General features: G+C 39.8%; 7 protein-coding genes and 1 long non-coding RNA gene across 28 annotated transcripts; 5 read left to right on the top strand and 3 right to left on the bottom strand.

The window, feature by feature from the left end:
- Positions 1-6,415: 6,415 nt before the first annotated feature.
- Positions 6,416-9,941, bottom strand: LOC146438702 (uncharacterized). 3 transcript variants are annotated; one of them, XR_014851899.1, is made up of 3 exons: positions 9,696-9,941; positions 9,185-9,250; positions 6,416-8,348 (listed from the first exon to the last, which is right to left on the bottom strand). It is a non-coding gene; the product is annotated as an uncharacterized LOC146438702 (long non-coding RNA). The 3 variants fall into 3 exon arrangements; XR_014851898.1 differs by having other exon boundaries at positions 9,735-9,941; XR_014851897.1 differs by having other exon boundaries at positions 9,738-9,941.
- Positions 9,942-17,590: 7,649 nt separating this feature from the next.
- On the top strand, positions 17,591-23,465 carry NKX1-1 (NK1 homeobox 1). Its single transcript, XM_085059907.1, has 2 exons — positions 17,591-18,071; positions 21,886-23,465. Exons 1-2 carry the CDS (start codon positions 17,606-17,608, stop codon positions 22,665-22,667), a joined length of 1,248 nt encoding a protein of 415 aa, XP_084916033.1. The 5' UTR covers positions 17,591-17,605; the 3' UTR covers positions 22,668-23,465.
- Positions 23,466-33,876: 10,411 nt separating this feature from the next.
- On the bottom strand, positions 33,877-82,923 carry UVSSA (UV stimulated scaffold protein A). 2 transcript variants are annotated; one of them, XM_085059573.1, is made up of 13 exons: positions 82,675-82,923; positions 82,100-82,430; positions 79,182-79,302; positions 77,117-77,542; positions 75,894-76,003; positions 75,338-75,470; positions 60,093-60,197; positions 50,178-50,355; positions 49,130-49,279; positions 44,273-44,456; positions 43,308-43,419; positions 38,650-38,833; positions 33,877-35,489 (listed from the first exon to the last, which is right to left on the bottom strand). In XM_085059573.1, the coding sequence occupies exons 1-13, from the start codon at positions 82,770-82,772 to the stop codon at positions 35,396-35,398; spliced, it is 2,226 nt and encodes a 741-aa protein (XP_084915699.1). In that variant the 5' UTR covers positions 82,773-82,923; the 3' UTR covers positions 33,877-35,395. The 2 variants fall into 2 exon arrangements, with proteins under 2 accessions (XP_084915699.1, XP_084915698.1); XM_085059572.1 differs by having other exon boundaries at positions 60,093-60,210; positions 75,342-75,470.
- A 15,481-nt stretch (positions 82,924-98,404) lies between these two features.
- MAEA (macrophage erythroblast attacher, E3 ubiquitin ligase) lies at positions 98,405-147,856 on the bottom strand. Of its 6 annotated transcripts, none has more exons than XM_085059592.1 (10): positions 147,838-147,856; positions 129,912-130,094; positions 126,168-126,371; positions 112,921-113,043; positions 111,904-112,017; positions 109,903-109,979; positions 103,626-103,734; positions 101,011-101,144; positions 100,077-100,272; positions 98,405-99,675 (listed from the first exon to the last, which is right to left on the bottom strand). In XM_085059592.1, exons 2-10 carry the CDS (start codon positions 130,017-130,019, stop codon positions 99,580-99,582), a joined length of 1,161 nt encoding a protein of 386 aa, XP_084915718.1. In that variant the 5' UTR covers positions 130,020-130,094; positions 147,838-147,856; the 3' UTR covers positions 98,405-99,579. The 6 variants fall into 6 exon arrangements, with proteins under 6 accessions (XP_084915718.1, XP_084915716.1, XP_084915713.1 ...); XM_085059590.1 differs by having other exon boundaries at positions 147,834-147,853; XM_085059587.1 differs by lacking the exon at positions 147,838-147,856 and adding an exon at positions 147,688-147,820.
- A 637-nt stretch (positions 147,857-148,493) lies between these two features.
- CTBP1 (C-terminal binding protein 1) lies at positions 148,494-384,652 on the top strand. 12 transcript variants are annotated; one of them, XM_085059576.1, is made up of 10 exons: positions 148,494-148,621; positions 202,685-202,843; positions 347,845-347,999; positions 357,722-357,866; positions 361,691-361,897; positions 367,721-367,935; positions 371,828-371,958; positions 374,075-374,202; positions 377,424-377,541; positions 383,183-384,652. In XM_085059576.1, exons 2-10 carry the CDS (start codon positions 202,786-202,788, stop codon positions 383,364-383,366), a joined length of 1,341 nt encoding a protein of 446 aa, XP_084915702.1. In that variant the 5' UTR covers positions 148,494-148,621; positions 202,685-202,785; the 3' UTR covers positions 383,367-384,652. The 12 variants fall into 12 exon arrangements, with proteins under 12 accessions (XP_084915702.1, XP_084915700.1, XP_084915701.1 ...); XM_085059574.1 differs by having other exon boundaries at positions 383,180-384,652; XM_085059575.1 differs by lacking the exon at positions 148,494-148,621 and adding an exon at positions 153,402-153,498 and having other exon boundaries at positions 383,180-384,652.
- Positions 384,653-516,852: 132,200 nt separating this feature from the next.
- On the top strand, positions 516,853-524,121 carry SPON2 (spondin 2). Of its 2 annotated transcripts, XM_085059569.1 has the most exons (7): positions 516,853-517,326; positions 517,996-518,003; positions 518,127-518,352; positions 518,702-518,925; positions 519,194-519,385; positions 520,395-520,569; positions 522,616-524,121. In XM_085059569.1, the coding sequence occupies exons 1-7, from the start codon at positions 517,167-517,169 to the stop codon at positions 522,792-522,794; spliced, it is 1,164 nt and encodes a 387-aa protein (XP_084915695.1). In that variant the 5' UTR covers positions 516,853-517,166; the 3' UTR covers positions 522,795-524,121. The 2 variants fall into 2 exon arrangements, with proteins under 2 accessions (XP_084915695.1, XP_084915694.1); XM_085059568.1 differs by lacking the exon at positions 517,996-518,003 and having other exon boundaries at positions 517,202-517,333.
- Positions 524,122-524,246: 125 nt separating this feature from the next.
- Positions 524,247-534,371, top strand: LOC146438696 (transmembrane emp24 domain-containing protein 11-like). Its single transcript, XM_085059571.1, has 5 exons — positions 524,247-527,849; positions 528,740-528,840; positions 529,586-529,711; positions 531,801-531,947; positions 532,803-534,371. The coding sequence occupies exons 1-5, from the start codon at positions 527,720-527,722 to the stop codon at positions 532,950-532,952; spliced, it is 654 nt and encodes a 217-aa protein (XP_084915697.1). The 5' UTR covers positions 524,247-527,719; the 3' UTR covers positions 532,953-534,371.
- Positions 534,372-534,984: 613 nt separating this feature from the next.
- RNF212 (ring finger protein 212) lies at positions 534,985-554,673 on the top strand. Its single transcript, XM_085059567.1, has 12 exons — positions 534,985-535,803; positions 537,348-537,409; positions 541,142-541,216; positions 543,952-544,008; positions 546,604-546,662; positions 548,055-548,119; positions 548,209-548,278; positions 549,105-549,150; positions 549,895-549,958; positions 551,516-551,588; positions 552,356-552,546; positions 553,805-554,673. The coding sequence occupies exons 1-12, from the start codon at positions 535,692-535,694 to the stop codon at positions 553,840-553,842; spliced, it is 912 nt and encodes a 303-aa protein (XP_084915693.1). The 5' UTR covers positions 534,985-535,691; the 3' UTR covers positions 553,843-554,673.
- Positions 554,674-576,716: the final 22,043 nt, after the last annotated feature.

Here is a 576,716-nt window from a genome sequence, read left to right as displayed (position 1 = left end):
ATGCAGGTTTTGGCTTAAAGTGGATACTTCAACCTATGCCTACCCTGCAAAGCAGTTTGGAGCATCTTAAAGGCTTTGCTAAGCTGAGACCTCCATCCCCAAGTTCTCACTCCATTTTCAGCTGGGGAAGATCATGTCAAAATCTCCCAGAATTTTGTGTTTAGGACACTTAGATTAGCCCAAATATGCCTAAAAGGCACCTTAGAGGAGAAGCATATATAGGAAAACTGGAAATATCCCTTCTGGAGTTTCACAGTCCCTCTTGGAAGCAGCTCTCCACCTCCACAGGAGCTCTGCCTGACCTTCGACAGGACTTGCAGAAAGGAATCGCTGGGAAATGGAGAAGGTAGGGGAGAGGGGAACTTGCTAGCTTGAAACAGCTTGCAAAAGGAGATTAACACATTTAAATGGCCATTAAATTGCCCAGGCTGGAAGCAACTTTGAAGGATCTTGTGGTTCAAGTCCAAACTTTTGTGGGAAAAGAAGCACCAATGTGACCCACAGCTGTCCTTTGGGATTGCTGTGAATTATAGGCTTTCCAGTACCATGAGGAGGTCTCCAACCCGATGGAGACAGATGCATCATCATTTCATGCTGGGGGGATGAGAGGAAAGAGGCACAAGATGACAAAAGATAGACTGGAAACAACCAGAGACTTTTTCACAGGGACAGTCAAGCAGGGGAATAGTTCCCCAGGGAGAATGTACCTCCATCCTTGGAGGTTTTCAAACCAGGACTGGATAAAGCTGTGAACAAACTGTCCAGACATGACCTTGCTCTGATCAGGAGGTAGGACTAGAGACTTCACCAGGTCCCTCCTAACCTGAATTATCCTACAAGCCTGCATTTTGGATGCACAGTTCTACTCCACAGGGCACAATTCCCACGACTGTTCCCCAAATAAGACCTGACAGTGTGTTTTTAAAATCTGAGTTTACTTGGAGCTGAATGGCAAAACTCTGCTCTGGAAACCAGAAAGCAAAGCCATCTGTCCTAGCAGAGCTGCCCAGGTGTAACTGAGAAGAGAGGCTGGCCCAGAGTGTATTTCTTAAACCCAATTAAATGTCCACGATGCTGTTAATAACGTCAGGGCTTTGATTTCAGTTACACCACCGCTATATATAGATGCAGCCAGCAGTTCAGCGGCTCGCCAAAAAATAACAGTGGGCTATTAATGACATTCCAGTTCTTCAGGGCTGGGAGAGCTCTGGGAATAGGACACCATCACCTCCAGCTACTCTCTCTGTGCACTGCAAGCCTGTGTTTTTGATGGGCCTTGAGAAGTCAGCAGCTCTTGGCTGTGTAAGGCTTCCCAAAAAGAGAGTTAAAACCTTTCTTGAACTCTTTAGTGGTATCTGTAGGGGAACATATTCTCACCCAGGCATGAGGGTGAGGTAAGAGAGCCTGGAACAAACACAGGACTCAAAGGGTCTGTAGAAGTGAAGAAAGCTTGTGAAGCCAAGGTCACCTATACAGCTGATCCATCACCACAGCCATGGCTCTCTGTGCCCCTCTTCAAATTCTCCATGTCCAATCCCAGGAGAGTCTGATTGAATTTGGCCCTGAGTAGTTCAAGAAAACATATTTGCAAATGCATGACATAGAACTGTGGGGAAAAAAAATAATTTCCTACCCAACAAGCCAAATTGCTGCTTTGATGCCTTTATTCTGTGAATGTGAGCGTGAGGAGATCAGTACTTTTAATAGGCTTAATTAGTGTCCGAAAAAATGACTGTTGTCTTAGAAATACAGTTCAGCACTTCAGTTCTGCCATATGCATGCAGTAATGAGTATAAATGCAAATGATTAAACACAGAAGACTGCAAAATTACCTTTGTTGCTACTTGTATATAACATAAAAGCAGCTTTCAGTCTCTGAGATATCAGTTTATAATTACATTCTTAAAAATAAATTTAAAACATCAATTAATTCTACAATAGTTGCATAAAGGAAACCAGACTTGCTTTTCACAATCACATTCTCCACTTTTTAGCCTGTACTCACACAGTGGAAGTTATAATTTTGTACATGAGCTTTTCTAACAGCAAACTTTCAGCCTGACCCTTTGCAAGGAAGTAAATGAGAAAATTCTCTAGTTCTGTGTGAGGTCAAGGCTGAAATGTGGGAAGTGAAGGTGGGAACTGTGTATTATTAACTTATTAACACACATATTGTGAGTCACACCTCACAAGTGCTTCGGCTCAAATTGAACATTTCATTGTATTTTCCCCTGTTCTATTGCATATAAGATGATACCAGCTTCTCAAAATGAAAAATCATTGCAAAAGTAAACTTATGAATTAAAAAGTTCTGAACAGGGATGGTACATTTCACCATTGCCAAGACATGGCTATCAGGAGATAACTCATGTTGATACTGTTTTGAAAGCAGTTCAGTGTCAGTCAGCAATCTCCACCAACAGAAATATTGATGTTTCCCTTACCTGTGCAATATTTGCCCTTCAACACACCCATTAGCCCACAGATCAGTCTACTCCCAGCTGAATAATGTGGTGCTCAGCTGGGTTTTTTAAGCATTATATCTAAGATGTTCTGCAGTTCTTGAGCATCCTTCCAGCACAGACCCAGGCACCACTGACAGCCCAGGGTGTTTGCTTCAAGGGCAGGAGAGATGTGAAGAGTCCACACTGAGCCAAGGCACAGAACAGCCCAGGATGCAATCCCTGTGATGGGATCCTGTCATGGATCACCCAGCAAGGCTCACTGGCCACAGTCTATTCAGGTTGCAGAAAGGCAGATCCTGATCCCAAACCATGGCACTAAATAAGATCAAAAATCTTCCTTTCTAATCCAAAGCCATGCCTGAGCATCAGTTGTGTGCAACTGTGTGATGCTGGGCAATTGAGTCACATCAGTATTCACCCAAGAGGGCAGCCCTGTGTGCTGTGGGTGCTGCTGGGGAAGCACAGCATGCACTGCCCTGGGCTGTCCAGGGAGGACATGTGCCTTCACTTCATTCCCAAAGGAAATGAGAGACTCTCCTACATGTGCACACACAGTCCAAGCAGCCTTTTTGATTCCAACATTGAGATTTAGTCACAACTTTAGGTACCTGGGGCAGATAGGAGAAATTGGTCTTAATTAGCTAAACACACTATATGTGCTATTGCTCCACATTTATGTGGTTAAGGGAACATATGTCCAAAGAAACAATTTTGTTGTCGCTTCCTTAGTATGTTGGTTCCTAAACAAGTGAATTATTGTTTTATTTAGGCAGCGAATTCCCTGACTGATGGCTGCATTCACTGGATGACCTTGTCATTGTTTTCTCAAGTACTTGTAATTGTTAGACTGGAGAACACTGGGCTTTAATTATCTGTGCAAAAAAATTCATACACTCTGGTTACACTCTGCTGATTGTATTGGATGCACTAAGATATTTATTTGCCAAAGAGGGAAAAATGGCAACGGCAAGTCAGTCTAAGGACTCTCACAAGAGAAAGTAATGGTGGATATTACAGGTTCCTAAAATACTGTAATAGCATATAGTAATTCAGGCAAGCCTGGTAATCAGTTGATGCTCAGGTTCAGTACAGATTACCTGCTATTATATCAGGCAGTCTCTCAGTCTTGAGGAAATATCTGTTAAGGTATAAACATTTAAGTGAAAGAGGCGCAGAATGTAAATACTGTGGATTGGCAAATGGTGCCTTCTGCACAAACATCACCACTTCTTCCCCTCATGTGAATATAATGTATTCGTTTCACACCCCCAGCCAGTGGTTAGCATTACCTAATTGCCAGGCCTGCTCATTACAGATAATTTAATTCAGATAGCCTTTCAACAAAGTTCAGTCCCCTTGAGGGTTTCCCACCAGCAGCCTGAGCCCAAACTTCTGAACCAAAGTCTGCCAGCAGCTACAGTGGAGGCAAGACAAAGAGTAGGGCTATGAATCTGGGCTCAAAGACACTAAAAGCTTAGAAATAGACATGAAAAAATATATCATATTGTCACAGAAAGACATTGAAGAAAAAAGAGTGTATATGTATGGGTGTAGATTGGAGAGGTCTATGCCATGTCATATCCCCATTGTAATAACAATACTAAAGCATCAGGATTTCTGTCATCAACTTACTGTAGAAAATAGCCACACAGTGTACAGAAACAATAATTCTGTATAAAATATGCCGTGAAAGTAAAGTTCAAGGAAAACTGTCAGATGCCAAAGATCCGTTTAGTCTCATGGAGAAGAACAAAACCTGGGCCACTAGCTGGGAAAAAAAAAAAAAAAAAAAAAAAAAAAAGTCAGAAATAAAGTTGACATTCCCTGCTGTTCTTCTGACAGAAGGCTGGAAACTCTTGGAAGGATCTGGCACTTTAAGGAGGAACTCAGAAACTCAGACGCCATTCTCAGAGACAGGATTTAATCAAGCTCTAAGTTTGTTCAGGGACCATTTTTCACAGAAAGTGGCATACAAAAGACTGAAAAAAAAGGTGGTCTAATAACTCTGTCTTGCTTTCATGACTCTGAATTAATAAAGGGGATGAGTTTCTTAGGAGTAGCGGGCTGTGGCTGAGAGCTGTTGGCTATCTTTTAGAAAACCTATATTTACAACACCAGAATATAGCTTTTTTCTGTAAATCCAAAGCAATATAGTCCATAAATCCAAAGAAATATAATAGCCAGAACCCACCAAGAAACACGGAGTTGTTATTACTGAATTGGGGTGGAGGGAAGTACAGAAATGTTTCCACACAGAGATACAGAATATGGAAAGATATGGAGCGTATTAAAGAATACACCAGCTCACAGTCAAGCTCTGAAGAAGCTACAGTAAAACATATCTCATGAAGGTTAGTCTCTACATAAAAAGACAAATGCTATGGGTGCATTTTCCCTCCCTGATGACTCATTATAGGAATAGCCTCTACCATAACTGATATAATAACCATAATATAACTGATCCTCTTCTTTGCTATTTTAACATAAATTTGAAGTCCATTTTTTCCATTTTCTGCTGCTTTTCATTACAGTTGGTAGTGTTTTGAGCCATAGAATGGTTTGGAAGGAGCATTTAATGATCACCTAGTTCCAATCCCCTGCCATGGGCAGGGTCACTTTCCACTAGACCAAGTTGATCCAAGCCCCATCCAGCCTGGCCTTGAACATTTCCAGGGATGGGGCATCCACAATTTCTCTGACCAACCAGTTCCTGCCCTTCACCACCCTCAAGGTAAGAATTTTTTCCTAATATCTAATCAAAACCTACTCTCTTGCTGTGGCTAGCACAGGTTTTTCCCATGAGAAATTTTCTTGTGTTTTATAAATAAAGTTTGGATGTTGTTGGAACAGTGTCCCAGAACTTGGGCAGTGCAGGCCTGGCCAATCAGGCCTGGGGGAAGGCTTCTGACTGACCAATCTGGGTGACTTTTGAGAACTCTATATATGTGATGAAATCAAAACAATAAAGGTCATTCCTTCTTGCCACTGAGAACTGGTGCTTTCATTACTCTGCTAGCTGCTCAACAGCGACATCTTTCCACTGGAAGCCATTCCCCCTTGTCCTGTCCCTACATGCTCATGTGAAAAACTCCTCTCCATCTTCATTGTAGGCTCCCTCCAGGTACTGGAAGGCCACAGTTAGGTCGCCCTGAAGCTTCCCTTCTCCAGACTGAACAATCCCAATAATTTTCTCAGCCTTTCCTCACAGGAGAGGTGCTCCATCCCTCTGATCCCCTGGTGGTCTCCAACAGGTTGATATCATTGCTGTGTTGAGGAGCCCAGAGCTGGATGCAGCTCTGCAGTTGGGATCTCACAAAAGGTGAGAAGAGGGGCAGAATCCCTGCTTGCCCTGCTGCCCACAGTGGTTTGGATGCAGCCCTGGGGCTTTCAGGGCTGCCAGTGCACCTGGCTAGTTTAACAGCAAGTGCTGCTGGGGTGTCATCTGTGAGCAGGAAGCATGTACCATGCTTTCAAGGAACCTGACTCCTGCTTGGTTTTTATTATTTAGTTCATTTCTATCCTAATTCCTACATGTCTCCTATGGCTAGAAGACCTTTTTCAAGTTCATCTCCTAAATGCATGTATTAAATAAAAGCTTATTATTGATTATGGTGTAAATATGGTATTTGTTATAAACAAATAATTTCACAAGCCCATTTTAAAGTTGCTTCAGTCCTCAACTAATCCAGCTATACTTGCTCATATCTACTAGGAATTACTTATAAGCCATCATTTCAACATTGTGGTAGAGAGAGAGAAATGTTTGACATACAAAAACACTGATGCAAAGTGACTTCATAGTTAATTCATTTCAGTTCACAAGACACGCATTCAAATTGAAAAGTGATTTGGAAGAATTTTGTTTGTTATTAGGTTTAACATATTGTGGCAGTATTAAATAAAGCACATATATTCAAGTTAATTCTTTTCATTTTAATTCTTTCAATTAAACTGAGAATGTATTACAGTGGAAACGGAGCAAAGCCACTTGTGCCAAATTCTAACCCAAAGCCCACAAAAGGCTGCTGCTTTCATTTTGCAGCCTTACCTGTACCAGCCTGCACCCTCCAACTGTGGAAAGGAAAGAATAGCTGAAAGTTATTTAAAATGAAAAATGGGCATAGTCACTGCCAGTGTACACACTTCAGAGTGATCTGTATTTTTCTACTAATGTGACAGACACTTAAATGAAAGAAGTGAATTCACGGCTACAATAAAACAGTAGCCAAGTCTCCCTTACCCTTATTTTATTTCTAGCAACAGTAATAAAATGGCTGTTTATTGAGCTTTTCTTCCCTCTTTCTTTTCTCTCTGCTTCACCATCAAACAAAAATGCTATTTTTTGAGAAAATAAAGTAACTTATTTTATTAAATTATTTTTCTTGTGGCTCCACAGTAAATGATAGCAAGATTTTATATATTAACTGGTGCTGATAACATTTTCTGCTTTGAGAAATGCTTGGATTCACCTAAAGGGGTGATGCTTTGCTCAAGCATTAAGGAAGAAAAGTAACACTGTAGAAGCACCATAATCACTGAGCACATGTTAATGATGACAAGGCTATGCTATTTAGTTTAAAATACCCATGAAATCTGAAACGCTTACCAAATAAATACAGCATGTGCCTGTGCATGGGATATGTGTTTAGCAGTGTTTCTCCATCCTTGTGGATGGAGTTTCAAATGCAAGATGAGTATAGGTGCACACAGAATGTATTTGTACACTTCTAATTCCCCAGGGGCTGCCACAACCTGTGTGTCACTGAGAGCCCACAATCCCTCCCCGAAGTCAGTGATGGGAACAGAGGATCAACACTTTGCCTTGAAAGCCAGCCCAGAGCAGGCAGTGCCCCTCAGAGCTCCCAGCTTGGTGCAGCTGAGGGCAGAAAAGGAGGATTATTGGCACTGTCATTCCAGCAGGTACATCCTAGTCCCTCTGTGTGTGTCCTTTGGCTGGACCACACAGCCTTGCTGAGCCCAGCCCACCCTGACACTGCATCAAATGCTGCTTCTCTGCTTCTCTCCCTCACAAGTGAATTCCCATTAACCTGACTGAATTCCTACATGCATCAGCCATGTACAATTTGACCCATTTCCACAACAGCCCTCTTCGTTTAATCCGTCCGCAGAAAGTGTCGGCTCGGATATTTGTTTCAATAAAGTTATTGATTTCATATCTTCACCACTTTTGCTACAGTATTTTAGGTCAGTAGGCCATGTGGCCCTGCCTCATCCAATAGGTGTCTGGTCGATAACTTAAAAAACCTCAGTATTGACTCCTGGAAGAATGATCATGCAAAGAAACAGACCTGACATCAGTCAAACAGATTGTGTTTGGCAACCCAAGGGGGTACAAAGTGAACCTATACTGATAACTGGGTCAGTCTAATAAAGATACATGTGTCATCAGCTTTACAGCAATTGATTCACTTAAAAATTAAATGAAGATGTGACTGAAACAGTCTTTGAACTGAGCCTAACACCCAGATTCCCCTTGGTTTCAGAGAGGCTTAATATCAGGGTGTAGGACACAATTGATGGCTCAGCTAAGAGGCACATGTACCTGGTACAAACTCATCATCTTTGCAGCTTGGAAATAAAAGTAGGATTAAGGCATAAAGAAAATGTAAGAAACATCAATTTCAGAAAGACTTCTGCCCTTCACTCAGTCTCTCAAAACACTTGGGAAATGGTTATGTGCATTTGTGTGTTTAAAGAGGTTGTAACCAGAACCCTGGGTAGGTTTCTCTCCTGAAAAGGCAGGAGGAATGGTGCTTGTTATCACCTGCATGATTTTTCTGTGTGGTTTGGATCCAGGAATCCAAGACAGGTGGAATGAAATGCCCCATGCCAACATTTGCTTCTATGAAATAATTAAGGTGCCTGCCTAGAAAACAAATGTAGAATAGACAATTAAATTTTGGACAGCAGAATTAAAAAATAAACTTGTAATTCGGGGAATCTTTCCCATCCTCATCTATTCTGATCTACTTTCCACGCTAAGTTTGTTACCAGAATCTGACAGTTGGGAATTTTGTCCCCATTCCTGGTCCAGCTGCAGATGCAGATTATTCTTCTTGCCTGTATCTGCAGTTGCTTCAATAGCCAGAAAATGGGAGTTGCATCATATATGAGAAAGAACCATTGTTACACACAAACTTATATATCTATTTATGATTTCTTCCCCTTCAATTTATGATATGCTTATCAAAGCAATGCTATATATACAGCTGTAGTTATATTCCCATCATCCAGTGATAAAAACACATGAGTAAATGCTGCTCTCCCTGAACAGATGTTAAGCTGGAGCAAGGACTCCAGGTTTGACACACAGCTCTGCTTAGTGGAGAATGATATCATTTACAGAATGATATTATTTTCAAAGCAAAGCCCAGTACAGTTTAGTAATAAATAGCTGAGTGTATACCTCTGTTTGTTTTTTCTGTAACTGCAATTACTGTACTGGCTGACACTCATTTTTAGCTTTCTGGGTATTGTTAAATCCCTACAAAGTACAATAAATATTACCCTTTTAACTACTCTTTTTTTTTTAATGTAGGGACGGGACAGGATTCTTTGCTACTTTGGGCTTCAAGGTGTTAGTTTACATCTTATCTGCAAATCTTTTCCCTAGTTTTCCCTCATCTTCACAAACTGATATCCCACTGACATCAAAAAGGGTACACTTTCAAATGTCACATTACCACACACTGACTTACCACACTTTATGATGTTTTCCCTCACATTTAGGATTTCTGGCCAATGGAGTCCACAAACTTTTCATCCTGTAGGATTGACCATGCAGATACTATATGTCAGCTGTCCAGGAGCTTTCGCAGCACATACATATCAACCAACATTGTTTGGATCTTCTCCAGCAATCAGTCCAACTGCTTGATGATTATTATCACTTTTCATTTAAGAAATTAATAATTTATAAATCAATGTGATTCAGAATCCAAGGTACCTGGCTGAGAGTTCAGGTCCAAATTTTCAGTTGGAATATACAGCTAAAATGGGAGTCCTAACTTGGATTTGGCATCCAAATGCCTAAATTAAGAAACATTTCTGTGTAGCACAGCAATTCTATTGCTTCTTACCTATACAGTTTTTTGCATCTGTTCTAAATGTGGAGAAAATGGCTGCAAAATGCTTCAGTACACCCACTTGGTTTGGCTCTAAATAAGAGGACATGCTTTCAATCTGCATTTAGGCAGCCTAAGAAATTACCTTCCCTCCTCCCCAGTATGGAACTGAATAGCGAATTACCACCTCTCAGCTGGGACCATGGTGTTAAGAGAGGAGTAACTGCATGCCAGGCATGCTTTAAACCACTCCAACCCAGGTACAAAAGCACTTTGGGCAGGGCCTTCAACACTCTTCCTTGAATATGCAGGAAGTTTCTCAGTACTGACAGGAGCAGGCCTTCAAATATCAACGAGGTCTCACAATAAAGTATCAGGCAATTTCACATTCAATCCCCTCCTGTGAAAATCAGCTGACAGAGCCTGCCTAATTTGCACCAGTTTGTAGAGCTGCCCCTTGACTTAACCCTCTAGATTAGATCTGAAAGGGTGATCTTTTTATTCTCAGTGTGTCTCATGTCTTTATCACCCATGTTTCTAAATGTTTTAATAACAAAATCACAAGAGATGAGCGCTGCTCACCCATCTGAGGCTGTCTTTGACAAGAGGGATTCATAACTACATGCACAATCTCTGTGCCTGCTGTGTCCCTTCCAAAACAAACTTCACCACAAGTAGTGCTGTGGGGACACCAGTGAAGTTCTGCAGCAGATGGCAGAGCCCTGGAACGTTGCAGAACTTGGTCAGAAAACTGGGATGTGGCTGTGGAAAGGCCTTGGCACCATTTTCTTTAGCTCAGAGTATCGGCAACAAAAGCAACTTGTCAATATGGGCAAATTAGGGATGTGGCAGCTGTCATTGAATTCACCAGGTTTATCCTGCTGAGCAATTAAGCTTATAGGGCTGCTGTTTTTCCTTCTGGCTCTGCTCCTGACCTGAAACACCTGGAGACTCAGTTCCAGCTCCCTCCAACTGCCCCATGCTCACTCACACTCCCCGAGCTCTGGCAGTGCTTGAAAATCACACACATCACAACTGCTAAGTCCTGGCAGCACTGCTAACCTCTTGTATAAATATTAGGAGTAAACCACTTAGGTCTTTTTGTTAATTTACTCCTTTACATATGAAATAATGAAAGAAACAGAAGGATTTCTTTTCCTCCCTTCCTCCTCATCTGCTGGGTTAGGACCTTCATTTGCTCTCAGGGCTGTTTCTGCCTGAGAAAGTGCTGTGAGCAGTGCCTGCAGAAGTTGTTTCTCATGTCCATCTAGCAGCTTCTCAGTTATGCCTTTGACTGGGTCCTCATCACCTCAAAACAGCCTTGGTTAGGCACTGGCTGGGGAAGAAGAGAGAAATATCCATGTTGGATGCAAGGGAGATTTGAGGCAGGGCATCTTCTGCAGGCTTGGCTTTGGGTTTCAATTAACAAGAGAGATAATTGGAGAAGGACTGAATCCTGTGGGACTTTACCAAACAGTTGTCCCAGAAAGATGTCTGCCATTGCAAGAGGTTTTTCTAACACTTCTATGGTTTCCAGTTCTCAGCAAGGACTATCTTATAAACAGAGTGCTGAGAAAAGAATGACCAAGAGAGGCTTATTGAAAATTATGGAATTAAGATGTTACTTGGAAAAAGACAGGATTAGTACCTTGGCTAATCTAAGCATAACTAGAAAATGTGGTTTTCATCATTCTGTACAAAAGGATGTTGTTAAACACACCCTCCTGTAACTAATAAGGGTAGAACTAATATGAAAAATAATGCAGCCCTAGAAAAAGGATTATTGTAGCAGTAGAAGGAGCGATTTTTATAATCGATGTAAAATAGGTAAAGCCCTGAGTGTCACACCTAGAATATTGGTTAGTAACGCTGAGAAAGGAGTGAGTTTTGAATGCAGAGGGTTTGGCTTGAAATTCATTTGCAGAGAGGCGAATAAAGCCATTTTATGTTCCCAATACATGCAACACACATAAACACTTTGAGACAGATAAATAGATGTTTTTAGATACGTGCATTACAATCAGTCCATTTTTATCCTTTCTCTTGTTTATTCTGTGTGCTTTCCTTATATAAACTTATGTATTTACAGAAAAGGCATCCATATCTTATACATCCCTATATTATATATTCATAGACATCAATGTTCACACACACATGCATGTGCCATTAGTGCCTTTGGGATGTAGAGATACATCTGAAGCTGCTTGAAGGCTGTTTAGATGCCTGGGACAACGTCAGACACAACCTGTGAGCAAGGGCTGAGCAGTATTTGGAAGGAGGGTTGAACTTCATGAACCACCTGAAGTGTCCCCACATCCCAATAATAAGATAAATTCGCTGCTAGGGACAGGATGGATACAGATGACTCGTTGAGGTTTATTTGGGTTTTTTTTTTTCCTTTTTTCTAGCATTAATTCCTTAATACTCATCCAATCTTTTTCCCTTCACGAGCTTCCCAGGGACTGCAGCATCCCAGGCCTCTTCCCCAGCAGTGGGTACCTGCATAAAGGGAGAGATGCTATCACAGGCAGCACCTCTGGCTGGGAGATGAGCAGAGCAGAGGTGTGTGCACTGAGTCTGCAATAGCCCTTCTCCTTCCCTCTCGCTCTATCTGAAGTCTGTTGTATATTTGTTCCTTCACGGCTCCTCGTCCTTAGATTAGATTTCTCCTTTCTCATTACCAACCTTAATAGACCCTTCAGACCTCATTCCAGCCCCAGATATTATCTGACCCGTATAATTAATTAATTATAGCCCAAATATTATAGATTATTAAAAATAGCATAACTAATAGTGTAATATCTCAAGCTGTCGACTTTAATAGTCAACATTGTCTTGGTCTCTCTTATCAGGCTGGGACACCCGGTGAGAATATTGATTTCTGGTAATTTTAACCATCATCTGCCATCCTGATGGGTAATTGTCAGATTTTCACCAGAGTCAGAGCTCATTTGAAATCGTTAAACCGTCGGCAAGGCTCACAGTTGATCTTAATGTTTCCTTTTTCTCCCCCTTCAATATGTTTCAGCAACAGAGAGGAAAATAAATAGAAAGAGAAAGAGAGAGCAAGAGAGAGCTGCGTGCCAGCCATCTGATTTCTCTTTTATTTTGTTTTTCCCTTTACACGTACAGCCCCTCCGCCTCTGCTTTCCCTCCTCTTTCAACCTTTCCTTAGAAATACTAGTAGTAATAATAATAATAATGGTAATTCAGCCGCTTGTCCTTGCGGCACTGGTGGGTCCCCGGCGCTGCAGCACCCTGCTCGGGAGATGGGGAGCAGGATCGGGGTGCTCCCCCAGCCAGGAAGGACACTCCTTTCCGCCGCTGCTTCCCACGCGTGTCGCAGCCGTGCCGGAGGCTGAAGCCGCGGGAACAGGAGGTGGGGTTGGTACCCGGAGAAAGCGGGGGGATCTCCCCGCTCCCTGCCCCGCATCCCGGGGATGCTCTTGGCGGCACCTGCAGCCTCCCGCCAGTAAAACGGATCGGCTTTCGCGCGGTGTGTGAAAAAGCCCCTGCAGAGCCGATCCCAGCCGCGATAAGTGACAACAAGGCACTTTATTAGGATTTTATATAAACTCCCGGGTGCTGGGAGATAAGCCCCCAAATTAGGAGGCGGGGGCGGGGAGGAGCGGCTGGTTAACCGGGGATCCACCCGGCTGAGGCTTGAAGGGCGAGGAGGGACCGTGCTTGCGCTGTCCCTCTCTCTGTCCCCGCGGTGACACTCGGGGACATGTCTCCCTCCGCCCCCCTCCAGCAGCGCCCATCCTCAGCCGCCCCCGGGGCTGCCCTCGGGCTGCTGCGGAGCAGGGAGGGAGCCGGAGAGAGGGAAGGGAACTGTTTAATAGATCCTCCGAGGATTCCCCTAGAGCATTATTTAAACTTCTAATTATGATTCATGTGTGTGATAATATTAATTTAATAATCAAGGAGCTGTGCAGGAAGCATTAACCTCAATTAAGCTCATTACTACTCTAACCTGGAATCCCCAGGGCTTTTAAATCTTCTACTATGAGGACCTGACACCGCATTGATAGAGGGCGAGATCTGCTTCAGAATCTTTTTTTTCTTCCTAAATCATTTGCCTTGGTGGGTAGAGTTAATTAATTCCCTGATTTTAGCAGCGGGGGTGTGGATGGATCCCCGCTTTCCCTAGGAGAGATGGGTAACCCGGGGTGACCACTGGTCCTCAGATCTGCCCTGTACGGGGAGACACAAAATCAGGATGGCACAAAATCGGGGCACAAATCGGGGGGGGCACAAAATCAGGATGAGACCAAGAGCCACGTGCGAGGCTCAGGGGCTGATCCCGCGCCTGCTTGTGGCCTCAGGAGCCAGGGCTGTAGTAGTAGTAATAATAATGATAGTGTTAATAATAGTAATAATAATAATAATACGAGAGTAACCCGTTCAGAGCAAGATGAATTTTGGAGCCCGATTGCATCTGGAAAAAATATACGGAAGACCAGAAGTCCAAGGGAGGTCCTGGCCCCTCCAGCCGGGCAGAAACGGCCATGGAAAGCCCCCCGCCCGCTGTGCTGGGGCTGCGGAAGGACGCGGAGCCTCCGCGCCTGGTGCGTCCACCAGAGTGACCTTCCCGGCGCACTGAGGGCTGCTAAATTGTTTTAGCGCGGAGATAAATGCCCTTAATTACCCGAAGCTCCAGACCCCCAGGGACGGGGAGAGGGATGGCTGGAGACCAGTTAAAAAAAAAAAAAAAAAAAAAAAAAAAAAAAAAAAAAAAAAAAAGGTTGTTCGTTGATCTGGAGGTCGCTAAAAATATAATTTGAAAATCGGTATTAATTAATTAGGTTAAAACTCGCTCATAGCCGTGGGAACGAGCGGGAACCCCTCCCTCCTTGAAGGCCAGCACCCCCGGACCGCAGGAGCTCCGGCCTGGCTCCCTGTTGGGGTGAAGGGTGGCCGGGCACCGAGAGCAGCCGGGACACAGCCCTCTGCGGGGTTCTGCCCTGCCCTGCCCTGGCAGAAGCAAGGCATCCGACCCGTCCCCAAACGCGACACCCCGGGAGCACACGGGGCTCGGGCTGGCCGAGGGCCCGGAGGCTCCCGGGAGATGCTGTGGCCATCGGTGCCTCCAGGCTCTGGAAATATCACCTCCCCGCAGGTATAATTCAGCCTAACTACGGAGATAAGCATCGCTGCGGCGGGGAGGCTCGTAAAAACGCGAGGGTGTTCCGTGTGATTCCCTATTTATTTCGGAGAGGGAAAGGTTTCCGTGGGAGCTGTTCTCGGCAGGGCGAGGGATCCGGGCCCAAAATAAGGGCATTCTGCCTCCTTCCCGGGGGTGCCCTGCCAGCATCCTTCCAGGTGCTCCCGCAGGACAGCGTCTCCCGGACGAGTGAGCCAGGAGAGGCTGTTGCTCGTCCATCCTGCGAGGAAAATGGAAAGAGAGGAAGACGGGACCGGTCACCCGGCCGGACCACTGGCGAGATATTACATGTCACAACTCATCTAGGGCCCCATAATCAGCGCTAACTTTCTGGTGAACAGATAACCAGAGATGGCAGATGGATGGAGATTGCACAAATGAGGCTCTAATTGACAATCAATTGTGATTAGGAGCAATAGAACATCTTTATAACACTCGCTTTAAGCCGCCAACAAACAAAAGCGCCGTGCGGGCTGCGGGTCCCGGCGGGACGGGCAGAGCCTGCCCGGCATCCCTGCGCACCCCCAGCCTCCCGGCGAGGGGGGCTGTGCTCTGTCTGTCCGTGTCCGGTGGGGCCTGAGAGCACGTCGGGGCCAACAGGAGGTGCCTCTGGTCCGGGGTGCTCCCCAGGGTTGGAGGTCCTTCTGCTCCCAACACGCCGTGAATTTGTGATGTCGCCGCTCCGGGCTCGGCACGCCTGGGAATGGTGCTGCCCGGGCACGAGAGTCAATTACAATTAGGAGAATTTTTTTTCTAAGATGCGCTGACCCAGGGAATAAAAAAAATATTCCTGCCACCGCTACCCCCAAATAAACCGCGTTCTCTCCGAAGGAAAAAAAAAAAAAAGGTACAAATAGTACAAATACAGGCGATTACGACAGCGAATCTGATACAGCCGAGTCACTGGCATTTACCTAAACCACCATCTATTTTTCATAAATAACATCCCAGCGCTGCGGGCAGGAGTAATGGGAGGAAAATTTATCCGAAAGAAAAGATGGGATCAGAGGCACGGCCGGACGAGGAGGAGGAGGAAGGAAAGAGGAGCTGTTAACAAACAAACAAACCAACAAACAAACCAACCCCTGGGTGTGTGTTCGTGTGACTGTGTGCACACAGAGATTAGAACTTCGCTCTCGCTGTGTGATCGTGGCAGCCCCGCCGGTGAGGTCAGGACAAGGGGGAGAGGTAATTACCTACACATGATCAGAGATTATACATACCATTTCAACCCAGGAGGTGATTTATAATTTAAAGATAAAGCATAATAAAGTCATAAAAGAGAAAGGACACTGTTGTGGTGTCTGATTAAAATCTAAGGGCTGGTGTATAATATATGAGCGGGGGCTGTTGTGGGCTCTGGCTCAGCGGGACTCCCCTGGGCCCAGCCCGCTGATGGACTAATCATGTCCAAGACCTACCAAAATTACAAGCTGATTGTTTTACCCATTATTTCTCCCAACTTTTAATTTCTGCTTTCTAAAGGATCATTGCCCGCGGTAATTGCAAAGGACCTGTCCTTGTATGTGTCACCAGCCTCAAAGACAAAAAAAAATCTAATTTTCCTTTTATGCTTTCTCTATTTTCCAACCGCCCCCCCTCCTTTTTTTTTTTTTTTTTTTCCTGGCAGCTAATTCAAACTGAGTAGCGACTGGAGCGTCCAAAACAAGAATGAAATTGATAAGATCAAAGAACACACGACTATACACGAAAGGGAAGGAAATTAGCGGGGGGGGGGGGGGGGCACAGGTTATATAATTCACAGACAAATTTATTCCTATGTCCTAATTTTCTACAATTAACACCACTTATAATAAGAGAGTATTTTTTCGAAAGTGGAAGTTAGGTCTGGTTATACCTTTAGTCCTGCATGGGAGAGAATAGACCTTTTCTCCCAGTTACTCAGGATTTATTGATCGTCGTGTTTTGTCTTGTGCCGTTTAAACGTATTAATTTTCTTCTGGCACTTTCCTGGCACTTACATTTGAGATTTAATTTTAATTAATTAGCTAAGGGGGAGAAAGAAGCGTGTGAGGGTGTGTGTGTGTCCGCTGACACAAGCTTCTCTCCAACCGCTAAACCTCCGTCCATAATTTTCTCCTTTTGTTCTAATTTAATAAACCCAGCAGGGAAGGGAAACAGGTGCTGGGGGCTGACACCTCTGAGGCCACACACACACATTCACATAATCCCCTTTTGAGCATCTAACTCCACTATTAGGGATGGAAGACCTTAAGTTCCCATTTTCTGTGTATAATATCTTCTTTATATTGATCCCGCAATTATTTAAAAGAAAGCGTCATCTCCTCCCACTTCTCCAAATAAGGCTATTTAGATGCTTTCCAGATGAGTGGAGGTGTGCTGAAACAGAGCTGACAGCCAAGTATATCACAGCCAACGCCATCCTTCATTCGCTCTCTCCCTCTCTGCCCCCCTCCCCCCGGCACACACTTTCACCGTGTCTCTCTTCCAGTGATGAAGATTACAGACTATTATGGGCAAGGGATTAATTTGTAGCCAATTACAATCCAGTGCTAAATATGAATGCATAAATAAGATACAGCCTTGCCTCCGTGTGTGTGTGCGAGAGAGGAGGGGAGGGGGGGCAGGAGCGCCTGGGCAGCCTGGCGAGGATGATGAGAAGGAAGAAGGAGCAGCTGAGTGGAGGCTCTGAGCCGAGCATCACCTTGTGACTCCCTGCCTCCCCCGGAGGCTCCCGGCGGCTGGACCCAGCGCAGCCCCGGGGAGCTGAAGGCAGCGGCTCGTCCTGAGCCGGAGCGGAGCCGGGGAGGAGTTTCCAGATCAACTTCGCCGGAGGAAGGAGGGGGAGAGCAAGAGGGGAGGGTAGGGGGGAGAAGTTGCAACCGAGAGGGGCTCTGCAAAGAGTCATGAATGTGAGCAGAGACAAGGTCGGTGACATCTCCATCCCGGCAGCGGCAGCCGCGGCGGTGACAGCCCCGGCGGCCGGCATCGGCGGGGAGCCCCGCGGCTGCCACGGGGAAGGGATGGACAGCCGCGGGGAGCAGCGGCTCTCGGCCGGCGGCGAGCTGCCGCTCTACTGCCCTGCCAACCGGGACAGGCAAGGGGACAGCCAGAGCAACACCCCCGGACAAGAGGGGGCAGTGGCCGCGCTGCCCATGGTGCACAGAACCACCTCCTTCTCCGTGCTCGACATCCTGGACCCTAACAAGTTCAACAGCAAGCGGCGGCACTGCGCGGGCTTGTACAAATCGGCGGGCACCGAGTTCACGCTGGGGGCGGAGGATAAGCCCGAGGACTCAGGGACGGAGCTGGCCGAGCAAAAGGCTCTCGCCGAAGATTTCGACGCGTGCAAGAAGTCGGCAGAGCTGATCAGTAAGTAGGTCTGGGGGCTCGGAGCCTCTCCGAGCCGGAGGCTGCCCTGAGTTCCCCCAGCAAGGGTCTCGCATGCTTTGACATCTCATCCTTCCCCGCTGGCAGCCTCGGGAGCAGCCGGCTCGGGGGAAGGACAAATGCGCCCTGCACTGCTGCTGCTGGATGTAGCGATGTGGAATTCTGTGCTAGGCGGAGGGATGGCTGGCGGGGAGCTGGGCGCATCCTCCCGGGACAGGCCGGAGCTGGCGGCGGGTCCCCGGGGCTCGGCACTGCCAGGCTCCGCTCCCCGCAGCTCGGCGGGACAGCCGGGGCTGTTGGTGCCATGAGCCCCCGGGACAGCAGGATCAGCCCCAGGGATGCCGGCCTGCCTGGGGTGGGGACGAACCCCGCCATCCTCCTCCTCCTCCTGCCAGGGAGGGTCAGCGCTGCCTGAGCTCAGGCAAACTTGGGAGCGGCTCCTCCGGCTTTAGAGGACCGGAGCCCCGGCCCTGAGGGTGCCAAAGCCCTCCCTTGGTACCCCCACCTCGTCTGGGCCCCCCAGGCGTTTATGACTTTGTGTCTCTCCCCAGCCCCGGACCCCTCTCCCGTCCTCCCCCCGCCGCTGCCGCCCGTTGCTCTGGGCGACAGATTCAATTTTCTCTCTCCCCTTGGCTTTTTTAGGACAAATCAGACTAATTGTGACAAAATGCTGGTTATCTCTGGAAAAACAATTAAATTCCTTCGATTACATTTAAGGTAAAATGTGCTTAGCAGCGTAAAGAGGCTGGATAATGGGGAAAATCGCCCCAGAGTGGCATGTAGGACTGCTTGGATCGATATCCTATTATCGAATTGTGCATATCTCTTTCAAGCACCTTGCAAACTCTTCCCTAACATCTAAATTATAGGGTCAAAATTCGGATAATTACTCGATTAAAACCTATTACACTTATTAGGGCTCGCTATTGATCGGGAATTGCATTCGACCCAAGCTCTAGATTGCTTTTTCTTTCTGGGTCCAAACATCCCAACTTTCTCACCTCTAAACACCGCGACTCTAGAGATCGTGGAGGGTTTCCGGGAAAAGACGGTGGTTGTGGAAAATAACTATAGTTATTCCATGTCCTGAGAGGGGAAATAAGAGGCAGCGAGCGGCAAGGGATAAACTTCTCCGTTTAGGAAAAATAATTTCTCTGGGTCTGGGCAGAGAGGGGAGGACTCGGCGGTTTGCAACCCCGCCATAGGCAGGACTCTGTCAATTAAAATAAGGCAGAGAAAGAGGTCTGGGATCTGCTCCAGCCCGAGCCTTGACGTATTTTTCATCTGTGAAGCAAAAGCAGGAACGGGGCACTAATAGAATTCAAAAGACATTTTTAAAAGCTGTGCGGAGCTGGGGTAATTATTCCTCTAAACTCATCTGACTTTTGTCATATTAAATAGATCTGGGCGATCAGAAAGACTGACGAGGTTAACCTATCGCTAATCTCACACTTTTATCTCCAGACAAGGAGAGAAATGCAACTCCATCTCTTCTCTCAAAATAAATATGTTTGGAGGCATCACGCCGCCGTGCTCTTTGCCTGCTGCTAAGTTTCCCGGACACTCCACACATGAACTCCTTCGGTCACATCGCTTTAATGTTATAGCAGTGGCCAGGAATAGATCTGGGACTACTCGAAAATCACGAAATTTAATTCTTCTCTTTGTCCATCATAATTAATATTAATTCAAGTGGTGGCTTAATCTAGGAGAAGTGTTCCGAAAAGTAGCTCTCTCCAGAAAAGTACTAACCCCTCCGAAAAATGCAAAGGCTTTCTGGCCAAAGGAGAGTGAAAACAGCGCTCGCCACTTGCCGATCGTAAAACTATTTTAATGTTAAAAATAACTGTTAAAACTCCCTATTCAATTACCATTTAACTTATTCCAGAAACAAAATTACAACTCCAGCGTCCATCTCCCTTGCCAGTTCTATTCGCGCGGTAATTTTTTGTCTTTTGAAAAATTTTAGCTGAGCAAAGGCTGGGATTCCCCAGACGGAAAATTAAACTCCAAAACTGCCAGCGGCAGGTTCGCGGTCCGCTCCGTGTGTGGGTGCTGGGGCTGCGCTCAGCCCCCGGGGCTGCCCTGCAGGTGCAGATATTCTCACCTTTTATAAATTGTTGCTGAAAAGAAAATACGCCCCGCAAATTCTAACAGGTCCTACAGGTTGCAGGAGGCTTTTCTGCACTCGCTGGGTCGGGCTGGAGGAAAAGTGACCAGGTTCTTGTTAGTTCCGCAGCGATCGCCCGCGTTTTCCGTGTTCCGACCGGAATAGAGAGCTGGAAAAGGTTCTTAATGAACCCTCAGTTATTAAGGGATATTTTCGGGGAGAAAAGGATTACAAGGCTCTGCCCTTTTTTCCTCTTACTGAACCAGCCATACCTGAAATCAGCGCGTTGAACAAAACACACTTTTAAAACCACCCCTAATTTTACACACGGGAGTTAGGAAGTCCGGCGTGAGGAGAGGGAGCAAATTTGAGGTGCGTTCAGGTTTTCTGAGAATTAAAACCAACAAAACTACAGACGGGATAAGGGTGACAGACCAGCGACTCACTTCCTAATTGCGTATCTCGGTTAACCAACTTAAGGGAGTCCTTGATTAGGTGTTCCCGGAGCTACAGCTCCTTTGCAGAATTGAGAGGAGGGAAGTTTAGGAGTGTCTGAAAGCACCGGCCAAAAAGGACTGGACTCACGGGCCTCTGCCCTCGGGGTCTCCCCCATCCCCGTCCCGTGGAGAGGATTCGCCTCCCGCCGCCCCGAAGGAGCCCAGGCCCGGCCAGGGTGAGGAGGAGCCGTTCTCCGGAAAAAGCGTTTTGCTTTCAAGGCTTCATAATGACAGAACCGTCAGCAGAAGTCCAATAGCCTTAAATATCGGATAATTACCCTGTTCTCCGATGGAGACCCGTTAATTGGAGCGTAATATAAACCCAAATAAATTAAATGACCGTTAACTAGTTTGTACATTGCACAAAATGAGTTTAATTAAGTTTGTATCTGCTCTGCTAATCAATACAAGTATTTACTCCACTTTAATACTTCCATCTCGGGAAGTGACAAGAGGTCAAACCAGACGCAGGAAGGGTTAAAAATGCCAGAGCAAAACCCAACAAATCGCCCATCGATTCGGAGATTTCCGTCACTAAAATTGTTAGAGGCGCTTTGACATCCCTGCTGCCCGCTCCCCAGGCACGGCTGCCTCGGCCCGGGCGGGGGATTCTCCCCGGCTCTCCTCGCCCCTGCCAGCGCCCCGCTGCCCCTCCGGGCACCCCGGGGACAGCGCCCTGCTGCCTTCCCACAGGCTTTTCCAGCCGGCGGGTGCTCTGTGGGAGCGCTGGCGGCGGTGGGAAGGGGTGCATCCCCTGTCCCAGCCACCAGCCCTTGCCGAAGGTGGGTGGCTCGGAAGGAGCAGCGCTGGCCAAGCCTCCCCGGGCTGGACAGCCCCTTCCCGGCCCCAGGGCTGCAGTTTCCAGCCCCATCCCCACCCTTTCTGCCCAGCTGCTCGCCATGTCCCCTCAGCGCACCCCTGGCTCAGGGCGGCCGGAGGAGCCGCGCTCCCGAGGGGATCGGAGCGCCGCGTTCCCGCGGTGACCGGGAGGGCCGGGAGGGCAGGGGCTGCCTCACTCCCGGGGAATTCTGTCCCAACAGCAGCGGGGACAGCGGGTTGGGCGAAGAACCGGGGCGGACGGGTTCTGCTGGCCGCCCTCGCCCCGGGGGCCCAGCGGCGGGGCTGGGGGCGGGCGGGGAGGGGCCGGGCCGGGCGGCGAGCCCTAACAGCGGCTGTGGCTTGTCCGCAGAGGACGGGGAGCTCTACAAGGCCGAGGAGTGCGACCTGGACTACAGCAGCCGGCCGAGCCGCAGCCCCGACAGCGAGCTGCCGGACGACGAGGAGCTGTGCAGCGAGGAGAGCGGCAGCACCAGCGGCAGCTCCGGCCCGGCGGCGCCCGGAGAGCCCGAGCCGGGCCCGCTCCGAGCCGAGGCGGCCGAGCCCGGGGCCGTGCAGCCCCCGCCGCCCCCGCCGCCGCCCCCGCCGCCGGCGCCCGTCGGGGCGCAGCCCGGCCCGCAGGCCAAGCCCAAGAGGAAGCGGACGGGCTCGGACTCCAAGTCGGGCAAGCCCCGGCGGGCGCGGACAGCCTTCACCTACGAGCAGCTGGTGGCGCTGGAAAACAAGTTCAAATCCACGCGGTACCTGTCGGTCTGCGAGCGCCTCAACCTGGCGCTGTCGCTCAGCCTCACCGAGACGCAGGTGAAGATCTGGTTCCAGAACCGGCGCACCAAGTGGAAGAAGCAGAACCCCGGCGCCGACACCAGCGCGCCCACGGGCGGGGGCGGCGGCGGCGGGGCGGGGGCCGCGCTGGGCAGCGGGGCTCTGCCGGGGGGGCTCAGCCCTCTCAGCCACTCGCCGCCCATGGGCACCCCGCTCTCCATCCACGGCCCCGGCAGCTACGCTGGCCACCCGGCCGGAGGGCTGGTCTGCGCTGCCCAGCTGCCCTTCCTGCCCAGCCCCGCCGTCCTCTCGCCCTTCGTCCTGGGCTCCCAGACTTACGGCGCTCCGGCTTTCTACACCCCGCACCTATAAGCCCGACGCTCTTTCCACCTCCTCCTCCTCCTCACTCCCGGCTCCCTCCCGCCGTCCCTCCGAGGACCGGCCGGGCTCTGGGCTCCGCTCTCCGCACGGCTGTTCCCCCGCACCCCGCAGCCGAGAGGTGAAACCAAGAGCCGAGCGGCAGTGACACCGGGACAAGGGGCAGCCCCGTGTTCCTGCCGCCGAAAGGAGCGGCCAGAGGCTCCCGGGACCCCGCGGGAAGCTCCTCCGCCTTCGGTCCTTTCTACGACCCTTTTTGTACGCGATGTGTCCGGACTGCGCTGCTGAGGGAAGGAGGAGGAGAAGCCTCCCTCCCCCTTGTACATACAAGTAGATGTAAATCATCGTTACCTGTATTTTTATTTTCACAGTCCCTCGTTGCTATGTGGGTTTGGTTAATTTAATAATTATTATTTAATATTATTTGGCTTTGTTTTTATTCCGGTCTGGCCACTCGCAAGAGACTTGAAAAGGAAAAAAAAAAAAAAAGATTATGTACCCATTTGACTCTCAGGGTAAAACAGAGAACTATCGGTCCTGTGCCTCGACATCGCAGAGGCGAAGATGTGCAGCTCCCTGCCGTGACCTCACGGTGACGAGGATATTTTTTACAAACGTCACTGTCCATCGACCCCCGAGGCGCTGCGGACCCGCGGGCTGGCAGGGGGGCTCCTGGGGCGCAGGGCTGGTTTTTTTACGTTAATCATTTCTGTATATTTCTGGTTGTTACGGGAAAAAAAAAAAAAGTTTTAACTTTATAATTAATGTATAAGATGAGGGAGTAATGAGCAAGAGGTGATAAAGAGAGCACTTTGTTTGCTAAACACTTTAAATCAATCAATAAACTCTGAAGAAACGGCGCTTTCCGTGGTGACGAGTCCCTGGTTTTCGGGAGAATCTTTGTAACTCAAGTTTCCTCTGGAAAACGCCTGGCTCATGAGACGCTCGGAGGGATGTCTTGCATCATCCTTTTTTTTTTTTTTTCCGTTTACTCTGAGAGGGTATTTCTTATACTCAAATAAACTTTATTCTTCTTGTACGAGAGAGGATATCTCCCTTCTTAATTTCCTTGTTTGCATTTTCTTAATTGGCTTTGCCGATTTGTGCAATAAGAACTAAAAAAAAAAAAAAAATTATATATAGAGGGAATCCGACATCTCTGACATGTTCTGCTGACATGTTCCGCTGACGTGGAGTCCGATATTTTGGATTTATGTAAATTTAATAAATCGACCCTTTCATTCAGATTCCACAACTTTAAAAAAATAAAATAATCTTTTCATCGCCGTTCCGCTGATTACTTTTAAACTCGTACCAAAGTCGATCTTTGATAGTCCGTACCTTTTTTCTTTCTTTCTTTCTTTTTTTTTTTTTTTTTTTAATTTATAAGAAAAAGACTATAATCACCGTGAGCACCCCGAGGTGGCTCCCGCTGGCCCAGCAGCTCCCAGCCCGCAGCCGCAGGGACACTGTTCACCTGTTTTCCCACTCCCTGCGTGATTCCAAAGCTCACGCCGGGGAACACCTTTCATTTTCCACTAGTTTTTTGTTTGGGTTTTTTTCCTTCTCTTTTTTTTTCCCCCTCGGGAGCAATTCTAAGAAACCGGTATTTTCCGGATCGATTTTTGGGTGGCAGAGGGACGAGCGCTGTGCATCCCCTGCCCCGCGGGACCGGCTGCGGCCCCCGCTCCCCATCGCTGCCCGGCCGGGGTTCCCGGGGTTCCCGGGGTGTCCGGGCTTCGCTCCCCGCTCAGCTCCTTTCCCCTGCTCCCTCCCGGTCCCCCAGCCTGGCTCCGATCTGGGATTGTGCATAGCTAGGCGCTCCACAGCCGCATCCCACTCCAGCACACCTGCTCTCGAAAGAAATCAAATATTTGTCTCAGCCCTGCCGTGGAAATCAAATCTGCCGCGACAGCCGGAGTGAGAGACAAGGGGGGAGTGGGGCCAGCTCCACGCTGCAGACCCCTCGAGGTCGGTGGTTTCCACCATGCTGTGGGTCCAGCAGCCCGCGGGAGCCGCAGGGAGGATGCGGGATGCTCCAGGAAGTGCGGGATGCTCCAGGAAGTGCGGGATGCTCCAGGTAATGCAGGATGCTCCAGGTAATGCAGGATGCTCCAGGCAATGCAGGATGCTCCAGGCAATGCAGGATGCTCCGGGTTCTCACTTCCCCGCCTGCAGCAGCGTGCGAGCACCACAAGTGTCTGACCACACTCATTTGCATTTGTGAAAATAAGAACTTTTACGATGAAAGGTGTTCTGAAGTAAATTTGCAGGGAAAACATGACATCCAGTAATGCTCGGAGCACTGCTCTGCACAGCTCTTACTGGCAGGAGAAAACCAGCTGAACTGGGAAACAGACACTGAGGAGATTCTCTCTCCCATGCTGCACAACTATGCCTCTGTGCATCGGGTTTGAGTAAGTGCCTCTAGCAGCCAAACTGTTAGCTCAGGTGAGGCATGACACAGCTAAATAAAGAGATAATTCAACCTCTGTCTGCACTCCGGGGGCTCCAAGCAGTTCCCTGCCAGTGGGAAATAATTTGGCTCCAGCAGGAGCTGCCCAGAGCTTCAGAGTGCATGATTTCCCTACTCCAGGCCAGTTAGCGTCCTGCCAGTGAAACCTGTTCATGTGAGTATTATTACTCACAGCTGCTGGGTGAAGGAGTCAGTTAGGCTGAGATTCCCAGTCATTAAATGCGATTTAACAAGGCTTCTCACATTTTATGGCACTGCTGAAAACAGAGCCGCGGGTATCTTTCTCAGCATAGTTTAGGAAGTTATTGATAACCCTTGCTCCAATGCCTCACCCAGAGGTCTGAGCTCATAAAACTGAAGAGCAGAAACGGCAGAGCCTCAGCTCTAGTGCATGTCTTCCCCAGCAGGCAGCACCTGCAGTGGTGTAGGGCATTTTACACTCTGCTCACAGGTACTGTGCTTATGCAGAGGGTATTTAGAGCACCAAAACCAAAGAGCCAACTCAAATAATTCTCCCTGGACCACAGCTCTGCAGTTGGCTTGTGGTGCTGGATCAGTTTGGTTACAGACTTGACCGTGAGAAGTGTGATGGTATGGACACAGGGCAGCTGCTGAGGAACATCCCTGCTGTGAATGCTCAGCCCCTGCTGTGCTAAAGCAAAATGATCTCACCTGCCTGAACCTCCCAGTTCCATTTCCTGTGCTCCTGCCCGCTGGCACTCTGGCTCTGCAGGAGAGCCAAACACGGCTTGATGCAGCATTTGAGGCTGTCCCACTAGAGAGTCACAGAAAGCCCCCAAAGCTCCCACAGTGACCCCCCAGCAAGGCCCCACAGCCAGCTCCCACATGGTGTCTGTCTGATGTCCCTGCTGCCCTGCACACAACACTCGGTGCTCCCTCACTGAGTTCTTGGAGCTTTTTTGCTGTGGGTAATCAACAAGCTACACACACCCTGGACAGTGCAAGCAGAACATACTGACTCAGGGATTCTGGTTATGACACAAGCAGGGGGTGTTTTGTTCATTAGCTCAGTTATTCTTTTTAATTATTTTATTATTTATTAAAAAAATATAGTGTTAGGGGATTCAGAACAGAGAACACATCCATGAGGACATTTAGCAAAGCATTTGCCAGAGGACAAAGTCTCAGCTCTGACAGACTGAGCTGCACATTCAAAGTCTGATTCAGTGTGTTCAAGTGATGTCTTTGGCACATACCAAAGATGATCTGGGGCATCAGCATATTTTTGAACTAATTCCCATGAAGTCAATGTTAAATCCAAGGGAGCAAACTTGTATTAGTAAGAAAAGATTCAGATATTAATTGCATCTTACTATTGTTCACTACATGAATGAATGAGATTTAAAAAAGGAAACTGCACCTATTTTACTTCATATATTTCAGCTTATGCTGAACAAGCTTCTGTTGTTCAGTAAAATGTCTTATAATCAAAACAACAGGAAAAAAGCACATAAATACAGACAAATATATTCCATGCAATTGAGAGAGAATTGAAAATATTTTGTGTCATTGATTACACTCAGCAGTCAACAATGTTTCACCAAGTCATTGGAAACCAGTTCTGTACTATCACCTGCAATAATTCCTTGTGTTATCTTCACTTGAGCAGGGAATGTAGGTGCAGTGAGTTACTCTTTTTAATTCTTAAAAGTTTTTGACATGCATCTCAGACCTTCTGTTTCAGACTGAACTCAGAGCCATGTATTTCTAGTCTTATACTACACAAGCAAAACGCTAAAAATAAAGCTTTGTCTGTATGAACTTCAATCCATTTCCCAAAAATACACCATGATGTCTGCTTGTAGTCTGCTATATGAACAAATATCCATTAAGTTCTGTATTACATGATAAAGTAATTCTGCTTGAACACAGTCGAATTTAAATATTCAAAGAAACATAATCTTACAATGTCTGGGAGTTCTGGTCTTCAAGTTCTGTCTCAAAGATAGACAAGAAAATATGGTTGTTTTAGAGCCTTTCTTAAGAGCAAATAATTTTTTTTTCCTGATACTGGAAGATTTGCCAGACTCTTGGAGGCAAACCAGGGCAAAGAACAGAGTGGACACTGAGGATGAAGGGGACAGGCAAGTAAACAAAGAGGATCCTAATCAGTTTGTCTCCCAAAGTGGGTTTGCATAAACCACATCCTTCTCTATCTGGTGTTGTTTTTTTACTTCTTTCCCTCCTGGCCACACTCATGTTCTGTGCCACATGTTCATGTTAAACAGACACCTCAGGTGGACACAATGGGGGCTGTCACAGTGAAAATAACCCTGACACTAAGAGCTCTTTCCCCTTTCCTGATGCTGCCTGGCAGAGATGTGAATTCACCATAGAGAATAAGCTTTACAACAGGTAATCACAGCCTTGGAAACCTAGAGCTGCTATGTGCCCATTCAGAAGAAATCCTGTTGATGCAGGAAATCTTGTGGATGCACCCTGTATCAATAGAGAACCCAGAACACAAAAGTCTGGACATGCAGGGTCAGGCAATATCTGCATATAATTTACTAATTTATTCTTATGATGTGACACATGTTCAGGTACCTAAAATCAGCCAGGTCCACCCAAAGTGATAGACTTTATTTTAGAATACATATTTTAGATTTTCTTCTCTGCAATGACACAAACCAGAAACATTTTACAGTGACAATGCAGGAGTGATGATACCACAGCAATGAACTGAAATGTTGTCACAGAAACATTTATGTGGGGTGATGGTTTACACAGTAAATACTCACTCCCTTCGGTAAAGAGCTGCTTTCTCAATAAAAGGAAAATAATTCTACTTAGTACAAATAAATCAATTATTGCTCTTATTCTTTCTTCTTCTTCTTTTTTTTCCCCCCCCATAATCACACATACATTACAGGATCTCATCCTGCATATACAGGGACCCTTTCTTGTCTTTTCACTGTAACACAGGTAGGGTGACAAGCTTTATTTCCCATTCCTTGGCCCCCAGAATCTGCAGGAGAGGAGGATAAGTGCAGGGAGAGAGCATTTGAATGAGCTGCTGGTCGGGTTCCTCCAGCTCCTTGTGCTGACTGAGAGTTCGTAGCACCAAGCTGCACTCTCTGTGACCTGTTAAATGTTGTGAGAGTTGATTAAGGACTCTCTTTGGGACTTCAAGCACCAGCACCGTGCCTTGTAGTGGTGATTTGGAATGAAATACTGTGCTTGCCTTGAGCACGCTCTGCAGCACACCTGATCACACTCACCTTTGCTGCTTCTGCTTCAGCACTGGGGAAAATAAACACTCCTGCACATGTGGAAGCAGCATGTAATTTCTGCCCTAGTGAAACCATGTGGCAGACTCTCCTCGTGGTGCTGCTAGCCTTCAGCTGCCAAAAATACTACTACAAAAATCCAAAGATATCCAAAAGCAATTTCCAAACAAGCAGGATCATATATTATATTTCCATATACCTTCTACAGTGCACGAGGGTAAGAGTGGCTCCATAATGGCATTATAAATACAGCAAATTAATGGTGGATGCAATGCCAACACCTTGTCATTATGCAAATTGGAATGTCGGCAGAAATGGTTATTCAACAACCCCTTTCAAAGCAACCAGAAGCCTAATGCTGCTCATTACATCCAGACTAATTAGCACCACATTTGAAAAATTTTAATAAGATTTTCCTTAACCCCTCAACAGAGGGGATTCCTGATGCTAATGCAAAAGCATATTGAGCACCTGGCATGGGAAAGCTGGGGTTTTGCTCAGGGCACTGACAGGCAGAAAAGCAAGGGGAAGTCTACCCAAAAGGCTAAATGACAATATTTAAGTCACAGACATTTAGAGATGAAGAAACAGATCGTGCTGCCATAGTCCAGCTCAGTTTGCCCAGGCTCTGGTGCAGCCTGTCACTAGAACAAACATCCTGTGCCCTCCTCCCAGCACCCAGAGCCTGCTCCCACACCACTCTCCTATGTTGGCACCACATGTAACTCTACAGCCCAGACCTAGCTGGTAGGAAAGGCTCAGCAAGGACATGAATCCATTCTTTCTCCATTCAATCAGCTTTGAAGAAGAGCAGGGAAAGCATCAACTCAGAAACTTGAGTAATCAATAGATTTTTCTTCTTCCTTCCTATGGGCAGCATCCAACTCCTACACCTGGAAAAAAAACCTTTGTCTCATGGGTCATAATTAGTCCAGCTGCCAGGCAGACCCAGCTCTCATCCACATGTATTTTCCTAGGAGATGTGCTAGGTTTTGGGATCCTTAGCTTCTCTCCCAGCTGAAGGGGTGAGGAGGTGCTGCTGGATGGGGAGGGTCCTGACTGGTCTGATCTAGGCTGCTGCTTTGAGGCCTTTCCAACCCTTTCTTAATTCCTCCAGTTTCTGTAGAGGATTTTTAGGACCACTACCACATCCAGTAAGAGGGAAGCTCCTAGGGCTCTGAATGCACCACCAGGATCTAATTTCTCTCATTAGCCTCTCACCACCTTTGTCTGTAATCCTCCTCAGCCTCCCCATCCCACACCCCAGCAGGTGCCCAAGCTCTGCACTGAAGTGGCACAGCTGCAGCTCCTTGGCTCAGGCTGCCACGAAACCAACTAAGCTGGGAGAGATCTACCAGGAGCCTCCACCCTGAACCCTCTAGCTGGTTGTAAGGGAGCTGTATTTCAGTAGGGTCTCTTGCCTGGGCTGTGATGTGGGTGCTATGCTTGGTTTTGTAGCTCTCATGCTGATCTCTCCTTGCAGACTTGGCTCCAAACCTGCCTTTTATCTTGGTCAACCTTCAGGTAACTGATGGGTGACTCTGTTCTTATTACCAAGATAATTTTGTTTGCTTGTTTGTTTGCTTGTTTGGGGGCATGTGATGGTGCCCTTGTCAGGAAGGACACTGCCCCTGCCAGTTCTGTTGAATGGGTCCTGAGGGCTGATCTAGCTGGTGACAATATCTATGAGGAAGCTCTCTGCTGAATCCATGAAGTTCAGGGGTGCTTTTCCTGGCAGGTGTCTAGGGAATAAGGATTCAGATCCAGTTCTGTCTTGCCCCAGTCTGGGGACAGTAATCTGCAAGGATCTCAGATCTCTTTTTACTCTCTGTCTAGTTTCCTCCATGAATCCTTTTTAGCTCCACTGTGGTTCAGTTCCAGTTCCCACAGGAAAACAGGTCACATGAGCTGTTTTCTACCACCTCCCTAGCATTTAAGTTGCCATGGCTTGGGCAGTCCTGAGGCACGACATGGGACTGTCACCTCTGAGGCTGAGAAGGGATCTGGACCCCACCTCCTGACCAGTGTGAGAGCTGGTAAGGGCATCATGATTGCTACTGTGTATTTAAAACAGTAGCTTGTTAAAGGTGTGTTTGGGGGGTGAGGCATTCTGAAAGACATGGCTTTAAATGCCTGATTTTCATCACTAAAGTACATCCAGATGTCCTTACCTTTTCTGGTGCATAACCTATGGAGATATTTACATCAGCTCCACGATTAAAAGCAATAACGTGTTTCACAGCACTGGATAAGTCTCACACACAGCTGAACGACAGCCAAGTATTTGCAGAGTGTGGGAGACCACCAGGTGGCCATCTGCCTCTGCTGAGCTACTGTGACACCTGAACTGGGTTTTTGCTGGCTGGGCTCCTGAGATTCAACACCTCTTGCTTCTGGCTAGAGGCTCCTTATAACTAGTAACACCCTTATCATCCATTCCCACAGCCACATTAAATGGAAAAGGTTTATTTTTTTGTTTTCCACAAAACAAAGTTTGTTTGCTGTTTGGGGTTTTTTTTCAATACTGTCCACTTATAATTAACTGAAACCTTTCCCCAAGGTGCAAACTGTTCTGTGTGGCATGACCTACTGTCCATGCAGAAGTGCTTACAAATCCCAGGTGTATGTTTTGCTTACCAATAAAAAAAATGACATATTTTAACCATGATTTCTTGGAATGTTTTAGTTTTCTGATAGAAACTGTCAGCCATACCCAGGCTGATAAAGCCAAGCCTCAATTAAGTTTAGAGAAAATGAAATCACAAGGTATTGTGCAAAGGAGGAGTATGGGCTATCATCCTGCCCCAGGAACCTCAGGGGGATGTGCTGAAGGATTACTTGTATTCAGAAGCTCTGCTCAGGAGCTCCATATCAAGCTCCATTTATGTCACTAAATGGTTGGTTTGTATTCCAGACCATAATGCTGCAGGCTTTTTTCCTTCCAGGCTTCTACTCCCCAGATGTAACCGTGTGCTCAGGTAAGAATAACCATGGGGAGAAGTCTTTGCTTTCAGAAAGTTCTTGTTTTATCACTGAAACAGCCCTGGTTAAAAAAGGATCATTTGGATGTACCAGCACAGCTCACTTCAGCTCAGAGTCCCTTCAGACATGTAATATTCAACCTGTACTACAACTATTCACCTTAACAACACTCTTAAGAGACAAATCATCTCAAGGTGTTCAGGTACCTGGAAATTATATATACAGCCTCCCCATTAAGCAGAAGTACAACTGCAAAGGTGTTGGAGGGAGTTATAAAGACAAAACCACATGCAGAGGTTATGTGAAAGATATTTGTGTTTATTTTTTTCCCCCAGAAACGCTGAGGACAGGAATAGAAAAGTTCCAGTAGAAATGCCAGAGGGACAGTTGAGCAACATTTGAACTGGTGAGCCCAGAGATCTCAAATTTGTAAACTGCTGTAGTAAACTGATGTTGGAAAACATAGTTTTCCAGCAAAACTCATGCTAACTAAATAAGCCTGAGCAAGGCTTCAGTGTTCCCAGGCCTCAGTAAAATTCTAACAAGCTGCAGTGGTTGTTTGCCTGAGAATGTTTTGTGGGAAGAATGCCATGAGAAAGATTAGGAGTCAGGAGTGTTATGAGAAAAGAATAAGGGAGTTAGCAGGAGGATCCCTGAATGTGTGAGAACAGCTGCAGGTGTGTGTATGTATCTATGAATAGAAACTTCGGTAACGGGATATAAGTCTCTCGTTTGGTGAAATAAAATTGGAGCTTACTTTATATCTCATATTGAGAGTGCTGTGAGTTTTCCCTCGCGCCGCATCTCGTTAAACTGACACACAAAAAGTGTGATGTATCTAAAAGGTAGCTTGATGTATTTTGAGTTTTTGAACTTACAAGGATTTCCATTTAGCAAAGGTATATTGGACCGTTGGAGAGAGATGCCCTTTTAAGTTTTTTTCATCCAGCAGAGCTACAGATAAACTCTGGAAAAGCAGGAACCTCCCCCAAACCCTCTGAATTATGTCTGACCAGGTCAAATGAGAATGCTTAAGTGACAAAATTCAAGACCTGTTCCACTTATATGTGCTGAGTTGCTCTTGTAGAGAAATAATTGGATAAAAAGAGGCAATAATTAATATGGGAGTGGAAGTGTTTGTCCAACACTGGACCAGGAGAACATGAAGGCAGTGCTACAGGGGATGTGCTGTCTACACATTCTCCTATGAAAGATCAATGGTTTGCCTTGCCTCAAGGCAGAAAAATGAAGAAAAAAAATGTAGAAGAAAAACAGTAGAAGAGCTTTTAAAAAGGTCATCACTGGCCATCAACCTGGCCCAAAGTCCAGGTCTGAGTTGGCCACCTCTAAGTCAACTGCCAGGAAACAACTCTGAAAATTCTCTTTTTGCATGAAAAATGTATGTGTGTTTTTAATAAAGGAAGGGGGGAAGCACAGAAGTGATATCAAGTGATAGGATCAGCTTTAACTGGTGGATTGGACAATTGGGTTCAGATAGGAAACTTTAGCTGGTAATTCTGGAACTGATGTGACTGAGTGGCATCATTAGAATCACAGCATGGTTTGGGTTAGAAAGGACCTTAAGGATCATCTCATTCCAGCCCCCACACCAGGGGCAGGGAAACCTTTCACTAGACCAGTGTGGCTAGCACAAGTTTTTCCCATGAGAAATTTTCTTGTGTTTTATAAATAAAGATAAAGTTTGGATGTTGTTGGAACAGTGTCCCAGAACTTGGGCAGTGCAGGCCTGGCCAATCAGGCCTGGGGGAAGGCTTCTGACTGACCAATCTGGGTGACTTTTGAGAATTCTATATATGTGATGAAATCAAAACAATAAAGGTCATTCCTTCTTGCCACTGAGAACTGGTGCCTTCATTACTCTGCTAGCTGCTCAACAGCGACAGACCAGGTTGCTCACAGTGGAGCATTACTGACTAATCACTTTTTTTCTTTTCCCCCTCAGATTTCTACCATGTCCATTCCCAGTCTTGGTCACTGGGGTCTTTATTAAAAGCCCACAATGGGAACTCCACGAGGTAAAGTGCAATGACTGTTTTCTGAGGAATTTCTAGTGCTGATGTTTCATGTTCCCAGCAAAGAAGGGCTAAGCATCACAGCAGAATATAAATTCCCTATTCTTGCAGGGAGAAAACATGTTTTATAAATGAACACCTTCATCAATAATCTCTGGGATAGTGGCACAATGACCTTTGTGGCTCTTTGAATGTTAATCACAGAGTGTCAGCTAAGTTTGACTGTTTGGGGATCCCAGCATCCAATGATCACTATCACATTCTTATATGTGAGGTGGTAGAGTTGTTGGTTTTGTGTTTTCTACTTTTTTTTGTGTGTGTGTGACCTTGTCTTTATTAAGAAATCAAGTCAGTTTAGCAGTTGATTCAACTGACTTGGTGATCAACTTTGATTATCCTTATCTAGGTTTTCACCTGAAATCTTCACTGTGATGTTTAGCAGGACTGATAGTAGATGTGGCTTTGCTTTCCAGTGCAGTCAGTGAAATTTTGGCTCTTTGTTGTTTTATTTCCAGTATTTCAGAAGTACATGAACCTGTGAAGAACAAAATGTCTTCCAAATAACAGAGCCCTTGCAAGATAAATTATCAAAAGTCATCATTAATTGCTTTCAATGCAGTACTTGTGCAAGTCAGAAGGTATTTGGCAGAACTGAAAATCAGCTTTTGTCTGAGGTGATCAGAAGCTACACTGAACTCTTAAAATTTCCCCCATTTTTAATTATTAGAGTCTCCTTACACATGAAGAAACACCTCCAACAGGCGAGCTATAGAGAATCCATTCTAATTTGTAATGAGTATTTTACTGAAGACTTTTGCAGGTCACTTTGAAATTGATTTTCAAATACCATCCTCCTGATTCTCTGGATTTTCTTTACCCATAAAGCTGCATGAAATGTTGCAAGAGTACAAGAGATTGTTTCATTCACTCTCCTTAAGCTTAGATATAACCAGCGAACAAGTCTGGGAGATTTGTTTAAGTACCCAGCCAAGAACTACAACCCACACTGTATCCAACTGCACATTAACTCTCTGGAGTTAGAGAAGTCCAGATCCTTGTGTTTATATCTGGGTCCCTAGATACACTTTCAGACTGTAGCCTGATGTAATTTCATCTGATCCAAGCCAGGCAGTTCACTACTGCCAGTAGCTCAGTGTGCCATTTGAATGATTTTTTTTAAACCTCTTATTTTCACTTCATACTGGAGCTTTTCTGACAGTGTTAAACTGGAGCACATTCTGTTTATGTCTACAGACTTTCACAATGTGCTTTCCAGGAGTAGTTCTGAAAGATACTGGGATACCATTTTGGGAATACAAGAAGCAGGCCAGGGTGATCTATGCCATTTCAGCTTTTCCATCTGTGCCACAGCTACCAAGACTGACCTAGCTCCCAGAATTCAGTTTGCAGAAATCAAAGCTACTCCATTCCTCCTCTGAAGGCATCATAACATTTGGATTTTTTCACCGTGTCAAGAAGTTTGTGGAGGTGCTGCAGGAGCTGCTGTGCTTGATGTGGCTCACTTTATACAGCAGTAGGCTGAGTGAATGTTCTGTGCACTGCCATCCCTGGCACCACTCAAATTGCTTTTAAGGTATCTTTTTTTCTGAAGGCATGAAAGTGGAAAATTTAACACACATGTTGGCAAAGGAGGTATCAATTACACGAGTCCCTTGGAAAGAAAAAAGAATCAAGCCCCAAAACCTGAACAGTTTACCCAGATTATGTACAAGTCATAAAACATCTCTATTTCATGTATACTTCAAATAATTATCAGGTTTTTTAATGCATTCCATTCTATACTACATCTTTTCCAAAAATTAGTATTCATTATCAAATAAGTTAAAACTGAAACAATTTCAAAATGACACCTGTAAAAATGTGCCTAGCTCAGTGTTACAACGTAAATACAAATATCTTTGATTAAGGGTTTTGCAGTTCCACTTTTGTAATAAAAGAAGGGCAGAGGTGATTAACAGTCTAATTCAGTGCATAGTTAAACTGGTTGGCAAACTTCTCGTGCTTCCTTTGGTCCACTCGGTTCATGGCTTTCACGACCCGTTTGATGGCACCTCTGAAAGAGAAGCAAAACAATAGCAACAGTGATGTTGAGTCTTCTCAATCTCAGAGAATGTTTATGAATGTTGGGGGGAATGATTAATCACTACCAGGCTTCTGAGGATGGCATTGATGAGGCTGAACAAATTTGTCTTGTTAACTAAATTAGCTGCAGCAATATAAATAGTTTAATTCAGCAGTGATTTTATTAACAGGAGTAAACAAATTCAAGTCTTTCAGTTTAATGGCTGTGTATTGCATCCTCACAGCAGTATTTCTTAGACCCACACAGAGCAAGTGTGATTTTCAAAAGCACCTAACTCTTCTCAGGGAAAAAATAACTAGAAATATCTAACAAGATCTTAAAAAAATAATACTCAGAAACCCTTATGAAATCTAACCCTCAATCTAGAATGTTTTTGTGAAGGAAGGGTTTGCTGTTCACTTCATGTAAACTCATTTAGCACTTTCACAGGTTACTAAAATCCCATTTCATCCAACGTGGGCTGAGTTAGACTCTTTTGCTCACACCAGCAGCATTTAATCCACAAGGACTCTAGTTTAGGAAGACACCAGAGATTACTGTGTATCTCTCTACAGAGACACAGCCTACTGCTGCAGAAGTGCTTAGAGTTTAGCACAGGACAGTGTGTCCAATTCCTCATTCCCATATAAAGTGGAAATGGGATCTCTGCTGCCTTGGGATGGGCAAGCACTTGAGCCCTCTGCATCTCCTGCTGTGCCTGAAGAAGGCTCTGGAACGTTCTTCAGATTCAAAAAGGAAGTGAGGGAATGAACTGCAGAGCTGTTGATCTTTCTGGTGCTCCCAAATCCAGTGAAGGTCTGTCTGTTTCCCTCTTGCTGCTCTGTTGGCTGCCATTGTTTCCCCCCAGTAACAATGGGCCCAGAGATTTTTTTTTGGGAGGGACTGCAATGCTTCTGAGCTGGGTAAGTGGGGACACCTGCACTATTCTCCCCTCCACAAACTTCTGAGTGAAGATCACACAGCTGAGATTTTGACGGTGAGGAAAATGATGCCTAGGCAGCATGAACAGGAGTAGGAGATTGTCCTAAAAGGCAGAGAGAGAGCAAGCCCCTAAATCCTCTTATTGGTAAGGCAGAGGAGTGGGTTCACAAATCCAGAGGGGTAAGAAAGCAAAAAAGAAAAAAAGGCAGCAGTAGCAGTCAGGAAAATGTTCTGTTGTGGATGTCTCTGCCATCAGAAACTTAGAGCAGCTGCTGCACAGAGCCGAAGGCACCTTGCCTCAGGAATTTGGCCCCTCACTGGATTCTGAAGTTCCCATTTTTGCTGGTTATTTTAGATGCCTCTGGCACAAAAGCTCAGCTATCTGAGGCTGAGGTTTGCAGGTGTTCTCAGCTGTCACCCTGCCTATGAAGGGTGTTACCTCCTAACACATCTCCAGGTAAAGACCTGGCTGCTCTGCTGACATGGGGGCTAGAGCAGCTACAGGCTTGCTTTGAGGGACTGTGTCCCATTTGAGAACAGGGCACTGACTGATGTCTTCTTTGATTTCTGCAAGTTTGCCAAGTTCCACCACACAAAGTGGATGCTTTCAAGTCCAGTGCTCTTAAGACTCTATGTTGTCACAGTCTGCCTTTATCACTTCTGAGGATGTTGCAAACTGTGCAGGAAAATGAAGATAAGACATGCACCTGGGTAGTGTTCCCCTGCCTTTTTCAGGATCAGCCCCTACACACTATTCCAGCTCTGCTCCTGGGGTTATCTCTGAGAAGCAAGCTGACTTCTGGTTTGGTAACTGCACTCTGTAATGGCTTCATTTCCAAAGCCATTTTGAAACATCTGAAAACAGAGGTTTCTTCTTAATAATGCTCTAAATGGTGGGATTAAAGATTTTCTCAGCAGCAACTGCAATGAAAACCAACATTCTGAAAAAACACCCTGGAAGAGGTATACTTCTAACAAAACTCTGCCAATAAAGTTACCAGAGTAAGGAAAATGTGGTCATGGTTTTGCACTTCAAATATTACTTAATTGGTAGGAGAAAAGTGAGCCTTTAGCAGTGCAGAGTGGCCTTGACACTTTCATGTCATGTAGGTTTTACATTAGCACCACTGCATTGTGTGATACTGTAAATGAAATGAGATCCCACTTTGATGATCTGTGTGCAATTTCACTTAGCTTTATTGGCAGACTAGAGCCTGGGTTTATCACCTATACATTTCAAGTAATTTGGGGTTGTTATAAGGAGCCAAGGTTATCATCTTGTTTAGTGCTGCAAAGCATGAAACCTATTAAAAACATGACAGGTTTGATTCCCTGTGCCTGGCACTAACACACACTCAAAATCATTAGCACAAACCACAGCAAACCATGATATGAAATTCTAATCATTAGAACTGAATGTCTGACTTCTAACTAAGTCCAGGTGACATGAGAATTTCACAGAAAACTTCCTATTTCCGTAACTAAAAGCAACGTGGATTTGGCTTTGTTATTACAACCACTACATCAGAGAAGGGAAAATTGAGTTTAAACAAATACTGTGTCCTGGGTGCTGTTCAACTCAGTATGTTTAGAGAATAACCCACCATTAATGATTTTACAATAATAATTTTGCTTTTTTGATTTGACAGCTTTACACTTTTCACTTTCCTCTGACTACTTCATTTTTAACATGTGAAACTCTTTAAATAGCTGCAGCTGTTTCCCATTTGATAAAGGCCAGAACATACTTAGGCAAATTTATGTTGTAGCCACATCTGAGCAAGAACAGACATCAGAAATGGTGTTAATAGTGGACATATGGAGCTACTGTATGTTCTAAAGGCCATTTGAGAATGGCTGGTAGGCTCCCACATCCACCTGAGCTGCTGTACCTGACTAATAAATGATCATGCAGAGAAGCCAACCCAGCAATTGAAGGGTTTAAAAAAAAAAACAACCTGAGGAAGAATGAAAAAAGTCTTTCATAGAGAAATTCTGTGAATGAGTTGAAAATCATTCTCGAAGAAATACCCTTGGTTGCCTATTTTTTACCCTCCAGACATAGGGAAGACATTCCTGCTCTGCAGTTAGCCAAGAAAGCTGTTTAGGAAGTGCATGTCAATACAGAAACATGCTGTTGAATATATTCATTCTGTTGAATCAAACCGAAACAGTAATTTAACAGGCTGTAGAGAATGGAAGTTCTTACTTATTGAAGACTTTCTTCTCAAGCCGGGAACGAGAAGTGTCAGCCTGTTGCTTCAGGTCTGTCAGATTTGGGTATTTTTGCTTCTTCCCTTTCTTCTTCTGTCCTTTTCCATTACATTTAGAGGAACCAAGATCCAGTCCTGTAGCAGCTTCAACTTCTCTCATGAATTCTGGATCTCGCCACTCTGTTTAGAAGACAAAACATGAACTTTGAAACTCCAGACCCAGGGAGGATTTGCAGTCTCCTAAGGAACAGGTTCTTGTCATCAGTGGGCAAAGGCAGAGTCACTGAGCTCTAAGTTGCACACACAAAGGAATGAGAGGATAAAGCAGTTTCCCAAAATGACAGATTTTGATGAAAAAGCCCTGCCAGCCTGGGGTTAGTATCTATTAGTACCTGCTGCGGATAAAACTTCGGCAGGAAGTTCGGTAGGAAGACTTAAGTTTTTGCAGCAGCATAGTAACAAAGTTCCAAGGAAACTATTCCATGTAGGAGAGGTGACATAAACACAGTGATTATTATTTAGAAATTGAAAGGAACTTATCTGCAGAAATAAGTTTAAGCTGAATAAGCTTAAAAATCAACCTAAGAAAATGGACTGTATCACCTTTTGAGCAGAGTAGGGGTGACAACACAGTGAGTTTTTCACCAATACTATTTACTTTAAAACATGAACTGGTACCTGACATCTACATAAAATTCTTGAGTAGGACATCATGATCCTCTTGCCATGAGCCCCATTTTGAATCTGAAAATGATACTACTTTTTAAGTAACCCACCTTGCCTCAGTTTAATAATCAGTTTCTTCTCTTGACAATGGCACAAGTTAATTTATCCAAACAAAAACTTGTTTCACATTTTATAAAAACCTTATGGCTTCAGAATCCAGCCATACACTGTAAGTGGATTCTGATCCTAGATGCCACCAGAGGAATAAGCATGAACAGTTTAAACTCTGGAGTGTTTGAGGAAGCTGTAGTATTTCACCTTTAATGTAGAGTCTTGTGTATCAGATCAAGGTACCATAGTACAAAGCAAAAATGTGGCAGGAGGATGGACATCTGCCAGGGGAAATTTAGAAAAACAGCATTGCATTGTAAAGACTTTGAGCACATGGGTTGGAAAAAAATGTAGGAAGTACTGCTTCAATAAAAGCATGGTCCAAACTCAGCGTAAATGCCAGAATTCTGTAGTTTAACAACAGTAATTGCCAGTCATTTGTCATAGTTTCCCTTATGTCAGTCAGCCTTTCTTGCCTGCAGAAATTGTAACACCAAATGTCTACTACTCTTACTTAACATCTTTGTAGATATAGAAAAACAAACAGTCCTGAAGGATTATATAACTTCATTTATACCCCAAGATGGTCACTGAGTGTGACAAACATTGCTAACAACATTTCAGGAAGGTCAGAGCCAATGTCCTCACTTAAGAACATGGTGTTAAGGAATACCAGAGCAATTTTCCAAGGAAAGGTTAGATCTAAACTACCATCCTACATGAAAGCAAGAACTGATTAAAATCCAACACACCAAAAAACACGAGAAAAACGAAGCTGTGCAAGAGCTGCACAGGAGAGTTAGAAAGGGAGAAAATAGAACACATATACTTGATAAATCATAAGACCTCACAGACTTTATTTTTTTTTTTTTTTTAAGTGAGGGAATACAGGACAGCACAATTCAGATACAGGAACGATTAATCCAAGATTAAGGAAAACTGTCTAAACAGTTTATCTCCCAGTAATAAGAAGGCGTCACAGTTTAGGAGCCCCGTGAATGGAGCAATTGTTTAAACACAACGAAGAAATGCCGGCATCCAGTAGAGATGAAATGAGCATTTGAGTAAAATGAAGGAGCAATTTAAAAGCTTTTGAGAAAAATCAATAGGATGCCAGGGAAGAGCAGGCTTTTTGAGCATTGATGGGCCCCTAAAGCTCTTCATACATTGTTACTGAGTTTAGCAGCAGGGAAAAGAAAATTACACAGTTTGCAAGGGTAGGCGGGAATCAATACCGTAGTTAGTAAAGAGATGCTATTTCACATCTGAGTGGCCAGCGGCCTGCCTTCACCAGCCTGTCCTGATACCTGTTTGTTAACAAGTCACTAAGGGCTGAAAAACCAGATACTCTTCAGGGTTGACACAAAAAATAGGCACTTAATTTGCTCCTGTGTGCGAACTATTGGAAAAGGATGAACGCTGCAGATTAGCGGGTCAGGGTAATCCCACCTGATTCACTGTTTCAGGACTGCAGAGCCCAAAGCACCTTTTTGTGGACATTAGCCAGAGTTTAAAGTTTTGTATTAAGATAATAAATGCTCCATAATAACGACAGTGTTGTCAAAACAGTCATGAGCAAACAAACCATATTATTTTTATATAATTGTTTCCCCTTTACATCACACAAAGATAGAAATAAACCTAATAGTAGGAAGGAGATGCAAGAAGAATTTTGGTGCAATTTAGCCATACTACTGATCACCAAATTTTAGTGGTTTTTTCAAAATTTTTCAAACTGCCATCATTAATGATGTGTCAATCAAAGCACTAACTGTGCAGTGGGGTTCCCAGTTGGGTATTTTTCATAGCAGCACTGCTCAGATTTGCTTCAAGATGTTTCTAAGCAAAAAAACTCCAAAACCAAACACCACTGAAAACCAACCAAACACACCCCTCCAAACCACAAACCTCAAAACAAGCAAAAAAAAAAATTAAAGTTGATAAAAATACTGTAAAGCAAATATTAAAAAAGTGAGGCACAGGAAAAAAGAAAACAACAAAAAAACAGGGGATAGAAGTATTTAGTAACATCTGGTATACGTATGGCTTTAGAAGCATGGAAGGTTTTGTCCAATAAATTAAGTGCCACAGCCTGTGCAGTACATCCCCAGCCAGATGGGATGGACCTTTGTGTGACATCTCAGCTTAACAACCACACTCAATAACACAAGGAGCAATGCCAACACTGGTTTGGGACTAACATACACATCCTTGTGGACCAGAGGTGAGAAGCCTCTAACAACACCGAGCTGACACTGTAATAAAAATAAATACTATGTCTAGCCTCAAGCAATGGCAATTTCACAGGAAAAAAAAAATCAATATTTTTCAGTGCAAGTGATTTTTATACCAGAATATTAGTTTCTAGTTTGAGATTTCAAGAACATTTATCAGTTTAATTTGCTAGTTTGTCATAACTAAGATGGGAACTTTCCTTTTTAACACAGCATGCACACCCCTGTCCTGATTTCCCTGTGACAGTCCAATAGTGTCTGTGCTGTTGGCTGGATGCCAGTTTAGAGCATTTACTGTACCAGAACAGGGATGGAAACTACCTGCAAATGTAGCACTTTGACACCTGCAAATACCAGAAGGTGTTCAGTAATTGCTGCTCTGCTGTGGTGCTGTAATCACCAAGCCCAGTCACTCAAAGATGGTCAAGCAAGTATTAAAGGACAGTGGGTGGGTCAATTGTATGTTTAAATGCACATTCATTCCACACAGACCCTTCTGAATGCAGATGCCTGTTCTGAATACAGGTAATTGTTCCATAGGCTCTCAAGAGGTTTCCTGGAAGGTTCAGTAGCTTCTTAATAATATGCATAACTGAAACACCAAGTCAAGTCAGACTTTAAGGGAGAACTCCTTCAAGGGAGTATAGTACAGGATATCAAAATGCTAATGCCTATGGGTGAGTTTAATTGGAATGCACAATAGTCATCTAGAATAAGTTGCTCAAACCAGAGAAAACTGAGACCTGTTGGAGGAAGGTAGATTTAAAAAATGCTTTGAAAACAAATCTGTCCCCTCCATTTATACACTGTGTCTTTTTTTGGATAGATCCCTCTCTCCCATCTTCCTTTGCAGTCCATCAACTTCCAGTAGCTTCCTGGCTGCAGGAAGATACCCCCAGGTATCTTCTGTCCATCATCAGTGAGGTTTAGCTGTACTATTGCAAGAAAGTCTCTTACTCCCCTTGGAAGTCCTCCTGCCTGTGCACTCACTGCCTACTGTTTTTCTCATTGCCTGCACTCCTCACCTACCAGTCCAGAGCTGCACCCAGTCTAAAAATGCCCAGATAATCTTGGGGAAGAAGGAGCTTTCCCCTCCACACCTGAAAGCTGCAGCCAGGATGCAAGGAGAAGGCCAATAGTTTTGTTGCCTGTTTCCAACTGTTTAAAAACAAAATCCAGCACACCCTCCCAATATGGTGGTAACACAATGATCCTAATAATATTATCATTATATTGCATAAATCACAACTGTTAGGGACCAGCAAATTAGATAACTTCTTTGCAGAAATACAGGAACAGTTACTATCAAGCATTTCCCAGGAAAAAGGTCTAATCATCCTTGATAAACATGTTCCTTAAGACAAAGGCTATAACTTGTCTGTCTGAGCAGTGCTGGGAACATTACAAAAGCCACTGGAAATAAAGCACAAATGCAATGTTAACCTTATTCTGTCTACACATGTATCCACATTTATCATATAAGCAAGAACCACTGCAAATGAGCTGCAAATTAAAATCAATAGGAATGCAAATGGGAGAATGTGCTTAGGAGCAAAGCAGGTAACAGGTATCTCCCACTGCTGCCTGGTATTTTTTTTAATTTTGTTTTTTTTTTTTTTTTAAGATGTTAGGCAGACACAGACCTGGCTGGGCTGCTTGCTTCTCAAACTTCATCTTTTCTTCTCTGGCTCTGTCCTCTGCATTTACAGGAATCCCAGAGTCATCCCGAGGTATTATCTTTCCATGGAAAGGGCACTTGAGAAAGAAAGTGGGGAAAAGAAACTCTCAATTTTTAAATGAAAAGAAAATGTTTACATTTTATTCAACACAGCTGAAAGCCAGACACTGGAATTGAGCAACAAAACCACATTTAATTCCCAGACCTCTTTAGAAAGCAGGATCTCATAAACATCATGAGTTTAATATATTCAGAATCTCAAAGAAATAAGCTCTTTTTGGTACAAATATCCAATTTCAAGAGACCAGGTAGCACATCCTGTCAAGTCTGGAACTTGACACAATGCTGCACTGTGTATTGTTGTTTATGCTATATCCCTATCCTGTAACTATCCCATTTAAAGTACTGAAGTGCATTCAGATCCTTCAATCTCAGATTACACAGGAAGAACAAGGATCCTAGAACAAAGTATTTAGGCAAAGTAGTTCTGCTCAATAGAGCTCATAATTTGAGGCTGGGTAGAATTTAGCTTTCATTAAAACTTGATTTGTAAACAAAATTTCTTTGCCCCTCATACATACAAGTTTCTAGAAACAGTTAATATCAAATATACCTCTCAATGAGGAAAAACTTTCAGCAGAGAACTATCTCTGCCTTACTGCCAGGTACTCACACATCACAGTAATAAATAAAATCCAAACAACCTACAATGAAAGCCAAAAATATTTGAGAGCTCTTTAAATGTTTACAGCTTCTTTACCAAAAAGATGTTTCCTATATGAAGCACATATTAACACTGAACTTCTCCAACACAATGTTCTTCTACTCCCTTGAGCTATACTTCCAATACAAAATAAATATTCATGGATGTTTTAAGGAGATCTTCTCCCTACAGCCCAGATCTTGGAAGTTCTGTCAGTTGATGCCTACCTTAATCCGATCCTGTCTTTCACACAGACTTCCATCAGGCATTGGTGCTCGACATTTATGTTTTACTGGTTCAAACTTGCCAGCAAATGTTATATACCTAGTTTTTAACATTTCAGTTATTTCTTTATTTTCCACCTCTTCCTCTACTTCACAGGGTGCCCAAAATCGATGCTCAGAGGTGAATCTGGGAAAACAAGAAATGAAAATTATTCACAGACAAAACTGTAAGAAAACATATAAAGATGTCATTATCAGCCAACGCTAAACTCACAAATCAAGGGAAGGGAAGCTTTATTAGTGAATTTAAAAAACCCTAGGAATCTACCAGTCTTTGTTATGGCTCCTGCAGTACGAAGATGTTTTTAAAATATCACCAAAGCCTGTCGAGTATTGATTTCCTGTTTAACCTGCTAAGCTATTACAAGTCTTAGCTTTAGTTCATGATCTGACATCCAGAGTCAGTTATCCAATTTCCAGATTCAGTGAATAACTCTGTAATTCTGTACTTAACATTCTTCATAACAAAATACTTCTATGACTAAGCACAGAAGACAGATCAAGGAGGAAACAGTTTGATCTTAACTTGTTTGATTTTATTCCTGATAGCTGGACCTCTGCAGCAGCAGAGAAGCAGAAGCTGAAATCAGAGGATGTTGCAATATGCTGAGACCAAGGGAAAGAGCAAGCAATCCTATGAGCTTTATACAGATTTATTCCAGCTTCTCCTATACAGTGTCCATAACTCTGAGAAATTATCAGGTGTTCCTCTAGGAATTTGAGCTAATCCACTGAAAATCTATTTTAAAATCAGAGACCTTATCTACACTTACAGACACATATAGGCAAAGATTTTCTCAACAGCATTCATATAATTTCATTTTAACCACCCTAAGATGCCAACAGTCTGCAGTGAAAAACAGGCAACCCCAGAAAGCCACTACCTGACTCACTTTAGATGCTAATCTTAGGATGCAATGACTGTCCCTCTGATGGTAAATGTTTCTTTCTCCTAAACATGAAAAAAATTTAGGGTGACCAGTTTAAGTTTAGGTATCTGATTTTAAGATATCTGAAGTTAACAACAACTATCCCATCCCAAACTTAAGGAAATATGAAGTTAAAGGGGGAAAAAAATACAGCAAAACTAAGGAAAAAACCTGCAGCCTGCATGTCTGCTGCTCATTACAAGCAAGATGGAGATACCTAGATGACAGATATCTTGATAAGGTCATAAAATTCCTAAAGGACACTTTACAATCCATTTCTTCCACAAAGTTCTTCGACCCAATCAGTTCCAGAGTTATTTGAGAGGATTTTCTCTATCCATATCCAATTCCTCTCACTAATATCCTCGGATGTCATTCCTACTTGTGAAACTTTGCCTTCTGTAGACTGCAGAGCCATATGTACATGACCACTGGTTTCACTCATCTCACCAGTCTCAATTCAGCAATGCAGATAAGCCAATACCTGAAAGAATTACTGTAGAGAGCCTGAAGAGTTTTGATTAATTTTATCTAACCAAGTTTTCAGCAGATGACAAGCTAAAAAAAGAGGTAGAGGAAAATATCTGACCTTAGCAACTACAACATATATAGCTGCTGGTTTTAATGCAATAGTTGAGCATTCAAAATTATGTAAAGAGGGTAGAGATAGGTTAAAAAAGGATTAAGGAAATTTTGAAGCATCTCTATGATTTGCCAAGTCATCAGAAAAATGTTCAACAAAATTCTTATTAAACAGATTGATTCTATCCAGTAATTTCTCCATCAAACACACCTCATTAATGCCAGATAAATGCTAACCTGCCATAAAGTACAAATATTTTTCTTCTGGTAAATTAGGGGATAAAGGCAAAAGAGTTCCAGTGGAGGCTAGTTCAACAATAAACACAGTAATATGTTTCCACAGTTTTTGGTTAAACAATATGTTTTTAATTACACACTTCTGCAAACGGTAGCATAAAAACCCAAAAGCCCTAAGAGTCTTTCTAAAATATCAGCATGACTTTAGCTCAATATTTGAATTTATTCAATTTATTCATTTTTTTGGCTTCAGAAATTATGTGGCAAGACTGTACAACAGACAGTAAATAAAAGAATGACATAAATTTCTTATTTGCTTAGTTTAATGCAATGCTGAAAGCAATACTGACTGCCAGCTCTGTGTTAGTAACTCTGAAGCCACACAAAGGGGAAAGAATTCCTAAAAAGACACCACACAGGATTTTTTACATGGATGGTAATCTTACAGAATCTCTTAGTAAAATTCTGTGTCTTTTGGTGGTCTGAACTCCCCTCCCCCTCTAAATTATCAAATTACAGCTACATGAGAATGAAGAAGCATTTAAGAGCTGTGCATGTCAACCCTTCCCATTAGGAAATAGTTCTACCTAATAATTTCTCTCTCCCCCTTTCCCTAAATACACATTCAACAAATGTCGAGAAAATTAAAATCATGTTTTTCCCTATGTATCATTGATCAGTATTTGGAAACTGAACTCAAAATAGCCTGCTTCCTACAAATACATTAATACATATTATTGTTTATTACAAGCATATAACTGATTTTCTCCCAACATGACTTGCAAGCAGGTGAGAGAAGAGCAAATGCAATGGCAATTCCTAAAGTTTTCTGACTTCTTGTAAGTTCAGCAACATTTAAATGGGCAGATACTTGTTTGAAAAAATCATGCATGTGACAAATAAAACCTGCTTGTAAGATGGATCATAAGGGAAACAGATAATCAACTAAAATATGAAAAAAGATCAGCACCTCACACACTCAGAGTGCTCCTGATCCAGACAAATAACAGAGGCTTTAATGGAAATGACACAGCAATACAGGAGGAGGAGGAAGAGAAATAAAAGACAAGTAATGCTGAACTGAAATTTAGGAGAAAGACCAGCTCCTGGAGACCTGCCACGCTCTTTCCATGAATTTTTATAATCTTCATTCCTAATCTAAGGGGAAGCTTATAAAAACATTGAATAAATATAAATTCTAATCCCAGATGATTACAGGGATCTCGCAGCAAGTGCAAAATGGGCTAATTCAAACATCCTAGTCACAGTCAGTACTGCACCAGCTATTTTACTCTGCTCTGAAAAGTTAATTTAATCCTAGAAGGAGAGTAGATGAGTTTGGCAGGTCCATGCTGTCCAAAGTAAGTCTGTTAAGTTGACATAGCAAACTCTACACAATACAACACTGTGCAGCATAAACTACCTTGTGCCCCCTCTTGAAATACCCAACAAAACTTCTTCAGAAAACCGTCTTCCTGGTAGCTACATTCTCACTGTCAAGATCTTAATTTATTGTAAATGCTGTGATTAAGTAAGTGCACTGCTAAATAGATGAAATGGAAAGACTTTTCCCCTTCAGATTTTAAAAATTCAAATTCCATACACATCCCATATGCGTTGTCTATTTTTCAGCTGGCTTTTTCTCCTTAAGAATCTTACAGAGCCAGTATAGGTGCATATAGAAAAGTTAAAGGACTTGGCCAATAACTACCTTAATTTTTCAATAAGTCTATTTTATGCCTGGGGTCAATGGTACTGTGTGTGCAGAGTTACTTAAATTATCTTTAGTTAGATTGGCATATCTGTAGTTATAGACTATATGGTTCAGAAGTGTGCCCTCTATTTTATTGGGAAGCATAAAAATAAAACAGTACAGCACAAGGCAGACAGGCAGTGAAATATGCTTCTGATTTCACTTATGACTTGAATAACTCATTTGCATTGTAAAATAAGGCCTTACTACCTTTTTGGCATTATCACAGACAAATGCTTCTCAGGGCCCTGCTGAAAACCTTTTCATAGGCTTTGAAGAGCCAACACCTCATGAGATGGAATCCAAAGCTTGGTGTGAATGTGGTAAAGCACTTTTATGTATCAAATTGCACCAGGTTTTGGTAATTTAAAAAATATTCAGCATTTAATGCAATTAGGTACAGAGGCAAAGACTTCCTCTTGCTCCTTTCTGCCAACACTGTTTCAGCACTGTGATTACTGGTTGGGGGTTGTTTGTTTTGGTAAGAAAAAAAACTAAGTTAAAGTAATATTGCTAAGAATATAACAGCTTAATTTGCAACCCAGTCAGTCAATGATTTTTGCCTTTTTCAAGCCAAGTATGGTACACATTCATACCAAAGTTCTGGTGGAATTAAATGAAATTTATACACAGAGGGAAGATTTTGCAATCCAACTTCCAGTTAAAAATACTAAAAGGGGTTTTAAGAACTGACTGCTAGAAATAAATTCTGATATGTACCCAAACCTCTTCTCCCTAGCAGTGCTAAAGCCTTCCCTAAGTCAGCAGTGCTTCATGAAACACAATACCTCCAGGACAGCAAAGGAAAGTGAAAGATCTGAATCCTGTAACTGCCACCTTTTTCTTGTGTGACTGAATAAGCATATCAATCTCCTCAGTTACCACTCTGTGAAGTCTGGAAAAACACCCCTGATACTTCCCCAGCCTTTCTCCTACCTTGCCTGCTACTTATTTAGACCTTAAAGTCTCCAGCTGAGGGAATTTCTATCACACACTTGGCAGAGCCCTTTGCATAATGAGGTACCAACTTAAACTGGAGTAACTGATGCCATGCTGCAAACATAAAAAGAGCAGAAAAAAATGTGCTTTGAAGCATCAAAGGATATTTAATTAGTATCACATCTTCTCAAAACAAACATTTAAAGGTAGAATTTCTGACTTTGTTTATGGGTCCTGCAACACAAGGTAAAGAAGAAAAGTAATTACCAAAAGAAGCAGCAGTCACCCCACTGCATGACCTCTGAGTACAAGTAAATCTATTTATTTGTTTAATTTGTCTTAAAAGAAAAAGAGCATTACTTGAGAATCTTCCCAGCACTTGGCTGATCCTCTCCCCAGTAGTGAAGATCTAATCCAAAAGGCATGAGGGGAGCTTTAGCTCTTTCTTCTAGTTTTCTTCTTTTACTGTCAGGATCTTCCAGGTTTGCTGCGTCAGCAGTTTCAGATTCACTGGAGAAAATTGATGAGAAGTCAATACAGAACAGCAATGATCAAACAACTTTTTCTCTGTTTTCACTAGATTTTTTAGACCAAGACTAATATTACCTTAGATGTAGGACTACAACTCCTTTTACAAGGTTGTCCTTTTTTTTTTTTTCTTTTAATGGAAATACTACAGGCCTCAACACCACCCACACTATATGCAGCTCACTGCATGTTCAGCTGGTGCTGGATAACACATTTCACACTGTGGGGGCAAACCCCAGAGATCTGATGGGAGCAGCACTGGATTATGCATGTTGTACTCCCACAGGAGTTACAGATGTGCTACTGGAAATCTCAGATTAATTCCAGTTTGCTAGGTTTTTGGGGCCTTTCCTGGCCAATGCAGGAATATGCCACTAAGCAGATGACTCCAGTCTTATCCTCAAATCCCAACTAAATGCTAGTCAAGGCTGGAGTTCCACCAAACTTCGAACAGGATTGATAACAAATAAGTCTTTGGAAGCAATATAACACATCTCCAGGCAGCACTGACAGCTTGAGTCACTGGGAATTAAGAGATGGTTGATACTACTTGCTAACTGAACATTAGGAGACACCCTGTTTAGCTGCAAACAAAAGTCACCCAAATAAATAGACAGGGTTGTTAGTAAAGAAGGGAACAGTGTTTTTTTTTTACAAAGGCCATTTACACCAAATAAGATTTGTATTAACTGAGCAGTAAAAGATTCCTTAAGATCATGGTACAATTGCCAACAAAATGCCAAAGGTTAAGCAATTAATATAACTTCAAAATGAAACCAAGTCAGCCTTAGCAGCTTGGCTGGCTTGTGAATGCTTTTCTGTGTGCTGTCATGAGTGATAAAAACAAGAGCAAGAGGTTTGTACAAGAATTAAAGATAACCTGGTTTGAGGAGGTGGTAACTTTGGTAGTTTGTCTCTAATAAGTTTCAGTGTGGCAGCTGCACAGGTTGGATCAAGTTCATCCTCATTCCCTTTGAGCTGAGCGTGGGAGCTCAGTGGAGCTGCTCCTGATGATGCCTTCACCACTGGGGCTTTGGGAGGTGACTGGGGTTCAAGCCCTGCAAAAAAAAACCTTGATGTTTAGGAGTGATCCACTACTCCCACCCTCTCAGTGGGGCCAAACAGCTCAGGGTGCTGACCACATCTTCCTGCTTGCAGTTTGCTTTAGACATCAATCCCACTCAGAGCGAAACAGAATTATTTAGAGAACATTTGTCTTTCGCAGATAATTTGCCAGCAGAAAATATCTAAAATGTTGGCAGAAGTGAGATGGGCACCCAGAGAATCTGCTCAAGAGACAGAAAATAGCTGAGTTACACCTGAGGAACAAGCCCTCTGCAAGGCAGTACCAGGCAGCAATGTTCAGCACCAGCAGCTCAGTGGTGGGGTAACTGATTACTTTGTACAGCCAGATTAGAGAGTCAGCACAGACTGTGAGGATGCAGTCAGAGAGGCTCAGCAGGCAGACAGCACCTGCCTCTACTTGCTGAGCTGGAGGAGCAACTCTACTAGCCAGTAGTAGTAACAGGAACTTTTCAGCCAATGACAGCTAAAATTGGAAAGACACGATCCCTCACACTAATGTGATTTGTCCCCTCAGAAAGCCTTTTTACAAAACAATTTACTGAAAAGCAAGGTCTAATCCCTTGACAAAGATCCCTAAATTTTATACAAAAAAGTCATAGTTTCTCTAACTTAAAATTTTCAGCAAATTATCTGAACCTTCTTATGAAAAGTAACTGAAGTTTACCTAACATGTTTTAGCTGCTATTTAATTGTGACTTTTAATCTCTTGCCTAATTCTAGCCAGCCCTGAAGCTGCATCTAGAAGCATTCTTGCTTGGTTAACCATTAAATGTATCACCATATATTAAGTAAAAAATGAAAAGCTAATATTATATTCATGACCTGCCCTCTAAGTAGGAACTTGCAAAACCCATAGTAGCAGGTAGGTTTGGTACACAAGATATCTTCACTTCAGAGAAAAATGTATTTTCCACAAACAAAATTAGAACAATTTGTCCTGACCCATCATTCCACCTTATAAGGTCTTCCAGTAATTCATCCTGACCTTGCTTCATTGTTATCACTCATTCCCTTTACAGGGTGCAACTGCACAGATGGCATTGCCTGACTTGAGCCACAGGCCATGATGCTGAGCTGGAAACCCTTGAGATCCACACCCTAGGCACACATTTTCCAACTACCCAGACCAGGAGCTGAGTCCTTGTGCAGGGAATGACATCCATCCTTGTTTTCCGAAGCTCCAAGCTCAGGGCACTGAGAAAGACACCTGTTTAACTTAGCTCCTGGACATTCTCTCCCCAGACACAATTGGCAACCCTAATTCAAAACCCAGAGCTACTTCCTCACATTCTCCAAAGCCAACAAGGTTTTAAAGAACATTATTTTTAAAAAAAAAAAATTTTATATATATATATATATATACACCATTTAAAGGACTAATCTGTGCATTGGAAAACAGTCTCAAAATTAGCAGAAGGACCAGGAATAAGGGAAAAGATAATTCAATATAACAGGATGGATGTAAGCAGAGAAATATCTAGTTTAAATAGCAAAAGAAATTAACTCATTACACTTATTAGGCTGCGGACTTGCTGTTCAAGAGGGATAATAGTGCCTCCAAAAATGTTCTTTTAAGCAGCACTTCTGTGAAATAATAATGCAGGAATTTTGAATTTATGTCTCTGGAAAGGAGGCAAGACAGGGCTCCATCCCAGCTCATGTCATAGGCTAGAAAGAGAAAATGCCCTTCACAGGTTCTTTTACCAAAGTGAAGCAGAATTAGCCCAAAACATTGTTATAACCACACTTCAGAATCATCAGTATTTGGAGAAGTAAGCTTCCTTTAATGACAGAAACAGTTACAAACAGGGCCTTTGCCATGAATAAGGTTAACTCAGAATATGTCATAGACTCTACCTGTAATGTAGAATTGCTTAGACTGTATTTAGCTTTTAAACTGCTTTTTTTTCTTTTTCTTTAAGGACCCTTTCTGAAAAGCACTGTTTAAAGCAAACATTTTGAGGGCATTTGTATGTGTACTATTTATAAATAGTAAAAAAAAAAAGTCAGAAGACAGCAGGTTTGTGTCACTCACCACACCTCTTCCATCATTTTCAGAGAAAATATGTGCGTATGCATTAAAAGTTCTCTGAAAACCCTATTTTTCCCCATTTTTTTCCCTATGATGTTTACAGGAAGCATGATTGCTTGTTCACCATGCCAGTTTTGCTGAGGAGGAGGGGAACAGCAGAGACAAGCAGTCAGCAGCAACACACAGAAAAGGCAAGAGAGATAAATGGACAATGTGACATTTAGACAGATAAAAATCACATCCGGAAGATCAATACAGGAATTCTTAAGAGTTACAAGAACAAAATATTTTCTCATTGATTTCTTATTTTAAACCATTAACAGAAAAATAGCTAAGAGTAAATACACTAGGACGTCAGTAACACCACCTCCACTGTGGAGTTTTTTAAAAAAAGTGTGTATGTATGAAAGCAGTTTTAGCTAACAAGATAAAGACAAGAGTCACCAGGCAGACAGCCCCAGCTGAATGGTGTCCAGTGCTGCTTTGTTTTGCTTTTAAAACATAGATGGGATCAAGTACAGTTTTAAAAGTAAAATTCCTCTTCAGAATTCTGCTGCTCTGTGTGGTTTATTTAACAAGTACAGTACCTGGCTTCAAATTGTTCCAATAGCAGCTTTGAGAAAGAATCATAAAAGTGTTTAAATCCCCCTTTTTGTTTAAATTGACCAAATGGCACCTATTGCCTGAAGCAATAAAGTAGCCCATGTTCACAAGATAAATCGATAGAAGGAAAGAGAGAGGCTGAGGTTTCAGCTGAAGTTAGGCTGCTGAATGCTGACATTATTGATTTTAGCTAGTTCAGCTGGCCTTGTAATTAAAATGTAAATTTGAGAAAGAGATTATGTCCTGACAGAAATGGTGGGATTAGGGGGAGATAAAAGCCCCTCAGTGAAAATTCAGAGAAAAAGCAAGCACAGGTTTCTTCAGCTGTGTGGATTTAGACGAAATCAAGCTACTTCAGATTCACTGAAGTTTAATTGAAAAAATGGACATAGAATATAGACAAGTATTATGGACTTCACCTTTCCTGAAAAAAAGAAAAAATTCTGTTTCCCATTTGTTGAATCTTAGTCAAGCCAAGCATATGTGATTTATATTAGTATGGACACTGTCCCACATTGTCAGGAAAATCCAGTAGTTCAGGTACAGCATTTCCCTGCTTACTCTATTGTGCTCACAATGAAAATGCCTGCTGGTATTTGACTCAGGAAGTACAATAAGCTTTGGACTTTGCAAAGCTTCCCAGTGCCTTTGAATGTAGCTATGCTCATTTTATGTGAAATCCTGGAATTCTACTTTGGAAATTCAAATTAAAGAAAAAAGGTAACTATGGTAGTTACCAAGAACAGTTCACTAACATTACATAAACACTTTACTTGGCTTACTGGAATTACAGAATATGTCAATTTGTTATAATGTCATCTCTCATTAATTAACTCTGCTTATTACTGTTTCACAATCACAGTTAAGAACCAGAAAAAATCAAATACACAGACTTTGTATTAGGTCTTTTCTATACCTTCCATTCTGATCTTTTAAATTTCATCTTTATGATTTTGCAGCCCTTGACCTTAGATCCTCTGAGGGACACTGCTGTGGCAAACTACTCCAAAGTGTGCCAACATCTTGTGCAGTGAGTATTCATTTCCAAGAACTTTAGTACAAATCAAGTATATCCCATGTCCTGTTAGACTTTCTGGGAACCTTATTTACATTGAAGGACCTCTCCTGAGAATGAGGAGAGTTTCCATGATCAGCTGATCAGGGTGAATCAGAAGCAGTAGCTACAGTCAATGCTTTTACATGGATGTTGAAGTATTTTGTAGGACGTGATAATCATGTTTTTTCATAAATGTGAAAAGTTATCTTCATTCCAAATACTGTATTACAGTACATTTTACTCATTTATTGTTCTAAGTGCAATTTGGCCTCTGTAGGCTCAAGCTGCGCCAAAGGAGGTTCAGGTTGGATATTAGGAAATATTTCTTCACTGAAAGAGCAGTGAAGCATTGGAAGAGACTCCCTGTGGAAGTGGTGGAATCACCATCCCTGGAAGTGCTCAGAAAATGAATAGATGTGGCACTTGGTGATATGGTTTACTGGGCATGGTGGTACTCAGTCAAAGGCTGGACTTCATGGTTTTAGAGGCCTTTTCCAATCTTAATGATGATTCTGTGATTCCATGTAGGACTTGTGTTTGTCCACATACAGGTACATTCAAAACACATTAATATAATGAGGCAAACTCATTTGTAAACTTATAATTAAATACTTCCAAAGTTTTATATGCTAAGAGAAATGGAGACCACACACGCATTTGATTACAGAAATTCTAGACTGGGATTTTAACTTCAGTGCCAAATATCTGTTTTCAATACACTTATGATAAATCAACACATGCTATTTACATCATGTAACAACACCAGATTTTTTTTAAGAATTAATAATAATATAATAGAAATCTTATTCTAGACTATTGTCCAGGCTGAAAAACACAATTGTTTGTTTCTCATTTGGAACATGCACAACCTGCATGTTCTAAATTGAGGAAAATGGAACCCAAATTTCAAAGAGGTAAATAAGTAATTCTGTCTATCTTTTCCCCTGAAAAATGTGATATTTTCCCCTAAAAGATGACAGGTAATAGCCTTATTTAGCTTAGACAGTGTCATTCTAAGTCCCAAATTCAGCCCCTGGCAATGGTGCTTCACATACTCTGAAGTGTTCAGGTTTGTTGCTGCTGTGGTCTCCAATGAGCTGTTTCTCTACATAAAACTGCTCTCCATGTCCCTCACACACAGGAAGAATTCCCTCAGGAAGCTCCTGAAGTATGAAGACCAGAAAAATCAAACCTGACTGCAAAGCTAGACCCAGACAAACTGAGAAATCACTGCAGTAAGGAAGGAAACAGCTTAGGTATAATTTTTAATTTCCATTTAGCCAGTACATGTGTGTCTGTTAAAGGATTCAACAGTCAGCAGAACCTCAGCAACTTAATTCCCAAATAATAATGTCATCAGAAACATTTGTTTTCATTACAACTAAGCAGGGCAGCATTATTTGGTTAACCATGGTGAGGCACATTTTTATGGCCCTGATGAAAGCAATTGGCCAGACTGCTCTACAGACCTACATTTCTCCCCAAATAACCCATGTTATTACCTTATGTATGAAATACAGGGACCTGATAGAAGCTGCTCTACTGACCCCATGCTTGTGTCCTCTTATGTGCAGAGTCAGCCTCGAGTCAAATCTGTTTCATGATCACTGCCATGACCATCACTCTCTCCCCTGTGGAAACTTAGACTCCCTCCCATTTTAAAACCTATTACAAAATGGATTTTAGAAAGTTTTTCAAATACACCTGCCTCTGGAAAATCCTAATAAATCCTAGTAACAGAAAACTGAAGTATTTCCATACAGGACTAATAAGTACTGAAAACAAGTCTTTCACTGAGTATTGTCAGAGATGCCTAGATGTGACAGAAAAAGTAACATTTGTGCTTTTTCCTTGGGATTTCCAGAAGATGTTAATGAGTACTATTAAAATTTAAAAAAAAAACACCAAAAACCACAATAACAACCAAAACAAAAACAAAAAAACCCAAAAAGTCACCATGGCATAGAGGAAAACATAATGGTAAAATCAAGAGATCATAATTCTGTATTAATCTGTTAGATGCTTCTATGAAGAAAAAAAGACCAGTTTAAAAGCTACCAATTATTCACAGGCCAAAACAAGATCTGTTTTGCTTTATCAACACTTTAATTAGTATTCCTTTTGCCATGTGCAGATTTAAATCCACTATATAAAACAGCAAAACTTTTTTTTTTTTCAATGGGAGAAATGTCATTTAGATGGAGGATAAAAGAGCACATTATTATTGTATGGAATAACTATTTCATCAAAAATGAAGGAAAAAAAAATTGAGCTAAGAGGGAGCCAGCACAGTGCAGCTCACAGCAATATATGTGTATGTTAGATAACATGCCTGGCTTCAAATTCAGTGTCCTTGTCCTCAGCATGACACAAACAAAATATTTGTACTTGACCACACAAAAACATTTAAAAGCATTAATCTGGTCTGTAGGAAATAAAAGAACCAGATGCAAAAAAATTTGCAATTATTTTTCTTATTTATTTTTAATTTGTAATGATATTTCTCCACTATTTCCCATTTCTGAGGCTGTTTTGCTTTAACCACTGTGTCCTCTGCACACCTTGGGGGATGTCTGTCAAGAATCTGAAGCACTCCCAATTCTATGTAAAGAACCAGGTGGCAACTTCTCTAGTAAGGAAATAATGGTTTTGTACACCTTATTTGCTCAATTTGGGTATAAGCTTTCACATTGTTTTGACTTCTCATAGCAACAACAACAAAAATCAGCTACTTAAGACACAGAAAAGTATGACTCAGATACCATCAGATTAGGAAAGGCAGTCTGGAGACATCTAACCCAAAAATCCCACATCACACTGTGATAAAAAGAGAGAAGAATTTCTGAAATGGATAGAACAAACCTTTGGGATTTTAGAACTATAGCTTTTATCCTCATATGAAAGAAATCTCAAGCAGACTTTAGGATGCAATGTGAACCACTAAAGTAGCTATCAGGGACCTAAAAAAATTCTGTCTTAAGGCTGAAATACAAGAGAAATAATAATTTCAACCAGAGTTGAAATAATGGTTTGTGACTGCACAGTCATTCCTAATGTAATTCTGGATAAAGATGACACTTGGTAACCAATAGACTGCTGCCATGCTAATATTCCCAAGTCAGATGGTTTCCTTGTGTCACCACTCATAAAACAGCAATAGCACTTCCCTGTCCTCAAAGCCTATTTACTTGTGTAAGGAAGTAATGGCTGTGCTGAGACACAGACAAGAACTACCAACTGGAGTGGGTGCTTTACACTAGAGCTGAGAATTGTTCCATTTTATTGTGAAAAACCACATCTCCAAACAGATCACTTCCCATGTGGATCAGAGCTCAGCTGCAAGCCAGGCCCAGACCACCAAGGGCAGGAAGGAAACTCTCACCCTTTGGCATCAGCCAAAAATTCTGTTCTATGGCACAAGAACAATGTCAGAGGCTGCACAGTTCCATCCCTTTTGTTGTCCACCCTAATGCTTTATGCCAATGGAACCAACAGCTGACCAGAAAAAGCTGGAAAGTGGAAAATTTCAAGTGGAAAGAAGATTTTATTCCTCCTTACAATTTTCCTTTAAATGAATAATGGCTCCATTTTCCAGGGCTTAGCAATACCAGCCCTACAAGGGCAGGTCACTCTTCAGTGGATATCAGCAACATCAGTGCTGACAACCACAGCAACAATATGAAAATTATTTTCAGTGTTGTTTCTTTTTCAGTCCAATATTCTTCTTTAGCAACACAGTGTATATAAAACGAGCCTGTGGTCCCACAGGAGGGCTGGCCTCTTGTCAGCTGCAGACATCAGATGGAAGTGTAAATAAGGATTATACAAATGGGAGGTCATTAAAATTCTGGTAATGCTAATTTGGCATGACACCTCTAATGGGTTATATCTTCACACTTCAATTATCTAATCACCTAAATTCTTTTAACAAATTTACATTTCATTTTATACATCAAGATTCAAATTGACTTGTTCAATTCTACCTCCACCCAAACTGCACCCATGCTGAATTCAATTTCTGTATTTAACATCATCACCAATTTTGAGATCGTAATCATTAACCACATATAGACAGATAATACAACTGCACGTGTCTATAAACTTATAAAAATGAAAATGTATTTAGAGAGAAAGACAAGTTCTATGCATAAGTATATAGACACATTTTTCAGCTCTCAGGAGAACCACAGAATTTACCTTAGCAGGATACGTTTTCGTGAGAGAAGTGAAAGGAAATAAAGTGACTTTTAAATCAATAATTTACATGTCACGTTTCAATCCGTTTCCACAGTCATGTTTTACAACTTTGTTTTCCTGTTAAATATAAAAGGTTAATCTGGCTTCTTCAGGAAAAGTAATAACAAAAGGAAGAAAGCTTGTAACTGTTCACACCTTCCACATAATGCTGGGATTTTATTTTACATTAAAGGTTTAATGTTCCAGTTAGAACATTCCACTTATGCAGACTTTCATTTTCTAAGCTGTGATTTTCAGGAATTGTGAGTTATTTGCAGACTGTTTCCTAAACTGGGAACTCACATAGTAACTTTAAATGGCAGCAAGTAAAGCTGAATGTCTTCAGAAGCATCAGGAATGATTAATTTCTTTCAAAATGTTATTTTTAACAAACACCTCAGATGAAGAACAGCCAAGTCTGACCATTAGCAACTACATGTATACAAAATGAGAGAGAGGTTTTATTTTCTGATTGATTGACTTCTTTACTATAATGTATTTCCCTATCAGCAATACTTTAAATACAAATTGGGAATTTCTTAATCCATTTCATATAGATTTTTAAAATATCCCTGAGTAGATAGTGGGCTTGTTCTTTCATCCTTCCCTATAAGAAGACAAATAGCAGCCAAGTATTGTGTTAGCGTGATACAAAAGGTGATGTTTTCTGGTTTTGTTTTTTTTTAAATGTGTGTCCATGAGAAAGATGGGATAAAAGTGAGGAGGTGAATACATTTCACTTCCAGTGGAACCTGGCAAGTATAAACACAACTTTTGCATGTTAGGATTACTTAGGCTGCTGCTAAAGATATGGAAAACGAGTTCCAGGGTGTAGCTGCAGCCTGACTTTTATGAGGTAAACTGCAGAAAAGAGAAAAATAAGCATCAACAGGACTGAAAAAGGCACAGCACAGCACCAGTCTTACACAAATACTCACGGACAAATGTGGGAGCAAGACACTTCTTAGTGGTTTTTAACTTAAAGCTTTGTGACAGCAGCTACCCTTCTCTACAATGTACTGAAATCTTGGGAGTCCTCAAATACATCAACTTACACAGAGGTAAAGCTGCAGACTTACTAAGCAAGATGTACAGAGGACAGGGAGCAATGCACTGACATTGAATTAAGATGACCTTTCCTCAGTAACACCCCTGTCAATTTCACAAAAACACATAGTAAGTATAACTTTATTTAAAAATTAGCTACTTTTAATAAGAAGGCAAAATTATAGATTGTCATCTGGTATGTGCTCAGTGGCTATAATTCTGCACTTGAAGGCTGAGCTGCATTTAACATCTTCTGACAGCAATACCCAAACAAAAAGAGCCACTTTGCAGAGCTCCAAGTCAGCCATGCTATGGGAGGAAGTGGCCTGCATCTCCAGCTGCTATTAATGCAGGTGATGAAAGAGCACCTTATCCCATCTCACAAGGTTGTCACTAATATTTCCAATATTCAGTCTCATTGCCAACTTTACTCTGCAATCCCTTCAGTCCCAGTTTTGCCCACTTAGAAGCACACAGGGTGCTGCTCCTGGCTCTAAACTCCAGTGGAAGATGATGGAATGAAATAAGCTGCTCGTCTCAGTTGCTCTTGCTCCTAGAAAGTATTTGTTTATCTAGAGCCAATCGCTGCTCCAGTGTCCATGTAATGACTTCCTCAGAGCAGGCAGAGATTACCCACACCGCTGATCACTTTATTACTTCAGAATGGCTGTTTATTTACTTTAGTGCAGCAGTAACATGCAGGGATAAAGCTTGTCACAGCTGGGCAAACTCACCATATTCCTTACGCAGGTGGTCTGGAATGTGGGGCTCATAACCTTCCTTCTCAGGGACCTCCACAAATTCATCTTCATCCTCATCCTCATCGTCATCATCATCATCTGAGGCTTTCATCTACAGAGATATTTTTGTTGGGGTTATTTTCTCTTTATTTTAATGTGAAGACTGTTTTTCATTTCCCTTCACATTGAAAATATTTTGCAGGCATCCTGATAGCCCTACTGAGACTTCTCTATGTCAAAAGTATTTCCCTAATTATGTATTTAATCTTTACCTAAGATTAGGCCTTTTGCTTAACATTTTATCTCTAAAGCCATACTCTATCCTTAGGGCTTCTTTAAAGCCCATTTTATCCATTAGAACACATGCAGTTGGTGAAGTCTGAGAAAGCGTGAAGCTATAAAATAAGACCAAAAAATCTTAAAATAACATCAAGATTTTGACTTAATGAGCAAATTACAGTCTTACCTGTTCTCATTTGGATTATTTTACTCATTTAGCAGCACCCAAATAGTCTATGGCATGTTAAATGGTATCACAAATTGTTTAAGAGCTCAAAACCAGAGCAGGCAAACAGGAGGGGAAGCTGATGAATGGGCAAGCTAATAGTGACCCAAAAAAGAATATTCAAATCTGTGTACTACAGTGGTTCACTGTGTTTCTTCACAACAGCATTAAGAATAACTTGATACATTCTTTTCTTAACTAATTTGGTACATCCCAACCATTCATAGCCCTAGAGAGCACACACTACTCTGGTTAAGACCAATAAAACAGGATTTTCTTAAATGTGCACTTGGTCTGTCTTGCAGTCTGAAACTGAGGATCTATGAGTGGATGAAAAAAACCAAAAAAATCCAAAAAAACCCAAAGAGTTCCAACTAACCAGTGAAATTCGTCCACATAAGTGGCTTCCTGTATATAATTTCAGATAGCAACTACTGTATATGTGCCATCAAATCTGTACTTTTCCTAAGCTTGTTCCACACCCGAAAATTATTTTTATTTCTAAATTACAAGTAAGATAAAAGCCTATATGTCACCAGACACGGCCTGTACTATTGGAGCTTTAAAGTAGCAAATGCAAACTACCCTAAAAAGGCAACAACAATGGAGACTTTAAGCTTTATTTCTTTTGCCCACGTTCAGAATCACCTAATTCCCAACAACATAATTAACACTTTAATGTATGTTTGCCATGTGCTTTTACAAGGAAATAGTAAGGGGTAGCCACTAAATCCAACCTTACCACAGGCTATCACTTTTTTCCACTTCATTGCAGCAAACCAAAGCAACAGATAAAGAATAGCATAATATTCAGTACTTTCAGTTGTGTGCTTTACTTCTCTTAGTGCACCTGGCTTATGTTAATATTCATACCAACTACTCATTTTTACAAGCACTAGAGGATACTGCAGGTTTTGCCTGCAGCAGAATTTTCCCAATTTAATTCACTACTCTAATCTTGTGTCACAGCTGAGTTCCTTTAAATCACACATATACTCTGAAGCCAAAAATCTAGCAGCTAATCTGGTTTATTAAATGTAGTTAAAAAATTAAATAACTTTCTTTGGCCGGTATTAATTGCAAGCTGGACTGAATTAATTTCTAATAAAGAATGTTAATTGATATTAATACACAGATACACATTAACACAGGAGCAATGGGTGGTACAAGTTAGAAGTAAGTCTTCCCTTTGTTTCAAAAGTTATTTTGATTTAAGAAAGCTGCAGTTCCAGTGAAAAAGAAGAAAAAGACCAGATTTACCATCCTGATGATGAGAGCTGATTCACTATTGCATTTTTACCAGAGAACAATTAATTAGTCTTCATTTTAAAATGAAGTCTGAGCATAATCATGTTTGAGAGCAGCCTGCTGCCAAAGACAGGTAAGAATCCCAATGCAGTCTCAACCCAATTATTCCTACTTCAAGAGCTGCCAACATTCAGGCCCTGCTGGTAGATCCTGAATCCATTTACTTTTTGTTTCCCACTGCAATAATTTTTCCTGATCTAAAGGAAAGCAACAATTCAGGCCATACCTGGCCTGGCCAAGACAGATGCACACTGAGCCTGACCTCTTCAGCAGAAACCAAAACAGAGCTCTGATCAAAGAAAAGATTAAATGTTCCACCACTGATCTCGAACTCCCAAAGCCACTAGATTTGAAAGCAGAACATCTGTCTTAAAGGACAACTTTTAGAAGACATTCCCAATGGCCTTTAGAAAGAAAAAACATCATGTTTTGCCCTGCACATCTGAAGAGGGCTATAGATTGAAGAGAAATTAGTTGGTTTGTATTTTGGTTTTGAAATTCTGTTGTCATCCCCTCTTCATCTGTTAGGGACAATTTGACTAAATGTGGAAGCAACCTCCAGCAAATAACCTCCAGTATTTCTCCAGCCACAAAAAGGGCAACATCATAATTTTCATGCTCAGGTTCCATTTCTTATCTATTAAAAAAGACTTCACCAAGATGAAACTTGTCACAGATGATCTTAGTCTACAACTTTGTGCCATAAAGCTGAATAACTTTCACATCCAAAAAAAGAGAAAGTAAATTTAGTGTATTTCCTTTAGTTTTTACTCAGACTAAACAAATAAACAGCAACAGGTTTAAGGAACAGAGAAAAAGTGTCAAACTAGTAAGAGGAAAAAAACTCAGTTCAGCCTGATCATTTAACTTAAATTGCCAGATTATACCTAAAATAGCAGGGATTTAATACCAGTACTTCCTTGCCTGTCATATCTGAGAGGACTAGAGGGAAAGTAGAGTACTATCTTTAATTGAAATTTCACCTAATTTGTTCATATCACTGGAGGCACATATCTCTCTGTATGGTAATATACTAAAATTCAGTGGACTTCACTAATGCTCCTCTTGAAAACTGCACTGGAAGCAACTTTCCTGTATTACCTGCATGATCTAAAACTTTAAAGCATGTGAAAAGCCTGACAGAGAGAAGGCATAATCAGATGCAAATCCACTTTGTTTAGGTACAATCCACGAACTGTGCATTCAAGTACTATAGAAAACATTAATCATAGGAAACTGTAATTTTTGTTATCAGTCTAACACTAATCAAAAGGGAAACCTGTCACTACCGCTGACCTGTGAAACGTCCCAATTATACTCTTCAGAAATGACAGGAGCACTTAACTTCCTCACTGAGTAAATGACGACGATCAATCAAGTTTGAATAACAATGAGCCACGGAGCTGAAAATTATTTTTTGTATAGAATCTACCCAGGAATTTATGAAAGGTGAAAAGCAACCCAAGGTTTTAGGGGCATTATGGCTTTCAGCTAGTGCAGCACATATCAAACACTAAACAGAATTTATGTGTTTTAATTTTCTAAAAGGTAGATGTGGACTTGGTGCTACAATGCATAACATATAATGCCAGATTTTAAATATGGGGGTCATTTTCATAAAATATTATGCGTTCTGTTCACACCCTTGAATTTCCCTGGGGTCTTCTATTAAATTTAGATTTCCTGTAAAAAAAATTTAACTGCTTAGCTAACTATCAGGAATTAAGCCCTCTTTTCCCTTCAAACAGGCATAAAGTCTTCATCTTGATAAAATCCCTAAGAAGGTAAATAAGTTATCTTTTTATTTTAAAATATTAAAGTTGTCACCGTTGGAAATTCAAGAAGTTGCACAGTAATAGTAGGTACTTATAAATCCATTTACTTTGTTCCAGTGGTACTTTATCAGAACCATCCCATTTAAGATGGTTTGCTCCATTTCCTTTCTTGAGAAAGCAGGAGAGCTCATGGGCAACATTATTAGTTAGAAAAATATCTTCTTTTCCTTTGTTTTAAGTTCCACTTTTCAAGCATGAAGCGAGCTCCAAAAGCAACTCCTACAGATGCAGTAGGAAAGCTCAACCACCTCCTATCTATGTTTCCACTATAGGTAAACTTTTCCAGTCAATTAAAAAAAACAAAAATAAACAATCCACCATTAAATCAGAAGAAACAAATATTTAAGACAATCGTTTAAGTGGCCAAATTAGTAAAGTATGGTCCTTTTAGGAGTGGGTGGTTAGAGTACTTGCAAACATGAAAAAGGAGACAAAGCTAAAAACAAGCAATATGACATTTCTAGTGTGGCATGTCTGAAGGGAAGTAAAGTATAAGAGCAAGTGATAAATACCACAACGTAAAGCTTTTCTTGTAGTGTACAAGATTAAATACCTCGAAGATAGGTAGTCACACAACTGCTTGTTTCTCAATCACCTGTCAAAGAACATGAGAAAAAAGGTCCTGGTTTCAAATCCATTCTAATTATCAGGTGATATGAGGAAGCTCACTAACACAGGCCACCAGTCTTAGCAGAGATGGAGGATGACCTACCTCCTCTCTGTCACTAGAGAATGGTCCACCTGAACAGAGATCAGATTTCCAGACATCAGAGGCTGCTTGCACCACCACTGCTCTTCAAGTTCCATGGAGAAGGGGATTTTTATCCTGTTAATCTGCTCTAAAATATTGGCATTTATTTATTTATTTATCTAAGTCACAGTAGTAGTTTGTGCATTTGCAAAACTATATGTTGGTTGGGTTTTGTTTTTTTTAACATGGTAGTATCACTGACTAGATATCTATATTTCCGTGAGAAGAAATGGGATTTTTCTAGGCAATTTCCAGATTCTTGAGCTAGACTTATTTACATATGAGAATATGGTTTAAAAAAGACAGAAAATGTACATGCATTATTTTCACTGTAATCACTTAGAACATCTTCTCAATTCTCCTGATTTTCACAAAAAAATTCAAAATAGTGCTGACTACTCCAACTAGACAAGTGCAACCAAACAATTTCCTCCCTAACCCATTAAGAGAACTTGAAAAAACAGATGTTTCCTTATTACTCTGCTTTATTAAAAATACTGGAAACACTGCCTGCCAGTAGAAATGCAATCATTTCTTTTACTTTGGAGTCAACACTCCAACAGCCTCCATCTGTTAGTGCAGCTCAGTGCCACCAGAGCCCCAGTTAAAGGCCTTGTTCATCCATCCCAACCAGTAATAAATGCAAAAAAAGCCTCCACCCACCCTATAACACTTGGAAAGATGTGGAGAAAAGCCTTTGATCCTTTTCTCACTTTTATACAAATTGACTGCTACATTCTGTTAAGAGGATTTAAAAACCCGAGTCTCTGCAATCATAATTAAAGCAAGTAATAAAATTACTGAAATATACAATGCAATCAGTTTATAGGACTAGATGTACAGCCTCTACTAATTATTTTAGGGAAAAAAAAGGAGGAGAAAAGATAGCACATGAAGAAGTCATATCTACTCACTAAAACATCACTTGCAAACTACAGCTGGGACCATTAAATAAATTTTGCATGGTCTAATTAACTTGGTTTGCAATCTCAATTACTTTTCACCCAAGAAATCACTTTTGTTCAGTTTTATGCGTGCCTGTTTCCCTTTTCTAAAAAAAAATGATGTAAGGCATCCTCAGACAAGTGAACTCTAAACTTCATTTGTCTTTCAGCAGGCTTGATGGCTATGCATTTAAAAACCCATTCTATCTTATAAACTAAAAATTAAATGTACTCAGCTGTGATGGTCGTCATTGCATCTGCTATTTATATGCTAATACCCTCACTGAAAGATCTTGCAAATTATTCCACCATGCCAATATCTCATGTGCATCTACTCAAAGCCAACTAAATATTTTTTCTAGAAGATTTTGGTTAGGGAACCAGAATATTTATTGCTGTAGAACCTAGTTAGAGGGGCAACCTTAAGCACGTGCATTTTTTATTCAACCGCAACACAAAACATGCTTCAGTCACGTTAAATGAAATTTGGGGATATTCTATGTAAGAAAACAGTGACTGGGGTAAAAATAATTTCTTCAGTGCCAGTAACAGTAGTCAGACAGTGTATCTTCCATGTAAAAGACAAGTTCCTCTTTTTTCATTCTTTTATATCATCCAACACAGGATGATGTGGAAATAAATGCTGGCATTTTAATAGATTTTAGAACCATGCTTGTGTTTTCCCATGTGCAACACAAGGAAAACACAAACTACTAACAGAGCTGTATTTATAAGGACCTCCCACACACACTCCCTCCCCTGCACTCTGTGATATGAACATAAATTCAAACCTCGATGACTGCAAATTAGATATGTGGTCCAGGCAAAGCACATTTTATGTTCACCCGTAAAAGTATCACCATTCATTCTATGTGTAGTTGCTCAACAGCACATAAGCATCTTGGCCAGGCTCACTTTTATTTAGGAATGCACTTTTCACATTATTTTCTGATTTCCAGGAGTTAGTAAAAATCCTTAAAGAGTTCTAGCCCAACACTTAGCCAAAGTACAACACTGGAGAACAAGCACACCTTGCTCCAAATTGCTAAGCAATGTAACAACTACCTGATCAACCAGTTTTTGTCTAAAGCCAGAGCATGTGAGGATTCTCCCAGTCCTGGAGTGGCAAGCTCAAAAAACAGTCCAAAAGACCATGGATCTTCATGAATCCTTTCAGGAAAAAACTGTATGTCCAGTAGAGCTAGTGGACCAGCATGTGCCTTCACAGTTTCAGAGGACAGTAAATAAAGGCAGTCTAGAATACTGGTACATTGAACAAAATTATTAGCTCAGGAAGATATTGCAAGGCAAGTTTAGTATTTCTTTAGCAATAACCACTGAAGATGTGTCCTCAGGTCTATTTTCATACCTCACTACTTGAGCTCCTACCATCCACCAGAATCAACAGTATGTGGTTGCAAAAATCATCTAAATCCTTATGTAGGTACATCAAAAAGGCCAAGTTCTCTTGCATAATCCACATTTTTCATAAAATAAGTACCACATTCAGGGGAGATGTGGCAGTTTCATTTAGTGAAGCTTTCCAAGTCTAACAATGCTGTTCCATTCCATGCATCTCAGGGAGCTAAAACGTCAGCCTGCTACCCTTCATTATTCAAGTTAATGAAGTCCTCCAATATAAAAGAGAATTGGTTCCCAAAAAATTTATGCTGGCCATCTATGTTTTATATTTATATTTAATTTGTTTTATCCAAAGTGACAACAGTGTCAATCTCTTAAAATATTATTGTGTAGTATTTGTACAAAAATTAAGGCTACACCTTACTTTTAGAAGTACAGCAATGTACTTGTCCCATGCAGTTGCTGTACATACTTTAGGCACTGCAGTTTATTACACAGTAAAAAAAGAATATCTTTAACAGTAGTATTTGATATGTTATTTTCATCCAGCTTTTCATTCACACTGGGAGATTAGCTAATCATGAATCACTTCATCAGTCTGGATTCTCTGATTAAATAAAGATTGACTTTCGTAATCAGATCTGCATTACCCAAGTTTATGCAGCTTCTGAAAAGGACAGCTCTACTATCTGAGCTTAATGCTGCTACAGAAATCTTCTCTGGATTCCAGCCAGTTCAGGTCCCTGCAAGAACAGGAGCTCAACTTTGGGTACAAGGGAGGCACTGGGAATCATCAGGGGAGGAAACACAGCAGGACTATCACTTTTCATTTCTGCTCATGTTTAGATCATATTTAAGCCAATCATAAAATCTTTACCAAGATACATAAGCTGCTGTTCCTTGTACAACAGCAACCTGTATAAAAAACTCCACCTAGCTAAGAAGCAGATCTTCTGTAGCTACATAACACACTAAGAAATGCCCAGTAGAGCCTAATTTTAACATTTCAGGAATTGTAGAATGGATTAAACAGTTTTAAAAAAAGAAGAGGCAAGGATAAAACAGCATTGCACATATTGTCTGTGTCTTGAAAACCAGACTCCTTTTCTTAACTCACGGATAACTGTGAGTAAGGAAACTTTGTAAAGTCCTCCTCGGTTTTTCTTTCATCTTAACACAAAAGGAAAGGTCTCTAGGTTCCAAGACTGTGGTGTGATGAAGACAGCAAAGCTAGAAGCCAAGTGACATGAACTCATATTTAGAGTCCATGCTCAGCCTGTACCCAGAGCAGAGCTCAAAAGATGCTTCCCCTATGTACAAGCAGTAAGAAAGCTCTCATTTCATCACCAAAGAAAGCAGCTCTTGGGTAGCCAACATGGAGATTACAAGTGCTACCCTGAACAACAAATGAACTACCCTTTCCTTCCACTCTTCCTTCCAGACTACCCCTTTTCCTGCACACCCACCCAGATAAAATTGTTGAAAGCCACTGATAAGGCTATAGTAAGGTCCAGGACTGGCTACATTAATTTCTGGACCAAAAAATTGGTTTATGGTCTGATAATGCAAAGGTCAACCAAAAATGGCTTTTCCTTTGCACCTCCCCAGAGAAGTCTTTAGGTTTTCCTGTGCTTTTCAGCTAATCCAAATCATCTCTAAGATGATGAACTGTACTCCTACGATCCCTTGAAATATTTTAGGAAACAATGAGCTATTTAATTTCTTGATGACGCAGAGGCCTATCCATGATAAAAGCTAAATTTTAGAGCTGAGGAGGGGAAAAATTTAATTACTAGTCCTTTTGCTTATGAAATTTTAGGAAATGTCATCTTCATCTAAACGTGGTATAACAAGATTCCTATTAGCACCCATCCATGAGGAAAAAAAAAAAGTCCTACTGCATTTGATGGATTACCACCTATCACTCAGACCACAGCAAACTGATGCTGCTGAAACTTTTTATCCACCACAAATGCACACATGCCCCTGTCTCATGAGTCAGTCTGCCCACACACACTCTAAAACCAAACTGCAGCTGACTTCAAGGATCACTTTTATAAATTCACCTGAACTGCACATTCAGATGCTGTATTTTTAACAGGTGAATACACATCTCAGTTAAATAAATGTAATTTATTACAGACAGGTTAACAAATTATTCTATGCAAGATACACATAACCTTACATATATTCCTGATTGTGGATTTCAGGTACAAAGATACTTTACATGTGAATGTATTTAATATTCCCACATCAGCTAAATTAAAATGCATTAGTATGTGTTTCAAGCCTAAAATTTTGCTTCCATTTTTATAAACACACATTAAGCAATGTACCTCTATGAACCTCACAAATAAATTCACTTCAATATAATGTTTCCCCTTGTAAGGCAGGATGGATAAAAAGCAGGAAGCAAATTTGTATCTCCTACTTACAGAGTACACACTGCTCAGTATTCATAGATGAATCAAGGGAGATGACCCTTTGGTCTGAAAAACTTAAATACTTAACATAAGGGTTAACTTGATGAGGGAGACACTCTACTTTGTTTTTACACTCTATTAGAAGAGCTCCAAATTGCATTGTGCGACCTGCGAATCAGATAGGGATCAGAGGTCGTCACAGTGGCAACCCTAAGAATTCATGGCTAGATCTGCATAACAAGATATTTTTAATAACTTCATAGCAGTCAGGCTGCATGGCCAGGGCAAAGCATAAAACATACCACAGCAACACTCAGCTCTAGAGAAGAAACAGAACCAACCAAACCCATCACCCAGCTGATCAGACCCTTTAACAAGGGAGTGCTGCTCTGAGGGCTAATTTTACAGTGTTTTGTTTTATATCAGCCCTACATCCTAATAAAACTTACAAAAATAGAAAGCTCTTTTAGCTGAAAAGTGATTACAAAAGAGATGTTTAACAGAAATAATAACATGACAATTAAAATAGGGAGGAGGAAAGAGGGAGCATTAAGTATCTGTATGACCTATTTTAATAGTCTGTATTTACTTTTACTGTTATGGTTGACCTGGCTTTTTTGATAAATATTACCCAGACAAAAAAAATTTAAATGTTGCCTGGGTTACCAATTTGACCATACAAACATTAATGAATTTTATTTATTCCAAACACATTACATACTAACGAAGTATAGAATCTGGTAAAGAAAATCTTTAGGTGTAATGCTGTTGTAGTTATCAAATATTCCTATATTTCTCTTATGTTTTAGAACAATTAACATCAAATTACCATTCAAATATTAACATGAAATGCTTCCAGTTTTCAAAGAGCAACTTTTTGTTAAGAGTTCAGGTTTTTGTTTAAAAGCAGCACCTGGGAAAAAGACTTCTCTACAAAGGTATCTTTCTTGCTCTGTGGTCTGAGCATGTTTCAGCAAATGTGGTTTCAGGGCACTGTGAGGGATCACTGAGGACAATTACTTTACCCCCAGAAACAACTTCTCCAGAATGAACAAGAGGAAAAAACTGTAAGGATGTGAGTACAGGAAGCTGTTACAGAGAGCTGTCAGCAGGACTGGATTCTCTCTGGCTACAGAAGCAGAAAAAGAAAGCTAAAATTCAAGTGCAGAGGGTTTTTTCCTAAAGCAGGCACTAACAACGGAAAGATAGACTTGAAAAGAGCTGGTTATAAAGCTACAAAATGGATAGGTAGAAATAACTTGTTAGAATTGCTGAAATGCCAGACTGTAGTTGAAGACATGGGGAAAAAAAATCAGCAATAGTCTTGTAGCCAAGTAACTGGTAGAACTCTTAGCTTAATTTAATAACATATTAAAATTTTAACCTTTTAATGTATTTTAGGGCTAAATAATGAGCAGCAAATATTTAATCTGTAACAATTTTCTGACATTTTCTGAAAAAATCTGACTTGTATTATAGTTAGGTTTGAGTATCAGGTTCTGGACAACACAAGGACAGGCTACCCCAAATCTAATTATTAATGGCATTATTGAGTTCAACCAGATGTTTCACATGGATAAAATTAAGTACACGAATAAATCAAGATCCAAGCGCATGCTTAGATTTGACAGAAGATAAGAAAAGGTGAAACAAAAAGTAATGAATACAGTTAATGAAAAACTATATATCCTTGGTTGTTAATGTAATTTGAAATTTAAAATTCGAAGTGTAGCTGGCCTGTTAAATTATCCCTCTGCTGACAGACATATGAATGGGATGTTCCTCACGTCATCTTTTCTCCTGGATTCTGCCTGTCCAAGTTTTAGCCAGCCTGAGTACCAAACCTTCCACGGCTCCCCAAAGTAATTCCATAAGATAGAAGCATACTTTGAGTGTACAAAATACAGCTAATGAGCTACATTTCTATTAACAATGTCAGGATTTAAAGAATCCTAATGGGTAATCCTTTATGGAAAGGATGCAAGTGAAAGGTAGTGTGCATGATTTAAAATACAATATATAGTTGTCCTCTCCAAAACTGCAAAATCATTTGCATCTAATCAGCTGCAAATCAGACATTAAACAAGAAAAAAATTAAAATCCAGTATCATAAGAAACAGGAACAAATTAAGAAACAAATCTATTTCTAACCAGCAAAAGATATTATACAGAATAATTTAGTCATAAGTTATTTATGCAATGAATCAAACATCTGGAAACAATACTTTCTATTTAAGCACCAATCTAAGCCAATAATTACAACTGTGCTTCTATAATAATTCATAGAGTCAAGAATTAACTCGAAGTGTCTCTGGTGTATTGCTGTTGCAGCAAGTTTACCTGAAAACACAGACTGAGCAGATGGCTGGCTTTGGATCAAGGTGGCCGAGAGAAAAATGTGGAGCATGCAGTTTGCACTCCCTCTACTGGGCACTGGAATTATCCCGAGCAGGCACTCAGGGAAGAGAGATCAATGTCCGAGCATCCCGGTACTGAGAAATAAGAGCCCTTTTACAGCTCCCACTCTCTTCACCTGGACTCAGCTAAAACCCAGATTCACAAAAAAAATTCATTTCAAAACTCACAAAATGTGTATACCCTCAAAATGCATTTCCTGTCAGAAACTTGACTGACACCCCAAACGATTTAACCACAGTGAATGTAACTTGTGTAAGCACACAAAAACTCATTTGCCTTTGACCAATACAGGAAGTCTGACATTTTTTTGTCCACCCTCCACCCATCTGAAAAAGTGACAGCTCAGAAGAAATGCCTTGATGACTTCTGATCTGCTGGGGGCACAGCAATGGGAAGGGAAAATGTGTAGCCTGGGCAACTGGGAGGTATTAACAATTATAAAGTCTGCTGTAAGAGATTTGTTTCTAGACAATCAAAGGATAATCCTTGTTTTTATTTTCGCTCTCCTCCCACAGCTGCTGAGAGGCAAGCACAAAACACAGGCTACTTGTGCTGGCAGGGTGTAAGTGTCACATAGAAATGATAGCTCTCCTTGTAATTAAGGCTCTCTGATGGTTTGTGTTCCTCACTCTCATGGAGGAGAAAAGGAAGAAGTGGTTATAGCTCATGTCACTATAAAACATTTTAAGTCAAAGTGTCTCACTGTATAAAGCTCTGTGCTTTCCTTCAAATGACTTTGTATAAGGTAAGTTCCCTAAACTTACAGAAAGTTCTCCGGTAGTTTGCAAAGCAGTGTGACTTTTTCATTTTTCTGTAAAGGTAAAAAAAAACTTCAGAGAAAGTAATTTGTGCTAATTGTGTAACAGGCTCTGATTGCCAAAGGCTCCTCTGCCTTGGAGGCTTGTGCTCTGTGATATGGAAAATGAAACAAGAAACAATGGAAAACATGGACATAATAATAAAGATTGCCAAAAGCACACACCTTGTGAACCAAGCAAGTATTTCTTCTGTGAAATCAGGCCAGGTAACCACCAATTTCTTGCTCTCAGTACATCCAGCTACACTGCTGGTATATTCATATTGAACTGCAGCATCAAGAACTACTCCAGATATATAAAATTATTTGCATTTCAGCCACATCCACGTATAACTGGCCAGCGAAAAAAAGAGTAGCAATGACACATGGCAATGGTAAGGGACCCCAGGACCTTTCCTCTTTAAAGTGGCAATTTAAATCTCTGGGGAATTGAGAGTTATAGTAGAGTTCACAGTAATAAATCTCCAGTTTCACTGCCTCTCACTAAACCCTTCCCTTTATCAACTTTCTTGATCTCAATTTGAGGTTAGGTAAAGCCTTCACTCCCTGTGTTACCAGACAGAACAGGAACAAAGCACAGACTAGAACAGATGAGAAGGGCGAAAATCAGTGACCACAGAAGCATGGAGATTGAGCACAAAGAAAATGTAAGAAGTCCAAGGAGAACGGGCAAGTCCAAGTCCCCAGCCAAGTTGCCAAGTCCTTATCATTCTGTTTCATATTTGCTAAGTAAATAAAACCACTCTCTCCCTGAAAGAATGGCTTGCTGTGGTGCTGGACCATAACTGCACTTGAAATGAGCAAGTTCACAAACAATTCACCTTTATGTTTTCCAGTGAAGGACACAGCTACCTAAGAGTGCACCACCAGAACTGCTCTCCTATCCCAACAGAGAGATGGCACAGACCAGCTACAAACCAAGTTACATGGCTAAATCACTCAACCACTTCATTCACATTCTCCCTCCCTGCTTACCCAACACTCCCCTTCATGTCCAGGTGTGCTCATCTCCCCAGGTGAGCAGGGACAGCCCTTGCTGATCCCATGTGCCACCAAATCACATCCCTAAAGCACCACGCTGCCAGGACAGGGTGGCTGAGAGTCAGGGCTTTGAAGGACAGGCAGGCTCTCCCTATTTCTTCTCTTGGCTTTAGAGATATAGAAGACAGCAAAACTTTGGCATGTCAAGAGCTGTAGCTCCAAGGACACGAGGACATCCAGACAAAGCCACAATACATAACACAGGCAGCAATGCTCAGTTGAAGAGGAGATGTGTGTAGTGTTTCACATGCTGACATGTAGATATTTGACAGATGGGGATTTAATAACCATGAGCTAAGAGATTCTGTTTATTTTGTTCTACCAGACTCTCAATTTGCCCTGTTTTTACGTTTCAATAAAGTCACCTGACACATGAATAAAATATAATTTATACAGTTTCCTTCTGCAGTACAAAGCTCTCTATGTTCAGGCTATAAATTTCAAATAACTCAGCACTAACACTAAATTTGTTGATTTTACACTGGAGAAAAACCCTAGGAATAGTTATACATTGTTTTCAATGCTTAAGTTAAGTCAGTCTGCATGGCTTCATTTTGAAAATATTCTTTGTAAGCACTATGTATTTTCCCCTTTTTTCCCCTTTTAAAAATGGAATTCATTAGCTTTCAAACTAATACAGACATTAGTTATAAACATATAGATAGCATTGGTCACTCTCTGTAAGTGGTAACAATACCACTTTATAAACACACACACATGCACCTTCACACACACACAAAAATCAAGGCTTGAATGTCTTTTATATCTTGCAAGAAATATAGCAACCAATATTCCATGCAGAGGTGCAGCAAATGAAGTCCTGTCAAGCAAATGGCAGGAATGACAGCAGATGTCTGGATTCCTTCATAGCTGGTTGCATAAAGGTAGCACACATATTTCACTGGAGACAAAAGCCTCTGACAAGACAGGCTTTCAGTACTTTTCATTCAGAGTTGGCATTTTTGACTGGTGTGGCACATCACTAGGTGTTAAGATGATGAACCAGATTAATCTTGATTTAGCCTCATTTGTACAATGAAAGCAAAAGGTCTAAAACACTCAGTCATGGCTAAATAAGGCTGCACAATTTAGCTCAAGGTGTAATGTCCAGATCAAATTCTTACAACTCAGTAAATCCAAACCACACCCTAGTCTGGACCCTGACCCAAACCACTTATTTTCATGTCAAGCTACACAGTTACTTCATTTGATCACAGCCAACAGAAATGAGTATCATGCAGCTCTGCTTTTTATCTACATGAACAGGCCACAGACTCCTTTTTGGATCTGAATAATGTATTTGATCTTTCAGCCTGTTTATTCACAAGTTCTACCTATTTCACAAGAATTGTTATAGGTAGCTAATCTCTGTACAACAGTTTGATGCTGTTAATTCACTTATGCTAACCTCCATCACATGACACACTTCCTAGAGAGTGTAAATGCAAAGCAGAGAAACTACTTTCCTGAACTGACAGACTCTCATCGTTTGGCATGTTGTAAAAGAACACGAGTAGTACAGTGTCTACTGAGGAATATGCACAAAAGAAGCTGAGAACATAACAGTGTGACACATGAAGCAACTAAGAGTAAATAAAATTTGCACTTATCCACTTCAACAATAGTTTTGGTCTAATGATCAGGCATCTGGAATATTACACAGGTGTTTACTGCTCCTTGAGTGAAGCTACAACCAGATGAAGTAATGTACTTTACAATAAAACTTGTGTTTAAAAGTTTGCCAGGTTAGAGCTTAAGAGAAAGAGCATTTTTCTGTATAGAAAGAAGCTAAGCATTATTAATGAGCCTCTCTAGCAAAAGTAGTTTTAAGAAACTCACCACTTTTCTTTTTCTTGCTTTAAAGGAAATATTCATTTCCTTGTATTTCTTCATAGCAGTCTCCAACTTATTCTTGAGTTCAATGGCACATCTTAGCCGATCATCATTGATTCCTGCTCTGGTAAGCAGCTGTAAACCAAGAAAACAACATTCTTATTCTCTTCTTCTAGAAATCTGAGCCAAAAAAAAAAATAATTCAAGTTTTCCTCTATAATTGATGAAACAACATTGTCACAAATTCCTTTATTTTACAAGTAACAATTAGTGAAGCCAATTCTTTTCCTATCTAGAATATAAAACTAAGAACAACTAGTGAAGCCAAAGAATGAACAGCTACTATAAACATCTTCTGAGAGTGTCCTTCTATAGGCCAAATTCCATGCAGGGGGCTCCATGATATACTGCTAATCTGATAGAAAGATGTCTAACAAAACCAAGCTGTGTTTCACTTTAACACTTTGCAGAGAAGCCAAATTTTACCTATCTTAAAATAACAATCCTTGTTTCACCATCTTTTTATTAAAAAATAGAAAAAAAATCTCTTTATCCCACCTGAATCCAGGACTGCACAGAAGGCCAGAACTTGTTTCTGAGAAGTTTGTGAGCATCCATGACACTGTTTATGATGGCAGTATTATCTTCATTCTCTTGCACTTTTATATCTGCTCAGAACAGGGGAAAAGTGTTAGTGCATGACATTTATAGTATCTTCACCACAGGAGCTAAAGGAGGCAAATTAATCTTTCTAAAATATTTGATCATTTCAGGGAAAGTTACAAACATCAGAATGCTTCTCTGTTCAGTACTAATTATTCTACTACTATCCACACATTAAAAAAATGTGAGGAAACGATGGAAAGTGTTCAGTCCAGCACACCAGAAAGAGTTGTTAATCCACCACTAGTAAGGAATCCCAAATAACCCACGGACAAGATCAGTCTGTATTGGCATTACACCTTGTCTCAAGTTCAAATGAACTGGGCCTTATAGCACCAATTTCTTCATATTCAATACAAAATAATCCCTACCCTGGTGGTAACAGGGACTTGACTGTCAGAGAAGCCAAGTATGCCATTTTCCAAGTAAAAATTATACTTTTCACCCACTGCTGTCAGCAAACAGAGAAGCAGACAGCCCCCCTTAGTGTCTGCACATGAAATTCCCTTAGGACAGGATTTGTAAGAGACTTCCAAAACACAAATCACCCTGATTTTTCTACAGGTAACTCAAATTAGCAAAGTTATGCAAAAAAACCAAAAAAGTGTAACCACTTCCTAGCAAAACTATTTACTTCCTTGCAAGGAAAAAGTTTCAGAAACACTCAATTGTAAGATTTTTAAACTAGCAGCTTCTTCCCCAGCTACAGACAGAAAGAGGTGAATAGCAAAGAGTATAAAAAAGAAAATTGTATATGATAAACAGATTTTTTTTTTTAACACAAGAGACTCCTTAAAGATACTATGAAGTGCTGTAATGGGCTTGCAACAACTAATACAAAAGTTCAGTCTTAGAAGGTAATTAATGAAATCTCCTAATCACACACAATGGACACCCAAAACTAAGAACAGTTACTAGAGGAACCAGAAATAGAAAAATAAAATTAAAAAATAATTTAAAAAAAAGAAAATCAAAGTGGTGTCCAGAAATCCCAAAGCAAAATGGTGCCCAGGTGACTTAAATACCCCAGCATTTAAGTAACAGAAACAAAACCACAAGCACAAAACACTTCAGAGAAAGGCTGCCTCCAGCTATATGTCAAAAGTTTTTGCAGGTACCTGTGGAGATTTCAAGGTCTAGGGTATACTTATGTGAAATAAGCCCATGGTTCCTCACAAAAGTCTGGTAATCATCATCATCGAGAGCAGGGCCACAGGACTGAGCATCAGAGCATGTGTCTCCATCCAGCTCTTTTTGTTCAAGCTTCTCATCTGCTGCCTTGTTTCCTTCAGTTCTAACACACTGAGACACAGGGAGAATGTCCTTGCTGCAGCATGGCTGTTCATCATCCATGAACCCCAAATAGGATGGGTTAACTTCCCCCTGGGAGGACAAGGGAGATGCAAGTCCAGCCTCATTAGCAGGTGTTTGTTTGCCAAGTTCTGGTTCCATGTCATTCACAGCAAAATTGAAAGGATCTGGCATCAGAAGCTGGAAACAATTTTCCATCTCTGTCAGTGTATCAACAATTTCTTGGGACATTTCTATTAAGACACAATTGTTTTAGAATATTGTTAGATACTGTAAAATGTTAATGTCTCTAGAGCAGACTCAGAGTTACAAAACAAACATGACTGCCAAAGAGGGAATCCATTTATCTAGTGACAACTGAGATCCTCCTCTTCTGCAGACATTGTCCTCATAAAAGTGAAAATACCTAACCAGGAAAACTAGAATTTCCTGAGGCAGGCATGTAGAATCAGGGCTCCTCCTTTCCTGATCCTTTCTAAAATTTCAGTGTGCAAAGATGACCCAAGTACTTCATAGAATTTGAAGGAAAACAAGGTTCAATGAGGATAATCTTAGTGATGTTGGTGAGTATTCATCCAACAACCATCAGTTTTATAGCTGTGTGTAGGAATAGCCATGAATGCATGTTATTGCTCAAAGAGATGCTACCCATACAAATCACTTTAAGAAAGTCAAATCTCTTCAAAATTCCACTCTTGGGCATGAAAACATTTCCAGCATGCAGAGTAAATGTAGACACAATGGGATGTATTACATATACCAAAATAATTGGTTGCTATATAGATGTATTTACTCTATTACCACCTCCACAAGCTGCTAAAGCAGGTGGGTCAGTGGTTGTTATCTCCTGCTGTGACTCTCCCCTGATAACTGTTAATGAGCTATCAAGAACCAACTGCATGACTCGTGGAATTATCTCATCCTATTGTGAGATGCTCCACCCAGGAGGGAGGAGCCAAGCATTCCCACCTGGATATAACCTGGCTTGGAAGTGCCCAAGGAGCCCCTGCCTACTGCATTCCCAGAGGATAAGAGCTACCACTGGACCTTCAGGAGGTGATCAGCCCTTCACAGGATCACTGCTTTAACTGAACTACTTCACTTGGACTGCTACCACCACCCTAACCGGGTATCAGGTTGTATCTGATTTTGTCAGTGTTTCTTCTTGTTTTATTGCACCTATTTTTAATTTTCCTATTGAATTATAATTCTGACTTGTGATCTCCCAATGGTTTGTTTTCAAACTAATACAGTAATTTAATTAAATAACCCTTTGTAACTGCAACATAATGTACTTACTATTTCTCTTCTTCTCTGGGGTGTGTCTGCTGTGTACATATCACTCAGAGACTCAGGCCCCAGTTACATTTTCTAGCTGCACTATGACACTTTTCACAGATATCCTACACTGCATCCAGGATTCCTGTGCAGACCATTGGCCATATTTCTAGAACACAATGATTGTATATATAAATAATGCCATTGGCCAGCAAGCTATTGGGAAGTCTGTGCCTTGTCAATGACACAGAAATTAAGTCACTAGCTCCAAAAAGTCTCGTGATATGTTTACTTGGGATGATGTACTCATACTTTAGTGAATTAGAGACCAGACCTTTACTTGATAACATTTTCTTTCTTTTTCATCTCTTCTACTGAGCTCACAGGACAGTCACTTCTTTCCCCTGATATTTGTCAGGTGAGAGAGAGGGAGGGTCAAGTTCTAACAAATGCAGCATTCTTGATTTCTGTGGTCAGCTATTATCTGGATAGCTATTCTCTCAGAATTTATTTTATATAACCTTAAAAAAAGTTGCTTTAAAAACAAACAAAAAACCAAACCAAAAGCCCACTGAAAGAATCAAAGCAACCAACCTTCCATTTCTTTTTCAGTTCTTTTGACCTTTTCTTTGTAAATGTTCTCCAGTCGTTTTTGCTTTTCCTCTTCCCTCCTCCTTTCAGCCACAGTTCTGGCATGCACATCTTGAAAATCCACCTAAGGAGGAAATTAAGAAAAAAGTGTAACATTCCTTGTACGAAATATATAGAAAATCCATTTCCTAAGATCCTTATCTGTGGTGAAAAATCCTGTAACATCAGCGATCAGCCAGAAGCTCAGCAGCATTTCCTTTTATCTCTTCTCCTCCTTGAATCAATAACTACAGCAATTGTGAATGGAGTTTTTACTCCTACTAATAAAGGACTGTTGAGAATCAATGGCTTTCAGAAGGAAATCATAAGGTAGAAAAACAAAACCCTTAGATTTTCACATCTAAGAGTGCAGGACTAAACTAGGCTTTAGGAGACTTCTGTCACAGCACTGGAGACAAGGAGTTAGGCAGAATGAGCAGGAAGAGTATGCAGGGTAGATACAAAGATTACATGAAAATATCACACCTTGTCCAGCAGGAAATTTAGGAAAATTTGTAAGCACTATTACCACTAGTATATACATCACTTACAAAAGAACTTTGTAAGAAAGGAAAGTAGAAGAGAAGATCTTCAAATGTATTTAAAAAGACCAAATTTGTGATTTTACAATGACATTTGCTGGATTTCGGTATTGAGGGGAAAGTTAACATTCAGTCTCACTTCCTTATGGCTGAATTATAAACATAACTCTGAATGACTCAAAATGCTGTTTCATAAGATATTAGCAGTATTTTGGGGTTTTTAAGTTTGGTCTTAGAAGGGATTGAAAATGCAAAACATTTTCACTCCTGTTTTAAAGAAGAGAGTCTTGATTGTGTTAATGCATAAGGAAAGCCTTTTGAAAACCACAGTGTTTCCTTTGATTGCTACCACATAACTTTTATGAACTGCAGACAGGCACTGCTGAGTACTAAGCAAGCCTGCATTTTCTGATTCTGAAGCCTACAGACTCCTGCCTCGTGCTAGAGTACCTACAGTGGAGTTATCTGCCCATTCTTTCCCATTCTCTGTACCAAAAGGACCATGAAGCCTTTAACTGCTGGTCTGTAATTATGGAACTAAGTGTTTGAGGAGCAAAAGATTGCTCTTGACTGAAAGGATGTTAAGCAGTAGGCTGAGACAGCTACTGCAGCTTTTGTGAAATTACTGGAATGCAGCAGTACTATATTCTATGTGGATCTGTCTGAAATCCTGTTCCATAATTCCATCCATGCATGCCTCAGATACAAAGATACTACAACATGAGTCACATGGCCAAATATGCAAACATTTGGAAATATGTGAAATACTTTTTTCCCTTTCTTCTTTTTTTCAACTTTCAGACAGGAGTTTGTAAACAATTCTTTTCCTGTATACATGAAGCATTTTTTGCTCTTGAAGTCAAACATTTATAGAGTACTTGGTACCTACAACTACTGACCTAGTAACATTGAAGGAGTGGGGTGCTCTCTACCCCCAAAAAGGGCAGCAGCTATAATTTTCTGACTATTTATAGTGATTTTGGTGATCATTAAGAAAAAGACAACCAAAAGCCAACAACAGACCACACACAGAGCTAATACTCCTCCGAAGCTGCCCTATACTACTGTGGCAAACCTGTAAAACTCAACAGCTGATGTATTTTACTACTAAAAAGTAGCAAATGCCTCCTTAAAACTTTTGGTTGCTTCTCACACTTCAACTATTAAGCTGGGAAAGGCCAGTTGGCTCATATGAAGACTTTAACTACAAGTTACCAAACTACCTGAAATTGCTTCTGTTGATACTGTTTGTAGAGGAGATCCAATTAAGCTGTTAAAGAAAACAGCACAGCTTGTATCACAAACATGGAGAGAGATACCCCAGTTGTTACTGGGCAGCAACCATGACCACAGGAGCACAGACAGACCTGCCAAACAGCAGTTATTGTGCACTTGTGTTCAACTGGGTAAAACTATGTGTTAGAGGCCCTTTGCCTCAGTCTTGCACTTCTCCTTGCCACTGTCATTTAGTTTTATTTCTTTCTTAAACAAGACAAAAAAAGAGAATTCAGACCATCTTTTGTGAGGAGATGCCAAAAACTGTATAAAGAAGTAGCACAGTATAGTAAGTAGGGAAGACCTTTAGCTCAGTATGGAACCAGAACAACTGAAATACATCATGTATCATAAAGGGCTTTTATCTACTGTTAGGAATGCTGAATCTGTCTTTCTGGAGAGAAAGAAAATCAGTATGTTCATTGAAAGCCTGTTATTATCATTGTAGATAGTGTGAATGCTAGAATAGTGTTCCAAATTTCACTGTTGCACCTCAGAAGACATACTAAGGCAGCAGAATGCTCCAAACACAGTAACTTTAAGTGACATCTAAAAGGTAAGGTTTACATACAGGAAATTTCTCTTTCATAAAACCTCTTGTATGGCACAGTAGCACTGCAGCTGAGGGTGGCAGGCACATACACTTGCAAAGTTGTACAGCAAAGGGGAGCTAGAAGTGGACAGCTCAGTACAGAACTCAGGCTAGTTTAAACTGGCATGGAAAGACTTAATAACTGTTTATCCTCAGTTTAAGGTCTAGCCCTTGGGGCTCCACGTAGGAATCAGTGGGTGAAAGACAGCTGGTGTGCAATACTTACACACCCTGAAAAAGGCAGAGCCCAGCTCTGAGCACAAGACAGGGGTTCCTAAAGCTTACAGTACTGCAAGACAAACAGAAAGTATGGGGTTTGTTTTCCAAAGACCATGCTCAACAGAAGGTCTCCTACAGGCAATGTCATTTCCTACAGCTTTTTTTTTTTTTTCATATTTATTGGTTTCCTTGCTTTGAACACGTCCTGGTGATCATCACCTAAAAACACCCCGTGGAGTAAAAGCGCAGAGTACCTTCTTGTTCTGCTTTAGGAAGTGGTATCCCAGGGAAAGCTGCTTGTATGCCTCCCCGTACTTCTCGTGCCAGTCCTGCACTGCCCTGATGGCTGCTTTCCTCAGCTTCTGCGCCACCTCCTTGGGCGGGGGAAGGGGCTGCTCGTGGTCTATCCCCACCGTGAGCTCCAGGAACTCCTGGAAGTTGGAGATGAGCAGCGTCCTGAACTGGTGGGACCTGGCGAAGAGCTCCTGCACCACCTGGAAGGCGGAGAAGCGCATCTCGGCGTGCTCCTCCTGCAGCCGCGTCACCAGCAGGTGGTACGCGTGGCTGATGTGCTCCTCCGACGACCTGGGAGCGGAGAGAAGGAAGAGAAAGGAGGGGGAGTTGTTTAAAAAGAGGTTCAGCACGTAAAAACGTGAGTTGGGGGGTGGGGGTGTAATTTATTTGAATTTCAAGAGAGCAGCTTCTGTCCTGGCAGCACCCAGTCCCCACAGCAGGCCCAGGCGCTTGGGGCGGCTCTGCTCGGGGCTGCCAGCCCGGGCACAACCAGCGGGGCCCGGCTCTGTCCCTCCCTCCCTCCCTCCGGCCGTACTTGCAGATCTTCTTCAGCTCCTTCATCCTGCCGGGCTCCAGCCGCGGCTCCCCCGAGGTGGTGAGCTCCTCCACCAGCTCGGCCAGGCGCTGGTCCATCTCCGCCGGCACCGGAGCTGCCGGGACACCCGACCCGAGGATCCCTCAAGCCGGCGGAGCCCCGGCCGGGAGCCACCAGCGCCGACGGGCCCGGCCGCGTCTGGGCGGCGCCATTTTCCGGCCTGGGCTAAAGCCACACCCCTCGGCGCGGCCACGCCCAGCATGTGACCGCGCCCTCGGGTAGCCACGCCCACCAGGCGCTCCCGCCCCTCGCGGGGAGACCACGCCCTTTGAGTAAGCCCCGCCCCTTGGGATGCTGCTCCCCCTCCCTCCCCGCGGCGGGTGGTACCTTCCTCATCCCCCCTCCCCCGGCACCTACCATCCCTCCCCGCTGTCCGCGCGGCGCTGCCCACGTGACGCGCCGGCAGCCGGAAGCGCGGCTGGGGCAGGGCGGGGAAGCCTTAAAGGAGCCGCGCCCCGGTTTAGTGTGAGGGGCGTGTAATGCTTCGCTGTCCGCAGGGCTGAGCGTGCCCGGAGGGGCGAGCTGCGGGCACTCGGTATGCCTGCCCATTGGAGAATCAGTTACACCTCTGAGAGCATCACAGTCCGACCTGAGACCGAGCACCACCACACCAGTCTTTCCTTAAACACCTCCAGGGACGGTGACTCCGCCAGCTCCCTGGCAGCCCATTCAATGTCCAATCACCCGTTCTGTGAAGAAATTCCTCCTATGTCCGACCCAAACCTCCCCCGGCACACCCTAACGCTGTCCCCTCATCCTGTCGCTGTTGCCTGGGAGCAGAGCCCGATCCCTTCCACACAGGGAGTTGTGGGGAGCGACAAGGTGCTCCCTGAGCCTCCTCCAGGCTGAGCCTCACCCGCTCCCTCAGCTGCTCCTCACAGCGCTGGTGCTCCACACCCTTCCACAGCTCCGCTCCCATCTCTGGACGGGCTGCAGCACCTCAGTGTCCTCCTTGTCCTGAGGGGCCTCACCTTTCATGAGGGGTCTCACCTTGCCACGAGGGGCTTCACCTCATCATGAGGGGCCTCACCTTTCATGAGGGACCTCACCTTGTCATGAGGGGCCCAACACTGGTCTCTGTTTCCCCACCACAGAACTGTCCCCTTTTGCTGCCCACACAGGTCTGGCTCAGTTGTGGGACATCATGAGGCTGCCCTGCATTCACTGGTGAGCACTTTCAGTTCTGGGTGCTCCATTAGAAGTGCTCTGCAGACCCCCATCTCTGGAAATGCTGCTTAACCACTGGGAATAAACAAGCCCTTGCAGATTCCTCCTTCCTCATCCTGAAGAAGAAAGACATCTAAGATATCTGTTCCCATTTGAAGATGTTGTCAGCTAATTGAAAGGTATTTCCGTTAATCCGTGGTTAAGGCATGTGTTGGAAGCAGTGTATGTGGGTTGGTGTTGCAGCTGTGTCTGCTGGCTCCTGTCATCAGGAACGATGGCATTGAACACTTTTCACTAGAAATTAACTCATATCGTCGACCAGATTTACTGCAGTAAGTAAATACATACATCTTGCAGTGGTTCTGCTGTTTCTGATTCAATAAGTGAAACCAATGACACCCTGCTTTTTAATAATGTTTCTCCTTTCTTCCTTGCCTTCCATCAAGTAGAGTGGATTTCCATGTGAAAGTCACACAGAATGGCACAGCTCATTTTAAAGTTTAGATCAGTTTCCTCTTTCGCTGTTTATTATTTTTCTTCTTCTCTTCTTTATTTGATTGAAAGTGCCTGAACAACTGCTTTCTGTTAGGGTATTGCTTGCAAAAGGAGCATTGCTGTGCTATTTGGAAACGGAATTTCAAAATGAGCCTCAAGCAACAGACTTACCATCTACAAAGGCACTGATTTCGTACTCTTGCATAATGTTTAAAGAAATCCCTGCAAGCAGCCATATGGTTTTGCAAAGAATCAGTTGATGAATGAATGAATGCTGAGTTGTGTAACTCATTCATGATAGTCCCTTAGGCAAATCCCAGCAAGAGCTAGACTATTTATTTATTTATTTATTAATTAAAATAAAAGACAATTACATAAGCCAACACAATTTTAAGTTGCTGAGTCTCCTTTTCCCTTCTACTTTGTAATGAACATGGCAAATATCCACCATTCAATCATTTCCATACTCTCTTCATCTGGCCCAGCCTGATAAAAGGCTGAAGAGAACCAGAACACTGAAGAATTCATTCAGCTGCAAAAGTCACAAAGCTCTGCACCTGCATTGATTGTCCCCAACATGCCTGGTCTGGGCTGTTCCATGGAGGTGAATGCAGGACACTCTGTGGTACAGAGGCAGAGCTGAACACCACCTGATACCCCTTCAGATCCTCAGAGTCCAATGTTTTGGTTGTTTACACCTGTTTTCAGTAAAACCTGCCTCTGCAGCTTCATGTTATGTGAATTGTGTCAGGTTGTGGATTCAAAGATTTCTTACATCTGTGCTGAGAGAGCAGCAAGAGCAGTTACACTTTGTGAGTTCTCCAAAGTGAGTGACGCCTTGCAGCAGCACAGACACTTCCAGAAAAACTGTCCTGTCTATCACCTCTCCAGGATAGCCAAGCTGTCATCGTTGGCAGGAGGCATTTGCAGTGGGAATGTTCTCCTACAAGGTATCCCCAGACAGGACCAGTTGGTTCATCCAGAGGTCTTCAGTTAGTCCAGTGTGTTTGGCCAAACATATAGGCAAAGAAAACTCCAGAATTTTGTCCACTTACAATAATTTGGGTCTGGGTGTTCTTACATTGAAGACAAACCATTTGTTCTGTAACAAATTTTAAAGGTCTAACTGATGGCTCTAGGAAGGATTACTTCAGACTTTGTGCAATAGTAAATTACCTGATATAGTCTTTTTATAAAATAAACATCTCAGTAGGAGACAGTTCCACCATTTTACTAGATGATTCTTTGCCAAGGGTTGTTTTCCAGCTTTGCAATAAAGGAGAATGTCAGTCAAAAAGACACCCCTCTGAACTTCAAAGATAGCTGTATTCAGCTTAATGGCATGAAATTAAAAAGAGGATTTCTTTTCCTGCCAAAATGGAACTTAGGCAAAACACACTTCCCTACAAATAATTTGGAGTTAAAATAACTTCGGTTTCAGTTCTGAAGATACAAAAACACGATAAACACTGATATTAAATTGTCACAGGGTTTTGCCAATTGGGTTGTAAAGAAAACGACCTTCACTGTGAGCTGAATAGGTGCTGAACCACCAGTTTGAGTCGAGCAAAGGGTGACAGATATTTCAAAGCTCTAAACTACCTTGTGAGGGGCAAAGACTGTATTTGAACAGATGTTATCAAAGGGGAAATAGCCTATTCATTAAACCATCAATAATGCAAGGCCAAAGGTGCTTGGTGACCTCCTCTGATTATATGAAATAGTGACTGTGACAACACTTCTGCCTACTGTAACATTTTATAATTCTGTCATAGGAGGAGATGAATGAACCTGCTCTGTGTGGCCTAGATCACTAATTAAATATCCACTTGTGAATTGGAAGGAGCAGCAATAGCTGTAGGAGAACTATCACAAATCAAGGAGCACCTTTCTACATGTAGCTTATACTTGTTTCTAGAGTAATTAAAAAAAATGATCCTACAGCAGTGTCTGATACTGCACACCAAAGTGGACTCACTTAATTAGTATCAATGAGGGTAAATTGTTTGGGGTTTTTTTTTTACTGAAATATCTCTGCAGACTCAAACTGGAGCTTAATGAGCATTTTTCGGTGTTAGACAATATAGATCCACAGCAGGAGTTAACGTTTCTACAGGAAAGCACCCAAAGAAGCCCAAGGCACACCCCACTGCACTGCACAGGGATGTCTGTGGGGTTTGGGAGGATACCAGCCTTTCAGGCAGCACTCAGGTCAGATGGTGCAGAAAAGGAGGAGCTTGCTGGTTGTTAACATGTAGGAAAGGAGACTGCAGCAGAAAAGAGGATCCCCAAGGCTACCAAAAGAGGAAATCCAGCCCAAATTCTGCATTAAGACCCTCTGATGCTAAATCATACAGAGACAGAAATTACACTTTCCTGCATGTGTAAATACTGCTTTCAAACATCTGACGTTAGCAGAAATTTCTCAAACAACTGACAGAGACTGGTTTGGGTGTCACATTGACTCACTGACAGTACTGTTTTGAAGCTCCTTCTGCCTGATGGATGCCTGAGCTGTCCCATCCTTGGGAAGCCACAGGCTGTAATAGAACCACAGTCACTCAAGCTGGTTTCTCCAATGAGAGACTGCACGGAGCTGTGTCTTCAGATACCCAAATGAATTGCTTTTTTTCTTCTTTTCCCAAGGATGTGAAAAGGAGAACACTGCTCTGAAGCTTCTAAAAGCTGCAGTGCTGCCTCCAGTTAAAAGGGAGTGAAGTGCATTCCCAATCTGCAGTCACCCATTCAGACACAGATGTGTGACAGGTCTGTGTGTGTCTCACAGGCTTTGCACACCACTGCACAAGCACTGCCTGCTCTGAGGTTTTCCATTGCAGATTCCTCTGTCCTGTTCACCCACCAAGCAGCTTGAACCCATAGTGCTACTGCAATCACTCACTCACAGGAGACCTTAGTCATCCATCTAACTCCACTGCATTCCCTCAGCACCAGGATGGTGCCCAAAGTAGCCTGATTTCAGCCCTCAGCCTTGTTTGACATTTCCATCATCTTTTATTTGCAGTGAACAAGAAAGCCTCATGGATCAAAACAAGCTTTTCCAGGGATTTTCTTTTACTGTTATGATAAAAGAATACATTGTCTCTATGAAGAGATAATTTATACAGGTCAGCTTTTGCAAGCAGGAGGAAAGTCCCTGGCTTGAGGAGATTACGAGGTAGTTGGGACAAAAATAGAGTGCAAAGACCACAGTTGGAGAGGGAAGGAAATATTGAAGTATAACTAAAAGGAGGAAGAAAGTGTCTTGAAAAGAAGGAGGTAGCAAGTCTTGTGAAGTGTCTGTAGCTATTTATTTATGTTTTTAAGGAGGTGTGTTGCACTTCTGTGGCTCAATATCTAAGCTGGAGCAGAATGGGAAAATGTTTATTGATGTTTCATGTATTTGGACTCTTTTTCATGGTCTCAGTTTCTGCAACAAGCACATCACGACAGTTCTTCTGGCCAACATCCTTTTATACTTTGCACTACTAGGATTCCTAAATGTTTCACAAATTTTTAGGCAATTGAGCCTCAGTTCAGCTTGGATTAAGACTTGTAGGTACAGTCAACACATGGGAAAAATAGGTGAATTTTAAGAAGACCATGAGACAGCCTGCCAGGGGAGCTGAGTGCAGATTTTGGGGCACTGATCCCATCCTCTGAGCAGCAGCAGCTCCAACACCTCCCTGCCCCAGTGTGACCTCAGCAGTGTTACTCATGCAGCCACCCCATTCTGTGTTTCAGCTTGTTCCATGTGAGTGCCAAAAGGCCTCTTAAATGAATCATTGCTACTTCTCCTCTTTGCACAAGTCATAGTGGTAAGATTATATCTAATACTGAAAAAGCAGTATTTGTGGTGAACATTCCTCGGTAAACTCAATACACAAAATTCTCTTGATATCCTTGACATCCAGTTCTGCTCCAGGTCATGGAACTTGAATTCTAGTGAGATATGTGTTTGGGGTTTTTTTAATGCAAACAAAACTGGCAGTCAGTAGTTTCAAGTGGACAGGCTGTATTTATAGGCATAGTAGAGGAAACTGCCCTGCCAGCAGTGGTCTGAGCTGGGTGACTGTGACAGCCTTCATTCAGCTGAAATCACAGAAAATACACTGTCATTGCCTTTGTCACTGCATTCCTGCATGGCTGCAGGAGGCACAGCCCCTGAGAGACACAGCTTCCTGATTGCTTTGGGTAAAAGGTTTCTAAATCTATTTAGAAAGTGTTTTATTTAATCTAAAAAAAAACCAAACAAAACCAAACAAAATGCCAAAAAGAGCCAAACAAAAAACTCCCTAAAGGTCTGTTTTCTTTGAGCAAAAAAAAAAATTAGTTAAGCTTACTGAGCTATAGAAATACACTTTTCAGATAAGTACATTTTCAGATGAGAGTAAAAATTAACAATGTAAAGAAGTATAAACTACTTCTAAGATGAGTTTATTTGCAGATAAGAGTGAAAATGGACATGATAAAGCTCTGAAGTTCATCCCCGGTGTCCCCGGTGTCCCCTTGTCCTGCCGGGCTGGGCTCAGGCTCTGCCCTGGGCGCAGCCCCCAGCAGGTGGCAATGCAGGAGCACCTGTAGCCCTTCCAGCCAGGCAAAGGCTGGGCTGAGATCGCTGTTCCCTGGGAAAAGCCGCGCCTTGGAAATCCTGCTCGGTGTTTTTAGCGTTCATTGCAAAGCGTTTTCACTGTCAGCGACATTTGCTTTTGTGTTGTTTATAAAGTGTACGATTTCAGCTTGCGGACTTTGTAGCAGCAACCGGTGGCAATGGGGTGGATGTGCCAAATCCAAAACCTTAGGGATCTCCTGTGAAAGTCATGGAATCATTTATGTTGGAAAACATTCCCAAGACCATCAAGTCCAACCATTAATCCAGCACTGTCAAAGCCACGTGTTACAGAAATTGAAATGTGGCACGTTATATTTATTTTTATAAATATGTATACACACGCACACATACATATAGATAGTATCTCTTGAGAACTCCACTCACAACCCTTTCTCCCATATTCTCTAGTTGCATCTTCCATCTCTGTGCAAGACCACACTGTTTCCAAGCCGGGAATAAATCTTGAAACAGATCAGAACCTTTAAATGTAATCACAAGTCTCACAATAAAATAAGCAAAGAAGAGATTTTATTTGAACAAAGCATTCCTAAGTATCACACCAGAGGAGTGAATTTTAATGGCAATTTAAAGAGAACACATGTCTGAGACAGCACTGAAGGTGGGGGAAATTTCCGAGAAGAATGACTGTGCTTGTAGAGGGAAATGGTTGGAGTAAACAAAAATATACAAAAATACAGAAACATTAGAAGTGTCTAGTGGCACACTTTGCCTTTTTCCTGCACACACACACACACACACACACACACACACACACAACCTACCTAAAACAAATAAAACCAACTGCAATCTCCCCCCAAAAAAATTAACAAAAACACATCCTCCTCCCAAAACTCTGAAGCCAATAAAAAAATCAATATGGAAGATATCTGAGCTTGTTAAGAAATCAATGAAAATAGTTTGATTGCACCAAAAAGCTGGTGAAAAACTTCTTTTCCCTTCTTATAACTGTAAAGCTTGCTCCTGGCATAGAAATGGCTCTTCCTTGAAAGACTAGTGCTGTTGAACTGAAATCACAGCTGAGCTGCCAAAACACTGCCCTGAGCACCATGACCACAGGTTGGTTAAAGTGGCTCCAGAGGAAATGATGGGGGCATGGAGAGGTTCCCTTAGATGTGTGTGGACACAGTAACTTTTCTTACTACAAACAAGGAATCCAAATTATCTGCAATCAGTTTTGTTTCTGTCATCTCCATATGCTTATATCACTGCTTGGACTCTGTTTTAAATGGTGCAATAAAAACTTTAGGGAACAAAATGCAAAAATACACTGCATTGTCTCTTCAAAAGTGTGACAGATCTTGAACTGCACAGGAATATTTTAACATCAATCCACATTCTGCATTTGCTGTTTAGAAAAGCAGCAGTTCTTGCTATTTCAGAACCACCAGCAAATTTCAAATATGTCTCTATTATATGGAATCACACTGTGGGAACAGCAGGGCTAAACAGTTTCAGAGCAATAACAAAAAGCACTAAGTGGTTTAAGCTCTGTAAAATGTATAAACAGCACAGCAAATACTAAAATAATATGCATTTTATAAAGTTCTCTTAAAAATTCCATGACATATAGGAAGGATACAAGAACAAACAACAGAAAATAAATAGTTGCAATAGTGCCTATTAGTAAAGATTTAAATCAGTTTTGATTATTATGAGGTAACTTGTTCATAAAATAAAAACATCTCCAGGGAAAAGCATCACATATTAAATGATTCTGAGTGTAGCAGTGAAAAACACAAGAAACAAAAGATGAATTCAAACTGGAAACCAGGCACATATTTTACCAGTGAGGAAACAGATTCTCTGTGTCATTATGATGTTTTTCTGACAGATGTGCTCGAACCAAAAAGCCCTGGATTGTAAATAGTCTTGAGACTTGACATCTAAAATCAGGACACTGGAGATCTGGCTCTTTTGGAAGGCATTGAGTTACAGAGAAGACTTTTTACACAAAACAGAGATGGCAGGACATGAAAATCCTGCCTGGTGACTCAGATGGTAACTGTTAAGCAGGACCCTGGCTGCTCGAGCTGTGGAGTTGTCAGTGGATCCTGGAGAGGGGACAGCACAAAGGGAGAGTGTTTTGCAAATAGAGTGCAAGAAAAAGGATTTTGTGTCTCTTTGAAGTGTCCTTGAGTTAAAAGTGACTGCTGGAAGTTTTCAAGAATGTTCCAAATTTCAAGATGCAATTACGTAAGGAGGGAGAAGGGTGGTAGGAAGGTTCCTCCAATGGTGGGAGCAGCCCCTCTAACTGCTTGGAGCAGATGAAGCTGTGAGGTTGCATTTCTAATCTTTGGTATTTTAACAGAACAGGTTCAGGTATATTTAATGGGATTTGCACTAAGTTTTAGAACATTCAAGGAACTTTTCTATGACACTTCATGTTTTAGCCCAGGCCTTTTAGTATATCTTCATCTGAACATGATCTTCACCTACACCTTGAGGTGTTATTTTGCAATAATAATTTTTAAATAGTTACCCAAAGGTTCAGTGCTAGGCTCATTGGCCCAAAGGCTCATTTTTGGCTTCTCCAGCCAACACAAAACTGGCAGCAGCACTCTGATTTCTTTTCATGGTGTTCCTGGAATTACAAGATGTGGAGGGAAAGAATTAAGACAAATACTTTATTCAGATAAAAATTTACTCCAGCATCTCACACCCTTGAACACAGAGATCACAGGTGAGGTTATTTATGGTTTCCCAATGCAAAGAAACCAGTCATTATCCTTGCTAATTGGTTTAGAATAAGGGAGGTATTTCTGGAGGCAGCAGCTGCTAATCTTACTTCAGTGAGGAATTGTTAATTTTACCTCCTCAGAAGAAGGTTCCAGAGACACAGGGAATATGTTTTGGCCAAGGGTAGGATAATTTCTCTCTTAATAGGGCAGGTGACATTCTTTCAAATTATTATAAAAGTTAGGTGTGTCAAAGAAGGTCTGTTACTCACTGTAGAAGCAAAACAGCAATTCAGCTGCAGCCTCTGGGCTTTTCTCTGGACGTGGTAGTTAAACTGAATCATTAGCTCTCCTATAAAACCAGCACCCTGTTTATTCACTGTTTTTTGAAGTAGGATAATGCAGCACTGAAGCTGGTGAGCTGGCCATGGATGTGACAGTGACATTCAAAGAAAACAGATGCCACAAAGCCTGGATCATCAGAGGGTATGTATATCTGAGATCAACATTTGCTGGAAAAGAAAAGCCAACAGATTTGCATCAGCAACATCAATTCTCATCTACTCTTCACTGTCTGACCATCTAACTAGATAGGATCACACACTCATCCCATTCCAGGGTTGTTCCTCCTGCAGCTGGCGCTGTCTCAGCTCCCACACACAGCTTGGCAGCTTTTGTGCCCAGAGGATGGGCAAGTTGCAAATGCCCTGAGGGCAAGATCTATTTACAGACTGAAGAGACTCCACTCTTTGGCTCAAGCCTCATGCTGACTCCAGGAAAGAGTCAGGCAGCAGGCTGTAATACTCCTGAAATGGGAATGTGACACTGGACTCAGCTCACCAGAGTTGGGGATCACCCTCCCCTCCATATCAGACCGTACTGCTCAGGTGTCTGCAGCTGGCACAAGACAAGCTGCCCATAGAGATGCTCTCCTGGTGCATCCCCCACCATCCAGCCTGAATTCTTCTCCATTTCCTGTGGTGGAAGCCAGCCCTGTAAACTGATGTTCCTTATGGCCAAAACCAGGATCAAATAATTTCATGAGCTCCTGCGCACAGACGAGCAGGACAATGAGACAGCAACTTGAGCATGCACAGTTTTAAAATAGAAAATCATGTCACAATCCTCATGGAGAAACAGCCTCTTCCCCCACAGCACTGATCAAAACAGCTTCTGCTGAGGAGTCACCTCAAAAGGAGGGAGGCCAGCAACAAGCAGCCAAGGGTTCAAACCCTGCCTGTTGGGTTTTTCTCCTCCCAGAGCAGTTCTGCCAGCAGGGCACAGAGCTAGTTCCAGTGGAGGTGTTAGCTGGGCATTACAGCACAGCACCAGGATGCATAATTCCTGGCAGCAATTAATACAGGGTTTTCCTTAATGCCTGCATCCAGGGTGACTTGAGCTTTTCTAAGATCAATTTCTCCCTGACACCTCCAGTATTTAATAAAATATTTTTCTGGTTTGAGTCCCTAAAGCTGCTACTTGAAAGAGGAAACATCTCCATATGGGGCACGCATGGGCACCCTGAAGAACTTCCCACAGCTCTGCTCCTGGCTCTTCTGAGCAATTTGTCTGGCTGTGTTTGCAAAGAAAGAAAAGGAAATTGTCTACTGGTTTATTATCTGTTTATTTCCTCTTGGGAAATTTGTCTATATGATCCTGCTTAATCTCTGTGGGTGGGGAACAAAATATTTAAGTTAAAGATATTTTTGTCCTGAAGTGAATAGACCTTATAATCTTTTCCTCTTCATTCTTCGTTCTGGCTCTGTTGGGAAAACGTCCTGGCTGGGAATGCAGATGACCTCCCTGGGAAAATTTGCTCCTCTGCTCTGTGGGGTAGGTAAACTATTTACTTAAGAAATGTACAACATAAAAATTAATCTTATGGGATGGGAAATAGGGTCAAAGGAGTAGGTACAGATGTTATCCCCCACTTAACCAGCTTTCATTTTCCACTTTAGTTTGTGAAACTGCTCAATGCTTCCTCTGCTCCAGCTGCAGTGTGAGATACAACCTGAACAAGCAGGACTGTGCTCCACCTTCCAGCACAGCAGCACCAAGCCCCTCTACAGCCCCAAATATGAGAAGAAGGTAGACCTGCTGGAGAGTTCAGAGGAGGCCACAGAGGTGAACAGAGGGCTGGAGCACCTCTGCTGCAGAGACAGGCTGAGAGCTGGGAGTGTTCAGCTTGCAGAAGGCTACAGGGAGAACTTCCAGCACCTTCTAGAACCTAAAGGTCCTACAAGAAAGCTGGAGAGGGACTTTTGACAAGAGCATGGAGTGACAGGACAAGGGGGAATGGCTTCAAACAGGCAGAGGGCAGGGCTAGACTGGATATTGGGAAGAAATTGTTTACTGTGAGGGTGGTGAGGCCCTGGCATAGGCTGCCCAGAGAAGTGTGGCTGCCCCATCCCTACAAGTGTTCCAGGCCAGGCTGGATAGGGCTCTGAACAGCCTGGGATAGAGGAAAGTATCCCTGCCCATGGCAGGGGGGTTGGAACTGGATGATCTGCAAGGCTGCTTCCAACCCAAACCATTCTGATTCTACGTGATACAATTCCCAGACTGCATACTAGAGCAGCTCCTTTCCATTCGATCTGAACAATTAACAATCCCAGGAGCCTGATCACTTGGTTTCTATAACTAGGCACAATTTTTTTCACTTCCATGTTGCTAAGTTATTTCTGGTTTTCTCAGTGCATCTCCCTCTCCACGCCGCCCACCAATGTCGCACATTCCCATCTTCATTAGGAGCAAGCAGCAAGGTGCCGGCTGCAGTTTTGTAATCAAGTCTGGATCTCTATCACACAGTACTTCCATGTTAACTCTTTCTTCTTACTTACACTTTTAAGAGCTTCAGTTATTTTAATCTCTTTGAAAGGTAACTGGCTGATAACATTTCTTAGCTATACCCTGATGCTTGATCTCATTTTTAATGAGTCAAACCAAACAGCTTTTCTTGTTAAGCAGCCCTTTCTCTTTCTTGTTCTGCTCTTTCCTATTGTTCTTGTGGTGCTACTTATCCTACAGCTGATTTCCTCCAGCTTAGGATACAGATCTCTGATAATTTAACATGATCAAATAGCAGGATTTTATGGTGTTGTCAAAAATATCTGATTCATGACTGTGAGCTCCTCAGTGAAATCAACTTGTTGCCAGCTAGCAATGAGGACTAATTTAATTTTTGATGTTAAGAACTCCCATGTACCAAAGACTAGACCTCTTAGGATGGCTTTTTTTTAGTGCCTAGCTCAGATACAGACTGAACTTCTATTTTGTGTTGGCTCTACAGCTGCTGTGCCAAAAACATCATCAGCCTTCACATGCAACAGTAACTGAGCTGTAGCTCCCTACTACCTCTTGCTGGCCTTGGTGGCAATTTTTTCCCCATGTGCCAGAGATACTTAATTCTGTGTACAGAACCTACCTGGGTATAAGAGGATGTGTTAGTAAAGAGGTAAGAAGAAATTCTGCTGTCCTGCTCTGCTCATCCTACATGTCTTCCTAAAACACAGCTGAGCTGCAGAAAAATTCTCAGAGCTTAGCTAACAGGGCCAAGTCTTTAAAATAAATGACCGAATTAAGAAAATGCTGCCTGTCAATGTGTGTGTTGGTTTTGCTTAGCCCAGAACATCAGCAAGGTAGTTTTAGCATTTAAGGAAATTTAAACCCTTCAAAAGCTGTTGTAGAAGGCCTGAAGAAGTGTCTGAGGGGTGGGGAGAGGCACAAAGATGGCTCCTGTGTGTCCTGAGTGAAAGTTCTGGAAGTTTTTCACCAAGTCCAGCAGAGCCAATCTCTGATGGCTCTGAAGGTGATGGACATGCTGCTGGCCAAGGCAGGGCCAATTAGAGATGTTAGTTACTGCCCTGTGAAAACATATTTAAGAAGAAACCAAAACAATGTGAGCACACACATCTTTTCAGCCAAAGGAGGAGGATGAGGAGAAGGTGAGAATATGTGAGGGGAAAACAACATGGAGACACCAAGGTCAGTGAAGGTGGGGGAGGAGGTGCTCCAGGCAGTGGTGAATATCTGATTCCTCTCATCATCAAACAAGGAATTGCTCTAGATTCAGTGCCCAGAGCAAACTACTGGCAATTTATCTGTTCAAGGATCAGATGAAGATCAGACTTGATCAACTATTATGTGGATCTGGGCTGGCCTTTATTTGGTGCACTAGTTCAGAATGCCTCATTATGGAACATGAAAAAGCAGGAAGAAAAGTTTTAAATACTCATTTGGTTATACCAAGTGACCTCTACTGTGCAACAGGACACCCAGTGCACAATGTCACAGTGTGAGTCTCAAAGCATCCTTGATGAAAGTGTTTGTTGTGTTTCCCAGCACACTCTGCTCAGGCTACCTGAAGCTGAAAAAAAACCGAGTATTCTTTTTTTTTTTTTTTCCTGAACAGTGGTCCATTAAGCATGGTCAAAGGCTTCCTTTTGGCAGATTTCCAGCTGTAATTTTCTCATTCTTCCTGTCCCAAATAATGTGATTTTTTCACAAGGAGTAATTTTATTACTGAGTAGGAAAGGCCATGCTTGCATTAAAAAAACAAAAAAAAAACCCCAAACCCATACCAGTCCATCAGTCTTTAAAGCTTCTGGTAAAATGTTTTGCCTGAGTTTGGTATCCGCTTTGCTACTTCTACCTACAAAGTTGTTGTGACCTCAGCATCCTGAACCCTTCTCAGGATGGAAGATAATGGAAGCTGAAACAGGTGCAAAAAACCCCCACTTACCAGTATCTCTTTTTTTTTGCAATGCTGGAAAATCTTCATCATTCAAAGCAGAGCTTTGAAACACAACAGAAGGAAAAGTTAAGGCAATTCTCATCCTTGATGTCATAGTGGAAATCAGAGGAACCTGTCCTGACCACAACTGGGACAATCTGTTGCCTTCAAAGAGGAACACTGCAACCAAAATCTAGAGCCTCGAGTCTCATTTTGTTAAGTTGCCTGGCAAGACTGAAAAACCATCACAGTGAAGGATATTGTTCATTTTCAGCTCAGCCAGACCTCGAGAGGAAACAGTCTTTGCTTTACTGGAGAGCTTCTACCATTCCAAATAACTTTATACTGAGTCACCTGCTGCTCTTGGTTTGATGTCTGGGGCACCCTGTGAGATGAGCTGTGAACTAACACCTCTGTTGGATCGAGAGCTCAAGGCTGCACTGAGCAGGCAGGGAATACAAACCAGAGCTCCAAGCTGCACCAAAGCAATCCATGCCTGCCACCATTTCTGACCCTCATACAGCTGAAGGCTTCCAAAGCCACAGCAGAGCAAGGCTGAGTGCAGCCCAGCAGCTCAGAAGGGCCAGCAGGCTACAGCTGCCTGTGTCACACAGGCCCTGCTGCAGTCAGAATGGGTCGTGTGACTGCAGATTTCCAAAGTGAGCAATCAGAGCTAACAAACAGCCCAAGCTCCCCTACGCTCCTTCTGGAATACCTCCCTTGGAACAAACACACCAGCAGGGACTGAGTCCTCATGTTGGCACCTGGCCCTCTGCAATCACACCTCCCATAAACAGAGGCTCTCCTTGTGAGACAGCTGTTCTCCCATCCCAAACTAATTTGGTTTTTTTTTTTTGGTGTGGGTTTCTCCCCCATTCTGCTCAGGTCACAGAAATCAAAAAAGGCTGAAATCTCAGGAAACCACAGCTCTAACTAGTACTTAAGAGAAGCAAAAGCAACAATTTCCATGCCCTACAATTGTTGTGCAGTTACCACACATTCCCTCAGGTCCAACAGAAATCCACTGCTTCTTTCCTGCTTTGGCCTCTTATGAATTTCTGTTAACAGTGCTCCAAAGAGACAGAGGTGCTGTTCCACTTGTGTTTGTTATACCAAGTGACCTATACATTGCTCCTCAGGGTGACATCCTCCCCCCCTCTGGGTTGAGGATGCTCCAGCTCTGGCCCCAGGAGAAAGGAAGAGACCAGTTAATGCATAACTGATAGCAAATTACTCCAGTTAATGATACAAGTCCTCTCAGTATCTGTCTCCACCTACTCTTGGCACACTGCTTTTGTTCTACAGAATCATTAAATCTGCCACTTCAGAAAAAGCCCAGAGAAGAGACCCAGCAGTCAGTGCAGAACACTGGCCTGTGCCAAGCTGGCAGCACTGCAGTGGTCCAGACAGAGCTGTTCTGAAGCATCAGTAATGATGGCTACTGAAAATGGAACCTTTTCAGACACACCTCCCTGGAAATCCCACTGTATTTACAGTCTCACAGTGGCTAGCACAATCAGTTTAGAAATATCTGTGACCTTTAAGTGAAGAACATGAAAAGAAGTTGTGCTCCTTTGATTATGCTTTGTTAGCATTCTTTAAAGCATGAAAACCCCACACCTAACATTGCCCACAACATTTTATTAACAGAAAGGCTCTAGGACATGAGGCTGTCTTCTAAGAAGAGACAGAAGAAACCCTCAAGTATACTGTTCATTATATGAAAAGTTTAAACCAAAAATACTTTTTTGCCTGAAATGCTCTGAAGGATAATGTTTATGGTGGTTGTGTGACATTCTTTTGGTTTGCTGGGGGATTTTTTGGTTTGGTTTTTTGTGTGTGTGTTGTTAGTTTTCTTTTTTTTTTTTTTATCTTGCAGAACACTGAAAACCAACACTTGGAAGTTATACTCCTCTTAAGAGAGGCCACTGTAAGAGAGTTAGGGTTTTTTACATTTAAACACAAAACAGCTTTCTAATTTTATATAATCAAGAAATGGAAAACAATTTTTATTAACATGTCTTACATTTACAATCTTTTATTAGCTAATCAACATCAACATGCAAAAATAAGCGCTAAATACAAACCTCTACAATATGGTTCTGTTTAAACTACAATGGTTTAATTCTTTTGAAAAGTCATAAGGATGTGTTCTGCAGTTGTTAAAATTGAACTATTAGTTTCAGTAATGAATACTATTTAGACCCTAAAATTATGTAATCATCCTGCAAGGCATCTTCAGAAACTTCGCCCAACACTTAAGAATACCAGCTCATTGTCATGTGAGTACATTCTCAAAGCAAGAAATAAGGCAGTAGCACTAATGATTTCATATTGAACCCTATGCACATAACTAATAACTTTAGAAGGACTTTAACACTATGGTAGACTGGAAAAAGAACATTTAAACAAGCATTGGATTTTGCCTGAAATGTTCTCAGTTCCTCTTGATACTTATGCAACCTCCTTAAAATATTTGGGTTTGGAAAAAGACTTCATACTCCTTCAAACCAGTCCCTGTTTGATCCTCCAGAGAAGTCACCTTGTGTCAAAGACAGCAAAAATATCTTCCCATGGAAATAAGTTACATCATTCATGTTCAGGATTACTTCACCAGAGGATCATAAAGAAGGCAAAGAGGAGCTTAAAGGAGAACATGTTGGTAGTACTGAGATCTTTGATAACAAAAGGGTCTTGGACAATTGTGAAAAAGAGGGAAGGAAAATGGATTTAATTTCAAATCTGTTGTAACTTTTCCCCCAGTGCAAGTGTCCATCTTTAAAGAAAGCTATCCTTTAGAAGATGAAAGTACTTTTCTTTGAGAAGAGTCCAATTTTTGACCTTATGTTACAAAACCTTAACAATCAAAATTCGTTTTTGTGTTTTTTATTCAAGTACAAACTTAAGTCATAATTCCTCTCTTCTTTTTTTTTTTTTTCCTTTTTTTTTTTTTTCTTACTTTCAAGAGTGTTTATTGTTGCTCATTGATCTTTGGTCGCAAGAAACAATAATGCCACCGACAGGTCTGCTCCCCAAGGTGGCAGGTTTTGCTTCTTTGCCACACATTAAGGCCTCCCCCTTTACAGGGTATGCCAAGATACACTGTGTCAAAATTCCAGCGGCACTTCATCATGTGTTTTACGGACCTACATGATGTAGACTTTCTCAGCTTGTGAGAAGTTGAAGACTTCTTTGGTTCTTGGGCAAATTACTTTGTCATCTTGACGAATAGAAAGCAGAGACTGAAAAAGAGTGAAAGCAAAAGATAATATTCGTAACAGTAACTCACAGCATTATTGAACTGTTTAGGAAATGAACTTTTAATTTAAAAAAATGTTGTGGTCTGAGGTCAAAACTTCTTTGCCCCCAGAAGTTACTTATTCTACATTATTGCTCTCTGGAGGGAAAAATTTCCAATGCCACTTGATCTCATGTTATAAATTCACATTGTTAGGAATGTGACCATTAATATGTCTTCATTAAGACCAATTTAAGCAGCTAAACATACAGTCCTTAAAAAACATTACTGCAAGAAGTATTTTTCTAGCTTCTGACTGAGTTTATAAGCTCTTATTTTGATCTAGCAAGTTGTTCTAACCACTGCTATTTTAGCCCTCAGTAAGTCATCGATTCCAACACTTACATTGTATCCATAGACATATCCATTTGGTAACATCATAGGAGGATTATTTTCGTTCATTACATCCCCCGAAATCTTGCAGACTAGTCGGGAGTTGGCACAATGTGCCATCGGCAGAGGCTGAGCCAGCTTGTTCAGGGATTTGCTACACACAGGGCAGTCGGGGTTTTTTGAGCTCCCATCCTCTTTGTAACACTGTCTGTTAGCAGCAAGTTAGGGAACAATCACCACAATGAAACCAGAATTCGTTTCCCATTGTAGGGGAAACCTTAAAATTTTAAAGATTGTCAGCTGTTCCAGACAATCTTTTGACAGAGCCCAGGTCACAGAATGCATAGGAACATTTAATTTGAGTTTAATGTGTACATTAAACCTAATCAAATAAAGGATTTGCTTTGTTTCAAGGAACAAGAGTGAGCAAGACACGTGTCTGGCAGCCTGCACAGGTAAAATTTTGGTCTGAGGTGCTGCATTCCAGCAGCACCAGTCCCTCTCCAGCACAACACAATGTGCAGCAAACCCAACTATAAAAAGATGAATGATATTTTTGATTATTCACATAAAACTTGGCAGGTAAAATTTTTTTTAAAGACTGTGTTTCAGTCCTTAAAAAACAGTAATTGTGACCCAGCTCATTAACCCTTGCAGGCATATTCACTAATTTAAGACACATGAAAAGACAGCCAACCCAAACATGATGTTACATTTCACCTTAACATTTCTGTTTGGGCATGCTTTTTTTAAAACCATAATGCTATTTATTATAATCTTGCCTTAATTTAATAGTGACCAATTTATACTCCATCTGAACAACTTATAAGTAAAAATACTGAAGTGTCACATTTTTTATTTGAGCTCTCTGAAAAGCATCCATAAGCAAAAAAAACCCCAATGGGCTTTTTTTCCACTTGCCAATAATATCTGCATTAAAGGATACGGTGTTTTTATAGCTGAAAGGCCTGCCTGGAGTGTTATAGTAAAAACAGAATTGTTTCCCAGCTGATGTAGTCTGTAGTTATCATATCTAAACTGTTGGATCAGCATTCTCCATCGAGCAGGGTCCAAGAGATCCTGTTAAAAAACAACACAACTGTAAGTTGCTTTCAATCTAATTGTCCCAGGGGGCAAAAGCCTGGGAGTGGCAAATTGTGCAAAATTCACTTGAGCAAACCCATCACAAAACAGAAAAGGACACCCTAATGCATAGTGTGGAGGTACTTGTTTAAAAAATACCTTTTAACATCAGTTTATTAAATCAGGTATTACTTAAAATAGCTGGAGCAATACTCAATCTCCATCATCTACCAAATGTTCTAATCAAGGTAGGTGAGGTTATTTCTTCCATTTAGCTTCCTAGAATGCTGGACTACTTAGGAAACAACATTAGTACTGTGAAATGCTTCCTGTACAGCCTCTGAATCATTAACATCAAAAAGTCAGAAGTGTTTTTAACTCAAGTCAGGCTAATTCTGCTGATCATCATTTGCAGTATTTAATATTTACAGAATTTTGTAAAAATACTTCAATTTGGAGAAGCTGGCACAACCCCAGGTGAGAGAAAGCTTACATAAGTTACTAATTTAGATACAAAATTCTCTAATGCTGTGTGTTACCTAAAAGTCAGGGAATAATAGTTAAAGACAAGATTTTTTTCAAGGAAATGAGAACTAAACCTCCAGGTCATGGATATATTGAACCCTAAAAGGAATGCTGTGAAAGAGTCATGCAAGAGATGAAGTTCCTTTGAAAATATCATTCATGTTATCTATACAGGCAGAGACCTAATCCTTTCTTCTTATGCTCTGTATTCATAACCTGCATTTTGGTCATGAGGAGTGACAACATTTATTTACCTTTATATAATATTTATCATATAGATATTGTATATATTGTAATGTATTATATTGATCATATTGTCAACTGTGCATGCTACACTTTGAGGGAACTAGGAAAAACAATGTGGGGACACCTTACAGCACCTTCCAGTACCTAAAGGAGATCTGGAGAGGGACTTTTGACAAGGGCATGGAGTGACAGGACAAGGGGAATGGCTTCAAAAGAAGAGAAAGCAGGGTTAGATTGGGTACTAGGAAGAAGTTCTTTGCTGTCAGGGTGGTAAATGCACAGTGACATAAAATTGTTTCAAGGAATATCAAAAGAAAATAGCTTGTTTTGCCACAATGTTAAACATTTTCCTTGAACTCCTGAAAGAGGAAAAGCCAGTGAAAGTTCTATTTATTGGTTATAGAAGATGCTTCTTTCCTTGAATTAATAAAAATCAATCGATTAGTGATACAATCTCACAAACTTTGTCACAGATTTAAAAAGAATTTATTTAAAGGCATTTTAAGAAGCCATTCATGCACAGAACAGTCAACATACTAAAGGTGACTCCAAACAAGCATGCACTGTGATTGTGTTGAACTAGGTAATTATTAGGGAATCCAAAACATAATTTCCATAAACTAGAATGTTTTAAGTCATATCCCAAAGTATTAGGAAATTTGTTCTAATTGTATGGAACAAAATACAGGATTTTTATTTCCTGCCTATTTCTTTTTAACTACTAAAATAATGATAAGCTCTATCTTACACCCAGTCTTCTAACACTATCATTAACACCATCATTATCTAAATCTATCATTTATGCTCATAACTTAGATCAAATCTAGCATGTAAAATTCTAGAATCCTTCTAGGACTCTGGGGTGAACAAAGAAACTCTCATTAATTCTGTGGGTTGTTGGTTTCAGAGGTTTTCTCTGTGTGTTTGTTTTGTTAAACCATGATTTCATCACCATGTTTAAAAAACATGTTTATACTGGCACTGCCACATATTGGCTTGGCATTTCATGGAATTCTTGTCTTGCTTTGACAACTCAACTCTTCTCCACCTTCTGCTTCCAAAGCCAAATTAAAAATAAGTGAATTAGCACATGACCACAGAACTCAGTCTGTAAAAACAGCAGTAATCTACGAATTTTGCTTGATTCAAATTTAGATGCAGACATTACCACTAATACCTAAATTAATTTGCATAATCCAAATAAATGAACACTTATTTTAAGGATCAAAAATACTGCTTCCAGATCATTCAAATCATCTTTCTTTTCTTCATCCCAACCACTGCAACAACAGTAATGTGAGAAGTAGAATTAAGAACTGCTGCTGGTATATAAAGGCCACAGTTTTGTATATTGAACAAGACTATCTTTTTTTTTTCTTTGTACTTCCCCATCTTCTTTCTCTTGTTGTATATTTACATCTTGTGTTTCCAGCCCCACAGATCTCTAGTGCTGGGTTTATGGTAAGCCTAGCTCAATGTGAATCCATGTTACTATCACAATCCACTGAAACAATACAAATACTATCTATTAATGTACAAGGACTGGTTACTAAAATTAAGAACTCTTACAAAGGTGGAATTTAGGAAGTAAAATTAAAAAAAAACATTTATCTTGATATTATCAAGGCATTTTCCTGTAGTGAAAAAAGAACTGCAACATCTGTTTTATTAATGTGTTGTACCACTGAATTTCAAGCAGGTTGTTACCTTATAGGGAGAGATATGAGTATCTGAAGGAAAGGCCAACATTCCCATCACCTGTCGAACCTCATCCAGCTGGCTTCCCTCAGCCTGACTGAAGTGCTTTCTTGCATGTCTGAAATGTAGAATTGATACTTTATCAGACAGTCTTGTTTCCAAATCAAGTAAAATTAGATAATTACGGAAACAATCGGAGAAAACCTCTAGATTCTGCTCTCAATATATGAATTCCAAGAGTGCTCTATGCATATTTAAAGGACTTGACAAAACACATTCTACAAATGGGAATGCAAGAATGACTCAGAATTAGCATTTTTACACTGTAATCTCTTAGAAAACAGAATTTTTCTACGGTAGCATGAAGCCTTGCCTCACCTATGACTAGACCAACCATGATTATTAAAAGAAATGTCTCTGCTCATGCAGGCTCAGTGTATGACACTCCTCTAGCATACACTCCCAAGTGAGATAAATGCAGTCAGCAGAAAATCAGCTGTTCCAGACCCATTACACATCAAGAGTGTTCAAGTATCTGCCTTGTTTATAGTGATACTTGGGGCAATGTTCTCTTTTGAATAAATGATTTTTTGGGGGACAGGGGTATAGGCTAGAAGGCAGTATCACTTTCTGTACAGACTACAAGAAATTGTAGGGCAATGTAAGAGAAAACAAGTTGTTAAGAGCACTTTTTTTTGGCTAGAAAAATGAAACAATTAAATAGAACTTTAGTATAAATTTTTGTACTTTAACACATAGATAATAAAAGATACACACAAGGCTGAAAACTTGGATATTTGAAAAAAGCGGCAGAATTACCAGAAACATATTTAAAGCCAAAATACAAACTTTAATATTTTTTAGGAAATAGTAAAAACCCACAAAATTATTACCAGATTAGATATTCAACTACTTAAAAACCCCATATGAAAGTTTCCCCAATCTAGTCTTCCCAAGATCAGTAATTCTCAAGTTGGAGTGTAAGTGTGCAGGAAAACCCTGCAGCCTTTGAACTGGATGATTAGTTCAACATTTCTGCTAAAAGCTCCTGTTCTCAGTGGTGCACAGATGTAGTGCAGTAGACTGGGTATGGAACCAGCATTATACTGAATTTCTGGCATTGCAAAAGTGTAGGAAAGTTTTCCCTGTGCTGTGAGTTCAGCGCAGTTTGTATTACAGGGAAGATACCAAGGCATCTCTCAAGTACTCTACTAAGAGTTTGCTATTTTGAAGAGTCTTTTATTAATTCCTAAATTACATTTAGGAATAGACAGTATTTTCAATATGCCCATTTCATGGCTTGAATAATAAAACCTAAGTTTTTTTTTTCCAATTCTGAATTTGGCTACTTCACTGAGGTCATCAATATCATGAGAACAGTCTCTTTAGCAGTGTTTCAGTACTCCCACTTCCTCTCCCACCCAAACCAGGAAGCAATGGAAGTTATGTAGGACAGACTGTTTCCACCCAATTTCCTATGCTGGGTGAGCAATTCAGGAATGTAAACATTGTTCCCCAGGTGATTACTGTTATGAGAGCAGAAGTACAAACCCCCTGGCCTGAGAGAAGAGACAGCCTGGACATGCTGCAAGAAAGCTAAAATAACGGTGGAGAGCTGCAGATGAAATCAAGAGCTTTTGAAAACAAAGATTAGGCAAACTAAAAAATTCAGATCTACCAGTTGAAATAAATTACCGTCTGTGCATGCATGAGAGAAAAGAGGGGAAAAAAGTCATCTCAAAAGTACTGATCAGAGTGCACTGATGTTCTGTGATGGTAAAACAGAAGTGACACTCAACTTGCACCAGCCTGGTTAGTGTTGAGGTTCTCCTCCCTGCCAGACCATCACAATTTGCACTTACAGACAGCAGGTCAGCATGGCTGTAGAAGTCTGGGCTGTGACAGGCAAACACTGGCCACAGATACTGTGTGTGTTCAAGGGGAGCTGGAATTGAGATTTTTAAATGTAGGATAAATATTCTCTGTACAAATTGTCTGTAGAAGTGCTCAGCAATCCAGTACTTCCATCACTTGCAAAGTACTGAACACACAGGGATGTGGTGGCTGGTTTTGGCTCAGCCAGAATGAATTAGGTTTTCCAAAGTGACTTTGTGTTAGTCTTCATTTCCTCATTTTCCTTCCCTCCTGTGTTCTTAAAAAACAAAAAAACAAAACGAAAAAAAAAAACCCCAAGAAAGGTTTTCCACAAGGTCTGCATGCTAATGGCTGAACTTCATCCACTGGAAGCCAACACAGAGAAACTAAAATAGAGCAAGACATCTTTTAAAGGTGAAGCAAGTTCATTAACTCATAGCACTCAATAAGTCATTTTTAGACTGGGAAGCAAGACAAAGTACTATAAGTTACCTGGAAATACACAACATGTAATAACACCTTATTTGCCCTCATGCCATTATTCACCCTTTTCCTTGTCATTCAGCTATTTCCATCTCTGTGGAAGTGTTGTTATGCTCTTGCAGGTCTATGTGAACTTTAAAATGCTTAATTGCAACGTTTTTACCACCATTAGCACTCACTAGTCAGTATAGCTAAGGCAGGGGGCTAAATTTTTCTAGAAAATATTTTTAAAATCCTGACAGTAGACCATCCCTGAAGCCACTAACTAGATTCCTGTGACAGATCAAAGTAATAGGTAGAAAAATTTGGTTTTCGAATCCCAGAATGATTCTGCAAACTCTGTGGGGACAAAGTCCTTCATCTTTTGTGTGTCCATCCAGCCCACACAGGTACAGCTGACATACTGTATTTGACAAATATTTACAAAGACTTGAAGACCTACAGTTCACTAAGGGTACATTAAATTGTTACAAAAGGATACACATTTACAATGTAAAGCCTAATATATCTACATATGTCTATAAAAATGAACATATTTATTGGGCAATAACTGTGGCAATGACTGAACACAAATATAAGGTGTTATCAAGAAAGGACTTGTTTCTACTCTGTTTTTTTGGCCAATGCCTGAATGCCTTTATCTCAGACACTTATGACAACCAGGAGAATTTATACTCAAAATGCTCTAAAGTTTTATTATTTTTACACCCCTGTTCAACCCCACCCCACCAAAAAAGTAGTGTTATTCAACCTTCAGGAGAGAAGTTGACTAAATTGATAGACTGTAGCCATTTTCTCCTAACTTCCCAGTATCAGCTATTCTTATTCACTCCTTTTTGTACTTAGCATCCCCAGAACAAGAAGTGCACATGATGTTTTGTTAAGCTTTTAGCTGAGAACTTTGTGTATCTCTGGCATTCCATAAGAGCAAAATATCAGAATGCTGTCAGATTTCCCAGAATGGAATTAGTGAGAGCTCCTAAAGTGTGAAACTGGTGTCATTCTCTGTTACTGTAGTAGGTACAAATTTGACAAAAAGAACTTAAAAGACTGAGAGTTAAAGGCTAATGATACTAGGCAAAAAGCTTTGTGTTATTTTTAAGCTTAAGAGATTTACTTCTGTATTCAAGAACAGTTTTTTTACATTCTTGGAAGTTGCACTTTCAAGGCTAATCTGATCAGGTACCTTAGAGGAAAGTCTGTTTGTACTCATATTCTAAAAAGCTACACAAATTCAAACACTTCTTTAATAAGATGTATAAATGTAAAGTTCCCATCAATTTTAATGTAAAAGCAATGTCACTTCAGAGGTTCTCAGCAGGCAGCAAAAGCTTTCAAACTTATTTAAACACCAGCTGCGTTTCAACAAAATGTCAGTTCCCCCAGTTCCACTCATACAGGAAACTCCTTGGTAAACAGCCTCTTTCTCTGCTTTCTAATGGATGCCTGACCTATTTATTGCACCATGGACACAATACTGAAAGAATCCTGCTGCAGGCACTTAACAGAAGCAAGCTAATAAAAACACAAGTTGCAAGGGTTTGCTAGAAGCAATGAGATTTATGCCTCCCCAAAACGTATTCCTTTATTCATTACTTATTTACTTTGAAACAAAGTAGAATAAAAAACTTACTTTTTTTAAAGCCACGTTACTGAAAGGAAGCATTGAGATGTTGCAGTCTGAATATATAAAATAATCAAACCTCATCCTGCTAAAAAGGAGTAAATTAAGATATAGAAAGACTTCCATAGCTCCTTTTCTTTTTAGAGTTGGTTGTGAAGTTAAAGCAGCATTGCCATGACTGGCAAGTTATAATTGCCACATATAAAATGTATGGCAACCCTGAATTTCAGCAGGTGTATGGAATAAAAATGCTTCACCCTTAACACTCAATATGGATGCCTTATTTGCCATATAGACAGAAGCTCTAAGTTGTTAACCTCAGAGACTATGGTAATACAGGTTATTCCACACCAAGTGTGCTGTGTCCTCTTGAGGGCTGGCAACTTGCAAATTTTATCATTTCTGATGTGGAAAAAAGATGAGAGCAAAACAAATATCCAGTAACAATAAAATACTGAATGACCTTATCTGCTTTGTCCCATTTCTCAGCCTACTTCCTAATTTCAGCTCTGTGGCTGCCCTCTGGTTTCCAAGCTACATAAGGAAGCTGCAGCTCAAAGAAAATAGTTTTTAGAGCATGGACTACTCACTGTTAAGATGCATGACTGCACACTTGGCAAAGAAACAAACTGAGAATAAAGCTAAAGGCACAGTATTCATTTGGTAAAAAGAGCACCATGGGTTTCAGAAGACAGATAATGGAGTTGAGTCTCTTTCATCCTTTTCTTAAGTACTTGACAATTCCTTAGGATTTGGTAATTCTATCAAAGGGTAAGTGCACATATCTAAATGCTAGCTTGTAGGTTTTGTTTTTCATTATTATGTTTGGTTTTAATTATTAACATTAAAATTAGCTGGAGTTTATCAGATTGCACATTTGCATTGGCTGGAACCAAAGCAAAGATGATTTAAGTGCAAGTAGGGCAAAGTAGGAATGATATTAGTTAGCTCAAAGCAAGCCACAGATTTGAATGAAATTAGAAGTAAAACCTGAAAATAATGCTAAAACTTTGCCCTGCAGGAGAGCTTCTCCATCTAGACTTGGGAATATGCTAGAATGTTTTCAGTCTGTGCATACATTATGATACTTTTCTGTACCTCTGTGCTCCTCTGACCAAAAATCAGCTCTGCCACAAATACAGGTTTCCATTTCTGAAGTACCTTGTTTGGGTTTAAAGGCAGCAGAACTTGCAACCTCCCTAACAGAAATATCACAGAGCACCAGTATTCTCATCAGGATGTATCAGCAAAGCTTCAAGTTGGGCCATGAACTTCTCACCTCTCTTTAGGTTTAAATATTCTTTCAAAACAGAACCTGCTGTGAGTTCTCCCTCACTTGTGCACATGTAAGCTCCGGTAGCTCTGCCAGCTGCACTGTACTTTGGTGCTGGCAAGGTCACTGCATATCAAATCAACACATTTCTTTGTCCCAGAATCAAAATCTTACTTATTTCAGCAAGACTAGTTTCCTGTGTTATCCTGGAACATTATTCCAACACCTTAAATCAGGACCATTAGCTCAGATGTATAAATTGCTTCATGTGCTGGTACTGTCCTGCAGTTGAAGTCAGGCAGTGCTGAGCTGTGACTCCACATCTGTTACTGATTCACAACCCCACTGGGCAGCATTACTTTCTCTCTGTAGCTCCCACTGAACTAGTTCAGAGAGGTGAAAATGGATATTGAGTTGGTTCCTTCATCTGGAGCCAGAGGAAGGGAGTGAGGAAAACCTAACACAGCTCATCCCTCTCCCCACCCATGACCATACAGAACTCTAAATTAGGCATCAATACAAGGGGTGAACCCAGCCTTGCAGGTAACTTGCAGAACAAAAAGTTTAATGAAGATTGCAAAGCAGAAGAGAATTCAGTCAAAAATGAAATTGTAAAGCTTTAGATGAAGGTTTCATTAATCTTTTATTATTTTTGGTAATTAAAACGGTAATGAATTGCCATGAGAAGCCAGCTGTACCTCCTGAAAATTAGTTTAGGGTAAATAAATATTTCTATATTACACTGTATGCCACCAGAAAATCCATTTGCTTTTTAAAACAGATTAATTTTCTAAACCTTGATTTTGAAGAATAAGAAGATGCAGCATTTCAGTGACATCATAAATTCTTTAAAAAGGTGCATCTGTGGAATGACACTTTGAAACAAAGTGAACCCCAGCTTAAATCCAAAGCCTGATGACAAGGCAAGACCCTTTGCAGGCTTCTGTGTTGCAACAACAGTCACGTGTTTCTAAAGAACCATAATACCATCTTGTTAAGAAAACTGTTTGGAAAGCATCCTAATTTCATACCTCACAGCATCCAGTCTCTTGTTCTGTCGAATGAGTTCAATGAACTCCTGAATCCTTAGGCTGAACTCCAGACAGCTCTGAGATTAAAGACAAGACAGGGTCTTAGATGGTGCTGAACTTGCACTGCATGGTTTGTTAACGACTACATGTGCACAACAAAAAGGAAAAGTGTTAATAACATGCAACCTTGTTTGCTTGCTTTTAGGCATTCATGCAAAAAAAGTTGAAATGCTGACTCTACAGACAAGATCAACACAGAATTCCCTAAAAGCAAACAAAATTCTCCTCCTCTTGCCTCCTTGAAAACTTCAGCAGGGATGAACTTTTTCCTAATGACTGAAAGCATTGTTACCTGACACAAAAATGAGAGTAATAGATGGTTTCTTTGTACTTTCTTACAATTTAAAGTAGTAGACTCAACAATGGGGTCTATGTGATAATTTAGACAGGAGAGGTCTACCCAGAAGACTGCAAGGAAGAAACAAACCATTGAAGATTTTTTGAAAAACCCCAATATTAACAAAAACCAGCCCAAAGTTTAAGTTGCTGCAATACCCTCCCTCCCTTTCTTCAAGCTTCTATCCCACTTCTCTTGTCAAACATCTAAAAGCCATGCTGGAAACAAGTCTCAAACAAGAAAACCAAGTGGCATTTACCTGTTTTTGGAAAAAGGTAAAATTTGAAGCCTAATGAAGTTGACAGTGTCCCTTTAAATCAAATTCCATCACCAGTTCACAAAATCTATAAAAAAACTTTGAATATGTGGAATTAAAAAGAAAAAATTCTCCACCCCCCATAAAAGAACAAATCACTATGCTTCTTTACAGGGACACAGTCAACTATTTTATTACCTTAAGAAAATAATGAAAACCCAAAGTCCTCTGAATCATGTAAAGAATTCTATTCCCCGAGTTCCTCTGCTCCACTTGCTGAGTGTTTTTTTCTTTACCAATGCTTCTAATGAATAGTTGCCTTTTGTTTATTGTCCATCAGCATAGTCATATCAGAATTCCTCAGTGATTTCAGCAGGAATTTGAGCAACTCAAAATTTCTATCCGTTAGCTCCCTGGGGTGACTAATGTACATATTGCAACAATTGCTTATTTAAGATTTAAAACATAAGCCATTTGAACATAAAAATGATGCATTCTGTCATGTTAAAAATTACTTGTTTGAGGAACAGAAAATAAAAATTTCTTGTCTTCTTTGAGATTTTCGATAGGACTATTTTAAAATACCTTGTTATCCAAACCTACACAAACCCCTCATTTAGAATTTTAAATGAGATTGTTTCTACTAAAAATCTGATGAAGATTTTTAATTGTTAATGATACTAAATCCTAGGGCTTCCTGTTTTGTTAAGACATTTCAACAGCAAAACCCACATGCCAAACAAATGAATTTTCAAGTAAGGTGCAAGCCAAAGGCCCTGTGGGTTCTGCAGACAAGTGTAACTAGAAGCAGAGAGTCCTAGACAGTCAGATGATGCACATTCCAACTCTGTGTACCTTCAAACAATCCCATAGCAGCTCTTCACGAGATTTCAGATTGCTCATATCTGTAAAGATCACATGACTGCTTTCCCAGGCCACCAAACTGTTTAGATTTTAGATAAGGCTTGCATTCAGGTAGGTGGTGGCCAGGATTTTAGAACATTAACACTGATGAATAGCTGAGCAATTAGCAGAAGAAATGTTTGTGTTTCAAAAAGCAGCATAGTTATTTCTCTTCTTCTTATTCTAATCTCTCACAGCCTTAGCTTTGGTTTTTGTTTGATTAAAAAAGGAAAAAAAAAAAAGTGTAGGGCTTGCAGAAATAGATTTTTGTTGTAGTTTGTTTTCCAAAAGGAGGATAGGGAAGATTTTTCCTTATTCATTGTTTGTTGAAAATCAGTGATGAAAAAGTAAAACGTTCAGATTATATTTCTTATATCACTTAACATTTTAAGATTACACAAGGGGGATTTTTTAGCAGTATAATTATGCAATATGATTTACATACCAATTCTGGTTTTCCTTTAATGGTTTCCATAACAAGACCATCATTTTCTCTAGAGTAATCACTGGCCGATTTACCTTTGCATCCCATCTTCGGCTCGTTCTCAGTTTGGCGCCCCTGAGTGACAGAGAATGTCACTCTTTGCTTATTGTTAAGTGCACTCAAACATTTTTGGTTAAAGAAAGCTCTTAGTTTAAAAAAAAAAAGACACAAACATCTTTGAGGGAGGCAGGAATTTTGGTTAATATCAGTTAAAAACAGATTTCTGCAAGCCCTATAAAAGATTACAGTATGTTTTGAAATGCATAATTTAAGAGACAAGGAAAGTTAAAAGTGGCTGCATAGCAACAAGTACACAGCATGTTCAGCTCATGGTACTCCGTGCCTTGAGGAAGACTTTTGGTGTTTATTACTTGATTAGATTTCAGCTTTTGTTTTCGAAAAAACATGTTTCACTAGTATTTTCTCACAGCAAGTTAGTTCTTTATTCTAGAATTTTGTCTTCTTATATCTAATAGTTAAAAATTACTAAGACGAAAATCTGTATGAAATTTCTCTCAGAAATTTTAAGCCTGAGGGTAGAGATTAACAATTAATCTCATTCTTAAGAAAGAGACCGTCATGAGAATGAAGAACTTTCTCATATAAATTGAGTTACAGTCTCACCAGGATGCAGTTATAAAGGTAAGTTTTCATGCATCAAGACACTATGTATTTCTGCATTTAGTTGTTTACAAATTACACTAAACCCAACTGAGTACTGTATTTTATTTGAGCATAATTTGTTGAGACAATACTGAATCCAGAGGATGACCTATCACTCAGTTCCAGGTTTGACATCTGTGAGCCTGTTTGGCTCCAACTACCTATGCCTTTTAAGAAGATTTTTATACTTACTGTCCTTACTTTTATACAGGACATTATTCAAGACCTGTAATTTAAAATAAATTGCCCATATCCAACATCCAAGTAGTTTAGAAAACAGTTTAAGCAAAATGTGAAAATGTTACATTTTCATACCTTCATTTTTCTGAGTCTGGATTTGTTGTCATGACACCAAGCCAAGCAAGTCATAGTCTCTTGTCTTTCCAATGACTCTTCCACTTCTTTAGCAGTCAAAAACATCTCAATATTTACCAAGTCCTTCAAAAAACAAAAAAAGGAAAGAAGATCTTGTTAAATTATACTCACTTTACACAGGAATTCTTCAGTGGAGCTGGAATACAGAGATATAAAAGACTTTGTTCTCAAGATCTCTGGTTTTCAGAATCATACTTTGCAAAAAGACATTACAGGATATTTCCACAGACTGAAATGTTCTGATACTGACAACAGCTCTCTGAGTCTGGTTACATAACAGAACTAGAACATAAAAATGAACAAAAATATCAAAGATTACACCTATAATCTTGCAGACTTTTGTACAACTGACATGCTTAATATCACAAATATTACCACAGCTTTAGTGAACAAAACCATTGGCAGAAACAGATGGCATTTTCAGCTGTCAGAACAGCTGAATATAGTAAGTCTTAGAAGTTCTACCTTCCATTAGACAAAGCTGAAAACTAGAACTAGCATCAGCTGTATCACATTCACATCTTGCATTTAATTAGCCAGTTTTTCCTTACAAATACAGGAAATCTAATATTATTGGGAAAGTGGACAAGATCATGTTAGGGTTATCAAAATAGTTATTTACAGAAACTTAAGCCACATGTATTTCTAAAGTGCAGCAGAAGTTGCAGCTTTTACTAAATCTTTCTCTCATTACTTGAATTGTAAAACCAAAACATTAAGATACAGCTATATTTTATAGGTTGTATGACCACAGCAACAAAACCATTTACCATCAAAAGAATAAAGGGCCTCATGCAGCTCTAGTGGTATCAAATCCAGGTAAGTCAGACTGAGGTCAGAATTCAGACAACTACAAGTTTACAGAACACTGAGACTGGACTTTAACTCTTCCTATCCTCTTAGAGATAAAAATCTATTTTATCAATGTGTTGGCAAATGGACTGAAAGAATGTCAACCTGTTCCACAACAGTATTTTTAAGGTATTCCTACAAGAATATCAAAATAATCTTTTTGCTGAAGTTTTTCTGATGATATGTTCAAGTGGGAGAAAAGTGCATTACTCCCCTGTGCATGATGAGGTGACCCTATAAAAACCTCTTGCCCATTAACTCATCTGTGTAAGTAGCTTGATGTCTAACACAGTCATATTAATTATCTTGCTTGCATTCCATACAGCTGCTGAGTGGAAAGACAATTCCATTTAAGTTAAAAACAGTAACATCTCCATATATCTCCTCAAGCTTTTTTGAGCTATGTGCCCTCTTAATGAACAGCATTTGCTTATACACTAAATTAAAACAAAAGCATTTTCTTTTGCATCAAAAAAAAGAACTGGATCTGCTAAGCAGAAACAAATCACTGGTTTAATCTCATTTGTTAGCTTTTTATAGTTTAAGCTTCATTACAAAAAAAAGCAAAAAAAAGCAAAAAAAAAAAAAAAAAGCAGCACAAGGGCAGCATTTTTAATAAGCCCATGAGCTGGTGAGAGAATCCCAGCTATCTGTATTTATCAACCAAGTATCAGTATAGCAGCCCTCTACTATGAGCAAGAAGACTGCAGTTGCTGCTGAGGCAGACAAAACTCTTAACTAAAAAGAGAATTTCTCCATTCCTTTTGAAAATTTAAAATGAAAAAGGTTCTATTTAACAGAAATGCTAATTAGATTCGTGGTTGCCAAAAGAAGTCAAAGCTTGGCAGCCTTCTCTATTAAATAGACAGTATGTATCCAGAAAACAGAGGAGAAGATTTTAAATTAAAACAGTTTCTTTCAGAACCAACAATTACGTTTAAATTGCACCAATAAATAGGATTTTCTTCTCTGTTGACTCGATAGAAAGTTAAGGAACAATATAAAAAAGGCATTAAGAAATCCTTTTGTAGAGACAGAAATAGCTTTTGCATTTGATTAGAGGTAGTTAGAAGTCTTAATCATGCAGACTGATACCAGAAAAATACTCAGACACAATTGGGCAATAAACCTTTAAAAAAACCCACATGTACTCATTCTACACAGGTTTTATTTTAATCTGATCATACTTTCCTATCCGTTTTGGTGGTGCCACCTACTCTTGGTGCTTCTTCCTTTGCTAGGAGTAAGGAAACAGTAAAAGGGGAGTATCAGAGGCTGAATCAAAACCAGCACAGCTCTTCTACACAGACCATTCAGGAGTACTCCTTGTCTGCCTCATCTTGGATGGACAGGAACTACTTTGGTATTTGTAACAAATATCTCATGTTTCAGTCGAAAAAATCCCCATTAAGACCCCAATCCTGAATAGCTTTGTGGAAGTATTCTGCAATTCAGAGTAGTACAGGCTGCAGACCACACAGAAACATTGTCTTTCTCAGCTCCCAAAACAAGATTAAGATTTAACAAGCTGCTACGAAGCACACCTCTTATATAATTAATTTACATATAAAATTGAGTAAATGTAAATACACAATTTTAGAGAAATATAACCACTTGATTTTGCAGGTGCAGAAAAAGCAGAAGCAAGAAATCTGCTGCCACACACTCCCCCTCGAAATGACACAGTATTCAGCACCATGGCAAACGTTTTCTGACTTGTATATAAACTAGAAAGGAATTCTAAACTCTTTAATTACCCCCTTTGCAACTCTAACGTCTCCCTTCATTTCACACTTTCAGCTTTCACACTGGAACAGGGGTTGCAGTACCTTCCTGCCAGAACTGCAGAACTAAGGAGAACCTACCCTGCACACAGATTATTTCAGTGCTGTGATCAAACCATAACTCTTAGCACAGACTTTCCAGCCTCCTGTGCATTGTCACAACTTTGCCTAAATCGCTTGATTATGAGCACACAATACCTGAGGTGAGCAGAAAGACCAATTTTCATGAAACTTTCATTAATTTCTACAGTACTGAAAAACAGTCTCAAATGTCTCAAGGATGAGAACTTGCTCCATTAAGTATTAGCAACAATTATCCAAACACTCAAGAGGAGGAGCACAGTACAAACCAGGAAGCACCCCTGGATTTTATAATTTCTGCTTTAAAAAACCACTGTTGGCTAAATGAACTAACTTTCCTTTCTATAGAACAGTCACTAACCAGGTATCAGAAGGGTAACTATTTCAACACTGGGTGAACTTTATAATAAAAGAACTATTTAACTCCATTACAACTGTGAAAACTCCAGAGAAAGACATTTATTATTAGAGAAAACTGCACATGAAGGCTGAAGACACTTCAGTGAAAGCAAAGATACTTTATTTAAACAAGAATACAGCTATCCATCACCCTGTGCTCTGCCTGATTTACATATATATAGCTTTTAAAATATCACTGCTGCTTTTTAAGCTGCAAGTGCCTCCAGGGAGGGAGGTTACCAACCCTATGATTCTGCACAGAACTCCAATTATTAGGTATAAAATACTGTGAAGAATGAGGATTCCTTGATGATGATGATGATTACTAGATACATACTCGTGGCTAACATAAAAGCTGTACCCTATTTGCTCAGATGGGTTCTTAGTAAGAACATCCCAAGCATGTTTATGCACATCCCCTCCTCTGAGCAGCTTTGGGACTCTGGTCAGTGTGAGCAGTTGATGGGCTGAACTCCCAGGGCATCTCAGCCCATGCCAGGGTGCTCTCCTTAGCTGTGCCTTGTTTTCAGAGACTCCAGCACCTGCCCACACTGGAGGGCAAGACTGCAGCAAAAAAGGAGCACTTGTCTGAAACACCAGAACTAAGAGAACAATGAAAATGGGACCAGGACTTAATGAATTTATGTGGTTGTGCTACAGAAAAGAAAAAGTGATTCACAAAAATCCAGTGAAGGTTATGAAGAATAATAGCTGTGAAATAATGAGAAGGTACGTAGAAAGGCAGTAGGGTAATTTGGTTTAACTGGCAGATATATAAGCTTCACATGAATTTACTATTAAACACAGTTACGTCTATTCTAAAGCTGTGAACCAAACTGGCAAATATATATCAAAATGTGAATTTAAACTGAATTTAAAGCCAAACAAAGGCTGTAACTTTAGATTGCGCGGAGTTAAGAGAATTCAGCAGTGAATTGGGAAAAAACCAGATCTACATATGTGGCTCTAAATTCACCAAGAAAACTGTTCAGAATTTTCAGCACCAGATGCAACAAAAAAAACAACTTTGCATTAGATCGCATGTCAAATGGCTTAGAAAGAACAAAAACATCTTTTCTGCAGCAGCAAAATAACTACAGAAATTTATGTAGTGTTTATGTGAGGCTTTTTATGTAACATTTTAAAATTCAGAGCAATCAGGTCAAGTCATTCCTCTCCCTCGGTCTCCACTCTGCACAAAAGCGGAAATACTTTTACTTTATGAGATCTCCAGTCACAAGTCTGGAAAGCTGTCAGAAGGAATGAGTGATAAAATCCCTTATAATTCACATTAACTTTTATTTATTAATATAAACCCCAGAATGTTTCACATATGAAATGTGAATCTTTAACAGGGCCCAAAACCAACCAGAAGCGAGTAGTAAAACATGTAATACTTGATATTTTCAAATCTCCCATAAGCTCTTCTCAAAACAAGATTAATTCATCAGAAAAGAAACATAAGGCTTAAACATGATAAAAGAAAAGATTTGATTCAGTGAGAAAAGGTAGCATTTTGTAGAAAAGAAAGTTTCTTCAGTGGAAAAAAGCATCTCATAAAATAGGCTATTCGTTGTATGAAATAAGCAATTTATATCATAAGATGCTGTTTATGTATTTTTTAAAAAATGTAAATTGCTTATTTTTAATTGCTTACTAGCATCAATATGAAATTGAAAATAGGCCAGTATGCCTCAAGCTATCAGTGGCTCATTGCCAAGAGTATGTACCAATAACAATTTTAATAAGATTGACTATCTATCTATACACATTACATGCATAAGAGCACTACCCTCATAAAAAAGCCTTTGCTGATGCACTTCAGCGTTCAGCAGCACGGTAAACTACTTGTCTATGAAATACAATAAACACTTAGATCACTCAAACAGCAACTTTAGAAAAAGCTGTGTTAAGCTTTTAATGACTACTCACTCACATACCCTCCACTTGCAACACAACCTTCAGTATAATTCAGTTCTATGGAAGTGAAATAGAAATGCAGTAATGAAGAGTTACAAACAAAGAGGTCAATTTAGTCTTCTATATTAATATATTCATTTGTTACAATTTCCCCTGTGATGAGCACACAGCAGATCCAGGCATCATCTCAATGCTGTGATCATTGTTACACAGCTCAGGGAGAAGGCAAACGCAAGGAGCTACAAGGTAAGAAGAGAGGAGCAGCTGGGGAAGAAGAGGTCAGAGGATTCCCACAGAGAAAAGAGGAATCACCTGGCAGGAGCAGGAAGCCTGGAACACACCACAGTCACACTGCCTACTTGAAAACATGTGCAGAAAGGAAAAGTGAGGTGCAGGTGAAGAGGGGGACAGTGCAGGTGGTTTTGGATGGCAGTAACATGAATTGGGAATTCCTCCACCCCTATACAAGGGCAGGAATGAAAGGCCACTGGAGTAACAGTTTCTTCAAAGTCAACACAAGGTATGTATGAAGTGCATTGACGTTAAAGGGAGACACAAATTAAGAAAATAATGGCATAGGTGGTGACAATACAGCAACACCACAATTACTGAAGATCAGTTAAAGTGGGGCACAAATTAACATTAAGAGGCCTCCTTACTCTCTGCTCATAAAATAACATTGTCTGTAGTTCATTAAGCTACTATTAAGTGTTATAATGCTACACACATTAACAGGATTAGAGAGAAACTAAACAGTAACTGACAGAATGTCCTACTCAAAGCCAGCTGCAGAGCTAGTTATCGGGGAAAAAAGCAAAGACAGACAGCCAAACCACAGATTCATCAACAGAAGAGCCAGAAATGTTTTTGTCTACAAAGTAAACACAGTACCCATGGTGTACAGTCCAGCTTTCACATGAGAGCATCTTCCGTGCCCTCAGCATAGCACAGACCTTTTAGTTCTGCCTGGTTATTTTTGAAAGATCCCAGCATCTTAACCAAGTGTCTGTCAGAAAACATGGTCTTTATATAACATCAGAAGATACTGGTACTTTTGTAAATTGGGTCTAGTGATTAATTCATGTCTTAACCTTGTGTCCAAGTCCAATTTTTCTGACTTTTGGTTCTGTTTACTGTTTCCTCCCTAAGCCTTTCTGCACTAGATTACAAAACTCCTTGGTATTTGACCTCTGCTCTCACACCTACCAAAAGCACTCACCCATAACATTTTCCAGTCATCCTTTCCCTCCAGCTTTGCCAACAGCTTTCCTAAAGTGTGGTCACCAAAAACTATACATATTCTGGTACTGACTGCTCCAGAGCCAAGCAAAAGCAGTGTTTCATCCACCTCCTTTTGCTCAAGGACATAAGCTGCTTGGAAGAGCCTCAAAGTTGGAGCGAGCACTGAGGTTGGTTATTAGCAATCTGTTTTCTCAATGCATCCTCTGCTCCTGCCTCAGCAATTTTTGTAGCTCAGCAAATGGCTGCACCTTTACCCATCAGCACATTATACCACACTAAGTACAGTAATAAATGACTACATTACAGTGCTGTGACAAAACCTCTAGAGCTTAAGATGCATCACTGGGCAGAAAAAAAGAGCCTCATTTTCTGTCATAGCCTCTTCTAGCAGAGGAAAGGCACCCAATCCTTTTTCAGGGGAGCACAAGCCCTGCAGCTTTTGTCCATGCAGGATCAGTCTGTTTTAGCAGCTACACATTCTCTAACAAAACACTATCCTGTCATCCAATGTAGTAGTAAGAGAAAGCATTAAATGTAAGGCAAGATTTACACTCTGAAAGACAATCTGGCAGGAAGAGACGTAACTGAACCCAAACCTCTTCTACTCCTGAGCAATCTCCAGGTGATAACACCATTCCCCATTTAGGTAAAATATCAATTCAAAAATTTTTCTTGCATCACGAGCCTTCCAGACTAAGTATTTTGTAATAAATTAGCTCAGTTATGATACACTACAGGTAACCCACTTAGTCTAAACAGACTGAAAAAAATAAGGTGTTCAACATCACAGCACACTTCATGTTGTTGGCTTTTGAAGTGTCAAATGATTTGTAACGAGAAAGTTTGTTATTCTGCTTCGATCTTGACTATTTCACATTTACATAATTCTAATTCCTCAAGATGCTTGAGACAAACTGCAGATGTAAGGCTGTGCAGGAATTGCAGCACTTTGAAATTCAGATGAACACACCCAGACACTCATTATACCAATCTACTCAAAGTTGCCATGCCTACGCTAGGTACAGCCAAAACACATTTAAAGGAGTTTCCGAGTAGCTCTCTATACTTGGCACTGCAGGGGAAGTCCAAGCAGCACCAGCTAGAATCCTGGCACCTTTAAATCAGTTATGCCACCTTAGGAGCTCCTTCATACTTAGTTTTTCTATAACATCTCTAGTGTGGGAACAGCAAGTCACAAGAGAGGGACACAAATAGCTCCTGGCAAAAAACACCTTTTACCATTCAGCCTGCATTTGGAAAGTGAGCTTGGCTGTGTTCTGCATGACAGTGAAGTAAATAATACATTCAAGCATCATGCTGAATATTATTTACCTATTTAAAATTGAATTGTTATGAATATAGACTTGTTTTGATTAATTACTTTAATACATATGTGTGTGTTTGCCTACAAGCAATTCTTAGACTATGCATCTTAACAAGGAGGATTTCTAAAGGTACATTTGTATAATAGTTAAAAGAAGTATTTATTCAGCTTTTAACTTTTTGAGTGAAGACTTAAAACTGATCCTTTTTGTGATGCTCAAATGTGCAGGTTATTTTCTGATCTCCCATTTTTTGAGGGAGTCATCAAGTAGAAACAGTTATTCAGGGAATGGATTACTTCAAAAAAAGCAGCTTCAGTAAGATTTTGCCCCATAGCAGACAGAAATCCTTCAGCAATATTCTACTGAGGTGTCAGCTGAAGGATCCATATCACAGAGCTGAGGAACACTTTCATAAAGCAAGAAAAGAACATTTAACTTCAGGGTTGAAAAAAGGAACACTGATATAGAATAGGAAAAAAGAGATCAGGTACTTTGTCAAAAGCCATGAAGCTTAAGAATTCAAGTTTCTCTTATGCCACAGGACATAATGCTGAATATTATTTACTTATTTAAAATGCAATTGTTATGAATATATACTTGTTTTGATTAATTACTTTAATACATATGTGTGTAATCAAATAAGATTTCACAGCTTTCTGTAACAAAATTAACATAGAGAAACATACTTGAATCTGTTGCAAGTATCTTTTCTAGTTAGGCTAATCCCTCCAAAACAGTTTCCAATATACAAAAACTGAAGATACAATGATGCAGTAGAAAAGAGTAATTGGACAAAACTGGAGAGAGGGAAGAACGGAAGATAACCAGCTTTTCCAGCGACTACTATTCCTTTCATTGAATCAAAATTAAATTTTTTTAATAAATGTATTTACTACTTTGAAAGACAATTAGGTATTTTTAGAACGGCTTTTCAGTATTTGCCCTGTTGTGATATTCTCCAGGGAACAATCATTACCACAGATTTAGAAGTTCTGCTCAAGAGGGAAACCACTGACAGTAACTGGAGATCAGAACTCCCACTTCAAGGAAATTGTAAACCTTTTGGGACTGTGTCATTGTCAATAGTGCTTGAAGTGTCAAGAAGCCCTTCTAATACAGATCAATATGTCTACACATATGGTCTTATGTCTACACAAAACTTCTGAAGTCAATGGAATACTCAATTTTTTCCCCCCCAGTTCTCAAAAGCAAAAAGCACACTGTGGGATGAATGCAAAGGGCTAGTTAAGTATCTTTGAAGGATGATGCACCTACTTAATTACTGATCTAAGAACATTTATTGCCAGAACTTTAATTGATATGCATAATCCCAGATTTAAGGCCAAATTAACCAGTTTTAAGCTATTTAAGAGTTTTTTCAGCTGAAGCATACAACTGCATTACAGTGTCACTGCCCAGCCTGCCCAGGGGTAGAGTAGGTCTTCTGTTCCTCAGTGAATTATAGATTTTTAAATCATTTGCTCCCTGCCCCAACACACTAAAAATTGGGTGGAATTTATGCTATTCTTCACAGAAAAAAACATTGCCACTTGTACAGCTTTTGTACAGCATGAGCATTAAGGCTAGGAGATATATTCTTTCACTAAAATAAGCTAAGCAAAGATGGAAAGAGGATTTACAGCACATGATAAAGGAGACTGGTAGCTTCAAAATCTGGGTTTGTTTTCAATCCTACAGGCAAAAATCACTACAGCTATGCATATTTAAGCAAAGAATGTAAGGATACTTTATATGTTTATTTTTTCTTCCTAGCCTGTAAAGGAAAGGGCTGGGGAAAAAAAAAATTAAACCCCACCACCTCCAGAAACAACACACTAAGTACTAAATAGACAGTCTAATTTTACAATTTATCTACAAACAGAAACCAACTTCCTACTGGAACACCACACTACCAAAACTAGACTTGCATATCAATTAATGGCACAGAAATGAGATAGCAGTGTAGCAGAACATGGAATAACAAAGTTGAAGTTAAAAGGCAACCTTGCCAGCCAGCTGAAAATATGAATCTGCAGATGAAAACAGGCATTTTTATATTGGTGTGGCATTATAAGGTTGTGATAATGACCTTATTTTGATTCTATTTAGTCTAATAAGCCAATACTGATGAGTTTTATTCGTATGCAACAACAAAAAAAAAAAAAAACCAAAAAAACCTTAACACATAGTTTGTATCTTCAACCCAAAGTGTTTTTCACATAATTAGGGAGCCAGAGGACATAAAGATAAAAACCCACAATAGAATCCCCTCCACCCCATTTACTTTGGCACAAAAATGACATTTCTATCTTTGACTGTCAGCTCTTATTTTAGTATTACTCATATTTTGTTACTTTCACAAGTAGCATCACTTTTCTTTAAAGATGTATAACATATATTTCATCTTTGGCATTTATTTCTTATATTGCCATAACTTTATGCTGTATAAATGCCCTATGCCCCAAGTTATTCCTTACTTGAACTAGTTCATAACTCTGATATTTAAAACTTCCCTATAATTTTTCACATCCAGTATTTCTTTCCATTCTGTTTGCTTCCTAGTTTATACCATGCTTTTTAAACACTTATCTTCTATTACAAGATTTCATAGCCTATCATTCCTATGAAGGTAATTAATTTAGAAAATAGCCTAAAATTTGTCACAGCCCATCAAAAACTATTAGAATTGGACACAATGGCACAGTCAATCTTTGCCAATAGTACACAGCTGACAGTTTGCTCAAACACAGGGATGATTTAATGGTTTTCCTTTGGTCACTGAAGCATTCCTTTCTGACCTGCTTCACCCATGAAGCACCTTTGCAGCTCTGCAGGTCTCTTCACATCCAGGAGCCACACAAGAAACTTAAAACAAGCAGGCTGAGACTTGCTCCCAAGACTGGTGTAACAGCTACTGGAAAGTGTTTAACCTGGGATCCCCAAGCTATGACTGAACTGGAAAGAGCTTCTTCCTTCAGCCTTTCTAACGAACAGCAAAGGGCACCTTGGCCATTTGCCTTGCAATCAGAGGAACAGAATCACAGAATGGTTGAGGTTGGGTCCTCTGGAACTTGTGAAACCTCCCTGCTCAGAGCAGGGTCACATCTAACAGGTTACTTAGGATCTTTCCCTTTCCAGTCTGGTTTTGAGCATCTCCAAGTACAGGGATATTCCACAAGTCCTTGTGTCTGCTGGGGAGCCCAGAACTGGATACAGCACTCCCCATGGCTCTAACCAGTGTTGAGTAGAGAGGCTGGATCACCCCCTTTCTGTGCTGCTGCTGTTATCCCAGTGCAACCCAGAGTGCTGTTGAGTTGTCTTTGCCTGAGAGTGCATTGCTGGCACTTGTCCATCAGCCTCACCTCTGGCTGCTGGACAAGCTGAACAGTAACACCTTTTTTTCGGGTTCTTATTCAGGTTCTTATATAATGTCTACCCAATGGTAACAGTCTCAAGACAAGACTGGCCGTGGGGATATTAATCAAAATTCCAGGTGAAACCACAGTAAACAAAGATTACTTTGAATGAGAGAATACCATGGTGTTTTGTAATCTCAACAGCAAAGTTACATTAGTAAGCATTAGAGAATATTTCAATGCTCACATCCTTCAGCAAGAAAGGAACAAAAAGAAACAGAAATGGTGTCTTATTAAAACAGCAAAACCACAAATTCTGTGTAACAACCAAGTGCCAGTATCATACGCTGTAAAAACTGTTCACAAAGATGATCAACATACAGTAAGAAAGGCCAAGTGCAAAGCAGAGAAACTGAGGGAAGCCTTATCTTCATTAAGCCAAAACAAACTGTAATGCTGACTAAAATGCATAATTTGAGCAAACTAGAAGAAAAATGGCCTCAGTGCATTCAACGTGCAACTGTGTTCTGTGCTATTCCAGTTACTTTGGTGTTATGCAAATAAAAAGAATTAGGCTTGCAGGCAGAAGGTAAATAATCTTAGCTAAAACTTCCTTTCTAACACAAAATTTTCTATTCAACAAACAGAATGAAAAGCTTTAAGGCTTCACAGGTATGATGCTGTGTACCCCAGGGTCTTGCAGTATATGATGACAGACTTCCACACTCATGTCTAAAGCTGAGTATTACTTAATCAGGCATAATAGAACTTGCTATGAAAGTGAAAATATTTCCATAGTGCTTTTTCAGCAGACCTAGTAGGTACAGTAACATGATGATTCAGCAGAGATGAGCTCCTGCTCAAAACAGAGGGAAACATCTACCAGAAGTGGGAGAGCTGCTGACCAGTCAAGATGCAGTTATCCCAGCATAATTGCCTTGGGTATTTTTGACTCACATGCATGGGCTGTATCTCTAGTGAGGCACAACAGCCTCTTAGGTTGATTTTTTCAGGGCTATTTCCTAGTAATACTTTATAACCCCCTTTCCCTCTCACTTCTATTCAGCCTCTACATGCTATTTCCTATTTGGCATTTACTGAAATTGCTGCTAGTTGAACAGGATTAGACCAGTAAAGCAGCCAAGGAATAACATACATATGGCAGATCAGTTCCTGTGACAATACAAAGAACAAGTACATATGCTCTAATTTTACATCAGTAACAAAAATGTATTTTCTCCCAACAAAATGACAGATGTGTTCAACTACACCACCTAAGACAGGCTAAGTATGTAAGACATGTAACAGAACTCAACTTTCAGCATCTGTATTGGAGTAAGATGTTAACTATTAGAGTTGCATATCTTCTAGAATCAGGAATATCAAAAGAGCTTTAGACTGAAGGCTCTCTCAGGATGAAATAGCAAAGGCTACCTAAAATTCGCAAAATCAATTTTCTCTAGACAAACAGAAAATTCTTAAACAATCAGTTTTAATGTCCTTGTGGATGTCAGAGGACCACAGTAAGGACTCATTGCTTTGTATAAAGAAGTTACACCAAAGTACACGAACTCCAAACACTTCATAACCCACTGGGAGCCCAAGCAAAATCAACTTGGTAACCAGTGAAAGGAAAGCAACCATCACAAAATGGTGAAACAAGCAAACCAGCAAAATGTTCTTAGGATTATGCAAGGTATAATGGCTACTAAAACACCCAAATTGTATCAAAATTTCTTTCCCTGAGTAAAAGTCAGCCTTCCTCTCAATGCATTAAACAGTGGGATGACACAATAGAACAGTTGTTCCTGCAATCAGCAAATGCTGTTCTGCTCAGTCTGGTCACCTACACATATCAGCTGAGTGGGGCTAGACAGATGGGAAGCTCCACCACCTGCTTAATCAGCAGCCTAAAGGCCTCTAACAAGAAATTTTGTATAACATTTGAGAATTAATCTGAGTTTTAATGGAGCAAGGTGTTTATCTAAAAGCATTTAATTGGTGACTAAAAATTATGCCTTCAACTTTGACTTATTAAATACATTAAAACACTATTTACTGCAAGTAAGAACATACTCAAGCCTAAAAAGATTAACAGATAAACCTTAGCAATGAAGGCACACCAATACATAAAAATAACTGCCACAAGGCTAAAGCAGCTCATTCTTGTTTTCCAACTTCCTCTTTACTACCATTTTGTTAGCAAGTTCCTTCCCATTGCTACTCACCTCAATACCACTTTGTCTGGCTAGTTTTACAGCTGTGTTGTAGTAGCCACAGCGTAGGAGATGTTCCACCATCATCCGATCCATGCGTTTCTTCTTCCACATGTTTGCAGCAGCTGGTTGGTCACTACTGTGTTCCTTCAGATGTTCAATCCTACGTTTGCAGAGCTTTGCACTTTCATCTTCAGCCTGGATTGACTCAACAGCCTAAAAAGTAAAAACTCAAAGTAAGAGCTATACATTTTCAACCTCCTTTTAAAGGAAAATAAAGCAATTGTTAGTAAGCATTCTTTACATGTTATACAGTTACTCCCAGTAGTGTTTCTTTCATTCAGAAACATTTCCTATGGCAGTGCATAAGATATTCTTACACAGAAGTTGTTTTGATATATTTGACGTTATGAATATATTAATTTTTCTGCTTAACTGCAGTTTATCCAAAACCAGCAACGTATCAGCTATGGCAGCAACTGCTGTATTAGCCTGCAAAGAGCTTTGTGAGGGTTTACAGTCATCTGATCCAAACAGTTGAAAAGCAAAATTTCCACCTCTAACCTATGCATGGCTTCTTCCTCCAGCAGCTGTCCTGCTGGATTAGTTCTGCTGAGGAGTGATGCACAGTAAACCCACATTACTTCTAATACACTGGAGCCATCTTAATCAGTCATGCAATAATGAAAATTATACAAACAGTAGGCCTCTTGGCACCTGTAATTCAAGTACCTAAAAGCAGTTTTTCAAAAATCATCAGTTTTGTTAACCTGGTACTATTTTCTGCTACTGTGGAAATGTGCAACCCTTGTTAAAGAGCCCTACTTAGGAAAACACATTTTTCCAGAGGAAGAAGATCAATCTTATTTAACTAACACACTGCCATACCCAGCACAACAACTCCCACCTCCTCAAGATATTGCCACGATTTTTTTTTTTAATAAAAACCCAAATACTCAGTTCATATTTCCTTAAACCTTTAAGTCAGATGGCTGATCATGCAATTCTATGACAGACATCTCATCATTCCAAGCTGGCTGACTCAGTACACAGAACATGACAACTCTGAGCTCCAGAGCTCCAGAAAGCTGGCAGTACCTTTATGTGCCTGCTGAGGTAAAGGCAAACCAGCAGAGGATGGTTAGTACCTTTCCCATTGGCAATATATACTAATGATGCAATTGCAAGTTAGGCTGCCTTGTGGTGACTTTAAACTTGCTGGCTCGTGTTTGAATGACTGCACAGCTCTGGCAGCTGGAAGGTACAGGCAGGTCTGCCAGCCCAGCCCAAAGAACCTGGAGGCTTTTGGCAGCCCACTCTGCACTCCATGCTGACACAGCGACCTTCCCAGAACTCAAGCCATAGTATCATCCTTGGAGAACAGCTCCAGCTCTGAAAGCACTGATTAGCTCTAATTATGGTTACCATGCCTGTCCGTAGATAGACTTCTTCTGGAAGGATCACTGTTTGAAAAGCAAAGTGTAATAAGAGAAAACTTGCAAGGAAAGCTCAACAAGCTTCTTCCTCACCCCTCCCCATTCCCTCCAATTAAGCCTGACTCCGATCTGGATGCCAAATTCAAGTATCTGAAACACTAGTCACCATACAAGAGTCTCTTACTAAAATTCATGTAAACATCTGTAGCATGAGTTATTTTTATTACTGAAGTCTGAGTTATTTCTGCTGCTGATTTTGGTTTATTTTGTAACATACATTTTAGAGACAAGTATTTTGTTTGTGTTATAACCTGGGTCTCTTCCCATTCAGCAAGCAAACATTAACTCAAGACAAAACACACTCTCACTCTTTAGATGTCTGCAGTATTATCAGATGTGAAGGCAACCTTGAGAAATATTCTGAATACAACTAAGAGAACTCAAGGCAGCCAAGCACAAAGGTCAGACCCATTCTCATTCCAAAGGGCTCTTCTTATATGGCTTTGTATTTGGACTTATACAGCTCTTGCTGATTTTTTGATCCTTCTAGTACATTCAGAAAGGCTACAGATCCTTTTCAAAACCCTCTGAAGCAAGTCTATCTGGACTTGCCCTGCTGGACATTACTAGAACTTGAGGCAACAAGCATATTAAACAAGATACAAAAGGGAAGACACAAAGGCCTAGGTTTCCCCAGGATCATTTTCAGAACCCAAGAAACCTGCTGTGTTTAAAAGCTCTCTTTCAAGAGTGAGTAAGGTGTTAAATAAAGGAACCATCTAATGCTATTATGGCCATCTCAGCAGTTCATGAGATCCTTGTCCAAACACAGGAGGAAACAGAGATGCCACATGGGTCCAAAGGCTCTAAAGAAAACAATCATTTTGCTCGGGGCAGAGATTATAGAGAAGACAGTTGGGAGTCGAGGGTTTGGAGCAGAAACAAGACCTTTGTGTTTCAGAGGACTTTTACTGTTAAACAAAATTTTTTTGCCTTTTGTTCTTTCTGAGCAGCTATAAGATTCCCCACAGTCTTTCAGGCAGTCAAAAACAAATGAGCAATTAAACTAAAAAATGGAGCTTTGCACCCAAAACATTCAGCAATGCCTTCAGACACACCCCCACAGTCAGCAAAGATTTAACAAGTAAATAACTTTTACTCCTCCACATCATTACTACACACCAACAAGCAACATCCAACACCTCTTTCAGAAATAGCTCCTATTTTTCTGTAAGTAACAGAGAAGCGAAGAAAACATAGCCTTTAAAACCTCTTTAAGTTTCACAATCTGAGGATGAAAAGAGCAATTAATTTATGAAGTCTTTTGCAGACCAGCTTTTCAACACCTAGCTAACTTGTTCAAGCAGAAAACCCCAAATCAACACACATGACAGCGTTATTTTCATGTTGCAAACCTCCAAGGTACTTTGACGCTTCACTTAATACCATCTCAAGATTTATATCTGTTGGTTATTTCATTTAAGTTTTAATGAAATGACTCTGCTACTATGTTTCATCTATTTATTTTTGGAGAAGCACTGCTCTCGAGTCAGGAGACAGAGCTATTTTCATTTTTCTGCAAGACTTGTTTCAAGCAAGTGTTCTGATGACTCTAGGGATGAGTAATATTCCCATCCAAAATAAGGATGGCTTATACTTTTTTTTCTGAGATCATATACATCTTTTTCTAAGAAAGATGTGGTAAAGGCATAAAAGGCTGGTCGTTATCTTGCTCAACCTTAACAGCTAGAAGCAGGTCATCCTGCCAAATTTTGTTTAAAAGGCTCTTAATACTCCCTAGGAATCTTTCAAACTGTAAGTGTTTATAAAAAATTTTCAAGTAACAATCCAATCCAGGACAGCTTGCACTTTCTTCTGCAAAGAAGACTCAACACTACATATAGCTATTCCTGCACTGGGGGTTTCACATTTTTCAGCCTGATCTTCTACCTGCTTTGCTATTCCAGGAATCAATTAATGCAATTGCACAAACCCTTCCATTAGACAAGCAGGAATTGATACAAATCAAATTATTGATTTGATACAAATTTGCTAAATTGATACAAATCAATTTATTTTGCTACTATTTATTTTATGTTAGTAGAGAAAATCCTGTTCAGGGCTATAAATATGTATCAATTTTACCTCTCAACAGAGGTATGTTACACTTAGACAAGGACCACCAAATCATGTTTCTTAACCACAGTGAAGCAAAGTTTCACTGTGCATTCCAAGGTCTTTAAAGTGCCAGCAATGCCTGTTACCCTTCAAAAGAAAACCCAAGCAAACAGCATTGCAGCTAAGGTGGAACACCACTCACCTTGCGTTTCAGAACGCTGAGCTTTTCAACAACTCCATCCAGGAGACTGACAACAGAATCCACAGCAGGACAGCTGCTCAGTGTCTTCTCCAGCTCCGCCACCACCATGGTAACGTGGCTGGTCTCTCGATCAATGTTTTTCTGTGCAGCTCGAAATCGTTTGTTTAGTGTTTCATATGGCACCTGAAGGAGAAATAGCAAGTGATTAGAATTTCTGTGTTTAAAAAGTCAGGTTCTCTAGAGTTTAGAGAGACTATGATTTCATCTGATGTAGCCCAAAGAACACCTCAGCTCCAGCGGACTAGAGGTCATTGATTGAACTTGAGCTCCCTTACCAAAACCCTTATTGAAGTTCTCTGAGCAAGGAGCTCATAGTTCAAAGGTTATGAAAAAACAACAGCAAAAATGCTGCAGTTTCTTGTCTGATACCACTTTCACCTATCATGCTCTGGCTGTAGCAGGCAATGATGGACAGAGTCCAGGGACAACAGAATGCAAAGACAACTGTGTACCTACAAAAGGAAAGCTACAAATTAAACTACAACTAAGAGATCACCCTTAGAACATGACTTTCTGAGTTTACATTTCTTCCCTTCAGGAATTCATTAAAAGACAGAAAGTTACCTTTGAGAGAAAGCATGTTTAATGCATATTGGCTACTGAAAAATTTATACATAGTACACCAACAGTTATTCAGGAAATCCAACAAGTCTCCTACATACTTTTACCCACCAAAGACTAATTTTTAATAATACTTGCAACTAGGACTGTAAGGAATGTCAAGAGAAACCCCATGTACATTTTCTTTTAGGGATAAAAGCCTACACTGTATGACTAAATTGGTAAATTCCTCTAATGCTCCACTCCTGAGTTAAGAGATTAACCAGTCTTGGAGGTCTCCTGTCCTGCTTGTCCCACACTTTTATGGAACAGTTCTATCAAAACTGCTACTGAAGGCCATTAGGGACACATATATGGGATTAGTCTACAGCCTGGTGAATGATCTGGGGAAAACTTACAGAAGAGTTAAGCTGCTTCCACTACAGTGGCAACATAAGCAATTTAGACAGGAAGTTCTATTACTTCACAGAAACAGGAATTTTAAAAAACATTCCAGTGTTATGCACGTAATTCATCCATTTCTTTAATCTTTAAAAAGTCCATGAGAAGTTCCTGCAGGTAGTTATGATAATCTTGATTGCTTTTCCATTAATCAAAGGCATAATTAAGCCAGCAATCAGATCATCCACGTTAAAGGTAAAACAGGAAATACAGATCAGTGTTCTGTTTGGTACATATTACGTATATGTTTGATTACAAATCTTTCAAGCATATAACTTCTAATCAATTATATCAAGGTCTCAATTTTCCTCATTCTCATCATTTGCATGGAAGAAAGTATCCCCAGGGGCCACACTCTTTCTGGCTCTATTAGGAAACAGGTTACTATATAACCACTGCAATTTCCCATTAGAGAACAGTTTGGTTCAGAGTAAGGAAGATGAGCCAAAGCATTTGCTTTCCAAGACTCTGCATTACCTAAAATAGGTTGTGCTTATTTGTAGTAGTAATACAACACACGGATAATCCTGATAAGATATGAAAGGGCTTCTCAAGACTGAACTTAGATATTTAATGGTTTTTGGTATCTCAAACTAAGACCAACCAAATAACAGCCATAGACTTGACCACAGGAAGCATCAAGCCAAACCAACTATTTTCCTCATACATTTTTCCCTAAAATCCCAGCACTACACCCACAGAAACTCAAACCACATAATCCATGACAAATAATAAGCTTCAACCTACTTAGGTGCCTATATAACAATCTCCCATCTCCAACCCTCATTTCTCTTCTCCATTTCCACAAAAAAGATGAAATATTTTAAAGACCCAAAGATAAAATTGATATTTTGGGGGGCCATTATTTTGACATCTCATGTTTCTGAACATGGAAATATTTTTCCAACTCTAAGACCTTATGCTAGACAGCATTAAGACAACTTCTTCCCTTTTTTCCTCTGCTGTATTTTACTGTTCACCAAAAAATATTTCTGCAAGTATTTTGCTAATCAGCTTTTTTCCACACTGAAAATCTATATCAATAAAGACTTTCATAAGCTACGACTGATTTGAGGTATCTTTTTCACTACAGAAAGTGCTTTTGTTAAATTTTGAGCAGTCAGTTGGACACAGATCTAGTCAGTTTGAAAAAAAGTCTGTGCTTAATCTCCCTTTTCCCTAGTTCCTTATCTGCACTCAAGAGCAGTAACAGCTCCCATTTCCTGTGCTCTGTCTCCTCAGCATGCAGACTTCTGGCAGAGTTTGTGTTCATATGACATTTAGAACAATTGAACTTTCAATTTCAGCTGGCATCACTATACATCATTTAGAATGTGTCTAGGTGCAATAGGTTTTTGAATCTTCTCTTATCCTTTTTTCCTACCTACTCTAAAAACAATCTGAATATCTTGTGAAGAAGAGACTACAAGTTGAAATGTTTCCACTAGATACTCTGAAAGTAAATAGAAGTGAACATATTGAGAAACAGAGCTTCAGTGTACCGTAACAAGGAAAATTAGAGGTACAATGAAATTATTTGCATAACTGAAGCTGACAGTAAATACTCCTTTACCAGAGGTTTCCATGATTTGCACAGGCACTTGTTTCTTATTATAGAGCCAGCAGTTTTCATGAGTATATTTGTAAATCATCTCCAGATCCAGCTTTTACATTTACTTTACAGGAGCAGAGTCTTTGAATGCCAAAATTTAGAATTGCAACTGCTATATTCCTTATAAAGTAAGCATTTTATCCTCAACTTGCATCTTCATCCACTGATTCTTTTGTTACTCCTACAGCTCCAAAATGCCAAAAGACCCAGCTCCCCAGCACTGGCTTGCTTTACTGCACAACTCTTCAAAAGTTACAGGCACTGTACCAATAGGACCATTTTTTTTCCTCCAATAATGAAAGTAAATGGAAGGAGAACATACAAGAAAGAGTTTTGGACAGTGCAATTCTAAAAACTTTTAATTACAGTTCACTTTGATTTTCAGGTACCACCGTTAGAACACAGTGAACACCAACTTTTTGAACCAAGAGACAGATGCAAGATTTACATCTCATTAATTGCCATAAACCTATTAGAGACTTCCAATCTTTCCTGCCAGTACCATTCTGTGACCAAACCTGGATTACACAGTGATTATTTAAGGACAAGAGTGACCTATAGAACACAGCCTAGGGAAGCATTGCCTTAAGGAAGAAAGAATAAATCAGCTACTAAAAAATTTTAAATCAAGCAGCAAGTACTGACCAGAATGTGTTCTGTATAAGCACAATACCAACATGTCCTACTCTTTAAAGCTTGAAAAACCACACCCAGTTGGCTCATACTATGAACATAAAAGAGGATACAAAGGAGAGCTGTAAAATATTAGTGGGCAGCACATTTAAATCCAGTGGCACCACACAGATTCTGCTCCTTTTGTTCATCAGCTTCCACAGCTGCAGACATTATTCAACCTAAGCATGTACTAAACCAGGTCAAACTTAAATGTAGTGAAAAGGAATTTGACTGAAGTTAAATCAACCTACACAAGGGGTAAAATTACAGTAACACAGGTTTTTCCAAGATCAAAATTTTGCTGTGATGAGAAGGAAAGTTTGCTTGGCTGGAAGCTTCTGCAAGCGTAGCATGACTGTTTCCAGGTGCTAAACACTAACAAAGAGGCAGAGACAACTGATTAACCTGATCCACATATTTTCTTCACCTAAGGAGTTACTTCACTCTGGTCTTAGAAAGCCAAAAAAGTGGCGTGCTCTCCCAGAACATGCTCCAACAACCTCTAGCTGCGGAGACAAGACTTAGGAGAGGATTGTTCTGGGTCGACAAGCTTGAACTGGTGGAAGAAGAGGCAGGACTGTGATGAGAGCTACATGTTGGTTGTTGAGTGCAGGGAGTAGAAAACTGCAGAGCTAAGGATGTTAGAGGGAGTTTTTAATTGTACACTTAGGAACTCAACTGTGATGTTTACTGCCTGGCCTTAAGCCCAAACACAGTTCTCTTTCTGCCCATGAATGCAAATAAGGTACCAAAGCAAGGCAGAGTTCTAAAATCATAAAGCAGCTAAAACTGTTAAAATTGGGTGACTTTTCATAAGCCATATCAAATATAACCTGAAATATCCATAAATATAGTGAATTTAATACTAAATATATCTTCATCAAAATGAATTTTTCAATAAGCCATTCACCTACGAAGTGATTCCATTTTCTTGAGTTTTTTGAAAACATATTAAACATAGAAATAAACTCAGCAAGTATTAAATGTTTGCATATGCTGTAACCTGATGTTTTGCAAACTATGATACACTTCTCAAGTGTTAATTATCAGCCTGCAAATAAATATTTGAAGAAATTTAAACAATATTAAGCCAACTGATACAGGGCTGCAGCAAAACAAGTGTGAGCAACAGGTCAAGGGAGGCAATTCTGCCCCTCTGCTCTGCTCTAGTGAAGCCCCACCTTCAATGCTGCTCTGGAGCCCCCAAATCTAAGGATGTGGACCTGCTGGAGAGAGTCCAGGAGGCCACAGAGGTGATCAGAGGGCTGGAGCACCTCTGCTATGGAGCCAGGCTGAGAGAGCTGGGGTTGTCATGCCTGGAGAACAGAAGACTCTGGGAAGACCTTACTGCACCTTCCAGTGCCCTAAAGGTGCTACAAGAGATCTGGAGTGGGACTTTTCACAAGGGCATGGAGTGACAGGACAAGGGGGAACAGCTTCAAACAGGCAGAGGGCAGGGGTAGATTAGGCATTAGGAAGAAATCCTCTACTGTGAGGATAGTAAGGCCCTGACACAGGTCACCCAGAGAAGCTATGATGTCCCATCCCTGGAAGTGTTCAAGGCCAGGTTGGACATGTCCTTGTCTAATGGACATGGCAATGAGGTTGGAATTAAATTATCTCTAAGTTCCCTTCAAAGCAAACCATTCTGTGATTCTCAACCAGCCAATACTTTACACAGCATCCTACAATGCATATTGCTGTTACATCCGTTATCAAGATTTTCCTGAGATTAATTTTTCTTCTTAAGGTTTTCTGAATGTATCTACATACACACACTTCATTCTCTATTCATAAATCGAGTCTGTAGAAAACAGCTACTGAACACACTTCCACCTCAGCTCTTGCTTATCTCTACAGACCCAGAGAAAAATGGCTTTAGAAAACATGTGATGAGAACATACCATCTATAGCTTTTAACAGTAACAAAAAGGAGAGGAGAATACAGACCATTTTCCCTTCATAGAAGTTCATCAATTATAGTGATCAAAGCTTAAAAAGCTTTGCTACCTCAACGGCATTTATGTTGTTGGAAGTCAGACATCCAGACTGGATTTACGCTCATTTTAGCACCTTGAATTCTATTAAGCAACTTAATGGCATTTTGAGAATGTGGTGAAGTTTTATCCTGTTTGCACACTTGCAGCTTCTGTAACAAACACACTCACTCAATAACTACCTGGGGTTTCCAAACAAATTGAATACACACACTGCTGAAGGGCTCTCTGCTTGGGATAGAGTACAACATAACAAAGCAAACATGAACTGTGGCAAGGTCTTCTTTGCAGAGGTGGTGTAGTTGTCCAGCCACAAAAGCCTTCTGAGTCACAGCTAGAAATTCAGCACTCATAACTATCATGGCCAACATACACATCCACTTTATCCAACTAGATGTCAAATAAGTGATTGTAATTACCAGGGCCTTATAGATACAGGAAGCATAAGGAAGATGAAAAGCATCTACAGCACTGAGTTTGTGACTTAGCTACGAAGGACAACAAAGCCTCACTTCTAAATGCCTTCTTTGTCTTTATTGGGAAAAGTTTCTTTTATCCTAAGCCTTCCTGATCATGTATGAGCAACTGTGTCTGGGGAAAGAGGTACTATTCACACATGTAGGAAGTCCAAAGCAAGCTGAAGAGACACAGGTACCTGGGAGCAGAAGGGAGGAAAGGAGTGAGCTCTTGGATGACACCACAAACCTGCTACCACTACTGGAATGTTACGGTGAAGAAGTAAAGTTGTCTGTGACTGAAAAGGGCATGTTTCATGCCTCTACTCCAAAGGGATAACCTGGATGATCACGAAAACTACAGGCTGGTCTGCCTCATCTCAGTTCTTGTGAAACTTACAGGAAAGAAAAATCATATGGGAACTGTTTCCAAGCTTATAAAGGTGACTAGGAATAACCAGTAGGACTAGGAATAACCAACACTGCTTGCTTTCAGTGATGAATTGACTATCTCTGAATGGCAGGAGCACACTGCCAGCTCTTCATGCCAGTACGAGGTTTCTGACATGGTCTCACTTGTAGCCAAACAGGGGAGACATGGACTGAACGGCTGAATACAGGACAGGTTAGGGACTGACTGGATAGTCAGGCTCTAAGAATACTGGTCAGTGGTTCTGAAGCTTCCTGGTGTTATTAGAAGTACTGCTTGACTCCCCAGGAATGTTATCAGCTCCAAGGTACATGCCATCTTCAACTATCAGCACTACAGAACACACCATCAGAAAGCTCACAGAGGACAAACTGGTGGAGTGCTTGATAAATGGGTGGCAGAGATGCCATTCAGAAAAAATGACCAGCTGGAGAAACACACCAAGAACTTTATGAAATGTAATCAAGGCAAAAACCAGGGTCCTGTATCTGGTACAAAACCACCCCAACCTTTGTTATTATTCCACTGGTTGTGGAATAACTGGCTAGGACCACCACTGTAGAAAAAGATGCAGAGGTTCTGATGGACAGCAGGTTGGACATGAATCAGCAACAAGCTCTTGTGGCAATGAAGGTTAACCCCATCCCAGGCTGCATTAGCAAGACTAAAGGCAGTGGGTTGAGAGGAGTGATTGTTTATGCTCAGCACTCATGCAGACTCATCTGGAATACTGAGTCTGGTTTTCAGGTCACTCCCCCCCTCCCACTAAAAAAGAGATGCTGACAAACTGGAGAGAGTCCAGAAGGCTGCCACCACGACAGTAAGCTGGTTGGAGGATAAAAAAAAAAAAAATCCAAGGGAAGCTGAGAGGGGCAGGCTTGTTTCCGTTGCAGAAGGAAAGGCTACAGGGAGTTGGAAGCTGCACAATCTGATAGAAGCTTTCTACTGCCGAAAAGTGAAGGTCATAGATAAGAGCTAGCCAGGCTTTCCAGAGTTGTGGAGCAAAAAGGAAGGAGGCAGAGTTGACAACTGTCACTAAAGAAAATTCCAGCTGGACATAAAAAAAGTATTTCAATCAGAAGACTTGGTAAGCACTGGAACAGCAGCCCAGGAAGGTGATGGAATCTCTGCCCTCAAAAACTTTCAGAACTTGGCAGGCCTCTGAGCAACTCAGATTAGCTTTGAAGTTAGCCAAGGTTCAAGCAGAAGCCTAAATTTACACTGTCTGCAGAAGTACTCTCCTACCTTAATTTCATTAATTCATCTTTGCTAACTTAGCCACCAAATACATTTCCATATGAAGATCTGAATGACCATACCAGATAATACCAGAAGTCCCCTCTCTGTCATTATTTTTTCTCTGATGACACCCAGAAAGGGGATGGCACTTGAAAAAAGGCAAGAACAAAGTTAGTTATAATGCCAAATAGTCTCTTCGGACTTCTTGAGCCAGAGATGGGAGTTTAATAGTAGAAACACCACAGGCTGTTTCTCACTCATGAACTCTGCTGGTTGCCGTTTACCTGAGTTTTCGCACTGCAATATCCTGTTGTGAGACATTTCACAGGCTCACAACCATGTGAAGAAATACTCTTTCGTTTTGATTTTAAACTATTTTGAAACCCTTTGGTTCTTGTTTTGGAAGCAAAAGAAGGACATACTTCTCACATATCTTGAGATTGAAGAGGCTCTTTCTAAACCATTCCTTGAAGACAGACATTCCAACTCTAATCATTCTTGCCCTTCTGTAGACATTTTCCAGTTCTACTACATCCTTTTCCAGGATGAGAGAAGGGAGAAAATAAGAGTAACTCATATTACTTGAGAGAAGAAGAAACCCTGGATTTCAATTGCTATGTAATGAGTTTCTCCATTCTTCCCTTTCCCAACACCTCTGTCCTGTGTTTGTCAACATTAACCAGACCACTCACAGAAAACATTCACTATTAGCCCTAAGATTGCACTGAGGAATAATGGTAATTTCCAACTCAGGTATTTTATATATAAGACTAGGATTAATTTTCTTTCCACCATATCTAAAAACTGTACCACACTGCACTTGTCTATACTGAATTTAATCTATTTTAACACCCATTCAGTCTCTCACTATTTTTCTCTAATGGTTCACACTTGGGCTATATCTGTAATACCTCAATTATCTTGGTATCATCAAGGAAAACTGCTTCATCTCAGCACTCACTCTTTCTTCCAGGCTGTTCAAACAGCTGAATATCACCAGGATGCCAGCAGAATCCTAACACCAATCTTCCTCCATTACAGAGGCTGGCTACTCAATCTTGATGTTTGTTTTTTGTGTTGCCCAGCTCCTTATCCACATAAGGACTTCAGTCTTTCTCGCAAGAGTTCCTGGTAATGCTTATCTCCAAAAAACATTCAGTAATATGAATAAACTATCAACCAAGTCCATCTCACTGCCTCCTTCAGTTTTTTAAAAACAACTCCAGTATCTTTACATGGCATGCACTTTTTAAAAGTCACATTAACTGATGTATGTTATTCCATATTTGATTAGTCAGGATACTATTTCTGTATCAATAAGCCATTGGTTGGAAGGGAAAAATCAATTACATTCATTAAAAATATCACTAAAATTTTACTTAATAAAGTAGAAGCACAGAAACAGTCTTCTATTTTGTCTTTCTTCCACAGCTATCCAACAAAATTCTCAGACTACTTCAGTGTTCACCAGAGAATTAGGAGGAGGACTGAACACAGGAGAAGAGGATTTCTCCAAACCAAAGAGGTTTTTTATAACAAGTGTTACATGCTGCATTTCTGCTTCTTTAGAGGTGTAGGATGTTAGGTTTAAGCCTAACGGTCACTGTGTGCAATTTCAAACACCATTTTGATGCTGCCCACAAGTTTTCCTAACTGATACAGAGCAAGACTGAAAGAGTGAATTACACATTTCTTTCATGACTGAAGTTTTGCCAAAAATGAAAGCCTTTATTCTCCTCCAAATCTTTAGCCTTACACTAGACCTTTAGCACACCAGTTCTCACACTGATCTCCTCACATACTACAACACTGGCCAAATTCCTTCTTTACTTATGTAGATTCAAACCTAAAGAGCTCCAAATAAAAACACAATCGATCTCTTTCAGATCATAAAATTACTCAAAAAGTTTCTAGCCCACAGTAACTGCATATATGAAACTAGTTCAGATGCAGCAGAAAAAAACTAAAATGAGTTTGTATAGCTATCATTTGGTTGTTGGGAATTATAGAGTAAAAGTGAGACTTCAAAAAAGTCAATAGAAGGAAGAAATACTTGGTTTTACAAGACCATTATCTATTCCCCAGACTCCTGTTAACAGGATTTTTCAAAGGTTTCTTTTCTGAAAACTGATTTCCACAGAAAACAGTACAGACAACAGAAACAACCATCTTTTACACAGGTTTGCAATTCTGTAAAGAGCATTCATTTTCCTTTCTTATTTGGAAGAAAGAAGTTAATTGAGTCTAACTTTGTGCAGGGAACTTTCAACTATATATCCTGATCTCTCTGTGCATCATCCTTCCTCAGTATTACAGTAGCTTGGCTGAAACTAACTCCTTCCTACATAAAATGTGATTTTTTAAAAAACCATAAAAACCTACACTAGGTATCTTTTCAGATAAACTCAGTCATGAGCAGGAGGGAAATAGAGATGGTTTTTTAAAAATCTTATCAGATAGATAAAGTCACTAGGGGGAAGAAAAAAAAGTGTTTCAAGAAATATATAATAAAAAGAGTCCTACCAGATTAGGTGGGGGGAACCATTACAGAACTATGCTCTTCTTTCAAGGGTCAGAAAAATGGTGTGCTTCCTCTCCTCACCTGTGTTAGCTTATAACCCTTGAAAAGCACCAGAGATTTGTATGAAACTACAGGTCTCCAAGACAATTTACTTGAAGACTTTGAGATATAAATAAGCTTTTTTTCAAATGCCCCTACATGAAATTAAGCCCAGCCAGACAGCTAGGGAAAACAAAGAGAGGTGCAGTGATGAAACTGCCTTTCAAAAAAGTAGAAGCAAAGAAGAAGGCAAGAAGAACAAGGAAATATAGGAACATGTAAGAAAAACTAAGCATCTCCTAAGAGTTTTAGTAAACAGTGTCAAGAGAAAAACTAAACCCCACAGGAAACACCTTCAAGCATTAAGCTGTTTTCTTGAGACTAAATTAGTCTCCAGACCATGAGGCACCATGCCCACCCTTTCAACAAAACAGAAAAGTAGAGAGCATCTGTTATATATGATGCCATAGAAAAATGAGGCAGGGTACAACAAACTACTGAAATTTTTCCCTCAAAGCAGTAACAATTAAGCATTTCCAAACAGAGTTACTGAAATTCTGTATTTTTATATACTTCATTTTTTTTTCCTAAAAAATTCTTGGATTACTTCAGATCAGAGTCAGCATCATTATTTGTCACTGGACTTATCAAAAATGTAAATGATACCACCACTTATTCAGTGAACCCTTCTGATGAGTAGTTCTTATCAATTCCTTGAAATAGTAATAGCTTTCTTTGTTCTAGGCAAAACCAGAAAAGGAAAATAAAGTTAAAAGCAAAGAGTAGTAGTATATTTCCAGAATGGATGGCTTAGAATAATATCTAGATTTAGGTTAATTAGGTAAAAAAATTAAAATAAAATCTTGAAGAGGTATAGATCCAAACAATGTAATTTAATAAGCCTAAAAGCAGTTGGAGGTAATTAGGATTTTTAAAAAATAGTTCTTTTAAAAAACAGTTTCAATGTTTTTGAAGTGTAAAGCCTAGGAGCTTGCCTTTGTTAAAAACAAGTCAGTTTTACAGTTCAGGAAGACAGTACTGTGTATTCTAGAGCAGCTGTGTCTAGAAAGAAACCATCATTATATTATTCAAAGCTGCTACTTCAATACAGGAGAGAATTAGCAGCAAAAATTCTTGGATTATCCATCTGCTATACACATACTTAGTCAACAAAAGCAATCACACTCCTTCAAAATATTATCCCTTTACACAAACTGCAAGTAACTTAGTTCTGAATACATGATGAACTTTTGAACAAGGCTTCCTACAAGAAAATTAAGTGCTCCACAAAGCGACTTTACAGTTATAGAAAATTATCTTACATCTTTATGTAAGGAAGTTGACAGCCATTTTAGAGCCCTGTCTAGAGCCACTCTGGGGACATCAGAGGCCATTCCTTTTCAATGTACTTGTTATAGCTGCTACCCCAGACTCATACCTCAAAAGAAGTTTCTCTGCCTTTACTTTTAGTAGGAATATTGGAGTACTAACAAGTAATAAGCATTGCTCCTTGCCCAGAGAAGCAGCTGAGTTGCAAAGCTAAGGTCACTCAGCAGGTCTGTGTCCTGGGCAAGTCCTTCCATTTGTTTTGATCCTTCTTCCTTCTCCAAATATTTGTTCAGTTTAATCACAGCACCACCTCTTTAAATGAAAGAGGTCGTTGTCCTTCTGTGTGTTTGCAGTCCAGACACCATGATACTGGCTAGAGATCCCATTTCCAATCAGATTGCTCCCAAAATAACCCATTCCAGCCAAAGTGACAGCATGTCTTATGACAATTAAGGATTACTGATTGAAATTAGAAGACCCATATCAGAATATAAGAATGACCAAAGTCCTACTCAACGTATTATCTGTTTTACTTTAATTTTCACTAGTTTAAAAGTCAAATTAATCTACAGAGCTCTTAAAAAAGTTGAGGTAAATCAAAAGAAGTTGTGAAGCAGTGAAAGTTACTGGCTATCAAAATGAAAGTATCTTGAAAAAAAAAGTTGCTTTATTGAACTCAAATATCCCGTATTTTAAGTAATCAATTACGGTGGCATATTTCACATTCTGGGTTAGCAAATACTTCCCACATAGTTTATCTTCAGGCTGTGAGTTGTGGGAGGCCAAGTGTACAAAGCAGGCAGCTTTCTGACTTAACAAGGACTGATGGATCCTGTCAGTGTGCCCCTATAGCAAACTCCCATCTGCCAGAACAGCACTGCCCTCAATCTGTGAGCCCAAAAGGCACACTCTTATGTGGATTACACAGGAACTAGTGATTTGAAACACAATGGGAAAATGCTTAGGGAGCACACCAAGTAACGCATTTTTCCTCCTATTACAATTACTAGCAAATGTTTGAAACTCATTTTTACGTTTGTTTCACAGCTCTTGAAAAACACTCACTATGCTAAGACTCAAATATTTCATATTTGTTTTATTCTTGTTTTATGTCAACATTTAAAGACCCCAATGTGCTAGTTACCATACAGACATGTTACTCCTATACCAAAAACATCCACAAAAACCAAACTCTCAAGATCACAGGATAGTGGCCTGTGAAAACACTACAAATCAAGTATGGTGCAACTAGGAATTGCAACATAGGTAAGTATTCACTTTGAAGATACTAACAGGAAGTCTTCTCTGAGGTGTTTGATAATACCTTTCTTTAAGTATTTTCTTACAGGCACAGTGGGGTACTGATAAGCAAGCAACAGCTCTAGCTCATGACCACACTGTTACTGCCTTTTACTGTGTTTTCTTCCTTCATTAATCACTTTAAAATATATGTTATAGTCAGTAGGCAGGGGTGGAAAAGAGACCAATAAGAGCCAATTTCTTAAGCTACTTTACAACGTCAAACTTCTTACAAAGTGCCACAGTATTAGATTTTTCTTAAAACACAGTGTTTCTTAGAACAGAACCTAGTGCAGAAAAACAAGAGCAGTACAAAAGATGTCACACTTGTTTGCTGACACACACAATGTGTCAAAACAGGAAGTGCATTATTCAGCAGCACAGGAATGCTCAGCATGGAGATTCAAGGCACTTGGTGAGTCAGAGCACCCAGGTTGAAGATGGATTTAGTGTGAGGTAAGTGTTCATGATGAGTTAGTGCAGAGCTGACTGTTACCAACATCCAGGTTTCTTATTTTGCCAACCTTCTGCTTGAAAAGCACTTAACAAATCAGATAATCTAAAACGGGGCCTACAAGAGAGCTGGAATGGGACTTTTTACAACAGCAGGCAGTGAGACACGACAAGGGGGAATGGCTTCAAACTCAAAGAAGGCAGGTTTCGATTAGATATGAGGAAGAAATTTTTTTATTGTGAGGATGGTAAAATACTGGAATAGGCTGCCAAGTCTGCCTCCTCCCTGGGAATGTTCAAGGCCAGGTTGGATAAAACTTTGAGCAACTTTGTCTAGTGGAAGGTGTCCCTGACCTCGGCAGGATAGTTGAAACAAGATGATCTTTAAGGTCCCTTCCAACTCAACCCATTCAATGATTCTATCACAACATATATGTTTTTACACTGATGTGCAGACATTGAACTAAGTGTTACAAGTTGTTACTTCCATCTTTCCCAAGTTGTGCTTGAACCACTTTCACTGAAGGACTTTTGCTGCTACATGTTCAAAGTTCTGACAAAAGTACTCTGACTCATGTTCAAAACAAATTACAGTAAAGCTTATAAACATGGGAAAAATAAAGTACTGCAACCAGCTATGCAAAAAATGAATCTTACACCTCTTCTTCCTCAGTGGGTAAAAAAGTTGATCTGAACTGTTTGACATCTTCATGAGTGACCTGGATGATAGGTCAAAGTGCACCTCCCCAGTTTGCAGATGATACAAAGCTGGGAGGAGCTGTCAATATGCCAGGCGGTTGAGGTGCTATTCCTACAGATCTCACCAGGCTGGAGAAATGGGCAAACAAGAGCCTCATAAAATTCAAGAAAGGGAAATTCAAAGTCTTACACTTGAGAAAAAACAACCCTTTGTACCAGAACATGCTGGAGACCAACAACCTGGGAAGCAATTTTGCAGAATAGAGCCTGGGGGTCCCACTGGACAAGTCGCCCATGACTGCAGTGTGCCCCTGCAGCAAAGGCTACCAACAGCACCCTAGGCTGTGTTACAAAAAACACTGCCAGGGGTCAAGGAAGGTGATCCTTCCCCTCTATTCTAACTAGAATTTAGACCCACCCAAAGTGTTGTGTTCAGTTTCGGCTCTCCAGTGCAACAAGCGTAGACATACTGGAGTGATTAAAGAGAAGGCCACAAAGATCACTAACAGATTGGAGAATCTGACATGGGAAGAAGGGCTGAGACAGCTGGGATTGTTCAACCTAGAGAAGAAAAGGCTTAGGGGAAGCCTTATCAAAGTGTATGAATACCCAACAGGGACAACAAAGATGATGGAGCCAGACTCCTCTCAGCAGTGCCCCATAAAAGTACACCAGACAATGGGCACAAACTGAAACACAGAAAATTTCTTGTAACCAAAAGATTGATTTTTTTTCTTTTTTAGTACCACAGCAGCAGTCAAACACTGTAATAGGTTTGCCAAGAGGCTGGAGTCTCGATCTTGGGAGATAATTGAGAACAGTCTGGCCGTGGTGCTAAGCAACCTGCTCTAGCTGACCCTGCTTGGAGGGCAAGCTACTGGACTAGACTGTCTCCAGAGGTCCTTTCTAACCTCAGCTGTTCTGTGGACTCAGGCAAGAAACAATACGCAGTTCATACAATCCCAGTCTCCTCCATGTTTCCCTGTAGCAATCCAGTAAATATTGCATTTCCATGAGAAATCAGTATCTTATTAAATGTGCTGCCAGTACTTTCCCTGACAGAGCTGCCAACAAAAGAAGCCAAGCAGCAGCTCTGAGAAGGTGCTCACATATCCTGTGCTTCTACAACTCTCCTGTTGATCAACTTTTTTATTAAATCAGCAGCAGTGCAGCTAATCCTAAACTGCTTGCCAACAAACAGCCCAGAATATTTTCAGAAGCGATCATTCCTGGTTTTGGGTCTTCCATCTTCCACTTTTGGGGTCGTAGTCCATACAGCTTGCTATCAGTTTAATAATCATACATATTTCTAAAGATATGGAGGAATCATCCAGCTTCCTGTCATCACTTGTTTATTAGTTTCAGCAAAGAACTATGATAACAATGTTCGCATTCATTCATTCTCAGATTGTCAGCTTTCATCTTACATGCTCTCCTCTGAGACTCGCAGAATTCCCTATCAGTAGGATTAAAAAAAAAAAAGATTCCACAGCAGCTTGGTGGAAGAATAGCTGACAACCTTCTTGTCCTTGAGAAGGGACTGGAGGGGGTGGGGGGGAATATTCAAGAATTATTTTGTACACTTAAAGAGCTTCTCTAGATTCAGCTGAAGAACTCTATTTACTTCCCCTGAGCTGAACTGCTGAGGAACGGCTGAAGTATTTCCACTCCAGCAGCAACCACAATTGAGCTATGGAACAGGGATTTCCCTCTGCAGTTTGAAGCACTCTTTCACATGAAAAGCGCTCTATGGAACATACTGTAAATGTAGAACTATTACACAACTATTATCTAGTGATGCTGGCATGAGGAAGCTAGAGGGAGGAAACAGGAAGGATATAAATACAAGTCTGCAAGCTTTTATATTTTACTCACATAAGGGAAAAATCACCAATGTCCAGAACTCCAAGAGAAATATCTGAGCTACAGTGCTGGTGAACAAAAAAAAGAAAGAGATTCACATTCATTTTACACAGCCTTTGAATAAACTGGAAATAAAAATTCAGAGCCACAGTCCCACAGAAACTTGTAGGCACCTGACTCCTAAGAGCAAAATGGAATTTGATATCAACTTACTTTAGTAGACTTCAGCCTTAGTGTTCATTTCTCACTGCTGCTTTTTCACCTTCGCCACTAAAATGTTTTGATATATGACTCACAGCTAAGAACATTTCAGAGGACACATTCAAAAGATTTGAGCAGACACTGTTCTGGCAGGTTTGTTTAAACAATGAAAAATGTTGTTAAAGATTACAGGAACAACGCAGAAGTTGAATGGCTGCTGGGAAGAGTCAATAAACATCACCTTTGCTTGGAAATAAGGAATTTCAGTGCAAGGGTGTCTCACCCGCTTATTATTTAGCTTGCTAACTTAACAAACAACATTCCATTCTGTTATGTATATTTTTGTTGAGATATTTTAGGGAAAAAGAATGCTTGTGGAAATAAAAGAATTAGTCCAAAATATTTTCTACCTTTTAAATGGCTGGCACCTTGACAATTCATCTTAAGTCATAAGCACCAAAACAAAAAAACTCACTGATCTTCACTGCCAGTAATTTTTCAGGAATGTAGGAACCAAAGCTGTGGTAACAACTGGAATACACCTAAAATGCAGTCTTAAAATGATGTTCTTAACATTAAATGCCTTCACATTGTTCTGGCTATGGAAAGTGCTAGAGTGCTCTTTACAGCTATTTTAAAATTTAAGCTTGATGCTGTCAGCTTCAAAGCACTTCTGGGTGACAGAAAGGAGGCTTCATATGTAAAATGGGAAGCAACACTTCGTCCCTTTGCTTCTCAGGACCCCAGCAGAATGGAGCTAGTGGAGGAGAACATGCACAAGAAGAACATGGCCAGGGAGTCAGCAGAACCAACACTGCAAAGAGCACACAATGCTCCGCGTGTGAAGGCACAGCATGACCGCAGTACAACAAAGTTGACTTTGCATAAACATCTTCTATAGACGGCAAAACGTGGATACACTGACACACGAGATGTATAAATAAGGATTTTGCAACAGAGATCCTTCTCCCAGGTCCCCTCCACAGTTACTGCTATTTATGTGGCAGAGCTCCTGTGTGTACAACACGAGACTTCAAACAAAGGTTTCCGTTGATTCCTATGAGCATCATCCTCGCAGCTCAACCATTCTCGGAGGCACTGAGCGCTAAGGTCATCGCTGAGTCCTTCACCTGCCTCACCACACCTGGGGAAAGCCCAAGACCACCTAGGCAGCCCTGGGAGACCTCCGTCCTGCCGGCAGACCCAGTATCTCAAGGAACAGCTTCTACCAAACTGTGTTTTGCTTCCTCGCCTCCACAGCCCTCCAGTACGTCTGTCCCTTTTTATATTTTAAGCTCATCTCCATCTTCGGGGGACCAAGCAGCCAGGGAACCATATTATACTGCCACCTCCACTCCCTCCCCCTTAGCACGTCTCCTAACAACGCCACGTAGATCCCGATAATCATCTGGGATGAGCACTTCGGGCAGCCCTCGGTGCTCCTGAGGGAGCATGTTCCCCTCACACGCCCCAGCCCCTCTCCCCCAGCCCGGCTCCGTCCCAGCCCGCTCCCCGTCACACCGCCCCAAGGACCTCACTTCTCTCCCAGCTCCCTGCCAGCTCTTTTTGTGTGCCCAGCGTGGCCCGGGGGCCTCCCCCGTCCCCTCAGGGCACAGAGACACCCGGGAAGAGCCGCATATTCCAGGCACGTCGCTCTCCCTCCGCGGAGGGGGATGGGAAGAGCAGCGGCGGAGCGGCACCAGCCCAGACGTCAAGCGGAGGAAAAACGGCGACAGGCGGGAACTGCGCGATGGGAATCGCTCCCAACCTCCATCCCACAGCCCCGGGGCTCCCGAAGCGGGGAGAAGGGCGGGGAGAAAGGGCTCCCCCTCAGCGCTGCTCGGGCGGGACGCTGAGGGCGTTAACGCGCCCCCCCCGCGCCGGGGGCGGCCCGGCACCCACCTTGAGAGTGGGGTACTCCTGCACCTTCAGAGTCATTGAGAGCTGAGCGGCTGATTCCTGCACCGCCATCTTGGATCGGGCACCGGCCTCCCCCCTCCCTCCCTTCCCTCCCGCCCTCCTTCCCAGCGCGTCCCGGCGGGAGCTACCTACGGCGCGCGCGGCATGCCGGGAAACAGCCCGCGCCCCGCCCCGGCCCTCATGGGCACGGGCCGAACCAACGCCGCGCGCTCCCTCCCGCCACCCCGCGCCGCCGCGGCTTGGTACGCTCCGCGGGGGCGGCGACGGAGGAAGAGCGACGGCGCGGCGGCCAATGAACGGCTCTCTGTCTCACGTTCCCCTGCCGTGAGTGTTGACACCGCCCCACAGCTTGGGAAGCCGCGCCCGATTGGGCAGCGGTGCGGGAGAGGGCGGGGCCATGCGGATGCGCGGACAAATCAAATGGGATTACGGCATCGGGATAGGCGGGATTTGGGGGTGTTATGGACACCCGGCCACCCAGTGGCGGCAGAGAGCGATTTCCCATCGCCCAATCAGAATGCCCTCTTGGGCTCAGTGGGCGGGGCCTAAAAGTAAATTTTGCTGGTGACTTAAAACGGCCGTTTTAACACCCCCGGGGTGTCCGGGAAGGGGAGGGGCGGGGCGAGGGGCGGGGCGCGCTTTGATGGGCAGAGCCGCCAGCCAATGCTGTCGCGTCTGACCTTGACGGGCAGGCCGCTGAGCCAATGGTCGGCGCGTCTGGGGCGGGCGGGCGGGGCGGCGGGCGGTGTGTGGCTGTGTGTACACCGTGAGGGGCGGGGCCGCCCCCCGTGAGTTCCGCGGGGCGGAGGGAGCGAGTGGGAGCCAGTGAGGCGGAGACGGCGGGAAGAGGTTTAAATAGCGGAGACGGCGGCAGCCCCCTGCCCTCGGCTCCCCGGGCCGGCGCCGAGTTTCCCCGGTGAGCGGAGGCGCGGGGCGGGCGCAGCTCCCGCCGCAGCCGGGCCGGTCCCGCCCGCCCCGCGGGGGACGGGGTGGGGAGGGAGGGTGGCTCCGTGCGGCCGGCGAGATCTCCGGTAGCCCATTCATGGGTCCCGCTGCCCTCGCAGCCGCGGCGGGGAGCGCAGCTGCCGCCCCGCCGCCGGCCGGTGCCGCCGGGCGCTACAGGTGCGGGGCTCGGGGCGCGGGGCTCGGCCGGCCGCGGCTGGCGGTGCGCGGCTGCCCGCGGGATCCCCGGAGCTGCGGATCTCCATGGCTGCGCTCACAGGCTTTGCGTGACCCGCTGACCTCTGGCCGGTCCCTGTAAGGTGACAAGCGCCGCTTTAAGCGAGCAGTAATTCCTCTGCCGGACGTACGTGAGTGTTTCCATGAAAAAAAAAAAAACCCACCCAAAAAAACCTGATCCTGCAGAGTTCTTGTGTGTGTGAGGGAATAAAACCACTTGGAGTACCAGTCCTCTGGCTGTGAATATATATAAGCTGCTTTCTGGGTAATGCGTAGAGGGCAGTGTCTCGGTGTTGGGCTGCTCGCTGTGACACAGGGCATTGGGACAGACCTTCATCAGTCACAGCAGGCTTGCAGCAAAAGGGAAATGTGCCCCTAGGACCTGTACGTGCAGGCGATATAAACTTCATTCCGCTGCTGAAGACGGTGTCAAAAGTTTAGGTTCTTGATGCACTGGCAGCAAATGCACTTCAAGCAGTGTGCTGCTGGAGTTTGAGGTTTTAAAGACACCCAAAACCTGTATCCATCGATAATCGAGATGTTTTTTTAATCTCTTCTCCAAACGTTGTGGTTATGTCTTTTTCTGGTCTGCAGAAGACTGTGGGAAAATGAACACCGATACTTCCAGGAGGAGTAAACACGTTTAACTTTCATGCTTTGAAAGAGCAAGTGTGTTTCTTAGAATACTTGGTGGCATTGTTTCTGATGTGCATAGACCTCCTTGCACTGAAAGCATCTGTTCACCACAAAGGGCTGGGGGTAAATAAATGGACATGTGGGAAGTCCTGTCGTTGAGTGTTAGATTCTCTTCAGCTCTCAACTGTGAACTGTTTACTGATATTTACTCACAGCTGCCCTAGCATTCAGTCTTGTACTGACCATAAGCAGCAAATGTATGTCTAAACTTAATTTACCAAGCCCACACCAGGTGCAAAGCCTTTGTTTGAGAAGTGTATTAGTAAAAACTTTTGTGTTAGTTACACCTGGGATTAGCATTCATGTCTAGACACGATCTTCGGACCAGATCCTGCAAGAAGATTTGTATAAGGGGGATTTTGATTCCATGAAGGTTCTGTGTGGGGAATGGCTCACCCTGAGCTGCCTGGGTGGAGGATCGAAAACTTTGCTCAGTTGTTGCTGTATTTACAAACATAATTACGTGGCATTGTAAAATATTCCTGTTCTTCCTGTCTGTCTTAAATATCCTGTAAGCTAATATTTAGAAGGAAATTTGCTCTTCAGTATTCCCCATGATTAATGTTACTGAAGAGCTTGAACTTGGCATACCTTGACTCTGTCATGTTTATAGGGACTGAAGAAGTGTGACTTGCCATGTAATTGATCAAGTCGTGTATGTATTTGTCCAAGACACTTACTTGCAACAGGTTTTGTTTATATGCAATCTCTTAAACGATCCTTTCTGATAATACAGTAGCTAATTTAATGTAACACAGATACTCTGTGGATACAGGTTGTGTGCTCAGACTGTATCTGTCTTTAAACTTTGGGTTACTGGTGAAGGTTTGTCAGCCATTGGTAGCCAGAGCTAAAGGGGTTGCTAATGGAACAGATGGCCAAGCAACCATCATGTCAGAGAAAACAGCATGTATTCGTGTATTCTTAGTTTAACACAAGAGGGAGCATGTCTAATCTTTAACCTTTAAATACTGCAACTTCAGAGAGGAAGCTTGAAGTGTTGAGTGTCAACTAATTTATGTTCAAGGCTCCATGTGCAAATATTGATACAACCTATGCATATTTCTGGCATGTTTTCAACATTAGGCTGCAGCTGTTGATTTATAGTATAAATGTTGGCATGATAAATGTGAAGATGAGAACTAAGCTAATGATCTTTTGAAGTTGTTAAAATCTGTAGTTTCCTGCTAAATTAAACAAAATAATTATGGTTATTGTTATTCCTGGGTATGGTTATTAATATACACAGGCTGTACTCTTTTCTTTAATATTAGGTTAATATATGTCTTCTGCTTAACCTACCATACAAAGTTATAAAGCCGAGTCTTAATTTAATTAAATTTAGTTTAATTGCCTATATACCTTTGCTTTTAGAATTCTTATAAATCCTCCCAATTCATTCTTCAATAGGAAGAATGAAGTTGGATCTACTAAGTTTTGTACTCTATCTTCTATATATTTCCTTGTTCCCAGGTGGTATAAAAGGAAGGTGAAAAATCAGCTACCATTTTGTATTTCTTGGTATTGTCCAGTTGGATCATAATGTGTGAATGTTTGTCCTCATTTAGTGTCTTGTTAATGTGAATTAGCAGTTAGTTTAACTTAAGCAGTGTGCACAGAATACTCCAAACCTTTAGGAGAACCTTACTCATTTGTTTCCAGTAGCCTTCCGCTTTGCTCCAGATTAATGATCAGAGAAAAACATCTGTCTGCCATTAAACACTGCGTGCAAATTATGTATCTTTCAAGAACATAAACACTCTGTGTGTTACTTGGTGGAGCAGAGCAGAAACCTTAGTGCTCTGCTTTCACATGCTGAAGAAAACTGCTGGGGATTGAGATTTTACTACATTTGCTTCTCTTTCCTCTCTGTTGCCATTAAAACCCTGGTGCCAGGTGGCAGAAGTGGGAGTGTGTCTCCGTCATCTCTTGTATTAGCAGACAAGACTGGCCTAAGCCAGTGATGTGAAATCCTTGTGCTCAGGTCAGGTGGGAATGAGCACAAGTTATCCCACTGTTCACTAGAGTTCTCTTCCTCCGAGCAGGTGGTGGTATTGTCCATTATAATGTGCTCTCCATTACACTGGAGGAGTAGAATCCTTCACTATTCTGGTGAGTTATGATGTTTGTGAAATATTTAGGACCTTACATTTAATCTGTGTTATTTTTTTCTTCTGAATAGTGGGAGAAATTTTGGTGTTTTTTTAACACCTGCTGTGCAAAGCGTTGACAGAACAAGGCGTTAATATCAAGTCAGCTTGTCTTCAAAACATGCCAGGCAGCTGTTCTTGCAAGGCAGGAATCTGAGATGACCTGTACTAATACTGGATACCTGTACTAATATTGGAGACTAATGTGGAATCATGGAATGGTTTGGGTTGGAAGGGACCTTAAAGATCATCCAGTTCCAACCACCATCTATTGTATGAATATTATATATTCATCAAGTGTTAGGATTTTTTAGAAGATATTGAGAATGAGACAGTTGCTGCTGGAGGAAGATGTTGCTTTACTGAGTTATATACAGCAACCAAGCATTTTTAATGGATGGCTCCATTTCAATGGATGCAATTGATTTTAAATCCTAGGTATACAACAGTACTGCAGAGTCAGAAATTCACAGAGCCCAGAGGGATGTCTTTTGATGGAAAAGTTTTGATGGACTTGAGTTTTGTAAGGATTAGATGAACTGCCTGTTGTCTTGGCTATTCCATATCAGTCAAGACTTATGCCTTGGTTTTCTTGCCCAGCAGGCTTAGGCTACTGCACAGTTTTTACAATAAAGGTGTATTTTTACTTTAGAAGAAAGTAGTAATATGACTGTATAGTTCATGGTTTGGGATTTTCTTCTTCTTTTTTTTTATTGTAACTTTAAACATAACTGAACAGTGTCTTAGTGTACCTGGCTTGTGTAAAAAGGCTGGCAAAGTTTTATTTCTGTATCTGAGAGGAAATTGCCAAGAGTGTAAAAACCCAACAAACAAACAAAAGAAAAAGCCCTCATGAACAAAACCTGGTGATTAACAACAGCAGCAGGGATTGCCCTGATGTGCCACAGTTTGTAGCGTAGTTGTAAAGTAGTAAATACTGATCAAATGCTTTGTTTCCTTATTTTAACATGATTATAAGGACCCTTTCCTTAATTGGGGAAAACGCAGATGCTCTCAGCAGTTTGTGTTACCATGTTACCATAATGGATTGGGGTTGAGACCTCAGTAGAGGCTGTGCTGGATTGTCTGTGGGAGCAATTTCACATCTCTGGTACCAATCTGGTACCTTTCAGGCAATGTGTGTGTGGAAGTTATTTATAAATTATTTCATGTTTATGCAAATCGGGTTTCGATGTTAAGGTATTTTTAATATTGTTATTATTTTAAAAAGTGGGGGATTCACAATGTAGGTCAAATTCTTGTGAAACCTCATTTTAAAAAAATACTTGTATTTGCATAAAAAAGGCATGTGGGACTGCCTGACAAACTGCACAGACTCGTGTAACTTTCTGAATGGTCTAAATGGGTGATTTAAAATGCAAAGGGGAGGGGGTTTACCTGCAATATTTTTGGCCCTGAGCAATTTTTTTTCCCCCTTCTGAGTTACAGCCCCTTGAAAATGGGGGGGTTTAGAAAGAAAGTGCTGACACAGCCTTGACTACAGAGCAGTGCCCTGCGTGCTGCTGCAATAATTGTCCAGGCAGTGTTTTCTGCTTCCCTGCCATTGTGCTTTACATTCCTTCAATCCATTCCCATTTTTAACTTTCCCAAAGTTTGGTATTATTGCGAGCCCCCGGCGGGTGTGCAGCCGCCGGAGGAGCGAGGTTGGCAGAGTAGCATGGACTTGTTAATCTCAGCCTGATCTTGTCAGCAACAGCCGAGCAGAGAGGGAGAGGGAGACAACTCCGGCTGGGGCAGCGCTCCAAAGGTTCGTGCCTTGTTTTTTATCGCCGAATCGCGGCTCGGTGGCGCGGTGCAGGGTGTGCGGGGCGCGGAGGCTCCGCGGCGGGCTGTGCGCGGCTGGCCGCGGTGTTGCTGTGCCGGGGGGAGCCTTCGCTTCTCTTCGCTTCCCTTCGCTTCTCTTCTCTTCGCTTCTCTTCGCCTGGCTGTGCGCGGAGACAGCGAGTGTGTGTGTGTGTGTGTGTGTGTTACGGCCGGGGAAACGCTGAGGAAGAAGAAACCCTGTTGGTTCTCCATGCAAATGACCGCTTTGGTTGTAACAAAAGCCTTGATGTTGGGCTTGGAAAAATGATCTGACAGTGTAACAACCCCAGGCCACTTTCGCCATGTTTTTGTTTATTCATGTTTCATTCCGTTTTCCCTAGCTATCTCGCAGATGTTTCCAATTTCACTGTTTGTTGGGGGTTTTTTCCCACCCCCCTCTCTTTTTTTTTTACACCGTCGAGCCTTTTTGGAGTTAGCAAAAAAACGTGTGAAAGAATGTTAACAAAACAGAGAGGTGTTGCAGATGTTTATAGTTTAGTTCTTGCGTTGCGCCTGGCGATTCTGGCAGGGGGATTCAGTGCATATGAAGGAACGTAAGGAGCATCTGTTTTACCTACCGAGCTTGTGGTTTCGAGATGTGCCCATTGTAACTTGAATATTTACATAAACAGATGAAGTGAGCACGTTCCCGGTGCAGTGTGGCAGGTCGAGATCTCATTTGTTTGCTACTGTTTTTGAAGGAAGGAGGGGGGGGGAATCCAAAAGAGCAAGGAAAGGAATATCTGTGACACAACATGTATGCTCCTAGATAAACTCCTGCCATCTCGGAGTGCCTTTTAATATTTGAACAGCTTCCGTTAAGTCAAATAAAATTGGTTACCATGAGAAACAAAAAAGTCTAATGGAATAGTTGAGCACACTAATGAAAATCTGAATGTGAGATTGTTTCAGTATCATTCAAAGAATTGGATTAGACAGACAACCTTGTCAATAACAGTCATAGTAACACGTTTAAACATTTTTGCTTCTGAGATCCTGGAAAACAACACACACAGTGCAGAAACAGCAGACGTGGATGGTTTGTTATCTTACAGTCGCATACATTGAAAGGTAATTGTCTACTAATGATATTAAAATCAGTCTGGTTGTAGAATTTTATGCTTGATGAATGTATTGAGGCATACACAAATAAAATCTGAAATCTTAAAGGACAATGATTCAATGTCCGGAGCCAGTGGTTAAATCAGATGTGGTAACTATGGTGAGAGGTAAAGTTACTTAGCTTCCCACAGACCATGCATATGTGCATTTCTTTTTGTATAATGGAGATTAAGGAGAAAAGGATTAGAAAATCTAAAGAGAAATTTTGAGAAGGAGACCTGTAGCCTTGCTCTGGGAATTAACACTGAGGAGGCTTTTAGAAGAGAGAGGCAGGGTGGAAGTAAACACTGTCTTGTAATATATATTGCTGATAATTCTAGAAAGGAGTCTTTCTGGTTGGGAATATCAACAGCAGCTCATGCATACAGGAACAAAATCAATTCTCTCCATATTAAAGTAATCCTCCTATTCCAACAAAACAAAAGCAGAACCCAGCATAGATTTTTACCAAGTGACAGCATAAAATCAGGTAAAGTCTGCTATTCTGAATGAATGAATTTTAGGTTCTTGCAGAATGAAGCAATATTGATTTATTTGGATTGCATTGCATTCCTATTTTTAAGCATGTGTATGATCTGTATTTAGGATTTTTTTTTAACTTCAAAAATGGTGGTCATATGAAGTAGGAAATAAAATCAGAGCTTAGTGTTCTAGCTGGTAAATATTGGGGGAGTTTGGACTGCAGCCAGAGAGACTTGGACCATATTTCTGATTTTCCTTGAGTTGAGAGGTTTCAGTGTTACCCTGAGCTTTTCAGGGAAGAACTTCAGATTATGCTGATCAGCTCAAAGGGATATGGGATTGTCTTGCTTGCACATAAAACTCTGGTGTTCTGGGAGAGCCACCAGAGATGCTAATTAGTGACCAGCTGTTTGAATGCTTAGGAAACAGAAAGGGGAGAGGTCAGGTTCAATTTCCAGTATAGAGGGACCATTCCTCTGTAGCAGTGAAAAGTAGATTCACTGTGAGAGTGCAGAGACATCTGGGGGATGTGAGGTATGTTCAGCTTTCTAGTAATAGGTGCTAAAGTGTATTGAGGTTTTGGCAATGCTTTAGACACATCTTTAATAAAATATTGTAAAGTTTTGGGTTTCCCCTCCTCTGTGCCCCCAGAATGGTCGTAAAACACTTGTTTTATGAGAAGTTTGCAGGGGAACTGGTAGTTGAGCATAGCCTAGACACGTGGTGTTGCAAGTTTTAAGGTGTTTGTGGATTTGCTAGGAAACACTTTGAGCTTTTTGTGAGTCATAATCCCACACTTTCCCTTATCAGTTGCTCTAAGAGTTTGTTATCAGATACCTGTTCAGGAGAATGAGTTCACTATCGCTGTGCAACGCTGCGGGTGAAACCCATGAATGGAATGTACACTTCTGAATTTCACACCAAATGGTAAATAATAGACCCAACAGCAAAGTCATTCACACTTGTTACCAGTTGTTTTCACTATAGATATGATCAACACATTTTACTGGTTTTTCTTTTTAAATTGTCATTTCTTCGAAGGTATTAGAAGTTCACTAATTGTTTTCTGAGCTAATAAGGAGGAAGAGGAGGAAAAATAATTGACTTGCTGCTGTCAGTGGGCAATATTTCACTTTTTTCCTCATGTTGGAGTTGACATTCATGGAATGGTACATTGTTGTTGCATTAATAATGGATTATTATTTCAGAGCAAAATTTTTATTTATATAGAGATTGCTATTTTAGATTGAAGTAGAAAGCTTCCATATCTAGAGCAAAACTCAGATATAGCTATTGATGCGTAACAATTCATTTCCTTGTTCAGTGTGTTTTGAAATTGTTTTATCATCCTACTTGATTAGGATGTATTATATTTAAGAGCAATCTAACCTGATATTTTAGGCACAGGATGCTGTATAACCTAATGGATAGGAATAGTGGAATTGGAACAAATAGTATTTTTCTTTCTTTGCTATTGGATTAGGGCAAGTCAGTTCACTGTTCTGTTTCTGTTTTCCATCTAGAAAACAGGTGTAATGGTAATTTCTCCAATCTCTACTGATGAAATTATGAGATAAACAATATTTTGTCTTACAGCAGCATACATGGTGGATACTGACATATTTGCATCAAAAGTCCTAAAACATTAAAAAGGATTAAGATACTAGTGATTTGATAATAAAATATTTTTAAAAAGTCAGAATTAGTGCTGGTGAGGTTTTCTCAGACACCTGTGGCTAATGTGGGAGTTTTTTGGGGTAGCTGAATATCAGCGGGCTGGTTAGTACCTTGATTGAGTATTGACAGATTATGCATGTCTGGTTTAAATCCTGAGCAAAAGATGGGCCTTTATTGAGTTGTTCAGGTGTTCTGTTGGGATTCAGCCAGAAGTGTAGTTCTAGCAGCATCTTAGGATGCTGGGAAAAAATACCCAACCAACCCTCCATTTCCCCAGTGAATCTATTTATATTAGTACTGGAGAATCTCTGGCCTTCCTGATTATATTTCCAGATTGCAAACCCAAGAATTGCAAGATTGAGAAGTCCAGTGGAAATGGCTGTGTTTGTGCTCACCCTCAAACAGCTGAGCTTCCACTGAACTCACTGGGTCTGCTGAAGTGAATGAGGGTTTTCAGCACTAAACTTTGCAGTACTTACCTTGTTCCTTTTGAGAACAGTCATGGAAATTCTCCAGTGGGATGTGAAGCCTTCAGTGTTCTCAGGTATTTGAGAGATGATTCTTGCTCCATTTGCACACTGTAGGAAGTTGTGTAAATTGGTTTCGGGTGCAGTATGGAGTAGATGGGGTGGTGTAATATTGAAAATTGTGTGACAGTTTAGAAAGAATTCAAGTAGACTGTCAGCCTGTGCAGGTTATTCATCTCAGGTCACAGTAAGGGTTACCATTTGTGACTTGCCAGGGTCTGATCAGTTTATCAATTGCCAGAGAAGAGCATTTATATATTAAATTTTATGACAAAATTTAGGAAATCATAGTTTGAAGTACAAATTGCACCTTAAGTTTTCACAGCTTCCTCCATGTGTGACCCTGCTTCAGTTATGTACTTGTATCTCTGTCTTTGTAGACAGCAGAGTCAGTATTTTGTTACTGAAAACAATCACTTGCTGTGGTTTGGTTTGGGGTTTTGTGTGTTTTTTTGGTATAATTGAAACAGCCCCTAACACTTAAAAAAAAAAAAAAATTTCTCTTCAAAGGACATAGTTTTATTCTAAAAAGAACTCTAATATTAAAAACCAATTTTTCCAACAGTTTTCCATTTGAAAGGAATATTTTTCTTCATCTGGAGAACAAGCCAATATGGCTTAGTTTGTAAAATTTGTTTATACAATGGTATTTTCTGTCTACACAGTGCCTGGAATATGTCTTAGCACATAAATAATAGAATAAATAAAAGCTTTTGTATCCAAACAGCTTCTGTTTGTATTTCTCAGTAAGAAGTGTGTGTGTGGAGAAGGATTCTTGTAGCTTTGAGAAACTGAATGTATGCTTTGTCTAGTAAATTATGTCATTTGTTATCTTGGTAAATCTTGGAGCATCAACTACATGACAGTTTCCCTTTAGAACAGTAAAGATTAGGTGGTGTTTCTGTGGAAATCATTCTAACTTATGCTATGTTCTTGAGGTATTTCTCTACCTTTCTCAGATATCTGTGCTTGGCTTTTGTAGAGGAAAGTTAGCCAGAGACAATGTTGTGATCTGGTAATTCCTGTGTGAACTGGAATATCTTCCACTGTTTGCAAGGAAATAATGATGGTTTGAAAGCTTTTGCATATTTTTTTTTTTTTAATCTTTCTTAAATTCCCTGCTTTGCTTACTGATACGCCTCCAGAAAGAGTATGGCATGACATTTTCTCATATCTTCTTTTAAACTGTAAAATGTGTGTCTATCTTTTCTGATCCTTTGTTTATGCTGCGTTGTTACAGACAAGTAGAGATAAAAGAATACTATACTTAAAAATACTTAGGATAATATATTCTTTAAATAACAACTTCTAGCATCCTCTCTTTTTTCATCCTTCATCTCTTGCAGTGAGGGAGTGATATCAGGGAGTGATAGTCATTCTGACTTTTTCATATAAGTGTCGTGAATTTGATCTAATGTAGTTACTATATCATTCCACAGGCCCTCTAGTACAAATAAATACAAAAAAAAAGTCCATGGTATCGTTCAAAGTGAGTTGGGAGGTGACCAGTGGAATTCAGACTGTGAGAAACAGGCAAAGAGATGTGTTACATTTACATTGCTGTGCGCAGGTTCATGTGTTTCCTCAAACACTGGCACAAAAATGAAAGAAAATATCCTGTTTACTTTTAAGGTCAAAGTATCTGGGAAGGATTCTCTAGAGAAACAATTGCCATTTCCCATTTTACTCTGTAACTGTGGGACGGGAAATGGATTTTGCACATTTTTGCCTCCTGGGAAGTCAGCTTGAAAAAGGTAAAGATTGTGGTAGAGTCATTGGACCATAAAAGTTAAGCAGATAAAATCGTTTAATCTCTTGAGGATACAGTGTATTACTTTCAGCCCTATGTTGCTAGACTGGTGAAGATGTCAAAACCAAGGTGTGTTCATCCCTGTTGGAGCAATTAAAAAAATTAACTTTTCTGATTCTCGTAAGACTATATCAAAATAAACACACTTGCATCCTGGCTGTGTATCAAGGTTTCTGAACCTTATTGATACTTAATTTGAATAAAACTTAATAAAATCTATGTCACATTGCTTTTAATTTGAGCATCTCTGCCCACCTAATTAAGGGACAGCTTAACCTGGGGAAGTGCTAAAAGCTTGTACAGAAAGGATTGCCTGCTCCTGCTGTGGCTGGGGGAAGAAGTATAAACCTAGAGAGGACAAGAAGTTAGCAGAAGAGTGCACAAGCTGAAGGAATAGATAGTGTCGAGTTTCTAATTAGCATTGCACAGCAAAATTAGTAGAGGCATAGATGAGTATGGCAGATATTCCCAGCAGTCTTTAAAGCCATTCTAAGTTTTGGATGCTTGCATTTGATTTTGTTCTGTATTTGACTACGTCTTTACCTGTGTTCTGTGTCACTTGTTTCAGTATTTCTGGTTGATTGATAGTGTTTTGTCTTGCAGTAACATGTCCTAAATGCATATATATAATTTTCTTTTTCTGATTTAGAGCCCACTGGCAGTTTCTTTGCCTGCTAGTCACAGGTTTATCGGAAATGCCAGTAAGATTTTCTGTTCCTTTGGATGTGTTTCTAGATGGAGCAATGTTGGAATTGGGTAAGGAAAAGCACAGCAGTCTGGTCTTGAGTTGCTTTGTTGATTGTGGTTGTTCAAATCCCTCTTGGGAGACAGGGACAGTCTCTTAGCAAGCCTGAGGATGTAAGCAGGTGTTTTCTGGGTGTAGAGGTCTACAGGATAAAATGCTGAACTGATCCTTCTCCTAACATATGGGCAGCATGTTCTAATGAGAATTATGAGTACAGTCCGGGAAGTTCCTCAGCGTGTTTATGATTGCTTCTGCCTCAATAAACAACTCTTTGCCAGCTCTTTTCTATCCCGGTGCTTTGATTTTGTGGGCAATTTCCGTCTGCATAATATTGATGAGTCAGAGTATTGTCAGCTGGAGTACCTCAAATTATATGAAAGGACATAGAGTACAAAATATTTTCTAGTGTTTTCAGAAGAGATGATGACATTCGGACAACTGGAAGGTAAGGCTGAAATGTGCAAGGCACTGTGCTATGCATTTCTGATGTATGTTTTGGGAGTAATGTTCTCACCTGGACTGGTGTCGTTTTCGGGAAGCCACTTCTCTGGTTCACAGCCATTTCCATAATGCTATTTACAGTGAATTCTGACAGTGCTATAATTGGAAATTAATGTTTGAGAAGAAGTGATCTACACCTGGAACATTAACTTGTTTAATACCTGGTGTCAATTTTTCATCTTTTCCTTAGAGTACCTCTACTTCATGATGCCTTTAATTGCTTTGTGTTATAAAAAGTGAGGGCTTTTGTGTAGAGTCTTAACTGTTACTTTCAGCCTGGGATAACTTTGTATCCTGAAAGACGTTGTCTTAATTTCATCATTTGGCTTTAAACTTGTAATTACTAAAACACTTTACAATTTATCATCCAGTAGTTGCACTTTGATGATCTCTGTGGGTATTTTCCAGCTCAGGATATTGAATGATCTTTTTATCACTAAGGCTCACAATGGGCTTTTTTAGGGGTGCAGGCAGTAGTTTCAAGAGTATGCCTGTTGTAGTTTCTGCCTTCTTTCCTAAATTCAGGAAAAAAAAAAAAGTCACAGCTTGCAGTGACCAACTTTGTATAGTTTTGGAAGAAATTGTGTGTGTGCTGCAGTCCAGGAAACCAGTGTATACCTGAAGTTGCTCTGAGGGCTTTTAATGAGCCTATGGTTATTTATTGTAATTACAGAAAGTCGTTTATGTTAGTAGGCTGTTACCCAATGCTAATTAAAAATGACAGTCACTACTGTTGCAAATAGTAACCATTGACTATGCAGTAAAAACATCTGAAGAAGTCTATTAACTGCAAAATGGCTAAAAATATGCAGTGCAGATAATAATTTATCCCATCATCCTTGCCTACAGGAAACCTATCCAGTGTTTTTCTCTTAAATTAGCTTTTTTTGCTTTAGGAATCTTTGCATGTGTTTTAGAGCATTGAAATAAAAGGCGTGATGTAAACACTAGGCATTAAAAGGATCATATCATTTTCATATGATTTTTAAGAGGTATTTGTAAAGTTCTAGCTTTGACTTGCTGCATTTTGATAGCAAAAATGTTATATATTTAATCAGCTTGGGATTGCAGTAAAATTTTAATTTAGAAATAGTGTTATGCCAAGCTATTCGTTAAAATAATCCTGTGTATTGTTTTCAGTGCCATGAAAGTTTTATGTGGTTTGCAGTGTGATTCAGTATTTTTTCAAATCAGTGTTCACATTGATGTCAAGAGTGACAGTAAAAATGGGTCTCATAAAAAGTAGGATATGGCAGTAGATTGTAATTCAGCATTCCATTTTTTTAGTTGATCAGTAATGATACATACCTCTGGATAGGACAGTTAACTCAAGATTAAATTAAAACTAAATTCAGTTCAAATTTTAAATGAAATAAAATACTGGCACATTAGCTATCGCTATGCAGTAACAAAGAAATTGTCTTTTATTATGTGTATGCTGATTCTCTAAGGAAGAATATTGTTCTTTCATGAAACCATTATGAGTAATGGAACTGGTGTATATACAAAATGAGCCTATATGGGGTTTTAACAAAACAGTGATGTATCAGAGAAGGCAGTTTCCTGCAATATTTTCTTGTCAAATGCAGTGCATCTCTTAAGCTTTATGGGTGCAGCTTGTCAGCAGAATAAACAAACATCCTGTCGCTGTTTAGTTATGCTACCAAAAGAAATAACATGACATTCAACCACAAGTATTTTGCATTGTCCAAGACAAACATCCACAGCAACTGGCAATTGCATGTCCCAAAGCACACTTTGTGATGAAGGTTTCCCTCTTCAACGTTGACTCTTGAGTAATTGGGAAGGTTATGCTAAATAAACCTCAGGGGGAATTCCTGCTGCAGTTCTTGTGTGGGAAAAGAATTTGTCACATTGCCATTTGCAAAACCCAGATCCAACAAGAATCTGAAATTTGAATTGATAAGCCAAAAGCTTCCATTGTTTGAGTTTCCAGAGATTCCTGGTACAATCCAAAAAAAGGGGCTTGAAAGCTTTCTGTTTTCAGAAATGTGTGGTAAAACTCTGTGTGAGATTAGTCCACCCAGTGATTATAGTGCCTTATTAAACCAAGTTATAGGCCAGTTTTCTGTTGGACACTCTGTCAGTATGGAAGGGAAAAAAGTGTACTCTGAGGAGTCTGTCAGAGCATGAAACAGGAAGCAAAAGATGGATTTACACAAGCAGTAGTTAAGGGACTCTGAGAGTGAACAGAAAGTTCTCTGCAAGCCTGACCTGTGGTGCTGATGAACGGTGGTGACACTTGAACAAACAGCAAAATTGCACTGGATGAGCTGAGCTGGTTGTAGTGAAAGGCTTTTGTGGGCTCTGAGGGACTAAGAGACTGCAGGTAAGATGATGATAGGTAGATATTTTTGAGACCACAATCTTTCTTCTTGTCATATTGATAAGAAAGAAGGCTGAGACTCATCGATGTCTCTGTACCCTGTGAGAAAGTGGAAGCTGCAATGAGTTTTTCTGCTCCTTCAGAGCAAAAGGTGTCCTGTAACAAGTTCTATAATCACCTGATGTTCTTTATGATCCTTTCTCTTATCTGGAGGAGATATCTTTTCACAAGCTGCTCTCATTTCTAAAAGTCTAAAATTTTAAGTCTTCCTCTTCTCCCTTCCATGTGGTTTGGGGATGGACTGTTTGCCAAGACCTAATGCCTATTCAAGGAGAGCAGAAAACTCACCGAGCCTGGAAATAAAGTTATGTATTCAAATGGCAAAAGTTGATGCAATATACATCTTCTCCAGTGAGAAGCCTTACCTATGCATTCTTTGCATTGCTTTTGCTTGGCAGTGATGGTTCTTTGATATCTTGTAAATCCCTTACCCGGGGAGGATATGATAGTCACTTAGATTGTAGTGCAAGAGGGAGTGTGAAATTGCCACCTGATTTTTGTGGCTGCTGTTTTGTCAAAGTAGGCATGATTCTATTTTACTGTTCTTTTTGAGTGGGGATTTGCTTTTGCAAAATTTGGAATAAGCTACTAATCGTTTGTATTTGCTTATTTTTGCTCTCCAAACTCAAGGTATTGTGTTTCACAGGGTACTGTTTTTCTAAACACAGAAAGACTTCATGATGTAGACTGTTGGAAGATGCTGGGTTAAGAATTATGCTGTAATAACATTGAAACAACAATTTCATTTAGTCCTAATTTCAGATATTTTTTAGGGAGATGGTTGGTTGGGGGCATGTACTTTAGGCAGAGGTACACTTCAGTGGGGAAGAATGGGTTTTTTGTGAGGAATTGATGCTGGAAAGGCTTAGATTCTTCTTTGGTCACTGAAAAAAATCAGATGAACCGTCGGGTGTTCCAGAAGTTTGTGTTAAAAGAAGACTCTGATATCCCAGGGCTTGTGTCTCCTGGGTGAAGTGGTTGCTGCTTTTGTGAGTTATAGATCTCCATACTTCAAGACAGCAGAAAGAAAACGTGTGATTTAAAGATGACATAGAAGCTTTTATTGCTCTGGATTCAATTTGTCATATAAAACTCTTGTTGTATCTGATGCTGATCAAGTCATAGGTTAATGTGATAGTCACATTTATCTGGTGTTTGTAGCTTTCTGATGGTTTCATGTGGTTTTAATGGATTTGGCTTACGGTCGATGAGCTACAAAGATGACATAGACCTGAAAGGTAAGGCAATAACCACCACCTCTGTCTTATGTCTTAGTCAGCTTTACAGCATGGCAAAACCCTGCCAAGCAGTATAAAACCTTGTTCACATCTGTTTGGTGTTAAAACATTTCACTGGTACCATAATGGCTTATTCCTCTTAAAGCTGAGCCTTGTTTCTTCCTTGTACTTCCACTGGAGTCAGGAGGGGTTAATCTTGGTGATCTAGAAATGTGGTGTAAATAAGTGATTATTAGGACAAAATTAAGATAATGCCTTTAGGATTCCTTTGTATTCCTTTTCAGTTTGTGCATTAGACTTTTTGTTTGTTACTTCTGATTCTTTCTTTGAGTGCTTTGGATTCTGAAATTGCCTGTTAGTGTCCAAAAATATAAGGCTGAATTTTGGGGAGAAATCAACTAAGGTGTTAAGACAAGTTGTTTTTAATAAAAATCTGGTTGACATAAAGTCCTTTTATGAGCTAGAACAGGCAATAATGCTATTTAGATACTGGATTTTCATTGTTGAAGACCTAAAGTTTGCAAATAATCTAAAATAAGAAAGATTTCACTTTCGCTGTAAAGAAACTTTGTGACTTCTTCTATTTCTCTGTGATGGATTGCTGGAAGAATTGTCTTGGAAAAATAACAGCTGCTTTCAGCTTTCATTTGGATCCAGATGTTTCTGTAATATAGCATGTTTAGTATTGTGACAGAAATGAATCTGTAATTATAGAAATGCCTTTCTGTGAAATGGCATAGACTGATCCAGCCAGTGAGAGCAATGTGAGAGCTCCACAGCAGTCATGTATTGTGGAGCTGGAGCAGAAGAGGTGGTGACAAAACTGGCCATAGGTATTTCTTTGCCATCAATAGGAATACTTAGGAAAAGGGAAGGCAAGCAATCCCATAAGAGGGTATTTGCCAGCGTGATATTTGTATGAGAAAAAGCATCTGGTTTGTCAGGATTTTATCAGTGAAAGTTACTGATAAAATTGTGATGTATTACCTCACCTGTAGTGATACTGAGGTTGGCTAAAATATTGAGGCCAAAAACCCCTTTAATTTCTCACATTCAGCTTTTTAAATTGTTTGTTTGATGTGAGGCTGTTCTAGGATTCATTCAAAATTTTATCTTTTGTTTCACAGTATTTAATTTTACTCCATGTTTCATTGCAAGGTATGAAATTCTACTAAATTGCATTAAATTTTAAATTAAATTGTATGAAATTGTCATGTAGAGTGAAGTCTTGGAAAACCTGACTTGGAATGAGGAATAAAAGAACTAATTAAAGTTTAATCTGAAGAGAAAGTTACTAAGGGTCAATGTAACAGCTTTTAGGTGTGCAAGAAGTGTTTGTAGAGACATGGTGGGAGAGTACAAGAAATACTAAACTTGGACCAAAGCAAGAGAGACTCAGGCAGGTTAAACTTCATTACCATCTAAACTGCCTTTTTTTTTGTTTTTAAAGCATAATGATACAGAACCTCTGGGGTCCTCTGCCTGGAAATCCTACACAGTCTCTGTTACTTGAGACCTTAATCTTCTGTTAAGACAAATTCTGTGTGGATTGAGGAAAGATGATCTGGGCTTGGGAAAGGAGCAGGCCAGGTGACCTCTTGAGCTCTTCCTTGCAGTTACTTTTTCTATGAACCTAAGAATAGAACAGGACAACTATGAGACATTTCAGTACCTCTCACTTTTTTTTTAAATTGTGCTTTTTAATGAAGGGATATAACTCAGTCAGCATGTTTTATTTGTTTTTTTGGCATATGTGTTCTGGGGCAGTCAACTCTTGGCAATGACTGCTGTATTTAACCAGTATGAGTGCTATGTGCTATCAGTTTAAGATTCAAGCTGTCCATTTAATTAAAGTGCTCTTTAATATTTCCTAGTGTGTGCAAGGACACGAGTAGGCAGCTCATTGTGAGCATCAATCAAGGAGTTGGTATGATCTGAGTTTTGGTTTTTGTAACTTTTCAAAAAATCTCTCTTTATAAAGCCTGCCAGCTTTCCCTATTCTACAGTTTGGCTTTAGAGATATGAGATGCAGCTCTGGAACGTTTTCATCCTGTGGTTTTATTTTTTTTTAATCTGGTGTGGCCTGCTATTTTATGAACTCTCTAAGTGCATTTGTGTAAATGCTTATTCAGCCCTCATGGGTTTATTCATGACTATACTGCTGAAGCATGTGGGAGTTCATTATGTTCCATACTTCCACATGAATTAAGTTGTTTTTTCAGAAAGTGGAGTTTTTAAAGAATTTTATTCTTGATTTCCAGAGCTGTTTGGCCTACTGTTGTGTTATTGTGCAACTGCTGCTCGGGCAATGAAAGCTCAGTGTTTGCAGACTTTCTCCTTCCACCCAGGCACTGATTTAGATGCTGAATTTCCAGGGCAGGTGGGTGGGAATTGGGCTGCATGGGTCAGGCAAACTCTCACTGTTTGCACCCTTCCATTGAGCCCACTTCTGGATTCCCTTTCTCCCCTCCCATCCCTCCAAAGATGAGAGATTTAAAATCTTAATGTCATCCCAGTATAGGCTTAGTCACCCAATGAGTAAACCTAATGAGCCTCTTGAGGAGAATGATTGTATTTACTGTTCCACCTGAAACCTGTGCCCAGAACTGATGATTTGATTTATGTGTTTGTCCACAAGGACAATTCTGCCCACAATTTTAGGGCTGATGGAATTCTTTTTGCTCTCTCGTGATGTGTCTGGCCAGACAATTCAAAGTTATGCTGGAGAAACAGTAATTTTCTTTTATTCTCATGGCCTGAGTGAGTGTTTTGTGAGATTTAATTAATCTGGATCTTGAGAGGTCCACCTGGAGAAATAGTCTGATGAAATTGGTCAAATGAATTTTTAATTAGAGCACACACCCACTAATGACTGTATCTTTTTTATTTAAGATGTTTTATCTTCTACAAATTTGTACTCAAAGGACCTTATTTTTTTTTTTTAATTTTTCATTATTTTACAGCTGATTTGTTTTAAAAGTGTCTGGATGGAACTGCATACCCCTGCTATTTTAAGGAAAAAAATAAATTGAACTTTTGATGTGGAAATACTCAAATGTTGTTAGACTGTGCAATTTGAACTGTTTATTAATCCAAAGGTTTAGGAAGACTATTTCCCAGACTGTTTTCAATGGCTGATTGACAGGTAAATTCTTGAGCTTTACCATAGGAATTAATTTTTTTTTATACTCTCAAACCTGGTTCTTTTTATCTGCCTCTTTCTCACTGTCAAGTTCTTGAAACTTGCTTTTGGATGATTTAAGAACTGTCTGCTTCGTGTTGCTGAACCAGCCCATGGAAACATGGCACTGCTTCTTGTGGTTCTGAAATCAAGAGCAAGGCTGTTGGAATGTGCCATGCTAGTGTAGCAAGGACTGATTGGTTTGGTTGTTCTTAAAAAAAAAACTGATTTACGTCCACAGAAGCTACTAAAGCTTCTAAGATCTCTCTTTTTTCCCCCTCTTCTTAGTTTCAAACATCTGTAGAAAAAAGTATATTTCTGGATATTGAAACAGGTGGAACCACTTAGCCAAGAATCTATAAAAATAAATTAGTAGAATATCTGGTATCTTCCCCTAGAATCATGTGGGTTTTCCTCGCTGGAAAAGTCTGGTCAAGTTCAGAAGTGAATCTGGGCTCTTAATCTTGTATTCTGTTGAGGGTGAGTGTGTCCTGTTGTTCTCACTTATTACAGAGTGTTCTCTTGATTGACTTTAGTGGTTCTGTTGTTTGAAAACTGAGTTCTCTATACTGTGTTTTATGTTTTTTCTGGCCTGTTCCAGAAGAAGGCTCTGTGTTGTAGAAGTAAATTTGTGCTACTTATTGAAATTAATTAGAAAATAAAACATGTAAATAATACTCTCTCTCTCTTTCTCTCTCTCTCTCTATATATATATATATGCAGAAATTCTTGTGCTACTTTTGAAGTAGTTTGACCCACAAAAAAGTCATGTTCAGCAATCAGAATGACTACTGAAAATCTCCCCTATAGAAAGAATTGATATTAACATTAACCAGTGTATGTAGGTTGTATTACTCTGTTGTTCACTTCACTTTTTCTGTTACTTTTTCTGCTGCAGCTGAACCTCTCTAATATATTAAAATTAACAAAGAATATGTATGTAGTAACCCAATCTTAAATTATAGCTTATATGGTTTTACTTTTATTCTGGAGAAGTTGGAAAGGAGTTTGGAGACTGTTTTGTGCTTACATATTGTAATTTAAAATAATGAGTATATTACTGTGTTACTAGCATTACTCATAAATTTACATTCTCAGTGTATATATATTATTTCTCATTCTCAGTGTATGCATTGATAGAGGAAAATTGCTGGACCAAGTATGCTGATTCTCAGAAAAGTTTATTAAGTTTTTCTTTCTGTGGTTAAAATTTGTCTAATTCGCAAGTGCTTTAAATTCAAATTTGAACATATTTTTTTAATAAATATATTTGTAGTGTGTAAGTATTTGACACTAGGAAGCCTTTAAGAATTAGCTGTTTTTAAAAAGGAGGGGAAAGGAGGAATCTAACAAAATGCTTTCGCTTGTTTTGAACTTTTCTCTCACCCTGAAATATTTAGAATGGTGACACTCTATATGAGGATTATACGTTTTACTAGAAAGTAATTAGGAAAATAAACTTCAAGTTTAGAAATAGAATAGTAGAAGCTCTGATCTTTTGATCTTTCTTTGGGAGAGCTGGTTAGAGTCAGCTCAGCACAATCAGGATGGAGAAGTTAAATAAACCAACTTATGAAACTTTGCAATACACTTGCTGCTTTCTGGAAGTACCTAGAGTATGTGAAAAGCACTTGGATGTTTAGTTCTGCAAAAGCTGGCTAGCATGTTGTGTGTTTCACAATTTATTTTATTTGCCATACTTAAGTTACTATTTGATTGCTCGTTATTTTAATTACAGCCAGTAAAGTGACAACAAACTGCCAAAAATCGTACAGACTTGGCTACTGTTTATTGATTGCCAGGCATGAGCATAGGAGCTGATCTGATTTGCCATACCAAAGGTGGAACAAAGAGATGGAAACAGCAGAATGGAATTCTTTCCAGTATTTCAAATAAACATCTTTTGTTTGCAATATAGCTCGGTCAGGGATTTTGCTATTAAAAAGCAAGTAAATGAAAAAGGCTCAAATTGATTTAAAAAGAAGCTTTGCAGTTTTCTCATTAATGTCACTTTAATATTGTTGGAACATGCAGTTTGTGACTAACAAATCCATCAAATGTATTAGCCAAGTGTTAATTTTATGCTAGTGTGGGATGTTGCAAATTAAAAAGTAAAGATGAAAAATAAAGGCAGCTTAAAATTTGGCATTAGAATGAAATTGCATGAGCATTAAAAATCTCTACAATATTTTCAAGAATTCCATGGAGAAAGTTTTTCTCCATCTCAGAAGGGGGTGAGGAGAATGAAGTGTATCTGCAGCTGAGGAACATCTGACAAAGGAGGACATTTATTCATGCTTTCCACTGCTTGTTGGAAATTTGAGAAGGATTGCACTTGGAATTTTATCTGGTTATTGGTTTATTGGAATTTGCCCCAAGTGTGTTCATCAAAACCTGAAAATAATCACTGCATTCAAACAGAAACCTCAAAAAGTCAGTTAAAGAGGTTCTGGCTATGAACCTGTAGTCCATTAAAATGACATTGCTGTCAAAGTAAGAACAGAGGAGTTGAAAATGAAAATAATTGGACTATTGAATTATTCAGTTCCTTAACCCTTCCCATTCCCAATGAGAAGATCACGCGCTGAATTGAGACCAGGGGAAATGAAACACATGGTGGCAGGAGAAATGAAACACTGTTCTGATGTGTCATACATGAAAATATAGTTTGATGTTTCCTCCTCCCTTATCTGCTACTGAAGTCTAATTCCTTTTGGCTGTATACACTTTACTAACAATGTAAACTGTGCTTAAAAGGTGGTTGGGAGTTTTGTGGTCTTTTGTTTGTTTGTTTTTTCTTTAACTAAAAAAACCAGGAACATTTCAGCATTGTGTTGCACTGTGCATTCCCGTGAACAGTTGCATCAGCATAGCTGGGAGTATTTCTGGAGTGAAGCCCTAAGGCCTGGTCTTGTTGCCCAGAGACAATTTATATCTGTTTGTTTTGTAGTCTCTGTCCATCATTGTCACTGTCCATGTGGCAGAGCTACTACAGCAAATATGAAGCTTTTCGCTATCAGTAATATTCTGTGTGACAGAATTTTTATTCCTTCCATTTAAAAAAGGGTGCTGGAGGGTTTAGTGAATGCGTAGTGCATACTAAAATAAGTTATGAGGTTTCCAGAGTAAAACACTCAGAATTTGCTAAATGGATGTGCTGTTCAGTATGGTGACATCTTTTATTATGTATCTATATATTCTGTTGTCAACGGGATTTCTGCTTTATTCAGTGTGCTGGAGGTGTCATTTCTGGTTTGTGTTGATCTCTGTGCAGCCTGTTTGTGGGAGTCCAGCACTCTGGTGTGTAGATGGGGCAGTGCAAAACTATGGTAAGAGGAGTTATTGCTTATGAGCTCTTTTGCCTTGCATTGCAGAAACAGGGATGTGTCTGGTTTTCAGGAAGGAGGTATTTTTCCTGGGTAGATCTGTTCCTTAGGATACAACAATGGTGGCTATCAGTCAAAACCAGAAAAGCTGTTTTCTGGGGAAACGAGATAGATGTTTCTTCTGTTCTGCCCCTGCCAGAAAGGTTTGTGATGGCTGTTTTTTTTTCTGGGGTAGTTGCCAGCTTTGGCAGTCTGTTCTTGAACCAGTCATTCAGCTGGGCATGATGTGCAACCTGATCCAACAAACAAGTGCCTCTGAGAGGGGAAATCCCACTCCCCACCCTGAAGCTGTCACTTTTCTTCCTTTACATCAAATCTTCTGCTTGCCAAACTAGTTTAGCTGACTAAGTCGGCAGAAGTCAATAATTTTTGTGGTTATTTTAATATTTGGAATATATTGTCTTGCTGGATAGTCTAATACCAAGCTGTACAAGTAAAGAATGAAATCTCTTGTCTGGGAGAATTGAAGTGAGACATTTGAAGATTATCTTCTTTTAGCAACTACGGAGCTACTAGGTCAACTTAGGAGCTGAGACTGACCATGCCTTTGGAATGGCGTGGTTTAAGACAGGGTTTGAATATTTGACTATATGAATCATGCCCTTTGAGAAGTCAGGTCTAACAATTTTATATTGGCTATTTGAATAATTTAGTACCTCTGAACTTAACTGTCTTGTGCCTTAGTTTCATTATTTTGCAGGTTGGAAAATACACTCTCTTCACGATACACAATTCACAATACACATCTATGAAAATGAATGAATGTATGAGTATTCAGGTGTTACAGTTGAAAGTGCCACAGAAAAGCACATTAGGATTTTCCTTTTTGGGAGCATGATTTGAATAGTGTCCAATAAACAAATTCTTGAGGAATCAGGTGGGGTTTCTCTCATAAAGTTTCTTCCTATTTAAAAGATGCAGAGCATGTTACTTTCTAATTTTAGTGTTTCCTAACTTTGACATGCCTGATTTTGCACCCTTAATCATGTTCATTTAATCTGATTTAATTGTGTCAATTAAATTTTCTGTGCACTAGAATGTAATTGATAAGCCACTAAGAACAAGCCTTAAAAAGAGAATTTAGGATGCATGTGCTAACCATGTTTGTTTCCTATTCAGTAAGTTTAACATTGATTTTAATATAAGTTATGCAAAATACTGCTGGGGTTTTTTTGGTTAAATAGGAAGTCTTTATTGATTCTTTAAACACCTTATTCCCTCATTTCCCTAATACATGGCTGCTAAATATGAGAGTTTTAAACAAACAAACCAATATAAAACTAGACTTAAAATAACTAAATATTTTTGCTATCAACAGTGGTAAAGTGATTTTAACTAGAAGTTTCATTATCAGGGAGCTATCTCTTGGTTGCTTACCAAAAGTCAGTGAAAGAAGTTGTTGCAGGATTTTGTAGTTGATGACAAAACTGTGAAACTAAGTAGGAGAGAGAGAGCAAAACCACAATTGTATTTTGGGCTCACTTTCACTCTTTTAGCCCCCATTTCCTGTTCCCTCACTGTAATTTTGATTCTCATGCTCTTAAATCTGGCACTTCTGCCTCTTTTCTGTTTGGGGTGAGCAAAGCTCAAGGCTGTAACAACTGCCTGGGATGTTCATCCCCTGACCTGGCTGAGGTGCAAGTGTCAGGCCTTGGATTTCCAGTAATTTGAAAGTCAGAGATAATCAGAGCTATTGTTGCTAACCAGATGTTTTGCCAGCCTCTAAATGTTCTCTGGACAAAAAGTTTTCAGGAACCAATCCAGCTGCTGCTTTGAAAAGTAACCCTAAGCCACTCTTTTGGGGGATGAGCTGCCTAGAATATTTTGGACCAACTGCAAATCTATCAATAAAAGTTGTAACTTCCTACTTAGAATTGATTAAATGCATTTTCTATTGCAAACAATAAGTAAAAAGAAAAATTAATTTCAGCTCTTGACTCTCCATAGTATGTAACTACTGTAACTGGAGACTACCAAGGGACATAGTAATAAAGAGAGGATTACAGCCAGGGAAAGCAAATGCTCATTCTCAATGCTGTTTTTTCCAAAAGTCTTCTGAAGACAAATCTCTGTTTTCAGAGCCCACATATCTGGGCAGTGGGAGGATGTTTGATCATGCTGAGAGTTTAAATTTAATTTTTACTTTATTCACTGGAGAAATTGTAATTCATGTTTGAGACTTGACAAAGTAAGAAATTTATGTTGCTGGAAAGCATAACAGAGAGACTGATGCAGCAATTCAGGCATAACAGATGGCTGAGTTTCAGGAATGGAATGAAAATTAAAGTGAGATTATAAGATAGGTATAAAGTACATTCAAAGATCTGATGCGAGAGAAAACAGTAAGAACTGCTTCAAGGGTCACTATTTGGCACATTTAAGAGTTTGTTTTTTCAAGTTCTTTATAGTCATATGATGATTATTCTGTAATAGTATTCTGAGAGTTTAAGGTGTATTGCTTTGTGCTCTGATCCTGGCTGTGATAAGACAGATAATTTGGGGGAGATAATTTGGGACAGATAATTTGTTGGGCTCCCCTGCAAAGAGAATAAAGGTTCTCTACCTTCAACTCTTCTCTAATGACATTGAGGAGTTACAATATCATACTGTAAACAGAAATACAATAACGAATTGTAGAGCAGAACAACAAAAAACATGTTTACATGGGGAATACTTTGAAATAGAAGTCCTTGACTAGCAATCCCAATTATTTTCTGCACAGCTGCTCACATTCCAGCAGAAGAATGTCTTGTTTTGAATTAGCCTCATGTACTTCAACAGGGAGTCTTATTTATAGATCAAGAGTATTCACATGTATCTAATCAGGAATGATATAAATTAATGTCTAATCATAAACAAGTGAAGACACTCGTAAAGTTTCCCTAATATTCTCTTGGCCAAGTTAGACAAGTAGTTTACAGCTTCTACACATGGCACAAGCAGATTTGCACTGCACTCTGAACAGTGTGCTGTGAACAGTTGTTTCCCATTTCTAGCAGGTGGCAACATGTATTTGTTTACTGGCTTAGTGGGATACTTTTATGAGAAATATTTCTGTAGCCTGAGAATAAGGCGGTAGGAATGCTGGCTTTACAGTAATTGTCTGTGAGCTGTGAGGCTGGGAAATGAATATTGCCTCCTTACCTTTAACAGTATAATCATCTTGAATAACCTGCTTTGGATGTTGAAAATTTGCTTATTTTTTAATATCTTGAGTTCTCTCTACAAAATGTTGAAATTAATTCAAAAGCAGATAATTGGACCTGAAGTCTCTGTCTCAGCTGGTGCCCTTTTTTTTTTTCCCTCTTACAGAATAGTCTCTCCTACTTTCTCTCCCACCCCTTTCAGCTTTGAATTCTCTCCTGTGCTGTGCCCCATATGTAACCAGATGGGGTGGAAGACAGCCTATCCTAGACTTGCTTTGCCCAAAACACCTTTGGTAGGTGAGAGATGTGGGTTTTAATCCTTCAGGTAAAGTAATGCATTTTGGGATGTTGCATACAAAATGTGGATGGTTCTAAGTCTATCTCTACCTTTTTTCTTGTGGAGCATCTGATTTGATAGTTGATCTCTGAGGGTGCCTGCTTGGGCAGCTGAGGTACTCTAGAGTTTGTTTGAATTGGTACAAGGTTATGAACCACTGTAGCCAAGTGAATTTGCTGATGCTTCAATGGGAGCTTTTGTCAAGTGTGAGGGAGACATCTCAGCAGAAAGCTCAGAGGTGCTTGTTGAAAATGCCACAGGTGTTCTGGTGGAGTCTGGCTTCACAGGTTTGGGAATTTAAGTTAATTCCCTTCTATTGAGTGAGAGGCAGTGGTTGTCATTAGGATGTGTTACAGAAGGCTTCAGAGTGCAGTTTGTGTTCAGTGTAGTGGACAAGTGCAGGGCGTGCAGGAAAAAGGGATGAAATACTCAAAACTTAAGGCAACTTTACAGTAGCATGCTGGAGGCTATAAGAAGGGATTGTCTGTATTTTCAGATGAGAAAAACCCACACAATGAAATTACAGAAGTGTCTGTTCTAGCTGGGACTAGGATTGTAGTTACACAGAATTACAAACCTTGAAATCAGTGTTATTTAGACCTTGCTTAATGTGAGCACCTGAAGAAGACTGAGCCTATAATTGGCTCCAGTGTCACAAATGTGGTGTTGATGGTGTCTGCTATGACCAAGACTTAATTTTGTCTTTCCTACCAGCCAGATGCATACTACTGTTCAGCTAAAATGAAAAAAAAAAAAAACCCACCAACCCTGCAGCCAAGGTTTGTCCTCAAGAGACAGATATTTTCCTGTGCCACGAGCCAATAAATCAATTAGTCTAAGGTCAGCCTTTCAGTTAATGCTGAACGTTTCTCACAGAAGCTTTAGGGGAGGATGAGGAAAATTTGCAGCTCCTTTTTTTTTTTGCTTGGGCATAGCAACTATCACAGACATTCCTTTCACCCAACAGCAATATTGATTTAGATTGGTTAGGCCAGTTACTTAACAGCTGAAGTCTGGAGGCATTTTTCTCAATAACAGTACCTGAAATAGTTAACAAGTTTAGTTTTAGCAGAGCTTGATTGTACTTGCATGAGGAAATCTCTTACACTAGATAAATTGGATGTGAAAGTAGACTTCTCTTGGCTAATACAGAGAACCCTGCTGACAGAAAATGTCTTCAGACATGGAAGAATTTTTGTAAAGGGTTCTTGCAGATTAGAATCCCAAACATGTGGGGTTTAAGGAACTTTTGCAGGATATCTTGTCCTGCTTCCCCATCAGAGCATCAGCATGAGGTTGTGGCAGCTCTGGTTTTGTCTGCCTCATTTTGGGGATCTCCAGAGTACAGCTTCTACCATCTCTTTGAACACCTTATTCCTCTGCTGCACTGCCTGTGCCCTGAGGAAAAGCTCTGAGACCAGTGTGAACCTCCCAAGCTGCAGCTTTGCATTTGAGCTCTGCTGTTCTCTGCTGCTGAGATAAGTTTGGCTCTGTGACAGTTTTTTTTCCCCAAGCTGACTCTTTGAGGACCTTTCCAGCAGGGCTGTAGTCTGTTCCCAGTCTTTGCTGAGGTATGGGGTCACTCTGGCCCAGGTGTGCAATTTTCTACTTCTTATTGGTACCCTTCTGTGGCCTAGCCACTAGTTTCTCAAGGTTCCTTTGAACTGAATCTCTATATTATATCAATCCTCCCCTTTGCAAGCTTGATTATTGTACTTTGCTTTGATTATTTGGATTTGCTGTCGATGTATTCTGTTTCTTCCTCTGGTTTGCTGATAAGGATTGCAGACATTAATAACTGCTTGGCTTATTATGTGCCAGCAGCCAAGCCACTGATGTAATCTCTTTGGGCTGAGTGGAGCAGTTTACAACCTCTGTAACCCCTTGGTGCAGCTCCTGCTCCCCCACCTTCAGCTGAGGCTGCTGTGAGATGGGGGGCTTTGTCCTTCCTACCCATGGTCTTTTGCATTTGGGTTGGTCAAGCATGATGTGTCTGTGGTGAATCCATGTTCATGGTGCATAAATACCTTCTCCTTCATCTGTTGTGCTTCTATGTGAGATTATTGTCATGTTAGGAAATGCTAAAATATCCCTGCCATTATTAAATTCCTTCTTATTAAATTCTTCTATACCAGTTCTCCTTCAGTATAAGTTTTTTGCTTGAGTTTATAGGGGAATTTAGACAAATCAACTAGAACATTTCTTCTTTGTTTCGACAATAAAATATTTCTACATACTAAACTGTAACTGAAATAAGCAGAATTCATATAGCAATTCAAAAATCTCATTTTTCACACAGCAGAAAACTGTGTGTTAGTATTGAGTGGCTTCAGTACTGTAGTGTGGTGCAGTTTGTGATGGTTTGTAAAAGATTTCCCTGAAAAAAACCCCAACTAAAACAGAAGAATTGACTCAAACTTTGCATTCTCTGGAGCTGGAAGAAGATTTGTGTGTATAAAATATGTATTACTATGTGGGGAAACAGTTTTGGAAAACTTAAACTACAGTGCTATCTGGCTTGGCTGCCTATTGTTTTATTCCCACTAAAGCAACCTTGAAAATTAGAGGAAGGCAGGAATTACATGAAAAGGGAAAGAACAGAATTTGCCTCTAGCAAAATATGTTTACAGTAACAGCTGCTCTCAGAGGAGCTGCAGAATGTTCACAAAATAGTTTATTTTTGTGTTTATCTATATAGCTGGTAAAGAATCAAATCAATTGACTTAGATATATAGGAACCTAGTATTAATGTTCTGAAAAAAGCTACATTTTCCCACGTGAGGGTTTTTTGAGTAGTTTATTAATGCTTTTGAAGTATAAAATGTAGCCATAGTAAAGAGAAGTCATCGGGATGGTATTTTCCACATAAAATATACATAAAATTAAAATAAAATACAATAAAAATATAAAATATATAAATAAATATGATTTCTTTTGATGCAAGCACCTGCTTTTGGGGGCATTTGCATGATCCATCTTATTTTGGTGACCTTTTTTTCTGTCTTAGAGGACAAAAGGTGAGGTGTCACTGATTCAAAGTCCTTAAAGTTTACTGATTTTGATTTTTTTTTTTTTTTAAGCCTCTGCTTTCTTTTGCTGCACAATTTGTCTGTTTTACCTGTCTTGTATAAATGCCATCAGCAAAAAGCTCAATCACAGGCAAAGGTCCAGTTTTTTATAAGTCATGGATCTAGAAATGGCTAGTATTGTGCTTCAGAATGAGCAGAGAAAAGTAAAATAAACTGAACTAAGTCCAGTTCTTTGAAATATACAAAATGCTGCAGTTCAGTTAAAAGCATATGTAGTACAAAAACCCCAAAACTAAACAAAAAAATGTTAGTGTGAAGACCTCCTGGATGCAGCAGTTGGTGCATGGGCATCCTTGTGGGTATGTTTGTCTCTTGAATTTCCAGCTCCAGCCCTTACACTGCTGCTGAGTTCATAAAGGCTGCTGTATTGCATTAATCTTTGTCTGCTATTTTAAATTCAATAAAGCTGCACCACTTGGTCATGACACAATCTAATATTGCTGAGAAGACAAGTAAAAAAGCTCTCAAAAATACAATAGTTCAGTGGCAGCTTAAGTAGTGGTTGTTTTTCCCTTTTTTTGCAGTTTGTATGATCTGATTTTGCTTGTATTTGTTCTGTTTCTTTATTGTCAGAGATGAAATTTGTGAATCCCAAGCCTTTTGTCAGCTGTTGAATATGGGAAAAATGAGTGATTGAATATACATTTAAAGTTCTTGCTCATTTTACTCATTTACTTTTTTTATTTCCTTTACTTTCCGGAGGTTTCAGACTAACAGATATTTGGAGGATTTGCACTTTCACTTTTTGGTAACCTTTCATAGTGTGTTTTAGAGTTGCATTTAAAGGTGGCTTCATTTGACCACCAGTGACTGTTAGAGTGCTTAACCCCTTTAGTGGGCAAATAGAATTTATGTCTATTTAGAAGACTGAGGTGCATTCTTCACAAAGAAAATGCAGTACTAAGTTTGTTTTTGGACAGAATTTTCCTAAGGTATGTGAGGTTTTTTTGGGCAAAGTCCCATTCACTCTGTCAGCATTGAACAACTAATTTGGCATTATTTTTTTTTTTTAGTCTCCTGCCATGGACGGAATGTTCCAGGGGTGTGTTTATCCTATCAACTTACAAAAAAGAAACATTTCTCAACATCAGTTTTTTGCTCTTCATACTAAACACTGTATGTCATGCTTTCTGCAAATGTTATTACACTTTGCTATGATATGTTCCAATGATGTGTACTGACTGCTGTCTTAAAGTCTGTATATTTTTAGCTATGTGTACAGAAAAACAACTTAGATATTTCAAGTGCTGTATTTCTTGAATGTGATGTAAAAGCAAATAATGGGTTTAGGAGCAGATTAACAGTTATTTAACAGCTATTTAAATTAAGTTGTGACAAACTGCATATGAAATAGAAATAAGAACATTCTGAAGAGGAGAAATGAGATGGAGCTCTCATGTATCACCTCCAGAGCCCCATGCTGGGAGTAAAATGGCTTAATGTACTGTGGCCTAAAATATTCACAAAATATATAATAAAAGTAAGGTATAGAGGTATTTATTGTGTTTTATGCTGTATTTAATGGTGTATTAGGTTTTGGTGCTGCAATGCTTTCAATTTTCTCTAATAAATCCAGAATGTACATTCAGTGCTACATTGCATATTTGTTGCTTCTGCTTATGACCCTTTTACTATCAGAGTCAATGAAATGTATCACTTGCAGAAGACACCCCAGGGACAAGTTCTCTATTAGGATGACTTAACAGGTCCTTCATGTCTCCGGGTGGTACAATAAGAACAAGTCTAAAGTCATCTTGGATGGAATTTCTGGATGCAAAGGGTGTCTGAAACATCCTTGGTAATTTTTTTCTTTTGAATTTAACGATTTAGTGTGTTCTAACTATGAGAGGGAAAAATACTTGGAATGATTCTAATAAACACTTAAGGAATTGATGCCCAGAACAGAAGTATGTGGATTAAATTACTTTTTACTTCAAAGTGGTAGTAGCTTATTAGGTGCATATACACAACTACATGTCTCCCAAATTGAATTTTTCGTGGTCATCCATCAAAAATTGTGTTTATCTGAAATAGATGCTATTAATCCATTAAGGTTTTTATCAATGATGTACAGCTATAATCAGTTTTTACTAACTGCACTGTTCTATAAATTTTCTAAATACATGAATATCTCACTTTCCCTGAAAAGTGTAATGACTTAATATCTGCAGTGTTCCCTCATGGGAGTAATCCATTCCTACCAAGTGATTTAATTGGAGTTGATTGAACAAGTCACAGAAGTTAAATATTGCTTTTAAAGGCCTTTGCTAGTTTGAGAATAGCCTTGCAATGTCTTGTTTTCTCGCACCACACACCAAATATAAATTATATTTGGACAAGGAGGACACAATAAATGCGCTAGAAATGCTTGAATTAGTAACTCTTATAGCTGGGGTGGGTTTTTTTGGGTTTTTTTTTTAATTAAGAAAAACACATCTGTTAATGTAGAGGTGCAGTTTGCCAAAAAGGAAGTACTGCAGGCACTTCTGGAGTGCAGTGAAGTTGTGAGCAAAATTCAGTGTTATTACACTGTACTTTATAAAGTGAAATAATGAAGAAAATTCCATTTTAGTGTTTCACAGTTACTACTGATGCTTTCAATTGTTTGTAGCTGAGAACGGGACCAAGGGGAAGGAAGATAAAACAAAAGGTAAAAATGAAATGTGGCTAACTTTTCTGCTGAAAGGGAGGGAAAAAACATCACTGAAAATATTGCAAATACATTTCTGAGATCTTTTCTGGGGGAAAAAACGCTATTCTAGGAGGCACAAGTCTGACACGTTTTTCAATAGAAGACAGCTGAGTTAGTATGGCTGTCACTAGAAGAGAAGACAGTCTATATTTTGTCTTCATGAAGAAACATTGTCCTTTGGAGCAACTCTAACAGAATCAATATCAAACTGTAAGGGCCTTTTTTTAATGCTTTACTCACTTTTTTTTTTTTTTTTTGGTACACTGAGACAGTTTATGCTGCAGGGAAGCAATGTTCTAATCATTGCAGAATAATCAAACTGAGATTTTCAAACTGGTGACCTCCAAAGTTTTTCATGCTTTGCAGATTTAGTTTCCCTTGTGGACGGTGTGAGTATTATTGCACTAATAATTGAACATAGCTGCTTCTTTAAGGGTTTTTAATGCATCTTATATAGGCACCTGAAGTTGAAAGTTTCACCATCTTTACAAAATGACTTGAATTCTCTCTCCAGGGATAACTATATACATAAAATGTCTCTACTCTTTAACATAGATACATTTAAACCGAAAAAGTAAAAACTTAGTATTTGACTTTGCTCAGCTCAAATAAGCTTAAATCAATGCTAGTAGATACTGACAGAATGTTTATTTTTTATTATATATTTGAGGTCTTAGGTCTTTACAAAGGGACTAATTTTATTTTCATTTGTATTAGCCTATTGGAGGACTTTAGTGTTGGACTCAAGGACTGGGAAAAAGGCATCATCTTCAGCTTGTTACTTGAAACTGAAGTAAGTGCTTTAGGAGGAGACATCAAGGAATCACAGATCAGAGGACTGGCTGTCACATTCTTCACAGCCCTTTTTGCTGGATGATGTGAAACCAGAGAATCCTGTGGTGCCTGCACTCATGTCTTTTTTGAGTCCTTTTCCCCCTCTGATTTCTTCTTCAGACAAAAAACTTTAAAACAGTTGGATAGTAAATTGACTTTAAATTATTCTGAATCAGAAGCATACAGGCAGAATCACTTGAATCTCATTTTGTTAGGTATGGTGCTTCACTTTAAGTTTGTGTAATAAATGTGAGATCACCTGAAAATCCACTGTACTGAACATTTCTAGAGTGCAATTCTGCCTCATTTCTGGTAGGAAAAAGAGGGGAGGTGCTCTGAATCGTGATTTTTCAAAAAATGAATGAAGTTGTTTTTCCTCTGAGATTATACTTTGTGAAGTTTGATGTAGATTTTAGTCCTGAAAACTAGAAGTGGTGCAAGTAATTTGAGCTCTGTGGTGTTTAGGGTGGGTTTTTTGGTTGGTTTTTGTCCCAAAGGTGGGAATACCTGCTCTTTTGCATTTTGGACTCTATAAAAAGAAGTCTTTGTCATGTTTCTGGAAGGCTCTGCAGTTTGCCCAGTGTTCTGTTCACATTTGCACCTTCATTTTGAGGCTGTAGATGTTCAACTCCATTGTGGCAGGGCATTCTAGGGCAGGCAAGGTGTTGCTGGTTTTGCTGGGCTGCAGGTTGTTTCAGAGCAACCACAGGACATCAGCTACATGCAGAAAAGCACTGTCACATCCTCTTCCTTTGCCTTCCCTCTGATCTCCACCCACGAGCTCTCAGCAGAGCTGTTTCTCCATTGCCTGGCAAAGCTCCATCCTCTCAAGCCTCTGCATTGCACACAAAGGGCTGCCATTGCCCATCCATGCTTTCCTTGCCTATTCCTACAACGACTCTGTCCTTGTTGGCCTTCCTGGGAGCTTTGCATCGAGGTGTACACTATGTTTATAGCCCCTTGCTTTCTTTGAATTTCTTTAAATTTGGCTTTTAGTCCTGTGGAGCCCTCACTTGTTCACTGTCCTCTGGCAAGGCTCTAGTGTAGCTGGCATGAAGCAATTCCTTAAATATTTGGCAGCAAGCTGGCAGAAGACATTACAGAAATTTTCCAGGAAATCATATTACTTGAGTATTGTTAAAGCTGTTTTTTGCTATAAACATAGGACCAGACCTTTATAGGTCTGTACTGGGGGTCCAGAAGGTGGCAGATCCTACCTTTCCCTTAACCTCTTGCCAGGAATGATGTGCAGGTACACAGGCATGTGTGTGGTTGAGATGGCACATGCTAGGAGGAAATGGCCTGAAGTTGTGTCAGGGGAGGTTTAGGTTGGATATTAGAAAGATTCTTCACCCAGAGGGTGGTCAGGCACTGGCACAGATTGCCCAGAGAAGCTCTGGCTGCCCCTTCCTTGGAAGTGTTCAAGGCCAGGTTGGATGGAGCTCTGAACAACCTGCTCTGGTGGAAGGTATCTCTGCCTCCCTGCAGGAGGGTTGGAATGAGATTTTAAAATCCAAATCATCTGTGGTTCTATGACAGTAGACTTGTGAATTTCATTGGGACATTCCCAGAGGAGTAGCCTAAAGAACTTCAGTTAGATTGTATTTGGAGCTGTACAAATGCACTTGAGATTTGAAGATCAAATAAATGTTGCCATAATGTAAAAAATGAAGAATTGCAGGAAGTGTTCCATACTTCTGGGGAAGACAGATCCCATCTGAAGTACTAGTTCACTTTGGGCGTACAAACCACCATAGGTTATTTTATGACATAAAAGCAAATGCTCGGGTTGCTTTCCTGAGTTTTCCCTGGAGCTGCCAGGATGCTCTGGTGTGGTTCTAGAGGTTGCCAAGCTAGCTGTGGGTTCTGTGAAGTTCCATCACTCTGGGCTGTGCAGTGGAGTCCTGCAGCCTCTGCTTGGCCAGCAGACCTTTGGGTTTACCTGTAGCAATAAATGGGCAATTGTTTAGGAGCTGAAAACTTGGTTCTCTTCTGGGGGAAAGATGACAGTGTGTCGCAGAGCAAGGTTTTGAGCCATTTTGCCTTATTAATCTGCTGATTAATTCTTACATTTCCTCCCTGGTTATCTCAGGTGCAGCCTCAGAGCAATAAAGCTGCTCTGCTTCTGATTCTGTTTGCTATAATTTTTATTGTAAGGACTGTAATAAGACTGCTTCAGATACATTGATTGCCAAGCTTAGTTTAGGTTTTAAAACCACGAGAGATGCTCTCTCATACATTTGTCATTATATATGGGAGAATTAAAAGATAAAATGTGTGGAGGAGGGGGAGGCTGCTGGTTTGTAGCTATAGAAAATCCCTTCTGTTTTGTGATACATGTGCTTATTTAGAATCTATACAGTGTGTTTTCTTTATTGCTGTATACAAACATAGATGTTTGTATAACTTTGTTCTACTACTTCAGTAAAAGGATTGGGACAGATGAATTAAATGAATGCCAACATTTTCTTATTGTAATTTTATAAATGGTTATTCCAAGTTATTTTGGAATTGTGAATGGTTCATTTTAATTTAACTTTCAGAGTAAGCAGCAGGTATGATAAATTTAAATACAGTGTACACATCCTTTCATTTTCAGAGGAGAAAAACCTTCTGTGCCTTATATTTCAATATTCACTAATAACCCATATATAATCTTTAAACCATTTTCCCATATTTTGTAGTTTCTTCCTGAAGTTTTTTTAAGCCAGTTGTGTTTATCCTGATTATTTGTTCTTGCTAGGGTGTTCAAAGTTTACTTTAGTTATAAGCTTTTTTTTCTAAATACCAGTTTTGCTGAGTCTTTTCAGATACATTCCATTTTAAAGGTTTTGAGCAGTGATTTCCAAAACCGGTAATAAGAACAGCTGTAGTCTTTAAAGCTTTAAACAAAAAGGGTTTTTTTTAAGGGTCAGAGTTTGGTGAAAAGCCAAGAATAATGCACAAAGTAATACTTGATGTAATACAGATGGTCTAAATTTCTCATCCTTGTAGGGTCTAGATTTCTTGACTTTGTAGTTAATCTATAGTTGTCCACTTTCAGCTGTAAAAACTTCTGAGAAATTAATCTTCTTTATGTCATGGTCCCATTTTTTAACCTTAGTAATCATAAAGTGGCATTAGAGTGAGAACTGTCTAGATGAATTACTGCACATTTCTTTTGATAACATGGGATTTTTACAAGTTACAGTTTTATATGGATGCTTTATTCTTTTGTCCATTTAAAAAGCTTGAAAGCAATTAATGATCTTGCTGTAGGAGAGCCTTTTTCCAAAATTCATTATAAGTTTACCTTTGGTTTAAATTTCAATTTTGCAATGGAACTGGAGAACTTTCCCATTAATTCTGCATGCATTATTTAAGTCTTTCTATTAAGGGATGTGCTACCTTAAATGTTCACTTATTTCCATAATGATTGTCCAGTGTATTTGCATTTGCAATGTCTAGTTTTTAACTATCCCTTCTAGTATTAAAGAGATTAATAGTTGTTACTCATATAATTTCTGGAAGCTATATTTCTGTTCCTGCAAACAAACTTGCTTGAAAAATTAAGCTTCTAAGGGAATTGCTCACTGAAGAAAAATAATAGTGTAAGTAGTACAAATTGAATGTGGACTTGAAAAGCAGGTATTTGTTATGTGCTTTTGGTTTTAGATATTTTTTTTCTGTCCTGTCTCTTGTGAGTAGCAGGTATAACTCTAGAAATATATGAGTCAACTAGTCCAACATCAAAATTAGAATTACTATGGATTGAAATAGCTAGTAAGTTTTTTAAAAGTGCCTATTGCATTAGCGTAGTAGGAAATTTTTAATGAATATATTTGAAGTTTTAGACTGTTTATGCACACACATATACAAAATAAATATAAGACTGAATTATTTTAGACTAGTGTAATAACAGCCTGCTTTTAGGCCATGGTAACATACGGTAAGTCAAGTTAGTGAAGAATCTTACTTCCATTAATTCTTGATTTTTAATTGAGTATTCCATCATTCAGGTCATATTTTGTCAGTTTAACTACGTTTTTATGTGATATTTGATTGATATGTGACAATTATCAATTATCCTTGTTGCTGCCTGGTATCATTCACAAGCAGGATGTGATCTGAGCAAAGACAGTGCAAAATTGTAGTACAAATATTTTATTGCTGAACAGGATTTATAGAGGATATATAGATTTTATATATATTAAAAGTATTACCTCTAAAAATTGTAGAATCATTAAGGTTGTAAAAGACTTTTGAGATCATTGAGTCCAACCATTAACCCAGCACAGCTGTGTTCACCACTAAGGTCCCCAAGTGCCACATCCACATGCCTTTTGAATACTTCCAGGGATGGTGATTCCATCACTTCCCTGGACAGCCTGTTCCAGTGCCTGACCAACCTTTCAGTGAAAAAAAATTCCCTTTGTTTCATAAAGGTAGAGATTGAATATATACCTTTAGTTTAAAAAGGTTCACTTCACAAAACCCTTATTTTGCATGGAGTACTTGTTACATTTGAAGAAACTCAAGTTTGAAACTGATTATATTTTTAAAATATACTTTAAATATTGTAAAATCTGAAGTTTGCAACAGTTTTTTTTAGTTTTCCTGTCCAGCAATAAATTAGTATTGCTATTGATGTTCATTGATCAGGAACTATGGTGGTAGAACAAGGAGTAATGGGATCAAACTGAAAGCAGGGAAATTTAGGTTAGATATTAGGAAGAAATTGTTTACTGTGAGGGTGGTGAGGCCCTGGCACAGGCTGCCCAGAGAAGGTGTGGATTCTCCTTCACTGGAAATGTTCAAGGCCAGGCTGGATGGGGTCCTGAGCAACCTGGTCTGGTGGCAGGTGTCCCTGCCCATGGCAGAGGGTTGGAATGAGATGGACCTCTTTAAAGTCCCTTTCAACTCTTTTCAACCCCATTCCATGATTCACTTAGAAACTATAGCAATAGGTTGCATTTAGAAATATATATTGGTGCAAAACACTTTGATTTTTTTATAATGCAGGATGTTGAGTACTGAAGACTTGCAGATTTTTTTTTTTATAAAATGTTTAAATATCCATAGTTCTTGTTGCTCTTGAGATGCCAGAAAGATGCATTTAGTTCCATATTATGTATTTAATTTTGATGGAATGACAATCGAGAAGAAAATTTCTTTGTAATTGAGAGTAGCAACAATAGTTCTTATAATTGGTTTTAGGCATGGCTTTTAGTGTATAATAGGGGTCAGATATTGATCTCAGTAAAATAAAACTTTCTATGGGGATCATTAAATCATTTATTCTGTGCTGGCACTGGCCTAAGTTATTACTTAACTTGTCATTGTTATAGCCAAAATTTCCTTTGAAATCATTTACTGCTCGATGGGATTTTTAACTGTGCTAATTAATATGATTATTGGTTACTTCCTAGTAATTAAATATCTAGGATGACTTTTGGGATCTCGTGCCTTTGTCCATTAATCTGTCATTTACTGTAATAATATCCAAGATGTCAGTATCAATTCAACCTTTATAGACTCACTATTATTAATTTATAGCATTGTTCTTTCAGTCCTTGGGATATGCAGTAAAAAGCATCCCACCCCCTGCAATCAGAAATTGCTCACTGGATCCATAGGCATCCATTTGTTCTCAGGATTATAGGATATTTTAATGATTCTTCATTTGCTGTTGTTTATTTCAGTGTTGTCAGATTTGCTACTTTTGATAAGCCATAGAGAATTAAGAACTGGAATGGGTCAAGTGATCCACCTTGGGAACAGTGGCAGATGCTTTGCTGCTTGCTGAACCCACTGTGTTTGTGCTTTGCACTTCTCCAGCTGTGCCCTCTGGGGCAAGCAGAGCCCCTTAGAAAAGGCCACCTAACATCAAACAAAAAGCAAAGGAACAGCAATTTTATTCACTGCCAAGTCTGACCAATGTGACTTCCCGAATTGCATCGATATGTTAAACATTAGATAACCGCTTCTACATGGATAGAAACAACAAAAAAAAAGTGTCAAAAAGGATTTATTTCAAAAAGGCACATTTTAAAAAGTTTGTTGTTGTACTTACTGGCCATTCACATAAAACATTTTTGTAAGTGTAACTTCTAATTGAAGTGAAATACTTGTCAAGGCTTAGTTTAAAAGGTCTGAAGTTGCTATGTTTGCCTCATAGAGAAGTCAAAGATATCTCTACTATTGAAAAGCAAAGCAGTGTTTCACAGTATTTCAGAGCAGTGTTTGGGTAGCTGTAAAGTAAAGAAATTATAAAAGTTAGATTTCTAAGCATAATATTTCCATTTCCTTAAAATGCATCTTTTGGCTACTGTTAAATCTGCCATTGCATCGAAATACTTGAAAATCTCATACTCATGCAAAATTTCATTTCTTTATATTAAAAACGTAATTTTATCTTCCATTTAAATCTGTATTGTCAAGGCTGATGACTGCCTAATTGAATTTTTTTTCAGGGTATGTACATCTAATAGAAAGGGAAAGTTTATTTAGTGGTATATCGTTTTTGCTTTCAAACATATGGTAATATTTTTAGAGTTTATAAATACCCAACTGTATAACTGCCAGCCCTTATGTGTTCCTGCATATAGATTTCAAAGCATCAGATAATAAACTGATGCTTCAGCAGGGAAGAAGCTTTAGCTTGAAGCTCTTTGGGAAATTGCTCCCAGTGGAAACTCCTGGCAAGGGTCTCATCACCACTGTGAATCTAGACTTAGAGGAAGTGATTTGGGGGAATGTATTTCCACACAGAGGACGTGCCAGTGGAGAGAAAATACCAAGGAGAGAGGTTGTTGGTGTTGTCATTATTGTTGTGTAGCTACTACTTGCTGTTTGATTTTCCTCATAGGATTTTCCTCATATTCCTTGTAGGATAACTTCAGTATGATTTAGGATTTTCTTGGGCTTAATGAGCAAGTGCACTATGGAATTTTGTCTCTCTCAGGCATTTCACTTTTCTTCCGTCGATTCCAGTGCAAGAATCTGTCTGTGTGTAGCCCATTTAAGAAGTGGCATTGCACTCCTTCACCTCCTTGCTGGGACCATTCCCAAGGCAGGGTGTGGGAGAGTGGGACAGGGACATTTCTCTGGGTGCTAAAGCTGCCCTGAGCATTGGGGCAATTCGTGGTGGACTTGAAAGTTAGACAAGATTAAAAGTTCTTTTTTCAGCTGCAAGAGGGAAGAGAAGATAGGGAGATTCCTACAGTGACACACAGGGAGAAGCAGGTCCTGTCTGAAGGAGAAGACAAGCTCAGCTTTGTGATAAAAATGAGTGAACTCCTGACAAGCTCCAGTTGGTTGTGGAGGAGGACTGACTCTGGATATTATTTTGCAGAGCAGAACTGCCTCTTGTCACCCCTCCTGTGACTTGCTTTCCAAAGCCAGACTGTGCCCTCTGGAAGAAAGAGGCTGAACATTTGCTATCTGAGCATCTGAAACTATAAAATATATCCTCACATGAGGTGAAATGGATAGGGTTGAGGGGTTCTGCACCTGCATACTGCAAGGTTTTCCTAAAAGCAAGAGCTGGGTCTTATTAAAACAACTATGAGTGGAGGTATTTGCCCAAATTGGAATATTTTTAATCAGCCATAATGGAAATTCTTGCACAAACAGAGAGCAATCTTTCTAAAATCTCTGGTCATGCATTTTCTAATTTTTTTTTTTGCCCGATGGGCATTTTATAGCAAAATAATAGTTCAAAATTTAGGTCCTTAATTAACAAGTGAAGAACTGACCCAATGCCAGCAACAACTGAATCACTAATATTTAAGGCCATCTGTTGTAGAATTGTCAGATATTCAGAATTTGACATTTTACTCCCTTTTTACAGATCATTTTCATCTAGATCTTGACACAGAGAAACTAACAATCTCAGTCCAGATATGCAACACTCAGATAAAACAAAAGCACATTTTGTACTTCGGTCTATTTTAAGACTTGATTTTTCAGGGAACAATTTTTTATTTGCTTTTGAACTGTAATATAATTGCAAATATACTCATCTTGGAGTCTTGAACTTCCAATGTTATTTATTCAAGCAAAAGACTTTTATGTTTTCAAATCTAATTATGTACAGGGAGAGCTGTTATTCAAACACTCAAGAAAAGGTTGCAGGGTCTTTATATTCTGGGGCACTCTTTGAACTACTTCTGAAGAAATAACACCAGCAACCAAAGCAAGATGCATCTTATTTGGTCCCTGGTTCTCATGTTTTTCTATATATGCAGATTCCATAAATATTATATTTTACCTGGTTTAAAATTCATTTATGTAGAATAAATAGAAACATTAAAGTTGTGATATTTATACTGAGACCATTTCAGGTGTACTCTGCATTCTTGGTTCTTTACATATGAAAATACTATGGTCATGTTGTAGACCACTGTTTGCTTTTCCTTTAAGCCTACTTGTTTTAAGAGATTTTTTTTGAAAACAAAGACTTCTTTTGTTGCCTACTTGCTTGCTTTTAGAGTCAGGACATCTCTTACAGGATTTTTTTTGCACTGCTGCAGTTCTAACCATACCCCAAATATGGTTTAGTAAAGTTGCTGCAACCTCTCTTCAGACTGTGGAGGAAAATACTTTGTTTCTTAGTAAAGCAAGCATCTCCTAGTATTTGTTTTATAAGGAACACCAGGATTGTCTCTTCTGAAGTTAGTTTTGAATTGGCTATTTAGAAAAGTGGATTTTTTTTGGTTTTGTCTCCTTTGTTTCCTGAAGACAGGACAGTGTCATGTGGCTATTTAGGGTCAAATATTAAGCTTTGAAACAGTTCCAAGTATTTTAGAGGAGATGCTAATGCTATGGAAGGAGAGGATGAGAGGCAATTAGTAATTGAGTTACTTCCATACAGGCTCCCATATTCAAAAGGAAAGCCCAAGTTTCACTCAGTTCTCAGGTATCTGACTGGATAATCCAGGCAGTGTGCTGGGCTTAGGAGCTTTCTTTTCCTCACAGTGTAGCTATGAAGAATCAAGGAGAAATTAGCAATACCATGCAGAGGTCAGGAGTCATACTGAGGAGACAAGCAAGTTGTGATGCAAAGAAGTTGGGACAGCAAGTACTGTGATTTTCCAAAAGTAAGGAAAAATGAAATACTCAGATTTCCCAGCTATGAAAGCACATTCCAAGAGATGCAATTTTGCACAGTGGCTCCTGCAGATTTTCTGATGAAAAGTGGTACTTTTGGACTACTTGGCCAGTGGAAGAGTTACAAACAACTCAGACTACTGATAATTGAAAGTAGCCCAGTGAGGTTTACCTGGAAGTTGTCCATTTTTCTTCCTGGAAGACTGCAGAACTCTCTTTTTCTCCAGGTACTCCGATTCCAGCTAAATATCATTCATTTGACATTACTGGAAGAGCTCACAGTATACCAGAAATCAATGGGAAGTTGATCTAATTTATGTAAATTTTTATCTAGACCTTTTTAAAAGTCAGCATTGTGGCAGAGTGTGCCTTGGCCACTGCCGCGGGACTCACTGATGGGTGGCGAGTGGATGTCCCCTCTCATTCTTGGTGACAGTGTGACATTCTCATAGGCATGAAATGTCATTCTTCTCTCTGACAGGAGATCAATACAGTCAAATGGTTCAAGGGTTTCTTAAAGAAGCATATTCAGTATATACTGACGCAATTTGATGCCACCACATCTCCTCTAGGATGAGTCCCACAAGGAATAATTCTTCATTTGTAGTCATCTGCCTGATAAGGGGTAAAGAGGTTTGAGGATGTGAAGTGGTGGCTTGGGTGCTGCACAGAATGTGCAATGCTACTTCTCGTGTCTCACACCTGCAGCTTTCTGCCAGAATTAAAGAACACAATTCTTGAGGCATGGAAGCTGCATTGTCCATGTCTAACTTCCAGTCTTTTACAAATTTTTTGAAGTCTCTACTTAGATCTTGAAGGAATACTAGATTCACAGCTTCAGCCTTATTTTCAAGATGTTCTGAACCTAAAACAGTTCAGAACTTCTAGATGAAAACTGCCTTCTTCAGTAACGGTGGTGTTCTAAGTAATCAAGAACCAACCTTCAAGTTAACATGGGTTGGAAATTTTATTTTCTAGTGAAGTGTGGGACTGAAATTAATTTCCATTGAATGCTATTATGGTCTTATCACTTTCCAGACCAGCTGCCAAGTGCATTTGCTTGATCTTTCTTCTGTAACAGATACAAACCAGTATATATGTTCAAATAAGGAAACTAAAAATATCTGGCTGCACAGAGAGTTCTCTTCCCAGATATGAGAGAGTATAAACTGTGGTAATTTATAGTTACATCAGTTACATCTCAGAAAGAGACTAAGATGCTGTGATGAATGTAGTTGCACTAAAACCCTTGTAGAATAAAACAAAAGTTTCATGCATTTGGACTGACTTACTATGCCAGGTTATTGGTGTATATTATGTAGGGATCTTGTGTTCTGACATGAGCATGAAGCAGCTTCCCAAGATTTCTCACACCTGCCTAATGATTTCAGTGCCTATTTTCCCCTCTGCAAATGTCAGAATTGTTTTACAGGAAATACCAAGCAGTTTTGCATTGAAGTGGGTCTCAAAACTGAGCAAGCTGCTGCTCTGTGATGTTTGAGAGCTCTTAAACGTAACTTTTGAATGCACAGGTGAAGAACACAGGTGCCACGTTTTTATGGTCCTTTCTCTAGAGAGAGACATCTCAGCACTACATGAACAGAAGAGAGGAAAATCCACTTCAAAAACCTGTGCATCAGAAAGCAAATATTGCAGAACTTCAGCAAAGCAGCCTGCAGGAACTTCACTTCTCTCCTCTGCCTTCCTACTGAAGAAAAGAATGAGTGGATGAGCTTAAATAATGAATATAGACAAAATCAGTTTGGAAAATGAGTAGTGTTGGTTACAATATATTATATCATACCAAACACAGTTGTCAGGCAGTTTCCGATCCGTGAGACTATTTAATTGTACTTTTAATTCTTTGTTTCCCCACATTCAATTGTGTTAAAGGATTCAATATCCCAGGCACTAACATTAATCTTCTACATAAGCAATCCCTGTAATTGCAACGAAGATTGTGTATAGAATTTAGCAAGGTGTGAAAGTGCACTGTATTACTGTGATTGAGATGGGAGTGTAGTTGGCTGGAAATTTCTTAATGAAATGTCATGGCAGGAGATGGAGATTGACACCAAAGTGTGGGGGAAAGAATTGCTAATTAAACAATTTCTCTAGTTGAGTGTGAAAGTTGATTGTGGGAAGATGGTCAGTGATGCCACTGAGGCTGTTTGCAGGAGTCCAAGGGTGAGGGAGCCACAGCTGGAAATAAAGTGGTAATTAAACTTTTACTTTTTTTTGTAGAATTCAGTAGCATTTTCTGCTTTATATATAGGTATTCTAATAGTTGGGGGTTTTATAGCAACAATTTATGGCATTTGCAAACTGGTTTGGATCTATAAAATGCAACATCTTGGCATGGCTGTGGATTCATGGATGCTCCATCCCTGGAAGTGTTGGGTGAGGCTTTGAGTGACCCCATGTAGTGCAAGGTGTCCCTGACCATCACAGAGGGAGAGTGGGTTGGACTAAATGGTCTTTTAAAGGTCCCTTCCAAACCAAACTGTTCTGTGGCTTATGGGTCTGTGGGTGAAGGTGCAAAGCTTGACAAAGATGGCTTAAATTAAAACATAAAGAGTTTAAATGGAACTTGTCACTCGTTTGGTCTCTTGTCTTTTATTGCCTTTATTGCTTAGTAAGGAAGGAAGACATTTTTCCAATATCTAGTGGTACACTTGAAAAATCCTTTTTAATGTAGTTAGGCCTGCTCATACTTAGGTCTTTTGACTCTACAAACTTACAGAGGATTTCTGTACTGGATATCAGTAGAATTACATTTTCAAAATGTCATGGAAATGTAGAAGTGCTATTGCTAAATATTATTAGTGATAATGTATGAATTGCATAATTTATAATACTTTAAATATTGATGTATGGAAAATGCAGAGTAAATCCACTTGATCTTTACCATTTTAGTATGTTTAGGTGATGAATATTGTCTTCTCATTAAACTGGGAGAAAGAAATGGTCCAGCATATTTAATGCATTAAAGAAAACACCAACAAAACAAGACAAACCCAAACACGTGTAATTTATATGGCAATATATAATTTTAAAAAAATACATTTCAAATTTAGGTACTACTAAAAAAGGTGGTTTTGCCAAGACACCTGAGCAAGCAATAGATGAATACCCAGGCCAGGTATCTTTTATTCTGACTGGAATGAGTTTCCGTACTCCTGAAGAGTAGGAGCTATAGTAGCAAAGCTTGATATCCTTGGTATTTTCTTTTTTCAGCCAGAACATACTGGAAACAGTGTCTGGAAGTCTAATCATGCAAAATGATTAGTTTTTTCCTTCCTGTTTTTTTTTCTTTCTTCTTCTAGTAACTGCGCCAAAATTGTATCTGTAGTAATTAATGGGTGAAACAGTTAAACTTCCTTTCTTAAAATTTATAATGAGTATTCTAATTAACACAAAATATGACAAAATTAATTTATACCTACTTGGCTTAAAGATGCCTTATGTGAAGGATATCAGGTGTATCCAATCTGGTGCTGCAGTACTGCATATCTTGAAAAGAAGAGATGTTAGCTTTCCATAGGAATAAAATTTATATTCTAAGGTTTGTGGTGTTGTGATACTGATCCTGCTGTGGTGCTATGTTGCTGCCACAGGGCAGTAATATGGGCAAATGAAAAACGTGACCAAGAATGTTATTTGTCTTATCTGTAGAAAGTTATTTCACTAAAATATTTTCTAGATATAAAAGTAATATTGAAGAAATAATGCACAGTCATAACATTTAAATATTACACCATTTACTTTTCAAGTAGAAAATAAAGTATTCAATCTCAAAAATGTTTTCCGAGTACTTGATGTTCTTTCTTACAGCAGCAAGGGTGCACATATCCATAGAATCATAAAATGCTTTGAGCTGAGATGGACCTCAAAGATCATCCAGTTCCAACCCCTGCCATGGGCAGGGACACCTTTCACCATCCCAGGCTGCTCCAAGCCCATCCAGCCTGGCCTTGGACATTGCCAGGGATCCAGAGGCAGCCACAGCTGCTCTGGACAAGCTGTGCCAGTGCCTCACCATCCTCACAGTAAAGAATTTCATCCCAATATCCAGTCTCACCCTGCCCTCTGCCAGTGTGGAGCCATTCCCCCTTGTCCTGTCACTCCATTCCCTTGGCCAAAGTCCCTCTCCAGCTCTTTTATAGCTCCTTTAGGTACTGAATGGTGTTCCAAGGCCTCCCTGAAGCCTTCTCTTCTCCAGGCAGGTGACTCCCAGCTCTCTCAGCCTCACTCCATAGCTGAGGTGCTCCAAGCCTCTTATCAACTTGGAAGCTTCCTTTGGACTCGTAGTATCCAACATATGAGGCTTTTTAGTGTAGTGAAAAAACACCAGCCCACAGTCCTTTGTCTAAACTTAATTAGCTGTAACTAAGTTTCTTGCTTAAATGTCTTTAGATGTGATTTCTTATTTATTTTCATAAATAGGTCTTTCTTTTGTCCCCACTCTTTCTTTTCCACTGCACATGCACTTTTTTTTTAACCAGTAGTTTTAAGCTGTAAAGCACAGGTTTCTGGACATCCATGGGCTACTTCTAATAGTAGATTTGTGACAGAAGAACCAGTTTCTAGCACGTGGAGTAGGCACGCAGTCCATGTGCCTGGCATTTTGATGTGGGCTTGTGTCTTTCTTGGAGACAAAAAAAAAGGGTCAATAAATCAATAAAAGGTTAAAAGTAATCTTTTCTCCTCGCTGGTTTGAATCCTTTCTAGCAATAGAGATTCATGAAATGCACCAGTAATTGTTTCCTTTCTTAGAGAATTCATTAACCAAGGCATTAGCCTTTTTATTGTCATGAGCACTGACTAATACTTTGCATCCTGTTTTGCTTTCTCAGGTGCATTAAAATATTAAATACATATTATTCAAGTTTCTGATTCAAATAATGACAATCTTCTGTTTTGAATTAGAGGCAGTTCAGTTTCACTGCTGTTGCCTCTCAAAATCCCTAAGATCGTGTTTGATTCATTTACACAGTCAATGTCTCTTCTATCCAAATCTCCACAAAGGAGGAAGGCTTCAGCTCTTCCTCCTGTTCAGAAAAAAAAAAAGAGTGGACATTGATCTTCTTTCAATGTAATTTGCTTTCTTTTCAGACTTTGAAAAAGGCAGAAGTGATTAACACTCATCTAACAACTGACTTATGTGGCATTTTTGGATGGTTTTCACTGGGAGGTTGCAAAGTCCTTGGTGAGGCAGTAGTTGTGACCATCTCTGGGCACTGAGGTGTGGACCTGTGTTGCTTTGCAAACCAAAGCAGAAGTGGTTGAAGTGAAGGATGCACCCATCAGGTTGAATTCCTCAAGTCAGGAGAGTAAAAGGCAAAGCTAGAAATTAAATGTGTGAGTGAATCAGGTTCATGATGTTATACCACATCAATTTTTTCATCTTCCTTCCTTTAAATCTGTTCATGATTAAGACTGAGGCTTGTTACAATGCTGGTCTTCCTGAAGAAGCTTGTGCTGAATACCTGAAATGGAAGTTTTAGACATATTGTTTGATGAGAATCATAGCTCTAATATTGCTCAATGAGGGAGTGTTTTCTGACACTAAAGAAATAATTTCAATTTTATTTAAGATGTACATGTCTTGGGTTGCTAGCCTTTAATAATTCTCTAATAGCTTGAGTTCTTCAATGAAGTTTTATTCATGACCTAGAAATCTGAGATAGCAGAGATGCTTCCCATCTGTCTGTAGTCATACACATCTGCAGTAATTCATTTTCAGCAGTGAGTAATTTTTGGCTTGTAGACAGATGTATAATTGAGAGAGAATGCTGCTAAGGAAAAAAAAAAGCTCTGGGAAAAAATCCTTATGGTGCAGACAAATACCTCATAAAAAGCTTCTAATGACAGAATTACTGCCGCAACATCTTCTACTGTTTTCACCATATTCCCTGTCAGAAAAGCCATTTTACAGTCCTGTGCCATAAAAATAAGGTCTTGTGATTATCAAATTATTACACTAAATTTTGGAAAGCATTTTATTTGGTACTAAAGTGATTAAAAAGAATAGTCCAAACGGGAATTCACAGTATTAAAAAATAGTGGACAATATATCAAAAGCCTGTAAGCCTTGGTTTTAGTGGTGTGCTGACAAAGGGTGTTCTTGGCCTTATTTTGAACATTTTTATCAACAGGAAAAAACACTGTCACTTACAAATAGAGAAAAAAGTGCTGATGGTATTGGAGTTCTCTTCCAACCTGGATGATTCTGTGATCCTGTGAAATAGTATTCAAATTTTGGGTCATAAATACAGAAGGAGAGACTGTTCCCTGGGGCAGAGAACCCCATCCTAAAAAGAACTGGCTATGCACTGGTGATGAAAAAACTGCTGAAGTGAGTGCAAAGGTTTTTCATCTCAGATGTGTTCCCTGAATGTATTCAAGGGCTGTGAAAGAGAGTGGTAAAATTTCTTCTGCTTTGGATGTTGATGTAACTGCTCCTGCAGTTAGTTACAAGGCTTTGTCTTGTTCTAGCACTCACCAAGCAGTATTTTAGTGGCTTGCTCCTGAATTTAAGGATGCACGGGTTTGACACAATTTAGGATCAGATATAGGACTTTCTAGGAGAGTATCAAGCAGCTTGGTATCTTCTGCAAGTAGAGCAAGGGGTTGCTTGGTGATACCTAAGAGGTACCTGTGCAAAGAACATCAGGGAGTTCTCCCATCTGCCAGGCAAAGCTGCAAGAAAATCTAATCACTGGAAGTTTAAGCCACACTGACAAGCAAAATCAGCCAGTAATAAAGGACACTTACTGCAGGAAGAGCTTTCCATGTACTAGGGTGGTGTCTGTGGCACTGGCAATTTTTTAATTACTTTGGATTTCTAGATGGTCTAGAATTCCATATGGTCAGTGTGATGATTTCAGCACTACCTTTCAAGCATGTGTTAGTGCTAACTTGTTAGTAGTACTAGCAGGTACTAACTTGTTTCAGTTTTATTTTGCATTAGGATGTTTTTGTGCATCCCTGTGAGCTGTGGACCTCACTTTCTGTATGGCTGGCTCAATCCATTTTGTAGTGTCCCTACTTTTCCTAGGAATGTGAGAAGTTCCCACGTGTCAGAAGGGGCTGCAGCTCCATCTCTGCCATGTTCTGGCTCCAGAAGTGGCCACTGGTGGGTGCCTGAAGGAAGAATCATGTCTGTTCTGCTCTTGCTCTTTTAATGCAGCACCTCATTTCCTGGCAAGTGCTGGATGCTGAACTAAACAGACATTTGGTCAGTGGAACACAGTGCAGGCATTGCTGTCTATGAGAACAAAGCAAGTGCTGACATTTTCACTGCCTTTGGCATTTACCAGCTTATGGATTTCTGACTTGGGTTGGTGTTGTGGCTCTTATTATGAATGGCCACTGATGTGTTTTCCATAAATTTGTCTTATCCCTTTTAAGAACCACTTAAAGTTTTGGCATCCACCATACCTGTGACACCAGATGTTACAATTTAATTGCATACTCCATGATAAAGCTTCCTGTTGATTTTAATATTCTGGCTTGCTATTTCACTGTGTGCTCCCTAGACATTAAGCTGAGACATGGAGTGTATTTTATATGCCTTTGTTGCATTCTACTCAGTCATTTTCTTCAGGTTGGGAGAGTTTTTCAGCATGCTGTTCCATGGTTTGGACCATGCTTACTGCCTGTTGAGGTACTTTTTCTAGTCCTCCATCTTTTTGAGATAAATTCACCTTAGATTTAGGTTAATGTTATTAGAATGTTTGGGATTTTAGTCCTTTTCTGAGTAGCCAGCATGCTTTTTGGTGTCTAATTCAGTAATGGCTTCATTTTTGTGATTAATTTATTGATCTTGAAGCTCCCTGTGCAGTTTCTCTTAGACTGTACTGACATCTAATGGTAAGGCAAAGTGGCTTAACCATACTTAATGGCAAGATAAATTGTCTGACAGACAAATATAATTATATATTTCCTTCTTAATTCAGTATTAGTTTTCATAAGACAAGATGGAATAACTTCAATTTTTGCACAAAAAGGCTGACATATACTTTTTCTTCTGGCAATTAATCTCTTTTTGTTCTGCTCGATGTGCCATACTTTTTTTAAAGTGTAGCTTAAATCTTTGCAGGAATATTTTTGAGCACAGTGATAGTAATGTGATGCTTTCATACTGCAGAAGTTCTTAGTGTAAGTCGCAGGATCTTCAGGAAAGGATGTAAGATGTGAGAACAAAAACTGTCCTGCAGAACTTCTGAAGAGGATGATCCAGTGTTGTTGTAGGAGTCTCTGCTGCATTTTGAAAAAACACCCAAATAAAAACTTTGTCCTCTTTTACTCATCCTCATATTTGAGGTTCCTCCATGTCTTTAATTGGAAATTTTTCAGGCTTCAGTGGATAAGTACCGTTAAATAATACTTTTATAAATGGAATATAGAAAGAAAAAAAAAGTTCAGATATTAATCCTTTAGTTATATTCCATGTTTAGGTGTAGTACACTGTATAATTTCAAAACATAAGCAGTGCCTAACTTCCATTGTGAAACACCAGTCATCTGATCCAAAATTTCTGGTTTATATGAACCATTAGACATGCTACTGACATTAGAAAGGTTCAACTACAAATTGTAGCTATTTTTCACGTAGACTGTTTCTTTCATACATCATAAACTTTATTTTTCCTTTTCCCAGAGTTAGAGCCCATTTCATGCCATAGCCTCAGAAAGTTGACCGCTTTATTAAGTAAATACATCTTTAAGTTAATGTTCACATAAAAGAAATTTCTCCTAGCATTTTTGCATCATTTTACTTTCTGCTTTTCATCAACACAATTAAATCCTCTCTTTTGCCAAGCATAAGATACTTTGTTTTGTACTACTGAAATATTTTGAAATTTAGATACATTTCCATTTCTCAGTAATAACTTTGAGGTATGGTTGACTTGGACATAAAGAAGAGATTTTTTTATAGTGAGGGTGATGAGACACTGGAACAATTACCTAGAGAAGTGTTGAGACTTCCCTAGTAGAAGTGTTCAAGTCCATGTTGGATGAGATTTGAGCAATCTGGTCTAGTGGAAGGTGCCCCTGCTCATGGTAGAAGGGTTGGACAAAATGATCTGTTTACTAACTGAAACAGTTGCTGCAAAAGGTATAATTATTTAGGAAAATTAAAGTATTTCTAACATGAGGAAAACCACTTTGATTATATTTACTTTTTGGTTCCAGTGCAGGATGGCCATTTCAAGGCTTGTGAGGTGTGATGGAAAATAGAGATGTTACCAGTTTGGATGGGAAGGAAGGAGAAGTAAAGCTTTAGTCTGAATTGTCTTGGAAATTTATCTTATTTTTGCTCATCAAAACTGATGGCACTAGAATTTGGAATGCAAACTTACACCGTTTCTTGTGATAGCCTTATGTTATACTTTTTGATAGTTGTTAGTAGAGAGAAAAAATATTTGAGTGACTCACTGTAGTTTCAGACCAAGGACCACAAGCTAGAATGGCTAAGTGAAGTGAAGGTTGAGATTCCCAAGTGTAACACAAACCTTCATCACCTTATTCTCTAATGATCTGTCAGACTGTTTTGTGAATTTCATTTCTGTTTTGGATTTCTTATGCTTCATCTTGTGATTTGCAGTGGCCTACAAATCTCTGCGTGCAGCTGACAGTGGGGCAAAGGTAGAAGTTCATAGTGCATGGGAGAAAGTCTGTGCTCAGGAGAGTTTATACTGTCTTTGACAGTGGGGTAACTAATCTGAGCTGATGTGGTTTTTCTGTTCAGATCTAGATAGAAAACAGTCTGGTCCATGCCAAACTCTCCCATTAGACTGATGCAAGGGAAATGGTCCAGCACTGCACACTGCAACATTTTGGGTTTGAGGGGAGTTCTTCCCTGATCTTGTGGCATTTGTCACAACCCAAACATAATACTGGGTGTTTATAATTAGCCCACTGGTTTGCTCTCTTAAAAATAATTAATTTCTTAGTTTGCTTCCTTTTCCTTCTCTTTCTCTGGGGAGATCATGGATTTTGAATGGTCCTTCCTGCAAATCTCACTCACAGACAATATTTATCCTTTATTCATTATCAGTATTTTCTGTTTTGAAAACTGAATTCAAAATTGACTTACTTGTTTATCGTTTTTGTTTTGGCCTGTAGGATTTGCTCTCTCTGCTGGAAATATATTGGAGAATCACTTTTCCTTTTATCTTGAAGTCTCAGAGTGAAGCTCTTCCTCTCTTAAGAAAGGGCTAAATGCTCCAGCAATACCCAGAGACATATTCTCTCTAAAAATACACTGGAATCATCTGCTTAACTGAAGGGAAAACTCTTATATTGTTTTCAACAGTGTATATTTTGATCTAAAATGTGTACTGTTCAAAAGGCTTCTGTGCATTGATGGTATTTCAGATGGCTTTATAGAAACTGCTTGACATATGATAAGCACTATATATTCTTAAATCACTTGAATTCTCACCTTATCTTGAAATACTGAAGTGCAGAAGTCTGGTCTTAAATATATTTGGTATTTGGTGTTCAAGATTTTAGATCTTCAGGCACAGTACTTGTATTTTTAGCGAATTTCTCAAATATAATTATTCATGTTGTGGTTTAGTAATTGCAGTAACTAACACTTCCACAATTACAAGGCTTTTGTTTTGCTGGGAAGCACTTCCCATATCATCATCTGCTCTTTCTGTTGCAACATGATGTGTAATAAAACTGTATGAGCGTTCAACTTAGAATGGTGCTAACATCTTAATTCATTTTTCCTCTTTTTTTTTTTTAAACTTATGACAACTTACTACCAATAAAATAATTTTAAAACAATGTTTAAAAGCAAAAAAAAATACTTGATTTATATGGTACACTTTGAAGCTACTGTAGACAGAAAACATCTGGTGACACTTTCAGTGGTAGGTCAATAGTTACAGATGGTCTCTTCTTTACAGCTGTCATCCAGCTTTGTATGCAGAGTGACTACAGTGGAAAAATCTTTTGCTGAATGAATAAACAGAGCAGCACAAGGAGGCCAGCAGGCATGTATGTTTCTACAAGATGGGAAATTAAATAAGCTATAAAAATTTAAACCAAGACTGGTGTTTAAAATGTTCATTATATTCTGGTTTGGATTTTATGCTTTAGATATGTGATAATTGAAGGAAGTAGATTATAAAACTGAAGTGATAAGCAAATAAATTAAAGACTAGTTTAGGGCTGATCCTGTGCACACGTTTGGGGTGTTGGCTGAAGCAAAGGCTGGTGGTGATATAGTTATATAGTTCGCTTTTAAGATTATAAAATGCATGCTAGATTTGATGTAATGCTTGTACAATCTTGTAACAGAGCCATGTACACTACTGAAGAACATTGTATTTTGGAAGAATATCAATGTTGGGAAATGTAAAAGTGAATTTCTAAAATGGCAACATTCTTTGTTTTTTAAAAAGTGAAAAAAAAAGAGATTCTGAATTCCTCATCAATTTTTCTTCTCCCTTTCATGATGGGATGTTATATTCAGCTGGAACCAGACACTTTGCAAAACAGCAGATGAATCTTGAATTTGAGGATAAAGAGGTGTGGAAGAGAGTGAAGAGGAGGATGAGGCTGAACAAAGTGTTAAAAGCATGATGAATGTTGCACATTAACTCCATTTTAAATGAAAAAAAACCCGCAAACACAAAGAAGGAATTTTTTCTAAAGTCCAAATGCACCAAGCAGGGCAGTACTGGTAAAGATACTTAGTTTAAATGCAAGTGTGCAGTTCTTGGTACTCAAAATATTTTTCTTTATCATTTCACTCGGAGTGCATGAATCTTTATCATATGTTAATGAAATGTGCTTGTGTTTGGTTTTAGTGAAGTTCAGCCTGTAGAAAGAAACAAGCAGATTTCTGGGTTCAGTCACTTGTAAGGCCATTTAATCCTATCCACTGATGTTGAAAGCTGTTGGGCAGGAATAAAAAGAAACAGGGAGGTGGATTATTTGGCTCATTTCAGTGTGCACAGTGCTTGTAATACAGTGTGCTCCGAGTTTGCTTCTCAAAGTCTACTCAGACAATTAAAGGTGAATAAAAGTGGTGCTCTAATTCTGCTTTTTAGAGCATCTGTATCCTTAGCTATGCTCCATCCACTTGCTCATGTGTGTTTTATATTCTACTGCTAGGATTAGGTTCTTGTTGAGGGAATTTTCCTCCTCTCTCCCCATCCCCCCTTCCTGCTTCTCAGTGCTTTGGCTTAGAATGCAGCCTGCTTGTTGCAATGCCCTCACGCTGCCTTGCCCAGCCACACGGTATCTGAAAAGTGCCTGGCTGTATTTGCTGCCAAAGAGCTTTGCCTAGTCATGCATAAACCTGCTCCAAATGCCATTTGGTTGATATAGATGTTGGCATTCTCTGCTGTCACCGGGATGCGTTCCCTCGCCTCTGTGCCCCTTGGTTTGGTTTCCTTCGGCTTCCAAGCTGAAACTCTGGATTGCTTTATCATCGAGAGCTTGAAAGTTAGGAATGAAAGGAGTGTTTTCTGTCACTGTGAGCTTTGTGATGCAAAGCTGTGGCTTTCCAGTTTCATCTCAGGTGAATGTGTTTCTGTCATTTTATGGGAATCATGGACCTGTGCCTGTCTAAGATACCTGCATTAGTTTGTGGTTTGTTCAGTGGAAGGGCAGAAAAGTATTTGACAGTCAAAAGGCAGAAAACAGCAGATGTCTTGGAGCATTTCTGTACTGGCTTGTCAGAGTTGTGCTGTGTGCTTTGTATCTGCTTAGAAGACAGTTTGCTGTGAAATACCACTTTGCTTAATACAATTTAAGAACTTTGTGGGTTTTTCAAAAAATTCTTACGATGACATACAGATCACCTTTCTGGGATGCCAAAAACTTATGCATTTTAAAGTTTATTTTTCTATTCACAGGTGGGAAAAAGCTTATAAAAGACTGAGCATTTCTGCCTGGTGGCTAGAGTGAGAAGACCATCACCAAGCTGTGTGGGGACGTTCTTTGAGCTTCCACTCTTATGTCTCTGATGGACAAACACAAAGTGAAGCGGCAACGTCTGGATCGCATATTTGAAGGTTGGACATTTCAATTTCTAGTGTTAACTGTGGTAATTTTGTGGATTACTGATGTTTTTGAAGACTGTAACTCTTCTTTTGGTCGTTCAGTGTATTTTTAATTGAGTTGCAGTTCCTGTTGAGATAATATTGACTGTGCACAAATGCTGGTTTTTGGGTGAAAACAGATCTAGACAAATAAAAGAAACTAGTCTGTGACCTATTCTATAGCTGAGTTGGCTTTCATTTTAGTATTTTACAACATTCTACCTGAAAACTGTAAAAGACTGTGGGTTTATATAAAGCAACAATTGCAAAAGGGCAAGATGACCACATAGTGCTCTCCAAAGTCATTCTCTACAGACTTGTTTCATATAGATTGATTTACCAGTTTGTATCTGATCCTCAAAAGGAAGTAAGAAGTCAAATGAAAACAAAAGAAAACAAAAATTGCAGGAGACCCCTGAACTTTAATGAGTATTAATAAAAATAGCCTGAATTCTGGTGAAAGAAGTTGTAATCATTTGGGTCTGTCGTTTTACCTTAAGTCACAAATGATGAATTGCAGATTGCTGGTGTTCTCTCCAAATGGGCTTTTAGAGCCAGTATGAAAGCAGGTAGAAAGATAAGGTGTACTGTTTTTAAGAATATACATGAATGGTCTGGACTAGATGAATTTTTATATTAAAATGTTAGTTTCTCTCTAAAAGACAAGGAAATAATTAATTTCTTTTTGACATAATGGGAGACAGTGTACAGACTGGTGTGTACATGATCTCTGCATCATGTCTAACGATGTGAACTGCAAGTGAATCCTGCTCCTTTTGCTCCTTTTGCTCCTTTTACTCCTCCACATGTTGATCTTTCCTAGCAATTGTGTTGTGTGAATAGTCCCTGGCAGTGGATTTTCCCCCCTTTCTTTGTGTCAATATAAGTGTAACCCTGCAATGAGCTACATTGAGAAGCTGACTCATACAAAAAAACCTTTTGTTGGCATATTTTCCATTTAGGTAAATTCCTTAGTCTGTTCAGCTGACAGAGTAGTTGCACAGAAGGGGCAGCTGGAAAAGCTCAGTGGGTGTTGCTCCTGTTTGGCCTAATGTAGCCAGAGAAAGAGAAATTTCATCCAATATCAAAGGATGCAGTTCCACATTTGGTTTGGGGGATTAATCTCCTTGTCAGTCTCTTTCAAAACTGGCCAAGCCCACCCATGTTTGCCAGGTCCATACTGTTATTGTGTCCCACCTAGACTGGCTGGCCAAGTTGCCAGTTGAACCTGCACACTGGAGACTAATCCCTGCTCAGAGAAATGGAGAACTGACTGTGGAGGATGAGGAAATTGGGAAGGCTGCCCCCCTTTCTGTGCATCTCTGCAGCTGGGTCAGTGAGAAATGACCAGGAGTGTGCACTGCTCCTCTTCTCTGCTCCCAGTCTCAGTTCCCCATCCTCGAGTTTCTGTATCCAACTCTTCAATAAAAAATTGAGGATATTAATGTTTGGGGTTTTTTTGGCCTGTGTTAGTCAGCTGAGTTGGCAAATTGTGAAGAGGAATGGCAAACCTGTCCCTTTGATGGCAGGCAGCAGTTAGAGCAGCTCAGCCCACTCAGTGCAATTCCAGCCTCCTTACGGGTTTATTCTCTTGAGCAACAGAGCAGCATAAGAAGCAAGAAGTCTGTGATGACGTGGGAAGGGACATTGCCAGGGACAGAGGTGACAGACCAGTGGCCACTGTGACTGAAATAGCAGTGGCTTCCCTCAGGCTTCATGCTCACATCCAGTGATGCTGTTTAATCAGTGCCTTTTGTCTGGCTTGTTTTTCCCAGCCCTGCACCATTCACTGCATCCTGTGGTAAAATCTGTGTGGCCATGCAGTGTAGGGAACTGATACACTTGAAAAGTAATGTGGGAAAAAAGAGGGGTTTTTTAGCCACCTCTGCTTCCTTAATCCCATTTACCAAATAGCCAGGTTGGAAAAATAGAGTGGGAAGGGCAGGCAGAAGATGACCAGGAGGAGAAGGGGTGAAACAATGGATATGGAAACATGCTTGAAATTCTATAGTTATGGGAACCCAATTCAGCTCTTTAAAGTGTTCAGGCTGTTCTGCTCTTGTGTGTCTATATGTTCAAATGTTCTTTGAGGTTTGTAAATATATTTCCCTGGCTGATGATTTCAAATTGTGTAGAAAAGGATAGAACTAGGGGAGTTGGTTTATGACTTTTTTCTACATACGGTCCTGTTCAGGTTTAAAAATTAATTATGCAGAATTGTTCTCTGATATATGTGCCTTTCATAACACAACCTAAATATTTTATATTTTAGAAATATGTGTTATGTTTCACAAAGCTCAGGGAATGTAATGAGCTGTAGAGCTATTAAAGGTGGTCTATCTTCTCAGTCAGCTTTTCTGTTCATCAGTTTGTACATCGCTTTCTTCTCTTGAACTTTCCCTTAGAAGAGAATATTTTTAAGATGCACCTTATTTCTATTGCAAGTTCACTTAAAAATAGGCTGCAATGACTTGGTAACTACTACTAACTACATATTTTTTCATGAATTGTTGAACATAACGTGCGATGGGCAGACATTAACACATTTATTTTGTCCATCAAGTGCCATTCTGGTGGTGCCATACAGCACTTCATCACTGTCCATACCCCTGTTTGAGGAGGGGATGGTAATTAGCTGAAATCCTGAGAAATGAGTGTTGTGGGCCTGATTCTCAAGCTGAGATGCTCTTGTTGGAAACATGTCACAGGGTTGCACACAGCTTCTTCTGTGGCATTCATGGATTACAAGTACTCTTGGAAGTTAAATAACTGGGCATGCACAATGTTATTTGAGCTGCACTGCTTTCCTGTGCCTCTAGGTAACTTGCACACTTGCTTGTAGTAGCAGCTAATCATGCAAATTAAGCAAAGTGATCAGGCATCACTGGATTTACTACTGCCCTGTGAACTAATGACAGTGTGGTAGCAGTTCTGCTAAATACTCAATGAAGGAAAATCCCTGTTTCTATTACTTTGGGAGCAATTAGTTCTCTCTTAATGTAGCTGAGGAAGTGATTTTGTCTCTGAGGTACCTATGATCCCCTCTGATGATTTCCTAAATATGAAACTGAATATTTGCTTTTAATCCCAAAGCTGTTTGCAATTATATTTTTTTGTGCACATCTTAATGCTCTGCTGTTTAAAACTCCCTTTAAAAAGCCAGGTATTAAATTCTGGTGTCTTAACTTCCACCAGTAACTGTGAATTATGCTTAGGCATAAGGACATGATTCGAGGCACTCTGAGATGCTAATATTAAACTCACTCCACAATTTGTAAAATAACATTTAGGATTCTTCCCTTGGAGATAAATGGTATCAAGGCATGTGAAAGATTAATTAGTTACTGATTATATTGTTCTTTGTCCCCCTCTCCGGTGATGCTGGTGATTGCAAAGCATAATTATAGTAGTATACATTTGGCAGAACAGTTGGAAGTGTCACAGTGCAAAAATAAAATGTGTTCATTTTGTGGCTAATTTGAAAAATTCAAAATGTTTTTGGCATTTTGAAAAGTTGTTATCTCTAATTAAGGTATTATTGTGCTTTATATTGTAACAAACTGTAAACAATGCTGTTTATTTGCTTATAGTCTAGAAATCTTTAATGAAACGCATGTATGTTTTACTGACCATTGCTTGGAAGTTACCTTGGGATGTCTGACCTCTGTTGATTTGCTGGGTGCTAATAGATGAAGCAGGAAGGAACAGAAGGTGGCTGCATGCAGAGGGAATGTCTGAATTGTCTCTGAACAGGCTTGATGAACACTGTGAATTATCTCCAAATACATTACTTTGGCTGCCTGAGCACTATATATTTATTATACACTGCTTTCTGTGGGTTTCCAAGCTTTAGGGAACACTGGGAGGAGGAAAGGGTCTTCTCTCATTTCTTCTTGCTTGTTTGCACAGGTATTAGGGATAAAGTGCAGCACAATGCTGGCAATGGAACTGGAAAATTGAGAGTGACTTTCCCAATTAGGTAATTGCTTGAAACCAGGAATTTCTTCCCAGAGCACCTCATGTGATATTTATACAGCAAAGGCTGCACCGTGTGCCAAGTACAAATCTGTGAAAACCCTGTCTGCCCCCAGACAGATGTTCTTTTTATTTTTTTTCCACTGGTTTTGAGGAAGTAAAAAGCAGGTTAGCACTCAGACTGCTCAAACAATCATCTCCTATTTATTTATCCCTTTTTATGCAGCACTAGTATTCATCTTAATGGTATTCTTTATATGCACTTTGCTTCATCCTTTTAAAAGTGCCCAGAAGAAAACTTGGATTGTATTTGAGCTATTTTAACAGTGATGCTTTATTACCTAAGAAATGAAGAGTTGGCCAGGATCATGAATTGGAAAAGAAAGTGCATATTAATGGGATGAGTTTCTGAAATTTCAGATAAAATCTCTCATCTTTGCTTTTATGAAGGGCAGCCTTTCTTTGGGAAAGTTTGCTTACTGGCAAATACCCAACTGTGATGCCTTTGAAGGACAGTAAAAGTGCATGATAAATGAATAGTTTCTGTTCAAGGATATGGCCAGGGTTTGCTTTCCCTATAAGAAAACATCTGTGTTTTTAGAGCTTCTTTTCTCTTATTGAGATTTAATAAGATGAATCTTCAATTCATAGTTGATGTGGAGTATGTTGATGGTTCCAGGAGGAATGCAGAGGAAAAAAAGCAGATATGAATTGAATTTGGTTGTCTTCCCAAACTGATACAGGAATCTTGTAATAAAGGCTGACTTAGTTCAAAGAAAAATGCATTCACTCCCTTTCCTGATTTCTTTTTCTTAAGCATGTAATAGCTTGGCTTCTTAACAAGTGGAAAGTACCAGATTGACAGATACCAAGTGTTTTTCCATGACCACGGATGGATCCTATATAGTTTGTGTAAACTGTGATTTGAGCCCTTGCAGTTGTGAATGAGGCAGTGAAGTTTTCTGCATATTAATAAGAAAGATGGCCTACTTTGGCAAGGTCTAGGCTTTCCCTGCATTTAAAAAAGGGTTTTTATTAAAGTTGGTCTGTACCCTGTAAGTTGATCTGTAAATAAGAGGAAGGAGGAATAAATATTTCCAGGCAGTGAGTGCCCTTAGCTCTCTCTTATGTAAGTGGGAATTGCAGATGTCAAGTTCTTTGGAGAGCAAGAGCTATCAATTTTCTTAACTGGCATCCAAATTTGAACATGTTCTTCATTGTCTCACTTGCTACAGATATTGGAGAAAAAAAGGAAATAATAAAATGCCAGACAATGGTAAATCACATAGTTCTTTATAGAGTTTTTTTCCTGTGTACTTATCTTAGTATTGGGCATCCTAATATGCCCAGGGTTTCTTAAAAAGGGATTAATGGTCTGCCTGGTTGCTTGGTGTCTTTGATAGATTTTAGAAGGCAGCTTAGTGAAGGATTAGGGCAGCAGAGGGAGCTAAAAGATTCCTAATATTTTATCATTTGTTTCCTAAGTCAAAGTAGCTTCTTTATAAAGTACCAATTAACCTTTACAAAAATGTGATTTTCTAACCTTAAGTGCCTTCAGCAAATTCATGAGGATTTGAACTGGAGTAAATTCCTTTTCTCCACAGCAATCCAGTATAAATTAAATTAGGAAGCAGGTAGTAAAAGCTACCAAAATCTTTCTGCAGGAACAGTCATCAAATCTTTCAGCTTTACAAATGACAGTGTTTAAGCAAGCAGAGTTTTCTATGAATAACCTATAGAAGAATATTCTATAAGTAGACCAATTTACATTCAGATACAAGTGTTTTAACAAAAATGCACACTTTTGTGTGTTGCATGTTTTAACAACTCAACGCCATTTTTCTGTGTTTTGCTTGTAAGATATTTGAAAGTATTTCTGAATATTTGGTAATATAGAAAATTAGGTAAAAGTTGCCTTCAAAGAACAGGGAGGCTATTCTAAGGATGAAGGTAAGTTGACTTTGAAATAGTAAAATAATTAATGGTGCTACCAGGAATCTTAATATAACAAGATTGTTTGCCACTTTGTGAAGGAAAATGATCTATTTGGGTTATGTTTACCCTAATGCAAAAGCATCCATTACCTCATTAGAATTATAGTTGAAATGCTTATGCACAGGCTTATGTTTGGTTTTTGGCTTTGTCCTTAATATCAGTATTTGCAGTGCAAGGTGTTTTTTAGCTTTCTTTTGGTTTGCTGCAGTAACCTGCTTTTTCAATCTGAGTCTTCACCTAGACAGCCTTTGGATTTGCATCCACTTTAAGCTACTACAGTGTTGCAGAGGTATTACAGTAACAATGCAAGCTGTATGAAAAAAAAAATGGCTTAGAAGCCCATTTTTCCCTAAATGATACTAAACAGTAGCTTATTTTTCAATAAGAAAATTTGAAGGGAAAAGAAATGTATGGAGAAAAGAATCTCACTGAGATTTTTAAATACTTCTTAAACGTTCCTGCCACTAGTTTTAAGTTGGGAATGTTGTAAAGAAAAACTGCAATTCTGTGGTGTCCAGCATCATGCATTTCATCTGTGTTGTCACATTTTGATTGGTATATTGAAATAAAATACACTGCTTGCTTATGACAGCAGCTATGTTCAACTGTGATCTCTCCAGAACGCTGCATCTTGACACTATAGTAAAGTCAGAATAGTTTCCCTTAATGTTAGTGTCAAAGACAGTTTTAAATACAGAAAATAACATAGCATGACACTGGTTTTATGGGGTTGTAATAATTGTATTTGTAATATCATGGATATTTGAGTCAGAACCCAGTACATAACCACACCTCATCCTCTAATTCCTGAATAATCTCCAGAGAATTTATTCCTCCTATTCTATTAATAAAAACATTTTCAGACTCGATATTTAGCTTTTATACAGTGCAGATGATTGCCTGGTGAAACTTTTAAAAGCTTTAGAAGTCTTAAGTACTTGATGGTAATATGTGCTTCTTTCTGCCCGAGGTCAGGGAAGATGCTCTGATGTTGCTTTACACTATGCTCTGGAAAACTGAACTGTACAAAGATTAAGTGTCTAGGTAAACACACTGAAAAATTTACGTAGTCATCTAATTAAAGCAGTCATGTTCAGCTTTCACAGAGGCAGTTCCCATCCCTAGGGAAGTGCAGTCTGAGATGCAAAAAAGGGTTTTATTTTGTTTCCTCCCTTAGTGCAGTCAGGATGGGAGCGTGATTATGCAAGTGGAAACAAGAAAATAAAAGTGGAGACAGTCTTTTAGTGCTGGAGGCTTCTGCTGCTCCATTCTTGTGTCCTTGTTCCACGAGGTCAATACTGAACTTGAAGGGTGCCTCTCCTTAAACAGGAGAAATTGCATGGAGGCTTTGCCAGGGAAAAAATACCTAGCAGAGATGTCTCTCCTCATTAGAAAACTCATTGTGGTCTGATGGACAGGTCATTTGGAGTTAAGAAACCTGTGCTTTACCTTGTAGCTCTTCTGAAGTCAGGTAGCAGGTTAGAAAAACAAAAGCTGCCTCTGCATCTTCTTTTTCTGTGACAGAAAGCAGTCAGTCAGAGACGTTCTGGGATATAAATAGCCCAGGCTGTTGTAATACTCTTGGAGTGCCTTTAAAATAGGAGGCTTTGCTAATTGTGAAAACACTTGGCCCTTGCTGCAGGTGAAAACATGCCCTTTGGTACCACTGGAGATCCAGAACTTGACAGTGGTTTGTGGCCCTGCTCAGATACCTAAATAAAAAGATTTCTTCTTCCTTTTGTTTCTGTGAGAACTGAATTTAAATTGCTTGTGACTTTGAGCAGATGTATTTGGGATTTTTTTAAAGCCAGAAATTAGCTGTTGAAAATTATTCATGTTTCTCTTTTCCCTGATGCTTATTTTTCAAAGTATCCTCCTATGCACTGAATTTTCAAACCTCTCATTCTGCCAATTAAATGGAGACACAGCAAAAAAACACACCAAAAATTACAGGCAATGGCAGTAGGAGAGCAAAAGATGAAAAGTAAAGGCTCTTTATTCTTTTGATCCTACCTGTATTTTTCACAAAGTTTCCTTGTGTGCTAGATGATGACACTCAAATACAATTAGACTATGACTCCTGCTAATAGGTAATCAAGAATAATTATAAGTGTTAATTAAATACACGATAAATGCCACTTTTTGTCATGGAGTGCACGTTTGAAGAAATAGTTTTATTAAGCGCTAAGAAAACTTTTTCCCAGGCAATTTTATCACTATTTCTTGTTCCCTGCTGTTCCTTTCTGTCTTGAAGATTGCATCAGTCGCACGCATGTGGTTTTTTCCTGGGTATCAAATACCACTCAGGCAGGTGTTACTTAATTTCCACAACATCTGCCAGTCATTTTTGGTTGTTGTTGTTAGTTTAGCTAACCTGCAGATGGTCATGTTTGCCCGTCTGTGCAGTCAGTGCTCCACAGACTCCCATGCTTGCTCCCCGAGTGCTGCCCTGCACTTCCATCCAGGCATCATCAATTTATCAAACTCAAATAATTTAGCAACAGTTACGTCTTCTTGCAATAAACAAAAGCAGCTGCGCTCTGGCTGTCCTTATCTGCATGAATGCATAGATTGTAAAGGGCTCTTCTGACAAACGAGACAGAAGTTTAGGATTTCAAACTGGAATTTAGGGCATGTAAGTCAGAACGAGTCGGCACTGATGTTTAGAAACAATATAATAATGCAGAGAATGAATTAGTTACCATAGTAACTGCTTTGTTTTAATAATTTGGAGGGGCAATGAATAGAAGGAGCTCAGAAAGAAGTAGTAGCACTCTTAATTGCATGTTGTGCAATGTGAGAGGTTTTGTTCATTAATAGTGGAAATTAATTTGATTTTATAACAGATTGGAGAATGAATGTGTAAGTTTTACTTTGGAAAGGCAATAAGAATGATTTACAGGGTTTTTTATTCTTATTTTTCCCACCCCCTGGGAAAAATATAATCACATTTTACATTTTATTATGGCAATGCAGATTATTGATTTCTTAACAATAAAACATGCTCAATATATTGCATTGTAAGCATGGCTTCAATCTCTGTGCTGTGATTTGTTGCCTGGCAGTTGTTGGCAGCCTAGCAACATGCTTCAGTCCAGATCTGCAAAAGGATATAGACACCCAAAGTTAGGAGTTACGGGCAAGGCAGGTTTCTCAGTGCTTCAAAAACCACCTAAAATCATCAGCACCTTAAAATCCCTTTGTACTTTCTGCACGAAATTCAAGTACACTGCACAGTTTCAAGATCACAGAATCACAGAATGGCTTGGAAGGGACCTTAATGATCATATCATTCCAGCCCCTCTGCCATGGGCAGGGACACCTTCCACTGGACCAGGTGGCTCCAAGTCCTGACCTTCCTCATTTTCTCTCCTCTTGCAGGTCTGAGCAGTTTTGTGTGCGTTTTGTGCCTAAGACAAGGCAGGATGCTCACACTGAGGGAGCTCTTTTGGAGGCAGATGCACAGCCAGCAAAAGCCTTCTGTGATCACAGGCAGCACGAGTCAGCTGGAGCCTGTTTAGCAGAAGGATGGAGGCACAGTGGTGCTTTGCTCCAGAAATCCATGTGCACTGCATGTCCCAGCACCTCTCCTAGATGCCTGTGACACACTGGCAAGGGATTACTGCTAGTGTCCTACCCGAGCCTTTCACAGAGCACAGCCTCTAATTTGTGTCTGCCTTCTCGTCTGGTGTCCTTTGTTTTATTTCTCCTTAATGAAACTTGCAGGAGCTTAATTCTCCTTGAGAATACTGGCAGCTTTTGGCTGAAATTTGCTGGTGAGTTAAGGATTTAATTACGGAGGGCTCAGTGGGTGGATGGACAGACACAAGTAGGTGAGCCTGGCTTCCTTTGAAAATCTGTCTGAAAGGTGCTTAGATATTGCAGACAGAAGTAAGAAGTGCCACCTGATTACTCCTTGGCCAAGGAAGTGATGTCCATCACCAGAGTCAAACCATGTTCCCTCCATAAACCAGGGAATCTTCAAAGTTGTTTCTCAAAGCACTGTTCTTAACAGTGGCTCCTCAATAGGTAAAGGTGTCTTCTCAGTTACAGGGAAACTTTCTGTTCCAGGTTATCATCGATCCAAAGCTGGAAGTTTTTTGAAGGGAGGTTTGTTACCCTTTCTGTGTGGTTTGCTGCTGTCTATGTGCTAGGTAATACAAGCTCAACTCATTGTGTCAGGGGGAAAAAAAAAGGGATAACTAAGCTCAGTAATGACTCAGGAAGGGAAATTCAAGCTTCTCTGTTTTTAGTGCTTCAGTGTAGTTAAGTTTTGGATGGAGATTTAAAACTGTGGACTGTTTCTTCTCTTTGAGGTGAGTGCCCCCATCACTGGTATATTCCTGTCCTTGCTGCCTCCTCTCTGGTCCCATTAGAAACTTGCCCTGATAAAATATTTCTAAAAGCAGTGTGTCATACCTCCAGACCATATTCTCTTCATTCTTCCCTTATCTCTTTGCTGTATCTAAATAAAATTAAACTGTGATGTTTTTGAAATGGATGCTAACTTGGTTTGAACTTTCCTTGCTACCTAATCCTTCACTAGAATTCTGAAATATTTGTTAATATAATCTTTAAGTTTACAAAAGCCTTTCCTGTTTAGTTTTTGTGTGTCAGCCTGTGAAACCTCTCAAAATGTCAAATGATTAGATGAGTTTTGCCCCCATCCAAGATGTTGATACAGGGAAGTAAAAGGAAGTTCATTCCAGAACTGCAAACATCCAATGAAGGATTTTTTTAGTTAGTTGCTTCCTTTTATCTGTGTTAACCATAAATCAGTGGTTATTTTACAGTTTCCTTGTGATTACAGTAACCAACAACATGATTGTATCCTGGAATGGTTGGTGAAAGAAACTTCACAGTAACTCCTTAAAGGCATTGGTGTACCAAGGTGACAGCACTGGTGCATCTGATGGTGTGGTCTTGCAGTCAAATATGATCTTTATCTGCCTTTTCCCCTGCAGTTCTGAGTGTCCTTTCCTTTGTTTTTCTGGTTCTCTTTTCTCATGAGGCAATAAAATAATTTTTGTTTCATTCCTTGTTTTCTGATGTTTCTTAAATTATTCTTTGTGATACGGTTTTTTTTCTCTTGTTGATACACAAGTGGGTTTCCACTGTAATTCATTAGCATAAAATGTTAATTTTTAAATTTCATGTTCAACTCCATTCCATTCACTCTGATTTTATTTGCATTAGTCTTTCATGAATGGAAGCACCTGCAAATATGTTCCTAAAATCATAGATTTTTCCACATAGTTTAAAATTATTTAACAGTTTACCGAGTAATCAGTCAAGGAAAACACTCCTGCCCTGCCTGAAGTTGTGGATTCCTCATTTTAAAGAGAAATACCAGTGGGGTTTTCATGTCAGCTCCACTGGTGGTGCCAAAGGCTTGCTGGATACCAGCTGTGGTCTTTCCTGAGCCATGAAGTGCTCTAAAAGGATGATTGTCTTGTACCTCCTGGTACAATCATCCAACTGGAAAACATATTTGCTGAATAAAATTTGTTGGATTATTCTTGATAAAACCCCTGTATTTCATGCAGTTTTAAAAGCTCTCTTTTTAAGTGATTTACAAGGCAGACTTGTAACTTCCCTTAAACTTGCTTTAACTTACAGGCAGGTTTGTCCTTTTGCGTTAGTAAAATTTGACAGAAGATTTTCAGATGGGAAGATGGAGTTCAAAGTTAAAAAATGTATTAGCCTCATTTTATATGTCAATTATGAATGTTCAATTTAACAGGAAAGCTTTGTACTAATAATTGTGATAATTGAGCCCAGTTAGGCACAGACAAGAGAACACTATTTCATTTTGGAGTACTTATTTTTAATAACCTTATACATCCCTTAAAACTCTTTTTATATCTGTACACATACACAATACAGATCACCTGAAAATGTGACCAAATATTTGGTATCCAGAAAGGAGATATTTAATTTTAAAAGTATGTTTAAACAGGTAGTTATGGTATTCCTGCACCCAACTCCTCAGTCTTGGAGTTACTATGACTTCCAATTTGCCCATGTTTGTTTCTATTCATTTTTTTCTGTCCCTTGTATGGTTCTTTAGTCTGGATGTAGTTTGTTCTCCTTTTTTGTTTTTTCTTGATGCCTGAATTTGGCAGAGTTTATTGTCTTTTCAAAGCTTGACTCTGGTTCCTGGAATTCTTTGCCAGAACTGCCACAAAGTACAGAAATGAAGGCTTATCAGCCTTTCTCCATAGGAGCATAGAGGTGTATTTTCTGTTGAAAATCTCCCATTAATTTGGTGTTATAATGGACCTACACTTACAAGCAGCATAAAAGGAGGTTGATTTATTAGTTGCAGTAAATTTAAAAGGCTTCCAGATACCTCCCCCTTGCTTCTGCAGTATGAGTGGGGGTTTAAAATTTTTTTTTAAGTTTTCAAATGTAGCTGAAGCATGGGACAGACCCTGACTTACCAGGTTTACATATGCCACTGTTTTCATCAACTTTAAATTGTCTTTTAAATAAAGACTTCATAAAATAGTAGAAGCAGAGTTTTCATGATTTGCAGGAAGTCCATATATTCATACTTAATTTAGCTGGGCTACTTTATTATTTCAAAGGTTGAGTTGATCTAAAACAGTTTAGCTTGGCAAAACTGCTAGAACCTCATATTTTAAGTAAATGTACTGAAAACTGGAAAGTTCTAGAGAAATGATTCTATGCAGCATTCCTTGGCTGTGAAGGACAGAGCAGGGAGAAGGAGGGAAATCTAAAATTATACATAAAAGCACGTTCAAGCTGTCATCATATCCTTGACATTAGGAATATGATCTGTATTGTAGATTGGCAGTAATGCCTAATGATTTTGCATCCAAAACTAGATGACATTGTTCCCTCCCCACTGATAGGTGCACAATGTTTTTTTGTGGTTTCTATTAATGATGTATTTCCCTTCCAATCAATTACCTTTCAATTACATTATGTCCTTTCAGTAGCATTAAAGGATTATGGGCTGAGAAAATAAAACCTAATTTGGTTTGAAAGTGTAAGTCTGGAAAAGGGAGTTAATTTCTAAAAAAACCCACTCCAATATTCATCTACTGATGACCATTCAAGAAACAAGAAACGCTGACACTATTGCCAATATTTTGTCTTTTATGACTCCTAAAAACAAGGCCTTTGGACCAGGTACTTTCAAGCATCAATTTAGTCTTCAACAGCATCTGCTCCATCATCTGTGGTGCTGATTTTATTGTAAAATGTTGTCCACAACAACAGTCAAGTTGCTACTCGAGTACAAGGAAATATCTTTTAATATTTAGCTCCAATGAGCAACACTGATTTGGTTCTATTTTACTTGCTGAAAGGTTTTGTGTTTGGCCTCTATGGAAAGTAAGGGTAAGCTAAAGCTTTTTCAGTCTAGGTTTATTTAAAAATAATATTGGTCATATGATGTTATCAGCAAGAAGAGAATCAGCATAGCTGCTACTAAGACAAAAATGTATCTAGACTTGAGGTTTCAGCAGTTGGTAAGGTTATTTTAAGATGCACTCACCATTTGAAGATGTTCCATTAATACTTAAGATTAGCATATTTCTTAAATGGCAGCAAATTTGATAGAAACATTTAGATTATGCTGGATGGGATATTTCCAGAAGTCAGTTTCAGTGAAGCTTGGCTATAATCCTCCTCAGTTTTATGTTTTTCAAATGACATGATAGTGTCTTCTCTAAAAACATTTATCTGGTTGAAAATAAAGTGGAAGAAAAGATTGCATGATAAACCAGTGTGTCATTCACTGAATTCACTGTTAGCTCAGAATTGATGTGGGGAAAATGCATTTACAGAAGTTTTAACATGATACCTATATTTACACTGCAAAACAGCATAAAAGCTTTGTGTGGAACTGAGCATAAGCATGGTGAGCTGTCAGCTGAATCAGGTCATTAGGAAACTCCTCATTTCTCATTTTCTCTGTCCACTTGATTTTCTTCTAGTTCTGATTTTTGTAATTTGTACTGTATTTCATAATAAGGGAAAAACCATCCCAACCTCATGTTTCAGGGGGACAGTGATGTCCATGATATCTTAATTAAATCACAAATTGCTGACAGTGTATTGATTATTTATCTTTTAGCTGCAGCCTGCATTGACACTGTTGGGCTATCTGTGCTCTGGCCTCTCCAGGGTTTGCCACCAGTCAAAGGGAAGCAAGAATTCAAACAGCTGGTGTGGTCTAAAGATGAGAACTCTTCACAGAAGTTATGCACTCAGGATTTTTTAGGTTTGCTGATGTGATTTGAAGGTGCCTTCCTCAGGTATCCAAGCTATGAGTGGCATCCTGTAAAGACCTGGGAGGTTGGCAAGGCCTGTTGGAGTTGAAAACACAACTCTCAACAACAACTTCCTTTAGGAAGCAGTTCAGGACTTGCCTGAAGTTTGTGATCTTCTCCACGGGCTGTATGTGGATCCAACGGGCAAGCAGGAGTGGGGAGCACTAAGATTTCTCCTTGCAAAAGTCTTGATGAGCTGTGCTTGAAAAGTACCTGACTCAGCACCTCACTCCATGCTATTGATAGTCAGAACATCAAGTCCCTTTCTGGGAATAAGGAAGAAGATTTTGACCTACTTTAATGGAAGTGTAGCACTTGAAATATTCTCTTCAGCCACAGGACTGAAAACAGTGTCCTACTTCCTGCACATGAGTCCAAACCCCCTCTTCTGTTATCTTTGCAAATCTGTTTTCTTTCTCAAAGCAATAACCAGTGGGCACCAAGTGAAACTGCTGTGTGAAGGTGTAGAAAGCATTTCTTCATACAGCAGGTGAGTTATGAAGCTCCACTGCAGGATATCGTAGGTTACTCAAGTTTCACAGAGGTTGAAAAAGTGAGTTGTTTTGTGGAAGAAAAATCTACTGGGTTTGCTGAAACAATTCTGATTTATGGAGCTCTTGAATGGCAAATTGTTGGTGGCAGAGAGAGGTTCTGAATTACTAGTCTTGCCCTTTTGTCATCTTCTTTTTCTCACCATTCTTTTCCTCAATCTAGCAGCAGGGAAAAAACTCCCACTATTTAGTAAGATGGACCATTGGTCTGAACCCATCACAAGTTTTCTTGCACCCTTGGTTGTGGAAGGCTTCTATCTTCCTTGCCCAAACTTGGTAGAACTTAGGAGAGTCCTTCAGTTCTTTGAGGCTTTTGGCCTCATTGTTAGAGTCAGAAATTAGAGCTGCACTGCCCACCTGTAGTGCACAGTCCATAACCCAGCACAAAAATGTCCACAGCCTCAGCTATGTGCTGCTGTGCATTTCTCTTATCTCCCCATTAGGCTTGGCAGTGCAATAAATAGTGCTTTTACCAACTTTAAATATCCATTTTAAAGGTGTTGCAAAAAAATATTAATTTTAGAGATCATTGTTCAGGGTTTTTTTGGGTTTTTTTTTTCTAGCTCAGAATGGCTTAAGTATTCAAAGAAAGAGGAGCAGGATATAAAAAAATAAAAAGTAGCTCCCCGTACTTGCAGTAATGCACAACATGGGATTGATTCATGTAACACATCTGTGATCAGATCCCTACAAGTGGTGTGACGTGTGATTAAAGATACAGGAGATCAGAACAAGGAGTAGCCAGCTGTGCTTAGAGTCCTTGTGGCAGCAATTTCCCCTGCAGTTGTTTCCTTACGTGTGAAAGGATGATAATACTCATCTGTCTGAGGCTTAACTCAATACAGTTTTTATAGCAAGGTGAAAAGTCTATATATAGTTTAATAAAACCCCCAACAAGCTATTACAGAACAGTGTTACTTAGTATTTAATAATTTGCCTATTCAAGCAACTGTCTGTATTAAGGAATAATTGAAACATATTTACAGAGCAAATTTGAAAGAAAAATAATAACATTATCAAGCCAAAAAGCTACAGCACATAATTATTATATACTTACTTCATGATTCAGCAGCTGAGCTGTTTTTGTGCATGTAAATGATTTTTACTTAATGGATTATTGCAGCAGCTGTGAGTGAGCAGCACAGGACTCTCCAAAGGGCGTACCTTGAGGACACTGCAGCAGCAATATTTTGCTGTGTCACGAGATTTTATCATGCGTAAAGGACAGATTCCTTCAGACTCGGGAGTTTTCAAATGGAAACCACAGTTACATTGCTGCTGCCAGCGTGTACAGCAGTGCAGAATGTTCTTAGAAACAAACTGGTTCTGTTAGTGCAGGGTGTTTTGTCTGTATATTTAAATATTGCCTCATGAAGTGTCTAACTTATAACAGCAGTTATATAAACTACATCAAGAAAATGAAGAAAGTTATGTCTACTTACAAGAATTTTATGAGTGGTATCTTTTATTTCTTATTTTTGAAGCAGGAGCAGTAAAAATATAAGTGGATTTTAGTTTGGTGTTACAGTGCTCTGTATTTGTCAAGTCCTATTACTAAACAAATAGTAAAAATACTCTGTTGATTTTATTGCTTTAGTAATACAGTTACCAGAACCACTTTACTACACTTCCCCAAGATTTCCAGCATGTTTGAGAGTTAGTACATAGAAGTAATTTCTCAGGTTTGGACTGCATCCCAGTACATTATGGAAGTGATCTTTCTACACAGTCAGAGATTTGGGTACTAGATAAGGCAGGTATAGTTTCACTAGGATGAGATTTATCTCCAGAAAAAAAAAATTAAAAATGTAATTAACAATAAATTGCATTAAACTGAGGATCTGCCCTAAAATAAGGGCACTGATGCAAATATTAACTAACAGATATTAACTAACAGGCATATACAAATAAAAGGGGGTGAAGTGTCATTTCTTGAACAGTTTATCAGTCTGGGGATGGTCTCAATTACAACTCTCTGTCTGTGCCAAGCATTCTTTATACCCCAAATGTGTAAAATCTACATGATGTGTCTGTAGGCTGTGCAATACACTGTTATGTTGACTTGTGGTTTTTTTTGAAGAACATCATCTTTCTACTGCACTGATAAAGTCGAGGGAAGAATGGAGAAATATCTGGCAAACTTTGGCATTTTCTGATGGAGCCTTTAATGTCAGTCCAAGAGCTAATAGAGCTACAGAGAGAGGTGAAGATGCATAGAATGAAGCTGGTAGAACTGTTTGCTTTGGCCTTCCCTCAAATATCTACGTGATAACAGAAAACTTTTTGCTGAACTTGAGAGTCAAATAAATGAAAACAAACATTCCTACTTAAAGGAACCTCATCCCCAGCCTAAGTGTAACATTCTGGTTTATTGAAATGTAATCTCTCCAGTTATTAAAATATAACACTAATACAAAATGTTGGGGTTTGCCAAGATGCTGTTTGATGTCTGTACTACCAAAACCATATTGCTTTTTCCACTACCATTGGCAGTGGAGGAGACACCAGTTGAGCACCCATGAACACAGCACCTTTCAACTCTGATCCACAGAAGAAGGTTTAACAAATTCTGTGGAGGTTTGCTGTATGAACTTTTTATTTCTGGCCTGAATTCAGAGTTCTGTCCCTGAGTTTAGTGGTGATGTGATGAGCCACAGTTAAGCCAGTGAATTCGTGAGTGGAAGAAGAAAGGTAGTCTATAAATTGTCTGGGATTTTACTTGAGATGACATGATGTGGAAGTTTCTGTCCTTTCTAGTCAAATGTAAAGGAACTTGTACTTTGAATAATGTACCTCCTTTAGGTTCTTCAGGTGGTAGGAAGGATCTGAGCCTGAAAAGGACTCAGATCACCTTCTTTGGATCTGCGGTTTAAATGGGAGAGCAGTTATTCTTGAAAGCTACCCTGCTGGCTATGTATCTGTACCTTTACAATAAAAGTAACTCCTTCCTGCATCAGAGAGTATTTAGAAGCTGAAATGTATCTTAGGCTGTTGACTGTGCTGTATTTTTAATATTGAGGATATTACTTTCTGGAGCTCTGAATGCAACACTTCTTAAAAGCCATGTGTGTGTGCTTACTTTTTAGAGGGGCAAAGAAAAACATGTGTGTTTATGCCTATACTGAAGTTTTTCAGTCCTGTTAATCTCTGTATCCATGCTGCAAACAGCTTTACAAAATATGGTGTTTAGGCTGAATTGCTTTATATTTTAATTTAAATCCTTGTATGCTGTGATGGTAGATCCTACAATTATTTTGTATATTAATTTTCACTTGGAGCTCAATCTCTTGTCCGAGGTGTCCAATTGCATGTTTCAGTTATGGTTTGTATCCCCATGCCTTCCTAAATCCTAGAATGTCTCCAATTCTGAAGTACTTTCCTTGTGAAGTCAACATGCAGCCATTCTTGCATGTTTGTCTAGCCCTGTTCCTTTTAAAGTAAGTTGTGCATCAGGTATTTTTGTTTCCATTTATGTCTGATATTTTGGTGCCCTTTCTTCCTCCACATATCAGAATCCACTTGCATCATCTCAGCTGATTTTACCAACATCCTCATTACTTATGCTCCTTCACACACTAAATTAGCATTGAATTATGTGTTGCATGAATTTACTTGACAGATAAAAGGAAGAACATTTCTTCTGTCTTGAATGAGGAAATGAGTGCAGTTAAAGCATTGAGAAGGCCTGCCATCTGCAAAGAGGGACAGTATCTGTTTCCATTGAAAAAATGAAAAACAATGCAGTGTGCATTGCCCTGTCAGAGCACTTGCATCCTTTATCCAAGGTGCAAAAGAAGGACTCCCAAGTATTCCTCAGTTGTTCAAACACAGACTTCATTTATTAAACTGGCACAAGCAAAAAAACATTGGTACAAAAAAATGGCATATTTGAAGGTACATGTGAGCAAACACACAGAAACAATTCTCTGATGATTCAGCTTCTCCTTAGGTCCTTATCTGAGAATGCAGAGCTGCGTGTCCCCTGGTCATTACTTCTCTGTGTGTTTGTTATATTTTATATGCCTTTTCATCTGTGTGCTTCAATGAGGCAGAATGCCTGCTCTGAGTAAGCACTTTGGATTCCATCTCCAAACTCTGCTTTAATCAATATTGTTTGCAGTGACAGAGTGCTGTGTAGAGTCTCCTTTCCTTGTCTAACCTCAGACGGGAAATACAACAGATGGGTTTCACCGTGCGTTTTTGGCAAGGAGTAGCATGAAAATAGAAATAAACCTTATTACATATGTGCTTCTCAGCACGATGCTTGTAATCTGCAATAAATATCGCTAAAAAAGTGCAAACTTATTGCCAGTTAACCATTAATCAGGGGGAAGAAGTTTAATAGAATGAACTTGAGAGCAAATGCATCTTAACCTTTACATTAAAAACTGGTGGTAGGGTGGTTTTTTTCATGGTCTCAGATGAGATGACAATGTAACTCACTGTGCTGTCATGAGCAGAAAGAAGATGCAGTGATGTGTTTTTCCAGAAACACCAAATCCATTGTTGTGTGAGCAATATAACAAATATATAAAAATGTAACAGACTAAAGGAAGGAACATAATTAGAAGAAAAAACTGCATCTCTCCTATTTTGTTTTCAAAAGTACCTATTTCCACAAATTACCAACTAACATATTAAATTACCTGAAATCTACTGTTACATGTAAATCACCTAGGTTTGGTAGATACTCAATATTTTCAAGAAAACTAGCATGCTTTCTGAGCTCTATATGATCCATCTTTTGTCAAGACATTTGAGGTAACACAAAGCAGTTAAATCTGTAAAATACTTCCAGCTGGAATGGAGATGATAGAGGTTATCTTTGGTTTCCAGTGTGGGATAAGAGTCCTGGGTACCTCAGTATCCTAGCTGTGCATCCTGCCCATGTTCAGTGATGCAGCTGCCCTGGAGGCTTTTTGGAGGTCATAGATGAGGATGTGTGTTTATCCAGGACTATCAGCAAGATTTGATTTTAATAATGATTCATCCAGCCTGTTGTGCAGCTCAGTTCTTAGACTGGTTTCTGTGTGTTAGTACACTAAGTTAGTTATTTTTTTAAAATCCTATCAGCTAGGATAAATAAAAGCTTAAAATATTTTTAAATTTAGAGATTAATGTTGGTTTGACTTCTTTGGATATGGCTAGATTTCTGGACTCTCTGTGAGATGCTGTGTTCTGTAGGATAATTCACTGTGGTTCTTTCTACTCTGAACTGGACAGTATTTTCCTAACAGAGATTTCTTCTTCACCTTCTTCAAATCTCTCCTCCAAGGAGACACTAATCTCAGTGCCACCTATAGCAGGTCATGAAATTCAAAACCTTTCATGCTTTTCCATCATACATAGTAGGTTATATGAATTTTGGTGGTGATCCTGGTAATTCTGTATTCCCCAATGGCCAATGCAGCCTTCTCTGACCCACCACAGACTCGTCAGTCATCTCAACTCTTCCCTGAAAAAAAAGTAAAATGCTCTCTTTAACTGAAGACTCTGAAGAAAAAATTGATGTCAGCTGTTCATCCTTCCTGTTCAATGCTTCCATCATTTCACTGATGTCAATTGTGTGCTTCTAAAAGCAGTGAAAAACAGTCAAGATTCAACTGCAGCAATTGATGTAATCCAAGCAAATCAACCTTTTACTTCTTCCTGTCAGTTCTATTTAATAGTGGATTTTACATACATATGCAACACCTTCAATTATATATTTTGATACTGGTTGGTTGAGTAACATCAAAAGAAATGTATCTGTTCAAATCCAGAGTAAATCAATAAAAGTGTAGAAGTGTAAGAAAACAGAATTTAACATGTTTTCCGCACATGTGGGATTTCACAGGCCTCAGTAACTCAGATTTCTGGTTTTCCTGAGTGTCTGAAACCCTAAAGCATTTGTGACAAATTTGGCTTCCAGAGAACAGGTTGAATTACACTCTCTGCCTCATCTCCCATCATGTCTGAGGTGAGGTTCCTTTACAGCCACACCTCTCTGCTCCTGTACAGGCTTCCATGACCAGGACAGAGGAGAACTTAAAATATCATTAATAAATTTAATGCCATCTCTGTTTGCTTTAACTTTTCTAATTCAGCAGTAGTGTTTTGTGCAAGTAGTAGGTAATGTGGGACTGTTTTTACTCTTTGGCTTTAATCAGACCAGAACATTTTTGCTAAATGAGTTTCGTTTTTCTTTTTAATCAGTGAGTTTCTTCATGTTATTCTGTTGACAGTCAGTCCCTTGAAGACAATGTTTTGGCATGGCTAGATCACAATGAGCCATAGCAAGTTGGTTTACATATTTTATTGAGACCACAGATGTTATCTTAAAAACCCACGCTCTGCATTCTTACTCTTTTTTGACATACAGTTCTCTCCCCGCTCCTTTTTTAATTTTTTAAAGTGCTTCAACTGCTCTAAACAAAATTTTAAGCCGATATTTCCATCATAACAATATCTGGCTAACTAATAAAAAATCACAAATCAGCATATTAAACATCAAATATTTTCAGGTAACATCCCTATTGCCTCATGCTATGTCTATTTGCTCTTGTTCCCCCATCCCTTTTGGTTGACTCTTCAAATACAGAAAATCTACTCCTCTGTATCCTTGTGAAATCCCATTTCTGCACAACATTACATGCTCTAGTGAGCCATTTAACGTAGACTTCAGTTGTTTTTGTTTATTGATGCTGGAAATTTTAGGTATTTCCCTCTTCCTCACCCCAAAAGCCCAGTGGATGAAAAGGACAGTCTGATCTTTTCAGATACAGTCACTTGTTGAGAATGAGTTTACCCTTTTGGTGATGGGGTTTGGGGGAAATGTTAGATTCAAAATATACTGTACTCAGCAAAGGGAGCAACTGAACAAATTTAAGATGAGAACTTGACTAAAACTAGTTTGAGGAAAATGAGTGGGATAGCTTAACTTCTGACATTTTTAGTATCTCTTGATTTATCTGTTGCTGTATAATCAAATGACATGTCTTAAATATTCTGATATGACAATTTTTTTCTTTTCTAATTGCACCTATTGCACCTTTCTGAAAAAGAAAAGACTTAAGTCCAGTCTTTCTAGACAATTCAGAAATTATTTAGGCACAATACTCATAAAACTTCACAATAGAAATAAAAATCCATTTTTGTATATTAATGTTATCCTGTAATCACTTACAGTAACACTGTTACTGTTTATGGATATTTGAAGTATTTATAGTAGGAAGTATGTTAGTGCTGGATATAAGAGCTTGGATAAGGTACTTACCAAGGCACTGTGGATATCAGTCTGGGAAGACCTTGGTGCTATAAGGTGCTCTGCAGACATTTTGCAAAAAAAAAAAGGAAATAATTTCAATGATGAATAATTATTATTCTTGCATCATCATCATCATCATCCTTGTTATTAAAAAATTCTTTACCTTTTTAATTTTGTGCATGCCTTATGTTAAATCTGGATTTTTTTTTATTACTCCTGCTTTCTTATTCTGGCATATTCAACACTTTATATGACTAAATGACTATTTAAATGGCTGTGTAGGGCAAGTAGTTCTGTATTCTCAGTGAAGTTTGCATGTTTGGAGACTGAATCAAGTTATGTGGAACTTCTCATGGAACTAAAATTTTCTATCAAGATTCTTCACTGGTGCAAAATATGAAATAATACTTCCTAGTGCTACCCAGAAAATTCTGGGTGCCCCAAACATGACAATGCTACAAAATGAAGAAATAACCTTGAAAATATTTGTTTGCTTTCTTACTTTGGTTTCACGTGTTTGGGTTATCGAAAGGATGAGGATGTTTGCTTAGTTGGTGTAGGGAATTTCTACTTCAAACAAGATGAAACTAGTTTCTCCTTAAATGGCTGTAGCTTTTCACCCATTTTTAAGTGCTGTCCATGCCAAGGACTGCTGTGGGGAACTCTGCTACCTTGTTAAATCACTCCCAGTTTTTTCATGTTTTAAATTTTGACTTTTCCTTCTGTGATTCAGTAAAAATCAATCTTGTTCAAATAATCTAAGTGTTGTAATTACCACGTAGGTTTTTAGGATGCAGTGGAAGCTGTTCTCCCTCATTTCAACTGTAGGTTCATCTGGGTGGTGGAGGAGAGATATGTGTCTGGAGCAGGGATTTACAGCCTGGATTAAGTTACACCACTTGTATTTTTCCATTATGTATTATTCAATACATTTCAGCAAAGAACTGGAATAGGATGTGTCAGAGTATCGTGGAGTTCAGCCCTCACTACAGGATCAGTTGCTGCTTTTGGGAGAATTACAGAGGTTTTGTCTTCACAGAAAGAAGCCTCAAGTACAGGCAAACACTCTGCTTTGAAGCCCTAGTATTGCCAGTACTTCTAAAAATGGTTAAGCCTATTTATTATGTTTTTTGGCAGAACCATTTTTTGAGCTTCTGAAGGGTATTAAAACTGTTCAAAAGAGGCATATAGGAACAGACAAAAATAGAAATAAATGTTAAGCTGTTGTTTCTGATTTAACAATCGAAACTGCTCTATTCTTGCTCCTGTTGCAAGAGGGCCTGTGAGAAGAGATCTCACTCTAGCAAGAATGTGGGCACAAAATGCAATGTGTGATGTTAGTGTGTATTTTACCTAGGTTTATACCTTCAGTTAGTGGGTTGTTGTCTGTATTTCAGACAGCTTTGAAAACAAACATATTCTTTTCACTGAAAAATAGGTTCATATCATCCAAATGTATTGTCATTCCAGATAGGCTAAATATGTTTTATTATCTGTGATCCAAAGAGCTTATGAAGGGATAGAGAAGTAAGAAAAAAGTTCATTTTCTTTTGTTAAGCAAGAGCTAATTAATAAGTATGTGTAAAACCTCCCAAAACCTTCCTCATGCATGCAGAGCAGCAATGAGAAGGTGGGCAAGGGAACTGAGGTGTGTTGGTCCCCTTGTGAGCAGGTGAGGAAGCTCAGGAGCATTTGCAATTGAGGCATTCATGCTTCAGATAGTTCAGGTTTTTTAATCAACTGGTAGTTTCTTTCCAAGTCAAAACAAGAGCTGAAACCTAAACAGTGTCAGCTCTGCGGTCAGTTCATTATGGGATTAAACAGATCTGAAATGTTATCTCAAGACTATTATTAACTGTTAATTGACATTTAATTCCAGTTAGTTTTAATATAAACACTTTTCTGTTAGGAGTTTGTCTTGCAGGACAAAGGGAAAAGCATATTTGTGTACACACACAGAGAGAGGCAGGTTTAGTGATGTCTGATCTAACACAGCATCAAGGGGAAACAGCTGTGATTTAATGAGCACCAAGCTGAATGAAGTTCTTAACTAGGTCTGCATTATTGATGTTCTTGGAAGGGTTTGAGAAAACTTCTCACCCGGCACATGGCTTCAGAGTTTAACCACTGAGGTAGGTGGTGCCAGGGAGAAGGGTTGTGTCTGCAAAACTCGAGAGCTGGGTCGTTCAGTTCTGGTTAATTGTGTAATTAAAACGCAGCGTTTTGTTGAACACACCTCACTCAGCAGAGACACAGAGAGAGGTCCTACAGCTGCCTGACACCTCTGCAGAAATCCCACCCTGCTGGACTTCTCAAGCCAAGGAGGATCCCCTTGGGAGAGGCAGCAGGTTCAGTGCCTCCAGGCAGCCCTGGACTGCTGTAAGGATACTGAGTGATTTAACAATATGTTTGATTGTTCTGGGGATAGGGAGACAGGTACAGGCAAAGACTCTGCTTTGACGCCTTGGTATTGGCAGTGCTTCTAAAAATGGTTAAACCTGCTTAAGCAGTAGTAGTTTTTGGCAGAACCGTTTCTTTCAGAGGTTCTGAAGGCTCTGGTGTGCCAAAGGCAGCTGTGTGGTGTGCAGGGCAGCTTCTTTCACCTCTCCAGAGGAGCCTTCACTCTTCATTTCTAAACCACCACAGTGTTTTGAAATTCAGACATTATCTCTTGTTCAAAAAAAAAAAAAAAAAAGCTTCAGCACAGCCCTCAGCACTTGTGTGTTTTATGGGATATTGCGGAGCTTACTGTGAATTAATTCAAGACTCATAAAAATTAGTATTTACCTCTACTAAGAATTATAGGCTTCTACCTTATGAGCTACCAGGAGTGAAGCAACAAGCTGAGGTTTGGGTTTTGGCGGCCTCTTGAAGGTCAGTGAGACCTTGGTGTTGGAGCAAAGCATCCACCAAGCCTGAGCGTGACTCCAACCACAGCGGATCCCGCAGTACGTGCCCAGCGCTGTCCAGGATCTGCAGCCAGGACACGTCACTCACGACCATCTGCTGAATAAGGATGTTGCAGAGTCCAGACACAGCCCTTGTGTAAGCAATGTAGGCTCAGCTTCATTCTGTGGATCTCAACTCTCAGCATAAAGATGGATGGAATGAGAACGGAGGAGTTGCTGCTGGAGAATTTGGCTAAGGAAATATTTCTTCCCTTAGAAATTCATCATCAGGTGTCATTCAAAAAGAGCTAATATTTTTCTAAAAGGTGTGGTGTTGCAGGAGAGGTTACCAGTAGATTATTGAGCTTGGCTTGCTTCATGTGGATTGCCTGGCATGAGTAGAGGGGCTGTGCTAATGGCTAAATTGGAAGGCATCCTAAATACAAAAAAGAATCAGGATATTTTATAGAAATAACTGAGATTACACTGAACATGGGGCTAATAGAAGTGGAATCAAATTCAAAATATAAAATCAAAGGTCATATCTTCTAAGTGAGTAATAGCAGAGTTTTGTCAAATAGAAACTTGCAAACAAGATTCTCATTATAGATAAATAGTACTTGGATGATCAGGGGATATGCTTTAGCAGCCCCTTGTGATATGCAGAAAAACAAGTGAAGAGAATATTCTGCTCTATCAGTATGAGTTAATCATTTCTGAACAGTTTAATGAGTAAGGTGAAGAGGCTGTAATCTCAGAGGGAGACATGAGGAATATATTCATCCTTAGATAGTGCATGGAGCCAAGAGGAAAACAACTGAAAGCCAATGGCTGTAGAAGAAAAAAATGGTACAAACAACTGCTGAATGAATTGAGGTTGAGTGTTGGAAGAGGATTCCTGATGGGCAGAGCACCTGAAGTCCACCACAGCTTTCCAAGGAGAGTGGTGGCAACAGCAAAAAAACACCCCAAAAAACCCACCAAAAAAAACCCCCAAAAAACCCAAAACTACAACAACAACAAAAAAAACCCCACAACCAAAGTCTACCAAAAAAACCCCACAAAACCCCCAAAACTACAAACCAACAACAACAAAAAAACCCAGAGATTTTCGTAATAAAGAAATTTAAGTTCATGAAAGAAATTATTTTACATAGCTCCTATAACATCCCAAGGGAAATCTTCTCAGACCTGTGCTTCTAAGGAATGTGTTATGCCAGTAGTGCTCTTAATGCTTTATTCAAACTATTTTCTTATCTGGGCAAAGTGTGGATGTTTTCAACTATACTCAAGGCAATCTGCTCTGGAAGAAAAAGCCTGTTGGGATAAATGTTGTGATACAATTACCTTGATAAGTAGGCTAAATGTGTAATAGTAAGGGAAGAACATATTTAAGTAATGCATAAAATATGTCACCACAAAAGAATGTACAAATATCCTTCAAAAGGAGCTCAGAAGTTCCAAAACAATACACCAGGGAAGAGAACTTACAAAAAAGTAGATCAGCTACAGATATTCATTTCTGGATGGTTTTCTTAATAGTTGCTGTTTTGAGAAAGCTGATAGATTCTTAAAAGCCAATTTTAGATTTTAATGCAGTATCAACTGTTTTCTTAAATTCCTTATGGTCTCAAAATTGCATCCATGAAACATCAGCTATGTTTACCAAAATATTTTCAAATTTAGATGAGGGTTACAACACAGGGAGATAGTTCAGAGAAAGAAGTGTGTATCTAGTGTTGACAGTTTTGCAAAATGATGTGAATATGCATTCAGAATTTTCACTGTAACTGAAAAAAATAGATTTTTACTCTTCCAAAAAGAAAACTCCACCCCAAACCCCAACCCTATCATTATAACACATTTTGACTTTAAAAATAGCATTTGTTCTAGTGGTTTAAAACAGAAAGTATCAAGGCTTTTTAGTGGAGCAATTTATTCTAATCACCATTGAAAACAAATTTGGAGAAAGGAACCCAACAGAGTTTTCTATCTTTTTGTTAAGTTTCTGTGCAAAAAACAGAACCTGTGGAACTGTGACTTTTAGGCCCTACAAGAGCACAAAGAGTAACAAGAAAAGCTTAATCAAGAAAAAGAATAACCTGAGTTCATTGTTGTATCATGGTAACTGCATAATAAGTGCTGTAAACTCAACAATTTAATAAGTTAGTACAATAAATGTGTAGATCACTGAGAATACAGAGAATGCCCAGCTCCCACCCCAAACCTGCCCATGGTGCTGCTTCCTGCATGATCTCCCTGCCCTCACCCTCCAGGGGCTGCTCTGGGAATGGCTGAAGGTAAAGCCACCACACTCACCTGGAGCTCCTCAGTGCAGCTCTGGGGCCTCAAATAAGAGGTTTGTGGATCTTCCACAGACTTGAAGTCCAGCAAGTCCATGGCTGTGAAGATGCTCAAAGGGCTGGAGCACCTCTGCTATGGAGATGGGCTGAGAGAGCACCTTCCAGAACCTAAAGTGGGTTACATGAGAGCTGGAGAGGGACTTTTCACAAGGGCATGGAGTGACAGGACAAGGGGGAATGGCTTCACGCTAGCAGAGGACAGGGTTGGATCAGATATAAGGAAGAAATTCTTCCCTGTGATGCTGGGGAAGCCCTGGAACAGGCTGTCCACAGAAGCTCTGTGTATTAGTTTGAAAACAAACCAGTGGGAGATCACAAGTCAGGATGAAAATTTAATAGGGAAACTAAAAAATAAGTGCAATAATACAAGGAAAAACATTGACAGAGTCAGATACAACCTGACACCCTGTTGGTCAGGGTGGTGGCAGCAGTCCAAGTGAAGTAGTTCAGTTGAAGCAGTGATCCTGTGAAGGTCTGGTCTCCTCCTGAAGGTCCAGTGGTAGCTCTTGTCCTCTGGGAACCCAGCAGACAGGGCTGACCTGGGCAGTTCCAAACCAGGTTATATCCAGGTGGGAATGCTTGGCTCCTCCCTCCTGGGTGGAGCATCTCACAATAGGATGAGATAATTCCATGAGTCATGCAGTTGGTTCTTGATGCTCATTGTCTGTTATCAGGGGTGAGTCACAGCAGGAGATAACAGCTAATGGCCCACAGCTGGTGGTAATAGAATACTAAATACATCTGTATTGTAACCTAGGACACTCTGGATGCCAAATCCCTGGAAGTGTTCAAGGCCAGGTTGGATGGGGCTTGGGGCAATCTGGGATAGTGGAAGGTGTCCCTGCCTACAGCAGAGGGCTGGAACTGGATGATCCTTAATGTCCCTCCCAACCCAAACCATTCTGTAATTCTATGATAACTGGATGTACAGGCAGGATAAATGCAAGTGTCTGAGAGGCAGCACTTCACAGCATGGTAGAGATTTAGCAGAAATGTTGGTACTTTTGGAGAACCAGTGGTCTATCAAGGCATCTGACAATGTGTGAGGTTCTTGCTTTGAGTCAGACTAGTAGTGCAGGAGTAGACAAATTTTAATTTGCTTTTAATTAACTTAAGATCTTCAATAATTCCACTTTCCAAGAAAAGAACAAGGCAACGTAGTCTTGAAGTACTTCATGAAATGATTATTGAACTCGGTCAGACCATCAAGTGCCCTCTAGCCCAATGTCCTGTATGAAACAGAAAGCAAAACCAGGCCAACTATGTATGGTATTTCTAATACTTCCAGCCTTCAGGTATTTTCAGAGTATGGACTTCCAACCTGACACAGCTTCTGTGTTACACTCAGTGATATACAGATTTTTTTTTTCTATTTTTTATTTTCTCCTGGAAGCCAGGGTGGTGCTCCCTTTGACTCCTGTGGACTTAGGTCCCTGCACTTGTCTGGGAAGGAGGAAGGTGGATTAGAAGAAAATGTACCAGGATTGAGTGACTGGTACCAGATAAAAAAGTAATAATGGGCATTTTTGACCACTGGAATGGCTTGCAGATGTTTAGCATAGAAATGCTGTCATTTGGGTGATAAGATTAAGACGCCATGGTATGTTTGATTATAATACTTAACATTCCACATTTTAGAATAGACTAGGTATACATATCTGCATGTATGCAGTCAATATCAGGGATAAATTAGTGTAATTATAGCTCATAGTTTGTCTTGGTGCAGCTATTTTTGAAAGTTAAATAATTGCTGGTAGAAGGGAGTGGTAATTTATGGCAAGAGAAAACGCTCTCGCCTCATCTTATACGGAGGGTGGTGGGTGTAATTCTGAAACTGGTCCTGTTTGCTGCTTCTCTAAAATATGCACTGCTGCTATCTGTAGGCACGTTTTGGGGACTGAAAAGATTCACAGCCATGTGGGTATCTTCTTAGTAAATGAAATGATCACCATGCAGAATGCTTGTAAAATATTTAGATAAATGGTTGTCTGTAAGTGGGGATATGTGGGTATGTTTTCTAAATGAAGTTATTTAATTTTCAAAGAAAATAATATAATAAATTTCTGGTTGCTAATAATACGCCAGAGAATAGATTTTTTTTTTTTTTAACTGATCTAGGTTGCCACAGTTAGGGAAGGCAGCAGCTTATTTAAGTAGTAAGCTGTTTTTAAAGAACCATATCAGTTTATTAACTTAACGATATTCAACAAATAGTTAGATTGAAATGTGGATATTGTCTTTGAGAAGATGAATGGCCTGAGAAGGAGCTGATGGGATTATAATTTCAAGTATGTTCCTGTTTACGTGCTTAATGTATTATTAAATGTCATTTGTTTAAGAAAGAATTAAGTTAATAACGGATCCAGTATAAACAAATATTGTTTTTGTATCACTTACTCTCTATTTGATTTTTGTTTCATGACAGCAGTTCAGAATTAAGATTCCATTATTTATTAGCTAGAAAAAAAGGATGGGAAACACTACAGGTCATGTGTTTAGCTAGGAAATCCGTGGAAGCTGAGGAAGTAGCTGAACATTATGGATGTAAAATACTCAAAGTATGAAAGTGCACTTCCAGGAAATGCTGGGTATTTTCCTATAAAATAAATATTTGGAAGATCTGACAAGATATCAGTCGTGTGAAGAATCCCAGAAAGCACCACATATCTGGCATTATAGAGGATTAAACCTAATTTTAGGACAGCTTTCTAATATGCTTGGTATGGCACAGTTAGTCTGGAGAGACCAAGTACTAAGCAGTTTCAGGAACTAATAATTGTAAACTTTAATAAACAGGATCTCAGTATTTTCAATTCTTCATTTAGGACATGATTCAAAGTTGTGTAGGAATAACCCAACACAGGCAGTGGACACTTAGGATGTGCCTAAGTGTGTTCTTTGCCCTAAGAGGTGCTCCTTCTCCCTCCCTGAGGAAGGAAGTACTTCTCCAACACCTTTACAGGAGGTTGGAAAAGCTCCTTCTTGCTGCATTTCTCTGCAGGGGAGAATATCCATGCAGGAAAACACTTTATCATGTGTAAAGCGTAAGACCTTCAAATTCAGTGGGATTCATTGTGTTCCTAAGTTCAAGCAAGTTCTTTAAACTTAATCAGCAGGCACAAAATTATGACAAGCAGAGTCAGTCTATCAGGTAAGACACTTGCTTTGTGTATTTAAGCACATTTGCTGTCATCATAAATGTACTAAAAGTCTTTGTGTACTGCAGGAAAAACTGCTGAAATCTGACTATTTAAGGAATTAATTTGGTGTAAATATTCCCCTATGGAGGTACTCTGTTTTTATTACTTTTAACACGAAAATCAGCATCCTATTTGAAGGAATGAATTAAAAACCAAGGAGAATTCTAGAAAGCAATTATTACGGATATGGTAGTGAATTCTCTAGCCACCAGTGTGGGTTGTTTTGTTTTTTTTTGGTTACTTTCGGCAGTGCTTTATAAAACATGTTTATAGACTATGTCAGCAATGTTCTTCCTCAGTTGCTGTTGCAAAGACTATTTTCATAGTTTATCACAAAATGCCAGATTTGCTCAGCATGTAATTTAATCTTATGCTTGGAAGCATCCACATTACTTGGTTATCACGGAATTATTCTTTAATAAAAATGTATGCTTTGTGATCTATATTTTATTAATTTGGTGAGTCAGTTTATCGATTGTTGCAGATGCCATGAATGTATAATTTGTCACAGTTATTGGTTGCCTGTCAGCAGTTCGTAGCGTCACAGTGTTCTTGGCTCTTGGGGCACCTTAGGAAAAAAAGCTCTCTTGATCAGCTAAAGAAAAGCTTTCTCCTGTAAATCATCATCAAGACTTGGGTTGAGATCGGGTTTATCACTTCACAGCATGTATTATCCTGCATCAGCCAAACTCTGTGAATATATTCATAGCGTGGCCTGTTCAGGCAAGGGCTTTGAGCAAATACAATTTAGTGATTTTAAACGCTGGGGGTGAAGGAGAAGGAGCACAGCATCAGAAATGGGAGGCACAGGCTTTGTCACTATTTAAGTTCGCTCTGAACTTTAGAATTTTTGGGGTCACCATACCGGAAAAACAGAAGAAAATTCTGAGGCATTTTTATCCCCCTCTTCTCCAGCAGATAGTTTTCTGCTCTAATAAAGAGCAATCATGGGTTTTGTTGATTGAAAAGTTTATTTTCAAGAAGGAATATTAATGAATTTGAATTTTAAAAAAGGCCATGTATTCTATACATTTTAGTCAAGCAGGTATACATATATATATATTTATACCCACAACTATTTGACTAGAGTATGAAACTTGGCTAAGAATTTCTCAGTGGTGATACAGAGTGGAGTGGATGCACACGCTGGAGCGGAGCTGTGCGGTCCAAACATCTGCTGGTTTCGTTTTGTTATTTTTAAAGGCTGGTTCTGCACGCTGGGAGCTTCTGAAGGCATGCTGAGCTGGTGTGCCATGTCAGCCCCAGCGCTGAGCAGGGCTGAGCTCACTGAGCTCAGCTTTTGCCTCGAAAAGCTAGAGTGGTTTATAGGTTTATATCCCCTCAGCTTTTGGGATTCTCTAAAATACTGTTCTCTGGTGGCTCACATGGATGTTCACATCCCTCGGTGGTGGTTTAGGCAAGGCTCCATCCTTGCACATGGAGCAGGACAAGTTCCCTGGGGGTTCCCCAAGTTTTTGGTCTGTGTCATTAATATACAGTGAGGGGCTACATGAAAATATCTGGAGAAAGGCCCTGCCCAAAATAAGGAGAGCAGAGGGGAGTTAAGAAGGGGGTGCGAGAGGGAGGGAGAGGGGAGAAATAGGGAAAAAACAAGAAAGAGAAAGGGTGGGGGAAAGACGCGGGGTGGGGAAGGAAAAACAGAGGCAAAGGGAGGAAAAGAACGAAGCGCGGGGGGCGGGCGAGGAGCGGGCCGGGCACAGCTCCCGCCCCCGCCGCTCCCGGCCGCCGCCGCCTAATGAGCTGCGCGCTGATTGGCCGGGCGCCGGCGGCGGGCTGCCGCCATTGGCTGCGGCCGCGGCGCTCTCCGCCCCCATTGGTCCGCCCGCCTGCCCCGTATTTGCAGCAGCGGCGGCGGCGGCGGTGGATTCCGGTGTGGAGCCGGCGGGATGCAAGGTGGGCGTGTGGGCGGATGGAGGATGGATGGGTGGGTGGATGGATGGAGGGCGGGATGGATGGATGGATGGATGGATGCGTGCTCGGTGCCCGGCGCCGTGGCCCCGTCCCTGCGCACCGTCCAGAGCCACAATGCTTGATTTCTTTAAAAAAACGCTTTATTTTAAGTCATTATTTTTGCGGCGCACCCCCGTTGGCCGCTGGGCGGGGGCTGCGCCAGCGCCGCGCCGGGGGCATTGCCGGCCGCGTCCTGCCCGCCGCTCGGGGATGCGGCTCTTTGTGCCGGGGCAGCGCGAGTTCCCGGGGCACAGCCGCCGGGAGAGCCAGGGGATGGGTGCCGGGAGGGTGGCGGTGGGTGCCCCGGGAGGGTGGCGGTGCCCGGGAGCGCGCAGCGGTGCGGAGCGGAGCGGAGCGGTGCGGAGTGCCCGCCGCCCGTCCGGCGCTGCGCTGCGCTGCGCTGCCTCAACTTGGCGAGCGCGGAGTTGGCGCTGCGGGTGCCTCCGGGTTGCACCGGGCTTTGCGTGTGCTCAATCGCGGAAAGTAGATGGGATTCGGCTGGGGGGTGTTGGCAGAGCCCGGCGGAAATCCCGGGATGCTTCCCATAACTTACTTCTGTATATTTGCCGAGTATTTGATAACTCCCTGTCGGTGAATTGGCAATCGATGTGGTTATGTGCGGCTGTCTGAACGTACGTTGGTTTGAGTTGAAAACAACAAATACGAAGTTAAATACTGTGCATTGTTGTCTTGCCTTGTAAATCTGTTACATGTTTCAGGGACAAATTTAGCTCCGTTATTTTGCAACATACCTCCTTTATTTTTCATGAGAGCTTTTACAATCAACTGTATTTATTACATTTCTTCTGTATATCTAACATCTTAGGAAAACCGCATCCACCTCTTTAACTTGTGAGTTCTCTGGTGGTTTTCATGACAAAAGTTATTTCTGATGGAGACGTGTTTTCAGATAGAAAGCTGCTGACAGATTTCGCAACTTTCCTCTGTGGCATTTTCTCTGCATAAGGCTGCAGTTAGCATTGGGGTCTGTGCTTTCTGTGCCTCTGGTAGTTAGCTAGGAATTGAAATACACTCTGAGCATCCCCAGCTGGAGAGGGGACTGGAAGCTGGAGTAGATTTCCATGACCATTTCTGTGACGTGTGAAAAGCGGAAATTTTGGGTAGAAATAACCAATTATGGCCACTCAGAAATCAGCACCTGAATGTTTTTTTTGAGTAAAATTGCCACTGAACCTTTATGATGCCTTATAGAGAATTTGGGTTAAAATCAGTGGTTGCTCGGGTGAAGTCAGTGTGATTTACACCTGCGTGTGTGATTAACCCCTTGCTGTGCATTGCAGAGGCAGAAGGATGCTGGTGGGGCCAGGTCTGTTGCTAGGCCGAAAAACTTTTTTTTTTTTTTGTGTTGCTAGCTTGAAGCTGTAAGAATCAATACAGGAGGATTTGTACTTTTACACGGAGAGATGGAAGAATTTCAGTCTGGCCCTACCAAGCAGGGGCAGCCCTGCTCCTCTGGGGTGGGAGAAGCGCCCAGAGGAGCAGCACTGCCCAGGTTTATGTGTTCTCATCTCCTGCCCATACACCCTTGGGTGCACAGACATCCTGACTGCTGACAGGGACTGTGACAGGGGGATCCTTGTTGGGAAAAATGGTGATGAATGGGAACGGCACCTGTTGCACCACCCGTGATTTGTCATCTCCCAGGGAAAAACTGTGCACCTGCAGTTCTGCGATCATCTTCCCAAATCATCTGAAATGGGACATACCTAGGGAGTTTAACTTGAATTTATCAGTGTTTTATAATGAACTGATTGTGATTACTTAAGTGGGTGAGAAATTCAGAGAGTTCTGTATAAATAATCATTATTACTATGATTAAATAAATGCTATTTATACGAGCGATCTGTGCTTTTAAAATGAAGCCAGCTACAGTTCAGCAACTGCTGTTTAAAAGTAGAAATACCCATGTGTACATTTCATGGCACTTTGATTTTGTTACATAATGGCATGCATAATTTTCATACATTATATAAACTTTTTTCAGAACATCCTGAGAAAACAGACAAAATAGGCTCTATGTCTGTTTGATACCTAGTGAGACTTTTTTAGCCCAAAAAGCAAATTCTGGTTTCTAATAGTGTGTAAACAAACTGCAGCCAGGCTGGCAGGCGTTGCCTGCTTGTGGCAGTAACAGAAATATGAAAGATGACGTGAGCACTGCAGAACTGAATTGCCCTCCACGCCTCCTGCTTGTTTTCTCACCCAGGCAGGTGAGGGAGAGCAGATGAAGGCTTTGCTTTCCCTTTGGCACAGTGCTGGATTGCTGCTCTGGTACCAGGCAGAGATCCTGTGACCCCACAGAGATGAAGAGAACCTTGCTGTTTCTGACTCTAAATGTTGCCAACTGTAGACTTAATATCTAAAGGAGATATATCTTTTCCAAGTAGAAATAGATAATAAACTCTTAGTGTGCTAGACATGGATTACTGGAGGTTTGGCATTAGTAACATGGGTAAATCATACATTAATTACAAAACAGTCTCTGAATTTCTTATTTTACCTACTTTTGGGTCTGAAACAATCAAAGTTTTATCCCGTGTTGTCTCGCTGTTTTTTATCTGGTTTTTGTTTGCTTTTTTCCTTTTATCATGACCTTGCTGGGTGGGGAGAGAACATTTCCTTGGTGAAATATGAACAATTTCTGAGTCTTCATGGTGGTTGTTTCTGTCTAATAGCGATGTGACTTATGGTAGCAGTTTTCCCTGATAGCAGCAATGTTTATTTCAAAAGTATAATTTTCATATTTAAACACATGCAGCGCTAGATTGGAAAACTTTTAATGACAATTGCATGGCATGTTTGTTTTGAAATGGTTATGTTGAATGACGGCAGAAAAAATTAATTTGTAGTTTCTAAAGATCTGTGATTTTTGTATCTGTTATTTAACAGAGCTGTAATGTTATCACTGAGCACTGCCAGTTGGGTATAAAGTGCAATGTGTAACATTTCCTGGTAGTAGAGTTGCTCTAAGTGGAGAAATAATTTAAGCGGTACAAGGGTTTTTATAGCCCTCTTGTCACAATTAACTGTTTTTATGAAATATGAATTTACACAACATCTGCCTTTCGAGGCTGGCACTCCCTTTGGAGCCTCCTCGCTTCCCAGAGCAGCAGCATCCTGCCTGGAGCCTCATGGCATGGCAGGATGGGCTGGAGCCTGCCTGCTGGACAGGAAACTGTGGCAGTGCAGAGAGTCACTTGGTGTGTGGTGTTGGGAAACTTGGGCAGGAAATGCTGCTGGTGGTTGTTAGTGTGAAACGTTTCGGTTTCACTTTAGCAGGGGGATTTGCTTGGGCACAGCGAGGTCCCTGACCTGCAGCTGGTTCATTCCTGTGCCTGTGTAGAGGTAAAAAGGGTGGTGTGTGCAGCCCATGGGTGGGGTTTGGGGTTTGGCACACAGTGTTATAATTGATTTTGGGAGGAATAGCACTCTATTTCTTGAAGCTGCAGATGAGGGCTTGCAGTGAGATGGGGGAGTCCAGCTGGATCTTGCAGCATCAGAAGGCTGGGTTGTCTCCTCGAGACCTCTACATCCTCATAGTGGTCACCCTCTCACCAGAGGGCCTCAGGAAGAGGCAAAGAGTTGGCATTTTATGTGGTTACTCTGACCGAATATCTCTCATCATGGACCACTGTGTCTTTTAGTGTTTTATTTTCCTTCACCGTGTGGTGGAGGCTGCCTTTAGCTGCTCCTCACTAAGCTCAGAGATGGTCATTAATGCCCAACTGCTAAAATTTGTGTGTGCATCCCAGGAAAGGCAAGTTCACAGGAGGATAAAGCAGCCTGAGAGACACTGATGCTCCTCCTTGGTGAGGGCTGGCTCGGGAGGAGAGATCAGGAGGTGCTTACAGAAAGATGCAGTTTCCCATCATAGGCCAACCTGGGGCACAAGTAGCATTTTACACCAATGAAAAATGGCAACAGTGATGAGAGACTGTGGAAAAAATGTTTAAAATAATTCTGTACCACTTCTCCCACTTTCCATACACGGCCTATCTTGACTGTTAAACATTTCAGACCCAGTGCTATCCATAAAGAAAGAAACTGCAAGTGTAAGCTCTCAGCCCAGCATGGCAGGATGGGCAATATTCAGTACATGGACATGGTTCTGAAACATTGACACTAAGTGCTCTTGGCACAACATCCTGCGCATTTTGAGGCCCCATATTAAGAAACAAATACTCACACTAGAGGTTGTACAACCTGGAAAGTCTGGCGTGTTGGTTCTCTTGGGCTGTGTGAGTGATCTCAACACTTGCTGCTATTTTTGCCGTCATTCGGGGCAAAATAATTGAGGTCGTTCATCAAGCAAGCTGTGGTGTTGTGAAGGCAGCAGCAGACTGCAGTGTGCTACCTTTGCATCCACAGTTTAGAAGATGAAGTAAAAATAGTACCAAGTGTCATAGCTTGGTGAAACCATCCAACAAAACCTCCTGGTTCTTTCACAGATACTTAGTCCAGCCTTCTGCTGCTGCTACCTGAGGCTTTGCTTCTAATTGATCTCTTACTCAATAATTGCAAATTATTACAATTGCTAGGTCAGAGTGAAAAATTACGTGCAACAGGTTGCTGTTATAGTGAAGATCAATCATGTTGCCTTAGAGCTAGTTCAGTCTGGTGAAGGAAAGAGCCCAGACTAGCTAATTGTCTCTTTTTTTGGGTTATCCTTTTATAAAATTGGGATAATCGTCATTCTAAAAGGTGCTTTAGGACTCACTAAATATTTCTGATGCATTTAGGAATCATAGTTAAAAAAATAATTGCCTACTAAATTGTCTACTTATTAAAATGTAAAAATAAAAGATGTAGAATATATTAGGCTTAATAATCATTTAAATAGATGCATGTAGTTTATTTACCTTCTCAGTGAGAACTAACAACCACTGAAAGCAAATAGGTCTTTAGGAAAACTATATTGGCAAAACGAGATTATTTAAATTAAGGTTTCCAGTTCACTAGTTTAAATTACTTTTACATTTATGATTTAGGCTCTGATTTAAATCATACTTTGTACTGTTAGTGTTCAAAATTTATCATCAACATTGAAGCTGTGAACACAAAAGACGTTCTTGGCAAGACTCGTGGAATGCAATGTCAGTATATTTCTCTGGAATACTAAAAATTTGGAGAACAAAACCTTTCTCTTGGCAATTACAACTTTTGATATATGGGGGGAAAAAGCCCTAACAAGACAAGCTGCAAACAGTTGTATTTCAGTCAGCAGACCAATGGGTAGTTATTCCAATGGCCTGGAAGGGAGCAAGGGCTGAGCAGAGGTACTGCTGGCACGTGGCTCTGTGGTCATTGGTCTTTTTAGAAGGGAAAGAATATTTATAAAGTTTTTCTTGAATAAATAACATAAATCTGTTCATTAAATATAAAAGGACTGGTAATGTTTGCTATTGCTTTTGTTGATTAGGAGTAATACCAAGAAAAAAACTTGTTCTGCATTAGCAGCAGAAATACTGCCGAGTAGAAAGGACTTCCTAGAGCTTTTTATTCATTTATTGTTCTGCTGAGCAATTAGAGAAACAAAATCTCTTTACATCGTTCTTAGGCTTGACAGATTGGCATTTGTTTTTCTCTCTGTTTAAAAAAACCCAAACAACCAACAAGCTGAGGTTTTCTTCAGCAAGGAAGGAAGTTTAGACCAAAGATTTCAGAATTTGTGACTCTTACTCTAGTGTTACCACAGCTGGGAGTATGAAGGGGAATGTGTGGGCTTCATGTGAAAGCTGTGGGTAGCCTTGTGAGCTGTGCAAGGCTGTAAATCCTCAAAACCACTTCTCCCAGCAGTTTTCCATGGATCCTGGAGCAGCCATGGCACAGTGTGGTCCCAGGGCTGGGGCATCCACAGCTGAGAGCATTGAGAAATGGTGCACTTACCTCTCCTGATCCATCTCTTTCAGGTGGGCAGAGGGGATGGACTGCTCACTGTTTTCACAGCACCCATACATGATAAAAGTTTTTCCAAAATTAAGTGCCTGTGAAATCAGGAGCAGAAGAATGGCTCTGGGCATGGACTTAGTTCTCTTGCCTTTAAGAAATGATGTAAACAGGGATCTGATTTGCATTCGTTAAGAAATGTTAATTTCAGCTTTAAAAATGATGCTTTAAATTGTGATTTGCATTTGTATCTTTAAGGAGTAAATACCAGATTGCATATGTAGTTTTGTACCTTCCTTTTCCCATTCAGAATATCTTGGAGTATAATAACCTCTGAGTTGTTACTGTGGCATATTGGCACCACATTTTGAAACCCAAGTTCAATAAGTTTATTTCCTATCTTCCCCCCACCAAAAAAAAAAGAAAAAGAAAAAAAGGGAAAAGGAAAGAAATCCATTATTTGCTGAATTGTTCAGAAATGTTGTTTGGCTCATTCTGTGTGTACCTACTTCAGTGACCAGAATGTCAATGGAGGCTTTGTTTAAATGTTTTTCTTTACTTTTTTCCTTCCAATCCCACCCACACATACACCTGTTCATCTAAGTCTTTTGGGCCAGATATCAGTTTATTTGGTTGGGCTTTATGGCTTTTTTTTTTTTTTCCCCTCCTGCTTCATTCAGTTAACTGCTTGTTGTCAGTTCTGGCACATCCCCTTGTTTTCTGTGAGCTGCCCATGGAAAAAAAGGCTTCTTTCCAAAGGCAAAGGGGTAATCTGGCTCGGAGTTAGATTAACTGTTGCAGTAGCTCATGATAAACATCTGTTGCAATAACTCCCAGATGAGAACATTGCTTTCAAAACTATTTACTGCACATTTTGAACCATGCACTTTACTTGTGGTTTTATTTTTTTCCCCCTCCAATTACTAAATTCTTTTGAAAGGACATAAATCCATAGAGTCCATCTCAGAGGCTGTGTTTATTTTATGATACAGACAAGGAAGTGTGGTTATTGAGTTACTGTTCATTTCTGAATATTTCTGACTGGAGCACAGCAGCGTGTGCATTCCTTAATAAAATCCAACTGCAGAGCACTCCTGGGAGTGCTGCTGTGTGTGTCCATGCTCTGCCTGTGGTGGAATCCTCTGGATATTTTCCTCCTGCTCTGAATTTGGCAGATAAGATAAGGCTGGTGGGGAGTGGAGTTTTACTTGGATCTGAAACTCAAGGGTGGGTGGCTATGTGGTTGGAAGGGTTTGGCCAACTGGGCTTGGGACTTTGCCATTGAGGAAATCTTCTGCTCTTTGTTTGGAATATTTTTAAAATTTTATTTGTTCGTTTTATACATTTTTAAAAAAGTTTTTTAGTTTTAGAGTTAATGGATCAAATAATGACAGTTTCTCCTGCAGCTGGCTTTTGAAGTTAGGTCTGCCAGCAGCCACTTACTGCTGTAGCTGAGGACCAGCAAGCTAACTAAACAAGCTTTGGTAGGTTTTCCCAAAACATCAACAACCTTTTCCCCCACCCCACCCAAACCACAAAACCAAACCATTCTTGGTGTCTCTGGGAAAATAACATTGGAAAACAGTATGGAGCACCTCAAATGGTGAGTGTTTTCCAACAAATCATTTTTCTTTCTTACGTTAATAGGGATGATGCTCTTAACTTAATTGTGTTCAAAGTATTTTCACCCATATTTCCCTGAAGCTGAAAAGTATTTTGTGCTGAATTTCATATCTAAATGGCTCCTATCACAATCAGAGAAATGATCTTGGTACTTTTCATGTGTGTTGATCATCACCAGAACTAGCTCTCTTTGCATAGCAGTTTAACAAACATAGACAAAGAAAGGGGATTTCCAAATACCAAAGCTACTTGTACTAAAATACAAGAGTTTGTAACTTTATTTCTTGCTGATTTTCTTAGGTCTGGCAGAGCCCATATTGTTTTAGCAATAAATCTGTAAGAACAGCTGTTCTGATTCAGAACAAGCACTTATAATTCAATATCCTGTCTCTGGTGGGGATCAGCAGGTATCTAGGGAAGCATACAAGCACAGTGATAAAGTGATAGAATCTCAGGTGAGATTTCTTAGTTTACCAGTTTTATGCTGGTATCAGAATTTTCATATCTGCTTCCCAATCATAATGCAGAAATGACAGGTGTGAGACACTTAACAGCCTTGGCTTTCTCTTAGAGACTGTGGTAGTAATAGGATGATAAAAAAAGAGAAAACCCTGAAAAGTAATGGATAGTATGTAAAAAAGAGAGAAATAATGGGACAGGCTGGGGAAAAGGGGCTATAAATACTGCACAATGTAAAGAATTGGCAGAAAATTTGGCTTGTTACCCAAGAGGTGATACCCTCCTGCACAGGAACTCGCTGAGACCTTGGCCTGGTGGGTTCAGCCATCACCAGCATCACATCATTTGGGTGTGGAGAAGAGACAGGCAAATCCAGGACGTGGAGAAATAGTTGGCCTGAACCTGGTTTGAGGCAATAAACATGGTAGAGGGCAGACAAATGAAGTGTGGGAGAAGAAACGCATGGGAAAGGGGAGCGTGAGTGATGGGAGTGTCCAAGAAACCTGCAGAAACTGAATTATTCTCTCTCTGTAAATAGCTGTCCATTCAAATTGATGAATAAGAAGTGTTGTCTGTGTAGAAAATTTGTTTTGCAGGTTTGTACTGACACCCTTGGAGCATTGCTGTATTTTTCCCAGGCTTCAAGACACCCAGGTTTTATTTTTAGAACCCTGGGTTCTGTTTTGTGGCCAACCTGTTCCAGCTTGCTGCAGTCATTACTACTAAGACCATCTAAATAGCAACTCGAAAAAGCTATTAAAGCAATGTAAATGGTAATAAATTACTTTGGCCTTGTGTGGATTAAAAGGTACACTTAGGATGGACTTGGTTTGGGGTCAGGTTTTTTAATGCTCTGGAGCAAAAGCGTGACAAGCCTTACTTACATCACTGGTGTGCAGAGGTGATGGTGCTGTACTTTAAATAACAGACACGAGGGCGTTGTGACTGGGATATTGTCACTGTAGCAGTCACTTAAAAGTAGATTTTTAGGGAAGCTTTTACAAAGGTGTATAGAAAACTGTTATTGCCTATCTAAAGCGAATTCAAGAATAATACCCAGGAGGTGTTGCAGTGGATGAGGAGGTGTTAAAGTGAGCTGCTCACCAAAATAAGTCATACTGCAAGCTAGGATCAAACCTGACAAATCTAGGGTTTATTGTATGTATCAGGATGAAGAGAAGAGAAGAGAAGAGAATGCATTTGAGTACAAAAGGGCAAAACGCATCTTGAATTTAAACACAGTTTACATAATGCTGTGAGCAAGACAGGGGGGTGGTGCAATCAGGAAAAGTGGCTGCTTTGTGGTACCTTGCAGAAGGGACAGCTTCATCTCTGGGTAAAGACCAGGCAAAGGAGATTTATCAGCTCATAGACAAGGTAGGTACTAGATAAAAAAAATATTCTGGTCTTTAATAAGTTAGTATTTTCATATGTATGCATACAAATAAACATAAGTTAATAGTACTGGAGGTATTGTGTGTATATATGATGTTAGAGCAAAGTTTCCCATAATTAAAGGAAAACAGTGCAGAAGCAGCTTCACAGGTATGGGAACGGGAGGGACTAAGACACTGTGCATTTCAGAATTCAGCTTCATTTACCTTTTTAAGAGGATTGCAGGAAATTGACCTTTTCTCAGTTCCCCAGAAGGCTTTTCCCAGCCTGGCATTCTCAAATCCAAGGAGCCTGGAGTCTGGGTCTGGTTTTCTCCAGTATGTGCTCTGCAAGATGCTTTGATTTACACCCTGTTACTGTGGCAGCTGTGGACAGGAGAGCTAAGTAGTGAATTGTGTTTTCTCTTTTTGCCAGAGAATTTCACCTTTTCCACTGATTATCCATGCTCCTGAAGAACCTGAGTCTGCATATACCTCCTATTAGCAAATAATTTTAAATGCAACTTCCACAGTTACTACTCTCAGTAGGAAAATAGGAGCTCTAACAAAGTGTGTATAAAATAAAATTTGCCAAAATCTAATAATCTGGGTTATGCTTGTTGCCCTTACTATGCAGCTTTTTATGAAAAGGTTTATAAAGGTAACGTGTCAACCCTGACTTTTTCCTCCCATGGCAGTGATGTTTCCTTTGTGTTTTAGATACTATATAACCACCTTAGAATAAACAAACATTTTCCAGCATCAGCCTGGATGCATTTTTACAGCACACTCAGGACATTTTTATGGCTGGTTTTGTGTTTTTCTCTTCTGTTACACATCTCTACGTTTGCCTACCAAATCCTTTCTAAGCATCCCAATGATTTCATTGGCATGCACAAATGAATGTCTCTGTTCTATATTGAACACAAAAGAGAATTTACTCTTGAATTTCAACTTTCACTTAAAAATACTTGTTTTTCCTACATCCTTATAGATTGACTTGACTTTCAAAAGGAGATTCCTCAGAATCAAGGAGGAATCTGATGGCACATTTGCACATCAGTTTACAGAAACTATTTTACACTCAGATTTTATTTAACTTCTACAATTTTGTTGTGGTTTCTTTAGTAAACAGAAGTAGCCCTACACTTCTGTTTCACAAATGCCTCATACTTATGCTGAGCTGTTAATAGTTCTGTTAGTATTGTTAAAGTATTAACAGAAGAATAATAATTGCTCTGCTGTAATTGTATTGAGGCTAAAAAAGCATTCTCATAGAATATTAATGAGAGCCTTTTTCGAGGTATGAATTACTGTTCTTACGACAGAAAATTAAAACACACACACAAAAAAAAAAAAAAGGAAAGTACTATCCTGGAGGAACATAATAATAAAAATCAATAAGGCTTCGATTTAGTGTTGAACTCCCTTGCTCCTCCTCTGCTGACCCCATTTGTGCTTCCTGTAGGAATCCCAGGGATCTGCTCCACACCGTATGTGCTCCGGGGGGCTGGGAGACTTTTAACAATGAATTTTCTTTTTTTTCTGTTTATCTCAGCCTTAAATTACTTTAGCCTTATTTAGTCTTAAAAACTGTGACTATGGAGCTAATATTTTATGCAGCATTGAGAGGAGCTGGAAGTGCTTTTCATTGCTATGCAAAATGCAGCTGGGGAATGGTGCAGAATTAACGACAGGGAGTTGTGCTCTTGAGAGTGTGAGCAGTAGTTTATTTTCATTTCTGTCATTAAATATCTTATTACTATCTATTTGTTTTTTCTTTCCTCTCCCCTGCAGTGCAAAAAAAAAAAAAAAAAAGTGATTACTAGAAGGTGGGAACTGTACAAGTGTTGGGAAGTACCTTAAATCAGTGACCTTCAGTTGACCTCCACCGCTGTGATATTTTTTTTTTTCAGAGCTAACTTAGTACCTCTGCCATCCTTTTCCTTTCATCAAATCTTACTCAATTTTATACCAAAATAATTGCTGATTTGTAAGCAAAATCCAAATATAGGAATAATTAAAAGAATGGTCTCTTGTAAATCTGAAGTGAGTGCATCAGGACATAATGAAGCACAAGTGTTTCCTGCGATTTGCTTGACCATAAAAAATTCGCAGTTTATGTTGCATAATAGGATTTTCTGAATGTTTTTGGGAGCAGTTGTTTCTAAATAGACAAATGAGCTGCCATTGCAACACTTAGCTTCTTTCAGACCCATTGATCTGAGTGAAAACCACGGTGCAAACTTGGGTTTGTTGTTTGTTTTCTGAGATTTCAAAGGAGCTTCGATTTCTATTGTAAAGCATGTAATTTCTTTTTTCACTCCCATGTACCAGTTCCTTGTCATCCTTCATTCTCCCTTGTCTGACATCAGTTTCTCTCTTGTCCATTTAAAACTGAAACTTGAAAAACTGCAGTTTTATACTTTATATTATTCTTCTACCCCGGAGCTGTTTTTAGTGTCTTTATTGCAAGTAGACAGATGGTGATATTTGGTTTCCTGTCAGTTTTAATGAATATAGATAGGAGTGATAAGAACATTTGCTTCGTTTAGCAAACTTCCTTTTCTGGCTTTTAATTAATGAAGTGCTCACTGGTGTGCCGCTGCTTTTGTATGTGCTACAGTAAAATCAACTCGTAGTGTCGGAGCATGAAAAAAGAGGATGAAAATAACTTTTTCTCTCAAGATCCCTTAAAGTTTACTTACACAGCGACTTGGAACGCTGCAGACATCAGACATGGAGCTGTTTGTGTGAGCCACTGTAGCAGCATCCTTTGTTGATACATATTTTGTTAAATTTTTTTTTTTTTTAATGCAAAGAACTCAAAGGAAGTGGTCGGGGTTTGGTGTTCGCTTAACCTTGGGTGAGGTTCAGTTCAACTTTGGAGCAACTTGCTTCTCATGCAGCTTCTTAAATAGAGTAAGGTCCACAGCAGAAATGTGATAAAATGGAACAGAAAAACCCTTGGCTTTTTGGCCTTTTTTCCCCTCCAATTTGTCCTGCCTTGGAGAGAACCAAAACATTAATCTTAACATTGATTTTATTTTTTTTCCCCCAAATAGTTTGATTAATAGTCTGTGTTAGCTAGCACTGACATTATTTTAGATTCTTGTAAACTATTTCAGAGTACATTATTTTTAAGATCTTTCTCCAGTGTTTAACACTAAGGGGTTTTCCTTTCTCTTTGTGTATATTGGGATTTTAATACTGAGGCAGCATCAGTGCTTGTAGGCAAAGTTGTTTAAATAATTTCTGCTTTTGCCATAACAGTTTGAATTCTTGAATGGTAAAAGTAACCATGTCTGTGTGTGTAAAACATTGCAGTGGGTAAAGCTGCAATACTGGCTGTGGATTTAAAATCTCTGTATCAGCTTTGTAGCTCTAATAGTTTAGGATCTCAGTAGATGGAGAGGAATGGAGTGAAGAACAAGAAGGGGAGCTTTGGGAACATTATTTTCTGAAACATCTGCCTATGGCTAATTCTGAAGAAACTGGTTTTAAACCTGTTGTATGTTAATATTCCTGTTTCCTGAGTTAAAAAATGGACTAGATTTTGTACTTTTTTGGGGACTTTTGTTTTGTTGTAGCCTTATAAGGGTAGGATTTGGTTCCCTGGTGGCAAATCTGTTCGGGGGAAAAAAAGTTGGTTTATTTTAGTAAAGCTGTTTTAAAATACTCCACCAAGCCTGGCAGGAGGCAGAAATAGTTGTTATTTTATATTATTTCTTAGGTCTTTCTGAAAACGTCACGAAGTACAAACCCTGTTCCTATGGAAAACTCTTCTCCCGTTGAAAGATACCTCCATTTTAAACGAGTTAAAAACAAACAAATTGTTTTCTCTGATGCATTTGGTTGGTGAAGGCAAATAATCAGGTGCATGTAGTATATTTATTGCATGGATGGTTATCACCTCTGCAAACAAACAGTGGCTGAGGTTTTGAACCATCCTTCCTTCCCAAAGGTCACAAGTAAGAAAACAAAACCACGAAAGGACGTCTCAAGAAGAGCTTGTGTTTAAAGAAATACTCAGTTTCAGTGCTGGTGGGTTTGCAGTGCTCCTGGCTGTGCTGGTTTGTGCAAGGGTGATGAGGAGGGATGTGTGAGCCATTTCAGAGGGAAACATGGATCTCTGTGGGCAGCTGCAGCACGGTGCCTTCTGCTGCAGTACCTGGAAATCAGCTCACATTCTGTGGGAGCAAACCCAGGGATGTTCATGGACTCTGTTTTTATCATGACAGTCCTTTCTTCTGAACCAGAAATTAACCTTGTTCCAGACAGGAGTGCATTGTACCAGGGTCAGTTTTAATCTGTTTTCCTTGCGGAAATCAGTGTAAACAAAAAGTGCATGGTGGTGCCTCTCAGTGCTTAGGGAGGAACATTTTAACATGGTTAGCTGCAATATTAAGGTTGTGCTTTCATTTCTTTCTGGTTCCTTGTCATCCTTCAGGAAACAGGACTGTGTGTCTTCTCCCTTGTAATAAAAGAATGCTTTCTGATGCCTCTGAGCTGGTGTTGCTCACTGTATTTGACATAGGTATTTGTGAATTTTATATGAAATCCACGCTTGAATTGGTGTGAAAAAGAAACACATTTAATTCAGACTGAATAAAACCTTCTCCCTCTGGAAAGAGACCATAGGCTGTATTTGTGGGGTTTATTTTTCTTTAGCATTTGCTTCTTACTCTCTGAATAATTGTAGCTGCATGTTCTCCTTTTCAATATTTGCCAAAATCTCCAGCAGTTCTTATTCTCTCATATCTCGTTCAGTCATGAGCCAGGAGGAAAGAAAGTCATCTGGAAAAGAAAACCCACAGGGCTTCATTCCCTTCCCACGCCCCATCATTTTCTCTCCACATATTTGAAGATGTGAAGCAGTTTAGATCAGCGTTCTCCATCGTTCCTTTTTCCTAACCCGATTCCTCTTCTTGCAGAGAGAAACAAAAGGAAGATACAGAAGAGAAGTTGAAGAAGAAAGAAAAGAAAGAGAATAGTGGAGAAAATCAGAACAGAATTTGCTTTTCTAAAAGGAGTTGTCCAGGAAGCAAAATGAGCGGCTTCCCTCCTCTGTTATTTTTCTCTTTTTAGCCCATTCCAGACCCTGCAATTCCAACATAAGTGGGTCAGGCAAGAGGGCATAATTATTAGAGATTTCCCAGTTGCTGTGGGTGTGGGAGAGCATAGTGGGAAGAGTGGATTCAAGGAACTGTTGGCAGGCTCTCAGTGGAAAGCTCCCAGCTGAGCCCCAGGTTGCCATGCCCATCTCCTGCCATAAGATTCTGGGCCATGCCAGCCAGGTGGGAGCTGGAGGAGAGTGGGAATAGAGCAGATGGATGCTCTACTGGATGCTCTAGTGGATGAAGTGCAGCACATCTTAAGTACACTGAATTTAGTGAGGGACAGGGTCTATTTGTGAGAGCAGCTGGGGAAAGGATGGATCAACCCTTTGGAAAGCATTGTGGGGGAACAAACAGCAAAGTACCCTGACCATGGGGCAAAATGGGGCATAATTTTTTTCTGTCAGATATTCTGAGTTTATTACTAAGGAACATTTCTTCTGGCCCTCCAGTTTGTTTTACCCTGAAGTGCTTTGTTCTCTGGTTGGTGATGCCATAGCATCAGTGAGGCTTGCATGGGATGTGGTGCACATGGTCCAAGGACAGCAATCTGTGCATTTCTGCTGAGAGATCAACTTGATTTTAACATCTGGAGATAAGAAGGAGAGAGCATACTCAGCAAGTTACAGTTTGAAGATGCCACTGCAGAAAAACTTTTTCCAACAAATATAGTGACATTGCTGTCATGGAAGATGGAAGGACAAACCACTTGCATTGTTCAAATCTGTTTTTTGCAAAGTTTGATTTTATTTGCTTTTCTTTTCCTGATGGAGCCAGATTACTATGAAAGAGCTGTGCTGTGTCCTGGTCAGGGGATGATGCCATGTTTTTGGATACTCCTAAAGCCCTGATGGGTCTTTCTGAGTTCTGCTCTTGAGCAGGTAGAGCCCCTTGGATTGATATTCCCAGCAGTCTCTGTGCTTGGATTACACACACCCAACACCACCTGCTTGTGTTGTCAGCAGAGCCTGCAAGAAAAGCTTTTGTCTTGTTGAAGAGGAGATGGGTGAACAGGAGCTTTTTACATCCCTGTGAACATTCAACTTGGCCACTCTGGAAATGCAGTCAGTGGGAGCAGCCTGTCCTGGTTGCTCATAAAGATTCACTTTATCCAGCTGTGGCCTTTCAGGGCCAGCTGTTTGGAGACCACTGACCCGCAGCCCTTGCTGGAGATGGGTTGGCTGTGGGTTGGACATTGTGCCTGCAGAAGAAAGGCAATGTATGGGATGGATGTTCTCTGATGTAGAGTGGGAGTGCAACACCTTGGGAAGATTATCTTATTTTTTTGCCTCCAGAAAAACAGTAAATTCATGCTTTTAGATCTGTAAAAGTGCTTGTGGGTACCAACATCTTGCAGAATAGTTGGCTGTGTACATCTCGTGGCTTAAGCTCGTGAATGCAGAGGATGAAGTAGAAGCATTTGAGGGGTTGGGTTTTTATTTTAGATCAAGTCTATGTTTTAGATTTTAGGACATATTAGTAAACTTCATTCTGCCATTTCTCTGTATAGGTTGAACTTTCTGGTATTGAACCTTTGCCCTTTTCATGAAAATAAAGACTGTTCTGTCTGTGGCTATGCCCGTGTTATTTTGGTTAAATACCTTGAGATCTTTACTCACATGATTTGAAATATTCTGGGATTATTGCTAAAAAAACCAACCCAATTTTCTGAAGGATTTTGAAGGAAAAAATTTTTCTCTGAAAGTAGTTGCTCAGTCACCAGCAGGTCTGTTCTGAGAACAAGAATGTACAGCCCACACAGGGGCACATTTGATTGTCTGGTAGACATCAGTATCTGGTGTTTTTCTCCACAAAAGACCTTTTTGCTTACTACTGAAGACCTATATGGTCCATTCTTTTGAAAAGAGCATCTGAAAAACAGCTTTAGAAATGTTAATTATTATCAAACACAAACTTTGGAACATTTTAATTTTTCTAAATTATAGCATGAGCGCAAAAGACAATAAATTGGAACTGAAGCATGCTTTGCAATTTCTCTGTGCTTTAGACAAAACATTTGTGCATCTGTATCTTTTTTCCATATGTTGGAAGTGCCATATGGAGAGGTCAGTCTGTATCTCAACTTGCAGATGAAATCGGCTAGAAGTAGGAAGCAAATTTCAACCAGAGGGTTTTTTAGCAAAGGAAAAGCCCCAGATTTGCTTTTGTCACGTGGTGAACATTTATACTCTTGGCTAATAATTATGATTTGTTGTATTCTAACAAAGAGACATTGGTGGGGGATTTTTTGTCAAGGGGAGAAAGGATGACATACGTAGGGATAATGCTGTCTATAAAAGCCAGAAAGCTTGAAGGCGAATACAGTGAGCTGGAAAATGGTGATGTGTATCCTTAGTAAACAGAAAATGCAGGTGAGCAGCTGCAATTACATCTTCTACATACAAATGGGCAAAAAAACCCCCTTGAGTTGTGCCTGAGTCGCCAAAGGCAGTTAAATGCAGGGACTTAAAGAGAGAGATGATTGAAAGAGTGAGAGAAGAAAATACCAAGTATTTGACAAAGGCCTGGTGGGGGAACGTGGTTGTCATAAAGGGCATTGGGAAAAAGTATAGTAGATGACTTTAAGATCACAAGAAGATGCTGTTCCTCGTCAGTTTTGTAACTTGCAGAGTAGAAACAGCACAACTTTGTCCAAAAAGGGTCAGAAAGAGTGAGGACCAATTTCTGATGTTGCTCTGCTGTGAAGCAGTGGCCTGATGGCATTATCTGGTGAGAGGAAAAATTAGAGATGGTTGAGCAGGGAGGATGGAGAGCAAAGTGATGGTTCTGCTTTGGTCTTGCTGAATGCATGTTCTGCACCTTTGCAAAATGTAATATTAGTTTCATCTTGGAGAAACACAGAGTGTGAGCGGTCAGCACAAGAGTGATGGAGTTTTCTCTGACCAAGGAGCAGGATGGGCAGAGGAAAGAGCAGGATGTCAGCATTGAACCTGGGTGGATGCTGGAGGAGGAGAACTCATTTCTGGGAAGGAAAGGCAAGTCAGAAAATGGAGTTAGGAAGTCATAGCCTTGGGAAGGTCAAAGCTGGAAAAAACCAGAAGTGGTTAGTACTGTGAAGGACACGAGTTTGAGGATTATTGATGCATTGAGTGAGTGGGAGTTCAGCACTGACCACAGCTTGCCAAGCAGAGGTGGTGAAAACTGGATTACAGGGCTAGAAATTGAAGTCTTTTCTTCCTTAAAAAGGATTTCTCCTTCATGTTTTTAGACCTCTGATGGATTCTTGGTTTGAGAATAATTGTGGTTATTTTCTTGTTCTTTTTCTCCCTCTTGTTCAGGCCAAAAATAGAACTTTATGTAACAATCAAAGACATGAAGTTTATTTCTTAAAGGAGATGTTTAATGCTAACACATCAGGACAGTGTTTTGGTTTTGTTTCTGTTCCATTCCTCCAACCAAGAAAAGTCACATGAAATTTATCATTAAATCAGAGGCACAAAAGGTTTTCTCAGCAGAACATGGTGTCAGTACTTTGACTTAGAAGGAGTTCTGCAATTCCACGCTGTATTTTTCCTCTTGCAATCCACTTGTCACAGTATGTTGTTCCCATTATGAACTCATGCTTGAGGAAATTGTGCCACTTTTTAAAAATTTTAATTTATTTTTTTTTTATCACAGGATTTTCAAATTGAGTGTATCTGCTCCCTATAATTTCAAAGCAGAGAAAGAGACTTCCTAGGGCATGTTCTAGCCTTTCTATTCCTGTAACAAAGATCTGCAACTTGGTGGTGGAAGACAAATGATTCATTTTGTCAGGAAAATACCACTTTTCTAAGTGGTTGTCAGGGCACGTCTAAAGCAAATACAGAAAGATTAAAAGCAATCGTCTTACGTAAATGTTCAGCAGGACTCCAGGAAGCACACACACAATCAACAGTCAAAGAAACTTTGGATGGGTTGCAATAAATATCTTGTCCTATGTATTTCCATAGTGGTGTGGGCTTGTAAATTGTGGGGCCAGTTGCAAGGAAATAATGAATGTTGTTGTATATGGGGATTTGGATACCAATAAACAGATTCTTGCCTGGGTTTTATCTCTTAAAGAAGTGTTGAGCAACTGTAATGTAATTTTTTTAAGCAAACCAGGTTTTAGTGAGAGGAAATATTAGTTAAAACTCCAGGTGATTTCAGGAGTTGTGGAACTGCCATGGAAAGTCACTGCAGATTTATCAGCACTGTATTTTGGTGAATAAAGTATGTGTGTTGCTTTATGCTTTTATCATGAATCAGGAAAACCCCTACAAGAGGCACAGGAAGAGCAACTGTATTTTACATCTTGTCCATTGTTCCCACTTAGTTTGGCTCTGTGCCCTTCTAGTAAAAATATGGCTTTCTATAAATTCACATTGTATATATTTGCATCACATTTATATATATGTAAATTATATCAAGATATCAAATGCTCTTGGAATTGAATGTTCCTCATGCCAAGATGTGTTCACTGATAAGCTGTAGGCAGTTTTTCAGACTTGTATTGGAAATACTTTCATGAGCCTTCTCCCCTCAGTTTTGGTGCTTTTCCAGAAAGAAGCCATTACTCTTTTATTCATGATTTAGTGTGATTATCTCATTGTCCCAGAAGGATTCTGACAGAAGGTTGTCCTAGCTGGTGGTGGCAGGAGTCTTCTGCTGGTCCATCAGGCTGCAGGAGGTCACCAGGGCACTGAATTCCCATGTGCTAACAGTGGAAACAATCTGATGGCAGCCTTTGAACCTTGGGGTTGTCTTGGATGTGGATCTGCTCTTCAGAAATTACTGTTTGAGTTTGCAAACTCCAGTTGACTGCCTTCCCACCTCGCCCATGCTAACCCTTCACACTCATCCAGCAGCCTCAGCATTGCTGGTCCTCTGGTCCATTAGAAAACCTGAATTTTGAGCTTCATTTTAGCTCATGGTACACTGCCTAAGAGAAAAGGAAAACTGAGACAGGCTCTTCATGGCACAATTCTGCCTTTTTAACACCAGGAATGCACAGCTCAAGATAAGTACTGTTAAGTCAACACACTTTTTTTTTTTTTTTTTTTGGGTTAGCTTTTTCACAGCACTGGTTTATTTTTGAGGGATAAGGATGTCAGGCCCTGTGGAGGAATACAGCATTTTTTGCCCAACTCCTCATTTCATTTATTAGGTCTATTTGCAAATCTGTTTTTGTCTCAATCCAACCAAATCTCAGGATGGTCTAGCAGGAGTTTATCACCTTCTTCATCCTGTTTAATGCCAGCACTTCCTGGGTGCCTCAAGGATTCCATACTGGATTATTTAGTCATGGTAAATGGCTTCACATCTCTTGACTATTTTGATCACTAGCTGTTAATAAATCTTGACCTCAGCTAGGATTTGATCTTCTAATTACTTGTGCTGCAGCATCAATACAACACTGGTGGTGTACTGTAGCTTCACTGCATTCCCTGGACTTCTTGACCAGTAAATCCATTTCCCAGATCATTAGGAATTAACAGTGTGCAAATTGCATTTTGGAGCCCTGCTTTGAGAAGGAGGTTGGGCTGGACCAAGTGATCTTGTTCTCCTTTTTAGACAAAGTTGTTGCAAGATTTTATGCTGAGGTTTTCTCTCAATCCCTTGTTGGCTGTTTCTTCTTCCCAGGTTATTGCTGTTCCGCTGGTTGTCATTGGTGGTGTGTGGATCCAGAGCCACTCCTGGATATTCAGCATTGACAATTAGTTTAGTAGACTGCCATTTGTTTATTAATCACTCTTAATATTTACTTTGCCCTATTACCAGCCAGAAATCTTCTCTAGTTGATTTATCATAGACTTGACTGAAATCCAGGTTCACCACTGAGGCTCCATAGATCTGATAATACATGTTTCCTTAGCTCCATGCTGAAGATGGTTTTTTTTGGAGATTCCAGGTCTCCTCCTTGTCAGGTTTCACTTGTCCTTGGTGCTGTCAGTGCCTCTCCCAAGCATCCCAGCTCTTCACTTCCACAGCTCACAGTCAGAGTTGGTGTTTTTCATGCGTTGCAGCAACCCTGCCGCCTTGATTTCTTTGATCTGGATGTAGTGTCTTATCAGAGAGCAGAATTTCAATTTCAAATTTACACTTGTTTAGAGTTTGTCTTGATAAATGTGCTTTTAGTTAGGTAAATCACTTTTCCACTGGAAAGCTGTAATGCAGAGAACCTGTGAGTCATAACCAGCAGCAAGCAGGTTTTTGCAAAGATGATGATGAGTGCTACACTGCAAGGTGAAAATGTGACTTTTAATAAGGGTGGAGGTCCCTGGAGTAATTAGAAAGTACTGTTAGACAGCAGTATTTGAATGGGGATGGAGGAAGGAGTGGCTGCTCAGAGTTTGTTGGAAACTGAATGGGTTGATTCCTTGATTTTCCTGCAGATGTGTCACATCATCTATCTGTGCAGCAGTCTGGGGACAGAGGGTTTGGCTCTCACGGGGGAATGGGAATGGTCAAGCACATTGGGGACATGGGGCACAGACTGCTGAGGGGAACGTAATGCCTCCTGCCCTTAATTTTCTGAATCTCTTTAGAAAAATAAAAGTTGATTTTGGCATCTGTTAGAATTTAGAAAGTGATGAATGCAAGTGAAGAGACTGCTGCTGACAATGTCAGGTTGTTGTGTGTGTCCATTTTAGTCATACGTGTGGCAAAGCAGATTCATGTGTATTTTTATACACATTTTGTCCTAAAATTTGGATACTGGGTTGCTCTTACGTTCCTAGAAATTCTCTGGTTTGCTCAGTGGGTTACTCTTTAGATTACATATAGTTTGAGTGGCTTTACTTGGTAGTATCTGTAATTTCAGAGCAGTAATGCTTTCCAAGGATAGGAGTAAAGCTGTGTTTTAGTAGTTACCTTATTTTTGTGGATTTTTGTTTTTGGGGAGGTAGAGAAATCTGTATTTGTCCTTTTCACAAAGGAAACACAAAATCTTTTTATGGTAAATTTTAAAGGAAGATACTTAAAAAAAATCCAAGAAATTGCAGATCCTTTTACTTTTGTTGAGTGTTATAAGCTTGACCTAGTTTTGAATATCATTGCGGCTTGAAGGAAAAAAAAAATCAAAAAACCCCAAAATGAAAAAAGGAGAAAAAAACTCTTATTGAGAATTTAATTCTGGAGACATTCCAGCATGGGCTACTATTTTGCACATATATTTAATACTCTTAATTCATATTGAGGGCAAAAATTGTTATAAGGTATTATAAAGCATTGTTATAAAGGTACATATGACTTAGATTAAATATGCTATTTAAATGGAGCACTCTAAAGGGTATGAAAGTGTTTATAAGTTTATTTTTATTCTCAGTTGTTACTAAAGCTGGTTAAGGGAGTTGAAAAACGTCTCATTTGCAACTGTTTTTCTTGCTATTGCCAAATACTGTCATTCCCCCTTTTGCTCCCCTTGCCTGCAGGTTTTGAAAGGAACCAAAATTAACATGCCTGTCCTTATTAATTATGTTTTCTATTTACACAGTGCGATATAGTGACAAAATGAGTTTCCTATTGAACCAATATCTCTGTGTCACCACAGCTCTGGGAATATTACTGTTTCTTCCTCTTCCTCCACGGAGTCAAAGCAATTTTTTAAATTTTCAATTACTTAGGTGGAATCTGAGAAATAAAAATGTGAAAATACATTTTTTGAAGATGAGGAATCTTCCTCCTGTTTGGAATGGCAGGAGTGTGAATGGTGCATCAGGGGCCTTACTGGTTGAGGTAGATATTGTTAAAATGATGCTGCTGCTGCAACTCAGGACACTTGCTTTCACTGGTGCCCAGTTTAACTCTCAGCTTTAGCTTCAAAAGACCTTGAGTAATTTTTTTGTGTGGCGTAAATTACTTTCTGCTGATTACAACTTTTTTTGCCTCTACTAATAGCTTGCTTGTATATTTTAAAAAAACAACAGCGTGGGTTGAAACTGTAGAAAATTAAGTTGTCTGCACAGATTTATAGTATATAAATTGTCAAACTGCAGGATCTTTTTATGGGATTATTTTTAATGAGGGTGATAGTGTTGATTTAACAATCTAGGTTTCTCTATGACATTTGACTTGATACCAGGGAATGTATTAAGTAGAAAACCAGAATGATGCAAAATGAACACTCCAAAAAATAAGTGGATTAAAAATGGGCAGTTTGTAGCAGAGTCCTGTAAAGAATAATTTTTCATCCTAATCCTTGCTGACATTTTTATCCATGATATGGAAAAAAATTGTAAAGACATCACTGATGTTTGTAGTTGAGACAAAGATGGAGATTACTGAAGAGAGGAGGTCGTAGGCACAGATAACTCTGGATCAGCTGGTTTAGAGGGGTTATTTTAATATATGATTTAATAAATGGGAGGATGGAGTCAGGTGCACATAAGCAAAAGCTGCATGTCATAGTGCAGTGGTGTGTCAGCTCTGTAGGTGAACATGAACTGCCAGAGCTGCCTTTGCAGAGCCATGGCCAAAATGAGATAATCACTCCTGGTGCAGGCACAGGGAATTGCTGCTCCAGGGGAACTGGGAGGTGAGTCCCTCCATCAGGTGGGGAAAGTTTTGGAGATGCACAAGGATGATTTAAAAAAGGCCATGTCATCTGAGACAGAAAAGAGATACTTTCCTAATCCAAACCAAAAAATTGTCCAAGGTATCACAAATTAAACAAATTTAAGCTAGATATGAGGTGATAATGTTTAATCACAAGAGTAATCCCTCAGTTTATCAGTGTTTGAGGGGTGTGGAGAGGATGACTAACACAGCCTAGAGAAGATGGGATGAGTGTGCAAGGGTTTGGGGATGGAGCCATATGTTTTTTAGCAGTAGAAAGTAAAGGTCCTGTCACCTGCAGCTCCCTGCACAGGAGCTCTCAGTGGCAGGAGCATCATCCAGTGGGTTCTGCATGGGAAGGAGTGGAAATGCTTTAAGCTGAAGTGTATGTTGCAAATAAGAGACAGGAAAGGTAAAAGAGAGTGAGTGAGCTGTGCATTGGCAAACAAGAGAAAAGGGCTGCAGGGAGATTTTCTGCCATTTCCTGACTTTTATTGAAGGAGAACCTTGATGTCTTAAGAAAAAGGAAGCAAGCAAAAGCCTACAAAAATCACTTGCATTTTAAATAGTGTCAATTCTTAGATGGGAGGGAAAAACCCCACTGAGTTTCAGAATTTAACAATTAAAAAAGTGAGCAGCTAAGGTGTTAAATGTTGTTTCTGTTTTCTGCTGTACCTAACTTTGGGAAGCTTAGTGATTATTCCCCAAGAACCTTTAATATTCAGAAATCACATGTAGTTTGGCTGTTCTTTTACACTGAATGGCAGCAGCTGCACACCACCTACTATGCCAGTGCTGGGGTTAATTGTGGAAAGCAACTGAATTCAGCTGCCCAGAGGTTGGGGCAAGGAAATCTGTGTTGCAGCATCTTCAGATCTGCAGAGTTAAGAAAACACAATGGGAACAGATGAGCAGGATTCCCACAGCCAGTCCCTCCCCTGGGGTCCACGGCAGCATGGGTGGTTTGGCATGTGAGTGAGCTTATTATTTTTATTATTGCTTTAAAGCTGATATTAAATCAAAGATTGTACAGGGGCTTCTGCCAACCAAAACAAAAACATTTACAATCCAAGTGGGGCCCTTCGGGGGTGCGTCAGAAATGAAAGTTTCCAAAATTATTCAAGTATACATGAAACAGCTGGAAGTGCTTTGGGTTATGTTCGTGGTGTTTTGAGGTAATGCTATGAAAATCAAATATGTTTATTAGTTTCATAAGCTTTGTGCAAGAGTTTCACCAGGACCAGTTAATAAGCAGTTCACATTTGGAGATCTGTCCTTTTGTAAATGATATCTCTCGCAGTTTTAATGCTTCTGACGTGTATCACTGTAAAAGTCTGAAATTAGAGATGGAATCTTTTCCTGAAAATTAAACCCCAATTAATTTCAATTGGAAGGAAGCAAGTACTTCAGGGAACTGTATTTGGAGAATGAAGTGTTTATTATTGTTTGAAAGCTTGGGGATATCCTGCTTGAAAGAAGTCGGGAGTTCACTGGCACCCACCCACTTTCCATTCCCTCCCTCACTCTGGGGAGTTTGGTCTTGGTTTTTTTTATTTTTTATGCAGTCTTATAAAGGGATTTTTGCACTGCAAAAGGAGTCCTCAGCATTTGTATTTATTAAATGCAGCAGTGATACAAAAAGCAATGTGAGCATTGCAGGTAGGTGTAACCTCTGGATCTTCTGCAGAGAAGAAATGGATTGCATTAGACTTTGCTTCGGACAGCTCTCTGTCTAATTAGGAAAATATAACCCCAAAGTAGAGACAGTAGAAAATCAGCATGAAGGTTTTCAGTGGAAGGGCCATAAAGTTTGAAGTTAACATTTTAGGAGGCTGATCAGGACCCAGCATTCTTTGCAGGTTTATACAGCACAGGATGATTTTCCACTCTGTGCAAGCAAACGCCATCCTCCCGTTTCCTGAAAGCACCTTTCGTAGGTACGTTGGAAATAATTGGAAAGCAAGAAACACAGTTTTGATGGGTTTCCTAAAATACCTCTCGTGAGCTATTTCTTGTTGTCTTGAGGGAGGAGCAGCAGGAGTTGCCATGGTGATGTGATTTCGGTTCCATCCCCATCAATACAGCAGTGCTGTGCTACACGCTTGGCCCATCTGTTCCCCTCGCTGGAGACCCCATTCAGCTGGAGGTTCCTTTTGTGTTCCCAAAGTGGGGTAATAAGTGACCTTTTATTATAGGTGGAATCCCTACGTGGGTGGAAAATAACTTCTTTCAGATGTGGATGCTCTCTTTGGAATGAGGGGAGGAAAATTGTGTTGTTTTAAAATTCAAAATCAAATTACCGAAAGCTTTTTCTGGTAAAGTGTTTTTTCAGGACTAATCTGCAGGTCCAGTTCAGAATTGCAAAGTGCCCATTTGAGCCCAGTGCTTGCATGAGCAAATATGTTCTGTATCACAGCACTGGTTTCACTCCCTTACTTTAACTAAAGCTGTTTTAAAGAATGTCAAGTCATGAGGATGTTTTTTTTTTTACTTGCTGGTGGTACTTGTAACTGAAAACCAAAAAAAAAAAAGAAAAGGGAATAAGGTTTTTCCCACCAATTAAAACCCAAACAGTAGCACCATTCATGGTTCTTGCCATTCCCTGAGGCTTTAGCTGGAGAAGGTGAGCAGCACCACTGGATGGAGGCATTCCGGGCTGGCTGGAGTGCTGAGCCCTGCCTGGCTGGAGGGAAAATCAATCACAGTTTGCTGGGGTTGTGTAACCTTGACCCTTGGTACATCCCTTTATTGCCTTTTGGGGAAAGACTTGTTTTCCTCTCTGCTAAAAGTCCCATGCTCCTTGCCTAATTTCCCAGAAAGGCAATCAATGCATAGTGTTTTGTTTCTTTTTTTCCTCCCTGCATTTGATACCATCATATGGTAAATATTAAGTTTCTTTGTTTTTTTACTTCAGAAAAAAAGAAGTACTTTATTTTCTTAAACTTAGATTAGTAAGAGTCTGCATGGTAGTGGCGCCATGGCAGAAGGCATGCTCCAAACAAGTGGCAAAGTTTGGATTGGAAAAAAATCTGAATATTTAATGTAAATTACAGAAAAGTGTTCTGTGTTTTAGTGTTCTGTGGATTACTATTGACCCACACAGGACTGGGAACATCCTCATCATGATCTATGTGGGGATGGAGACTGAACAGGAATGGCTGTTTTTGTCAGGAATCACAAGCACTATCTCCATTTTTAATTTTCTGATTTCTAATAACAGAATCTGCATGAATGGAGCATTATTGTACAGCATCCTTACTCATCTAATTGAACCTCCTGCTTGTAAAAGGTAATTAAATACAAGCTGTGTGGCTGTAATTAATGAGTAAGGGTGGGATGTCATCGGCAGTGGAGCTGCCCACTGTCCTGCCCTGTGTCCAGTCTATTTTTTAAAACATGTAGTGGACCTAAGTTACCAAAACTCTAATGTATCTGCAAAGGAAAAATGCACTGAGCCATTTGATGCTCTTTTTGTTAATTCATTTGGAAGTCAATAAAACCCCTAGTTCTTTAATTGGATGTGTAGCACTTGCTTTTAGTACCTTCTTGATTTTGTCCCAGGTGAAGTGAGACTTGGCTGGAGAAGTTTGAAGTTGATTCATCTTTTAATTTAATATTTGGTACTTCCTTTCTGTTGGAAAGCTACTTTGTCTGCACCAATCTGAGTTGTCTAAATTCTTCTAACAAACTGGTTAAGTAATGACTGTGTTAATTTTACACTAAGGAACTGTGTTTCATATATTACATTTTTTATATTTTTAAAACACATGAGAGGACAAATGCATCCCCTTATGTTAAGAGAGAAATGAAGCTTGGTTTGTTCACTGCAGTGCTGACCCTGGCAGGACCTTCACTTTCTCTTACTGGTGTAGAATCTCCTCATGAAATGGGTTTAATATTACACTTTCTGAGACAATAACTGACTGTTTGGTCACTGAAGAGAAGAATAGATTTTTTAAAAACTCTCCCAGCCCTGGATGGATGGTGATAACCTCCAGTGATGTCTATTGGTCTTAGAGCTAACTTCCATTCAGTAGCTGAATCCATGCTACAAACCTAAATAATCAAAAGATATGACCTGTTTCCATAGTGCTATCAGACCTGGTTATATGGGGATTATTACTGATTTTTTAATTATGTTGCAGTAAAAATTCCCAGTTACTGAAGAAATTCTCAACAGTCGAGGCATTTTTCTTTTTCTTCTCACAGTTTTTTTTCTATTAAATGAAGTTCTGATTCTCTTAGCTTTTTTTGAAATTGATACTGTTCAGTTTTTCTGTGCTTGTATCCAGGGCCCACCCAGAATAAAACTCTACTGTGCAGTACAGTAGAGTTTGGTTTTTTTGACAGCTTGCCAGGAAAAGATTTTCTGTTTGTTCTCTTACGATTTTCAAGTTACACTTGTCACTCTCTGTGGGCATGGGGAACCAGCAGCAGCTAAATGCCAACCAAAAATACTCCTGCAGGCACTCAGGCACTTGATTTTCTCTCTTTCTTTAAATGCCATTATTTCCTTGTAGTTGCAAGGAGAATGAGGCAGTGCAGAGAGTGGGGGCATTTTCGGGAGGAAGGCAGCTGTGGAGTGACACTACAAAGCCTCAGCCTGTACACCACGCAGTGCTGCAGTGAACTGGACCTCTCAGACAGGATAATTCAGTTGTGGTGATAAAAAGCACAGCAGCCACACAGGGAAATACTGTATTTTTGAAGACAGGCGATTCAGTATGATTAAATGTGGACTGAAATTGCTGAATGAGGATGAACTGTAGGAATGAGCTATTTGGGCATCCTTTGGAGTGGATTTTCCAGCTCCCCTTGCAGTTGGTGTGCAGATGTTACTCATTCCACTCTCGTTGTGGTAGCAATGCCTGTTTGCACTTTGTTGTTCCCAAGAATACTAACATGCTATTTGGCAGTGTTATTTAGTGGCTGAGCAGATAATAATTTATCTTGGAAACTTGCTTAAACCCCATTAATTTTCTAATATTGTCTGTTGCTCTGAGGTGCAGATTGGTCTCTTTTCCCAAGTAACAAGTGATGGTAGAAGAGGAAATGGCCTCAAGTTGTGCCAGGGGAGGTTGGTTGGATATTAGGAAAAATTGCCTCACTTGAAAGGCTGCCGTGGTGGTGGCATTTAGACCACCTTAGCTTGGCAAATATCTTGGACTGGTTGCCACTGTTTGATTTAATACTATTGATTTGCAGCTTGTTTCTCTTTAAGAAACGATAATTTGTTCAAAATATAAATCTGATTTTTCCTTCTTATGCCTGTGGATTCCCAAACATCCCTGACTGCTGCTCAAGAGCTGTTTGCCAATGACTTCTTTGTTTTCTTCGTGGAACAATTCGTAGATGTTAAAATTGCTTCAGCAAAAATCAATTTCAATTAATCTCTGCTTTGTTACCCATTAGCACTTTCAGAGAAGATGTTCAGCATGAGAAACTGGAGGTTTTTAGCTTTGTCACAGGATATTGGTAGAGACATTTTTAATGGCCTCATCCAGAGGCTAGGGAAACAAACAGGACTCTTCATAAACCTGAATTCTCTCCAGAGAATCTTGTCTATTTTATATATATATATATCTGTTTATATAAGAGAGAAATCATCCAGCCTGGGTTCTGTGTGGAGAGAACACATGGACGATATTTTTCAGCTGTTTGTGACATGATAATTAAGCTCAGATGAACTCTGTTGTGAGCAGGACAGTGGAGATCACAAAACTATTTCTGGATGGTAGTGGGGAGTTTGATTCAATTTGAAAATAAGGTTGTTGAATGGCATTACTACAGCACTTACAGAGTTTATAAAAAATGAATTATAGATCAGATGGGGGATTATATTTGGAAAAGTGCACTTAGGTCTTGTGTGCTGTGGCAGTAAATACTTCATGAATGCAAGGATTTAAAATTAAATGTCTGGTAATAGAAATGTGTCTCCATAATGCCAATTCCTGCCATTGAATTCTGAGAGACTTCCAAATGCCTTCTTGTTCTACACACTGTTAAGTAAAAGTAGCCTTTGTTGAGCAAGGAGGTTCTTAAATTAGCCCCTAAGACATTGCAAGTACTTTGTCAACCATGCTCCTTTCCATATTACACATGGATTTTTGTACAGTTAGTTATCCTAGAATTTTACAAATGGCAGGGGTATGTTTATGAATTGCTAGATTTCATAGAACTTACATAAAATTTGTTTTTACAAGGCTCTGGATTTTGTAAACTTCTCTCCAGTTAGAAAACCAACAGCTTTTACTTGCAATTTTGCCAGTTTTTGCAATTTTACTTGAATTTTCTGCCAGCCATTTCACCTGAAAACCTGAAGTGTGAGTTACAGGGTAATAAATCTGTCTGGCTGATGGGGAAGCTGAAGTTTGCAGAAAGTCTGAACGCAGACTAGAGTATTACTTACCTAGCAGGAGATCTCCACAGCCCAGGAAAACACCTTGCCAGGTAACTGGTGCTGGCAGCAGTGCAGCAGAGTTCCTGGGTATCTCCACGTGGTATTTTTATTGGGTATTTCACAGCTCCCACAAACACACCGGGCTGGTTTTAAATTAGCAGCTCAAATGGCTCAGCCTTGCAAGGGCAGCAGGGAACTGAGTCTGAAGGAGCTGTGTCTGCACTAACTCAGCTTCTTGGGAGGTTTGTGCAGCTCTTGCTGCCCTGGCAGGGCTCTTGTACCTCCCCAGGTGTGGCCCATGATGCCAGAATCCTGTTAACATCAGCAGGTCAGCTGCTCCTGTGAATGAGCACCATGGGCAAAAGAAAAAGATACTGAGCTTTTATATGCATATATATTTTATAGGTGCATATAAGTGCACACACACACGTATAAAAATAAATATATATGGGTATATATAACCATGTAATATATATGTATAAATACAGCCAGTTTTAGTATAGGAAACAAATTATTCTGCCCCCAGAGCATAACTTACTACAAGTGAAATAGTCCTCTGGAGCTGAATTGCTGCTCTGATTGTAGCTTGATGTGGAAGATAAACTTTGATTAATCAATGTTTTTATTCAGTCACTTGTAGGGTACGATGAAGTTGTGCCATACCAAATTTTAAAGGTGAGAACTGCAGTTACCTGAGCTACCTCTCCATCATGAGATTTTTTTTCATTATAGTTAAAAGTGCTCTTGTTCCAAGTCACCTAATTTGAAGGAATAGTCATGCAATTAGTCATCTAATTGAAAGAAGTAACAGCTTGGATAATAAGAAAAACCTGCTTTTCATTTTGCAGAGTTTATAGTTAATATTGGCAAGTTTTCCCAACTTCATTGTTTTTTCTGCTGAAATATTAGACCTGAGTGGGGAGTTGATAGCAGCAGAATATCTGAGCAGCCTCGAGGGGCTGAGTGGAGCAGTTCCAGATGCTGAAAAAATTTTTATATTTTTTTTTGTATTTTGTAAGAGACCAGTTGCAGTACTATAATTCTTCCATGGATTTTAGGAAAAACTTGTTTTATAACTAACGTTTGCTCATGTGGAATCTCTTCTTCTGCACCTTGAATAAAGGTGGACTCAAGGTTTCTTTGATCAAAAAAAAAAATTAAAAAATAACAGGAGGAAAAGTCTGGTGTTTAAGACCTTTTTGAATCTTGATAATCTTCAAATGTGAATTTCACATATGTCACCTTGTTATTTCTGAAATTACTCCGTGTCAGATTCAATCCCTGACCAGATTTTTCATACCCATACCTACTGCCTTCCTTCTAAATCCCTGGACAGCAATCTATTTTATATACACCACCCTCTTCACTCATCACAGCTCTTGCAAGTAGAATTAGGATGCCTCAGAAGGATGCAGGAGGAATGAAGAAAAACAGATTTTCCACAGTTGCAGTTGCACCTCTTATTGCCATCAGACCTGTGTGCTCCTCTGATGCTCCACGGCTGAGTTAAGCTGGGCTAAGCTTTTTCTGCTGGTATTCTCCTTTCTTGTGGAGTGCTGGCACCTTTTTCACCATTTGGCTCTGCCAAATACTTGGGCATTCCTGTTTTCCCACAAGTGCTTGCCAGTTCTGTGTGTTGTAGCTAATTTACGCATTATCCTATATTACATGTTATTATAGGTAACTCCTCAAGCATTTGGGTCAATGCAAATATAATTTTTCTTCACTGGCCAAGAACAAATTTTTAAAATTAATTAAAAAAAAAAATTAAATTGGTGTTTGCAAATGCAAACTCAAAGTTAAATTTTAACTCAGGATGACAGCACATTTCTCAGCACCTGGATGATGCCTACTGGGAGGCAAGACAGAGGGCAGTGGTGGTGAAAGTTGTTGCACATTCCCAGCAGAAACCAGCAGGAATAATGCATGCAGCAGTGCTGTGGGAAGCAAGGAAATGCAGGAGGCAGTGGGATGCTCCGTGCTGGGCTGGCTGGTGCCATGGATTTCTCTCTGGTTACAGGACCAGCCCTGTTCACAGGGCTGTAGGTCAGACACACCTCCTTACCTTGTCCCTGCTGAAACCAAGACCTTGACTGCCTCACTGGCTTGCTCACCGAGGTGGAAATCCGGTACAAGCATTTTATAAACCTGTAATTAACATTTTTGACACTTACAACCTCTGAAATCTGGCTAATCAGGATCTCATCTGGTTTATTAGCTGCTTCTTGCCTTTTTATTTAGTTTTCCAGCTCTGGCATGTGAGCTGGAGCCTCTCTGATTAACCATCCTGGATGCTAACTTTGGGGGTTTAATTATCTTCCTAAAAGCCAGCATGTTGTTACCTTTTTAGAAACACATGCTCAGTTCTTACGCAGATGTTGTTCTTAAAATCTATTTCTGTAAACATCTTTTTTTCTGGGCCAAGAGGTTTCTGATAGCTATATATAGCTGTGTGTGATTTCCTGGGGGCACAGCAGCAGTAAATCAAGCCCCATCAGTCAGGTATGCATCCCTCCTGCAGCTCCCAATTCTCACGAGAAAGTTGAAAGAATCATGAATTAAATTACACTTAATTGGTAATGAATTTAAATTCATTCAGTTTACTTCAATTTCTTCTGCTGCTTGGGAAGTAATTTTAAATGAAAGATGCAGATACTTGCAGAGATCATGATGTCTCAGAAAACACTAAAATAGGGATGTTGAATGATGCATTTAACTGATGATTGAAAAATTTGATGTAATCTGTGGAATGGATGGAAGTACTTACACTTTCTCCATCTGTGACTTCCCAAGCCATGATTTTGTTGTTTTTACATCTCAGTGTTTCACACACACAGGTCAGCAGATTATAATTATTCCTACCTGCTTGTGGCTTAATATCTAATATTTTTCTTTTAGAGACGTATTGCTTCTTACCGCTGCTCAAGAAAACTTAGACAAAATATACTAATTTCTGTTTCTTGTTTCCTAAATGTTTTGATAATTGTCTTTGCTATGGTGTTGGTTTTTTCTAATGAATGTGTGAATGTTATCAAGTGATATTATGGGATATTGTAGGTGGTAGCCATCATATATCTATATACCATTCAGGAAACTTAGATACGCATCTGCAAATTCCTGCTGTGTAAGAAGAGCCCGGGGGTGAATCTTACAGGCATAAAAATTTCATATCTGCAGAAATGTTCTTTCCTGCATGGACAGTTGAAGGGAAGCTCCAGAAGGAATAGATTCCACATATAAATCTGAGAAATGGGTTGGGTGTTTTGGGCACTGTGTGTATGTGTTGTAAATTAATCCCTGACTGCTCTTCATGGATCCAGGCAGGTTTTGTGCTCTTCCAAAATACGGGAAGCTTTCTGAAAGTGAAGCTTTAAAAAAGTTATCAGCTGGGTGTCAAGTGCTGCAGTGAAGATGTTCTAGGCTATTTGGAGAGCTGCTCTTGTCACAATCCTGACTGGAGATCCTGAAAGGAAAGGGAATGCATACCAGTCCTGTCTCCTGTTTGAAATGTTGGTTTGTTTTTTGGTTTTTTTTCATTGGTTGCTTTCTACCTGAGGTGGACCTGTGAGCTTTTACAGAGAGGGGAAGCTGATTGAGCACTTGTAACTCACACTTTGCAGTAGTTGGAGATCATACGTAGATGGGTTTATGCTCCTCTTTCTTCTAGAGTTTCAATTTTTAAATCTGTCTTTGTTTTTATTTTCAGTCATGTAGAATTCATTGCTTTATATAGTGAAAGTTGAAAGATTGGAAGCTCTGAATCCTGAGTTACCAAATATATAAGATTTTTTTTTTAAACCAAGCAAAACACAAAGCAGAGCCCAACCCCTTCCCATCAGCTGTGCTCTTTGTTAGCTTCTTTAGGCTCCAACTAAAATGGAACAGGCAAATCAATAATTGCTGTTTAATAATGTGTTAGTAATAATGCAGCTGCTGGACTGTGAAAGCTCATATCAGCCTTTTTGCCTTGCTGGAATTGTCTAGCTTATGTGCCACAGGTAACTACTGAGTGAGTTATCAGTTGAGATCTGCTGCTTATTTTATGTTTGATGGCCAGAATCAAAGAGAAAGCTTTGGATAAAGGATGAGGTGACAGATTCAGGGATGTGCCAAGAGTTCATCACCTCCTGCATTATGTTATTTTATCAAACAGTTCACAAATAGTGGTACAAAGTATTCACATATTTAAGAAAACAAACCATCCAAGTGGCCTTGCAGCTGGATAAATAGTGCAAAGCTCCTGCAGCTACTGAATCAAGTTAATTTGGGCTTTTTAAAATATACCTGGAGACTTTGTGTTGTTCAGCATCAGTGCCTGCGAGCGAGTGGTGCTGAATGGGGGTTTGTGTGCTTTCAGAGCGAGGTTTGGAAGAGGGTTTTGATTTTCTGGGATGTTATTCCTGAAAGTTTTCGATAGAAAAGCTTTTTTAACGATGCTGTGCCAGCAGCCTGTGAGGCAGTGATCAGCCTCCCTGGGAGGAGGTGATTCCAGAGCCTCTTGGCTGTGGTTCTACAAATTGAGATTCTCATTCGCATTCTTGGTTGAACTCTCTAAAATATAGTTTGGACTTCCTCTTGTGAGACTGTTCTTCCAAATGTGCTGTTCCAGGGAAGATCCTCAGGGTCACAGACATCATGTGCACCTTGAGAACTTCCCAGACATTCCTGGTACCTGGATGACATGGCTGGAGAATGGAGGGAATTGGTGAAGCACTCAGGAGTGGGGAAAAGAACAGTTTCTGAGGAAAAATTCCAGATAACTTCCTGAAGGAGAGTAAAGTTTTTCACAGATGTTAACACTGGCTTCACTGGGGATTCCTAGGGATATTCTTTCACCTTGTAGAAAGAACAAACCTGGGTAACACAGTAAACCTGTGTATTTATTAAATGCTGAAAATGAATGTTGGTGGTTGAGAAGTCAAACAGGTAACAACTTGTGACATTTAATGCTACATTACCACGACTAGTTAGTGTTTATTTACAAGTAGATACAGTGGGTTAAATTTAGTGAATGAAAAAAATATTGCTAAAAAATGTAGAAAATATAGCATAAATTAAGTGAGATGGAGTTAATCAATATAGAGGGTTAAAATCTAGTGAATGCAAAAAGCATTGCTGAAAATACAGCCTATGTGAAATGAGATGGAGTTAATCTTGGTGTAAGAATCCACTGCCAGGTGGGGTTTGCATTTCATATATTGCTTTTTGGAAGCATGCCACTGAAAAACTTCTAAATTTTTTTCCAGTTTATTCCTGTTTCTTCTGTAAAGGTGATTCAGAGTGTACAACTGCACATTGGATGTAATTAGAAGAAAATGAGTAATTTTCACAATATTGCCGCAGAGCCATCAGCCCATGCAGCAGTAGGCTGCACTGAAGTACTTGTGACTAGGAATTTTTCATTTCCTCTGCTGTTGCAAAATTTCCCTGCATTTATTTCCGACTTTCAACACTTCTTTCCTGAATGCACTTTAATCTTCAGCGCTGTCTGCATTAAAAGAAGGGAAAATGAAAGTTAGAGGGAAAATAAAGCATGTAAGAAGTGTGAAACAAACCCAGTGTAATTTAACCAAGGAAGGATGGGGCAGAGGCTCCCCTGTGCTGCAGGTGGCTTTTTGTTCAAAGCACTGTGAAATACCAGGCAAAAGCAGTTTTGAACTTCTAAGTGTAATCTGCCAATTGTCTAGAATTCTCAGCAATCCTCCCTTTTTAGCAAGTTTTGTGAAACAAGCCAAGTGCAGTGTTGGTAGTTTGGGTTTTTGTTAAGTTGAGCCATTCTAATTCTGTAAGCACTTTCAATGGCAATGTTGCATTTGCATCTTGGTTACACTCTTCCATGATTTCATCTGGGGTGAGTGAAAATCACTTTTAAAAGTAGTTGGGCTGATTTTACTCGAATTTTCCAGAGTGTTTGCTTCAGGTGAAGCTGCCTGGCCTCATCATCCCCAGCTCATCTTTGCCTGATTGCCAGAAGGGGTTGGATGGGTGATGCAGAGTGCTCCAGCTGATGCTGCAGAGGAAACCACAGCCTTGGGAGCATCCTCTGGAGTGGGAGCACAGGGCAGTGTATTAAGACTATTCCCTTCTTCTGCTCCCAGCAGGATGAAGGACAGTGGAACCAAACCAATATTAGGTGCCACAGATGTTTCAAAAAGGACCATTTTCAAATACTGAAAGAAAAAAAGTTTTCATAAAAAGCAGTTGCAAAATTGCATCCTGTTTAATGCCAGCTTCTGTAAAAAACCAGAATACAGCCTACCTACAGAGGGTAGGTTTAGATGGGATATTGGGAAGAAATGCTTCACAATGAGGGTGGTGAGGCACTGCCACAGGTTGTCCAGAGAAGCTGTGGCTGATCCATCCCTGGAATTGTTCAAGAGCAGCTTGGATGGGGCTTTGAGTGATGTGGTCTGGTGGAACATGTCTCTGCCCATGGCAGGGGGCTTAAAACTAGATCAGGTCCCTTCCAAATCAAACCATTCTGTGATTTATGATACGGTCTGATATTTTCCTAAGCCAATGCCTGTTTCTACCTTCAAGTATGTGAGAAACAGAAGAGGCTGATGGCAAAACTGCTGCCATCCACTGTGACCCCAGCAGTGCAGTTGGAGTGCAATCCATGCTCCTCTTCAGGAGGATTCTGTCTGTGGTAATTCAGACTGGGAGGTGACAGGTGAATTACCAAGAGGAAATCCACAACTGAGGCAAAAACTCTGCAGTCTGTAGCAGCACAGAAGTCCCTTCCTTACCTTTATCATGGAGCTGTTTCCCTAAAAAGTGTTATTATTTGTTTGCAGCTGTGTGAGGCATTGAGCAGGATTGTAGCAAATGAAAGCAGCAGCTTGTCTGTGAAAGGTACATGGCTTAGAGCAGCATGTTGCTGTCATTATCTGTGCTATCAGGTGGCTGCACTTACAGCTGTCATGTAAGTGGTGTGAAAAAAAGGAGAAGCTGCTGTACTTGGGCTCTGCCTGTCACTTGCAGCTGAGGGTTTGGCAAATGAAGATTTTTTTTCCCTTCACTTATAAAGAATTTTCAACTTATTTAAAACAATATCATTGAAAACAAGGGTTGTGGCTCCTGAGGCTCCATGGAGGTACATGGCAGGATTTGGTGCTGCAGCTGCAGCCAGCTGTGCTGTGCAGCTCCACGTCCAAAAATGTTTGCCCTGATTATTTCTTATGATGTTATTGCCTGTTTAAACATGGCAGAGCTTTGGCCTCACAACACCTCCTGTGTCACAGCTGATTTTTTTATTTCCAATGAACGTTAAAATTTTCCGAGCAGAAAGAATTGTTCTTTTTTGTTTGGATTGGTGTTTGTTGGGGGTTTTTAAAGTGTTCACGCTGGAGGAATGATAATATCCTCGAACATCACTCACACAGTCACATCATGAGGCTGACTGACAGTGAAAGGGGCTGGCAGACTGAAGGCACATTCAAGAGCAGTGTCTGAACTGTTGTGTGTCATGTCCCTGCACTTGGTGGAAGTGATGGCTTTTAGGGGCATTGCTGGGCACCCCTGTATCTCTGGATTTGTACAAACACTCTCCTTTTTGGCTGTAGATGAGATGCTTTCATGACCAGCTCATGCAAATAGTCAGCAGTGTAAAAATCAAAGGTAAACGGTCTGGAATGACAAAAAAATGAGAGTTTTCTGTGTACCAGGTGTGACTGTGTGGCTGGAGCTGTTGCAAAGATGTCAGCCTGGGGCTTACAAGTAAACAAGAGAAAATTCTCTGAATTTTATTTTTTGGTTTTGTTACTGTGCAGTGTTCTATGTGTATGTCTTCCTTACTGTTCCCCATGCCAGGCTGCTATTTCTGCAAGTATTTTAGAATTCCATTTGTCTCCAAGCTTAAAAACCAGTTAGAAGTACATAATTTAACCCTGAGAGACAGTTGCATATAATTAATTTTCTTTTGCAAACTTCTGTCAGATCCCAGTGCCCCTAAGAGGAGCAATATAGTTTTCCAAACAAGTGCCTTGCACTATGGCCTGGGGTCATCCAAAAACTGTATCTGATGAAGTTGTCATGGACACTGCCTGACATGGGAGTGATGGCATAAGGAATGTGTTATGTATCACTTTTGCAGTTAGGAAATTATGGAACAGTTTTACTGTGGTGTTGAAATATGGTATTCATCACTTTGCATTACTGGTACAGAATTTATCAGTCAAGTTTTTTAGTTGATTAATAGACAGGGCTTTGGCTTGACTGTTTTTCAACAGTCTGCCCTTGTTTATCTCGACAACAATTGGTTTTTATCACATTGGTGCACATCTGACAAAAAAAAGGCACTCCAGATCATTGGTGGCATTAGTCTGGCATTGTCTTGCAGTGCCTTTATTAAAACCCCCTTTGTCCTATTGTTGCTAAGTGATCTATCCATCTTAATATTTTCCTGATGTCTAAGCTACTGTCTGTTAATGGCATCCTAATGCATTCTGAATTGACATATTTCACATCATTTAAACTCTGCTTACCTATTTATCATGCAGAGGTCGTAACTTAGTAAGTGAAAGTCACTCAGAGGATTTTTCTTTGCTATTTCTCTAATTTTCTGTCGCTATAAGGAAATTGCAGCTCTTCCACTCACTTATTGTACCGTTGTGATAAAGGCTCTTCCTCACTCTGCCATCCAGTACACAGAGCAGCTTTGTACATTTGATTTCCTTCTCTCCCATTTGTGTCAGCCTGATGTGATATTAAAAACTGGAAGCAGGGATGTTTTGTGCAGCCGTTCCTGGCCCTGGGAGGAACAAAGATGACCTGGCTGGTGTGGCATCCATCCTTGCACAGGGAGACTATCAACTCGGTGCTTGCTGGGGCTGGGATTACGTGTCACTCAATCTTGTCAAAAATTCTATGAATATTCAATGAGGATTTTAATGTATTGTCATCAAGGAGGCAATTTCTGTGTAGTCATATTAAGCATGTTGTCATCTCTGCAGTTTAAATACATTGTTTTGCCCATGAAGTGACCTTAGGCAATTTTAAAATGGTCTCGTTTTTTCTCCATTTGCCTTATACCAAATAAATTAGTTTTACCTAATAGGAAAGAACCTAATATGGATCTAACACATTTGTATAGGGAGAAGCACATTTTAATAAATAATCAGGGTATTATTCTACATGTACCAGGATTTATCTTTTCCACTTATGCTTACACAGAAGGTTTGAGATATGGTCAGGTTGGCTGCAGTCAAGTTGTTCTCTAACTGAGGTTTCATAATGAGTTCAATTTTCCAAGGGGGGGGAAGCTGTTAATTTAGCTCCCTCCTTGCACTGCTGATGATGTTTAAATCACTGCCTGCCTCATGGTTGTGTGTTTAGGTGTTGTTTAAGCTTCATTGCCCAGGTGAGGTTCTCATTTGCATTAATGGTGTATGAGTGTATTTTGTTGGACACTGATTATTATAGGAAAGCCAAATGGCTTCTAGTAAAGTTTAGATTTTGAAGTTTGTTTTCTTGTGGACTTTCCTAGGTTGCAGACTTTTTATAAGTGCATAACTCTGTACACAGTGAGAATATGAACATTGTTTTTTTGAGATGCCGTGATGATTCCTTATTGCATATGTCCTAAGTAACGTATTTTTCTTCTGAAATCAGAACAAACTATTTCAGGGTATACAGAATGTGGCATTTTCAACTGAAATGTGAACAGCAGGGCCTTGTTAGTCACGCCAACGTTGTACTGGGAACAACAGGTGTATTGTTGGGTGGACTGGAACAGTGGGATGTCTCATGTGTAGTGAAACCAAGGGAGAAAGCATTAGGGTGTGAAAATACTTTGTTAAAATGCTGTTCATTAGAAAACCTGAAAATCCTGAAAAGTACAGAAAAGTACATTTTGCTTTACAGCAATTTGAGAAGTAGACTACTTATTAATTCAACTGAACAGCACTTTAAGCTGGGAAGAGAACAGTGTATTCAGAGCTCCAAAGTATACCTCTGGGCCAACACTTTTAAATTTAACTGGGAAATTTTGGTACCTTTTATGTTTGTGTGAGAACATGAAAGTATCTGATTTTGCAGAGGATGGATTATCATCACTTCCAGGCCCAAGCAGTAGTCACTTTTGAGAAGTACAGTCTTTGTTTCTAAGGATACTGAGCCACTTCCTTAAAAGTGATTCCATTCCTGCACTGAATGGTCCAGCACTGAAAGAGAGGTTTTTGCCAATTTTGCAAGATGAGATTCACAGCCTCCAGCTTTGCAGCTAGACTTGAGAAAACTTCCCTTAGTACCTTCCCAGGATTGTTTCCTCTCTTCTATAAAAGCTATCAGAGTAACTTCCTGATAACAACCTTCCAGAAGTTTATTTTACTTGAGTTACTTAATGTGTTAGTTATGTGTGTGAGTAGTAATGCTCTTTGGTCATATCCTTTGCCATGGATAAATATGCTGGCTGTGTGGATAAAGCTGAAGTGATTTATGGATGGATATATCTTTGGACTTTTAATGAGTCTGTGAGGTATGTTTCCTTCAAAGACACAAAGATGGCCATTTGCAAATAAACAGGTAATCCTTGATGGAAAAAGATGGGTAAAACCAATAATGACTGATTTAAGTCATCATGATAATCCCTAATTTTGTTTCTTGTTCGTTGACTCACTGAAATCATCGTGATAATCTAAAATTTCTCATTCATACTCAGGCTGGAGAAGGAGTGAGGTGTTACACATGCTGAGGTTAGTCAGGCAAGGAAGAGCTGTCCTTAGCTAAGTAGGTGAGGAGATCCTGCAAGGCTGCTGTGCTGTGGACATTTGAACACATGAGTATTTTGTGTGTCTTAGGCCAACTCCCAGGTGAGGGTTACTAGTGTTGTATCTGGGACAAGAGAATTCTAGACCTAGTTTGTGCTAAAAACTCACATCCATGCTGCAGCCGTGCCTGGAGGGTGGGAAGGGTCACGAGCCAGGGCAGGGAAGGAATGATGCCAACATAAATGATATATCCAACCTTGACTCATTCACTGCTTTGGCTCTGTGGGTGACAACTTTCTTCCCATAGCCCAGACACAGAGAAAAAAGGCTGGGCTTTGCAGAGCAAAATGCAAGGTTTCACTGGCACTGCTAATTTTCATCAATAAGTAGTAAGATTTTCTAAACTCAACTCATCTGTATTTGATCATCTTCCTAAGAAGAGCTTTGGGCTCATGTGCAATAATGTGCTGAGTCCCAGGCTGTGGACAGTGATTTTCCATCATTTTGGGGAGTCTTCTCCACTGAGCTGTTCTGCAAATGGAAGTGGATTAAAGGAAAAGGAGAAGTATTCTTCAGATTGATCATGGCTAAACAAATTTGAATGTATATCAGGCGTCTCCAGTTCCTGATAGAGGATATTTACAGTATAAAGCAATATGAGTTTTCTTTAAGCTTCATGTTTTCAACTCTTTCTTTTTTAACATTCAAAAGCCCTGTGGTAAAGTCAAAGCAGGCTAGTGCAGAATTAACAAATCTGACTCTAGTACGCCTGCAGGGCTCTGGATATACATATAAAGTAGTAATCCTGTCTGAAGTGATTTCTTCTGAATTGCTTAGAAAGTCTTTTGACGACTTTGTGTGTTTAAAAGCATTTATTGTTGTGGTCAGAAGAAACGATATTTTTCTCATGATTTCCACTGAGGAAAGACTTTGTGATTTTCTGCTGTTTCTAACATCTTGCAAAGTCCACAAGCAATTAGTACTGAGGCCCAGGAGAAGGAGTCAGGCTTCATGGCATTACTGCATTTCCCCTGAAGTGTGTGTTAGATTTCAATACTGCAGACATTAATTTCACATTGTTTTGCATTCTGACCAAGCATTCAACTGTATTGTTTAAGCTGGCTGTATTACACAGTTGCACTCAGGTTTTAAATGAGTGCATAAATATTTGCAGGGAAGAGGAAAAAAATCTTTACTCGTAGAAATGGCTTGTCATTAATTAATATAGAATCTATACACATTGCTCTTCATTTAAGCCTGTAGCTAATTTCTGTCTCACTGACTTCTCAAAGCCAGACATCTATAATACCATCAGCTGAAATTCTAGAGAAGGATTTTAGGGATGTGCATAAATAAAAGTATTGAATATTTAGTAAGCAGTGTGTATACAGTATTTTACAAAAAGTTCTGTGAGCTTTTCTTGTGCCACATGAGAAACTGAGGAACAGAGGACAGACATGAAAGATCTTAATAAAGACTGGAATTTAACTCTTCAGCCTTTGTGCTCAGTTTTGGGCCCTGCATGACAAGAAAGACACTGAGGTGCTGGAGCAAGTCCAGAGAAGGGCACAGAGCTGGGGAAGGTCTGCAGCCCAAGACTGATGAGGAGCAGCTGAGGGAATGGGGGTGTTTGGCCAGGAGAAAAGGAGCTCAGATGGGGTTAGATGGGCTCAGATGGGCTCTTCTCCCATGTGTGATAGGACAAGTGGAAATTGCCTCAAAGTTTCACCACAAGTGGTTTAGATTGGATATTAGGAAAATTTCTTTACAGAAGGGTTATCAAGCCCTGGCACAGCTGCCCAGGGCAGTGGTGGAGTCACCATCCCTGGAGGGATTTAAAAGGTGTGCAGATGTGGCACCTGGGGACATGGCTCAGTGGTGGCCTTGGCAGTGCTGGGTTAACAGGTGGACTTGATGATCTTGGAGGCCTTTTCTACCCAAAATGATTCTGTGATGCTCTCTATTTAAAGTCGGTCTCGGTCCTCCTTTGCTCACCCCCTGCCCTCTCTCTCCCTGTGCAGAGCTGCTGGGCTCTGCTGGCAGCACAGACCCTCTGCTGCCCTGACTCTGCAGGACACATCAAAACAATCCCACACTCCTTATTTAATTTACAGCTGGCATTGGGAACACCTGCAGCTGCCTGAGGAGGTGCTGTGGGAATGTTCATCTGGATGGAGCCCATTCTGTTCCTCACACAACAGGTATCAGGAGGAGGTGAATTCTGCTGTTGTGCTGCCCCATCTACACTGTTATCTCTCTAAACAACTCCATTTTGACTGTTATTCAATACACTCCTCTGGTACATTGTTCTGTTTGTAATGTTCTTGTGTGACCTAAGATGAATAATGTGGGAGCTGTCAAAGTGTAAAATGAGGCACATTATAAAACCATCAATGGAATAAAAAAAATTGTTGGGGTTGGATAGTGTTTTCCTCAGTAATAGCTTTGAAAAATAAAATTCAAGAGACTTTTGTCTCTTTAGAAATTACACTAACCTGACAACAGATACACAATTCTGATTTCTTTGCATTTAAATTCCCTGTTATTATTTAGCTGCCATAGAGATAGATACATGATACCTTATACAGCCTGCATATGCTTTGAGATTTGAGTTGTGCAATCATCTAATGGTGTAATTTGAAATACTGAATGTTTGTTTTCTCTTTCCAAAAAACGTCACTACTGTTCTTTATATGTTGTTTGGCAGCTTCTGCATCTTAAGCTGCTCCATCAGAGGATGTGAGAGACATTCCCCTACCACAGAGAAAGGCATCGACTAATATGATCTGATTAAAAATGCAGCAGCTTAAACTTTTGGCCATGTTTGAACATCAAAATGTGATGAATGGCAGCACCATGTCCAACCAAAGTACTGACCAGTTTGGCTCCTTGTCTCTGAGAAGGATCAGGTACTACAGGAAGAATTTCTGAGCAGAGCAAGCATTTATTCCACAAGCCCCAAATCTCAAGGAGAACTAATTTTGGAATAATATTGAGCTTGAGATCATAAAAATTATAACTATCTTGGTTAAGGTTCTATTGCAAAGTGGATTTTATATTCTGTCCTTATTCTGTTCCTATTTTTTTCTTTATCCGTGTTGTAAAAAGAAGGAAATTTCAGCATTACTGGAATATTTTCCCTCTGCCTCTCATTCACAAGAACACCAGAATTTCCAACCCCTACCACGCTTTTATCTAGTCACATTAAACGTGATTTTGACAAGTGAAAAATCAAATTGCCAGAGTTAAATAAAAAGTAGCAATTCCCTACTTACTATAGCTGTGCACGTGCTTAACTTTGAGGAGCCAAAAAATTATCAGCCTGGCAATTAATTTGTCTTCCTTTCTGCCAGAGTGAGTGGCATTTAAGGGTTTTGTGCATTTCCAGTGTGCATCTTACCCTGCTGAAACCTGGGCCAGGAGGTGACAGGAGGGTGGGACACAGGTGGGACACAGGTGACCTCTGCTCACCAGGGCTGCAGGTTGCTCCATTAATGCAAATTAGTTTCAACACCTGCAGTTCAATTACCTAGAATAAGTTGCGTTAGGTCTGGTTTTTCAGTGGGGTAGCTTTGGTGTTGCTCCAGGCAGTAGATGGACTAAGGACCTCTTTAGTTCCCAGTCCCAGTTTTTGATTCTGTGGTGGAATATGATTCCCTCTAGGGTGTAATAAAAACACGCTGGAAAGATCCTTTTCCTTAATAGAATTTGATTTATTAAATAAGCACCTGTGTCCATGTAAATCTAAATACGGATAATCTATTTGTACATAGACTTACTATGATTTTAAGTGTAAGAAAATCCTTCCACTTCTTGTTTTTCATTATACCATTGAGAAATAAAGGAATCTGAACTCTCAAAACTGCTTATACTCAGAATGACATTTTTCTGTTGCTTAACTGTATAACAAAATACATTTCAGGCTCACAGCATATAGCAGGGAAAATGCCCCACAAACAAAGCTGGAGTAGCTCATTTAAGTAAAAGACAAGACAACTAGACATCTGTCTATAAATGCAAAGACAATATGTGGATAAAAGTTCATGAGATTGATCCTGATAAATATTTTTTCACTCTTATTTTTATCTTCCTTCTTAATTTGGTATTGTCATTATAGAAGGTGTGGAATGCTGCTGCAGAGCCGGCAGATGGAGCAAAAGAGCACAATAAATAGTTGGATAAAAATATCCTGAATGCACTCACTGTGAGCTGGGGGAGGGGAAGTGGCTTCAGCCTTTTTTATGCTCAATATTTGTCCAGTGCCATGGTTTCCCATCTGTCTAATCTCGCTCCTGTTCTGCCTATAGCTGTCTGCATCACTTGCTCTGACTTTTCACATAATGACCATTTCACCCCAAAAAGACCCATGTTGGTTTCACTTTTTTGTGTAAATGTTTTGCTGGTCTACTCTGTATGACAATGCCCATGGTAAAGGACTGATTGATTTTCTCTTCCAGAAGAGTTTGGCTTTCAGAGAATTAGAAGTAAAAATATTGTCCTGTGAATGTCTCAATTGATTAAATCAGTATAGTATCTTTTCTTTTTATGTGATTAGCAACAAAATTAAGACTTCTTTTAGTAGGAAAAATGAATTTTTGTTTTAAAGGGAAGGTTTAATTGTAAATCTGTTCTACTAGGTCAGTGGTAACTGTTTGAGGTTTTTTTGACAGCTTTTCATCTCTACGGCTGCTCATTGTGTAAAGAAATACTAACTGAAATATTAACAGAAATATTAACACCATTTTCAGTGGAATGAAGGGGTTTGCTCAGAATAAGATTATATGTATGCGTAAGGGAATGGAAGCTGTCTGCTGCGTGCACGAAATGAAAAACGGGAGGCTTGTTGAGATTTTTTATACAATTTGAGCTTATTGTTCAGATTTATTTTAGTGCACTGTGTGCTTAAACGTCTTCAGAGATGTCACTGGGTGGTATTTCACTGCTGCTAACCTGGGAGCAGTTAGTTCTGTCTGGGAACACGTATGTTGTACTATAATTTGCTGAAGGCAGGTGGCTGAACACAGAGATGCAGAGGACTTTCCATCCATAAACCATGACAAACACTGCACTTTCCTCTCTGGCTGTTCTTATTCTCGTGTTACGCAACAAAGAAATCACTGAAGCAACTCTTGAAGTGAAGAGCTGTCTTTTAGTCACAGTATTAACCTATTTATTTTGTGACACTGATCATTTATAGATGTATATACAACCTTACTGAAAGTTTCAAAGTCTTGGTGAGCTTGTATGAGACCTCCTGCTCAACCACAGCTTAAATCACAGAATAGTTTGGGTCGGAAGGGACCTTAAAGCTCATCCAGTCCAACCCTCTGCCATGGGCAGGGACACTTTCAGCTAGACCAGGTTCCTCCAAACCCTGTCCACCCTGGTCTTGAACACTTCCAGGGATGGGACATCCACACCTTTTCTGGGCAAACCTGTCCTAGTGCCTCACCACCCTCCCAGTAAACAATTTATTCCCAAAAACTAATTTAAGCCTACTCTCTTCCAGTTTGAAGCCATTCCCCCTTGTCCTATCACAACATGTCCTTAGTAAAAAGTCCCTCACAGGGGATGTCAGCTGGTGCTTTACAGTACCACAGCAAATTTCAGCAGGCTGAGCTGGTATTTAGTAAAGACCCTCTGAAGACTGAGAAACTTGTCAAAGCTTTGCTTTTCAGGTTCTCTCCACTGCATTCTCCATTTCTGCTAATTTATCTTTGCACTTTTTTTGCCTTTTTTACAAAAAACAGTGTCCTTCCTTCTGTGCCATTTGACACCGAGGCAGCAGTCTCCCTCCCTCCCTACCTGAACAGAGAAAACAGTTCATCAGGTTACACTTGAGATTTGTGGGAAATAGTTTTTGCTGTCTTAGCAAAGTGCTGTGGCAATCCCCTACAAAAGCAGCTGTGCTACAGCAGTTGTGGAAGTAGATACATCCCACACTCTACTTAATACTCTTGTTTTATCCTTGTAAGTAAAATGAGATTGCTGTTCCCTTTTAATTTATAATAGCAATCATGTACCCTTGACTTGAGGGTCTTCCACCATGCTTTAATTTCTTCTGGCCTTTTTGATTGCATTAGGGAATATTTGTGTTGAATTTCGTGGTGTGAGGTCTTAAACTCAGAAACTTTAAAAAAGTAACTTGGTCATATCAGCTAGGCCCAGGTGCTGGAGGATAACTCTACACTTCAATTTGGAGGTGTAGAGTTATCTGAAGGTCAGAATTACAAATGCCACTTGTATCTTGGTTTCTCAACCAGAGTGGAGATGTGCTGGGCTGGCAGAGTTGAAAAGCAGCTTGCAGAAGGGGACTGGGAATGAGCAGCCTCTGTGGAATGTATAAACCGACTAAGCAGGGAAATCAAGAGCAAATGAGGAAAAAGAGGCATGTTAGAGGGGTAGCAATTAAGAGAGAGTAACCAAAAAGTCATGCTGGCTTAATCTTGCAAAAGTAAATTTAAATGACAGCTAGAGGTTAATAGGAGAAAATCTAAGTAGGACTGGCTTTTTCTAAAAGTGGGACTGCCTTAATTCTGGATGAAGTTGAGATTAAATGTAACTGGTTATGCCCAAGCTACCTATTTCTTTTCCCAAAAGGCTAATGTTGGAGAAGATGGCTAATGAGACCAAGGACAGAGAATTAGCAATTACTAATTATAAAGTATAACCACAATTTTAACAGGAGAAGCAAAGCCTATTAAAAGAGCTGCCGCCTTGTTAGTCACACCTCGCTCACATCCTTTGGAAAGGGCTAGAGGAAATAAATCGTTTCTGATCTAGTAGATAGAAATGTCATAAAGTCTCGTCTGAGTTTACTAAAATAAGTAACTGATACTTCTGCTCAGTCTGGGCTTCAGTGAAGTGCTTAATAAGCATCACTTCAGGAAATTGTTGGTGAAATTGGAGACGATGAAAATTATTTAAAGAATTGGGGAGTGAGGCAGAGGACTTGATGTAAAGAACTAAGGCAGAAAGAGGAATTTTAGTGATGTGTGAATTGGTCCTGGTATGTGTTTTAGTTAATATTTTCATTAGTGATCTTGCTGGAAGAATGGTCAAATGCAATATGCTGAGACTGTGAAGTAGGACAGAATTACAATGTATAGTAAAGGATCAGAATATCTGGGAGGAAGATAATAAGGATGGGTAAAATACAAATGATTTCCAATTTCATACCACGAACTGCAGGGATATGCACTGAAATACTGCCATTTGAGGTTTTTAACTGTAAGCTTCCCATTTCACATTATTCCACAATTCAGAATACCATACGAAGATAAGATTATTGGTTGTGGTAGATGGTGCAGGTTACCTGCCAGCCACTAATGCAGTCACCAGGGAGGCCAAGTGCAATGCTCTGTGTAAAAAACTTCCACTAAAGAGAGGAGAATCACAATGCCACTGAATAAGACTTTAGTGCCATTTCAGACCCAACGTGTGTTACTCTTGTCATCACATTCACAAATGAAGAATTCATACCAGGAAAGGGCAGGGAAGCTCTGTTAGTGTGATGGAGGAAAACGTGGGCATGTGTGTCCTGGGATGGTTGGATTGAGTGGCTGGCAGCAGGCAAAATGTGGGCTGAGAGTGTGTGTATGTTTGCTGTCTGCAAGAATATCAGAGAATTAAAGAAGGAGGGAGTGCAAGGAGTTCCTTCAGCTGAATGCCAGCATTAGCATAAGAAATAAATTGATGTAAACTGACAATTACTGCTTTCAGGCTTGAGGCTGGGAGGCTTCTGACCATGAGTGATTGCTCTGACAGACACAGTGGGTCTGGACACCAAGCTGGCTTTACCATGATTTATTTTCCAAAAACTAAGTGTGGATAGTAGTAGAAAACTAGAGTCAGTGATTCAAAAGCTCCTGTTCAGGCTCAGGTGCCTCTAGTCCCAGTAGTATCTGGCTTACATTATAACTTGCACTGAGTTAATATAAACCTCTGTGCATTTATTTATCCCGTTCCTGGGATATGCTGAACTGACAGGAACAAACAGAGAATAAAACCCAAGCAGCGTTTCAGAGTTCAGCTGCCCATTACTAACTCCAGTATGGTAATGTGACATTCGGAGGTAGTCGTGCATTTGGCAAAGGAATTGCGCTTTCATGCTTCTTTGAGCAAAGTTTCAGGTTGTCTTTGCCTTCGGGATATGGGGTCTTTTTTTGTTTTTTATTTTACTTTTAAGCCCTAAACAAAATGGTAGCAAGCCCCAGTCTGTGTTAGGGTATGTCTGTGCAGCTGTGCAAAACGAGATAATGGCGTATTCAGCTTTTGGCGAAGATTCAGTACTTTTCATCTGTCATCAGAGGTTGGAGCAGTAATGCAAAGTGATACTGGAAAAGCATTATTCTGCTACAGTGACAGCACCATTAAAATCAATAGAATAGGGCTTTTTTATAATCCCTGCTACAGTAAAAGAATTAACATGCCCGTTAGTTGTGCGAAAGCAGGAAATTATCTGGCGCTGTGCTTGTTTGCAGTGAGTTTGGTTTTAGGAGGCTCTGTCTTTCTTTTAAGGAACAATATATCCTGCCTAAGGCTTCAAGTTCTTAAAAACATTAAGTTTAAGATTCATCCACTTTTTTGGGGAAGGATGGATGATATGATGTTGTAAATCCCTTAAACATATTGGTTATAAAGATGATTTTGACCACAGTGCCCTATGGTATCTATAATCGAGAGTGATCTGTAGTTAAAGTCCATGGAGATACATATCCTGCTGGATAGAACTGTCACAGGGCTGCTGAGTAAGTCTTCACCAATTGTAAGGTATCCCAGTGTGGGCTTGGTTGTTTTTTAACAAGCTCTATTTTTCACAGCTTTAATATTAAAACGTGGAAACTAGTTTTAAGCTGAAAATCTGACTTATAACAATGTTTTTTTCTCATTGTTTCTAAAAGAAGCACTTTTTTCTAGCTCTTACCTGAACTAGATGAATATTTTATTTTGAATGGCATGTAACCTATATTACCTGCTGTGAACCTGTTTATAATATAATATATATAATATATATAATTCATACTTAATTCATATAATAGCTTAGCTTAGTTTATCAAAGAAAGTTGTTTTATTTAAACCAGACTTAGTAAAATCAGTGTTAGACAGCTAATTATTTTCAAAAGCTGGGTTTAATTACCTTGCTTGAGATTACAGATGAAATCTATGGCATAAAAGAGAATTGCCAACTTCTTATCTTTTCCACAAGGTTATAAAAATATTTTGTTACAGTTCTTGTAACACAGGCCTGTATTGAACCAAAACAATACTACATTTATTACCATAGTAATTCAGGCTGTTGAACTGTGGTTTCCAAAGGTGAAAGGCTGATTCATTAACCCACTGATCTGCAAGCATATGACAGTTTGTGAAAAATATTCCATATCCTTCTCCTCCAAGCAGTGGGGCAGAGAGCAGGATAAAATGAGTGGAAACAAATGCTAGAGTTAGCTGAGCCCTTTTAGCAGAAAGTGTGGTTTTTATGTCAGGAGGCACACAAAGAACCAGTTGTGGCTTTTTGGTGGTAGTGTGAGATTTTCTGAAGAAATCCTGGAGGTCTGAACCATCAGTTCTCCAAACCTGTCTTAGTTAGTCTGGCTTTTATTTCATAAAAATGTGTCAGCTAAAAGCAGCCGAGGTCTGAAGAATGGATCATTGATCACAAAGTTTTTCAGTGTTCATTCTGATTGCCTTCATCATTTCCCCCAATCTATTTATTTAATTTTTAAAATAAATGGTCTCTATAGAATCCAGTTTCTCTTCCCAGGGCATGGTGCTGGCGTGCCCTGGCACTGAGAGCTGCTCTCTGTAATTGTGTCTTCATACTGGATGTCCCTGTCTGCTGGATGTTGGCATTATTTTCACTAGCCATAACCATAGTAGCCTCAGCTGTACTTCAGCTTTCCTTTTATCTCCCATCCAATGCCTCAGGGCAAATGCACCATCCTTCAATTAGTTCTAATGGGAGGTGGATAAAACATCAGAGCTTATAATATATGAACTTCTGAAACTTTGTGCAATCTTCTTTTCATATGTAAATATTTTAAGTAACTTCAGAAAGCTGGTTAGTTGTTCATCAAAGCACATTCTTTCATAATTTCTGGTTTCATATGATTTGCCTCACTTTCTCTGCGATGTTTTCCTGTTTATTAGATTAGATTAAAACTCTGCCTTAGATGATAAGATTTTTGGCAATGGATAGATACTAAGTAAGTCATTATGTAAGAGAAATTGCTGTATAGAAGTCACCTTTGTGATAACCCTGCAAAAATGAGGGAAGTGAGCAGCAAATCAGTTTTGGTTAAAAGCGAGCTTTCCTCTTTTTTCAGACCCACTAAAGGTTATAAAACTGTTTTCTCAGCGTTTCTTCCTCCTTTCAAGTACAGAAACTTCTTCTACCCTTGTTTTGAGGGCTTATGCTTCAAAACCGTTTTGTGGTTTGTTTGTTTTTTTTTCTCTGTTTGGGGTGATTTTTCTTTTCGGCTTGGTTTAGTTTTTTTAGCCAGTGACACTGAGATGGATACTGAGCACAGTATTCCTCCTCCTTTCTCTGATCTGGTGTGCTCCTCTGTTAACACCTGATGACCACTGCTCTTCTGAGAGCTGCTGGACCTCTTGGTGGACAAATTTAAGGTTTCTGTGAAATCGCTGTTCTTTGATGTGTTACATAGTCTTTTCTCTGCTTGGATCTTCACAGAGAGGTTTTGAAGCTTGTACACAAAGTACAGTTTTTAATTACTTCATTAGTAAAATCAGATTTTTTTTTCCTGGAACAGTGCTGCTAAATGTCTAGATGAGTTTGTTGTATAAAGACAAAAGATTTGGCACCTCTGATTGATGAAGGAAAGGAAGAGATGTGTGTATCTCTTCAAGCTCTGAAACAGAGGAGCAAACAGCAAAGGAAGGCTTCTGTTTACGCTGGTGCTCACAAAAGGATCTTCTAGGTTATAATATACTGCATAAAAAAGAGCTGATGCTTGCTTTGTTCTTTTGAGGGATATGCTTATCATGAAAGATGTGACTGCTTTTGGGCTGGGACCTTAAAAAGCTCATTGGTATATCACATCTTTGGAATCTCAAAAGAGAAGGCAATTTAGATATAATCTTGGCTCAGAGCAGAGAATACCCAGAAAGGCAGGTTTGCACAGGAGAACATTTTCCTTGTGTTTGACTCTTCCTCTGACATCATCTCAAGGCCACAGACAGAATTCCTAGAACTGAAAGAAATTAGATACTCTCCTCTTTCCCCAGTTTTTTTTTTCATTCTGCACATCTGTGCACCTCTTTATTGTCTTCCCTGGGAAGACAATATTCTGCACCTCTTTATTGTCTTCCCAGGGAAAATTAGGTACCCAGATTTTTCCAGATAAACTCAAGATCAGATGGTATTATAAGACAGGGCTTTTTTTATGAAGCTCAGAACTGGGAGAAATTACTGATTTTCTGAATACCTGCTTCCATGTAGGCACCTGCTCTGCTTGTAGGAAGCAGTTTGTAGCTCCTGAAGGACAATTTCTCTAAGTACAGATTTCTGATATTTTTATGTCAACAGCACAACATCAAATTTGTTGGCAGAGTGTTTTTGCAGTGGCTGGGAAAGTATCTAAATTTGATTGGTGTAAGTGCAGGTTTACTAAGGGATGGAAAGTGTGGAGCTGGTTAGTTATTAGCATCAATAAAAGCATTGATGCCAAGTCTTGAAAAGGACTGGACTCAAAATGTAGCTCCTTCATGAGTGCCCAATTAGAATAGAACAGGTTAGAATTTGAATAATTAAACAGTGTATGCAAATGAAAATTTTAGGAGTGATAAAAGCCTCCAGTTTGATGGTATGAGGAGGACTGATAATGCAAGTCTGAAGTAAATATATTTTTTCCTTACTTGCAGAAAATTTGCTCTTCAAACATCAGGTGCTTGGACAACTTCCAGAGTCAGGATGTGGACTAGATTGACCAATTTTCAGCAGATAAATCTTCTGATTCCATTTTTACTGAGTCTTCAAAATGTTAATGATTTGCTATCTGCAGACTTCAGAGTATTTCTCGGGGACTGGAATACTGCCGAACTTATGCCGAGTCTGAAAAAATTATTCTTAAAGCATTTCAATTTAAAACCCCATAATTCATCTGAGTATGAGCTGGGAAAGTAGCCCATAGCATACTGCAGATGAGAGCTCATGGCTGTGCTGCTGGGGTTTCAATCCTCTTCAGCTGAGGAGAAATGGGAAATCTTTCCTTAAGGGTTTGACATCAGTAATGGAGATAAGAATTTAAGAAATTGGAGAGTGGGGAATTTGGTTTGCTATACTTAATGAATAGTTTTCACCCATATGGATGTGATTAATGCAGTTGTTTAAATGATGCATTTTATAAGTGTTTAAATGTCTGAGGATGCGTCAGTCTCTGGGTGGGAGATTTAAAGGTCAGATGGGAATGAGTTGGTATTGCTGAGGCAAAACATTTCTTTTCAGGCCACGTTATAAAAATAGCTGATTTGCCACTAAAGCAGCCGGGGCACTTCTAGGGATGGGGCATCCACAACTTCTCTGGGCAGGATCTTAGGGTGCTTCACCTCCCTCTGAGTAAGGAGTTTCTTCCTATAATCTAAACCTGCCCTCTTTTGGTTTAAAACCATTGCCCCTTGTCCTGTCACTTGCTGCAACTCCTTTTTATAAGCCCCCTTAAGGTGGGCTTTGATGATGTTTTACAGGTGAAATCTCATAAATCCACTCAGTTTACACAGACAGAACTGTTTTGTCTGCCCAGTTTGATAAGGAGAGCCCACAGGGGCTGTGCCAGGATGTGTTTCGGTGGTGTCTGTTCTTGTGGTTCAGTTGTGCTGATTTATATCCTCCAGATCTATTTCCAAGGCCAAATTTTTAAGAGGGTTTTTTTGTACAAGAGGTAATCAAGTCCATTGGGAGTATTTAGGTGCAGTATAAATACCGAAATGATGAAGTCTGCAGAGTTTTGTGGTCTGAAGATTTGTGCAGTCAGCTCAATGAAATGCTTGGTGATCAGCCATGTGAGGTTCAGCTCCACACCAGCCATGTGCTCACTCAGCTCCAGCCTGGGCAAAACCAGGGGCCAGCACTGGGTGGGAGTTACCTGGCCACCCACAGGTCTCTGCAACATATACATATATATGTATGTGTGTATATTATATATATATATATATAAACACAATCATAGAATGGGCTGAGTTGGAAGAGACCCACAAGGATCATCAAGTCCAACTCCTGGCCCTGCACAGCACCATCCCCAAGAGTCACACCATGTGCCCAAGAGCATTGTGCAAACACTGCTTGAGCTCTGTCAGGCTGGTGCTGTGACCACTGCCCTGGGGAGCTGTTCAGTGCCCAACCACCCTCTGGGTGAAGAACCTTTTCCTGATATCCAACCTAAACCTCTCCTGACACAACTTCAGGCCATTCCCTCAGTCCTGTCACTGTCATCACAGAGCACAAATCAGTGTCTGCCCCTCCTCCTCCTCTCATGAAGCTGTAACTGCAGTGAGGTCTCCCCTGGGTCTCCTCCAGGCTGAACAGACCAAGTGCCCTCAGCTGCTCTCACACACCTTCCCCTCAAGGCTCTTCACCATCTTTGTTGCCCTCCTTTGGACACTCTAACAGTTTAATGTATTTCTTTTATTGTGGCATCAAACTGTCCCCAGCACTCGAGGTGAGGCTGCCCCAGCCCAGAGCAGAGCAGGACAATCCCCTCCCTTGCCCGGCTGGCCATGCTGTCCCTGATGTCCCCAGGACAGGGATGTCCCTCCTGGCTCCAGGGCACTCCATCACCAGGACCTCCAGGTCCCTTTCCCCAGCTCTGCTCTCCAGCCCCTCATTCCCAGTCTGTCTGCACACCCAGGGTTGCTCCATCCCAGGAGCAGAATTTGGCACTTTCCCTCCTTGAACTCCACATGTTGGTGATTGCCCAGAGCTCTCATCTGTGGAGGTCTCTCTCCCTGCCTTGGAGGGAGTCAGAGTCCATCTGCAGCGGAGCAGCAGCTCAGGGCTCACGGTTACAGCAGCCCAGGGCTGCCAATGACACCTGGTGCCTCTGCGGGTATTGAATATACCTACGAGTAGAAAGGAAAGGAACATTCATGTGCATACACAGAGATCCATTTATTTTGCTATTCTAATACTTTATTGAATTTAAATTAAAACAGATCTCCTACAATTTGAACTTTTAACGGACTGGTTATTGTCATTCTGCTGTAATTGCTCTTTAATGTCATTTGAATAACAATCGGAAAGGGGAAAACAAAATTTATGTGCAGTTAAACAGCTGCAGCTGCACCAAACACAAATGTGTGAAAGTTTCCAAATAGGAACTTTAATTTGGCAGTGATTTTGGCAAATAATTTTCCTTTTAGTGCAGCTCAACATCTGTGTGTAGTTTAAAGTTTTGTTACCTCTTAGATAATTAGCTGCCTAGCTTTCATTGTGTTTTAATGTGGTAAAAGACCCCAGTATAAAATAGTCCAGGTTTAAAAATAGCAAACTGTGTTGTACTCTTGTTAAATTTACGTGCCTTTCCACAGCCATCACTAACGGGTATGAAAATATCTAAGCTGTGTTCCTTATAAAAGAGCATTTCAAGCAGTAATGTATCAGAAAATACTTGGGGGAAAAGCAGCAGGCACACACCCCCTTCCCACACTTGGCTGGAAAAAAATGTATTATTCTTTGAATTGTCATTGAATCCCAGTGTACCTGCAAATGTACAGTCTTACTTGGAAAAAACACTGTGTGATTCTCCAGAGATGGATATTTTTGCTTGAAGAAAGCAAGCTGCAGTGATTTTGGGGTGTGTGGCTCTCTGAGTCCCATGAGTGCAACAGCTCCTCTTAAAAGCATTAATTTCTACAATGTGAGCTTTGACTTGTAATCTGCAATTTTTAGAGACACTTTACAATTCTCAGTAAATACACGTCAGAGCAGAGCTGCTGTTCCATCAAATCCTTCCACACTGGAGCAGGGGAGCAATTTAATCAGTCCAGTGGGAGACCAGCATAAACCCTGATGATGAAATAATGAAATAATGAGTTACACAGCGAGTGGTGAACATGTAGACCTTGGAGCCTTGGGAAATCGTGGAGTTAGATTATTCCTGCTCTATAGACTGAAAAATGGGCAGAGAACAAATTCTTGGACATCTGATCCATGGGCACCAACAGCAAGAGGTGGGGATATATCCTCCCACAGCCCCAAGCTGTGTTTTGAGCACTGAATTTCCAGCTCCCCTGGTAGCCTAGTCCTTCAGTACACTAACAAACAAATGCATTTCAGTGTTGTGTATTTGTGAGTTTTAAAACATCCAACACCACTGATGTGACCTTTCAAATATGCAGGAAGTACAAAACCTGAGATGCCAGCCCTGGAGTTTTCCACTTAACCTTAATCAAACATCTCAATACTTGCATCTCTAAGCCATTTTATTTTCGATATCTTTGACATTAATAGCTTGCCCTGAGAACACCTGTGACATTAACACTGGAATTTTTAGGCTTTTTAAATCTAACATTTGTCCTTCTGGGAGGTGGACAACCTTCCTTTTGGTCCTGTGAGTGCAGGGTGAGTAGGCAAAGCCCTTCATGAAGAACAGGTTCAGATCTAGAGGTAAAAATGAGTAAAAGCTTCTGTCAGGTTAAAAAAAACCAAAACACTTTTCAACCATACTTATGTGTACCTTGTGAAGTGTTAAATCTCTTTGAGTCCTTTGTAAATCAAATAAGCAAATACGCAATCTACACAGAAATCTCCAGGCAGACCTTCTTTCTCTTTGGATATTTACTGTGGTCTAGCCAGAAAATTTTGGAAGAGAATAGTCTCATTCTTTTTTCATGTGTGTATTACTGCCAGGTGGAGAGACTGTTGTCTTGTGCTGTGGTTCTTTTAAGCCCCAGAGTAGAAAATTATTAAAGTTGGCTTTTCAGGCTATATGATTTTATCTGTGTAGAGTCCTGCTCCAAAAAACTGTTTTAAGCTCAATTAATTTCACCATTATTTAACCTCTTGTTTAAATGTGTGATAATGAAAACAAAAACCCAGACTCAAGTGAGAGACTTGTAAGAGGTGAATAATTCAACTTTTAAAAATCTGTTATAACTTGATTTCTTGGCCTTGGTTGTGCCTCATCTGTGCAATTAAAGCACCTCCCAGTCTGTCCTCCTGATCACCAGATAATGTTTAAGCTCCTTATTTCTGGCCTAACTGCACATATTTCCAGGACTAATCACTTCTTAGGAGCCAAGGCAATTTATCTTTCTTAAATATTAAGATATTATTATTAAATATCAGACTTGCTCTGCTTGAAGAATCTGGGCCACTTTTTTAGGTTTTCAATTAAGGCAATTGGTGTTTTCTCCTTGTGCTTTTGATATATCATTGGGGTACCAGGAATGCTTAGTTTTCTGCCCCTTCTTTTATCTCCAAGAACAGAGTGTAAATTGTGACCAAAGATCTTTGGTGGGGCTTGAGGGTAGAGGAAGGTTCATCTTTGTGGTGACATGGAGCTCCAGACTAATCTGGCACAATTTGGACAAGTATGAAATGAAACATGTTGGGTATCATTAACCCCCCAGCCATCAGCTCTTGCTTTGGAGGTCCCTGAGCACCAAGTTATTGCACATTTGGAAAAATATGACAGTGTGGCTTCGTGCTGTCCTGCTGAAATCCCCTGGGAATGGCTGGGCTGGCTGAGTCCTTGGGCTGGTCCAGCACAAGAATTTGTCTAGTTTTAATAAGTTTTTAATCACAGCAGATATCAGCTGTAAGAAAGTAGGATTCCCAGGAATGGAGGAAGACAAGCAGCAAAGAGTTCAAATTCAGGTCAAGAAGGACAACTGGAAAATATTTTGAAGCATACCTTTATGCTTCTGTGTTTTTTAATATATAATTTATCTCCCCCTTAGATGCTTTCATAGCTTCACTTTAATTTCTCTACTTCGCGGCTTGATGGTTAATTTTCATATATTTAATTACAAGTATTTTGCTGCACTTTACGTTTAGATTTAGAGCCACAGTTTCTCAAAATTATGTAGTAAGTTCATTTTCAACATTTTTACTATTCCTCAGAAGGTTGAAATGCACAATTATATGTGCACGTGACAAAGTCATTTCATGATTTCACCACACAAAGATAGTTTTGTGATGGATTTATTGTGTGGTTTGAGTAATTTTGGACAAGAGTCCCACGGATTTTTATTTGATGTGTTTTTAATTTAAAAAATATATTGGATTAAATAGAAGGAGTTATTATATATTAATGCATTTTTAAAGTATTACACTACCATTAAATCATAGTCTTTCTCACACACATATTATATAGACTTTGTAATATCAAAAATGAAAAACAGCCTGTAATCTTGAGGAGTAAAGATTGCCAGCATTTATCTGGATGTGACAGAGAGAAAAATTAATTGAAGGCAGTGAAAGAAGTGACAGTACATGGTAATATTTTTATCACACTCAAAGTCAGTAGATTTTCTTCATTTAGAGCTGGAAATGTAACATATTCTGCTTTTCTCATCAGTTGTAGGAAAGGCTGATTTACTCAGGCCTTCCTGATGCTGCTTTTCAGAGACATTAGCATTTCCCTGAGATGGAATGGACTTTCATAAATTACAGGAGCTTTGGGCTTCTGACACACAGCTCCACTTCTCTTCATTGTTCCACCACCAAGCAGGCAGTAGCCCTGGCATGCTTCGAGTCTGATTTCCATGGAGTTTGTGCATTAAAGACACTTTTTAAATCTTTCATGTGCATCTGTACATGCTGACATCATTTTTTATTTGCACTGGTGAGGCAACAGATAGATTTGTGCTTAATAAAAAAGAGGCTGTTTTTTCCCTAGTATTTATCTTTCTCGTTGATGTAAATAATATTTTAGCAAATTAATTTTTGCGCTTTTTCCCTCTCCAGATGTGCACAGGTCCATGGTGGTAACTGAGAGAGATCCATAATGTGCAGGGCTGATTTTTGGGATGGTTTTCAGCTCTGCTGTCCTGTTTCTGATTCATGCTTGTACCAGGATCACTTGGAAGCCAACTCAGCTGGCTTCTTCTGCCAGCTCTCCCACTGCTCTTCCAGTCCAGTGCCACTGCTCTTCCAGTGCTCCCCTCCTCAAGCTGGTGTTAGGATCAGCAGTGCCATAACCAGTGTTGTTTTCTTTCTGGAATCATTTCCAGCAAAATGCAGAGGTCTGAGTCTGCTCTGTTGGGTCCCAGAATTTTTGGGGCTCTGGGCTCTGCATACAACTGGGCTCAATGGGATTGCTGTATTTCCTAACAGAGCTGCCCAGTACAGACTGCCCACCCAGAAAATATGAAAACTAAAGTTACCTGAGCCAGAAAAACTTTTAACATTTCTTCTTGGTTGACAATGGCAGCTGTCTCCGCTGATTGCTGTGTGAATGGTGCCATGGTGATTAAGGGTTAAGGATAAGAAAAGCAGAGGGAATGTTATTGCTCATTGTTTTTGTGAAAATGCTTTTTATTTTCAGTTGAGTGGGGAAAGGAATGAAGGGAAATAAAAAAAATCTTATGCTTGGTTTCAAAAAACACAACTGGAGTGTTTTGCTCATTGGTTTTTGTACAAAAAAAAAACCCTCAGTGTCTGGGGTGGGGAAGGGGGGGAAATTCTGTGAACAAACGTGTGATCCTAGGTATGTCATTTTGTAAATACCACTTTGAGGGGTCAAATTCCAAACTGTTTTGGTGTAGAAAGCTGACTGGCTTTATTTTACTGGCATGGCCAGTGATGGATTTGTTTTCATCAACCGAGTCACTTCAACTGTCTGTGCCTTTTTTTCCCTTTGCCTTATCTCCTTCATCTCTAATGGGAGACATTTGCTCATTCTGAGTTCACGCCATGGGGCTATGATTTCATCTGGCACATGTGGATGTTACCAGAATAGGGATAATAATAGCTTGTTTGGAAAATTTTTAAGATACCCTATCTCTCAGCAGGTTGATTTTTCAGCAATAAACACATGTTTCCAAGTTCATTTTGGTTCCATTGCAGTGTAAGTATATTCTGCTACATGCAGAAGCTTCAGTGCTCTCAGATATAGAATTCATATATACATACACCTCCCAAAAACCTCCATGTGCACATTTTTATTCGATGAGCTTTGGCTCAGAAATGGAATCATTGTGTGCATGTGAGATGTAATGTATTTAATAAATGGGGAGAAGACCTATCTCATTTGGAGCTTATTTGCTGTCTCTTCAACTACAAAGTCTGTAGTTTACAGTTAGCAGTGGTTGAATCTTGCATGCATTCACTGCAAGAAATTCTAGAAGCTGTTGAGTTTCACCATTACTAAAATAGAGCATTCACTCTAGTACTCTTCCAAATATTTAACAGGAAGGGAATTTTGTTTTAGTAGTGTTTGGAATTTTACAGTCTCAAGATAAGCAAAAGCTCTAGTTGTACTTAATACTGGCTGGAAAGTAAAGTCTGTAATGTGATTTGTAAAATAAATTTCGTTATGGTATATACAAAATTTCTCCCAAGTCTTTTAAAGACAGTATTTACAGAGAGCAAAACTTGATTCACAGTTGTACTTGAAACTGTTGCTGTAAGAACATAATGTAAAAGTGATGTAAAACTAGTATAAAAACGTATAAATGACATAAAAGTAGTTTGGGATTTACCACCTGCAAATATTCTATCATTCTAAACATAATGGACCAACACCAGCACTCAGGCATAATGTTAATAATTAAATATGTTTGCAAATACAGCAAGCAAATGTATTTGTGCATGCTTATAGCATGCATTCCACATTCACATTTTTCATATTAAATAAAAGAGAATAGCATCTGCTTTTAGGAAAAGTTGTTCTTACCAGAAAAAAACAAAATAAAAACAGGACAAATGTGCAATAGGACCAATATTTTATTCTTACTGTAATTTTCCCTATAATCAAATAAGCTATGACTGCCAGGACATTTATCTCATTTGTCAGGATGTCCAAGTTGTTTGTCATCACCCACCTCAATAAGTCAGCCTATCCACTGCATTATATATTCACTACTCAGTTGGTCAGAAGAAAACCCTCTTGGTACAGACAGATGGTGAAGAGATAGTAGGAATTAAATAAGTAAAACAAAATCTTGTGTAAACTTGTTATTTGTAAGTACATATTGGGGTTTCTTCCAGAGGTCATCTGGCTTCTTGCAGTTGCTGATGCCATTAGAAAAATGAAATGGATTTTGTTTATTCCACTTAATTTGCATTGGACAAATAGTGCCAATTTTCAGTCTGGTTTTTTTCAGGGGGTTTTATTTCTTTTTTTTTTTCCCAAACAAAAGAAGCAGAATTTCAACTGCTCTGTAATTATAAAAAGGAAAAAAAAAATTAAGAAAAAGTGTGTCTGCAGAAGCAACCCCCACTCCTCCCTGAACTTGCTTGGGTTACAGTGCAAAAGTATAACAACCGTTTTTGTGTCCGAGGGCTGATGAAACACCTGAAGGAATACACTTCCATATAAATGACCAGTTAAAAGTACTGTTGTCTTCTCAAGTTTTTATTTTAAAGATTGAAAGGTTTTCCAGTGTCATGCTGACTGTTGGCAGTGTGGAAATCAGGCACCAAGGGGTTTTTTGGGGAGGCTGATGTTCCCAGCAGTGCTGGGGGACACACAGTGCTGTTGGTAGGAAGCAACCAGAAGGGATTTGTAAAGGTGATGATCACTGCTAATTTTATAGGTCCTTCTTCTTTACAGTGTCTCAGCCTGGGCAGAGTAATCTGTGATTTACAGTGAGTCAAAAGCCATTTCTGTGGCTGTTCTTACAATCACAGAATGGTTGGGGTTGGAAGGAACCTTTAAGGATGGTCAAGTCCACCCTCCTGCCATAGCCTGGACACTTCCCACTACACCAGCGTGCTCAGAGCCCCTCCAGCCTGGCCTTGAGCACTTGTTCAGTGTAATTAAAAAGATGCCTTTGTTGCTGATCTTTTCTTGCTAAATTTTCATGGCAGCATTCCCACTGTTTTTCTTCCCTTCCTCTTTCTTCCCTCAGCATCTTAAGATCAGTATTTCTGTTTGTGGTTTTTTTTTTTTCTTTTTTGATAATTGTGTGTTGGGTTGGCAGCATTTTTCACTTCATCCCTACCAAAATCTGGGTGGAAGAGTTTAATGGATCTTGCATTGCACTCTTAACAGTCAACAGATTCAAGAAAAGAAAATTCATTACAAAACCACTTTGCACTTTTAGAACTTTTGCCTCTGGCAAGGAAACCATTGATTATCTTTTTGTGATTGAATTAGTTTCTTTTCACACAGATACTTTGTGCCAAAGCAGTAAAAAGTTTGGAGTATGTGCAAACTTTAGCGATTGACTTTTATTTTCTGTATAACATGCAAAATCCCACTTAAAATCAATTTAATAAAATGTATATTCAATATTTAATTTTTAATTTCTCATTACTCTTTTAAAATACAGAAGTTACATTGTGTTGATGCTATTTACCCCATATGTTTCTAATTTTTACAAACTGTTTTGATTTTCATACTTTTTTGTTTTTATTTAGTAGGCTAAACTTCTTCTCTGGTGCTGTCAGTGCTACTTTTCTTGAAATACTTAATACCAATTCTTGAATTTTTGTATTGATGGACTGATGAACCATGTAAGCTGTTAGAAAAACTGAAAAGTCAAATAGCAGGAATAGCAATAAAGACATAATTAGGTGAAGCATTTGGTAGCTTTGGGTATGATGTGTAATGAGGAATTCTCTGTAATTCTTATTTCCTTCTAAGAAAAACTGCTTAGTTTTATGTGTGCAGCTCAATACTTAACCCCCCATCCCGCTCTACCAGTTGATGAATATTGCTCAGAATTTCTCAGCCTGTTGCCATGTTTGGATGTTGCAGATGAAAACAACATCCTAGAACCTCCTGTGCCTCTCATGTTCCCCAATCTGGGAACAACTGACATCCTGGTCAGAAGAGATTCAGGGCTTGAATGCTTCAGATATGTAGTTAAGCTTTTCATTGTGCTGTTTGACAGATTAATTGCATTTTTGTTTGCCACCTGCACTTTGTGTTGCATCAGCACAGGCAACGCTTCGCCAAGGCTGTGTATCTCCAGAAGAAATGTGTTGAAAGGTCTGATGAATTGGAGTTTTCCAAATGAGTCAGCACTAACACCCAGTACGATTCCAGAGGGGAGAAGTGTGATACTTATTTTGCAAACAGTGTTTTCCTCCTTTTTTCTGTGTTGTCAGTTTAGCTTCTTGATTTTCCCTTGGTTAAGTTAAGGAAGGAAGCAAAGGTTGAAGCAGTAATAACTTGGTCACACTGCAAGTGTCTTCAGTAAATAATTTAGGAAAATAATTACTTCCCTGCATTTGACTAGAAGACAAGTTAGTTAGATTGACTATATTTTAATCATCACATTTGTGCCTTCAGTTGTTAGAAGTATTTTGTTACACAGTTATAAAGGCTGGCAATTAAAACATAATGCTTCTGCCTCATACAAGACTCATAAACACCTATTTTTAAACATCCTGGACATGGCCTGGCTGCATCCATTGAATTTGTGTTTTGCAGCCCAAACACTGAGTTTGTTTTTTGACATTTCACAGACACAAATACATGTATATATATATTGTCTGTAGTCTGTTCCCCTTCATCTGCTCTATGAAGTTAAGTAGTAGATGTGACCTATAGTGTCTCATCTAGTCTGATATTTCATTTTCAGAAGAAAAAGCTGCTTTCCCCCATGGATTTGAGAGGTACCATTTGGCCATTATTGTTCTACTTTCATTTAATGTCTGAAGCATGAGGAACACTTCTTGCTTTGCTTTATACTTCAGTTACAAAGCTTTAAGAATCGTAGAATGAATGGTTTGGGTTGGAAGGGACATTAATGATCTCATTCCAAGCCCTCTGCCACAGGCAGGGACATCTTCCACTAGACCAACTGGAAGAAAAAGACCCATCCAGCCTGGCCTTGAACACTCACAAGATTACTCTCTTTTCCTCCTTTCCTCCCTCAACATTCAACACAATGGTTTTTGTTCTGGTTTTGGGGAGTGCTATATTTTGTGTCTGTAAAAAGCCACTATATAAATTACTGTTAAATGCCTGGTTATACTTTCTAAGCAGATCACTCCCCTTTTAAATCATTTTAAGCTCCAAACATGCCAGTTATTCAGCAGAAAGTAAATATTTACTTCCTGGAGATTTTTTTCATCAAATGACACAGTTGTATTGCCCTTCCCTTTAGTTTGAACATGAAATGGCCATTCCCAGGGAGAAATTTCCTTGTTCAACACCAGACAGAAAAGTCAAGTAAATCCAATGACCTAAGGGCATATTGTTTTCATATTGGTCTGTGTTGACATGAAATCTGTTCATCTTCTTTGCAGCCTTTGGTGTCAAAATATTTGTGCTGCTAAACTGAAGGCAGAAATGACGGAAATCCTGTTGACAAGTACATGTAGTAAATACAAGAGTGGAAATGTGTGTTGTTGTTGTTTTCCAGGGGATTAATAAATCTCAGGCATAAGTATGATGGTGCAGACCCAAAATGCAGCAGGTCTTCAGCATCTTCAGCTTTTCCTTGTGTGGGACATGTTGGTGCAAGAGGCACTCAGGGAACAGTGGATGTGGACTTGCCTAACCATGTGGTTTCTGTGGGAAAGCACACAGATCTCCCTCTGTAAATTGGATTTATTCTCATCTGGGCAATGGAGACATTCCACTGGTCTGGTGGTGCTCTGCATGACCCTGCATCTGTCTTGGAACTAAATGTTGTTATGAGAAGCACCAGTAATGGTTTTAGGGGTCATGAAATGTCATTAGCTGTGTGGTTCTTCATGCAAGATCTAGGGACTGTTTTGCTATGGTGTAAGACTTTGCTGCTCCATTTTCTTGAGAGCAGTGTTACAAAGTTGAGGTTACATTGGAAAAGCAGGAGGTGGGAGGACAGAACAGCTGGAAGGTGGGTTCCCTGGGTGGTGTTCAGTCTGAAATGTAGAGGCAGTTTGCAACAGGTCGGTGTGAGCAATTCCCAGTGACACCTGCAGCCACCAAAGGATGGAGGAGAAAAGAGCCAGCAGGAGGACATGGTCCTGAACTCTGGAACTTGCTCCCTTTCTGATCAAAGTCCAGAAACTGGTATTCTTAGGATAGGCTTCAAAACTTGAATGGTGTTTTTTTGAGAGGACTGTGGTATTCTTAATATGTTGAGGGAAATCTGTGTCATTTCCCAAAGTGACTGTTATGTCTGTGATTCTAGCTCACAAATTGGTTATATAAGTCCACTTAAAAAAAAAAAAAGGTGATCAAATGACAAGGTAAGTAGGAAGCATAAATCCGTGTGGAGTTTTGAGAAATGCCATGAGAATTTTCAGTCTGATACTGCAGGTCAGTACAAATGAAGTCAACTCAATAACATCAGGACTTAACAGGTCTCTTGCATCAGAAGTAGGACATAGAATGTTACTTTCATAGAAAGATTTTTTTTTCCTCTTGCACCATCTCACAGAGATGTCAACATTTTCAAAATTAGGTCATTTTAACTATCAAAGTCAAGAGGAGCAAATCATTAGATTTCAGCGTAGGGAACAGCAGGGAGGAGTTTGAGGATGAGGAGAGCCCAGCTGATGTTACTCAGAGGAGGATGGCCAAGGTTATTGACTTCTTTTGCACAGCAGCCACTATTGCCCAGCCCTGGCTGGAAGGGGGAGAAGTCCTCCTTCCAATGTTTTCCTCTGGAGAGAAATCTCAGTAAATTAAAGTTAAAGGTGTAATGGTTTCAGGTACAAATCCCACCTTGGCACAGTGCCCTACTACGTTCCCATACTCAATTCAGAGATTTAGATCTGAAACCTTACCTCCTTTTGGCATCACTCCTGTCATTTGGTCCATGTGGTTTGAGATGATGAACATCAAAATCACTGACATGAAATGCACTTTTAAAAAATTATCTAAAATAAGTGGTTAGGGATGCAATGGCCATATTTTTATGCATTATTTATGGACAAATATTTGATAACCTGACCACATTTTTCATCTCTAGGGCAGTTTAATTAAATATAACAAAATGTAGAAAAAATAAATTAGAATGTTATTTAACCCAAGCAAACTTTTTACTAACACAGAAATCAGTTTGCCATCTGTTATAATTGATGGAGGTCTAAATTGTCTTCTTTTTTTTTTTCATAGGAACATTCAGCAGACTGAGCTATATTTAAATCACAAGGTTTGTACTTAGAACATCCAGAAATTAGGTTATTATTTATTAAAAGACCCACTGCATTCTCTTTTCAGTAGTGATGAATGCAGGAAAGAAAAACTTGTTTCCATCATCGAATTTTCAAGTACAATTACTTAGCTGTTCTTGTACAATTAGTGCTAAAATGTCATATATAAAAATGACTGTATAATCACATTTACAAAAATGTACCACAGGATGATATTTCTGTGGCTGCTGGAAGAGAAGACTCTAGGAAATGGTGCTTAATCTGGGTGGTTGTGTTTTTAAATTGCCCAAACTGCACCTAAAATACTAGAAATGGGTATTTTTCTGAATAGTCCCCTCATTGTTTGTAGTGATTAGCCCAGATGAGAATTTAAGAAGAGGCCTAGGCAACAGTTAAATTAAATTTTAGAAGCCACACTCTTCTTAAGAGCTGTAATTTTGCTCCCAGTAGGCCTTTAAATGCTACTCACATGCTGCCTTCTAAGTCCCATTATAGATGTCAGTGCTCTTTAAGTTTGGCTTTGTTTAAAAAGAAAAAAACCCTTCTTTTTGAATGAAAAGTGCAAGCAAATCATTAGATTAAATTGCTCAGGAAATGATATGTGTAAATTGGATCTGCAGAGTCGCTGCACAGCCTCCAGTAAACTTGGAAATCTGAGGGCATTAGATGGGTGGAAGAGGGGAGAGGCTGCAAAGGAGGAATTTGGAAATACTGCCCTGGCATGCAGGAATGATGTTAGAAAAATCAAAGCTCACGTTGAGACTTGAGTGTCAAGGGCAAGAAAAAGCTTCTCCAGCTACAGGGCTAGTATGGGGACTGGAATGTGGTTCTGGGGACATGATGCACAAAGGGTGACTGGGAGCAGTCAGTGTGAGTTTATCACAGACAGATCCTGCCTGTGTGGGCAGACTGACTCTGGTGCAAACCTGGCTGCATTTGGGCACGAGGGGACAGCAGTGGACAGTGTTTTCCTCAGTCTGAGCAAGGCTTTTGGCACTTCCTCCCACACTGTTGCCCACAAGGTGGGGTGTGTGGTGGGATGGCTGTGTGGGCAAGCAGGGGGTAAAGCTCTGGCTGGATGATGGGGCTCAGAGGTTGTACTTAGTGCCATCTACTCTTTATTTTCTGGAGGCAGCAGCAAGTGGAGGAGGGATTGGTTGTGTTGGAAGATTTTGCTTAACAGTAGCAGATTATGGCAGGCAGTGATACTAGAGTGGAATTTCAGCTTTTGACTATAGTCAGTATTGCCAGATTTCAAAATTTATATTGAAGTTCTTGTTTAGTTTATAGAATAACAGAATGGTTGGGGTTCAAAAGACTGTAAAGATCATTGTGTTCCACCCCCTCTGCCATGGGCAGGGACACTTTCCACTATCCCAGGCTGCTCAGAGCTCCATCCAACCTGGCCTTGAACACTTGCAGGGCTGGGGTAGCCACAGCTTCTCAGAACAGCTTGTTCCAGTGTCTCACCACCCTCACAGAAAACAGTTTCTTCCTTATATCTAATCTAAACCTACCCTCTGTCAGTTTGAAGCCATTCCCCTGCTGTCACTCCAGGCCCTGGTCAAAAGTCCCTCTCCAGGTTTCCTGATGCCCCTTTAGTCACTGGAAGGTGCTCCAAGGTCTCCCTGGAGCCTCTTCTCCAGGCTGAACAACCCCAGCCCTCTCAGTCTGTCCCTGCAGCAGAGGTGTTCCAGCCCTCTGATCAACTCTGTGGCCTCCTCTGGACTCTCTCCAGCAGATCCATGCTGTATTTTTGTTGGGAGCCCAGAGCTGGACACAGCTCTGCCTGTGGGGTCTCACCTGAGCAGGGCAGAGGGGCAGAATCTCCTCCCTCCATCTGCCCACCCTGCTTGGGATGCAGCCCAGCACACAGGTGGTTTCTGGGCTGCCTGTGCCCATGGCCAGGCCATGTGGAGCTTCTCATCCATCAGCACCCCAAAGTCCTTCTCCCCAGGACTGCTCTCAGCCAATTCTCCACTGCATTCATTCTGTCAGAGGTCTTCAGTGAGAACAGGTTTGTATTGAGCCTGCTAAAGGAGAGTCACAAGTGAAGGACAATGCCAATGGAGATTTTATTACCCCCCTTAAACTTATTAACACCCTTCTCTTGGAGGCTCTTTCAACATTCAAGGAAATTAAGAGCTTATATTAAGCAATCATTAGTTAAGGTCTGAAATATGAGCAAGGTGTCAGGCTCTGCTTAGCCCTTGTTGAAAGGATGGGATGAGTCCACATGGCTTTGCTGCCCTCACCTGACCATGGGCAAATGGGGAAATCCTGGTGGCAGACTGGCTGCAGGAGCAACAATCTCTGGAGTTCAGAGAACTTTTCCTGGAAAAGATCATTCCATGGCAGAAATTATCCCCTTCTGCTTTCTGAGACTGATGTCTCAGAAAATGCCAACTTTTTATTCCATAACTACCTGTTCATAGCTGGCATTTTTCCCCTATCATCTTGCCTATAGCTAATTTGTAGTGGGAGAGATAGTTTAGCCAAGATAATGTGTGGTAATAGGTTGTTCTTATCTGTGTTTTTACCAAGACAGTTGATTTCAAGGCAGGCATTATCCAGGGCAGGGTACAGTACTGATTTAAACATTTATTTTATGATGGCATATGTTATTCCAATAGCTGTAGCAAGGATTTTAATAAAATATGGATTTATTTTACTGAAAATCTTTCAAAGTTTTAGTACAGCTGTGAGCTGAAGTTTATTTTGGCACATTTAACTGTCCTGTCCTCTACATAAAATGTTTAATTGAATCCCTCTAGTGTTTCAGTTTAACCACCTGAAAACTATCGTCTGAATAACAGTGATTGTTGTTTCATGTTCATAATTACTTTAAGAGCTCTGAGAAACAAAATTTAGCTTGTCCTAATGTCATTTTATGTAGTAAATTGTTAAAGATTTAATTGGATATTTCCGTCTTAGCATGAGGAGGTCTTGCATACTTGGATGGCAAACCTTCATTGATTTCAGGAACGAGGCTTGGTCCATAAAGGAAGAAAAGACTTCTCAGTTTTCCCAACAGACTGGAAAACAGAAAAATTTATTGTGGAAACTGTGGACCAATACACCATTCACACTTACTTAATGTGCTGTAATTATTGCAGAAGTGGTGTGTGTTGTGCTTCTCAGGTCCCAGGAAAATATTTGATTATTGTTTTTAATCTAAGAAGTATTTTGGGCAATAAATAGTAGCCCTGTGGGGGAATGATGAGGAATCAACTTTGTGGCAGATTTTGGTTTAATTTTGGATTCAGAGGATCTGTGTGTCTGGACCTGAGTGGTGGGATGCCCATGGCACAGGGTGTGGTGAGTTAAACATGTGGAGGTCTTTGCTCCATCAAAATGAGGGATGAGAGGAGAGCACAGGCAGATGGAGGCACTGACATATATTATTAATGAGTATGGTTGTGGTTGGAGTACAGTTACACAGATTGCTAAAAGCTCAGAGCTGAGATAGCCATCTCATAGGAGGCAGGATTGTCTTACACCTGCTGTGTTTAGTTCTTCTGTACAACATAGAAATCTCTGGCATTAAAAAATAAATGTATAAGCCACACTGGGGTTGACAGTCTTTTCTTGATTCTAACAAGAGTTGGGGTTTTTTTGGTGATGTAAATGTTTTAGCAACACATGAATACAATTTTTATTGATCTTAATTTCTCCTTTCCATACCCCATTATTAATTTATTACTGTTTTGGTGATCTTTCAAGGTTTTGCCCAACAGAATTCTTACTGCAATTTTTATAGTTTGGCTTCCTAATTGGATTTTAGTTTTAAAATGAAAGTAAGTTTTTTTCTTAACCTTGACCTGCTAGGTTTATCTACCTTAGAAAGGGCCACTCCTCTCACATCAATTCTGTTCTTTGTGTAATAGTAAAAGGTTCAGCTCTAGTAGAAGTCAACAAAAAATATGTTAAAATATGATTCAGTGTGAGGCTGAGGTGATATCTGCAAAACACGGTAGTTGTATTTAAAAAAATGGAATTCTGCAGACCTTAAAATTTATATTGTATTTTTTTTAGCAGTAGGAACTTCAGTTAATTGGCCATAGGGGGACCTGTGTTCATGGACATGAGATAGATCAGGGAGGAGTGCAAACTGCAGGTTAGACAGTCAACCTCCTACAGATTGTTACAGGATATTTCTTTATAGGGTAGCACTGTCTAATCTTTACCATATCCACAGTGAAACCAGAATGATGGCACATTGCTGACACGGCTGAGATCAAGACCATGGATGAATGTTTGCCTGTCCTTGGTCTCGTTAGTCATGTGGAGAATGACTCCTCAGCTGTAGTGGGATATCTAAATATTTTATGGATTTGCTCTGACAGCAAGCATGAGTGTTTATTAAGCAAATACTATACATATTTTAAAGATGAGGAACCTGGATACATAGAAGGGAAGTGGTTTAGCATGACAGAGTTGATAGGAGAGTGGTGACAGAATCAGGAACTGATTGTATGTTTCCTGAATCTTGGCTAGTGCATTAATCCTAATTCCTCCCAGTTTTGAGGCGTCTCTGTTCTCTTACAAAAGTGACTGCCAGCAGAATTCCTCTAGGCTTTTTCTTGCACAGCTTTTTTGCAAACTGAATGGAAATGTCTAAGCTGTGTCATCAGTTAGGATGTCAGCAAGTTAAATACCAAAAACTGATGGGCAGCATCCAGTTCTGCTTGACAGGTACAAGGATAGTCTTGCAGTTCATGAGAGACAACACGTTTAGAGAAGCACTGGCTGAGCTAAACCCAGGCAAGGCAGCAGTGTTGGTCCTTCAGTGCTCATAGCCATTATCTGTCTGAGCTTCTGCCAGCAGCATTCCCTGTGTGGGATGATGAAGGTGCCACAAGCTCCATCTCATTGCAGACTGTGCTTCAAGCACCCAGCACCGTGATCTGTTTATTCACTGCTGGTCTCCAGACATCCCATTTCGTTGCACTTGGGTACACAAGTGCGTGAATCCCAAAGTATTTCAGTTATTTAATGACAGTTAAAAGAACTTGTTAGTAATTTAGAACTGAAAGTCCCTGAGTTCAGTGTTTCCCATGCTGTGTGGGGCTTCTTGCTGAAGCCCAGCTGAAACATCTCTCCTCTTGTCTGGGGTGCTGTCATTGGGATCACCACGAGCTCTCTCCTGGAAATCAGCTGGTTCATGGTAAGACATCCCACTTCATCACAACTTCTCAGTAATAATTGCTTCTTGTTAATGGATGTCACGAGCAGGGAGAGATTGGTATCAGGAGATGATGCTCTGTGAGAGACAGCTCATCTGTTCTGTTCATTCCTAGAGGGAGTGGAGCAGTGACCAACCATTAGCCAACTTCAAGTTTTTGGAGCTGTTATTCCCCAAGGTGCAGGATCAGGAAGGAATTTCCAGGCTACCCTGAACCTCTTTGTGTCATGTGCATACCTGATACAGCTCAGCCCCAAATGTTTTACTAGATTGATCTTTCAGAATGGTATTTGAAGTATACAGGAGATAAAGACATCACCATAACCTTTCTAGTATAGTCAATAACGTCCACTTGAACAACAACGAAAAAGCTAGAAAATACAGATTTTTGAATGAGCTAGCTGCTTGGTGTTACTATGTCTTCCTTTAAGATTAGGCACTACTTTAGTCTCTGGTATTTCTCCCTGCAAAGTGTAATCTTGTTACCTCTCAGGTTTTTTCTGGCAATCTGAATACATTGTGTTCTTCAAGGCATTTTTTCCTCCACCACTGAATTTTTTTTGCTGCCTTTTGCCCATACAGAGTATGGATGCCAGATCTGGCAGCAACAGTTCACTATTTATAATGATGGTAATCCTGCCCACAATAGCAAAAATTGCCTCCATATTTGAAATTAACAATATTTTCAAGGAAAACATTACTTCCTGATGTCAAGGTGTGGCTCTTGGAGCTCACAGAGTTGCATATCCCTTTTAAGGCTCTGATTCCCTACTCTGTCAGCATGACAGTAGTCTTTTCTAATGGCAAAGCTTTCCATCTTGGATTTATTAAAGCATGTTTTGTTTCTTTATTTATCTGTGATCCAAAATGACTGCATGATTGCACTTTTGCTATTATTTTTTAGACAGTTATTATTGTTTTTATGATGCTCATAGTCATTTTTGCAAAGATTTTCTATTTATGTCCACATTGTTGGGAGAGATGATGACAAATACCCATTAGAAACATCTTTACTGAGAGAGTTTTTCAATGACAAATGTGTCCTAAGATAACTGATCATAATCCTTTTAATATGTGCTGGTTTGTATCAGCCTTGTGTAGCACTAACTTCTTAAACCACAATGTCAGTAGTGCTAACTTGGACATCCTGCAAAGCTCTAATTTGTTGCATCTTCATGGTTGCCTTAAATGAATTTGTTGGGTATTTATGAATCCTGGTGATGAATGCAGTATAAGAATTAAGGTTATTACTTTCTAATGAAAATAATTTGCTATTTGGTAGAAACAATCAACAATGTGTAAGTACACAGTGTCTGGATTTCATTAGTTTTTCATTCTTGTTGCCCATATTGAGTTTAGAAATAAATTTTCATACCATATCTGCCCAATGGCCCAACAATTTAAACAATTGTACTCTATTAATTAATTGAGACCATAATCTAGTACTAGGAAAAAGATATTAAAGAAAAGGAATTTAATAAAACCCCCATAAAGTAGCCTTCAAGTAGAGAAGATGGACTTGAAATCTCTTTATTAGTATTTAGCTCACTCCTTTGAATCTGAATGTGCATGCATAACTGCACACAATTAGAATTATTTTTTCTGATGCATCTGTGTGGGTGTGCTTGGTTTCTGTGGAGAGAGATGTTGCATTCCCTACTGTAGCTCTGTGTTGTGAGTCGAATATATAGTACAACTTGTTTGGGGCAGAATGAAGTAGAATTGTACTGTGTTATTCTTACATTTCTGGTAGTGTAAGCTGTTCAAAAATCTATTTTGCAGTTGTCTTGATTATTTAAGTTCTTTGGATGTCCTTGTGAGAGCAATAGACTGTTCTTTCCAGCTGAAATTATTTAGCTGTTTCTTTCCTCAGTTAATGTAGGGAGAGAAAATCAATATAGAAGATAATATTTTAGCATTAGTTGATCCTAGGGTCTTATTTGATTCCAGCGTAGCAGGCTAAGTAGCAAATGCTCTTAGCAATTGTTTCTGTTAGTGGAATTTTGAAAGCACTAAGAGAAATCTTGATCCATGGAGACAGTACAGTAATTCACATTGACATATTTTTCCCATTTGCCACAGGGCGAGTGGAACTATTAATGCTCCTGTGCAAAACCTCTTTTCTCCTTTCCTCTTTTTTTTAAAAGCAGAACAGAAATGGTGTTGATCCTAACAGTGGATTATATGTAAAAATTTAGAGTACCCTGCAGCCATCAAAGGGAAAAGGATTCAGAAAATTTGCTATCACTGAACCTTTGGTTTGGTTTTTTTTCTAAATAGAAATCCCTGTTCCCCTAGTATATGTATTTATTTACATGGTGGATTTCTGTAGTGTTTTGGAGGTTGGATGGTTGTTTTAAGCAAGAAGGCATCTCTGGGGTCGGGGAGCAGGTAGCAGCAATTGTAAAATAAACTGTTTGAATACTGCATGTCCACATGAACTGACTCTAACAATAAGATATTCTCTGAATCCATTCTGTGCTCCACAATATACAGTCAGCGCCCAATGGAGACAGCCGTTCCAATCATGTATACACAAGGAATATTTGTTATCCATTGTAGTATTTTGCCTGAAGCTTTGAGAGACCCAATTTTATCTTCCCTTAAGCAGCCAAAATAATGTCAGCATCAGTGTGGTACTTTTTTTTTTTTCTTTGAATGTTTCAAGAACCAAGAAATTGAGCTGTTTGTTGATAAATGAAGGTTTATGTAAAGTACATATGAATTTAAGCAATTTAACTCGGTGCGGTAAAATGGCCTTTGAAATGAGATTTAAATGTGAGTTCTTGAAAATCTGGTTGGTTAGATGTGCAGAAAATAACAGACAGTTGACTGCTAATAATGCCATAAACAATAATTAGGCTGTGAGGAGCAGTTAATGATAGATGACCAAGTATGTATTATATATCTTCTCAATGTGCGTCATCTTGGCCTTATGTTACCAGAATATGTGAATGCTATTAGAGTAAAAGTGAACTAGAAAAAATTCTAGATAAATTAGCAAACAATTTCTTTGGTGTCCTTTCCCTTCCATCATCCCCCCTCCCCCCCCCTTTTTTTTTAAGAGAGCCAAGAGATGAAGCTTAGGTCACAAATGAGATGAGTTTGATGACCTCAGCCTATGGCCTCTCAGACATCTGTCTACCTCTGAAAACATCCATAGATTTTATTACAATTGGAAATCTCTTGTCAGGAAAGATTCAGGAATAGACTGGGAACACTTAATTCTGCTTGTGACTGTAAAACCTCAAGAAACAAACAAATCATCCCTTTCAGTACTTGGTATTTGGTAAAAGTTACAGTTATGGTGCATAAAAGGAAAAACATTCAAAATACTCATTGAACCAGAGGACGGTTTTTTTGTTTTTTTTTTCCTCCTTAGACTATTTATTATCTCCATGAATTACTGTTCATTCCTGTCTTGTGATAGTTCTTTCTGATGTGGGCTTCTCTGTAATGTTAATCATAGAGGTGCAGCCTCTGGGAAAGACACAAACTTTAACCTTTCTGGGTCATGGGTCTCGGAAGCCACTTCAGTTACAGATCAGCACAGTACAGCGATACACAGCGTGTTCCCATTTGTTTCCAGCTCTTTCAGGAAAAGAGAATTAATTATTTATGCGTTATCTATATACATTTACTTATTATTACAGCTCAGTTGTCTTAGCCTCCAGTAGTTAATTTAAAGTACATTTTTCCTAAGGTAACTTCGTCATCTGTGATATAACTTGCACTGTTCATAAGGCGTATCAAATCATTTTAATTAAGAACCCAATCTGTTTGCATGGAAGTATTTTCCTTTTTGTCTACGTCTGCTGAACTTTCTTCTTCCCGTGGTGATGTACAAGCCTGTACTGTGATCATTCTTCCAGATACATACAATATTAGAAATTAATAAAACTATTCTGATATCAATGACTCTTCAGCTGTTCACAGAATTGTATAGGACTCAAAGAAACCGTAAGAATTTGAAGAGAAAAAATAGGCTTCATATACCTTAAGACTTTCCTTGGAATTATGTGATAGAAATGAAAACTTTAAAATTGTTGATTGCGTCAGTGTTTCAGATTTCTGAATGTTTATTGTGTTACTTGTGATGTTGTAGTTCAGATGGCACATCAGTGTAGTGAAAAATAATAGTTCATTACATAAAAGCAGTATATGATACCCTGCTTCATGAAAAAACCTATGTTAAGAAACCAAATAATTGTCTTGATGAAATAAATGAAAAAAAGAAAAACAGCAAGACATGCAATAGGGCACATTAATTGAAACTGCTTTCAAAAGGTACATAATGTTCCAAGTCCTCTTCTACTCACTAATCTGCTCTAGGAATTTTACCTTTCAAAACTGTTGTAGAATTTATTTTAATGCCTTTTGTTTTGCTCAGCAAGCCACTTTCTATCATTTACCAGCAGTCCTGGCTCGCTAGGGAGGTCCCAGGTGACTGGAGGTTTGCAAATATGACACACATCTATCTACCAGAAGGGTCTGAAGGAGGATCTGGGAGCTACAGTCTGGGCTTTATGAGAGGCAGGTCCTGCTTGACCAACCCAATCTGCTTCCATGACAGGGTGACCCACTTGGGGGATAAGGGAAGGATCTGGGCAAGTTACATGACAAGAGGAAGTGGCCTCAGCTTTCTAAACCAGGGAGGTTTACATTGGATATTAGGAGAAATTTCTCCATGGAATGGATGAGCAAGCACTGGAACAAGCTGCCCAGGGCAGTGGTTGAGTCACTGTCCTTGGAGGGATTTAAAAGGCATGTAGATGTAGCACTTGGGGACATGGTTTAATGGTGGCCTTGGCAGTGCTTGGTTAATGGTTGCAGTCAGTGATCTCAAACGATTCTGTTTGTAGCTCAGGATGAATTCTTTGTGGGCTTTCCACAGTGCCACCATGAATCACAAATGCTGCAGATGTGTCAGCCCAGCCACCTTGCCAGCGCCTGCCTGGCACAACAATAGCTGTCTTTAAAATTGCACCAGTGATCCTGCTGTCAAGAGGAACGGTTGTTGTGAGATGATGGAGTTCCCAGAAGACACTTGTAGGACCAGAATTGTGCTGTGCTGTGATACAAATTGAACAAAACATCTCTGTCAGATGGTGTTTTCCTGTGTAGAGGAGTTGAACCGTTAAAAAGACAATGATTTAGCAAACATTTTCATGAGATGTGTTCTCTCTGCAGTATCTTCTTCACGTAATATGATAAGGCCTTTGGAAGGTTTATCCATTAATCTTTAAATAATACCATCCTATCATAATGCTCAGTGCTGCCTTAGTCTGTAAGTCAGGGTATTTGGCAGTAAAGATCAGCTCAAATAGCAGTAAATCTGTTGATACTGATTATCACCTCTTTGAATCGCCTTTGCTTCTGTAGTGAAATTCTGTGTTACATGAATATAAGTAGTGTGATCTTTTTGCTAGGAGAACTCGCTGCTCTCTCTTTACTGTCTACAGCTATACAAAGGGAGATTTTTCAATATATTTCAATTTTTTTTTTCACATCACTGTCTAAGTTGTCACATAAATTGATGTCCTTTACGGATCTGAATTGTATCTTGGGAGTCTTGCATAGGGATAAAGATTTCTTGCAGTTTACTTTCCAGCTTTTCAGTTTTAAGTCTTGAGAACAGGAAGTGAGAAAGCTGCACAAGAGTATTTTGGTTTAATAAAAGAAAAAAGGTGTGTTTTTCAATAACCTTCTAAAAAGAGTTTGTTAGAAAAAGATACATGTATTAGGAGAAGGTTAAAAATACTAGTGTGTTGCCAGGTATATGGAGGCAGAGAACATGGAATGTGTTATCTGGCTGATGGGGCATGTGTTTTACACATGAAACCTTGCTAGATTCTTTTTACTGTTCTAAAACCATTGACCATTCACTGTAATGGATTACTTAGCCTGTATATTGTTCCATATGTTGTAAATATGGAATTGATTTTCACTGCCAATCTCTTTGCTTACAGTTTTTCTCTACTCTAATTTTCCTGTTTTCTTAGAGTACAAAGATCACTAACATTGTTACTATTTTTACATATTTAATGGGACGTTTTTCTCATGTTTAAAAATTCCTGGATGTACTTTTTGAATTAAATTAAATCAAATCAAATCAGTTTAATATCCAGGTAGATCTTGCACTTTTTATTTCTAATTATCTAACAGTTATCAGTAGGCTGATTTTATAGTGTTCAGGTAAATGTGTTCAGGATTTTCAGTGTGCCAATGTCTTCTGTTGCTTGTTACAGCTGCTGTGCACATGGTGGGTTACTGAGGGTACCTGAAGTGCTTGACTGCTTGATGGGGTGCAGCTGCTGACTGGGGTTGGGGTGCAGCATTATCAGCTTTTAGTTGGACAGGGATGTGATCAGTCAGGGACAGCCAGGGTGCTGCCAGGGAGGTGCTGTGTGTCTCAGGAGCTGGTGTGGTGATTCACTAGAGGTCACTTTTTGCTCACTAACGAACCACTCTCTTATCTTAGTGGTAGGTGATAGTAGTGCAGTATTTCATGGTGGTACAAAGCAGTGCTCAATTTGGAAGAGGGTGAAACTCAAGCCTGGTAACTTGTCATCATCCCAGGTAAATTTGACAAAGCAAGAGAGTTCATTTCAGTGTCACAAATGTACATAAACCCAGTGTCTGCTTGTGCTTAAGGTCCTGGACAGCAAATGGACATTTTCATGTAACTCTGTTCTCCTTTTTTTCATCCTTTAGTATCCTTGCTGATTTTTCAGACGTGGGTAAGACTTATGGTTAGTTTCAGAGCAAAGTGTCTAGGTAAATGCTTAGTGAGATGTGGCTTTGATTTCATATGTGCTTACTTTTCTGGAGGGCATCCTCAGCTTTGTGGTGTGTGTTTGAAACGAGGAAGTATGATGCTTTCTATGTCACCTAGTGAAAGAATGACATTCATAAATGCAAATATAATTGCTTGGGAACTTGAAAACTGTCTCTGATACAACTTTTCCTTTTTTCCCTGGCTGCTTGTTGTGCAACTTTGACGAAAATGAGATACCAAGTGTGTTAGAAGAGACCTCAAGAGGAGTGCAACTGACTTTGCAGCCCAGTAAGACACACCCATAGTAGCAAGTTCACTCAGGACATCCACTGGTTCTGTTTAGGCCATTGGATGGTTCATTATTCTCCATATAACCTGTGAAATTACTACCACCAAACAGGTTATTGAATCTACTACTGACATGTGGGTTTTGATCCCTTCAGTTTGCCTTAATATGTAGATCTGGTTTTTTGCATGCAGAATGCAGCATCATAAAGAGTATCTGGTTTTCATTATAATTTTAAAGAGACAGTCAGATTTCATAGCTATTCTGCATAGGCCAGAGCCTACTTCCCATAATCATCTAAAATACAGCACTTTGCTTCATGACCAGACCCAGACTGATTTAAAACTTGAGAAGTAAATTACTACTCAATAATCCAGTTCTATAAAATTAAATGCAGAATGTTGTTATACTGGTTCATTATGTTGAAAGCATAGTGCATTATAATTTTTAATGGAATGTGAGTGTAATATATTCTAAACGCTTTCTTTAACACTTTGGGAGACAACTGGATCTGTGGTCTCACCAACTAGGGGCTATCCACTGCCCACAGAATTTTGTTAGTAGATAAAAGTACATTTTTAAAATTTCATTAATAGCAGGACCCTCAGCATAGTATCTCTGCAACTGACAGAGTTTGAATGAGCTTCAAGATTTCAGACAGGTGAGGAGGAGAAAACCTTCCCTGGGTCACTAACCCGTTTTTTTTGTCCTTTCATGTTGATTGGCTGTTCATTCCTGGGAACACAGATTGTGCTGCTTCTCCTTTACCTCATCCAATGTCAAATCCCCAAAGAAGCCCTGCCAGCGCAGGAGGGAGTGAGCCATATGGGGCAGGTTGCAGTTGTTCCTTCAGGTCTGGATTTATTCCACTGTGAACAGATGGACAATGGCTGACATCCACTAGTGGTTCTCAATAGGTTTCTTCTGCTGTTCATCTCTATCTTCTTTTCCTCTTCGGCCAGAACACAGACCATCCTGGAGATGGTCTGTTAACTCCTCCTGACTAGATGGAAAATAATATGTTTCATTTCACGACAACCAGAAAATGCAGAGGATTTAATTCCACCCTGGTTCTTGTGTTTTTAGCACTTGTATGAAGAGGGTGAGATCAAGAAGAAAATCCCTTAGTCACTTAATACAGATAACATAAGAGGAAAGATTTTTTCTGTGTTCACTGGTTTGAAGGGAATTTATTCTTCCATTCATTCAGCACACTACAAGCTTTTCTACTTTGTATTTCCAGCACAGAGCTAGTAGAGCTGTTCCATTCTGAGAAAAGAGCAATGCACATTTGGCATTTCAGAAATGACTTTGAATGTTTGACACAGCTGAACTTCTTGTTCATTAAGTGGAACTTTAATCTACTACTTTGATCCTTCACCTTCTTTATAACAGTAGATGAAGGTCCTCTATTTTATTACATGCTTGCAGTGACCACCGTTTCTTAAAGATGAGGCGGTTCCCTTTAGTCAATTATTCTTTTTTTCCATTTTCCCCTCAGAACCTGCTGAAAATTTTTTCTCCAAAATGACTTTCACATGAACCAGAAAGCTTTAACTTCTTGCAGTGGGAAGTTTCACACAGAGGAAGTTATAACTGAAAAAAAAAGAAGCCATAATTAAAATACGCAATTGCAAAATCAAAGCAGGCTGATCTCTGTGTGTGTTATATAAACAAATGCTTTTCGGGATCTAAGTGAAAGAATTAAGGAAATATTTAAATCCAAACAAAGTTTTCTTTCCAGATTTTAAATAAATTGAATTGACTTAGTTTGATTATACATTTAAACAATCTATTTCAGGATAAAGGTTAAGTGTTGGGCCCGCTTTATCCACCCATTCTTTTCTTCTGACATAAATCTCTTCTAGGATCTCCTAATAGCATCTGCAAGATTTACTGTTGACAAAAGTTAAGATATTCCACTGAAATATAATCTTGCATTTTGATTAAAAATGCATAAAGGTTTTAAATTTATGGCTTTAAAAACTGTTACAATGAATGACGTCTGTTTGATAACAAAGCAAAATCATGCATGAAAGAACCAGCACGCAGGGCTGTGGGAAACCAGAGAAAATCTGTAAGCACACAATAGCTGTATCTTCTTGTAAGAAAATTGTCAAACCTCACTGTTCACTTCAGAAAACATTCAACATGTATCTTGGCTCATTGCTGAGAGGATAAAAACAGTGAAACTTCCTCTTTCAGTATCTTCAAAGTCACGTCTGCTAAAGATAGTGAACCCTAATGCACTGAATTTGTGAAAGCCCAAGGTCATGCCCTTATGACTGCACATTCTGAGGGGAATAAAACTTGCACCTAAATTGTACATGTGGCTGTTAACAGATACACTTAAAACAATGTATTTGCTCTGCAGCACATGTGCTCCTCCAGCTGACTCTTAAGAAGCCAAGAAACAATTTGGGGTCTTTGAAAAACGCCATAATTCTTTGTGCAAGGCACAGAAGACACTCAGCTGTGTTATACTGCTGTTAAAAAAAAAGGTTGCAATAGCAGCAGTGCCCAAATGCAGTAAGAGGATGGGGATTGTTAGGCTTTGTGGAGGATGTACTTGTATTGAAGCTGTTCAAGCTGTAGTGTAAAAGCTGTGGAGATGACTGAATGTGTGGTGACCCAGAGACAAGCTGCTGTAGAAGGCAGGAAGCAAAATGGATGGGGGCAACTGGAGGCTTCGCTGGAGTCAGCTGGTCTGCTCCTGGATTTTCCCATGTCCAGTCCAAAACTAGGCCACTAGTCATACAGGGGAGGAGGGCTGAACCTGGGGGAAGGAGAGCTCCATTTTCTTAAGCAGCAAAGTGCATTGCACTGTGTTCTGAAGGAAAACTGAAAAACTTAATTGCTCTTGAGTTATTTAGTGTTCTTTTCCATCCTGAGAGTTTGTACAGTTTATTCCATAGAGCAGGTGCCTTGTGGCAGCTGTCAAAGAGCAGGGTGGAGAGACCTTTTGGCTGGGGAGATGGGGTCAGATAACCTCTGTCCTTCAGCAGGTGCAACTCAGCTTTCTGCTGCTGGAGGGAGCACAGTTGGTCCAGTTAGCATCAGCTGAGGATCCAGCCCATGATGTTTTCCCAGGAAGCATGAACTCGTGATGTGTGTGCCAGGAGGGAACTGAGTATGGTGTTACCTACAGCGTATTTGTTAGGTCTGTGTACAATCAGAAAGGAAAAAGAGCAAGCATATGAATCCCTTCATGAAGTAGCGTAGAGAATACCAAACTGCAGTATTAATAACCTCCTGTTATTGAATCCTCCATCTGTTCATCATGCCAACTTATCCTCACTTAGAGCACTCCCCTTGTCATAATATTTTGCGCCACACTCCCCTCCCTCCCCGAAGCAGCAGTTCCAGTTTAGATCTAAACATTTGCCCAGTCATGTAACCCCACTGAGGACGTGGTCTCAGTGCCTGGATCTGTTTATGTTTCTCTATTAAAATATGTAACTGAACTCTTAATTTCATTTCTGACTTTTTCGTTTTCCACTAGTAATTTTTTTTTTTTCTGGAGATACTTTCATATCCATATTGGTATTCAAAGATATTTCTCTTGTGGTTTAAGCGTGTTTGACCCCCTAATGCTCATTCCTGATACTTTGCCACATGGCAACTGAAGCAGTGAGGGAGAAAAAACTAATTATTTTCTCCTTAGAGCTTTGATATGTATATGTTTTTATATTTGCTAACATCTATAAATGGCAATAAAGTGGTTAGCCACTTTAAAGTGATTAAACCCAAATTTATTTATACAAACCCCACATGAGGCGCTTGGCTAGATGCTGCCCTAGTGATGCACAGTGAGAATTTACGGAAGCTGTTCCTTGAGGGATGTCTGAGACGTCTGTGCTGAGCCACGAAAGGCTTTCCCAGGAATACAGGAGGAAAATGAAGATAAGTCAGAGGCTGCATAAATTTGTCCTGGGAGTTACCTCCCAATCCTAGGGGATGATCTCATGAAAGGGACACACTACCTGGGAAATGATGGGGAAAAACAAGTTATTAGGGAGCTGGAGCCAAGCTGCCCAAGGCTGCCTGTGTGCTCAGATCCTTGACTTGTGCCCTGAACGGATTCCTGAAATCCACACAACTCGAAGTGAAACCACCCTTTGTAGCCTCTGGGTTCAAATATTCCCCTCACAGACAGACCAACTCCCAAAAAAGCCCGGGGGGAAATGTACAGCGCTGTCCGTTCTCCCAGTGAATTGCTCGTTTGCTACCCAGGAGTCCCTGTCTTTGTCCGAGGGGTCCGGGTCCCTGAGGGACTGCTGGGGCCGTTTGCTGACAGGAAACGATCGTTTTATTTCTGGAAAAACCCAAAGAACTGATGTTCGCCGCCGGGCTGGGCTGTGGGTGGGGACGGACGAGCGAACGGCCGCGGCTCCCCTTCCCGCTGGCGGCTGTGGCAGCAGAATGAAAGTTTCTAGGAGGGCTGGAGCTGCGGGCGCTGAGGAGAGCAGAGCAGAGCCGCGGGGCAGAGGCGGCGGGGCCATGGCGGCCGCCGCTCCCTCACCGCGCCCGGGCGGGGCCGCCGTCAGCCGCCCCAGCGGCCGTGGGGGCGCCGCCGCCACTTTGGTTCGCGTCGGCCGCCGCCGCCGCTGTTGGGCGGGGAGGCGCATGGCGGGCGCGGGGTGACCCCGAGGGAGCGCGGGCGCGTGGGCGCGACGGGAGCGTTCCGGGGGGACAAACCGGCCTCGGATTGAGGGAATTCGGGCGATTCGCTGCTCTTTCTCCAAGAGATGCCCCCGCTCGGCGGTGCCGACCCTGCGGAGACCGCGGGGCTAGTTCTGGGGCTCTTCAGGGCGGATCAGAGAAGATGCAGGAGACACTGACCCTTACCGGGGGCAAAATTAGAGCGTTATGGCTTTATTTGTTTTCATTCTAGTTAAATCGTGAGGGAAAAGTGTTAGCCGAAACACAAATCCAGGGAAACACCAGCAGCGGTGATATTATGGGATGCCAGGAACGGGCAGAAAGTGATGGGCAGAAGTTCCACCTGAACATGAGGAACTGCTTTAGTGCTTTACATGCAGACATGGAATAGACTGCCCAGAGAGGGTGCGGAGTCTCCCTCCCTGGAAATATTGCCGACCCGTCCGGACATAATCCTGAGCCATGCGCTCTGGGATAACTCTGCTCGAGCAGGAAGGTTGGACCCGATGGGCCGCTGTGGTGCCTTCCAACCTGACCCGTTCCGTGATTCGGTGAGCGCAGTCGGCGTTAACTTTGCCCAAGTTCAAACAAAACAAAACAAAGCAAAGCAGTGGCGACATCGCGTCCCGGGGCAGCTCCCGGTTTCGCTGCGCGCGGCCAAGCCAGCCTCGCCCGCCCCGCTGTCTCGTTCGCCTCGGCGCCCGCCTAGAACCAGGAGATCGAGCCCGGGGGGCGCGGCGGCGGCGGCCGCTCCCCCCAACTCCCCCCCACCGCCGCCCCACCCCGCCCCTCCCTCCGCGGGGGCGGGCGGGCGCGCGTGCGCGCGGCGGCGGCGGGGGCGCGCCCGGCGGCGGGGGCGCGCACCGAGGCGCCGCTCAGTTCGGGGGCGCCCACGGAGCGGCCGCCATATGCCGCGGCTGCCGCGGCGGCTCCGAGCGGCGCTGCCCCCCGGCATCCTCCTCGTCCTCCTCGTCCTCCTCCTCCCCGCGGCGGGCGCGGACGGAGCGCGGCGCCTCCATGGGAAGTTCGCACCTCCTGAACAAGGGCTTGCCTCTAGGTAACCATCCGGCCTGCTCGCCGCGGTGCGGTGCGGTGCGGTGCGGTGCGGTGCGGGGCGGGCGGGGAGCGGGGCGGAGCGGGGGGACACACACGAGCGGCCGCCGCCGCCGCGCTTTGTGTGCCGAGTGCCCGTCACCGCCGCTCCGGGCCCCGCCGGGGCTGCCCTGCCTGCCGGCCGCGGCGCCGGCGCAACTTTGCCCGGCGGCTGCTGTTTGAGCTCGGCTGAAAACATAAAGGGAAATAAAAACGAGAGGCGGGGGTGCGGGGGGTGCGAGTCGTCCCGAAGTACCAAACTCAAAGGGCGCTGAAGCTGCGCCCGGGAGGGGTTTGGGGTGCTGGGTCCCTAGGAGGGGTTTGGGGTGTTGGGTCCCTAGGAGGGGTTTGGGGTGTTGGGTGCCCCAGGAGGGGTTTGGGGTGTTGGGTGCCCCAGGAGGGATTTGGGGTGTTGGGTGCCCCAGGAGGGATTTGGGGTGTTCGGTTCCCCAGGAGGGATTTGGGGTGTTGTGTCCCTAGGAGGGATTTGGGGTGTTGGGTTCCTAGGAGGGATTTGGGGTGCTGGGTTCCCCAGGAGGGGTTTGGGGTGCTGGGTTCCCCAGGAGGGGTTTGGGGTGCTGGGTGCCCCAGGAGGGGTTTGGGGTCTTGTGTTCCTCAGGAGGGGTTTGGGGTGTTGTGTTCCTCAGGAAGGGTTTGGGGTGTTCGGTTCTCCAAGAGGGGTTTGGGGTGTTGTGTTCCCCAGGAGGGGTTTGGGGTGTTGGGTCCCTAGGAGGGGTTTGGGGTGCTCGGTTTCCCCGCTCCGTGGGCTGAGCAGTGCTGCTCCGAGCTGCGGGAAAGCTGGGCCGGTGTTTGGATAAACAGGAAGTTTAAAAGCGGCGTTTTATTGCTGTAAAAAAGTGCTTAAGGCCTGGCTGGTGGGATGGTTTTGGCAGAGCTGCGGACGGGTTGTGTATGAGAGGTAAGGCTCTTCACCCTAAATCTCAATTTTTCTGTTTTTGTTTTTTTTTTCTTTTAATTTTTTTTAAACCGTGCATTTATGGTGCTGTTTTTTAAGGTAACCTGAATAATATGTGCAGGGTGATGTTACAGATATGCCTCCAGAATTGCCTGCCGTAAATTGTCATGTTAATCTGAAGGTGATTTTTTTCCTGCCCCCAGACATAAGGAGCCAGAATGTCGATTTTGTTTATAAACATTATCATTTTGTAAGCAAATGATACCAAAAGAAGGCTACAAAGCATGGAATAAGCCTGCTTACAGTGTAGATATGAGTCAGTCTGCTATGCTGCTTTGTTTTCTTCCCAAAAATTAAATTCAAAAGTCAGGATTTAAGTCATAGTGCAGAGCTGGACAGAATAATGGTAGAAAATACCGATACCGGTTCTGGTTTTTAAAATTTCACCTGTTGTAACTTAAATTGAACAATTTATCGTTGCCTTATATTTTACTAAGTGTTGTCCTTATCAGGAGGAATGTTTGCTTTTAGGCCACGATGGAGCAGCTAAAGATAATCATCCCTTTAGCCTCATTGAAAATAATGAGGCCTAATAAACTGAAGTGAATGTGTATTTTCTTTCCCAGTGAATTAAAATTAACTGTCATATTTGCAATGTGTGTACGTGTTTCGAGTGCATTGCACTGATTCCTCCTCCAGGGTCTTAAAAGATGTAAATATTCTTATTTAGTATTCGAGCCCCTTGGCAAGTAGCCTGATGCCCTTATTAAAATGTTTTAAATCTCATTATTCTGTCCCACTAGGAAGGAAGCAAGAAAATACTATGGAAAATAAAACATCCTTATATAATTTCAATTTGAGATCCCATTGAGCAACACTTTCAAAATCCTGTTTCTTTAAAAATAAGGGTTAAAAAGCTGAGTATAAATTAGACTGCCAGCAGAAAGATAATTGTCCAGTGCATCTCTTTGTTCTGTGCTCTTATCTGTTTTATCTATTTTTAGCTGTGCCTTGGTGAAGCAGGCATGTAAAATTAGCAGCCCAAACTGCTAACTTCAGTGTATTTTATAATATCGCTCTTTATTGACCCCCAAAGGCAGCAAGATTTCAATATTGGAATTCCTTAATGTTTGACAGATAACATCCTCTTCAGTTTATTATTATGTCAGCCATCCCCAGAGTGAGGTAGTGACAAAATATTTTGCCCGTTTGCAATTCACTGGTGTATTTCAAACCAAAAAGGAAACAAGCAGCCCTCTGCCCCCAACCTGCTTCTTTTCCAGCCTGAACAAGAAATGGGTGTTTATGAGGTGGCTGCAGTTAATAAACAGATGAGAAAAAGTGGAGAGTTAAATTATACCCTCATTTTTGTCACTGTTAATGAAAAATAATACTTGGGATGTGAATTGAGTTTCTGTGTTTGTTTGATGGCATTGAGGCTGTAAATCGGTGCAGAGTCAGTGGTGTGTTCTCTGTCCTTCTCGTAAACACACCCCCGGACCCCCCCTAAATAACACAAATTCAGTAGTTCTCCATTAGAGAATGTATTATTTCATTACTGATTCGGCAAATAAAATAGTAATAATCCTAAGAACCGCTGTAGTCATGCTCAGTAGAAGAGTTTAGTCAATGAAACTGCTGTTTTGATTGAAACTATTCCAGTCACCTTTGTGAATTTTGCAGTTGAGTGTTGTCTTATGTAGTTAAGGGGTAGCTGGAGCGTGCAGCTTCCGAGCACACAGCACACTACGTGTAAAAAGCTCCTCATCGTAAATATTGTATATGCTGTGATACTTTGTCATCGTGTTGAGTTCTAGATAGCATGATAAAACAAATTACAAGTGCCCTTATGCTTGTCAGTTTGGTTACCTCTTGACTTGTCCTTCTGCATCATAAAGATAAATAGTGTCTGCCCTTTGTTAAAAATGGGTGACCCTTCAATTTATTAATCTCTCAGTTTCTGAGGGCTATTGTTTTATTTGCAGAGTAAACAGAGTGGGTTGCAGCATTTAGCCAAAAGTGTGATCCGAGAGATTAGGATTGGGCTGGATACTGGGAAGTGTTATCATACAGATACAGTAGTGCACTTGCCAACGTTTTGAAACATAAAGTCAATCTCTCATTATCAACCAAGAACATCTACTGTAGGTCAGTGACTAGGCTGGGTCATCCCTTTTGGGGAAAAAACTGACATTCTCCCGAAGTACTTTTTTTTTCCATGAATATTGTAAGTGCGGGAAAAAAAAAGAAGTAAAAAAGCTTATTTTACCAGAAAATAGTTTGAACAGCAGTAAGTGTGTGGAAAGGCATAGATTTTAATGTCTTTTAAGCAAAGATGCTGAGAAGCAGCATGATCTTTAATTTGCTTGTGTGAAATACAGCACTAAACTCAAAACCGTGCTGATGTTTTGGGCTAAAAGTGCTTGTTGCCATTTTGTTTTGCCTTACGTTAAATGCATTTGTAATAACTATATTTCTTGAAGCTTATCTGGACCACTTGGCTGCTCGTGTGTGAAGGACCCGCCTTTAAGAGTAGTAGTCAGGTTTTTGCCTCCCAAGCCAGCTGGGAACATTGATGAGGTGATACTCCAGCATGTGTCAAGCTTTCAAATCCCAGAGCAGTTGGCGGTGCAGCAGCCTAGCAGCCTCCTCTGAGGCTCCCTCACCTCCTGGCCCCATAATTATTTATTTAGTGTGAGAGTAGAGATGAAGTTACGCTTTTAATACATGTCCTAAAATTTAAGGTGAAGATAAAAGTTGTAGTACAGAGACCTTTAGCCTTAGTTCTTCAGCTGCACATGCTTTTTCACTCCCAGACAGCGGAGCAATGGATTTACAGTTTAGGAAAACAAGTTCCCAGCTGTAGTTCTGGGTCTCTTTCTCCCCTACTGCCTTGAGAGCAAATATGATGATTCATTTTAATCTGTGAATTGATCAGGGAAACATGCATTGCAGATAAATCTAAAATTAACATTTCCTGCTGAAATGTATCCCTTTGCTCCCTCGCCAGTATTCCTCTGGGAGAACCGGAGAAGTGCGGCAGCGCTTCCAGTTGTGGCGGCTGGTTTAGGATCTCTGAGCTGTGATTACGACAGGATCTTTTTCAGTGCACAGTAATCCTCAGCCCAGCTCCCCCAATGATTAACGTGATCAGAAGTGTTTTGGGAATCTGGCAGCATCCAAGTGTTGGCTGGCTGAAACTGGTGTGTGGCCTCATGTGGTGACGCTGTGGGGAAGGGAAACACAGTAAGTGTCCCAGATTGTTGATGCAGAAAAGGTGCTGAGGGTCCCTGGATTAGACTTTTGACACTTTTGGGGCCCTTTGATGTTCAGCTTTGGTTTGGTGGTTGAAGTGGGTAAAAACTTGAGTTTGTTATTGAACATGACCAGACACCTATCAGGTTCCTGGAGGAATAGGGACAGTCCCAGGGCTCCTCTAATTTGTGCCACCCGATCTGTGGCATGTTGGGATGGGAGGATGGTGTTCCCCAGCTCCACCTGCAGGCTCTGCCCACCAGAGATGGCCCAGGGAGGGATGCTTGCCCAATCCTGGGTCTTTACCCCTATGGGTGCTCCAACAGTAATGAAATAATAATTTTAAAAAAACTTCACAAGGTAAAATTAAACACCAAGAAACCTCTCCCAAAAACACCTGTGCATGAGATGAATAGGTTAATTGTTTTTTGATGTGCAAAACATAATGTGTTTATGTTTGCTATAGCAGAACGAGAAATTAATTTTTGAGGAAGATTATGAATTAGCTTGTTCTCTCTTATGAAATATTTTTGTCATTTCATTTCAGACATGTCATACTTCCTATATTATTATTCCATTTACTAATTATCCAGTTTATGTCTAATCAACATAATTAATAATTGACATTGTTTGATTTCTATTTTTTTTTTCCTTTGAGCTAAGTGTAGCTAATACAATAGCATGTTTTGTGTTGGGATTTATTTTGGGCAGCTGTTGCTCATCCTTGCATTTTCATCGTTTTTTATACCTGCCTTTTCCAAGGGGCTTTTAGAGGAACTGTCTTACTGTATACCTGCCAGGGTAGTTAGCCAGAAGGGATTCTATGCAGAAAGCAGAAAAAGCTGGCCCTGGGCAGTGGGGACAATTGTTCAGCTAATTCCAAAGTCGAGGTATTAATAGAAAGCTTTTGTTGCTGTTGCATATGAAACCTTTGTTGTTTTGGTATTAAAGCACAAGGTAATGTGATTACATAATTTTGCTTTACATGAGGAATTTTAAGGCATATTTTACCAGTTCTATTTACAGGTCAGTGGATGTCCCTTATCTTTGCCCAAGCCACTTTCAGCGAGTTGTGTCACCACCGGCATAAGTTACATAAGTCTGCAGTGAAAGTTGTTCACGCTTTCTGCCTGTGCGTGTGCCAGAGCTCACCACGTTACCCCTCCTCTCCTTTTGGTCTATTTAGAGGAGCTCTGATGCCAACTCACAAAAAAAAAAAGGAAGGAAGCAGGGAAACATTTCTTACTTGGCTTGAGTCACAGTTCCAGATTGCTGTGTGCAGTCCAAACTCTGTATTGTTGGATGTGCAGTAATGGTCTTCCTGAACAGCCCCAGTATTTTTTGATAGATTCCATCTTCTGCTGTCGGACACAGGCACACCCTGTGATGAGGGGGCTGGGAGTTCTGTCCCAGCAGGATGTGCTGAAAGCTTTAATAACAATGAATTCTCACACCACTGTGCGGAAAATGACAAGAGCATAACTTTTGCTGCCTTCCAAAGCAGGTGATGCTTTGGCACCTCCTGTGCTTGGTTCACGCATGACCTTCTGAAGTGAGAAATGTCTGTAGCTGGGGAGAGCACAAAGGGCAGCCCAGTCTTGTGCACATTTACCTGAGTGTGTCTGGCCTTGTGCAGAAGGGATGTAGCCCTCAGCCATGGTGGACAGTCAGCTCAGGGTCTAATCACAGCAGATAGTGATTTAGGAAAGCTGAGCTCTAGGGGCAGTGGAAGAGAGTGGTCCTGCTTTCAGTTTTGCTCATGTCAGAGCCTCTGAAAGCTGAGCTCGTTGCTGTTGCTGCTGTTGCCAGAGTGCTCTTCTCTCCCACCCTCCAAACATGATCAATAGGAATTAGCCTGTGGCTGCCATGTGATGACAGCAGGAATGGCAAATGGGACTCTCCAAGGCTGTCCCTGCTGCATTCCCACCAAGCTGAATTCCTGTCCTATGGCAGGAGCATGCCCTGTTTGCCATCAAGCCCTGTGTGCCTGGCCCAGCAGAGGAATGGCCAGTGGGCTGTCCTGCAGCGTGCTCAGACAGTGCACTGGCCAGGCAGAGCTCAGGAAGAGCCAGGAGAGAAGCAGCACTGCAGGGGATTTTCATCATCTTCTACCACACATAGATTTTTTTCATTCTGCAGAATGTCATCGTAGCCCTTGGGTGAGTCAGAAGTTGGGAGAATGAGCCAGAAAGGAGCTGTACCAGGATGTGTGCTCTCCAGTTGGATTGGGCTGATGTGCAGGAGGGTTTGTAGGAAGAGAGAGCTGCCCCAGGCAGCTCTTAGTCAGACTTGCAGTCAGCAAGAGGTGCTGCTGCTGGGGGCTGACAGACGATAATGATTGTGCCGTTGGTGCAGATCCCTGTATTTTTAATTTATAATTGCAAAGTTTCCATCGGCTTCTGTGGTATTTTTACCTGAATATGGGTTTTCAGAATTAACATTCTATTTTAAGCCAAACAGTTCCAAATTGATGTTGCCTTTTGCATATTTGCAGCACTCTCAATCCTGTATGGAAAATGTATGGCTTAGCAGAAACAGTGGTGTGGAGCACTTCATCAAAAGTTCCAGATGAGTCAAATTTCATTAGATGGCTGCAGCCAGTTTGTCTCTTGCTGAGTGCATAGCTTCAGTCTTTGCAGAGTCATGCAGGACAAAAGTGTTTAGCAGAGATAACCACAAGCCAGTCTTCAAACTCTTAAACTGATACTTAAATATTTTTTTCACTTTAATGTGTTGTACCAGATATGTTAAACTGTTTATTTTCAACCGGGTAATGAGCGTTTTCACATTTGTGGTCTACCAACCATCTTAATGTGTGTCTGGTGCTTCAGTGAGCAGTATTAATGTGTATCACAGCCTTTCTCATGTCGTTGATTTTCCCATTCATATAAGCAGGGTTACTGAGAAGTGATCTTCAGTAATTCAGTGTTGTGTGCGTTCCCATGCTGACTGGAACTGCCCAGCTAATTCTGTCTTAACGCATTTTTTTTTGACTAAGAAAGGCCATTAAGGTACTGATCAAAGCCACTGCAACATTTTAGGTTTTATTTTAAATTCTCTCTTGCATGCTGAAAGTCTGTCTGTGCTGGTTGTGCTTTTTTCCCAGTCTGTCCTGTGCCAGCATTACTGTCTTTCATTTCTGCTGCCAGCAGAAAGTCTTGCTTGTTTTAGTTGGTTTGCATTCGCTTTCAGGATCCTTTAAAATAAAAAATATGCAATATCAATTTTTAGTACCTCTGTAAACTAGTTACTTGCACCTAAAGGACTTAATACCTTCACCCTCAATCAAGATTTGCAGTGAATACTGCAGTTGCTTTGTCCCATGAATTCTGTCAAATTTTCATTCACTTTTTTTTCAGCTCCTCTGAGACTTCCAAAGCTGATTTGAATTGTGTTGAATTTGCAGGTAGTTCTCAATGTGGCATCTTCTCTTGTTACCCTAAAACTAAACTGACTTCCTTCATCTGCCCTGCCTGAGATCCTTGGTCACACTGCTCCGCCACAGCACTGCTCCTTTGTAAACTTTAAACTCAGCACCACCAGGCAGAACATTTTTATTTTTTATTTTTTATTTTTGTGAGCAAAAACAGCGTCTAAAATGATCTTTTATCTGTGGAGAGCTGGATGTATTTTAGCCACGCCAGTCTAGATAAAAAGAATGTCTTGCATTTTTTAAAAGCTTGTGGGAGGAGGCCCACAATAGAGGCTCCATTGTGCTGTTAGTACTGAGCGTACAGGAAATCACAAATTAGCTATGACGAGAGTATTGCAGGGGAGTTTCAAGTTTACTTAATTCCTATAGTATTGTATGGTTTTGAAAGGTTTCACAATTTACTGCCTTTTGGGTCTGGTTATGTATGTTGTTTGTATTTGACAGACTTCGGTTCAAGGCTTTCTCTTACCACATCTTTGTTCAAAAGGTCTCATGGTTTGAATTCTTGAATCCAGATGACTTTTCCTTTTTACTGTAAATACAGAGGTGTGCAAATACACGTGGTATTTATCTCATGACAACCTTGCAGCCATCTAACATCTAAAACTGGCATTGTGTATTCAGCAGTGAGAAGTATCTCACAGAAAAGGTTTTTAAGTAGGAATTTGGAGAACAGGAAGCTGCAGGCACAACTTTTCCTTTCTTAGCTGATCTAGATCCTACAGGACGTTGAATTATTCAGCTTCTGGTGGATATTGATGGGAGCCAGAGTGGGCTCACAAATCTAAAGGATCTGGCTTCATCCTGCACACCAAACCTAAGTTATTACAGGATAACACTTCTGTTAAAATTTTGTTCAAAGATTGGTTTGTTTCATTACTTGCAGTTGAGGAACAAGTTCTGCCACTCAGTTGAAAGACCTAGGATTATGGGAACTCTCCAAAATCACAAGTCTTATTTTCTTAGTCCCGTGAATAAAGACAGTACAAAAGAGTGTCTTGCATGGAGCTGTTAATTGAGAACTTGAAGTACTATGAATATTGCAGTTTTGCATTGATTTTCATAATTTTTCTCGCATCTTCCCTCTGGACTGTTTTTTAAGTCTGTTAAATTCTGTGGGTGATTTTCTGAGCTTTGTGGCTTTGGTTTTTGGGTTTTTTTTTTAACACATTAAAAATCTGTTAACAAATACATAAATAGAAACTATTTTCCTAGACCCACAGTCAAGGGGAAAAAAAAATTCCCAAGAAATGGAAAATGAAGTTTGGGGTTTTTTGCTGTCCTGGGGATACTCTCTCATAGAAATGATGAATATTTCAAAGTGTGGTTTGCACAATTCCAGCAGCTATTGAAGTGCCCTAAAGATTTTTGGCAGGAGGGGATTTTTCTCTTTTTGTACAGGAAAAAAAGATGTCCAAAATAATATAATTCTCTCTCAGATTTTTCAAAGAGAATAAGTAAAAATTAGTTTCCTAATTCTAAAAAGAAGATAAAACAGTGGTTGTTTTTATAAATAGTAAATAACCTCACCTGTTACATCTAAGATGTCTTTGATCACAGAAGTGCATAGTGAAAGAAGCAGCCCATGAATAAGCCATATAATACCTGGGAAACTGCTTTCATTTACTTAAGTATGATTTTAAATCGTCAGTTAAAGTAGTGCAAGCCTGTTTGAATTCTTTTTAAAGTAAGTAAAGTGGGACTAAGTGCACTAAGCTTATTTCACATTTGCATTAAGATATTTAGGAATCAGGAAAACCAAATTACTTTGTACTTTGCAGTGACATTGTTAGGCATGTGTGTTCTAGTTTTGAAGCACACTTGAGCATAAATACAGCTGCTTTGTGTGGGATTTGTCCCTCTATAAAAGGAACATCACTGAAGGACCTATGTTAGGAATTTAATGTCCTATGTGAGAACTGAATCACCTTACTGAAGTTTTTTTTTGTGTGTGTGTGTGTGTGTGTGTATTTGGTTGATTGGTTTGGGTTTTTGTTTGGTTGGTTTTTTTGTTTATTTGTTCTTTGGTTTGGTTTGGTTTATTTTGTTTTCTGTGGTTGTTGAAGAAGTTTCTGGTTACTAAAAGTCTTAGGTGAGTACTGAAGTCAAGTTAAGTGCAGGGTGCTGACTTTAAGGGCAAATTTTATCTAATTATTGCCAGGAGACTTGGAAGAGGGAGGGGACAGAGATGGCAGTGGTAGCAGATGTCCCAAGTGGCTGTGGAAGAGCCCAAATGGTCATGGTGGTCCTGTCACATTTGTGAGAAGCCTCAGAAGTGACCTAGGATAGTTCACTTAATTTTTCTGTGCCCAGTCCCACCCTGCATTCTGTGCAGTAATGATGGTGAGCTTACCTGGGAAAGCACTTTGGGATCTGCTGGAAATGGCACCAGATTAGAGCAGCACTCTTTAGTTAATGATGCTCTGAGTAGGTGCTTGGTTGGTCTTGTTTGTATCTTGTTTTATCACACGGAAACAGTTTTGGGAGGCAGTGAGCTTTCATTTTTGAACTGGCTTAAGGTAAATGCACTTATTAAAAGGACAACCTGTGGCTTGACTGAGCACAACGCCGTGCAAAGCATTCCGCAGTGATTGAAGGGCTTGCTTTTTCCAAATTAAAAATGCAATCTCCAACCATAAAAGCTCTTCCTCTTTAAACAGCAAAAACCCCTCCTGTATGTTTGAATCGGGAAGTTGTATTTCACAAATTAGCTCGACAGGACATGCATGCAAATGAAGCAGCAGAGTGCTGGTGAGTGAGGAGGCTGCAGCTCCATGTGCTGTGCACTGGAATATGGGGATGGTGTGTCAGTACTGAATACCCTTGCTCCTGCTGAGATGCAAAGGCTTGGAGCAGAGACATGATTGCAAGCTATTTTTACTTAACAGTTGAACTTTGGAAGAGAAGAAGTAAGGGATAATTTCTTTCAGTTTGAGTTTGCACATTGTACGACTTATTAAAAACTTCAGGATGACTGTTAAGTAAAGACAGCTACTTGAAGTGCCAGATGGAAAAGAGCAAGAAAAATGCCTTCTGTTTAAAACTGGGGATTTTTGCTCATTTTGTGTTGGGGTCTTCTCAAGTCCACAGTTAACCGTGCTTGGCTCTCTCCAGTTCTGTTTAATATCCTTATTGGTGACCTGGGTGAGAGGACTGAGGGCACTCTCCACAGGTCCTCAGATGACACTGATTTGGGTGTGAGTATTGATCTGCTGGAGTGCAGGAGGGCTCTCCAGACGGATCTGGGCAGGATGGATCAGTGAATCTGAGGTTCAGCAAGGCCAAGTGCTGGGTCTTGCCCTTGGGTCACAACCACCCCTGCAGCTCCAGGCTGAGGGAAGAGAGGCCAGAAAGTGCCTGTCAGGAAAGGACTTGGGGGTGATGGTCAACAGCAGCTGAACATGAGCCAGAATGTGCCCAGGTGGCCAAGAAGGCCAGTGGCATCCTGGGCTGTACCAGAAGTAGTGTGTACCAGGGCCGTGATTGCCTCTCTGTGCTCAGCCCTGGTCAAGCCACACCTCAAATCCTCTATTCCTGTGAGCCCCTCACTACGAAACAGACACTGAGTTGCTGAAGTGTGTCCAGTTGTTTAGCCTGGAGAAAAAGAGGCTGAGGCAAGACCTTACTTACCTTTACACTGATGTGTTAAGAGGTTGTAGGCAGGTGTGGGTCAGAGGCTTCTCCCAGGTAGCAAGCGGTAGGACAAGAGGAAATGCATTCAGGTTGCACCATAGAGGTTTGGGCTTGATATTAAGGAAAAATTTCTTCGCAGAAGGGGTTGTCAGGCATTGCAACAGGCTCCCCAGGGCAGTGGTGGAGTCACTGTCCTTGGAGATATTCAAAATATGTATAGGTGTGGCACTTGGGGACATGGTTTCGTGGTGGACTTGGCACTGTTAGATTAATATTTGGACTTGATGATCTTGGCGGTCTTTTCCAGTCTAAACAATTCTATGATTCTTCTGTGTTGCAGTTTCTGTTGTGGGTCCCATGCAGATATTAAATGCCCAGCAAGTTGCATTTCTCTCTTGTTAACCGTATGACAGAATGCAGCCTTCAAATGGCATGTTGGTCACACGTGGCCAGCTCAGCATCACAGCACTGGGCTGCATTCCTTAAATTGGGATGGCACTTTTAGTTCCTACTCTAATTATCTGGCAAGTGCACTTAGGACATTGCAAACGTTTCTGCTATTCTAGAAATGTGCCTGCTTTCAGCAAAGCTGCTGTGGTTTGAGAAATACTGTACTGGCTGTTTAGTTTGGATGTAAGACCCCTTGATTCATTCTTTTGCAGAGCAGTCCATCATCTTATTATGACAATTTCATATGGATTTAGTTCAAGGCCTATGTTAGTTTATGCATAACTGGGAATAATTGTAAAATGTGAAAAACGTCAAGTATTTTTCAGTTGACTAAAATTTTAAAAGGGCGTTTTTTCCTGCCAGCATCTGGAAGTTAGCCAGGTGAAAGCTAACATTCCCACAATGCCTTTTCTGTGGGATAATGGGCAAGTTCAGGGCAGCATTCTTTCTTTCATTTATATAAACAGACAGTGCTGGCCAAGGCTAAGAAGTGTTGCCGAACATGAAATTGTTGCTCTTTGCCCTTCCAGTTGTTGCTCTGTTGAAAATTATTTATTTTCTCTTTATTTCATTATTGTACTCCTCTTCATATTTAAATAACATGGAGTCTTCTGCTCTGTTGCCTTTTAAGATCTTGCCCAAGGCAGTGCTGTGTGAGAAATCCATGCACTCTGTGGATGGTTTAATCCATAGTAGTGAAATGATGTCACCAGTATAAAACTGACTTTCAGAAGCTTCCAAAAAATAGAAAGGTGTTTGTAGAACAGAAGAGGTTCTTTGACAGTAGATAAAAAGAGGTGAAGGTGTGAGAAGCTGAACTGACCTTTCATCTTACTCAGCTTTGCCACTCCTGGTCCTTCCAAACCATAGCAGGATTTAATTGTGAGGGAAGCATAGAGCCAGGAGTGCAGATACTGTCAGCCAGCCACAGCACAGGCACCTTTCAGTTGCTGCTGCTGTTTTGTAACTTTTAGAATATTAAAGATTGATAGGGATTTATTAAAATACATTTTTCCCTGTTGGAATTCATGTCTTCGTACTTCAGGAGTTTCTGAAGAGTTTAGACGCCACAAAGGTTATTGTGAAGTACATGATTTTATATGCAGAGTTTTATCAGTTGGGAATAGTCAGTGTGTCTTGAGTGTATATGTAGGTTTTCTTTTTATATTAGCTTGGTGGGTTTTTTTAGGATCTCACACAGTTTAGTGTGTATTGCCTAAAAGCAATAGTTTATAATGAAGAAAGATGCAGAAATCTGGCCTCTCCACACAGCTAAATTATTATTTTTCAGCTTCTACAAGAGCTGCAGAAATGCAGTCACTTGGCTGTGGCCAACCTTAGGAAAAGGCTGGGGAAATGAAGTGAGGCCTAAAAAATTTTTGGGATGCTGAATGCTTACTGTGGAGTTCTCTGGGCTCTGATGTAAGCATGGGTTTTATAAAAAAAAAAAAAAAAGCAAGCATCTTGGTGACTTAAAAACTTTTCATCTTAGATTTTTTCTACTAGAATATATATACTTTTTGCCCTTATATGGCAAAACCTTTCCTAGAAAAATCAATACATGTTTAAAAGGGCAGCAAGCAACTGTCACATCTAAAAATTCAGTTCTTAGTAAATTCTGAATAGACAGAGGAAGAAAGTCTGAAACCCTTAATCTTTCACGCTATCTGGATAAGCTGGAACATAGTTGTGTAATTATTTTCTTTCATCCACTGATGTCACTGAGGTCCCTATGCAGTCTGAGGCATGTAAATGAAACTGAAGATTATTTTCTGTGAGCTTTGCATTTTTCCGTGCAGTGTTTAGGTCCATTGTCATGTAATCTGTGTTCACATAAATAGGAATTCAGTAGGGTGGGTAGAAGCACTTGTAATTTTCTATTCTCTACTCATCCAGAAAGCGACAAAACAGTAAAATTCAAATGGACTGAAATGCATTAGTGGTGGAGTTTCCACCTTGCAGTTCTGTGACCATAATTTTTTATCACTTTTAAACCTCTATAATGACTTTTAATATGTCTTTAGGAACTAAATAGGAAGAAAAGCACTGCTGCTTGATAAAAAGACATATTAAGAAACGGAAATTTGTTGTCCTGTCTTCCGTTTGTATTCGTTTAGAACACAGGGTTTATGGACCTTTTAGTTGGGGTTATTTATTTCTCGAGGTTTAAAGAACATACACTCAGACTGCTGGTTTTATTGTATGTAAATGTCAGTATCTTGGAACCAGCTATATTTACATCTGGAGCATTCTTGTATCTTCAATATTTCTAAGCTTCCTTGTTTAAATTAAGTCTGGTTTGTCCATATAGAAATGGGCATGTGTAGACTGTATATCCCATGATCTTATTTATGAACTTTTAGCTTATTTGTTTGCTGTAGCATTGTTAGTGGTAGCACGGTTTTATCAGCTGGGAAGTTGAATTTTGCTCATATGCACAGAAAATTTTAATTACATCAGATAAATATGTGCACATGGCCGTGTGAGCTGCTAGTGTGCAGATCCATATCTGCTCATTCCTAATGTGCCTGGTTTTGCAATGAACACTCAGGTAGCAACAGCCTCACTCTGCAGCCAGCTGTGCTGACTGATTGCAGGACCCCTGAACAGCTCTGAGTGAGGAACGAAGCAAGACCTTAAGGACAAAAAAATAAAATCCTAATGAAAGATGTGCACTGAATAGTAACTTGGTGCTCTCAAGTCCACCAACTGTGAAACCTCTGTAAGAATTGTACAAATGTTCCCTTCCTTCTTAATAGAAGTGTTCTGTATCCTGTTTTTCTTGAGTAGAGACTGACAGCTTTTAGAAGTATTGTAATGATGAAGTGCCATTAGCTGCACACCGTTCACGTCTTAAACTGCCATTTAATTGTTGTGTTCTTTGCTATTCTTGTAAAATAGTTAGGTATGGTCCGGATCTTGATTTCTAGCACTTCTGCTTGCTCTTTATTTTCTTGTTTGGTAGGTTATGTATTTTTTGTTGAATTATATGTGTTTCTGTGATCAGTTGGCATGGAAACATGGCTCCGTTATAGACCAGTTGCTTTTAGCATTAATTTGCAGGTACTTATTTTTGAATGTGAAAATGGAAACCATTTATGTTCTTCATCATTCCCCATCATTAATACTTGCATGCTTTCCAATGCAATGTACATTATTTTTCCCTCTGTCTTACAGGGAAAAATGTACTCTTAAAGGAAGAAAAAAGTAGTTACTGCATCATGTGCACTCTCTTATGAAGACAGTACTTCATATAAAGATTATTTTTATATGTACGACTTGGCCAAATCATTGAAACAAAGACTAATACTAAAACTTAGATTAAGCTTAGAAAGTGCCTAACACTTCTCAATAATGTGAAATGACGCCACCCAGTTTCTGTTTTATTAATGTATTTATTGACATTGCTCTTTTTTATTATTATAGAAAGAGTGCCCTGTTTTCTTTTAGGAGTTTGCTGCATTTCATTTGGAAAAAGGTTAGCAATTTGCTTTGATCAATACTGACAAAAGTAAGGGAATAATTTGATTGATATTTTGTGATTTTTAATTAGTGGAGTTTGAAGTTCCTGAAATACCTTGATACTGGCAAAAGTCAACTTCTGGGCTTCTTTTATAATCATTGGAGCAGTATTCATGGTGCTGTGATGGTGTGCTGCAGCAACTGCTGCTTGGAGAAGAACAAGTAGTACTATCATACATCTTCATGAAAAATAGTTAGACTATTAGTGTTTGCTCACATTTATAGCAATTTGGAACTCTTTGAGTAAATACTATTTTAACTGTCAATAACTATCTAAGACCTGCTGTATGCAGGTGCAGAATTTCTGTTTGCAGTGTAGTTGCTTTCAAGTTCTTTAGCATGAGATTTAATCTCATTCCTAACAGCTCCAGTCCCTTGTCTGAAGAGCTTTGTACAGATTTGATATACAGAACAAAAATAAGATTTGAATTCATGTACTTTGGCTCATACTTCTCCATCCTGTTCCAGGCTTCAGACACTTTGTTTCACTAACCATTTATTAGGGAGCATGCAAAACAAACAAATTCAATTGGTACTGCTCATAACTCCATTTTACATGTTTAATAAACAGTCAGTTCATCTGGCCTGTTTGGGTATAGTACTGAACTGCTTTTTCTTTATACCCTAAGTTAAAGTACACACAGTTCAATTTCAAATCCATGAGTCTATGCAGCATTTAACAAATTTCAGTGAAAGCACTACAGACCTGCAGGTTAGAAATACTCTGTTCATGCCATTTGTCCTATGTTAGGAATGTGGTATTACTCAGCCACCATATTTCTCATTCCCTCTGGACAGTTAAAAAAAAACAAAAACCATAAAAAAAACCAAACCAATCCCTTTTGGTGTAGCCCCCATATTTTGCATTTAATATTTTCTTGAAATAACTTTGGTGGAAAATAAATATTTTGGTTCATGCCAAACCCTTCTAGCAAAACTGTTCAGAGCTTTTGTGTAATTACTTGCAAGTAGTCTTCTTGGAGGTTGAGAGAGTTTAGTACAGTAGATGAGAGCTTTTTACAGCAGTTTACAGGCCAGATTTTCAATAACCATGATGCAGCTGTGAAGAGAAGTTGGGCCTTGACATTTCCTGTGTGCCAGTATCTCATCATGCAGAGTAAAACCATTCCTCCCTTCTACCCCCAACCTCATTCTCTCAACATAACATGTCTGTTGAAAAATAAATGGGTCCCACTCCAGTCTTAGTGCAGAGTAACTGGTGATAGGATGCATTAAACTTAGCTTTTTCCCTTCCTGTCTTTCCCTGTATTGCCTGATGGCACTCCTGGCCCAGGAACGGCTGCAGAACCTTACTGAGGGTAAAATTCCCACTATTAATTCACTTAATCCCCATACTGAATTCTAATATCTGGTGTAGATAGAGATAGATAGATAGATAGATAGATAGATAGATAGATAGAGATCTGGTGTAGATAGAGAGCTCTTCTTTCATATTCTCTCTGGAACTAAATTTTCAGTAACCAGCACAGCCTCTTCCTACATATTTTTCATTCTTTAACCAGATGTTGAGTGTGGTTGGTGTCCTTTCTCAAATTCATTTATGCAGAGGTGAGTAGACTACTCACTGAAATCAAAGGCTTCCCTTATTGTGGGAAGCTCTCCCATATTCTGCTGTGGGTCCTTGTCAGACCTCCCAGAGAATTAAGCTACTAGTCATGTTGTCCTTTAAATAATTTTTTACATAAAAGTTTAATTATCTTTATAAAAGTGTTTAACATAAGCTTTAAGGGGTATGTAGCTCTTACTAAATTGAGTATTTTATTGCAGCCCCTGAGGGTCACATTTTGCAATCTATTGTGATGATGCAGACTTCATAAGGAAATAATCCTAATTAATTATTAAAAAAAAAAAGAGCACAGGTGGAGTTTTTTCTTAAAGCATTTAGTTCATTGACCAGCACCTGCTTAATCACTGTTTGAATGAACCCTGTTTTAGTCTGGTTTATAGTGCAGATATAATAAATGACTGTCATCTGGGCTACTCATGGGTGTACAATTTTCATCACAAAAGGTTCTTTTTTCAGATTTCATTTGTTATTCTCAGCACTTGTTTTTCATCTTGCTTTTGTAAGTGGGATAACAGTCCTGACCCAGAGGGACAGAAAGAATGAAAAGATTGACAAAAAGATTTTAAAAGCTACAGTTTCTTCTGAAATAATTATTGTGCAGTCAAAATACCTAATAAGCAGTAACCAAAGTTAGGGAGCAGAAGTAATAACTTCTGGTTTTTTACTTTTGCAGTGATATACCTGCAAGAATTTGCTTTGCTTTATATCCAGAAAATAGGAAAAATAATGTGTTGTGAAGACCTGTAACTCTGTCTCAATCCCAAGTTCAAGGATTCAAGCTTCATGTTCTTCTGTGATGTTCTAGCAAATAGTCATAATGGTTTCTTGCTTTCTGGGAGTTATCTGAGAGCTGTTGTATTGCACTGGGCAAGCTCTCAGCTGTCATTTTCTCCCAATTTTTCAGAAATCACAGTCAGTAGGAAGCAGTTAAACTCGTTTTCCAGCATCTTTCCCTATGCCGTGTCCATTTTCTGAACAACAGACTGAGTTTCAAGTTTACTTTGCATGAAATCAGTGATGGTTTGATTATCTCTGAATGATAAAATTCCAAGTAATGTGTTTCCTGTCTGCTTGCAGAAATACAGTGTTCCTCCAGCCTTTCAGCACGCTGCTGTTTATCCTGCTACTGACATCCCTCCTGTTTCTGGTTTCAAAAATGTAGAAAAATCATAGAGTAAGGTTTCTTATTTTGGGATTTTTTTTTACTACATCCAATCAAATGGAAAGCAGACCAGTGTAATTGCTTCTCAGACTGTTGTCAGTCTGTATTTTGTTTCAGAAGGGGTCCATTTTTTGTAATTGTCTGTTTTTCACAAAGTGTGTCACTGCAGAAGTCTAAGGCTGTCGCTGTGAGAGGGGGAGATGACATTTGTGTGACGCACAGATGTGCCGTGGGCAGATTTTGTAAATGTCTTTGCCTGCGCATTGGAGCCACACGAGCTGAAGCAAGTTTGTTTTTATGCTAAACCACACAGGCTAGAATAAAACTATGAACTGTCATGTTAACTGTATTTACAGAGAAATGTAATCGTGAATGCGTTTTCCAAAATACGAGTGCTTGATCACACCAAAAATACGCAGTCGAGAGAGAGAACGTGGCTAGAAATCTGTGTGGAGAATGATGGGTACCCTTTTGCCTTAAGATTCTGTTAACTCTTAATAATGGATTCAATAATTTCTTTTATAATGCTTCCCCTGTAACTGATGTTTTTTAGCACTGATAAATGTTTTATGCAATTTACAGAGACAGAACATGATTTGTGCCCTGAAAAATTTATAATTATCTGCAAAGCATTTTAATGCATGGGAACAGACCCTTTTCAAGTTGAGAATGGTTAAACTGCAGAGACTAAAAGAAACTATGAAGCCTAGTAAAAAATGCAAATATAGGTCATTTTTAAACATTTCTGGCTTTTCACCATCAGGAAGATCTTAAAACATTCAAAAACCATCCCTAAACCCCTTCAGCATGTGGTATGTGTGGGAAGAAATATTTTGCTTCTCTCAAGTCATGGAAATAACTCCCAATTTTAACTGTTTTTCAGTGCAGCTTTAACTGTGTTGTTGAGACCAGAGCCTTTGTAATTGAAACTCAAATTTCTACTTCAAGAAAAGCTCAGTAGAGCTGCTCTCTTACATCATACGCTTTGGTTATATTATGATTAAATGTAACATGATAACATAAACCCAGCTTTTGCCTTAAACTGCCTGTTTTATTTGGCACTTGGACTGTTGTTACTGGCTGGTTCTCAGTGAGCTTGTCATTTTTTATGCATCCTGTTTGCTTACCTTCAAAATGAGTATCTTTTCAGAAAAAGCTATTTATTTAAGCTTGATTTGGCTGCAGGGGACCCTGGATGGGAGGTGCAGGATTTTGATTTCACTGTGCTCCACATTTTCTCAGTTTTACAACACTGTGTTCTCTAGTTTGTAATCATCATCAGCCATTTTCTTAATATTGTCAGAGAACAGCAGAGGTCAGGGGCTGTGGGAGGAGCCAGAAAGGGAGAGAGAAAAAAGCTTTAAGGAGCCTTTTGGAGAGATTCAGGGTTTGTCAGAGTTGCTTTGGTTTTCAGAAGAATATGATGTGTAACATGAGGGATTTTATTATCCTCATTTACCAGAATCCTTACTACTGTATTGAATTGACCTGTTTTAATAATGCACATCTTAGAAGTCTGGACTATGTATATGTGTGTACATTTGTATATTTGGTTTTTTAAGTTTTTAGCTGCCTCTCTTAAAGTTTCCAGCTCTCCAGTCACAGAATTTTGTTGTTGTTGTTGTTGTTTCATTGTAAGGATTGCTGACACAAGCAGCATCATGGTGTTCAGCTGAGGGGAATGTGCATCACATTTTGTGCTTTCCCAAAATAAAAAAAAGTTAAGGAGTTAGAAAGAAATTGGAGAGGTCAGTGTTCAATACGTAAAATATTTCCGTACTGTTATTTTTAGTGACATCTGAGTGTGTTCTACTGACCTCGAGAAAAAAAGATTAAACCTTGGGAAAATAATTTGGTTATCCAAGGCCCCACACTTGCTTATCTTCAGACTTTTTGATAAGGAAAATAAGGAGTGTCCCAGGTAATAGTTTAACGTTCTTGGGTCAAAGTACAGGTGTGCTGTTAGAGAAATTGCTTTCGGTGTTTGGGATCAGAATAAAGGAAGCCTTTGATGTTGGCTCCACTTGGATTATTTGGTTTCTTTCTCAGATCCAGCATCTTGTACAACATCTAAAACACAAGAAAAGAAGCACAGAGAGAGTAGCCATTAGCACAGGCTACATTCAGAAATTTTATGTTGCAATAAATTCTTGGCAGTGCCTTAAAAACATAATGTGAAATTAATACTCTGAAAGCAGTTGTACTGACAAAGCTAAAAAGTGGTGTTTTCTCCCAGAGCATGTTTCCAGCTCAGGCAGTGGTTTAAAACAAAACAAACAAAAACCCTCAAACCTGCTGGAATAAAATAACTTGCTATAAGAGTAGCATTTTTGGGTGAGAGGAAAAGAATTAGTTTTCTTCTTTATTCCTTCGTAGTTCAGATACATATGTTACAGGCACATCCAGACTCATTCTTTGAGGGAATTCCATTTTAAATTAACACCGTGTGGTTGTTTAACTTTTGTCAAAATCACAGCCAAAATGCTAATTCTGATAACTTGATTTAAAATGGAAAGGCAATGGTTGCATGATTTCTATTGAATACATGGGTGAGGATAAGGGGCACTGATGCACTTTGTGTGCAGCTTAGCCTTCTTTTGCCAACCTGTTCTAGTCTGATGTTATTTATTCTCAGCATTGCCCTGAAAATCTCCAGTACTGCTTCTTCCGTGGAAAGTGTTTTAGTAAGTCTTGGCATGATCTCTGTTGTTACTGGAATGGCTCAGGGAGTTAATCATTCTGCTCCTAGTGCAATTGTTGAAACAGATTGTTTTTCCAGTTCCTGCCAGCAGGAATTTTCTGCCTTTTTTTTTTTTTTTTTAAAGTCACACCCACCCACCAATAAAGTTTATGGTCTGAAATATAAGCTCAGTTGTATTTTAAACTAGGGTTTGGGAGCTTGTTAGGGTGGGTTACCCCCCAGATGCCACAATCAACCAGCTCCATGGTTGCTGTCCCAGGGGACGAGGAAAGTGGAGGTGTATTTTGATACATACCCAGCATATGGTGCGTTGTGGGAACATCTGTGATGCAGGCTTGATTCATGCCTTCAGCTCTGTATTTTTGAGAAGCTGCCCCATCAGTAACTGGGAGATTGATGTCCATAGCTGTGGGCAGACGTGGTTGCTGAGAGTCATAATTCTCGAGTTTGTTGGTCCCTAATTTGTAGGTACTGTCCCCAACTTCTCTGCAGTGATTCCTGTAAGTGACCAAGTAGTTTTTTGTGGGTTTTGCCACAGTGTGTGTGGGCAGGGGCATTCCAGCGTCACTGTAAAACCTGTGGAATAAGTAACAGGAGTTGGCAGCCTTAGCCAGAATTTCTCAGAAGCTGGGATTGATGGGAGTGAACTCAACTAAGACAGCTCCACTGTTGCCAATTTATTTATTTCCCCCCCCCCTTCCTTCACTTAATAAAGCTAAAAATATTTGAAACAGGGAAATACTTGCCATGCATGGGCACTGGTATGTTGCACATCCAAGGAGTGCTCAGTCCTTCAGAATGTTTTGCCTTTCTCTGGAGTTCACTTTCATGTATCTGTTACTTGAAAATGATGCTTCTGCAGTGTTGATTTTTATGTATGTTTTATTGCTGATACTTAGACTTTCTGGTTTTGGTACTTGATATAGTAATTACAGAATATTGTAATTTGTTTTGCTTTTTAAATGATTATAGAAAATGAAAACATTTTACCATAGTGCATGATGCTGTTTCTGTTTGTTTATTTTACATTAAATAGGTGTGAGTCATACTGTTCTCAGTCTTATTTTGAAAAGTATTAGTTAAGATTAGGTATATCTTTACAGCATTCTCCAAATATGTAATTTGAGTAATTTTTTGACAGATGTGAAATACTTACAGTTTTCACATGGATGTTTGAAGTACATATGTAGTAATAGAAAATGTTGCCAGAATATTTTGTTTCTCCTTAATGGAATTTTATTTCTGATCAAAGGGTTTCAAGATGTGCCTTATGGGATGTTTGGGTTTTTTTGTACCCTGACAGGCACTTAGGATTTTGTGTGCACACTGACAGATGTTAGACAAATAAGAGCAAAATTACTGGATTTAAAAAAAAAAAAGACTGGTTAAAGATCACTCTTTAAAAACACAGCTAAACCCCATATCATTGTGGTTGTCAGAATAATGTCTGAGAACTGCAGGTTCACTTGCTGTGTGAGTTTGGACAAGTAATGAGGAATGGTGGTTCAGGTTCTAGTAACAGCAGGGAAATGCACCATTTCTAAACAGAAGTCGTTGGCTTATTTTGTTTTGATTGTACCAAAAGATAAAATCAAGCCAAGAGGGTTGTCTCAAATACTTTGTGCTGAGGCCATTTTGTTGTCTGCTGTAGTAATTGCTTGGGTGCCTGGGCTGGTTTCTCCCAGCTCGTGAAATAATGATGTGATGTGTGCCGAAATCTTACAGCCATGGAGCCCTGTGGACCGGGCTGGGAATTACACAGTAGTGGTGTTGGGTTTACATTCTGTGCAAGGGAATGAGCTGTGAATGTCCTGCAGAGCTCTGGGTGCATTTCAGCCTCACAATTCTCAGGAGAATACAGCCGGGTGTGACTGCTCTGTGCATCAGCAGCTCAGCACAGCGCAGGAAACCATTTGTATTTTTCTTGGTCTCCTGCAAATTAAAAAGAAAAGAAGGAAGATGGCTTGTTTTTACTGAGTTCAGGTAAACAAATAGCCTAGATACCAACAGTATTCATCCACTGTGTGCTTCCAGTGAAGTCCTGGTGTGCTCAGTGTTAACCTCTGAGCCCTGGGGACTTCCATAGGGGCTGCACATGTGCTTTAAGTTCAGTTTATGCTCAGTTTGCTTTTGCATGTGTACTGTAAAGTCCAGATCTTGTTACTTTGAAAATCAGTTTGGGATTGTTCCTATAAATTTTAATAAGCCTTGCAGCAGGTTCCTAAAATCTTAGGAAATACAGTTAGAAGCATTAAATGAGATGAGCAAAGGAGGAAATTAAATTTAATCTGCTAAGTAATTCAGTCTTCTGAGGGTGGCTGTCACTTTTTTGTCCCTTGTTGGTGTTCTTTATTTAAAAGTATTCTCCTCTGTGTCTCCCTCCAATCCTGCATCCCAAATCATGGAAAATGGCATCCTGCTCATCTTGAAGGCAGCAGCAAAAAGTGTTGGCTCAGATTCTGGTGGAATCATGAGATTTTTGTGTTGCATATTCAGCATCTAAATATGCTGAATATCAAAGAACTGAAGGATGAGAAATGCTCTTTTTTTTTCTTCTTGCATCCATTTTACTGATCCTTGTACCTGAGTTGTATTTTAAACTTTATTTTCCAATTGACTGCTCTTAGAGTTTTGCTCTGCCCTGAATCTCAGTGTCAGTTGAGTTCATGGTGCACAAAACAATGAGTCTACCAAGACAGCCCAATATATAAAAAATGCATGATAGGTCAGGAACCTTAAAATACGTTTTTGAAGTATGGGGCTTCTAGGAATTTTAATAGTGTATATTGGCAAATCTAATTCCTAACAGCTTCTGTGTTTGTGTTATGAGGAGGATATTTTTTGTTTTGACAACTCGTTCTTTCCTTGAATTAGTATTAGCATTTATTTTTGAAAATCATGCACATTTTCTGAGGGTTTATGGTGAATAAGTGACAGTTCTCACTGAATTTACACCTCGGTAAGAATACAAAGTAAAGGTAAATGCCAAAGGGGTTAGTCTCATGTTACATGTGCAAGACTATAAATTAGTTGAATGTCCAACCTGTCATTTTCAGATCTTGTTTTTGTAAATATTGATGAGATTTTTCAGTAGTTTGCATTTTGTTAAAAACGTAAATCACTTTGATGCTTTACAGTGTATAAAGGAAATTTTATATCACCAATTCTTTGAAAAGGACATTGTCAAGGGATTTTTCTTCCTTATTTCATCTTTGCACTTGTAAGAATCCCCAGTGACAGGAAAACTCTCCTGCCAGGCTGCTCTCCTCCATTTCATGTGCCTGTTGGTTTGTGATTATAGGGTTACTGATAAGTGTTGTGCTTTTTGGCATTGATGTATTTTTCAGAAAAAAGAATTGAAGCATTTGTTTTGAAAAAAGAAAAACACATTTAAAGAATTACATGGACTTTGCAAACAGATTTAAGAACATGAAAGGTAGGTCAAGTTTTGGGCCTACAAACCTGACAATGTCCTTTACTTTTAACATGTATGCCTTACATGAGACACTCCCCAGCCTAACGATGTTATGTTAATTAGCAGCAGATAAAGGTGAAAATTAAATTGTTCATCATTAATCTTAATAGCTTTCCTTGTTGCATTTTAGTGCATTTTCTAATGTCAGCAAATGGTGGCAGCCTACTTTGAGATCTCTGTTATTTGGGCAAAGTGATTGCTTCAATTACTGTCAGTTTGTACCATAAAAGGTTGTTTTACAAAAGGTTTAAAATACATTCTAAGAGCCTGGAATATGTCAGGGAGAGTTTCCTTACCCTCCAGTCCTGAGTATTCCTGATGGCATTGCCTTCAATTCTTCCCCCTTGGAGTGTAGCACAAGCAATGCACCTTTGTTTCAGGAGCAGCAGGAGATGCAGGTTGGATTTGGGAGGGAGGACACTGCCCTGCTTAGGGAGCTTCTTTCCAGTTCAAAAAAATACATCTTGTGCTCAGGTTTGTCTTAGCACTTGTAAGTCCTCATGCTGTCAGAGGTGTGCAGGCAGAATAATTCATGGCCCTTCCACTCCTGTTTTGGTGGCAAAGCTGGATGATGAGTTCATTAATCCCTTGTTTGTGGGATCCACAGTCAGTTATGCACAGGGCTGGCCTCCTCTCAGGTTCTGCAGCTGAAAACTGATTTTTTTAAATTCCAAGTTTGTTTTCATAAGGGCTGGACTAGAATAAGGTTTTGATAGGTTTTTTTTGTTTCCAGGAGATCTAGTCCACACTGCAGCTGTGCAAAGGCACTGTGCTGTGAGCCACATGGTGAATAGCTGCTGCCTACAGACAGCTGCTCTGTCTATCTCTGCACCTTCTACCTGGTATTAATTTAGAAAAATTCCAGCAGCCACTGGCACAGTAGCTGTTACTGGGATAAGAGCTTCCCCACCAGATTATTTCCATATGGGGGCAGAGCAAAAACTCAGACTAACAGCTGGATTAGAACTGTTGGGAAAGCATTGGGCTTTTTCCTTTAATACATTTAGATAACCTTAAGGGCCTGACTTACACCCAGCAAAACCATCAAGTTCAGAGTTAAGGCTTCTCACTCCATCTCTGGTACCCACTGGAGCGCTTGGCCCTCCAGCACGGGGATTTTGGAGATCACACACTATCCCTGGATCTCTGCTCACCCAGGCAAAGCCTGGGCCACGTGAGAGGTGCCAACTGTTCAGGTAGGTGTGTTTACAATACACCTGCTGTCCTGAGCAAGGTGCCGTGTGTGTCTTAACACTCCACTGGTTTCCCTGGAATGTTAATGGCCAGTGGCAGCACAGCAGGTGTGGTGGAGAGCCAGCAGCCATAGGGGGAAGGGTAGAGATGCAGTGAGAAGCTTTAACTTTGAGTTTCCTGCCTTCTGTGAGCACCAGTCAGACCCTTAACGTTGTTTTAATGTATTGTTTGTGTTTAATTTTTAGTAAAAATTTGAACGCCATCCAGGCTACAGAGGTTGCAGTGGATAAGAAGTTAAAAAGCTTTGGTTCAAGATTACAGGAGGCTGCAAGAAAAATTAAAGACATGGAAATGAGGATGGAATGACAGGCTGCTATTTTGCCTCAGAATACTGAAGATTGTAAAGATTGAGAAATCGAATTCATGACCCTGGAAATCAAGCTCAGATTAAGAAATGTCAGGTTGGTAGGGGTTCCTGAAAGTCTTGAGTTAGGATAAACTGAGATTGTTCTCCCATAACAAAGATTATAGGATGTGGGGGTGGATGGTGTAATTTGTGTTATCTGTGTAATGTGAAATGATATACCATATAGTTAAATAAGCCAGCTAAGTGAAATTATTTTTTTTAATTAGTTTCACATTTGTGGTGTTGAATGTCACTTTAGACTGCTTTACAGTTACTTCTCTCTGGCACAGAGTTGCATGATTCACTGTAAATTCAGGCATGGAAAATACTGCTCCTAAATACACTTTGCTTTCTGCTGCCTCTCCAAGGTTCTGCTGCAAAGCCAAAGGCACAGTGCAGTGTGACATTTCTAGATTAAAAATGGGCAGAACGTATTTAAATGGTGGAAGAGGAAGCTTTTTATTCAAAAGGTTCTGATTCATAGTGAAGCCATGTCTTCTCAAATGTGAACTTTAAATAGTGACTGCCACTGTGATGAAGTTCCTGTAAATTAACTCAAGTGGGGAGTTACTGCCTGCGATGCATTGGCAGGATATTTAGGCAGAAAGATTGTGCAACAGGAAGTCTGTGCTGAAGTTCAGAAAGGATTTTGGCAAGCAAAGGTTTGTAGGGTTTTCAGGGTCAAGGTCACTGGATGTGTTTGAGTTCTGGGGATTCTTAACAAAGTCTTACATTCTCTCAGGGAGGGTTTGTCCTTCTGGTTGTTTTTTGACTTCTGTTCCTATGCTTTGGGGTTGGTCTGGCATTCCCCTTAGCGCCAATGTTACACAAGTAACTTGGTTGAAATCTTAGATACACTGGCTTGAGGGGAAAACCAGACCACACCTTGATATATTTTAGAGAAATCATTATCTTAAAGGGCTCTGTTTAGTGCTGGTACATTTCATGATTTTCTGAGATAGCTCTAGTCAGAATAGTGTTTCTTAGAAGTAAGAGTTTTTAATCTCATCTACCTTTTTTAGTTTGGACTGTGTGCTCTGCTGTTGACAGAGGTGCTTTAGTTGTGGGTCTGAGGGAATCACCTGTGCCATATTTTTCCTCATTCATCTGCAATGACTTCAGTATCAAAGTTCTGGGGTTTTGTAGATTTTATTTTAGCTAGCATTCAAACTTGTTATTGAAGTTCTGGCTTTGCTGTACTGACAAGACCATGATCGTAACATATAGGTTGTTGAGTGAGTACAGTTACTCTAAGGAAAATGAATAGGTCTTGTAATGTCATTTTTACATTTGTTTCTGGACATAATTGAATTTTATTAATGCTGTTACATGTAGTGTTTTTAAAGAAATGTGATCAAGTCTTTAACATGTTTTATCCTAGTTTTTAAGTAAATTTAATGTGTAGTTTTGTAATTAAATTCCCATTAAAGGATAGAATTGTTTCCTGGGTAAACTAAGTATTTTTATGTTGTGTATTGCAGTGTTTGTGTCCTGTAGCACATTAATAGTACGTAGTTTATTTACTAAAAATGTCTGTGTGAGGGTTATGTGGCCATTTTTGAATCAAACAGGTATCCATAGTAAGTCATCAAGATGCACAGTTTTCAAAAATGACATTTTAAAGTCTCTTATTTAGTTTTGGTAGTTGAACATGTGTACCAGAAGCATTTCTAAGCTTGTCTGTCAGAGTAGAGGTTAGGAGTGGGTGTTTTTACAATAGAGCATAATTTCCATGCAAAACTTCACTGGTTGGTACTTTTCCCATCTGATTGCCTCTCTGTTATGGTGAGAGTCCTGCAGAGTCCATTGGCATCATCTGGTATTGGGAGATGCTGCAACTAGAACAGAAAAGAACCAAATGGAGTGACTCTTGTTCTGTTGTCTTCAGGTATTAAAACTGTTTAAATAGGTAGGAAATTTAAATGCCAGATTGTAGTGGGACTGGGCTATCCTGAGTTGGTTAGGAGTGTACATGGACTTTCTGGGTTCAGGCTAGGCCATTAAGAGGGACTGTGAGAGCTCTCTGGAGCTGTCCTACTTCAGCCCCAGACCTGAGGCTGCTCCCAGGGGGATGTAATATGCTGCTTCTGTTGCGTTGTGAAAATCTCTCTTCCCAGCAGCTGTTTTTCTTCACCAGATACCTTGTGCAGCTGGGATTTTACTGATTTTCCATCCACTTAAAATGCAGATACCAGTCTTTCAGGACTTGCCTTCTGACACAGGCTGGGATTTAAGATGCAGTGATTGCTTGTAGAAGTTAACTGGGGCACCTGTCATTTGCATTAATGTTGGACTAATTTAGATTATCAAACAAATAAGCAATGTTTTAAAATGCACACTGCAACAAAAATATGTGTTGAACTTTGTATACAAGAAATACCTAGCCTGATTCACTTTGCAGTGCTTAAAACTTCTTATTTTAGAAGATCATGTACTTTTCGTTTCGCTTTTCATTATCTCCTCAGGAAGTCCCTTTTTTCCCACCCATGCTTAGATACTTGTAAATGCAGTGGTTTAATATTATTCCCTTGAGTACTTCTGTGTATTTATAGCATCTGTATTGTTAAAAAGATGCTCTCTAAATATCTTAAGGATTACTTTTTATTTCCAGACTCTGTAAAGAGGATGTAAATGAAGTATTCAGTTTGGACTGATTTTCCTTCTCCCAGTATTTGACGTGAATTTCTTTGTCACTCCACAGTGTTCCAAGTGTGGTGTTTATTTAGGGAGGGACTTTCTTTTTCATGTTTTGTAAGAGTTTTTAGTGGTGGATTAAGTATGATGTGTTTGACTAAGCTATATAGAACTGTTTTGTAAAACTTTTTAAGTCTAAGCAGACCTACATAGATCAGCAGTTTGCCTGTAAACTTGGACACTGGATTCTCAGTAAATGAAAAATTTTGCTGTTGTAGGCTTTTTAAAGTTAAATTTTAGTCTCAGCAGAATCGTCATTATATATGTAAATTGAATACTCAAATCCTCACTGAGTTGCTTATGATATTCCATAAGCTACACTCTTGCAAGCCTGGGCAAGATATTTCTCACTCTGTCTAGATCTCACAAAGGTGTGGAATCCAATCAAAACCTAAAGGTTGGATAAGGTTGCACAGACACTTCTTTCTAGTGCAGTAAGGATGTATCTGTGAAAAATAAGTAGGTTATTTTCCCCCAGTGGTTTTATCCATCTTTCATAGTTCAGCCTTCTGAACCTCCGTGGAATTCTTTCTAAGGTCTTCTGGGTTTGGTTGACAGCTGAGTGTAAACTTGTTCCTCTTTTATTAGCTTCAGTCCTTGAAATCTTTTTCTGCCATCAGAATGAACAAGACTAGCTATAACCTATTTTTAACCACATTTGCACGGCCTGAATAACAACTCTTCTCTCTTTTTTTGTAGGCATTCGACCTCCGATCATGAATGGGCCCATGCACCCGCGCCCTTTGGTAGCATTGCTGGATGGCAGGGATTGTACAGTAGAAATGCCTATTCTGAAGGATGTAGCCACAGTGGCATTTTGTGATGCTCAGTCTACACAAGAAATTCACGAAAAGGTAATATTGAGATGAATACAGTTGAGATGTTTTAGGAAATGCAGATATTTTAATGATTCGGACAGTGTTGTGTCAGCTGTGATGTTGCTGAGATGTCTGTGGTGAGCCATGCTTTTGTGGCTGGGTGTTATCCTTATCCTTGGCTGGGTGTTGTCCATCTGCTCACCTATTGAATTAGATTCATGGAGAGAGTCACTTCTGGGCAAAATACTGTTACATGGTATCTTGAAATGCTTCTTGGAAACTTGCCTCTCGCTCAGCCTTTGCCTGGAATGACAAATCTCAGCATTGGATTGTCTGTGTGGGGAACTTGCTGATTTCTTTGTTTGGCCAAGGAATTGTGCAGATTGGGTTAGGCTGCATTGTGCACTAAGAATTGTCATTACAGAAGAGTTTCAAAACAAATGCCAACCCAAAATTTACATGGAAAATGTGGCGAATGTCAACTTAACTTGAGAGCACGTGCAAGGAATTGAAAACTCCATCTTCATTGATAATGGATCTGCAGAGATATTGTTTGTTGAAGGTTTTTAATAAATAAAGCTTAATATATAAGGTTCAAAGACAATATGTTTTTTTTTTTATTTAGAGGAAACACAAGCTTTTTTTCTCAATTCCTTTTTATTTTGTTCTGTATCAAGAATTAAAATGATAGAATGCTTTATTTCTGTGTATTTCTTTTTAATCATGTTGAGAAGTTGCTTTGCATTTACAAGGACTAAATGGCACATGGAGAATAAGTAATATAAATGCTGTTCTGCTTTTATGAGTAGATAAGAGCAGTCTGCTCTTTGGGTGAACACTAGCATTGCACCACCTGTATAGTTTTATGATTTGCTGACTAAAATCAACATCATTTACTTCTGGTGCATCAGGACTGTGTGCCATGGATGCCTTACATAAAAACAGTGGATATTTTCTGTTAGCAGTGGTGTGTAATAAATGAACTTTTCAGATCCTGAGATTGACAGTCAGTGTGTGTCTCTCAAATTGTAAGTTTGGAAAACTATTCGAATAGCTAATGAGTGACACAGGTAATCTGTTGCTGATCTTCACAACAGTGTTACATCGAGAGGATTATACTAAAGCTTGCAAATTTTGCTTTTTATTATACAAAAAATAATTAATTCTTAGCAAGCTTAGTAATACGTCAGGAAAATAGATTTTCACTACCTAGTATAATGCCATAATACAGACTTTCACTTGTCTAAAGGATGAGGCAGTCCCAAAATGTTTGGGTTTGCAAGGTAATAAATTCTGGGAACAAAAATCACAAACCTTAATTTGTTGTCATATGGTTATATTCCTTTAACATAGACTGGGAGATCTGTTTTATGAAGTAGTAAGCATCGTTCACTTCTGTGTGAAAAGTGTTCACTGTTCATCTGCAATGAAAAATGACTATTTTTCACTTATACAGATATTCCTCTACTATAAACATATTAGTACAGCTTTATAATACCTTATTTGGGAATGTTACTTGATTAATATAAAATTGTTTTTACAAAAGGTTTTGAAATTAAGAGTTGCATATTTAAAGCAGAATCTGAAATATTCATGTATGTATGAATGCACATTTGTGGCCATACTAAATGATGTCCTATCAATGAAAATATAGATTTTGATAATAGATATTAAGAGTTACTGAATTAGTATGCTAACAGATACAGGTCTGAAGTTGCAGGGGCAGGCCAGAAGTTTAGGTTGAGGTTTGAAAGAGGTGGTTGACATTGTTTGATACTCTCAGATGGGTGACTGTAGAGGACTGTAATTGGGGGGGAAAAAAAGACATGAACCAAGAATCAGATGGGAAGGAAAGGAGTGGAAGACTGCAGAATAATGTCTAGGGAACCCGTATTAACTCAGCTTGTACAGTTGTGGAGCCTTGATCAGAGGGGTGGGAGCAGTTACAGTTTGAGGAATGAACATTCTGGAACCTGGACAAGGGATTTATGGTGCTCATGAGAAGTTTTGAGGGACAAGACACTGGTTTAAAATATTGCCTTTTCAGTATTTTAAGAAAACAGAGTGGAAAGGATAGTTTATTGTAGATTTTAGGACAGCAAAGCACAAGCTAGGGAGCTTTTCATAGAGGATCAAGCAGGCTGAGAAATTTTAACACATACAGAAGGAGGAAAAGAAGTGAGGATTTGATTGCCATTTATGTGCTGGGTGAAAAGCAGGATGTTAGCAAATACCTCACTAGGTGTGCTCATTAAAGAAAGTTTTCTCTAAACTGGGTAATGCCCCAGTTGCAGTTCTGTAGCAATTCCCTTATGCCAAGAGTTCATTTTTTAATCGCTTTTTATGGCTGAGGAGATTAAAGAATGGAAAATAAGTAACAAGTCGCAAATACATAATAACCTATTAGAACTCTGCTTCGTCTCAGGTCGAAGCGGTCATTCTTCGTTCCACTACTTTGGAAGGCAGCTGGGATGGTGAAGATACATTTTCTTCCTTCTGAAAAATCAGGCTGCTAGTGCTTAAGTGAATATTGGCATTTACTGAGAGTGACCCAAGGTTTTGAAATAACTTTGTCGTTAGAGGACACTTACACTTCTTCAAAAATTACTCATGTGTAAACTTCTGCTTGTTTTTGGTTTGTCTCTTTGTTTCCCATTCTCCCTAGAAAAAGCAGTTTATTTTCAAGCCAGTCTGCAAGGCTGTTTATCCCTTAACCCCTAAGTTCTGTTTTGTTGTAGATGTTGCATATGGCTGTGTGAAGTTGAGCTTTACGTTTGTCAAACTGTTATCATGAGATAGCTGGGAGTTCGGGTCATTGCATCCTATCAGGAAGCTTCTCATTTAGGGTAAAATTATTTTAAGATTTCAGTGTTTAAATTTCTTTCTTATTAGAGATTGCATTACTGTCTATAAAAGTTCCTCACTGTGCTTAAATTGGCTTTTATTTTACAATTAATGATGTGTAAATAAGTTCTCTCAGTAACTGTCTAAGATTGCTTCCAAGTGTACACAGTGTTTTGGTTTGTTCTGCCAAAAATACAGTTGTTCATCCAAAAAAATTATTTAAAAACACTTAGCTTGCTTCCATCCTCATTCCAGGTCAACTTTCTTTTTTCACTATCTGATGCTCTCTTGTCTGTTCTCCTTTTTTTCCCAATCCCTCTCCGTTTCAGTGCCATTCACAGTTTGCTGCTTTTCCTGGCTCCTTGGCAACCTACCCAGCACTCTGATTCCTGCAATATTGCTGCTCTTTTCCACTTCTGTACCTTTGAAGGCATGACACACTCGAGCACACCCTTGAGGTCTTTGTGTTGGCCAAGATTTTTTTGAGTTTGTGTTCTTTGCTTTTTGGACTTCCTGGCCTTTGCTGTATGTTCTGTAACATGCAAGTGCTGTGTAGATCCAGAGGGATAAATGTAAACATAACATGCAAGAACTGGTAATGGACATCTCGACCAAGCAGAGAAAAAATAGGGATTCTTGCAAACCCAGAGGATGAGACAGGAAGCACAACTGATTAGGAATGGTTTCTAAAACAAAATTTGTAGGCTGGAAAGAAGTCAAGAGTCTATTTGAAGCCGAGTATGTTTTCTCGTTCTCTTTTTTCTGTAATTATGTGCTTTCTTACACCATCAAAGGTAGAAGAAAATTGCAAATCAAGTAGAAGGAAAAAAAGTGTGTGTGGTTGACTGGATTTACAGCTTCAAGCATTTACCAAGTTCACCAGAGCATTGAAGAGAGCAGTGAGTAGTCCTTGGGTAGAAGTGGCAACAGAGTCTGTGTGGTAAACCTGTGCCCCAGCCTTAGCAGTGATTGATGAAGAATTTGTCACATCCTTTGACTCCTGTTTTCTGAACACAAGATATAATAACTTTCAAAAGGATACTACATTTCCATATTTGTTGTTTTAAGTTAAAAAAAAATTTAAAGCTGATCTTCCTGTTCAACGGGATTTGAAATTTTTCAGTCACACTTTTCATAGGAATTAAATGTAGAAACAGTTCCAGTGATGGCAGTTTTATCAAAGAGCATGTCAAGAGCTGAAAAGCCACAAATGTTTTGAAACCGTTACAAACAAATTCAGAATGGTACTGTTGTTCATCTCTTTGATTTGTCCCTGTTACAGCAATGGTTAAGTGAGATAATTTTCCCAGATTCCAATTCTTTGTTTAGCAGTAAAGCTGCAATCTTGTGTTTACACCATTAGTGCTGTTTATATTCGTGATGCAGTTGAAGCATTTTAGTTTTCCATCAGATTTAAATTCTCAAAGACCATAGATTGAAAGGAAGCAGCCTTGTTCTAAATGGTAACATCTATTTGGGTATAAGGTGTCACCTCGGAGCTGATCCAAAACCTTGTAAATGGACTGAAGCCAGATGAGCTTTGGATCAGATTCCTTATTAAATACTTTGGGGGAAAAAATGGGTTGATGTGTTGTCACCAGTGACTTCCATGACTCCATGATGATCTTTTGGTATAGATGTTCAATCCATTGTAGTGTCTGATAGGCTTGACCTGAACTGGAACACAATTCAGCCTTATTAATAGACAAACGAACACTCAAAACTCCTATTAAAGATTTTTCATGAAAGCCTTTTATTTAGAAAAAAACAGTTTTGTAGTCTTTATTCTCAAATTGACTTCTATCATTCTTCATCTGTTAAAACTCCATGTAAGGGTCAGCAAATCCTGGCTTGAATATAGTATTTAAAAGGAAGTTTGGTATAGATTGTACAGGTTATGTAGTTATGTGTCTATTTGTATGTATATATTTTTTGATATTAACTTTTAGAAGAGTAGAAATGCACTATCATATATATATATGTCACATGTAAATGTATGTAGTTTATATAGTGTGTGAATATATAGGCTTTTTTAGAAAGTGTGTTTTCAGGAGCCTGCAAGTAAGTTTTGTTTATGTTTGTGGAAAATATTTATACTTGTATTTATGGACAGTATAAACTTAAGCATTAATGTTTAGGGTCCTCACTAGAGAGTATCCTGGCTGAATGAAGTTTATATGAAATGTGTGGGTTACTGACAGTACCATGGATCATGGCAGCCTAACAGGGAGCTGAGAGCTTGTAAAGAGAAGCAAGAACTTGTAAAAAGCAGCACAATCTAGCTGAGCCTAGAGAGCCACTAAATACCACTTGAGCACACTTGCATTTCTTTTTAGCATTACTGGTGTTGGTTTTACATGGACCCTTTGCAGTGTTGTAGTGAGGCTTTGAGAGCAGCTCTGCAGCCTTCTTCATGTGACAGACTATTGGTGACAAACCCAATGTGCAGCTGCGTTTTGCAAGTTAAATAAGGCAAGGCCTACTCCGTTTTGGTAAAGTACATTTGTTCCACCCAAATGTGCAAAATATCTCAAGTCTGTTGGTGACACTGGAACATATTTTTTTAGAGATGACACATCAAACTTCAAGTCCAAGAAATGCAGTACTTTGTAGTTTGTGAACAGCACTTTCTAGTGATGGTTTTTGTTTATAAAATTAATACCTTGTCATATTCAACATGTAATTTATAATTTTTTTTTTTTGTCTCTGCATTGCCATACTTTGGCATTTTATGTACTGTGTTAATGTTTCTATGCCCTGGATTTGATCCATGAGTGTCTGGGATCAGCCTCTCATAGTAAAGTCTAGAAGTGTCTTGTGATGCTCCAAGAGAGGGGGCCTTGCTGTTTGGTTCTTAGCATGTTGTGATATGTTTATGTGTTTTTTGTAAAAGTAAGCAAGATGCTCAGGGCTCTTCCCCAGATTGTGAGATGTGTGTGTCACAGCGGTGATTCGTGATGTTTGGCATGGTGGCTAAAATAGCATGGTGCTGAAAGAAGGGAAAAAGTGCAGATGGGAAAATGCTGAAGAAGGAACTCAACCTTTGGTAATCAGTACTCAGGATTTGTTAAATTCTTGGAAATAGAAATGTCTCCTACTACTGTGTCATCTGTTCCCGAAGAGCCTTGGTGACCTGGCATGTTGAGAAAGCAGAGTAGTCTTTTTGAGGCTGAAGAGCAGCAGAAAGTCTTGTCCAAGCTGATTGGAAAAGCTGTCAGCTCCTAGTATAGGGTATAAAAAAGGCTTTCCACAGTGAGCTGTAGCTCCACCTGGAAGGAAGTCTGAAGGCATAGAAGTTAGGCAGATGAGGTACATAATCATTTGGTAACAGAAGGAAGCAGCTCATATCTGTGGTTCAGCTTTGACTTGGATCCTTTCTCCCCAGAGAGCACAGTTGCAGCGTGATGAAAGCAGGAATGGCTGTTGGAGGAACGCAGCTGACTCTGCTCATTTTCTATCAATTTTCCATTGCCTTTCCTCACAAGAAATCATCAAAGAGCATGGTCTGACTGCCACATACTCAGGCTGGTCTGGAATTTCTGCCTTGCCTGTTATCTCACAAGTTTGATCTCTTTGTAATGAAACTGTACTTGGGTTTGGTAAAAATTCTATCAAGTTCATTATGGAAAATGGTGGGGAGAAAACACGTATTCTCCCTGATTTTCTCAGTGCACCCATCACTTCTGTTAAGTCATTAGTAAATTGCTCCTATGCAGTTACTTTTTTCTAAAGATAATTTCATTTTCTGGCATAGTTGGTATTTATGCTGGATGTCAGTTTCATGTGTTGTATTCAGATTTAGGTTAAGTTTTGATTTTACTCACTGACAAATTTGTCAAACTTCCTTGTGTGCATTTAATATATGTAATGACCTTCCTTGTGTTCATTTAATATATGTAATCACTGCAAGTATAATTCATGCAAATAATTTCAAAATACAGGAACTTCAACTATTTTTTAATCTAAGTGGCATTATTAACATTCATCAATGCTGAATGTTTCTAACTTAGGATTTTCTTCTGTTATTTTCTGCCTTTTTGAGTATATTTTGGTCACATGTCCAGTTGCAAAAAGCAGTAAGATAATTAAATTATCAAATTAATGTGATAAAACACACTTGCAGGGTATTATATTTTTAGCAGTGGATTTCCTTGCTAACTAGCCCATAATCCTAGGAGAGGCTCAGTCACTAAATAGAAATTCTAAAAGATTTGTCACTTGCATCTGCTTGTTCATATCCCATATGATGGTAAGTAACTGCCTGTGGAAATGGCTAGTGTCAGCATTAAGCTGTAGCTAGGAAATACATTTTCTTTTATTGAACACATTCCCAAGCTTTCCAGTACTTTTCTGTGTCCTCCTAGTGCCAAGCCATAACCTAGATGGACCCAAAAATGTGTTGTAATGGGTCCAGACCAGCACTCTTAGAGTCCAAATGACAGCCTTGACTGGCTGAGTTGATAAAATATGCATGATTATGAAATGAAAATCTGCTTCCCAAAGTGAAACACTCTGATTTTAAAACACAAATGTCTGAGCCAGCTCAGCTGTCCTTCAGCCCCTGCTGGATGCAGTCTTTAATGCTATGGCAGCTCTGCACCCCAAAACACACACACCAGTGGCCTTTTCCAGGCTGGGAGAGGAGGCTCTGGCTGTCAGAGAGCCTTAGGGGTGTTTCCTCTTTAGTTCAAGTTTCTTCAGTTTTTGCTCATGTGACAGCTACACAGATGATGGTTTCTCCTGCAGCACAGCCATCCAGGGCAACCCTGGGAGGGGCAGGGGAAAATAAATGTGATACAGCACGGAATAGGGGACATGGCTTGTTGGAGACAACCAGGACACTGTAAAGAACTTGACCTTGAGGCTTAAAGCACCGAGTGCTGCAGCTGAATTTGAAGAAATTTCCATATCATTGAGACTGGGAGACTGTTGAACAATTTTATTTGAGGCTGTAGTGGGAGCAGAAATAACCTAAGGGCATTTTGGGTGGGCTCTCTGGTTCTAAGAGGGACTGTTTCTCGTGTTGGGTACCTCAGGCTTGGTCCATGCCAGCTGTAATGTCACTGGAGAAGCAAACCCAATAAACTGTTTTGGGTTTTTATTTACCCTGTGTAACAGCTCAAGGTAACACTTTCTGGTGAGTGCAGTCTTTCTGATGGAACTGCTGGATGTAATCTCCAAAGGACTTGTTTGCACCATTAAAATCAAGGAGTTTTTTGTGTGTGTAATGATTTTATAAGATCAGAGCCTACAGCTGGTCTTTGAATTATGTTGTAGCTGCATTCTTCAAGGATGTATAATTTGTTGGTTTTTTGCAGCTCTTACTAGTAAATGCAAATTCTGCTCAAAGGAATCTGGTCTTTATCTGACTTAAAATTGAGGTTCTCAGTCCCAAAACACATGTTGAAATAGCATAAATAATTTCATGAAGTATTCAGTAATTAGTGCTTTTCTTTCAATTTTATGGAGTTTAGTTTGGTTTTATTTTCTTTTAAATTTTTTTTCTTCATATATTTTAGTATCAAAACTGCTGCATAGCCTGGCTTCTAGCAATTGTAAACCTGTGCGCAAGACTCTGCTGCAATAGTTTTTTTTCTTAAAATTATATATGTTGATTATTTTTACTGACCTGCAGTACACTAGGAGATGCTCATACAAGCAGAAATAATTCAGATGACAGAATCTGTTCGTGTACCAGACCCAAAAGTCTGTTGAACAAGAAATTCAGAGCCTCTGCAGAACTTTTATGTGAAGTGTGTCATAGGAATCTCCTGAAGTCATTACAGCTGGCTTAGCTACTGAAATGATTTGTGCATATTTTGTGTCTTGTAGAACAATTAGGATATTAGCTAGTGCATTGAAGATACAAGCACAGGGACGTGGTTTGAAGAAATAAAATCATGCACTTGGCATATAAAGAGGAAAATACTGTCTGAAAAATGAACTTTTGTCAGCTTTTTGAGGTGCAGTGTTGCTGTTTGGTAGCAGAGTCCCAAACTGCTGGGCATGTCTGGCTCCCTTCTCCACACCCCTTCTTCCTCTCCCTACTCCACACCCTTTCCTCTTAAGTGCTCTTGAGGAGGTTGGATGCACTCTAATGTAATTTAATTTGTCGGGGGCTGAATATCTTATTTTTGCTTTTCTGGTGCTCTCTCACAACTTTGGGGTGTTTTTCTACAGCATTTTTGCTTTGACGCAGTTTCTTATTTCTCAGAGGTTTTGTATTTTCCTGGGTAATGTCAAGTTTGGCATTTCAGTTAATACCAATTTATGTGACATCCAGTTCTCCATCAGTGAGAGCTTATTTGCAGTGTCAGTAAACTGTGGGGCAAACTCTTTTGTTCTTGTGTGTGAATTGACCGATTTCACTGTCTGCTGTCAAAGGGGTTTATGATCACTGAATGTTTTCTATTCAGGTATCAAGTGCTTTAATAGGGTGGTGAATGCCTGTACCACTGTGTGTGCTGAAGAGATACTGGTGTGTAACTCCATTCAAAGCTGAATGGCAGCTGCCTAAGCATAAAATACTCGCTGTTTGTGGGGAGTGTTTGCTCCTGTGTTGTGCTGCTGCTGCATGTGCAGATGCAGTCCAGTGGCACTTGTACTTAGGGTCAGCATTGCACAGCATTTCCTGTGGAATGAGAGGAGTTTTCCCTCTTATTAAGAACATAAATACAGGTCACTTAGTTCTTTTAAAGCTGATCCCATCATGCTAGAATGGAGACTTCAGATGAAAAAGACTTACTAAGAGGCTGGAAGATCTTAGAGAAATAACCTTTAAAAAAAAACCCTGAATGTGTATTTAATGCTTTTACAGTCTTTTTATAGTTGAAAATATGTATATGAGATTAGCTGTGATTCTGTGAAAGACAAATACAAAATAAGTGGGTTTTTATCTTCCATTTTATTTCTAGGTACTAAATGAAGCAGTGGGTGCACTGATGTATCACACTATAACTTTAACTCGAGAAGACCTGGAGAAATTTAAAGCACTTCGAATAATTGTCCGAATTGGCAGTGGTTTTGATAATATTGACATCAAATCTGCTGGAGATTTAGGTATGGCTATTACAGACTGTTTTTTGCATCTTATACTTGCCTTCAGAAATCTGATAGCATCTAAATCTTTGCATTAATGTTTTCTGTGTATTTTGTACTAACATCATATGTAAGTGGTATAATTTTCTCATCAGAGTATAAAACTCATTATGGAGATACTAGCATTAGTTAATTAAGTGATAATATTAACAGCTTTGTGGCAGGATGACAATCTGCCTGCTCTATATAAACCCAAGGAGTAAGGCCATAATTTTTCATCTCTTTCTTTTTTACCCCAATCGTATATTTTAACTACTACTGCTTTAATCCAATTACAAAATACAATTCCATCACCATGGCATACTACTTCTGTTTGAATAAAAAATGAGATCATTATCAACTGTCTGAGACTTATTTATGATGCATGAGATTTAGTACTAAACCACTCCATAAAACAGAAATACTGATTTTATAGGAGAATCAGTTGTTGCTGTTTCAGAATAAATTCAGCTACTGGAACTGTGAAGAGATGGCGCTTAATGTTTGACTGTAAAAAATGCAACAATCTGATTTGTACTTTTCTTACTTTAGGTTAAAGTATCTCCTACCTGTAATCTAAAGGTCGACCTACCACTCAGAATAAAAATTTTCTTCATTTCTTTTTCGAGACTGAGGTGACCAAGTATTTTTCCCATTATGCTCTGTGACAATCTTGGAAACATTTATTTCAATGTGTCAGTGCTTAGTCCTAGCAATAACCTCACTGATCTCGTGAGGAGCTGTAGTGTGGTCTGTTCATCAACTAATCATCATAAAATACTCACCTGTTGTAATGGTGGCAGAGCCTTAATCACTCCTTGGTGAGTTTTGTAAAGAACAGGTCAGGGCCTAAAGTGTGCAAGGCTGTGTTCTGCCTGCTTTAATTAGTGCCACAGTCAGGCACATGTGTTGTGAGCCTCAGAAAACCTGGGTGTGGGGAGAGATTGGCCTGGGGTAAAAGCCTAGATCAAAAGCCAAAATGCAGGTGCAGATCAAAGGCACTGACCAGTCAGGAGTCCAATTTGTGGAGAAAATCCCTGATAAGAGGAAGATCTTTGCAGTTTTGCTGGCTGTTTCTTCTGCAGGTCTCTCTGCTGGATTGTAACCCAAGTTTGTAACTTCAATGCAGCTATGTAATTCTTCAAGCCTCAGAGTACAGCAGATTTGGGATATTCTTGTTCAAATGAAATGCTAAATGGCCACATTCCTCATCATTCAGTTCCTATTTTGTGATCAGACTGAGCTATAAAGTTAGGGTCTAACCTGTATATGTATCCCTTGATTTACAAAATATGATTGCCCACTCTGTCAAAAGCTTCCATTTGTTGAACTAGTGCAAATAATACAAATTTTAAAGAGGGCAATGTGAGAGTGATCTACTCTTTATAAAAAGCTTTGATTTGCTTTTGAAATGTAGATTCAAACCAGAGTCCAATTTATTCCTGAACCTCCATAGTAACTTCTTGTTGCTTTTCACAGAGCTGGCGCATGGGGTTGTTACCAGCTTTTCCTATTAAGCATTATTTTATATTAGCACTTTTAATCTTCTTAGAAAGCATGAAAATATGTGTTTCTTGGATAAAACCTGCTTTTTCTCCACTTCATTCATTGTTGACTAGAAGAAAAGTACAAGTCGTGAGTGTATCTGGATGCAGGTGAAGTGGGAGCCAAGGTAATGCTTGTTGACTCCTGCATTTTTCAGCTCTGAACCTGTGCACAAAATCACTGAAAGCTATGGAAAAAGGGGAAAGGGAAGGGAGCATAGATCGATGGAAATGAGATGAGAGTGTGCTGTCTTTTCCCATGTGAAATGTCTCTTCATTTCCTTGCCTCTCTCTTGCTGTTTTTTGTGGTTCACTATGTCTCTGCCTTTCAAAAATGAGCTGCTTTTAAAGTTGAAGGAAAATAGGGAAAAATAAATTCCTGCCATTCAGGAGAGAAATTATCTGACTTGTTCCCTCAGTTTCCTAAGGAAACCCATTAAGGCAGAAGGTATATTATTTCTCTTCCCAAATACCTAGTATAACTCTTTAAGATCCTTTTAAAGTATAATTTTGTTGATGGCAGCTATTAGGAGACACATTTATTAAATTTACTTTGCCATCTAAAACCTGCATTGTTGCTCCATGAATAAGACTTCTTTTGTATAAACAAATGCAGGTGTTTAATGTGAGGTACTTAGAAGGATGTTATTTTTCAGTCTTTCACCTCTCCCCCCAGTCAAGCTTTTTTCCCCATTTTTAAAAATGGTGAGTTTCCTGCTAGCATTGATGTTAGCAGGATGCCAAGATTAATATTGCAGAAAATGATGCTCGTATATCTTCTTGTAAGTCTTAAGGGCAGTGACTCAGCAGACAGGCTTATCTCTGTAGCAGAAGGAAGAAAAATAGTTCTGTAAGTTCCTTGTGTTGGTTTTTAGTGATGTAGAGAAAGCTGTAAAAAAAAATACCGGCCAGCAGAATAAAGGCATTTGAATGTAAAACATATATAAATATAGTATGAGCGTATTATTTGTCATATTATTATTGTTGCTGGTTTTGAAGATGTTTCTTCTTCTTTGCTTCATAAGATATGCTAGCATTAGCTGAGGACTTATTGAATATTTAGTTATGTAAAAACCTAAACAGTGGAAACTGTTTTCGGATGTTTTTAGGATACAAGACAGTTTTTTTTCCCTCCACCATGAAATTATACTGTGTGCTGTTTGTTGTCTCAGTCAGCAGAACTGAGACACAAACATTTGTGGGAGCTGGTAATTACAGAGAGAACATGCAGTACATGGAAAGACTGAAAAGAGACAAGTCTAAAAGGGCACAAACTTTCTCAAGCAAACATTATGCTTAACTGCTGCTTATTGAGTACTAGAAGGTAAAAAGCAGAATAGGATAACTTGCATGCAATTACAATCACTTGTTGCCTCATCTGTTTTTTTTAAGTAAAATAGGCTTATTGTAAGTCTTGAATCAATCCACCTTCCACAGTTTTCTGTGGAAATCTGTAACACTTTAAGCTGCTTGATGTTATGCTTGTTTCAGCTGGTAACTTTTCAGCTGTTAGGAACATGGACTTAATTTGGCATTACCTTTGCTTGCCACACAGAAGCAGATTTTGCAGATTGACAATTGGAATGAGATCTCTTAAATTTGGGGGACCAGGAAGTGACTGGGATTTTGTTTGTTGTAATTCTTAAAACCCCTGTGCAACGTAACAGATTGTGCAACACGTAACATTGTCCTTCCCTGCATCATCCCTGTACCTATACATGATTTGGAATTACTGACAAGCCATCCTGTGAGGGCTTTATAGGAGTTGCTGTCATTATAAATTACTTTATCCTTTCTGTAAATTGCATAGATAGCTTTTGGGAAGGTATCTGTCTGCTCAGTGGGGGAAAGCTAACTCACACAATGAAACCTAAACTATGATCATTAACCACACCATTGAGAGCAAAGCAGATTTCACTTCGCTATTCAAAACAACAAGCTCAGTGGAAATGTAAAATGCTAACCAAGACTCATGTTCTAAACTATCAGACATCTTCAGTGCTTTCCTTTTGTGACTTCAGTGGTCTTTTTACTGCCTCAGTTTGCAGTAAATAAAAACACAGTAAGTAACAATAAAAAATCAGAGAAATAAGTTCGCACGTATTTATCAGGTATTCTGTCTGCCATTACAATCAGAAACTTGATATTTGTGCAAGACACGTCAAAATACCTGTAACTTCAAACACATACTCCTGTATTGCTGTGAAATGGGAAAAAGTAAGCATTGTTTGGCAACTGGCATCCTGTCCCCCTTGCTTGCAGGGATCGCCGTGTGTAATGTGCCAGCTGCCTCCGTAGAAGAAACTGCAGATTCCACCATGTGCCACATCCTGAACCTGTACAGGAGAACCACCTGGCTGCACCAGGCCCTGCGGGAAGGCACGAGGGTACAGAGCGTTGAACAGATTCGGGAAGTGGCCTCTGGAGCTGCCCGGATCAGAGGGGAGACCTTGGGCATTATTGGATTAGGTATGTTGGCTTTGCAGGTGGTTTCGTGCTTGTTGCTGTCCAGTGCTTGAAAAAATGGTGAAGATCTGAGCTGTAAAAATGGAACACTTGGTTTATTCCATGTCAGGCACTGCTTATAATCCCACTTCATTCCTGATGTTTATGTAACTCAAGTGTTTTCCCTTTGGACATAATAATTTTCCTCAGAAAATTGGCTTTATTTTTTGGAATTCTCTCAATTCTTTGAGTTTCTGTATGTCTTTCTGTTGCCATATTGCCTGCTGTCAGGCACACTGCTTATAAGAGAAGGAGACACCATCACTTCTCCCTCTTCTAGGACGAGGATCCTGCTACTTCAACCCAGTTACATGTTTGTTTTATTCCTTAGCCATTGTCGTAGCTGGTCTTGTTTGGACTTTATTCCTTTTACTGTTTTTTACATAACTAAAAAGGTTTTTCTGCAGTAACATCCTGCAGAGCAGTTATTTTGTGCATTTGATTGAGCTGGATCTGAAATTGTATTTCAATTCTAATGAGAGGAAAAATATATGCAAGAAAGTTTGAACTGTTTCCAGACCTATTAAAATCACCTACTTACCTCTCTGAGTGACCCTAAATGTTTTTCAGCATCCAACAGATGGGCAGGCTTACTTGAGATGAATTAATTACTGTCTGTTACAGAAGTAGAGAAGAAAAACAAGCAAGTCAGTTTCTGTACAAAAGTTATTCAGTCATGTGCTTGTCTTACATGGATCTGATAGACTGTGGATGTAATTGCTGTGCTATTCATCCACAGGAATTAATAATATGATTTTGACAACAAAGCATCATACTTAAATGACTGCTCCAGTTACACATTGCTGTCAAATAACTCAAGCCACGAACTCTTACTTTCAGAAGCTGAAAATAGCCTAGTGTTACATAATAGCACTCATTTAAATGAGCGTGCAATACACCAGAACCATCTTCACAATCAAAGAATTGCCTTTAAAATATGACTTTCTAGAAGTTAGTCATGGAGCTGCTTTCTCAAGTTTATACTCATGTAATTATGCATCTCATTTAAACACACAGTGATTATTGTGCTCACAGTCACAGCACCTGTACATAATAATAGACAGTTGCCTGCAGTGTTTCAAAATGGAAATGCATACCTGGTTTTTGAAACTTAAGCTTTTGAAACTTTGCTGCTTTTTAACTATCCAGTGTGCATATTTACTGGAAATACGTGTACTGTTGTCATTCAGTTTGGGTATTTTTACTGAACAACTTGAGATTAGAAAGAAAAAGCCTTTCATCACTGACTTCCTTAAGTGAGTTTTGTTGGTTTTGGTCTTGATGTCTGAAAAGCATAGAGGAACAAATGATAATCAGGTTGCCAGTGTGTGTATAAAGCTTTACAAAATGCTAGGTTTTGGTTTTAGTTTTAAAAAGCAAGCCAGTTGTGTGCATGGTATACTAAAAAAGCTGGTAAAATCTGATTCTTAAGGGCACACATCTGTTGCCATTATTGACCAGTCATTATCTCTAGCCTTTTGTTGTTCCTTTATATTTCCTATAATAGAATATTCACAATTTCAAGGAATATTAAATTGTAAAGTCACTTTTGCAAACTTCCACTCTTCCTTTCCGTGTATGCATGTGCATAGGCACAGTACTGTGATTCTGACCTCTTCTAACAAACTGCTATGAATCCATGTATTAATGAAGAGTAAAAATGTTGACTTAGAAGATTTACCAGAATTTCTGTGTGAGCACTTCTGGCACTTAGGCTGTGATGTGCACCCTGTTCTAGTACAGATCACTGCAAGAGGTTATCTGTCTTGAGTTTCAGACTCAAACTTGTATTTACAACCAAAAGGTTGTTGTCCCTAGGGTTGTGTTTCTTCACTAGTTGCCCCTCCCCATGTCTGGAGTTTTGCCTCAGTTTATTATTTAGACATGCCAGTGTCAGAAGTGATGATCCACCCAGATGCTGTGAAGTGAGTGTATTACACACAAAATAAACAGTTCTCATCATCTGTTGCTGAGCCTTTTCCACTGTTTCTGTGTAGTGTCTCAGTTTTTGTCCTTTGTCATTAATGTGTGTCTGTGATCATCTCCTCTCAACCACAACTGTGTTTCTCTATTCTTGTCTTAAACTTGTGGTCTCTTCAGCAGTGGGTTGCTTAAATTAATCACTTAGCTGCTGCAACAGCTAACTGCAGACCTTCTTAACATCTGTTCCTGGGCTTTTCTCTTGTTCTGCCAAAGAGAAACACCCTAGCTCTTGCCTATCTCTGTGCTAGGGAATAACTGTTTCTCCAAAGTTTCAGCTACTCACTTCCTTATCCACTGATCTAGCCAAGTTTCGTGACTCACTTGCCTTCTTTCCATCACCCACTCTCTTCTCTTTGCCTCCTCTCATGCATATTCCTGCTTTGACACTTGGTCTGTCCTGCTTAATCCTATTACTCTGTGTTCTTCCTTTAAAGTTAACCCCATCTCTCATCCTCTGCTTGTATTGAGCTTCAAGATAAGCAGAGACTCAACAGCATAATGCCTCCTTCACGTGCTTGTTGGATCCATCCGTCATTGTTGTGTTGTTTGGTTAGCCCCTGAGCTCCTTAGGGCACAGCCCGTGCCCCTTTCTGTCTTTGTGAAGTGCTTGATTCTTTGAGCCTTACATAAATAATAATATCACATCATTAAACAGCTGTCTTTGTCACTTTTAATCTTTATTACTATCTGGTGTCCTATATTTCAAGTGATGCATCACAAGTGTGGGTAAAAAGCCCTGCATTTAAAAAAAAAGCTATCTTTTCCCCTTATATCTAGAAATGTAGGGATTTTTATTTTTTTTAAAGAAGAAATTTATGAGCAGCAGCACATAAGTACTTGGATGAATAGGCATCTGGCCCTGGTTCTGCTCTAATGATGATTTTACAGCAGTGAAGGCAGTGAAGTCACACTCCTTCCCTTCCTTCTCAGCGAGAAATGCTAATGACTAATGCATTTCTTCACCCAAGAAAGGTGAAATTCTTCCAAATAAATTTGTCTCCACGTCACACTAAATGTCATCACTCAATTTGTCTTTCCTCACCTGCTCTATTCTCTCAACAGTCCTGCAGCCCTACCTAGATATTGGCCAAATTACTAACCTGTATTATAAGACAATAAGGCTTAAGAGTTGGGTGGTATTACTCTGCAATAAATTATCTACTCTTAGCAGTCCTACAGACTCTCTTAATGTGCTCAGCAGGAAATGTAACAAAACAGCACTCTCCACATTTCAGAGTTCTCCAAGAAGGAGGAAAGATTACCCATATTCTCCATTGCTGTTGCACAGGCAGGGAAGAGCTGCTAAGTGAAAGCACTTTTTCTTTCCATGGAAGTCTTTAGGCAGGTCATCATCATTCCCATGGTGTCAAGGTCATTTTATAAAACTTTGTGATGCCAGCATGGGATGAGTGTTCATTGCCCAGGGGCTTAGCAGGGTCCTTGACCTGCAGCTGCTGTGCTGTCGCACTCAGATCAGGTCATTGGCAGGGTCAAGGTTAGAGACTCCTGTAAATTGGGACACTTGGGTTGGGGGGAGTTGGGAGACTTGTGGGGGAGTGATTGGATGAGGCTGTAACAGGAAACTTGGGTGTTTGAGTCTCTCTTTTGAAATGATGAATGGACCTTGCTAGAACTTTGATTTCTAAAATGCACTTTTGCTGCTTTCTGCATTTTACAATTGTATGCAACATACATTTTCTGCATTCTTCTCACACTACAGACAAGCAGTTAATTTAAGGTTTTGAACTTAAGATTTTGCGCTCCCTGGAAGCAGCCCTGAATATTCATAACCATGTGATATGCTCTTAACATAGAGTTGTCCCAAAGGTGGGATGCTTTGTGTGCTGTGTTGTCCTCAGTGTGCTGAGGTAGGTTTTGAACCACCCCTCATGCTCAGGAGAGTCTTATATAATAGAAGTTTTTCAGGAAAGGAAGAAAAGGTCATAGGTTTGTGGTTGTTCTGTATTGTCAGATGGTAGTTTAAAAAGAAATGGGTAAATTCCGTGTGTTGAGCTGTGTATTTGTTTAACAACCAAGACTAAATATGAATTGTCAATTGCAGAACAGTTTGATCCTATAAAGTACTTGTAATAGGATAATTCTGGTTAGAAATACTGATGGGATTCCCAGGTGTTTCTGAAGGAAACTTTTGTGCCCATTGAAGAAGGCTTCAGTTTATTTAGCATGGTTGGAGTGAATGAAGAGTGTAGCTTTAACTGGAGAGGCTGTTGTAAGAGATTTTGCTGTCGTGAATCCCCTCAGGTATTAGTGTTATAAAGAGTGTAAAAAAAGAACAGATGACAGAATGTTGTATATGAAAATGAATGGAGCTGGAGTAACAGTTACATGCTTTGTTAAAAAAAATAAAAAATGTTTACAGTTGTGTGACTGATTCCTTGAGCTGTGAACATGCCAGAATTTGGAAATAATACAGTGTTTGTGCTGAAAATTTTTAAATCAAATTTATAAAAACAGCTTGGAAAGCAAACAAATAACATATGTGCAAGTATTGAAAGATTTTGAGGAGTATTCTAACCTGGTGTCCCCAAAGAAAAGCAGACAGCCCCTGTCAGATTGATATACTGTTTGATATTCCAAGCACATCTGTCACTAAGCACTGCAGAATTGCTATGTTCACATTAAATGATCAACAGAAAACCTTTCTTCCTGTGGCTTCTGAAGTTTATTCAAAGAGAAACTGAAAAGCAGAGGGAAATCCCTTCAAGCACAATTGGAAAGAGATGGGATTTCCCTGCGTTAATTTGATGCTTTTTTGAGCAAACTTAGATCTCACAAAGGAAAACTTGTTGACTTTTTTTTTTCAAATGAGGCACTGTTATTACAGTGTGTCAAGTGATGCTTTTGAAACATCTTTATCCAACATTTGTAGTACTCTAACGTGAACATCTACTGTGTAGGCTTCTAACTTGAAAAGTGTGTTAGGTCTCACTCTTCAAAATGCCTGTAACTCATTAGATGTACTCAGGTTTTTTTTTTTTCCTCTGTGTTTTACCGGTAATGTGTCAAAGGGAAATACACACCTCCTGATACATGTGGTATGGAGTTTCTCCCATACAGCAGTTTTGGGCACAGCTCTGAAATACGACAGTGAGGAAAGTGGAACAGAAAAGCTAAATTCAGTGTGAATTCCAAGTGGGACTGCACTCTTCTTAACTAGGTGCTATGTGATGTACTGTGTTTATTTATCATTCAGGTAGCTGAATAAAATTATTTTAAAGCCTTAGATGACAGGATTCTTGTAGGCATTTTAATGCTGGAAGAGTGTTACTCAAAATGAAACAAAATACCAGTTCAGAAAGGAGATTCCATGTATTGAGAATGGTTGTGCTTCAGATTAAACAAATTATCTGTCATTGCATCCATTTTCGAGGATTAATTTTACAGCTTTTTATTAAAACCAGCTGGTTTGACATGGGTAAGGATAAGCCCTTGGCAGGATGTGTTCACAGGCAGTGGTGTTTTGCCATAAACAGGCCCAGCAGGCAAAGCCTTGTGCTACACAGATTATTGCAGATTACGTGACATCTTCTGGCATTTCAGCTATCTGGTTACAAAAGGTGCAAACCTCCTGCCCTGTTTCAAGGCAGTGTGAAACAGTCCAGATGCAGCATTTCTGATCTCAGTGCTGATTCCCAGTGGGATGGGAGATGACTCTGTTTTCTTCCCCTCCACTTGCTGTACAAAGTGGTACAATTTGATCCAAGCGTTCCCATTAGGAAGGAGGAGGCTACCTTACCCCAGCTGCTTCACATCTGTTCTCATGGCCTGTTTCTCTTGTTCTAGGGCGTGTTGGGCAAGCAGTAGCACTACGTGCCAAAGCCTTTGGCTTCAGTGTGATTTTCTATGACCCATACCTCTCGGATGGCATGGAGCGTGCTCTGGGACTGCAGCGGGTGAGCACTTTGCAGGACCTGCTGTTCCACAGTGACTGTGTTACCCTGCACTGCAACTTGAATGAACACAATCATCATCTTATTAATGACTTCACCATAAAGCAGGTAATAATCTCTGTGGGCACCCTCCACACCAGTGCTGGTTGCCAACTCTCTATAGCGTTTATTTCTATAAATAGGCAGATTCACATTTAATAGAAATCTCTTTCTCTTTTGCTGCTCTAAGATCAAACAGGTCTATAATTGATTAGGAACTAGCTGGTTGCTTATGTATTGTTGCTTTTATTGTCTTTTTGGCTCAGTAACATTGCATTTGTGGAAATAATTTGCTCTTCTTAATACTGCTCAGATTTAATGAAGTGGCGTTGATGTGAAAGCACTTTCTCCATGTCTTCTAGTAGCTACTTCCTTTATGTGTGTATTTTCAGGTGGCAATTCTGCCTTTCACTGTTGTCCCTCAGTTTGAGTTCCTTCGATGCAATTTAAGGATTATGACTAAATGGCTCCCCCCTGTGCTCAGTCCCGATGCTCACAGAGCATTTCAAGGATGGAGTTCATTTACAGCATTGCATTATTGGGAAAAATAATGGTTTTTGGAATTAGTACTAACCTCTCTTTAAAGTTGTGGGTAATATTACAATAATTTCAAAGTCTAGGTGTAGGAACTGCTCCATTATTGACTAATTTGATAATAGAAGCCAGACACTTAATGAAAAAGTTGGACTGCAACTTCAGTGTAGGTAACAGCTAGAGTAAAACACTGAGACATAAGAATGGAGACAGTGTACAGGAAAGAAACTCTAAGATAGAATAGTTGATTTGTCTCTTCTATGTGTGTTTGTGTATATATATATATACACACACAGTGTGTTTATGTGTTGTAACAATGATAGTAGCACTCTTTTGCAGTAAAATCATTGCTTGCCTTTTGAGAAATTGTTTGCACCTGCTACTCTTGAACTTCAGAACTGAAGAATTTACTGAATGTGTTCCACGGTCATGTGGGATTGTGTCAGAAAACTGACAATGTAACACACTTTTTGGTCTGAGACTTTAGGGATTTTGCAAATCCATCGCAACATAAAATCAGGATTTGGGATTTAAAACTCTAAAAAATTAAGAAGCTTAAAATGAAACCTCGAAGAGAACAGAGCTCTGTCACCCTGCCCTGAACATTGTCTTTTGTTGTGTGGCTAGGTACATTCAGTGGTTATTACATGGTGAGATGTCTTTGCAAGCAGACATCCAGACCCAAAAAGCATCACAGTGAATTCAGTGGGATGTCTGAGCAGTACTCACTTCATTATACAGCAGATGTGAAGCTGGAGCCAGTTTATCACAGGAAGTTTTTGAGTGGAGGCTGAGAAATGTGTTGAGCTTTGGAGAAGGCATAGTGCATTGATCAGAGAAAAAAACAAAGGAAAACATGTTAAAACTGAGTAATGCCATCTGAAATTAAATGCCTGCATTAAAGTCTGCAGTGGAAAGTATCTTGTAAGCATTTATCTTGCTATTTGGTATCCTTCATGATCAAAGCAAGGATTAATTGAAGTGTTAGACGATAGTTTTTGTTTTGGATAAGAGTTGGGGTGAAGCAGTCTGTATAGTAAAGCTGATATGAAACCCATGAAATTGTAACCCCTCTCACTGCATAGTTTGTGTAGAGCATCTTCTGACTCTGATTTAGGCTGACAGATGTTGAGTTGGCCTAAAATTTCTATAGAGCATTGCATGCCATTTTTCTCCAATATTGCATGCTCATGTAATAACCAGTTTTTAAACAAAGTACAGAGAAACATGGTGCATTTCATTTCATTGAAGTCTCACCCTGAGTTTTGTGGAGTCTGAAATGACATAAACTTAAAATGTCTTTGAAATTTTGGTGTCTGTCTTTTCTTTAAGTAGCATTTCTAGTGCCTTAATCATTATTCTGTATAGCCATCCTTCTTGTCCTCGTAGTCCCAGAGTAGCTCAGAGAAGTCTTTCAATGAACCTGTGGTATTCAGGTGCTCTTAAGAGACTGAGGTCATCTTTAGTTGTACAGATTTGAGAAAAAGACACTGCAGTATAAACACAATACTTGTATAAAGCAGCTCTGCAGGTTTAGTGTAGGTGAATTTGACAGACGTCAGCAGTTCCAGCTGGGAAGCTCTCTCAAGCTTCCACCCATTGTTAGGATCATCTCCAGCTGCATCCACCCTGACAGTTTATCATGAGTCATATAATTCATTCCCTCTAGAATGCATTTATGCAGACGTGTTCTGTTTGATAGAAACTTATCTTAGTGCTCGTTCTGGACTTCTGTAAATAGTCCTAAAATGAAAACTCAAGCAAGGTTGTTGGAGAGATTGGACAGAATATTTTAGCAGGATTCTCTTTAATTGAAATTTTCAAGTCCTTCAGAGGGCATGTAAATACTCCAAGCTGTACTTAAAACTCACATTAGCTATTTGCAGAGAAATAGGAAAGGTATATGAGCTCCCATGAGCTTTGTGGTGTGTCTGTGCAGGTGTGATTGGCTCTTGGGTGGCTCTTGGTCCTAAAACCAGCACCACCTGGGCTGGTTTTAGTACAGTTCTCACAGCTGGAGATGCAGTGGTTGTTCCCATAAGGAATGTCTTGTTACCAGACCAGCTTAAGATCCTGCCCCTGTTTCTTTGCTGTTCTGATTGCCAAGTTAATTACAGAAAGCTGAGAGAAGCATCCTTGAGTTCTGCTCCTGTAAGTGGAGTTAGGTTTTGCTGTACAGACCAATGGATGGTTCTTCTGTAGGCCCAGGAGTCTGCAGATGGAGAGGGGCAGGGTCACACTAAACCTAGAGAGTTGGCCAGTAAAATCTGGTGGGTTTCTCCTTTATAAAACTGCATGCATGTGCATATTATTATTCTCTATGACCTCGTTAAAAAAACAAAAACAACCTGACTTTTATTCAAAGCTCCTTGTTGTTCATGGATTTGGTATTTTGAGTGACTCTTTCAGCATAAGGATCCATTTACCTAAGGTTTAGTTTGATGTGTAGGTTTCATATAGTTGAGTTGGTGTCCAAATGTTGGGGTTTTCTTATTTTTATGGTGAGAGACGGAGTGAGTACAAAATGAGATTTTCATTATTCATCTTCACCATGGTTCCTGCTCTTCATGTGCTTTCCTTCATGCACAGAGGTGTTTGAGACATCTGTTAAAGATGAAATACCAGGGTGGCTAGAAGCAGGATGTTGTAACTTATGTTTTTTTCAGTGCCATTTCTCTTATTTAAACTGCCACTTTGTTTTCAAGTTGTGGATATATTGTGGTGTAAATTCTTGTAGTTCTCCCCACACAGTGTCATCTACAATGCTAATCTGCACAATGCACAGCACAGCTTCTCTCCTGGGCACACAGCGTTCTCAACCAAATTCATTTTCATGCCTTTTAATTGAATAATAGAAGAATTCTTTAGACCTTTATTTGAAAAATCTCACAGGGGAGGAGGAAGCTGAAGTAACAAAAATAAATAATACATACATCTACTGTGTTTTGGCAACTAAAGGGAAAAGTGTTTGAAAATCCAAAAGCATTGATTTTTCTGAAAAATTCATGTAGGCTTTTATTTGTGTGAAAGTTGAAAGCCACAAAATATGAATTTGTTTAAGAATGTGCTGTAGTTTCTGTCTCATGCAATTTCACAGTGAAATAAAAAGGCATAAAATGATCTGTCACTTTCATATGCACAGTTGTATCTTTTGATCATGTTACTGCACAATATCTGAAACAACGCTTCATTAAAAGACACTACTTACAAGAAACAAAAGGTTATTAAGTGCTGTGAAATAGCATTTTATGTTAGAAGCATCACATTTGGTGGTACTTTCCAATGGAAAGGGAAGACAACTGTTACAGTTTAAACCAACTGAATAGCCTTTGTTGTAATGGATGCTTCTTTTGAGTAAAAAATAATGCCACAACGATTTTATTTCATTTATTTTTATTTCATCATTCTTGTTTTTAACTTTCCCTAGATGAGACAAGGGGCTTTCCTGGTCAACACAGCTCGAGGTGGGTTAGTAGACGAAAAAGCACTTGCACAGGCCCTGAAGGAAGGAAGGATACGAGGGGCAGCCTTAGATGTACATGAGTCAGAACCATTCAGGTGCTTTTCCTTTTCTTTTCTTTTTATTTTGTTCACTTTCTTATTTTTAAGTCTTAGTGCATGATACAATCAACAGCAACAAGTAAATTGAGTTTTCCGTTCATTCGGTAGCTAAATACTCCTTAGCAAAGCAACATGAATCTGTGCAGCACTGGACTAATGCAAATGTAGATGGAGCTTGTTTGTGTGATTAGAAGTGAAAAAAGTGACATCCATGATTCCTTTAAAAAATAAATGAAATTCCAGTGAGTTTATTTAGGAGAAATAGCAGGGACCTGGATTTAAATCCTGGGCGTGGCTTTGGCCATGGCTTTGAGTGGAGTGCACCTTTGCCATTGATGCAGCTCTGGAGGCAGCTGATGTCTGAACAGAGTCTTTCAAAGGCAAAGAATTGAGATGTGGTGTGAGAAGTAACTGCTTTATGACACCTTTCTGAAGGAAATAACATACTTCTGTCCAGATTGCCTCTGCAGGAAAGCCATAAATATAAGAGTTTGCAAAAAAAAAAAGTTCAGGAAGGCTGTCAGAGTGCAGGTTTGGTTTTGTTTTACCCTCTATCAGGCAGGGCTGGTAGCACAAGCCTGAATTTTTAAATGACTGACAAGTCCAGTGTGTTAGGCAGAGATGTACCATTCCCCTAAGTGCCATTGGCATAGAGATACTAGCACTCCTAATCAAAATTAGCCTATTTCGTATGTCCTTGAGTCTTGAGAACAGACTGCTGTAGCTAGTCCTTGCATGTGACAAGCCTTTTTCAGGCTGGGCAGGGGAAAAAGTTATTTTTAACTGGAACAATCCACACAAGTTTTTGAAGAAGAACAGATTCAGGGCAGGTTGTAAAGACTGGAGAGAGGACATTTATCTCTCATCCCAGCTTGAGGGGGAAATAGAACCTTTGTAAAAATAGAATAGTATCCTTTTAGCCAGAATTTTTATATCTACTGAGGCTTGATGCCACATCACAAATATTTAATTTTATTTATGCATACCTTGCATTCATTTACTCCTAAATGTAGTCATTACAGTGCAGCAGTGCTGTGCAAAGCCAGAGTGTAGCAGCTCAGGGGACTTCCAGCTCCATACATTCTTCCCAACTCCGATCTCAGCTGTGCACAAGCAGCTCGTTGCACCTCTAGGAAGCCCCATTTGCTGCATGGAGATGCCATCTGCAGAGATTCAGTTGCAGGATTACAGCCACAATTTCCTTTGGCTTCAGTGCTGCATGTCTATCTGATGGCAGCATGCAACTCTTTATTCAAGAGTTTTGCCAGATATTTTGATGTTTATTGAAGTACAGATGAAATCTATCATTTTATGAATTATGACCAACTCTGAAAGCACACTTTTGTCTTAAAGTATTTGTTCTCCTGTTGTTACAGTTGACTGCAAGATTATTAAAACTGGAAATAAATAGGAGGAGCGAGTTTCCATTATTTTCAGTTTCTTTACTCTGTATCTGTGATAACACTTTTACACAGATTCATTGCTTTCCCTGAAAAACAATCTGTAAAGTAAATTTCCTTCTTTCTGTGGAATTTCTATAAAGGGATGGGAAGGAAAAAACCAGTTAAAAATAATAGGAAAAAATGCCCTGAATTACCAAAAAGCCATTGAGGCTGCTGATGGACACACTTCTGATTTGGAAAAGAATTGTACAGTTTACTTTCTTTAAATGATTAAATGTCATATTGACAGAAAGAGAAGAGCTTTGTTGGTTAATGCAATAAAAGTAAAATTGTGCTGAACTGGACAAATGGAATGGCATCCTAAATTAATTTGTGTTTTACTTCATGCATTTCTGCCCCAGAACTGGAGTGGCAGTGGCTGTAGTTACAATAAGTGCATTGGACAGAAGCTAATGTTGCTGCTATACTTAAGTTCTAGCCTTTGAGTCTATAAAAAGTGATTGTTGCTTATTTATACCATGAAAAGTACATTAAATTAATGGACAGAATTATAAACAAACTCAATAAAGCATAGAAATGCAATTCTTTTCTGTTGTAGAAATTAATCTGTATATGTACAAATCCATCTGGATCCCTCCCCCCCCTTTCTTTCCCCTTGCCCCCCCCAGTATTGTTTTTGTCATTTGATCTTGTTTTAAATTCTCATCTAGCTTTAGTCAGGGCCCCTTGAAGGATGCACCAAACCTGATCTGTACCCCACATGCAGCCTGGTATAGTGAGCAAGCCTCGATTGAGATGCGGGAGGAAGCAGCGCGGGAGATCCGAAGGGCGATCACAGGTACTGACTCACTTTATCATCAGCTCCTTCACTGGGTCGTGCTTTTTAAGAAACCTATTTCTTTAGTCTGGAAAGGTGCTGAAAAGGAGCAGCCTTGGGTTTTGTTTCTAATATTTGGAACACAGAAATGAGCCAATGCCCTTTAAGTGTGCTCTCAGAACTGGAACAAGTCCTTTTGAAGGTTCTTTGCAATTACAGAGGAAGGCAGGCACTTCAGAATAAGTACTTTTTTCATGTAAGATAAACTGTATTTATATGTGAAAGATCTGCTTTTTTTCCTTTGTTGCATATAACTGTTACCCATTTGATAGGTTTGACTGCAAGTCCTCCTGGTATTGCTGGTATCTTCCTTAGCTTTTCCTAGATGTCCCCTTATATTTGTCATGAGCAGTTCTCTACATTAAGTTCTCAGTATTTTGTTGGGAGGTTATTCTATTTTAGATGTTCCCCTCTTCAAAGCCTTGCTAAAGAAGTCTGGCATTTTAAAGGGCAGAGTGTCTTTGTTATATAACTGCCATGTAATTGTAAACTGCTCACATAAGAGAAAACAGTTACGTCTCGAACATGCACTGCTAATAAATAAAATGAGAGGACTGAGCCATTTGGCATGGATTTGAATCCCTTGTAGCCTAAAATAAAAGGCAGGATTTTCCTACTGGAAAATGATTCATTAAGCACTAATGTTTTCTCTTTAGTTGGACTTTGCTGTGTCCCCCTTGGCGATACAGTCTGAATGCTCTGCAGACATGCAGGGCCATCTGTGTCACCTTGAGAGCAGTTCAGTGCCAACACATTGCTCTGTTACACAAAAAGCACTGGCAGTAGCCTTCCCTCTGGCTTGTGCCTAGAGAGGCCAGGCAATTTAGTTTCATTTACAGGCTCTGCAGAAAGAAGATTCTCCTCTGGATGCTAATTAAAGGCACCTCTTAAACTCCTGATCTGAATTGTCCTTTACTGGACAATTTCACTCTGATTTAGAGGTGACCTGAAGAGCCTGACCATCCCTTTGCTGGAATTGGTCCTTGTGGCTGCACTCCAGAGCTCCAGTAGTACATTTGTTTGTTAGGTGTTCAATAACTGTTGCCTGCTCCCAGATAGCTCTGGGAGAGATTGCATCTGAAACCTGCTTGGGGGAGGATTGATGTGCAAATAAGCATTAATAGGTCTGAAAACTAAATAAGAACCAGCTATCCAGAGCTAGTTTTATGTTGAATTTGTGCAGTAGCCCAAGCATATGTGCCTGGGAAGGCAGACCTACAGTTCCTTGAAGTGTGTGAGGGTGCTCTCAGCAATCTGTATCATTGATTTGTATCGAAGCTGTCAGCACTTCAGTGTTTGCATATGGTTTTTAGTAAGATCAAACTGAGACCAGCGTTAAGGAGGTGAGAATGACATTGAATTGCAGTGAAACAAATGTAGGAAAGATACAGGAAATGTGGGATAAAGCTGGATATATGAAAACCATAGGGGAGCACAAAGAAGAGAGGGTGTAGAGAGGGAGAATAATTGGAAAAAGGTGTGAAGTGGGGGAATGAAGGCTATGACTACCATCTGACAATAAAAATGTTAAGTGTTTCTGCTGTTGCTTAAAAGTCAATGATGTTGTGATGTGTAAAGTAGAAATAATCAGCAGAGATTAAATGTCTTGAAATATATTTTTAAACTTGGAAGCACTCCAAGTATGAAATAAAGAGGACCATGGGAATGGAAGTAAGAGGAAGGCAAGCATGGCAAGTGAAAAGATCGTTATGAGTTTAAAATAAAAAAAGAAATACTGGCTATTGAGGGGAGAACATGCTTATAGAAGTTAGCAAAATGAAGAAGGAGGGGGGCAAAGAGGAAGACAGGATTGAGAAGGATAAACATCAGAATAAGAAAGATACTGTTTTAATTTGTGGACAGTTCTGGCAGAAGTTTAGTGGATGTATATTTCAGCTGCATATAGAAGATGATTTCTAGATGGTTGGAATTCACCCATAATGGGACATGTACCTCACCTTGTCCAATATTGAGCTAAAAGCCCTTTCAGTTTCTCACAGGAGACGTGAGAAGTTCAGGGACATCAGCTCAAGTCATGGAGTAACACCTATTTGATGGTATCCACTGCATGAAAAAACAATTCCGTGAAAAGGCTTTTTTTATAGCCCTGTTGTGGCCAGGCAGATGGATAGAAAGAACAGGCAGACAGTGAAGTTCTTAATCAAATTTCCAGTAGGAAGCTGGGGACAAAGGGCTGAATTCTTTCATGATGGAGCATGGTCAGTTTTTGAAAGGGTTTCTGGATTACCATTGCCAGCGGCAGCAGGGGTGGACTCAGAATTACCTCTTTGTACTGCTGTTTGTGCAAATGCACTGTAAGATTGAACTTTACTAGAGACACATTAAAACAGATGTCAGAAAAAACGTATGCTCCAATTGATCTCTCTGCTGTTAAAATAGGTGGAAATATTCCTGTTGCCATGAGGAAAATGTGTTGGATCTGCTCATGTCATTTGTTGCAGGGCTGGAGATAGTTCTGCAGAGGAAAGTCACAGGCTTGTCCAGTGTGTGCTGAATCAGGGTGACTGATTTTCCAGTCTTAAAACTTCAGTTGTATTTCAGAGGTTAAGGACAAGTTTTGAAGAAATGAAGAAGGGAAATTCTGTTGTATTTTTGTTTTATGTAGGAATGAAAGACTGAGGATTAATAATACATTTTAGTAAATAAACATGAGCAATTTCGATAAAGAAGGGAAAAATCAGGAGGACAGGGAATAAGTGTTGGTCATATTCAGGTTTATGGCATAATTCCATTCAGAATTCCATATTTTTCATTAAGTGTTTTTAATTGCTGCTACATGTGGAGGGAAAAGGAGGAAAGTGATGTTGAGGACAGAAAGCAGGAGGCTATATTACTGAATTTGATTGGTGCTTATGCTCTATATTCAATTTACATCTTCTTGGAAAGATGAATCTTATTTTTTGATTTTGGTTTTACTGAGACCTGTATACAAGCTACAAAGAGAGACAGGAAAATCAAAACTAAACAGAGCATTGTAGCCGTTATTACCTAAGTCCCAGGCAGAAGGGTTACAGCAAGGATCAAAAACAAGCTCTTAGTGTAATTTTATATATGGATTTAAATATGCAAATATTCATAAGTATTTTCAAAATAGACACAGTAAGAGTATATGGCACATGATTTTTATACATTTTTATTTCCTTTTCCTCACTTCATCTTAGGTCGTATTCCAGACAGTCTGAAAAACTGTGTTAACAAAGATCACTTGACTGCAGCTACACATTGGGCCAGCATGGACCCTGGAGTTGTTCATCCGGAGCTTAATGGTGCTGCATACAGGTAAGTGTGCTGAAGAGGTAAAAGAAACACCTCCATAATTCAGTGTAGGTTTTGAAGAACAGATTAAAGACCTTCCTATTAATGAATGAAGTGCTTTTGGATTACACACCAGCAATATTGTTTTTGTAATTGTTGTGTTCAGGAGAATAATCTTGTTTTGCTAATTGATGTCAGTCATGCTGTGTCTAACTATGAATCCTCTTACAGTGTTTTTTTGTTGGGTTAGTATGTGAGCAATATGCATTTGTTTGTATATTCAAGTAAATTCTGGTCATCTCTGGTGTTGCAGTGGAAGTTTTATGTTCCTTTGCTGAAGGTAATGATGCAGCTGCAGGTTACAGAAAGACTTCCAATAATAAACTTACGTTGCTTTGTGGCCTCCAGACACAAGAGAGAACAAGTAACTCAGTATTGAAAGCAGTGGAACAGCCTGTGGTGATTATAAAAATATGTTTAAAATAGCTTTTACTAAATTATATGTTTAATTTTTAAGCAGAAGCGTTTGAGAGGCTTGATCTATGTATTCTCAGTCAACTGTGAAAGCAGGTCTTAATAATTAATAGAAAGGGGCAATTTTTTACATTTAATATGCACATTCCTTAGTTATTTTGTTTGCTTGAGAGTCTTTCTCTGTCCCTTTATCCCTAGCAGCAGATTCTTCCTAGTAGCCAGCTTCAGACAATTTTTATTCACGAAAGACATTTGCAGTTTTTTTATTTTCCAGTATGGTGTTTACACGTAAGTAGGATGAAAGTGGCAGAAAGTTACAAATGCCTGCTTCCCTCAAGGCCTTGAGGAAAAGGACAGTGCAGTCCTCTCACTATTTTGTCATACCTCTTTATCCTAATCTTTCCTTCAAAAATCTGCCTTACCTTTGTCCTTCTTTTTGAAGACTCCCCATACTTTTAAAAGAAGGGGGATTCCTGGTTTTGTGTTACTCCACATGGGAACCCAGCTGTGCCCTGCTGAGAAGTGAAGCAAAGTTTTCCTGTCCCAGTGACTTGGAACAGTTTCTCATCAGAAAGTGATGGAGAGGTGTCAGGGACGAGAGTCACCATCCTCTGCCACAACCTCTTTATCAGGAGCCATAAATGCACTGAGGGAAAAGAATAACTTGGATTTGGTGAACAACTGTTTATGTCACATCACTTGAAGATCTTTATTTCTGGAAGTACAGCCATAGGCCTAAATATCTAAGAAGGGTGTTTTTATTTGCTTAAATGAGAAGCTGAAGCACACATGTTCTCCTCCACACAGCATCTGGTTTCATGGACTTCAGCTTGGAGTAGTGAGGGTATGGCTGAGTGTAATTGGGGCTTAAAGGCAGGTGTTGCTGGACAGGAGGTAATAACTCCAGCCCTGCCATGGAAGTTGAGAACAGGGGTGTCCATGCCCAAATAAAATGCAGGTTTTTGTTCTCGTTTTGGGGGTCACAAGTCCAGCAGAAGCAGGCTTTGCAGCCAGAAATTAATTTTAACTTAGGAATGTTTGAGGAGTTAAAGATTTACAAGGTAAAGACCATGTGTATTCAATTTAAGCAGGATAAACACAGGACTGAGTGGCTTTTTAAGACATTGTTTCAGTCAGTTTTTTCAATTAAAAAAATAATCATAAAATTCTGATTTAATTATTTTCAAATGCAAAATAAAACTAATTTTGGGAATTTTGAAGCAGGAGTTAATAGTTATATAATGAATATTAAAAGCTTTTTGGAGGGGTAATAGAATAGTGTTTGAATTTGGGTGAAGGCAGTTACTATTATGTGAAGTGCAAAATATGCATCACTTGAAGCTCAGGTTTTATGAAGAAGTTGGTTTCAATAGCAGTGTTTGCTGATGCTTAATTCCCACCTGGAGTAAGTACAGCATTTGAATTGATTGTTCAAACCATATTTTTCCGTCTTTTCATTGCAATCCAAGATTATGTTGAGCTAAGTGAGTTCTGGAGTCTTTCACAGACTGTGTGATGTTTCAGATGTGTTAATAACTATATCATACTCATGTAATTGCATTAGAAGATAAGACTTGGGATAATAATTTATATGTTAAAAAATGCAAATATCTCTTTTGGTGAGCTAGAACTAACGAGCCTGTTTTATTCTGGATATATCATTTGCTTGTATTTTGATGTAGGATAGAAATCTCAAATTATCACATATTACCACAAGCCAAGAACGCTGAGCATTAGTCAGCAGAATGTAATCTAGATATCCTGAATACCCTCATATTATGGAGAAAACAAATCTATTTACTCTGTGAAATGCAAGACACCCAATCAACACTAAAGGTCATGCAAACAGGACCTATCCCATGAGTAAAGATCAACAGTTCTCCTGAGAAGGAATTATTTGTAGTGGTCTTGGTGAAGCAGCATAACATACACTGATCTTGTGTTATTATTGTGTATTTGTTACTGAGCTGCCTGTGAAATAACCTCTTGCTGTTTCCTGCGTCACAGAGCAGGAGGTTCACAGGCACAGTGAAATTCAACAGCCAGTGATTGTACCATTTATAGACATTTTCACACATCTTCTGCCTCCTAACAGGTAGAAGGTAAGGCTGGATATGGCTCTGAGCAGCCTGGTCTAGTGGAAGGTGTCCTTGCCCATGGCAGGGAGGTGGAACAAAATGACCTTTGAGGTCCCAAACCACACCATTCCATGATTCTATGTGTGTCTGGGTACTGAGAGGTACTTGGATGAGAGTGGCTGGATGTTGGTAGTTGAAGAGTTATTTCATGTTGAGGTACTTCAATGGTGATTCTCAGACTCAGTTCATGATAACAGCATGCTCTTCAAAATTTAACCTAGGACAGACTCAGTTTCTTGAACAGAGTTTTACATAGTGAATTCAAGGTGCTTCTGCAGTTTAAAAGAGGAGATGAATGTAGAAATTACAGTTGCCTATGTGTTGTAATTAAGGGGGCTACTGTATTTTTTCTCCTAAATTAAGACTATGTGGGGCAAGGGGATGGAAGAGTACGGATTAACAGAAATGAGAATGCTCACGTCTGCTTTCACAACAATTTGATTAAGTGGACATTTTACCTGGAAAACATTTCAACTTACTGCTGCCAGAGGAGGAAGATAGAAAGGGACTTTATGAAGTGCTGGAGGGCATGTATTTGCTGGTTAAAAACAGAAAAAAAAAAAAAGAATATAAAAGCAATAAATAGCAACAAAAGGGAAAGTTATATAGAATAGATATGCTCATGGGTAGAGACTCAAGTTTGTGTGCCCTCCTTTCAGAGACACACTGATGATTAAATTAAAAAGGGACAAAAATTTTAAGAAGAGGATTTTAAAGTAGGGTTAGGAGTTGTTAAGTAAAATACAATGTCTGTAGAACAACATGGTATCTGTATTTTGGCTGGTGCCACCACTGTGTTAGCTTTAGGACAAGAAAAACAATTGTAGGACCTCTGGGTGGTACTAAAAGTCTGTAGGGAACCTGTATCTGAGGAGAGGTACTGACAGGGAGAATCCTGCTGGTTATAACTTGGTGTCCAGGGGAGATGTCCTTATATACAGAAAGGATATTTGGAGTCAGAGTAGAATTACAGACCTGCAGTTGGAAATGTTTAATGTGCTTGTGAGGTGACTCCTGGTGCCCCTGATTCAGCACTCTCCATTTTCATGAGGGGAGGCTCTGACTCTTTTTTCCTGAAGAAAACAGTTGCAGAAGTTGCTCTCTCCTTGATTTTTTTCCAGCTCTGGTGTGTTGATACTCAGGGGATATGTTGTTAGAAAGTAGAGATTGTGTGTTGAGAACAGCTGCAGGGTTGGACTTTCAAATAGAAATTTGTGTCATGTTGTGTGTTTTGCAAAGCACCTAGAATAACAGATAAGCTGTTTCAAAATTAAATTTGAGTAAGTAAAACAATACTGTCTAACAGTTTCCATAGGAATTGAGGCAAATTTGATTAATAAGATTCAAATGGAGTTACTGAAACAAGTAACTAATTCCATTAGCAACTGCAAATTAATTCTAAGGAACCTCTGTGGAGAAGGAATTAGCATAGGAAGCCCTGTAAATAAATGTACGATTGGGAACAAAGTTATTTGGCCTACAGGTGGTGTGATCTGTCACATCCTTTGTTACCCATCAGATTACAGTCAGAGTTGTGGTGTGCAGGAGTCTTCCCCAGGATGACCAGACCAGTGAGTGGTGTTCTTGTTGTCCCTGTGCCATGTCAGCCACACTGAGCCCCTCTGGCTCCATGTTTGCAAAAAGCAAGTTCCCATGATGTTTCTGTGAAGGAAGCAAAAAGAACAAGTCAGTGTGCTTGCATCCAGCTTTTTTTCTCCTGAGTCTTGCATAAGTTCTGCACTAATTTTCTGTCAGTTTGAGGGAACTTAGGATAAGCAGCACAACCACATACATTACCATGGAAAAGATGGTGCAGAAATGGGGTGAAATTGCCTGGTGCATTGAACTCTGATGAGAAAATCAGCAGCAGAATAATGTGATACTTGAAAGAGCTTGACAAGACTATGAGTGCATTTTGTCCCATGTAGTTCTGAGTAAATACTTGGGTGGCAAAAGCTGCAGTGAGTGGTAGTTTGTGTATTTAGGCTTTCAAATGGATAATGCTCTCACCAGGATGCTTGGGTGAGCAGAGTACAGCAGGAGAGAACGAGAGAAATGAGGGGTGAGTGGGCAGCTTTATGATGAGGGGAGGCTAAGGGTCAGTGGTAAGTGGCCAGTGTGACATAACTTGCAAATGGATATTGAGGTATTTGACTAAAAAGAAAACATATTTTTATTAAATCCATGTGTGGCTGTTGTTCCGATACCGCACTGTGAAATACAAGAGTTCATCAGTTACATCTGAACTTTGGTATTGGAACTGTAGATCTGCAAGATTTTTTTAGCCTGATAACATCATAAAATTGAGCTGAATCAGAGGGTGATTCTTTTGTTGAATGCATAAAATATTTAGGCCTTGGTGTTTGTCCAACTGGAGTAAGAAATCTTTAAAATTATCCATAAATTTTGTGTTTGCATCTCTCTTTCTTGCAGTCTGCCTTAACCACTTGTCCTCTGTGTAACTGGGACTGGGTCTCTTTCAGTAAAGTGCAGAGGCAAGTTTGATGCTGAAAAAGTTACTCAGATGCAATAGGCTTGAGTTTGTCATCTTACGAGTGTGTAGGTGTATTGGCTTTTTAGGAAGCTGTCAGAAGCTAAGGCTGCAGAAATAGTTTAAAGAAATATATTTTCAAACCACAACAATGAAAATGTAAAATTTCTACGTGAGAGTGAAAGAGGAAGAAAAATCCCTAAAGGTCAACTTGAGGAAAAGTCATAGAGAACAGATACTGCACGGAATTACTTCTTGTTGAGGTTATACTTTGAGAGGAGCAATAGTTTCAAGTTCTTTCCTTTGCAGTGCTGTTACTCATGCTATTAAATCTGAAGAAATAATCTGACAAACTTTCATATAATTTGATTAAAACATAGCATCCTTTGCTTTATTTAGTCACATCTGCAAACGGCATCTCATCTGGAGCTTAACCCGCTGTGTTTCTAACTGCTCTGACAACAAAATAATCAACTCAATAGCTCTAGGAGGAGGCGGGGTGGGCTCTCTGCTCAGTCCCTCCTGGTTTTTAACGCCTGCTCTCTTTCTCTCCTCCCAGCAGGTATCCCCCGGGCGTTGTCAGCGTGGCTTCCACCGGCATACCTGCGGCAGTAGAAGGAATAGTCCCCAACCCCATGTCTTTATCACACGGCCTCCCTGCTGTAGCTCACCCGCCCCACGCTCCTTCCCCTGGCCAAACTGTCAAACCAGAAGCTGATAGAGACCACCCGAGCGACCAATTGTAGCCTACAGCAGCATTCCCAGCATCGGAGACTCCAGCTTCAGCGCGTGGAAAACAAAACAACACAAAACAAAACCCTGGATTTTGATTTAAGGCAAAAAAACCATGAACTTACAGGAGGAGACGATTATTGGTTTAGAAACTGGTCCAATATACAGTATAAAAGGAAAAGGTGGGAGACAAAAAGAAGATTTGGAAACATTTTTTCCTCCGTATAAATTGTAGTTTGTCCCTGTCCAGTGGACTGATTCACTGTTTCTGTGTCCTATGGGTTCTTTGTTAAGCAAGAGAAGTTAGTAGTTAATTATATCATGAATGTACTTGTCTGTGTACAGTTTCTAGAACATTAAAAAGGGTTTGTTTGCTTAGCTGTCAACAAGGAAAAACATAAGGGAGGCATTCAACAAACCAGTTTTGAGATTAAAAATCCTTTCTTTTATATTTTCAAACATGCCCAAAAATGAGGCAGTTGGCAAACTTCTCAGGACAATGAATTTTTCCCATTTTTCTTTCTACGCCACACAGTGCATTGTTTTTTCTACCTGCTTGTCTTATTTTTTAGAATAATTTAGTAAACAAAAGAAAAACAGTTTCTCCTAATTTTGGCATGAATTCCCTTATTTCAAAATGAAGAAACCTTGCAAAGAGATTTTGAGGAAAAAAAAAAAGGTTTTGTATAAACGAGCATTGTGCTTTTTGTCACCAGTTAAAGTATATATTATTGGTGGTATCTGGAAAAGGCACTAGACTACTGAAAAGTAGCAGCATTTCATTGCCTACATTGATTCCTTCCTGGTAATGTGGTAGGCTAGCAATATTTTTGGTTAAAATCATGTTTGTGACTGTAACCATTTGTATGAATTATTTTAAAGAAATAAAAATCCCAGACAAATATCATATGTGTAAAAATTTTTATTTCTAGTAACTGTTTATTCAACTTTTATTAGGTTTCTTAGCTGTAATTTTTAAACAGATGCTGTCAAGTATTTCATTTCTAGCTTTACTTTGCTCTCTGTTGTTTGTAATACTGTCTTGGAAGCTTGAAAAATAAAAAAAAAAAATACTTCTTTCCATACCATTTTTCCCTTTACATTTCGTAAATGTTGATCTTTTTTCCTGTGTTTCTAATGGAGTTTGAAATTAAGATGGATTTTGATTTGTACACCGGCATCATCAGCTACAATGTGGTAACAGCATTTATGCCACCACTGTGGGCAGAGCAGAGGAGGTACAACAGCAACACAACAACAACAGTAATAATAATAATAAATGTCTTTTGCCGAAGTCCAACATGAGAAGTGTCCATTGTTTTATTTGCTTTTGTGATGATGGAAGAGTGCAGCCAGGATGTAATTGTATTTGCTATATTGAAAGAGTTTGTTTCTTTGAGCACAGGCAGAAGTGTGTTCAGGGCAGGTCAGATTTCAGCTGGATGCTGTTCCAGCCTTTCCTGTACTCCTGGGTAAGATGTCCTTCATCCCCACACCGTTTTAAAAAAAAGCCAAAAAAACGAGACAAAAGTTTAGCTGTTTCAGGAGGGAAATCCAATGTGGACAAAAGTGAGCCTGGACATGAACATCCTTGGTGGTTTCTTGTCTCTTTTTTCACTATTGGACAAACAGTGCACCCACCTAACGTTGGTGAGCTGGTTTTGTGGCATCTGTGAAAAGTTCTGTCCCTATCCTTGCAAGTCTACAGAGTAATCTCCACCTCAGGGAAGTGGTAAGAGGCTGCAAATCACAGAAGTTTGAAATTTGTGGATGTGTATGCAGGGAGCACTATGTAAAGTGAAATTTTGTCTCCATGGAAGAGAGGAAGTTTTTTGCCTTGAACATTTAGAGCTAAAAATACCATCCATTAGAATTTATTTGATGGCAAAACTACTTCTTTTGCCTCCATGAAATAAAACAGAAACAGCCCTAAAGCTGTGAGTTACCCCAGCAAAGACACTTCTAAGAGCTTTGAGGCCAAAAACTTGCAGAAAACCAAATGCAGTCTCCTGCTGTTGAAGTGGGATTTCATATTTCTTGGGTAATTCATATTTTAAGATGCTGCTTTGTCAGGCTGAAGTTGCTTCTTTAACATATGTAAAACAAACATTTAACATCTGGCTGCAAAGAGTCACTGACAGCCACATTTGCAGCCCAATTTCCCAAGGAAAAACCAAGAGGGTTACATACATTGGTTTGGACATGGCTTATGTAAGTAAATTTTGTTTCTAGTGGGTTGCTAATTGATGAACTAGAAATGGTGTTTCTTGTGTTTACTTCTTGGGCTCAGTTCTGAAGCTTTTGAACTGTTGTCTGTGCTTGCTCAGGATTTTCAGGATTTCAACCTGAAATGCACTGTGTTCAATATTTTTATGGTGGTGTTAGAGATTATCTTACTGAAGCAGGGTAACCCAGTTTGCTGCTTCAGAAAGGAGAAGCCATCTGGGCAATGACAATACTGATGGATGCTGACTTTGGGCTGTGGTCTGTAAAGCTGAATTTCAAAAAAGGAATGAAAGCCAAACTTTGAGTAAATGACTGATTGGAGAAGGGGCCCATAATAAACAAAAGGCTGTTAAACCACAGTAGCCTTCTCTTCTATGACTGCTTTTGTTGGATAGTGGAAATGTGATGAGATCTTCCTCTATTTGGTAAAGGATGTGCTAAATAAAGTTTAGACAGAAGATGCAGTTAACGGGAAAATCCAGAGTGGTGAAGGGGATGGCATCGGAGGCCACAGGTGACCTGAAGCAATGTTAAAAGGTGAAAGAGGCGTTTGATCAAAGTGCCTGCCTTGAACAAGGTTTTCTTTTGGTGGCATTATTTGAATTGAGGGTCTTGGCCAAGAATGAGGCCAAACATGCCAAAAATGCTGCTGGCTCAAAGGCTGGAAGGATGCATCAGCAACAGCAGGATGGCAGGAGGCTCTGGGGCTGCACGAGAATTTGGTGCTGGCTAAGAAAGCTGCCAGTTGTGCAAATGCAAAGTCAGGTGGTTGCAAGTCAAACAAAAACTTGTCAGAAAAAGGACCCGTGAGTGCTTTCCCATGGCAGGGCTGATGGATTGCTGCTGTGGGAAGGAGCAGTGTGGTGTCAGATGCATCTGGCATGGTGGTTTTGGTAAGTCTGAGAATGGATCAGAGATGTTACACAGGACCTGTTACATTTGGTGAGTAATTTTGGTCTGGTATTTTTAAAAAATTGAGCTGAAGTCACAGCAGGGACAGGCTCTCAAAATCACTGATGGTGTGCAGGGCTCATAGGAGAGGAAATGGGAATAACTTGACGTTTTCAGCTCAAAAATGAAGGCTGAGTTGGGGAAACGGCTGTGAGTAGCAAATGCTATGGAGGAAGGAGAAATGTTAAAGAAATGGTGGTACATGACACCTTAAATGGGGTTAGGAAAAGTTCTCTGCCCAAAGGGAAGTCTTGGGACTCAATCCTGAGGTTGGGTTTTTGTTGTGTGTTTGGATCTTTTTTAAATAACACTTCATTTGCACAATCCAAAATGTGAGAACATTGGTTTAAGATCGTACTAGATTGCTACCAAAACAGCAACAATCAGCTTTTTCCATTTAAGATAAAACACTTCAGCTTCCTTTTTAACAAACCTCAAGGCTTTTTCCTCTAGTACAGGGTTGTTGGGTTTTTTTTGAGAAAAGGCTTTATTTTCTTGTTCAGTTTCCCTTGAATGATTAAGGCTGGCTTTGCAAATGACCCTGATTGCTCCAGTCCAGCTGTTCCCAGGTTGCTCCTTGCCTCAGTCTGAAGGGTTTTCTCCTCTTGTTTCAGTGGATACATAGTGTTGGTTGTTCTGTTTGAAGGATTGAAGGAGAAGGCAGCACTACCAAATTTCCTTTATTCAGTTCATTCCAACCTTACTATTTTGTAGATTAATTAAAAAAAAAAAGTAATTGGTTTTAAGGTCAGAGTGTAATATTAGATCATTTTGTCTGACCACTTAGTAAAGCTGTTAAGTGTGATATGTGATGTGAGTCTTCCTTAAACATGATAGCATGTTTTGAATTCAGTAAATCTTGCAGAAAGATTTCTAGTATTTATGTTAAATTGTCAAGTGATGGGGTTTTTTTGCAATTTCCTTTAATAGCTTGTTTAAATGGGATGACCGTCACTGTGATTTTTAAGTGGCTTTATTTAACTTGGCTTTCCCTGCCTCTAAATTCCAGTTATTGTTTCATGTTAAACATGAGGTCATGTAGGCTGGCCTGATTTTAGTGAGCATGTCACATTTTAGCCATTTTGCCTTTGTACTGAGGTCAGTGACACATTTTCCAGGAAGAACAAACTGTGTTATTCATCTGTTTTCTTTTCCACTTTCTCCCATTGCACTGCCCATCCTTTCTCTGTGGCTCTTTATTTTTGCCCTATGGAATGACATAGTCCATTCAAATAAGGTTATCTTCTGCAGATGGAATTTCAGGGTTTCTGATCCCAGACTTTCAGCTGTTGTCTTCTTACCTCCATCAGTTTTCCAGTTTCCTTGGTAATCTATTTTCCTGCAAAGTCATGAGTGCTTGAAGAAATTGATTAATCCTCTTCTTCATCCTTTGTCTCCATTTATCCACCACCTGCACACTTCCTGTGTTTGCTTCTTGCAGCGTGGACCTTACCTGGGTCTCACACTTCAGGTCAGCCCCTCAACATTTGCCTCCTTCCTTGTTTCTTTCCTGCCTTTTGGAGATCTGGAATGTTACTTCTAGAATTCTTCCCTTCTCTAGAAGAAATGGCCTGTGGTCAGTTCTGCTGTCCATCTGTGAGTTTCAGCTCGACACAGACAAGTTGCTATTCAGCTCTCCTTGGCTGACCTCCTTGCACAGCACCTCACTAAACCCATGTCCTACATTAACTACATTTTTTGTATCCGGTTTGGGGTTTGGGATCACCCAGCTGGTCTTCTTTTAATGCAGATCCTCATCTGGAGTTTCCTTCCTTCATTTTCTGTACCACAAAAGCAATTAAGGCTCTTCATATCTGGTCTCAGCACTTTCCTTTGCCTTTACACTTCTGCTCAGAACCATAATGGAGTGTTTTTTGAAGCGGCACTGTTTGTTTTGGGGAGGTCATGACAGTGTCAAGGCCACCATAAACAGATTAAAGTATGTCCTTGGGATGATTAGAGGCATTTGGGACATGCCCAAGATGACACAGATAATTCTCTGAGCATGCCAGTCCCTTGAAGATACTTGTTACTTGCACAGTCTTTAACTACAGATCTACCCCCCTTCTTTCATATGCTGCCTAGAAAGGATAAGGAGTTGCTGGCTGGAAGCATTAATGATCTGCTCAATAAATAAAGTCAGGAAGTTTGAAAAAAAAACCCCAAATTAAATACTTGAATATGTTTTGAGGGGCAAAGATTTAAAGTCATAAAAGGGAGCAAGATTGTAGCTTAAATTGCCACAATAACCTTTTGTTATGTGTCAAGCTGGATGTATTAGAAGCAGACAATTATGTGTCAGTGTGACAGTGCTATTTATTTGCCTGTGCTGTGTAAACAGAGACCTTGTAGAGTTTGGGAAAAGCTTATGGAGCTGCCTCCCTGGATAAACCCTAGGAGTTAGGGCAGCAAATCAACATCTAAAAATAAATCTCCCAAGGAGCTGACATTCCAGACTTGACATCCAGCCATTTTCAGTGTCCCACCCGATGCAATGGGTGGAATTCTCAAGCCAGTTGCCTCCAGCACAGCTGTCAGCTCCACAGCCTCTCCCCAGGAGCTTGGGAAGCAGCAGAGCTTCCTCCTCAGCACACCTAAAAGCACCAGAACAAATCCCATTTAAGTCCCTGCTGCTGTTCAGTAGGATTTTGGTTAAGCCCTCATGTAAAGTTAAGTCTGTGCTGTATTTTACTGCTCTTAAACCACAACAGAAAGGAAATCTGCTGGAGGTGTTTCCCAGTAACACATTTGTGGTTATCAACACCAGTGGTTTCCATGTGAAAATGGGGTCAGGGGATTTCCAGCTTCTTTCTGATATGAGTTCTTGTTCATTTTGCTGTTTGCTTACTCATGTTTTCACAAGGGCTAGTGTATGTGAAATGTGTTTATCATTTGATGAAATTCTGGTGATAGAGTTTTGTCTCTGCAGTTACAGCACTTGGTAATTAGCTCCAAGGCCATCACTTCCTATTCCCAGCATGGAGTGAGTGCCTGTCCTTTGAAATGGATGGCTGAAAAGAGGTTTTCAAGAATTCCTATTCTGAACAGCTGTGGTTTTCTTTTTCCTTTTCCTCCTGCAGACCAGCCTTTTTAAGTGCAGGACACAGCCCTCATATTGCAAGAAGCACAGGTAAGAGTGAAGAACCTCCACTATGACTCAAAGCTCAATTTAGAGGTTTTCAGCCTCCATAAATGTAAAGAATAAAGGTATGGTTTTGCATCATGTAACTAGTGGCTGAGTTCTGATCCTATTTCACAGAAAAATACAAGTCTTGAGTCTGTTCAGAGAGCAATGTTCAATTTTGCCCCCTTGGATTGTGGCACACATCCCACTTGGATTTTTAGATGCGTCCTGGAGCAAAATGTGTCATTGCAGTGAATGCCTTTCCAAATGACACAGCATCTGTACTGCACCTCATCATTTGGAGAACTCTTCCTGTGTTATATCCAACTTCGCTGGAAGTAGGATAAGGTTTCTGATGTTGCAGTGATCCCCAAAGCACTTCAGTTTTCATCTGCAATTAATTGTCAAGTGGAGCTGCAGTGGCTCCCAGTAATTTGGGATGTTTCTGTGACACAGCTGAGTTCAGAACTAAGGAGACACCACAGTTTCCCTTTGAAAAAGGCTGTTGAACCATTAGATGGTGGCTGTTCTCAAATCTAAATTAATCAGTCTGGGCTCTCTCTTCTGCATGTCTTTGTTGACCTAAGTGAAATCCTAAAAGGAATAGCTCCTCATGTATAGAGTTTTTCCAGTTAAGTGCTTGAGATTACAGTGGAGCAAAGCAGGGACAGTCTCTGCAGCTCTGAGTGTGTCCAGAGCAAACTTTTCATTGCAATGACTTTAGTTTTCTAGTTTCAAAGAGGATCCCCTACTTAGGAGATGCATACAGCATAAATAAATGTCATCCAGAAGAGGTACCTTATCCCCTCTCTCTCTCTCCAGATACATGCAGCCCACTGAAAATCTCTCCCCAGAGGACACAGAAGAATGAAACTTCTCCAACCTGCAGAGTTGTTCTTGAAAAACTGCTTTGATAATCCACATCTGATAATTCACCCCCAATATCTATTATTGTGAGGTTTCAAACTCCAGATGTTGGAAGCACTCCTAAACAGCTGCTTAGGCTCAGCTCCGTCAGCCTCTGAAATCCCTTCGGAGACGTCGATTCCTGGGTAGAAAGGGCAATGTTTTGTTGTTTGTGATATCCTGGGGGTTTTTTTAATGCTTTTTCAGTGTGTTCCTTCCAGAGGTTTGGTCTTTCAGAACGGCAGTGTCTGCCCAGCCTGCCGCAGCCTAGCCTTGACCTGGCTGAACGTGTCGGGGGATACATTCACAGATGTTTTTTGGTTTTTTTTTTTGGTTGTTTTTTTTTTTTTTAATTTCCACCGTCCCCTCCTGCTGTTTCCCTCCCGAGGGATGGTGACAAAGGACACCGCAGGTCCCCCCGCGGTAGCCACTAGGTGGCAAAACGCACTTTGCGCATGGAAAAGGCTTGTGGATCCCCCGGGAAAAGCGGGCTGGGCTTTCCCCGCCGCTGCTGTCAGACACCTCTGCCTGTGGTATGTTTTATGAGCCATTTTGGCATATTTAGATACTGCGCATGGAGCATCTTCCATTTGAAGGTCTGTAAATGCTCCTGGTCTTATTTGAGAGTTGGTTATTCAAGGCTGGCAGTAGATTTTGCCATCATATCCCAGGGCTGGGAGAGGATAAGGTATCAACCAACCTGGTGAGGCTGTTATAAACCTGTGCATGTGCTGGCTCCCCTTTAATCAAAAATTAATTAAAAATCAGGTGTCATTTGCCTTCTTAAATTACAGATGGGACCTGTTCAGGACAGAGGTTTGGTAAATGCTTTCTTCTACTTATAAACAAATAAGTGAATATTTGAAGGTAATTCCTTTTCCAAATATTTTAGAGGCACATATATGGAAAAAACCCAAACCAAAGGAAAACAGAGGCAAAAAACCCACAGCCTCCCTTGGCATTTTCCAAAACCTGGGCATAGATTATGCTGTTTGTTATCCTGACAATGAGATTTTCTCCTCTGTGGAATACATCCTTGTGCTTTTGCCCACTGGAGATGTCTCAAGTTACAGATTTCCATCAGGGTCTGGAAGTTTTTTTTGTTGTCTCAGTAGCTTTCAGGGGCCCTTGTGGGGAAGTTTCCTGCTCCCTCTCTGTGTGATGACAGCAGTGCTTTTGGCTCCCTTCAGTCAGCTCTCACACATCCAAGCCTGTCCTGCCCTTGTTTAATTCCATGACAGTGTGCTGGCAGCCATGCACCTCACTGCTCTGCTGCTCCTGCCTGGACTTGGGTAGTGGTACCTGTTCTTCAGAGATGCTGGGATGTGAAATTCATCCCCTGCCCACCTGGGTCCTGTGATGGCTTCAGTGGCATCTTCACTGCCTCTCCTTTGGAAACAGTTTTGCTTGGAAAAGCAGAGAATTGGTTTTGCCCCAAATGGAATGTGGTGGGAATCTCCTGTTCTGGCACTTTGGGCAGTATTTGATTTCTTTTGTTTTCCTGTGTCACTGGCAGATTGGACCTTAAAGCCCAAGTGTTAAAATTAGGCACAATAATAATGCTAGTAGATGGGGGCTAAGAAAAACAGTAGATCTGAGACAAGTTTTTGACCAGCCATTTATTACTTGGTACTCTGAATGGAAGGCTCTGCACAGCCTTCTGTACTGTCACTTCAGCATCATAATGTTCCCATGGCCACACTGAGCATTATGATGCTGAACATTATTTGTTTTTACAAAATACCCCAAGTCTGGATTTCACTAACTTTTGAATACTTGCCTTCAGAATCTTAGTGCTGATATCCTAAGATTTATATTCATAAATTCACCATTAGTTCTTGTGGCTTCAGAGAGTTCTGGCTGTTTTAATAGTGTGATTGATCAGGTGAGATGGCAATTTTCAGCTAACTTCTTGGGATGTCCTTCAGTTTGTAATAATTTCCTATGAGGCAAAAAAAAAAAAAAAAACCAACCAAAAACCTGCTAATGGAGTAACAACAGATTTTCCAAGAATGTTAAATATATCAAAAATGGTGCTGGAATTAAAATAGATTGGCAACATGCATTTGTGTTTGATGGACATGAGAAACATGAAGAGCCATGTAAAGAAACCTGGTGGTCCCAGTTTTACAGCAAGGGTAATGTATTTGTTATTTATTAAGGGTTAATCAATGATTAACAGGCACTGCAATCAATAGTTAATTGATTGTTGTAGGCTTGGTTCCCACATGGCTTGCAGCTATCTGTAGCATTGCCTTCACACTGTAATGTATTTATTAGTTATTAATCACACACTAGTGTTTTTTAAATGTTTGCATGTTATTAGGGGTAACTAAATTTTCAATAACACATCAGTGAACTTGAGTTCTGCCTTCACATCAGCAAAAAGAAATATATAAGAAAGCAGTTAATTTGGTCTTGCTTTCTTTAATTTGAGGAACCCATCAACTGCCTACACTGGAGGAACTATCACATTATAAAAGCAATTTTAAGTAAAACATGCCATTTATGGAAGAAGCACTCCTAAAGATTTTTGTAATTACAAATATTTGTACTGTTAAGTGAATTGCATTGAAGTATTTGTTGTTGTTGTTGTTGCTTTATTTCCCTGGAGGACTCTTCTGTAGTGGGAGCTTTGTTATGTTGATAAATGTGCCTGAAAGCTTTATAATGTACTGATGCATTGTAATGATAAATAGAGCTGGTTAAGTAGTAAAGATCAAACACACAATTAAACAGACTGTAATATACATCTTGCTGAGCAAGGGAAAACAATAGTGGAATCAGGAGAGATGAATACAAATGGTTTTATTGAACTAAGCAAAAAATAGATTCTTATGCCTACAAAATGAGGAAATTTGGCCTGATACTTGCATGAACAGACTTATAAAGTGCTTAATCAGTTATAAAATATCTTTAAGCTGTGCAGCATTTCTAATCAGCGGACAGGGCTTTCTGTGAGTAACAGAGATGTGCAAGAGCCCAGAGGTGGAGTGAATCAGCACGGTGTGGGACAGCAGGGAGAGCAGCCTGGCACAGCAGGCAGGGCTCACAGGTCTGCCCCAGCAGGAAAATTAACAAAAACACGCTGCACTTGACAAAAAGATTAGGAGAGAATATTGGCAGCGCCTGCTCCTATTGTCCAGAATGTCCTTTCCTAGAACCTTTCCCAGCAGGGAAGCTGGTTCACACTTGGCGAGGCCACAGAGGTTTCACACTTGTTATTGCTGTTTGCTCTCCCAAATGCCAGGAGGAAATGTGATTCAGGAGGAGGAGGGAAATATGGCCATGCGTTATTGGAGAGGCACAAAAAGGAAGCTTTAACATAAAAACATTGAAGGGGAATTTCATTCCCCGCTCAGAGCAGCACCCACACAACCTGCTTGCAGATTGTCCTTGTCCATCCCAACCTTGAATAACTCTGAAGGGAGTTCTGAGTGAATTTCCCTTGCAGGGTACCCATGGCCAAATCAGCACAATAGGAATTTCATAGCTCATTTTAGAGATGCTATGGTGAAGTAACTCCTTGAGGAGTTGGAATTAGGCAGGATAGAGCAGACAGAAGAAATACTAATTCTCCTGGATCGACTTTTTGTGAGCTCCTACCCTACTCAGTGCTTTGCCCACCTGGAATACCATAAGCTGTTTAGATTCCTTTGCATGTCTGGGTATTAGCAAGGCTCAGGGGAGCAGCCAAATCCTGCTTCACTGGTGCCAGCAGTCAAACCCCTAAGCCTTGTGCACACTGGCCAATTATTGTGTAAAATCCCCACCGCTGCTCACCAAGCTCTGCTCTACCTCCAGGAACCACCCAGCAGATGAAAATTATCCACTCCTGATGTGGTGAGGACTGCTGGAAACGTCTTTCCCAAGGATGTACAGTGTGAAATGTTCCAGCAAACCTGTTAGCTCTAATTTGCCATGTGCTGCTGACTGCTGAAAGCTCTGCATGGCCTCCAGGAAGCCGGGTTTATTTAATGAGAAGCAGGAGAGTAATAAATACTTCCAACTTCTGGAGCTTAAGAGAAAAAGGAGTGGCCAGGGAAGGCACTGTGGCCCCCCTGCCTCTGGCTGCTCACAACCTGAGCTACAGGTGTTGCTCAACCTGGAGCTGTGTGGGAGTTCCCAGGAATATACATGGGAATAGAGGTGGTTTCTCTGTTAAAAAAAATACATTTCCACCCCAAGAACTGCGTGTCACTCCACAGAGATATTTAGATGTCCAACAGTCACTTAAGTACCTTTCCAGAGCTGGGCTTTGGTCCTAATTGTGTTGCTGCATTCCGTGGTGTCGCTGGTTCTGCTCGGCAGGCAGCAGATCGGAATCGGCTGCGGAGAGAAGCACAGCCCGGCAGCCACAGGCTTTGATTTAATTGGGTTGGGCTGCTTCATGGTCCCTTGATAAACGTATTTTTTTTCCTCGTTGAAAAACAACGTGTCTGCCAAGGCCGGCAGGGAAGTGGGAGCTGTGTGGAGGTGAAATTGCAGAGTGACAGGGATAACCCTGCTCGATGGGAAGTCGACTCCGAAGGGTTTTGTGATGTCTGTCGGGTTTTGCCATCTCTTCGTCACCGAGTTTGCAGCCCAAAGATTATTTTGGATGCTTGCCTGTTCCCAGAAGCTCCATGTGCTCGGAGCAATTTCAGCTCTGCGTTAAGACAATAATTACAATCAAATCTCATGCTCTGCTGCCTCGGCCAGTCTCCTCCGTGGAGCAGATGGGAAGGGGTCTCCAATCAGCCAGGGGTTTCCCTCCCAGTGTACAACTGGCCTGACATCTTCAGAAAGGGCTTTTTTGTTTTTCCCTTTGGCTCCCCTCTGCTTCTCTCATGGCATCAGGGACAGGCTGCAGCTGGAAAATCGTGGGCAGGGCTGGAAGTGCAAGGAAGGAGAAAGTTATTTTGTCTACTGCCTGCCTGCTGCTCCTTGTTCACACCCCAGGCTGGGAGCAGGCAGGCAAAGGGAAATGGGTTTTGGTAGTCCCTCTGCATCTGCTGATCTTCTGGCTCAGGTCTGGGGCCTGCCCTGGGCTCAGCCTGGCTAGTCAGTCCAAGTCCTATGATCCCAAAAAGCAGAATCCCAGAATGGGTCAGGGTGGAAGGGCCACAGGGGGTCACCAGCTCCAAGCTCCCTGCTCAGGCAGGGGCAGTGGTTGAAGAAGAGCCATGGAGCTGCCCTGGGTGTTGTGCTGTCCTGCCGTGGCAGACACAGCCAGGGGCACACAGAGGTTGCTGCTGGTGTTGGCAGTGCCATGCTGAACTGATTAATGACCTCAAAGAGCAAAAACACAGGGGCAGACAGTCTGAGTTGGCTTTGGAAGGTTTTCCCCCAACACATCCACCCCTCCAGCTTCCTCGGCAGGGCAGGTCAGATGTGAGCAAGCCTGTTTTGCAGGATGGTCTCTCTGTGCTGTGTCACCTCAGTCACAAAAGCAGGAGGGTGCCTGCTCAGCTGTAGTGCCATTTTGACCCCCAAATGATGTGTCAAGTCTTCAGAAAGTTATAAATGGAAGAAAAAGGTGTCTTTGGGAAAATTTTCCCAGAAAGGGGACAAATCTGCTGAATTGACTGGGTGCTTGTTTTAAAACCAACACCTCCTCTGTCTCCTGGGGGGCTTTCCTTGACAGCCCAGCCTGTGTTGGATCACTGGTGGCTGAGATGCTGCAGATGGAACAGCACTTTGCAATCCCCTTGTGTTTTATTTCCCCACAGAGCTAAAACAGGCTGGGAGTGAGGACCTCCTGGTTGCCAGTGCTGGCTGGACTCAAACTGGGTAATTAGAACTCATTTGCCTGGAGCTGATGGTGTGAGATGGAGAGGTGCTTTCAGGAAAGTTGTGACACAGCTGTAGGACTGGCATGTTCCCTTCACTCACCCCCTTGATGAAAAGTCCCAGGGATTTGATGTTTTATTTTATTTTCAGCAATGGTTGATGATATCTCCCTGGTACCATAGTTCTATTTTTTTTTTTTTTTCATTTTGGCTTATTAGAACAGGAAATTGCCTATAAATGTTAAGTGGAATAGCTGCTGAATGTTTAAATTTTTACTGCTCTCTCATGCTGCATCTTTAGTCCTCACTGATATTTCCCCCCCACACCACATCTTTTTCTTAAAGGCCAATGAAGCTGTTTGTGGCTTTCTGCATTACAGTAGTTTCTGAGGTTTTTACTGCATCCCATGACTGCTATTAATGAGATGTTTGTTCTCCTGAAGGTGATTGCAATGATTGTTGTTAAAGTACAAAAACAAGCTCTGTGCAGACTCTTTTCCCAAAAAGGGGATCTTCACCAAATTTATGATGGTGTTTTAGATCTGGATCCTTGCCTCATTCACATGGCTGCCTGATTCACAAAAAGCACCTCTGGGGAGTGCTTAAGAAAGGCTTTATCTTTACAGGAAAGGATCAGGCATCATCCACATGACAGCAGGAGACTGCAGTTATCCACTCACTCAAAAGCCCTGACTTGCCAAAATCTTTGCAGACTTTGCAAGACCTTCAGTGGGAACTTGCCTTTCAGAAACCCAGAGAACCTCCTGCCCACCACAATGCCCAGGTGGCCACCAAGGGGATCTCCTCACTGCTGGCTATTTTTGCATCACCCTGCAATCCCAAACAGGTGACCAGCGAGCCTCAGGGATCATAGGAGCACAGAATGGGTTGGGTTGGAAAGGAGCTTTAGATGTCCTCTTGTCAAATCCCCCTGGAGTGAGCAGGGGCATCTTCACCAAGGTCAGGCTGCTCAGGGCACCAGGATTGACTCTCTGCAAACACCTCCAAAAGCTGGTTGCTCAGGGTTCTGTAAACCTCCAGCACTGTCAGCTCTCTTGGCCTCATGGGCCAGGAAGAGCTTGAGGGATCTCGTGGTTATTCCAGCGAGGAGATGAACATGATGACACCGAGGAGGAATGCAGCTCTCAGCCAAGGTGGTGGGCACGATCCCACTGCTCTGCTCCAGCAACCTCTGGGCTGCCAGCACCTCCTCCTCTCCCAAACTCCCCCTTGTCTCTGTATTCCTCTTTTTCCTGGCCCCACAGGCTGCCCAACACGTGTACTCCCTGTTTGTTTGGGGTCCTGCTGCAGGACTGTGGGGAGAGGCTGTTGCCTTCCCAGAGGAGGAGAGCAGCTATTTCTTCTTTCCTTTCCTGGTGTGCAGCAGGCTCACACCCACTTGCAGAAGCAGCTGCCTTGATGAATATTTGCCCAAATCATTACACTTTCTAGCAGTTAGCCTGCAAAAGGCCCAGCACCATTTGTATGGTAATGGAAGGCTTTCTCAGAAATGTTTTGGAAGCAATCAGCTAAACTAATAGGATTTTATGTAAACCAATCTCTTTCCTTAGATCAGGGTGGTTGTTTTTTTTTTTTTTTTTCCTGGAGAGGAGGGTAAGAGCTTTTTAATAAATGCAAATTGATATTTCAATGAAAATGGAAATGAGAGAAAAAGTTCATCACCAGGGTAAGATGCTGTGACTTTGCTCCAGCAGCAGCTTTGTGTCTGATTCTCTGCACATTCCCCAGCCATGATGAACTTCTGAGGTGCTGAGGCAGGGAGCCAACAGGGAGGAGAGCTTTCTTCCACCTTCACTAGTGAGATATCAGCCAGGTTGGGCTTTTCATCACCCCATCAAAGCTGTGGTTTCTCAGTGCTGGACCTCTGCAGAGGGTCATGGCAGAAGCACTCAGGGGGAGGAGGCTGTGGCTGGAGGGGTCAGGCAGTTGTTGTTGCTCATGCCTGCTGGGGATCAGCAGCTCTGGTACTCTGTAACTTGAGCTTCCTGTACCTCTCCAGCAGGATTTGAGAAAAGTAAGGGATGAGAAGCACTCAGAAATCTGATTTATGTCGTGTGCTCAAAGCCCTGCTTTTAAGATAAGTGCTTTGCACTGGGAACTGTTCTCTGCATTCACCCACAACCAAGAGCTTTTGCTGCAAATCCCAAACGTTTCCTCACTTGGGACACAGCAGAGATAACTTTCTTGGCCTTACTCCTGCTTGTCTCTCTGTTAAATGGGCCTGATATACGACAGCAGATTTTTTGTGAGGAGCATGAGCTGCCTAGGATTGCTGCAGTCAATAATTTAGCTGTTTTTTCATTTATATATGTAATTATATTAAACTTTGATCTATAGACATGGTGGCACTGCTGGAAGTGCTGTTCATGGAGACTCAGGCCAGTGAGGGTCAGGCATCCAGCAGGGCTCCAGGTGAGAAATTCTCACCCTTACGAGGCTGAACCTGAATTTGGAGCAGCAGGAGTTTGGGTTTGTCCATCCTGTGTAGCAAAGGACAGCAAATGTACCTGACAGAGAGGCAGGATGTGTCCCCAGGGCTTTAGAGAGCAACCTCCAGCAGCACATGGGCAGAGTGGATGTGCTTAGCATGGAAATTTGGTTTAAGAGTTACCTTCCTCCACTTTTTTCTGACCCTCAATTCATGCCAAGACAGCTGTTATTGGTGCTGTCATGTAACTGGGTTGCTGAAACCATTTGGGGTAAAAATTCTTAAAGTAAATAATTTTGAAGATTTATTTTTATCATGTATCACTTCAGGGTCATAAGATGCCACAGAATTCCTCCACAGTAATTCTTCCTTTGAGATAGGTTTTTCTCAGGGCAGAAAAACCTTGCTCAAGCTTTGGCCATGTGCAAGAAGTCTAATCAGACCCTCATGATGGGAAAGCAAAATCTGACCCACAAATATGCCTGGTGGATTGTTATTAGGCTTGCTTGAAAATATTCAAGTTAAATTCTACAATAGAATCCAACTTTACAACCAGAAGAGTCAAATCTAAGATATTAAGTAAGCATTAATTTTAATATGTTTTCATATTTGGGACCATGTGGAGTAGCATCAGCAACATGAGAAGAAAGAATGTGTGTTTTTACAGGGTGTGATCTCTTTCAAGCCTCCCTATCTGAAGACTGTCCCAAAAGAGCAAGAGAAGAACACTGTGCTTTGGTGTTCCTGGTTAGATGCTTTCCACATATAATACTGAATTTCCAGGCATTGCAGTTAACACCATCTAGAGTTCTGAACTGAATATTTAAACTGTTACATGGTTTAAATGCTTTGTGACTTTGTCTGGGCTACATTTAGTTTATATGAGTAAAAATTCCTTCTTGAATTACAAAATTGACTAAAAAGAAACAAAATTGATTTTGTTTCTTTGACATCTCAATCCTCTCCTGGAGATGCATTCACTGGGGGCTTGGAAAGTTTGTTTAAACAATTCAGTCTCTAGAAGCTTTATTTTTTTTAATTTATACCACTTATTGAATGCTATAATCTCAGTGTTCAATCAAAATGCTACTGAATTTTCAAACTGCATCAGATTTTAAATCTTTTAAGAGAGTAAGGAAAATTAATTGAGTCTATCCAGAAATCTCTCCTGATACTCACAAGGGGTACTAAAAACAATTTTAAAACCAATCAGAAATGTTCAATTGAAAATTTCTTTGATGGAGAAAGCAGTTCCTGCAAAAAATAATATTCCAGCTTTGATTCGTGAAATTGAAACAAAAGCTTTCACTGTGGTTTGGATCTACAAGAATTTCTTTTTACAAATGAATCCAAACTCTTCCAGGAGTGGCTGCCTGCTTAAGCTGTGCTTCAGTTTTCTCCTGTTGGCTGTGGATCAATGCCACTCAGAAATGGGATGTGCCAACAAGATGTGGAAAGATCTGAGAGCTCTCCTTCCCACTGCTTTTTCCTTAAGTCTCTAATTTCCTTCTCTTGGGATCTCTCTGCTGGCTGTGTGAGTGGCAGAGGGGATTTTCTGTGATTCAGTGAGTCCCTGATGGAAACAGTGCTTGTGCTTTTCACCATGGCAGGAATTTTGGAGGAAAATTTGGAGGCAATCCTAAGTCTTCCCATTGGAAGAGAGAATCCAGGAAAGTGTGACATTCCTCAGGTACAACAAACTGCTTATGCACTAGTAATGTTTTGTATTTCATAGCAAGTTTTCAAGCCTCAGCCCAGATATGGTTGTGCTAAAAATCCCCAATAATGGGAAAGCGTGCTCTTCTGTGATGCTCAGAACATCTGTCTTCAAAATATTAAGATCTTTTCCTTGATTCAACATCCATTTGTGTCTCTTGGAACTGTTTAGTTGTGCCTTGTCTATGCTGATGAAGGATGAAAGATGTCTCTCCTGGTGCAGGATGGTCACAGTGGTCCCAGAATACCCTCAAGTTATTCCTCCAGCTGGGAGGAACCTGTCAGAGTCCAGCAAAGATCCTGCCCAGCACACCCAACTGGAGATGTGCAGCAACCCTGACCCTTCCTTGCTCCTCCCTGACAGTGGGAGGATTTCTGTCACAGGTTAGATGGAAAAGACACAGGACACTCCTGCAGGATGGAGAGCCTAATTTTTAATGAAGGAAGAACTCAAACCAGCAAATCCTACAGGAAATGAAACAAGTTCCTCTTCCTTGCATTCTTCATGTGCCATCAAACATTTTAACAGGTGAAAAGAGAATTACAAAGGCTGCCATTGTAAAATATTGGAATCCACTTAAGTGCTACCTAACTTTCTTCTGCCCTAGTCTGAAGTTGCTCACACTGGTGATGGCTGTAGCTCCCAACCATGTGAACTCCCTTTGTGATCAGATGAAGGACATCATCCCACTCCTGGTGGCTATCTGAGGGTGTCCTCTGGCCAGACAGCTGCACTGCAGATGTTGAGGTCTGGTGATGGAAACACTCTGCTCCAGGTCTCTACCCCAGCTATAAATAATCACAAGAGGAGTGAATGAGTCTTTTAAATTATCTACCCAAAAATTACCTAGTAAAATTGCACATTTCATCACACTTTTGGCCTTTCTTCTTGTAAAGCAATTATCCCCTCTTAGTTAAGTTGTCACAGACTCCAAGGTGTGTCAATAACAGTTTTTCAGGTTGACATTCATGCTCTAATCATCAATGACTTTCTCAGATGTCTGGACTGAAAAATTTGCCTCTTTGAAATATTTTGGAATCCATCCACTTTGGCTTTTCTCTAGATTTTTCAAGGCATCAGGAAGCACAATTGCACACTTACCCTGCTCAGTTGTTTCCACCTGGAATCACACACCAGGGATTGTAGGATAGTTAATTTTCCCTAAGAAAGTTTAATGGAATCAATCCTCTGAATCTGGTGAAAACCTATGTAAAAGGTAAGTTGTAGCTGATCGCAGTTTCAAAATCTCTCTTTTTGTTTTTTTGGTTTTTTTTTTTTTTTTTCCCCAGGAACACAGAGTTTCATTTGAGCTGTCTTCAGTTAACTTCTGCATGCTAGAGCCCTGCTAGTGGTTCACTGAGCAGCTCCAGCAGGAAGAGCCCATCCTTGGTCCCTGTGCAGGAGGGGGAGCAGGTTAGGAGACAACTCTTCCATTGTATCTCTTCCAAGCCACCACATCAGAAATGCTCATGAAGGCAGGAGGGCCTTGGCAGTCTATTCTTGAGACTGGTTTGTGTACCTGCAGCCCCAGCCCAGCCCTTACCCAAGTATGTGCAAGGCTCTACAATGCTAAGTGTGAAGTTCTGATATATATATTGCATTCCCACTGGTCCCTCATTCTTAATCTGTATTTTAAATGTCTTCTATTTTACTGGTTTTGATAGTGGTGTTTCAGGATCTTGGGATTTGGAGTGTTTTTAGTGCCTTTAATGTGCAGATCATGGATAAAATGAGCTGCCTTTAAGTCGGGAAACTGTGATGTCTGTCTAATCTCAAGTGTTTATATGACTCCTAACACTCGAGGCCACCTCCAATTGCTATTTTAAGCACATAAGGAGCTGTAGACAGCAGAAACTTGGGTGCAGACTGTCTCTGTGCTACTCAGGTGTGCTCCTCCTTGTGGGATATATCAGGATTAAGGGTCAGACTTCAGCTGGCTGCTTGATATCCCATGGTATCATGTCAACAAAACAGCCTTGGCTCCTCCCTGAAGGCTTTGCACAGTGAGCAGAGAAGATGTGGGGTATCTCTAGGGCTGCTGGTGTCACAAGGACACTGAGGAACCTGTGCTTCATGTAGGCTGTCTGTGATCTTCTCAAGGCAACAGGACCAGCAGAACCCCAGCAGTGCCTGACCTCAGCCAGTGCACACAACACTTCAGACCATGACCTGTATTTGGCCTCTGGAGATGGAATGAGAGAGTTATGTTGGCAGGTGTGCTGCTATAATCTGTCAGGGCTCAGTTGTATTTGCAAGGCTTCATACAAGATGTGCCTTCTGCAGCTTTTTTGGCCTTTGCTGCATCCACACACCCCATTTGTTATTTTTCCTGAAGAAACTTGCATGAGTCATCTGCTGACCGTTTCAGAAAGACTCAGCTGTGGGACACTGCAGTGTGCAGAGCAGGGCTGGTGCTGCAGGGATAGATCACATCAGAGTGGTGTCAGTGTTTCACACAGCTGCAGCCCTCTCTGCTGACTGCAATTTATAGGAGTAGTGCAGTGCTCTGGCATTTCCACAGACATCCAGGCAGAATCACAAATGCTAAACACTAAAATCCACCCTTTGTGTATTGACAGCTGCAGTGCAAGTTCCCATCCCACTGAACTCCAAGCCTGAATTTCAGAGTGGCTGGTTGAAATGAACAGGCATTGAGATGAGCAAATGGGGAGTGGGAGGTAGAAGTTCTCTGGGGTCTTGCAAATTGTCCCCAGTGATCTTTGAGCATGAAATGGCCCATTCTGCACCACAGAGCTGTGCTGGATCCAGAGGGAGCAGCTCCAGCTGGGGAGCAGGTGTGCAGCAGCAGTGACCTGGTTTGGGAGCAGCCTCTGCTAACCTCCCCAGCATGCCAAGATAAAGATTGGCCATATGTTCCCATGGACACTTTTGTGCCAAGAGGTCATCTTCCAAGGGGTCTTAGAGGGAGGCTACAGTCCTGTAGAAAAAAGATCTTGAGATATCCTAGGAAAAGAGAAAAACACTGCTCAAGCACTTTTCTTCATGGATGGATAATGTAATACAAAGCTATTTAAACATCAGGGGTTGTTCAGTTTTGTTTGATTCCTTGCTGTGCCAGTGAAAAGCCTTTGGATGCAAAGGGAGGATAATGAAGGTGCAGCTGAAGGTCCTGGAATTGCTGAACAAACCAAGAGACAAGACATCCTGTTGCCCTGCAGACTTGCTTGAAGTACCATTCTGGAGTTTCAGGGCACTGAGCCCTGAAAGGATGTTAAAAAGTCCTGGCTGCTGTGGTGCAAGTGGGAAGGTGAGTTTGCAGAGTCCGTAGAGATGGTTTGGGGCTCTGTTTCTGGAAATCAGTTTTGGATCTTTAGGGTCAAATCTGAAGAGCATTGGGACTTAGATTCCTAAAACCCTGCTACAGAAATATTCTTGGTATCTTTTTTTCCTCTCTAATAATGCCACTTTGATTTTCATGAATGTTGGTGAAAATTGAATGCCTTACCAGAAGTTAACTACCAGAACACCCTGCAGATTGAGATCCAAGGCATATCAGAAAAGGAAAGCATTCCTACCTGACTTGCATGCCTTTGGAAGTGTTGGCTATCATCTGAGCAGTAAAATGTCTTACAGGCACTTGAAAATTGCACTTGGGAGAAGACCTCTTATTATATTAATCCCAATTTCTGCATAGCTGAGAGAGACACCAGGTGATACCTAACTGCAGCTGGAAATAAAAGCGACATGATTACAAAAGGCAGCTAGACACTCTTTGGAAGCAGAGCCATCTTTTCAGTGCTGCCATTCATTCTTTCTTATCACATTTCCATCAACCAAACTCCCAGTCAAGTCCTTATCTTCAGCTTATAGAGAGAGAACTATTCTGTGCCTCACCTTTCCTGCATGAGAAATCTGCAAGCGGCCTGAGAAGAATTTATAGGCTCCCTGCATATTCATGTGGCTACTTGCACCACTCTAAACAATTTTATTGTTCTGTCTGTGATTCTGTGCTTGCAGAGCTGGGGCTGAGCACACAGAGCATTTTCTGTGCTCACATCAGCCCCTGGCAGAGAGCTTGCTGTGGTCCTTTCTCCACAGGAACATCAGCAGTGCCTGTCCCAGCTCCAGGGGCACAGGGACCTGAAGCTGTGCCTGAGCTGCTGGCACTGGTGTGTGTGTGCTTCTTGTGTACCCAGCCTGCTTGAAAATGGCTCTGATGACTCATGTCTCAAATGGGCATTTTTATTTAGTAATCCCTGAAATAAAAAACTACCTGCAAGGCTGTGGAGTTGCAAGAAATCTCCCCCTTTCCCGCTCTCCTCTGTTTGAGGGAGGATGAGTGCCTGGTGGGAAGAAGGAGGGGACAGTTTGCTGCCTGATGTTCCTTGGTGACCTCTCAGGCCTCTTCTGCTGGAGCTGCAGTGGCAGAGTGATGAAGGGCTGATGGACTGACCAGTGGGGCAGTCACCAAAAAAGGGAGATTTTGGCAAAAGACATTTCTGACTGGAGCATTTCTCTGTTGGTGGAACAACTGAGCATGTTATTCTGATGGTAATAAACTGTACATTCTGGCTTTACCTTGTCCCAAAGCCAGGCAGAGCACAGGGAAGGAGCTCTGAGTTAAGCACTTGGTCAGTCAGACTGTAACACCTCACAACTATGCCAGAAGGTGACCTTGGTTTGAGCTGCAGAAGGGGAGCAGGAGCCAGCATCATCTGTTGGCCCATCTCTGCTGTGCCTGAGGTTTCATTCTTGTGCTCTGGACACATCTGTGCACCACAGCCCCTCCACAAACAGATAATTCAAGTTTTTTTAGCCAAAGCATGGCGCTGGATGTGCCAAACTGAGCTAAGAGCCAGCAGTGGGAACCACATGGCTCTGACATGCAGAGAGTACTTTTTAAATTTTAGGTTTATGTCCCTCTTGGCCCCTGGCATTATACTTTGAGGTGCAATGGAGACCTGGAATCAAAGCTGCTGGAAGTCCACATAAATCTGTAGATTCTGTGTCTGCAGTCTCATCTGTGCCTCAAGTACCTGATATGAAGGTGTCTATAAATGCATCTGCACAGCTCCAGGCAAGGTAAAACAAGCCTCATTTTGCTCTTGTGTGAAGACATTTTATGCTCCCAGCTTAAATGCTTCCTGCTGAGCTGGCCACACTCTCTGAAGAGAACCAAGGAGAGCTGGAAAAGGTCCAGGAATTGGTAATGGCTGAGGAAGAACAAGGGCCTTCTCCAAAGGCCCTCTCGGGGGTTATGGTTTGGTCAGCCAAGAGATAATTTTGATTCATTGCTGTTTTACACAAAGCAAGAACCAGTAGCATCAAAATGCTTGGACTGCAGGAGTTTTAACCCAGAATATGGGGCAGCTGGGGTCACTTGACCCTCTTGGCACAGACTGTTGCAAAAACGAAGGTGGATTCAGAAAGATCTTTGGCAAATTGTGAGGAGCTCAGGACATGGTGGCAACCAAAAAAATAAGGATCCAGATGCCACATCCTGCTCAAGCTGTTGCTATTCTTCTGATTTGGCCAAGAGTTACATTCTCTCCTTCTCGTGCAAGTCACAAGGTGCTGGGCTCTGAATGGACCTTTGCTCTGACTAATGTTCAGGCTCTAACCCTTGGAGTTTACCTGGCAGCAAGTCCCAATGATGTGAGTTAAAACTGAAGTGCCAGCACTTGTCAGGGATGTGACATTTGTTTGGATTGTCCTGGTTAGTGTCATTTTTCTTCTGTATATTGAGTTATACACCCTAGTATTGTTTCTGCAGTAAAACAGTCACACCCTGCTAGCATTTTTGTGGGCTATGCATCTTCTATTTCCTTTCTTATTGCTCATTTAAGGTCATGAGACTAAGCAGTGACAGCTGGGGATTAAAAAAGCAAATTGGGATTTTTTTTCTATGTGCAGGAGGAGAACTTCAGCAAAGTTTCAATTTCAGAAAGTACTGACCTTCAAAGCATTTTTAAGATTAGATCAGTCCTGATAACTCAGAACAGAAGGGTCCAAAATCAAGCACTTGAAAACTGGTGCTAAAGCCACCAGAAATAAATCAACCCTGGCATAAAAACTGCAGGTAATTATTACCTCCACAAGTATGTGACTCACAAGTTTGTTTTAATCATTATGCAAATGAAAGGTAAGCTTTCACTCACAGTGTGATAGATTTCATGGCATTTATCCTCTATAACAAAACTGATTCATTAAAGTTTCCTGGCATTTGGCAATCAGCAAAGGTCTGATTTTGCCTCTGTGATGAAACAACTCAAGGCATAAATACAGCATCTCTTGGTGTGCATAAAGATGCTGGTGCAGAGTTTGTGTTTGCAAGTGTTCTTCTAATTGGAGAGAAACAAAATACAAAAATACTAAAACTTATAAGCTTTACAATTTTGTTGCCGAAAATCACAAAATCATAGAATGGTTTGGGCTGGAAGGGACCTTAGAAAGCATCTCATTCCAACCCCCTGCTATGGCAGGGACACCTTCACTAGACCAGGTTGGTCAGAGCTCAATCCAGCCTGGCTTTGAACATTTCCAGTGATGGGAAGGTCAGAAGAAACCTCTGCCAAACACATGGATGCACTGCTGGTTTCCTGTCCTACAGGGCTGGGAATGCTGCCTGGAGGTATTGACACCAGTGAGCTCTGCACGTAGACACCTAAGGTGAGAGCTTGATTTCCTCGTGGGAAGGACTTTCAAGTCCTTCAAGGTACTTGGTGTGTGTGTCCCTCCATCACAGAGAGATTTTTCCTTCCCTGTACATCCAGGGGATGTCCAGCAGAGTAGCCTGGAGCTCCTGAAGTGCTGCAGTGTGTGCCTGGATGCTCCCTCAGAGCTGAAACCCCAGGCTGGAGGGGAGCACTGCCAACACCTCCCAGGGGAACTGCAGGTGTCACAGCATTCCCTGTACACCCTGGAAAATCCCATTTCCACCCCAAAGCCGGCGCAGCTCCATCCTGCTGCAATCCCAACACACTCACAGTTCTCTGGTCGATTCTCTCTGCGCTGTTTGTTTGAGTGAGGAGCTCTTGTTGCTCTATCAAAGCCTTGCTGACATAGCCTGCAGCTATGAACAAATGTTGTGTGGCTGCTAGCAGAGCGTTGGTGAGACGGGAAGCGTGTTCAATATTGATAGAGAGCAGAACAGGGGCTTGTTTAAACTGTGCACACACCACTTTGCCATAATTAAGGGAGCAGCAGACACAATCCCTTGCCTGCAAATGAAATGACTAAGGGAAGCAGGAGACACACAGGACATGCAGCCTGACACACACCTGTGAGCAGAAGTGATGGTGAAAGGGAGCTGAGATGATTCCCAAGGATGGGCTGCACATGCCTGTTGTTCCTTTTTTCCAGCTGGCAGCATGGGTGTATGGAAAATATGTGCTGTGTTCTCAGCAATTAGTGTGCCATGAGCCCTGTCTGGGGATGGAGTGCCCTTGTCTGAGGCCCTGTACCCTTTTGAGTGCCCTTCTTCATGCTGGAATGATTCAACCTGCAAATGGAGCAGGCAGAGTAAGGAGTCAAATTGACCTATTTGCTCAGCCCTGTTCATAGGAGCTAATGTATGTATGTATGGGATTGTTTCCTTCCTATCTGCAGCTTTATCCTATGTTTGTTCTTGGGAATGTTTGCCACCCTTGTGTCTTTATGCTTTAAAAAATGGAAACTTCTGCTAGGCAGCAAAAAGTGGGACTGGGACAACTTCTGGGAGAGGTAGTTTGGATGCTGTTGGAGCTCAGTGTGGGTTTTACTTCCAAAACTTGTGAGTGCCTGATGCATGTAGGTTACAACTGCAGCATGTAGGCGCAGGCTGCCCTGAGAAGCTGTGAATGCCCCATCCCTGGAAATGTTCAGGGCCAGGCTGGATGGAGCTTTGTGCAGCCTGGTCTAGGGGAAATTGTTCCTGCATGTGGCAGGGGCTTGGATTGAGATTACCTTTAAGGTCCCTGCCAACCCCAACCATTCTATGATTCTATGATCAGAAATGTGCCCACAGATGAGCCATCCTCTTCCAGATGCCACTTGCTCTGCATTCCCTTTTCCCTAAGTTTTGGGTGCCTTTCCCCAAGCAGAAATTTTAGGAATTTCCAGACCCTCCTAACCCCACCAGGCTGTTTCAAGTCATGATCCCATGGTCCTGGCCACGCTAATGGACACTTGTCACATCCTCAAGTCCCAGGGAAGGCCATGGTGACTTTGCTTCCATGTTCTCCTGGTGTCTGAGGGTTCAGAGCTGCTGATCTGTTCACAGGACAAGGGCCAGCATGGGCAGCCTGTGCTCTGCACAGCCCATCCAGCACTGTCTGAAACAGGCAGCCAGGGCTGTGCCAATGCTGCAGTTTAGCAGCTGGCACGTTTAAATGCCTGCAAGTGGGATCAATCTTTTTTTAATCATTTATGTTTAATTATTGTTACCAGATAGCTCTCTTGGTGTTTTATTGCTAGCAAGTTTCTAAAGAACACTTTCTAGGCTTGAGCTGAAAAGCCCAATATCACCCAGCAAGAAAGACCTTCAATTAGGAGGCTTCTCCCATGGTTGGACCTCTTGGGAAGGTCAGGGGTTGAATTCCCTGAAATATTTTGGTTGGAAGTGATCTGGTCTGACTTCTGCTTACAGCTGGGTTATCCTCAAAGGAGGCTGAGGTTGCTCAAGCCTTGCCCAGTAGAATTTTGGTTGTTTCCAAAGAAGATTTCAGAGCCCTAGTTGCAGCACCAGTTGGTCTCCAGGCTGTGATGCTGTATAGGGTTATGCACCCATCCCAGGTGTAGGACTTTGTGTTTGCTGTGTTGAACTCCCAGAGGTTCCCACCATCCTTTTTCTCCAGCCTGTCCAGGCCCTTCTGAATAAATGTGTTTTTATCACAAGTGTTGCATTTGCTCGTGGTGCAAACATGTCCAGAGTGTTTGCAGGCTTTCCCACACACACCCACACTTCCCAGGGGTACAAAGATGCAGCAGGATCCTTGTCCTCACCCCACAGGTCATGCAAGGTGGCATTTTGTTTGTGGATGACGTTGGATATCAATGCGTTCAGTTGCAACACCCATTGCCATATCAGCGTCCATCTACTGAGAAATGAAAAATAATGGATGACAACCCCCCCTTCACTCTTCAGAGCATGCAGGAAGATGATGCTGGTAACTGGGTGTTTGCTGTCTAAAGGAGGAAGTTTGTAATCCATTGCTGTCACTGACATGATGCCTCTGCAAAGCCCCAAGCCACGATTTATCTCAGCCATTTAATATCTGTGTGCAGAGACAGAATGGCATATTCAGGATGAGCCATTATGATCTGTCTGTTTGGGAATACAGAGTGTTTTATAATCTTCCGTGGATATTTTTTTCCTTTAAATGAAGGAAATTAATGGCTAAATTCTGCAGAGAAATAATGCCTGATGGGAAGCACTGTTTGAAGGGCAGTGCTACATGAAAGCTGGAATTGTATTTGTCTTTCAGCATGATATCTGTTTTCTTTTAATCACAGGAATGGAGGACTAGAGTTTCAGCCTTAACTGTTAATTTCCTGTCTATTGTCTATTCAAACAAGATCCTGCTGTATAGTTTATAACAAATACATTTAGAGACAGGGCTGGAACAGCCTTCTCCAGGGACTGCTAATTCCTGCAATCTGGGCCACCCTTTCCATGCAATGCAAGGACTAAAGTAGCCTGCTGAGTACTGAGCAAATGGGGGCTGAAGCATTGAGAAAAGGGCAAGAGAGAATAAAAATAGGCAACAGAGAATGAAAATGGCCAATAGAGCCGTGCAAAAATTCAGGTGTGGGAAAGATCATAGAATCACAGAACAGTTTGGGTTGGAAGGGACCTTAGAGATCATTCCATTTCAGCCCAAAGCATGGGCAGGGACACCTTCCCCTAGACCAGGTTGCTCAGAGCCTCATCCAGCCTGGCCTTGAGCACTTCCAGGGATGGGGAATCCAGAATTTCTCTCTGCCCAAACACATTTTACCAAGTGGCCTGAGGAGAGGACACAACTGAGGGGCAGCTTGGGCCATGCCAGGAGCACAGGGCCAGTGCAGAGCCCTGGGCACAATCACTGCAATAAGTATTTTGGCACAGCTCCCACACAAGCTGCATTCAAAAAGGAATTGCGTGAGATTGTTTGAAAAAGGGTATTTATAGTAGCCAGAGGGTGCCCAGGGCTAGCCCAGCATTCTGCTCTTGTGCCAGGCAGAAATATTTAGGACAAAGCAGTTAAAAATAAAATTAAACACAAAATTAAAAATAAAATAAAAAATTAAAGGTGATAGCCATTTTTTATTTCTATTGAAAGTTCTACTTCCTTGTGGTTAGTAGATATTTTAGAAAATTTTAGCTTAAAGAAGTATTGGTCATGGTCTGACACACCTACATTTACTCTTATGAATCATGGGGAACTACTAGGAATACAGTGTTTTTTTCAAGATGAACTAAATATATGTACAAGGACTGATGCAATTTTTTTTTGCTTTTTAAGCTTACAATTCTGGAAAAAAAAGAACAGTGATCTTATAGGAATCCAAATCTGTGATGCTGAAGCTCTTGAATTATTCATATGATCTTATTCATTGCACTGTGATTATTTCTGATGCCTCAAACTCCTGGATAGCTTTTGATGCCTGCATTATTTCTATGTAAATCCCAGCCATTAGTTGGTTTTATCAATAAGGTTCAGATTGAATCATGCCTCCCCTGCAAATTAATGCAGGCTTAGACAAATGCAAGAGAAGACTCAAACTATCAAACCACAGACTGTTAGATGTGGGTTTAGAACAAAAACATGTATATGTTATTTTGAGCTTTAGAAGGTGGTAACTGAAAATATTAGCACATATAGGGACATTTAGCAGATTGGTACACATGGAAGAGCGAGCCAAGCTGCAGGCTTGGAAGACTTTTGGGATGTATAGATAGACTGAGCTCTGCCACAGACTCAGTTCTTTGCTATTTCCAGCCTGGAGAGGAGGAGATGTTAGTCTGCCTATTGACTTATTGTCACCACAGATAATTAAACCACAGCAATTGTTTTCAAACAGATTTAAGGATCAGATTTGAACTCATAAAAGCAGGAGGAGCAGGATGGGGCTGAAGCAGCCTCTCTGATTCCCTGTGACGTGCCTTTGGGCTGTGTGGAGCAGAGATGCCAAGTGTCATTGATCAGAGCACACTGGCAATGGTGTGGCCCTCTGAGCACTCAGTTCTCAGCTCCTTCTGCATGAGATTCTGCTTATAATATAATTTCATTTCATTATTGTAGTGCTAATTTCTCTCAGATTACTATTGGTTTTAATTGCCCTTTCTTTTCTCAGCAAAGGAGGGGGAAAGATACAGTCAGCTTTAATGGATGGGAAGATTTCTGTGTGGATTTTCTGACTGATTCAAGCCTGCAGACACCTAAAGTTGTACCTGCAAGCCTGGTCAATCAATTTGTTCCCCCAAAGCAGTGATGAAACTGTTTTAATAATAAAAAAACTGGTTTACTAATAAAAGCTTACATCTCTCTGGCCCAGTAAACTGAGAGAGATGCTGTTACAGAAAGCAAAGGAAATCTAATTTCCCCTGGTATTGACCATTACAGTGTCTCAAAAATAAGTAGTAGAAAATTTTAAAGGAAAGCTGGTGCAGGAGAGGCCAGTCTGGACTGACATGACCTGTGTAAAAAGGACAATATTAAGATCCAGAGAGGAATCTGGTCTCCAACATAGAGGATACATCTGGATCCATCCTGCAGAGACAGGTTACACCTACCAGAACCAGAGGCAACCTTAAAACTATAAAAATATCCTTCTCCTTCTCTCTTAACTCCCTCCAGCTACCTAACTTTAAATCAGATGTTTAAATCTTGTAATAATTTTTTCAGCATGCTCCTTCCCCAGCTGGACCAAGAGCTGCTGTGGGGAGTGAGCAGTGAAGAGATGAACAATTTTATGAAATTTGGGTGGAGTGGGGATGCACTTCTCTTCTACAGCCTCCCTGCAGAATCCCCCTGCATTGCACAGGACTGCACTGTTGACAAGCACATTAAAAAAAGGGGGTGGGATGGGGAAAGTTGCTTCCAAGTAATTGCTTTCTACATTATTTTTCAGGGATTTAACAGTGTCCCACAGGAAAATACCCCACAGTTTGTGGAAGATGGGGCTTGAGCTATCTCAGGTTCATTTAGGATTAATACCTGAGTCCTGACTGACAAATGTATTGAGATATGACTGAGCAAAGGGAGTCACCATCTGCCCTGGCTGGACTTGGCTCAAGAGAAGACCCTTTGGGTTCTGGGGAAGGGTTGGTGGATTCCATGGTACACATGTGTGAAGGAGGAGCAGGGGCTTAACCCAATCCTTCCCTTCACATTCTCCCCTGCTCAGTGCAGGCAGCTCTCCCTGGAAGGTCTCAGGTTTGTTGCCTTCTTAACATCTGCTGCTTCTCGCCATCCCCTTCCTGGGAAACATGCCCATGCACACTGCTGCTGCTGGACCACACAGCAGACAGGGGCTAGGAATGCAAAATATCACCTTACAATCTCCTGCTGGGCACTGACTGGACTTGTCTCACCCCATGCACTCTTTTTTTTCTGCTTGCTGCTGCTTGGAAACGGATTCCTGAATTTCTTTGGTCCAGCAGAGAAAATTCTTGGCTGCAGAGATGAATCTCACAATCTGGTCTGCAGGCCAGCAAACCCTGGCCAACTTCCAGGCACAGGGTCTTCCTGATGTGGGGGTTTTCCATCGAGAGAATTCTGCTGCCTCTTCAAATGGTGAAAGAATTGCATTGTAAGAGTGCCTCTTTGCTGATAATCACCCCAAAAGCCAGAGGAAAAAATATCATGTGGGGCTGAACACAGAGTTTTCTCCCAAGCCCTGCAGAAGGTTGGGGACAGAGGTCAGTCCCTGGATGCCTTCCCAGAAATTGCTGGACATTGGTGTTTTGGGGCTCCAGCCAAAAGGGCAGCTGTTGCCTATATTTCCACAGGCCAGAGACTAAAATATCTAACTGCAAAAAAAGCAAAGAAAAAAAATTCTTATTATGTTTTTAGGCATATTGAAAGGAAAGGTTGCTGCTGTTTGGTTCTTCATATCTTATTGTTTTACAGGCATCTGAAACACCCTTTCCACTGCTTCCCCCTCTCTCAAATTTCATAAGACTTGTTTTACAAGGGGGAGGCCTGAAGCAGCATCCATCTCCTGAGGGAACACCATGCCCAACCTCTGGCAGCCCCCAAAATTCTCATCCCCACCAGCCCAAAGGGTCTCTCAGCAGCACCAGAAGGGGAGAGGACCACATGTAAACAAACAGGGTCAATCCCCCATGCAGAACAGTGTGCAGAACAGCCAGAGGATTGCTGTACATCTGGGATTTGTCTTTCTAGGAATGGAACCTCAACGAGGAGCTGTGAAGTTCCTGGTGAAGATGACAAACCCCTTTTGTTTTCCACCCATGGCAGCAGGTCTGGGAAGGGAAGGCTGCTATGGAGTAAGTAGTGTGGGAGTTGGTGTCAGTGCTGATTTCTAGGATTCTAGGTCTTGCTGGGTTATTTTAAGCACTGGGTGATGCTGTTCCAAACCCACAGTTGTTCAAATATCTACTCCTGGGTGGTGGTTAAACATTTGCGAGTCAAAGGCTGATCTGGACTAATAACTATTTTTTCTGAAGTTATTTCAGTTGGGGTTATTTCATTGGGCCCATCAGGGGAAGCTGTGTCTTGAAGCAAGTGCTTAAAATCCAATGTGCCCACTGGTGAATGACATCTCAGAAGTGACCCACATGAGCTCCCCTTCTCTGCTGGGGCACAGAGAAATGATGTATTTTGTCAATGAGTCCTAAGAATTTCAAGGTTAAAACTTCTGCTTTGTTTACAGAAGAAATTGAAAGCTGTCAATGCAAATAGGCACAGAGAGTGTGCTGAAATGTGGTGCCACTGCTCCAGGAGGGATCTCATGCTTTCACTTTATGCATTGGTAGGACTAATGAGATTATTACTTTGTTTTTTTGGGTCATCAGAAGAACAGAACTTTAGGACTGAGAGAGCATGGCTCACTGAGTCAAGAATTAGAACATTTCTCATTATTTTGGATGGAGACAGCCACAAAGCCCTCTGAACTCTCACACTGCACGAGCACATGCTGGTTGATTCTCCTTTCTCATAAAGCTTTCCCTCCTAACTTCTGTTCTGTCCTACTTGGCAGCTGAAGTGCAATGTAGCACTGTTTGTGAAGTGCATTGTTCCTCTGTTTATCCAACATCACTGTCATTAAATGGTACTGGGGGACTGCAATACTTGCTGGATGATTTCTAGCTTTTTTTTTTTAATTGCCTAAGGACTTCTGTATCGGAAGGGGAAGGTGGACATCATGATAAAAGCAGTGGTTTTCAAGGAGGTGGATCAATGAACTCAAATCTGATGAATAAGAACCCTTAAGAGGTAAGACTAATAGAGGATAAAGTCAGTTTTTCTGAGTAAGCTAAGGGCTGAATCCAAACTGTTCAAATGCAAGAATAGGAAATTTAGTAGGTGCCGAGCTGGGTAGACGATGAAGGTTTTTTTCTGTAACTTTAACACCAGACAGAAACACACAGAAAAAAAGAAGAGGTCAAATTTCTAAGAATAAATCTGAGAAACAGTACAAGTATTGAGGGATAAAACCAGAAAGGCTAAGGCACAAAATGAGACCTCAAAGATAACCAGAAATAATTCTGTTAGATCCATTAATAGAATGAGGAAGATCAAAGGGAGGATTGGTCTGCTACTCAGTGGAGAATGAAAGCTGTCTGCAGATAATTACAATAAGCTTGAAGAATACTGGAGAAGGAGAAAAATTATTTTTCCCAAAGTAGCTTGGGAATTACAGTCCAGTCAGATTAACAGTTCTAGAAGAAAAAAAAAAAAAAAATTGACCATAACAAATTGTCTGTAACATTTGCAAGAATAGTTGGAAGACAAGTAGCAGTCAATATGGGTTGGTCAAAAATAATTTGTGTTAAACTATTTTAATTCCCTTACTGTGAAAAGACCCTTGTGGATTGGTTTAGGGAAGCACAAAGTTCATATAGCTTGATTTGGAAAAAAAATTTAAGGTGTGCTTGTTAAGTTCATGGCAGGCATGAAACTGAGAAAGACTGCAAACACATTAGAGGAATGGGTTATATTTGTGTGATATACATAGAAATTTCTGAAAAAACAGGGTTAAATTCAGCACAGGACAAGTGCAAATAATTCTTAACCAGACATACTTTGCTAAGCAAATGGGCTGGGAAAGAACTGGCTAAAAAACAGTTCTCCAGAAAATTATCTTTTGTTATAACAGATCAAAAATTACCTGTGAGCAGGCAATGGCTTGGTGTTGTGAGAATGACAAACATCCAGCCATCAGGGTCAGACAGGAGGGCTCTCTGCTCTTCTCAGTGTGGGAATCCTATGGCCAGTTTTCATTAATGAATTTTTAGGAAAATTTTGGATGTCCAGGGCAGAGTCTAATGTCCTCTTCTGATAAAGGTCGTGAGTGGTTTGCCTGTTTCATTTTTTAATCTCTCATCTGTGAGTAAAAATTGAAAGAGCTGGCATTATGTAAGAAGAGCCTGGGGTCACAAGAGCCATTTCAAAGAGGACAGGAAGGTTTTCTGTGTTTATAATGGTCAGGAAAAATAATAATGTTTGTAAAATAACAGAAGGGACACTTACATTGAGTCTTAGGCAAAGCTCTTGGAGGACAAGGGCAGTAAATGTGTGGAATAGGTTTCTTGGAGAGACTGTGAAGTTCCTACAATTATGGGGTCATTGGGAACAGATTGGGCAAACATCTGTCAGGAACGACATATGCTGATACTGCCTTCAAGTAAAGGCATCTTTCATTCCTTCCAGGGCTATTGTTTGATAACTCTGTCCAAATCTAGGGATATAAGTGATTTGCTGAGAGAAATTCTTGTGGCTGAGTCATTATTTCCATCCTGAGAGGGTACTGCTTTGCATAATTCAGTTCATTTATTGCTGCTCTCTTATGTGTAATTAAATAGCTGAGGTGAGCAGGGAGAGGGCAGTTGTCAGACACTGCTGTGGGAGGACTTGGCTCCAAGTGATCAAAGATGCCATCATTTGGAGGGTAGACATCCTGTTAAGGCAACATCATGCTGCTCGTCACTCTTAGTTGCTATTCCCTTCTCTAAATATGTTGTCTTTATCTGAGAGAGCCTGGGGAACTGTAAATCTTTGAAGAAATTCTCCATATGCTGGTGATTTTCAGGGAACTCTGCCATACATAATTTCTGATAGCAATGTTTGAACAGAGAATTAATTTACTTTGTGTCCTTGCTTATTCTGTCTTGCAGTAAGAAGAGTATTGGCACCAGGCTGGAAGTTAAACAAGGTGCTAGTTTCCCTTTTCTCTCTCTCTTTCTCTGATCTTCACATTCGCAGTAATGCTGATGGAGTCAGGAAGCAATGTAGGATAGGATGTTCAATGATCACAAAAATAATAGCTGTGTGTAGCTGAATTAATTTTTTTATTCCAGGAGCTTTTAATGAGGCTGTGTTTTAAATAACTCCTGTTAACATGGCAACACATGAGCATACATCCCTCTATGAGCAAAAAGGCTTTAATAACACCCTAGTCAATAACCCCACACATTTCTCTCTGTGAAACAGCAGAATTAGGGCAGGTAAAAGGATCAGGCAAGGATCCCACAGATTGCTTAACAGCCTGATAAAGAGGGAAGGGATGACATAATCAAAACCATGACACTTGAAAAGATTTAGATCCATGGATGTTTATAATATAAATGTCCATATAATCAAATTATAACAGATCACAACTCTGGCCCAGTGGATCCTTTCTCCATAACTTCTGTTTCAGTTCTGACCAATATCTCTCTTCACTAGGGTGCTGGAGGAGGCAGAGTTTACTGTCACTGGGAAGCTTGTTCCAGCTGCTTGATGACACATTTATAGTGATGATAATTACTTTGCTTTGCCTTGTCTTCAGTTTTAAGCAGCAGATCTTGCTGTGTAGCCCTGGGTTTAGTCAGAAGGTGTTAGCAGATTGCACCTCTGCTGAAGCACCTCAGGGCTCTACAGCAAACCATGGGCCAAATTCTGTGCATTTTCTTTTGAGAAAAGGCTTAAATGAAGACACTGGGGCATCACCCAAAGATTGAGTTTGACAAGGGCTGGCCTTGCATGATCCAACAGTCTGTTTTCAGGCACAGGCCTTCCTGCATAATAGTGCTGTATTAGTGTAGAAATTTGATGCAGGAATGGGGAAGCTGTCCAGATAGTAGGTTTGTACCATATTCTGGTCTTCTAATGAAAACTCCAGCATTTAGAAGTGTTTCAATATTCTGATCTTATATTTTCTGATCTACCTTTCATAAATCTTTCTTTCCCCCTTTTGTTTCCTTTTTTTTCTTTGAGCAAATGACTCAGTTAAATCCTACCTTTTCCTTAGGTGTTTCGGGATACTGCAGAAGTAAATATTTTCTGGGCTTCTCTTATGAGAAGCTCCACAGTCTCTGAAATGGGAATATTGTGTCATGTCTCAGTCTGTTGGACTTGATTTAGCTTCAAACACTCAGGGTAGCAGCTGAAATGCAACCACATGTAGACAAACCATAGGTATTACCCACATCTGGAGTTTAAACACATGAAGCAAATTTTATTCAAAGGCAGGGGATGTCAGTTTTTGCCATAATTTGGCAAGTAATGAGGTCAATTGTATTCAGCAAGAATTTTACAGCACCTTTAAAGACAATCCAGCCCACGGGCTACTTTCAAAAGCAGTATAGCTTTTGTAAGCAGCATGCTAAAATAGATCAGAGTGACCTCTTAGCTATGTTAGAAAATATTTGGATATCATTTTAAAGGAGCTGCCGAATTTGGCTATTCAATAAATGTATAAATCCATGTGATCTGTCTTCACCCATCTGGAGACTGCAATGTTAATGAGTTAACTGCTGAACACAGTCTCTGTAGAGTCACTTGGATAATTTGAAGCAGCGTCGTTTCAAACTCAGGATAAATACAGCTTTGTATAAAATGGGTTCTTGTCCCAGCAATAATTGCATGTGTGCTGCATAAGATGGTCTTGAATCACCCCATCAGACCTATTCCCAGAGCAGTAAGTGATGCAGGCATCCATAAAGGGGCACTGCATCCACTGGTAGATTCACTAATTTTGTGGGGGAGTTGGCACGTAGAATCAATTTGCTTTAGCAGTCAGAGACTCTTTATGGCAGAGAAAGCAGTTAGTGGAAAAGGAAAATGTACACAATTTATACTGCACTTCCATGTTTAGGATACCAGCAAAGCACTTTTCCCAGCACAGCTAAGGTAATCTGTGGTTATTTTTATGCCATTGTCAATGACAACTCTGCACAAGAAATATTTTTTCCTGTTGAAATGAGCTGTTTCATACTGTGGCTCCCATTCTTCATGCTTTTAGTAGCTCTGTTTTTATAATTCTCAAGATTTATCCAGATTCACTAAGGATTAATCTGACCAAAACCAGAAATCTGCACTCCTGGTGCTGTTTGTTTTGGCCTCACTATCAAACAGAACATTGATACTTTAGAGGCTGAGGTATCTGATCTGTGTGTGGATGACCAAGGAAAATATCAATTTTTGACTTTTAAAGCCAAATATTGAGCAACTAATAATTTTCAGATAGTACTATTGTGAAAATCTCTGAATTAAGAAATAATATCTAACTGATTAATCATCAGTTAGCATTTTAATTGGGTCAGGTGTATGGGGTTACCCCAGTTAAACTATAAAGAATAACACCTGTGCTTCAAAATTCTTGGATGGAGGAGTCCTATATTAATGGAATTTGATACAGTGGGATCTGGCAGCTCAGACAAAAGTAAACTCTTCCTAGGAAAAAGGGAAAAACTGGAAGATCTTACTTGGTAGAAGAAATCTTTGCTCTATAATAAAGATAAAAGTCAAATATATTCGGGGGATGAAATCTGGCATTGGAACTTCCAAGGTAAGATCAGATAAAGTGCCACTTCCCAGTCTAATCAGTGTTGTTCCAGCTGGGTGAACCTTTGTCCTGTTACTATCCTGGGCAACTGGGGAGCAAGAAGATTTCTCCTCCATATTGCTTCTTAATCCATTTTAATTATTAACAGTTACAAAAACTAAAGAAGGAAATCACTCACCCACATGAATTAGGGCTAGAAAAATCTGTTCTTTAAGATAAACATCTTAAAATACCATGAGAAGTCAATGAAGACAAAACACAAATAGTGACTAATGCTCTTCCAGGTTGAAATCTCTCCAGAAGACTTGAAATCAAAGCTCATTGCCAGCCAGGGCATGTTATGGCAAAATGCAACTAATAAGTGAACGAGACAACCATCACATTTCATGTGACAGCCCCAGTGGGGACATCTGCATCTGTCTTAAGAAAGTTCAGTCAAGTTTGGATCGAGCATTTAAATCACAGGCAAACCTGTGCAAAACATTTCCATAAACTGACAGAATAACCCTTTTGTCTCCAGCTAAAAAACGCCCCTTACTGAGCCAAAAGGGAATTAAGCAAAACCATTTTCCGTCAAAAGTAACCATGACGCAAATGGTTTTATCTGCATGTAACCAAGGCAAGAAAACATTAACCAGCTGGTCCCCATTCAGAGGCATCTGTAACCATCTGGAGGGAGCCCCCGAGTGCAGTGCAGAGGCTCAGTGTGGGACTGAGCCTGGCTCAGTTTGCTCCTGCCAGAATCAACACTCAGTGACTGGAACGTGTTCAGACCCTCCTTGTAACAATTCTCCCAATGGCCTTTACCAGGCATTAACGTGGCCTGGCTTCCCTCAGCCATATGGGAGCTGGGTGGTTCTGGCTGGCAGGGGCTGGCTTGGGTGGTCCTGCAATGTTGGTGGTCTTGGCATGTGGATTTCAGTCCTGGGAAGAGCTGATCTTGAGATCCATTCAGCTGATCCATTCAGCTTGGGTGATTACTGACATTATGGGGTCAGAAATGAGAGAATTTCCTGTTTGTGTTTGTACTTGTCCTCTTCCATGCTCTCATATTCTCACTGCTAATATTTCAGGAGAGGTCTGTGGTTAATTACAAGTGGATCCAGTTATCTCTGTCTTCATGAGGATGCTGAAGGTACTTTGATTTGGCTTTTCTGCTTGGCAAAGGTTTTTTGTTTCTTTTTGGATATGGAGTTTGTTCACCAGATTAGTTAAAATGGGAATCAGGCAGCAGACATGATGAAGTTGACCCAACCATGTGTCAAATTATTCAGCTCCAGTACTGTATGAGACCTGCCTGCTGTCTGGTGTGAGTGTGTGAAGCTTTGGAGATGCTCTGGTAACCATCAAGCTTTTAATGCATCTTCCCACCACAGAGAAGCCCAGAAAATATTGACTTCTGCAGTATTCCATATCACCTAGGGAAAAGGTCAGCATAGAATTTAACCAAGCCATTTGCTTTAAAAATAAAAATACTGCTAATAATAAAAATGAATAAAAGGGGGAAAGAAGGATTTATTAAAGATAGATCAGAAAATATAGATCAGAATAGGCGTATTGAAACACAAATGCTGGAGCCTTCATCTTACTATTTACCCTATTGGTTTTGTACCTTTAATTAAACTGTGACTAGAAAAAAGATGATAAAAGGCACAACTTAGTTTATAGAGTCATAGAATGGCTTGGGTTGGAAGGGACCTTAAAGATCATTTCATTCCAACCCCCTGCCATGGGTAGGGACATCTTCCACTAGCCTAGGTCACTCAGAACTCCATCCAGCCTGGCCTTGAGCACTTCCAGGGATGGGGCAGCCACAGCTTTTCTGTTTATTTTCGGCTAACTCCATTCTGATTTAAATGCAAAGAGTTGAAAAGATGTATTGTACACTAAATAACCATAGAGAATGGTAGAATACAGTTTTATTCAAGAACAAAACCCTGTTCTCAGGTCACTCTTCTCTGAAAGAGCTGAATGAACCACAAATTGCAGGATTTTAATCATATTTGAATATACTATGTACCTCCTTTCATATTCAGTTATTCAAGACTTCTGTGTGAAAAACTGCATAGAATTTTGCTGTATCAATGTTCCTTTCGTCATGCCATAGAGTTTATGATTGACCCTAAGCTATTTGTTTCTTTTTGGATTTTTGACTCAGAAACTCAAACTTCCTCTGCTTTTACACCAGTTTGAAATAATAAAATCGAATTTATCTGTTGCTTAAAAGGACTTTTTTAAACCTGGACACACTTTGTAAACACTGGACTGCTTCTAAAAATTTGCAAAAATCATGCAGCAACCTGTAATCATAGAAGAATTCATATTAGAGTAGGATTAATAATGCATGTAATTATAATATACAATTTTCTTTAGGCTTTTCTAATTATAAAAAAATTACAGATAACATCAACAGTGTGATTCTGAAATGCCTCTCATTTATTATGTAGCTCTCTTAATCAATGCTCTGCCACTGGAAATCAAGTCAGAATGTTATTATGGTCTCTCCTTCTGGATTTAATTACAGCAGTAACTCATGGCTCAAAGTCTGAGCAAACACACCATGCAGTTTATAGCTTTGAAGAACAGACATTAATCCTGCTGTCCACCACCCTGGGCAAGCCAATGAAAGCATTTTAAAAACCCTTATGCCTGAAGGTAAACACACACTTACAAGAGGGCTTAAGGTAGAGAGCCCAACCTGTGTGTCAGTTCTGCACACACACAGAGCTCAGCATCCTCTGCTGGGAGATGATCTCAAGGTGTACAAATCTCTGAACTTTTTACCTCTCATCTTGAATCCTTAACAGTCATAAGAATGATTTCAGGATGTCAGCTGCTGTCTATTGGCAGCCTGGCATCAGGACAGGGCATTTGATGGGGTGCCTCAAGCACAGCATCATGAGGTGGTGGAGGGAAGGGATTGTCCTGCACTGGGGTGGTCTCACCTCGAGTGCTGGGGACAGTTTGGTGCCACAATAAAAGAAAGACAGTAAACTATTAGAGAGTGTCCGAAGGAGGGTAGCAAAGATGGTGAAGAGCCTTGAGGGGAAGCTGTGTGAGAGCAGCTGAGGCACTTGGTCTGTTCAGCCTGGAGGAGACCCAGGGGAGACCTCACTGCAGTTACAGCTTCATGAGGGGAAGAGGAGGGGCAGACACTGATCTGTGCTCTGTGGTGACAGTGACAGGATTGAGGGAATGGCCTGAAGTTGTGTCAGGAGAGGTTTAGGTTGGATATCAGGAAAAGGTTCTTCACCCAGAGGGTTGTTGGGCACTGAACAGCTCCCCAGGGCAGTGGTCACAGCACCAGCCTGACAGAGCTCAAGGATGTTTGCACAATGCTCTTGGGCACATGGTGTGACTCTTGGGGATGGTGCTGTTCAGGGCCAGGAGTTGAACTTTGATGCCCTTTTTGGGTCCCTTCCAACTCAGGATAGTCTGTGATTCTATTCTATGGTTTTTCTGTATTAATAGCCTTTCTGAAGATGTGCATCTGTGCCCCTTTTGTTCTGGAATCAGTTTCCATTATGAAGCTCTAACCTGATAATTATCTGCAAATGGGAATAATGCACTGCAAATGGGAATAATGCACTCTCTCAAGAACCCAAATTAGTATCAGGAACTGCTTTTAGTTTTGGCAGCAGCCAAGAAGGATGTCTCTCCCTCCAAAGCAGAAGCATGCCCTGCCACATGCTGAGATGACAGAGCTGCCAGAGAGGTCTGGGGATGTGTGAGAGGGAGAATGTAGGACAGTGAACATGCACATGGATGCTTATTTTTTGAAGCTAACTAATTTTTTCTTAAAGAAAATCTTGTGATCCAAGGACAAGACAGTCAGAATACCACAGACTAATATCTGCCAGTTTGTATCTTGCAAAAAACAATCTAAACCAATACAAAAGATTCACTTTTCCTCTCAAGCCACCAGCTTTCTACGTGCTCAATGCATAGAGAAAAGTAAGTTGAAGAGTGACCTTCCTGGTTATTTTATAGAGTAGTTTATTTGGACTCAACAGGGGTGCAAATACCCCCTGCTCACTTCCTGGGCTGGGTGAAGGGACCAGCAGCCATTTGGTCAGTGTCATCTGGGAAGCTTGTGGAAAAAACCAAGGCAGTATTTGCACTTGACTGATGCAGCTTACATTTGTGCTGCAGTGTGCTCTGCAAGGCTTTCAGAACTGCTAAGAAACCTTTTTTTTTTTTACCTAAATATTTTTTTCCTCAGGACCTGCCAATTGTTTGAAATGAGAAGTGCTGGCAGAAAAGGCTAAGCCTCACTGTTTGAAAGACAGTGACATTTCAAAATTGATATTCTGAAATTGCCACATCCCTTCTGGAAACAAAAAGCAATAAAAGGTTGGTATTTCAGTGAACTTCTCAGAAACATAAAGATGAAGTGCTGTGACTGACCAGCCTGAGTTTTGCGTATTTTCAGTTTGTACATTGCAACATTTGCAACTTCATGGAACAAACCTGCTTTTTGGTTTTTTAAAATTTTCTGAGGGTTGTCTTGAGCAGCAAGTTTTTTTTTTTTCCCAGCCCTGGATTTCAGCTTATGTTCCAGCAGAACCTGTGGTCCTTCTCACCCCAATTAATCAGACAGGAAGGGCCGAAGGCACAGCAGGACTGGGCACAAGATGTTTTGTGTCTAACAGGAGAGAAGAGTAGGACAAGTACTTGGGTAGGAGCTCAGGCTGAGGTCTTTTAAGAACATCTCTTTACTTCTATCTCATCTAACATTAGCCTTCCAAAAGCAGGATCTCTTGTCAAACATCTGGAAAGATGATGAAAGGTTCACTGCCCAGGGACTGCTGGCTATCTGTTCCCAGAGTGGGCTCTGTGCTGCCCTTTTAGGATGTCTGCTTTGGCTACAGACCGGGCTCTAGGAAGACTAAATATCAAGGATGATTAAATGCTGTGAAATGTGGTGGTATGAGCACCTGTGTGTTCTTTCCTCTTGGCAGTCTATTAATCTAAGGGAAAAGCTTCAGAAAATAAGGCTAATTAATCCCAACTACTGTGGACAGTGTAATTTAAATTTTTTTGAAGACTGACATTGCTTAGTCTGAAATGCCTCAAAACCCCCTCACCTCCCATCCCCAACACAAGAGTATTTAATATTTTGTACAGCCAACTGTATTTTCTAAATTTGCTTTCAAATGCATCACAGGAAATAAGCCTTACAGGAAAGAGAGGAAATCAGTAACTCTGCCATATTCCAGAAAGGGGTGTGGAAAGTGCCTCTTGTATTATGGATTGAATTAATTCTGCTGTCTAGCACTAGGGACATGGAAAATCCCCTCAACATCCCCCTCCAGCTTTGAGTCTGCTGCTGTAAGGAACTGTGTCCTTGATGTCAGCTCAGAGCAGAAGAAACTGGGCTGGAGGGAGGAGAAGGGTTCTGGCTGAAGTAGTGTGACATTGACACATGAGGCTTTAATTTCAAGGGAGGAAGTGGAGCAAAAAGGATTGCAAAATCTGGTTCCATAATGGTGTGGGATTCTGCTTGCTGTGCTTGCTCTCATATTTGTGGTCTCAGAGGAAACATCAGCTGGTCCTCCTTGGTTCAGAGGGAGGTGGGGAGGTGGGTGGTTGCAGCCCTAACTTAAAAACAGTGGAAAGGGGGGATTCCTGATCAGCAGGGATGTGAAGAGCCTTTCCCTCTTATGCTGATGAAGAGTAAAGCATTTATTTGCATTTATTTTTATTTTTAAGGCTGCTCTGCGTTTGCCTGTGAATACTGCAAACTTTTGACACTTGTTTTGCAATATGCACGCTATGAATTACACACACCCTGGGTTGGACTCTGGGTTCCTAGCAGACCTCAGCCTTGAGCCATTTTGTTCCAGGATATCCCAAAAACATAATTTTGAATGTCTGGGAGAGGTAATTCACTCAGGGAACTGAGAGGAGACCAATCCATACAGCAATACAAAGAGCAGAGCAGCACAAAGAGAAACTATTGCAGAGTGATTAGTCCCTCATAATCCTCCAGGCTTGCCTTGACACAGCACTGTGCCATGAGATCTGAGCACATTTGGAGCCTTCTGTAATTCCCACTGCCATCCTCTGATGTGGAGGGGAAGGTTGTTTTCATACAAAGGCAATCACTTACCCTTTATTTACTGTGAAGGATGAGGATGGGGGACTCTGACTCCCAAAGCTTTTCACAGTTGGGTTTGTTGTCTAATTATTCCGTGGAAGAGCTTCTCCCGGCAGTGTGGGGCTGAGTCCTCCCCAGCAGAGCCTGGGGACTCCTGCCCTTGCAGAAGGTCTCTCCAGAAGTGAGTGCTTTGCAGTGGAACAATACTGCAGCCCACGTGCCTTTGTCACTTTGTTAGTTTATTTATTTTTAATAGCATCATATGAATAAAGAAATGTGCCTTCCTCTTTGTCTTTTGGAGGCGGATAATTGTGTCGCTGTTGCGTTGCTATCGCCTTGTCGTGCCCAAATGAATTTGCACTTATCCATCTTTCTCTTCAAAAAGCAGCCCTGCTGAGTTTTCCCAGTGGTTCAGTCAGTCACAAACCACTGTTGTACAGCAAGCACTGCTTTATGTTGTCTAAATAGATGTGGCTCTTCTCTTGTTCCCGTTGTCAGTCTTATTGTTAAATTGCTTTGAATTTGCGGTGAATTGAAATTCTCCATTCCGAGGAGAAAGGATTTATTACTTGTAATTAGGATTATTGGATAGCAGCACTTTTCACTCCAGAGTTAATGAGTTATGATCAGAACATATCTTTTCATTAGTTTAAAATATTCCCATCATTATTCTGATATTGTGATCTAGGAAAAAAAAAAGCTTAAATTGCAGTTCACTTAAAACATCAAAAAACACACATTATTTCACAGGCTACACAGAGTTATGGATGACTAAACATGAGTCTGTGTCACCACTCTGGCTGAGAAGGAGCCCCACTGTGATGGGATGGATCAAGGTAAAAAAATACCCTGAAAGATCAAGTATCATTGATGATCAATTGCCCAGAGAGGTTGTGGACTCGCCATCCCTGGAAGTTCCAGACCAGGCTAGATGGGGCTTGGAGCAACCTGCTCTAGTGGAAGGTGTCCCTGCCAAACCAGGGACATGGAACAAGATGATTTTTAAGGTCCCTTCCAACCCAAACCATTCCATGATTCTGTGATCATGCAGGATGTCTGCAACAAAGCTTCACAAGAGAATTCCATCTGGACTTGACATTACATGAACAATCAATGTGGCAAACTGAATTTCCTGCAATCCAGATACTCTCCTTTCCCTCCCTTGTTTTTGCATTGTAGAGTGCCAGCTGTGACCAAGCAGAGGGAGAGGCACCACATTTCAAATGCATTTAATCAGTGGTGACATCAAGGTTGACATTGGGCTCATGTGGTCAGGAAGAGAAGCTTATAAAGGTATCACAGGAAGCCAGGATGTTGAAGAAAAACTCTTGCAGTAATTTGGAAAGTAGGTTTTAAAGTGGTGAGCTTCAAAGGCTTGAAATTATTCTTTGATCTTCCAAAGCCTGCAAATGACAGCAGTGTCTGCAGGACACAGCACATATCCAAACAATCACAAGAAATCTAAATGGGGATTTGAAGCAGCAAAACTCTTAAAATAAGAAAGGAAAAGGGACATAATTCAGGCAGTCATCCCAAATAACAGCATGGTTGCTCAATGTAGACATTGTACAATCACTTATTAACTAAAAAAAATTATTTGAATTTCCAGATGATTTCCTGAAAAATGAGGGAGGTGATTAGAAAAAAAAAAAAAAAAAAGAAGAAAAGAGATATGTTTCTAGAATGAGAAAGACTTTATTGTCTCCATGTTTCTGAGAAGAAAGATCACAGCCTCGAAAATAGAGGAACATTTTTAGGTGGAAGGAAGTAATGAAAACACTCTGAAATGTTTTTGTTGTGGTTTTCTGACCTTTAACCAAACACTCCAGGCCTGCATAAGATGTCAAACTAAGTGTGCTTGTTTGTGTGACTGTTTGTTTGCACTTAGGTAAAGCTTGCTCAGAGATCTCCATGACCACAGTTGTGGGTAGACAATGCTTGGAGTCCTTAGCTCCATGGCCAGACTCTTCAGGACAACATTGGACTTGATGTATAAATCTGGGCTCAGCTATGCAGTGATGCTCAGCTACCTGGTTCCCAATGGAATAGAGTCAAAAAATTAAATACCTCAGTAGCTTTGGACCTGAATTAATGAGAGTGCTGGATGGGGAGTAGAGCAGAATAGACATGCTCTTTCCAGAAATGTTTTTGGTGCATCAAAACAATTTGCTGAATTAATTTTGGTATCTGCTTATCTTAGAGTGCAGTTCATGACTGGAGAACATATCCTAGTCAGTGGTGCCTTTGCTTCCTAATGTCTTACTCTCAATTACAGCATTAGTTAACTACATTTTCTATTTCTAAAAACATCTGTAGATTTGATTTAAATTATTCACTGAGATAGAGACTTCTATTTTAACAGTGCTTCTGAATGGGATCTTAAAAATCTTGGAGCCAACCTGTGACAGCCAGATGGAAAACAGGACTGGACAAGAAGACTGTGGTGTCAAGGCAGCTGTGTAAAGAAACGAGATTAGATTTAGTGTTTGCTTCTAATGTGGTGTCTTGGGATGTCCTATTGGAATTTAGTAAGAGAATTGCTTTTTATAAACAAGTTGTGACAAGCAATTTCACATCTCTCCACGCATCTTAAGAAAGGAAGAACAGAATAATTGAAAATAGGGCTGGGCGAGCTCTTGGGAGGTCAGCCAGTCCATCACCTCACCCAGGTGGGCTTGGCTTCTCACTAACTACTCCTGGCAGATGTTTGCTTCACATGGTTTCAAAAACCTGCAGTGACAGAGGTCTCACAACCTCTGTCTTTTCAGGGCTTATCACTGCTTAATGTTACAAACTTCTTTCCTTCTGCCTTGCTCATGTCCTGCCCAGAGGCCAGTGTGACACTGTTGTTTCTTTCCAGGCTCCCAGGGATCACAGGACATGCTCATTTCCTTTCTTCCACAGTGACAAGTCCCTCTGTTTGGAGACTGATATCACGATTCCTCCTAATTTTCTCCTTTCCAGACTAAACAAATCCTATCCTTTTAATCATTCTTCTTAATTTATGGTGTTTAAACCTTCCCTCATTCTTGTCTGGACTCAGACTAATTGATCTGGGTCCTTCCTGAGAGCACTGGTCCAAACCTACTTTTCAGTGGCTCTATTTTCCCATCCGGATATTTATTTTCCAAGTCTCATTGCAGTGAGAATTTTCAGGAGCTTTTGTTCAAGCAGCCCTTGGGAAATGCCCAGTCTTGGATCTGACCTGGAGTTTGGGTAGGCAATACCTTCTAAGGGAGCTTCCATGTCTGCTGAACTTTGGTACCCTAGGGAGTGCTAGATTTTAAGAAGAAAGATGGTAAAAATATGTAGTGGTACCATTCTCAAAGATGTCTAATTCTTGGAAATACTTTTTACTGACCTGAATTTGTTTCCAGCTGTTTCCATCAGCTGTGATTTCTCAAGAGGTGTAAATTCTGGGTGCTCAGCTTGCTGAAGAAGGAATTGCAGACACAGATACTTGAATAAGTATTTAAAGTGAAATTTGGGCTCCCTGCTGTTGCTGTGTTATTGGGGCTTTTTTTGTGCTTGGTTTTCATGGTTTTTTTTTAAATAAGTTGACCCATATTATCATTTCCCTGGATTCATAACATTTTTTGTACTCTCTTCCATGAATGTATCAGAGGGGCCACTGTCAATTATTACCTTTTATTTAATTTTTAGACTTATTAAATTATTAGACTTCTTATTTAATTTTAGACTTCTATAATTATTAGACTTCCGTAAGACACATAATCTCTAAACTGCTCGTGTTGCACAGCAGGTTCACCTTATGTGACCTTTTTTTAAAAAAATACCTTTTTCGGTTAATATATTGGCTTATATTGTGGTGGGCTTGGCAGTACTGGGTTAATTGTTGGAATTGATGATCCTAAAGGTCTTTTCCAACATACATAATTCTGTGGTTCTATCTACAGAAGTGACTTCCCCATGTGAGATTCTGAGCATCAGGGCAGGTCAGGAGAGCCAGCTCTGATGCAAACTCCAGCTGTTCAGCCCTACAAAATTTGTGGTTTATGCATTATGGGGGTTGGTCAAGAGGATTGGCCCCTCCTGGGAGAAATACTGACATTTCTGGATTTTATTAGGCAACTTTAATCCTCATTGCTGGTGGCAAAACATGGACTCGGGGTCACGGCCAGGGTGTCACACAGAAGGTTTCTATCCCAGTTGAGTAGGGTTAGTAGGGAAAAGGGTTTCTCTTTCCAAAGCAGCTGAAGGACTGGATAACTTTTCCAGTCATCCAAACATGCATCCAAAGCCATTTGGATTAGATATCACAAAGATCTGAGTGGGTTTTTTTGGGAAAAGATGTCAGCAGATAATGCATTGATTTGATAGGAACTTTATTAATTTGAGAAGGAAAAAACACATTGTTGTTGGCTATCCTTTCTACTGATAATGTGAACTGGGAGATAGAGAGCCCTTAAAAGTTAGGCAATCATAATTGCATTAATATAATTTTTTTGGTTCTCAGAGCTTTTGCTGTGGGAACTGAGCTGATACTGCAGCTTGTGCTGGGGGAATCTGTAAAATAAAATGAAGGAAATAGCCTTGCTTTGAGTGTGTGAGGTTAAACTTGTTGCTGCTTCTCTCAGTGAGGGAATTCTGTATCCAGGAGATTGACATGCTTTTAAGTAATCAGAATTCCAGTGTTTTCTGCTATATAGTGTAATACCACATAAAGCAAGAGAAAGAAAAGGAAGTTGGTCTATGATGGAATTGTTCTGGTGTTTTCTTCCACAACAGAATGGTAAATTGTTTGCTTTGGCTTTCTGGAAAATATCTGACCTTGATACTTCATATTCAATTTATGTAAACAATTACAAAAGCATCTGAGCCAAATAGAAAAGCCTATTTCTTGAAAACCTGCAGGGAATTCACATGGGAATTTCCCACATGCTGTGGCAATCTTAAAAATACCTCCTTGTAACCCCACAATATTAATGATTAACTCCGGAACTGTGAGTTTTTCCAGACTTCCAGTGAACTCAGTGATTTGTGTGTTCAGCTGCATGTATTGGGAGAGGTAGTAAAAAAATGTCATTTACCACTTTTAGTAGCTTGCATTCAACAAACAATCTGTCACATTTTCCCCTTGAAATTCAGGGATTTTTGCAGATTGCTCGGCTGACAAATATCACAGGACGGGAAGTGCTTTGTGGCTAAGCTCTGCGCTGAGATGCTCTTGCAAGAATGAGCTGGAAGCAGCTTTGCTCTTCACAAATCACCCCAAGACAGAGCTGCTTTGCTCAGGACACTCCACCCACTCATTGCAGCGTGAACCTTCCGAGGATGTGCTGAACATCGCTGAGATCTTGTTTGTTCACCTCTGACATTCTGCTAGTGTGAGCTTTGTGAACTGTTCCCCTCACATTTGCTCAAGAAGGGAGAAGCAGCAGAGGGGCCCTGGAGGTGATTTCCCAGCAAGCAGGGATTCTGTGCAAGGAGATTCACATCACACGAGGTCTGTTCAGCCTGTGGGCAGCACTGCATGTGTGAGTGCAAGCTGCTGCAGGAACCTTTCCTAAGATTCCTGTACCTCAAGGGGGCTTGTAAAGAGGAAGAGGGAGTGTTTATTCAAGCAAAAACACGGTTTTAAACTGAAAAAGGGCAGATTTAGGTTAGACTTCAGGAAGAAATTCTGTAGTCAGGGTTTAGCCATTATTCAGTCTGAGAAACTGGAGCATGACTGTCATGAGTACCAAGCTAGTTCTTGTCTTTACTGGGCCACAATAAAACTAGTTTTTGAATGCCACATGGACCAGCACACCTCCATTTTCAGGGTGTTTTTTATATCATCTATCTATCTGTCTATCTATCTATCTATCTATTATCTATCTATCTATCTATCTATCTATCTCTGTCTATCTGTCTCTGTCTCTATCGCTATCTCTATCATCTGTCTCTATCTGTAATACATATGCAATCTATATCTATATTGAGTTCTGTGCATATAATTTAATTTCTTATCTCTTATCTATCTATTGTCTATCTATCTATCTATCTATCTATCTATCATCTATTTATAGAGTAGATCCTCTGGATGCTTCTTGGTTCAGTATTTGCCCTTTTTTCCCTGGAGGGGCAATTCCAGCACCCTAATGACACAATCAGACATTATTCACAGTCAGAACTTTGCTGCAGTGGATGTTGGGAATTTACCTGCCTGCAGACAGAAACACTAAATACCTCTACAACCTGGAGTGGGAAACCAGACAGCTGGAAGCAGATGGTAGTAAAAAAAGAATCAAGAACCAAGTCATGAGAAGTGACCTGGAAATCAGACTTGAGTACACCTGAAAGATTCAAAACTCAGAAACTCAAGTAGGAAAAATAGACATCAAATCTTCAAAACTGGAATGTTTCAAACCCCTCTCACTTTTAACAAAGTGTGGGGATTAATTTTTTGCAAAGAGTGTCCTGGATTCAGTTGTTTTTCTACAGATAGATGTTGGCTATCATTTTTTGGGGATTGGATTAAAGGTCAGCCTGCACTGGGCTGTGCTCAGGACATCTTGCCTCTGAGGACAGGAAGCAGATAACCAGCTGGTCAGTTCAGTACATCTCTCAGTATCTGCTTGATTAATGCAGGATATGGATCTGCCACAGCTTCTACCTTCAGATCTTGGCACTTCAGTTTACTCATACTTTCATCCTCAGAGAGCTTAATTTTCCTCCCAGATATGATTTATTTCACTGTTGTTTTTTTTATCCTTAAAAAAGCCCCCCTCCAAACCCCCAACAAAACCCAAACAAGCTTAGAAGTATCCAATTACTGGCACCAAACTCATGAACTTTTGCCCCATTCAGGGTTTTCCATTTCCCATTACATTCACTTTGACTGGAGCCACATGCTGTCCCCATTCCTAAGCTGGCCATTTCCTGCTGGAAAAGGCATGGAGATACTCTGCAATGACTGGGGAAAAAATACTAGCTGTGTGTCTCTCTGTAACCTCTATGAAAATTATGCTAATATATGTGTTACTAACATTTGTAAACCCCCTGAATTTTAAAAAGTAAGACTTGGAAAATCTTGTTTGCATCTGGTACTCACTGTACCATGGAACTGTGGCTTATTGTTGTGAAATTATCAAACCTTCACCTTAGTGTCAGCTGATATGAAAAGCCCAAATCCTATGGAGCAACTGGCTTTTGTTCTGCACCCTGCTAAAGATCCATCTCCATATGTTTTATTTCAGTTGGGATAATTACAGATATAAATTTAAGTGTCTGCCCTCTTTTAAAGTTGTTGACTTCTTGTTCCCTCCAACATTTTCATTGCTGTTAGGCATTGTAGAAAATATTTCTTTGACTCATTTAAGAATTTTTATAACTGCCTAACCTATAGGGAAGCCTGTAGGAAAAACTAAACACCTAATTTTACCCTATTTGTCCCAAGTGGTTCTTTCTGTTACAGTTCTCTGTTCTGTCCCTTTTTACTTGTTTCCCCCTAAACTGCAGGCTGTTGCACTGCCTTAAATCTCTGTGCCTTTGGGAGTCTTTTTAGGCTGCTGAACATTGTAATTAACCACTTTGGACTTTCCAGGTTTTACTGCATGTATGCTCTGCTGAAATCCAAGCCCAGGTAGGGCAAAGAGAGTTCCAGATGAAGGTTTACTGGTAATGAACATAATGGCATTATTCATCCAACAATGTTCCTTGTTAATGACTCCTCTTTTTACTGTTGCAGTGCAGCACTCAAACACACCTTTTTCCAGCACATTTTGGCAAACAACAGGCATTAACTTTGAAGCTCAAGGCTCTTGAGCTTTCAAGGTTGAGCATTCTTTTCATGAAAACCATACCAGTTACATGAATGTGAGTCTCCTAAGGACTGAGGAATCCCAAAACACCTTTTAAATTTGTGAGCGATTTCTGTTATTTTTGGGAGGGACTCTTGGCTAATGCAGCTGGGGTGGCCTTGGTCTTCCTCCTGGTGGCAGTGGGCAGAGGTGAGTCCAGCTTCATCCTGTGCTCCTGACCTGGACCTGAGGTTTGCACAGTGCTGAGGAGATCCCAAGCTACAGAGCAACCAGTCTGGTACCTGTCTGTCCCCCAGACCTGTGCTTTATCTGGGGATAAAGCCTGTGGATGGTAGGCTGCACATTTGGGTAGGGAGATGGCTTTGGGGGGAAAGGGGAGATGGTCTGCTGCAATGGCTAAACTGGGCTTTGTTGACACAGCAAGAAATAATGAGCTGATTTCTGTGGCTGAGTCACAGCACCATCTGCAAAAATATCCTGTATTACACGGGGACTGCAGCAGAATTGGGCAAAGGTGCTGCAAACTGCGATAAAGTACACACTGTACTCTGGGAAGGAATCTAGCAATTCTCGCTGAAGGACTCCTGAAATTATCCACCCAGCCAGTGGTTGTGATAAAAACAGGCAGATAAGACACTGGTATGTCCTACGAGGTGGCTCGAATATGCATTTGAAAAAAAGAGTGGTGCTGTGCCTGTACATGAAACACAGGCTTGCTAGGACTTATTGAAGGGCTGTGTGTTTGCCTCTTCGTGGTTTGGTCATGGCCATGAATCACTGAATGACTTGGGTTGGACAGCTCAGCCAAAGGCACCACGGAGATCTCCGTTGTGACAACATTAGCTAAGGAGAAAACCTGCAATGATGCTGGCATTAGTCACAGAGAAATCTCTGGTGACGCACAGCAAGTACATATGAAATTACAGGGGATGTGGAGTAATCAGCATGGATATGAGAAAGTGATCATCCAGGATGGGGAAACTACCAGACGCAAACCCAAAACTTTGATGAGGAGCGCACATCCCGATCTGTATTAAAATTCTCCTCCATCCATTTGTGTGCTGAAAGATGTCTTTTCCCTTGAACGAGCCTGGAGGGGCCATGCAATGCCTAAAAGTTCATGATCCATAGCTGTCAGAAGAGGCTCTGACTTTTAAACAAGCCAGCTGGTGATCAGATGCTGTGACTTGCTATTTATTTTGCAAATCATACTTGCGGACATGTTTCCTTAGCAAAGTCACTGATTGTGACAAATGTGTATAACAAGTGCAGTCTTCTATTGATTCTCACATTCTATTTTCCGCTTTTGGTGGAAACAGATGGAATTCAATTTTCTCACAATTACTATTAGCCAAGAATAACATCACTTAAATCGGTGCGGGGGAGGTGGAAAGTTGCAACTACAAAAACACACAGCCTGAAAAGCTGGATATTGAAATGTAGCTTGCAAATAACCACAACTGATGTTTTATCCAGGGCCCAATTCAGAAACACAATTAAACATGTCGTGGACTCAAAGCTTTATGTCCTGCTGACATTATACATGTCTGCATGTATAATGTCAGAAATGGATCATCCAGATTGTTCTTGTGGGTTAGTCTCATGGCATGTCTGATGCTTCAAGTGTGAAGTCTCAAGACATTCTCTTCTAAAAATAAATGTAGGATAAAGTTGGATGCAGCTAATCCTAACCTAGGGATATGCAATCCTACAAAATTATTGTCTACCATGCAAAACATTAAAGGCAATTAAAAAATTTAAAAAATAGTCTGTCATTAGAAAAGAAGTCAATCATTAAGCACACAATAAATCATCTCCAAATGTTCAGGCTGTTTCAGATCAAAACGCTGTGAATTTAGGGAGTGTGCATTGCATAGCTAATGCATGAGTACAAGGAAAAAATCCTGCACTCTGTGAATTGGTAAAGATGAATTGAGTGTTTAAGGTTAAGAAATACCGTAATTAAAGATTATTTTTTAAATCACGGCTTTACACTGATTCTTTTGTATCATGCTAAACTCTCAGGAGATGTGATCACAGGTATTTTAGTCCCATTATTAAAGATTGCCTCTGGCTTTGTTTAGTAACTAATATGGGTTTATTAGTTTCATCCTGGACTTCTTTCAGTCCTTCTCATTGTTACAGGATCTTAGCAATTCCCCCAAACTACTCCATTTCTGCTCATAAAGGCCTTGTAAAGAGGCATTAATAGACCCATCATCCAGGTGCTGAATGGAGTCAGACACTTCTGAGCCAAAAAGGCACCTGGATAAGATGATTATGACATTCTATTTCAGAGCCTTTAGCATTTCACAGTTCTTCATGTGTTCACAGCAAAGGCACATGGAAATCATACAGCTGGTGACTGTAGCAAGGCATCTGAAAAAATAAGGTGACAGCCAGTGCTCTTCCAAGGAAGACTTGCCCTGTAATAGTGTGGAACCTCTGGCTTGATGCCTTTTCTGAGGGCAGCTCACATATCTGGCACTGGAGGCTTGAGGAACTCCAGTTCTGTGCCTACCTACTGGAAGGGGAGTTACACTTCCACATTTTTTGGAAGAACACCTTAACAAGTTGACTGAAACTCTGTAAGATGAAGTGGCTGTTTTGGCCAGGTTTGGGCAAATATTCAAAACAGCAGCAAAATGCCACTTCTACCCCTGAAATGATGCCCTGGAAACATTGGGGTGAGATGGAATATTTCATTTTGCCTTTTCACAAAGGCAAATCAATATTTTTCCTTAGGAAACATCAGATGAGCTTTTGATGAAAGCTTTTCACCACAGATGTCAAGGCAAAAATCCCCCCAAACCCTACCAGATTTTTTAAAGTGAATCTATATATCTGTGAATTTTTAAATGCTAATCAAGCCACCTCTGCACGAGAAACCACATCTTGCTTACAGCCCAAATGTGGAAAAAATGTAAATCTATACTCCTTTGTGCAGCATTTAGCGTTTCTGGAGGCACTCAGCCAGTAAAAGTGATTCCTCTTTGAAACTGGGGAAGGAAAGCACAAGTGAGGCTGCTGCTCAAAAGCACACAATACCTCCAGAGTGGGTTTTTGCCCACCTCTTTGCCCCAGAGGTGCTTGTGGTGACAAATTTCCCTTCCTGTGTTGAAAAGCTGTAGTTTAAGCTGAGATTGTATCTTTGCTCTCCTCACTGTTTTATGTCACTGGAATGTTTCTTAAGAAATTACTTTGCAGGCTTAAATTTCTGCATCTGATACATATTTAAATAACTTTCCAGTGCCCTTGTTTAATTCACAGTTCTGAATATTCACTGAAGTAAAATTATGAAACACATTGGTGTCTGGATATTTCCATACCTCCTTTTTTTTTTTTTTTTCCACTTGCATCTTCCAGTTCTAACCTCCTTGTTGGAAGAAGCAAAGAAAGGACAAAAGAATTCAAGCAGTTCTTTCTGGGATAGTATTTTGTAAGCAAGGAGGTAACAGACTTAGGCTCTAAGTACACAAGACCTGCAAGAATGGAGATGTTAAAACAATCACAAACCTGACAAACGAGACAGAAGCATAACTCTTTTACTGCTCTTGGCATTGGTTAAATCTACAGAGGAAATTGAAGATTTTTATGATTCTATTAAAATTACTGTTCAACACATTCAAAGGGATGATAGAAAAACATAAAGGGCAGTGTCTCATACGTTAATGTTAACCTGACAATATCATTTATATTGAAATTTGACTTGACTTTCAAGCACCATTTGAAAGGTTATTGCATGTGAAACTGAATTAAACCACTCGGATGAAGTCTGCCCTTTTGTAATTTAAAAGAAGAACTGGATTTTTCTTTCTGTAAGTTCGCTCTCAAAAAAGAAAAAAATCTAACGTTCTGCCTCTCCCTGCCTCCCACCAGCAAAACCCCTCATTTGTTAGGGGTGAAGAAAAACAAAAGCAGGTGAAAAAGGCATCCCCCAAGGGCAGGCTGTGATGCCAGAATTGGCTGATGCCAGAGTGCACATTAACGAGGCACTTTCACCTTTACACCAGAGTGCCTGAAATCAGATATTCCTCCTCTCTCCATTTCCTAAGTCTTGTGTTTCCATCCCTGTTTTTATTAGTTTTGGGCTGATGAAATCCTTTCCCATGCCATCCCAGCCTTTACCTCTTAGAACTGCTCTAGTTATTTGAAGCACAGTGCCTTGTTTAGCTAAGCTGGCCTGCTACCTACATATGAGCTGGATCAAATAACCCTGCTTCAGTCACCTCTTTAGCTTTTCCAGGAATTCTATTGAAAACTAACATCCACCTCCCCAAGGGGCTGTAGTGCACAGTCTCTGCAAGCCCATGTAATTTTGGTAAATAGCTTGGAAATGTTAGGATTTGCATGGAAACACTCTTAACCAAGTGGGACCCCAGGGAAAAAAAATAAACCCCAGTCATCCTCATCCTCAGATGACCCCAGCAAATGCAACTTTTTAGTGAGGCAAGCGAGTTCAGCAGAAAGCATCAGGTTTTTCTGAGAATTTCACCACTGCACTCCTGCCAACTCTACCACTCTGGGCATGAATGCACCAGATTTCCAGGCAGCTGGAAAGCACAGACAAATGGTCACTGTGCTGCAGCACAGAGCCTCTGCCTCTGCCCAGCAGCTGGGCATGCCAGAGACCCTAAACTGTGAATATTGGGCTGTTTGTGCCTCTGTCACTAACAGGGAGGCAGAACGTGTCAAGCTAAAGGGAGCTCTGACTCCAGCTTCAACACAATGCAAAGATGGGATGGAGATAAATACAGGGCTTTATGGTCCCTACAACCTGAATGTTTAATGGAACAGGGAGGAGCTGTCAGGAGCTGTCATCATGAAGAATGATTTTTATTAGACTGGGAATGGATTTTCCTAGCTGAGGTGTTCAGCACAAGTGGAGGCAAGATTTGGAAATGGGAAAGAGTTTCTCAGAGGTTTATTTTGGTGGCTTTACCTATGTAAACTATTTTGCAAGGAACAGGCTCTGTTTTGGGAAGAAGAAGTGAGGCAGGGAACATAGCCAGGGAAAGGTTATAAGAATTAGGTAAAAATCTTCTTTTGCCTCTAAATATGCCCCCAATAATTAAAATACTTCAATTTTTGAGATGTATTTGCATATTGAGAGATATATTCATGGAGATATATTTGTGTATTGCTATTGGGACACAGATTCATGTTCCTGCTCATAGCAGCAAGGGTGGAACTAGATGATCTGTAATGTCCCTTCCAGCCCAAGCAATTCTATGATTCTATTTTTCAAAAGAAAGTAGAGACAGATCAAATGTATTAAATTGTCTACTTCCAAGCTCAAATAACCACGTTGCCATTGCATATTTTTGTAATTTCAAGCGAGTATAAATCCATCTATCTCTATTAATCCAGAATTTTTTCACACAGTGGACAGTCCTGTCTCCACTCCCACCAAAGTCATGCTTCCTGTGATTCCAAAAGTAAACAAGTTCAGAGGACATGAATGGCAGCAAACAATGTAAACAGGAATTCTCATGCTAAGTGTACCCCTGATCTGCTATACTTAGAAGTGGAAGTCAAGCTACTGTTTGGTGAAGCAAATCTCCTGCAAGCAAGAAGGAAGCAGAAAAATAATCAACATGTGGGTCAGTTGGTCTGCAGAGGAAATCCGAGGTGCAGCTTCACAATGCATTAAGTCCACAACAATATCGGTTCAAAAGTTCCCTTTCTGCCTGACCTTGACCTTTTGGGAAGGGTTGGAAAGAGGAAAGGGTGTGAGGAAAGGGTGTTCTAAAACCAGATAGTCCAGCAAACTGATTTGGCCTTATAAAAATGTGTGCTGGAACAATGGGGGAGGTGATGCAGAGAGGAAACAGGTCTGGGCATGGAAAGATCTCCATGACAGAGCCACGTGGGCAGAGTTTGCTGCCAGTGCCAGACGGGTGTGGAGCTAAATACCAAGAGTGAAACAGGGAGAGAGCTACTGGCATGTCCTTTAATTGCAGATATCGTGTTTAGTGAGGGTGGGTAGAGCCAGGGATTCTGGACAGACTCATCTCTGGAGGGATGGACTGATTGTTTCATGATGAAACAGTTCTGGTGTCATCTCTGCTTTCACCTTTCCTGGTGATGTTGCTGTGCAAGATCCATCTACCATGCTCAAGTGTTCATGAGTTGGGGCTTGGAAAAATACACCAGGATTGGGAGTAGGTTGCAGCAATTACCATGCAGGTCAAGTTCTGCTGATGATTGTTATGGTCCAATCGTGCTTTGCTATGCCAATTTTTATTGCCCTTGGTTGTGTGTTATTTGTTGTGGGTTTTTTATTAGATTTACCGGGCAGAACCTGGTGTCGACAGCTGCCCTGGGCATCGCTCGATGCCGCTGTGCAGGTGAGAATAATAACATTCAGCAACACTGACATCTTGTGGCTGATGAGAAATGGCTCAGACAAGCCAGAGGAGCCAAAACCAACCCTTCATCCTGCGCTCATCATCCCCTGAAATATGGTGATGCTCTAAGGGATGAATATCAGAAGCCTGGAAACAGGGAGGTTAAAAAGCAAAAAAATGCATAAAGGTGGTGGTTTATTAGTTGGCTGAGCTGTGTGTGTGGATAATCCGGCTGCATGCTAATCCTCTGGGCTAATCTTCTCCATGTGAATGATTCCCTCCAGAGGACAGGGATAGAGCCTGGGATGTTTGACGTGACAAACGAAGCTGTCGCTCCCTGCAGATGATCCTCTTTGTGTTTACCTCCTCTGTTGGGAAGCTGGGAGAGAAAATACCTCTGGAAAAGACCCCAGGAGGAATCTTTCTCATTACCTATTGTTGCTGCCAGAAATAAGATCAGCAAAGCCAGGCTGTGAATCCCTGCCTCTCAGCCAGTGGAGATTTTTTGGAAAAAGGGGTGGTAGGGAAGCCTGTTTGTATGGAAGGATGTGTAGGAGCAAATCCTGGTTGGCTGGAAGGTTGCAAATGCTTCTGCATGCTTAGAATAACAGTGTCCCCAAGTGCCACATCCATGAGCCTTTTGAACACTTCCAGACCTCTCTCAGGCCACTGAGACTTAAAGATACCCAGTGTAAAATGGCCTTACTCCTGACATGTGGGCAGAAGGAGAAAATCTAGTTTGGACTCCTGTAGATGGTGAATGGATGGTTGGTCAGATATAGACCAGATATAGATGGCTGGTCAGATTTCTTTTTTGGTCAAAAGAGAGATGTTTGTGACTCTGCAGCACGTGATGGTCAGCCTTGGACCTTTCAGTTGTAGCAGCTTCTTGAAATTCTTCACTGTTTGCTTGTGTTCCTGTTGCTAATGAACATCTGTATCCACTTTATCATCTGAACCCAGTGACGACATTATTACTGAACACTAAATTAAGTGTTATGCAATGGTCTTTTGCAAGTATCTAGAGAACTTTAACGCTGCCTTGAGGATGATGGGTCTGGGATTGTGAGGAGTAATGACTGTATGTTCTGTTTGCAGCCTGCCCTCCTTGAAATTAAAGCAGTTGTCTGATTTGGGGCTCATATTGCATAAAATCTTTCGTAAAAGCTGGGGGAAGAACTGTAAAATGCCACACATAGTTAGAGGTCAGGATTAATTTGATTAGGAAAAAATTAGAAGTCCAAGACTGTAACTGATTCAAGCTTGGGGATCATATTTGCTAATTATCTTGGGAAGTGAAAAATAACATCTGTTTCCTAATGATTCTGAAATGAATTTGCATTCCCCCCGTCCTTTCTCTTGTTTCGTACTACTTTAACTTTACCTGTGAAAACAAGGAATAGAAGTGAATTATTTTGTGACCTGTAGTGAAATGCTTGGCTGCACTACACATTGTGCCTTGGCAGCTTTCAAGTCAGTGCATTAAGTAACCTTAAACTACTGACATACACAAATGCTGGAGTTTAGTACACAGTGCAAAAATTCCAATTTAAAATGGTTGATACCATGTATCGGGGAAAAATACCCTTTTGTCTGCTCTGTTGGCTTAATTTAATAATATATAAGATTATTCTTTCGATAGGAATAATCTGGAGAGAAATCTATTATTCAATATAATTTAAAAGTGGGTATTGTGGAGCTTGCAAGAACCATTCATTCATAGTGATGTTTGTTCTCTAAAAAACATCTTGTTGTATTGTCTAACTATACTAAAATCTATCACACTGAATCGCAGATGTTTGTTTCAAAGAATAAAAAGTGCTCAATTCAGCAGAAACTTCAGCAGTATGCTGAGCTAGCACATTTCAAAATTCCAGCCAACTTGGTGTGAATTTTGTTTATTTAGCCTTTGAAAGTATTATTGTGACTTTGAGAGAGCAAAGATCTCTGCTTCCCTCATTTCTTGAGCACAATTTTCATGAACAATTCTCCATATATCTTGTTTTTCATTGACCACTGAGAAAAATGAAAGATATGCTACCTTGTAGCACTTGGTCTTATGTAAAGCAACATCTTTACTTCTTATTTTATGTGCAAAAATAACATTTTTTCCCTAATCAAGTGGAGGTTTTGCTTTTTTAACAGCCCATACTGTAAGTAGGGCTTATAAGATTCCTATGTCTTTTTGTGAACTGCAAAGGAAAGGAACAGCAAAAGCAAAGATTTTATGTTTATGACCTCAACTTTGACATTAGCATTTGAAAAAAGGGCATCAAACACTAAATTATGAGTGAATGCAGGGCTTGCCGTGGATTTGAATGGATGCATTGTTTCCAGAACTGTAAGCATGGGAAACTGGGATTGATGTTGAAAATTGCAATATGCCCTTATTTGATCTTAAACAGTTATGCTGTACTCACTTGGAGCTTGGTGAAACAGCTGAAGGTAAAAATATGGGACAATTTTGGTAAGCTGTAGTCATTTGTAATGTAAACTATTTTTCTTCTCACCATCAGGTGAAGTGGAGGGGTCCCTGAGGTTTTCACAGATATTCAGCCATCAGCTCAGCTCTATGTTGATCAACAAGTCAACAACATTTCTGCATTGCCCAACAGCCCGACATCATTCATGCCTTGTTGGAGCAACATTGGAGACAGGATTGGACTTGTGTTAGCTCTGACCTCTCCTCCTGTAGATCAGGCTGCAACTGTCTTTTCCCCTCTCACACTGTATTTTTTTATAACATATGGTCTTTCAGCTGTAGGGCTAGAAAGCCAGATGTCCTCAGCTCTTTTGGTCAATACAATCAGTTATGCTGCCAATCATGAGCCCTTTAAACCCTGCTACAGAAAATTGCAGTGAGTTTGCGTTCATATCCTCGCTCTAAACCTATTTACCAGACTCATAATGATGCTCTACAGCAATATCTGTGCCTCACCCAGTCGTACACAAACTGCTGTATTTCAGTTGTTAAGCAATGGACAAGCAATGAAGCAGCTGTCGGAACATTGCGCTGGGTTTGTCTCTCTCGAGCTGAATGACAGAATTTGCCAGGCCATTTAATCAATTTCATACTGATTTAATCTAGATAAAATCAATCATCTTAGCTCATAGATTTGGTAGCTGGAAAGATTGTGTCATCTGCATTGCAATGCCATACTTGAAATAATTTTGGGGTTATGAAGGAAAAGATCCTTTCCAGAGTTCATGATGTAGCAACCCAAACCCTGCTAAGCTGCTGCTTGTGAGACAACAAAATTACAATTCTGAAATGACCAGTTTCTAAACTAAGAGGTTTTGTGGAGTGATCAATCAAAATATGAATCTGAATGGCCAGTTTTCCTCAAAAATGAGTTAAGATAATCTAATCTATAGCTTGTTAAATAGGGGGAAAAAATCCATGCAATGTTTAGAGCTGTTCATTTTTTGTGTCTGTTTTTTTTAACAAACAATCTGCTTTCTGTATTTCACAGGCAACCCATGCACTGTGAAATTAACCAAAAAAAAAAAGGAACTTTAATTTGGGAAGTTTCATTCTCTATCTACAATGTAAGCCAAACTCAATACAGATTATATTTACAATGAGATGTAAAAGCATTTGTAATGTTTTGAAGGAGAGTTGCAAACTTTGATTTGCACAGTGGATCCTAAGGGTGTAAGGGGAAGGAAGAAAACATAACCTGCCTAATTAGCATGACTTTGTGAGCCAGCATCTGTAACCTTTCATTAAGCAGGGTTTTCTTTTGGATATAGTAAATTTTGCCCAATTTAAAACTTAGAGAATTAAGAATCAGTGTGCCCTCACTGAAGATAAAGACACGATGCTCACCAAAAGGGGTGAAATATTCAAGGACTCTTAGGTACCCAGCCTTCTTGCCTGTGGTTGGCTAAAGTCACATTTGGATGCTTTGGTTGCCTTTGCAGTGGGAATTTGTGGGGATTTGGGTGCCCCAGGGTGACCTCAGCAACAGCTCATGCAGGCAGGCATGAGTTTCCAAGCCACATATCAGAGCTTGGTGTGCTTTTCCTATTTAATTTGATTCTTATCCTCAGTGTGGACTTCATAAAGTCTGTACTGCCTCCTGCATGCTTCATAAAGTCCTCATCAGGGCCACACTCCAGAACAATGCCACACTTTATAAAGTGCAAATTGGCTATGCAAACTTTATTAACTACAGGAACCTGCTATTAATGTCTAATCACTCCCCAACAAATTCATCATGCTACTCGAAAGCATTGTTTTTCGTCATGCTCAGCAGCTTACAATAATTTTTGCTTTCCAATTTCAGCATTTTAATGCTTCATGAGCCAAATAAAACTAGGAAAATGTCAATGAGGTGAGAATACCTCTGTTGTTTGATTCCCTTGCTGCAAGTATTCAAACACATGGCTTGGTTTGCCTCAAACTGTGCAGAGAATTCCCATCATGGTGTTGGGACTACATCTATACAGAATTTAAGGTACATGGATTTTGATGAGTTGAATCAGGAGCAAAAATTTGTATATTTTTTCAAAACATGCAGTTCTGTAGTGAGGAGGGTAATGCCTGCTTAAAGATTAACATCTGGCACTGGATTTCCAAGACAATGTAAAGCAAATTAAAGCTTCTACTCTCAGCACCTCGAAAACCGATTTTGTTGTTGATTGGTATTTCTAAAACAACCTCTTTCATACAGATATTCCATGGTATTTCTAAAACAACCTCTTTCATACAGATATTCCACAGACTTCCACACATTTGCTTGTAACCATGCACAGAAGAATTGTCTTAGTCTAGAAAGAGAGACATGCAGTGAGAAGTGTTTAACTTAAATGTCAGCTTTCTCCATCTCAGACAAGTCCTCTAACCCACCTGGCTGTGGACTAAAAGTGAGAAAAAACACAATTCTTCCAGGCTAATCTTGTGTTAAGCCCAGTGTGGCAGACACATCTGGAGAGTGCAACCACATGTGGCCTTGAAGCCAAGTTGAAAGGTTGGCTTCTCTTTTTTTATTGTTGCAAGCTCTGTGCTGAGTTTCTTGGCATTTTCAGACTTAGAAATGTCTTAAATGTCTTCAGTAACAAACATTCAGATAAATTTGCTAGTCCTAGGAAGAACTGTATGTATTGCAAATCTCAGCACAGATCCATTTGAGGCTCCACACAGTCTCCCAATGCCTTTTTGTGATACCTTTTTTTCTAAAATTTTATTTTTTGTAAGACTGGATGGCATACTGGATGGCACTTTGTGATTAGTGAATTTTTGGTGTTTGAGTACCTGTTGATTCTCCATAGTTTTGGGTTTCCATTCCACAGGACAATTTTATCTGCTCTGGCTGGCTGGAGATATTCCTTTCAAGTTGGCAATCAACATCTAAAGCCATTCCTTGCTGTCTGCTGCTTGCCTCTTCTTCCAGTAACTCTTATTCTGTTTCCTCTGTCTTGCTGCTGAAGACTCAGTGTGTTCTATAGGTGTGGCAGCCACACAGACACAGCACCATTCTTGGGGTGCAATTATAGTGGTTGTACTCAATTCTGAGGCCCTGGTTACAAATATATTTGAAGGAGAGGAAAACCTGCAGGTAAAACATCAGGAGAGTTTGAGAACATCATCTTACCTGGATGGTCAAGAGGCTGGAGAACAGAAACAGAGATGGCAAAGGAGGATTTTACTGGAACTAAATTGAGAGTACAGAAAGGACAAACCTGGAGTCCTGTGGCCATGGACTTGAGCTGAAAGAGAAGAAATTCTGATAAGATAAAAGGAGAAAGGTTTTTACCATGAGGTGGATCATTTAGGAGCACAGACCTAGAGAGGTTTGCAAACACCAACTAGATATATGCAAAACTCAACAAGTGCCTGTGTAGGCTGATCTAGCTGAACCTGCTCTGAACTCTTTTTTGGGCTAGAGGATGTCCTTCCAACCAAAATAGTTTTCTATGATTGTATAAGAAAAAAAGATTAATTCAATATTTACCAAGTACATAATTACACTGGGTGCTATACAGAGAAAAGTGTTTTCTAGACTTTATACTCCAAATTTATTTGGAGTTTATACTCCAAATAAAGCAAAGCCTTGTGTGTATGTGTAGGGACTGGAGGGGCACTGAGATGAAGTGATTTGCTGATGTTCTACTGAAATTCAGCGATGGAAGAAGAAAGTTTTATCTCAGTCTCATTCTTTCCACTGTCATGGTTCAGACTGTGGTGTGTGCAGAAAGCACTCTTAGGTTACACAGGGAGGAAGGACTGCAAGAGTCAGATGAATGTTTGGGTTTTTTCACTTACAAAAGATATTTTTGTCTATGACATTTTACAGCAGTAAGGAAAAAGTCCCACTTGCAGCAGTGTGATATCCAGATAGACACCCTATCACTGTTACATGAGCCATTTCTTAAGAAGATGGAAAAAAAATTCTTTCTATTTCTGTAATTTCCTCTGATCACTCCAGACCAGTTCTGGGCAGAGGGCTACCAGTCAGTTTTCTGTGAAATCCCTAAATATCCCTATATTTAAGCAGTTCCAGTATTACAGGATGTGAGAATAAGTTTGTTTGCAAAGTTATTTGAAAAAAGTAGCTCTCTCTGTATTCTCTCTCAATGGACCACAAATTAAAATACAGTGAGAATATTTAATAACTAATTTCCAAGGAGATTCACAGTGGCTTGCAAAAGAAGACAAATAAAAAATGACCCCTTTACATATATGATGCATTCTGATTTCTCCCCCCTCCCTTTAATAATTAGAAACATGGTTTCACTGATACACTTTACAAAACTATTCTGGGGATTCATGAATTTAAAAGAAAAAAAATAAACTAGATGTGAATAATTCATAGTTAAATAGCTCTGGGCCAAGATATTGCTTCAGTATTTCCAAGTATGCAGGTTTTATTATTCTCTTAAAGTATGAATAAAAACAAGGTTGTTTTATCACACTTGGACTAATCAATGATATGCCCGAAGCACAGTTGGCAGTAAATGATCCGTTTTAGTTTAAAACATTATTTAAATCGATGTGTATTGTAAGGGAGTCATAAAAATCTTCAAATTAAAGGGTTTTGAGCCATAAAAATAAGTAATATATTTAAGGGGTTTTTTAAGGCAGTAATGTTTCCAAGTAAATAGGAGATGGGCCAAGCAGTTCCCTCTGAATTACCCTTCATCAGGTTTTCACACCCTATTAAGGTACCCTTCATGAAATATCTTTACATTACACTTCATGATGTAATTTGAATGCATTAGAATTAATTTGCCAATAAACTGCAGGGAAAATATGGAATATACTACCCCCAAAAACTTATGAATTCTCTCTGTTCAGCTTGGGCCACATACATGAGGGTTTCCTATGTCAAGTTTGTAGGCAAAAAGTGACCAAACAACTAGAGTGCTTTATTCTTAGCCCAGGCAGGTAGAGCTGTAGGTCTGTACTCTGCATTCAGGGATTTCAGTTTGCTCCAGGAAAGTGATACACTGGGAAACCAGTGAGTCAGTGATGGCTTTGTAGAAAACTTCTTAAAAAGATTCCTTTACCACCTAAGGCAGGTTCCTCCATGTTTTTTTAAGCCAGCCAGCTTTCAACAAAGTGTGCTGTGGTGCCAGTCCACCACTGAGTCCTCTCCCCTGTGTAAAGTATGGGTCACCTATTGTAGAAGATCCATGACCCTTGGCATGGCCCTGTGGATGAGTTTTAGGCAATGTGAGCTCACTTAATGGCATCAGATGGCTTGGAGTTGTGAGAAAAGATTCGCAGAGCAATGCCCTTTAGGACAGGGATTTTTGCCTTGTCCAGCTTTTTCTACAAATGTTTAAGGTTGTTTTTAACATCTGCCCCTCTGATGCTGAGGATCTAACACAGCAGCCAGGGAGTCACCCGAGAGCGCAGAGAAGAGAGGTTTTGAAGCTTCCTCATTCTTCCAGCCCTCACTCCCATTTTGCTGGCTGCTTCTCTGTCTGCAGCTCTAGAGAAGCTCTTGCAGCAGGTTTCAGTTCAAAGGCTGTGGATGTTCCATATGCGTCATGTCAGACATGCCATACCGAGGTTTGGAGCTCATCCACCCAAGGCGAGACTTCCAGAGCTTATTCCCACTGCCTTTGGTTACAGGCAGTGAGAGTGAATGGAAATACTGACAGCAGGATGTATTTCATAGTGGAAAAGCTGGCATGTGGTATCTCACAGTTTTCATGACTATTATTTCCTTATAAAGAGTTATGTAAAATATATGAGCTAAGTACATCAAGAGCTGAGTTCTAATCCTCAGCATTTTATGCAAACTAACTGGCAAAAAAAAGCCCAGCTCAGCAAGAAATCTTTGTCACTAAGTAGGACCAGAACTGGATGAGTCCAAATATCAGGAGGCAAAATTCCTTTTTGTAGGATTTCCATGAATTAGAGGAAAGAAAACACAGAGATCCTCAGAACCAGGACTATTCTCACAAAATTTTTTACTTATTTACAGACCCAGGAGTTCTGCATCACCAGAATGGAGCTCAAAGTCTGTCTTTCTTTCTATGGTACATTTTCTACACTTCTCTTACAGCACAACCAATTCCCACAGGATTGAGATCTTGCAATATCCTGTTTGTAAATGGAGATAATGAAGACATGGCAAAGCTTTTTGGCATTTGCTCCCTCTCTGTTCTTGAGAGCCATCTCTGATAGCCTCAAAGCCTAAATTCAGCCAAAGGGCTCAGGGCTGAGCTCACCAAACCACAGCAGGCTGACCTGTCTCACTGCTCTCTGAGGCTGCTGTAATTTCCCAGCTTTGCTGGAAACCTGGGTTTTACCACTTGCCCAAGGTCCCACAGGAGCTGATGGTAGAACAGGCAGCTGAAACTCAAAGGAGATTCCATTATGCTGCCTTGAGCAGAACAAAGGGCTGGAAATTGAGAACAGGTAAAACCTGAGTGATGAGGTGAGAGATACTTGGAGTCACCCACTCCACTCTCTTGTAGGATGGAACTTTGCCATTGTCTGGCATTTCACCAACAGCTTTAAGAAGCTGGAAGGCCAAATTTCACACCATTTGTGGAGTTTTTTTCTTCCTGCTGAAGGCAAAAAGAGAAGAGAAGGCAGCATGTGTTGTGTGCAACATTTGGAGATGTAGTAAAAGGCCACAAAGCAAGGATCCTAAATTTTAGTCAGGCCAGTGGGAAATGTCAAGGAAGCAGCTGGGGTGAGTATCTCCTGGCCAGTCTCACCTTGGTTCCTCTTCATGTTCCTTCTCCAAATCCAGCCAAGGACTTTCTTTTTTTACATCTACAGTCCCCTTATCTAGAGGATGCTGCAGGGTGTGAGAAGATCTGGTTTATTTTGGATAATATTTTGCTTAAAAGTAAATAAGTCTGACCAGAGTAGAGAGCTGATTCTCTTATCCATTTTCTTGTTCCTCTGGCAGAAAAAGCTTGGCACTATCTTGAAGGAACATATTATGTTTCCAGTGAAAGGAAATAATTCCAGTCATTCTCAAGTAATCCCTCTTATCCACTACTGCATTAATACTACAGGTCCTTAAAAAGAAACCCATCTAACTTCTCTTGGCTAAAATGGAGTCACTGAATAAGGAGACAGGAAATTAGGGATTTATTTTTTTTTTTATTTTGGATTGCAGGAGAAGCCATCTCCTCACACTCACTGCCAGAAATCCTGAGAAAAAAATTTCAAAGTAATAAATAGCATTATTCTTATTGAAAATTTTGCAGAAATATTTGGCAGTAGGGAAAGACCAGTTGTAGATTCTTTAGAGTAAAAAGTTTAAAATGGAAAGTCTGACACATACTTCAGCTATAATAACACAAATGGGATCACTATAATTTTCAGTTCTGATTATATGTTACAAAATCACTGCCAAATACCCACATATTCACGAGCCTGCAGAAAACAATCTGCAAAAAGAAATATGGAGAACTGCTGAAGGAAAGGACAGGCAGCTGTAAATGTGGGAAATATAATGATAAATCCAAACCTAAAATCAAGATACTGTTGATAACTAGTCAGAAAAATTTCACTCATACCCTATCAAATTGAATTTAATCACTGACAATTTCCATTATCTAAGAATACAGTGATTTATTTGCAGACATTCTGAGACAAAAAGCTTTTTTGAGATGGGATTAATTTTGAGAAGATAAGTACTAAGCAGGAGAGAAATTATAGGGGTGTTATACCCAAGCTGCATAATATAAACCATGGAAATTCAGACTCAAGGTTACATCAAGGAGAAGAAATCATGTTCTAAAAATTCATCAGTTTTGGTCACATGAAAATTAATAATTTTCTCATCTGTAAAGAGGTATTTTGTTGACAGTGCAGTTCAGAATACTGGGATTAAACAAAGATAAAGAGAAGAGAAGGAGAGTTGGTTTAGCATGAATGCAGAACAACTGCTAGGGATAATATCTATCTATATCTATCTATATATCTATCTATCTATCTATCATCTATCTATCTATCATCTATCTATCTATCATCTATCTATCATCTATCTATCTATCTATCTATCTATCAATCATCTATCATCTATCTATCTATCATCTATCTATCTATCTATCTATCTATCTATCTATCATCTATCATCTATCTATCTATCATCTATCTATCTATCTATCTATCTATTGCTTCATGTTGAAGTAGATGACTGAGAGACTGCAAAATAGGAGTAATCAATGGGCCTTTTCCCATGAGATTTCAAATTCCTTTGGAAGTGTTTGTAGTTGGAGTTTGCAAGAGTTTTGCTGAGAGAGAAAAATAAAAACATGGAGCTGTTAAAAGATGGAGACCTCACCTCTTTGTGGGCAGAAATGCACAGTAAATTGCTAAGACAAATTTCTGTAAATTGAGACAAATATCCTTGCAAATGTAAAAAGACTCATGACAAAATATAAAGAGAGGAAAGTTTTTCAGTGTGAATGGACAGAAATTAAGAGTTTAAAATGCATTAACTACATTATTTTGAGCAAAATTGTCTCTGAATTGCATCTGTCCTCAAGTCCTTGAAGTTTCCTCAAGACTGACAAATTTGCATTTAATATTTTTCTTCTGTGAGCCTGTAATTTAATTTCAGTTTGTATTAGCTTAGCATTGAAAGCTTGTCCCTTAAAAAGAGATAGTGGCAGGAATGTGGGCACAGAAATGTGACTCAGTGTTTAGGACATGCTGCTGAGCCATTGCCTATGCATTGGTGGCTTCCTAATTAGGATAATTAATAGAAAATACAGACTTGAAAATTAGGGTGAGGACCATATGAGTTATAGTCATCCATTTCTCCTTATGTGATAGCTGTGGTGAGGTTTGAATTAAAATTATTAATGCCTCTATGGGGTGATTTTCCATGGGAAGGTCCTGCACAGGTTCTGTTTCTCATTAATATGAATTTCTTTTCCTGAATCATCCTCCACTCTAAGAGCCCATTTCCAAAATTTCCATTTCTCCTTCCTGCATGACTGACTGTGACTGCTTATGTGAATGCTGTTTGTTGAAGCACCAAACACTGAAATTCTTGAGCAAAATATGTGTTTTAATAGCTGCAATTATTGCAGAACTGTAAGCCTTGGTGGAGCTCTTCAGCTGGAAGTTTTAGAATTTTCCAAAAAGTCAAGTTAAACGAAGTTGTGTCTGATGGGTAAAAAGATCTCACTGTTTTACAGGGTAAAAGAGAAGTACCAAGTTAAAAACCCTCCTGATTCTGAATTTGGGCTCTTGAAATGTTATGTTGGCATCTAAGGAGGAGTCCTTTCTTGTTTCTTTTTGGAGGCAGAATTGGGCTTGTGGCTCCAGCACACTTCATTAAAAAGGTCCTCAGATTTTCACTGGAAGGTGAGGATGCCTGCCACACGCTGGCATAAAGGCATCTCATTTTTATTTTATGAAAAGTGGGTGTTGCTGTTTAATATCAGATTCTCAAATGGCCTGGCAGTGAATTGCCCAGGGTCGTGCAATGCCTGTGGGAAAATCCTGAAGCATTTTGACTCATTTCTTCCCTCTGTGACACAAGGAGCCCAGCAAATCACTGCTGTTTGGGAGCCACAGGGTTATGCATGGAGAAATTTCCTCCTGAACCAACCCACCAAAAATGGAATGTGCAAGCAGACCTGGAGACTGACCCTTTTGGTTTCCCCCAGCTGGTTTTGAGGCTGCAAACATTCTCATACAAGTGATGTAATTCCAGATACACCACAGAGTTTGACTGGCATAGCTCCTTTAGTGCCCACATTTTCAATACATGTGAAAGTACTGGAGAAGCCCAGACCTCTCCATATTCCTTTTAAAATAGTCATTTTGGAGAACCCTCTATTTTAACTTTTTAGCTTGCATGTTTTTCAGAAAGAATTGGAGATGCAAGTGCTAGTTCTGTATCCTTGACCATTCTGAAACACAAACATCCTTCCCCCTCTCTGCTGTGCTGTGTAACCTCTGCAATACGCCTGGTTTTTCCTGGATATTGTTTTAAAGCATGTCCTTCCAGACCTCTCCTAGTGACAACACATACACAGGGTGTCTCCTCTTCCTTTCGGGAAGCAGAGAAGGAAAAGAAAGGTTTCCAAGTGGAGAACAGGGGATTCTGTGAGGGGCAGGATGCTCCAGAGCCAGGTGCAATGAGGAAAGGTGTGGCTGGAAGAAGGCGGAGGAGGCTCCTCTGCATGGCAGGATATTCATCTGAGCTGCTGTTGTGGCTGGAGGTGGCATCTGGCCAGCTGTGAGGCCAGATGTGCTGTGGGGTTGTTCAACAGGCAAGTCCATGAATCTGGGCTTGAACGTGATCTTAAGGTCAGCCCCAAACACAAAGGGAAGCTTATCATCGCTGCATTTATGATTTCATAGAGTTGTAACCAGCTGAACAATGACAGCATCTTCCATGGAACAGAGTTAAAAGCTTCTGGTTATTGGATTTGGGACATTAAAGCAGAAAGCTTGAATAATACTACTTTATCTCTTGGCCTGAAAGGAAAAAGCTGCTGCTCTCAGAAGCCCATAAACTGTCATGTCAGCTGGGGCATATACTTGCTCTGGCAGCAAAAATAGCCATGGGAGGCAAGAAATGCCAACCTTTAGATCTGGGCAATGTGTGAGCAGCCAGTGCTAAACCAGTCTGGAGGGAGGGGTGTGAAAAGGTGTGAGAAGCTTCCAGATAAAGCTTCCCAAAAATCAGATCTCTGTGGTTAATCTCTCGTGTGTTATCTTTACTGGAGACCCAGAAGCAAGAGGAAGACAGTGATGAATACTCATATGATTTTTAAATTATTGTGACATTTTAAAATAATTTTAGTTATCTTAAGTTTCTGTGAATTCTGGAATTATTAAGTCTAACATCAGATTATCACCTCAAAAGATGCATATAGTGGAAAGCATATCCTGGTATGATTGGGTTTTGTGTTCAGATTCATCCCACTGAGTGCAGGAGGGGAGACCAGGGGATCATCTCCAAAATGCTTATTAACAGACTAAAAAAAAAAAAGAAAAAAAGAAAAAAAGGTATGAATTCTGAATAAAAAGATAAAAAAGAGGGAGAAGAGTGTTCTCTTCAGCTTGGAAAAGGAGGAGGGAGATGGTTTAGAGTGGAGTTTCTGGGACAGGAGAGGCAGGCTCAGCTTACCAAGTTAGTTTTGGAGGATAACCCTGAACAGTAACACTCAGGAAATGAACTTTTGCTGCATTTGGTCTCAGCTTGCAGAGTTGGATGCTGGGGGAAATCCTGAATGACAGCTAGGGGAGGAGACTGATTTCTGTGCTCTCTCTGGGGCTTGTTTCCAACTTCATGGTCATGCACTTTGCTGTTGCTTCACTGAGGGGAAATTTACTCGTCTTTAAGCTGCTTGATGGTAAGAATAGTTAGAAATTAATCTCAGAAGTACAACGCACCATTTTTTTTTCCCCTAGGGGGGTAACGAATGCCAGTAAAAGGATTTATAGGAATAAAGCCTTCAGGTGTTCAGCCTGCTGACATCTCTCACCTCACTGCAGGGATCTGTTTGGGGCTGATTTCAGGCACTACAATGGTGTATCCTTCTAGCTTTATAAACATCAGAACACAATTCTGTGTGCTGTGTAACAGCAGTACCTCTTCAGCAAAGTGTTCGTGGTGGGGAGAGACCCTGAAAAACTGGGTAACTTCAAGCTATTGTAGTTCATACCAGCAAAATTCCAGCAGCAGCTGCTACTGCCATTTTTCTTTCTTCACCCATCAAATTCTTGCTAAAATAAAACATGTACTTGGCTAACCTGAGCTCTTTGGAGTCTAGCTGCTCTCCAAAGTCGTTATGAGAGTTGCCCAGCTCAGTTCACTGTATGACATAGCCTTTATTTAGCTCCTGCCAGAATTAACTGGGTTTAATTTGCTGTAAATCACAGTACTGCCTCTGAGTTTTTTGGGACTATATTTTTTTACACCTTTTCCAAATTTTAGGTCTGCACTGTGGTTCTCTACCAAGCAAAAAGAGACAGATGTTAGATGAAAGTATTCTGGAGAAAAAAAAAATTGAAAAAATGATGGATGTCAAAAGATGAGAGGACATTTAGGAGAGCAGCAGGGCAACTGAACTCAAAAATGATACAACCTTAAAAAAAATGCATCTTCTGTTTTCAGTTATAAAGAAGTAAAACTGGTGAATTTCTTTTGAACTTTTTTTGTTTTTATGCTTAGAGGTGCTATGTTTAGGGGAGGAAGGAAGAAGTGATTTTATGTAGCCTCCAGCAAAATGCCATGTTTTTCATACAATACTTTCCTGTTCATTCTTATTTGCATATTTTTTAATATATTTTAGTTTTTGGGTTACTCATACAAATGATTTAAAAGGAAATATTCCTCAACAAATCTCAGCTGTTTCTCTAGTTCCTAGCATTTCAAAAAGAAAGGTCCTCTGTCTTGTATATTTACATAAAGCCTGAATTCCAGATTTGGAAGATGTAATAAAAATATGCTTTTCTGGGGTTTGCTCTTAGGGAAAGAGAATTCCTCATGACCAAAAATAACCCAGTAATAAGCATTTGCTCTACGCTGGCACCACTGTGACCTTAAATTATGAGCTTGCCCCCATTTGTAGCCAGTTTCCCCTCTTTAAATGCACAGTTAAGTCATTTGTAAATATCATAACTAAATCTGGAAGTGTAATTTAGTGACTCTATTTGAGGATTAAGAGGAAGAATAACATTACTTAGAACCATATGCAATCTTTTCTGCTTTGTTTAATTTCATTTCCTCTATGCAAGCCTTATCTTGCAGTCATTCTTCACTCCAGCTCACTCGATATATTTGCAATGCTGTTGATAATGCTATAAAAAAAAAATAGCTAAATGTTTATTTCTTTACCAAAAAAAATGTATATACTATGAAGTGCACTGAGGAAACATTAGTGATGTGGAATCATTGTCCCTAGGGAGGGTAGAAAGGAAAAAGGTTGCTTGATTTATACTGTTTGTTTTCAAAGTAGAGATTTAAAAGTGTAGAAAAAGGGTATTGCACTTCACACTTGACCATACTGGCTGCCTTTGTTAAACACTTGGAGCAACACTCTAGTTTCCTTTAGCAAGGATGCCAAAGAATTGAAATTCTCTACTGAATACAGTCTGCAGCGTGGTCTTCAGTTCATTGAGGTTTTATTCTTTTTTTTTTTTCTTTTTTTTTTCCCCAGTGGGATTATCTCACAGATTCTGTGGATATCTGATGTTTGATTATTGTGCCAGATTGACAATTGCTGATTGATTTGTATATCTTATTATTAATTAAAACCCTCACAAGCTTTAGTCTAGCTGAACCCACCTTGTGATCCCCTATGGTAGTTGAACTCACACTTGATTTCCTTCAGACAGTATGGATGGTGAAATAATTCTAAAGTTCTGAGCAGCTGCTTTTGAAGTTACTCTGACTCCTTTTTGAATCAGAGACTCAATTTTTAGCCTTTTTTTTTTTCATGAAAGCCTACCCATTTCCATATGGGCATATTGTGCTGTCAACGATCATAATTCTTACCCATTTGGAAGGAACATGGGGCAGATCCTCTCCTGGTGTAAAAACTCATCATTCTATTGATTGTGTAGCCCATTTCTGCCTGGAGGGAAATTTCAGAGGCCACCTTCACTCATTGCTTGGTGTGAAGTGGAGAGAGGCACACAAAAGGAAGTGCCTGAGAGATTACTGTGAACTGGGCAGAGCAGAGACATCTCCTAAAATAGTGGAGTCTCATGTCAAAGACAGCTAGCTCTGGAAAATCTGAGTGAGGTGAAAGGGAGACTGAAAATCAGGCACTGGAGCTCAGCAGAGCTGACACAAAGCTGTTCCCAGCATTCCTTACCTCCCAAACTGCTCCTTCAGAGGTCTAGCCCAATGCCCAGAAACAAAAACCCGTGCACCAATAAATCCTCAGGCTCAGCAGGGGCTGAGGAACAGAAATAGCTGTTTCTCTCTTACCAGAAGGACAGATCCTCAGCCAGCAGTGGCCCCCAACCCAGAAGACAAATTGAATGCAGAGAGACAGAAATGAAAAAGAGAGAACAATGATTCATTGGGGGGGGAAAAAAAAAGATCAACCATCAAACAACAGCTGTGAGAAAAATGACTGGGAAACATATATGCCACATGTGCACACACACACATGGATACACAGGACCAGTCAGGGTAGGACATGAAATATATATGAAAAATAATTTACTAGAAAGTTTCAATCCAATATAAAGTCCAGTTGTCAGGTGACCATTTCCCACAGAGATTCACAGTTCTAAAATCCTTGATTTTCCTTACTATGTCCTGTGTTTATTCCTTTTAGATCTTCTTCTATCCTACACTAAAACAAGAAGGAAGACTCACACTTGAACCTGTAGTTCAGTCTAAGATTTTTGAGAATCTTTACTATTACTGACAAGGGAAGAAACATGATGTAGAAAAAAGCCTTGCACTTTGTCCTTGAGTCAGGAGAACTGTAATCAGGATTGTTTTAGTCTTGCCATGTCTGGAAAACAATTTAAGAGGCACTGGACATTGTGCAGTTAGCACCAGTGGTTACACCCTTAAAACATGTGGAAAATTGTGGTGGTAGAACGAAACAGGACTGCTCTCTAACTAAATTATCAGGGTGAAGTATGTGGTGCTGGATATAAAAATTAGTTTTAATTAAATTTAATGTTGACAATAGAAATTAATTGTTTCACTGGCCACAGGACTGAAGAGCACATTGTCAGGACATCTAATCAACAGCAGCTCGAGCACTGGAATTGGCATATGGGGAGCATTTGTGGGCATGTAATTAGAACTCCATCCAACCCTCATTGAAATAAACTTCCCATTGATTTTAATAAGAAATACATTAAACTCTGGACACCACAGTTCATCATAATGTAGTATCTCTTCTTTTAAAATTTGGCACCAGATCAAATTCTCTAATTTGGCTTACGAATTTGCTACAGGGAATGACCTTACCCGTATTATGTGCTATGACAGCTACAAAACAGCTGCTACCAGCTCTGAAGAATGGGAGTTTTGTAAGCTGGGAAAACAGTTTTTCCTGGTAGATTGTTATATCTAAGTACAGGAAACGTGGTAAAAATAAATAATAAATAACAATAAATAGATAAATCATAAATTGCCCCCCAGAAAGAGCACTGTAATTCTTTGTTTTCCTACCTGTGCAAGAAAGCAACAGTTTCAGTGACTGAATAGACACTCAGAAAAAACTTTTCATAGCTACTCATAACAGCATAAAAATTCAAAGAGAAGTCTTTGAAGATTATTATGTTTCTAATCCATGTAGTAATTGATAACTCTGAAATCAACAGATAAGTCAATTATTCCAATCAACAGGAAGATATCTCTGTCATAGTCCTAAATTAGTCCAAGTTTAAAAAATGGCTTGTTTTCAATAAAACTACTCATTGTGCAATCCACATCTCTGTGAATGTAACAACTGAATTTGGGATTTCTTTGCAGATTTTCTGCAGGATTGGCCACTCTTCCAACCTCACTGCCTTAGCCATTTCTTGTCATACTTTAATGCTTGGAAATGAGGATCTGCATTAAAAAATGGCTTTTTTTTTTTTTCCTAGACCACCTACAGCTACATCCTTCAGAAAGTCGTGGTATTTCTGCAGCACTTAAACATCTGCTGTGTGACTGACACTGGCTGCCTACATAATTGTATTAATGCTATTGAATATTTTGGCACATGTCCTCTCAGACCATTAAAATGGCAATAGTTGGAGACAGCAGCCACAAGGCTGATCAACAGGAAAGGGTTGCAGTGCAGATGTCTGCAGCTGAGCCACTTGCAAGGGCTTCTTTATAGCCAGTGGGGAGAAATAGGCACTTGTAGGTCGTGATTCAGCTCACCCTGTAGCAGACATCTCAAATAAGGCAGATGAACTCAGTCTTAAAATTGTGCAGTGATGAAAAGGAGTTGAAGGCGACTGGCTTTGGTGGAAGGGTTTACACTGTAGATATATTCAGTCAAGTGAGAGGAATCTTGTCCTGCTGGAAGGATTTTGACCTGGCAGCACTTGGGATCTCCCTGTGATGAACAACCAAGAGTAGTGTGGGATTATTATATAAAATATTGTGTTTCATATTTGTCATACAGGGAGAAGATTTAAGTTACTTTCTGGCTTCATCATCTGCTCTAGGTTTGAGTAAGCAATAAAATCCCCCTTACAGTAAAAGAAGTGCATTTCTGAGTTTAATAAAAAGTGCATTATTAAGTCATTTTATGTAAAAATTATCCCTGTAAATAAGGATAACACTATAAATAAGGATACAAATGGAAATAAGGATAACAGTAGCAATTGCTGCTGTTTCTTTAAATGGCTTACTTACCAAAACCCCAAGTAATTTAAACCATTTACCTGTTTTAGGGACTGAGTAATACATGCAGAATTAGCAGTTTAATCTTATCTTGGTGTGGGTGATGAATGTGCTCTTACTTTATAGTCACACAGAAGAATAAAATGTGTGTGAGGTGAAATCTTTGCTGCTGGCCTGGGGTACCAACAGGGTCTGAAGAAGTGAGTTTAGAGCTGGTTTGGGTGTTTCTGTACTATTCTTAATTTTAATGAAATTGGAGATTTTTGTTTTTGGGTGGTGGGTTGGGTGTGTGGGGGTGTTATGGACTTTTCATGGAGTGGTTTCAAATGTTGAATGATGGTATTTGAAAATAAAGGGGGAAAAAAACCCCAAAAAAGGAGATAAATATTCTTGAGCCATAAAACTTGATTGGAAGAAAAGTCTTTTTGCTAACAATGAGGTGTTAGCAAGGCTCTTGTGGAAGCCCAAAGTGATTTGTGACTACTGGGGATGGTCAGCAAGAATTAAGCAAAAATTCTGTCTTTAAGTGAAAAATGGGTGATCACATTCAAGCATGCTGGAATGAAGTGTTTCTTACTCATTTATACCTGTTGATGGGTTGGCCTCTGCCTGATTTGGGTAGACTCTAAGACAAAATTACCATCTGTGCTCAGACTGGCTTCCCTTTTGAAGTTCAAGCCACACATAGTTCTCAGAGTTATAGGTGGAAGATGAATTTGAGCTTGAGGATGGGCTACAGCCACATTTGGCTGCCATTGCCACTGCAAATGTGCTCCAGAGTCTGGTTGGTGCCCCAGGACTCACAAGGGTGTTCCAGGGCTTGCCTTTCCGTTCTAGGATTTGGGTTTTCCCTCTGGACATTGCACTGCCATGGGATGAGCAGGAGATGTCTGCACATGAGAAATGGCAGCAGCTAAATGAGCTTTGCAGGGGTTAATGGTATTTTTAATAGACCTGCCTGCTGTCTAGGTGCCTGAGAAGAAAAATCTACAGGAGCTCAAGTGGCATTGAAAGGGTGATCCCAGAGAAGGGAATAGAAAGATCTAATTAATAGATTGTAAAACTGAAAAACTCTACTGTGGTCATCTGATCCTGTGTAACAGAGGTTGTAGGTCTTCCCTGGTTTAATTTATATTTGAACTTTATTTTTCTTTTTAAAAGACATCCAATGCTAATATGTAAGTTACTAGTGATGAGAAATCTTGCAGACACCTTTAAGCTGTGGCAGTGATTAATTTTCAGTGTTAAAAAAAAAGGGGCATAGCTTTATTTTTGGTCTAAATTAGTCTGATTTCACCTTTCATGAATTTCAATTGTGAGTTGTTACAGAACATATTGAGTCAATTTCCATTCTTTTGCTCCTCTTCCAGCAAAAGATATGGTTCTGTTTTCCTTGGAACATTATTTTAAGGTCATTGAGAAAGAGAAAATGAGAGCGAGAGAAAAAAGAAAAGAAAGAAAGAAAAAGAAACTGATGGTCAGTGCCAGTATGAGACTTGGGATTTTTTGCTGTGACACTCTCCACCCAGCTGACAGCAATAATTCAGAGGCATGTTTTGGAAAGGTGTTAAGCATTCAGGATGCAGCCAGCATGCAGGGAACACTTAAAAGCACCTCTGCACACAGATCCTTGTATTTCTCATGGATCCAGGCACTTCTGAAGACCCAATTACAATGCTTCAGTACTGAACAGTTCTTTCCTCCCACCTTCTCCTCTGCAACTTTTAATCTCTCTGCCTCAGTTGCCCAAGGAATGTATAGAAAAGAGAAGAATGCTGTAAAGTTAAACAATACAGGACTGGGAGATGTTCATGTGCAGGAGGAAAATTTTATGACTCCGTAAAATAGATGCAAGTGTTGGTTGGATTATTTCCATGTCACAGTTATCACATTTCTGTGTCCATATCACACAGAATCATGGAATATCCTGAGTTTGAAGGGACTCACAAGGATCACTGAGTCTAGATCCTGGCCCTGCACAGCACCATCCCCAAGAGTCACACCATGTGCCCAAGAGCATTGTGCAAACACTCCTTGAGCTCTGTCAGGCTGGTGCTGTGACCACTGCCCTGGGGAGCTGTTCAGTGCCCAACCACCCTCTGGGTGAAGAACCTTTTCCTGAGATCCAACCTAAACCTCTCCTGACACAATTTCAGGCCATTCCCTCAGTCCTGTCACTGTCAGCACAGAGCACAGATCAGTGTCTGCCCCTCCTCTTCCCCTCATGAAGCTGTAACTGCAGTGAGGTCTCCCCTGGGTCTCCTCCAGGCTGAACAGACCAAGTGCCTCAGCTGCTCTCACACAGCTTCCCCTGAAGGTCCTTCATCTTTGTTGCCCTCCTTTGGACACTTTAATAGTTTAATGTCATTTTTATACTGCAGTGCCCAAAACTGCCCCCAGTGCTCGGGGTGAGGCTGCCCCAGCCCAGAGCAGGACAATCCCCTCCCTTGCCCAATGCTGTGCCTGATGTCCCCAGGACATGGTTGGCCCTCCTGGGTGGGAATCTGAAATCCACAGCTCTTTCTGAGATCTGGTAACCCTCAGCTCAACTGTCCCCTTGCTCTCTGCAAACCCCAAGGAAAGAACATGACCACTGCCTGCTGATCCTCACCGTGGATTAGGAATCTGCTCTGTGCCAGCAGAAAGGCACTCCTGGATCCCAGCAGGCACTGGGTGGTTCTTTCCCCTGACATCCTCCTGCTGAGAAAGTCTTCTCACAGCTTATCATTAGGGCAGGCTACATTTCTTGGCTGTCTGGTGCATATTTGAACTTCAACTCTCACTCTTGGGAGTTGCAACCACAGTTCTCTTCCAGTAGAAACCCAACTCTAAAGGCAGCACAACAGATGTGACCATTTTTCAGTGAATGAGCTCTGGTGTTACTACCTTGTTCCAGTCAGGTTTGCTAATTTTCTCTCTCATTCTCTTTGCCTCTTTGTCCCTCTTTCTCTTTTTTCCCCTCCCTTTCATTCTTCTGAGTAGAATAACCTTGCTCTTGGATTTGAAGAATTTTTGATTCTCTTCAATGAAGCTCCAGTTCTTCTAGTGAGAAATAAGGGCTAAAATATTCAATAGAAATTTTGTCATTCTGAGAAATACTTCTTTGACTAATCTAACACTATGATTTCCAATTTAAATACCAGAACTGAATCTGAAATGAAGAAGTCTGTATGACAACTAGATGGTAGACATTTTCAGAAAAAAAGAAGTTTCATATGAAATGTAGAAATAGTTTAGAACAAAATGACTTTAGTATGGATCTGGTAAAAATCCAGCATGAATGAGGATTAGAAAGTAAAATAATTTCTTTTTCTTTCTCTTCATTTTTCTGTCTGAAGGCAATGCTGCTTTCATAGGTTTTTACTTCGCTATTTCATTTATCTGAGTTGTGCTACCATGACAAAAATAAGGAAAAGGATGTTTCAGTCTTTTATTCTTGGCCAGCTCTTGTTGTGAACTACCTTTCACCATGAAGCAGAACGAGCTATTGATTTTTGACTACTCAGGTTTATCAAAAACAGTGCATCTGCTCTGTTTCTCATAATATATTTTAAACACAAATTAAGTTTGGGGTTAGTTTTGGAGAAACTTTGTGGACCCAACTATCAGTTCCTTATGTACTCAGAGGCACCTGAAATCCTGCTTAATTTTCTTAGTCCCTCTTGATTACTCAGGAAAAGGTCTTGTTTTTCTTTAATGGGAGCTTTGCCTGGCAATCAGTTTTAGGATGAAGGTCTGTCTTTTTATTCAGCTCTCAGTTGGAGTCCAGTTGACTAATACTGCAAGACAGTATTAATACTTTGCTGTCAGAGCCTGTCAATCCAGAGAAAGCAAGTCTGACTCACTGGAAAATATCCCCATGAGAAAGAGGCTTTCACAACTGCCTATCCCAATGCATGGAAAGATAAATGCTAGGGTTCAGATTTTCCCTCCAGAGACTGTTCTTCAGGAAAAGTCAAAACAGACACATGCTCGAAGTAGGCTCAATAGATTTTACAAGATATGACATAAACGAACAAGAATTTCTAGCAGTGGCTCTCTGCAGACAGATTTATGGAAGATGGAGGGTTTGAGGATTAAACTCTGTGTTGGCTGGTGTGAGACAACCTGATTACTCTGTCCAGCTGGAAAAGAGACGAGTTGCAGGGTCCATCTCAAGAAAATGAATCTATTTAAATGATGCAAAGCTGTCTTCAGCTGCAAGTGTCAGGGTGACATTGAACATAAACACTCATGGATTGTGGCTTGCATTGATATTCTTAAGTGAACAAGAGGCGTGAGGAAAATGGCACCAGGTGTTAAATTCATCACCTCAGAAATGGGAAAAAGTGAGCAAAAACTAAATTGAAGGGATGACTGTATAGCAGGAAGCAGGTCTTCAGCAAGATTCATCCAACGTGTGAAATTAAAACTAATGCTACATTTAACTCAATTAAATTTTTTTAAATATAAAAGTAGACTGGGATACACTGCTGCCTTTTATTTTTCATTTTCAGTGGAAGTCACGCAGCCAAATAGATCTCTGCTGGCATCTAGAATATTTGTGTGGAGAGGAAGAGGGACAGAAGGATAGGATGGGAAAATTATGTGAGTAAAAATAAAAGGAGAAAATTCCAGTATAATGGCATTTTAAAAAGATGCAGACGAAATTTAAACTTAGCTTCACATGACTTACTTTTAAAAAAAATTATTTAAAGAAAACCATCCTGAAAAACATGAATTAGTTCTTTGTACAAATTTCTGAAAGTGTCACCTGACAGAATGTCTGAAGTATAATTAATTCATGCACACAGAACCAGAAGATGCTAAGGAGAAACACATTTTCTAAAAAGTATTGCTGAAGGTCATGTCCTGACTATATTTGTACATCTGTTTCTTTCTAGCACAACTGCAGGCAGAACTGACCTAAATCAGTATGAAGATGTTAATATTGATAAGTCTGTCTAATTTTTGTTTCTGTGAGTTTCCTGATAGCTTCTGTGTGGCTTTTCACAGCAGTGAAGGGCAGTGAATCTGTTCTGCTCCAAACCATGCAGCTCCTTAAACACAGGTGAGGACTCTTCTCCCTGGTGTTCCCTCTGCTGCCCATTCCCCAGGAAGGACTGATCCTCCAAGGATCACCCTGGAGGCCTCTCAAGGGCAGCACCATCAACGTGATGCAATCTGGTTCCACCTTTTTCCCTGACTTATTCCCAGGCTGGCAGCAGGAAAGGTGATGCTCATGGTCCTACCGTGTCCCTCTCTGTTCCAGGTATGTTCCCATTTGGCAGCTGCCTTTACCCCCTAAGAGATGGAAGAGTTGAACTGCTTTTGGATAAACTTATACACTTTTACAGTAACCATGTCTGTTATTGTTTTGGGGGATTAGGTACCTCAAAATGCCACTGTACTCCCAGGCATGACCACATTTCTAGGGCTGAGGGGCAGCTTGAATCCCAGAGTTTTCCCTCACTACTTCTGGGATTGGAGTGTCCTAATGATGTGCAATAGGCAGCTGTCCCCAGGTCAACTTTCTCTGCAGCAACAGTGGAAATGCAATGTGCAGGATTTCCTCCATGTGCTTATCTGTGGGGAATGATGTGGAACAACTATAAGGAGAAATTTTTCTTTGGAAAATGATCTCCTGACAGTAATTAAAATGTTTTGCTGTTACCTACTTCTCTTCATCAATGAACCCCAAAGTCCATGATGAAAAAATATGGCTATTATTGTCAACATTTTATAATGCAGATATCAAGCTCTGGGTGTCATATGGGCAGGAGTCTTCAATATTTTTAGCTGGAGTTTAGGACTGCGGTGCTTCAGAGAACTGTGTCCAGCAGTATGTAACTAAGGCCAAAGGCAAGACACAAGCTGCTTTAGGTTCATAACAAAAACTTCCTGATTTTCAGCTCTTTGCTCACTCCACTCAACCATGCTAGCTCTCTGAAGTGCTAGCGGTGCGGAAGGAAGAAGATGCTTTATGATCCTTGATGACTATAATGTAGCATATAAAGCTCTAGGGTGCTTTCAAACTCACTGTGATCTTGTGGGGTGGAAAATTAATCATGCTGCTGCTACTAGGAGAATATATTTTTTTTTTACATTAGCTGCTTGGGTCTTTTTCCAAACCAGAAGATGATAAAGCGTTTCCCACTGCTGGATGAAGACAAAAGACAGTGTAATCAACACAAGCAGTAAAATAAGCTGAATAAGCTTCTCTGGACTCCTGATTACTAATGTAATTCTTTTACAATCTTTTTTGGCTCTTGAAATAAGAACCATTTGCAAAATAAGCAATTTTTTTTTTTTACAGTGCCACAGTCAGATTGTTGCAAATGTTGGATCTCAAATCCTTAATCTACTCTCTCAAACTCAGCTGCCAGTCTTTCCTTACTACAGAATATTGGCATAATATGTGTAAACATATAGACAGCTAAACTTTTGGAAAGTGCATAGAAATTGCTCCCTGCAGTCAACATGCATCAGTAGATGCAGCTAAAATAAAATACAGACAGTGGTTAGAGGTTTCTTGACACTCCTGATAGCCCTAATGAAAAAAGCCTTAGCTTTGTTTTTTCCACTTATTTCTTGCAGACTAATTTTGTCTTTTTACACCACAGGTCTTTCCAGAGACCTCATTCATACTGCAAATTTTGGGGGACTTCATGGTCTCAGACTTACCATATGTGGGGCACTTTACAAATTCTGCAGGTTCATACTTGCAGGGTTTATTTTCCAGCTGAAAACTTGCTCTTACCTAAACAAGGCCCTCTGGGGTTTCTGACATGGTTGTTGTCTCCTTGTAAGGCCTTTTCACTCCCTTTTCCAGGCTGCAGCAGCCCAGGAACACTGGGGTTTCACATGCTCTGAGCAAGGTCAAACTCAGTATTCTCCACCTTGGTGTCAACTGCATCACTGAAGGGATGAAAAATGGAAATCATGTAGCTGGGGCAGCAAAATCAGCTCTCTGGTTTTGCAGTGCAGCCACTCTTTCATCACATTGCACATCTGCCACCTTCTTGTAACCTGTGGGTCAAAACCCAATGCTGAACTTGGAGGGGAGAATAATTTTCTTTGAGTAGCAGCTGCCTTCAACCTAATCAAGTGTTTTTTCTCAAGACAAAATAGAAACCAGTTTCAAAATAATTGATTTTTACCTGTTCTTTAAATTTCAGTAATGGAAAAATCTGTCTACCTTAATTTCAATCAGGATTCTGTAGTGACTAATGATTTTCTCTTTTAATTGCAGTCTGTCAGTCTCAAGAAGTTGCTGCACATCCTCATCTCTCTCCACTCCCTGGCACCAGACCACTTCCACTGCAGGCTCCTACTAAGTGGGAAAGTTGGAAGTTCAACAAGAACAACTTAAAATAGAAAGAAATAAATGATCATGAATTGAAAGGAGCACTGAAAACACACTCAGAAAACCCTGATGTTCCTCATTAAGCTTCTCAGCTCTTCCTGTGCAAAGCTGCAGCATTTGCTAGAGTGTGCTGAGAAGCTGTGTGCAAAAGAAAGGTCAGGCATAATTGTGAGGGTTGGCACCTTCTCAAAGAGTACCATGAAATATTGTCTTGCAAGTCAGCTGTTTCCTGACAAAATCTGGGCACAAGCCTTGCTAGCCCACTGCTCTACCACAAATTTAATTTGGAGACTCGTAAGACAGCTCAGTAAGATGAAAAATCCTGAATCATCATAGTAATAATATTTTATGATAACTTTTTATTTTTCACTGAATGGTTTGGTTAGGAAGGGACTTTAAAGATCATCTTGTTCCAAGCCCTTGCCATGGGCAGAGACATCTTCCACTAGACCAGACTGCTCCTAGCCCTCCAAGGTCAGTCCAACCTGGCCTTGAGCACTTCCAGGGATGAGGCAGCTTCTCTGGGCAACCTGTGCCAGTGCCTTACCACCCTCACTCTCAGTAATTTCTTCCTTATAGCCTATCTAAACCTAATTTCTTTCAGTATAAATTCACTACTCCTTGTCCTGTCATTATGGTGTTATGGCAGTCTTGAAATTGTTTCTACAGGGCTTATTTTTACCATATGTCAGGTCCTTCATGCTTTTCAGAAGTGACAAATGGTCTTTGGAGTTGAGTACAGATGCTTTAGCTCACTGCCATCACTGAATTTTTAGAAGTAAGCATAGTGTAAGTGCAGAGCCTTATCCATGGCCTTAGGGCTACCTGTGGTTATTCCCATTTATTAAGGATAAATGAGGCAAATGAAAGTCTTTGTCCCAGAGCTGGCTTATTTGGGTGTATTAATTTGAAAACAAACCAGTGGCAGATCACAAGTCAGGATTATAATTCAATAGGAAAACTAAAAATAGGTGCAATAAAACACGAAAAAACACTGACAGAGTCAGATACAACCTGTCACCCTGTTAGTCAGGGTGGTGGCAGCAGTCCAAGTGAAGTAGTTCAGTTGAAGCAGTGATCCTGTGGAAGGTCTGGTCTCCTCCTGAAGGTCCAGTGATCACTCTTGTCCTCTGGGAACCCAGCAGACAGGGCTGACTTGGGCAGTTCCAAACCAGGTTATATCCAGGTGGGAATGCTTGGCTCCTCCCTCCTGGGTGGAGCATCTCACACTAGGATGAGATAATTCCATGAGTCATGCAGTTGGTTCTTGATGCTCATTGTCTGTTATCAGGGGTGAGTCACAGCAGGAGATAACAGCTAATGCCCCACAGCTGGTGGTAATAGAATACTAAATACATCTATAGTGTAACTTAGGACATTGGGCAACCTCTTTCATTGTGGTATCTGACCCAGTAAGTATTCAAAATCAGAGAGCAGTAATAGCCTCAGTCAACCCTCCATCTGCTCAGGGAAACATGGCTTTGGTAGGTTGTTGGGGTAAATTGAGCTCTTGTTGGAGTAAATTTCCAGCCATGTGTGGCTTCTGAGCAGTTTCCAGCCCTCCCTAGGAAGCAGTGCCCCCATTCTCTGGTGTTTCCACAGGAAAGTAGATATCCTTGGACAGTCCTTAGTGAGGGGAGAGGGAGCTGCCAATTACAGTGAAATCTTGGGAGGACTTGGGGTGTGAAGATAACATTCAGTGTAATTAATGCAAGTGAAGAGGATGGAAGTGCAGAGGATGGAAGCCTCCTGTGGCTCCTATCGTGACTTCTGTGGCTCTCCCAGCAACTGTTTAAAAAACCCCAAACACAGCAGGTTCTATGGATAGAGCTGTGAGAGTAGAGCTCATGGGGGAGTAAAAAAGCTTCCCTTACCAGGCCTGGGTCAGTGTCTGGACTCATTCAATATTCAATCCCATTTCAGAAGCAAATCAGTGTTTTCTATGCTGTCATTTAAATGGTTCTTCCAGAAGCACAAGGAACACAGAAGCTGTCTAGGACTGAAGAGATACTGAACAGCCTGAGGATGGATGCCCAAATATTAGGTGATGCTCTGGAAAGTATTTGTTTTGCTTGAAATGCGCCTTATCACCATCACCCTGATCTTCTCAACAATCAACATTTTTACCTGTTTTCTCTCCAGGTATGTGCTGAGAAGTACCAACAGTGATGTTGGAATGTGAGGCAGAGATGAGCTCGAGCAGCAGTGTCTGCTGCTGGTCCCATCCCTGTGGCATCTTCTGTCTTTTCCCTTCACTCTATACTATAGATGTTGAATAGTACTGGAGATAGGATTGTGGCTGAATGGAGTTTGCCATGAAGGGCTCTGTAGGACAGAAAGGAGGACTTTGAGACATTGCAGACCATCTTTTTTAATTCCTGCTGTCTCCTGGCGGTGAAGCAAAGTAGAATGCCAGTAAATAACAAGATTCTGCAGCAATTTGTATTTCAGTGACACAGAACTTTTCCTTCAAAGTTGCTTAATATGCCATTTTCTTTCTCCTACTTTTGCTGTGACAGTATATTGAATTTCTGTTTCCTCCCCACTTTCAATTAATGCAAGATGAACCTTTTTTCAAAGGCCTTGTGGGAGTCAGGCACCCATCTCTCAGCAATTTTCCATCTGAGCTGGCACCAAATTTACTTAGACAACTCTTGAAATCTCACCCGTAGAGTCTGACTGTTAACTGAAGTGTCCTTATTGGAAACTATGATTATTGCAAAGGTTACTGGCAATAAACATGACTTTGTTACGCCTGTGACGTGTGTGCAGTTGATTCATTACAATAATGACACTCTTCACCTAGGTAGCACTTTTCATCTGAACTGAAGGCTCAGAGTCAATATTTCCATTTTGCTGGTGTTTCATATAAATCTCTGCATTTGTCATTGACAAATGAAAGAGGTTCAGAAATGTTTTCCCCATCATTTGTCTCCTGGAACATAAAACAAACAAGGAAAGCTCATGTTGTATCACAAAGAGTAGGGAAAAAAAACTTTTTTTTGTTTTTGGCTCAGAGAATTTAGCAATGGCAGATATGATGAAATAGCTGGGGGACACTCTGGGCATGTGAGGGAAGGCAGTCTGTGCATGGACCAGGATGCCCTTTGTGGGTCCTGGGGCATTGTGTTTGGGCTTTAATAGCATTGCCTGCCCCTCGCCTTTGCAGTGCTCTGGGACATTGATAATGGGGTTTTGCTGGTGTGCTCTCCAGCATTCACTCAAAATCAGCATGTAACAGTGAATCATTGTGACATGGTGTTCCTTTTTCAAGCACTGCAAGGGAGATATTTTCCAGATAGAGTTCAGTTTGTTTTCTTTTATGCGTGACGGGAACACATTAAAAAAAAAAAGGTATTTGCACAGTTTTAATGTTTCCCTGCAACCACAGCTATTCAGGCTTTTATTACACGTGAATCAAATGTGTCTGACACACTCCTTTGTCAGGCACAATGCAGGTAAAAGAAGGAGTAAGTGCAGGAGCAGCTCTTAGGGTGAAGATGGTGTGAAGTACTTCACATGCCACCTATGCTGAGTTTTCCCTTTGCACAGCAAAAAATACATGATTTTCATTGTGGGTTACTCTGTAAGTAAAATTAATATAAGAGCCTAAAAGCTCTTTTTTTGTTTCCTTTTTTTTTTTTCCCCAGGCATCAAGCAATCAGTTCCTAAGGACAACACATCATTTAATCTGTTTGTTGATGTGTCTAAAGCTCTTAGAACTAGCTGTGCTGGGAGGTGCACAGATGCATAGTCCAGAGGCAAATCCCAAAAGTCTGGAGGGAGGAGGAGCACTATGCTTCATCATTAGGAACTCTATAGGAAAAAAGGTTGCAAACTCTGGAATTAATATGAAAAACCATTCCCAGTGTTTCTGGCAGATTGGGTCTGCTTCCCCTTCTGTCTCTGACTTTTAATGTAAAAAAGAAAGAGTGATGTCACAGAAGTAAAAGCTACAAGAAAACCACAAAGTAAAGTAAAATATACATAATTAAAAGCATGCCAGTGAATGGCTGTTGTGTGGTTTCTGCAATGTGGACCCCATAGGAGGATGCACTGTGTGGGACTCTGAATGCAGCTACAGCTCTGGAGCCCTTTATTCCTAACTCCAGTGATGTGTCCTCAGGGCAAAAAATATTCTTCCCAAGGATGCTTTAAAAACATTTAATGGAGTTTTTCCATGAGATGAGCTGCAAAAAATACCCTTCAATAAAATGAGCAAAGAGTTCATGATGGGATGCTCTCACTGAAAAGAGCCTCCAGCAGCAGCAACAAAAACTGGCTGTAGAGTCAGCAATGAATAGAAGCTCTTCAAAGACTTAGAAAAATAAAATCATTCAAAGACTAATGGGTCATATGAACCTTAGCTGCTTGCCACGAACTTGCATTACATGTCTGAGGTTTTAAAAAACTACTGCTGCTGTTGCATTGATTCTGTGGTTGTAGATCTCTCCTCTTCCAGCTGTGCTCTGCAGAAATTAGGTTTGTATCTATCTAGTCCATCCATTGCCATTGCCACACTTACTTCAAGGAAGAAAAGTTGTAAATTCTACAAATTTCCCTCATTTTTACTCAGAATTTTTAGAATAAAAGAAAATAGCTACAAAAAGACTTGGGTGCTTTCTTACAAGGTATCAGAAATGGAGAAGAAACAAAGTTTGGCATACAAAGATGCTTTGACATACCAGCTTGCATTTGTAAAATTTATCAAGCCTGTTGAACTTTCCATTGCTGAAAATTTTATTGAATTGGGAATTTCCAATGTGGCAGTAAATATGCAAGAACTTTTACACAGTATCTTAATTTAATTGTCTGGGAAATTATTTAAAATCTACGGGCTCAGGGCTGTATTTGGGCACCACAGCTGAGGTTCAGAGGGGTGCAGAGGGCAGTGAGAGCAGTGTGAGGTGGACTGGATCATGCTGGAGAACAGAGCTGGGTGGGGAGGGCAACAGGCACTCTGGAACAAAGCTTGGTTCCCTGCTCTGCCCAGAGTCATTCCTGCAAAGGCAAGCAGGAGCTGGAAAAGTAAACCCAGCAAAGACAGAGCAGATAAGAGTGAGAGCATCTTAGAATCCCAGGAATTTAATTCCCTAGGTGCACCAGATGGACTTTTTCACAATACACTGAGGACACTTCAGCTAGATAGAAACATGCTCAGATTGAACCAGGGAGGGGCTTAGAACTGATATTAGGAAAAATCTCTTAATGAAAAGAGTTGTTAAGGATTGGAACAGGCTGTCCAGTGAAGTGGTGGAGTCACCACTCCTGGAGGGATTTAAAAGGATATGGCACTTGGGGACATCGTTTCGAGGTGGCCTTGGCATTGCTTGGTTAATGGCTGGACTCAGTGATCTTAGAGGTCTTTTCCTTTGATTTACAATTGATTCTATAATTCTATGCATAAAATGTGCAAATGCACATGTAAATACATAAATTATATGGATATAGAAGAAAGTTGGTCTTGGTTTGAGGCCACCCTTACAACTATAACCTTACAGCTAAAAGTGCAGGTGTAACCAAACACCTTTTTCTGCTTCAAAATAAACTGGGGAGGAAACAACCCACAGAGTTTATTTGTCTTCCATGATTCTGGTTATTGTCCTTTAAGATACTTTGATAATCAAGCCATGTTGGGAAGATAAAAAGGGAAAAGGAATATTTCCTCTTTTACTACTGATGGTGAAAAATAGTTGGCTTTGAATGAAGTTTTGCTGTGAGGGAGAATCATTGTGGGATGGTTGTACTGTGTGAGATGAGTTGTTGGGCTACTGCAGCTTGTTCTGGCAAGGACCTACTCCATGAGGCTGGACCAGCAAATGGTAATTTCTGTGGTCCTTTTCTAGGAGGGGTCATGTTGTGTTTAATGCTCTCATAACATTATTTTACCCTATTTGATAGCAGTGTCCCTGAAAGAATCCAAAGAGCTTATTGAAAAGTAAATATAATGTAGCTGAAATGGAAAGTCAAAACATCTAATGTCCTGGTTCATTCCTTTTAATCTGCTGGGTGCCAAGGGGCAGAAAATGTAGTTTCTGGCCATTTTGTACATATGTAGATTCCTGATGTTCGTGGTGCCTATGACAGGAATAGGAGTTCATCTGGCTCCATGAAGGCTGTTAGAGGTATTGTTGTGCAGATCCATTTTACCTGGAAAGCACATTAGAACATGGGTGGAGATAGCTAGAACTTTTGGAATAAAATATGCAAACAACTGAGTTTTATTCTGAACTCATTCTTCTTTCGCGGATTGGAATATTTTAAGTTTTCCTAGCACTTTGCCTAATTTTTCCAGCATATACTCAAACACCCTGCATGAAATGGAAGCTGTCTTTGCATTCCTTTGCATCTGTCACAAGCACTGGCTTTATGCACACTGGGTGACAGCTTTGGCTGTGGTTGCTTAGACACATATTGCTCCATTTTTGTTTGTCCTGGTTAGTTTTACATCTTCTGGTATCTTTCTCTGCTCATCTGAAAAAGAACTTTCCAGCTCAAAACAAGCACTGTTGTGCAACTTCTGGAGAGTTGATCTGTGCTAGTTTGGAGGGGACAGGGAGCAGTTTCACAACCTTGACTAGAAACAAACATGCACATCTTTCAGCTCTCTGACCCCTTTATATTGGAAAAGTTAATCTCATCAGAAAAAAAGCACAGTATCTTTTCAAAATAAAACAAATGTTCCCGAGCCTGTTGTTTGGTTTGTTTTTTGTTTTTGGAAATGGGTGTTACACACAGAGATACACAACTGAAATGTCTTGTCTGATGTCTGATGCTTTCAGAAGGAAGACTTGAGGAGAACATGTGTATCTGCTTTGCATAGCAGACAGTTCACAAAATGTTGTATTTATAGTTAGAGAAGCAAATAAAACTTCACCAACAGCTCATCTGGATCTTGGTTATGGATTTGCAATAACCTCCCAGACAGTGGATGATTCTGACTTCCTGCAGTGCCATTGAACTCTTGTCAGTCCACTCCATCCTGCAACACATTTTTATGAGTGCAGGAAGTCATCAATGGCTCTTCTTGAGCTTTTCATCATTAAATACGTGTTTTCTAGAGGGATACAGGAGTGTAGCAGGATTGCACTCCTGTGACATTTTCCTTGACTTGTGCCACCTTTTGCTCAGTATTTGCTAATCCTCAGTTTTTATCAGCTGTCAGCTACAAGAACTCACTGTGGCACTTTGAGAAATAAAATACAGCTCAGTGGTAACTGGCAGATTTGAAACTGTGCAGTCCTTAAGTGCTTTTTCCTTTAGATTTCCTTAAGACTTTGACTGGTAGGCTTTTGTATACAGAGAGAGCACCAGGTACTAAAATCAACATTCTGTGAATGTGGGTTTCTGAAACATCTGTTTATGTGGATAAAGTGTTTGATAAGTGACCAGGGAGAGTTTAGGGGTGGTGTTTGTGCTCTCCACACGTTGTGCTAAGTGCTGTTCAAACAGCCCTTGACTTCCAGCCAACAGATGGGGAAGTCATTAGCCATCAGATTTGAAGAACAGTTGCTTTCTGTGTTTACAAAGTCCTGTACACGATCTGTTTGTTGACAAATTGTAAACTGAATGGGAAATGTCTGATGTCTTCTCAACACAACTTATGTAAAACATTGCAGGAGTCAGCGTGGGGTTAATTTAAAATGCTGCAGGTCTGGTCCAGCTCAGGGTTGAGGGCTGCAGCAGCTGGCTGAGAGGGGTGAGATAGGTGGTGAGAGAACAGGAGCCATCTGGAACAACAGCAGAGGCCACTTTGTGACTAGGACACAAAGTACATCCTCTAAAAGCACATTTCCGAAGTCAATAATCTTAATAGGTGTAAGAATAGCACTCCAGGTACATAAATCTTGCTAATCTCTACTCTAATTTATGTAATAATTTGTGCTCTTCTCAGACTTGGCTGAACTGTTGGGGCAATAATTTCTCAAAAGTAAACCATTGTGGACAATCTCTAGAAATTGTTCTGATGTGTTATTGACACCAACTTTGGCATTGCCCTCTTTTTCTTTTTTTTCCCTCATTGCTGACATTCCTCAGCACATAAACACATCATCAAATTAATCCCAGCATTAAGGGGCTTACACTAGGAATGGTGTTGGCTCATTACATTTAATTTATGGCTAAAGAGTCACCAATGGTTTGCAACATTTCCCTGTGTTGTAATAATGCACTCCACTTTCTGAACTACTGTCCAGAGGCAGAAGCTGGTTGATGCAGAACCAATGTTGTGTCAAGGTATGTGGTAGGTTGACTTGGTACAGGTAAATCAGTTCAGATAAGAATTATTTAAGCAGCTGCCATTAGTTATTTACATACTTTTACACGTTGAATTATTTTTTTATTAAAAAATTCAGTGGGAAGGAGGAATCTTTAAAAGATTTAAATAGGTCAGGTATGGTAATTGCCAATGTGACTCAAACATCTTATTGTTCCACTATAATTCCCTTTGTAATACTCACAGATGTGACTGTCTCAGTCTTTTCCCCTGCCAGGATCTCCAGATCAGGTAATTATTTGTGAAGTACATAACAGAACATCTGGCTGAGACAGGTACAGTCGGGAGAATCAAGTTTTAGGTGTCTTACAAAGGAGCATTACAAAACCTAAGAGGTCATACATGGTGCAACCTGGTTTGGAATCACCACCAAATAACAGAAGGGGAATTTCAGCCAGCTCAGTGCAGTGACCACACAAAGTACCAGGCAGAAAACAGCTTGGAATTTCTCAGCATTTCAGAATTTTTTTTTGCAGATATTTCTGTGCCTTCCTAGCAAAATGCATTGTTGTAAACATGGATTTACCTTCCTCAAATAAACTAGAAAAGACCATTCTTCTGCTTGTCATGGTGTTACATGCCTATTAAAAGGAAAGTTAGTCACAGTAAAAGCTCTTCCTTTTTTCCCTTGATAGTTTTTAGGAGCAGGACTCTGCAACACCTTGGAAAATGTCACTGAACATTACATTCTGAGTGCATACATATCAAAAGAAGTTAGTGGGCATGATAGGCAATTAAAAAACCAGCAAGGACTATACTATTACAGAGGCAGAGATGTATGTGTAAAATAATTTTCCATTTATTAAAACCCTACATTTTCTAAATGTGATTGTCTGAAAGTTTGATCCTGACACTTCACTGCTGAAATGTCTTGTATTTTTCTACTTGACAGAAAAGGTATTTTTCTACTTGACAGAAGATCAAGTCCTCAGTCAGAAATAATCTGTGTTTTCTCCCTTCCTCTCTCCATAAATATACATAAACACACTTACCTACCTACCTGAAAGGGATTAAAACCACAGATATTTAATCATTGCCTTGGACTCTTTGTGAGATGGCAAAACTTCTGAACATTTTCTGTTTTTCCAAGACGAAGCTCAAGCCCAGATGTGCACACCCCATTCTCCATTCAATCATGAGCCACCATTTAACTCTGAAAAGTGACTGCAAAATGCTACCAGCATGAGAAATGAATTTGTAATTTCTTCACAAAGGCATGACATTATAAAGCATAAGGAAGTGGAAAGGCCCTCTGTGTGGGCAGAATCAGGTCTCTAGATGCTGTTCCCTCATGCGCCAAGCTTTTCTTGTTGTTTTTCTCAGGTAATTAAGTTTGCTTATGGGAAACCTTGTTCCTTTTCCCTTCTGTCCCCTGTTTATAGCAATTGTGCCCTGAAATCCCATGCTGAACAGAGATAGATATCAGGACTGCTACACCTCCCTAACAACTGAGAGAAAGGTACAGATGTTTGACATCTGTGTGAATTGAATTTCTGGTTTCAGGCTCACAAACACAGAGCAAAGAACTTGCTCTGACTGGTGGTAGGTGGTCTTAAGGCTTTGGATCTTTATCTTCAGCACCTTTTCCTTAATGCACCCTGTGACCACAGCTGACACATCACATCTAATTCTGAGAAAGTGAACAGTTGGAGGACTGACTAAGGCAATTTTTTTTTAAGTCAAAAGTGTTTATTTATTAAATGAAAGAGTGTTACATAGGCATATTTCCAAACTAAACTTCTCACTTCATGAGTATTTCTATCCAAACCTTTGGAGTTAGCATTACTTTTCTTATGCAGCTTATTTAAAAGTGTCTGTAAATTATGAGAAGTTTCTGATTTGGACCTATTACCAATTAGACTTCATCTGCTAACATTTATTTTTAAAATAATTTTTAAATTATTAACTTTGGAAAAATTCTGACTGTGTTTCCTTCCTCATCCATTTCCTCCTAAACTTCCTGGATCAGACAGAAGACCCTCCTGCTAATCCTTGAGTTGTTATAGAAAGGAATTAAGCCATTTTCTGTAGGCATAAAAAGTATAGGAAATTACCCAGATCTTAGTCCCACACAGTGCTGAGTGTTTCAGCCATTATCCAGCAAAGCACTTAAGCACATATTTAACTTTCAGCACCTCAGGAGGCTCATTCATGGGTTTACTCAAGAATTTGGGGGGTTTAGGGCAAGAATTCTCAGCCTCCTACTGAAGGAGGAGATCAGGATGTGAGGAACTAAGGGCAGACTAAGAGCAAAGACCTGCTTATCTCCTGATTCTTGAGGTATTTTTGACATTTTATGTGGAAAAGTGTGAGAGCCATGAAGTATAAGCCCCAATAATTTGCTCCTTTTGATTAGGAGTTGTGCAAGGGCTAACGAGGATTATTACTGCTCCTAGGAGACGCTGCTACACATAAAAATGGCAACAAAGAGAAGCCTGTGCTTGAATGGCATTGACTTGGAAATACAAAAGGAAAAACTGCAGCTCTACTGAGCAGGGTGGGGTAAAGAATTGAAAAGAATAAAAAAAAAAGTCAACTTTTCTTGACGTGATATTCAACTATATTTTTCCCAGGAAAAATAAAATGTAATTTATACAGACAGTTGAACAAATTGAAACCATATACTGAAAATTGACTTATGTTTTTATGGAAAGAACAGAACACATTTAACAAGCACTACCTTGAGCCAGCAGCCTTTCACTATATAACTTGCTGGGTGTTTTAGTTATATTGAGGTCAGAATGTCTGTTTCCAGCTTTAATCAGCTAATTCAAGATTGTATTCAGTCTGAAAAAAATCTAATAAGTCTTTTGTTCTTAGATGTCTTGTTATTTTCCAAATATGAAATAGTTCCAATATATCCCTAGATTTTTAAAAAGCTAGGTCATATTTATGAAAACATCCTTGAATACATTAAAAGAAAAAGGATAAAACTACTTATTTTGGTAAAATGTGTGCTCGAATTTTAGTGTTGTGCAAATTCTTTAGTCTTATTTAAGCCAGATTTTCTGTTGCATGCCAGGTTGCTTTGTATTACAAAGAGATGGTTAAAAAAGAAGGCAGCAGTCCCTTGAAACCATGTGTGGCCAGAGTGGGTTCCTCATTGTAGGACCTGAGCTATATTCTGTCAGTTGCTAGTGGATATTTTTATTGTGTATTTTCAAATATTGGCTCACTGATAACAAGAGTCAGGAGTTGGATGTAGGGGACTTCTGTGGTTTTTTCCATGCTGTTTCTACATGTTGCTGTACTTGTGCCTGTTTCCTTATATGGAAAATTAATTTAAAAAAAACCTGAATGGATTCTTTGTTTATATGGCAAATGCCATGTGAATTCGTAATGGTAAATACCTTTTACTCGAAGCAGGCACTGGATAAAATGCAGAAGCAGGCTTTGACATTGGGACTGGAACCTGACAATGTTCCCTTCCTGTGCTGCACTAGGATGAAGAATCACTCCTGTTTTTTGCTTTTGCTATTCCAATGCATCTTGATTTGTTTATTCTTGTGCAATACAGCATTTTCAACCAGAAGAATGGAGAATGTAGCTGGTTCATGAGTGCTGATGCCCTCCAGAGAAGTTGGAGGATTGGTTTGAAATGTCCTCAGACAGAGGGGAGAACTTGAGCCAATCTCTTCCACATCCAGCTCGAGGAGAATGGTCAGACCTGTACTGGGGGTTGCAGTGTGAGTTGAGAGAGGAGTCACAGTGGGGTTGTTTTCTCCCATTGAACATAAAAACCAAAGAATAATTCTGTTTGTCCCTCTGAAGGACAGGTGATGATATCTATGTTCAGGGGTAACCCCTGACTCAGGGTGTGCTCTCTGCAGGCTTAGAAATGAGGAAAGATTTAGGATGTGTTCTTAGGTATCCTTTTTTTCTCAATTCTAGATGGTTCCACTTCAGAAACTTCACTCCTTTCAATCTCATTTTGAGATGTTTAATACTTCTCTGGCATCCCTTTGAGAGTCCAGTCACCTAACACAGGGTTGTGAATGTGGCTTGGCTGAAAAATTTATGATGTTTCATTACTGTAACTCATAAATCATTTTGTGGCTCTAGCTCAAATACACGACTATTTTCCTTTATGCATGGTGGTTCTCTGAGCTGAACATTATTTAAGAGAAGCAGGATATCCCCTAAGAAATAGATTCAATCAAAGTAGCATTTGAGAGTAATGAAGATGTGTGAGAGTATTTTATATATTGTAATTATATGTTTGCTCAGATTAGTTCCAAGGTATCCAGAAGGATGGAATATCTTCCAGATGCTTTCTGCAGATCTGAATCTTCATCAATTGTTTATCCCTTTATGCTGAAGACCCTCCATTTTTTATCACCCACTTAGGTGTGGAGAGAGTATAACAGTCCTTGCATCTCCAGAACAACAGCTGAAGCACATCTATTACTCTATTCCCACTTTTTAAAACAGTGATTTTGCTGCAACTCAAGGGAGTCTGGCCTCATGGAAGCCACACAGCTATCACTACTTGTGTTTACATCCCAAAACTATTCATAATTGTTTCCATCCTGTGACTGGGTGGCAGCCACTTGCCTGGTCATCATTCAAATGCAGGGAGAAAATGCAGCTTGGGGAAGCTGGACTTGGGACAGCAAAACTGCCCCAAACCCCCATATATGTAACTTGAGTATTCAATTATGTTAGCAAGTTGTAATGGGTAGAGCTTGAGATGGTGGAAAATTATAGACCAAATTTTCTACCTGCAAAAATGGCACTTCCCTACTTCATGTTAGGTTTTCCCACTCTTTCCTTTTTTCCTTCCCTTTTTACTTCTCTAAGTAGTAAAACCTGAAAAAGGCTATTGAAGTTAAGCCTTATCTGTCTTATCTTTTGTGCCATTGAGTGGCTGTACTGTTGAGCCTCATCTCCACAGACAAAACCCTTTACTGCCACAGAGTGCATTTATTTTCATTTTTCCTCTGTCTGAAGCAATTTTGCTCTGTGGGTTTATTCCCCACCTTTGGAACATGACCTAAGGTCCATCATACTTCAAGTAAATAAAGCCTGATTCAACATTAACTGCAAAGCCTGCTTGGAAAAAAACCCCAAAACAACCAAAACCAACAAAACACAACAGCAGCAGCAACAACAACAAACAAAAAGCAAAAAAAGACTAGAAAAAAGTTCACACCAAAAAAAACTATCAAATTGTTCTCTCTACAAACAAGAAAATGGCATAATTGCCAGCTTTTATTATTATGCTACTGTGACTAGTATGATTCTCATTGTCCATGCTCCTAAAAGGAAGGAGATAGATAAACTTGTGTTAAAGTAGATTTATTTATAGTCTTCCTGTTTGCTCAAAGAGTCTCAAAATTTGACCTCAATATGCCCCAAAGACTTTAACCCAGGAAATGAAGTGTTCTCATGTATATATATTTTTAGATTTCACGGTTTTAAGCTTCACTGCAGGACTTTTGGGGTTTTGCTCACAGTGTTTGAGTGCTTGAGGTTAGCACCACTACAATGACTAATAAAATCATGGGGTTTTATAATCAGCAAAATATAAGATTACATTCAAACTAGAAATCCAAGTGCAAAGGATAGAGAACAGATGTATTTCACATACTGGTTTTTTTTCCTTCTCACAAATCATATCTTAAAATACTTCACAGAATTAAAAACACAGGAGAAAGTCTCACCCCAGCCTATTCAACTGATAGCCCAGGGAAATAGAAATTAAAAGGACAAGACATGTGGTGACCTCTGAGGTTAGAAATGTGATTAGGGCTCAGTGAGACATAAAGAGAATATAGATTCAATGAAGTTATACGAAACAACATTTAAGAAGATGTTCACATTCACAGTGCCTGGACTCCATAATAAACAGGGAAGGACCACAGAGAAGAGGTCAGAGAAGGTGACAGCTACATCTGTGAGGAAAGCTGCAGGCAGTCAATGCAGCTGGTTTGAAAAAATGGAAAATAAAAAAATGTGATTGGCAATTGTTACTAGATCATGGGATGCCTCCTTGTGACTGGGGTGATGCAGTGTTCTTGTTAGGTAAGATGAGTTCAAGAACCATTTTGCTCCAGTGAGAACTGAAATTGCCACAGCACAGGGATCCTGTTGCTGCCAGCAGAGCTGCATTCTGTAGGATATACCTGCCTTGGAGCTGACATGTTATGCACTCTCTTTACCTCTAGCAAGATGTAAGAGAATATTCGCAAACTTCAGTCTTGCTGAGGCAGGGGGAGATGACCCTCCCGCCTGCAGAAGCTGTGTCCAGGCACAGGAGCTGTGTTCCCAGGTAACAGAACCATGGGAGGGCTCAGCAGACTGCACAGCCTCAGGGACAACCAGGAAAGGGCTGATCAGACCTTCTCAGAGGTTCTGCAGAGACAATAACCTGAACCCCCAGCAGGGAGAGGCAGAATCTGTGCTCATCAGGTTGGGAACTGGAGCCTCCCATGAGGCTGAAGGCTCTGAGCTGATGGCTTCAGGTGGATAACTCATGTCCACTTGCAGATCTGAGTGTGTTCAGAGCCAGAACCTCAGGTGAGGGACTAGGAGAGCTCTTTGCAACAAAGCAGCCATGGAGGGAAGAAGGAGGAAGCAGCAAGTGTTAGCTGTAGGCAAGTCCCTGCTTTAGGGAGGGGATGGAGGTTCCATCTGATGACCAGACCTGCTGCCTAGGGATTTTTGCTTTATTGCTGGGAGTTCAGGTCTGGGACATGGTAGAGAGGCTGCCTAGGCTCAAATGGCCCTTGGATTGTTATTTCCTGCTGGTCCTCCAAATGGGCACCAGTGACACTGCCAGGGGAGATCCTGACTGCTTCAAGCACAACTGACTGATCATCTGGAGAGCAGATTTGCAGAGAGAGACCTTGGTAAGAGCTGCATGAGGGAGATCATTGCCAGCAGGCTGAGAAAGGTGATCCTTCCTCTCTGCTCAGCACTGGTGAGACACATCTGGAGCCCAGAGTCCAGTGCTCCCCAGTAAAGGGTGAAATGGGCATACTGGAGTGAGCTGGCAAAGGTGAAGAGAAGTTCATGGAGATTGGGACATCAGACACTCAAGGAGAGGCTGGGTGAGCTGGATTTGTTCAGCTGGAAGAAGAGAAGGCTCACTGGGGGATCATTTCAATGTGTATTAATACATGATGGGATGATGTAGAGAAGGTGGAACCAGAGCCTTTTCAGTCCTGCACAGGGAAAGGAAGAAAGGTCATGGGAACAAATGGAAATATGGGAAATATAATGTAATTTAAATAATGTTCAGGGTTTTTTAGATTGTGAGAGGAGTTGAACACTGGAAAATGTTGCCCACAGAGGTTGTGGAGTCTCCATCTTGGAGAAGATCTAACTGGACATGGTCACAAGCAATCTTTTTAAGCTGACCCTGTTTGAGCAGGTTGGACTAGAGGATTTCCAAAGGCTTCTTGCCATCTCAGCTTTTCTGTGAGTTCCAGTCCTTGAAAATTATATTGATGATAGTACCCAAAGATTTGTTCCTTTCCTAGTGTTCAAGGCCAGAAAATTAGCATAATCTATAGTTAGCTAATGGAAGTTCTTCAGGATCAACAGGTACAAATAAGAGTTTTCTGGAACAGATTCCTAATTTTTTAATTGGAGAAGATGATAAAAACACTTCTTCAGTATATCACCTGACCACTGTGCCAAAAGCAACTGATGGGAAAATTGATATTAATAGGGAGGAAAGGGAGAGAAAAAGGCTTCTGAGCCTCATGGGGTGATGGAGAGTAAGGATTCTGCTTTGTTTTTAATGTTTTCTCTAAATCAGAATTCAGGCCAGATGTGTGCAATGTGGACAGGATCACAGCTTCAGAGTGATCCATGCTGCTGTGTCACCAGTGTGGAGGAGCCCTGGCTACCACTGCAAAGCATCTGCTTACTTCCCATTCTGTGAAATCTGCAGTATTTCAACAAAGCCTTGAAAATCCTTCCCTTAGTTGTCCTATTTTCCCATCACAGCCATTTTAACAGGACAAAGTGATTAGAGGAATGTTTAATAGTCCTGATCCCCAGTGCTATGGTAACAGCTATGTCTCACCACAAATTTATTTTTATTTTGTACACAATGGGCTACAGTTTGGCTGGAAATATTTTATACCACAGTTTCTCTTGGATTTCTCATGAATGAGCTGAAGTATAGGAACAACAGAGTGTCTTTTGAGGCGAACATATTTTGTCAATTTTCAGCTGACATATTGTCTCATTCCTTTGCAGAGAATTGTCTCACGAAATCTGAAATGCTATTGCCAGCTGATACTGACAGAAGCCATAAGAAAGAATCTGTGGATGGACAAGTCATATGAACATGGTGGCTACAGGGAAAAGAATTGTAAAGCTCTTGGCAGTCTGTTTAATTCAGTTAATGAGGTTGAGCTGAGAAAAAAAAATGCTCCAATTGAGTAACCTCATACCGTATATAGAGCATGTTTCAAAATCCTGATACTAGAAACAGACCTGTGCTTGATGAACTCCAGATGATACCACTGATGTTAATACAAAGAAAAAACCCAGCATCCTCCTTCCTCCATCTCCTTCTGCCAGAGGTAATCCAGAGATTTTTGCACTGTTAAAGCCATTATGGCATATTTTGAAACTAGCCAACACAAAAATTATTCATCTCCTCTTTCCTATGATGTTTACAAATGTATTTTGCAGTAGCTCTCAGTACAAGGCAGCTAGAAAACTCTCAGCAATTTATATAAATAAATATTGTAGGAAAAATCTTTGAAGTGGGAGATCACATGTGAGCACATCTGCTTAACAGAACTGAAAGCACAAAGGTTTGAGACCTTTCCCTTCTGTTCTATGGAAAAAAAAATTAGAAAATATGCTTTGTTTTAGTGTTTTACTCATCAACTTTTTGCATTGTTTTGTATTTTAACACTTAAATAGCAAAAGAAATGTGTAGATAATTATCTAATTTTTCTTGTTAGCAGAAGTGTCTTGGTTCTTATTTATTGACATAGCATAAATGTTATCTTTGATACTAAGAGTCTCATTTACTTTTGACCAAATAAAGCCTTTAGGAGATAATGCTTAAAATAAGATCTTTGGTTCTTTAGCTTCAGTAATGAGAAAAGTTTTTGAAGGTATTGCAGTTTAAACAGTTCAATATAATATCCAAGAATTCGACCTTGCTTTGCAAAGAGTCTTCTCTTGATCAAAAGGATGGAGCACATGAATTAAGAAGCCTTTTCCATCTTAAAATACGAGGGTTCTGTCATTCATTCTATTCTTAGCACAGCCTGAAACCCTGTTCATTATTATCCATTAAGTAATGCAGAAAAAACCCCATCCTTAAGCCTAATGATCTTGCTCAAATATTTTTTGAGCTGAGGAAAGGATGAAATGGACAAAATCAAAGAAAACTCAGACTTCAGTAAAGATTTACCCTATAGGGGAAATAAAAGAACTATCTTATAATAACTTTTCCTCCATTTTTTATCATACAAAATGTGTCTTTTCTTCAGACAACATATAAATGCCAGAATGTTCTAGGGTCTCCTACATTACTGCCTGTGAGGGAGCAGGGATTGTTACTCACAGGAAGATTTCTCTTCCAAACTGACAATGACCATGACCAAACATTGGTGTTTCTGTGCAGAGAAGTGGGGGAACTTCCTTTATCTCCTGAATAGAGTGTCAAATATTGAAGTGGGGTCTGGTAACTTGGCTTTAAGGAGAGCCACACTTGGAGAAATGAAAAGTTTAATATGTGCCAGATCAACAAGACAAACTTTACCATCAGACAAAGTTTTTAAACATTCTAAATTTGCTTACTATAAAAAATAGAACAAAGTTAAAAACGGAACTGCAAGCAGATTAGAAGCAATCTGAACCCACTAATCGTAATGGTGTGTCTTAGATATTCCAGCATCTCATCTAGGTTGTGAAATTGGCTGCTTTGTGCAATCGATGTTAAATCTGACATGTGGTTGAGTGTGCTGCTGGTGCTACATTTTCCTTACCAGGATCATTAACAGTAATTGCTCTAGGCACTTCTGTAATCCAAAATGGAATGCCTACAAACTTGAACAATGCAGGCAATTGCTCTTTTTGCAATTCTTGTGTTTGGGTGTTGGAAACCACATAATATTTCATTTCCTAGCCTTTTCCTCCCCTTCCTCAAGTCTTTCACAGGAAATTTTTCTATTATATATCCTGATTAGATTATATTTCCAGTTCTAAGCTGCCTTTGTTGTTACAACAGCCTCTTTAAAACACTGCGGTATTATGTTGCAAAATATGTATCACGAGAAATATGAAAGTTGCACATTTTTAAAGACTTGTAAAGTGCATTTTAGACTATATATGTTTAAACAAAATTGACCTAAGAATGAAGTTACTGAGATTACATAAAGTTCCCTTTTCTGAGATTGTAAGATTTAAGGAATCCTAGAAACTGTTAAATTCCTATTATCTTTTAATACCCATCTAAACTTGTAGGCTTTTACCAAACATATTAATGAGGGCTTTTTATTTTCTGGCCTTAAATGTTAAGCATTAATAACAAAAATCTGTAAATAAAAATGTAATTTATATGTTTTTCCTGATAGTATTGTATATCCTTTGCCTGTATGTTACTTCCCATTGTGCCATTATATTGACCCTCAAGGTCTCTGTATTTTCTACTTTTATAGCCTCTTATTTTAGATGGAAAATTGCAGTCAAGAAAATTCTGTCAAGAAAATTCTGTCAAGAACTTTTTCTTATGCCCACTAATACCACTATTCTATAAAAAGAGAGGTCAAGCTTAAATAATAAAAGATGTTGCCTCTTTGGAATATAAAAAAGATACATATTTTTATTCCAGTTGGGAAGATGAGAAAAGATATAGTGATATAACGTGTTTTGTAGCCCTGTCACAAATACCATGCAAGATTTGTGTATGAATCTTAGTAATGCCGACAACTGATATTTAGGTGCTTTGAAATCTTTTCATTAGAAGAAGAATAAGGCTAAAAACTGCACCAGATTTCCATTTATTATTGTTTCTGTCCTCTGGATAATCTCTAGCTCAACTTCAGCCTTCTTGATCTGTGGCAGCCAAAACTGAAATCAGTGAAGGTCACTCTATTTCTTTAAGATTAGGGTACAGAGGGATAACCTACTGATATATCCATGAAGAACCAATGTTGTATGAAACATTTATCATGTATGTAACTTTGATGCAGAAATCAGTGGGATTTAGTGTGCCTCTATTATGCATAATACTTGTTTCTTTTATAGTTGACTCAACTGTTCCTGAATTTTTTGCAGTCTCCAACTTTCTTTTATTTTGAATTTGAAATGACAGTGTAATGCCCAGAAAAAAGGGTAGTGGTAAATTGGAAACTGAAGTTGTTTTGGAAATTCAGAAATTTAATTCAGAGAGCTCTAAATCCAAGAAAGATACCTTCTCCTTGCTTTATTTAAAAGAGCTATGGTTAAGAAACTTGCACTAAGTATGGCAGGAACTTGTCCAATTTTCTGCTCCAATAAACATTTATTTATGCAACGTGGAAGAGCTGCAGAAGAAATAAGAATCCCACTTTACATAGCCACAGTCTTGGTGGAAAAGTGTCCACTTCAAATAGGTCCCTGACTGAGATCATGTAAGATTTGTTTGGATGCACCACAGGTGAAGAAACTCACAGGACAACAACTCTCTGTCTATTATGAATCTCATTCAATACCCCAGAGATGGACTCCTGTTGCTGTTGAGCAGCTAGCAGAGTAATGAATGCATCAGTTCTCAGTGGCAAGAAGGAATGACCTTTATTGTTTTGATTTCATCACATATATAGAGTTCTCAAAAGTCACCCAGATTGGTCAGTCAGAAGCCTTCCCCTAGGCCTGATTGGCCAGGCCTGCACTGCCCAAGTTCTGGGACACTGTTCCAACAACATCCAAACTTTATCTTTATTTATAAAACACAAGAAAATTTCTCATGGGAAAAACCTGTGCTAGCCACAGACTCCAATAAAAAGTTAATTGATTAAACTTATACATTTCCAACAAAGCTCAATTTTCAAAAAATCTAGAGTTCATTGTGAAAAAAAACAACCCCAAAGTAATGACGAAATTATTCCTGATGAACTGTTTGGATTGAATAGAGGTGTAAAAGGAATTGAGTAAGAATTCAGAAGATCAGGCAAGCTGCAAAGCTCTTCAAACAGTAACAGGGGATCGCAGAATCCTAGAATGGTTAGGGTTAAAAAGACCTTCAAAGATGTAGTCCAACCCTTCTGCCCTGGGCAGGGACACCTTGCACTAGACCAGGCTGCCCAAAGCCCCATCCAATCTGACTTTCTGCCTTATATCCAGTGTAAATCTGCTCTCTTTCAGTGTAAAAACCATTGCCCCTTGTGCTGGTACTACAGATCCTGGTAAAAAGGTTTCCTCCTTTTTTCTTATAAGCCCCTTTATATTTTGAAAGGTCAGAATAAGTCCTCCCTGGAGTCTTCTCCAGACAACTGATCCAGTTCTCAGCCTGTCTTCACAGGAAAGCTTTTCCAGCCTTCTAATCATTTTCATGGCCCTCTTCTTCAATCCCTTTAACAGATCCTTGTATTTCTTATACTGGGGACTCCAGAAGTGGAGGCAATAATCCATATGGGGTCTCATGAGAGCAGAACAGAGGAGAATCATCTCCCTCCACTTGTTTGCTTCACTTCTTTTTATGCAGCCCAGGATATGAAAAGTTTTAATGTAAGAGGTGATGGTAAGCATGGATTTTATAAGATTTTAGTGCTTCCACTTACAATAGGAACAAGAAAAACAAACCTCTAAGACAAATATATTGTAAGAAGAAGAAAAATATCCAAGGGCCTGTGCAAAAGTGGTCCTGATTGCATTTGTTGTAGTTTACAGATGAGTTGATAGTTTGGATGCAAATAATCTCACTCATTTTTAGCTACCTACATGCCAGGCTAATTTTTAGTGTTACAAGGGTTTTACTATGTTCATGCTACTCACTAGCAAGAAACTATCTAGTAAGTAAATGAAGCACTGTGACAGTGCCCAATCTAGCAAAAGCACTAGCAAACAGAAGAATGTTGTAAATGGAAACAAATCAGCACTGGAAACAAAGTTGCAAGGTGTCATGGAAAGACTCAGATTTCAGGGAATTATGAAGTTCTAGCTAAAATCCTACTTCTACAAGCATGAAAACAAAAGGAAAACAGGAGTGGTGTCAGTGCAAAGTCAATGAGGGATAAAGACAGGAAAATGATGGAAAATACAAAAGGGGCAAGCCAGCAATGTGCCATTAATTGGAAACACACCTAAAAGGCCAGAAAAGATATTTATATAGGACTTTAATTTCAGGTATCTATGTCCATATACATCTGTACTGCAGTTAAAGGGATTTTCCAAAGCTGTTCTCAAGTCTAGGCTCCATGTACAAATCTGAATTTTGAAATGCTGAGAAATCCAAAATACACATGTAACCTCAAATTTATTAAAAATACTTAACTAGGGGGTGGATTGTACATAAGAAGTGTCATTCCAGACAACATGACATTAAAAGCAAGCCCAAATAAAAGGACCAAGACAATGAATTAATACAAAATGAAAATCAATGCTAGCAAAATAACACAAATAATAAATTTAGAATGCAAGGGTTCAAACCATGAGAATCAAGAAGGAAAGCAGGTGACCTGAAATACAGACAAGTTTGTCATGGTGCACATTATGTGGAAAACAATGTGCAGACAGAAAAATCACCTATTTTTAGGCAATAAATCACAATGTGTAGGAAAGAGACTAGTTTTATCCTCTGAAGTTATGCTATCTCAAGAGGGAAGAAGTAAGTAAAAATCAACAAGGCTGCAAAGGTTTCTAGTAAAAGGAAGGATAACTTCAGTGTCACTTTGGATGACTAAGAGAGTCTGAGTATGAAGTTTTGCAGAAGAATGCCAATGATTCCATTTCTGTGTTTGCAGCTATGCTGTTAGACCAATAACTAAATTCAATTGCTACTGGTTTATGGAGCCAGGCAGAATTTAATGCCAAGAACACCAGTAAACAGCAACATTAGACTGGAGAAGTGAAGCCAAGTGTTGTTCATCTACAATTAACTCAGGAGCCAGTGGACAAATGCAGACTCCTGGTGAGAAGCCCATGAACCAACAGAGAGGGAAAGCAAGGAAATCATACACTTAGAGACAAGATGAAGCTGGAAATACTTCCTCACGGTCTGCAAAACTACAAGAACACAGAATGTCTTTAATGTTGCTGTTAAGAAAGAAGGGTGTAGCTTCCTACAAAAGAGCCATAATTTCAACCCCTGGAATTTTCAGCACAGCTGCCTAGAGCTGGTGAGAAATCCTTCAGGAAAATGGTCAAGCATTCAACCCCCAGATATTTTAAAGAAAAAAAAAAGGATTCATTATCATGACTAAAATGCTACTATTCTGCAAAACGATTAGAATGAAAGTGTGCCTTTCAATGGCAAATCAGAAAAAATATTCTTCTAAAACTAGGAGGCTAAAGCTGTTGCTAGTAGACACTTAGAAGCTCAGAAAATTCACCTGGAATAGCTGTATAATTTGAGTTACAGTCTTACCTCAGAGATATTATAAAATAACTATAAAAAAGTGCTACCAAAGTGTGCCTGAATGGTTACAGGACATGCTTTTAAAACTTGTCTGCTGTGAGGTAAGAATGAAAGTTACTCAGAAAAGTTCACTTATGGTGGAAAGACAGCACAGCAAAATTTCCAGGACATGGAGAATGCAATGGATCCTGAGATAATGTTATCAACACTCTAACATCTCTGCAAGACTGAAAACCACAGCAGAATAGTGGCAACCAGCCAGAGAGCCTAAAAAGAGGATCAAGAAGAGTATTGGATACATTTTGCTTGTGCAGGAGAAATGCAACAGTTAATGTATATTAACAACTACTGTGATGCCACCAGACACTGAAGACATGAATAATTGTGACTCCCACTAATTCCATCACAGGCATGAAACCATCTGAAGATCATCATGTTGGAAGGACTGTGATGGCAAACTACATGCAGTGTCAATGTGCCTCACACCATCCACATCCCAGTAACTTGTAGTCCCAGCAGCTTATCAAAAACACCTGAAAAAAGAAACACAAGAAGCATTATTTAAAAGGCAATAAAAGAAACCATAAGGAGCCTGGATACACATCAAGAAGTCCTAGTCTGCAGGAGGCAGCTGGAAGTCAACCCTTATTTTACTGAATTAATAGCTAAAAGTTGTAACCCTGTTGTAAATAAAACTTTTATTTATGTTTTTAATCATCGGTCTTCATGTGATACTCATCAGCCCATGGCCCATAAATTAGGTTGGAATTTTTTCCCCACCTCCTTTTGTAGAAATAAGTATCTATCTTTATTTGAATAGGAGAAACAGCTGATGGGGCCAGGGAGATTTGTTTGTTTTTTGGTTTTTTTGTAAGCCGTATTTTCAAAGACTTGAGAAATTTTCCAGAACCTGCTCCAGGATATTCTATTGATATTTCCAATTCCTCAGAGGATGTAAGAAGAGATTAACTGTTGGACAATATCTACGTGAGAGACCATGAACACTGGAAGTTGACAGCTTTGCAGCATAATAATCCATGGAAATGTCATCTGAGAAGCTGAGATAATGTCTGAAATTTGCCAATGGGCAAGAACAGTGTATCTGGGGATGTAAAAAAGATAGGCTTGAGCTTGATTATAAGAATTCAAGAAAGATGGAATTGAATCTGAATAGAGGACTTGTGGTTCTTTGGATTAAGTCTCACAGGAGATAAGCACTTGCTGACCTTCAGTCTCTCAATGTTCTTCTGCCCAGACTTCCAGTGTGCCTGAATGTTTGTTTCTTGACCTTCAGCCCTAGCAAAGCAAAGAGCTTCAGAAATACTTGAATTGGATCTGTTGTTATGATGATCTTTTAATGAATAATTTTTTGGCAAAGTTAGTGTAAATTTGGATGCTATTCATGAGCTGTTAGTATTGCAAGGTACAGAGGAAAAATCACTGATTCTATGAGAGGAGCAAATGGCAATGAGCTGTTCTGCTCTGCAGGACAAATATTTTAATGAGCTGCATGTCAGATATCTTACAAGTCAAGAACTGCAGGAGGCTGTTAAGGAAAACATTCTATTGAATTTCTGTTCCTTGTAATCCATTAGAGATAAGTGTGGTTAGGAGACAATTGACACATGTAGTATATTAGCTGTGCTTTCTTTGGTGTTGGGCACTGAGTCCCTAAAAACATGTTAGTGTAGCTCTGTGTCCAGTCAAACAAAGGCCAAACAACTCTCAGGAATAAGAAGCAGTGTGGCATCAAGATTCACCCAATCACACAATCTTGCTAATCTATAGCAGTATACTAAGTAAGGGTTTCTCAGAGTAGTGAGGCATAGGATAGATAATCTTTTATGTCTCTATATGTGTAAAACATAATTTTTACTATTACTTTGTGATTGTATATAATTGATTCCAGCATGCTTTGTGGTTTGCAATAACTCCTAAGCTTTATTTCTGAAGAGCTGCTACCTAACCTGTTCTTCTTGCTCTTGCATTTGCACAGATGACATTTTATTTTCCCTAAATGGAATACTTTGCTCATATCCTTATTACTCTTTGCAAGCAGAGGTTTCCTCAATTCCCAGTGCCAACATTTCTCTCTTCCAACTCTGTCTATGTATTGAGACAATTTTTGGCTCATCTGAAAAGCACTACCTTCAGGAGTGTTGGGCACTCAGTCATTCTTAAATGGTTATGTGCAGAATAATGTACCTTTACAGCTCAAGATACTCTGAGGTTTTGGGTACTTTGTTCTTTTTATATGAATTTATGCAGTCTGTATTATTTTTCTTTCTTTTTTATTGATGTTTCTGAAAAAGAACCTGAAGCAGAACAAGAAATGAAATTCTTCACTCTTTTTTTCCATGGTAATGATGCATGCAGTTATGTACCTGATGATTCATGAGGTTTCTAAGTAGTCATGATTATTTAGCCTGCACAGCCTCCTCAGGAGACTTTGTAAGTTTGTGTTCAAGGGAATACAGGGTGCTCAAAAGTTTGACTAAGATGGGTTAAATGCCATATGCTCCAGTCAGTTAGTTAAGTTTCTAGGAAAATCTTTCATTACTTCTGAGCAGTCTGGGGTCTGCTCACAATTGCAGGAAGATTCTCCTGTTCCTCTCAGACTTCCAGGCTACAACATCCCAGTTTCCTGTGTCTCTTCCTACCTTCATTCTAAAGTATTCCCCAGGCTCAGTATGATAATTTTTCTTCTGGCAGGTAGAAATCTGCTTCTCCTTTCTGTGACCTCTTTCTGATCCAGTGTGTTTAGGTAGGATAAGACAAACAGGTCATTACCCTTCCTGCTCACCACATCCTCCCTAACACTGTGTACAATTTACTGTACACAGCAAACTGTGGTCAGAGAAAACAATAGTAGTAGCATTTCTCACTCAGAGCCTGATAAAGTGCACGTCTTGAACATTGCATTTGAGGAAGTCAGAAGCTGGTGAGTTATTTCTCATCCAAGCAATAAATTTGTTTTAGAGAGCACTGGTAGCAAGGTGTCAGAGGTTCCACCTGACTTAACTGATTCTGTGGGGAGAACACTTCAAAGAAATGCTCTGCCCTCCAGAGGCTTGCCAAATTTTGTCTGGTTTGTGTGTTGTCAGGGCTGCCTGACAGCCAAAACGAATCAGAAATTGTTTAGGTCATCAGTGCCACCACACCACAGATGTAAGGCAGGTGCAGACATCTCAGTTTTTTGTTTTGTTGGGTGGGTGTGTGGTTTGGGGTGGTTGTTTTTTGTTTGTTTTTTTTTTTAATTTTTTTTAATTATATGTCCAATACTGAATATGTAAGCCAAAGCTTATTGGTGTATTTATTGTTGCTTGTAACAGAAATATTTAATATCATCTCTCAGAGCAATTTGTATGTGTTGTGCACTAGGTGCTGACATTGAAGATATGAAGAACTTTGAGAGTGCATGTACTTTTTATGTTGGCTTTCTCAATTATCTTTGTTCTTCAGGGCTGATACAGGGCACTGTAAAATGTTTTAGAGTGATGCCCATTACAGACAAACATCAATTGTCATAAAAATTTTGTGGGTTGATGTTTGAAGTCTTTAGCAAAAGCTGGGGGGAAAATGTATTTTCAGGTCACTGGATGCAGTCAATGGTGCTGAGTCTCATTTCAAGTGACTGAGACATTACTTATAAATCCCAGAGCAGAAGCTATCATTCTATTCAATCTAAATAGGTTAATTAATGGACTACACCAATTTTTGAGTACACAGAGAATAGAAGGCTCCATTTGGAGAGATTTGTGCAGCTAAGGATAACTCTGGTGCCCAGCTCAAAGTTTTGGTTTGCAGTCTTGTGTTTCAGACTTAAATTTTGAACTCTGGTTGGGAAAAAGAACAGCAAATATTTTCAAGGACAAAGAAAAATTTCTATTCAGGTGACTTTCAATGCTTAAAGCCTCTCTCTAACAGAATTTTGATTTTTCAAGTTTTCTACTACTTAATAATTTTTTTAAATTGTTTCACGTTGTCAGGACCCTGAGGACACCAGTGGGAGTTAATGGCTCTGAGCAGCCTCACCAGGGACCTCACCCATCCCTGTCCATGGTCTCAGGACTCCTCTTCCCCTGGGGAAACTTCACTGCTTGCTGTCCTCAGCCCAAGGGAGTGACTGCCCTGCTGCACCCTGGCATCCATCATTACATAACTCAAATCAGGGGAAAAGATGCTAATTTTGGCTGTAGACCAAACAAATATTCACCCACTCCTTACAGTTCTGGACTGCTGTGAATCTTAATACCTGCCTCTGTAAAGGAAGTACTTCTAAGCTGAATGTTTTAAGAGATAAACTATGGAGTATATTGATAAGAAAAATGTAGCTTTGAAATAGCTTGGCAGTTGCAAATAAATGCTTTACCGGTCTTATATACAAATTTCTTTTCCATGAGACATTACCCTGATCATTTTTCTAAGAGATTTCTGAAGTAAATCTTATTCTATATTGCTTTTCAAACAAACAAGCAAAAATATCTCAGCTTTGGCTAGGTGAAAAGGTTCCATTTTATAAAACCTTTCTGAATATTTACACAGGCTTCATTTAATCATCTGGAGTCATCATTTTTACTAGCAAGACTCAGAAAAATGAATTTCCATTAAACTTATAAAAAATTGTTGTTACTTGCAGAAACAATCTGCAGTGCAAATCTATATTACTGTCACTCTTTAGAGTGTGGTTACTCTTTAAAGAAAAGAGCAGAGCATTTTATTTATGGTTTCTTGCAAGGCTGGAATCAAATGAAGCCCTGATTTTTCAATGCCCATAGAAGGGCTGCTGAATAGTCCACAATTAATACTCCTGCAACACTGAATCTGCCAGCAAGGAGGGAATTTCCCTTTGCATTGTTCAGCATCTGCCTGTATTTGGATTTGTTTCTAGATACCTTTGGAAAGCAGGAATACATAGGATGATTTGTTTTTAGGGGAGGAATGTTTAACAGGTAAACAAATATCTTTGGTTTTATGTCCATTCACAGCATCACTATTTCTTGCCCTAAGGACTGGTTTTAATTCTTTCATTGTTCATCCTGAAGCTAATTTTTGATTTTAAGTCCACCCTGTCCAGAGCAGATCCTTGAGGAATGTGGATCCTGGCATGCAGCATGTATCCATCTGGTCCTGTAGATTTTCATGGTTGGATTCAGTGTTGGGACAACCAAGACCCTCCTTTCAACCCTCCCTGAAGCCACACTGCAAAGGCTTCCATTGCAGGCAACGTTATAAATCAACAACATATTACCATCTGTCAGAGGATTATCAGTTTCTTTTGGGAATTCTGCAGATTTTGAGATGCCATCAAAGTATTTTTGCAATTACAGAATCCAGCATTTCTCATCAGAGGATCTCAGTGTGACTTGAAAACACTAATTGAACATCTAGAATATATGTATATCTAGAATAAGTTACATGAGTTTGAACATAACACAGTTACATTTTTTACTTGTCTTACTCCCGTTACAGAAGGATATCAGGCTTGTTTCACAGAATGTATTTTTCAGGAAAAGTAATGACCAGTATTGACAATATTTTCGGTCTTTCTGGAAGTAATCTAATACACTTCATGTTGCTTATTTTTCTCTATATACAGAACGACCTTCTAGGGAATGATGTCGAATTTGGGAAAGCACAAGCTCCAAAAAATATAATTGAATATGCTTTATTGAAGCTGAGTAAGTGATATTGGACAAATACACAACATGTTCTTTGATATAGAGGGATTTTGTGCAGCTGTAAATCTTCAGTTTAGGGCATGATTACTGCTTGAAAATGTTACTTATGTGTTAACAGAATGTTTATACATATATCTACATAAAATCAAAAAAGGGCTCTATAAAATATCCAGTAGCTTGTAGCCAAGGTCAGTGAAGTTAAAATTTTCAATAACATGGTGAAGTTACTGTTTGCCAGGTAAGCATGGAACACCAAAATACATCACCATGCAAAACTCTAAGCCCTGTGTTGCAAGTTGCAGGACTGGATGAGTAGCACCATTTCCTGGTAGAGTGAAAAATGGGTGATTGAAAGCTTGTGTTTGTTTATACTGCAAGGAAGATATGGAACACAATCACAGTTTTAAAACTCTTAGCGTAGAATTGCCCTTGCAGAACTTCAGAATGTTTAAGTATCAGCTCAGATGTTTAAGTATCAGCTGATTACCTTTAGTTCCTTTTGTAGTCAATTGGTAGAATCAGAACTGGGCTGTGAGAGACTTGGCTTCATATGTCCAATTTGAAGTAAATTGAAATAAAGTCTGCTTTTCTAAGAAATCAGAGTGGAAAGGGTGATTTTGGTGACTAACTGAGAGTTTTGATACTAATGCTAAATTTATTACATGAGGATATATGGCTAGATTTCTTACTCTCTTGAATTTTATTCACTTTCAAAATATCACTATCTTATTAAAATAGTTTATGCATACCAATAAGAGACTGTTTTCTTAGCTCATCAAGTTCTGCTGTTTGGGGTTTGTTTGTTTTTATTTGCTCATTTTGACTTAGAGTTCATACTACATACAAAATTTTGCAAATGGTTTCTCTTACTGTCATTCCAAATGTCATCACCCATGTCTTGCACTTCAGTAATTGGTTGGATATTTGACAAGAAGATAAAACATATCTACTAATTTATAAAATGTACTGTATAAATTAGATAGAAGCTATGAGGGATATTAGACACATGTTTTTGGAGCAGGCTTGAGAAGATACATACTTGGCAAGCATCAGAGTAATTTGAAAAGAGGAAATCACACCATGTTATCTTGTTCCTGCCCTTTTCTAGTATCATACAATCCAGGAGAGAAGGCTCTTTTTACCAACTGAAAGTACCATTATGTGACATTTCATTAGCATGTTGTTTTAAAATAAACTTGCAGCTTTGTAACACGGATTTTTCTTTCATTTTTTTCCCATTTTATGCTAGTAGTATTTATGTGTGATCTTCTAAATTGAGCAAAGCTTTAATTTATTATACAGTCAGTTTGGAGAGCAGAATACTTTTGTATCAAATAGAATACATACTTATTAGTCTACACAATTAGGTATTGCACAGCAGCTCTTTATCAGTAGCCTTCTTCTAAAATACCTCAATCAGAAATTGCCTTTGGATATGTGGATATTTCTCAGGTATTATAGATTTGTGGAAAACCACTTAACTGGACTCTTCTGTCCTAAACTTCTGTTTCCTCCTTGCTGCAGTCATATATGACAGAGAATTCTTGATACAATACATTTGCTTGGATCCTGGTCCAGTGGAATCTTTCCCTGACCACGGCAGGGGGTTGGAATGAGATGATCTTTTAGATCCCTTCCAACCCAAATCATTCTGTGATTCCATGATGTGAATTTTCACCCCAGCACCACCCCTAATAAATTATTCTAATATTTTGTCACAATTAAATAATTGTTCAAGTTACAATGTACTGCAGTTTTTAATGTATTTAATAATTGTCAGTGTTCTCTTATTGCTAGTCCACAACCAGATATGAACATTACATGTCTATATAAGAAGTTATATCTATATGTACATACACACACATATCTATTTATATGAATGTAACATATATATGCAGTACAAGCTTCACAACAGATTTAGTATTATTTTCTACATAATTTCATTTGTAACTATGTATTCAATCACCATCTTTTGAGCAACCTCTAAGTATTAAGGAAAAAATTTGGTACTCTTATCAAAATTGCAGAAACATTTTCTTTCTGGAATAAAAAAATAATTTAGGTATGGGAAAGGTATAGGAAAACCCAAAAGATTTATTTCACTTAATGTCAGTTTGACTATAAAAACAGTGAATTTTCTCTGAAAGAAATTTATGCTTTTTATATTCTATGTCCCTTTAAAGTTCTTCACATTACCTTTAGCTTTGATTAACCTAAATTGTCATATCCCATGTGTGCTTTTCGCCTCCCTGTTGCTCATTCATTTCCCCTAAAGATAGATAATGAACATAAAATTAATTCTAATACAGACTGAACACATTAACAGCCTTATTGGGCTTTTGCATTAAGATGAAAAAGCTTTAAAATGTATCTTTAACACAGAGAACAATACAACAGTGAATTTCAATATGCAAAATTAGCTTATTCAAAATATTTCTAAATATTCAAAATATTTATAAAAAATTGTTTATAAAAGTCTTTTCTGTTGAGATGTGAAGCCATAACCTTCTGCATTTTTCAACAGTTAACAGTCAGTGCAAACTAAGAAATCAGTTATTAATATTATATAAAAAATGTCCTTTTGTTTGTGCATATGCTTTCTGTGTAAGAACGCTGGAAATTCTGAAAGGACAGCAAATCTTAATTCTATGATTCCTTGCTTTTCCCATTTTTTTTCCTCAATAATCTTGTATTGAAATGTTTATCTGTGTTCAATTCTCCTAGTGAATCCTCCAAGATTGCAAACTTTTCCTAAAGGTCCAATACCTTTCCCTCTACCCCATAAATTACAACTCCATTGTAATGAGTTGGTGTTATAACAAAGACTCACTGGCAATGCAGTGTATTTTAATAGACAAATTACTCTAAATTAAGCTCTAACCATCTGCTCCATTCTCATTTATGACTCTAAAATGAACGTATTTTAAAATTATATCATTTAAAAATAATGCAAATGATTGAAGTCTGCAGTAAGGCTTCTGCATATTTGTTCATTCAGTGTAGCATACTTATGGTAATAGTGATGTTTCTTCCTTGCTCCAGGCATGTATGAAGGAGAAAGTGCTTAATGCTTGATACAATAAATTTGCAGTTATTATGACGCATTAAGTATGTCAAAAAATATATTTTACTCCTAGAGAGTTACACTGACTGTAAATCTCTGTATTGGAGCATCCTGATGGGATACCTGGAGGCAAAGCTTTAGCTAATTCTACAACTTGTAGGGGGTTAAGGATATCAGAGACATTAAATGCTGACAACTGTAGTTTTAATATGCTGGGGAAATGAAGCTGTTCTATATCACTTTCTGTATTTGTTAACTGTTATGCCACCACCAGGGATCTCACTAGGATTTATAGAGAAAGACCATGCTGATAGCTATTTAGAGGGAAAACAGTAATTTTTTTCTCCGATAGTAAATTGTGGTACAGATTGATAGAGCAGCAAGGAAGAAAATAGAAAAGACATGATATTCTCAAAGGATGTTGCTGGATGTCCAAGTAAATCCCACTTCTCATTGCCTCTCTGCTTTGTTTGTATCCTCCATACTTTAAAAATATTGCTTTAAATACTTACATTGATCTCATAAGTGAGATAACTTTATTACTGTTGATTTTGACTTCAAAATAAGCATCAGCAGCCTAAGAATATTTATCTGTGGCTTCATGTGAGTGTTGCACTTGCCTGGGAGATCACCTGTAGAAGAGGCTAAATATTACTGACCATGCAGAGACACCTTTTCCCCTGCAACACTGGGCAGCTTCCTAACCTCACTGAAATATAAACCAAGATCAGCTGAAAGGAAGAACAGAATCTGACCTGCAGATTGTAACCATATTCAGCTAAAAGGTGGCGTCAGTTTTACCAGTTTGCAGTTTAAAACGTAGTAATTTTGCCTGGGCTAAATAACTGGGCTGCCTCCAGACACAAAGAGCAGTGTGACAGGGCTGTTTCTTCTGTGAGTTTTCCAGCAGGGTGAATTTCCTTTTGGAAATGTCCCTGTGTGTGGAGAGAGCCTGTGTGAGTGAGGCAGGCCAGATGCTTCCCTGCTCCACAGCTAAAGTTAGACAAGAACACCAAAGTTACCATTCACTTGCAGCACTCGTGTAACATCTCCTTTTCAATCATTTGGAGAATGACATCAATGATTATAAAGGAACATCTGCTGATGGCTTTAGGAGGTATTAAGTTTGGAATGACTAATTTAGTCATATAATTAACAGAAATACGGTTTGTTTGGCAGAATAGGAAAAACACACTATAGAGATGCTGATGATAATTGTGAGGGCCAGTAATAGAAATCAAAATGTATCACTTTAGTACATTACATCTCTGAGTCTGTCATTCCAAAGTAAGTGCCTCTTAAAACCAGATGCTCCCCCTGCAATATTTGATGTGGGTTTATAATGGATGAACAAAGGAGATATTATATCTTTTGTTATCACTAAGCACCAAGGTCAAATTTGGTAAGTAAGTAATGGTTTCAGGGTTTTAATTATATACAAAATAATTCTGTTTAATTCCTGCAGAAATGTGTCTGCCTTTGGGGGATGTTCTGGAAAGGAGTATTTTAAAATTGGCCATCTTTTTTGATTTGTCAGGAAATATAAATGTTAAAGTATGCTTTCTTCTTTTAACCTTGTAAATATTAGGAACATAATTCAGATCTTCTGTGTTTGACTGAGGGTGTGCTAGAAGGACAATGCATGGGACTTGTCTTCATATTGTAACATAATAAAACTAACAAAGATGTATCTTCTCTAGAATATTAATCACTGGAATTACAAGACATATTAATACAGGATAAAATGTGATTTTACTCTATCTAAATAAAACTTATTGACCTTTCATTATTTAAACTACTAAAATTTTTGTTTCCAGAGTCTTCAGAATTTATTCTTTTCCTGTGGTTCATTTATTATTTAACATATGATTTCATTCCATTCCATTCAAATTTATAAACTAAACTTGTAACTTTGAGCATTTTCCAATAAACAGCTAAGAGCTGTGATTAAGGCTGTTTATCTCTGCCCATACTTTTCCATTCTCCACCCCATTGTTTGTAGCATTTTGTTTTGCCAGGCTTTTAAAATTTATTTTATTACATGTGTTCCAATTAGGCAAAAATGCTAAGAAATGAATCTTGCATCTGGAAAAAGAAAGGCAGGAGTCTTCCCTTCCCTTACTTTTCATAACTTCCCTATAGATTTTTTTTTTTTTGGCTAGTTATGTTCACTTTGGAAATCAACTTTTTGTTCAACCTCACAGAACTCCTGCTTTTGGCAGGTTTCTGTGAGTCTGGTACTGTTCCACTCATCCCAGGAGGAATGGATTCATGAGCAGAGCAAAGGTGAGGAGTTGAAAGTTCACAATAAATGAACATTCTTATATTATTCCATAATTCATGTTATAGATGCTCCTGCTATCTAGAGGGAATCTTCTAGTACACATGTGTACACATTCAAAAGAATTACATGGTGGATTTTTTCCTCTGTAGGAGCTGAAATTGTGCTCAAACAGCTCTTTATCACACAGCTTCTCTTGGTGAAAAGGAGACTAGTCAGAAAAGTGCATTACAAGGGGAGAAAGGATATTTGACATTCTCAAAATTACTGAAAAGTAATTATTTTCTTTGTTAGAATTTGGCTCACTGACAATAGTTTAACTATAGAAGTTAATCTGTTGGGGGTTTTATTTGGTGTTGTTTCAGGGGTTTTTGGTTTTTTTTTTCTTTTTCCCCCCCTTTTTTAGTGATTTTTTTTTATGAGAAGAGAAGCCAAGTTTAATTTTCCTCCTGTCTAAATTTTCCATTTCTATTTAGGAGGTGATAAGTTTGGGGCCATAGTGGCTATTACTGTTCTTTCTATGCCCTTTGAGAGTTCTAACTATGAAATGAAGCCAAAGTTGCAGCTGCAGCAGCAAACATGCACTTTTTTAATGAGAAACATCTTGCTGTTTTCCCCTTCCCCACTGTAAAATTTTGCATAAGATGAAAAATTAAACATCATGTTACAATTAGGCCAAAATCTATTAACGCTTAATTTGGTAGAGATTAAATTAAATACAGGAATAGCAGATTTTTTATAGATTTTGGGGTTTTCACATGTTATCACACATGTACCATTGTATAGAATTCTATGCATAGAGAAGAAAAAAAATACCTTATTTTGTGTTTTCAACAAGTTAACTTCTTATACTTCAGTTTTGTATGAATATTCTCCTTTAAGAGCAATTTTATACATCATCCTGATATGAAATTTTGATTCTGTTTCATGCAATGCTTCGTATGAACAAAGATTAGATTCAGTGTGCTGAATCCAAACATTTTTCAGTGTGTGATGTCAGCTTCATGGACTTCTTTAATTTTATTAATTCAAACATTCGTCCTTTGGAGGGGAAAGGATTTATTGTGTGTGGAAATTCCACAGTACCCTATTTTGCTTTGACAGCTGTATTTATTCCAGCGAGTTAATTAATGGGAATCCCAGTTGTTAAGATGGTTTTCTGATGTGTTGACAAAACCCAAAGAAACAGCTGACAATTACACACTTTGGTTTCAAGAAGGAAAAATGGCTTCTTTCCTTTTCTTCCCTGCTCTTCAGGTACAGAATACAGGGATTGTCCACTTGAAAGGAAAATTAATCCTGGCAAATCTTTCAGTTTCACTTTAAAATGCATTTTTGTAAAAGTTGCTTTTTAAGCTGTGTCTGAACTATTGCTAAATTAAAGAGGAAAACAAAACAGTCAAAGCGAAAATAATTCTATTATTTTCTTAGCTATTGGAACTACTTCCCACAGTGACCTAAGCAATGTGATTAAAGTGACTAATTTTCTTTCGTAGCCTCCTTTATACAGCAATCTATGATCTGAGATGTAGGAATGTTTAATCTAGCAGTTAAAGGCATAACAAGATATTACTGAGGCTGAAAGCGGATGTCAGAAACATATAAACTGCCAATTAAATGCAACTTTTAAAAGCATAATGAATCTGACCTTATTTTGGAGCATCTTGCTAGATGGAGGGCAAATAATGACTGACATTTCTTCTCATGGAAAGTGACAAACTCATCATTGTTTGGAATCCTGAAGTCAAAATCACGTGTCTTTGAAAAGAATGTTCTGTAGCCCAGTAAAAAATAAGAATGATAATGTTAATTTATGGTAAGAGAATAAATACTAATTTCCCAATATGGAAAAGCAAGAAAGTTTTTGGTCCTTGTTATTCAGAAGCTGGATAATATGATTATAGTGGATTCTTTTGGTCTTAACAGTGTGAGGATCTACAAAAAAGCTGTTGAAATAATACATGATATGAGTACAAGCAAGAGATAGAACATTTTGCAATGAAGGATGACACTGGGGAGGCAGTCTGGTTTAGCAATTAGTGCACAGATTCACAAGTCAGAAATTCTACATTCTATTCCCATACCTGACATTGATTAGCAAGTCACATTAGAACTTATTATCAAAAGTCAGATATGCAGCTGATCATCTAATTAAGATCATCATGCTATTAGCATAACTGCATTTGCAAATCATGCATGCAGAGCTTTAGCCTTTGTTTAACCTTGATCTGTGATATGAAAGCAATCTATGTTTCAACCTCTCATTCCATAATTTGAGCAGCTCACAATTTTTGATGTATTTATCCTCATCAGATTCTGTCAAACTGGGTATTATTATTTATCCTTATTTTAAGAGAGTGGAAATGCATCACAGAAATAGAAGGTTCTGAATTTTGAAGATACTTAGGCATTTAAAGATGCAGATAACAATTCTCCTAAGTCCCAAAAATGATCACACCCTTAAGTCCTATACACATTTTAATGCCATTTTAAGTGCCTAAATCATATTTGAATTTGGATCTACAACTTGTGAGGGTCTGTGAAATCAAAGCCCAGTTAGAAACTGTGTCCACATTTGCAAGTAGCACAGACCAATATAAGCAAATCAGTAAAATCAAACAGTCTGTAGGAAGGATCTGGCTGTCACACAAATCAGGATGCTTTATTGCTGCTCTAGTTCTACTCATGTTGTGGACAAAATGCTTGCCAAAGCTCACCTCCTACTTATTTTCATTCCAAAATCCAGTTTGTGTGGGGATCCAAGACCAGTCAGTAAATAAGAATGAAAGTGTTTATTAAATGGGTATAATCAGGGAATTTGCTTCAAAAGATGACAACTGAGCTAAAATTTTGATGTAGATTCTTAGAAACAAAAGGATCTAAGAAGTGTACAAGTAATGGAATTTCACTCTGAAAATATTGATGCCCTTACTTGAAAATTTAGTATTAGTAAGCAGATTTGTTAATCTGAAAAGTATGGTAGGATTGTTTTGGAGTAGCTCACTGAAAAGCTGGACAGAAACTGTTAAAACTAACTTTGGAAGAGATATGCTTGATTTATAGAAGGTTAGCCAACCTAACAAAACAAAATACTTAGCACCTGTCCAGTTTGAAATTATTGCTGTATTCTGGGATTGTTTGAGTAAGTATTCTGCATTTCTTGGCCAAGTTTATGAGAGAAAGCAATAATTTTCCATCCACAGCACTGCTCTCACATTTTCATGAATTTTCCATATTATGAGAAAATGGAAGAAGAAATATCTCATTTCAATGTTATTAAGTATATCAGTAAAATGAAAAACATTTATGAAATTAAATAAACCTTCATACAATAAAGTGAAAGGAGATTAAAATTTCAAAGAACAAATATGATTGAGAGTTTCATTCATTCTTTTGAATAAATTAATTTTGTCAGTCTTACATTTTCCAGAGGAATACCATGGACATATGAGAGGTGCTCTGTAAACTGATATTTCTAACCTTAGTATTTGAATTTTTCCAAAAGATGAAATGTTATACCTGTATATGCAAAAAAAAAAACAAAACCAAAAAACAAAAAAAACCAAAAACCCATAGCAAACAGTTCCTTTGACAATTGCAGATGAGCAGCATTTCCTAAGCTATATAGATCTCCTTCCTTCTTGTGCTTTGGTAATGCTGACATACTTAAATAATAAACACACATGAGCATTACTCAAGAGAGGTCAGCAAAAGGATGCTGGAAAAAAAGGAAGGTTCATTGTTACCATTACAGCCTTTTCATGCTCTGAAATATTACATCAGAGTTAAAAATGCAGGATGTAAACAACAACTCTTGGAAACACCCAAATGAACTGAACAGGGTCAGAGGTTGGTAACTCAATATAAACATCTATAAGACAATAAAAGAATAATTCTTTTTATCTGAATTTTATGTATTCATGCATGCATGTATGCATGTATCTATTTCTTTTCTAGGACCTCAGTTATGAGGTAACTACAATAATTTTCCAGGGTTTTCTTGGCATGCTCCCAAGTGAAAGGATGCCTTAATCCACATCCTTTCCCTATCTTTATGTTTGAGTGAAAACTTAGAGCCTTCAGGACTTGTACCAAACACTGTGGATGGCTCAAGAGTCTTTTTTCACTCTAGAAAATGAACATTCTAGAGATTTCCCAGATGGCACTGCCAAAAGGATTTGTGATATCCTAATAGGTCTCGTCAGACTCTTCTAGGCTGATGGATAAATTGAAGGCAGTAGGCTTATAAAAATATAATGTTCTCCTTTTCTTTCAATATTGTATATGTAGATGCCTTGGCTGCATAGTATGACTGTGCTCACAATATATCTTCATTTACATTATTAGTATAGCTTGGTAGGTAATTTACAAGATCAAAACCTAACATTCCACGTTACCCTCCCTAAGAAAATACTTTAAAAAGTAAATCTGTAGCTTTCCTTTACAACTAGTGAGAATACTCACAGTTTAATTAGCTAATTTTATAACATTTCCTATAAATTATTCTCATGGGGTCTCTTTCCCTCCAGTTTTAAATCTGTGATGGCTTTCAGACTTGCAGGCAAGATTAATATATTTTTAATCACAGTTGTTCAATTTCTTAGCCACATTGCCTCTGCTGCTATGCAGAAAAGAGGATCTCTAAACACCTTGGAAACAGAAGGCCACTTATAAAGAACAAAGCTTTGTAGAATGCTGATCTATTTACTTGTTATCTTGGAAGCTACTTAAAAATTTAAAATTTAAAAGAAAAAAATACAATTTTTGTATTCTTTTCCCACATACTTCTATTGTGGTTTCTCTAGAGAAATCCTGTGTCCCATTATTGAATACTAACAGGTGGGACATATTCTGTGTTCTCCAGTCTGATCTCTGAAGCCTCTGTCTTGGATTTCCCTTGAGAAATGGGAAGACTGGGAAGTGAAATGAACATGTCTACAGATCTTGGAAATATCTAACTATGGGGATTTAATTTTGTTTTTTAATAAATGGTCTTTATCCCCTCAGAAATGTATGGAGTTTATGAACTGCTGTTAAAAAGCAAAGGTTGGAGTTGGAAATCTGTTTCATTAAAGGCTGATACAAGCTGATAAATATCCTAAATGCTATCAATGGCTTCACAATGGCAGTACCACAGTGGGTTTTAGTGAAAAATCCCACATATGGCAAATGGAAAGTCTCTGTAGAAAAATATATTGATCCTTGACATTTTGGGCATGAATGACTTGGTGTCTGCCAAAATATTTGCTACAATGGATAAAAAATACTAGATCCGAATGGATTTTAAAGGTCACTTCAGAAAGAATTTACGATGTATCTGAAGGAAACATGGGCAAGGAAAAAGCCTTTCTACCAGAAAGGCTGTAAAGACATGATGTGTCTAATTTGTGTATCGAGTGCATAAGATAACAAGAAACACATGGGAAGCTGAAGCAGTGAATAGTAGGATGTTGACCAGAATCATACAGGCCACGGTGAAGCCCAGCAGTGCTAAGGTCTCTCATGGTTAATCAAAGTTGAAGCTGATAAACTACAGAAAACAGGATTTGGAATTCCTCAGTTTTGTGCAGATTATGCTAACTGATACAGTTTTTGAAATCTGGCAGAATCCATGGATGCTTCTGAAGAGAAGAGCTTACAAAAATGATAAGGGATGATTGTGGGAGAGCCATTCTTATTACCAACAGGGTTCAACTCCTAGTTCTTGTTTATTTTCTCGCCCAACATCCAACAGGCTGTTCTGGCATATCCCAGAGACTGTTCCTGCTTCAGCTGAGAATTTTTTGGCTCATACATGTTCCTACAAAATCCTACATTTAGCAATAGCCACCTCTTTCACTGAGATTTGCTGAAGTAGAAACTTTCTGGTTATGCTTTGTTTTCCATGTGCACAGATTAGAATCAATCTTGTATTTCATTATTTTAGCAGGCAGTCAGATGCCATGACAACAGGTAGCAGTGCTATGAGCTGGACAGACAATTATTCAATTACTGTGAGAGATGACTAGAAAAATCAGACCAGAGGTGGACATATTTTAATTATTTTGTAAGATCTATCCATCTGCTCTTTTCTGAACTGCCTAATGCAAGCAGTCATATCATCCTTATTCTAGACTATTGTAATCCAGACTCTGAAAGATGAGGATGAGCATAAACCTGAACCATTCTGGCTCATAAATTTGCATCCTGTCTTCCCAAAAATGGGGCCTAAAGAGAGCTGACGAATCTAGGTCTCTCCTCAGGTCTCACTCGAGGTAGGAAAATGAAAAGGGTGCACATCTGAGCCTGAAAACTGGGAAAGGCTTTGCAGATTAGATGGAGGCACTACAGAGTGCATCCAACTTTGACTGCTTTTTTGCCTGACCGATGGATGACAAAACTGAGGTTTTTTCTCCCTTGGCATAGTCTCTATTTTGTGGTTGTTAGGTCTTTTTTCTTCTTGCTCGGTTTAAAAGCGTGTGACAGAACAGCAGAAGGGCTGCCTCTGCTTTTCCTGGCTGTGGCAATCTGTCAGGTGGACCGTGGGGAGGAAGAGGAGGAGATCACAATGCCTGCATGCACATGGAAAGACTCCTGACAAAGCACATGGCTTGCTTGTTGCAAAGGAGCAGATCTGTGGCCAAGCCTCGAGGTCAAGGAGAGGATACATTCCTAGAGACCCAGAGGGAGACTGGGAATGTTGCTGCAGCCCAGGGAGCAGCACAGGCTGCTGGGCTCCAGAGCATCTGGAAGGAGAGCTCATTCTGAAAGGAAATAGAATACAGGGGGAAGATTTGTTTTCCAAACATTTGTTTATCTGCATCGTCCAGCAGATCTGCATTTGGTGTATTTTAATGTATTGTCTGTGCTCTAACAAAAATAGAGGTTAGAATTACTTTTGGGGTTTGGGGGTGTTCATTCTGCAGATGAAATTGGTCAGTACTTCCTCAAGGTTCAGACCTCCCCAGAGTCCCAAGAAAACCCCAAAAAGGCAAATATTTTTATATAAGCTTTCTGGGACTGAGGGCCTCTCTTCCTAATTCAGAAATGACTACAGGAACATTAGTAAATTATGGCTGGTGTAACTTATTTGGCCAGTCCTGCTGGTAGAAGGAGACAAATAGCTATTATAGTGGACTAGAAAACATGGAAAAATAAGCTTTAATCTGTTGAAGCTGATCTAATTAGTGATGACATCTTGTCTTCAGTTAGTAGAAGACATTTAATGCTGGTTTTTGTTCCCCTCAATTTTTGACTGCTTTTCTATGTCTAGATGCTAAAATCAAACATTTCAGCTTTCAAAGAAAGCATTTATGACATAATACACCCTGTAAACCAAGTATATATATTTTTTCCGTTTAAAGTATCATTTATCTATAAAATATGTGGTTCAAAATTACAAATTCATGGATGTGTGGGCTCCCATACAGTTATCCTAGTTCTCTGCTGTCCCATATATCCTCAAGCCATTCAAGTGCAATCCAGGAAAATAAATGCATAAACTATAGGACCAATCAGCAGCAGAAATTGGTCCTCCTGTAAGTTGAGCATAAAGCATTATGTATTTTTTAACCCTCTTGTCTTCCTGTTTTGGCATAATTGGCAGCGCCACTGCACATGGACTGGAATCCAAATATCACATGCTTTGTAGAAGCATAACCTAAATCCTGACTGCATCATCTTTACAGAGCAGGTCTGCACCATACTTTGGTTTGTTAATATCTGTTGAATTACATTATCTAGCTGAGATGCTAATGGATTGGGGTAAGAGATTGATGGGTGGCAATAAATATAATTCTGAGTGCCTGATTTGCTGTATTGGATGGGACTTTCTTGATATATTCAACAAAGAAAGTGTGTAAAGAATTTGATACTGTGAAATGATGGGATACTTGTGATAATAGATTTGTGGTATAATGTGCATATAACATAGCATCACCTTCAGAAATTGCTATGAATTTCACAGCAGATCTAACAAATCATTGTTATCAGAAATATTTTATTTTATAATTATGTGGAAATAACAGGCAGTACTGTTACCACTGTTAGCATCTGTAAAAGTGCATCAAATCAAAATTTTGAAAATAGTGAACATAAAAATAAGGAGATGAAACAGAAAAGAAATATGTTAAACAGAGTATTGGTAATTATTAAAGGCTGGTTGAAAGAAGTCCCACAGAAAGACTTCAGGACTTTGGGGAAAGGCTGAGGATCCATACTCAAAAAAAGGTAAAAGTCTTTTCTTTATATCATACTACAGCATCCTATAAACATATAGCACTTGGTAAAACAGGGTATTGGTGGCAAATTTCTGTCAATATTTAATCAGTGGAGTGGCCAACAAGGCAAACAAGGAATCTGCTCTTCCCTCACTAATGGCAGATGATGGAGTGAGGGACAACAGCCATAGATGCACCTTGGGAGGTTCAGTCTGCCAAGGAGGAAAACTCCCACATGGAATGTGGTGTGGCACTGGAACTGCTTACCCAGGGAGCTGGTGGAAATCTCCACCCTTGGTGCTTTCCATGAACTGCAAAGCACTGACTCAGCCAGACAAAGGCAGAGCTGGCCTGCCCTGGTTAGGTGACAGCCCTGCTTTGAATGGACAAGAGATCACCAGAGGTCTCTCCCAACTGGTGTTTCTATGATTCTAGAAAGTAAACTGATAAATATTTTTGAATATATATTTAATGGAATTGAATATTGTTCACAAAACATTTAGGAATCAATTCATTCATTGCAGAGTCTGTTATTTTAGAGATTAATACTTTGAGATTTCTGGTTTTGATTCTTCTGGCTTTTTTCTATTTCAGCCATCCTAGAGACACTTAGGAATGTCAAAACTGTTGTATAGGCTCCTACTGCTCATATAGATAACTTAATGTGGGGGCTCAGAAAGAAAAGTGTGCAGATGATTACTGAAGTCCTTTCCCAGTTCTGTGCTTTTTCACCCTTAGTTTTAAGGGTAACTGTAACATTCTAATGTTTTCTTTATTTCCTTTTTTCTAATCATGCATTTTATGAATAATTATGAAATGTTGTCCAAACAACTGCTAGAACAGTTCCTCAGAACCCATAACTGATAATATATCAATAAACTGCACTGTCACTTTGAAGGACAGGTTGGGACAAGAAGTGAAGAATAATATCTTTCCTTAATTGAATCTGCAAACGGAATTCAGGGTGGTTAATTAAAATGTGGTCTGGGCAATGACTTTTCTATTGACAAAAGGAATTACAATATGAGCTTTACATCTTTTAAGGGAATAGGTCAGATTCTGATTATGTTCACATTGACATAATTGTAGAGTGTTTCTATTGATGCTAATTCATATTTATACAAGTGCTTCAGAATTAAAAATCCATTCAAGCATTTCTAGCAATACAGTGTGTCCTAGCATGGTGCTTGACACTGATTTAGAAGCAAAAGAATTAAAAGAGCAGCAAAGCTTCCCGAGATATAAATTGATATTAATTTATCCCTAATCTGTATTTAAGGCATAATACAATGGAGAAAACTTAAATTTGTCATCTCATTGTGGAGTTCACTTTTTCACTGTAATAACTGATAAATAAAATTCACACTTAGGCACTTATAATTATTAATAATGCAGAGTTTTGAAACAGCAGTAAAAATTGCAAGAAATAATATAAGCCATCATTTTACCAGCCACTTTCTTCAATTTCAAAACAGCAAACTTTTTTTTTTAATATAATTTCACTTTCTTCAATGGTGGCAAAAATATCAATATAGAAAATATTTGTTCTTACAGTTTGCATTCCCCTGAGTTTTGCTGAGAACCGAAGGGTAAATAGAACATTTTATTTCATTTAATATTTCTGGGGAAGAGCAAGTTTTTGGTTGTAGACAAGTGATACTGGCCTGTGGTCAGAAACAATAATGTCTTACATTTAATAGCTTGCTTCTTCTTCTCTATACTGCTTTTAAAGCCTTTTCTGCTCTTGGGTACATATGCCCTGAAAGCTACTTCTTTTCTGCTGTCAGAGTTGGTAATTCTTTTGAAAGTTCCTTTCTGTGCATTAGGACATATGTATAGCCAAGTAAAAAACCCAAGTATTTCTACATGCAACACAATGTATCTGCGATAACCTCCCAGGTCAAAAAGTTTGAATGAGAATGGCTGATAGCATAATGATAGGAATATTGTTAATTAAGAATATCCATTAGAGACGAGTTGATTTCCCAACATTTATAAAAGACTGTAAAAACAGCCTGATTACTTATTGTGAGGAGGTCACAAAAGACTAGAAGTTTCCCCTAATAAATTCTGTGTGTATGATGCATTTTGTTCTCTACAGTATTATTTGTGTTTCAACCAGAGACCCTCCACAAGCACATCGACACCTCTGTGGAAGCTGCTGTCACTGAGCAATGTGCAGATGAAGGACCTTTCCCAGAGCACAAAACAAATGTAACTGTGTTCCTATCATCCTGATTCTGAATGTATAGACCCCACCTCTCAGTCAATTAATTAGCTCTACATTCTCCATGTTCATTTAACTTCATTATAGCAAGATTTGAAGAGATTGGTTAGCTCTAATTCAGGGAGTTCTGCACTGAATTCCACTTTATGGCATAGACTTATTCATGTCATCACCCCTACATCCTCCTCCTTTACAAACCTTAGCTTTACAATTACATTCCCTTTATAACTTATGAAAGAGAAATCCCAGATGTGGAAAGAGCCTATGAAATTATTAGACAGGTGAGAATTTCTTGCCATTACCTGAAGCATTGAAGTAATATCAGAAACAAATTTTCTTCATAATATAAGATCATGGGATAGTTCAGGTTATACGGGACTTCAGGAGGTCTCTTATCCAATCTCCTGCTGAAAGCAGAGTCAGCTTAGAGATTCAATCAGGCTGCTTATGGCTTTGTCCTGTCTCATCTTAAAGCCTCCAGGGAGGGAGACTGCCCTGCACCCTGGGGCCAACTGCTCCACTGCTTGACTGTCATGATGGGGAAAGCATTTCTCCTTATCTTCAGTTTGAATCTCTCTTGCCTCAATATACTCCCATGGTCCCTTATCCTCCCAATGCCCACCCTTGTGAAGCACCCAGCTTCATCTTGGTGACCTCCCAACAGGCACTGGGAGGTTACTAGAAGCTCCCTTGATCACCTGCCTTTCTCCAGGCTGAACAAAACTTGGGTGCTATCCACTGAGCTGACTCAAGTTTATCAGTATCTGTCTTGTATGGAGGTTAAGTGAGGGTGGAACACTGGATAAAACATTTGGATCCTATTTATAACAAAGCTAAGGAATAACAACAGAATTACATATGTAAGCAGGAAAGTTTGACTGATTTTCCTATATAATTTTCATGGCAGAAGGTAAATAATTATACCTTGGTCCCAAAAATACAGTATCCACTCTGAAACTGGATACAACTCCTCACTCCAATGAGACTCTTATTCTGCATTGACTCCTCACCAGTGTTGGGGTGGGAAAAAGATACTGTGCTATGGTGGTAATTAATGGATCTTTTACTGAATTGGAACTATGTGCAAACTGTGATGTATGGATGACTTCCCGGAAAAGACCAATTCATTTTTTTCAGTACCTCATTACTCACATAATTAAAGATGTAGCTCCAATAACTCCACAGCTATAATTTAATAGATTTAAGACCTTCAGAAAAACTCAAGATAAATCAACAAAACTGACTGTGAAGCAGGACGTAACATAAGCAAAGAGTGGCATTGATGGTGACTACTTTAGAAATATAATTTGGTGACCTTCTACAGTATTGCCAAAGAGATAAAAGACATTTTTCTACAAGGCAAAGAAAGCATCAAATTGGTCTTAGAAAGTCAACATTTTGAAAAGTATTTTTGCAATGTTTAAAACCTTTTCCAGTGCAAATTCAATGGCAAACAAGAAGTACAAATGTTAGTGGTACAAGATAATTTCATTTCAGAAATAAATTGAAAGATATAATAGGAAGATTGGACTTGTTGAAAGATACAAACCATGTTTTTCACAAAATGAGAATTAATTTTTATTATTTTAACTATGCTGCTGAAGTTTTTAAAATTTTATTATTTTAATTATGCTGCTGCCCCATTCCCTATAGCCAGTTTTCAGTTCTCTTCTTCAAGCTTTGCATAGACAGCTATAATAAATATTCTCTACGGTATAATAGAAAACCATCAAATTTACTAACAAGCAACGTTTGGAAATAATGACAATTCCACTAGCAAAAAAAGCATGTAAAAAGAATGAAGTCCAACAGGAAAACCCCAAACTTCTTTACATTGGAAACAGTGGAACAAGAATCTAAAACTGCCAAAATACCATATTGAAATGACCGCAGGGATTTCTACACAGGCTGTCTACTCAATCTTACTGAAGAATGAGAGAATGAATGAATATGGTAATCAAAACACATTTTTGTTGTTGTTGTTTACATTGTGTATGTGTGTGCAATTCCACAAAAATATATTGTCTTCTACTCTAATAAAACTGTAGTACAATACACATTAGATTCCCTTCAGAGCAATTTTTGTTTCAGTAATAGGTTTTCCTGCAGATATCTGAAGTAAATATAAAAGCAGAGGTTCCTGCAAGTGTCCAGCTCAGGTCTGCAAGACTTGCCCTCAGCATTTCCTAAACATTTAGCTTGTTTCAGAGTTCTGTTGAGTCATCCAGGGAGCTAAAGCTGCTGGTCTAGGCATGCCAGAGTTTAGCACAGTGCTCTGAAAGCTGACCCTCATCCCCAGCTCAGAATACCTGATGAATAGGAAAAAGAAGCTGTTTTATTTTGGTTTTTTTCCTCAAATCTGTGAAGTTTTTGTGGATAAAAAGATAGCACAAATTCCTTCTCCAATATCCTGCTGCAAAGGCCTCTGGAAACAAACAGAGGTGGTGGCTCTACCAGCTGGCAGGTATGCAATGGTCTGAATGGGGATGAAGTCCAGGATAAAGAAGCTGCCTGAGTGTGTAATCCCTGTGGTTCTGCTTCATACCTACTGTAAGCATTAACCACAGTACAGGAAGAAGGCTAGCAGTTTGTGATTTAGCTGCTGAGCTGGCAGAAAGGATTTAAATTATTTGTTTCCACCTGAGTTCATTGCTGCCAAGATAACTCCTCTGTACCCATAAAGGGGATTACAAGACTTCATGGTTTGTGCTACAGATGGATTGGATAGATACCTTAGTGGTTAGGTGATCAGGAAGCATTTGTGAGAGCCAAGAATGACCAGGTTAACATATTATGCTGAAGGACTGTCGTGAGACAGGAGAAAATGGTTCTGACCTTACAGTGGAAGACAACTCCTGAGTTCATATGATAAATGATGGATTAGGAAATCAAAAGTGCTGGTGAAGGTGATTATCAAGAAAAGTAATACACATTGGGTACTAGAGAATACAAAAGAGAAACACAACCACTGGTCATTGTCATGGGGGACCTTGGTTTGGTTAGCTAGGGCTGGGCTACATATTAGGTTTTTCTGTTCTAGAAAGTATTTATAAACAAATGACAGAAGAATGCACAAGGTGACAGAAAAGGCTTTTGATGCTGATGAGTGCCACTGTGGTCAAGAAGACTAAGATTTTTGCTTATCGTTTTCCTCATCTTGGCTTGAATTCTCAGTCAGCCCTGAATAAAGGTAAAGATGCCTGGATCTGTTACTTAGATGCTCCCATGAGAGCTAGGATCAATGGAGAGCTTATCAATACACTTAGTGGAGACTAGAGAGCTACTCACCAGTTATTAATTTGGTCAAATATTGGTATGGATTAATGGGTGAGCTGAACACTTCTCTAGATTCTATCAACTAAAATAACTAGATCTCCATTATATGTAGTGGCAGTGTACATATTTAGTTTGTATGTTTGCACTTACTTTAGGTACCTTAATCTGCAAAGTAAATTTTTATCCCAAAAGATTAGTAAAGATTACAGCTGCCTTCATTACTGTTGTACCATCCAATATCAGGAATACTTTAATCTCCTATGTAAATGCTTTCTTTTTTAAAAGCTCCCAAACCAACACCACAATTTCTCCATCATAAAATATTCTGCTGTTTGCCACTCTGGTCCTGAGATTTTACAACTTAGAGCTCAGAGGGTTTTGACTAAATGTAAACCTTTGGCATTGCTGAGTGTCCATAATTGTATGAGTCTCCATGGTAACTACAGGAGAGAAAATATGGCTGTATAATCCTTCTTAAGTAGTACAATGTTATGTTTTTCTTGGTAGACAAAGAGATTCTAGCTAGTCATAAGCATGTTAAGTAGCCTGTGAATATCAAAGTTGCACATATACTCCTTATCAGCAGAATGGAAATTGTTTTAGCAAAATTGAAATGTGTGGTAATACTCCAGGAATAGAAATACAAATTTTTTTTGAGCTTCTGTTTTGAGTAAAGGTGTGCAAACTTAACCTCTGTTCAATCATTTTGGTAAATTTTCCTTTCTCTTACTATTACAGTTCAATAGAAAAGTCATAACTAATCATGGCAATCTCGTTGCTTGTCAGAAAAAGGGTTAAATTATTCTCTGACTAATCAAAATGGAATTTACATTATTTTAATGGGGTATATTCCTGTGTGATAGCCTGAACATGCTCATTTAAATGTTTTTGTACAGTGTAAATGATTCCAGAGCCAACATGATGTTGATGATTCTGCTGTATTTTAAAGTAGTTTGTTGTTGTTTTCTCATTTCTTTAATTATTTTCAGGTAGAAAAAACACAGTATTTTAGACAGAGGTATGACTGATATTTACAAACCAAAAGTATCTGGACACCATTTTTACTTTTTTTATACTTCCCAGCTTTCATCCTCTGAATATTGGTAAAGGCTGCAGGAGCTGTAAAACTGTTGTCACATTGACAAGAAACAGCAGAAGTTGCACACTTCTGCAAGCAAAATTTAACCCAAGGCACACTTTGGCACTGATGCTTAAGTAAAACAAGCTTTGTATGACTAATCCCTCCAGCATTCAGGGTCTGTAGATGTACATATGTGGACAGAAAATAGATGTACCTGAAGAGACACAAACTTGAAAAACAAAAGTTACTCTGCTAAAAAAGAGAAAGAAAAAAATACGTTTATAAAACAGGCAAATGTGTTTCTAAATGGAAACTCTTTTTTCCAGATTTCCATGAGTTTTCAGCAGCTTCCTAATGGGGCATAAAAACTGAAGAAGGAATGTAAGCATAGGTCTGATCCCACAGCATTTTTTCTCCTACTGCTGGCCCACAGAAATTTGGCATCTGTGGTTCTCAGCCATGAAAGTAATCCATTGAGTGGAAATTTGCTTTTTTTCTGTTCTTTCTTTTCCTTCCCATCTACAAGACACATTCGGTGTTTTGATGTCCTTCACAATGTCAAAGACTGATTATGCTTAGCACAGTTTCTATTTAAAGAAATAAGACATTGAGTCTTCAAGTTAGGATTTTCTGACAACATTACTCTGCACGTTTTTTTTTCTTTTTCTTTCCTCCCTTCCCTCAGCCTCAGGGGACAGGGGGTAGGGAGACAAAATAATTAAATAAATTTACAGTATTTTGTCAAATGATTTCATTACAAATTCAACAAAGATATGAATGAGGCTCTAGGTCCTGAAGAATTTAATCCAGACAAATCTGTCATGGTAAAGCCCTCATTATAAACAGGGAAAGGTCCAGTGCCAAATTATGCAGCCTGCATGTATTGTCCCATTCCTGGGTACATTCATAACACGTAGTCATGGAACCAGAATAATCTAGTCTGCTGATGTGCCTTTTGCCAGCAATTTATCTTCGAAAGGAAAAGGCTAGTCTGATATATTAAATATTTCTGTGCCAGACCCAAAGCTAGCTGCTTTGTTCTCATTTGACATGTTGTACTGGCAGTGCCACAGTGTGTTTCAGTATGTGAAGTTCACTGGCTCAGTAATTGTCATGATAAACAACAAAACCTACTGAAGTTTAAAGCTATTTAATAATAATAACATAACAAATACGCAAGCCTCAAGTAGTTCTAACAATGCTCTGAGGAGTATACTTTTAAACTTGTGGGACCTTGTGGAGTTCTAGAGGGCTGCATGGGCTGGATGTCATTAAATTCAAATCTCTAAGAAACCTGTGGATCTGGAATTCTGTGCGTAGGAGGGAGTGAGCTGGATGTAATTCAAGTATCATCCTTCAACAAACACTCAAAGTACTTGTATAAAAGTATCCATGAAGCCTTTTTGCTCTTTTTCTTAGTGGAGCCTGGCTCCAGGAAGAGAAATCAATGGAAAATGTACCATTAATATAGGATGGAGGAAGAGACCTTGGATATAAAGGGCATGTCCATGCCTAGACAGCTTAACCTGCTAGAGGATTTCTGTATCTATCCAGATATAGAAGATTTGTTGCCATAGGTGCTGCATCCATCTATGTTGAAACTTGCAACAGATTCCATTTTGTCAGCAGAATAACTGACGAAAATTCCATCCAGACATCCCAGTTTATTCACCTCCTGGCTTGGGTGGGAGGCAAGTTTCCAGTTAAAGTGCCACAAAGCTCAGACATGTTGTTTGGTGGATAACAGTGTCTCACTGAAGCTATATGGTGTGTGCCTAACCTGTGATGGCCTGGGAGCTGCATCTGGAAAATAACTGGGTTTGTTTGGGTTTTTTCCCATATGCTGCACCATCATGCTAGAGATCTGTGGAAGTACTTAAGTGTCATTCCTTGCAATTTCTAAAGAAACTTCTATGAAATATTATTTTCATTATTCACTGTACAATTTTGGATTTGCTTTGCTGATCAACCACAATAGCATTTGTTAACCTTACAGGTTTGGCTCAAAGCCCTTTGTTTCCTCTTATTTGAAAGGTGGTGGGGAAAATATAATAAAGCTTAAACATTATTTTTTAATTGGGACACTGTATAATGCATATTTTTTCATAAACAATTTAAACAGTTATAGTGATGCATATATAGGTACTGTGCTACAGAGAATGTATGACTTAACTATAATAATGAGATTTTTATTTGGGGTTTTTTACTCTGAAGACAGCTCAGAAAAATCTCCAAGCTTCCCAAAACCACTTTTTCCAAAGAAACCACAATGTTACAGAGCCTTTTCATCATCCAGCATACAGTACTGTACAACACAAAAATATACACTGTACTACTTTAAATTAATTCACATTTGCAGGAGACACAGTCTGTGTGAGTATGTGCAATTATGAAATGCAACTTTTTTTTCCTCTTGACATTTTTAGCTGCCTCACCCCTTTTATTTGAACACATACATATGGTGTGTGAGAGTGAGCAAGCTCTCTGTAAATGTTTGGAAGGAGCATCTGTCAGACAATAAAACTTACAAGAAAACATGTTTCTCATTTAAAGAGTATTCACTAGAACTATTTCAGTGTTGGAATCAGTTCATTTGTATAGCTTGGAGGCATTAATAAGAGCAGAGAACTGTAAAGGCACCAGAAAACTCAAACTGTTACTAAGAATCTAAGGTATTTTTAAAAGGCATTTTGTCTTTTCGGCATCTCAGTCTCCTGATAAGGAACCTGAAGCAGCTGACAGACAGGAAACCTCTGCCAGTCCATCCAAAGGGATTGCAAACAAGAAGATGGCATGATTTCTGCAAACCTGGAAAGTCTAAAGATTGCAATAATTGTTGGACCAAAGGGACCCTCTTCAGGCATAAATAGCAAGACTCCTACTGTCTTCTCTTGCAGACCAACTCAGCTGCCAGCAAAAGCAGGTGCTCTCCCCCTACCAGTGCTCCAGAGGAATATTTAGTGAGTATTCATAGCTATTTTTACAAACTAATATATTATTAGTGATTTACTTAAGTTTGTGTAGTTTTCTCAAAGGACAAAAACATTTAAAAATCAGTTTTTAAGGCTGTTATTTTAAACAATTGGTGGAGTTCAACAGTCTGATACAATTATCATGTTAATTTAAAAACAAAATTTGTACAACCTATGACAGTAACTTAAAAAAAATACTAATTTTTCAAAACTGTGTAGTTTAAACAATCTAAAGGAATTACAATGTTTTTAATTCACATTATGATTGCAAAGTAATTTATATAAATATGAAATGTATTTGACTTTAAATGTTATGCTATAAAACAGCCTTTGTAGAACACAAATTTAAAATAAATAATTTCTTTTGGCAAGGTAACCTGCAATTTAATCTTTAGAAGAATAAATATACCACTAATGTTTTCCACAGAAACAGTTGCTACTCTAATTAAATCAAGATGTGACTCTAATCAGATTTCAAAAGAAAATCAGAAACAGATTTTTCTCTGAGGTAGTACTATGGAACAGGATAAGATATTTTCATTTTCATTTTCATTAGAAACACTTGTCCCAGGTAAAGTTACAGGTTTGTAGTATATAGCATGGAAATAACAAATCTGAAAGCATTATAGTAATGTTTTCAGAAGCATAACAATTTTTAGTGTTTCAGATATCTGCTGTCTCTTTGGTTATAACTTAAGCTACATTTTATTAGGTAACTGTTATTAATTTTTGAGTTTAGAGTGACTAATATGGCTAACTTTTTTTTTTTTTCGTGTGGAAGGGAATGGAAAACCTGATGTTTTTCTACTGCTCCTGTAAAGTTATCTGGACAGTACTTGTAACAATCCTGGGTTATGCCAGCAGCCTGCCGGTGGGGGATGATTCTCTTTGCACAGCAGAGGAACTTGCTAAGTACAAGATAATCTTCATAGGGAAATGGAGTCAAACTGCTTTCCCTAAGCAGTATCCACTCTACAGGCCCCCAGCACAGTGGTCATCCTTGCTAGGTAAGTGAAGTATTCTACAGTTTTAAGAGCAGCTAAGTCTCTTGACCTCTGTGATCTTTTATTTCTTAATACTTACGTAAGATAACTAATGAAAAAGAAAAAAAAGCCAAAGTTATTAAGAATGAAATGATATTAAAGCATCCAGGTTTTCAAAAATGTACAACTGTTTTCAATTTACTTCTGTTTTCCATTGGCTGCAGCTGAAACAAACAGCGATAAGCCAAATGTTTTAGTGTTCACTCCATTTTATACACATTTTTTTTAACCTCAGAAATAAAAGAGAGAAAATGAAGAAATAGGAACATTCTAAATCAGACTTTTATGTCATGCCATGTATTCACTCAAATAGGTGTTACTCATAGTTCTGACTACAGCATGTGGAAAAAAAATGAATATGCCAGCAATGGTGTACGTGATTTTGCTGAAAGGGGTGAAGCATGGGTATTAATGAAAGAAATAGAAGAAGCTGGAGAGAAAATTCAGAGTGTACATGGAATCTTCTCTGCTCCTGCAATTTCCAGTGGTACAGGACAAACCTCTACTGAATTAGAAGCTCATCCAAGACATCCCTTAGTAAGTAAATGTACATATTCATTTCGAAAGTTTATTTTATGTCACCAGTAACCAAAATTAAACATTTGAGTTCTCGCTTGCAGGAACAATATAATGAAATAGAGTTACTAAAAAGCGTGTCACATTGCAGGGAGCACTGCACAGCCTCTATAAATTAGAAGAGCATAATGACATTATTTCAGGAACTCTGAGTAAAAATTACTATAAGCAGGACTGAAGCATTCCAAAGCAAGTGATGCAACCCTGATGGATGATTTTCTTTCATTAGGTTTCATTTGTTGTACGAATTGTTCCAAGCCCCGACTGGTTTGTGGGCATTGACAGCCTAAATCTCTGTGATGGAGACCGCTGGATGGATGAAGTAACAGTAGATCTATTTCCATATGATGCTGGTACTGATAGTGGATTCACGTTTTCCTCCCCAAACTTTGCCACTATTCCACAGGACACAGTTACAGAGGTAGGTGCCTGCACACAGTTTAGCACTTCATTCTGATATGTTTTGAGTCTTCCCTTTAAAAGACAACTATTCTATAATTGTGAAACTGATTTCAGTAATTGAGGGCGCTGATGTTCTTTATATGTGGATTTATTACACAGCTGATAAAGCTACTGCATTTGTTTATCTTCTGTATCTTTGAAGTTTATTAGGTTAATGCAGACGGTTCATGAAAACTTGTCTCTACATTTTAATTGTTTTCTGGAAAAGCTGACAATTTTAAATTATATTTAACAATCCTTCAAGCACTGGGAAAATGAAAATACTCACAAAAGTCCTGACATCACCAAATGTGTATCTAACCAGGAAAATTCTTAGTAGTGAATACTGATGCGAGGAGGAGTTTTCAGTTGAAAGCACTGCTGAAACCTGAAACTGTTACATTGGAGGGAAAGAATCTAAAGGGAAGCAGAGAACTTCACTGTGGTGACACTGCTTTCAATCTCTTCTGCTCTTTAGATCCTCTCTATGCCTCATACTTTGCTCTTGCCATTTAAGAGTGGTGGCAAAGGAAGGATTTTGATTTGAATGCTTTGAACTCTCTAAGTATTCAGTTAATCCTTTCTTAAAGGTCAGATTTCTAGCAACAAATACTGTGCTGATAAGTAAAGAGGAAAGGAACAGAGAAACTGGAAAACAACACATTTGGCCTCTCATATCCATATGACAGCTGCTATAACATACCTAATATTATTGTTTAATACTCATGTATTTTTCTTGTAATAACATTCAGTTCTTTCTGTCAAACCATTTCATACATTACTGTGTTTCCAGTACCTCCCACCACAGTCCTGTATCCAGTCAAGTATCCTGCATAAAAATTCTGGGACTACCAGCATAGTTATGTGAACTGAGGTTCACAGAAAATGGTTGTATGCAAATTATTTGCCAAAAAGTATTAGCATGATTTACAAACATGATTTTACAGTTATCTTCTTAGTTTCTTTAATATTCCCCTTTTTTTTAACAGATCACTTGTTCCTCTCCAAGTCACCCAGCAAACTCATTTTATTATCCCAAACTCAAAAATTTGCCACCAATTGCTCAAGTAACAATGGTGAAAATAAAGAAAACCCAGCTGGGTCTTTCTGCACCTTTTATTAATGTTCCAGCTAAAAGCAATGAAATAATAGACACTGTCTCAGGTAAGTGGTTAGTAAGTAGATGTTCTCAATTCTGTTATTTCAATTCACTCAGAAATATGTGGAAATCTGGCAGGTGATGTGGATGAAACAGGTGATCAGGCAGAATATTCTCCTATCTGCATAGGAATAGTTCCAGACTCACAAATGGGAAATAAAACAAGCCAGTTGACATAAAAGAGAATTCCTGAAAGAATAAGTAAGGGATTGCATATTTGAGCTATGGTTCAAAGGACTGGGTTATATCCACAGTAAGAGCTACCCAAGCCTTTGTATCAGTGAAGAACAGTGAATTTTATGAGAAACAAATGACACTTGATCAGAATCAGAGTTCTCAAATGCTGCAACTTTGAAGTAAATATTCATCCTTAAGGTTTTACATGATAATGAAGCCAAGAACTATTATTGTTGTGTCTTTTTGGGTCAGACTTTGGCAGTTATGTGCAATAAAAAATTTATATAATTCAATTGATTTGGACATATTTTCAATAGAAACATAAATCTGACAACAAAAATAAAGTTCTCTCTCCTAATTTTTATTTCCTCAAAAAATATTAGCTAATAATCTCAAATAGGTAGGAAGACATGCAACCTACTGACTTAATCATAAGGGTGACTTTCAAATCTCTGAATTAACAAATACATAATTAACACATATTTGCTCCAAGGAATCAAAGTGTTCCCAAAAAAGTTGCCATATTCCCAGAGCTTCTCCAGAATGTCTGAAGATTGCTTGTCTCTAGCACTGTGTGGGTCACCTCACAACCACAAAAATAAAGCACATTCTCTACACTGTTAATATGTTATTTATACTTTAATAAATGTGTTTATCAATTTATAGTGGTTTAAAGTATTTCTATTAGTAAACAAGACATATTCAAAGTGAGTGTTACACTTCTCATTTACAGTTATATGTCTTTCCCACAATATTTGAAAAGAACATTTGGCCCTCTTCAGGGTATACATTTAAAATAATGCATTTAAAGTATGGTATTTCAAAAATAACTTTTCATCACAGATCCCCACTTCATTGTATATTAACCAGTAAATCAGTCTCTTTAAAAACTTATTCCAGAATCAAAAGGGTAGATTTAATTACCAGAGGTCAAGCTGTGTCCCTCATTCCCTCTAGAAACAGAGGAATGAGTGATGACAACAGAAGTGGTGAGTTCACCAGAAATTTTTACCAGGTGTCACACATTTAGTGTGGCATTTAAAGATGGTTTTGTGCACACCTGTTTTACCCACAAATGCTGTAACAGGCAGTTTTGATGTAATTTCCTTTTCCAGAAAAGCAGTATTTTAATTTAACCTGCTAAGGAATACTCACCTCTTTTTTATGATATATATTTTAGATACAGGCATACATTATGGATAGTACTTCAGAGTTTCTAACTTCTTTTCTTGCAGCAAATAAAAACTCGAAAAAAATTTCAGCATTAGAAATCTTCTAGTGACAGAATATCTTTATTGGCAAACGGAAGAGCAATGTACACACCAAACAACAGCAAGATGATTTTTAATGATAAAAAAGGGAATTTTCTTTATTTCTGAAGCAAATTGGAACAAAAATAAAATGGAATTTGATATGAACAACCATAGGTACAATAGCAAAGAAATATAAGTATACTTAAATAAACCATAGAAAAGCTTTAATGTTTTTAGTAAGCCATGCAAAGGAAAATGAGTTATAAAAATTGACAGTAAACGTTTTTTAATTCAATCTTTTGAGTGCAATCATTTTAAGCATAGTTTTCTTTTATAAGAATTCTGTATTTTCATTCAAGAGATAATATGCCTCAGTACTGATATAATATCTTAGAGAGGCTCTAGACTGCAATAACAATAATACCAGTGTCGATGAGTTTAGGAGCTGAAACCAGACTTTTTTTTAATTTGTGTGACAACATATGGATTTTATTAGCATCACATATATTTTGGTATAAAAGAGGAGCCTCTTTGATGATCATTCCTTAATGCTTTCCCAACTGTGTATTTGACTTAGGTACAACTTCATGTAAAGTTACCTTTTTGCTGTGTGTATTGCAGAAACACCACTGGACTGTGAGGTTTCGCAATGGTCTTCCTGGGGTCTCTGCAGAGGGGTTTGCAGAGAAACAGGGACCAAGATCAGAACTCGTTTTGTACTTCTTCAGCCTGCCAATAATGGAATGCCTTGTCCAAATCTGGATGAAGAAACAGCATGTGAACCAGAAAATTGTGTCTGAAATAAAGAAAAGATAACAATTAAGATAATTTAAAAGTAGGATAAGTTTAAATCTAAACTACATGTCCATCAGTGTTCTTCATTCATCATAATTTGGATACGCTGCACTATTTTGCTGAAAAGCTGTATCAGAGTGGTTTTGAAAGTTTTTATTTAATATCAAGCTTTTGGGGGGTTAAATTCCTAAGGTTTAGTATGACAATCAGTACTGAATCATTTACAGACCAAAAACCCCCAAATAAAGCCTTCCTCCAAATGCACTGTAAGTTCTTGGAGTACCCTCTAGTGGCAGAAAAGGAGAGATTTAGAAAGATTGTACTTCACATTTTTACTTCACAGCAAAAATCTTTCAATCACAAAATCTAAACTAATAACCTCCTTAAATATTGTCATGTGTTTATCTACAGTTATTTATACCTAGAAAATAAGTTTTTTCCTCTAAATTATGTTTTTATAATTTATTGGCATATTTGTCGTTTTTCTAAACTTGCTTAACGTGCATATTTTAGAAACTGCTTATGTAAGTCAGAGTGACCAGATGTTTATAGTGTGGCTAAGACAATAATGGAACAGAGTAAACTTGTCTTGAGACTTATGGACATATGAAAAAGTCTTTTTCTTTTTTTTTTTTTTTTAATCAAAAGTGAGAAGAATAACTGCCGTGAGGACACTCGGCCAACAAAATTACTAGGAAAAAAAATCAGAAGTGTGGATACTAGTAGAAAACCTGTGAGCCGAATTAAAAGTGTTAGTTGAGATTAAAAAACTGATTTTTGGTGTGTGTCCCTCACAAGATAACTATGTCAAAGTTAGTGCTGTTGACCATAACATAAATTACATCATTAACCTTATATATGCCATAAATGTGTCCACGTTTCTTTGTATGTGTTTGCTGCTATTTGTGTATATATTATCTAAAATTAAGGTCTGCACAACTGTAACAGAACACCTGTCAGAAACTGTTTTGACTGCAAGTTTTAATGGTCAAATAATGTTATAAAATTAATGTAACCTATGGCTTATGAAGGGTTGTGGCTACCAACCAGGAAAAGAATTTTGGAATAATACTTATTCAATAGAATAAGTTTAAAGTCAGCTCACAAAAATTGTACAGCACATTGAACTTTTACAAATATATAGCACAGGTATTGAAGAGGAAAGTTGATTTGATTCTTTTTGGAATATGCCAAACACAAGGAAATTTCTCATGTCCTAAAAGGAGCATGCTGTATTCTCCATAAGGCTGAAACATTCAAGCATTTCTCTATATTTTTCCCAGAAAATAAATCTTGCAAAAACTAAAATAAATTTGAAACTTTATCCAACAAGACTTCACTTGTCCTGCAAATGCTGATAAACATACAGTTGCAAGGAATTTCTGCACCTCTCTCATTCTTCAGATACCCACTGTTGTCTGTTGTTCAAAATTGTTTCACTTACACCTGTTATCACACCTCTTGGATTTTTTTAAGTTCCCCATTTCCACTCTATAGTGGGAATAGTGTTACTAAACTATTTTGTGTTTAGCTAATCCTCAATATTTTTCATATCAGTTTTAACTTTTCTGTGTTTTCTTGCACATTTATTTACTATATGTTTACACATTTATAATCCAATCAGAAAACATAAGCATATATTGAAATATATATCTATTCTGAGGGGGTAGGAACTTATTTCAAATTGATTGTCAAGTGACAAATTAAGCTCCATAAAGTTTTTGGGCAGATTTTAGACACAATTCTAAATTATGCCTTAGGAAAAACAAAAAATACACAAGGTATCCTTGGAAGCACAATCCTGCAAGTTCACTAAACACAGTTTTGCTTCTTCACATGCCCATAACAAATAAAGGGCAAGGCCCAGTAAAAAATACCTGCATTTGCAATTGTATACATGACCTGAACCAGGGATTTCAGTCCTATAAGATACAATTTGACTGGAGGAGTCCCACTGTTTCCTCAAACTCCTGGAGCCAAAAGATTTTTAAAGGACACTGAAGGAGAAAGGATGAGATAAGGGTGGAGTAGAAAGGGAAGTGAATATGTAACAAGTCAACACACTTCAGAAAACTCCAGTCAGTGATATATAACTTTGCTATTTTAGAGGGTTTACATATATGAATATTCACTGCAGATTCTTTCAAAAAGAGAAATTTCCTATCCAGCCAGAAACCTGGATATGGGTTTTTTTGTAAGCTGTATCTTCAGGAGACCTCAGTAAATATGATATTCTTTAAGGATGCCCCTGTGGCTGCATATTGTTTGACCATAAATATAATTCCAGGTATTCCCTTTGCAAACCACAGGGATGGAGACTACGTGGCAAGACTGGATACAGTGAGCGATGAGTGAAACATTCTAGCGATGGAGCACATTTCTCATAGTACATATTTATTAAACTGATCAGTGAGGTATATGATCCCCGCGTGGGTATTGCTAGGATTTTGTAGCTTTTAATTTAAACAGTCTTGGAATTCTCTTAAAAATTTGGGGACTGGGAAGAAACACAGAAAAGCTCTTCCTTCCTCTTTGTCATATTACAGATGGTTGGGAGCCAAGATGTTGTGGTCCTAAATACACAAGATCTAGGGAAGGAAAGAGGCAAATTAATTCCTGGGTAAAGCTAATCTCAGAAAGCACTTTGGGAAGAAGCTTGAGATGGATTTGTAAAGACACTATGTTTCAAGAATATTTTGTAGAAAGAATCAACTTTGATGCCTTGGCAGACATTCTTGCACAATGGAAGACACGATTAATGGTAAGGTGTAGCAGCAAAAAGTGACCACAGAATTGAACTTTGGTCCTACAATAATTAAACAGCAAATTAAATACCTGTAAAGGAATAACTGTGCAAGCAAAAGATCTGAGAGCATCTGATGGTTTTCAAGGCAAAAAGCTTAATTTCATTATATTCCCAGTCCCCAGGTAATTGAAGTACATTGAGAATATCTGATGTGTCATGAATGATCCAACATTATAAAGTAACTCAGACTATTCCATGACAATATTTAACACACTCAAGGAATAAATCTAACACTTCATACAGTAATTCTGATGTCAGCCAGATCTTGTTCGATGGGATTTTTCTAGTATGCAGAAGTTGTGTCCATCACAATCTACAGGTACTGTGAATACCTGAGACAAAAAAAAAAGCTCTCAATATGCTGCAAGACAACCTGATCACCTGGAGACTGAATTTTTTTGTTAGGTTGAAATCCAGCAGCCCTTCTATGCTAGCATTTGCTAGTCAAAAGCACAGAAGGAATGTGTCTTCCCAGTGGGTCTGGACAAAGTGAAGGATAAAGTGGTGTCCCCTTGTGTATCTTGTGTTCTGCCATGGGAACTCAGAATTTTGGAAACCTCAAGTAGTCAATAAAAAGCTAAAAAGATGATTGGCCAAGTAGCTCACAACCTGCAGACAAACGTGTATTTCTTGCAGGTGTAAGTATGGCATGAGAATTCATGCAGGTGCATGACAGTCAACATCTCCTGTGGTAGAGGGGCAAAAGTCCAATCATATGATGAGATGGTGTATAATCTAAAATTATTCCTGATGACAAATGCTAAAGTGGTAAAGGAGTTGTAACATCATCCTTAACATTCCTAAAGATTCAAAAGCCGTGAGATGAAATTTTTATCCCTCTATCCTTAACCATATGGAGCCAAAGAAGTAATTCTTAAGGACTCAGATCTCTTTGACAGTGTCTCAATATGGGGATGCTGATTTATGGATGATTTATGGAGGTGAACTAATACTCATGCTACAACTTCTGTGAAGATACTTCATGCTGTGAAAAGGACTGAACCCAGGATGGTCATAAGCCTGTGCCAGTGTTACACAGACATTCTTTTATTGACACAAATTCATAAAAGGCAGGTGCAGTGAAGGGCAATAAGCAGAAATCAGCCCTTCTTTTGCAGATGTGAAATAATCCAGTAAGAGTTACCATCTAAAAATTTTTATTTAGGTTACAGATATTGAAGATGATGCTGTCTACCCTTCTTCCTTGATGCCACAAAAACATATGTTCTCATACAACTGGGATGACACAAATTTTATGAGGAGAGATGGATCCTCCCTGCTGGAAAATGACCACACACCGACATTGAAGCCAACCTTTCAGACCCAGCGATCTTGGTTTATAGGACAAGGAACACCTGAATGATAGATGAGTTTGCCATCAGACATATGCACTAGTAAATAAGCACAAAGGATAAAAATAAAAACATCCATCACTGTTTGATTTACATTATAATTTTCTTCAGAGAATGTACTAGGCAGTATTTAAGAAACAGTCATTCCTATATAAAAAATTCTTATTCTGAAAGTGTTAATGTTGTTATTTTTTCCCTGCAGTATCATATTCATTAATGTTTCAGATTATTTCATTGTTCAAATTCCTTTGGCTTCTTTACAGTTCTTCTTTTATATAGTGCCTGTGGGTTTTATACAGGTGCATATATTTGTACAATGATTTAGTATGAAAATTAAAAGATTTCTTAATAAAAGAGGAGTGAAGTTCTGGAATAATCACCCAGAATAAATGGGAAATAATAACTCAATTTAAGTTGAAAATTGAGCAGTTTGTGGAAAGAGATAGCCAATGCACTAATCTAGGGAACTGATCTCAAGCACCTGAACGGCCCTTTCAGTTTCATGCTCTTCTAAGTACATAAAATAAATTTTAATCTGGACGCTGGGAAAGAAGAAAGATTTTAAAAGGTGTCTTTTCCATGTTATCTCATTCTCCAGAACATGCTGTAGTTATTTATAAATGTGTAACCACCAGCTGCCTTTTCTCACAGTTTTTTTTCCTCTCTCAAAAATACACTGATAAGCAGCAAACAAGGAACAACCGCAGGACTACAGGCATTTGCATGTAACTATTTATCTTCAAAAGCAGTACAGCAGGGATATACAAAAAAAATGAAATGCAAATTAATAGGAATTCTTCTGAACTTTTGGGTTTCTTTTTCACTTGCTTTGTATTTTCACATTGGAGAAAGAGAAGAGAAATGCATAATTGAAGATCTTCCGAGCGACACCTTGGTAGTTGGTAAGTACCTGTCAATGCTACATGATGATCTAACCTATGAAATCACAAAAATAACTTGAAATGTGACAGGAGATTCTGTGATTGATTAATATGGCAAAAAGGAAAAAAAAAAAAGAAAAATAAAAAGAAAAGGGCACGCTGAAAATAACTCCCTGCAGCAGGGATTAGGCTTAAAGTCCTCAAATATTGTGCATTTCCATCACACAAAGAAATGCAGGTTTTTGGAGTGTGCTACTGACTAAACAAAGAAAAAGAATGTTTTTAATTCTACAGCTGTGGAAATGCTGCTTCCACATGTGCTTCTGCACATTCTGACTGATGTACTCATTCATCCCAGAATTTCTGTAACATGTCCCCATATGAATAGGAGAATAACTTTTTTGATAAATGCTGGTCTGAACGGAGGCAATTCAAGATGTACTAAAGTTTCATTTCACCTCTGATATCAGAAGCACATTAAATTAATCAACAAGACTGTAAATGTAAGATTTCAAGGGGATAGTAAAAAATAAGAGATAATTTTTTTTTTAAGAAATAATATGATAAGTAGGAAAGACAACCCATAAAATGTAATTTGAGTACAGCACATTACACTTTTGGAGGTCTCAGTGTGCCTTCTAGGGGCTGATCTTTCCAGAGCATTAGGAATAATCAGAAAGGTTTTCTTGTTAATTAACCACTTTTCGTAGTACTTTAGAACATTTTCCGGTGTAGTAAAAATTTATTGCATTTCACACTGTTATAAAGTGCCCGTGAGCAATTTTAATCATAAACACATGAAATACATTTATTATTTTTAATGATCTATCTTTGTATTTTTCCCCAAAAAATCAATGAAGATGCTTAGCGTTAAGCTATCATTTAATACATTTATCCATGTTTTTATTCAGGGAATTACAAAGTACAACGCTGGGATATACATATACATGACTTTCTTGAATCTGCTCCTGGTTTGGGAATGTTTGTGACTGTCACAATTCCTTCTGGTGAGGTAAATATGCTTTATTAATGTTTCTGTAGGATTTATGACTTGACTTCTGGCACTGGCAGGCAGCACTATCTAAAAATAAAAGACGCTTCTGGGGAAAAAGTAAATCTACAGCCCACCAGCTAGCTCAGTATTTTGATGCTGAAAGATGGAAGAACCCTGTGATTTCTGTCAAAGTAAACAGAAATTATGATATTTGATAATTACATGTATGGACAATTTTTGCATTTGGGAAACAGTGTCATTAAGAAGAGTGACTGACAACTGAGAAAACAAGTTAAATAAAAAAGTAAAAAGAAAATTCACAAATGTAGTAAAATGGTACAGAATGTACTCGAGCAGCAGAAAGGAAGGCTGATGATAAACAAAAACTCAAAATCAAGGTCACCATGAGGCTGCATGTAGCCCTCATGCAGAGCAGCTGCCTGCACAGCCACGAGGTCCTGAGCTTTTCCAGTATTGGACAATTTATTTCTCTGCCTAGGCAAGGTCTCCATTTTCAAACTTTGAATGCTTTAGAGAGCATTGACTTTTGTACATTGCAAACTTCTGTAACATTTTAATGTTCACTGTGAGCTAAAATTGTTTATTTTTCTCTAAATCTATTCTGAAATTTGGATAAATTTAATGATGTCAGCATCTGAACTGATTCCTTTTTGCATCCAATTCACGGTACTGGTTTGGTTTTTTTTTAATTTTTTATTGGTAGCTATAAATTACAAACCCAATGCATATATCTATATTGCAGGTACTATTATCAAAACTCTATGGGCCACAAGGGATGTTTTCCTTTACATCCCATCTCTCTGGGGAACATATAATCTGTTTCCAGTCTAACTCCACAAGATTTGCAGTAATTGCAGGAAGTAAACTGGTAGGTGTATTTCCTAAGCACTCTTTCTTACAACAATATAAATAATTTACAAACAGCAGAGATTACAAACTGGATTAGAAATTGGTCTAACATCTAGGAGATAATTCAACATTTTTTAGTGATTAAAGAAGGCAAACAGAATTATGCAGACGAAGAGATAAAAAGACTGTTCTCTTATTTAAGAACACAGCATTCTAGAGGCAAGACTAATAACGATAGAGCGATTTAATGTTTGTATTGTGCTTTGAATGTGAAAGATTCTGATCAATAAGAACAACTAATTTGGATCAAAAAGACAGAGATGTAAGATTGACTAACACAAGCACTTGTCATAAAGATACTCCATGTCTTCACTAACTTAGACTGAATTCCTAATGAAAATGTAACATTTTAATTTTTGAAAAATATTCAAATGAAGAATATGTCAGCATACTTGTTATTGTCTACTACCAGCAAAGTTGGTTTTAACGCCCATTTGGGGAAAAAAAGGAAGCCATCAGAGGTGATATCATGGCTCTACCAATTGCAGCAAAAAAAATTTATAAATATTGTTTTGAAATTTGTATCTATTTGCTGCTTCCCAAAAACAGGACAGAATTACCCTCTAGAGTGGTTTGGGGTTTTTTTCTCAGTCAACTGCAAAAGAGTTAAATAACCAGCTAAATATAAACATCTTCTAAATGTGTTAAGGTAGGCTAAATCTCATCCTAGCTGTGCATTTTGGAAACATGTAGACAACACAGAAATAACAGTACTAGAGTAGGATTATTATACTGGAATAACGAGGTGTTCTTACAGACTGATTGGTGGAAATTAATGGAAATTTAAGTGTATACATTGCAAAAGTACTTAGGTCTAATCATAAAAAAGAAGTTGTGGAGCTTATCAACTAGAGAGGGTAAGAGGGATAAAGCTTTGGTTGGTCACAATTAACTATTCACCATGAATGTGATTCTGAGGATATGAAGGTGATTTTTATCTGGCATAGATGGAGGTGTATTAACATCACTTTACATGATTCATGCACCATGTAGAGTTCTGTCCATCCAATAGAAAAGCAGTGAAAAGATGCAGGGAAGGAGAACATGAACATCACAAATATTAAATAAGGTGGTTTCTTTAGCTAGAGTACACAGAAATAAAAAAGGAAAATATTTTTAATTATATCTGGAGGAATTAAGATCACAAAAGGAAAAACATTCTTTAGCTAAGCTAAATCTTTAAGTGCTCTTCTGTAAGTACCAGATGGTTAGCTGAACTCCTTCAAACCAAAATAAAGAAATTAATGGAGCACAAGGATGTGAGATGGATTTTTACTTATACAGTTAGCCAACTTCAAGACAGCTGAAAGAAGACATACTCTTCATTTGTGGCTGATGTCTGAATAGCCCTAACGTCTATCATGGCAATAACAAATTCTAGGACTTTGCCAATTATTTCCTTGGCTAAAACCTTTTTATTTTTCTTATGTACAAATCGGCTTCTAAAAGAACTTTACTAGTTTTAGAAAAAATTTTCATTCATACCAAAATAAGTTGCTTCACATTGCAAGTGTCATTCTTCTCTCTTCTTTCTTTGGCTCTGCTGTTTGGCTGGTTTGAGGCATTTTTGCTATAGATCATACAACAGGTTACAGAATATTGGGAGATATTTAATACGAGAAAAATAATGTGAAGAAAACAGTTGTGTGAGGGAACCTAGAAGCATATTTGTAAAAAACTTACAGCAGTACTATTAAAGACTGCTATTTCTGCAATATTGGAATGAAATGTGAAACATAATGAGCAGTCCTTAATTTTTTAACTATTTTGGACAAAGAAAACATTTTAATGGTGGTTCAATCAATACTGGCATAAAATAATGTCCTAACATTAGTGAGGATTGTAAATTTGTGGAATTAATAAAAAAAAAATTAAGAAACCCTTCAAATTTTCCACCTGATTCTAATTTTAGGAGGGATTTTTTTAAGGAATTAAAATATTTTCCTGCAATGAGATTAAGGGGAAATTATCCATTGTTTTATTCTTATTCTAAGGAATTTTGAAAAAACAGAAGACACAGTAACAAGAACATTTTCTTCTGTTTGCAGCGTATCCACTTGGACATTAGAGTTGGGGAGCACTTTTTGGATGAATCTGCTATTCAAGCCAAAGACAAAGTGAATGAAGTTAATGTCAGACTAGAACATCTAATTGAGCAAATTCATCATGTAACCAAAGAACAAGACTATGAAAGAGTATGTATCTCCCCTAATGGAAATATTAAAAATATTGTGCATAGGCCTATTGATTTATAAAGTATTATGAAGTTTATTATCCAATTGCACTGTTCTTTTTAGCTAACTCATAAAAATCTATAGATTTTTAACCAAAATAGTCTCCATTACCCTGCAAAATATTTTTAAGCAGTAACATAAAACTAATTAATCACTGTGAACTCTTGCTTACAGCAACAGGTGTTATTTTATAGCAGCAGGTGCTATTTTAAAGCAGGATTTCCCAGATAGAGTTTTCTTGGTCAGAGTCAGCCACAGCAGCTGAGCAGGCAGCAGGTACCACTGTGGGTGATGCTGCCAGCTGCTGTTTCCATGCTGCCCTGTGAGCATAAACTTTATTGAGTGGGGAAGGAAATGACTGAGTGTATATTTATATATCCCCATGAAGCTAGAAATAAAGACCTGCAAACAAGTGTACACCCAGTCGCTTTGCTATATGCACACAGATAGTCACACCGTGTTTGGAATATATCAACTAGTTACCTGAAAACAGACATTTGGCTGCAAAAGGGCTCTTGACAGCAATATGGAAGTGACTGTAAACCTAAACAGGTTAAAATCTGTACTAATGGGACATATTTAGCACAAAACATCTGTGAACAAAAGCTCTGTTTAGCTTCTGCTTCAGGATGCAGTGTGTCTACTCAGTTTTGATTTGTAAAGATATCCACCATATGTGTAAGTACAAACCTTCATTTTTATCCATAAGAAAAAACATTTTTGTCCACCATGATGCAGAAGAGGGATGCCTTTCTAGTCACCATGAAACATACAGATGCCAAAAGGTAATAATTATGCTTTTCCTTTATTCTCTAGGAGCGTGAAGAAAAATTTCGGAAGACAAGTGAAGAAACCAACAGCAACATTTTGTGGTGGGCTATAGTACAAACACTAATCCTCATCTCCGTTGGAATCTGGCAAATCAAATCTCTCAGAGATTTCTTTATCTCTAAGAAGCTTGTTTAAGTCCTAGAAAGTCAATGCACAGGTTCAAAAATTGTACACCATGCAACACAGAGCATACAAAGAAACCCTGCACCTATGAGAAAATTGCTTGTATAAAACTCTCCAGCTTCTGTCATCTTCTGCTCTGATTCTAACTCTGGTTTCTCCATCTATGTCACAACCTCTGGCACCCTCTTACGTTTTACTCCTTGAATCTCATCTTTTATCAGTTTTTTTCCCCCCTCTATGGGTGTAAAGCTAAACACAGAAGAAGGAGACAGTGACTAAGGCAGCATTTAAGTTCACGAATTAATGAAGGACCTTTAATTTAGGTTAAATCTAAACCAGAAATCTAAAATAAAGTTTTCTAATATTTTAAATTTCTCTACTTGCTTACTGATCCTACTTGGCACTACCCTGAACAGTTCAGCACTTCAGACTGACTAGGATTCAGACAGTAAACAGAGAAATAATTACATCCCCTGCACTGCTTAATTGGGTAAAAGTGTCTTGAATTCAATCCATATATGTGTAACACTGAAATACAATTGTGACTGCTTTCTTGCAAAATATTCAAAGTTTGAACTGATCAGTGGTGGCAACAATTACCATGGAAGAGAGAGACCCAGACAAGCAATTTGGAATTGTACTAACTTTTTACTTCCAGAAAAGCCCTAAACATTAGGCTGTAGATAATGATCAGACGTCTCTCACAGTTGTTTATGTAAATTACAGTACTTATGAAGTATGCCAAAGTAACCCAAATTATAAGGTTTTTGTTAAACAATGCAAATTTTATTTTAATTCATTCCTGCATTAAATGTTTGTGCGTTGAGAATTTTTATTATTTCAATTACTTAGCAACTTTAATATGACTGCCTACAGAACTTACCAGTTTTTGACTTAATTTTCCATTTCACTTATTGCAGCTTGGTTGCATATATCTTTATGCCTTAATTTAGCTAGTTTATATACAACTAGCAGTGTAACTACAGTGTCATACAACAACAAGTTAAAGGCTGTGATTAAAAATCCAGATAATTAGCTGGACAAAGCAGCAGTAATATAAGGAGTTGGAGGTGGTTACATACAAAACCATGAAACTTGAAGTTTCTAGAGCACTGTGATAGCAGAATATTGTGGTTTGTCTTCATACTTATTTTTTCAGACCCTTTGCTAGTTAAAAAGGTAGTGAATGCTGAAATATCTGTAGACCAACTACTGTTTTAAAGGCACTGCTTGCCTTCTTTTTTTCCATCTACTCACCTGTTATTTTCATTAGCAAGGAAATGACACTGCCCTTTAAGACCACTTACATTTCCAGTATGGGAATTAAAATACAGCTGGGAGTATGTGAGAATCAATAAAATTGATACAAAGTAGAGACAAAAACCAATGTTGCAGGGACCAAATCAATCAAAATAAAATCTCATAAAGCTACTCACTGTGGTGTGTCCTATATTTAAAAATTCTGATACTTCAGAATTGCCGCTTGGAATGAACAGCAAATAAGTGTTATTAAATTTAGTTTTATAGATCACTCACTCACAACATGTCTTGTAATAACATCTTTGGTGGTGGGTAAGAAGGAAATATGTGTTAAAACCATATGGTACATGAAGTCCAAGAAGAAAGTTTAATAAAGTGTTGTGACAAGGCTGTGGTTCAGCTCTCAGCTGATATTTTGTGTAAAGTTCCTAACCACATCCCAATGACAAACATAACTCATTTCACTTAACAATACCCTTCAGCTGGTGATCGAGGACAAGCAACATCTCAACATAAAAGCGCTGATCATGTTCCATCATATTAATTAGGTCTCAAACAGCACTGAGACTCGGGAACCTTGAATACAACTTGAGATGCTTCATTCTTTATCTGTAGTAGGAACAGGAATAATAATAACAACTCTTTGATGATTTATTAAATTTATTAATAATTTATTTACAAATTACTAATAAATCTATTTAGAAATAATTTATTAATTTATTAAATCTAAATGTTTTCAGGTCGCCAAGATTTTTAACTAACTCTCTAAAGCAGCAGCTGAGTCACAGCCCTTTGGGGAGCACTTTGGGGCAGCAGCCTTTGTGAAGTTAAAGCTTCCTCTGCAGTCTGTGGCTCTGTCATACCCACAGCTACAGCCTGCACTTCCACTAGGCTGCAAGGGACTTTCCCCTAAAATGTTCATCAAAGGAAACTAGCAAACAACGGGGTCTTTTCTAGGTCTAAGAAATTAACATCAACTCTCCTGGTTTTGCTCTTTTGCCACAATGGAAGATGCCATAGCAAACCTGTGACAGCGAATTAAAAGATTCCTGGACTCCTGCATTTAAATAGCGAAATCCACAATTATTTCCTCTGCTCTCTTTTTAATTTTTTACCTTTTTTTTTCTCTTTTTCACCTGCTGACGCAGGAGGAGCCAGACGGACTAGGCTCCTGCTGCAGCCCCTGCCTTAGCGCAGTGGGTGCAATCAGCTCCCCACCTTTGGGGACAGCACAGGGACTTTCTCCGAGCTCCCTCTGCTTGGGCACCGCTCCGGTTCGGCAGCGAGACGCCCCAAACGCCCCATTATTCCGCGGAGCTGTGTGAGCACCGCGCTCCGCCGCCCTCAGGCCCCGCGGCGGGAGGAGAGGCCGCGCTGCCCTCAGCGCGGGTTCATGCCGGGGCTGCGGCCGCGGGGCTCGGCCTGAGCGCGGCCGGCTCTGCCCCAGCCCAGCCCCAGCCCCCAGCTCTCCTGCCCCGCTGCCCCCTGGCCATGGCCGTGCCCGTGTTCTGCAACTCGTGCCTCTGCGAGCCCCGCAGCCCCGCGCCGCTGTTCAGCCTCACCAGCTGCGGGCACGTTTTCTGTGAGCTCTGCCTGCAGAAAGGTAATGGTTGCTGCGGCGCCCGGCGGGGCGGGCCGGGCTGGCTGCTCCCATCCACCCTAAACACCGCGATTTCTGACTCGCTGGGGGGAAAAAGAAAGCCCTGAGCACTTTTCCTAATGTTACTGATAAACCTTTCCTTGCTAAACTGATAATCCTTGCTATTGATCCGCTTTAAACAGTAAAACTCGGCTGTGCGCACCTCCAGGTGGATGTGGCCTCGAGAGCAAGCCTTGGGCACAGGCAGCTGAGGATTTAATAAAAAATGGGTTCGGGATGGTTATGATCCGTAATTTTGTAAAAATAAAAACCACCCAAGTAAACGGCATTCTGTTCTGCCTAATTTGGGAAAAGGAATGGTTTTTCATTAGTGAAAGAGCAATATACAAGGTATAGGGTTTGTTTAGGGTAAGTTTTGGAAGTAGTCTTAAGGTCTTCCAAGGCACAGTATTGTTCCTGAAAGCTTTCAGCAGCACGAGTGAAGATTGGAGGTGATGTTTTAAAGCTCTTGTATTATGTACAATTCCAGAGTCATGTTCAGGGACTCTTGTGATATTTTTGGATAAAAATATGTGGGAAAGGCAAAGGAATAATGAAGTTGTTTTCCAAAAGAAAAAAAATGCAGCAGACGAGTATCAATGTTTTTCCCTTCGAGATCATGCTAAATGCCCTGGTTTTTGTAAGGCCACACAGAAGAAATATCAATCTGTATTTCAGAATTAAAACCTTTGCACTAGATGTTTTCTCAGGGTTGATCTTGAGGATAGAGGATCATAAAATGCAGCTTCTAAATACAGCTTGCAGGCTACTTGAACCTGAACATTTTTCTTTTCTACTTGTAATATTGATTGGCAGAAAAACACCTGAGAGATTACATATCTTTTTTCTGTGAATTCAATATTAATGATAAGACAAGGTTTAAAACGCATTTGAAGATGTTTATCAACATTGATCCTGAGAATCTTAAGAAGTAGCTACTAAAATATCAGTTATATATAAATAATGTGTATTTGCTATAGATATTTTCTAATATGTTTGCAAATAATCAAAGAGACAGTTTTTAAAAGGGATTTTATTGTTTTCTCATTGGAGGAATTCACAAGGTAAAATTATTAATCTTTGACATTTAGTTTTCATATATTTTATTGGGAGAACCAGACTCTGCCCCAGTCTGAAAAGCCATATATCAGGTTGACTGTAAGTCATTAGTGCATTTAAGCATACATTTAATTAAACCAGGCAAGTAGTCCTATTTAAATCAAGGGAACTAAAAGTCACCTGCATCACACTAATGATATTCATAAAATCATTTACATGAATGCTTATTTGCAGGAGTAAGACCTGATGACATTCACACACATTTTTTCCTGTGCAACTCTGTGTAATGGTTATGGAATCAAATTCTTTATTCATGTTTATTCATACTTCTTGTATAACCTGCAGATTTATTCCACAAGCTACAGAGGTTTAGGTAACCCATTCTGTTTACAATGTATTCAATATCTATTCAGTTTAATGTATATTTCAAATGTGTCTTTACCTTCCAGGCAAGAAAGATGAATGTTTGATCTGTAAAACTGCTTGTCGTACGGTAGTCCTTTCAAAAGAGGTAAATCAAGCTTTAGTTTTGTTGCATTGCATTAACCAGTGGTTTGCTTAACAGCTAAACTATTTGCATTACAAAATTCTTCCTTTTTTGTTTTTGCCAACTCTGACATGAATATTAACTGAGAATAGGTTGCTAGACTTAGATACTTATGCGCTAGACAGCTCAGCTTTTTGTTGTATGCATTCTTTCAAATTAAAACCTTTGGAGACTTTTTGGGTTTTCAGGTTTTGCTGGACTGTAAATAATTCTAAACTTTTCAAGAAATGTGACTGGTTACTGTGTAACATCAGTGACTACTTCCAAAATGTGGGAAAATGGTTATTGATTTTGGCATTTGTACTTCACAGAAAATGAACCATAATGAATTATTTCATGTAATGGACTGAATTGAAAACCTGCATGATGGCTCAGCAATGTTTTCAAGTGGATTGGGGTTTTTTTCTGTTTTCTCTTCAGCTTAACTATTTTCCTTATGGCTGTTTGATTTAGAAAGAATTTGAAATATTGTTGGGAATTCTTGTTATTCACTGGAGAATTAAGAGCTTTTAATTCCCTTTCTTGATAGATCATTAGGAATATCTAATTTACCCATTTCTCCCAGAAGCAATCTTCTCCTTAGCTGATTTAATAAATAGGTTGTGAAAGCATTTGTATTTTTGTAGACTGATTCCTGCCTAAGAGACAGTGCCTTATAAGGATAAAATAGAAATACCAAAAACATTTAATAAAATTCAGTACAGCTTAACAGGATGGCCTCCTAGGAGTCTTGCAGGGTGAAGAAAACAATGCCACTAAAAATAAAAATTGCAACAAAAGAGCAAGACATAGTTATAATACAAAAGAACTACGCACACAGTAATCAAATATTAAAAACAATAAGCCTTTCATAAAAATTTTGAAGGACATAATATGCTTTCAGTATCAACCTATTGTTGCTGCAAATTTTGTTATTCAGTCAAAGAATAATTTAAGTTGTCAGGGGTCTCTGGAGGTCATCTTGTCCAACACCTTGCCCAAAACAATCCTAATTTTTAAGTTAAATCAGTTGTAAATGGCAGTATTTCAGCAGAACTTGATAATTTGCTACAAAAATGCAGAAGGAATTTACAAATGCAATGATTGGGTTACTAACAAAAATATTAGATGTTTCATTGGAACCTGCCACTGCTCTGGAGGGCTGGAAGGAAGCAAATTACCATATTCTTTAAAAAAGACATTAATGATGATTGCTTATCCTTGATTAAGAACAGATAAAATGATTGGAATGATAATTAAAGATGCATATAAAAAAGTCATGGCTCTATAATTCAGGAACCTGAGTGGAAATATACCTGGTAAGCTTTATGAGCTTCATGCTGTAGAATTCCCAATGAGGAGGAGGTCCTATAAATGTGTTAAAACTCCTAATTAAATTGTATGTTGGGATAATCAACATGTACACATTAAATATTCTCATCTCCACAGTAATGCATTCTTGTCACCTTTATGTCTTCCTTCTATGTCTCATGATCCCCATTTGCTTTTCCCCAGGGCATGCTTACAGGTTAGGATAAATCAGAATCTGGCTGTTCACTATTTCAGAATATCATATTAGCATCTGCTACTCCTCCATGCAACAGATAAAGTCCAAAGTGTTATACAAACCTTCATTTGAAAGAGTTTTTACATCAGCATGAAGCTTGTTGGGTTTTATATTTTTCAAATCTGATAGGTACTTAAACCAAGGTCATTGCTTTGATAGAACCTTAAATAGATTGCAAGAGCTTGGCACCTATGAATGCATTTTATTTAAAGAAGCTAAATGTATTTTTATGAATGTATTACCTTTTCTAGATGGAATATTATTGTCTTGTTTGTATTCACTTAAATACCATAGGTGAGTTAACTGTGCTGTCTGTCTGCTTTTCCTTCTCCATCTGTCAGTTGGAAATTTTTGAATGCTTTGGCTAATGCCAACCAAATTCCAAAGTGCAGAGGAAGTCTCAAATGCAATTAATTACCTCCTGTGAGTTCTGTTAAAATTAGTAGCTGGGAAAGCAGGGAAAAGCAGTTTTTTTAGAGTGTGCAGAGCTCTACAGTGAGCAAACAGTGCAGGCCATCATCAATTGCTGCAAAAGACATCACAGTAACTGATGTCAGAATATGAGAAACAGAAGATACAAATCTATTGTAAATCCAGGTTGTTAATTTAGCTCCTTGCTCATTTATTTTTTATGCATAAGACACTTGATTTCCCTGTTTAATTAAAAAGATACAATTTAAGTACACATTGAAAATAGGTTTGGCTGTTACTTAATCTTGGATATGTGACTTTATGCTAGTATTAAGGTATTTCTAGTGTAGGTAAAAATACTGTCTTTCTAGATGTTTGTGCATTTCAAAGGGGAGCAAAGCCTAATCCTTTTTGATTCCAATGCCCTATTTTTAATTTAAGTGTCTGCACTTATTCTTCTGCTTTCTTACTATCCCAGAAAACTTATGCCTAATTCACAGGTGTCCTAGTTCTTACTTCTTTTAATAATTCACCTTCTAAAGTTTTTCTATTTTTAAAGCTTTTTGATATTTTTAATACTGCTGGGAGTAATTTAGATTTTGCCTACAACAGTTTCAGTTCTTTTTTACTGGATTTTGAAAGGTGGCTCCTTACCTGAAGGCTGCTTGCTTTTTGGGACAGCCTTCTCCTAGCATCTAAGTATGCCAGCATTATTTTTTTTTTTTTTTCAAATTTGGGTAGTTGTAAACCTGCCTTCTATTATACAATCACAATACATCAAAGAGAACTTTCCAGTTTCCAGGTAGACTTTTTTCCTAGATTCATTGGTTTTGAAAGCTGATTAACTATTTTATCTATTAACTATTTTATACTTAGTACTATAACTAGTATAACTATTTTGGAGTTGTGTTTTCTTTATTTTACTTACGAACAGACTAGGAATGCCTGTATTCTGGATTAAAGTAATACTAAAATTATCTACACTGCTTTGTATATTTGGATAGATATCCAAATGTCACTTTTATTCTGAAATTCACTTTCTATTTTGCAGCACTTTTTCCCTCACCATAAGTAATAAATGTATTTTTATTACAATGATGGTTTAGGTGTAGAGCACTTACTCAACGTTTTTTAAAAGTGCAGGTAGCCATTTGTGAGGCCACATCATGATCTCTGATTAAAAGACAGAAGTCATAAAGTACTTCAGAAATTCAACAGTTACTTTATTTATTATACCTGTCTTATTCTAAGATAATATTCCACTGCCCAGTGGGCAGGAGAGATGAAGGGATCCCAGTCAGCATTGGAACTATTCTAAAAAAGGACTTTGAAACAGCACTATTATAAAATACATCCATGTGGCTGGGAAGGGTGAGAACCAAAAAGCCTGGAAAGGAGCTGCCAGAAAGCTGGTTGTTGGTCTGAATGCAATGCCTCTTCCAGGGGCCTCAGCATCCTCCTCAGATATCCTCTGGACATTGTTACTGTCTTAATCACAATAAGTATATATGTGTGTAATATATTTAAACCAAAGCACAAAGCCTTCCAGGTGGTTGATAAGGGCATTAAAGAAAACTGGGCTTGTTTTCAATTTTTGTATTATCCTACTCTGATCTGCCTTTTTTTTTTTAATATAATTTATATACATCAGTCAGTTTAAGAAACACTTTACAAAAGACTTTTTTCTTATAACTTGCTAATAAAAATCCTAACCTTGGTATACTTTCATTTCTTCATAGACAAGTCCTGATATTCAATCACTGTTCATGGGAATAGAGGTGTTATGCAAGAAGTACTCAAAAGAAATAACACAGGTGAATCTGCCTTAAAACTTTTTAACTCTGTAAAATAATCAGCAACTCCTACTGATTTTTATGTGAATGGAAAAAGTATATGAGTGAATGCTTGAAAATTAATTTATGGCCATTGCCATCTTTACTTCCTTAATTCCACAGTTTCAAAGTCCTTAAGAGGACATAAATTATTCATTATGGTCACTGCTTATATTTTCAAACTCTCTCTAAGGACCACTAGTCTGGTTATTTTAATGGCGTAAAATCACTTTCAATGCTATGCCATGAAAAATTAGATCTGCCGGAAGCTTAAACGTGCCTAGATAGTGTGCCTTAATTATAGCAATAAAAAACTGCACAGTGGAAACCTGATCTGGCTACAGTCGTGAGTTGACTGTGCTCTCTCTCCCTTTTAATTTTTTTTTTCTTTTTTTAATCAAAATAGGTCTCTTTTTTTCCCAGATAGATGCAATAAATGATTCCAAGGCCAATTTCTTCTTTGCTTTCTGTCAATTCCAGATAGGATTCCTTCCTTCAGGCTTAGTCTCCAGTCAAGAACTTCAATAGCTGTTTGGGTTAAATGAGTGCATACAAACTCCTGTTACCTCCTCATTTTCTACATCTCTTCAGCTTGGCTTTGGGACTTGGTGTCCCTGTGCCTTTTCCTGTGCATTTCAGAAGCAGTTTCAGCCACTCCAGTAGTATGTTCTCCCTGGAACCAGCTGCAGCCTTCATTGTCTGTTCTCATCTCCCTTGGGCTGAAACTTGTTTGTTCTTTGGGTTAGCTTCCTTATCCAGCAGAAAAGTAACCCAGGGAATATCACCTGTTTTCTCCTGTGATGGTCATGGATTCACATTTGCTCTACCCCAGGCTTCACAGACTTTTCCAGAGCTGAGTTTGGCCCCTTTCTTCAGCAGTGCACCTCCTCAGATGCACAGGGGACACAAGTTAAATGTGAAGCCTTCCTCTGTCCTTCCATACCACTTCATAACAGCAGGATCAGCAGTTACTCTGTAAACTGAACAAATGCAGGGAACCACACCACCTATCACAAGTGAATACAAACCTCCATAAGGAAAAAGAGGGCTCAGTCTCTAAAGACTAAGGTAGGTTTTCTGTAGCCTGAGTTAACCTGTTGGGAACATACTGAAATGTGATGAAGGCATTAAGGTATGTTCAGGACTTGTCCCAGCATCAAAAGATGTAAGAGCATTTTAACTAAGCTCTTACCTAATCTAATCTAATACTCTGTCACAATGGTGAGTGCTTAGGAAAGCATGAGAGCAAAGCTGGCCTGTAGTGATTCATCTTCAGAAGAGCCTCCCAGCTTTCAACAGCTCATGGCACAGGGATTTTTCAAGGTGGGGTTGGTGCCTCTGCATTCAGAAGCTTGTGGTGGATATTTTTCCCCATGTAATTGTCAGGTTTTTTTCTGAATTTTAGCATGTATCTCATACTGTGGAAGTCAGGTCCACAGGTTGTTCACTGCACAATGATGATTTCATTTTTCAGGTTTTAACCTGTTAGTTTCATTCAATGCTCTTGAATCCCATTCTGGAGGAAAAGGTATCCATTCCCATGCACTACATCTGTGCTAATCATTAGTTTTAGACTACTAATGTATCCCTTCTTCAACTGTGTTTTTCTTCAGCCATGAAGATTCGTATTCTATGTTCTATTCTATTTGTATTCTATTCGTATTCTTCTTTTACTGAAGCTCTTGCATACCTCTGATTATTCTGAACTATTTTCAGACCTACTGTATACTTTCTGAGATGTTAGGCAGACTCAGGATACAGTAACATGCATTTTTTAAAGGAGAATGATTGTGTCCCCTATTCCATTTTAAACCACTGGTGAGATCTGATCCACTTTTTGCCTGGTACTGAGCACTAAACTGGCAAATTCACAGGTTTCTCCTAGACCCAAGAACTCATTCCTGAGTGAAGAGAGACAGCACAGCCATCACTTTCTGAGTGGATATTTATTCCATCAGGTCTTCTGAAGACACACCTTATTCTTTGATGAGTATTCAGTGGGAACCTCCCAGCTTCTTCCACAGGGAATAAAAAGTTACCATTTAAGCTGGATACTCCACTATAGGTTTATATTCTCAGAGTGTTTCTTCTTGGTTGTCCCAATTCCTACACATTTTTCTTGTAGTTTTCTTATATGTGAGAAGAAAGATTTATTAGAAGTTATTGCCTATGGTAATTTGTTCCTCAAGCTCTTGTCTTGCCTACCTTGTCTTTTTTACTTTTAGCTTGTCAAGGTTTATGGTCCTCATTTGGACACAAGAAGTGCTTACACATCACCAGACAGTGTGTCTAACAATTATTTTTTAATTAACAGGGTATTTTTACAAGGCATATTATAATTGCCAGTAAGACAGATTACTTTTTATGTTGCCATTAATTTTATGTGTTTGCTTAGCACTAATGAATAAGAAATACTGCAGCTAAACTGGTTTTCTAATGTCTTTACCTTTTTATTGAACGTAGTGTTAAAATATAACTTCAGTGAAATAAATCTACCAGCTCTAGTGTAGGTCATATTATAAGACTTTATCAGTAGTATTAACTTAGAATATTTTGGGGTTTTTTTCTGGAGAGTATTTAAAGAAAATATGTTAACTACTTATTAAAATATAGAAAACTTTGAGTACTGTGAAGTGGTTCTTTTCCATCACTTCTTTGCTGAGGTGCATAAATGTAATTTTGTGAAGCTTGATATAACTTGATATATTTATTTTTAGGTTTCAGAATTTCAAGAAAAACATCGTAAGCATTTAATAGCATATCACAAACAAAAGGTAACTAATTGTGATTTTCTTGTTTTTTGTTTATGTTTGCCTTGTTACTTTGGTTTATTTTTAGAAACTATATTGATATTTTATTGGAATACTTGGAATAATTTATCAGGGTTGACTCACTGCTGTCTTTTTAAGTATCAGTTTTTAATTGTTTAAAGTCTGTGAGGACTATATTAATTATGGTGACTATTTTAAATAAAATATTTTAGTTGTGAGGTGATCAAGATTAAATGGAGAATCAAAGGACAGGGAGGGAAGAAACCAATTGACTGTGTGGAGGGGAAGGTGGAAGAGGTGGAGAGAGATGGGTCCTAGAAGATAAGCCCAGAGGAAAAGAAGACTAGGGCTGGAAAAATAAATGAGAAGCTTGAGCAATGGAGAACAAGACTGAGGGCTGCTACCCTGAATTTGGGATAGCTCAGTGGGAAGAAGGACAGAACTAGTTATTCTGTGGAGAACAGGTACTGAATTCGACTGTGCCTCTTCCTTTGTAGGTTGGAAGGCAAAATTCTTTTTCATTTTTCAGCTACTTCTAGATATTTTATAAAAAAAGCTGGATGTTTCTTTCATTTCTAAGGACATGGCCAGGGATATTGCTTAAAGCTACTTGGCACTATTGCTGACTCAACCCACCAGTGGTTGCCCATGTATGAAATGACAGTAAAGCTCATGTAGCTGCCAATTGGCCATTTCCTGTGTGAGGAGAGTTTCTGGTATGATTGTCATGGATAGAAAGCTTGGAAAATTAGGTGCTCTGTGGCCCATTCTTCCCTCTTCTCCATGACTGAATTTTGGGATCAGTCGTAGTGTACTGTGGTGTTTGTAGTTATTCTAAGGTCCTGTCCTTCTGCCTTCAAAGCCAGGCCAGGGAGGAATCCTGATTTCATCTGCCTTCTAATCTGTTGTACTGACTCCAGATGGCAAAACTGAAACCTGTAGACAAAGTAAAATAAATCTCTGAATAGAATTCAGCATAAATAGAAATGTTATCTCAAAAGAATCTGTGGAGATTTTTTATCTTTTTCCATGGTAATTTTCAAAGTTATTTACTGTTGAGACATTCACCCAACGGTGTTTGTAAAGTACTAAAGGATGCTGCTTGACCTAAGGAAGGTTTTCAGGTCACAGTACAGAAACAGTTGAAAATAGAGTGGGTTGCTGCTTCAATGACACACTGGTTTGGGTGGGTTTGTTGTTGTTTTGCCCAATCTGGGTATTGCTAGTATGTTAAAACTGTTTGCATTAGATCAGGGTCAAGAGAGGTTGGTTCTCTTCAACACCATTCCAGTTTCTCATGCTTGGCTATCTTGTCTCAGCTCCCCTTCCTTATTTCTAGTTTCTCATCCTTGTCACAGTTAGCTATCAGATCTCATGGTCTTCATAAAACTGCTGTGTTGATGGTTTTGTGAGTTGTGCAGATATTGGGGTGCAGGTGATGTGTGCGGTGTCGGCACTTGGTGTCCATATTCGTGGCAAGTCTAGATGCCCTGTTGTGCTAGGACCCCAAAATATTGATGACCAAACAGTTACTCACCTTTTCTGAGGTACCGTGGTCTTAGAACTATCCAGTCCTACAGAGTACCAGGGTAAAGTACATTCTTCCTGCCATCTGTACTGGTGACTTCCTTAATCAAACCTAGCTCTTATTAGGAAGAAGGAAAAAGAAAACCAAAAACCAAAATCTGGCGTAAATTATATTTTGTCTTAAATCTGTTTTGCAGAGTTTTGCATCTGCAGAAAGAGTGTAATATCTCCCACCAACAGTATGATTTTATAAATCAGCTAATTTTATTAAAGGACTCAAGTAATATTGTGGGAAGCATGAAAAGTTAACAAGCAAATTCATAATTTGCCTTCAAATCAAAATATGAATAGTGTGAAGGATTAAGGTCACATAATGGAAATTAAGAATAAAATATAGATGGAGTATTGAGGCTATTTGAGTAAATTTTTACATCCTTCATAAAATATAATTTATGTTCACATAATGAAAGACTGTAAAAAATACACATACTAGGGAGCTGACCTAATGTTCTTGACCTTAATATTCTTCAATTTTGCAAGCTCATAACATTCTTTAATGGAGATATTTTTGGTTGTGTCTCTAATGCAGTAGGAACTACTTTTCACTTAAGCTTATTACAAATAGATACTGCAGTGAACTGAATACATTTGGAATCTGAAATGAGAAATATGGCAATGTGGTATTTTGTGCATTTATTGCTAGCTTTTTCAGATAACTCCATAATAAACATAACATAGGTTTTATATCAGATATGGAAAATAGGAAGAAAAAGAAAACTATTTTTAAGCACTTTTCCTAGCATTCATTTATTCCATATTACCAACACACTTAACAAAAGGTAATCAAACTAAGTCTTTAACTGCCAAAAAGAAACATATCTCTTCCAGACTGACTGTTTAATGGATCCATAGCACAGCTATAACAGCTCCAATAAATCTTGAATAGCACTGATGTCTTAAGATTAAAACCAATAGAAGGCAGCCTTTCAACACTTTAGAATACTAGTTGGATGAAAATGAGGTTGTATATCACACAAATAGATTTTGTTTAAATCTATGATTATCTGACAGATAGCAAAGCTGGAAGAGTCTCTCAAGAAAGTAACACAACAAATGCAGCAGATACAATGGTAAGAGGTTTAATGCAACAGAAGTAAATGTAATCAGACAACAGTAAGTTTAATTGATAAAACAATAAAATTTTCATGCTTTGTTTGCTGTTCTCATGTGTTTTTACAGAAATAAATGAATAGTGATTTCTGACATCAGATCCATTTTATTCACATTAATCAATGCTGTCAGGAAGAAATCCTTTTATTTTAAAATTTGACTCAGTAGTTAACTCAAAAATGAACTTTCCATATATTCTATCACATAGATAGCCAGTTTTAAATTTTTATTTGCAGTTACATAGCCATGTTTGTGTATTTTGCAATGGACTTTCTAGCATCAGCCTGGAAAGTAGTGATACCTTACCTGGTATCGTAGCCCTTTTACAAAGTTACCAGAGTTTTGTAACATGGTTCTCATCTTTTCTGTTTCTACTAAAAATTAACTTCTTGTCTCATCTTGAATTAGTGTTTTTTCTCAAACATTTCAAAGTGGTAGCCAAGAGGTAGCTCATCCTTATCCCCCTGCTCAATGACTGGTAGACTTTAATCTTTTCATCGTACTTACTTCCAACTTAAAGCCAAAATTTTTATCTCCTTAATAAACCAGTTCATGAAACCAACATTTTAATTGCACAAACTTGTTGATCTTTGTTCCTTTTCTGTGGTTTTTTTTTTTCCCCAGTATAGAATTTCCTTTGAGACTAACATGCATATAATATTGTAATGTGCTCTCTCAGGCTGCTTGGTGCAATGTAACAGAAAAAAAACAATATAAAGGAAACTCTGTATGTGGTGCATTACTGCAGTTTATATGTTTTTGTTCACTGCCTCCATTTCCTTGTCTGCATCTCAAATAAATAGCATATAGTTGGTTATACCAAATACAGGGTTCTTACTGAATTTTAGATCTCTCTGGAGTTCTACCAAGAGAGTAGTATCCTAGGGCCTCTCCTTGCATGCCCAGTAGATACATTCCTCCTATTTATGGTTCTTGTCAAAGATAACAGTTTTACAAAGTTGTTGTTGAATAGCATGAAAATACCAGCATTTCTTTTGATAACTAGATTTCTTAAAGTTTGGTAAATTTATGTATCAGTATGAATGTTTTAGGCTCAGCTATAGTTAATAGTTGTATTTTAACATCTCTTGTTCCCTAAGGTACTTTGCCATAATGTTGTGCTAAATTGATACTGTTGGGTATATAATGAGTGCTGCAGATATTTGATATAAAGACAAAGTTCATAGCTTATCAAATAAATTCTTATTTTGCTTCATGGCAAATAGTGTCATGTTAAAACCTTCTATTGATGGATAAAATTCTTTTATTTTATATTTTATTGGCCAATTAGACAAATTAACTAATCAAACCAGCTTTCAATTTATATCTGGTGTTTCTTCTTTCCCCTTTAGTATGAAACCTCCTGAAAAAACTACACCACTGCAATTTTCCAGTGCAAGCAGAAATCCATTTTCCAGTAAGAAGTGTTGGTTTAAGATATTAACTATGCAATACCTGTCACTGGGTATAGCTGTGTCCTAATATTAAATTTCTTAATGACTTCAGTTCCTTCAAGAAAACAGAATGTTTCTTCTTCATATTATCTTCATTCTAGTCGTCCTTCCACTTCAGAAACGTAGGTACAAATTTGTTAATTTTCAACAAAAATCTTAAATGATGCTTTATACAGAAAGTCCATTGTGTTTGTACTGAATTTAAAATAAGAGTATTTTCTGATTTTGTGTTTTGTTTCTGCAAACACGAAATAGTTGAGGAAGGTCTTATCTATCCAAGTGGACAGAATGGTTGTGTAGATTTTGGTCAATGTAAAAAATCTAAGGCATGATGTGCCTTATTCCAAAGAATTTCTGGATAAAAGGATAAATATACTAGATAGATAGATAGATAGATAGATAGATAGATTAGTTAGTGAGACACTCTCCATTTACCATAGGGAAAAACTAAATTTATTGTACAGATACCTATATGTACACTGTAGTTGTCTCAAGTTAGATGGGATGAGCCAGTCCAGTAAGGCTCATTTAATTTTAAGTGAAATGAATATACAGCTTGTTCAACCTAAAATGTTTCTGTTCCTTTGTCTGTGACTTTCTTTTCTAAAAAAAAATAGAGTTTCAGAGTGCCCGTGGTGCAGATACAAATGTCAAATGCATAAATATGCATATTTATTCAGACAAATAGAAGAATAGCAATGCTAATCATAAAGTAACTTTCTCTGTAAATGTCTAAACCAAAGCTCAGAATCAATGAATAGATTTTTTTCTTACTGCTACTGAGTTTTGGAGTAAGCCCTAAACACTTATAATATGTGTTATGCATTATGTATTATGCTTTTCCATTACTAGTGAAATTTAACATTAGAATCTAACACAATTTAAGTCTTTATAATGAAAATGTTCTTTTTATTATGATGTCATACTTACTTTGACCTTTCTTGCAAGGATGGAGGCAATGGAGATTGATCCTGTACCTTCACCAATGAGGAAGGTAAGTGGATTTTTTTAATATATGTTCATATGTATGTATACACACATATATTCTTTTGATTTCTCCTACTCTGTTAATGCTGCAAAAAGTAGGATTTTTCCCCCATCCCATTCAAAACAATTCCAATGTATGTGGTGATTTCAGATATGCTTGATGCACAGTAGAAGTCAGATACCCCCCAAAAGAAACCAACAGGAAATAAATCACAACATTTATTTCTGGAATTATATTCTCCACATGCCATGTACAGGCTTTTAAACTTGTGATGCCAAATTAAATGGCAAATTCTTAAAATCTCAATATTAGAAAAATGTCAGTGGTCTGAAAACACCATTAGATTCTGATATTTGAGTAGGGAATTGCAAGTTGTGGGTGACATTGCTAACATGAGAATGAAGCTTTCCACTGTGTTGATATCCTGATTAGGAGAGGTACCATCCAGGAACAGATGCTAACTTAGAAATGGAATCTCAGCACAGAAAACAGTGGGAGTGTCTGCTATGTTTCTTACCTGAATGTGACAGATAATAATAAAACACATATATTTCCCTCCTGCCCATAGATCTTTAAAAATAGTAACCTAATCTTAGGTTTTGTGTTTTAGTGCTATGAACAAAATTGACATCAGGGAGTTCCGGAAATCTGCAGGCTCTGTAGACCTCAAAAATATAACACCATTGCTCAAAATGTCTTGATAATTAATATACTTACTACACTGTGGTTAATGGCTTGCCATTCATTTAGCTTGAGACACCAACTGCTCCAACAAGATTATCAGTGATAACTCCCCCCCAGGAGGGACGTATGGGTGAGTAAAAGTGAACTTTGTAAGTGAGTAACATTTCTGTTACATTAAGAGGATGAATAAATTAAAATCCATACATTAGCAATTAACTAAAAACATTTGAATTGTGTTGAGGTGTGAGGAATTTACCACATGGACTTCAATCCAGCAGTTGGGAAATTGTTAAAATGAAGTATGAAATAACTTGCTAGTATTTACTCTTCTGTTCAGCAAATGATTATGTGTAATCAAACTGATTTTTGCTGAGTCAACAGCTGCAAAGAAAGTACTGTAACTGTATGTATGATTGAACACAACAGGAATACTTGCAACATAGATTGTTGACCCTCAGTTAACCTTCATAATTTTATTTGTTTGTGGTTAACAGAGAGTAGCATAGTCCATAATGTCATACTAGAAATCACATGAAGAAAAGGGGGTAAACTAAATGGAAGTTAAAAAAAAATGTAATAACAAAAGCAAGGTAGTTGAGATTAAGAATTTCTTCAGAAAGGTGATTTTTTTTTCACCCTATCACTGTAACAGGTTATAAGACATTTTACCTGCCACTACTTGCTTTCATTCCTTCATACCCTGAACCTGGATAACACTCAGATGCAAATAAGACATGGATAACAGCCTCCTGAATTTGGTGCAGTCTCTTGAGAACTTTTTTGTTTATTTGTGAGGAGTTTCCCAGAATTGCTAATCCTTTGCAGGTTTCCTATTCAGGTGTCTCTCTCCTTCTTGATTTTGCATTCAGCATGTTTCTGTAGTAGTCCATGCTCAGACAGGCTTTCATCTGGCTTCAGCAGTTCATAGAATCCATCTCCAGCCACGTAACGAGCTTTTAGCACTCTTGTGTTTTTACATAGTTTGCATGTCCCAAAACAAAGACAAATGCAGTTGCAATGCAATTTCAGTGAAAGAGGAGAAACTGCTTTTTCTATTTTATGCCTGATTTATCTGCTTAGATCTTTCCTAAATTCATGCTTGCCTATAAATTCAGGTATAACAAGATAAAAGAGAGCTGTGATTAACTGGTTTTTTTTTATTGTGTCTAAATAAAAATAGATATTTATTAGATAGTTAAATTATATGTAGAACAGTTATGTGTTCAGCACATTTCAGAGCCAACCCATAAAGTTTTGCAGTTGACAGTGCTGAGGGAATCACAGTGTGTGTGCAAAAATAAGGGCAAGTGGAAACAATGATTTAATGGTGCACTAAGGAAAGTTTCCTTCTCAGAGGTGGATGGGGCGAAAAAAGATGCGCTGGACCACTTCAGCACAGCTGTCTTCATAGTCTAATAATAGTGTAATAAATGAAAGAAGGTAAAAGAAACCAACACATGTTTAACTGGAACAAGATTTGCAGAATGGTGTGATATGATGTTTTTGTGACAGCTGAGCTCTCTCACTGACTGTTGTTGTTGTGCACCATTTTAAATTCTTGAATAGACCAATCATGAGTTTGTCCCAAATGATGCAATTAAAGTACTTATCTTTGTTTCCAAAGTTATCTCTTTGGTAAAATGGGTAGTTCATGTTGGTCCTGTTTTCAAAATTCTGATTCCAACAGGTAGCGTATCTTGCAGGAGTTCTCAGACATCTCTAATAATGCCAAGTCAAAATATTGGAGCAGGGTCTGCAAGGTAATTCAATACTTTTTCAAGAGGCTACCATCTCCTATAAGAGACTGAAATCTCCCCTCTGGCCTGTATTAATCTGCATGTTTAAAGGTGATATTCTGTATCTGAACAGGTGTTACTGTGCAGCCTGGCTGTCCTCTACGTGAATGTGTTTGGTTTTGGGGTTTTATTTTGAAAAGTTTTTAAAAGTTTTATTTTGAAATCACATTTTTAAAAAATGTGCAAATATAATCTGTGGTTCTGTCGCTGTTGACATCTACAGTCATGGTACATCCATAAAAAAGAGTGGTAATTTTATAATAAGGAAGTGTAACAATGTCTCTGCTGTATCATTCTTAAAAAAATCAGAGATGAAAGCACAGTATCTGCAGAAGGGGTATTCTCTGAATAATCCAAACTTTTCATGCAGCCTGTAACAGGTTTCAGGTTTTTCATTTAAGGATTGAAAATGTCTCAAACTGTGAGAATTATTAACATCAAGAAATAACTTTAAATGGTTCCAGAAAAAGTAAACTCTTGTTCTTTATAATCATTAAGCCAAATATATCTTCCTAGAAGAAATTGAAAATATACACAACAAAGCAGATCTTTATTCCATAATTTGTTTGTCAGTCTGCTTCTTGAAACATGTAAAAATCTGAAGTATAAATACATAATTTATAACATTTTCCTTTAAAATATTAGCACTATGAATTGAAGTAATTTTGAAATCTCTTATATTTCTGTAAAAGTAGCCTCAAATCACGTGCATGAATTAATTTCATTAACAGATCCACTCCTGTAGGATTACCACACAGTGTGTGTCCATCATCCTCTGGATCCCAAAGCAGTAGAAGGGGATCATGGGCTAGTTCTGTTTTCAGAACCCCTCAGCTGTATCCATTTACATCACCTTCCCCACAGCCATCTCGATCAAGGCATCCAATCACCATCTCTGGACTTCTGCAAAGACAGCAGTTTGGCAAGTATATTTATAAAATAATGTTTAACACTTCCTGAAGAATTTTCAGCATAGCAGCTTAAATAAACTAAGCAACATAAAAATGGTATTTCAAAATTGGAAAAAGGATCTCAGCAAAATAGGAAAAGTGTTGGTGTTTATGATTGTATTTTGCCTTGGTCCTATGTGCAGGGGAGTATCTGCTGTGAAACTGTGTTCTTGCTTCACTTCAGAATGATATTTTAACAGAGATTTAAATCTGATAATGTCCAAATTTTCTGTCTCAACTTCACATTTCTTAAAGATCTGCCTGTCAGGACATCCATGTAAATGTCCACAAATCAGAGTAAAAAGGGAACTAGTCCAGGGTATTATTTGTTGAGTGCAACATAAAAGTAGCAAAAGTAGCTGCATGGAAATCAGCCTAAGGTGAATGTAGGTAGGAATTGTACTGGGACAGATTAATTAATAAAATCACAGAATCATAGTCACAGAATCATAGAACAGCCCTGGTCAGAAGGTACCTTGAATGGTCCAGCCGTTTTTGGGAAAGGGAGCCAGGATGAGGTTATGTAGCACCCTGACCAATCACATCTTGCAAACATTATTCTCCTTATTGCAAAGTTTGTATTACAAGCGAATTTTTTAAAAAATTTACATTAAAAGATAATTTATCTCTTAAGCAGTTTTTAGTCCATATCAATAAATGTGATCTTTCTATTCCAAGAGCAACACATCCTAAGCAGTTTTGAGTTCATGAAACTTCATGAAACCAAAATAAAAATATTTTGAGAAATTCACTCATAAAGTTATGAAGGCTTATACCTTGTGGAAGCTTACATCGTAATTGTTCTGCTTTTGACATTTCTGGACAATAATATAGCATGTGAAATAATGCATGAACCTGATAGATTCTCTAAATAATGTAGGAGAAGTTAATGTTATAAAAGAAGTAGCTGTATTGAATTTAAGTATTGGTTGTCATTTAGATATATGTCTGCAATTCTTTGCAGTTCATACACAGAATAATGCTTTGGAGATTCACTTGTGTAGCTAAAAATGGATTATGGCAAAAATGCTTTTATGGAAATACAGAGAAGCATATTTACATTCATGAAAACAGCAATTAAAAAGTTTCCATCTAACTATATAGGTTGTATTTTTAATTTTTGATAGTTTCGCTTTTCCTTATATAAATTCCTTAAATAATTTACATGAATAAAATTTTCCTTTAGTTTTACCAAGTTTTTTTTCATTTGTACTTGTGTTTCTATTCTAGGATCAGCTAATTTGGGAGGACATTCAGCAGAGAGATGAGCAAACATCTGTGGATTGTTTTGGTTTCTAAGCATCTGGAGAAGCACTACATAGTCTTTGGTTATCAAAGTATTTGTAACGTCTAAAACATGTCAAATTGGCATAAAACAACTAATTGTTCAGCATGAATACTGTATTTAAAACATCACTGATCTTTCTGATTAATGTCTACAGTTGTTTTAAATGGGAGTACAAAATCTTCTTGTTTGTCAAAATTCTAGCTTCAAATATATTGTATAAATAAAATTCCTATATTACCTAAGTGTTAAGGCAAAACATGATTAAATGTTGAATGAGCATTTTTTGCTGTGAGTGCATTGAGCTGCAGCAGAACTCTGTAAATAATTGTGCCTGTACAGTATTAAAGATGGACTGCAATCCTAAAATAGAAATTAATTTATGGATTTTTGATTACAGAATTCTAAAATTTGGTTCTTACTGAAAACATCTCTTTTTGTTTGCACACTTGAAAAGGGGTAAGTTTTGAGGGGTATTTCATTCTAGCAGTCTCTGCTGAGCTCTCTGCTGAACACAGTATCTATTCCAAACTTGTGAAAATTCACCTTTTGATTTAGGTAGCAACATTTTCTTCCCAAATTGGAATGAAATGGGGGAACTGGGATGAAGAGACAAAACGCAGTGAAAACTGCTTTTACTTTTGCACAGGAATAGCAGCTGGAGACTGAGTGAAGGGTGCCAGAATGCAGCCTTTTCCTTCTTGGAATAACTCTTAAGTTCACATTCCCACCATCACTGTATGTGGCAAAATTTTGGTATGACTGAGTCATCAAATGCCTTTGTTTTGTTTCGTTTTGTTTTGACCCTAACTTTACCTGGACTATTTAAATACAATAAAACTAAAAGCTGATGGGTGTTTTTGTGTTAAAGTCCCCTGAATACATGATAAATTTCTTTTAAGTTGAAATGCTTTACTTTCCACATCACAAGTAGATGGGAGAGAGAAAATGTAATGAAAAGTTAAGGAGTTGAGATGAGAACTAGGAGAGGTCATTCACCAACTACCATCATGGGCAAAACAGAGTCACCTTGAGGATATTATTGAATTCATAACTAACAAAACCAGAGCAGGATAATAAGAAGTAAAATAAATCTTAAAAACACCTTCCCCCCACCCCTCCCTCCTTCCCAGCTCTACTTCCTCTCCCAGAAGTGCAGAGAGGCAGAGAGTGGGGATTACAATCAGTTCATCACATGTTTATTCCACTGGTCAGGGAGAAGAGTCCTTGCCCTTCCGCATGGGAATTTTCAACTTCACTTTGCCTTATTTCAATGTATGACTGCCTTTACTTTTTTTTACCATGGGAAAGTTGGTGTGTTTTCTCTTTCTCAATATTCTTATACTTTTTAGCTGAGATCTCAAAGTCAGCTTCCTTTCGAGCAAGTTTCCAGTTGAAGGATTTAATTTTACAATGCCACAGACACGTTCAAATGAAGGTGTGTAGTGTAACTCTTGAAAAATTTCTACTCTCCTTTAGTTCCAGATGAGCTAGAATAGCTTGAAGAGTTGGGCTGGTAAAATATGGTAGCCAACTTCCACATTATTTGTGCCCCAATGTCTGTTTGTTTGGATCACAAGAAGGGATTCTTTCTAAGCTCTGTTTCATCCCACTGCAGACTCATCATCCAAGTCTGTGAAGTCAGACCATAGCTTTTATAATTGCTGGAAATTGCATTCTATGATCAAGAGGAATACCTTGGTTTTATTTGTTTTGTTTCTCTCTCATCCCACCCCACCGGCCTCATCAGCTGCACAATTTGAGGTTCATGAAGCTGGAAATTTGTGTCTCTAAATGGGCCTTGTCTGAAAGAATTCATGTAGGAAAGAGTCATACATGCTAGATCTACAACACTCAAAATAACAGAGGATTCCCTGTCATTCAGAGATGTGAATAAACACCCCCAGAGAGCTGAGTGATTTCTGTTTCCTGCTCTCCACAGTGTTATCCACACATACTCAATAACAATCTCCATGGTTCAGGTAATCATCACTTTACCCCTTCTGTGGTAAAAGCTGGACACAGGCAAACTGTGTTTTGTAGCTGTGGGTTGAGATGAGACCTTGGAACGTCACGTCAATAAAGAAAAGAAGTATAGTATGAAAGTGGATATTTATATTGTTTTACTTCTGCTTTGAACCGCTTAGTAGTGTCTGGTAGTATCTTCTATTTAACATGTATTACTTAATTTGTTTGAGTCCACAGTAATCCTCAGGGAAAAAAAAAATCCAGCAACCTCATCTTCAGAAATGCTACAACTTTGAAATGCATTTTGGAGAGAAAACAATGCAATTTGAGTCAGAGAGCAAAGGCACAGGAGCTATCCATGCTGAGCAGAAACACATTTAAATGACGTCTTCTTGCTCCCGAGTTCAGAAAAAAACCTAAAATTTTGGAAAAAATTAAGGAACTGAATAAAATGTGAAATTTTTCAAAACTTACATCTAATTGGCTCTTATATAAAGCAAAATAATAGCTAGGAAAAAAATAATTAAAAAGGAAAATGGAGTTTGAGGAGTGTCATTTAGCAAGTTCAATGCTTCTATCATTTGTTCAAGGAAGTGGATAATAGTAAATTCGGTATTTTATTCTTTAACAAGAGGAGAAGGGAAAAAAAGCAAGGTTTTTTCTATCTTCCAGAAGGCACAGAATTCCTATATCAATATCTTAGGCATCTCTTTTCACAGAATTTTTCTTGCTTTTGCAAGGAATTGGTCCTTCACGTGTAAGGAAATTTGCAGTACACTGAAGATACAGCAGAGGGTGCTGAGCTACCTCTAAACAAATTCACTCATCCCTGCTCTTCGGCTAAGGGGCGCGAAATCGGGACTGTGGCCTTTTCTGTACGGAATTTATATGGAAAAGCTACAGACGTTGAGAGGAAGAGCAAGGATGTGGTGTAGCGTGTGAACGTGAAACATCAGAAAAGCACCCGAGGGTGAGCAGCGAATGTGAGTGACTGCATGAGGTCACTGGGAGTTAAAACAGTAACTGAGATACAGGAGTCCTCAGGGATGGGAAAGGTAAAAATGGAAGCAGGGGTCAGTCGTGCTGGGGGGGTAAGTAGTAGTGGTCTGAAGGAAGAAATTATTGAAGCTTAATTTTGAGAAATTTCTAACGAGAACTTTGGCAGTGCACACGTTTCTCAGGGTAGGGGCAATGCACCATCACAGGGGGTATTCAAGACTTCAGCATAAGAACCAGCAGCTGAAGCTGTGCTGTGCGACTGAGAAAAAGAGACTGAACTGATCTCCAGTTCTTTTCAGTGTTTCTGTCTGCAGCTTTCTGGCTTTAAGTCATAAGAGGGCACTAATTTATCTTTTGCAGTTTTCTGGGAGAGAACACGAGTATATATTTCACTACAAGGGTGTTTTATGCACACACAAACAATAGCAGAGGATTTTATTACGAGTCAGAATCGTGCTATTCATGCAATGGGGTCAGCACTCATGCTGAAAGTATCCTCTTGTTTGCATTATCGTTGCCAACTTCAGCTTCATTTCACAGTCATCACATCTCCCTCACAAGGTGATGCTTATGCCATATAAGGCAGCATCATGTCTATTTATTCCTGTGTGACACAAAGGAAGTCTGTTGCAGACAAATGCTTGGTCTGTTAGACATAATACCTGATACTTGCCAAGGAGCATTTTCTACAATTGTGCCAATTAAAATGTGAAATTGCTACCACTTATTTTTGAACTCTCTTGTTCTGGCAGTCAGGAAAGAATGCCATAACTCATCAAGATGCAGCACTGTCGGTTTATCTATGATAGTCCTATTTTCCCTCTAGAATTTAACCTGCTCATGACCTGAGGAAATGCAATCTGATAATTCTCTCCTTCTGTGGTCTCTGTGTCAAAAATGCCGACTTCCTTCAGTCTGTAGATCAGCTTTGTGTGCCTTTAGAGCGCATGCTGTTTCTGGTGATCTGACAAATGCCTCTGTGCCACTCTTCCTGCAAATCTCTTCTGTGCAGATAGAAACTTCTCTGCAGAGAGACACTGCTCATGTCCACACTGTAGTGTTTGAGGCTCTTTCATATTGCACCTTTAGGATTGCTGGGTATCCCACCAGCTCCAGAAAGATTTAGCACTATGTAGTCACTAAATCATCTGCATCACTAGAACCCCTGACTGCTACAACACTGGGGAAATCTGCCTTTCTTAACAAAAGGATTGACTTGCTAAGTGTCTCCATGGAAAGGTTAGTGATGTTCTGCTCTGAGGATCCTTTGTCTGGTGTGTCCCGTGAGCTCAGGGCAACTCTTCCCTTGATTATGTCTAAAGCCCTGCTACTTTGTCCCTTGAAACAATATTAAATATTTGTCCTGGTCTTGTTTGAGTAGTATCAGGGACTAGGGAGCCAGCTGGCTGTCTGGTATCTGGAGGGATAGGGAAAGATCTTTCTTGGAACAAAATGATAAATTTGTGTGGTGACAAGGTGAGGAAGGACATTACTCTGCCTGTGAAGTGTGAAAAGCTTTTCAGTCTTAGGAGTCAGTGAACAAATTCTGTTAGCAAGTTACTCACAGCCTGACACCAGCAAAAGAGGAAAAATCTCTGTTCTGCAAGTGGAGAGAGTTGCTTTCATTTTCGACACACAGGACATGGTAAAGGTCCCTCACAGTCCTACCCACAGAAGCAGCAGTTCCCTGACCTTCCTGCCATAGAGCTATTCAGAAGCCACCAAATCTAGAAAAGTGGCTGTTCTGCATCCTGGTCCACCTTGCAATACTCTAAATCCAGACGCTGGTGCTGCCAGGCCCACATGTGAAGAACCTCTGCAGTAAATGAGCAATGCTGAGAGGTTCCACGTTACTCCTGGCGCTCTGGAGAATCACCCTGAGCAGGCAGTATTATCTCTGAACCAACCCAAGGCCTCTCAAATAAAAACACACAACACATTTCCTATCAGGGCTGTCTCCACAACAAGATCAAGGGCTGTCTATCCCCATGTCAAGGCATCTGGAGGAAAAAACACAAAAGAGAGGAGGAAATCAGTCCCACTAGACATTCCTAAAAGCTTTTTCTGGCCCCTGCCTTAACCGAGCACACATTTTAGCCATGTTTCACATCCTTGCCTAGCTCAGTGTTGAGCCAAACAGAAGCTGACTTTGGAGATGGTCGAAGTACATCTGTGTCTTTATGCATTTGGCTGTGCAGAATACGGTAAAAAAAATAAATATTTCAGCCATCTCCAGCTCCTCTGAGCTCAACCAATTTGAAACAGGCCAGACAGAGCTCCAGGAGTCACTGTGGGTGACGACAGGCAAGGATTGGTGTGATGGGAGTGAGGAACAGATGAGCCATTTGGGATTATCCAGGCTAGTTTCAGCTATGTTTTTGACCTAGGTGTGCACATAGGACCAGCCTGGGAGGGAGCAGCTCTCAGGGGGTCACCTGTAATGCTGTCACCTGTAACATGTGAACATTATAAATCAGGGTGCTGCAGGGGAGAGGAGGAAAAGCCTGGCTGGGATACAGTGGATGGGATAAAGGAAGGAAGAACAAAAGCAGCCAGTAGTATCAAGGAGTGTTTTCAATGTAAACTACATCCTTCTAGTTTTGCTCCTTGTGTGTATTCAGATGTTCATGTGTGTTCTTTTTGCTGTTGCCCATATAATGTTAGCAGTAGGAGGTGTTTAAAGCAAAGAGAGACTGGAATACCTAAATGAGAGTTGTTTAAATGCCCCTGGTCAAGACTTCTGCTATTCTGTGCTCTGATATCATTGTTGGAATAGATATGCAGACCTGGTTTGCCTTATTTATTATTTTCATTGTAAGCACTGAAATGGGCATTTCCAGCTTCTTATGTATTTATTTATTTTTCTGTCAGAATCTCTGCAGTTCCTGGTAATGACAGGTCATTTAGAAATGATACAGTTTTTCTAACTAAGAAATAAATAGATGAATGGATAAGGAACAAGGAAAACCACCTTTACAATGTAGAGGACTTGCATTTTCCACAAGTGTAGTTACTGTTTCTTCTGACAGCATTTCACAGCTTACGAGTAGAGTCTATAGAGTGTATGGGTAAAAATAAAACAGTCTAGCAATGTTACAGCCCCATACATTAAATCTTTGCTGAAAAAATAAAAAAAGAGCTCTAGTTTGCCTATGTGAAATTACCAGGTTTGCAGATTATTAGCATGAATGTAAAAAGCTTCTAGCACAGCATACGGTAAATACATTAGTGCTATATTCCAGAAATCACTATTTTCCCAAGCTATAGTTCTTGCTGACATATGTGGTGGAAAGGCTAGTTCTGCCAACTGTCTGCTTCCTTCATATCCTCTGCTTTTGGTGCAAGTTTAAAGCAATATGCTTAATAGCCTCAGTCTAGTATTTTGAAAAATTGCAATACTATCTATCTGCGTGGAAAGTCACATATCAATGACATTTTGTTGGCACAGTGGGTTTGGAGAAAAATGGTAAAAAAACCAGTTGGCACTGAGTTTTGAGAAAAAAAATGAATCAGAAAATGTGAGTCTGTATGCTGTAAACTCAAATTTTATTTGCCCATATATCACTTTGTCAGGGTTTTCAATAGTTCTTGTGGAAAATGTGTAAGTGAAATACAAAGAAGCTTTTACATATAGTAAGGATTTTCCCTTTAACCTAATTGGTGTTCTCCCAGTCTATGCCTTACCCAATGTGCTGGGTAGTACATTGAAGAACTACTAAAAGAACTAGGTGAGCCCTCAAAGTAATTTCTCTGCTACAGAGCCCATCCATGCACATTTTGCAGGATGAGGCAGGAGGGTGTGTGTTTCCCCAGGCTGGTGACTGGACCTCTGCCATGGATGCACAGGCAGCTGTATCTTCACATGCTCATGTAGATGTTGATACCATGGCTGTAGATTCAGAGGAAAGCTGCTGTATATTTCCAGTTCAATTCCATCTGGAAGCTTGCAAATCACAGTCCCTCCCCTTCACACTGCAAATAACAGAAAACTAATGATGATTAATGCTAAGGCATCAGTCTGCTGAAGTCTTTTTGCACACTGACGAGACAGCAGCCTGGTGGGTTCAGAAAGAAGGAGTTCAGAGCCTCTGCTGGGCTGAACTTGGCAGCTTCTGGCAGCCTTTGCAGGAGTGTGGATGGGACAGAACGTCGCCTCTGTGCCGGCATAGGGAAGCCTTTTGGAGCCCTTGCGTGGTGGTGGCCCTGCAGTTCCCCTCCCAGAACATTTAGAGTGACTTTCCTACTGCCTGTGATTAATCATTGTAACACTTCAGCAGTGAAATCTGTTCCTCACATCCTGGCTCTGTAACTCAGACCAAGGAGTGATTTCAGAGGTATTTTTCATGAGTGCAAACATTTTATTGCCTCATTCAAGCCCTCTTTCTTGGAGGCAATCTTTGTTTCAAACTACTGTTCCCTTAAAACTCTTGCCTCAGTTGTTGATGATAGAGCTGCAAACATTACCACTAAAGACAGAAGCTGTAAAATGTCAGAAATAAATATACTCTGTGTATGAAGCACACACACATTGAAAGTTGTTTGCAATGGTTAATTCCTGCATTGTTCCTTGAGAATCAGTTGAGAAAGAAATAAATGAGAAAGTAGCTCCTGACAATATGGTGTTGGGGTAAGAGCAAATTTTTGACATGGATTGTTAATACAGCAACAGAGTGTTTGAAGGGACAAAAAGTAAAGTTGGAGGGAAAGGAAGAGCTCTTGTAAGACTCAGCTGTGCCTGTCAGAACTGTTAAAAGAGTCACAGTTTTTGGTAGGCATTAAACTGGAATCCCTGCTGTGCTTCATTTAGTTTCCAAAATTCACAAATCCAGCCTGTTTCCAAAAAATTAATTAGCTTATGAGTAAAGAAAAAAAGGCACGGAAGTTTCCATGGAGTGCTTTAGAGCTTTCTTGTGATATGTGAATATATGTTTTATTTTACTTAATTGCCGTTCAACAGTATTGAACTTTCTGAATACACCATATGTAATGTCCCATTACTGCACAGTCACATTTAATGAAATATTGCTGTACTGTCTATATATTCCCCCAACTTTATGTAGTGTTTAATCCATGCTCCTTATACCCCAAGACAGTGAAAACTGTGACTCTCCAAAGAACATGAATCTCTTACATTTTTATTTTAAGCAGTGATAAGCAGATCCTGGAGGAATACATCATCACAGCACAGATGAAGCCAAGTCAGTGGGCACAGGCCAGATTTTGCCATCACAGAGCCTGGCACCCAGCAGTGAGTTCACTCCAGAAAAGACCTTCAGCAAACAGCTTGTGAACCAATTGTCTCCCACTCACACCCCAAAAATACAGCCAAGCGGGGCAGGAGTGATTTGACCATCTGAGAAAGTGGGAATTTTATTCTTTGGGAAGTTTTTGGACAGAGGAGCCTTGAATACAGCCATTTGCTGCCAACAGTTCATTTTAAAATGGAGAAACAAGTCTCTTTTATACTGAAGGGTGAGAAAACATTTCTGTGAAAGTCAAGCAGGGGTGAAACCCTGCCAGCCACACTCAGGAGTTCCTGTCCACATCCAGGGTTTTGGTGATGTGAAAAGGGATAAACACATGTGTTTTGCCACACATTTCCTAAGTAGCCAAACTTCTCACAATCAGATTGTTATAACTGGGAAGGCAACAAATACAAATGTTTGCTCAACAATTACTTGGGGTTATGAGTGGATTCTTTTCCTTAAACCTGATATTATTGCTTTGGCAATACCAAATGTATCTTTAGCTTCTGATTATTTAGCCTAATAATAAATATTTTTTTTAAAAGAACAAAAAAAAAATACAACTCACTTTTACTTTGCAATTTATTTAGTGAAGTCAGACCAAAAAATCTATACTAAACATGTAATATTTGGTAAACTGTGTAAATACATAGTAGCTACATATATCCATTCTTGGGGTCCCAGTTTTGCCTTGTTATGCTGTTCTGACATAAATATTTATGTGACGTGTAACTCTGATATTTTTAGCAGCATTCTCCATGATTTTCCAGTAAACATTATGTGCAAGCTGGGAGGGGAGGAACAGCACTTATTGGTTCAGCAGTGAAGGAAAGACACCAGCTGGATGCAACGGTGTTCAGGCATGTAAAAATCCACCCCAGTGCAGCTCAGTCATATCAGACACACAAGAATCCACTTCACCATCAAGGTTGCTGGGCTGTGAGCAGCCTGGGATCTCTAATTAGCTGTGAACTCTCTCTGAACTTTTCCTTGAGCTTAGTGCTACATTGTGTAGCCTTCCTGGTGTCTAATAAGGGTGAAATCACACTGCAGCACTAATCTAATTCAGGTAAAAACAAACAAAGCCTGAGATAGTCGCCTGCTGGAGGCCAGCCTTTTATTAGTTCCTGTGCTCCAAGTGGTGCTTGTCCCTTTAACCCAAAATAGCCCTTTTTTGTCTGCTGCTTGGTTCAAAAACAAGCAGCAAATCATTTGTGGTAGTGATCTGGGACTGTAGGTGTGTCAGGCCCCATGCCTGGAACCAGCACTGATCTTCAGGGGATTTTCAGAATTGGTTTTCAGTGAAAAGAGCTGAGTTTTCTAAGATAGGTGACTTTCTTCACATCCATATCCATTGAAAAACATATGTAGGTTTTTCATATTTTTCCTTTGTCAACAAAAAAAAAGCCCAAAAAAACCACCAAACTGTCATAAGCCCAAAATGTTTTACCTGGAATAGTACATTTTTACTCAGAAGACAGGTAAAGAGATACCCTGGCTGCCTCCTCTCCTGTCCCTTTATTCCTGGGAGAGCAAGTGGAGCAGAAAACGCCAGGATGTCACATAGCAAAACTTGGGCAAAGAACTGTTCATCCTGCTGCAGGATCCTAAGCAGGATCAGTATAAGCAGAGCTACTCTCCCAGTTTCCAGGGAGCTGAGGTGGCATCTCTTCATCTGATGGAGTTCTGTTTTCCTTCCAAGGATGTCCATATAACAGAAATAGGAAAATTAATTCAACCATTGCTTTCAGAAGCAAAGAAAAACTTGTTGCTTCTACATCCACAAAACCATGGTAGGATTAAATTAAACCAACACAAATGTAAAAAATAGTGATTTTTTATTAACCTAAATCACTTTTCTGGACTAATTTTTGTCTACAATCAGATGTTGAACTTATCCAATCCATGGGCCTGTTTCTGTGCAGCACAATGTGAGATCTTAGGATCTGAAGTGGAATAACAAGGAATTTACTTCATTTTCATTGCTAATGAATGAATGAATGAATGAATGGAATCCTGTGAAATTTCCAATATCCACTGCAGCAGAACAGAACTAGTGTGAAACCAGGTGAAACCTGCCCAAAATCCTTTGCACAGCAAACTAGGAATGTGCAGCCTGGTGCAAATCTGAGCACAGCTTGGAAAGCCTGCAATGAATGGGAACAGCATTTCCTTGTGGCAGAGGGAGAGATAACAGGATTGAGTGGATGTGGAAGCAAAAGGCACTCTGAATAATGAACTGCTGAATGAGAGTGGAGTCCGGATTGCAGTCCATACCTTATGGCTATCAGCAAGCAATACAGTGAGTGGAAATGGCTCTGAAAAACACATTCAATCAGGGAAATTGCCCCGCCTGCAGCTCATTAACAGGATTAAGTCCTGATACAAAGTGACAGTCAGTATTATTTGTTTAGGCAAAAAGCTCGCTCCCTTTGTAGTTTTTGGCATATCCAGCTGGCTTTAACAATATGGATCTGAGACAGCTAGTGTAGCTTTAATGTTAAATTAGCCAGGGTTAAAAGCTTGCCAAGGCCAGGCAGGAACAAAGTGTTCTTTTTTGCAGAGCTGGCACACGGGGCCAGTTGCATTTCAGTAGCACCCATGTGGTAGCTACTCCATTTCCCACACCCACAGCAGACTTTTTCCAGGTGTTGGATGTCATTTTGTCACCAGAGCTGTGCTGTTGCAGCACAAGGAATTTCAGGCTCCCCGGGATGAGCAAACCCTGAACCCAAAGGATCAGCCCTTTGTTTAGAGCAGACTGAGCTGCAGAAACCTGAGGTCTGTTCTGAAGTCTAAACAAGAGATAAAGGCTCAAGTCCTCAGCTGGTAAAAATTAGTGCTGCTACTGTGAACTTGTGGAGCTGCTGCAGTGGTGTTTTTGGGGAGGCAGCTGTTCCAGCTCCCAAGGAAGTGGCTCTGGAGAGGTAGCTCATGCCCCAGAGCTTCCTAAATATAGGAATTATATATGGATGGTGGTCTGGATTTAGCTCCAAAACATAAATGTATATCCAGGCTATTACAGCAGTTATTAAATTGCTGTTTCAAAATCAAACAGATTGTGGTTTATGTCTCTTTTTGTGTTTTGAGGATAAGTCTGTGTTTATGGATGCTAGACAGCAGAGCTTGTGTCAATGTAATTAGGGGAATTATTTGTGTATTCCTGTACAGCAGCATGGCATCCAGAGCATGGGAATGCGTTTGTTCCTAGAAATCAGTAGTTTCCTTTCTAAATGCAACCACTGCATGATGTTCCCTTGCCCCATTGCTGGTTCCCCACTACCACACTGCCCAAGCCAGAATAAACCTCTTCTTGCATTAAGAAAATAATGTGAAACTAAAAAAATTTTAAAAACACATTTTTCATTCTCTATAATTTTTTGCTACATTTTTTTTCCACAGCTTAATCGAATTCCTAGGCCTGGGGTGTTAGAAATAAAATTTCTCTGTAGTTTACCCTAAACCTGCTCATTTGCACCATTTTTTCCCCAGCAGCTGGTGTAAGAGCCAGGAGCTTCTCTCACAGTGCTGTGGTGCTTCTGCCCTTGGGGTTATCCATCCCAGTGCTGCTTTAGGTGACCTGGGCTGGAGAACTGCAGTTTATTGTGCTTAAGAGAAACCAGCACTAAACCCTAAAACATTCTGCAGTGTCAGAACATGACATGCTAATATATTAAATAAAATGAGAAATAAACATGGTGATTTAAAACAATTGAACTACTGTGAACTTTGGCATTAAGGGGTAGAAGATGCTGGAAAAGTTTGCTCATGTCAGAGATCAGTGACATCTTAATGATTAAGAATCAGGCAGGCAAGATAAAAGGAGTTGTGTTGAAAAAAGAAGATTAATATCTCAAAAACCTTTACAAAACCGACTGGTTTGTGGCTATTGTTCTAGCACTGAAAATAAATGGCCAATATAACTATATAAGGCACTAGAATCTGTCATCACTTATGGCCAGAACAAGGCCATGGACAATGGACTGTAATGCAATATAAGTAGCACTGCCATGAAACCAGAGTAATTTAATTTAGATCAGAGGATTCTGTTTGTGTGGTATAGACTTATGAATATAATAATTCTTAGCCGTGACAGATTATCCTGCCCATGTACTACAGCACTCTGGGCTTTTACAGAAATGCCATCCTCAGCTGCACTTTTTTTTTTTCAGTCTTTGCCCTGTGATATGTATTAGATTTGTGGTATATATGAGCCACTAAAGACCAAACTGAAATCCCTAAATCCAGTATAGTCTCAGAGATCATAACATAAGCTGAAAACAACAAGAAGAAATTGTACCATTAACTCAGAGGATGTAGGTGATCATAAGTGGTTTTTTGAACAAGTAAGAAATAAATTCAGGAAAGGCCCAAGGAACTGGAAAGAATTATCCCTATTGCAGGACAATGTCTGTATTCAGCCAAGGAAACTAACATCTTGAGTAGAGCAAATTATGTTTAAAAGTGTTGGAGAATAGTGATTCCACATACAGGTTTTCTTATGTGTGGGAAACAAGCAGGAAACCAGGAAAATTAGTTTCTCCATGCACTAGAAATGTCCTATTCCAGATCTCACAGGTATCAAAAAGCTTACAGTTTCTCCTCTTTTGCTTCGCTTATCTCTATTTTTCGTCAACATTTATTAAACTACAGGTAAACATTATCTGTCCATCTCCTTTTGTGTGAGGACCTTCTCATACCATCAAAAATGAGATAAATTGTTCCTGGTTTTAGGTTTAAATATCCCAGCAGGAAAAATATGTGTTCCCAGCCAAGGAAGATAGTGCTTGTTGCTCCTCATAAGCTGATATCAATCCTACCTGAAAACCTCCACCTTTGCCTTGCATGATCTTCAAGAAGATTTGAAGCACCAGATGTGAAGAGCTGTCTGTGGTTAACAGTTGGACTCAATGATCTAAAGGGTCTTTTCCAACCTAAACATTTGATTCTAGAATTTTAAATTACTTTAGACTGCAGGCCAACTGTGCTTTGAGGCACCTCCACAATCCTGGCTTTGACCAGGACAGGGATCTTGGTGGATCTTGCTTTGATTTTATTTCAATCCATGTGACAGCATCCCGGGGGTTAGAAAATGAGGGCCAACCGAGGGAGGTGGGAAAAGGAGGTGAGGAGTGGGAATTTACACCAGCAGGATTCCCTGTATGGGAACTGAGACTTAACTGGAGCTCATCCTCAGAATCAGAGCCCAAGAATTGTTCCAGGCTCCTGCAGCTCACTCTCAGCCCTGGTTACTCCAAATGTTAAATATGCAGACAGAGACATCACAAAATGCAAGCTGACATTTCTCAGCAGTGGCTTTCTTTGCAGTGTCAAATCAATTATTGGTTATAAGTTTTGCCCTAAAATATAAGGAAGCCACTAATGCCCATATCCATGTTTTATAATTACAATTGTCCAAAGCTTTCATAACTGCATGAAATAAGTGGAAAAAAGAATCCTGAGGGACCTAGGGCTTGCACAGAAAAGAAGCCAGTTGGATTTATTTTGCTACTTCATGTTGGATCACTGAACAGAAACTTGATAGTAGCACAGGAGCACAGTAACATCTTTTAACTTGTTTTCATTCCACCTATTTTAACTTCACAGAGATTTAGAAAACAGACACCGTGACCCACAAGTGTAGTTAGTTCTCAGCTTGTAATGAATATGTGAAGAAAGCATTTGTCTGCTTAGCCAAGGTTCACTTGCATTCATGGCATATGGAGCTGAACCATTCCTGTTTTCTCTTCTGGCCAAAAAAGTATTGGACCAAACTTATATCTGGTGCAAGAATGTTGATTTCAGTTGCTTCAGCAATGAATGAGACCAATAGCTTATTTTTAGGCCAGATAATGATCCCAGTAAAACAAGACTGATCACTGTAAGTTTGGCTCACATTAATAGATTAAATGCGGGGAGATGCAAACAGATGGCATCGGTTGCTTTGTCGCTTCCTGGCAGAACTGGCCTCATTAAAACAGCAATTTTGCTGAAGCTTTTGTGGCTGTGATTAAAGTTGCCAAAACTTTTAAATAGGCAGAGTTTCAAAGTGATAGCTGGGATGGTTTCCAAATGTATCTGGCATAGTACAGCACTCCACATTAAACTTGTAAAGCTGGATGTTTTTGAGAATGAAGGAGATCTTTAATTTACCCAATAGGCTCTTTTATAATTTCATATGTCATCTGCTGTATTTGTAAGAATGTTTGTTTCCCTCCAAAGAAAACAGTCAGTGGGATGCAGCGAAGGATTATTTAGTAAACAGTGTGCTAGATGGCTGCAGTAGCACTGACACTCCTTCTCCAAGTTTTGTCAGAAATGGAACAGGATGAAAACGTTGCACAAATGATAATTCACAAACAAATGTGGGCAAGAGGGAGAGAGGAGAGTTTGGAAACTCAGGCAGCAAAGGCAGAGGGTGACAAATACCAGCTCTTACTCAAACTGCAGTTTGCTGCTTTTGCAGTGGGAGGTGGTGCTGCTGGCAGGAAGAGCAGCACTGCTCTCAGGTTGAGTTCATGGATATTTACAAAAGCTTTGGTATCTATTGCCCAAGGGAAGGATGGCTTTAATACTGCTCTGGTGCTACAGGGAAATGCTTTATCCCCAGAGCTCCAGTGCAACCATGAGCAAACCACTTAACCTTTGTATCTCCTATTTTTTTCACTGTCAAGGTGGTTTTACCTTTTTTATGGAGAAGCAAAGGATACAAAGTTGTCTGAAGATTAATTTCTGTAGGATGCTGAGAAAACTAGCTGCTGGTGTCTGCCAAAGGGATAGATATGAGGGCAGAGGAGAGTAGAAGTGGTCTACATTTCTGAGTTGAGGCTGAAGTTGGAACATATGATATTAGCATAAAATATTTTGTCTGCTTGTAATTTTCATAGAATTATAGATTTGTTAAATATGGAAAAGATCTTTAAGGTCATCAAGTCCAATTGTCAGCCTAGTACCACCACCACCTTCACCATTAAGCTGTGCACTCAAATGCCAATCCCACACATCTTTTTCTACACTTCCAGGGATGGTGACTCCACCACTTCTCTGAGGATCCTGTTCCAATGCTTGAAAATCCTTTCTATGATTTTTTTTTTCTCTAATACCCAAGGTAAACCTCACCTGCTGCAACTTGAGGCCATTTCCACTCGTTCTGTTACTTTTTACCTGGGAGAAGAGAACGATCCCCACCTGCCTAAATCCTCCTGTCAGGGAGACCAATGGTCTCCCTGACCCTCCATTTTTCCAGGCAAGTTAAAAATAAAGGGATTTTTTTTTTTGCTGGTAATTAGCAGTTTAAGACTTGGATCTAATGGTAGGAGATACTGAGTGAAAACTCAGATGAATATGATGAGTGGAAAACATATTTGACATCTGGAGAAATTAACCAAATTTTTAATACATCTCAAATATATAGCAATCATTTTCACTCCCCAGGTTCCAAGAATAATACAAACAGGCCACATAGAAAACCCTGAAGTTTGATATACAGTATCTGGCTTTAGGAAGGAGATTATGTTTGCACATGTGTTGGTCTATTGCAGTTAACGATATATGAGAAACACAGTTTTAATGGGTTCACATATTATTTATTATGGGAGCAGAACATCATAAATTTGATAACCAGATCCTACTAATTTGGCAAAATATGTAAGAAACACAGTGGCATAATTGTATTTGTACTCTATTCACTTGTGTGGAGTAGTTTAATTTATATTCATGGGAAATTTCCATTCAAAGGCAAATAATGCAACAGTGTTTGCGTCTGTGCATACTTGAACAAGATCTCACACAGACATGCAAAATTCTACTACAAAATACTGGTATCTCCAGGGGAAAAAAAAAAAAAAAAAAGACTGTTTTACAATTACAAATAAGAAGCTACTTATTACTTTGGCAAATCTCTGAAAAAAGAGTTTTGAACATTTTGAACATCTGCAAATTTACAGAAAAATATTGTCCCAGTAATAAAAGTAGAAACTAACTAAGCATCTAATGAGAATCTACTCCACTGATTTATTAGCTTAGGTTCTGGAGACATGAAGGTCCGTCTGTGAGATATAATTTTGTACCATCACACTGTTTCTCCCATCTTCTAAGCCAGAAGTCAAGAGCAGCTCAGCATGAGGAGCTTCTAAGCACTCTGTGAAACTTTCCTATCTTTTAAGAGCAGAGACTGATTCTCATTGTGATATGAAAGGGACCAGAAGTGTTGGTGAAAGGTAGTTTGTTACTGAAATGACACATTCCCACCACACTGTGTTTTTAGAGCAAATACAAAATCATTCACGAGTGGCAAAATCATCTCCAGTTTTAAAGTGAAAGCAAGAATCCCATTCAAAGTGGGTAATGAGCTGTCAGTAATAGATACTCTCCAGAGATTATTATTTTAGGTCTTTTCAGGAGGATCTGGAAGGAGAAGGGGATGGAGGAAGGAACTCAACCAAGCTGTGCAAATCTTATTATTTCCATGCAGTGAGTGATTCTTACATCCAACACCTTCCCACTTTTGCAAAGGAAGCTGAAAATTATTTGATTTGGACATGCCATTTAAGACAAAACTACAGGGTCTACAGGAAAGACCTCATGCTCCCCTCAGGAGGGATATTATTTCCTTTCACTCCCTCTAAGCAATATAACTGGCTTACTGGAAGTGAGTTGTACAAAGCAGTGCCATGCAGGGTGTTTCCCCTGAGAGAGGAACACAATTTAATGGGACAGTATATAATCACTCTCACCACTCATGAATTCCCAGCTCTTTTTCTATTATGGATTTCCACGAGAGGCCATGGTGGCTTCCCCTTTCCTTCACATGAGGAATTTGCAGTACTTTCTCTCTGAGGAGAAAAAGGAGGAGCCCAACTAGATTCAGATGGTTCAATGAGCTCAGGTGTGCCATCAGCTGCTTCCAGGTTTCAAGGAGGAGGTGGAAGAGTTGGTTTGGTTCACCAAAAGCCAAATCCTGACTCTAGCAGGATGTAGCTCTGAGTGAGGTGACTCCAGCAGGGCTGTGTGTAGCCCTGGCTGTGGATCCCAGACTTGGTCTTGCATTTAGAAGGTGACAGGTTGCAGGGTGAAAGTGATCTTCTCATCTTCTCATTGAGCTTTCTTGAGGGTTATGCACTGGATAAAATCCAGAAAGAACAATCTGAAGGGTTTTAAGGGATCATAGATGAGATATGATTTCCTTACTGTTTGGCTCCAAAAAACATGAAAGTACTATGGGTTAGGGAGCTGAGCTGCCATCTCTGAAGGCTGCATGGAAAGAAGCACCAGGAGCATGGCAGCATTTCTCAAAGGTCACTGGAAACAGGAAACCCTGCCACAAAATTTGAAGGCCTGAAGGACTTCTTTGAATATTAAGGCTGAAATCCTTGCTACCCTCTTGTACTTATATGGGCACAAAAATATGGATGTGTATTTTCAGGGTCCTGAATGCTAGTTTGTCATGGGTCTTGAACAGCTGCTGAGCTTATTCCATGTGAAAGTATGAATTGAGAATCAGAAGAAAGAAGGGTTTAGTTCTGCCAATAACTGCAAATAAAAAATAGATCAGAAAGGAGAAAAAGAGAAGCTGAAAGACCATTTTCAGTGCTCCTTCAGGCCTGGAAGGTTCCTCAGTTAAGGAAGCCTTAACTGAGTGACTCCCTTGGGCTTTAACAGCAAATGTCCCTTGATTTTAGTGGTGTTTTGTTAAGCTGCTATTTTGGATGTATAGTATTCCAGGAAAAAGAGTGGTCCCATAACCAGACTTTCTTACATCCTCTTTCCTAGAAAACACGATGGTTCATTTGACACATGGTTGTACTTACCAGCTGCTCTTTTACACTGGTTTTATTGACTGCATTCTGAAATGATTGACTTCAGAATAAGCCTCTGTGTTCCTCCTTCTTGCAAACAGAGAAGTTTAAGCCCGTGCAAGCAGATTCAATATTTAAACTCTTTCTTATCTGATTTTGTCCCTCAAAAGCCATATGTCAGCTAATGCTTAATAGGTGATACTGGTTTGTCTCAGTAATGAGCTGCCTGGAGTGCAGCGTGGGAGCAGCAGGGGCTGCTGCCTGTCCATGGCCTTTCAGAGCTGTTAAAAGACACTCACATAAGGGATGGGCTGTGTCTCCTCCTTCCTGTGACCAGGCAAACCCATGGCTTGCCAAACAAACACAAACAAGGCATTGTAGTCTGCCCGAAATAAAAACATTTGCTAATGGGGAAATAGAGCCCTCGGTGGAAAAATGAGACTCAGAAACAGCAGTCAAGTGTATAAAAGCTTTAATCCATCACTCTTCTGGTGTGACAGGGTGCCAGGTCAAAGAGACAGGTGGGATATTTGTTGTTTGGAAATGCCATCCCTCCAGTTACTTGCTGTTTTCTGTTGAACGGAAAGTTCAGCAGAAAAACAACTTTACTCCACCCTCTAAAAAAACCCCTTTTGTAAGCATATCAGTCAGAAACTTGCATAATTTTTTGATGCTGTTTTCCCTTTGAAGAAGAGTGGGGAGGAAAAAAATGTTATCTTGGAGAGATATAGTAGTGCAATTTCTTCTCACTCCATCTCAAAAAGAAGTGAGAGGCAAGCAGTGACCAGCTCAAGGAAGCCACAGCTGGTCTAAATTAGCTCCCACACTGGTCTAGCAGGGGATAGACACAGTGGACTAGTCCAGCTGCTCTGCACTGCTGTTCCAGTGATCCTAAACCTTGTATTTCTAAGCTAGCAGAGGTGTTTTGCGTCACCGCCGCGTTATAAAGCCACCAGTGTGCACCACTGAATAGGAAATCCACCTCCTGAACACCTAGACACATAGTTTATTCAGAGAAATCCCTGCCTTGAGCTGTATTTCTCTTTATGAGGATTCCTGTCTAGGTGGATTGCCTTTCATAGGAAGTGAAACATTTTTTTCCAGATCCATTTCCATTTATTTCCATGAGGGGAGAAACCATCCAGAGCAACCTTGCAGTAATGTGCATACTGAGCCCTTGTTCTTACAAAGGGCCTTATACATGCTGGGAGCAGCCTAAAGAGCTAGAAATGGATGTAATCCCTTTCTAAATTGCCAGAATGGTGCAAAGGGCCTCCTGAGTGTAAATAAAATCCAGGGCATAGCTGAAAAAGTTGTGTTTCAAGATGTCTCTTCCCAGAAGCCCTTGTTCCTCTGGAAGCACCAGAAGAGGGGAGCTTGGAAGAGAATCAAGAGGGCAAAGAAGGGAGAAGAAAAGAAACATTTTATAGATCAATATCCTTGTCAAAGGCAAATATTTTCTCCTGTTTTGTCTGGCACAGACAGTTTTGGAGGGGATATTTTTAGAATATGTTACATGAATTTTTGATTACCTTAAGAGATTTCTTTTCTGCCAAAACAAAGGCATCGTATTTCTCTAACCAGAATGTGGCACTTACTCTGAGGACAGCCAAATCTTGCACATAATCATTGAGGTCATATGCAAATAAAAGGCACCATACTTCGTGCAAATTCCCATTTTAGCTATTCTTACGACATTTCTCATTTATAATGTTGTAACTATTTTATGAAAAGCTCTCTGGGACCAGTCTATTAAACCATAACCAGCCTGTTTTCCTTCAGCTCCTACTGAGGAACTGCCTTCAAGAAATATTTTGATATTTAAAAATTAAGAAAAAGAAATTAAAATGCTTTTCAGCAGCTTAGGTTGAGCTCATCTTTTAACACCAGTAATATCTGTAATACTTTTTCCGTCTGCTGCTGCCATGGTCCAGCAGTGATGGTGTCAGTGGGTTGGGAAACAGGGGAAGGAGGTCCCTGTGCTGGTTCTTCTTGTCCTTCAAGTGACCAAATGCTACCATGTGTTGCAAGAATCTGGGTTCACAGCCCTGCTAATCCCTCTGTGCAGCCACTGCTTTTCTGTACTCACCATTTCATCACTCCCCATTCCCTCCTTCCTCTCGTCTCTCCTGCCCCAGCCTTCATCAAATTTCCTTTCTTTGTCTTTTCTCTGTGGAAAACATTTGTGTGGCATGTTGAAAGGCTGGTGGGAAGTGCATTGTCTCGTGTGCCTGAGAAGGCTGAGGCAGGGGCTGCTGCACTATAACAATATTTCTCATATGTGAGTGCTGCAATCAGGCTATGGCATGTAACGCTTCCTAACAGAGTATTCCAAATCCACTGTTGGCCTGAAAGGAATTTATATCAGGTCTGAGGGCATTCAGATTTTTGTCCCTGCTGCCTCCTTTCTGCAATCATACCTTACAAAGCTGCCTACTGCTCTTCTGAACCATCTTGTTCTGGCCACTTAGCAACTCCATGCAAAAGAAAGTACTGCAATGGGGAAAATAAAACCATCCTTTTTGTGTCATTTCAAGCAAATGATTGCCTGTTTTAAACCTGTACCCAAGATAGCTTTTTTTTTTCTGTGCAATAACAGAGTTAGGTGAGAGTGGTGGGAAGAGTTTGAACACTTGGCCTTGTAGTATGGATTTGCTGTCCTTCCTTTCTGCACAAAACTTTGTAAATGTTTTTCAGCCACCTGCCATCTCTGCTTCCTCTTTTAGATGCTATTTCCACAATCCCCACTTTGGAAATATCTTCCCACCTGTACCCCTCTGCTACCTTTTGGCTCTTGCAAAGTTGCAGATGCTTGTTTAAGTCACACTTTTCCCTCAGAGTTCAACCTGGTCCTTTGAGCTTATCTGAATGACAGAGCTCAGCAAATTATTTTTCATGTCAGCCTGCAGAGACTGCCAGCTCTTTCAGTCATCACTGGCCTCCTGTTTCAACAGATCTGACAATGAAGAAGTTCTGGCTATTCCACTGCAATTGATAAAAATCTTTATTTCATGGGTAGCAGTATGAAAACTGCCAGGTAAAGACAAACACTTCCAGGAGAGTGAAAAGAAATCCTCTCTGAATGGCTGGAGTAGCAGATCCACTTTCTTCATGAGACAGATAAAACACACTGTGCCAGTGCCATCTGGAAACTGCTCCAAATCACCTGCCCTGGTGCAGGACCTTCCTCCCTTCTGCCATCTCTCCTCACACAGAGAGTGGTCATGGGGTGTGGCAGGAATTGTTTTATATAGGTAGTAACTCCTGTCATACTGTGTAAGCAATCTGTGGCTTGTTTTCCTGACATGATCTGAAGGCAAAGAGAGCTGACCCCTCTCCTTGGAATACACCCTCTATCCCTGATCAGAGAACAGAACAGAACTGAATGGAATCTATTATTTCTGTTGGAAGAGTTCCACAATGACCATCAAGTGCCACTTCCTGACACATTCAGGGCTGACCAAAAGTTAAAGCATTTTATTAAGGACATTGTCCAAATGCCTCTCAAACAGTGACAGTTTTGGGGCATGCAATGTCATTTTCTGTGTCTCCCCCTCCTTCTGTTTTTCTTGCTTTCCAGACAGAGACAGTGTGGCATCTGAGAGGATCTTTATTACCTTCCCCTAAGCACAGCCGTTTTGCCTAAGGGACAAGGGATGAAGGGACAAAGGTTTTCCTTGTTTGCAGCAGCAGACAGCCACATCCTATTGATGGGAGGTTACAGACCCTTTCCATAATGGTAATAAATTCCCAAAGTCAGCTGGGTGAAGAGAGCACCTGAACATGATATTGGCACATGGAGCTAGCACAGAGCCCTGGAGCCTTGTGACACACATGTCCAGTGTGTTTCCAGTCATCAGATCCCACACTTGTGTCTCTCACTTACTTTGTCAATGATAATGAGGAAAAGGACCCTCTCCCTGTGCAAGGTTCCCTTTCACTCCCTCTCCACATTTGCATGCAGACACTGCCTGATTTCAGCTTGTAATGGATACCAAATTGTCTAAATGAATCTTCACTACAAAGCCACTCTCTTTCTTCAATTTCTCAAGATCTCCCTTCTTTCCCCTCTTGATTCTCTTTCAAAGATCTCTTTCCTTTCCTGACTGCCATCAGAACTGTTCTTTGCCCAAAAGGAAAGAAATAAGTGTTAATTTTACAGAACTCAGACAGAAGCACTGGTGTAGAAGCAGAACATTATTTACTAACCCAAAGAGAACAAACTTTATGTTTGAAACAATGGTTAACTTCTTCAGGGAAGTTTGGTACAAAATTATACCTTCGAAGCAGAATGTTTAGGTTTTGACTCCCTATGGCATTGTGGTTTGCAGACTAATATCTATGGAATATTGTCTTTTATTTAGCCCTATTCAGTTCTAAAATTCTTTGCCTTAACTATTAGGATTCTTCAGTGATTTCAAGACTTCTGCTGAGCCTCTTTGAGGATATGTCAAAGTGAGTCTTTGAAGATGCAGATTGTCACTGCTCTACCTCTAATAAGATGGAAATATAAAAGTGTGAGTTCATCTATGGCTGCTCCTGGGCACCTAAACATCACTTTTATTTTCTGTAGGCCTGTCACAGAAAGGTAGCTCTAAACATTAGATAGATCCTCCAAGAAAGAAAACTACATTTTTCTATTAATTGTCTGCAATGTCTCAGTGCTATTTCTTCCTTGAACAGGGTGGCTCAAGAGGCTTGTAGAAAGATACAAACTACAAAATACAGCTTTCTGTCCAGCTGATTAGTTATGTCTCCTCTTTAAATTTCCAGCTGTTGTGTACAGAAGCTTTGCTTCAAACTAAGCTGATCAAATTCCAGCTTTCACAATTACAAGCCACTGTAGT

The sequence above is a fragment of the Lichenostomus cassidix genome, chromosome 4 (assembly GCF_008360975.1).
Source record: "Lichenostomus cassidix isolate B80296 chromosome 4, HeHo_3.0, whole genome shotgun sequence".
Taxonomy (NCBI): Eukaryota; Metazoa; Chordata; class Aves; order Passeriformes; family Meliphagidae; genus Lichenostomus; species Lichenostomus cassidix.
Note: the sequence above shows the minus strand (reverse complement) of the source record. Positions and strands in the feature narration are given on the sequence as shown.

Bases quoted from the DNA above. Each gene is read 5' to 3' on its own strand.
- NKX1-1 (XM_085059907.1), top strand. From the start codon at position 17,606: ATGAATGTGAGCAGAGACAAGGTCGGTGACATCTCCATCCCGGCAGCG. The intron at 18,072-21,885 runs GTAAGTAGGTCT...GCTTGTCCGCAG, and splicing joins GAAGTCGGCAGAGCTGATCA to AGGACGGGGAGCTCTACAAG.
- UVSSA (XM_085059572.1), bottom strand. From the start codon at position 82,772: ATGGACCAGCGCCTGGCCGAGCTGGTGGAGGAGCTCACCACCTCGGGG. The intron at 77,543-79,181 runs GTTGGTTGCTTT...GTGTCTTAATAG, and splicing joins AACTGAAAAAGAAATGGAAG to AAATGTCCCAAGAAATTGTT. The intron at 76,004-77,116 runs GTACCTGCAAAA...TGTTCTGAGCAG, and splicing joins AGACCTTGAAATCTCCACAG to ATATAAAAGTGCAAGAGAAT.
- MAEA (XM_085059587.1), bottom strand. From the start codon at position 147,756: ATGGCGGTGCAGGAATCAGCCGCTCAGCTCTCAATGACTCTGAAGGTG. The intron at 103,735-109,902 runs GTATGAAATTAG...TCTACATTTCAG, and splicing joins AAGAGACTGGATGCTGTGAG to ACATGCAAGAAAGCACTTCA. The intron at 101,145-103,625 runs GTAACAACCTGC...GTTTTTTAACAG, and splicing joins CTCATATCTCTCCCTATAAG to GATCTCTTGGACCCTGCTCG.
- CTBP1 (XM_085059574.1), top strand. From the start codon at position 202,786: ATGTCTCTGATGGACAAACACAAAGTGAAGCGGCAACGTCTGGATCGC. The intron at 357,867-361,690 runs GTATGGCTATTA...CCTTGCTTGCAG, and splicing joins CAAATCTGCTGGAGATTTAG to GGATCGCCGTGTGTAATGTG. The intron at 374,203-377,423 runs GTACTGACTCAC...ACTTCATCTTAG, and splicing joins GATCCGAAGGGCGATCACAG to GTCGTATTCCAGACAGTCTG.
- SPON2 (XM_085059569.1), top strand. From the start codon at position 517,167: ATGATTTCTGCAAACCTGGAAAGTCTAAAGATTGCAATAATTGTTGGA. The intron at 519,386-520,394 runs GTAGGTGCCTGC...TTTTTTTAACAG, and splicing joins CACAGGACACAGTTACAGAG to ATCACTTGTTCCTCTCCAAG. The intron at 520,570-522,615 runs GTAAGTGGTTAG...TGTGTATTGCAG, and splicing joins AATAATAGACACTGTCTCAG to AAACACCACTGGACTGTGAG.
- LOC146438696 (XM_085059571.1), top strand. From the start codon at position 527,720: ATGAAATGCAAATTAATAGGAATTCTTCTGAACTTTTGGGTTTCTTTT. The intron at 527,850-528,739 runs GTAAGTACCTGT...GTTTTTATTCAG, and splicing joins GAGCGACACCTTGGTAGTTG to GGAATTACAAAGTACAACGC. The intron at 531,948-532,802 runs GTATGTATCTCC...TTTATTCTCTAG, and splicing joins AAGAACAAGACTATGAAAGA to GAGCGTGAAGAAAAATTTCG.
- RNF212 (XM_085059567.1), top strand. From the start codon at position 535,692: ATGGCCGTGCCCGTGTTCTGCAACTCGTGCCTCTGCGAGCCCCGCAGC. The intron at 544,009-546,603 runs GTAACTAATTGT...ATTATCTGACAG, and splicing joins TAGCATATCACAAACAAAAG to ATAGCAAAGCTGGAAGAGTC. The intron at 552,547-553,804 runs GCAAGTATATTT...TTTCTATTCTAG, and splicing joins TCTGCAAAGACAGCAGTTTG to GATCAGCTAATTTGGGAGGA.